Source organism: Natrix helvetica (assembly GCF_964273705.1).
Source record: "Natrix helvetica genome assembly, chromosome: 3".
Classification (NCBI taxonomy): domain Eukaryota; kingdom Metazoa; phylum Chordata; class Lepidosauria; order Squamata; family Natricidae; genus Natrix; species Natrix helvetica.
This window is the reverse complement of record NC_138549.1, coordinates 50,131,579-50,708,294: the sequence shown is the minus strand read 5'-3', so window position 1 is coordinate 50,708,294 and position 576,716 is coordinate 50,131,579. Positions and strand designations below refer to the sequence as shown.

At 42.4% G+C, this 576,716-nt stretch overlaps 3 protein-coding genes across 11 annotated transcripts; 2 read left to right on the top strand and 1 right to left on the bottom strand.

Moving 5' to 3' along the window:
* The first annotated feature begins 70,801 nt into the window (after window positions 1–70,801).
* Window positions 70,802–124,517, top strand: SMPX (small muscle protein X-linked). Of its 4 annotated transcripts, none has more exons than XM_081948661.1 (5): window positions 70,802–70,955; window positions 71,742–71,871; window positions 75,597–75,667; window positions 101,881–101,964; window positions 124,113–124,517. In XM_081948661.1, exons 3-5 carry the CDS (start codon window positions 75,629–75,631, stop codon window positions 124,245–124,247), a joined length of 258 nt encoding a protein of 85 aa, XP_081804787.1. In that variant the 5' UTR covers window positions 70,802–70,955; window positions 71,742–71,871; window positions 75,597–75,628; the 3' UTR covers window positions 124,248–124,517. The 4 variants fall into 4 exon arrangements, with proteins under 4 accessions (XP_081804787.1, XP_081804788.1, XP_081804786.1 ...); XM_081948662.1 differs by lacking the exon at window positions 71,742–71,871 and adding an exon at window positions 71,272–71,319; XM_081948660.1 differs by lacking the exon at window positions 71,742–71,871.
* Window positions 124,518–219,003: 94,486 nt separating this feature from the next.
* KLHL34 (kelch like family member 34) lies at window positions 219,004–220,847 on the top strand (the record flags this gene model as incomplete). Its single annotated transcript, XM_081949460.1, has 1 exon — window positions 219,004–220,847. The coding sequence occupies one exon, from the start codon at window positions 219,004–219,006 to the stop codon at window positions 220,765–220,767; it is 1,764 nt and encodes a 587-aa protein (XP_081805586.1). The 3' UTR covers window positions 220,768–220,847.
* Window positions 220,848–223,002: 2,155 nt separating this feature from the next.
* Window positions 223,003–541,429, bottom strand: CNKSR2 (connector enhancer of kinase suppressor of Ras 2). 6 transcript variants are annotated; one of them, XM_081947981.1, is made up of 22 exons: window positions 540,870–541,429; window positions 458,429–458,592; window positions 450,336–450,538; window positions 442,035–442,122; window positions 422,777–422,818; window positions 411,995–412,114; window positions 385,814–385,873; window positions 373,026–373,094; window positions 339,902–340,048; window positions 321,242–321,375; window positions 317,721–317,932; window positions 312,391–312,480; window positions 306,636–306,847; window positions 299,701–299,749; window positions 298,838–299,010; window positions 296,969–297,042; window positions 295,429–295,500; window positions 284,524–284,591; window positions 281,015–281,115; window positions 275,338–275,866; window positions 226,706–226,902; window positions 223,003–226,346 (listed from the first exon to the last, which is right to left on the bottom strand). In XM_081947981.1, exons 1-22 carry the CDS (start codon window positions 540,931–540,933, stop codon window positions 226,131–226,133), a joined length of 3,084 nt encoding a protein of 1,027 aa, XP_081804107.1. In that variant the 5' UTR covers window positions 540,934–541,429; the 3' UTR covers window positions 223,003–226,130. The 6 variants fall into 6 exon arrangements, with proteins under 6 accessions (XP_081804107.1, XP_081804108.1, XP_081804104.1 ...); XM_081947982.1 differs by lacking the exon at window positions 339,902–340,048; XM_081947978.1 differs by lacking the exons at window positions 223,003–226,346; window positions 226,706–226,902 and adding an exon at window positions 236,460–240,194.
* Window positions 541,430–576,716: the final 35,287 nt, after the last annotated feature.

Sequence of the window (576,716 nt, the reverse complement as noted above, 5' to 3'; positions counted from 1 at the left end):
GTCTCCCGAGCACATCAAAAGCTGACGCAATGTTCAGGCATCTAACCCATTCCCCTGAGATCATCAAAGGCCACTACAAACAACTGTGCATGCACTGAGTCTACCATCTGCTGTTTGTCAGCACCGGCGGCTCTGCAACAAGTCCAGTAAACCCCAAGCAATGATCACAGAGGCAAGCAGGCAATTGAGGAGGTGAACCTGCAAGGTGTCGGGCGGTTGTGTTCTCCATGCAGAACCCCACACCTAGTTTTGCCAGTTCTTTCAGTAGAATCTGGGCATCAGATGATCCATGTGGACGTCCTGCCGGGTCACTCATGATGCCTACAACATAAGGTACTGTGGGTGGCCTCCACACAGGCGGGCATTTAATATGTCCTCAACCTCATAATGTTGCTCACCCCCCACAATAGTGAGAGGAGTTAACTGAGACTTGCGGGCCGGATGCAAAAAACTGCTGTGGAAGACCAGATGGATCTTCCTTAGTAATGGTGGGAGTTGCAGGCGGGCAGTGACCGGGTTTATAATTTTTTCTATTGGAAATAGCCCTATGTATTTAGGCACCAGCTTTCTATTGGGAACCCTCAATCTGAGGGTCCAAGTGCAGGATATCACCCAAGACATCCAGGCTGCACTGCCAGCAGACAAATGGTTCTAAGAAAACCAAAATATTCTTAGTCAGAGAGACAGGTTGGCATGGAAGGGCTCTAAAATCTATGTTCCCAAAATCCTTCAGATGGAGGCAACACTGCCATGATGCCTGGGCAGTTGGGCATTTCAGGTTCCTCAGTCCAGATGACTCATGCCTCTGTCCTCATATGGCATATCCGTTATCGCTGCTGACTTTGCTGCAGTTCTCTGCTCCACAGGTGTCCCTTGGCCTGCCTCATACTTGGGAGCCAACCCAGGTCCCCTAAAGTGGTGAGACCCCTTCTCCGATGTATGGGTATCCTGTGACTCTTCGCCAGCCACCACCAAGGATTGGCTCCTTAAACCCAGGCGCCCCGAACATCTTCCTTAGGCTGACAGTAACTGAAATTAGACAAGTATATGTACAAATATGAAGGAACTAATTAAGCTTAATTGCATGCTTGCCTTGCTTTTTGACTGAATAACCCAAGAGTAAAATAACTATTGGAGTATTCTATTTTGAGTGGCTTGAACTCAATGTTATAACATAATTAGCATAGTCGGCATAGTCTTGGTTTGCACTCGGGAAAGAAGAACAATGGCAAATGGGTTCTTGTTGGAGGAAAGGAAAAGAGAAAGAGAGAGAAAAGAAGTTTAGTTTGAGAGTTCTTGCAAGAGACACAAAAGGTGGAATGCCTGGTGAGTGGAGATCTATTTCTAGAATCTTTCTGTGTTAAAGTTTATTTCAGATGAGAGTACTGAAGGTGGCAGGAGCTGGGATTGTTATAGTTCATGGTGCCTAACTGGAGATTGGTAAACATCCATGCGGCCATTCTTTGAGGAATGGTGCAGCAGTTTTCGGAGCATGTAGTAATTACACTGCTGGGGGCCAGAAAAGCGTCTGGCCATACGCTCTTCAATGTGTGAACAGTTTTTTTCACTGGGAGCTTAGTGCATCAGTGAAAGACAGCTGTACTTCTAATTGGATTTGAACTGTGATGTAGAGTGATGACCCCTGTTTTATTATATCTGGCCTCCATTTCCTTGTGAAGTTTCATCTGTTGACCAAGGGAAGTGGATAGCCAATGGGACAGTGAAGGTGCATGTCCCTCACAGTGCAACATTGTGGCATGTTGGCATATAATGTTGTGTGTTTGCTTGATGTGGCTTCATTTTGTGGAATTTATGAATCTTATACTGTATTTTGTTGCCTAGTATCACCCAATGGACATATTGTGATTTTGTGCTGGCATGGGTATGTCAACACTATATGGCAGGGCAACAATGTGTAATTTTGTTGCACCTTTTTGTGGGATCTTTGAATATTGCTGTTGTAGTTACTGGTGTCATTGTTATTATTGTGATTGTGGTTATTGTTAGTTTATTATTTGTTATTTATCATTCTTTATTTTTATTATATAAAATACAATAAAATAAAATAAAATAGGAAATTAAGGTAAGGAAAGGGAACGGGGAAAATGGGGAATGAAATACAAGGGGAAAGAGAAAAAGAGAGAAAAGGGGGCATTAACTTCCAATTCTTTTTAGCACAGTACAAGATAAACACACTCCACCTCAATGTTTTGCTTCCTCCCCTACCCCCCCCCCCCCCGTGACAGTCATTCACAGCCCAACATTCCTTTCTTCCTCATTGTTTAGTTTCTAACCAGCATCTTCTTGTTACAAAGTTCAGGGATCTATTTCAATACCCACATTCACTTTTCGTTCTCATTGTTAACAGCTGCTATTTAACTTTTCTAGTTTTAAGTTCCTGCTGTTCTCTTTGTCGCCCACATATACCATAGGTTCCAGCTAAGATAATGTTCCATTGCTCCTTTGTCTCTCAGCCAACCCGTCATTCTGTCCATTTCTGCACATTCATAAATCTTTTTAATTATGACATCTTCCGATGGTATGGTAGTAGATTTCCAAAATTGCGCATAGGTTATTCTTGCGGCCACAATTATATGTAGGCTCAAATGCCATATAGATTTACTCATGTTTTCTGGTTTTATGCTTAGTAAAAAAAAGTCTCGGGTTTCCATTCCATACTTGCCCCGGTAACCTCTCTTAGCCAGTTTTGAATCTTTCTCCAGTATTTCGTGGCCTCAATACAAGACCACCAAACGTGGTAGAATGTGCCATCCCTTCTTCCACATTTCCAGCACAGTGGGGATTACCCAGGAAACATTTTGGCTAACCTCGTTGGGGGAAAATGCCATCTATAAGCCATCCTATATGTATTTTCTTTAAACGCTGTAGATATCGTGAGTTTAATAGTCTTACTCCATAGATCCCACCATTTGCCCATTTCAATCTCATGGCCAAAATTTCTCTCCCATGCTATTAAAGGGCCTTTATCCATCCCTTCTTTAACACCTTGACAGGTCAAAAATTGATAGATCTTTGACAACAATTTATTATCTCTGCCGAACAAACTCTTATCCAGCTCCTGAGGGTTTGTGTAGATTCCAAACCATTCCTTATCGCTTTAAGCTTATTTCTAATATGTAAATATTCCCACCATTCCAGATTCCTACCCTGCTGCTCCAATTCCACCTTTGTTTTCATGTTGCCATCTTCTGTCATAATGTCTTTATATATTATATTTCTTGTCCAGTTAAATACACTGGGATGCGTTAAGGCCTCCAACGGTGCCAACCAGCACAGAACCTTAAGATAATACTTTTTCCTCACCTTTTCCCACACCCCCATCAAAATCTTCCAAATATAATGCCCTATGAAATACCTATGGGGGGGGGGGTATCTTTTTCTTGCCAGAGGGAGGCATGCCATCCCTTTGGGAGGTCATATCCTTCTATAGCCAATAAGCGCCTTCTACTCAACATCACCCAATCCTTCACCCAAGTCATAATTGCTGCACTATAATATGCTTCCCAGTTGGGTACTCCGAAGCCTCCCAATTCTTTACATTTTTGCAACATTTGGGCTTTAATTCATGCTTTCTTGCCTTGCCATATAAATCAGGTCACTATTATCTCCAAGGATTTTTTAAAAAAATTGTCCAATTTAGTCGGTGCCGTTTGAAACAAAAACAGAAATTTCGGTAGTATATGTGTCTTAACTGTCGCAATCATGTCAATCAAAGACAGTTGCTTACCACTCCAATTTATCATATCCTTAGATACCTGTTGTAATAGTTTCATATAATTATCTACTTTGACAGAGGAAGATCTCTCCGTAAGCAGTGGTGGGTTTCTGCCGGATCGCACCTGATCATGTGATCCGGTTGGTCAATGAATCTGGAAGTAATTTCCTGCCCTGCCCCCTTGGCGTTTTTTGCATCGGTGCTTGCTACAAGAGAGTGGGAGTAAAGACCTTTTCCGGATTGTTGGTGGTGGAGGTGCGGGCCCGTGCTCACTGAAGCAAGTCCGGGGAAGTCCTTTGTGCCAGCTGGAAAAGGTCTTCACTCCCCCCCTTGCAGCATGCCCCCGATGCAAAAAATTGTGAGATCGGCGCACTTGGGGCTGCTTCTGCGATGTTCAAGCCGTGCGCCTCTCCCAGCCACTTTTATAGCTTCCTGGAGTGCCAAGAACCTTCGCGCTCTTCTCCGCACTTCTCGGCTCCTCACAACGGTGATCTGAGCAACACACGATTCACCTCACTCACTGTCTCCCTGGCGACGGGACGACGCTTGCCTGCGCTCCACCAGCTTGGGTGCGACCGGAGAAGTTTCTCTTCAAAGAAATGTCTTCAGTGGAGTGGTGGCAGCCTGCGTCCCTTTCAGGAGCTCCAGTGAGGAAACTTCTCCGTTCGCGCCCGAGCTGGTGGAGCGCAGGCAAGCGCCGTCCCGTCGCCAGGGAGACAGTGAGTGAGGGGAATCGCGTGTTGCTCAGATCACACGGGCGCAGTCCGGTCGAGCACCGGGCAATGGGCGGTAGTTTGTTAGGGCAGCAGAGAACCTACTTTCGTTTTCTGCTGCCCTAACAAACTACTGCCCATTGCCCGATAACCGCCCTACGGCTAGGCTATCTACTTTCATAGCCTAGCTGAGGGCAAAGGATCCTGCAGCCTCCTTTATTCCTTCCTTCCCTCAGCGCCCCCCAAAGCATCCCCCCTGCTTGGCTGCTGTTGCTGCCGCCACGCCGTCTCTGCGTGCCCGCCTGAGCTCCCCCTGAGTGGTAGTGAGCAATGGCGCAGGGCGGCTACAGCTCCTGAGCTAGCTATGGGTCGCACTGCTCAGCGGGCAGCGTCCTGACTCCCCACCGCCACCGCTGCACTACCTCATGTTCCTTGTCTTCTGGCCGCGGCCCCACTCCATGGAAAACATAGGCGCAATTACAGCCTGGAGCAGGACCAAAGCCCCTTTCCCAACTGGCCCTTCCTCCCTCGGAAGGCTTTGGAGGGAAGCTTCTGCAGAAGCCCGGGCGAGTGACAACAAGTTCCCGCCGTTACGAAGTCTCTGAGGCTGTAATTTTCTGAGCTGTGCGCGCGCGCCTGTTTTCCACGGCGTGGAGCAGCAGCGAGGCTCTGCGTGGCCAGCGATGATTCCGGAGGCCATCAGTGGGGGGCAGGGTCCCCCCTTGCGTTCCTCGTCTTTCCGGATGGCCTCCGGAGTCATTGCCGACCACGCAGAACCTCGCCAGAGAAAATGACAGAGGGAGACAGAGAGGGAGGCAGGGAGAGAGAGACAAAGAGCCAGAGAGAGAGAGAGAAAGAAAGAAAGAAAGAAAGAAAGAAAGAAAGAAAGTGGGAGAGAGAGATGAAAGAAAGAAAGAAAAAGAAAGAGAACTTATGACCACAATTGAGCCCAAAGTTTTGGTTGCTAAGCAAGAACGTTGTTAAGTGAGTTTCACCACATTTTCCAAGTTAGCCATGCCCACCTGGTCACATGACTGCCAAGCCACTCCCACCCGGTCACATGGTCAGCAAGCCACTCCCACCTGGTCATGTGGCCGGCAAGCCACTCCCACCAGGTCACATGGCCGGCAAGCCACTCCCACAAAGGAGGCCACACCCACAGAGTAGGTTCAAAAAAAAATTGAAACCCACCACTGTCCGTAAGCCAAATTCCCAATTATTGTACTTTATGGGCCATGTTGATCCCTAACAGGCTTTGTACTCCCCTTTTCTGGTTCAAAGTCATATTCTTGATTAACAGTTTTGTCTTCTCTTTATTTTTATGTAACCCCACTATCATACCATAAACCATAGGATCCTCTAAAATAAAAACAAGGTCATTAGCGAAAGCCTGAACTTTAAATTCCTGAGCTTTAACTCGTAACCCTTTAATTTGTATATCACTCCTCACTATTCTAAGAAGGGGTTCTAATGTAAGGATGAACAGTAAAGGAGATAACAGGCATCCTTGTCTTGTGCCTTTGCCAATCTCAATATCACCCGCCTCTTCTCCATTTACCAGTAATGTCGCGGTTTGTCTTACATAAATTGCCTGAACCACATTTAAGAAGTTTTCTCCAAACTTCATATTTTCTGACTGTAACAGTATAAACTTCAAGTTCAAGTGGATTTCTTTTTTGTATTTCGCAGACATTATTCCTAATAAAAAGATTTCCGGTTTCCATTCTATTTTAACTCCCGTTATTGCCTCCAGCCAATTTTTGATCTTTTTCCAAAACTTTTTAGCCTCCTCACAGGTCCACCATAAATGGTAATAGGTTCCGTGTATCGATTCGCATTTCCAACATTTTGGGGAGGTATTTGTTGATATTTTAGCTAACCTTGTTGGTGCCAGGTGCCATCTATAAAACATTTTGTACTGGTTTTCCTTGTATGCAACTGAGAGTGTCATTTTTAAGTTTGTTCCCCAAAATTTTTCCCATTTGTCTAATTCAATATTATATCCAAAGTTCTGCGCCCATTTTATCATTTGTTCTTTCACAATTTCCTCTTCCATTTTATACTTCAGGAGAAATTTATATATTCTCCCTATCATTTTTCTATCTGAGCTTTGAATGATTTTATCCAATTCGTGTGGTTCTGTTTCAATGTCATATAATTTGGTATCTTTATTGTATTTAGTTTTGATTTGAAGGTAAGTTAGCCAGTCAACTTTCATGTTCTGTTCTGCCAATTCTTCAATTGTTTTTAAGTTTCCCTGTCTATCAATTAAGTCTCTATATCTTAGCATTTTGTTCAAATCTATAAAATTTGGATGAGTCGTCCTTTCTGTCGGTGATAGCCAATTCGGAATTTTCACATAGTGGATTTTTTTTATTTTGAGCCATTTTTGCAATAGCTCTTCTAATTAAATGATTTTGAACGTATTTGTGCGTTTTATTTTTATCATCCCATAGGAATGTGTGCCAGCCTGCTTGCAAATCATGGCCTTCCAAAGTCAAAATTCTTTTATTCTTTAGCTCTATTCAATCCTTCACCCATGTTATTGATACTGCCGATGCGTATAGATCCCAATTTGGTAATGCTAAACCTCCCCTCTCCTTGCTGTCTTGCATTGACTTTAGTTTAATCCTCGCTTTTCGTCCCTGCCAAATAAACCTAGCGGTTATTTTGTTTAATTCTTGAAAGAATTTTTTACCCAGATTAATAGGTGCGGCTTGCAACAGGAATAAAATTCTTGGTAGAATATTCATTTTAATTGTCGCTATACGTCCCATGAGTGATAGTTGAATATTTTTCCAATTTTCTAACTCTTTATTTGTATCACTAATTTATTATAGTTGTCATCTTTAATTGTGGAACATTTTGCCGACACCCAGATCCCCAAGTATTTCACTTTCTTAGTTATTTGCATTCTGGTTGTTACTTCCAGTTCCTCTTCTTGCTTTTTTGTCATGTTCTTGGTTATCATTTTTGTTTTGTTTTTATTGATCTTTAATCCTGCCACTTCGCCATATTCTTCTAATTTTTGAATTAATTTCCGACTGGATTCTAATGGGTCCTCTAGTACAAATACTAGGTCATTGGCATAGGCTTGGGCCTTATATTCTTCATTTTTGAGTCTTAAACCTTTTATTCCCTGGTCCTTCCGAATTTCATTTAATAAAATTTCCAAAGTCAATATAAACAGCAAAGGAGAGAGGGGGCATCCCTGTCTGACTCCTTTTTTTATTTCAATCTTCTCTGTTAATTCTCCATTCATCAGAACTTTGGTTGTCTGATTGTTATAAAATCCTCCTATCATTTTTATAAATTTTTCACCGAATTTCATCTCATTCAATATTGTTATTATAAATTTCCAGATTACGTTGTCAAATGCTTTTTGTGCATCAAGGAAAACCAGTACCATTTGTTTTTCTTGATGCGCCTCGTAGTACTCTATGATATTTAGGATGATTCTTGTATTATTTCTAATGTGTCTGTGGGGTAAAAATCCGTTTTGGTCTGGGTGTATTCGTTCATTTAAAACCTGTTTGATTCTTCCTGCCATAATTGCTGCAAATATTTGATAATCGGAGTTTAGTAATGAAATTGGCCTGTAATTTGGAATTTCTTGTAGGCTGGCTTCTTCTTTTGGGATTAGTGATATTATTGCTTCTGTCCATGATTCCGGTATCTTGGCTTTTCCTAAAACTTCATTAAACATTTCCACCCCTAACTCTTCCAATATTATTTTATTGTATTTGTATAGCTCCACCGGTATTCCATTTGGTCCTGGGGTTTTATTATTTTTCTGGTTTTTCAAGACTAGTTCCACTTCGGCTAACATTATTGAAATGTTTATCGCCTCCCTTTGCTCTTTTGAGATTGGTGTTATCTTTGCTGTGTTTAAATAATGCTTTATTTTGTTTTCCTCCATACTATCTTGTGCGTATAGTTTTGTGAAGTATTTCTGAATAATCTTCTTTTCTTCTGCTTTGTATTGAATTTTTCCCTCATCATCTTTTAATTGATATATCATCCTTTTTTCTCTTTCATTCTTCAGTCTGTATGCCAGCCATCATCCAGGTTTGTTGGCTTGTTCAAAGTAATTTTGTCTGGCTGCTTTAATTTTCTGCGCTAATTCCTTTTGATTTATTAAGTTGAGCTTATGTTCGATTATCTCTCTTTTTTCTTTTTTAATTTTATTCTTTGCATCTTTCTGGAGTTCATCTTCGGCTTCCATAAGTTCCTTTTGCATACATTCTTGTTGCTCTTTTTGTTTTCTAGTTTTTCTCGCCATATAGGCAATCGTAAGACCTCTTGTGTATGCTTTCATAGTGTCCCAGAGATTTTGAATTGAGGTATCTTCTTTTTTATTTATTCTAAAAAATTGTTTTAGTTCTTTCTCCAGCATTTGAGTGTATTCTATTTCGTTTATAATATTTGAATTCATCATCCATCTTTTTCTTCTTCTTTGACCTTTCCATCTTAATTTTATTGGATTGTGATCTGCCCACTCATTTGCTTCTATTTCAATTTCATCTACTTGATTTCATAGACCAGATGAAATCCAAGCCATGTCAATTCTTGATAGTGACTGATGGGGGTTCGAATAAAAGGTATATTGCTTTCTTGTTTTGTGCCTTTCTCTCCAAATATTGTGTAATTTATATTCCATTGCCATCTCAAAAAAGGATTTGGGTAGCGCATTTTTTTTGTTTTATTTTTCTTTTTGCTTTCATAGTCCATTTTTTAATCCACTATTGCATTATAATCCCCAATTAAGCAAATATTTTCATATTCTAATTTGTTTATTTTGTTATGTAGTTTCCTATAGAATTCCTCTTGTTTCTGATTTGGTGCATATATGACTATTAATAATATCGGTTTTTCTGTTGTCTCTAATTCAATCATTAGTATCCTGCCTTCTTCATCAGAGTAGACTTCTTTGGAATTTATTTTTTCCTTTATATAGGTTGCTATCCCTCTTTTTTTGTGCTAGTGCTGTGTATAATTTCCCTAGTTTTTTGTTTTCCAATAAGTTCTTATGCTCCCTTTTAATATGCACTTCCTGTATGCAGATTATATCTACCTTCAGTTTCTTAAGTTTGTTAAACATCTGCGCTCTTTTTTTTTGGTGCGTTCAGTCCATTCAAGTGTGTTGAGATAATTGTTATTTCCTGGTCCATCTTTAGATGGTTTTTTTTTTTGTTGCTTCTAGTTTGTATCTGACTTTTCCCTCTCACGCCCTCCTTTTCTGCTCTCTCTCTTTCTTGCCTCTATTCTTCTTTCCTGTTTCTTTCTTTGTCTTCTGATGTTTCTTCCTCTTGGCCTCGACTTCCACTTTCTAGGTCCTCTTTACTTCCTTGTTCTTCTTCCCCTGTGCAGTATTTCTCATAGAATTCCTGCGCTTCTTCTATATTCTCTATCTTATACCTTTTTCCTTGCCAAGACACTAGTACCCCTGCTGGTATCAACCATCTGTTCATTATTCTGTTTTTATTTAACTGGTTTGTTAAAAATTGGCATTGTCTACGTCGTTCACGAATTCTCCGTGGAATCTGTTTAAGCGTGATCAACTCTTTTCCCTGGTATGTATTCGTCCCTTCTCTGGTTTTTTTGTATACTTCATCTCTGGTTGTTTTTTTGGCAAATCTTACATGCACTTCTCTCGGGAGCCTATGTCTTCTGGCATAATTAGTATGCACTCGGTAAGCTTCATCAATATCCCCTCTCAACTCTTGTTCTTTTCTCTGTAAAATTTCAGTGAAGATTCCATTCATTTTTCCTTTCAGGTCTTCCTCCTTCTCTTCCGGTATGTTTTGGAATCTTAAATAGAATGCAGCTCTTTCATTTTCAAGTCGAATTATCGATAACTCTAGTTCTTTATTCACTTGTCTATATTCTAGCTCCATTTTTTCCATCTTCTGATCTGTTTGTTCTATTTTTGTTTCGATGTTCTGGATTTTCTGTTCATTGATTGCTACGGCATTCTGTATCTTTTCAATTTTGTCATCCACGGTTTTAATATTTCCTTTCAGTTCTCCCATTTCATTTTTCATTTCTTCATGATTCCACCTTGTCTCTTCATGATTTGTAGCCATCACTTCTTGGTTTTTTTTATCAGTGTCTCTTGTATCATTTGGAGCATCAATTGCATACTTTGCATCACTTCATGCGGATCTGCAAGCCCTGCCATCCTCGCTTTGGGGTTGGAATGCAATGGAGGTAGGACTCCTAAAGGGGGCCTCCCCAGTCACGATCCAAGTGAAAAGGGGAAAGCCTCCCGCATCCCTCAATACAAGATCCAAGCTGAAGCCATCGAACCAATGCGCAAACTGATTACAGCATATCTTGAACAAGGGGTCCTACGTAAATGCACCTCTCCTTGCAATACCCCAATCTTTCCTGTAAAAAAATCCAAAGTAGATGAGGAAGGGAATCCCATTTATAGATTTGTACATGATTTGAGGGTCATTAATAACCATGTGATACCTCGAGCCCCTATAGTCCCTAACCCAGCTACAATAATCACATAAATTCCAGCCTCAGCAACCCATTTTACAGTTATAGATCTGTGCTCTGCTTTTTTCAGTATCCCAGTGGATCAGGCATCACAGTATCTTTTTCCTTTTACCTGGAAGGAGCAACAGTACACATGGACCCGTCTACCTTAAGGATATACGGAGTCCCCCACCTTATTTTCACAGATCCTAAAGGCGGATTTATCCTCTATTTCACTTCCTGAGAAATCAGTATTAATTCAGTATGTGGATGATCTCCTACTAGCATCCACAAGTGAGCAAGCATGTAAAACTGATACACTACATTTATTAAGATCCCTGGCAGAGAGGGGACACAAAGCCTCCCCCTCAAAATTGCAATATCTGAAAAAGGAAGTGAAATATCTGCGCTATATTATTGCTCCAGGAGTGAGGAAACTGGCGTGGCCTAGTCAAGTGGGAACCATTTTGGCAATGAAAAACCCCCATACAAAAAGACAAATAAAAGCCCTACTGGGGGTCTTGGGATTCTGTCGTCCTTGGATCCCATCATTTGGGGAGCTGGCTAAACCCTTAATACAATTACTCACTGTTATATTCCTCGACCTACGACCAATCTGTCCTGCCTGTCAGCTAGCAACAGCCAAGCTGCGCCTGATTGGCTAAGACGCGGCTCGGCTGAGCGCGGGCTGTTTACCCCATTACCATTGGCTGCCCTGCTTGACAGCTCCGTATAAATAGCTGTCAAGCAGGGAAGGTGCTGATTCTCTCCTGTACATAGTTTGCTTTGTGCCTGTTGCAAATAAACCGCTCTAATTTTCCTCAGACGTGTCCAGCCTCATTCCTACGCTTAGAATCTAATACTGCCGATGAAGGTGAGATCCTGAGGCCGCGAGCACCCAGAGCGTGGCAACAAGGCGAGAAACTACTTTCCTTACAAAAAGATTATTTTTTCATCCTCTCCTTCCACTCGCATCGCTGCCATGGCATCTATGCCGCCTTTCGCTCCGTTTGGAACCACCGGCGAGTCGTGGGCCAGGTTCCTGGAGTGTTTTGAGTGTTTTTTAATCGCCAACGGGAACCGCAACCTTCCCATGGACCAAAAGTGCAGCTTCTTCCTCAGCTGTTGTGGCCCGGCAATGTTTAATTCCGCCAGGGCTCTCACTGCGCCGCTGCCAGTCCACTCGCTTGATTGGAACACCCTCATATCTAAGCTGAGGAACCACTACGTGCCAACACCGTCCCGCATCGCGCGGCGCTATGCTTTCCGCCAGTGTGTCCAGAAGGCTGAGGAAACTGTTAGCAAGTTCCTACAGTCCTTGAGGACTGCCGCAATACAATGCGAGTTCATTGACCTCGATGACTTGCTGGTTGAACAATTTGTGTGCGGCGTCAAGGACCCCCGCCAGAAGAGACACCTTCTGGCATGGCTGGAGATAACCCTCCAGCAGGCCGTGGAAGAGGCGAGGGCGGCAGAACTCTCTGAACAATCTACAGCGGAGATGTTCCGGTACCAGCCACCGCCACCGCCTGGCCGTACCTGCTTAATAGACGAGCTGTTTCCCCTGGATGACATGGAAGAAGAGGACCTGGTGGCCCGCCTTGGATCTGCTCCCAGGCGCCGGGTGCAGCAACGCCCCCGCCAAGCCTCTGCTGCCTGCCTCGGCTGTGGAGGCAACCACGGCCGTGCTGATTGCCCTTTCAAGGCTTCGGTTTGCTGCCGTTGCCACAAGAAAGGGCACCTGGCACAGGTCTGCCGGGCTGCCCTGCTGCTACCCCAGCGCCCTGAGAGCCTCAGCCAGATGCCCATCCAGCCAACGCAGCCTGCTGCTCAACTGCCGCGCTGCCAGCAGCGTCTACAAGACAACTGCTTCACCGTGGAGCTGGACCTCCCTGCCACCCCTGCAGTGTCGGTCTACAGTGCCTCCGCTGGTGCGAAGAGTATCAAGGTCTCCATATTGCTAGAGGGGTCTCCCTGCCTTATGGAGGTCGACTCCGGGTCTTCCCGCTCCCTTCTCTCTTGGGCAGAACTCTCCCGCCTTTACCCTGCCATCAAGCGAAGCCAGCTGTCAACCCCGGACACTACCCTGCGGGACTACCAGGGGACTATTATTCCCACCCTGGGTTGCTATGTTCTGCAGGTGGAGTATGGGGGTTTTACGAGTTGCCTGCCTGTGCTGGTGGTTGAGAAGCCCCTACCGGCCCTGCTTGGGTTGGATTGGTTTCCCGCATTGGGCCTGTCCCTGCAGGAGGTGCATCATATAGATGACACGCCCCCTGACATTGCTGACGTCCTGGCTGCCTACGCCAACATCTTTGATGGGCAACTGGGGAGGTATAGGGGCACCCCTCTCTTTCTCAACCTTGACCCCCAGGTTGCCCCAATCAGGCTGAAGGCCCGCAGGGTGCCCTTTGCCTTGAGGGCCAATTTTGATGCCGAACTGGACATATTATTGGCGCAGGGCATTTTAGAGCCCGTCGACCACTCCAGATGGGAGACCCCAATTGTGGTCCCTGTCAAGGCCGACGGCTCTATTCGCCTCTGCGTCGACTATAAGTCGACCATCAACCTTGCCCTCCAGGAAACCCCTATCCTGTCCCTGTGGTGCAGCACCTGCTCCATTCCTTGGAGCAGGGCTGCATTTTTGCCAAACTGGACATGGCGCAGGCATACCAGCAGCTTCCGGTGGATGACAATGTGGCCGCTGCCCAAACCATCGTCACCCACCGAGGGGCTTTCCACTGCCGCCGCCTTCAATTCGGCATTTCCGTTGCCCCGGGGATCTTCCAGAGCCTCATGGAATGGCTGCTCCATGGGCTCCCTGGCGTGGTTCCTTATTTCGATGACGTCTTGATCGCTGCTAACAGCCACTCAGGAATCACCAAAATACTCTGGAAGGTCCTCGACAGTTTAGGGGTGCGGGTCTAAAACTTAAGCACAGGAAATTTTCTTTTGCTGTGCCTAGGGTGGACTTCCTGGGTTTCTCTATAGATGCCCAGGGCATCCACCATACCCCTTCTAAAGTCGCTGCCATAAGGAACACCCCTACACCTGCCTCTAAGGCGGATCTACAGGCGTCCCTTGGGCTTTTAAACTTTTACGTGCCATTTTTGCCGCACAAGGCGTCACTAGCTGAGCTGCTGCATCAGTTGCTCGACCGATCCACGGCCTGGTGCTGGGGCAGCCGCGAAGCGCATGCATTCGCGGCTGTCAAAGCCATGCTGACGTCAACCGCAGTCCTAGTCCAATATAGTGACAGGCTGCCATTAACATTAGCATGTGACGCCTCCCCCGTGGGTCTGGGGGCTGTCCTGAGCCATGTACTCCCAAATGGCTCTGAAGCCCCCATAGCGTTTTACTCTCAGACACTCTCTTCTGCAGAAAGGAACTACAGCCAGATCGACAAGGAGGCTCTGGCTGCTGTATCCGGGGTTAAAAAGTTCCATGAGTACCTCTATGGATGGCATTTTACACTCTTCACCGACCACAAGCCTCTCCTTGGGCTCCTGGCCGGTGACCGTCCGACCGCTCCTATTCTCTCCCCACGTATGATCCGCTGGACGGAATTCCTAGTGGCATATTCCTACACCTTGCTTTACCGCCCTGGGAAACAGCTGGGGCACGCTGATGCCCTCAGCCGTTGCCCCCTCCCTGTTTCTGACCTGCAGGCAGTCCCTTGCCTGTCCGTCCTTGCCATTGCTGACCTGGCCCTTCCGCTGACTGCCGGCAAAGTGGCTATCCTCTCCAGGGCTGACCCTGTCCTTTCCCAGGTCATGGGTTGGGTCCTGCGGGGCTGGCCTGAGGGGGGGCTGTCCGATGACTTCCGCCCCTTCAAGGCCCGGCAGCTGGAGTTGTCACTCCACAGTGGGTGCCTCCTGTGGGGTGACAGGGTATTCATCCCACCTAGCCTCCGCCACCAGGTGCTGTCTCGCCTCCATGAGGGCCACCCGGGAATAGCGCGCATGAAGGCGCTAGCTTGTAATTATGTCTGGTGGCCTCACTTGGATGACGAGATTGCATCCTGGGTGGCCAGGTGCTTCCCCTGCCAACTTTCCCGGCCGGTGCCTCTGGCTGCCGCGCCCAGGGAATGGGAACTGCCCTGGGGCCCTTGGTCCCGCCTGCACCTGGATTTTGCGGGACCTTTTCATGGCCAGATGTTCCTGGTCATCGTGGACACGAACTCTCACTGGGTGGAGCTCATCCTAATGGCTTCCACCACAGCTGAGTCCACAGTCCGGGCTTTACAGCGCCTGTTCTCCACCCATGGCCTGCCGGACATTGTTGTATCAGACAATGGGCCGCAGTTCTCGTCCACGACCTTCCAGGAATTCCTGGCCGCCCAGAAAGGACATGCCATACCCAGTAACCTGGTCCAGCTCTTTAGATCAAAATATCAAGAAAATTAAAAAAACATTAGCATCAGCCCCCGCATTAGGTCTCCCTGATTACACCAAACCATTCACACTATTTATCCATGAGAAATTAGGGATTGCATCAGGAGTTCTAACTCAATGCTTCGGTCCAGCACATCGACCAGTGGCATACTATTCAATAAAGTTAGACCCTGTGGTTCAAGGAACGCTTCCCTGCTTAAGGGCAGTAGCAGCCACTGTAGAGATAGTAAAACAAACCAAAGACACAGTCCTTGCCAGCCGCTGACTCTAAAGGTGCCCCATGAGGTATTTGCCATTCTTTTAAAATCCCAAACCCAAGCCTTCATGCAACAACGCTTAGCGCAATACGAAGCTGAACTATTCACTTCCAACCACATTATATTTGAACGGTGCAGCACTTTAAACCCTGCTACCTTGCTGCCCACGGAACAAGCAGATGAAATCCTCCATGACTGCCTCCATTTAATACAGGATGCAGAACTGCCACGTCCAGACTTAACTGACACCCCGTTACTGAATCCAGATTATGAACTCTTCACGGATGGCTCCTCATATATCTATAACGAGAAACGGGTTGCAGGAGCTGCAGTAGTTTCACTCCATGAGATTGTCTGGGCAGAACCACTCCCCCCATTGCACAGCGCACAAGCGGCTGAGCTCATCGCCTTAACAAAAGCTTGCAAAGCCACTAAGGACCAGTCTACCAACGTATATACCGACTCTAAATATGCGTTCGTGGTCTGCCATGCTACAGGAGCCTTATGGAAACAACGGGGGTTCCTAACATCAGCTGGCCACCAAATAGCCCATGCAACCCTTGTTTCCAAAGTACTAGAAGCCATCCAATTACCAAAATCCATAGCAGTCATCCACCGCAAAGCTCATCAAACAGATGACTCCTTAATCACGAAAGGGAATAAATATGCTGATGTTACAGCAAAGTGGGTAGCTACCGAGCCACTCCCTCACAATATAGCAGCACCAGCCATAAGAGCTGATCCTAAAATCCCTTATGCGGACTTTTTAGAGGAAGGGGAAGTGAAAATGTGGGAAAAGAAATTAGGTGCAGTTTTTACAGAAGGGTTCTGGAGGGTCCCGGATGGTAGGACAATAGCCCCACACCGCCTCATAAGACTAATCTGCCAGAGGCTGCACTCAAAAGGCCACTGTGGGACGCAAGCAATAGTGGATGCTGCAAGGAGGGTATGGCACGCACCTGGGATATATAGTGAGGCAACTAAAGTGGCTGGAACCTGCCAAACATGCCAGGCCAATAACAGCACATCCAGGAAGAACATTCATAAAGGGGGCAGACCATGGGCACAAAGACCATTTGAAAGGGTGTAGAAGATGGATTACATACAATTACCCAAGGCGGATGGATACCAGTATGCACTTGTATGTTGGGACCAATTGACACACTGGGTAGAGGCCTTCCCTTGCTGCCATGCCATAGTCCTGGAAACCACCAGACACCTCATTAAAGATATTGTACCCAGATTTGGGGTACCAAGTGTTCTGGACATGGATAGGGGCAAACATTTCATAGCTCAGGTCCTTAATTACATATTTCAAGCCCTGGGCATTACCCAGAAACCTCCACTGCCCTTATTCACCCTGTTTATCGGGCAGGACAGAACGCCAGAACAGGGAGGTCAAGACCTTACTGGGCAAACTCTGTCAGGAGACACACCTCTCGTGTCCAAAAGTACTGCCCATTGCCCTGTTTTACATCAGAACAAGGCCATGGCGAGATATAGGGATCTCTCCCTTTGAGATACTTTTTGGACGCCCGCCAGACACCCTGAAGGGCCTGGACCCACAATCACTGAGCTTAAATAGAGGGGTATATGGTTCTCTCTTCTTATCTTACAGCCCTGCGTAAGAAACTACAGGTCCTGTGGACACAGAGTGCCCTGACCCAGACACTGCCTCTGGAGGAGAACCTACATCCCTTTGAACCGGGTGATTTGGTGTGGATAAAACTCTTTACAAGAACCTCACCACTGCAGCCCAGATGGACAGGACCCTACCAAATCTTACTGACTACACAAATGGCCATTAAAGTTGCAGAAAAAGACTGCTGGATCCACTGGACTCACGCCAAACCAGCAGTGGTAAACCTCAGCCCTGAGATCCCACCAATCAAACTAAGAAGAACCTGGAAACTCAACAGTGGACTCTGGAAGCATTTTTGACACCAAAGAACCTTGAAACCTAACAGGAGATTTTTTTTTTCTGGTTGGACTCCTCCCAAAATTTTCCCAATTGCCTTTTCTTTCCCCCTATCTCCCTCTCTTCCCTTGTCCCATCCTTGTTAAAAAGGGGGGAGGGAGGGAAGGAGGGGACTTAACTACACTATGGGAGGAAAGAAACCCATTGTAAAACTTTTATGTAACCTTTGTTGTATATTGTTAACTATAACCCAAGTAACTTTCTGGAACTAAATCTCATCCCAGAGAAGGGTAACATCTGGGAATACCTAGCAAAAGAGGTACTCAACACTACTGATTTCTGTTTAGAAGGTGGGAGATCAGTGAAAGACATCCTCAAGACATGTTTAATGGGAGTAGCAATAGGACCTCAAGCCATCCACAACCACACCAGGCTTAGACACTTCCCCATCACACCATCATATTCAACCATTTATGACTGGGGAAACATCTCTAGAACTAAAGATCTAGATATGTACACCCTTCACATAGCTGCTGTCACCACTTCATCATGGTGCTTTAGAATTGAAGGATGCAAAGCACAGGAGGGTGAAAAGTGCATCAACCTAAACAACACAGACCTTATATGCAATCACACTGAGCACATTTCCTACTCCTATTGCTATATGAGGCTATCTTATGGCTGGTTCATGCTGTGTGGTCTGCAGGCCTACTCATACTTACCTGCTAATTCCACAGGGGGACCATGCACCCTGGGCAAATTAACCATGTTAATGCCCTCCCTACAGAGGCGACACAGAAGGGCCTTTCACTCCTTAGACTCAGACTGTGACTCCAAAGTGTCACTGCTAACAAAAGCTGAATACGTTTCATTGGCTGTATCACTAGTGGGACTGCCAGGACTAGCAGTGTGGAATTCCAGAAATTTGAATAGCCTGGCATGTACACTAGCGAAAAGTTTAAATTCGACTTCCCATGCTCTGGATGCCTTAAACCGAGAGTTAAGGCAAGTTAGAGAAACCACCCTGGAGAATCGTGGAGCAATAGATTTCTTACTATTAAAACATAACCATGGCTGTGAGGAATTCAGAGGGTTGTGCTGTTTCAATTTAGACCAAAGCTCGGAAATTGTAGAAAAGGACATTCATCACCTGAAAGAACTGGCCCAAAATATTGGCCATAACCAATCATCCCTAGATTTTTCCTGACTCTTTTCCTGGCTGCCGGACTTCCATTGGCTCAAAGTCCTTCTAACTGGAATTGTCACTGTTTGTGTCATAGGGACTCTCATGTGTTGCCTCTGTCATTGCATTCCTCCCTGTCTGGCCTGTTTAAGGACCTGCCGACCCGCTCCTCCCCTACCAGATACCACCAGGCACCAGGCAGCCCTCATGATGATTCAGATTGACCATGCATACCAAGTATACTCAGACACTACATTAGAAAAGGTGGAAGAACACACATAGTTGCTGTCAACCCAAAAAAAAGAGAAAAAGAAAAGGTAGGATTGTGGGAAGGGAACTTCACCAAGACAGTGTTGTATTAGAAAGACCAGTACAGCCCATAACTAAATTGGAAGTCACTAAAATAACAAAGCCAGCATACATTCTAAGAGAAACTTCCTGAGAATAATTACCAGGATATCAGGACAATTAGAAATAGCTGCAGAGTACAAATAGTACAAAAGTCCTAGGAAGTGCAGGAAGAAGTTACCTTTAAGAGAAGAAAAGGTCAGAATGACAACAAAGACTGATTAGCTCAGGGCAAAAATGTAAAAATAGGAAATATGGTAGAAGACACTAGGGCTCATCCCAGCCCCATGGGAATTACTCTAGGGCAGAGGAATAACAAAACGCAAGACAGGATCAGAACCATTAGCAAGGACACACACGAAAAGTGATAAAACAATAGTACAAAGAAAACAAAAGGACTTCAAAGAGGAAAATGGTATAAAAAATGTACACTTACTGTATGTCGGGGTCAGCTCACCCAGGAATGCTGATCCACATCACTGTCGGTCTTGCTTTCCTGAGATAATAAAGACAATTTGCTTTCAAACGCAGCTTGCTTCGATCCTAAATTCATTCACTCAGCCAGTGACGCTCTCCCAGCCGGGAAATTCGAACCCGCAGAAGAAAGCTTTTCCCATTTAACAAGCCCATTAAACAATGGTGTAATATTTTAATAACACACTTTCAGTGTAGCGATTATGTTTAAAGTTGCTAGCTGCATCACATTCTTGCTGAGCCTGCCTAAAGCTTGCTCAAGGTTTTGCTTTGCAACATTTCTATGCAACATTTTTCTGTAACATCTTTTAGTAACAAGTATACGTAACAAGTGAACAAAGCTTGCCCAGTAACAAGTATTTTAACCAATCATGTAATAACACGCTGTAAGACAGAAACCTTTTGTATGATTTTAATAAATACCGTCTCAATCGGCCAGCCGTGGTCTTTTCATCTCGCTGAGCTGGTTGGTGCATTTCATCACACCATGGTGTCCGTTCTTCCTTGGCAGTACCAGACCCGCCTAACTTAGGCGCACCTCCGCGGAGGCCCATAGCCGAGCTCAGACACACCCTTGCGAGGGTCCCATAGCCTAACTCAGGCTCACCCCTGTGGGGGTCCCAATGCCTAGCTCCGGCTCACCCTTGCGAGGGTCCCAAAAGCAGACGAGGTCGTCGCCGTGTGGCAGCCAGCCACACACTCACTCACAACTGGTGACCCCGACGTGCCGAATTGCCTTTCGGACGTCCCACGCCGAGTCCCGTGTCTACGTGTTCGGCGCCTTGATTCCCATCTTACGCACCTGACGGGCAAGCGCATCGTAAGTTATGGGCTCCTCACATTCAAAGTCTCATTCGGGTCATAGGGATGAACTTTCACTTTTAATCAAGAAGGCCAATAATTTGCAAAAAATTAATGGCACCACTGTCTATCCTCTTTCTAAATCTGATATTGATCAACTCCTTTTTTATGTCTATCAACATTGCCCGGGTTATCCCGACACTGGAACTCTCAAACGTTCCACATGGGAACGCCTCGGCTCTTACTTTCACTCTCCTCCTCGTGCTCCCTTTGGTGTTATGTCTTCTTGGCGCGCCGTTATGGCAGCCCTCAATACTGTCTATCCAAAGGATTCATTTCCTTCTCCCACACCCCCCCTTCTGTTTCTTCTTCTGATAAACACTCTTTGTATGCCCCTGTAACTGTTGATTCTTCCCCCCCCCCTATCCTTCACCTACGGCTCCTGATTACCCTCCTCCTCCCCCTTCTCCTTCTTCTGCCCCTTGCCTCCCCTCTCCCTCCCAGGGCGGTCACGTTTCCTCCCTTCTCCGTTCCCATTCCTTTTCCCTTGACTCCTCCGATCTCCCTGCCGCCTATCCTCTCACCTTTGTGCCGGGTGCCCCCGGCCCCCCTGTCCTTACCAACATTGAACTGCGTGTTTTAAAAGAATCTACGAGCATGTGCACTTCGTCCTGCCTGAAACACGGTTGGATAATCGTGAGTATAGGTGGAAAACTCTCTCAGTATCTGGTCTCGCACCTAAAGGTAATGAGAGAGTTAACCGCCTCCTGCCTTAAAATCTCTTCTAATGGCGGAAAAACACTTCCCCATTTGAAAAACAAGGAATTAATTGACCTTCTGTCTTAATCATGGCAAACTCACCAATAAACAAAAACAATTGGCTGATTTTAAAAAATAATGGGAAAGTCCTGCCCGTGATATCAAAAAAGAATTTGATTTACCTTTTAAAATATATTTGGTAGATATGATTAAAGTGTGTCAGGACATAAGAATATCTTTTTATAAAACTAATTTGTTAGTAGCTGCTTTATTACAAGGCAGCAAACCTCAAGGAAAGTTTTATTTTAAAAGGGAGTGTAAAAATCCAAGGAGGGGCATGTCTGTAACATCTCGCCCTCTCTTTCATCAGGGATCAAAACCCTAGTACAAAATGATTTGTGTGTCTATGGATTGTAAATTGCCTTGGAAAAAAGATACAACTCTCGCTTCCCCTTTCCTGACTTTTGCTTTTGCAATCCTCCTCCGCTGTGCATTTAATTTCCTTTGACTTACCGTTCTTTGCATCTATAATGATAGTGTATAAAATTAATGTGATTTAATTAATTAATTGCTGGCCAGCAAAATGAATGTGCTTTTGCCTTGAGGCAGGCCAACACAGGCGGTCGTTAAAGGGCCCTATCACTTTTGTGATTAAAACTACTGCCTGGGTTTTCACTGCTTTGGGGATAAGCTAGTTCATTGAAATAAATTTAATGACTGATTTATTGCAAAAGAAATGTAACTACAGGTGTGAATGGGTGTGTATGTAGTCAGTATTGGATGCTTGAAATCTAAGGTTTGTTGGCTGAAAAAGCAGAGCGTGTTGTGTTATTTTCTCCCTGTCTTCCCAGGAAAAGGGAGCCTGTCGTTTTAACAAAACATTTTTTCCTTTCCTCTCACCCCCCTCTTTGCCTCTGGTGAGAAGGCAGGAGGAGGGGGGCTGTGTTCTTTTCACCATTTTTTTTTCTCCTCTCCCTGCCAGCCTCAGAAAGGCGGGGTTAGGGGTGATATTTGATGCCTGCATTTATAGTTTCAATGCAACGTTGCCTTCTATTTCAGAGTATACTCAAACTATCTTAATTGTTTGTTTTATTTTTGAAGCTGTGTTTTTTCTTTTTTATGTTTTTATGTTTGCGCGCACTTTGTATGTTTAACAGATGTCACGTCTGTTTGTTTAATTGTTTGTCGGTCTGTTGGTTGTTTGTTTGTCTATTTGTTTGTCAGTAGCACTGGTTGCTGTCCCTTTTAGAACTTTAACAGAGATGACCTAAAAAATACAAAATGCAGTCAGAAAGAATGAGTAACATTTTTGCTAGAATCCAGATCAGTTTCACACGGACATTTAGAGGGACGATCAGATATTGGAGCCAGAAAAAGGTTACTTTGTATATAGATGGGAAGAGAATGTTGTAAAAGGCATCTGACCTAAATTGGAAGTCAGGATGGACGTGGGAAAAAGAACAATATGTGCTTTGTTGAATGGAAGGTACTGGAGATGTTGCAGAAACAAAAGAGAGGAAAAAAGGCAAGTCGCTAAGGACAGTTGAAGCTTGGCAGTTGGTGAGGTCATTTTGGGACCAAATCAATGTGCATTTTGTACAGCAACTGGTCATTGCAAGAAAGGATTTCAGTAAGTGAAAGAAAGTTAGAGATATGTTTTTTCAGAGATACGGAACATGAAGATGAATATGTGAGGACTTGTGTATGTGAGGACTTGTAAACTCTGGCATATGGATGATTTAATACCTTTAGAATAACTTTGCCACAAGGACGCACTTGTTACATCTGGGGGGACTTCATATTGCTCCACACAAGGTACAGGTTTTCCCCCTCTTTTTTCAATACCTTGGACATAAAATGCTTGCATCTTATGCTTCACCTAATGTACCTCACATTAAGTTGCCACCCAAACCTTCACTTTTGCAATTACAACAGTATTTGGGAACTCTTAATTGGGCTAGACCCTATTTATCCCTTTCTACAAATGACCTTTCCTCCCTGTTTCAAGGCTTGGTAGGCCTTAAACATCCTTCTGATACCATACATTTGAATCAGCAGCAACTTGATTCTTTGGAAAAGATCAACCATACATTACAAACTATATGGGTGGATAGAGCACTCCCACACACTCCCCTTTCATTAGCTCTTCTTGCAACTCCTCAACTTTTGACAGGGATCATCATACAAGTAGTGATGATCCCAAAACCTAAACTTTATATTTTAGAATGGTTACATCAAGCACATACGCCTCGCAATTCACTCACACCCAGAGCAGCCCAAATGGCTTTGCTCATTGAAAAAGCACGAAGAAGAACCCGTGCCTTAATGGGAATGGATTTTGTTACGCTTTACCTCCCTTTCAAGTTATCTCAATGGGAACCTCTTTTTCAAAATTCTACTCTTCTCCAAGATGCACTCACGGAATGGCCTGGTCAAATTTCATGTCATCTGCCAGCTGACCCAAGGCTACAAGTTATTAAGACCATTCCGATACAATTTTATACACCAATAACATCACAACCCATTAAAGATGCGTTAACCGTATTCACAGATGGGTCCAAAAATCATGGTGCATGTACTTGGAATACACAACAGATATGGCATAAGAAATTGACTGATACACAAACATCTGCACAACAGGCTGAGCTGGCAGCTTTTATTCTGGCTTTGGAATTATTTTCTTCCGAACCTCTAAATATCATCACAGACAGTCTGTATGTTGCTCAATTAACTTTACACATTTTTGATGCCTATATCTCACCCTCTTTAACACCTTCCCTTTTGATGTTGTTTACACAATTGCAAACAGTACTACACGCAAGGACTAAACCTTTGTTTGTAGCACACATTCGTAGTCATCAGCATCTGCCTGGGTTCCTATCTGAAGGAAATCACATGGCAGACGAGGCCTGCAAAATGATGCCTCTAACTATTGTTTCACCTCAGCCTGCCCCATTGACAGCAGGTGAAAGTCACACCCTTTTTCATCAAAATAAAAAAGCCTTGATGAAGCAATTTGGCATATCAATGGCAGAAGCAACTGCCATTATTCAACAATGCCCCACGTGTAGTCTCCAAGCTAATAGTATCCCGCAAGGAGTAAATCCTAGGGGTACTGAGGCTTGTGAAACCTGGCAAATGGATGTCACTCAGTATTCTCCCTTTGCCCCATGGAAATACCTTCACGTTTCTGTGGACACTTTTTCAGGTTTTATTATGGTAACCCCGCAAAGGGGCGAAAATACCAAACAAACAATTAATCACTGTATTCGATCTTTCGCAACATTGGGGTGTCCAAAAATTTAAAAAACTGATAATGGTCCTGCCTATACCTCCTCTGCCTTTGCTGAATTTTGTTATAGGTGGTCCATTACTCACAAATTTGGAATTCCTTTTAATTCAAAAGGACAAGCAATAGTAGAACGAGCAAATAAAACCTTGAAAATAGCTCTTGATCGGCATATGGGGTCAAAAGGGTTACACCCCCCCAATCTCCCGATGTTGCAAAACATTCTAAATACTTGTCTTTATACTATCAACTTTCTTAACCTCACTGGCACACCTGCCTCCTCTGCAGCCTCTCGTCACTTTTCTAAACCTCCTCTCCCTGCCTCCCGACCTCTTGTTTACTACAGGCAATTGCCGGATCCACAGTGGAAAGGTCCGGCACAATTGATCACTTGGGGAAAAGGCTACGCAGCGGTACAAATTGACGACAAGACTCTCTGGGTTCCTGCTCGTTGTGTTCGTCCGTATCACCGCATACCAGAAGATCAAGATGACCCTGCCTTTTCTTCTCCCCCTGACATATCACTCCTTTTTCTTTAAACTTTTTCTTTTCTTGTTATCTTATGCCTCTGCTCGATTTGTTGCTCACCCTCAGGTGATTTTTGCACCTCTTGACACTCATGTGACTTTTGTGTTCAAAGACACTCTTCTCACTGCTTGCCCCTATGCCTTGCAGCATCAGGGCCAATTTCTTTTCCCTTCTTTAAAACCTTTGATATTAATTCAATACTTATATCATGACTCTTGTCAAGTTCGTCTTTCCTTACAAGTAACTCCTCAAACTATTGGCTCCTACTCGTGCATCGGATTTTTGTCCAATAACACCTATTTTAACCAAACTGTTTATCTCTACTCAACACCCTCTGTGGCTTATCCTCCATTATCTTCAATTTTTCTTTCTTGGATGACTCTTGTCCGCACCTCTCCTCACCCCTCTTCAAGAACTTTGCTTCGCCATTTTTCATGCTGTTTTCCAGAGCCATGCGATGTGAATACTTGTTTATGGAAAGCCAAAGAAATTCCAGACTATGCACCAGGAGTAAGCGAGCCTCTCCCAGGAGCAAGGATTCGCCGAAACGCACCTGACTTTCCAAAATACAATTCCCTCATACGAACACACCAGGTACGCTACACCTTCATACAAGGAGTGCCATATGCTCCCACCATGTCCTGTTGACAACGATCTCCTATCAAGAAAAAAGGTACTTTTTGGTGATGGTTTTTTAACAACACATGGCTTCCTGAAGATTCAGAACATTATATTGCATTACGCTGGACAGTAACCAAGCAAACTAAGCAATTGCGAACAACTAAAGGACTTTTTTGGTCATTTTATCAGGACATTGAGAAATTGAATATCCCCGAAATACCACAACATGTTACTAACACTTTTGTCCAATTAGCAGAGGACATTGCTAACACATTGAATGTTACTAATTGTTTTGTAAGTGGGGGAACCAACATAGGGGAAAAATGGCCCTGGGAAGCCCAAGAACTGAATTATTCTAAAATAATGAAAATGTGGTCAGGAAAAAATAGCTCAGCTGGACAAGACGAAACTGCTTTGTTTAAAGTTATAAACATGAAAAAGTTCTTGACAAACCCAAACAATCAATCACTCACATGGTTAGCACCCGATGGGCTGTATTGGATATGTGGAAAAATGGCCTATGGACACCTCCCAGCTAATTGGTGCGGAACATGTGTCTTGGGCATTATTAGACCTGGGTTTTTTCTCCTCCCACTAAACACACGACAAGTCTTAGGGGTCCCCGTTTACGACGAAATAGGGAACCACCTCAGAAAGCGCGAGGACGTTGTTTCCTCAATAAGTAAAGTTGTCGTGGGAGGGAACCAAGGCACATGGGGAAATGATGAATGGCCAGCTGAACGTATCATACAAGTATACGGCCCTGCCACATGGGCCGAAGATGGTATGTATGGATACCGCACACCCATCTACTTATTAAACCGACTTATTCGTTTACAAGCTGTAGTAGAAATAATAACAAATGAGACTGTCAAAGGCCTGACACAATTAGCCAAAGAAAGTGTAAAATCTAGAACATACATAATGCAAAATAGACTTGCACTAGACTACCTGCTTGCTAAAGAAGGAGGAGTATGTGGAAAATTCAATTTAACTAATTGTTGTATTGAAATTGATGAAAGTGGTAAAGTAATTAAGGAAATTACTGACAAAATGATGAAAATTGCCCATGTTCCTGTGCAAACATGGAATGGATTTGATTTTGGAGGTATGTTCGATGGTATTTTACCCAAATTCCCAGGTTTAAAAGCTGTTTTTATATTTGTTGCAATGATTGCTATGGGATGCATATTATTACCCTGCTTATTGCCTATTTTTGTATTCATGATAAAGCGTAGTTTGAATGCCATTGCTGAAGCAAAAACTACTGCACAAATTAATATGATGCTTGAGAATAATGCATATATATTGGTACCAACAGATGAAAGTAAGCAACCCTTGCTACATTTCTCCTCGGATAACGATTCGGAAGATGACGCTGACAGAATGGTAGGTGCGGACACAGGGAGCCTGGGGTCGGAGGGCAACTCGCGACCTGAAATAGCACTCACCTCCATGGACGTAAAAGCTCCATGTTTTCAGCTTTAATAAAGTAAAAACAGAGGAGATGTAGCGATTATGTTTAAAGTTGCTAGCTGCATCACATTCTTGCTGAGCTTGCATAAAGCTTGCTCAAGGTTTTGCTTTGCAACATTTCTATGCAACATTTTTCTGTAACATCTTTTAGTAACAAGTATACGTAACAAGTGAACAAAGCTTGCCCAGTAACAAGTATTTTAACCAATCATGTAATAACACGCTGTAAGACAGAAACCTTTTGTATGATTTTAATAAATACCGTCTCAATCGGCCAGCCGTGGTCTTTTCATCTCGCTGAGCTGGTTGGTGCGTTTCATCACACCATGGTGTCCGTTCTTCCTTGGCAGTACCAGACCCACCTAACTTAGACGCACCTCCGCGGAGGCCCATAGCCGAGCTCAGACACACCCTTGCGAGGGTCCCATAGCCTAACTCAGGCTCACCCCTGTGGGGGTCCCAATGCCTAGCTCCGGCTCACCCTTGCGAGGGTCCCAAAAGCAGACGAGGTCGTCGCCGCGTGGCAGCCAGCCGCGCATTCACATTTCAGAACCCGTGACATGCTGACATTTTGAGGCTCCGCCGTTTCTAAAGCAGGAAATAAGATAGAATTAGATTGGCTGTTTCAACTAATGGAAATACTGTTTTCTTAATTTTTATATTTACTTACCATTTGATATTTTACAGAACCTGCAATAACAAGGCTTTATAAGTTTATTCTCTTCAATGAAGCCATGTAGCTCAGGTCTTTTTCTCATTCTACACTCACGCTTGGGAGGTTTGAGGGTCAAATTTACATCAAATAAATCTCCATCTGGGGTTGCCATCTTCAAGAGACTGCTGGAATTAAGGACTATCTGTAGAAACTATCCAGCCCTTGTAATGACAAGTCCTTGAGCCTTGCACATGCCCAGAATCACGTGTGTGTGTGTGTGTGTGTGTGTGTGTGAGAGAGAGAGAGAGAGAGACATGCACAGACATATCTCTGGCATGCCTCTTGCGCATACCCAGAATCACAGGGGGTGGGTGGGTGGGTGGGTGAGTATGACATGTCCAGGCATGTCCCAGGCATGCCTGAACAAGGCTTAACCCCTACATGCTGCCTGGCTGCTTCCTCTTGTGAATATTTTAATTCTTGTTAATATTCCTCCTGTTAATATTCCTGTAGGTGGACTTCAAATGGTTACATGAAGTTTTGAGGGTGCAATTGGCAAAATATGTGTCTTTAGATTTTACAAAGGTAAAAACCAGCTGCGGGGTTTAAAAGGGCTGTGTTTTTCCCCCTGCCTTCGAGGAAATGTTTTTAAAACTGCCTAGAAATAAATACCTTTTAGAAAAAAAGGTGGGTTAAATGCAGGCCCTAAGTGCTCCTTCTCCCTCCCAGCTTTTGAGGCATTGATTTTAAAACTCCACAAAAATTAAAACCATCATTAGGCTAGAATGATTAGAAATTTTAAAAAAATTCACAACCCCCCTTCCCCTTGAATGTCCATAGAATTAGTCTCATGTACCGAGAGGCTTGGCATCTTTCTTGATGGGGTTAGGTTCAATACGTCTTATCTGAAAAAATAGGGCTAGAGTCTTGCACCACCCCTTATCTGTTAGGGCTACTCATATTTATCATGATGGGCTTAGGGCAATACAACATATCCGGTTAGGGTTATGACCTTGTGAGTCCTGCACCACATGGGGTCAATTATGCACATCTCATCTGGGGAGGAGGGCTATGCACGTCATATCCGGAGGGTGGGGACTGTGCATGTGACTTCTGCTTAGGGGCATGATCTGGTGACGTAATCAGCACATGGGTTTGTTTACTTTGATGATGTCACTGATCAAATTTTCATTTAAAAATGGTATACATATTATCTACTCACCTGTAAATGCACATTTCAAATGCTTCTAGTCTCTTCAAGTGGTTTTCTGTCAGAGACCAACCCTCCATTCCATAGAGCAGGATTAAAAAACTGTAGCATCTGACAAGCCTGATTTTCAGTCTTAGGCTTATGTCGTGACCGCAGGAAATCTTTTTCATTTTCAAGAATGCTGTTCGAGCTTTTTCTAGCCTTATTTTTACTTCAGTTATCATGTTCCAGTTTTCTTGTAAATTAGAACTGAGGTACGTGATCCTTTCAAGTTTTTCTAGTGGTATTCTTTCCAAAGTTATCAGTGGTAAATTAATGGGTTTTTTGCTTACGACCATGATCTTGGTTTTTGAGGTGTTAAGGTTCAAGCCGTATTTTTCAAATATTTTTGTAACTCTGTTGATGAGTAACTGAAGGTCTTCATGCTTATTGGCAAGCAGAACTCTGTCATCAGCATATCTTAAATTGTTGATCTGAATACCATTTTCTTTGAGGCCAGCACCAATGTTTTCTAATGCTTAGCTGAAAATTTATTCAGAGTAGATATTAAACAACAGCAGAGACAGAATATAGCCCTGTCTCACTCCTCTTCATCTATCCGCATCATCTGAGTCTCACATTTGCTACCTGATTCTTTATGATTCAGATGTCTTTGTCATCTAGTCTCACTTGTTTCAGTATTTGTAATGGTTTGCTGTATGATTTATCAAATGCTTTTTGATAAATCAATGAAGCACATGTAAACTCTATGATTGACTGTATAACATTCTGCAAGTACTTGAATGCTGAATAAGGCATTTCATGTAACAAAATTGTTTCTGAAACCCAATAGTGTGTTACTTAGAGACTACTTAATCTTTTTGTATATTCTTGTGTAAATTATTCTCAGGAATATTTTCAGGGCATGACTCATTAAGCTGTTCTGTATTCAGTACACTTCTTTGCATTTATTTCTGGGGGATTGTCACAAAAGTTGACTTTAGTAAATCATTTGGTATCTTTCCTGTTTCATATATTCAATTGAAGAGCTGCAGTAAAAAAATCTTCCCATTGTCTTCCAGCATTTTAAGATTTATATTGGAATATCATCAGGACCTGTGCCTTTTCTTGATTTTGGTATTTTTTATTGCATGTTCAACCTTCTCCATAATGATGGTTGTCCAGTTGTTATGCTTCCCATATCATATCATCTCTAGTGTCCTCAAAAAGTTATTCAATATATTCTTACAGGCCTGTATATGCCTTTACAGGGCAGAGCAGAGGAGTTTGGGGAATATCTGCAGGACAAAATCGCTCAGATCCGGAGCGGATGGGCCCCCTTCAGTGGACCAGAGGAGCCGCCAACAGTGAGTCTTGTGAGACCACTCTGGGAGGAGTTTGCGTCTGTTGCCCCCGAGGATTTGGATAGGTTGCGTGGACGGCTGCGACCGACCACATGTTTAATGGACCCGTGTCCCTCCTGGTTGGTACTGGCATCCTGGGAAGTGACACGAGGCTGGCTACTGGGCCTGGTGAACGCCTCTTTCAGCGAGGGGTCCTTTCCTGCCGCCTTGAAAGAGGCGGTGGTGAGGCCCTTACTCAAGAGGCCTTCCCTTGACCCGATGGGGCTAGCTAATTATCGTCCAGTCTCCAACCTTCCCTTTTTAGCGAAGGTTGTAGAGAATGTGGTGGCACAGCAGTTTCCACGACACCTTGAGGAATCCGAATATCTAGACCCACGCCAGTCCGGCTTCCGGCCCGGACACAGCACGGAGACGGCCTTGGTCGCGCTGGTTGATGATCTCTGGAGGGCCAGAGATAGGGGTTGTTCCTCTATCCTGGTCCTATTAGATCTCTCGGCGGCTTTTGATACCACCGACCATGGTATCCTATTGCGCCGGCTGAGGGGGGATGGGAGTTGGAGGCACCGTTTTGCGGTGGTTCGGCTCCTACCTCTCCGACCGGACGCAATATGTGTTGGCAGGGGGGCAGAGGTCGACTCTGAGGCCACTCACTTGTGGGGTGCCTCAGGGGTCGGTCCTCGCGCCCCTTCTGTTCAACGCATATGTGAAGCTGCTGGGGGAGATCATCCGTGGTTTTGGGGTGGAGTATCATCTGTACGCTGACGATACGCAGCTGTACATTTCCACCCCAGACCACCCCAACGAGGCTGTCGAGGTGATGACCCGGTGTTTGGAAGCCGTCGGGGTCTGGATGGGGGACAACAGACTCAAGCTCAACCCCTCCAAGACTGAGTGGCTGTGGCTACCGGCACCCCGGTTCAGTCAGTTGATTCCATCGCTGACCATAGGGGGCGAGCAATTGCCCCCTGTGGAATGGGCGCGCAATTTGGGCGTCCTCCTAGATGCCCGGCTGTCAATGGATGACCATGTGGCAGCCGTGGCAAGGGGGGCGTTCCACCAGGTTCACCTGGTGCGCCAATTGTGCCCCCTACTGGACCGGGATGCCCTACGCACGGTCACTCATGCACTGGTGACGTCTCGGCTGGACTACTGCAATGCCCTCTACATGGGGCTTCCCTTGGGACGCGCTCGAAGACTGCAGCTAGTCCAGAACGCAGCCGCACGGGCTATTTTGGGGAGTACTAGGTACTCCCACGTAACACCGCTCCTGCGCGAGCTGCACTGGCTGCCTGTGGTCTTTCGGGTGCATTTCAAGGTGTTAATCACCATCTTTAAAGCGCTCCATGGCTCAGGACCTAGGTACTTGCGGGATCGCATCCTACCACACACTTCCCTGCGACCGATTCGCTCTCACAGGGAGGGACTCCCCCGGGTGCCGTCCACTAGGCAGTGCCAACGGGCAGCACCTAGGAGTAGAGCCTTCTCTGTGATGGGCCCAACCCTCTGGAATGACCTCCCCCCCGATATCAGAACCACCACCGACTTTCTCTCCTTTCGACGAAAACTGAAGACTCACCTGTTCCGTTTAGCCGGCCTGGACCATTCATAACCTTATTATACCTCTTGGCAGATATATTTTAACTGGGTAATTTTAATTGGGTATTTTTAGGATTGTTGATATACTGTTTTTATTTGCTTTACCTGTACAGTGTATTGCCTCCTCTTCTATGTTTTTATGTTTGCATGTTTGTAGTCCATTTTATCTATTTCATTTGACTGTACACCGCCCCGAGTCCCTTTGGGGAGAGGGGGCGGTATAAAAATCGAAATAAAGGTAAGGTAAAGGTAAAGGCTTACCATCTTATTAGTTTTTCATCTTCATCTAAGATAATTTCCCCCTCCTTGTCAACTAAGTTGTTGGTTTTCTTTTTGTAGAGGCCTGCTAATTCTTTCACTTTTTGTGTAAGTTGAAATGATCATGCATACATTCTGTCTCTTCTTATTTTGCATCTCTGTGAAAACCACTTTTTTGCCAATCAAAATTTTCTTCTAATTGTTTTCTGCAATTCATTGTATTTTTCTTTGTTTTTATTTTATTTTTATAAGAGCTTCTTTCTTTCATAAGATGAAGAATGAGTTACAATAATTATTCATCCAATACTATCACATAGGATTTGACTTCAGTCTTATTAATCCTTTTATATAAATCTTCTATAAGTCTAGCATAAGACATTGATCAAAGGAAGGACTTACTACTAATATTCTAATATTCTTATTGTTGATGTGCCTCGAGGTGGGTTTCTACTGGTTTAGTCTTGTTTGGCTGAATAGCTAGTAAAAATCTGGTGTACCTTTCCAATCCAGTAGTAATAGCAGCATGGCCATGCCCTCAAACTGGTTCCCCAGTCACTGCTCGTTCACCCCACCTCACCCAGTCTCTCATCTACAGCTTGCCTGCCTGAAGCACTGCACCCCTGATCTGTCTGCCAGGTAAGCCTGCGAGTCTGCCCCAGTCCCATGGCCCTACCGTGCTTTCCTGCCTTCCACACAGCCTTCCTGGTGTCCCTGTGGCCAGCTTGCGAAAGCAGGAGGGACTGCAGAGAAGGGCGCAAACAGCCTACTCCCTTCCCCACAGCTTTGCCATGCTTTCCTGCCTTCCATGTGGCCTTACTGGCAGTCCCCCATGCTTGCTCACCTTCTGAGGTCAGCGTCCAGCCCAGCCTGGCCAGTGGGTGGGTGGGGGCAGCTCTTGGTGGAAACGCAGATGCTGTGATGGGGCTGAGAGGGGCAGTGGCAGCAATGCTGCAGAAGGGAAAGCAGACATCCCAGGGCTGCTGCAAATGCACCCGCAGAGCACCGCCTCCACAGGCTGAGTTTCTGGAGTAGTGCAGGGGGGCTCTGCCTTTGCAGAAACAGGGCAGGCACATGTGCAGCATCCCTTGGATGTCCGCTTGCCCTCCCAAAACACTTTCTTCCTTCTCCCATTGCCACACAGTTCTGGGATGGTGGAGAGCTAAGGCAAGCTCTGCTGCCACCGCTGCCAGCCACATCCGCGTAGAACTCCCCGGTGCGGCACAGTTCCAGGATGGCAGAGAGCTAAGGCAAGCTCTGCTGCCACTTCCGCTACTGCCAGGCACATCAGCGCAGACCTCCCCGGGAAGAGCTCCGTCTATGTGCCCAACTAGGTGTGTGTGTGTGAGGGAGAGGGGGGGGAGGAAGGGAGGGGAGGAAGGAAGAATGGATAAACTCTTTGGGAAATATAATTGATCTCAGGAGCCTTTCTGGATATAAGATGATGGACCATAATAACTAATTTTTCTATAATGTTGATATATTAAAGATAGTGAATATGTCCATCCTGTAAATATCAAAGGTATTTTTGGGTCCATCTGGATTCATTACAAAATTTAAAAAATATTTCCCATGCTGGAAAATGGATTCAGAAGATGGAATTTCCTTCCTTCCTTCCTTCCTTCCTTTCTTCCTTCCTTTCTCCCTCCCTCCTTCCCTTCCCTTCCCCTCCCTCCCTCCTCTATATCTTTCTATCTATCTATCTATCTATCTATCTATCTATCTATCTATCTATCTATCTATCTATCTATCTATCTATCTATCTATCTATCATCTCTATCTATCATCTATCTCTATTTACCTAGCTAGCTAGTTAGCTATCTCTGTCCAAATAGTATTATACCTGATAGGGTACTTGAGTTGATAAAATGTCTTTTCTCCTCTCAAACTGTTCTTCTTATACAGACAAATAAGGCACCCACAATAATGCCTTCATATTGTGTGGATACAAGAGACAAAAATATTGCACCTCACTTCATCCTTTTCCAGCTTTGGATGAAAAGGAAAGGTAAAGTTGGCTGTCCCCTCAGATTAACAATGCAGCCTCTTCTGCCAGCTGATCTCCCTCTTCTCTTATGGAAATAAATATGTTTATAAAGCCTATAAAAGGTGGAATATTTTTTTTTCACAGCAGTGAAGTGTCTGTTGCTCAGTTGGTGGGTCAGCTTTGTAAGGTGCCATATATTTTATGGTGCATAACATCTAGTTAGGTCCACCTATTGTGTCCCTTTGGAAAGAAAGAAAGAGAAAGAGTAAGAGAGAAAGAAAGAAGGAAGGAAGGGAGAGACAGAGAAAAAAGAAAGAGAAAGAGAGAAAGAAAGAAAGAAAGAAAGAAAGAAAGAAAGAAAGAAAGAAAGAAGGAAAGGGAAAGAGAAAGAAGGAAGAAGGGGAAGAGAGAGACAAGAAAGGAAGAAAGGAGAGAAAGAAAGAAAGAGAAAGAAAGAAAGAAAGAGGAAGGAAGGAAGGAAGGAAGGAAGGAAAGGAAAGGAAAGGAAAGGAAAGAAAGAACGTATGACCACAATTGAGCCCAAAATTTTTGTTGCTAAGCAAGAAAGTTGCTAAGTGAGTTTCACCACATTTTACAAGTTGGCCACACCCACCCAATCACATGACTGCCAAGCCACGACCACAAAATAAAGCACACCACAAAATAAGCCACATCCCACAGAACCAGTAGTAAAAAAATGTTGAAACCCACCCTGATGTGCCTGAATATGTGTTCTGAATATAATGATAAGTAATAAACAAATTAGTGATATACAGTTACATTATTTACTAAAAAGCTATTAATATGTCTGATTGTTGGTACTGTCATTTGAAGGAGAAATGGAATTAAATAAGGATCAATGGTTAGCCTGGCCCATGATGGAACAAGGGTCATTACTGAATAATGTCCAGAAAACACTATAATTGTTTTTCCAGGATATATATCATGGTGTGGCAACATTTCCCAATATTCAGTAGACCCTTTTGGCTAAAGGGGATGTATTGGAAAGACCAAATTAGAAAAGTATAACCTTATTACTGACAAACTTAGAAATCTTTTTGTCGCATCCCAGTTAGAGATATGAAATCAGCTATGGAGAGCTGCCCAGTGTACTAATTACAGTGGAGGTTTCAATCAATGTTTTAGTGATGTAGAAAGTGATGTTGTATCCACATTGTCCTTGGTATCTGAAAAATATACAAAGGATATGGGACTGTTGCTCCTCCTTGTCTTATTTGGGAAGGTGGGTATTGGAAAGGATCTTGTACTTTTGCTTATTAGGTAATTCCAGTTTCTGTGCACAAAAGTCTATATTTATCCATGCTCCATTGAGATATAAGTGGTCTTGGTCTGATGATGGTGACTTTTTAGCCTGAGTAGTTCTTCCTGACTATCAGCAATTCCAGCAAATTAATACAGATCACATTGTTCATAACCTCTCTATGCTTTTAGAAACAGGATTGAAAGCTACTGGGGAAACCATTCTTGATCTTCAAGAAGAGATTGGTTCACTAGCATGGATTGTCAGCATGCTGGCTGAACAAGGAGGAGTATGTATAATGCTGAACCATTCTTGTTGTATGTAGTCAACAATACTGGACTAATTGAAGAAGACATTGATAAAATTTAACTTGCTGGTCTTACAGCCAATGCTAGATGATCTTGGGAGAAGATTTATAATCTATTTATATATGGATAAATAGATTGGGACATGCTGACGAGTTGGCTTCATTTTTGGTGGGTAAAATTTGTATTTGTTGGAATTGTTTTCTTGATACTTTTGATTTTTGTCACTTGTTGCTGTATTCAAGGCTTAATCCTTTGTGTAAACACTCGTTCTTTGTTTAAACCAACTAGAGCTAATACTTTCACTGATCAATAGTGAACTACTGCTCATTTCTAGTTCAAGAGCAGGAATATGTTACATATTATACGTTATATTCTATGAATATATTACAAATATGATACATAATTTATAATAGAATAGGTCATGAGTATAGTGGGCCTATAGTACAATCATAGCTAGCCTTTTCATGAACCCGCTGGGAAACTCACATTGCTCAAATGTGTGTGTTAGATAGGGTGAATGGATGAGGCAGACTCAGGCTCCAGCAACAAACAGCTCTTTATTAAGTGACAACTATATACAATCCAGCAAAGACTTTGTCTGGCAGCAGCCCTTTTATAGGGAGCTGTCAGACCCTTCGACAAATCAGATTTGAATACTGTTCCCGCCGGAACAGAGGACCTTGGTGGAAACTACCATACTGTTTGTCAGTAGGTAACAGTGTGTATCACTGATAACATAATATCCTGAATATGTGTATGAGTGAATTATTGCTGATAATACCATGTGGAACGTTGCTGGGCATAAGCAATGCAGTGGATTGCATTTTTCATGCAGTCATGGAACCGGGAGTAAGAATGTGAAGTTCCTAACAAGACCTGGGCAATATGTACCGCACATATGGATTCAGAGTAAAGCTGGGTATAAAGAGAAGACTGGAATGAACCCAGACCCCCAAAATTGAAGATGACTCTTGTTGGTGCAGGGGATGCCCTGGGTCTCACTAGAGCTCAGGAGAAGAAGGAGTCTGAGATTCCAAATGAACTGTGTGAGAAGCTTAAAGAAGCGTTAAAGATGGATGAATAGCTTACTACTCATAAAAATGACTGCACCATTCATAATAGACTATCTTGGGTTGGAGCCAAATTATATGTGCCCTCAAGCTTGAAGAGCACCATTTTAAAGGGTGCTTATGATTCTAAGTCAGCGGGACATTTTGGATTTGTAAAAATCATGCACTTAGTTAAGAGCAGTGACGTGCAGTGAGGTTTATGGCTGGTGAGGCTGGTGACGTCATCAAACCGCGTGGTTGCTCCAATCGCACGGGTGCAGCCCGACTGGAGAAGTTTCTCTTCTCAGAAATGCCAGAAAGGGACAGGCAGGCTGCCACAGCTCCACTGAGAAGACATTTCTGAGAAGAGAAACTTCTCCTTTCTCCTCCTTCCCCTCCCCACTCCCTTCTAGCACTGATGATGTTACCTAAGCATTTTTTGCATCGGGCGAGCTCGGGATCCTTGCAAGGGGAATGGGACCACATGTGCAGGAGGCTCCTCAGTGCCAGCCTCAGATCAGCATGAGCCACGGTCCCCTTCCCCTGCACACATGGTCCCATCCCCCTCCTTCCTGAGCCAACATGAAGGGGACCGCGGCTGCGCTGATCTGAGGCTGGCGCTGAGGAGCCTCCTGCACACGTGGTCCCATTCCCCTTGCAAGGATCCTGGGCTCGCCCGATGCAAAAAATGGTGAGATCGGCGCACTTGGGGCTGCTGTTGCGATGTCCAGGGAGGCTAAACCAAGCCGCGCACCTCTTCCAGCCACTTTCGCGGCTTCACGGAGTAATTTTTTTTATTTTCATGATGAGAGCAGTGAGGCTCTGCCTCCCCTACCTCCCCTGCACGTCACTGGTTAAGAGGCAGTTTTGGTGGACTTCCTTGAAGAAAGATATTGAAAGCTACATGGCCAGCTGTCCAATTTGTGTAGTAGTGAAGAGACCACTGGGGAAGCCCAAAGGGCTTTTACAGAATGTGGCTAGCCCCCAAGTACCATGGAAAGAAATATCTATGGACTTTATTGTGGGATTGCCTGAAAGGACAGGGGGAACACTGTTATTTGGGTTGTTACTTATCTTTTTTCAAAACAGGTACACTTTGTTTCCTGCCGAAGATTCCCTCCACCAGGATGCTAGCTAAACTTTGGTACAACATGTGTTTAGCTGCACGGTGCACCTGAGTGCATTATATCAGATAGAGGAGTGCAATTTACATCACAGTTTTGGCCCAGGGCTTAAGTTCCTCCCATCACCCCAAAACTAACAGGGCATGTGGGAGAACCAACTCAGTCCTGGAACAGTACCTTGGGTGCTACATTAATTATCAACAGGATAATTGAGCTGACCTTTTGCCTTTTGCAGAGGTAGCATATAACAATTCTGTGCATAGTAGCACAGGGTTCACCCATTTAAAGTGATCTCAAGTCAGGCTACTAACATTGGAAGGGTACGATATGCAGATAGGATGGCAAGATTTCTTGTGGGATGGTAGACACAGGCTCACCAGCACTTCCAGAGGCACCTGGTTAGATGAGCTCTTCTTGAAGTAAAACAACAGGGGGAAGGCGGGGCTGGCATTGCTACAACATGACATGCAATCTTGGTGTTCCAGGATTGCTGTCGATATCTCTGCTGCTGGACGGTCCTTTTTGGATCTAAACCATCCCGAAGAGACGATAGAGAAGGGCACGTCCTGCTGATCCCAGGGGCACCACAAAACCTGGCAATGGATGTCTGGCAATGGAGGGCTAATAGATGTAAAGAACAGCTACGCAGTTACAGAAGATAATTGAACTCAGGTGGTTGTAATTAGGCTCCTCTCAAGACTGTATAAAAAGAAATGACTTGGCGCAAACTGTTCGCAGGAATCAAGGTATTTACTAGAGCTGGAGAAGCTATCGGGGCTGCCTTGGCAGGCTGGATTGCTGCCAAGGTCTAGACTGTGCTGGATTGCTGCCAAGGTCTAATCTGTGTGTTAATAAATCCTTGCAGTATCTTTGTCTCGATGTGCTTTGGTGTATGAAGAGGGGGGTCAGAACAATAATGCATTTATATATACTATATTAATATGAATTTTTTTATAAAATTGCAAGTGGGACTATGGAGATGAGATTGAAAAGCTTTTTATAAAAGACAAACAATTTTATATAGAATAGAATCTAAAGATATAATATCATTGGATGATTTTAGGATGATGTAATGAAGCGCCATAATATAAATTTACTTAAATTTAGTTATGCTTCACATAAAAAGAATGTAATAATAGCTATACTGAATGAATGCTTAATAATTATAATAATTCTATATATATTTGATTGATGATATTAATAATGAAAAAAAAACGGAATCGGAAATTATTAGAGAATGTTACCAATACTAAAATAATAGAATGACTTAGAATAGGATATAAACATACTTTATTATTGGATATATTGAAGATATATAATGAATTATTATAATATAAATGAATTTACATTTAGAATGCCTTGTTTAAAATGAAGAAACAATAGTGATAATCAAACAATGAAATACTATAATAATAATGTGTACAAATATATTTGATTGATGATATGTGACTTTAGATAACGTTTAAGCTGATGACTATGGAAAGGACGCACAAAAACCTTGCAACCAATCCACACACTGTACATAATTGAAGATGTTTTTATGTTATATGTCTTGTTCGTTTATGCTTGTTTAAAAATAAAATTTTATTTTAAAAAAAGTAAAACAACAGAACTATATGGAAATTCCGACATGGCTCTCTACGTTGGAAGTGTTAGTACAGCCAAACTTTATTAAATCGGGGCAAGTAGTTACATATAAAGATATATTAAATGAAAGAGGGGAATTAAAATCTAGGCAAGAACTACAAGAAGGAGTAGAATTGGAATGGTGGGCATATTTGCAAATTCAATCACGCTACATGAAAGCTAGAAAGGAATGGGGTATCAAGAAAGAATTAACAATGCTAGATAAAATTTATTAGGAATGGATGAAAAGGTGATGAAAATCTACCAATATCTATTGGAATATAAAATGGCAGAAGAATAAGTGAAGGAAACTATGGTAAGGTGGACCAAGAACTTTGGTTATAACATTGAACTGGATAAATGGCAAGATCTATGGGAGAGAAATGGAAAACTAACACTAGCCATTTTGTATAAAGAAACCTAGTACAAAATGTTTTATAGGTGGCATCTTCCTCCCACGAGGTTAGCAAAAATGAATAAGAATCAATTTCTGCAGTGTTGGAAATCTAACTTGGCTTTAGGATCTTTTTATCATATGTGGTAATTATGTACAAAAGCCAAGGAATTTTGGCATCAGATAAAGACATGGTTGGAAGAGATGTTAGATCAAAAGAACCTGAACTATTCCTATTAAGAATAATAAAAGAAAAATATAGTAAAGGGGTGACATATTTAATGCTGCATGTGATAACCGCAGCAAGATTGGTGTAAAGTACCCTAACGATGCCTGCTTCATAATAAGCAACCCAATATTGTAATACAAAAAGCAGTGATTTATTAACAGCTTCAATAGCCATTCTTCATTAGGCATTTCTTATTCGCAGCCATCTTTTTTGCTTTCTTTATCTGCTTCTGAACTTTGCCCGTGTTCCTGTCCTCCCTTCAGTCTGTGTCATAAATCATGTTATCCAATAGTTTCATTCATCTCAACCCAGCTACTGTAATCTGAGATCCAGCTCCACCGATGCTCTGCATGGAATGTTAACACAGAGAGTTGACATCCGGCTCCCCTCACTTTTCAAAAGCAATCTGTTCAAGCAAAAATAATTTGCGTACCAGTATAGGATTCAAGGCTACGTCCTCCCCCCCAGGCTTGTTTGGATTTTTTTCATGGAATCTCTCTGTAAGGCGATCAACCTGGATATTTCTACTCTTACCCAAGATGCCTCTGATAAGGGATAGCCCTTCCACTTAATTTAGTACTGGAGTTGCCTCCTGTGCCACCTCAAATCAAGGATGCATTGCACCTCATAATGGGTTTGGCCCCCTATGACCACAGGGCCTGGGGGCTCCCGAGGCAGTGGTCTCAGAGTGGATCCGACCATGGGTTTTAAGAGGCTACTATGGAATACTGGGTGTATCTTCCCTAGCAGTCGGGGCAGTTTCAGTTGCACTGAGACTGGGTCGATGATCTTTACTATGGGGAATGGTCCCACAAACTTTGATCCCAGTTTCTTGCTAGAGAGTCTTAACATCAAATATTTTGTGGAGAGGTAAACCTTCTCTCCCACTAGGAATGGTTGTTGCGGAGCTCGGTGTTTATCTGCCTGTTTCTTATAGGTTTGCGCTGCTTTAGCTAGCACTTTTTTAACATTCTCCCAGGTTGCTTTTAGCATTGATATCCAGTGAGTCAAGCTGACTGAGGAAGGGGGATCCCTTGGATACTCAGGCATTGGGACAAAGTCCATGCCGCTCACAACTTTGAACGGTGTTAGTCCTATGCTGCTGTGAACAGCATTATTGTATGCAACCTCAGCAAAAAAAAGGTTTCCCCTATTGGACTGCTAATAGTTCACATAGCACCTCAGGTACTGCTCTACCATAGCATTCAGTCTCTCTGCCCCCCCATTGGTGCTCGGGTGAAAAGCTGAGCTAAGGCCCTGGGATGACCCAATGGACTGCAGGAACTCCCTCCAGAACCTAGCCGTGAACTGGTCCCCTCTGTCTGAGATAATTCTTTGAGGTACTCCATGCAGGTGGTAGATGTGCTTCAGGAACAATTTGGTCAGCTGGTGAGCTGAGGGTAGTCCACTGCAAGGTATGAAGTGCGCCTGTTTGGGGAATAGGTCTATTACAGTCCAAATCACCGTGTTTCCCCCACTTTTCGGCAACTCTACTATAAAGTCTATTGCGAAATCCTCGAACAGCCTCATTGGCTCTGCTACTGGCTGCAGCAATCCAGGGGGTGTTCCTGGCTGCCTCTTCATTGTGGCGCAGATAGTGCAACTTTTCAGGTAACTGTCCACATCTTTCTTTATTTTGGGCCACCAGAACTGCCTACGGGTTAAGTGTAACGTCTTTAGGAATCCAAAGTGGCCTGCCGGTTTGGTGTCATGGCTCCTCTGGAGAATTAGGGTGTGTAAGGATTCCAGGACATAGAGTTTCATCCCCTTCCATGCAAGGTCATCTCTTTTTGTCAAGATGTGTTGGTTGTTTTGGAACCAAGGGTCTGCTAGCAGTTCAGTTTTGAGTCTCATAGTTAGGTCGCCTGCATGATGTTGTCATCTGGTGGTCACTTGGGCAGCTATTTGGGTAGAGGGAATGATGGCGTCCACCACACGCTCCCGTTTGCATTTGTACTGGGGCATGTGGGAGAGGGCATCAGCTAGAAAGTTCCTCTGCCCTGGAATGTGCTTTAGTATGAAGTTGAAGCGGTTGAAATATTGAGCCCATTGGACTTGCTTGGGTGATAGTTTCCGTGGGATCTCAGATTTCCCAGGGCATTTTTTTTTTCCCTGACACTGAGAGCCTCCAGATTCTTTTTTTTTTCAACGTGCGAAAGGCTTTCTTTAATAAATTTTAACAAATATTTTCCCCTTCCCCTCCCTTCCCTCCACCCCAACCCTACCACCCCTCCAAACCTCCCTCCCCCCAACTTCCCAAAGCAAATACAGGGTATAAACCTTTAACAATCATACACTAACATAGGTTAACTAACTATAACATCTTTGCTCCCTCTTGTACTTTAACTCCCCTTTTATTAAACCAAATTTAGATAAACTATAACATTCCTTATTCATTCCTAGACTAATTAAAGTTCCTTCGTCCAATGTTTATTTTAAATATAGTCAGTCCATCTTCTCCATTTCGACTTGTATTTCTCTTCTGAACAGTCTTTCCAATATACTGAAATTTTCGCCATCTCTGCTAGATTTACTACCTTTAACGTCCAATCTTGAATGATAAGCAATTCTTCCTTCTTCCCGCAATCTTGTTGCCATTATTAAGTTCAAATCAACCTAGTCTCTATAAGTATACAGTCTGTAATTATACCTAGCAACAACAACTGAGGAGTGAACTTCAAAATGTTATAGTTTCCTTACAAATCCATCATACATAATAATACATAGCATCAACACAATCACATTTCCATTTAAATTATAAGTTGATATACACACAAACTAACTTTTTAAGATCTAAAAATCATCTAAAAACATCCTATAAAGAGTCTCTATCAAATTTTATTCTTGCATAAATTATCATTTCTTGCCCAAATCTTTTTCCGTATTCCCATCATTATTAAAAACTATTGTAAATTCGACTTCCGGTTCCGGCGGCTGACAGTGACGGGCAACTCGTTTGCTCGCTCCGGCTCCCCGGTGGGCTTCCCCACTCCTTGGGGGGCACAGGACGCCCCGAAGAGGCGTCCTGCTGGAGGGGCGGCATTGCAGGGGATCCCTGCATTGCCGGTGGCCGGCGGGAGGTCCCCTGCGCGCTCAAGGCACCGGGGAGCAGTATCGGAGGGCGCGTAAAGCGTCTTCGCGAACAGGCTGCACGGAGAATGAAAAAGTAGAAGGAAGCAGCGGCGGTGTGGTGAGGCGCATACCCCCCTTCACTCCCTTTGTTGATTTGAAGAACTTTTCAGCAGCTTAAAACTTTCTCTTTCGGCTAACTTGGGAGGCGCGGCTGGAGGGAGGGGGATTTCCCCCCCCCTCGGACAGGCAGCTTGGAACAATTTTGCTCTCAGCCCCAGGGGAAGGAGGAGGGGGGAGAGCCAACCAATGATGCCACACCCTTGCTTAAAGTGACTTTCATTGAACTTAACTCCATACTTTACTGATGATCTGAGGACTTTGGGAACTTTGAAAACTTTGTTATGCCTCTAAACCTGAAGCTGGCAGGGCAAGATGGCACACTTCCGTTGTCTTCATGAACTGTGAAACCTGACTCCACCTTTAAAAATTCAGGCTTCCGGTCTTTGTCTCCGTGCTACCCAGATGAATCTCTTGTGGATTGCTACTCTTTGAACTCTCTGGGGTGAAAAACTTTACTCTATTGCCAGGCTGATTAGAGAAATTCTCTCCTGCTTGGATCCTCTGCCTCCTGGACTCATCTGGCTGCTCTGCCGTTCTAGCTGTCCATTCTCTACACTGACTGAACTCTTTATTCTATAAACAATGTCTCCTAAAAGACCACCCCCTGGAAAGCCTGGCTTTGCTACGTCAGCCCCGACATCAGCAACTTCCAGTCCTGCTACACAATCAAAGATAACAGACCTGATGCAACCTAAAAGTACAGAGATGGATTTGCAACAAATGCTTCAGCAACTCTTACGGGGACAAGAGGAAATTAAGAAACAATCAAAGGAAATGAAAGAAGAAATTAAAGAGAACCAAGCCCAAATTCATAAGTACTCACAGAGACTGGACCTTGTGGAGGGTGGGGTGGCAGAGATGGGGGGGGGGGGTAGAGGCAGTGCAGAAGGGAAACAAAGAACTTGATACCCAACAAATGAAAACAGAATTTGAGAGAATGTCCTTTTATCTTAGATTTCAAAACGTGATGGAAGCAGATGATGAAAGCATAAGGGACATCATGATAAACATCTTGGCTGAATATACCCACAAAGAAAAACAACAGATGGAATGGGAGATAGATCTGGTTTATAGAGTGAATTCAGCCTATGCTAGAACACACAATGTACCCAGGGAGGTACATATTAAATTTCTTAGAAAAAGCACAAGAGACGAAATTCTGGGTGTACAAAGGGGGCAAGCCCTGACATACCATGATAGGGAAATAACTATCTCGAAGCAGATCCCCAAGAAAATTAGGGAAAAAAGGAAAAATTATTCGCAATTAGCGAATAAATTATACCAGAAGGGGGTGTGGTTTAGATGGTTGATGCCTGAAGGTATGTTGATATTCTGGGAGGAGACAAGAATTAGAATTAACACACCCATAGAGGCACAGGCCTTTATGGAAAAAAACAAAATACACCTAGAAAAAACAGAAGATCCTACAACGGATATGCAGGACACGGGAGGGGCCGGAGATCTGTCGGCGGGGGGAGAAGGGGCATTACCAAGAAAGCTCAGATCACAAAAATGAATAAGAAAATCTCGTTGATATAAACTAACCGAAAGTAATAATGGAATTAACATGTGGATTATATATTACTATGTATTAAATTGATTGAAAGTACCAATAGAATTAATATGCTGATTATATATGACTATGTATTAATGATCTATACTCAGATGTATACTATGAGTTTGGAGGGAGGGGGCACCTACCACACTTTGCAACTGCCAAAATTTGTATACCTTTCCACTACTTTTTCCTTGTAAATTTTAAAAAACCAATAAAACTTTGTTTTAAATAATAAAAAAAAAACTATTGTAAATTCTCCCATTTCCCGTCTCTATCTATATTTATGCCCCAATGTTCTTAATTATACTTATATAATCTCCCAATTAAAATTGTAATATAAACTCCTAAATATGTAACCTTTTTTACTATCTCACATCCTATTAATTTTTCTGATTCTTCTTTTGGATTTATCCAGGATCGTGAAATGCTTGTAGTATTCCATTCCATGTTTCCCTGATAACAAAGTAAATTACATTATCTCTTGATAGTTGTCTCTGTCTGATGATCCATGAACTAACCCGATAATTTTTTTCAACCTGCCAGCCATATTCTGCTTTTAGTTCACCAGTTAACTGAGTGAAAGCTTCTACAAAAATTTATTTCAAATTTACTTCGTTATATTCTTTCAAACCTCTTATTCTCAAAACAAATTCCATCACTGTGTATTGTATCATTGTAACTTCTGCCTCTAATTTTTTAATCTTGATTTGAAGCTCATCGACATTGTTTTCCAAATTCCTATTAGACTGAGTGATTTCTTCCACCCTATCGCCCAATGATGTTGCAAAAACAAACGAGCCCTTAAACACACCCACTGTAGCCTCTCTTATTTTTTTTTATTTTTTTTTATTTTTCTTTAAAAAGGACAAAACAACACATACAGAACAAGAGCAAGGAGAAAAAAAAGAAAAACAATTTCATCAAGCATGTCGTTTGGTTACAAGTTTTTGTGCAGCAGTTTTTACAATTAAGGTTTAATGTTTAATGTTTATTTAATTTATAAACCGCCCCCTCTCCCCGTAGGGACTCGGGGCGGTGTACAGACCGTTCAAAATCAAAACAACAAAAACATAAGATAAGACATTGGACAAAACAACACACACATACTGTCTGTATATAAAACCCCAAAACCAATTTAAATAATTAAAAACAATTTTAAAACCCGTTTAAAACCCCAATATAAAATTTAAAAAGCCATCCAGGAAAGATAGTGATAGATGTTCCCTTTGTAAATACAATTACGATTATAATTAGGCCAGACCAGCTACTCGAAACAGGTGGGTCTTGAGTTTCTTGCGGAAGGAGCGGAGATCAGAGGTGGTTCTAATATCGGGGGGGAGGTCGTTCCAGAGGGTTGGGCCCATCACAGAGAAGGCCCTACTCCTAGGCACCGCCCGCCCGCACTGTTTAGCGGAAGGAACCCGGAGGAGGCCCTCTCTGTGAGAGCGGATTGGTCGCAGAGATGTATGGGGTAGAATGCGATCCCACAGATAACTAGGTCCCGAGCCATGGAGCGCTTTGAAGATGACGATCAACACCTTGAAACGCACCCGAAAAGCCACAGGTAGCCAGTGCAGCTCACGCAGGAAAGGTGTTACATGGGAGTACCTAGTACTCCCCATAATAACCCGCGCGGCTGCATTCTGAACTAGCTGGAGCCTTCGGGTGCATCTCAAGGGGAGCCCCATGTAGAGAGTGTTACAGTAATCAAGGCAAGAAGTCACTAGGGCATGAGTGACTGTGCAAAGGGCGTCCCGCTCTAGTAAGGGGCGCAATTGGTGCACCAGGCGAACCTGGTGGAACGCCCCCCCTAGCCACGGCCGTCACATGATCATCTAGCGACAGCCGGGAATCTAGGAGGATGCCCAAATTGCGCACCCTATCCACTGGGGGCAGTTGTTCCCCCCCGATGGCCAGAGATGGAACACATTGGCTAAAGCGGGGCGCCGGTAACCACAGCCACTCCGTCTTGGAAGGGTTGAGTTTGAGTCTGTTGTCGCCCATCCAGACCCGCACGGCTTCCAGACACCGGGACATCACCTCGACGGCTTCGTTGGAGTGGTTCGGGATAGAAATGTACAACTGACTGTCATCTGCATATAGATGGCACTCAACCCCGAATCTTCGAATGATCTCGCCCAGCGGTTTCATGTATGTGTTGAACAGGAGAGGGGAGAGGACCGATCCCTGTGGCAATTAAGAATAAAGTCACTGATTATCCATTAAACATAGTTAAATATTTCATTGAGCATTGTGTCTTCCAATTACCATTAGTATTCTTTCATCTGTGACAGCCCTTATTTCCTTACATCCATAATTATCTACTAGGTAACAATAAGTCTTTATAAAATTATATCACCAATCTCTAAGAAATAAGAATAAGGATTAAGTCAAAAAGTTCCCATTAATTCATATTACACATTTCTACTTTCAGTTAACCATAAAATTTTCAATCATCCACAACTCCAAGATATAATTTTCCATTATTAATTATCAATCCATGTAGTCATTGTTTCAATTTATATATATATATCCATTGTTCATTACATCATCATTATTCCATTTTATATTATAAAATAGTCACCACCTACAATCATACCTAACAATTTGAATCATCTCACTCTTATGCATTAAGTACATTATTATTCTTCATATATCGTATAAGTAAGTGATCTATTTCATAGTAAAAAATTAACATATAAAAAAAGAAAAAAAAACTTTCACAACATTAAGTATAGCTTTCTATTATTATTACATATAAGATAAGATAAAGGGAAAAAAAGTTTCATTTCCAGGTTTTTTTATCCAGCCATTGATAAAACAAATCCCATACTTTATAAAATTGCTCATCCTCTAGTTCTCTAATTTCAAATGTAAGTTTACTCATTTCAGCACAGTCCATTATTTTCCGAATAATTTCTTCCTCTGTTGGTAATTTCTCATTTTTCCAGTTTTTGGCAAATACAATTCTAGCAGCTGTTAACACATTTATGATCAAATATTTCAAGTCCTTGTTGTATATTTCTGGTATTATTCCCAATAAAAAGAGTTCTGGTTTTAAGTCTATATGTTTATGTATCACTTTCTCCAACCACATGTGTATTTTAGTCCAGTATCTTTTAGCTTCAGAACAAGTCCACCACATGTGGTAGAATGTGCCCGGCGTATGTTGACATTTCCAGCATTTTTCGGACTTATTCTTAGACATTCTTGCTATTCTCGATGGGGATAAGTGCCACCTATAAAACATCTTATACAAATTCTCTTTATATGCAGTTGACATTGTCATTTTATAGTTTTGAGTCCACAGTTTTTGCCATTTTTCTAAATCAATCCCATGTCCAAAGTTTTTTCCCCAAGCTAACATAGTTCCTTTAACTTGTTCTTCATATAATTTCACCTCTAATAAATAGGCATAAAAAATTTGAATTACTTTTTCGTCGTTACCTGTTAAGATTTTATCTAATTCAGTCATTTTATCATAAAAGCCCTCATTTTTTTGATCTTCATTGTATCTAGAATGTATTTGCACATATGAATACCAATTGAGTTCAATACCTTCCTATTTCAATTCTTGTATGGATTTGAGTTCACCCTCTGTATTCAATAATTCAGCATATCTAACTGTTTCTTCCCTTTTATATATTATTGAGTATGAAAAAGCTTCAATAGTTGATATCCAGACTGGAATTTTCAAGTAGTGCAACCTTAACCTCCCAGTTTAATAACAGAGCCTCTCTTATAAAATGCCTTCTGAAATAACCATGTGCTTTAGTTCCCTTATACCATAAATATTCATGCCATCCCAACAACAGGTCATGACCCTCTAGATTCAAAAGCCTAGCATTTCTGTAGCCTCTCTTATTTGTGGACTACAGGTTTGAATTAAGTCCTTAATTTCAGACATTTCATCAGACACATTTTTAAGGGCAGTTGCAATCCCCTCCTGCAAAAACAAAACTTGTGCCTCCAAAGTGCCCCGGAGAGCTTCAAATGTCACCATTTGTGTATCTGTTCCAGCACTCTTAGAGGCACTTATATTGGTTTGTTTTAAAAGCATTTCCGAATATCCAAATCAGACTTTCCAGCAACCAACTTATTGAGTCCAGAAAGTCCACTTAATCCCCAAGCTTGTTAAATCTTGTAACTTTAGACATGAGCTCTTGAGACTTTTAGCGATGATAACAAACAATTAAGAAATACTTTCCTTTTAAGTTTCACTTTGATCACACCCTTTGACTTGCAGACGCCATCTTTATTACCCTTTGTTCTTTTCAATTTTCACAGAAGGAAGTAAAACTGCATTGGAGTTAAGATTTGTGCTCGCAGTTATAAAAACTTCCGTACTTGCTTTGCCTGCTTTTTATTCAAATGTATATAAGCATTGATTGCAGGGGGTGGTCGCGACATTTTGTTTCTGCTGCAGCAGAAGCGTCCCGAGATGTGGAGCTTTGTTGGGCTGCTGGGGAGCTACCCTTCTCACCACAGAATTACTCCTGCGGGTTTATGGGGGGCTCTACCAGAAATGCCTGGAAGCTCTCCTCCCCCTCTTTTCCCGAGGGGAGAGTTTTCAAGCCACTTGACAGCCGGTTTGCACTGTTCTAGCAGCTTAAACACGATCTTGAGGCTGGCATTCCCAAAGAAACATCTTCCAAAGCCTACGGTGCCACCCAGAAGTGTCGAGAGCCTCCAGATTCTTATGGTCAGTCCAGACTTCGAACGGTTTCTGGCCCCCTTCCAACAGGTGTCTCCAGGTTAGCAGTGCCCATCTTACTGCAAAAGCCTCCTTCGCAAAGGAGGGGATGAATTGCTTATAGAGGTTTGTGAATCCTAGGAAGCTTTGTAGTTGTCTGCGGGTGTGAGGGGGTTACTAGCTTAGGACAGCTTGCACTTTGGCTGGGTCCATCTCTATTCCCTCATTTGATACTCGGTAGCCTAGGTAGTCTAGTTGCTCATTGTGGAATTCACATTTTGATAGCTTGATGTGCAGGTTGGCTGCCAGAAGTTTTTCCAGTACTTGGCGGACCAGGGGTATGTGGTCGTCCATGGTCTCAGTGTAGATGAGAATGTCAACCAGGTAGACAAGGACCCCCTTGTAGAGGTGCTCATGCACCCCAACACTGCTGGGGTTCCCTGTAGTCCGAAAGGCATCACTTTGAATTGGAAGCTCCCTAGGGGGCAGTTGAATGGTGTTTTCTACTCATCTCCTTCCCTGATCCGTATTGGGTAGTATGCCTTTCTGAGGTCTAATTTGGTGAAGACTTTTCCCTTGGCCAAGTGAGATAACATATCTTTCATGAGGGGAAGGTGGTATAGGTTGTGTACGCACACAGCATTTATCCCTTGAAAGTCCACACACAGTCTCATAGTTCCATCTTTCTTCTCTTTGAAGAGGACTGGCACTGCAACCTGTGGCTTGCTTGGCTCGATGAACCCTCGTGCTAGGTTTTTGTCTATGTATTTGCACATTTCTTGCATTTCCTGGGGCATCATGGCGTACAGCTTGGGTTTCGATATGTTGCATTCTGTCTTGCTGAATGCTTCTGCGAGGTCCTGATATTCCCCTGGGATCTGTTCGGTCTCTGGGGTTTTGTCGGATGTGGCTCCCAGATGTTCAGGTGTGCTCTTTGGGTGGGGGTCCCTGATTGGGTGGTGTTTCCGCTTGCTGGCAGAAAAGGGTTTGGGGCCCCTTTTCTAGCCTAAGCCTGTGGGTACCCCCTTGCCACCAGATGGTTGGTCCCCACTTGTCTAGCCAGGAGAGACCCAGTATGACTGCATCTGTCATTTGGGGGGCTATTATGAATTACTTCCTAGTGATCCACTAGCTCAAGTCTCACTGGTCCAGTCAGGTGGGTGGCATAGGCTTCCCCCATTAGTGACCCATTGATCTGTTCGAACCGGATTGGGTGGGCCAGTCTTTTTGCTCTGATCCCCAGTTTCAGGACTGTAGTCAGGTTGATCAAGCATCTAGTGCAGCCTGAGTCTATTAACGCTGGAAAATCCCCCTGGCTTCCTGTCTTTGGGGCTGTGAGGCGTATTGGAAAAAGGAAAGGGAGAATTGGTCCTCTCACCATTGGGTAGTTTTCACCCTTGTTGTCACTGTTGTAGGATTCTGGTGACTGGTCATTGTTGCCTTGGGTTCCCCACACTTCATCTGGTTGGGGAGAGACCTTCTGCAGCCTGGAAGGCCTTCCAGGATGCATGGGTAGCCCGCTTGTGGCCACGTTCCCATCGTGCACTGGGTAGTAGCTCTAGTCTCGGCATCAGGGTTGGGGTCATCTACACGCATGCCATCTGGCTCATCTCCTCACATCTGTAGCATTTCAGCAGACTTCAAGGGAGGGCTGCTGTGGTGCTGTGGTTCCCCGTTGGCTGGGTGGTTTCATGTCAGGTTGACCTCTCTCTTTTGTGTAGTTGCTTTCTCATGTCATTGGCATGCAGCCTGCTGTCGACTTTTATTGCTACTCGGAACCACTCAGAAAGTCAGTTTGGGATGTCATGGAAGGCAGTTACTTGTTACTGCTGGTCCACATTTGTTCTGAAAAAATACACTAACAGATGCTCTGGTAAAGGGGGTAGCCTTCCAATGAGTCTCCTAAATTCGCGGATGTGCTCTTTGATGGGGCGGCCCCTTTGCTTTAGGTTGCTGAGCCCATCTTCCACATACAAGTCTGCCTCCACCTCCTCAAATCTGGCCTCTAGCAGTTGTAGGGAGTCATATACCTCTTGCAGTTGCGGGGGGCTCTCCTCTTGTGGAGGGCTGCTAGCCATTTCCTTGCTTTTCCCTCTAGTCCCTCTGCAATAGTATTCACTATGGCTCTGGGGGATGAGTAGAGGTGTCCTTAGCATTCCAGGTGGACCTCAGCTGAGTCAAGGAATAGGGCTAGCTGGTCTGAGTTCCCATCAAACTTTCCTCTGAACTGGGGCAGTTCAATCAGCAGTGCCCTTCCCTCCTCCTGTCGGCCTCTGTAAGCTTGCATTTGATATGTCTGAAGATACTCCTCAGTTGTAGTTCGGAGGGAGGGTGGAGATTGTCTGCCCTGGGCAGCCTGCCTGCTATGTGGGAGTGATACTGGCTTCATCTTCCTTCTAATAGGTGGAGAAGTGGGGTTGCGTTCCCATGTGCTTCTCATCACCTCAAGAGGATCCACTGCTGCTCCCCTCTCTTTTGGCATGCATAATGGCCTTTCTTCACGGAGGGTGACCCAGTCAAATTCCTCCCTCCGTTGCTCTATGGAATTTCCCAGGGGCTCCATTTGGGGCTTTGGGGGCCTGGCTTGATTCCAGTCCAGCATCCCCTCCACTCTTCCCAGCTCGCTTAGGGCCTTTCCCTTTTTCTGGGCATAGGGGTGGGGTGGGGGCTCAGCTTTAGCTGTTTTTAGGGGTTGATTACTTATCTCCTTTTGCTTCGCTCATCTCGGCTTTGATGTCTGATGGCTGCTCTCCAGCTCTGTTCGGATAGCTGTCTTTTGCCATGGTCTTCTGAGTTCCCCCTCGGCACCTCTGATATTTAAAAGCAAAAGATGGTTGTCTTAAAGTGCCCTAACAATGCCTGCTTCATAATAAGTGACCCATAATGTAATACAAAAAGCAATGATTTATTAACAGCTTCATTAGGCATTCTTCATTAGGCATTTTTTATTCGCGGCCATCTTTTTTGCTTTCTTCATCTGCTTCTGAACTTTGCCTGTGTTCCTGTCCTCCCTTCAGTCTGTGTCATAAATCACATTATCCAATAGTTTCATTCATCTCAACCCAGCTACTGTAATCTGAGATCTGGTTCCGCCGACACTCTGCATGGAATGTCAACACAGGGAGGTTCTTTATTAAGCTCTGAACTCTGAACTGAAACCAAACTCTCCTCTGCTTGTCTTTTGCCTGTAACTACTGCCACATTGGAGAATCCACTATTGGTATTGTACATTTACTCATGTGTTATTATGTATGTAAAGAAGTTAATGAATCCTGCTGAATCAGTTATCTGTGTGTGCTTTCTGGTTGTGATTTCTGCAACAAACTCTGACAGGTTATGGGCCCAGAACACATAAAACTGAACTGTAATTAAGCTAAGAGACTGCCTGTGTTAATAGAGAAACCAGACAAAGAAGGCTTGCAAGATGCTGTTGAATTTAAGGAGAGCTCCCTGCCTTGTTTAGGACAGAAAAACTATATAATTTGGGCTGCAAAGATGGAATGTTTCCTGAAGGCTAAGGAGCTCTGGGATATTGTTAATCAACCCCAGGCACATTTAGCAGCAGAGGCAGCATGAGAAGGCAATGGCCTATATCATCTTAAGTTTAGAAGATGAACAATTTATCAATGTAGCTGATTTAAAGACTGCATATGAAGCCTGGCTGAAGTTGAGAAGTCTGCATGTGAGTATGTCAGTATGTCTTCCAATATTGTGCCACCAACAATCTTGCTGTCGTCGTTAGGTTCAAAATCAAGTTGGTCTCTATAACAGTACAATCTGAAACTATACCTAACAAAAACAACTGGGGTGTGAACTTTATCCTCTTTTTCAAAATATTTTGAATAACCCACCATATTTTTTTATCCAAAATGCTTTAACTTTTTTATAAGTCCATCAAATATGGTAATACGTGGCACCAACACAGTCACATCTGCAACATTTAGATTGTAGATTTGGATACATACAGGCTAGCCTTTTTGGATCTAAATGCCATATGTACAGCATCTTGTAAAAATTCTCTCTCAAGTTCTGAACTTGTGTAAATTTTACATTTCTTACCCAAATCTCTTCCCATGTTTCCATCACTATTGGTTCTTCAAAATTTTGTGCCCATTTTATCATACAATCTTTAACTAATTCTGTTTCTGAGTCTATTTCTATCAATACATTATACAACCTTTTTATATGCATTTGATGCTGGTCCCTAATTTGTTTTATCAAGTTGTCCTCATTTTGGATAATACCAGATTTCTGGTCTTTTTTCCATCTAGCCTGTAACTGACCATACTGAAACCAGGTTTGAATTCCCCTTTCGTCTCTTAATGCATTCAAAGATTTTAACTGTGGTACACCTCTATCCATACTAAGAAGTTCTGCATATGTAGTTACATCTTGTTTATGTTCTATACTTATGTTCTCTATAGCGTGTCTGGGCACCCCCCACATAGGTATCTTGTCATTTAGCCTATATTGATATTTTTTTCCGGACACACAGTAAGGCATTCCTTAAAATATGACTTTTAAAGATCTTGTCGGCCTTCTTGTCATATATTAAATAAGCGTGCCAACCATATACCAAATCATATCCCTCAATATTCAGTATTCTATCCTCTATTAGATTAATCCGATCACTAATTGTTGATAAAACTACTGCTTCATAGTATAATTTTAAATTAGGCATTTTCAAACCTCCTCTTTCCCGTATGTCTTGAATTATTTTAAGTTTTATTCTTGGTTTCTTCCCCACCCAAGCAAAGTTGTTAATACCTTTTTGCCATTTTTCCAAATTTGCATCTTTTTAAAGTATTGGTATCATTTGAAAGAGAAATAGAAACTTAGGCAAAACATTCATTTTTACTGCTGCTATCCTTCCCAACAATGACAATTGTAGTTTTTTCCATTTATTTATCTCTAACTATATTTTATGCCATAATGGTTCATAATTATACTTATATAATTTCCCATTTGAGGTTGTAATGTAAACTCCAAAATATTTAACCTTTTCTACTATCTCGCACCTTGTTACTCTTTCTAGTTCTTCTTTTTGATTTGTGGTCATATTTTTAACTATCATCTTTGTTTTTCCTAGATTTATTTTGAACCCAGATACTTGACCATATTGATTAATTATGTTCATTAAACTTATAGCTGATTTCCCCGCTTGGGTTAAAGTTACAACCAAGTCATCCGCAAATGCTCGTACTCTATATTCATAATGCCTAATCTTAATTCCCTGTAGGTCATCTGACCCATGTATTCTATTCAACAATAACTCCAAGGTTAAGATAAACAATAATGGAGACAGGGGACACCCCTGTCTTGTTCCTTTTTCAATTTTGAAGGATTCTGTTAAACTACCATTAACTATAAATTGTGCTGTCTGTTTCTGGAATATTGCCTTGATAGATTGTGTGAAATACTCTCCAAAATGCATCTTTTGTATTATTTTTATTAGAAATTGCCAATTCACTCAGTCAAATGCTTTCTTCACATCTAAGAATAAAAGCACTGTGGGGACTTGGTTGTTCTTCCCCAAATATTCCAATATATTAACAATTTGTCTTACATTACTTTTCATTTGTCTCCCATGTATAAAACTGGATTGATCATTATGAATCGTTTGTTGTATAATTGACATCAACCTATTTGCTAATATTTTAGCGAAGATTTTATAATCTGTATTAAGTAATGAAATAGGTCTATAGTTTTTTGGCTGAGTGTGGTCCTGATCTTCTTTTGGAATCAGGGAAGTAAAGGCTGTTCTCCAAGATGGCGGTACCCTTCCTTCCATTTGAATTTTATTAAATAATTTCTTAAGAGGATCTACCATTTCTAATTGTAACTTTTTATAGTAAACCGCTATCAATCCGTCTGTACCTGGGGCCTTCCCAATTTTTAATTGCTTAATTGCCAGGAGAATTCCTCCGTGGTTACAAGTTGATTCAGTCTTTCCCTTTGTTCATCTGTAACTATAGGTATTTTCTCTTTCTCCAGATATCTATCTATATCTAAACCTTGTATTTCATCACCATTGTACAATCTAGTATAATATTCTGAGAAAGCCTTTTTAATCATATCCTGTTGATAAACTTCTTTGCCTTTGTATTCTACTTTCTCTAGTACGCGACTTTTGTTTTTTCCTTAACATGTATGCTAGCCATCTATCTGGTTTATTTGCATTATAAAAAGTATTATGTTTAGCATATATCAGATTAGTGGCTACTTGATCTGACATCAAAATATTGAACTGCCCTCACAGTAAAATAATTGCTTCTCTTGTCTTCTCAGGGCCTGAGGCTGTTGTTATGCAACGCGAGGTCCGTTGTTAATAAGGCCCCCCTCATCTACGATCTAATTCTTGAGGGGGAGCCGGACCTCGCAGGAATAATGGAGACCTGGTTGGGCCACGAGGGAGGTTTACCCCTCGTGGAAATGTGCCCACCAGGTTATCGAGCATTTCACCAGCCTCGGGCCCAGGGAAGGGGCGGTGGGGTAGCAGTGATTATTCGGGAAGACTTAGAGCTGAGGGAGTCCACTGTGCCGCAGACATCCGGGTGTGAGTCCCTTGTCGTGAGGTGGGGCCCAGGGAGACAGTTGGGCCTGCTGATAGTATACCTGGCTCCTCGCTATACATCAGCGGCCCTGCCTGAACTCCTCGAGCTGATCGCATCGGTGGCGGTTGAGACCCCCAAACTTTTAGTGATGGGGGATTTCAACCTGCCATCGGTGGGAGAAGCGTCCGAGGGGGTTCGGGAGTTCATGGCTTCCATGACAGCCATGGACCTGACTCAATTGATTCAGGGCCCGACACACGAGGGAGGCCACACGCTGGACCTTGTTTTTGTCTCTGGCCAGTGGATGAGTGATCTGGGAGTAGGGGATTTAACCATCACTCCCCTGTCATGGTCAGATCACTCACTTCTCCGACTTGACTTCCCTGGTGCTACCCCCCGCTGCGGGGAGGCAGAGCCAGAAGATATTAGATGGTTCCGCCCCAAGCGCCTGATGGAACCAGATAAGTTCCAGATGGAGCTTGGGCCACCTCCTGTAGACCTGACCTGCCACCGGGTAGAGGACCTGGTGATCGCATGGGATAATGCGACTACCGGGGCCTTAGACCGAGTGGCGCCTTTGCGGCCTCTCCTGCGGCAACGAACCACCCTGGCTCCTTGGTTCACCGAGGAGCTAAGGGTGATGAAACGCCGCAAGAGACGCCTAGAGAGTCGTTGGAGATCCTCCCGTTCCGAATTTGACCAAGCACAGGTACGAGCCCATTTAAGGACGTACCTTGTGGCATTGAGAGCGGCCAAACACCAATATTGTGCCGCTCTCATTGCATCCGCAGAGAACCGCCCTGCCGCCCTGTTTCGGGTGACCCGCTCCCTTCTGTTTCAGAGGCGGCGGGAAGCCCCTTTACAGGGCAGGGCAGAGGAATTTGGGAAGTATCTGCAGGATAAAATCGCTCAAATCCGGAATGAATGGGTCCCTTTCAGTGGTCTAGTGGAGACGTCCGAGGCGAGTCTTGAGAGACCACTCTGGGAGGAGTTTGACTTGGTTGCCATCGAGGATGTGGACAGATTGCGTGGACGGCTGCGACCTACCACATGTTTGCTGGACCCGTGCCCCTCCTGGCTTGTACTGGCATCCTGGGAGGTTACACGTGACTGGCTCCTGGGCCTAGTGAACGCTTCGTTGGGCGAGGGGTCTCTTCCGGCCGCCTTGAAAGAGGCGGTGGTGAGACCCTTACTCAAGAAGCCTTCCCTGGACCCAACGGAGCTAGCCAATTATCGTCCTGTCTCCAACCTTCCCTTTTTAGCGAAGGTTGTAGAGAGTGTGGTAACTTATCAGTTTCCACGACACCTGGAGGAAAATGATTATCTAGACCCGCGCCAGTCCAGCTTCCGACCCGGGCACAGCACGGAGACGCCTTGGTCGCGTTGGTTGATGATCTCTGGAGGGCCAGAGATAGGGGTTGTTCCTCTATCCTGGTCCTATTAGACCTCTCGGCGGCTTTTGATACCATCGACCATGGTATCCTGTTGCACCGACTGGAGGGGTTGGGGGTTCGGGGCACCGTTTTGCGGTGGTTCAGCTCCTACCTCTCTGGCCGGACGCAACGTGTGTTGGCAGGGGAGCAGAGGTCGACCCTAAGCCCCCTCACTTGTGGGGTGCCACAGGGGTCAGTCCTCTCGCTACTCCTGTTCAACACATACATGGAGCCGCTGGGCGAGATCATTCGTGGTTTCGGGGTGGGATATCATCTGTACGCTGATGATACCCAGCTGTACATTTCCACCCCGAACCACCCCAACGAGGCCGTCGAAGTGATGTCCCGGTGCTTGGAAGCCGTACGGGTCTGGATGGATGGCAACCGACTCAAACTCAACCCCTCCAAGACGGAGTGGCTGTGGGTTCCGGCCCCCCGGTTCAACGAGTTAATTCCATCTCTGGCCATCGGGGGCGTTCAACTTGCCCCGGTGGAGCGGGCGTGCAATTTGGGCGTCCTCCTTGATGCTCGGCTGTCCATGGATGACCATGTGACAGCTGTGGCAAGGGGGGCGTTCCACCAGGTTCGCCTGGTGCGCCAATTGCGCCCCCTATTGGACCGGGATGCGTTACGCACAGTCACTCATGCGCTGGTGACGTCTCGCCTGGACTACTGTAATGCTCTCTACATGGGGCTTCCCTTGAGATGCACTCGGAGACTGCAGTTGGTCCAGAATGCGGCCGCGCGGGTGATTATGGGGAGTACTAGGTACTCCCATGTAACACCTCTCCTGCGCGAGCTGCACTGGCTTCCTGTGGTCTATCGGGTGCGTTTCAAGGTTCTGATAACGATCTTTAAAGCGCTCCATGGCACGGGACCTAGTTATCTGCGGGATTGCATCCTGCCCCATACATCCCTACGCCCAATTCGCTCGCACAGAGAGGGACTTCTCCAGGTGCCGTCCACCAAACAGTGTCGGGGGGCGACGCCTAGGAGCAGAGCCTTCTCTGTGGCGGGTCCAGCCCTGTGGAATGACCTCCCCCCTGATATCAGGATTACCTCTGATCTCCGCTCCTTCCGTGTAAAGCTCAAGACCCACCTCTTCCAATTAGCTGGCCTGGCTCAACCATAGTTTTATCCTATTGCTCCTGACGGTTTTTTAAAATTTTGTAATTTTAACTGAGGGTGTTTTAAATAGTTATTTTAATCCTATTTTATATATATTTTATGAGTTTTACCTCCTCCATGTACATGTACGTGTATGTGTCTATTTGTATTTGTATATGTATTGTATATATATGTATATTGTATGTGTTTTATTGTATACCGCCCCGAGTCCTTTTGGAGAGGGTGCGGCTAACAAATTAAATTTCATTTCATTTCATTTCATTTCATTTCTTATCATCTGGGTTAGATATTAACACCTGCTCTTTCTTTTTTATCTCTTCTTCTAATTCCCTTCGTTTTCCCCCCTGTCTACGCCTATATAGATTGTTCAAATTTATTAAGACACCTCTCATGTAAGCTTTGCTTGCAGGGAGGGGCAGATACGAGGACAGATTAAGAACTTATAGTCGGTTGGGAGACCGTGGTTGCTGGTTACACCCGGTCGCTTGTACCAATCCCCGCGGTCTAGGTGGTCAAGAGTTACAGACCCAGGGCCTGAGGCTGTTGTTATGCAATGCGAGGTCCGTTGTTAACAAGGCCCCCCTCATTCACGATCTAATTTTAGAGGGGGAGCCGGACCTCGCGGGAATAACGGAGACCTGGTTGGGCCACGAGGGAGGTCTTCCCCTCGTGGAAATGTGCCCACCAGGCTACCGAGCATTTCATCAGCCCCGAGCCCAGGGAAGGGGCGGTGGGGTGGCAGTAATTATTCGGGAGGACTTAGAGCCGAGGGAGTCTACTGCGCCACAGACGTCCGGATGTGAATCCCTTGTTGTGAAATGGGGCCCTGGGAGACAGTTGGGCCTGCTGATAGTATACCTGGCTCCTCGCTATACATCAGCGGCCCTGCCTGAACTCCTCGAGCTGATCGCATCGGTGGCGGTTGAGACCCCCAAACTTTTAGTGATGGGGGATTTTAACCTGCCATCGATGGGAGAAGCATCAGAGGGGGTTCGGGAGTTCATGGCTTCCATGACAGCCATGGACCTGACTCAAATGATTCAGGGCCCGACACACGAGGGAGGACACACTCTGGACCTCGTTTTTGTCTCTGGCCAGTGGTTGAGTGATCTGGGAGGAGGGGACTTAACCATCACTCCCCTGTCATGGTCAGATCACTCACTCCTTCGTCTTGACTTCCCTGGTGCTACCTCCCGCTGCGGGGAGGCGGAACCGGAAAGCACTAGATGGTTCCGCCCCAGGCGCCTGATGGAACCAGATAGGTTCCAGACGGAGCTTGGGCCACCTCCTGTAACCTTGACCCGCCCCCGGGTAGAGGACCTGGTGGTCGCGTGGAATAATGCGACTTCCGGGGCCTTGAACCGGGTGGCGCCTTTGCGGCCTCTCCGGCGGCAACGATCCACCCTGGCCCCTTGGTTTACCGAGGAGCTGAGGGTGATGAAATGCCACAAGAGACGTCTAGAGAGTCGTTGGAGATCCTCTCGTTCCGAACTTGATCGAACACAGGCACGAGCCCATTTAAGGACGTACCTTGTGGCATTGAGAGTGGCCAAACGCCAATATTGTGCCACTCTCATTGCATCCGCAGAGAACCGCCCTGCCGCCCTGTTTCGGGTGTCCCGCTCCCTCTTGTTTCAGAGGCCGCGGGAGGCCCCTCTACAGGGCAGAGCAGAGGAATTTGGGAAATATCTGCAGGATAAAATCGCTCAAATTCGGAAGGATTGGGTCCCTGTTAGTGGTCCAATGGAGACGTCCGTGGCGAGTCTTGAGGAATCGACCTGGGAGGAGTTTGACTTGGTTGCCATCGAGGATTTGGACAGAATGCGTGGACGACTGCGACCCACCACATGTTTATTGGACCCGTGCCCCTCCTGGCTTGTACTGGCATCCTGGGAGGTTACACGAGACTGGCTCCTGGACCTAGTGAATGCCTCGCTGAGCGAGGGGTCTCTCCCGGCCGCCTTGAAAGAGGCGGTGGTGAGACCCTTGCTCAAGAAGCCTTCCCTGGATCCTTTGGAGCTGGCCAATTATCGTCCTGTCTCCAACCTTCCCTTTTTGGCGAAGGTTGTAGAGAGTGTGGTGGCCTACCAGTTTCCACGGCATCTGGAGGAAAATGATTATCTAGACCCGCGCCAGTCCGGCTTCCGCCCCGGTCACAGCACGGAGACGGCCTTGGTCGCGTTGGTGGATGATCTCTGGAGGGCCAGAGATAGAGGTTGTTCCTCTATCCTGGTCCTATTAGACCTCTCGGCGGCTTTTGATACCATCGACCATGGTATCCTGCTGCGCCGGCTGGAGGGGTTGGGGGTCCGGGGCACCGTTTTGCGGTGGTTCGGCTCCTACCTTTCTGGCCGGACGCAGCGTGTGTTGGCAGGGGAGGAGAGGTCGACCCTACGCCCCCTTACTTGTGGGGTGCCACAGGGGTCGGTCCTCTCGCCACCCCTGTTCAACACATATATGAAGCCGCTGGGTGAGATCATCCGTGGTTTCGGGGTGGGATACCATCTGTACGCTGATGATACTCAGCTGTACTTTTCCACCCCGAACCACCCCAACGAGGCCATCGAAGTGATGTCCCGGTGTGTGGAAGCCGTACGGATCTGGATGGATGACAACCGACTCAAACTCAACCCCTCCAAGACGGAGTGGCTGTGGGTACCGGCTCCCCGGTTCAGCCAATTAATTTCATCATTGGCCATCGGGGGCATTCAACTTGCCCCCGTGGAGCGGGCGCGCAATTTGGGCGTCCTCCTGGATGCCCGGCTGTCCATGGATGACCATGTGACAGCCGTGACAAGGGGGGCGTTCCACCAGGTTCGCCTGGTGCGCCAATTGCGCCCCCTACTGGACCGGGACGCCTTACGCACAGTCACTCATGCGCTGGTGACGTCTCGCTTGGACTACTGTAACGCTCTCTACATGGGGCTTCCCTTGAAATGCACCCGGAGGCTACAGTTGGTCCAGAACGCAGCCGCGCGGGTAATTATGGGGAGTACTAGGTACTCCCATGTGACACCATTCCTGCGCGAGCTGCACTGGCTTCCTGTGGTCTATCGGGTGCGTTTCAAGGTTTTGATAACAATCTTTAAAGCGCTCCATGGCTTAGGACCTAGTTACTTGCGGGATCGTATTCTGCCCCATACATCCCTGCGACCAATCCGCTCGCACAGAGAGGGCCTCCTCCAGGTGCCGTCCACCAGACAGTGTCGAGGGGCGGCGCCTAGGAGTAGAGCCTTCTCTGTGGCGGGCCCAGCCCTGTGGAATGACCTCCCCCCGGATATTAGGAATACCTCTGACCTCTGCTCCTTTCGTGTAAAGCTCAAGACCCACCTTTTTCAAGTTGCTGGCCTGGCTCAACTTTGATCCAACTATATCGCTCCTGACGGGTTTTTATTTGGGGTATTTTAATTGCATTCAATTTATTTAGGGGTTTTTAAACATTGTGTTTTTACTTGTTTTTATCTATCAGTTCACCTCCTCCTTGTATATGTCGTATATATGTCTTGGTATATGTTTTGTTATATGTATGTCGATATATTTATTTCCTATGTTTTGTTGTACGCCGCCCCGAGTCCTTTGGGAGAGGGTGCGGCTAAGAAATAAATATTTATTATTATTATTATTATTATTATTATTATTATTATTATTATTATTATTATTATTATTATTATTATTATTATTATTATTATCCCAAACCATTTCCATCAATGTCCCCTTATACATGTTAAAAGCAAAATATTCTTTCAAAAGTTTTTTACATTCTATAACATTTCTCTCATATCTAAATAAATTTTCATTTGACCTCCAAGACCTCCTAGATACCTCTCTATATTCCAATTCCATCCAAACCGGATTATGATCTGTCAGGGTTCTCGGGCATATCTTCGTCTTCTTCACCCTAGAAAGTAAATCATTTGTAATTAGTATAAAGTCAATTCCGGAAAAGGATTGATGCCTATCAGGAAAAAATGTAAAGTCCTGTTCTTTAGCATTCCGTTCTCTCCAAATGTTTCTCAATTCCATATCATCCATCAACTCAAAAAAGGATTTAGGCAGTCTTGTTTGTGTTTGACTATTGGCTAGTCTCTTCTTGTCTTTGATGGTGTCCAGTACTCCGTTCCAGTCACCCAGTACTATACACGATCTATAATCCCATTGTGTTAATTTAGTATGAAGCAACTTGTAAAAAAGTTTTTGTTGTTGATTGGGAGCATATACTCCTGTTAAGAGTGTTTTCTTTCCTTCTATTAGTAGTTCAATTGCAATATATCTTCCTTGAGGATCTGCTTCGATTAATTCAGCCTTTAAATCTTTTCTTAAGTATATAACTATACCATTTTTCTTCTCTGGAGCAGATGCCACAAAGTATGGCCCCAATCTTGCATTCATCAAGTATTTCTGATCCTGTGTTCTAATATGTGTTTATTGCAAACAAATTACATCATTTTTAAATTGTTTCAGATAGTGAAATATTTTTTTCCTTTTTTGTGGTGAATTTAAACCATTAACATTCCAGGTTAGAAATTTAATTGTCATCTTCAGCTCCCTGAAGCTTTCTAAGAGCTGCCTGAAAATCTTGCTGGGATTTCACCTTTGATCTTGCTCCCCCCACAGCTTCTGTGTTCATATTTGTAATTTCTTGGATTATTGTCTGGGCTTGCTGCATCTTTAATTCTTGCTCTTTGTGTTTAGTGGCCGCTCAAGTTTGTCTTTGTTCCATAATTTCTTCTGTCTCCTCAGGTAAGTCCAGAACTTGAGCAGCTCCCGCTTGTACCTGAATATCTTGCTGTCTGGTCTAGCCTGCTTCTTTTCTTCCTCTAGACCCTGGGGATGGAGGATATTCAGCTTTTAATACATTGCTATAGAAATCTCTTGCTTTCCAAACTGAGTTAAGACGATATCTTTCTCCTTAGCAATTCACCACCAATCTGGCTGGGGCCTCCCATCTATATTGTATCTGGCGATTTCTACGTTTGTCCACTAAAAATGTGTAATCCTTTCTGGATCTCAACATTTTTGGAGGGATTTCCTTCAATACTAACCACGTCTTGTCCTGCCACTTGTAACTTATTTTTGTAAGTTGCTTGCAGTATTTCATTCCTAGTTTTCCTGGTGACAAAATAAATTACAATATCTCTTGGTAGTTGTCTCTGTCTGGCAATCCATGAATTGACACGGTAAATTTTATCGATCTGCCAGGCACACTCTACCTTTGATTCACCAGTTAATTGAGCAAAAGCTTCAGCAAAAATATCTCTCAGATCTTGGTTATGTTCTTTCAGACCTCTTATTCTTAAGGCAAATTCCATTATTCTGTATTGTATCATTGTAACTTCTGCCTCTGATTTATCGATTTTGCTTTGTGCCTCTTCAACTTTATTCTCCAACTTGATATTAGACTGATTAATTTCTTCCACCTTCTCATCCAGAGATGTTACATAACCAAGTAAACCCTTAAATGCATCTACTATATCCTCCCTAATCTGTTGATTACGGGTTTGGATTAAATCCTTAATTCCAGACATTTCCTCAGACACGTCTTTAAAAGCATTTGAAATCTTTTCCTCTAAAACAATGGCTTGGTCCTTTAATGTATTTTGGAGAGCCTCAAGTGTCAGAGTTTGTGTTTCTACTGGGGGTAATAAAGATTGTAATTTCTGTGTCTGGGGAACTCCCAGCGCTCTTGGAAATGCTTAGTTTTGTTTGTTTTGAAGCTATTTCCAGATATTCAAACAAACTTTTCAATAGCCAGTTTATTGAGTCCAAAAAGTCCACCTATTCCCCTAGATTTGTTAACTAACGCTGTTTTCTTTGATCTTAAACTCTTGAGTCTTTTAACATTGTTAGCAGGCAGTTAACAAGTGCTGTCCCTTTTAGGTTTCACTTTCGACACACCCTTTGTTATTCAATCACCATCTTCCTTTTAAGTCCCTTTGTCTTCACAGAGGGAAGTATATTACATCGGAATTAAGGTTTGTACTTACAATTATATTCACTCCTGTTTTGCTCTGCCTGCGTATCTCTCAAATATAGATTTAAACATTGACAGCAGGGGTGGTTGTGATTTTTCGTTTCTGCAAAAGCAGAAGCATTTATTTTATTTATTTATTTTATTGAATTTATAGACCCCCCCCCCTCTCCCCGAAGGGACTCGGGGCGGTGTACAGATAACAACTAAAAAACCATATACATAGTAGAAAATATTAAATACCCCTTAAAAATAGATTAAATACAAAGCCTGTACAATAGAATTAAAAATTAAAAAACAGCCTAAAAAGTCTACCCTGAAAATTTAAAATACAGGCCAGAGGATTGAAGATTAAAACTACGGTTAGGCCAGGCCAGCTAAGTGGAACAGGTGGGTCTTAGGTTTCTTGCGGAAGGAGCGGAGATCAGTGGTTGTTCTGATGTCAGGGGGGAGGTCATTCCAGAGGGTCGGGCCCATCACAGAGAAGGCCCTACTCCTGGGCGTCGCCCGCTGGCATTGCCTAGTGGACGGCACCCGGAGGAGTCCCTCTCTGTGAGAGCGGATTGGTCGCAGGCATGTGTGGGATAGGATGCGATCCCGCAGATAGCTAGGTCCTGTGCCATGGAGCGCTTTGAAGATGATAGTCAGCACCTTGAAATGCACCCAAAAAGCCACAGGCAGGCAGTGCAGCCCGCGCAGGAGAGGTGTTATATGGGAGTACCTGGTAATTCCCATGATTGCCCGCGCGGCCGCATCCTGGACCAGCTGCAGCCTTCGGGTGCATCTCAAGGGAAGCCCCATGTAGAGAGCATTGCAATAGTCCAGACGGGACGTCACCAGCACGTGTGTGACTGTGTTAAGGACGTCCCGGTCCAATAGGGGACGCAATTGGCGCACCAGGCGAACCTGGTGGAACGCCCCCCTTGCCACGGCTGTCACATGGTCATCCATTGACAGCCGGGCATCCAGGAGGACGCCCAGATTGCGCGCCCGCTCCATGGGGGCCAGTTGTTTGCCCCCGATGGCCAGTGATGGAACCCACTGGTTGAACCGGGGTGCCGGTAGCCACAGCCACTCCGTCTTGGTGGGGTTGAACCTGAGTCTGTTGCTTCCCATCCAGACCCGTACGGCCTCCAGGCACCGGGACATCACCTCGACGGCCTCGTTGGGGTGGTTCGGGGTGGAGACGTACAGCTGAGTATCATCAGCGTACAGATGGTACTCAACCCCAAAACCACGAATGATCTCACCCAGCGGCTTCATATACGTGTTGAACAGGAGGGGCAAGAGGACTGACCCCTGTGGCACCCCACAAGTGAGTGGCCTCGGGGTCGACCTCTGCTCCCCTGCCAACACGCATTGCGTTCGGCCGGAGAGGTAGGAGGAGAACCACCGCAAGACAGTGCCCCTCACCCCCAGCCCCTCCAGACGATGCAATAGGATACCATGGTCGATGGTATCGAAAGCAGCTGAGAGATCTAATAGGACCAGGATGGAGGAACAACCCCCATCCCTGGCCCTCCAGAGATCATCCACCAATGCGACCACGGCCGTCTCCGTGCTGTGACCGGGCCAGAAACCGGACTGGCGTGGGTCTAGATAATCAATTTCTTCCAAGTGACGTGGGAACTGTTGTGCCACCACACTCTCTACAACCTTTGCCAAAAAGCAAAGGTTGGAGACAGGACGATAGTTGGTTAACATAGCTGGATCCAGGGAAGGCTTCTTGAGTAGGGGCCTCACCCCCGCCTCTTTCAAGGCGGCCGGCAAGGACCCCTCTCTCAAGGAAGCGTTGACTAGCTCCTGGAGCCAGCCTCGTGTAACCTCCCAGGATGCCAGTATAAGCCAGGAGGGACACGGGTCCAGTAAACATGTAGTGGCTCGCAGTCGCCCACGTAACCTGTCCATATCATCAGCAGCAACAGAGTCAAACTCCTCCCAGAATGGTCCCTCAAGACTCGCCTCCGACGTCCCCTCTGGACTACTGGGGGGGACCCACTCGCTTTGGATTTGAGCGATTTTGTCCTGCAGATATTCCCCAAATTCCTCTGCTCTACCCTGCAGGGTGGCTTCCCGCGGCCTCTGCGAAAGGAGGGAGCGGGTCACCCGAAACAGGGTGGCAGGGCGGTTATCTGCGGACACAATAAGAGCGGCACAGTATTGGCGCTTGGCCAATCTTAATGCCACAAGGTAGGTCCGTAAATAGGCTCTTACCTGTGTTCGGTCCGATTCGGAGCGTGAAGATCTCCATCTGCTCTCTAGGCGTCTCCTGTGGCGCTTCATCACCCTTAGCTCCTCGGTAAACCAAGGGGCCAGGGTGGCTCACTGCCGCAGGAGAGGCCGCAAAGGCGCAACCCGGTCCAAGGCCCCGGTAGCCACACTATTCCATGCGGCCACCAGGTCCTCCATCCGGGAGCGGGTCAGGGCTACAGGAAGTGGCCCAAGCTCCATCTGGAACCTATCAGGATCCATCAGGCGCCTGGGGCGGAACCATCTAGGACATTCTGGTTCTGCCTCCCCGCAATGGGGGGTAGCTCCTGGGAAGTTGAGCCGGAGAAGTGAGTGATCTGACCATGACAGGGGTGTAATGACTAAATCCCCTATTCCCAGATCACTCTTCCACTGGCCAGAGACAAAAACAAGGTCCAGCGTGTGGCCTCCCTCGTGTGTGGGGCCCTGAATTATTTGGGTCAGGTCCATGGCTGTCATGGAAGCCATGAACTCCCGAGCCGCCTCGGATGATTCCCCTATCGACGGCAGGTTGAAATCCCCCATAACCAGTAGCTTGGGGGTCTCAACCGCCATCTCTGCGATCTTCTCGAGGAGCTCTGGCAGGGCCGCTGATGCATAGCGAGGAGCCAAGTATACAATCAGCAAGCCCAACTGTCCCCCTGGGCCCCACTTCACGCACAGAGACTCACACCCGGATATCTGTGGCACAGTGAACTCTCTCGGCTCCAGACCCTCCCTTATAATCACCGCTACCCCACCACCCCTACCCAGGGCCCGCGGCTGATGGAATGCACGGTATCCCGGTGGGCACATTTCCACGAGGGGTAGACCCCCCTCGTGGCCCAGCCAGGTCTCCGTTATCCCTGCAAGGTCCGGCACCCCCTCCGAGATCAAATCATTAATGAGGGGGGCCTTATTGACAATGGACCTCGCGTTGCACAACATCAGCCTCAGGCCCTGGCTCTGTAGATCCTGGCCACCTAGGGTGCGGGGGTTGGGACAAATGACCGGGTGTGTCCAGCGACCGCGGTGTCCCAACTGACTACAGAGTCTTCGCCTATCCTCGCACACACCCCTCCCTACGACCGTTGATATAAAAAGACCCTCTAATGGAACATCATTATTCTCCCTCCCCTCCCCAGCTCCGCTCACTCCCCTCCCAACCACACCTGTCCGCCTGGCACTATCCCCTCTCTTGGCCTGGTTAACCCCCACCCCCACCCTGGAACCCACTAAAACATTTAAATAGCATTTAGTTAAAAAAAACCCTAAGTCTCCGCTTCCTCCACCTCTCTGGATTAATAAATCCATCATCAAGGTGGGCCCTCGAAAGGGCGGAGGGCCATACCTGCGAGAGGGGGGACTCCCGCAGTAGGATCAGGTCTGACCTCAGATACATGATAAACTATGATTTCAGCAGGGCCTAAGATCATTTATAGGTGCTGCAGATGTTAAGTCCAGTACCATGTAGAAGGCCAAGGCTCGGGTGCAGGTGGAAGTTGGGCAGCAAGGGGCAGATGGTCTATAATTGATGATGAGCAGGGGGCAGATGGTCTATGGTTAATGATGAGCAGGGGGCAGATGGTCAGTAAAAACTGTAGGGTAATAGATGGTAAGGAGGTGATCAACCGGGCGCACACAGATGGTAAGCAAGGGGCAGATAGTTAGTAAATAGTCAACAGGGGGTAGATGGCCACAGCCAAGCAGGCAGCTAGCAGGAGGCAGATGGTTCTTCTGCCAGACCTGGCACTGAAGCCTCCTGCCAGTCAGCAACATGGCCCCTGATCCCTGCCCGGCCTTCAGTGTCACAAGCCTCCCTCTTCCTACCAGGCCTTCGGCGCTCCGTTTCCGCCATGGCCTGCATCCATTGTTCATAATTCCCTGCATGTTCGGCGTCTCCCAGCGTCTCCCAGCCACCGCTCCAAGCCCCAACGCCGTTCCCGCCGGCCTCCAACCTTCGTGCTTCGCTCGGCCTTCGCTCGGCTTCCTCCGGCGCTTCGCGCTTCGCTCGGCCCTTGCTCAGCTTCCTGCGCGGTTTGCAGCAGGCTGGGGGGTTCGGCGTTCGGCGTCTCGGCGCCGCTGCCTCTCCTCCGGTCTCCTCCGGTCTCCAGCCGACTCTCCTCCTCTGTCTCCAGAGCCGCCGACTCTCCTCTCCTCTCCTCCGGTCTCGTACGGCGTCTCCCTGTCCCTGTCAGCTGGTCAGCTGGCTGGCAGGCCGGCATCGCTCGCACCGCTCGCCTCGTCATTCTCCCCGCTCGCCTCGTCATTCTCCCCGCTCTCTCCTGGCCGTCAGACCACCCTGGGGGACCGCCTTGGGTCCTGGAAAAAGCCAGGGTGGTCGTTTACCGGACCCCCGGTCCTCAAGATGGAAAAGAGGACCAGCAGCATCCCTGCCCCATCAAAAGAGCCCCGCAAGCATACGGAGCTCAGAGGCAGACCGCCATTGCTCCAGGAATGGAGATTACCCAGTCCCGGACAAGGAGCTATGTCGGGCTTCTGGGGAGCTATGTCGGGCTTCTGGGGAGCTCTCACCCTTCGTGCCCCAGAATTTCTCCTGGGGATCCTGGGGAGCTCTACCGTCGCCCGTCTGCTCACTCCCCCCTCTTTTCCCAAGGGGGGAGTTTTCAAGCCACTAGACAGCTGATTTACGCTGTTCTAGCAGCTTAACTCAGTCACGGGGCTGGTGTTCCCTATGGAGCGTCTTCCAACGCCGACGGTGCCACCGGAAGTCCCCTGTATTCATTTCTTTAAACACCAAATCATCTGAAAAAGCTCTTAACTTATTAGTCTCTTTTTAATATTTACTGCGACAATTCTCTCATTCCTTCTTATGTCTCTATTCAGTATTTCTGGAACCAAACTAAACAGAAGATTGGGCAGGATACAGATTTACAGTGGAAGTAGAGTTTGGTTTATAAATATTTATAAATTTGGTTTATAAATATTTATAAATAAATTTATAAGTATTTATAACTATATAATTGGTTTTTGATTAGATAGTTATATACCTAATGTAGTTCTACCAAAGCAACACTGAAACTTTACAATGGCCTATTTCAACTAACAATTGGGGTGGGGGGAGTGGAAAATAAAGTTTTGTTTCATTATTATGTATATTATTCATATGGTTTCTTCTTTCTTTGTCGTAAATTATTGGGTTGCATTTGAACATATGATGCTTGCACTGAAAAATATTGTGTGCTTTGAGATAAATATTTTCCCTTTTTCTTTTGGGGATATAATTGATTATAGACTTTAAGTAAGATTAATCAGCATCAAGACAATCAAAATTAAACTCTAAGAACAAATCCTTGCCCGGGGACTAGCTACTTCCAAACTTCATGTCTGCATGCCCTACCTGTATCTCAGGGTCTTCTGGCAACTGAGATGTCCAAGGATAGCCCATGTGACTCCATTCTTGAAATGGGGTTTTCAGTCCTATCCCGCCTCAGGACACTGTGCATCAACTTTGCAACTTATACCTCAACTTTGCAACTCATCCAAAAAGAGCAAGACAGATCCTTTTCCCTCCTGGTTTCTCATTGATTCTTCCATCATTTTATTATACTGAATATCTGTCAAAGAGCTCAAGATGGAATACCAATAAGTACAGCAAAAAAAAAAACCTCTAAAATTGCATGCATTGACCTTTTTTATGGATAGATAATACTGGGAATCATATTCCCATGATTTTTCCCTTGATAAGTGGCCTGAAGATTTGCATGAGGTCTGTTCACTGCAAAAAGTTATATGTTAAAAGGAGGAGGTTGTTGTTTAATGCTATTTATTCAAAACTATTTAAAAAACGTCTGACATTTCTACATTGAAAAAATGGCAGCAACACATTACCTGGAACTGAGCACTCATATATTTTTGCTTGACACTTGAGAGCCTTAGTTTCAACTAAGACAGAATGAAGTTACATGATGAATCTTACTCTATATTTAGGAAGAACAACTGCTAGCTATGACAGGAATTCTCTATTACACTTGGCTTCTGAACATTGATCTATTCCAGTCCCAGAGGTCCTTTCCCTTGAGAGTATCCACTGCACAAAGAACTGCATTTATTTCACATGAAAGATCTCAGCTGACCTAGGGTGCCTCAGTCAGCAGCAAAAGGAGGTGTAGCATTCACTCTTCTGACAGGCTGGAACTTTTCTGATATAAATAATCAGGTACTTAATGGGAGTTCAGAAGGGAGGGGGACAGCTTTAAAAAATAAAAGATTGACTTGGGAAATACATTTATAACTAGGGAACAAGGACTATGTTGCTGTGAATGTGATTTTCTTTTTTGTAAAGAATTTTTATTGGTTTAAAAACATTTATGGGAAAAAGGTAATAGGGTACATAGAAAATTTTGGTAGCTCCCATGTTAGTAGTAGAAATCCCCCCAATTCTCACGCTTCTACAATTTTAAAAATAACATATAAAGGATAAGCAGAATTCTAGCATATACAGAATTCTATGAATGTGATTTTCTTTATACCAGGTCATTAATGTTTTTCATTAACTATTACTGCAACTACTGAATACACAGGCAAGAATTTTTAAATTAAAGAATGTTGTTCTGAGATTTTGCATTTTCCTAAATGTATGTGCTCTTGTATGATTTTCATAAAAGCCTACTGGGCACACTTGGTGACAGCTAACCAAATGCATGTTTATTCTTCTCCCTGTGGCTTTGTCGAGAGCCATGTACAAATAAGCCAAATTATAATACTCAATGTTTGAACCCAGACATATTAATTTCTCTCTCATTGCTAAAATGCTTATCATTAACTCTGGTGACAGTGACCTTTCATGAAATGAATTGTATTTGAGCAATCATTTCAACATAGAGTTGTTTTCATCCTCCTTTCAGAGTAAGCTTGCTACTCGGCATAATTTCTATCTAGGTCTTTAAAAAGAATAATACAAGTCCATTTCATAATAACCATGCCAGTTTTATGCATGTTACAGATGGGGATGTCAGCATGAGAAAAATGTTATTTCCAGCTTCTTTTCAATTGCATCTGGGTTGCAAGAGTAGGAAAGATGGATATTAGAGAAGCACCTGGCGCAGACCTCCACTTCATCCAAGCAAATTGAGGTAGCTTGGTGCTGAATAACTGCATGTCCCTCAGCACTCCCCACAGGACTTATTTTTAGACAAGGCAGAGCAGTTAAGAACCCCCCCCCCCTGTTTATTTCTTCCTGTGCCTCATGCTGGATCACAAATCCTAGGGACTTTGGCATGTAAAGTCCAATACTTACTAAATTACTCAGTCATGAGATCAAAGTCTGTATGCCCGATAGGACTGGCTTATTCAGTCTTTTAGTTAAATTCTGTTTGTTCATATTGTTTATATGTGAAATTATTCAAATACTGATTATCAGACTGCACTATGATCTATAATTTATGGATTTTCACAACCTGTTTTTTATCTTAAAAGATGTAAGAAAAACACTGAAAATTATCCTCCTAATTGTCAATTGTGCCCCCAAGTTCTTGGGGACAGCCTAGTAACCCCAACAGTCTCAACTGTCTTTTGGAAAACCTAGAGCTCTCAAAAATGATGTTATCAAAATCTGGTGGGAATTGCTAATAACAACTTGGCAATTTCCTACTGATTTCAGTGGAAAATATATAATATTATATACAGTGCATTCAGAAAGTATTCAGATCCCTTCACTTTTGTCAATTTTTTATGCTGCAACTTGATTCTACAGTTGTTGAAATTCATTTTTCTCATTAATCTACATTCAGTATTCCATAATGACAAAATAAAAACAGAATTTTAGAAATGTCTGTAAATTTATTAAAAAGAAAAACCTGAAATATCACAATGGCATAATTATTCAGATCCTTTGTAACAGCACCTGAAATTTAGCTTTAGTGACCCCCATTTGTCTTGATCATTGCTGACATGTTTCTACACCTTGACTGGAGTTGACCTGTGGTGAATTAAATTGATTGGACATGATTTGGAAGGGCACACATCTCTCTATAGAAGGTCTCGCAGATGTCAATGCATATTGTAGCAGAGCAAAAGCGATGAGGTCAAAGAAACTGCCTGCAGAACTCAGAGACAGGATTATTGCAAGGCACAGATCTGGGGAAGGCTACAATAACATTTTTGCTGCACTAAAGGTTCCTAAGAGCACAGTGGCCTCCATAATTTTCAAATGGACGACATTTGGCACAACCAGGACTCTTCCAAGAGCTGGTCACCCAGTCAAACTGAGCAATCGGGGGGAGAAAGGACTTATTAAGAGAAATGACCAAGAACCCAATGGTCACTTAGACTGAGCTTCAGAGATCCTATGTAGAGATGGGACAGAGTTCCAGAAGGACAACCATCACTGCAGCCCTGGGCTTTATGGAAGAGTGGCTAGATGAAAGCCTTTCTTCAGTGCAAAACACACGAAAGCCCATTTGGAGTTTACAAAAAAGCACCTGAAGGACTCTCAGACTGCGAGGAACAAATTCTAAGTGTGTTTATGTTCAGGACAGCAGAAAGTTTATTGTTAATGAGAGAAAAAAAGAATTTCAACAATTGTAGAATCCAGCTGCAGCACAACAAAATTGACAAAAGTGAACAGGGTCTGAATGCTTTCTGAATGCAGTGTGTGTGTGTCTCTGTGTCTGTGTGTGTATTTAACACACCTATGTAAAATTTTAAAAATCCATCTACACTCCAGAATGAGGTGAAAAGGGTACAAAACATCTTACTCTACACAATACAAAGAGTTTGCAGCTATCAGCAATTGAAAAAAAACTGCTGTTTATACCTGGTTGCAACTGTGGGAGGGAATGAACATGGCATGTAGAATCACATTGTTTCAGGTAGGCTGCAATCCTATATACTGTGTAAGTACACAGGAGAAGAAGCTGCAATGAATTCAAGATAAATGCAAGTAGTAGTAAAATAGGAAAGAAAAAAGAATTTGTCCCATAACAGATCTTTTGGCTGACATTACCAAGATATTATGGCTGGTGCTACAGATTGTAGTCCAAAACCTCTAAGACAACAAGGTAGGCTTCTAAGCTCACTTTCTCACAATAATTTGATGGCTTAAAAAAGATGCGTAGAGACCAGGGTTGAACTAAAATTTCCAGCATCCTTTTATTACTGACCATGCTGGGAGGAAAGCAGGGAAAGCCCAAAGCAACTTGTGAGCTTCTAATTAGGAATTTATTTTGAGGGATAAACAGTATAAAGAGTCAGTCTCAAAGTTCCTGACTAGTACACCCCTTATATAATTATATTGACATGGCTGCTGATAGTTGTAATTTGTCAACCTTAAAAGGAGCACAAGTTCTTAATCCCTAATGCAAAAGATTTGGTACCTCAGATATAGTTCATTTTCTTCCCCAATATTGCAATGCTTCTGCAATATTAACATATATGGTTATATTCCAAGCGTGATTTTGGTGAAAGGGGAAAAATCTCCATAAAAATATGAAAGTACCATATATTTCTATTAACTATTAGCCTCTTTTCTGTTCATGCAGTCAGACGTAAGACATAATGCATTAAGAACTCTATTGCTAAATAAAATTAAGCAAGTAAAACAGAGGATGGGGATTGCAGTCCAAGAAGATAGTCTATTTTTACTCATCAACATTCTGTTGTCCTGATTTCTCAAGCAGCAATGAGGTCAGTTAAAACTGACATGGAAGAAAGTTTGCCTCTGCTTAAAGTAATCCTATGCAGTTGTAACACTGAGGAATTTCCATTTTGATTATATTTTATTCTTATCGTTTATTTTTAGTCTCAATTTAAGGTTACATATAAATTTAGAAACTGGCTTCTGGAAAACAGTATATATCCAAGCCATGCCATACAAGGTAGTCCTCTACCTATGATCACAATTGTGCCCAAAATTTATGTTGCCAAGTGGGAAATTTGTTAAGTGAGTTTTGTCCCATTATATGACTTTTCTTGCTACATTTGTTAAGTGAATCACTACAGTTGTTAAATTAGTAACATGGTTGTTAAGTGAATCTGGTTTCCCCATTGACTTTTCTTATCAAAAGGTTGCAAAAGTTGATCACATGACCTCAGGATACTGCAACTGTCATAAATGTCAGTTGTCAAGCATCCAAATAAAAATTATGTAATCATTGGAATGCTGCAGGGATCATAAGTATGAAAAATGTTCATGTCACTTTTTTCAGTGCCATTATAACTTTGAACAGTCACTAAATGAACTGTTGTAAGTTGAGGACTACCTGTACTTCAATAGGCACAGTAAGGAAGCTGTATTGAACATACAAAATACCAATGCTCATGTAATTGTATTCAATAGGCACAGTAAGGAAGCTGTATTGAACATATAAAATGCCAATGCTCATGTAATTTCTAGTGGTCTTTTTTCTCTGAATTCCCTTCTTATCAGACCTCTGAGTAGTTTGTTTATCCTCTTTAGGTTACAGTCTACATGAAAGATCATCCAGGAAACTCTGGTTTCGTATATAAAGGTTTTGCAATTCTGTTTTGTGAATTGAAATAAATAATAAATAAATAATGTAGATAGTTATTAACTTTGTGCCTTTAATAGAACATGTGCTCCTTTCCTATTGTGTTGTGAAAGTGATATTACTCATTGGATCTATTAAAAATTCAGTAATGAATTTCAGATGTTCTAAGTTCCTGTGGGTGTATCTTAGTAACTCTGAAACTTGAGTCTGAAAGATAATCTGAGCTGATGAATTCATAGTTACCAGGAAGCACCATGGTCAAAGTATAGTAATAAAACTTTGCTTATAGAATGCCATTATAATTCATAAAGTTTTTGCTATCATTTTTTTGTTTCTTTAATTGAATTTAGGTTTTTTGCAGTGAAAATTCTATTGCTTAAATATGTCAAATCAACGAACTTCAAATGTCAGAAGCATTCAGGTAAGGTATTTTGTGTGATTACTTATAAATAACTACTTTAAATGGAGGAGAGATGCATGGGTTGGAACTTTAATTCTAGTTAGGAATTCTCAATTTGCTAGAAATGCAGGTACATTATTTTGATGAAACAATTTGTTGCATGTCTCACATATTTTTATTAGCATAAAAATTAATCACAATATGCTTTTTTCCCAATGTGTTTTGTTCTGTGTGAAAAAGCAATTCAATGTGTTTTCTAAAGTTTTAAGTAGTGCTATCATACACATACATGCACACATTACTTGTATTGTTACTTTTCTTTATTCTCCTTGAAAATTAACTTGTCACTATTAGCATTCTTTTAGCTGGTAACTGGAAATAAATCTCTCAATTTAATGTCTATTGAGATTCTCAGTCATCCAGGTCATGGTTGTCCCAAAGGTGCTTTTTCAAGAGGCAACTGGACTTTCTTGTTTTTCTTTGAAGATGTTTTGCTTCTTCTTTGCTGAAGAAGCTTCTTGGATAAGAAGTGGAACATCTTCAAAGATACACAATAAAGTCCAGTTGCCTCTTGAAAAAGCACCTTTGGGACTCTTGATTAAATATCTGTTATTGTTATTTCTTGGCAGGAAAATGCTGGTTTATTTCCTTAAACAGAATATTCCACTCTGCCAATTGACTAAGGTGGGAGCCTTGACCTTCCAGATAGTGTTCAGCTAAAAAAACCAAATAGCTTGCTTGTTGGTCATGCTTAGGTTGATGGGTATTCTTGTGAACAAAGGAATAAACATAATTGAAATTAGACATTTTTATTTCCTAGTATGTCATGTTGGATAACTTTCTCTCTATATGTGTGTGTGTGTGTGTATGTATGTATATGTGTATATATACATACACACACACACACACATATACATATACTATATGCTCGGTAACAAGGGATTTTTCAAAATGATAATCAGAGCATTAGTATTTCCTATATTATTATTAACATGCTCTAATGCTAAGGAGTTAGACATTCTACTTACCCTCCCAACCTGAAAATGTGAGCATGGCCAGTGCATGACTCATCCAGCTTGCTGGCTGGGAGTTTGTGGAGGAGCCTGAGGGAAAGAAGGTGATAAGATAGGTGGGGCTTCTGTGGGGCAAACCTGAGGGAGACAAGGTGATAGGATAGGTGGGGCTTCTGTGGGGAAACCTGAGGGAGACAAGGTGGTAAGATTGGGGGGCGGCTTCTGTGGGGCAAGCCTGAGAGAGAGAAGAGGAGAGGAGAGGTTGATAGTAACTACTCATTAATTTTCAAGCTGTAAGTGTCGATTTATCAAGCCCAATCACATAGTTTCGTAGTGCAGCCCGGATATTCAGCTAGTTGATTAAAAAATCATCCAGATGTTAGGCCCAGATGAGTTATTTCCCCAAATATACACTCTAAATATTAATATTTATATAATTATATTATAATTATATATGAAGAAACCAAAGGCATATCTAATTTATTTGAAACCCAAAGCAACTATCTCCCCTCAGTCAATCACTAACAAGCCTGGAAGCACTGCTAGCTCCACTTGCTTAGCAGCGCTAGGTTCCCAACTAAACATTTAATTGGCATGTCATCAATAGCAATCCCACTCCAAGCCATTCACCCTATGACTAAACCCTCTGTCATGGTTCCAAGTAACATCCCAAACCAAGAAAGACTCGGAGGCAGGCAATTCCTCAAAGTTCCATTTTATTACAGATGTCATATTGGCACATCTGGGAAAACTCGAATCTGAAAGCCCCCGGATTTTCCCCACCTAAAGGAAAGTCAAAGTCCCTTCCCCTGCACCCACATGTCCATCACATGGTCCAATCAATCCATTGTCCCAACTGGAGATGTTTCCCAATCATGCCTCTCCAGGTGCAGGCTGAACGTCCTTGACTCCCAGAGAAAATAATGTTGTTATGGCTATCTATCTCTACCGACTCCAATCAACCCCCCTTCCAGTTTCCCACAGCAGGCCTATGCACTAAATGTGGCAGCCCTGAAGATCCAAAGAGAAGATGGTCTCCAGGGCTAACAAGCTTCCCCCCTCAACCGAAAAGCATGTCCTGAAATGAGACGAGCATGGGAGGTTAATTCAGTCAGTCTCTAACCACCTCTCCCTGACTCTCTTGGCAGCTCAGGCATGGGAATGAAATCCATGCCACTGGTGACCTGAAAGGGGGTTAATCTGGTGCTGCTATGCACAGCGTTGCTTTAAGCCACTTCTGCGAAAGGCAGCAGATCTGCTGAAGCCTCTTGCTGGTAGTCCACATAACATCTTATGCACTCCTCTACCATGGCGTTCATTCATTCTGCAACTCCATTCATGCTCGGATGAAAAGCCAAGCTAAGGCCTTGCACAAATCCAACTGATCTCAGGAATTCTCTCCAGAATTTAATGGTGAATTGGGTGCCTCTGTCTGAGATCACCCTGTGGGGCACTCCGTGCAGGTGGTAGATTTGTTTGATGAACATCTTAGCTAACTTTTTGGCTGAGAGTAATCCCGAGCAGGTGGTGAAGTGGACTTGCTTAGAAAATAAGTCAATCACAGTCCAGATGACTGTATTTTCCCCACCCTCTGGGAGCTTGATGATAAAATCAATAGTGATCTCCTCCCAGGGTCAGCCGTGGTTAGCCACTTGTTGAAGAAGTCCAGGGGTTTTTCCTGGCCTCATCTTCATGGTGGCGCAGGTGGCACAACCTTTTACATAGTCCTCTACATCGGCTTTCATCTTTGGCCACCAGAACTGCCTTCGGGTCAGGTGGAAGGTTTTTAGGAGTCTGAAGTGACCGGCCAGTCGTGAGTCATGGCTATGTTGCAAAACTTGCAGCTTCAAGCTGATGGGGACATATAGTTTGAACCCCTTCCAGGCTAGCTCCTCTCTCATAGTTAGGGTGTCCTTGTTTTCATTAAACCTTTGGTCAGCAGAGAGTGCAGTTTTTAGTGCCGCTATGAGTTTCCCCCCTGTGGGGCCACTTTGGCACTTGACATGACCCTTGGTGGTGATCTGCGCCACTTGTTGTGAGGGGGGGATGATAGTATAGACGACTTTCTCTCTCCGACTATCAAATTGTGGTTTTCTTGACAGGGCATCAGCAAGCAGGTTCCCCCCACCCTCGGGATGTAATTTAACTCTAAGTTGAACTGCCGGAAATCCTGTGCCCAGTGGACCTGTTTGAGGGAGAGCTTCCAGGTTTTTTTTTTTAGTGCTTCGAGGTTTTTGTGATCAGTCCAGACCTCGAAAGGCACCTTGCGTCCTTCCAGGAAGTGTCTCCAGGAGAGGAGTGTTCTGACCTAGGCTTCCTGTTACAGTAAAAAGCACATGCTTAGTCCCCAAAACCCTTTATTTATTTCAAAGGCTGTGAATTATGTTCATTCACAGCCTGTAATGAGTCCCAAATAGTTGTAAAGAGTCCTACAGTAGGCTGCCAAAGTCTTTCGGGATAAGGCTGATAAGCACCTACCTTTTTCTTCTTTGAAACGCTGCCAAAGGCTTAATTGGCAATTACTGTAGCTTGGCAAGGCCACATGAAGCAAAGAGGCAAAACAGAGCTTTGGAAGGTAAATTGACCAGCATGTACTAAGTTGCTTCCTGCAAAGGTTCACATGCCTTTGCCCCTCCTTTATGTCCTATAGGAGGGGCCAATCATCTCCAAGCCTTACTCCTGAGTCTTCCCTTCTGTCTTAACTGTTCTTGTCTTCTGCCAGCTCTGTGCATATGTGCACTGAGAACAGGGGAGACTTTTCCTCTGCCTCGCTGCTGTCCGACTCTGGAGGCTTTGGAGGCAGCACATAACTCCCAGATAGCCCCCTTTCTGCCTCTGACACAGAACTCTCGTCTGAGTCTTCCCCAGACTCCAGGACTGGCCCATGTTTCTCCCCAACCTCCTCACTGTCTGACTCTGCTGCCAGCTCTGCAGGCCGCCGGCAGACCAAGGAGAGCCCAGCTGACCACATAGGCTTCTTTCTCCCAAATAGCCCACTGTCTTTCTGTATTGGTGAGTTTTTTCAACACATATGCACAGGGCAAGACTTGACTCTATGGGACCTTTTGCAGAAGCACTGCTGCCACTACTATGTTGCTGACATTGGCTTGAACAATGAACTGTCATTCCAGGTCGGGGTGCTGGAGGATGGCTCCTCTGCACAAAGCTGCTTTAATTTCTCGAATGCTTTTTGACAATTCAGCTACAAGGTCAGCGGTTGGGTTGGCTGTAGTCTCATAGGAGGCCCTCCTATTTTCAATAGTTTCATTAGGGGCAGGGCCACCTCTGCAAATCCTGGGATAAATTGCCTATAGAAGTTTGTGAACCCCAGGAAGAGTTGCTGCGGGTGTGTGGGGTTTGCCAATCTAGCATCGCTTTTAGTTTCCATGGATCCATCTCAATTCCTTCACTTGAGACTCAATAGCCCAGGTAGTCTAGGGAGGTCTTATTGAATTCACACTTAGACAGCTTCACATAGAGCTTCGTGGCTAGTATTTTCAGCACCTGCTTCCGTGTTCTTCCAGTGTCTCGCTGAACATGAGAATGTCATCCAGGTAAACTAGAACCCCCTTGTACAGATGCTCATACAGCACTTTGTTAATTACCGTATTTTTCGGAGTATAAGACCCACCCTTTTCCCTCAAAAAAGAGGATGAAAATCTGGATGCATCTTATAAACTGAATGCAGCATTTTTGGCCTCCCGAAATCCTGCCCCCTTTGCAAAAATGGCCGTACATAGCTTTTAGGCTTCCAGAGTGCTCCTTGGGGCTGGGGAGGACAACAATGAGAAAAAATGGCCCATTTTCTGCTTATTCCCCCCCCCCAGCCCTCAGGAGCACTTTACAAGCCTCCTAAAGGCTATGCATGCCCTTTTTTGACAAAAACGGCCTGTTTTCACGAAAAATGGGTTTTTTTGTGGGAGGTCTGCAGAGTGCAAAAAGTTTTTTTTTTAATTTGCCTCTTAAAAGTCTTGGTGCATCTTATACTCCAAAAAATGCAGTAGTTGCATGAAGATGGCAGGAGCTCCATGGAGCCCAAACGGCATGGACAGTTGAACACGGTCTTCCATTCGTAGCCCTCCCTAATCTGTATCTGGTAGTAAGCTTCTCTTAGGTCCAGCTTTGTGAAACTTTGCCCGCTAAGTGGCTTAGCATGTCCTTCATCAAGGGGAGGGGGTAGGTGTTCTCCATGCACACAGCATTAATTCTGTGAAAATCAATGCATAGCCTCACCCCTATCTTTTTTCTCTTTGAACAACACTGAGGTTGCCACTTTGGATTTTGCAGACTGAATGAAACCCCTAGCTAAGTTGGCATCGATGTATTTTCTCTGCTCTGCCATTTCCTTTGGAGTCATGGAGTACATTTTTGGCTTTGGCAACTTTGCTCCTTGTATGAATTCAATTGCACTGTCAGTAGGGTGGTGGGGAGGGAGGAAGTTGCAGTCTTGCTCACTAAAGGGGACCATCAGGTACTGATATTCCCTGGGCACTTGGGGACAGCCAAGGAGCTCATCTATGGTGGCTGCAATGTTTTCCAGCTGGCTGGGGCTGACAGGGGCTGGTGCTTGTTGGCATTTGTCTGGCAGGACTGGCAGCAGTGGTCCAATGCCTAGTCTTAGCTTTTGGTAACCATCTTCCCACATGATGATGGGGGCCCATTTGTCCAGCCAAGCAAGACATAGTATGATTGACTCAGTCATTTGGGGGGCTACTACAAAGCATATAAGCTCCTTGTGGTGCCCCATCTCCAGTCTAACAAGTTCCATGACTAAAGTAGCTGGGGCTCCACCTATTAATGTCCCAGTGACCTGCTCAAAGCATATGGGATGTACCAGAGGCTTTGTGTTTCCTAGCTGTTGGACAAAGATCAGACACCTGGTTCAGCCAGTATCTATGATGGCCTCTATGTCCCCTTGGACCCCAGTCTCTACTATCCAGGACTTGATGGAAAAGGGATGGATGGCTTCATTTACCATTGGATCCTCTTCCCCGCTGCTTCCATTGGTGGAGCCCAGAGGGGTCTCCACAGTCAGAGTTTCCTCCCTTCTGGTGGGGGGAGGAGGAATCTCAACTGCTTGTCAGGTGACTTTTCCCTTGTCTAGCACCTTCCTTGGGGTTCTTCTTCCCTGGGAGGATGATGCAGTCTGGAGTTGGGGGACTGGGGTGAGTGCCAGGCACTTGGATAACATTGTGGCCACGTTGGCTGCATCAGAAGCACTTGATCGTCCCTGGAAGTACTGGTTGCGGTGTGTCAGCTGGTTTTACAGGGGCTCAGTGACCCAGGGTTCTTTTGGCTAGTTTTTCTGGGGTAGGCTTCCAATGTGGGTGGATCTCTAAATCCATGGCTATGGCCAACCTGTATTTGTCCTGTATACAGTCTGGAACTCCTCTAATGCTGCAAGCTTGCCTGAGATCCTGGTCTAGGGCCTCTTTAAAGTGACAGATGAGAAGGCATTCAGGCCAGTCTCTTAGTTTTCCTGCCAGCCTTCAAAATTCCCAGACAAAGTCTTTTGGGGGTCAGCCATCTTGCTTCAGGGCTTTCATTTGAGCTTTGGCTTCCTCTCTGTGGGCCATGTCTTCAAATCGGGCCCAGAGGAGCTATACAAATTCATCTGCATCCTCCATTTTGGGGGCTCCCTGATCATGTAGCTGGCTATCTAGTCTGCTGCATCCCAATCATTCATATTATCAGCAATTGCTGATACAATGTCTTGATGGGTCTGATATTGGTCCCCATAACGGTCAATGTGGGACCAAATCTGAGTGAGGGAACAGGCCAGCTTCCCTGGGGTTCCTTTGAAAGTTACTTTGAATCATGGGGGAGGAGCATCTGGCTGTGCAGGTTGCGGGGCCAGTGCCAACTGTGAGACCGGGGCTGGCATCCATTGATACTGCATTCTACCCTGGCTGGGGTAGAAGGCCCAACCCGGGGGCATTTGCTTGGTGGGAGGAAGCTTGATGACTGGCTGGTGAGGAGGGGTGTTGGGTCTTGGCAGCCCCAACAGCTATCCTTGAATTCCTGGGCTAGACTGGCCTAGGAGCCCTTGCTGCAGCACAGCTCTGATTCCTGCAAGTGCTGTCATCCCAGTGGGCCAGAAGGCCCAACCCGGGGGCATTTGCTTGGTGGGAGGAAGCTTGATGACTGGCTGGTGAGGAGGGGTGTTGGGTCTTGGCAGCCCCAACAGCTATCCTTGAATTCCTGGGCTAGACTGGCCTAGGAGCCCTTGCTGCAGCACAGCTCTGATTCCTGCAAGTGCTGTCATCCCAGTGGGCCAGGACTGGCGAGGGAGGCTAAGACACAATCTGTTTCACACCGAGTGAAATGAAGCTGATGCTCCACTCTGGATGGTCACATGGGAAACTGAATGTGGGTTGAGTCAGGGCCCAGGTGGGCTGGCCAGTGGGGGGAGGATGTGCAATGCTACCCTTGCTGAGCTGGTCAAACTGCTCTGGGAGACCTTCTAGCAACTGGCTCTGTTACGGTGGCAGGAGACCCCACTTCCTGGAATCACTGGGCTCAGGAGTCCTGGTTTCTCTCCATTTGAAGGCATGGGCATGCTCCACTCTGCTCGTTCCAATCAGAGATCCTTACCAGGTCACCCCAAATGCCCTCTCCTGAGGTGGCACAGTTCCCACGGTTTCACCCCATAGGGAAGGATCCATCTGAGTGACATGCTTGGGTGCTGGCTCTTTGGACTGGGTGCCGTGCCAGTGCTCAGTCTCTGCAGCCTCCACTGCTACCGTTACGGATTCGGAAGGGAAGTAGATGGTCTAAATGGCGACCTCTGAACCAGTCCCAGTAGCTCCCTCTGTGGTTGTGGTTTTCTCCTCCATCTTCACTGAGTCTTTGTGCTGCCTGGTATCCTGGTTGTTGCACGGGGCTCAGGACCCCAGACAGTGCCCTGTTAAGCTTGGAGCTGGGTTGAGGTTTCAATTTGAAATTTGGGTTAATGTCAGTGTTACAAGTAACAATCCCAACCAAGAAAGATTCCAAGGCGAACAATTCCTCAAAGTTCCATTTTATTAGAGATCTCATATTGGTACAACTGGGAAAACTTGAATCTGAAAGCCCCTGGGTTTTCCCAACCCAAAGGAAAGTCCCCTGCACCCACATGTCCATCACATGATCCAATCAATCCACTGTCCCAACTGGAGATGTTTCCCATTCCCACCTCTCCAGGTACAGGCTGAATGTCCTTGAATCCCAGAGAAAAGAATGTTGTTATGGCTATCTATCTCTACTCACTCCAATCAACCCTCCTCCCAGTTTCCCACAGCAGATCTTTGCACTAAATGTGGCAGCCATGAAGATCCAGAGAAGATAGCCTCCAGGGATGACACCCTCATTGTTTCTGGCAGTAGCTCCTTTTGTGTATTGAGGACATAGCATTCTCATTCTTAATGTACCACTGAAAGAATCAGAGAGAGAAATCCTAATTCAATAAGAAAAAAAGCTAGAAGTTTTAGCTAGGAATGTGCATAAAAAGGAACAGATAAAGGGATTAGAAACTAAAAAGGAACAATTTAAGTTACAGCCCTTCACGGACCAGTGGTTCAATTTTTTTAGAACCTATTCTTTAGGTGTGGCCTGTTTTGTGAGAGTGGCTTGATGGTCATGTGACCGGGTGGGAGTGGCTTGGTGATCATATGACCAGGTGGGAGTAGCTTGGCAGTCATGTGACTGGGTGGGAGTGGCTTGGCAGCTATGTGACCAGGTAGGAGTATCTTGGCAATCATGTGACTGGGTGGGAGTGGCCAAGTCAATGTCACTGAATTCTTTGCCCCAAAGAATGACCTACAAAAAGAAGATATAAAAAAGGAAAATTACTATTTTGTGCACTAACTACTTAAATAAGAATAAAATAAGTACACAAAACAATAAAACAGCTACTTATAGAGGAAATATGGCTGTCCTTGCCGGTCTTCAACATTACTGACCACCTTACACAAACATTTCCAGCCCCTCTGCATCTTCCCTCTTCCTGGATTTACTCAGACATTTTAAAAACTCACAGCCTGTGCACACACAAAACATTTTTAAACCGACAGCCTTTGCACAGCACACACACTTCCAGTCCCTCTGCCTCTTCCCTCTTCCTGGATTTACTCAGACATTTTAAAAACTCACAGCCTGTGCACATCACACACTCTTCCAGCTCCTCTGTCTCTCCCCTCTTCCCCAACATCCTCCCTCCCCAGCCACACAGTAGTTCTTTCTTCTTCTGGTTCTTCTTCTGAGAACTTCTCGGCAGCATCGTATGGAGGGGAGGGACGAGTGAAAGAGTGAACGAGGGGAGGGAGTGATCCGGCACGGGGCCTCCTGACCAACAGGTATGGTAAGGCATGCTAAATTTCACCATTTGGTACAGCCATACTGGTCCATGCCAGTTGAAACCCACCTCTGTCACGGACGATTTCGTTTTTGTTTTGGAGGATCCTTTAAAGTCTGGTATGAAACTTATTGAGAAATTGACAGAGTATGGGAAAGTAGCGGGTCTGAAAATAAATATGACAAAGATTAAAATGTTGGTTAAAAATATGACACCCATCTTGAAAGAGGATTTAATGAAGAAATTGGGTATTCAAATAGTCAAAAAAGTGAAATATCTAGGTATACATCTAACAGTGAGGTGTGTGTCCATCAAAGAACACATTTACAGTATATTAGTTTGATTAATAAAACTAAGAAAGATTAAGAAAGGTGAAAAATTTACAATTGTCCCTGATGGGTAGGATTGTGGTAATAAAGATGAATGTACTACCAACATTTCTTTTCTTGTTTCAGAACATTCCTATCAAATTAGAAAAAGGTTTTTAAAAGAATTTGAACCAATTGGTCTCTAAATTTATATGGCAGGGGGGAAAATCAAGAATAAAACTTAAAACTATACAAGACACCAAGGAAAAAGAAGGATTTGGCGTACTGGACTGGGAACTTTACTATACTGCAGCTATTCTTACATGGATAAAAGAATGGACAATGTTAAGAAATAAAAGATTACTCAAATTGGAAGGTCATGACCTCCAAGCAGGATGGCATGCATTCCTAAGGTATGAAAAAGGATCTGCACATAAGTATTTTCATAGACCCTATGTTAGTCAGTCCCTGATATTAGTTTGGAAAAAAATTAAATATGACCACTATATAGAAATACCCATTTGGCTATCCATGATGGAAGCATATATACACTAAAATTTAATTAACATGGAAAAAAATTGTTACATACAAAGAGATATTGAACAAACAGGGGGTGGTGGTTAAAAACTAGACTAGAATTGGCATCACAAGGGGTATACCTAGAATGGTGGTCTTAGTTACAGATACAAACAAGATATGTACAGGATAAGAAAAAGGAAGACATTGCCAAAGAATGCACAATTTAGATAAGCTCTTGATAGAGACAGAAGACAGGTTGATTAAAGTGTTTTATAGATATCTGCTGGAATATAAACTCGAGGAAGAACATGTTAAGGAAACTATGATTGCCTGGGTGAAAATTTTTGGTTACAATGTGGAATTGGCCAAATGGAAAAGACTTTGGACGCAGTAAGTAAGTAAGAGATAAGAGGAAGAAATATTCCTCTTTAGCAAAAATATATATATAATAAAGGGGTCTGGTTAAGGTGGTTATTACCAGAAGGCATGTTGATTTTCTGGGAGGGCAGCAGAATTAGAATTAACACAGTCGTGGAGGCGGAGGCTTTCACTAAAAAACATAATGCTCTCCTAGATGAAATGGGGGATGGTACACAAGAGATGAGGGAGGGGCTGAGGCTCTGCCAATAGATGGGGGGGGGGAGGATGCAACAACTAGAAGACTCAGGTCACAAAAGTGATTTGAAACATTATTGCAATTGTTGTTATAATGTACCTTTACGGAAGTGATATAAAAAATGATTGAAATATATTGATGACTTAGTGTTAAATCTAAAACTGCTAATATCTATTCAAATGTTGATGTTTTTCTATTCTTTTTTGTAAAAGTTGCGAGATTTGGGGGGACTTCTCTCCCCCGCACGATGTAGCTGTCAAAATTTTCTATACCCTTTTAAATCCTTTTTCGTTGAAAAAAATTGTAAAAATCAATAAAACTTGTTAATAAAAAAAAGAGAGAAATTGAAATATTGAGAAAGACAAGAGACAACCCATTACAATATAGAGGGAAAGAAATCACGGTTCTGAAACAGATCCCTAGGAGGCTTAGAGATATACGGAAACAATATCAATTCCTGACCATTAAACTAGTTAAAAGAGAAGTTAATTTCAGATAGCTGATCCCAGAGGGAGTTTTAGTCAATTGGAATGGTAAAAGATATAGACTAGATTTGATAGATAAGGCAACTTAATTTTATGATAACTATATTGCTGCAACAGAGGGAAAAGAAACAAGAGGAGAACTGGAATATAAAGAATAGGAGGAATCAGCAGTAGAAGAGGAAAATATACAACGAGAAGAAGGTGAAACAGAAAAGACAGAACAAGAAGGAGCAAGGGCAAAAGAAGAGAGACAGACAAGAACAATTAGGAGAATAAAAGTAGATGGAGAGGGAAAACAAAATGTGATCAATAAATATAATTGGACTGAATTCCCCCCTAAAAAGGATTTTTTTTACATGATTACAAAAGTTAAAAAATAGATATAATTTGCCTGCGAGAAACTCATATAAAAAGAGAACACAGTAAATTATTGGAATGTCCCAAAATTGGGAAATTATGTTTTTCATCAGTGCAGCAAAAGAAAAAAGGGATAGCTCTATACATTAAGAAAACACTAATTTTCAAAAAAATATATGCAGATGAAGAAGGAAGGATTTTAATGGTGGAAATAGTGATGAACCAAAAACAGATATTTTTGATAGCAATATATGCACCAAATAATAAGCAAGAAGAATTTTACCAAAAGCTGCATAAAACATATTAGAAATGGTGTATCAAAATATTTGCATTGTAGAAGATTTTAATGCAATTGTAGATGCTAAACTAGAGGGAAAAAAGAAAGAAAGATACTTCCCAAGGCATTTTTTAAAACTATAGAATAAACTTGTATACAGGATAAGTGGAGAGAAATGAACCTAAAAAAAATCAATATACTTTTTCAAATAGAAATAAACCATGGTCCAAAATTGCTATTATATGGATGTCACCTGAATTAAGAACCAATTTGCAAGAAATTGAAATAGAAACCAATATTTGGGCTGACCATGACCCAACAAAAATAAACTGGAAAGGAGAAAAGAAAAAGTTGAGATGGACACTGAATCAATCTATATTAAAAGAGAAATACCGTATTTTTTGGAGTATAAGATGCACTGGAGAATAAGACACACCAAGGTTTTGAAGAGGTCAATTTAAAAAAAGGTTTTTGCCCTCCCCAGCTCCCAGGAGCACTCTGCAAGCATCTCAAACCATCTGTTCCATTTTTTGTGAAAAATGGGGCATGCAGAGAGTTTGGGAGGCCTGCAAAGTGCTCCTGGGGAGGGCAAAAATGTTACGCATGGGGCTTGATCTTTTTAAAGAGTAAGGCTTTTATCTATCTCAAATCCACTTTTCTCTACCCCTCCCATGGCAGGGCAGGACTAAACAGCTCTCTCCGTGCTTTATTGTTTTTCCCCTTCCCTCGGACTGGTGGTGACGGTGAGCTGCTTGGCCCAAGGAGCGGCAGTCGGCTCACTTCTTCTCTTCAGGAGGGAAAGACAAGCAGGGGCTGCTGAATGGCTGTGGCTGTGCTTGGCTGGGAATGGCCCATTGGATGAGAAGGGGTGGGGATAGATTCCATTTGGATTAAAGATTCCTCGTGGCGGCGCCTGAGTGGCAAAAGGGAAGCATAAAGGAAATGAGGCTGCCTCGTCACACACATACACCCCAAATCCGCCTGGATCTGTCAGCAAAGAGATATGGTAGCTGGGCTCAATAGCAGCAGTAGCAATAAGCACTGCATGACAGATCCGGAGAGATTGGGGTGGGGGTGGGGTGAAGCAAGGGAAGAGAACCAATCTCCTCTGCATGAAAATTTTTCTCAGGACCCTTGATCTCCACTTTCTCTCCGGAAAAAACTATTGGCATCATTGGGATTTTGGCTAGTGAAAGAAGCACGGGATGGAAAGGAAACTTCAGAATGTGGCAGCTGCCAGGCTCCAGGAATACAGCACTCCTGTATCTGAAGTTCCCTTTTCATCCCGCGCTTCTTCCATTAGTCAAAATTCTAATGATGCAAATAGCAAGAGAAGGGGGTAGGAGAGATAGTCCAATCCAACATGTGTGTGTGTGTGTGTGTGTGTGTTTGAGAGAGAGGGGGGGGAGGAAGGGAGAGAGAAACAAATGCTGTCGTTTTTTTAGACTTCCACACCAGCCATAAACCTCACCGCATGTCACTGCCACAGACTATGTAATTGAAATCATGCCAGGTTACCTAAACTGAAAATGTACAAGATGACATCTAGGGAGATGGAAGAGCTTTGGGCATTTATAGACAAGAACCTGGCTAGGGGGTTCATTCAGCCAGTGAATTTGAGGATGGCTGTACTGTTCAAGGAGAAGAAAGATGTGTTCCTTAGACTGTTCATGGACTATAGAGGCCTAAACTGTATTTGTGGGGAAAACATGTACCCCCTTCCCTCTTATGAGGGACATGTTAAACTATCTGTCCAAAGAGAGGGTTTTCACTAAACTGTACTTGAGAGGGGCATACTACCAAGTGAGGATAAAGGAGGGGGATGAGTGGGAAATGGCATTTAATTGCCCCCTGGGCTGCTACCAGTTTCGGGTGATGCCACTTGGTCTGCAGAGAGCACCTGTTTGCAAGGTTATTTTTTAAAGTCATGGGGCTCTGCAAGGTTGTTTCCCCCTAAAGTGCTGAGTGCTGGGGAGGCACTGCAACTTTTTTTTTCTACTTGGCACTTTAGGAAAAAAAAACCTTGCAGAGTCAGCTTGGCATTTTAGGGAAAAAAAACTTGCAGCACTTTGAAAAAAACTGGCAGAGCCATGGGGTAGTAAAAAGAAACCTTGTATAGCAATGCGGCCAGGGGTGGGTTCCTGCAAGTTCTAACCTCTTCTATAGAAGAGGTTCGACAAATCTACAGTGACGCTTAGAACCGGTTCCAGCTCCCTCCCCCCGCCCGTCCGCACATTATCAAGATGAAGAGCGAGAGGAGGAATTCTAGGAGTTGAAGTCCACAAGTCTTAAAGCTGTCAAGTTTGAACACCCCTGGGGGGGGGGTTCTAAAGGGTTAGGATGCAAAGGTCTTGTAACTTGACAGCTTTAAGACTTGTGTGCTTCAAATGCCAGAGTTTCTGAGCCAACATTTTGGTTGCTAAGCAAGAGCATTGTTAAGTGAGTTTCACCACATTTTACAAGTTGGCCACACCCACCCAGTCACATGACTGCCAAGCCACTCCCACTCAGTCACATGGCTGGCAAGCCACTCCCACCCAGTCACATGGCCAGCAAGCCACTCCCACAAAGCAGGCCACACCTACAGAAGAGGTTCTAAAAAAATTTGAAAGTCACCACTGAGGCTCAGAGGCAATGGCGGGTTGTGTGTGTTAAAATACTAAGTCACTGCTTGCCACTGCCTCCCCTGTTGCAGCTGAACTGCCAGTTCAGCATTTGGGGCAGAGCCAACCTACTGCTGCTGCCCTCTGAAAGCTGCTTGCTTGTCTGGCTCTCTATCCAACACCCACAGTGAGTTATCCCTGCAGCAACTTTCCAGTGGAGATGTCCTGCAAAGACATGGCAGCACTGAATTGGCAGAGGAGAGTTGGCAGTGGCAAGAAGGCTGCCCCTTACTGACTGCCCTGAGCTTCCAGTTGTCATAGACCCCTTAACCTGGAGGCAGTTCCTAGAAGGCAGTAAAACCTCATTTGAAGTGTGGACAGACCATAAGAACTTAGCATTGAAGACCCCTCGGACATTATTCCCTAAGCAGGTTCAATGGGCACAATACTTCAACTGCTTCAACTTTAATCTCCACTGCCTATCTGGAGGGAAAAACCTTTTGGCAGATAATCTCTCCTTGATGGCACAATATACAGTAACAGTGCACAAGAAGACGTTAACTCCATCATCCCATCCAAACACTTCACAGCAGCCCTTAAGAGGCAGCAAAGGGAATCACCTCTGCAATCAACCAAACTCTTAGTGTGGCCATCGAGGGATGCCTTGGTAGGAGGTGAATGGTTTCAGCAGCACAGAAACAACCTGTCCTCAAAGGTTGTCATGGCATGGAAAGGGAATAAAGTGTAAGTCCTAGCCATCCAGAGGACATTAGTCCTTCAGCAAAGCCATGACACAAGGGCACTAGGCATTTTGGATTTGTAAAGACTCTTCACCTAGTGAAAAGGCAGTCTAGGTGGCCAAAAATGAAGAAGGACATAGAGGCATATGTGGCCAGCTGCCCCTTGTGTGCTTCAATGTAGTAGCTACCTGGGAAGCCCCCAGGGCTGCTGCAGCCAGTAGCTAACCCCTGAGAAGAGATCTCAATGGACTTCATCATCAAGCTACGAGAGTGCTGAAAATACTATAATCTGGATTATCACTGACTTTTTTTCCAAGCAGGCACATTTTGTGGTGTGTCCTAGGATTCCTCAGTCTGAGTGCCGGCTAGGCTATTTGTGCAGCACAGATGCTGACTGCATGGGATCTGGGAGCAGATTATCTTTGACCAGGGAGTACAATTCACATCAAAGTTTTTGTGGGAGTTCCTAAAGCTGATAGGTGCTTTAGCTCCTGTTGTGGTTCATCGACTGCCAGTGGAGCTGGCAGTTGAATCAGATGAGATGGAGGTGGTGCCTGGGTTACCATTGGAGCTGATGGAAGGCTCTGAGGAACAGGAGGTCTCAGAGGCAAATGCAGAGCAGGGCCCATCTACTCACACTCAGATGGAGAGACAGCTGTTTTCAGGGCCTGAGATGAGCGAGGGGGAGGAACTGGGCCCTGTCCCAGATGCACGTATGCGCAGAGAAGTGCACAGAGGAGAGCAATGCAGGACTGAGGGCCAGATATCCAGTAAAAAAGGAAACATTAAACATTCTCTCTGGCTGGGATATAAGAAGGAGGAGTGTGGGAGGCATGAGTGTTGGAGACATCCATTCATGCTCCAGAAGAGTTACCTCTGGCGGATTCCTTACCAGGATTTCCTTGCCACTAACCAGGTTGGTCAGGACTCTTTGTGTGGTGATTGAAGTGCTAACTGAGACTTCCTGCAGGGAACTTAGAGACTGTTATGGCTTGTGAATCACCTATGGATGTGTGATCTGGAGCTTTGTCAGTGAATGCCGTGAATTCTTGCCTTTCTAAATAAAAAGAGGTTTTTCCTCACAACTAGGCTGTTGATTTGGGGCTTGTGAAGGCTGGGTTAGAACACCTCCCAGGGACTTAGGTTCACCCATCATCCTCACACTAATGGAGTCTGTTAATGTATGAATTCAGTTCTATAGCAATACCTGTGATGTTATGTGAACTACCAGCAGATCAATTGAATCAAGCTTCTGCATTTTGCAGAAGTGGCATATAATTGTAGCACAGGGTTTACCCCTTTCTGGGTGGTTACTGGAATAGAGTTTGTACCTATGCTAGAGCTCCCTCAAGAAATGCCATCTTCAGAATCATTGGATGGATACCTTAAAAGCCACTTGAATCACAGTGTGTAAAGCCTTAGAGAAGGTGAGAGACGTACAAAAGAGGCTAGCAGATAAGAAGACACTTCAGAGGGAATATAGAGTAGGAGACAGGGTGTACCTTTCTGCAAAGTTTCTGAACCTGAGGCAACCTTGTAAAAAACCTTTCCCAATTATCCAGATCATCAATTCAGTGACAATGGGATTAAATCTGCCAAAAGCACCAGGCACATTCACCCAGTGTTCCACTGCAACCTCTTGAAGCCTTTCTGTGATTCAGCATTAAGACATGCTACTGAACCACCTCCTTCCCCAATCTTAGTGAGAGGAGAAGAACACTTTGAAATCAAGGAGATTCTTCACTCCAAAAAATGCAAAGGGAAGTTGCAGTATTTAGTGTTGTGGAAAGGATATCCTTTAGCAGATGCTGAGTAGATGACAGCAAAGGATATTAGGACATCTAGACTCATTAGTCTAGTTCCATACCAAATAGCCAAACTGACCCAGAATGGATAGTAGGGTAGAGAACTCCATGTTGTGTAATATTTTGTACATTTGTTCTGTCTTTTTCAGGCTTATCTTTTTTTGGAGGGTCAGCATATCAAGGCTGACTCATAACACACTTTTACTTGCAACTTGACAACAAAAATGGAAAGGGGAGGGGAATCTTGGAATGTATTGGGAGCTGAGAGGGAGGTGATGGATTTATGTGAACCATTTCCAGCCTGATAAAATCCTGACATGTCAAGGCTGTACAATGGGAACCTTCCGAAGGTGCAGACTGTCTTCCCAAAATAAAAAGAATGTGTTGGATTGATGGACAATGGACAATGGGTGGCCTGAATGGGGAAAAGAGGAGATGCTGTTTTTCATGCGAAACCTCACAGCTAGCTTCGCTTCTTTTATGCTTGTATTGATCTATCAGTAAAGTCATACTCTTGGTAAAATAATGTCCCAAGAGTTTGTTTTGCTGCATTTGCCAATGGGACAGTTGACAGCTAGGGAAAATCTACCAATTTCTTTCCTCAAGATGCCTTGCACACACTTCCTAAAGATAGCTTCATTTTACAGTATTGTGGCCAAACTGATAGTAGATAGTTATCAGCAATTGGAAGACAAATTTTACACCAGCATATTTTTCTGTTAGCTTGGATATGGGTGATTACTATTTAAAATGTGCATAAGGAAGAGTTCTCTATTTCCAAATCAACCCTTTGATTAATCATGCATATATTCTCTGAACCACAGCAAGTAATTTTAGAAGTGCTTTGATAGGTGTTGAATACAAATTCAGTGTAATGTAAATGCAGTGCTTAAAGGTTCAAGGCTAGTCAATAAATTCTAAGTGCTCCTTTAAGAATATTTTAGGACTGTGAAGGCTATTAATTGGCTGATGAATCTTACTTTGTTCAGCATACAAACCATCAGCATGCAAACCTTACTTTGTATGAATATGGAAGTTATTACAATTTCTTATGGATACCATATCTGAGATGCAAAAGTCTGAATGACTATTAGGGGTTGTCTGGATTTCTGCAGCCTCAATATTGTAGTCCTTTATTCAGCTTTGACTGAAACTAAAACTCTTTGCAGGAGTTTAAGAAGCCATATTAACTCCATACATTTTATCATGTCCTCCACAAGTAGAAAATAAAGTTGCTCTGCTCTTGAAAAATAACAATAATGCTTAGACTTATATACCACTCCATAGCGCTTTACTGCACTCTCTTAGTGCACTCAGCATATTGCCCCCAACAAGCTTGGTCCTCATTTTACCAACCTCAGAAAGATGGTGTCAATGCCTAAGGCGTTTCCATGACTACTATCACCTTGAGAAGGGAGGGAAATTCCATGCATACTTTTGGCAAGAGTAAAAGTCTCATATTTCTGTACTGGGATGTGAATGCGCATGTCCAAAACCCTGCCATAACATCCTGTTGAAGAATGTGATTGATGACCTCAGCCAGAGGGGAGGGGGCACAGGGGTAAAGGTCAGATGCCATTAAATGTGATTTAGTTTCAGCTACACAGAAGTCCGTGCTAAGATGTTAGTCCTAATAAACGAATGGTTTTACTTTGAATTTCATCCTGGGGCTCGTAAATTAATTAGGGCAACTCTTGGAACCTTCACAGATAGCTGTAAAACCACCCAGCTGGAAGGGAACCACAGCACCACCACAGGCTCTGAGACCAGCCCTCCCTCGAAGTCCGCTGAAATGCTACAGATGTGGGGGGATGGCCACATGGCAGTTGCATGCCCAGCCCAAGTCCCAAAACCAAGGCCAGACCCACCGCCCAGGGCACAACCAGAACAAGGGTCCAAACGGACCACCAACATGTCTGGGAAAGCCCTCCAGGCTGCAAAGGCCCCTTTCCCCTCAGGCGAAAGTGATGGAACCCCAGGCAGCGACAATCAGTTGCCTGAATCATATGACAGCGAGGACGAGGGAGAAAATGACCCAATGGTGAGTGAATCAATTCACCCTTTCCTTTTTCCAATATGCCTCACAGCCCCAAAAACAGGAAACCAGGGGGATTTTCAAGCCCTAATAGACTCAGGCTGCACAAGGTGCTTGATCAACCTAACCACAGTCCTGAAACTGGGGATCAGAGCAAAAAGACTGGCCCACCTGATCTGGTCCGAGCAGGTGGACGGGTCCCTAATGGGAGGAGCCTATGCCACCCACCTAACTGAACCAGTGAGGCTAGAACTAGCGGATCACTGGGAAGTAATTCGATTCATAATAGCCCCCAAAATGACAGACGCAGTCATACTGGGGCTTTCCTGGCTAGACAAGTGGGGACTGACCATCTGGTGGCAAGGGGGTACCCAAAGACTTAGGATATCAAGGGGCCCCCAACCCCTCCCACCCCAGCAAGCAGAAACACCACCCATGCTGGAAACCCCCCAAGAAAGCCCACGAGAACAACTGGCAACCACATCCGACAAAACCCAAGCGGCCAAACTGATTCCGATAGAATATCAGGACCTTGCAGAAGTATTCAGCGAGGCTGAATGTGATGTTCTGCCTCCCCACCGGGAGACAGACTGTGCCATCGAAATCATCCCCGGGGCAAAACTACCCAAGCCCAAACTGTATGCCATGACGCCCTGGGAAATGCAAGAGATGCGCAAATACATAGACAAAAACCTAGCAAGGGGGTTCATTGATCCAGCCAAGCCACAGGTCGTGGCACCAGTCCTCTTCAAAGGAAAAAAAGATGCAACATGAGGCTATGTGTGGACTTTCGAAGGATAAACGGGGTGTGCATACACAATCTATACCCCCTCCCCCTCAGGAAGGATATGCTATCTCATCTGGCCAAGGCAAAAGTCTTCACCAAACTAGACCTCAGAGAAGCATACTACCGAGTACGAATCAGAGAGGGAAATGAGTGGAAAACAGCATTCAACTGCCCCCTAGGGAGCTTTCAATTCAAAGTGATGCCTTTTGGACTGCAGGGGGCCCCAGCAGTATTCATGCAGTTAATAAATGAGGTGTTGCATGAGCACCTCTACAAGGGGGTCCTCGTCTACCTAGATGACATCCTTATCTACATGGAGACCATGGATGACCACATACCCCTGGTCCGCCAAGTACTGGAGAAACTTCTGGCAGCCAACCTGTACGTCAAGGTATCAAAATGCTAATTCCACCATGCACGGTTAGACTACCTGGTTTACCGAGTGTCAAATGAGGGAATAGAGATGGACCCAGAGAAAGTGCAAGCTGTCCGAAGCTGGCATCCCTCTCGTACCCGCAGACAGCTACAAAGCTTCCCAGGGTTCGCGAACTTCTACAGGCAATTCATCCCCTCCTTTGCGAAGATTGCCAAACCCCTGACAGACCTCCTGAAGACAGGGAGCCCAGGAACGAAACCTCATCCGGGACAACCCCTACCATGGGACCTAACCTGCCAAGAGGCATTCGAGACACTAAAAGAAATGTTTGCAAAGGAGCCAGTGCTGAAGCATCCTGACCCCGAGTAAGCTTTCGTGATCCAGGCAGACGCCAGCGATGTGGCAGTGGGAGCAGTGCTACTCCAAAATAACAATCAAGGAAGCTTACAACCCTGCGCCTACACCTCTCGCAAGCTCACAGACACAGAGAGACGATGGGCCGCATGGGAAAAGGAGGCTTTCGCAGTGAGATGGGCACTGCTAACCTGGAGACACCTGTTGGAAGGGAGCCAGAAACCGTTCGAAGTCGGGACCGACCACAAAACTCTGGAGGCACTTAGGACCCCTACGGAAACTATCACCTAAACAAGTCCAATGGGCTCAATACTTCAACCATTTTGATTTTGTCTTAAAGCACATTCCAGGCAGGAGGAACTTTCTAGATGACGCCCTCTCCCGCATGCCTCAGTACAAATGCGAACGGGAGCACGTAGTGGACGCCATCATTCCCTCTACCCAAACCGCTGCCAAGTGACCACCAGACAGCAACGCCGTGATCGGCAAGACCAACTTTCAAGCGACCTAACCACGAGGCTCAAAACTGAACTGCTAGCAGACCCCTGGTTCCAAACCAACCAACACATTTTGACAAAGAGAGATGACCTTGCATGGAAGGGGACAAAACTTTACGTCCCAGAATCCCTAGGTACCCTAGTTCTCTAGAGGAGTCATGATGCCAAGCCAGCAGGCCACTTTGGGTTCCTAAAGACTTTACACTTAGCCCAGAGGCAATTCTGGTGGCTTGGCATGAAGAAAGATGTAGATAGTTACGTGAAAAGTTGTACCATTTGTGCCACAATGAAGAGATGACCAGGAAAAACCCCTGGACTACTGCAAACAGTAGCAGAGCCAACGAGGCCGTGGGAGGAGACCGCAATGGACTTTATAGTAGAGTTGCCAAAAAGTGGTTGGGGAAGATACACCCAGCATTCCATAGCAGCCTCTTAAAACCCGTGATTGGATCCACTCTGAGACCACTACCCTGGGAGCCCCCGGGCCCTATGGTCATAGGGGGCCAAACCCATTATGAAGTTGTGTGTATCCTTGATTCAAGGTGGCACAGGAGACAACTCCAATGCTTAATCAAGTGGAAGGGCTACCCCTTATCAGAGGCATCTTGGGTGAAAAGTAGAAATATCCAGGCTGATCGCCTTATAGCAAAATTCCATGCAGAAAATCCAAGCAAACCTGGGGGAGGGACACATCCCTAATTTATACACCTGTACTCAAATTGCTTTGTTTTATACAGGTCGCTTTCAGAAAGTGAGGGGAGCTGGATGTCAATGCCTAAGGCGTTTCCATGATTACTATCACCTTGAGAAGGGGAGGGAAATTCCATGCATACTTTTGACAAGAGTAAAAGTCTCATATTTCTGTACTGGGATGTGAATGTGAATATCCAGAATCCTGCCATAACATCCTGTTGGAGAATGTGATTGATGACCTCAGCCAGAGGGGAGGGGGCACAGGGGTAAAGGTCAGACGCCATTAAATGTGATTTAGTTTCAGCTACACAGAAGTCCGTGCTAAGATGTTAGTCCTAATAAATTTGGATTTGGATTTGGATTTATTAGATTTATATGCCGCCCTTCTCCCAAGGACTCAGGGCGGCGTACAGCATTAAAAAACACATAGTACAAAAGTTAAAAGGAAATGAATGGTTTTACTTTGAATTTTGCCCCGGGGCTTGTACATTAATTAGGGCAACTCTTGGAACCTTCAATCAACTTTATGAGACTGTTTTGCTACTGGAAAGATACAGGTTGATAGATGGAAGAGTATAACTTAAAAATAGCTAAACTTAGTGAAATTTAGTGATAATAGATATAGTAAAACAAATAATTGATAATGATAATAATGTATGCAATGTGTATGTTATGGTAAGTAATAATTGGATATGAATATTGAATGATACCGATGAAAAGAAGATTAGAAATCCTTTTGGATTATATATAAAGGTTAATAAAAAAAATTAAGTTAGATTCAGTTAAGTCTTGATTATTAGGGAGAAAAATGATATGATACAGGATATAGTCAAACAAAATTGCTGGGCAGATTTTGCATGGTATTTCGTAGACTCCTTGGTTTTCTAGCTGGATTTTGTCTTTGGGGTTTCTTAAGATGTTGGCTATTTTTTGGTCAGTGGTGAAGGCTGTCCTGATATTGTGTTTGTGGAGAATTTTGCTGATTTTATCTGTGGTGCCTTTGATGTAAGGGAGGAGGGCGATGCCATTTTCCTGTTCTGTATCTTGGTTTTTTGGGGGAGTCTCCTTTTGGATTAGGTTGGTGATTGTTTTTCTTTGGAATCCATTGGAGATTAATACATTTGTGAGTTTGTGTAATTCAGTTTTCAGGTGGTCTTTGTCGGCTAGGCGTTTGGTTCTGGAGATGAGGGTCTTGGCTACAGAGTTGATCTGTGCAGGGTGGTGATGGGATGCAAAATCTGCCCAGCAATATACATAGGACAAACAAACAGGAGAATAAATGCACGCATCACAGAACACAAAAATGCAGTAAGAAAAAAAGAAAAAACTTCTTCCCTTTTCCAGCACCTTAAAGCTACAGGACACGAAATCAACTTTGAAGGAGCCAGGTTAATCTCCAAAACAGAACACCTCCACAAGAGAATAATCATGGAAGCCATCGAAATAGAGAAACACCCCCACAGCATGAACAAACGTGATGATACCTCCCGCCTACCAAACATCTGGAAACCAGCCCTAGCCAACAAACGAACACCACCCACCACCCAAGCCGTTAAAATACAAAACAACAATGCACACACAACCTGCACCAATCAGCACCAATCTACCAATCATGATACAACCACATAACCAATCATTCCACTTACTGAAACAAAGCCAGCACCCCATCCCCTCCCACCAAGACTTACAGAAAGACGGCAGCTCCGTTCCCATTTTAAGCCCACAGCTTGAAGATGGCAGGTGTGATCCTGCCGAAACGTTGCAAAGACAATCTCAACCTTACACGGGAAAAGACCCGAATACAACAAAACCAGCATACCTACACCCGTGAAAATCTACGAAAACAAATATATATATATGCTGGTTTTGTTGTATTCGGGTCTTTTTCCGTGTAAGGTTGAGATTGTCTTTGCAACGTTTCGGCAGGATCTCACCTGCCATCTTCAAGCAATGTGGGCTCAAAATGTGGGCTTAAAATGGGAACGGAGCTGCCGTCTTTCTGTAAGACTTGGTGGGAGGGGATGGGGTGCTGGCTTTGTTTCAGTAAGTGGAATGATTGGTTGTGTGGTTGTATCATGATTGGTAGATTGGTGCTGATTGGTGCAGGTTGTGTGTGCATTGTTGTTTTGTATTTTAACGGCTTGGGTGGTGGGTGGTGTTCGTTTGTTGGCTAGGGCTGGTTTCCAGATGTTTGGTAGGCGGGAGGTATCATCACGTTTGTTCATGCTGTGGGGGTGTTTCTCTATTTCGATGGCTTCCATGATTATTCTCTTGTGGAGGTGTTCTGTTTTGGAGATTAACCTGGCTCCTTCAAAGTTGATTTCGTGTCCTGTAGCTTTAAGGTGCTGGAAAAGGGAAGAAGTTTTTTCTTTTTTTCTTACTGCATTTTTGTGTTCTGTGATGCGTGCATTTATTCTCCTGTTTGTTTGTCCTATGTATATTGCTGGGCAGATTTTGCATGGTATTTCGTAGACTCCTTGGTTTTCTAGCTGGATTTTGTCTTTGGGGTTTCTTAAGATGTTGGCTATTTTTTGGTCAGTGGTGAAGGCTGTCCTGATATTGTGTTTGTGGAGAATTTTGCTGATTTTATCTGTGGTGCCTTTGATGTAAGGGAGGAGGGCGATGCCATTTTCCTGTTCTGTATCTTGGTTTTTGGGGGGAGTCTCCTTTTGGATTAGGTTGGTGATTGTTTTTCTTTGGAATCCATTGGAGATTAATACATTTGTGAGTTTGTGTAATTCAGTTTTCAGGTGGTCTTTGTCGGCTAGGCGTTTGGTTCTGGAGATGAGGGTCTTGGCTACAGAGTTGATCTGTGCAGGGTGGTGATGGGATGCAAAATCTGCCCAGCAATATACATAGGACAAACAAACAGGAGAATAAATGCACGCATCACAGAACACAAAAATGCAGTAAGAAAAAAAGAAAAAACTTCTTCCCTTTTCCAGCACCTTAAAGCTACAGGACACGAAATCAACTTTGAAGGAGCCAGGTTAATCTCCAAAACAGAACACCTCCACAAGAGAATAATCATGGAAGCCATCGAAATAGAGAAACACCCCCACAGCATGAACAAACGTGATGATACCTCCCGCCTACCAAACATCTGGAAACCAGCCCTAGCCAACAAACGAACACCACCCACCACCCAAGCCGTTAAAATACAAAACAACAATGCACACACAACCTGCACCAATCAGCACCAATCTACCAATCATGATACAACCACACAACCAATCATTCCACTTACTGAAACAAAGTCAGCACCCCATCCCCTCCCACCAAGACTTACAGAAAGACGGCAGCTCCGTTCCCATTTTAAGCCCACAGCTTGAAGATGGCAGGTGTGATCCTGCCGAAACGTTGCAAAGACAATCTCAACCTTACACGGGAAAAGACCCGAATACAACAAAACCAGCATATATATATATATATATATATATATATATATGTATATGTATATGTATATGTATATGTATATGTATATGTATATGTATATGTATATGTATATATGTATATATGTATATATGTATATATGTATATATGTATATATGTATATATGTATATATGTATATATGTATATATGTATATATGTATATATGTATATATGTATATATGTATATATGTATATATGTATATGTATGGGTACAACATAAGGAAATGGGATGTACAGTAAATTGTAAACAGTGATTTGGAAAGAAGGATTAGAAAACTTTGTTATTAAATATTATGGATGTTTAGCTAGAATAGGACATAAGGATCTAGTGTTATTGGAGGATTTTAGAAATAGTAAATGAAATGCCAGTGTGTGGTTATGTATTAAATCTTGGTATATTTTATGATGAAGGATGTTTAAACAATTATAGTCAAATGAAAATGGAGGTATGATGATGGTAACATGTATAAATATCTGAGTTAAAATACTTGAGTTAATATGAATTATGTTTGTTGACTGTGAAAGAGATGCACGTAAGCCTTTTTGCAACCAACTGATACACTTTCTACAGTATGTAAAGAAGGATGTGTTGTTTGTTTTGAAAATAAAAAATAAAAAAAACTTTTATTAAAAAATGTGAAGAACAAAGGATTTTAATAAAATGTGAAGAACAAAGGATTTAAATACAAAATGTTTCCCTTATACATTAATATAGTAGCACCAGATTATATTGAGCACTAATATAATAAAGCACTAACAAAATTTATATGTTCCATATAAACATGGCTCGGAGCACTGCCACTGATATGGAAGTTTAACTTGATATTTTGATGTCCGAATTAATTTTATTTTAAATTTGTCTAAATTAAAAATAATAAAAGAAGAGATTTAATAAAAGAGATGAGAAACAAAATATAATTTGCCTGGACAATCAAGAAAACTCCATCCATCTCTTAATTTTTGTAGATCTACTACAATATAACTTCATGTTATCCAATTTCCAGGCAAATATCACCATCCCAATGGGGGCACTTTTGCCTGGTGCTGGTCAACCTCCTAAAAGAAAAGAATCTACTGAACTCGAAGAGGTAAGAACAATATGTGCTTTTCTAATTAGAACACCACACATTAAGTATTATGTTCACCAGTGACATTTAATTCTGCAATACCTTAGGAAAACATTCATTTCATTCGTATCACTAGAAAACATAAGTAAACAGTCAGTGCAAATATAATCTTCCCAATCTAATATCATTAGCTAATATATATAAAGGACAGTAGTATTTTAGAGTGCTAATATATGGAAGCAATATAAAATCAGCATTAAAACGTTGGCAGCTTTGTTTCCTGAACTATTTTCCTGTGCATCCTTTCTAGCATATTGTAACTAGAGTATGACGTATATTGCATTTTCTTTTTTTTTCCCCACATGTTTTTTTTTATTTTTAAACATAAAAAACAACATTAATAAATTTTCTTCCATTACATACAGCATGTCGTTTGGTTATAAGTGTTTTTGCATCCGTATTTTCGATTACATATACAATCACAGTTTTTCCATCCAATATAACCAAAAACCTCACTTTCATTGTACAGCATATGTTCAATTACGATTAATATTTCTTTCTTTTCAATAAGCTTAATTCTCTTACATTCTTGAATGTCTGCTTAACAACAACATAACTTTATGCAATCATTGTCTCATTTTAAATATTTTTACAGTATAAAAGAATTTACCAAGTGTTTATGTTTATATATCTATCACTATTTTCAACAGGATATCTTTATAGTATGCACTTATATATTATTATATAAGTTATATATTATATTATATTAGCAATCCTCTATCAAATGTACATTAATTCATTTATTATCTTTGTCCTTCATTTTATAACAAAAAATTCTAAATTATTCATATATATGTCAGTGTTTCATTGTATTATTATTAGTCTAACAACATTATTATATTTTCACTTTTCTCCTTCAATTAAAACATTGTATCGTTATTAGTCTATTTAACAACATTATTGTATTCTCACTTTTCTCCTTCACTTAAAACATAAGTAAAACATTTTTCATGTCCAGGTTCTTTTTTCCAGCCACTGATAAAACAAATCCCATATCTTATAAAATTGCTCGTCTTCTTGTTCTCTAATTTAAAATGTCAATTTGCTCATTTCAGTGCACTCCATTATCTTTCGAATAACTTCTTCCTGTTTTGGTATCATTTCGTTTTTCCAGTTTTTTGCAAATACGATTCTAGCTGCTGTTAAAACATTTACAATCAAATATTTTAAGTCTTTGTTGTAAATTTCTGGTAAGATTCCCGGTAAAAAGATCTCTGGTTTGAGGTCTATGTGTTTATGTATCATTTTCTCCAACCACATGTGGATTTTAGTCCCAGTATCTTTTAGCTTCAATACAAGTCCACCACATGTGGTAGTATGAACCCAGTATCTGATGACATTTCCAACACTTTTCCGATTTATTCTTGGACATTCTTGCAATTCTCGCATTTTCTGAAGCTATATAAATATCTTGAGCTATCACTATCCTTTTCTTAGGGCCAAAAAAACCATTCGGATTTTGTGATATAATAATTGTATTCTAAAAGCAACTATAGAGATTCCCAGTATGAATCAGAGTGATATTACCTTGGGTGACACAGCTAATAATTATTTCTTCCACCTCCCCACTCTTCTATGCCTCACTTCCAAGAAGAACCTTCCTGTATACATTTAAATATATAGTTAATAATATCTAGAAGGGTGAAATGCGTTGATTTACTTTATGTAAATTAAAGAGAAATTAAAGATTACATCTGGTATCCAAAGCATTTCTATTTGGTAGAAGTATGAAAATTAATTGTATCATGCTAAAAGCAGGATGAATGTAGACAGCAGAGACAGTTATTGTCATTCCTGTGGCACTCTTGTATTTAAGCTTTTGTCCAATAATCCTTATACATTTATTTATAAATATTCTAAACACCAAGAGGACATCAGACAGTTCTTTTAGTCCCTGGCAATCATTTACTAAGCATCCTATTTATTCTCCTACACACTTTACCTCTATCAAATATTGCTTTTACCATATTCAACAACCAACCTAAAACTTCATAGTTATGCAAAATATCCAAATATAGGCCAGCCTGACGGCCGGAAAAAAGCATGTTCCTCAGGTACTGTGCCCAGGAAGTGTTCGAGATGGCAAAGAACCTTTCAGAGCTGACACCGCTGCAATCGGTCACCTGGTCTGTGCTCCAGCAGATGCTGAAAACCCACTATGTGCCGAAGCTGTCCAAGCACATTCGCCGGCATGAATTCAATATCAGAAACCAGAGAGAGGACAAAACAATAAACGAGTATGTGGCAGCACTCAGTAAGGCTGCCGCATACTGTGAGTTCAAACACCTGGATGAGCTGGTTCTGGACCGCATAATATGCGTCGTACGGGACATTAGTTTACAGAGGAGGTTGCTGGCAAGGTCAAACCTCACTCTGCAAATTGCCCTGGATGAAGCCCGGGCATCAGAATCAGCCGTTAAAAGGCATTGCAGTGCGGAAGCGCGGACCCAGAAGCATGGAAGAACACATGCTTTCATCGTGAGGTCACAGAGCCCGAGAGTTCTGAGGGGGAAGAAGATGACAGCTGCCGCATGCGCAGTAGCCGTGCCCAGCCGGCACGCAAATTCAAGCAGCATCTCCCGCCTTGCGCTAGCTGCGGAGGAGATCATGCCAGATCAGGTTGCCGTGTCTGAGACGCAACCTGTCAGTGCTGCCAACAGACGGGTACATTGCCAAGGTGTGCCGGAGTGAATTCCCTGCCACAGCCTGGCAGCCTAGAAGCGCACCACACTGCCAGGTGAGGCCCAGCCAAGGGATCTGGCAGAAGCCACCAAGGCGTTCCGAGGGGGACAACAGAGTCACCCACCACACATCGATTGGACAAGTCTGCACCAGGTGGCCCAAAAAGCTGAGGGTCACTGTCCTCCTAAAGGATTCTCCATGTAAAATGGAGATCGACAAAGAGTCCTCTCTGACTATTATGCCATAGTCGACCCTGAAGAAGATTATCCTTAGCCTCACAAAGCAACACTTTCGCACCGCTGACATCCCAATTTCATTCAATTTGAACCCCAACATAGCCCCAATAAGGCTAAAACCCAGGAGACTGCTTTTTGCTCTCTTCCCTAAAATTGACAGGGAAATTGACAGCTCGTATGCCAGGGAATACTAGAACCGGTCGATCATGCACACTGGGAGACCCCTATAGTGACACCTGTCAAATCTGACTGGTCAGTCCGCATCTGCATGGACTACAAATGCATAATTAATAAAGCGCTACAACAAAGCACCTACCCTGTACCCATTGTACAGCATCTCCTCCATTCACTATGCCCGGGGAAATTTTTCCTGAAATTGGACATGGCGCAGGCATACCAACAATTGCCTGTAGATGGCGCTACGGCAGAGGCCCAAACCATTGTGACACATAGGGGTGCATTCACCGCCTGCAATTTGGTGTTAGTATCACCCCTGGACTGTTCCAAAGCGTCATGGAATGGCTTTTGCAGGGGATTCCAGGAGTCGTCCCCTATTTCGACGACATCTTGGTATCGGCTGCAAATGAGGTGCAACTTTTGAAACAAGTACGAACAGTTTTGGCCAGAATTAGAGAAAAAGGCCTCCGTCTCAAAAAAGAAAAATGTCAAATAAATGTGCCTAGGGTTGAATTCTTAGGGTACCTTATCGACGGCTCTGGGATTCACCTGACCTCACAAAAAATCAAAACCATTCAGGACGCCTCTACACCTCGCAATCAAACCGAGCTGCAGGCGTTCCTCGGGATCCTTAACTTTTACAGCATCTTTCTAAAACAGAAAGCCACCGTTGCTGAACCCCTACACCAGCGATGGCGAACCTTTTTTGGCTCACGTGCCACAAGTGGGGGGAGCGCGGGGGGGCATGTGCGGGCGGTGCCATACCCATAATGCAATGCACGATCCCCCAGTGTGCATGCGCGCACAACACGCGCCCCCACCATTTTTACATGCTTTTTTCACCCTCCCCAGGCTCCAGAGGCTTTATAGGAGCCTGGGGAGGGCAAAAAGAGCCTCCCCCGCCCCCCCGGAGGCCCTCCGGAGGCTTCAGGGAACGTCCGGAGGCTTCCATGAAGCCTTCGGAACGCTTAAAACCACCCTCTGAGCAATCCGGAAGTGACTTCCGGGTTGCTCGGAGGGTCGTTTTAAGCACTCCGAAGGCTTCAGGGACCGTCCGGACGTTCCCTGAAGCCTCTGGAGGGCCTCTGGGGGGGCGGGGGAGGCTCTTTTCGCCCTCCCCAGCCTCCGGACAGTCCCTGAAGCCTTCAGAACGCTTAAAATGACCCTCCGAGCAACCCGGGTTGCTCGGAGGGTCGTTTTAAGCATTCCGAAGGCTTCAGGGAAGCCTCCGGACGGTCCCTGAAGCTTCCGGGGGTGGGAGCTCTTTTTGCCCTCCCCAGGCTCCTATAAAGCCTCTGGAGCCTGGGGAAGGCGAAAAATAGCATTTAAAAAGGTGAACTCAGCTGGCCAGCACGTGCATGCGCGCTGGCCAGCTGACAGGGCAGCGCCTTGCGTGCCCTGACAAATGGCTCCGCGTGCCACTTGTGGCACGCGTGCCATAGGTTTGCCATCACGGCCCTACACTGTCTCCTGGCCAAAAATTCAAAGTGGACTTGGGGAAAAGCCGAGGCTGCCACATTTGCCGTGGTAAAATGACTCCTGTTGGCAGATTCTTTCCTCGTCCAGTACAGCCAGACCCTGCCATTGGTGCTGACCTGCGATGCTTCACCATTCGGCATTGGCGCCGTCCTCAGCCACCGCATGCCCAATAGAACTGAAGCCCCCAAAACTGAAGCGTTTTACTCCAGGACCCTATCCACCGCAGAACGGAATTACAGCCAGTTGGACCATGAGGCTTTGGCTGCTGTGGCCGGAGTAAAAAGATTTCACGAGTATCTCTATGGGCGGGACTTTGAACTAATTATGGATCACAAACCGCTCTTGAGCTTGCTGGCTGGGGACCAACCAACCCCTGTGTCATTATCTCCACGGATGACCAGATGGACCATTTTCCTAGCTGCCTATTCCTACCGGCTCAACCACTGACCTGGCTCCACTTTGGGGCATGCCAACGCTTTGAGTTGCTGCCCGCTGCCAGAGCTTCTTGCAGACCCTAACCCCGAGATGCCAGTCCTGCTGATCGACTGTTTGGAGACTGGTCCTGTCTCATCCAGCGATGTTGCCCGCTACTCTGCAAAAGACTCCACCATCTAACAAATTTTGAACTGGGTGTGGAGGGGGTGGCCCAAGGGGCCTGTTGAGTCTGATTTCAAAATGTACCATTGTAAGCATGACAAATTGTCTGTTGTTAATGGCTGTTTGCTTGGGGGGACCAGGTCATTGTTCCACTAACTGTGCATTGCAGTATTAGAGGCTTTATACGTAGGGCATCCTGGAATTGTCAGGATGAAGTCTTTGGCTAGGAGTTATGTGTGATGGCCTAACATGGACAGGGAGATCGAAGAATGGGTGGCTACCTGCACACCATGCCAGGAGTCCAGACCAGCTCCCCCAGAGGCACCCGCTAAGGAGTGGGAGCGGCCTCAAGCACCATGGTCTAGGGTGCACATTGATTTTGCTGGGCCAGTTCATGCCAGATTTTCTTAGTAGTTGTGGACGCCTACTCGAAGTGGTTAGAGGTAGTCCTGATGACCACCACAACGGCAGAAGCGGTCATCAAGGTACTACAGAGACCTTTCTCCATGCACGGCCTGCCCAATGTCTTGGTCTCTGACAATGGGGCCAAGTCACGGCCATGCCATTCGAGACCTTCCTAGCAGCCCAGGGAATCTGGCATGCCCTGGTCGTGCCATTCCATCCGGCCTCCAATGGTCAGGCGGAGAGAATGGTGAGATCTGCAAAAGAGGCCCTCTCTAGGATGGGCCCGGGAGATTGGCAAACACGGATTGACCTTTACCTCCTAATTCAACACATCACACCCAGTGCCACCACTGGGAGAAGCCCCTCTGAGTTTCTCATGGGTCGCCAGCTAAGGTCCCACTTAGACCGGCTGCACCCTAATTATTCTGCCTCATCGCCCCCAGACTCCACAAGCAAAATTTGGAATTTTAGCATAGGGGATTCAGTATACGCCCACAACTACGCCGGGGGAACTCTATGGATTCCTGTCACAGTGATAGGCATCACCGGCCCTCGCTCTTACTGGATAAGGCACATTGACCAACTCTGTGGCTACCTCTCCAACTCCACACTTAGACAACCAGAGGTAACTCCTGCATGAGTTAGCCAAAGCCCTACCCAAAAGGAGCAAACTCTCACTACTCCTACAGTCAGCTTAAGCCTGAGGGTACCGGAGTACTTACCTGGTTGTATTGCAGGCCCGCAGCGAATTCCGAGCGAACCGGCTCCAGAAGCTCCAGCTGTGGCCTGTGGAAGGTTCCAGGAGCTTCCATCAAGTGGAGCTGCGGAGCAAACAGGTCCGTCCAGCCTGTCCAAGGAAACCTCTCCTACTGAACTGCGCAGTCAGGCAGAGCTACACTGGTCAACTACTGGTCAGGCAGAGCTACACAAAAGCCCGCCTACCTGCATGACTACGTCACCAGTAGGATTGTTCCATTTAAGAGAGGAGGGGTGTTAGATATCTACAATAGCAACTATGGTTTCCACCAAGGTCCTCTGTTCCGGCGGGAACAGAGGTTTGATTCTATTGGTTGAAGGGTCTGACAGCTCCCTATAGAAGGGCTGCTGTCAGACTCAATCTTCGCTGGATTGTTCACACTTGTTGCATTAAATAAAGAGCTGTTGTTACTGTTAGCCTGTGTCTGCCTATCCATTGCCCGATCTAACACTTTCTTTTCATTTTTTAAGACACTAAGTTTATAATACGGATTCTGTTTCAATATCATTCTGACTTACTATTGTCCTCTTTAACTATTCCTTAGTTATATGTATACAGAGGAATACATTTACCCTTAAACCATATGTTAGAAATTTATTTAGTGTTAAGCAGATGCTAACAGTCAGCATTTTTAGTCTTTCTTATATCTCCATTGGTCCAATCATATTTTATATTTTCACTCATTCTTTCATGTTCATGGACAGTATTAATTCTATGTTACATAATTTTTCTTAAAACTCACTTCTGATTCTTCCATTACCTACATTCATAGTATAATTGCAGCTACCTCAAGTAAAGTATTTCTACTTTCATACACACCCACAACAATTTAGAATACAGGTTTTTTTTCATATTTTCTGACATAATTTTAGCCCCTTTTATTCATGAATAAAATCTACACCTTCACTTCCCTGCATATATTTATCAATTTCATTCCATAAGATCAGGTTGCTTTCATTCAAAATTATTACATCCTTTTCCTTTAAAAAAAATCATAGGCATGCATGTTAATACATGCTTCATAGTCAAAATTGCAATATTGTCTATACAGTAGCCAAAATAATAATTGCCCAATACTGGAATACTCTAGATAACATAATAGCTGAGATGTGAATTAACAAGGCCTCTTCAAGCGACATAGTATAACATGGGTCCTCAAACTGTGGCCTGCGGGCCACATCCAGCCTGCCAAAGCCATTAATCCGGCCCACACAGGACCATGAGGCTGCCCAGCCCAGATTGTTCCACCCTCCCTTCGGGCGAGTGCAGGACTTACCTTTGCGAGCCCTGAGGGCTGGAACTGAAAGGAAAGGCCAACAATTCTGGCCTGCAGAGATGTTCTGGAGGTGGGAGAGGTGAAAAACAGGGTGCACAGACACCTCAGGAGGCCAAGAAATGGGCAAAACAGCCAGTTTTGGGCCAAAAAACCAAGCTGTTTTTGCCTGGTTTTGGTCTGCAGAATGCTTCTGGAGGTGGGATGGTGGTGGTTAAAAATGGGGTGCACAGACACCCCAGGAGGCCAAAAACTGGGCCATTTTTTCCTATTTTTGGCCTGCATAATGCTTTTGGAGATGGGGGCTGGTAAAAACCAAAGTGCACAGAAGCCCCAGGAGGCCAAAAAACTGACAAAAATGGCCCGTTTTTCACCTCCAGAAGATAGAGAGAAGGGGGAGGGGGGAGAGAGGGAGAGAGAGAGAGAGAATGAATGAAAGAGAGAGAGAGAAACACACACACACATACAAACATACATACATACATACATACATACATACATACATACATATCAAGCTCCTTGGAGCTGAGAAGAATTGCTGCACAGATGCCCCAGGAGGCCAAAAAACTGGCAAAAACAGCCCGTTTTTCATCTCCACAAGGTAGATAAAGAGAGAGAGACAGAGAGAGGTTGAGAGAGACAGAGGGAGAGACAGAGAAAGAGAGATAGATAGAGGGAGAGAAAGGAAGAAAGAGAGAGAGAGAGCGAGAGAGAGACAGAGAGATTTCTCAAGCTCCTTTGGGCTGAGAAGAATTGCTGCAAAACTGAGTTTCCTGAAGTGAACTGAAAAAATGATCCAGTAAAAAGAAAAGGCAACCAAAAGAGCAACATGCAAACAGAAGCAAATAAAACACCCCCAGGAGCAAACAAAGTTTAATTTGTGTGCATTATTCAATGGACTGTTAAATTGGCCATGCCCACCTTGTCACATGACCTAGCCACACCCACCCAGTCACATGACACTTTAGCCATGCCTACACAGCCGGTCTGGCCTCCCAACAGTCTGAGGGACTGTGAATTGGCCCCCTGTTTAAAAGGTTTGAGGACCCCTGCACTATAATATGGTATAATTTACATATATGGTAAATTTGTAAATGTATAGTGTCTGTCTATTAGTATAATCTTAAGTCATTGTACTTAAATACAACGAAATAGTAATGGGATGTTTGTTTTTTGTTTTTTCTATATCTTCCCCTCCCCCCATGCAGCTTGGATTTATGTTAATGTAATTACCTGATACTGTTTTTTAACCATAATTCAACAAAAATATTTTTAAAAACATTCCAAATTGTAATTCCATATATTGTGGTCATCGAGAGATGGACCTTCACTACTTATGCTGGTAGTGATCAATCAAGGCATTTACATAAAGAAAAAGTAGATAAGATTACTACCATGTTTCCTCAAAAAAAAGACCCCGTCTTATTTTCTTTTTGGCCCCAAAATAAGCACCAGGTCTTATTTTGGGGGGACGTCTTACCCAGGACCACCCCATCCATGCCTCTCATGCCCCAATACCTGTTGTGCCACTACTTGACTTCTTATGCAGCTGTTCATAGCCGCTTGCAGCCAGACACTGCATGGCTTATCATGGCGGTGCTGTTGCTCATGGCAGGAGACTGCATGGCTTCTTGTGCTATTTCATGTGTGAGAAGCAGCATTGGCACGATGAGCCTGGCAGTGTTCTGCTGTGAGCGGCAGCACCAGCACAACGAGGCTTGTGGTGTTTTGCTATGAGTGGCAGCACCAGTGCAATGATCCATGTGGTGACAGGCCACAAGTGATGCACCATGTGATGTTTGGCTGTGAGTGGCCATATGCAGCTGCAGAAATCGTGCAGTGGCATGACATTTGTCAGGGTGTGGGAGGCCTGGCTGCAGTGGTCCTAAGGTAAGCAGGTGTGGGACATGTGGGGCAGATCCACCACCCCCGGGCCCACCCTCACTTGATTTTATGCCTGCGCTTTGCCCCACCTCATACAACCAGATGGTGGTGGTGGGGTCTTAATTAGGGCTTATTTTTGGGCTATGACATATATTAGGTGTGAAAATCGGGTTAGGTTTTGTTTTTGGGGTAGGTCGTATTTTTGGGGAAGCACAGTAGTCTTAGTCATATGTATGCCATATGCACCATTGCTGATAATGGTTAGGATGCTGCCAGTTATTTTTGGCATATTTTGACCAGGATGTTTACAATTAGAACCACCGTCCAGTTTTTTTTCCCTCAACATGCTTGCCTAATTTATACAGAGAGGACCTCTAATCTGGAGACTATCTCAAAAGCCAGCAACAATTGGCTATATTCCAAAAACTTTAGGTTATGCACTGTGCTGATATATTCTCAGGATGCCAGCTGTATATAAAAATTGGAATTTTCACCAGAATTGCTGGCTTAGCAAAGAGGTCTAAAATAGTGCTTCAATGTAGATATCGTTGATACAGATTTGTTTCTTATAATACTATAATCAAGGATCATCTAGTGAAACACTGTTGACCTCGAAATGCTGAGAACAGCACAACCTTATCAGTTCTTCCTTTGAGTTATCCAAAAGACAAATAAAGGCTTTTAGTTAATGCCCTGTATCCCATGCACATTTCTATTTCACATTGTGTCATTTGCCTCATGATTTCTGAAAACAAAGAAGTGTTGCTATTTATGCCAAGGCAGTACAGCAAATGTACTTTTGTGGTAGAAAGGGAGGTTGGCTTAAACCCAGAAACTGGTAAACAGGATGAGATGATTCCTTCTGATGGAAAAAGTATCCCTCCCAAAAATTCTGCAGAGCTTTGGCATTGCAAATAGAACATTTCTGTGTGGGTGTGTACATGCGCACACATTTATGTCTTTGAGAGAGATAGAGAGGCACAGATAGAAACTGACTAAAGGTTGGATGTATCATGGCTGATTCAGAAATAAAAACAGATGATGATGTGGGATTGCACTGGTGCAAAGCTGATTTTAAAGCCATGGGAGATCTACACTGAGGTTTTAGAATCAAAATTGGGGAAGGGACTACATTTTAGAATTAGGGTTAGAGTGAAAATTCCAAGACATAGTATATAAATGAAAGTTCTTGGATTATCAATAAAGATTTCAGTTGGCTGAAATTTGGGGTGGATCTTTGGGTATAGATGGAAACTGAGTGAAAGGGCACAAAGCAAGAAAATGTAGGAGGTGTGAACATTTCTGATAAAAATACAGTCTGTACAGTTAGAGATTGTCAAATAAACTAATTTACTATCAAAAGACATATAATTGACTTTTGACACATCAAACCAAATTCTAATTTCAGATGCATGTCAGCATTCCTGAGAAGGGGAATCTAATGTGAGCAAGGATGAGTGAAAGGCAAAGACAGTGCCTTCATATTAGCAACTCCTTAGATAAAGAACAGGCAGTGCAACAAAAGAAGGGATATAGTGAGTAAATTATCAACTTTTTATTTACTTCCTACTACCCCCTTGTGGCCAGCAGATCATAATGTGCAAAATAACCAGTGCTCCTGGATTTGGAGTTCCAACACATGAGTCGTTGAAAGAAAATTGTGATTTTAAATGAAACTTCTGGAGTTAAATCTTTCTAGATAATAGCACAAAAACCCACATACTTCTTATTTATGATTTCAAAATGGAATGAACTTTCAGTATAGAATTTTCCATGCCTTCATTATTCCCTGATCCAGTGGGAAAAAACAATGTTAATTTGCAAAAGGAGAATGATTTAGCTGAAATATAAATAGATATAAGGAAATGGTCTTTCTTTCTTTCTTTGTACCATATTTTTCGGAGTATAAGACGCACCAGAGTATAAGACGCACCAAGATTTTGAGGAGGCAATTTTTTTAAAAAAGTAGGTAGGTAGAGAGAGGGAGCAGGAGAGGGAGAGAGAGGGAGGGAAGGAGGGGGGAGAGAGAAATGCAGTAGGTAGGTAGAGAGAAATACGGTAGGTAGGTAGGTAGGTAGGTAGGTAGGTAGGTAGGTAGAGGGAGAGAGAGAGAGAGAAATACAGTAGGTAGGTAGGGAGAGAGAAATACAGTAGGTAGGTAGATAGATAGATAGATGATAGATAGATAGATAGATAGATAGATAGATAGATAGATAGATAGATAGATAGATAGATAGATAGATAGATAAATACAGTAGGTAGGTAGGGAGAGAGAGAGTGTAGGTAAGTAGGTAGGTATATGTTTCCAGGTGTATTTATCCATGTGCTGGAGAAGGAAATCGCTGACAATCTGCAGCATCTAAGACTTTGTTTCTGCTGGCACAGCACTTGATCAATGTAATTCTCATCAATCATTTTAACTAAAGAGCTTTCCGAAAGGAAAAAAAAGTTTTTGCACTCTGCAAACCTCCCAAAAACGGCCTGTTTTTTGTGAAAATGGGCCTGTTTTTTTTAAAAGCATGAATAGCCTTGGGGGGGCTTGCAGAGTGCTCCATGGGAGGTGGGGGAGGGAAACGAGCAAAAAACGGCCCGTTTTTCGTCAAAAGATTTACATGCATAGCCTTATGGAGGCTTATAGAGTGCTGCTGGGGGCTGGGGGGAAAATTGAGCAAAACATGCCCCCTTTTTGCTCATTTCTGCCCTCCCCATCCCCCAGGAGCTCTCTGAAAGACTCCATAAGGCTCTGCATGGCCATTTTGGTGAAGGGGCGGGGCTTCGGGGAGCAAAAAATGCTGTATTCAATGTATAAGATGCACCCAGATTGTCAGCCTCTTTTTTTGAGGAAAAAAGGTGCGTCTTATACTCCGAAAAATACAGTAAATAAAGATATGCTATTATTTAGTCAATCTACCTTATGTACTAAGTGCCCTGACATAATGTGCATTTTGCAATTTTAAGGACTCCCTGAACAAACGAGAATCAGTTTTAGATTTGTGACTTCACACCATTATCTCTTTTTATTATTGGATAGTATCCTTGTCATTGTTGTGGCCTGCCAGCAGCCAGCAGAGCTGGCAGCAGATTCAGACTGTGAGGAGGTTGGGGAGGACTGCCTGGAATTTGGGGAAGGCTCTGATGAGGGCTCTGTGCCAGAGACAGAGAGGGGGCCAGAGCCATATGCCAGTTATCAGATGCCTTCAGAGTCAGACATCAGTGTGGCAGACGAACAGCTGGAGCCTGTTGCCAGTGTGCACATGTGCAGAGTTGCCAGATGAAGGGAACAGCTAAAGAACAGGGGTTGACTTGGGAGTAAGGCCACAAGTGGATGATGAATGGCCCCTCCCAGAGTATATAAAAAAGGAGCAAAAGGGGAGTGGAGTTTACAGGAGACAATTAATTTGATTAATTGGCTCGTGACTTTTAATATTTTGTTTCTCATAGTTTCATGAAACCATACTTGTTACAATGTACAGTATCTCTCCCTCATCTTATCACCAGCCATTGCACTCAAAGTGAAGAAGATGCCTCATTGAGAAATAGACCAAAATGCCATTTTTTCACAATCACAGCTGGCTGCAGGGTTTTAAATGCATCAGACAAGACAAATGCATGCAATATATTTTATCAATAGAAAAAGGGGAGAGGCCCTGTTCCTTTATTCATTTTTTTTCTCATGGATTGGATTCGTATGAAATATTATTGCACACTCATGTCTACGTGTGTATGTCTATGTGTATGCACACCAAAGATATATATTGTGTACCATAAACAAATGAAGTCATCAAGCAACTTGAGCAATGCATTTATGCAGTGGTGGGATTCAAGTAATTTAACAACTGGTTCTCTGCCCTAATGAGCAGTTTGACAAATGGCTCAGAAAGTTAGCTACCGGTTCCCCTGAAGTGGTGCGAACTGGCTCAATCCCACCACTGCATTTATGGTAATCCCAGATTAATTCTGAAATACGTTTTGTACTTGCTGAATAAACATGTATTCAGGATTGAGAAACATATACAACATCAAAATGGGTACCTATAATACCTTGCTCAATAGAGAAATATTGGAATCAGTGGAGGAATTATTTCAGGAGTTGAAGAGAATTGGCTAGCTAGTTTGAAAATAATTCAGAAGTGCCCTAGACCTCGCATAATACAACATTCATCTGCTATTCATTAAAACAGATTAACTTTCTTCAGGCTTCTACATACTTAAATCTGAAACAGTACATTTCTGTTTTAATAGCCCCATTATCTTTAACTAGTTTATTTTTTAAAAGCATTTTCAACATTTCTCAGATTCCCGTGTAATCCTGAAAAATGGCAGATAATTTTAGTTCATAGCAGATGGGAAGTGAGGTTAACTTGAGAGCTAAAGATTTTTTCCCAAAATTATTTGTTAAATGTACAATTGTAGAAAAAAAATCTTGAACAAGAGTTGAACTTGTCAATAATATCACATCATGTAGAAAGGAGGGATAATTCTCATTCAGATGAATTCCACCCATCAGTGGTATAGCTGTGGCACATGACTAGGTGCACACGTTAAAAATTGGGTACCCCTAAATTCTGAATAGCCAAATGTGAATACAGAACACGTTAAGCCCCAAAGAACTGTGGTAATGCCAAAATGATGACACATGCAACATAATTACATCAATGCCACACTGATGTATTTGGGTAAGATGTAAGTCATGGCACTTAACTGATTATATCATTATGAATGCATTGTCATTTGACCTCTTTGCTATTCTCCTTGGAAGTCCATGTGTGAGTGGTAGATACCATAATGAATTATTTGTTGAAGCACTCAAAAATTACCTAGTTATTCCTAAACAGAACAGGGCATGTGACAGGTATTTTGAATATAATCCCCCCTCCCCTGCCTTCCCACCAGCATCAGCAACATGGTCAATGAAAGCAATTATGAGAATTGTAGTCCAAATCATCAGGATAATATCAAATTGTTACCTGTTCTGTAAAGAAGAGAATTCCAATTTTGGTAATATGAACAATTTACTTTATGCTAGTATTGTGTTGTTGCAGAAAATCAGGAGATTTGGACTGTGAGATCAAGAAATAGCTTTATTTGGCCAAATGGTTCAGATAGGGACAAGACTTGTGGTTTTTCACAGGGTAATTCTGGGGTTGGCACAAAGTCTTGCCCAAAGACAAGTCTAAAAGGGGTGAAACCGTGCTGCTGTGCACAGAGTTGTTATACGCTACTTCAGCATGTGGTAACAGTTCAGTCCAATTATCTTGCTGATAATTGATAAAACACCGGAGGTACTGCTCCAAAACAGAGTTAGTCCTTTCACAAGCTCCATTAGTCTGAGGATGGTGGGCGGAGCTTAATCCCTGAATGGAGCCAATCAACTTCAAAAACTCCTTCCAGAAGAGGGAGGTGAACTGTACCCCTCTATCTGATATTATGCGCTCCGGCACCCCATGCAAACGGTATATATGTGTAACAAACAATTTAGCTAAAGACTTAGCTGAAGGGATCTTGGAACAAGGCACAAAATGAACCTGTTTAGAGAACAAGTCCGTGACCACCCAGACCACGGTATTTCCCTGACTCTCCGATAATTCGACAATGAAATTCATTGATATTTCCTTCCACGGAGATTCAGGACGGGTTACACCATGAAGCAGGCCTTGGGGCTTCCCTGGTGGCCGCTTAGCAGTAGCACATACAGGGCAACTGGCCACATATGATTCAATGTCTTTTTTTAGAGAGGGCCACCAAAATTGTCCTTTGATGAGATACAGAGTTTTCACAAACCCAAAATGCCCTGCCATGCGGGAATCATGAGCTCGCTGTAGCACCAAACACTTCATGCGTTTGGTGCTGTATACGTCTATATTCTTGTGTATGTATTGTCCATATATGTATTTTATGTGTTTTTTATTGTACGCCGCCCCGAGTCCTTCGCGAGAGGGTGCGGCTAACAAATAAAATTTTATTATTATTTATTATTATGCTTGCAGGAACATACAATTTAGCGCCTATCCAGGCCAGTTCATCTTTCATGGTGCATTCATTTGAATGTTCCTTAAACCAGGAGTCGGATTCAAGGCTTTCCTTGAGTTTGCAGATGAGGTCTTTTGTGACCTCCAACTTGGAATTGCTTTGGCTTCTGGTAACCATTGGAGCAGCAAGACTTTTCGCTGGGATGACTGGAAGTACCATGCTTAACTTGGAACTGTTGTATTGTGGGACTCTGGATAATGCATCCGCCATAAAGTTCTTCCCTTCAGGGATGTACTTTAGGGTGAATTTGAATTGGTTGAAATGTTGCGCTCAGCGCATTTGTTTAGGAGATAGCTTTCGAGGGGTCTTTAACGCTTCCAAATTTTTGTGATCAGTCCACACCTCAAAAGGGTGTTTAGCTCCCTCAAGAAAATGTCGCCAGGTCACCAAAGCCCACCTGACTGCAAAAGCTTCTTTTTCCCATATAGCCCATCGCCTCTCCGTCTCTGTCAGTTTTCGGGAGGTGTAAGCGCAAGGCTGCAGGTGCCCGTCAGTGTTTGCTTGAAGTAACACTGTTCCTACCGCCACATCACTAGCGTCATCCTGAACAATAAATGGTGCATCCATGTCCGGGTGTTTCAAAATGGGTTCAACTGCAAAGAGTCGCTTAAGTTTTTCGAATGCGGCCTGACATTCCATAGTCCATTTTAATGGCTTCCCCGGTTTGGGTTTGGCCTCTCCTTTTGACTTTAGGAGATTTGTAATGGGTAGCACAATGCTGGCAAAGGATGGGATAAATTGAGGATAAAAATCCGCAAATCCCAAGAAACTCCAATTGTTTGCGGGGTGCGGGGGGGGGTTGCCCATTTGGTAATGGCTTGGACTTTAGCTGGGTCCATCTCGATGCCATTGTGGGAGATGTGATAACCAAGGTAGTCAATTTTTTCCTGATGAAATTCACATTTAGACAATTTGGCATAAAGCTCCACTGCGCAGAGTTTTTTGAGAACTGAACGCACCAATGTCACATGTTCCTTACGTGTTTCCGTGTAAATAAGGATGTCATCGAGATAGACTATCATGCCTTTGTATAGGTGGTCATGCAAAACTTCATTTATTAGTTGCATGAAAACCACTGGTGCCCCCTGTAGGCCAAAACGGAGTACTCGGAATTGAAAACAACCAAATGCGCAGTTGAAAGCAGTTTTCCATTCATCTCCCTTTTTAATCCTGACTCTGTAATAAGCCTCCCTTAAGTCCAATTTTGTGAAAATCCTCCCTTTACCCAAATGGGCCAACATGTCCTTCATCAGAGGGAGGGGGTAAACATTGTGTACAGAGACAGCATTTAAGTTCTTATAATTCACACAGAGGCGAAGAGAGCCATCTTTTTTTTCTCTAAACAGCACTGGAGCAGCCACTCGGGGCCTGGCAGGTTCAATAAACCCCCTTTGTAAATTTTTATCAATAAATTTCCGTAATTCGTCCATTTCACAGGGGAGGGGTCATTGAGTAGATTTGGGGTTTTGGAAGTTTCCCCCCTGGGAGAATATCAATACTGCAATCTATTGCACGGTGAGAGGGTAACTTATCAGAGGATTTCTCACTGAAAGCATCCTTTAGGTCCCAATATTCTTTTGGGATTTTCTCCTCCCCCTCAATTTTTTCTTGTCCTGTGGCTGCTAAGTTAGGTTTAGCGTTAATGGGCTTTGGAGCCCCACCTCACCCTCAGGAGGTTTTGCGGATTGGATGTGCAACCACCCTTTCCACCAATTGATGCGTGGGTTCCACTTCCATAACCAAGGTAATCCTAGTATGAGACGCCGATCCATTCCTGGGGCGACAATAAAACTCATAGTTTCTTAGTGAGTTCCCATCCACATGTCTATTGGCTCAGTTACAAAATGGGCAGGGCTCCCCCCAGCTATTGAGCTGTCCAGCTGGCAAAAAGCAATGGGGACTTTTAAAGTTTTCAATTTCAGCCCCAGTTTTTCCACCATCTCAGACTAACGATGCAACGTGTGCATCCTGAATCTAAGACGGCCAGCATTTTTCTTGCGCTCCAGTAGAGGGCACTTTTAGTTCTACTTGGATAGTCATGGGGCCTGATCGGGAACTTACCAGACGTTCGTCGTCAGATTCGGTTTCAGTTTCTTCCGATGAGGAGGATGGTTCCTCCTCCCTTGGGGTGGGATGGAACTGCGCAGTCAGCTCCACCCCTTTCATGGCGGTTTCCCTTCTTTTCCCGGGCTGTTTGTCTGGTTTTCTCTCTCCCCCAGTAGTAGGTTTTTGTCTCATCTTGGTTGTGGCAGTTTGCTGCGATGTGCCCCTCCTTCCCACAACGGAAACAGGTGATGACTCGGGGCTTGCTAGTAGACCAACTTTTCCCTCTTTTTGGAACTCTTTGGAGGGCCTTGGGAGGGGAGTAGCCTTCTCTTTTCCACTGTCATCACGGTACTTGTCTCGGGCCAAGTCAATTTCCACATCCGCTGCCAATTCATACCAGTGCTGCAATGTGTGGGGAGCCCCCCTGTTTACACAGTTCTGGTATATATCTTTGTTTAAACCATCCATGAAGCCATCCAATAGGGCTTGTTCGGACCAGCCCCTCATATAAACAGACAATTCACGAAATTCTTGCGTATATTCAGCAACTGGCCTGTTTCCCTGGGTGAGGGTTTTAAATTTAGTTCTGGCTTTTCGCTCTGTGAGTGGATCATCAAAGTGTTTCCTCAGGGTGGCCATAAACCTATTGTGATCTCTCAGTATGGGGGTATTAGCGTTATGCAGAGCAACCATCCAAGCAGCCGCTTTCTCTTCTAATGCCAGGGTAACAATTCTTACCTTGACTTCTTCTGTAGGTAAATCCCCGCCAAACTGATGCATGTAATTCCATACTTGAATGAGAAAAAAATCCAAGATCTTTTGCCTCCCCACCGAATTTCGTTCCAAGTGGAGGAACTTTTGCCATCCGGCATCTGCGGGGCCCCCCTCCCCCTCTTGGGATGGCTCTGGCGGCCGCTGCTACAGGGATTGGGGCTCGTTCATCCTGATCATCACCACCATCCGCACCCCCAGTCTCTCTCGGGCAGAATAGACCCTCTGCATTTCTCTCCTCTGTTTCTGGGAGAAGATCTTCTCTTCCAGGACCACTCTCACGTAAACGTCGCCTCTCCCAAGCCTCTTCGAAGAGTTTCATGGCCTGAGACATCATAAGGTTCTCCTCCTCGACCTCCTGCCGCTCAGCGGCTGGGCGCCTCTGTCTCCTTGTGGTGATCCCAAATGGAGTTTCCTCGGGATCATACTTCTGCCCCACTCCCAATGTCCATCTAGGGCAAATGGATTGTTCTTCCAAGTGTAATCCAGCCATTCGCTCCATTTCCAGAGGGCAAGAGGATGCAGTTGCTCCCATGTCTTCCTCCTGGTCGCTGCCTGGGTGGGACATTCTTTTGAAGTTTGAGATTTTATTGCACTCCCCTTAAAAGGTGTTAACTCCAGGTTGAATGCGAAACTGAGATCTTGCTTAATGTCAGGGCAGCCTCCATCAGTAACCAAGAAAGAAACCACTCAACTCCATTTTTCAGAATTAAGAGTACTTTTACTGGTTATGAGTAGATAGCAGCTAGCAAAGCAAGATCTGAGGCAAAAGCGCACGTAATCATAGATATCAATATGTGACCCAACTCCCTCCCCCTAGTAACCCCATGCCCCAGTCCAATCCGCACACCACACAGGTGTCATGTGGGCTGCAGCTTCAAAACCCATCATCAGGTTGGTATGCCGGACGGTTGGCCTTGGCGGCAATTCCACTATCTGCGGCATGTGCAGTAGATGGTGAGAAAATCATTCCCTTCTTCATTCACTCCTGTGTTTAAGCTTCCCCTCCCAAATACCATGTTATCTCCCCCCATCCCTGTTTCAATGGCAGCTGAAAGCAAGCAGCAAAGCAGAGGCTGACAGTATGTCTGCTCAAGTTGACTGGTGAGTTCAGAAAAATGGATGCAAAAAGGACATGCATCTCATCTGGATTTTTTCTATAATTAGGAATTTGATTTTTCCAATTATATAAATTAGCCATTGAGAATGGAGCATATATCCACACCTTACGTAGCTCCCCCTCAACTCCTGGCAATAAAATTTTCCCTTAGGGGCTATTTGAGTTTTTGTCTCAACTGCTTCCCTTGGACTGGGTTTGTGGTCCACTTGATCTGTCCCTTAGGTAACCTTTATGGTTTTCTTCCTGGGTCTCCTACTTCTTCACTGACAAGCATTTCATATCAAAGATACATAGGTGGAGTGCACTGATGTCAGATACTCTCTCTCTTTTCTTTTTTGTAAAACAAAAACAAAAACAAAAAAACACTTACAAACATCAACAAAGACAAACATGCAAGTTAAAACAACACAGGAACTAAATGTTTCATTGAAACTCTTTTTTTCTTTTTTCTTTTCTTTCTTCCTTGAGGCTTGTTACTCATCCTGGTAACTGACTATATCTCAGGTTTTTTCTTTCTTTCTAAGAGTGTTGTATCCTGTCCACTCAGGACTACACATCTTACAACTCTTTCTTCTTCTTCTTCTTCTTCTTCTTCTTCTTCTTCTTCTTCTTCTTCTTCTTCTTCTTCTTCTTCTTCTTCTTCTTCTTCTTCTTCTTCTTCTTCTTCTTCTTTGTTCTGGGGTGCTCAGTGTCTTCTCTTTTCTAATTTTTTTGATCTCCCAGCAAGTGCTGTCCTATTTTTAAAGATCAAGATGTATAGAGTAACATGCATTGAAGAGGTGTTCGAGAAACGCTTCTTCACTGCACATGTTCTATTTCTAAGACACTGCCAACAATCTGGGGTGCCAGAGTATCACCGTCGCCTTCAGGAACTGCGGTGACTTAACCACCCACACAATTCTAGAGCCTCATTAGGATACGTCGGTTCCGTTAGGAAGGGACGCTATCCCAGGCTCAGGGGTGTGATCGGGCCCCCTCTTCCACTCTCAACCGAGTGGGTCTACAATTCCCACAATACTTGCCTGTAGGCGTCTTCTTTTCTCAGCCAGCGTTATTTATGAGCTTGTCTTGTTCTCGTGGTAGTTCTTGGATTGATCGGTGACCACCAAGTGCCAGAGTGTGGGCGGTGAGTCTCCTTCCAGAGAAACACTCTCTGAGGCACCTGAAGGTATGGCTAGACAGCCTCAATTGGGCACTGATTGGTCCATGCCATCCTCAGCGAAATACCGTTCCTCAATCTCCTGTGCTGGCTCACCACAAATTTTGCAGAAAACCAGGAGATTTGGACTGTGAGATCAAGAAATAGCTTTATTTGGCCAAATGGTTCAGATAGAGATAACAATTTTCTAAGATCTGAACAGCATTCTAATCCAAACACACATTTTTATATTGCATTCAAAGCATCAAAAACACGGAAATATTTTAAAGCATTCTTATTGGCTAAATTCCTTAATTCTAAGCAAGGAAGTGAATTCTACCGTATTTTCCCTTTCATGTCTAGGCTGCAGTAGGCAAATAAGAAGCACTGAATACATACTGGCTTTCAGTGACGTGCAGTCAGGGGAGGCAGGGGAGGCAGAGCCTCTCCGCTCTCATCATGAAAAGAAAAAAAAGAAATAAATTCTCCCCTTTTCTCTTTCCTCTCTTTCTTGCGCGTGCAAGCAAAATACCCCAGGATCACGGTGGCGGGGACAGCAACTCCTTCCGCTGCGCTGCAGAGAAGAGCCATGCTGTGCTCCTCAGCGCTAGCCTCAGATCAGCGTGAGCCGCGGTCCCCTTCATGTTGGCTCAGGAAGGAGGGGAATGGGACCATGTGTGCAGGAGGCTCCTCAGCGCCAGCCTCAGATCAGCACGAGCCACGGTCCCCTTCCCCTACACATGCAGTCCCATTCCCCTCCTTCCTGAGCCAACATGAAGGGGACCACGGCTCGCGCTGATCTGAGGCTGGCGCTGAGGAGCCTCCTGCACATGTGGTCCCATTCCCCTCCTCCCTGAGCCAACATGAAGGGGACCGCGGCTCGCGCTGATCTGAGGCTGGTGCTGAGGAGCCTCCTGCACATGTGGTTCCATTCCCCTCCTTCCTGAGCCAACAGGAAGGGGACCGCGGCTCGCGCTGATCTGAGGCTAGCGCTGAGGAGCATAGCGTGGCTCTTCTCCGCAGCGCACAGAAGGAGTTGCTGTCCCCGTCACCGTGATCCTGGGGTACTTTGCTTGCACACTTGCAAAGATCAAAGTTTCACAGTCCTCCCTTCATGATGATAATATGATGACGTCACCAGCCTCACCAGCCATAAACCTCACTGCACGTCACTGCTGGCTTTTGTGGTTAAGCTATATGCCTGACTCGTAGGCGAGACCTCTAACTGACTTGCCCTCCTTAGAATAGATGTTGTGGTCTGACATTTGTATTTCCAGAATTCAAGTTTCCGGTTCAAGACTCAGTGAATGTATAACAAAATAGAAGGGATAGATGGGGTCCCCAGGAGGTCTTATAATCTGACCCGGTTTCATGTTATGTCCAAATCTCGCTTTATGTATTGCCTTAGTGTTGTTAAATATATTCTTATATTCTAACCTTAGCTATGTAATGTTCTCTATTTCCTGATTCCTTGTTACAATCAATTGAAGAATAAAGTTTATTTTTTTATATAGAGTCTTCCAACTCCACCTGAAGAAGAAAAGAAAAAGACTCTCCCGGGAGCCAAGAAGCTACCAGGCCCAGCAGTTAATCTCTCAGAAATCCAGAATGTAAAGAGTGAACTGAAATTTGTTCCAAGATTTGAATAATAAAAGAAATGAAATTGTATGTAGAAGATATGATTCATACCACTATCTGTGTGCTGAATCAAAGGAAAATTACTTACATGCATAGGATTGCTTCTGAAGATGAATGAGAAACCGAAACCCCACATTAGAAATGGTTTATTCCTGTACAATATAACTAATATGTCTGTGTGGATTACCTAAAGCTGCCTCAGGAAGTTATATACTTCATTAAAATCAATATTTTCATTTTCAAAATAAACTTTGGCATAAGCAGTATGAGTTGCAAAGAAATGGTATGTGAAGTGAGTCTTTTTTCTAGGTTCAGTACCTGACAATGTGAATGTGGTGTATTTGCCAATATGATCCTGCTTGTAACTTTTCAAAGTAAAATAGCTTGTTCTCTTCCTCCCACTTCCAGTTAGGTATTTGTTTAGTCAAGTAATGATAACAATAATATGATCATACTTTAAAAACAAGAATAGTGTGTTTTTGTGATTTTCTAGGGTTAAGTGATGCAAACTTAAATCCACAAACCTTACTGAGTGAACTTGGGATAGTAACTATATTTTAAGGAACTTCTTAAAGGACTAGTTTGATATCTATAAGTCAAACCGTATAAGATCTCTGTTTTTTTAAAATAAGTAAACTGCTAACACTGCATTTTGTCTTATAATATTTCTGATCCTAACCTGGTGGCGTATAATTCTTATTAGGAGGACACTATGGTTGTCTTTTTGCTCAATCACTGTGCCTCATTTTTTTTATTTGAAATATCGGCTGAAAATATCTGGTAAAGTAAAAGAAAGCCCAATTTACTATCAGAGCCCAATGTGGCCAGTTAGCACTTGATTCTTTGAATCTGAACAGGCAACTGTACTTCCTTATTCTTCTGTGGTAGCTGTTTTGTTTCCAAGTGGTGTCTACAAATCTTGCAGCTCATATTTTTTTAAAGTGTTCATAAAAGCTAGATATATTATGTGTATGAAATGTCCATCCTTGAATGTCATTGCAACCAGTTGTAATTTCTTAATGTATATGTCCGCATCCTCCTATTTCTACAAATTATGTCAGTGGTTTAATTTAATTCCTCAGCAGGAAATTGCCTTATGAAATGAGGTATACCTGGCAAAAATTTTAAAAATACTATTTTTATTATTGTGAGCTAAAGTACCATATTTTTCGGAGTAAAAGATGCACTTTTCCCCCCTAAAAGAGGGTGAAAATTTGGGTGCGTCTTATGCATCAAATGTATTGTGTTCACTAAATTTCAGCCAAACCCCTCATTTCTTTCTAGATGATAGGAACCAGCTGCCCTATCATTTACTGTATTTAGAATTGTAGAATTCATTGAACATATTCCCATATCAATGTGCTTAAGGCTGTAGTCCTATTTTTATTTAAAAAGCAAATATTACTTCACTTAACAATAGTGAAACAGAACATTGGCAGATACATGGCTTAAGAGGTGCAGGTCCTCTAAGAAAAATCCATCAGGTTGCACAGGAAAAGTGTCCATTTAAAATAGTCAAACACTAAGTAATGATGTAACTAGCATAATTTTTTTAACTAGTTCCTTCAATGACATTCATTTCTGGAATAAAAATGCATATCTTTTATCACAGATTATGTAAAGTCATCCTTGAAAGAGAAAAATAAAACATTTTTTTACCATTTTCTAATAGCAATAGCACTTATATACCACGCCATAGTGCTTTATAGCACTCTCTGGGTAGTTTATAATGTCTGCAATACTGCATTTGAATTACTGCACCACCATGGCTGTTCTAACAACTGCTACTTTCTTATAATTTCACTTAATACCTAGCAATGTTATGTCATAATAAAAAATATTATGATAAAAATTTATTCAGAACAATTTTGATAATTTACTTTGACAGGGAAAAATGTTGAAGTGTTTTAAAGAAGTAATTTGAAATTGAAAAAGCACATGCAATCTCCCCACCACCACCTTTAAAAAAAATCATTAAAGCAGACAAATACTTGGCAAGGTTTACAAAACAGCTTCAAATTATTTCTGTAGGCACAGGAATGCATAGCCACTTCATTTGGCTTTCTCCTCATCCATCCAGCAGCAGAAAGTTATGAAACAGCCACAGGTGCCTCAAAAAAAATCATGTCTATTTTTATGACCTGAAAAGAGAAGCTTCAGTATTCCCATGAACTGCAAAACAATTTTTTCAAAAGGTTTGCACATTTATTTATCTTTTTTCCCAAAGGAGAATAATATTTCATGATTGGAAGGTAAAATTGGCTTGTTTTATCTACTTATTCCAAGATTTTTCATTATCCATTCATATAAACTTCAGTCCACAGGAGTCTTTGTGACTCAATTAAATCCTAAAGAGATATCTTTCAAGTAAATTCAGTTGTCGGTTTTTGTTGGTTTGTTGCAGTGGTGGGTTTCAAAAAATTTTGGAACCTACTCTGTGGGTGTGGCCTCCTTTGTGGGAGTGGCTTTCTGGCCATGTGACTGGGTGGGAGTGGCTTGCCAGCCATGTGACCGGGTGGGAGTGGCTTGGCAGTCATGTGACCGGATGGGAGTGGCCAAGACGATGTCACTGAATTTTTTGCCCCAATGGATGATCTACAAAAAGAAGATATAAAAAAGGAGATTTATTATTTTGTGCACTTACTACTTAAATAAGATTAAAATAAGTACACAAAACAATAAAAGAGCTACTTACAGAAGGTAAGTAGCTTACTACTTACTACTTGAATTTCAAAAGGGATAAATACATATTTAATTTTACACATGTTAACAGCTGTTGGAATTGTGTTTGCACAACAGTGGAAAAAACAAAGATGAAAATGAATAAATATTAGAATGTGCAAGAATGAATAAATTGACAATTAAAATCAAGAAGGCTTCGAATACTTTTTCACGTGGAATTTGTTTTATCAATTGCTAACTAACAGAAACAGCAATTAGAAATCTAAAAGTATGAAAGAAAACACCAATTATGAAAGGAAAGGTCACTAAAATGTATAAGGAAATATTATAAGTACTTGATCATTATTAATGTGTAGATAACTGTGGGACATTACACACCCACACACACAAACTACGACAGTGCCAGGAAAACACCAAAAAATAACAATTTTCCCCCAAAAGACTGCAGATGAAACCAGTTTTTTCCCCTAACCCTAAGAACAAGAAAGACAAAACCACTGGAATAAAAACCATCAAGGCATTGTGGGAAATTATAAAGGACAGTGCCAGGAAGCTCACAGAACCAGCAACCTTCGGGGAGAGGGGGCGGTCTAGAAATCAAAGTAAATAAATAAATAAACCACCTCACAATTACCTAAACAACCAGGTATCACACAGAAACACACAAAATCTGGCAAAGCTGCCTTGCACCAACCTGGCCTGCCCATAGAAAAGCAGCCACCTTGAGACACATAAACCATGCACCAACCTGTACACTTAAAAGCAACATATTGCATCACAAATAAAACATTTGCAAAAAAGAATAACATTGCTTGTAATAAACATTCTATAAACAATAAATAAATAAAAATTCCCTAAAAATAATTTAAAACCACCAAGCTCAGGGAACACCAAGGACCCTGCTGCGGTCTCCCTCCCTCCCACCCCCACTCCTCTTCCTCCTCTCAATATATCCCACTCTCTCTAGCATTGATGATGATGATAATACCTGGTTTGGGTATTATCTGCAAGAAAACAAGCAAGCTCAGAGAGCACCAAAGACCACACAATCATCGCCCTCCTCCTCCACCTTCTCCTCTGTAGCCCATTTTTTCTATATATTTTTTCTGATAATACCTGGTTGGGTAATGAGATGCCTGCAAGAAAACCACCAAGTTCAGAGAACACCAAAAGACCCCACAGTCCTCTCCCTCCTTATCTTTTTCTTTTTTGTCCTTGGACTTCTCCTACTCCTCCTCCTTTCCCCACAACCCCATTCCCTTCTAGCACTGATGATGTTACCTAGTTTGGTAATGAAATATCTGTAAGAAAACCACCAAGCTCAGAAAGCAGCAAGAATCCCACTATCCCCCACCTCCTCTTTCTCCCTTTCTTTCTCCTTTTTGTCCCTTCTTCTCCTTCCCCTCCCCACTCCCTTCTAGCACTGATGATGTTACCTAGGTTAGGGTTACTGGGCAACACATGTGTGTGTGTGAGGCTGGAGTTACGCCCCCCCATGCACCCTCCCTCCCGGAGGTCGAAGTACCTCAAAGGGACAGGCAGGCTGCCACAGCTCCACTGAGGACATTTCTGAGAAGAGAAACTTCTCCCATTGCGCCCGAGCTGGTGGAGTGCCGGCAACCGCCGGCCCGTCACCAGGGAGACAGTCAGTGAGATGAACCGCGTGGTTGCTCAGATCACACGGGCGCAGCCAGACCGGAGAAGTTTCTCTTCTCAGAAATGTCTTCTCAGTAGAGTGCGGCAGCCTGCCTGTCCCTTTCAGGAGCTCCACTGAGAAGACATTTCTGAGAAGAGAAACTTCTCCGGTCGGGCTGTGCCCGTGTGATCCAAGAAACCACGCGGTTCACCTCACTGACTGTCTCCCTGGCGATGGGCCGGCGGTTGCCGGTGCTCCACCAGCTCGGGCGCAACTGGAGAAGTTTCTCTTCTCAGAAATGTCCTCAGTGGAGCTGTGGCAGCCTGCCTGTCCCTTTGAGGTACTTCGACCCCCGGGAGGGAGGGTGCATGGGGGGCGTAACTCCAGCCTCACACACACACACGTGTTGCCCAGTAACCCTAACCTTTGCACTCTTATTCACGCTCTCCTCGGCTCCTCACGACTGCAATAGATGTCCAGAATTGGCTTTTGGGGCTAGGGTTTCCGGTCCCCGCCACTTCTGGACGTCTATTGCTGTCGTGAGGAGCTGATGAGAGCGCGGAGAAGAACGCAAAGGTTCTTGGCAATCTGGGAAGCTATGAAAGTGGCTGGGAGAGGCTCGCGGCTTGGTTTAGCCTCCCTGGACATCACAGCAGCAGCCCCAAGTGCGCCGATCTCGCCATTTTTTGCATCGGGGCATGCTGCAAGGGGGGGGGGGGGAGTGAAGACCTTTTCCAGCTGGCGTAATGACTTCCCCGGACTTGCTTTAGTAAGCACGGGCCCGCACCTCCACCACCAACAATCCGGAAAAGGTCTTTACTCCCTCTCTCTTGCAGCACGCCCTGATGCAAAAAACGCCAAGGCCTTGCAAGGGCCCCGAACTTGGGCCGGCTGCACCGCGTAAGTTCCTGCTGCCACCCCACCCCCACGCTTTCTGGCGGCCCTGTGGTCCTGCGCTGTAAGCGAGCCCAGGATCCTTGCAAGGCCGCAAAAGGTCACCGGACTCGTTTATAGTGCAGGACCATGGCAGCCCTCCCCCCCGCCCCACGCTTAGTTGCAGCTTACTTACCTTCTCGGAATTGGCAGGCAGCAATAGAGCGCCAAACAGGAAAAAAGGTAAGTGGGTTTAGATAGGGTTCTTAGAGGTGGGCGAAGCGGTTGGTGAGGTAGCCAATCAGTGAGTGGTGGGTGGGGCTAGGATAGTGCAGACGGGCAGGGGGAGCGAGCAATGGAGCAGCTTCTGGATGGGTGGGGTGAGCGAGCGAGTGAGTGAGTGACAGGGGCGGGGCAGGAACTTACTTCCGGGTTCATTGACCATCTGGTTCGCCCGATCCGGTGCGAACTGGCAGAAACCCACCACTGGTTTGTTGGTTTTAGATTGTGTTTTATGGGCAGATATGGAGGTTGTAGAATGAGAGAGAATGTAAAAAGGAAAAATAACATCAATGCCCTTGAAAACCTTACAAAAGACCCACCATTTACTCCTTGAATAGTACTAACAGTACTAAACAGCATTAAACAGTACTTGAATAGTACTAAACAAATTTGAAAACATGGAAAGAAAATTGGAAATTGTTAAAAATGAAGAACAAGATTAATCAAACGGGAGAAGACTGGAAGTGCCTCAGTGAAACAGTCAGAAAATCCATGGCCTCTGAAGAGCTTCACATAAATTCCAGCTGACAACCCATTGCTGGGGATCTTCGGATCAGAACTTTCCTGTAGGGAAAGTGAAGAAGGAGTTGCATCTCAATAGACCCAGAGGAACATAACGGGTTCCTTGCAGGTCAGAGATTAGCTCTCTGAATCGGCAGTGGGGGAGGTGGCATTGTAAAATGGCTGCTACAAAGCTGAGGCATCTGGAGTAACCATTGAGCAGGAGTGGTGATTGGAAGGAGTGTTGAGACCTGGTGAGAAGATTTAAATAACCAACTGATACAAATCAGAATTTGGAAAAGGCAAAAAACCTTGTGAGTAGAAAATAACATTAACGGACAAATTGGGAATTTGGTGGAAAGGAAAGAAAGAGGAGGAAAAAATTGCGGTTTAAATTGTTAAGTCCAAAGAGAACTGCTTGCTTTAAACAACTTGGAGATAGAAATGAGAATTGGCTAACCCATTGAAATACAAAGCTTTGAATTTGCATTTGAAAAGACTGTGTCTTTAAAAGAGATTAATTGACAATTGGGAACCTCATGGAAAAGAAGGAGGGGGGAATGGAGGCTAAAAATACCGATACTAAGGAGATTTGCTTTGTTCTAATTTGTTCTAATTGCAACCCTAATTAACTAGAGGTGGAAAATAACAAGCGGAAAAATCAAGAAGTGTTGTTTCTCCCCTGTCTGTAATTTTATCTTTTTTGAATTTAAAACTACCAAGCTGTGCCTTTGAAAATCATTGAGTTGAAAGAATAGAGGAACAGAGCAATTTGCCAGAGGGAAGAAAACACTAGCCAAAGAATAAAGAAAGTGAAACTTCACCGTTTAAGGAGGTTTTGATTTTGCACAGATCGTTTGATTTTGCACCTGGATAGCTATGGAAGAAAAGAAGAATGTCTCCTCCTTTTTTTTTTCTTTTTAGCTGAACTGGAATATTGGAGCTGGGTTAGAATTGGAAAATAAGAAGAAAAGGTGGAACTTAAATTATAATTGACTGTAATTTTAAAACTGGACACTATGAAAAGTTGGGAATTTGAAGAAATAGGTGAGATTATAAAAAATATGCATGAGTCACTAAAATTAAGATTAAATAGAATTCTGAAGTTAGAAATTAAGGAGAAACAAGAAGTGAGGGAAGAAGAAGGAAAAGAAAGTGGAACTACAGAAAAAGCAATAGAAAATAAAAAACAGACAAAAGATTTCACTTGGTTTGACACTGGCACAGGGAAAATTGAAAAGGGGGGATATGTCCCAACAAAGAAAGGGAATGGGGTTATAGAAGAAAGGAAAGGAAATGGTCAGACAGGCATAGAGAAGAAAGAGAAGAAAGAAAGGAGTGATAAGAGAAAAGAGGAAATGAAGACAGGGAGACAGGTAACTTTAAGGAGGATACATTGAATAATGGAGCAGAGGGTGATGAAAAAGTCAGGGAAGGAAGAATATACACCCAGTAGAAAGAAAAAGCAGAAGCTTAGAGTTTGGGATAAAAGCCTTACTAGGAAGAAGTGGAAAGGATAATGGGGGGGGAGGGGAGTGAAGATTGACAGGAGAGAGGAAGAAGGGAAGCATACACATATAGCTAATTGGATATGTAGAAGTTGTTATGTGGAGAATATAAATGAGAGGTGTGTGATTTGTTCTTTTACATGATAGTTAAACTGAGTTGCTAATAGATTGAATAACAAGGATGTTAATGAAAAGATAATTAAATATAAGTTAAAATATTTGGAATATGGATACAATAGAACTTTTAAGAAGATGATTATGTAAGGTGCATATTGCTTGCCATGTTATATAGCATATTAATGGATTTTTTAAAAAAGTAATCTTTATTGGTTATACATTTTCTTTTTAATAAGACATACAAATACAGCTTTAAACATACAAACCCTCCCCTTGCCCCCCTCCCTGGTGACAGTCGTTCACAGCCCAACATTCCTTTCTTCCTCATTGTTTAGTTTCTCACCAGCATCTTCTTGTTACAAAGTTCAGGGATCTATTACAATATCCACGTTCACTTTTGGTTTCCATTGTTAACAGCTGCTATTTAACTTTTCCAGTTTTAAGTCCCTGCTGTTCTCTTTGTCGCCCACATATACCATAAATTCCAGCTAAGATAATGTTCCGTTTCTCCTTTGTCTCCCAGCCAACATGTCATTCTGTCCATTTCTGCACATTCATAAATCTTTTTAATTATGACATCTTCCGATGGTATGGTAGTAGATTTCCAAAATTGTGCATAGGTTATTCTTGCGGCCACAATTATATGTAGGCTCAAATGCCATATAGATTTACTCATGTTTTCTGGTTTTATGCTTAGTAAAAAAGTCTCAGGTTTCCATTCCATACTTGCCCCAGTAACCTCTCTTAGCCAGTTTTGAATCTTTCTCCAGTATTTTGTGGCCTCAATACAGGACCACCAAACATGGTAGAATGTGCCATCCCTTCTTCCACATTTCCAGCACAGAGGGGATAACCCAGGAAACATTTTGGCTAACCTTGCTGGGGGAAAATGCCATCTATAAGCCATCTTATATATTTTTTCTTTAAACGCTGTAGATATCGTGAGTTTAATAGTCTTACTCCATAGATCCCACCATTTGCCCATTTCAATCTCATGGCCAAAATTTCTCTCCCATGCTATTAAAGGGCCTTTATCCATCTCTTCTTTAACGCCTTGACAGGTCAAAAATTGATAGATCTTCGACAACAATTTCTTATCTCCGCTGAACAAAATCTTATCCAGCTCCTGAGGGTTTGTGTAGATTCCAAACCATTCCTTATCGCTTTAAGCTTATTTCTAATCTGTAAATATTCCCACCATTCCAGATTCCTACCCTGCTGCTCTAATTCCACCTTTGTTTTCATGTTGCCATCTTCTGTCATAATGTCTTTATATATTATATTTCTTGTCCAGTTAAATACACTAGGATGCGTTAAGGCCTCCAACGGTGCCAATCAGCACGGAACCTTAAGATAATACTTTTTCGTCACCTTTTCCCACACCCCCATCAAAATCTTCTGAATATAATGTCCCATGAAATACCTGTGGGGGGTATCTTTTTCTTGCCAGAGGGAGGCATGCTATTCCTGTGGGAGGTCATGTCCCTCTATAGCCAATAAGCGCCTTCTACTCAACATCACCCAATCCTTCTCCCATGTCATAATTGCTGCACTATAATATGCTTCCCAGTTGGGTACTCCGAAGCCTCCCAATTCTTTACGTTTTTGCAACATTTGGGCTTTAATTTGTGCTTTCTTGCCTTGCCATATAAATCGGGCCACTATTATCTCCAAGGATCTAAAAAATTTTTTGTCCAATTTAGTCGGTGCCGTTTGAAACAAAAACAGAAATTTTGGTAGTACATGTGTCTTAACTGTCGCAATCCTGCCCATCAAAGACAGTTGTTTTCCACTCCAATTTATCATATCCTTAGATACCTGTTATAATAGTTTCATGTAGTTATCTACTTTGATAGCGGAACATCTCTCCGTAAGCCAAATTCCCAATTATTGTACTTTATGGGCCATGTTGATCCCTAACAGGCTTTGTACTCCCCTTTTCTGGTTCAAAGTCATATTCTTGATTAACAGTTTTGTCTTCTCTTTATTTATACATAATCCCGCTATCATACCGTACTTCTCTATTTTCCGTAAAAGCTGTATCCCAGAAACCATAGGATCCTCTAAAATAAAAACAAGGTCGTCAGAGAAAGCCTGAACTTTAAATTCCTGAGCTTTAACTCGTAACCCTTTAATTTGTATATCACTCCTCACTATTCTAAGAAGGGGTTATAATGTAAAGATGAACAGTAAAGGGGATAATGGGGCATCCTTGTCTTGTGCCTTTGCCAATCTCAATATCACCCACCTCTTCTCCATTTACCAATAATGTCGCGGTTTGTCTTACATAAATTGCCCGAATCGCGTTTAAGAAGTTTTCTCCAAACTTCATATTTTTTAACTGTGACAGTATAAACTTCCAGTTTACTCGATCAAATGCCTTCTGTGCATCGAGAAACATAAACATAACATAAACTTGTTTGTCCGGCCGGGCTTCATAATATTCTAAGGTATCCAAAATGATTCTAATGTTGTCTTTCAAATGCCTCGACGGCAGAAAGCTGTTCTGATCAGGGTGTATAAATTTGCTAAGAAAAAAATTAAATCTATCTGCCAATATAGCTGCAAAGATTTTATAATCCACATTCAAAAGTGAAATGGGCCTATAGTTTTTAATTTGGGTACGGTCAGCTCCAGCCTTAGGTAAAAGGGTTATATAGGCCTCAGCCCACAATTTTGGTGCAGTAGAATCCATCAAGACAGTATTAAATATTACTATCATATCTTGTCCTAGGGTCTCCAAAAAGGTTTTATAAATTTCGACTGGCAAACCATCCATGCCAGGAGTTTTGTTGTTTTTCATTTTTTTGACTGCCTTTTCTAGTTCATCTATTGTTATCTTTTTGTTTAGTACCCCTTTCACTTCATTTGAAATCTTAGGTAGATTTGCATTATCCAAGAATTCTTTAATTTGGTCCTCTGAGATTTCCTCTCTACTATATGGTTGCTGAAAAAAAACCTGAATAATTTCCTGTTTCTCCCCCTTGGTTTCTACTAATTCCCCTTCACTATTCTGCAGTTGTGCTATACGTCTGCTCTCTCTTTCTTTCCAAAGTCTATATGAGAGCCAACGGCCCGGTTTGTTAGCGTGCTCAAAAATGTTTTGCTTAATCCCGAGCTACATCCTCCTGGTCTAGAAGAGATATCCCGTGCTTAATTCTAGCCATTTTTTCTTCTTTTTAATCATCTAATGGGTCCTGTTGCAAGGCTTTTTCTGGAATTTTAATAAGCATTGAATAGCAAGGATTGTAACTAAAAGATACTTAAGCTAAGTAAAGATAAGGAAAAATGGAGGGGGAACTTGAAATATATTTGTAATGGAAAAATTACTGAGATTATAAAGGGAGAACTAAAAATTTGGGGCATGTAATGATGTATAACTATACAATATTATGATGAAAACAGCTGGAAATTGTAACTATAGCCGTGATGGCGAACCTATGGCACACGTGCCCAAAGTGGCACACGAAGCCATGCCACCCGGCACATGTGGCCTTGCCTCTTTGTCTTCCAGCTTTCCGGTACACATGCATGTGCCATTGCATGATCAGCTGTCCTTCTCCTGTGTGGCAATGCCGAGAACTGGTGGGCGCATGCACACCAGCCAGCTGATCGTTGGGTACCCATGCACGCTAGAACCTGGAAGGTCAGCTTTTCCGGAGCGCAGCCCTGACGAGCGTGCATGCTAAGTTTCCTCACTACCTTTTCAGCACTCAGTAGGTTTAAGTTTAGGTTTAGGTTTATTTGGATTTATATGCCGCCCTTCTCCAAAAGGACTCAGGGCGGTGTACAACATTAAAAACACACATCACAAAAGTTAAAAAAAGATTAAACCCATTTCCAAAAAGACCAAACCGATTTTTTTTAAAGAAACAATACATTTAAAATAAATTAACATTAACATTAACAGGCCAGGCCGGCTTGCTGGAAAAGCCAACTTTTTAGGGCGCATCGGAAGGACCGGAGGTCAGGGATTATGCGGAGCTCCGGGGGCAGCTCATTCCAGAGGGAAGGCGCTCCCACAGAGAAGGCTCTCCCCCTGGGAGTCACCAGCCGACACTGCTTGGCCGACGGCACCCTGAGGAGGCCAACTCTATGGGATCGTACTGGACGGTGGGAGGCTACTGGTGGCAGTAGGTGGTCTCGCAGGTACCCTGGGCCTAAGCCATGGAGCACTTTAAAGGTCATAATTAATACCTTGAATCGCACACAGAAAACAATCGACAACCAGTGCAGGCCGTCTAAAAGGGGTGTGACATGGGAGCACCTAGGTACCCCCTTGACAACCCGCGCGGCCGCATTCTGGACCAGCTGAAGCCTCCGGATGCTCTTCAAGGGCAGCCCCATGTAGAGAGCATTGCAGTAGTCCAGGCGAGAAAGGACGAGGGCATGAGTGACTGTGCACAGAGCATCCCAATCAAGGAAGGGGCGCAACTGGCATACCAGGTGAACCTGGTAAAAGGCCCCCCTGGTCATGGCCGTCAGGTGTTCTTCTAAACTAAGCCGCCTATCCAGGAGGACTCCCAGATTGCGAGCCTTCTCTGAGTGGGCTAAAATTTCTCCCCCTATCGTCAAAGATGGAACAAGATGTACAAATTGGGATGACGGGAACCACAGCCACTCAGTCTTGGAGGGATTGAGCTTGAGTCTGTTCCTCCCCATCCAGATCCGCACAGCCTCCAGGCACTGGGACATCAAGTCGAGGGCATCGTTTGGGTGGTTTGGGGTAGAGATGAAAAGTTGGGTATCATCAGCATATTGATGATACCGTACCCCAAAACCACGGATGATCTCGCCCAGCGGTTTCATGTATATGTTGAACAGGAGGGGTGAGAGAACCGACCCCTGGGGCACCACACAAGTGATGCGCCTGGGGGTCGATCTCTGCCCTCCAGTCAACACAAACTGTGACCGATCCGACAGGTAGGAGGAGAACCACCGTAAAATGGTGCCCCCCACTCCCAACCCCCCGAGTCGTCGCAGTAGGATACCATGGTCGATGGTATCGAAAGCCGCCGAGAGGTCTAATAGGACCAGGACAGAGTAACAGCCCCTGTCCCGGGCCCGCCAGAGATCATCGACCAATGCGACCAATGCTGTCTCCGTGCTGTCTCTGTGCTGTACCCGGGCCTGAAACCTGACTGAAACGGATCCAGGTAGACAGCTTCATCCAGGTACCGGGGAAGCTGACGTGCTACCACACTCTCGACAACCTTCGCTACAAAGCGAAGGTTGGAGACCGGATGGTAGTTGGCTAAAGAAGCTGGGTCCAGGGAAGGCTTCTTGAGGAGGGGCCTCACCACCGCCTCCTTCAAGGCGGTGAGAAAGAACCCCTCTCTCAATGAAGCGTCGGTAATTGCCTGGAGCCAGCCTCCTGTCACCTCCCGGGAAGCCGAAACTAACCAAGAGGGACACGGGTCCAGCACACAAGTGGCAGCACTGAGTCTCCCCATAATCCTATCCATGCCTTCGGGGGTCACAGGGTCAAACCCATCCCAGATAGTCTCCTCAAGATTCATCCCCGTCGGCTCTCCCGAATCTACCCAGTCAGAGTGCAAGCCTGTCCGTATCTGAGCAATTTTATCCTGCAGATACTGAACAAATTCTTCAGCCCTACCCTGCAAGGGGTCTTCCCCAGTTCCTTGGTTAAGTAAGGAGCGGGTTACCCTAAACAGGGCGGCTGGGCGGTTATCTGCGGCCGCGATAAGAGCGGAAAAATATTGCCGTTTTGCCGCTTCTATCGCCACTAAGTAGGATTTAATATAAATTCTTACTAGTGTTCGATCAGATTCGGACCGGCTGGCCCTCCAGCCACTCTCTAGGCGTCTTTTCCGGTGTTTCATCTCCCGGAGCTCCCCGGTAAACCAGGGAGCCATCCGGGATCGACACCATGTCAGAGGCCGTAAAGGCACAACACGATCCAAAGCCCCAGCGGCAGCCCTATCCCAGGCTCCCACTAGGGCTTCAGTCGAGTTGTGAGCAAGGGATTCAGGAAAAGTCCCAAGCTCCATCAAGAACCTTTCAGGGTCCATCAGGCGCCTTGTCGGTTCCGTCTCCCTACAGCGAGGGGTAGCAGTATGGAAGTCAAGCCTGATGAGGAAATGATCAGACCATGAAAAGGGTTGGATAGAAATATCCCCTAAATCTAGATCATTCATCCACTGCCCAGAGACAAAAATCAGGTCGAGTGTATGTCCCTTATTATGGGTGGGGTCTTGAATTAACTGAGTTAGGTCCATAGCTGTCATGGAAGCCATGAACTCCCGAGCTGACTCGGATGTCTCGCCAATGGAGGGCAGATTGAAATCCCCCAGGACCATGAGCCTGGGGAAATCAACCACCAATCCAGCTAATACATCCAGCAGCTCCAGCAGGGCCGATGAAACATAGCAGGGAGACAGGTATGTAACAAAAAGGCCCACCTGAGCTCCAAGGCCCCACTTCACAAAGAGGGACTCACACCCACCTATCTGAGGCACAGTGACCTCATGAGGTCCGAGACTTTCCCTAATAACCACCGCTACCCCCCCCCGCCCCTGCCCTGGGCTCTCGGCTGGTGAAACGCCCGGAAGCCTGGTGGGCATAGTTCGCTAAGGGGCACCCCCCCTCATGGCCCAACCAGGTCTCCATAATGCACGCCAGGTCCGCTCTACCCTCCTGTATGAGGTCGTAAATGAAGGGAGTCTTATGTACCACAGACCTGGCGTTAAGCGACACCAGCCGGAGACCGGGGTCCTGTAATCCCGAGCACCCGGGGGTGCAAGAAGGGCGATGAGGGTCGGAGCGCGCGATTGCTCTCAAACAGCAAACCCGCGTCCTCCAAACATCATTTGGCCTTCGGCCCCCACCATATCTGCCTCTCCCACAAACAGTAGAGATGGTGAACTCCCCAATGGAATGGCTTAATGTCTCCCCCGGAATCCCAACCCTTCCTAGCCCTCCCAACCCACGCCCATTAGTTAGCGCTGGCCTGTGCCCTGGCAGACTCCCCCCAAGCCTGTCTGAGCCATCCGAATCAACCCACCCCCCCCTTAAAATTTGGTTTAAAAGCCCCTGTAAAAAAACCTTAAGAAGTCTCTTCTTCACATGCCAGTACCAAAAAGGTTCACCATCACTGGCCTATAGTAATCAATTTGTTTTTGAAAGTATAAAGTTACCTCACTTTACCTTCCCAGGGGATAGATTGCATTGCTGAATTGATTTTTCTAGCTTTTATTTGCACAATGAAACTGATTCTAGTTCTATTCAATTTCTGTTCATGTTCTACTAAATTATTTTGTATATTGACATAAATAACTGCATATTTAAATTTCTTCATCTGTGATAAACTTCATATTAGATTCTATCTACCATCTGGTAGCAGTCTGTTAACGATCCTTATAAAAGCACAGTTAATTATCATATTATGCACATGGACACATACACATGCACAAGTTCTATAGTACTGATTTTGCTCTGTACCATCTTCACAGATTTAGAATTTCTTCCTCTTAAATCTTCATTCATATTATTCATTATTGGTATTTTGTGGCATCATGTTTAGCCTCTTCAACTTAAACAGAAGGAATACAGATGCATAAAAGTTATATACAAAAAAGATCATGTAATGGTTGACATATTAAGGCAAAATGTGTGCTTCTTTCCTCATAACCAGTGGTGGGATTCAAATAATTTAACAACTGGTTCTCTGCTCTAATGATCAGCTGGGTAGGCATGGCTGGGTGGGCATGGCTGGGTGGGCATGTGATTGGGTGGTCATGGCCAACTCAACATAACTCATTTTGAGGGGTGGCTCACCTCGCCTCTCCTTGCCCATCCCCTCCCAGCCACTCATCATCTCACACAGCCTCTCCTTGCTGAGTGGTTCGCCTCACCTAGCCGCTCACCCAGCCACTCGCCCAGCTGCTTGACCGGCCGCTCACCCGACCTTTGAAATAAGTACAACATGGAAGGCTTCCATCCTAGGAAATAAGCCCAATCAATGCTTCTCTCTCCACCAAATAGGGTGGCCTGTCTTCACATCTTTTCCAATGCAGTCTCCCTTCCAAACAATCCTATGTATAAGATCAGCAATGCACACCAAACTGATCTGGAGGAGGATGAGGGGGAGGATTTGAGCTACCTGTGCAGGCATGAGTGATCAGTTCAGAACAACTGTGCACTGTATGAGCAGCACCCTGACCAGAGTGTGGGAGTGCCTAGCAACTGAGCTGGATTCACGATCGCAAAAGGTAAAAGCAACTGAGCAGCCATGTCCAATGTTCCCTCTAAGCTGCGCACCTGCACGGCTGCGCACATAACAAGAAAATGCCACGCAGAAGTTTCAAACTGCAGCGCAGTGTTTTTTAATGTCTTAAAATATGACTGAAAATATCCCCCCTCCCTTCTCTCTCTCTCTGCACCGAACTCTCTCTTCCATCTGTGATTGGTGAAATCAAGAAAGACTCTGCCTGGAGACAGATGCTGCAGAAGGGAGAATTCCCATTGGTCCTATGGGGCTTTGTTGGTTCCTGGGAAAACATGATTCGCTGGTTGTAGCCTGCTTTTCTCTGCACATCCAGGGTTTCTCAGGCATTGAGTCATCTGAAGCCCCGTTCTGGACTGGGCAGTCTTTCTGCAATCCCTTCGCTTTGGGGAGAGAGGGAATCAGCATGGAATTGGACTGTCTGAGCCAAAGGAGTGCACGGGATCTTGAGACTTGATTTTTGAGCAGTACCAATCCTTTTCACTCTTTCCTTTCCCTTTCTGTCCTTCTTCTCTCTTCCTTTCCTTTCCTTTCCTTTTTCTTTCCTTTCTCTTTTCCTTTCATTTCTCCTTTCCTTTCCTTTTTCCTTTCCTTCTTTTCCATTTCCTTTCTCTTTTCCTTTCCTTTTCCTTTACTTCTTTTTCATTTCCTTTACTTTCTCCTTTCCTTTCTCTTTTCCATTTCCTTTACTTTCTCCTTTCCTTTCTCCTTTCCTTTCTCCTTTCCTTTCCTTTTTCCTTTCCTTCTTTTCCATTTCCTTTCCTTTTTCCTTTCTCTTTTCCTTTCCTTTCTTCTTTCCCTTTCCCTTTCCTTTTTCCTTTCCTTTCTCTTTTCCTTTCCTTCTTTGCCATTTCCTTTACTTTCTTTTTTCCTTTCCTTATTTCCTTTTCCCTTCTTTTCTCTTTTCCCATCCCTTTTCCTCCCTTTTTCATCTTTTCCTTTCTTCTTTCCCATTTCTTTTCCTTCTTTTCCTTTCCCTTTCCTTTCTCTTTTCCTTTCCTTTCTCTTTTCCTTTCCTTTCTTCTTTCCCATTTCCTATCCTTTTTCCTTTCCTTCTCTTCCATTTCCTTTCCCTTCTCCCTCCCTTTTCTTCTTTCCCATTTCCTTTCCTTTCCCTCCCCCTCCCTTCCCTTCCTTCCTTCCTAGGGGTCTGAGGGAGAGGGAGGGGAACCTTTTCCTCCTTGCCCCCCTCCCCAACATCTGCTCTGATGGCAATTATGGCTAAAAAAAATCAGGTGCTCGGGCATGAAAATGTGCTGCTCAAACACTATACTTTTCAGCACACACTGAAAAAAAATTAGAGGGAACATTGGCCATGTCTCCTCCAGGAACTTCACCATCATTTCGGCTCTTCAGACTTAATTAGGACTGAGGGTGGTGAGAGTTGCAACCAGACTCCTGGCAGCAATGCCCCCTCCACTCAGATGAACGGAGCCCAGGCATCTTCCTCCTCACTTCCACCTTGTAAGAGAGGGCCCAGGGCCAAAGACTAGAAAACCTAGGGGGCACTTTGCTACCCCACCTGCTGCTGCATACGAAGGAAGGCTTCAAGCATCCCACACAAAGCAATCGAGTGCCAAATCTCTCCTCGCTTACCCCATGGTCTAATATTTACATCCAACCCCCCTGCAGTTCTTTACTATAAAGCTGGAACCTGGCGCCTCCTCCAGAGGCGGCTGGGAAGCCAGGCACTCCTACACTCTGGTTGGGATGGAGGACTAATCCTGGCCTCATCAATGCTGCTGAGGAAGGCTGCAGGAGCTGGCCCGGGAACTGCAACCAGCCCATCCAAGCCAACAAATGTTTCTTCTCCACCACCAACAGAGACTTTCTGCTGCCTCCTGCCACTTTCTGCATTTAACTTTGGAGCCACCCAGGCGAGGGCAGCCCACCTTATCCAGAAACTGCTGCATCCCCCAAGTGGCGATCCCAGCTCTGACCACTGCTACTGCCACCTCATGAGCCAGCCAGTCTAACCCAACCCCACCAGGCACTTCTAGCCAGTCTCTTGGGGACCTCATGTGAAGGGATGATCACCCTCAGCCACACATTGCCCAGAGAGGCCAGTGGGCAAGGCCAGTTGGCAGGGACTCCATGCCCAACAAAGGGGTGGGTGGGCGGGAACTTCCTCCCCTCCCTCTTTTGGATGGATTTACAAAGAAAGAGCTGGAAACTTCAAGCCAGGCATGTCCTGCAGCCCCCACCCTCCCTTGCAGCAGCTCTGGGCTGGGCAGCAGTTTGTCTTTCAGGGTTGGTTGCAACCCCTGATCTTTCCCTTCCTCCAATGGTTGGTGGCAGAGGAAGGCAAGCCAGGGCTGAGCCACTGCCACTTGCCCCTCCCAGCCCACATCTCACCCCCACCCAGACTCTCTGCACCTGCTGGGTCTCACTTGCCACAGCTAACAGTGAGCAGGGGAAAGCCAGGGACTGTGAGGCCACCCACATTGCCCCTTTGTCAGCTGCTCCTCCCCCACCTATCCAGTCAGAGCAGAATGTGGGAGTGCCTGGCTTCCTGGCTGCCTGCTCACCTGGGAGGAGGCACCAGGTTCTGGATTCATAGTAAAGTACCACAGAGAGGTTGGATGCAAACACTAGATCCATGATGGAGAACCTGTGGCACGCATGCTAGAAGTGGCACACAGAGTCATCTTCCGGGCATGCCAGCAATTGCCCATTGTTCTTCTGGGTTCCAGTGCACACATGCATGCCGGCCAGCTGGTCTTCGTGAATGCATGCCTACCAGAAACTGGAAGACCAGGTGACTGGTGCACATGCGCACCAAGGAACCGCTCTTTTAGTTTCTAGTGCTGCCCCACGCACGCGCGCCATTTCGGCACTTGGTTCCCAACACTGCACTAGACCATGGGGTAAACAGGGAGAGCTTTGGTGCTTGGTCACTTTGTGTGGGCTGCTCAGAGCTGTCTTTTGTGCACAGAGGCAGGTGGAGTGGTAAAGAGCCTCATAGATTTTTTAGGCTTTGGCCCCCAGCCTTTCTCTTATGAGAGGCTGCCAGTGGAAGCTAAGAGGAAGATGCCCATGCTCAGTTCATCTGAGTGGTGGGGGCATTGCTGCCGGACGTCTGATCATGACTCTTGCCATCATCAGCCCTAATTAAGGCCGAGGTGGAAGAGCCCTGAATGGTGGTGAAGTGTCTGGAGGTGATGTGGCTGTTTGGTTGTTTTACCCTTTGAGATCATGAATCCTGATTGGTCGCTGGGCATTCCCACACTCTGGTCAAGGCGCTGCTTGTACAGTGCACAGTTGTGCCAACTGATTATTCATGCCTGCTCAGGTAGCTCAAATCTTCCCTCTTCCTCCTCCAGATCAGTTGTATTGCTCAGTATTGCTCATCTTATATACAAGATCATTTGGAAGAAAGGCTGTGCTTGAAAAGATGTGAAGACGGGCCACCCTGTTTTGGTGGAGAGAGAGGCATTGATTGGGCTTATTTCCCAGGCTGGAAGCCTTCCATGTTGTGCTTATTTCGAAGGCCAGGTGAGACGCCCTGCGAGGAGAGGCCAGGCCAGGCAAGGAGTGGCTGTGAGGGGAGGGGTGAGGCACGCTATTCAACCGGTTCACTGAACTGCACAAAAAGTTAGTTACCAATTCTAGAGAACTGGTGCAAACCAACTGAATCCCACCACTGCACATAACCTAAAAAAATATGCATTATTACGATTTTCTATAAGCAAATTACAGATTCTTATTAAAATCTAAGTACAGGTTTGTCTTTACATATATACCATTATTGTATTTATGTTCATTGTCCTTATCAGCCATTGATGTAACAGTTTGAATCAGAAAAATATTATAATTACTGCACTATTCTACAGGCTCTTGGTTACTTATCAGAGAAACCACACAATTTTAACTCCTGTTTTAAATCTTGTAACTTCATTGTTATTGTGAAAATCAACATCTCTATGGAAGCAACAAAGTGCCATATACATTTTTGCTTCTTTGCAGTGAAGGACATACATAAGAAATCAATCTTATTTTCCATTGAAAGAGTCTGTTATTTACTTTAAAATAAAATAGTAAAAATAATAAATAGTAAAAATCAGTCAACAGCTTTTAATGTTCAGTCTCTGTTCACATTTACCTCCTAAGAGAAAACCTAGTTCCAAATTGCTATCATGCTGATCTTGGCCATACAAAACTATATAGATAACGCCAACAATAGCAACTGCAGTAAGTGCACTTGAGGGGAAACATCTTCCCTGCTTTCAAACAAACCAGAAAGAATGGCTGGTCTATACATATGGCTTTATATATATATATATATCTTATACAAATACAACACAAATATATATACAATATACAACAATATACAACATATTGTATATATATACAACACAATGAGGCCAATGTTATATTGGCCTCATTGGTAAATGAAGAGGTAAATGAAGAAAAAAAGCTTTTATTCTACCATTATAAAAGAACAGATTGTGCATCTTCAGTAGCAAGAGAACTCCAGTGAATGAACATACAGCAGCTGACATGGTTTTAAACCTCAGGCTATAGCAAATGCAACATTTGTTTAACATGCTATACTTCTGTCTAGTGCATTAAAGTATGAATAGTCATAGGACAATTTATTAAAGTAACCTAGCTCCTGAGAAACACAGGCTGAAAGACATTTGTGCGAGAGGAATTTCTTCTTCTTCTTCTTTGTCACCACTATAAACAGCTTTTGTTATTGAGATCTCATGAAATGTGGTTTATGGAACAGAGGGTTACTGCAAAGAGGGAATTGCCCAGAAATCAGGAACAAGTATCTTTGGAAAACCATGAGGAGGCAGCAAGATGGATGAGACAGAATCTAATTTTGCAGGAAGGTTTTGGAGATTGAAGTAAATAAATATAAATTCAGAATATACTACTTATTTATAAAATATAGAAGTAACAATAGTTTAATAAATGTGCAAAAAATGATTAAAAACATATGAAATTATCTATGATAATAGATTATTTTATGGCCCAGACAAAATAATTTAGCTTTTTAATGCACATACATTTACTTTGATATATTAAACTTAGATGAAATCCATGAACTTGTTGGATATCACAACATTGATCAATGAAAATCAAATCACTTTTCCAAAGAACCATTATGAGTAAATTTGCCCCAAAGCATACAGCTATATAAATAATAATAATAATAATAATAATAATAATAATAATAATAATAATAATAATAATAATAATAAAGGCACCTGTTTAGAATGTTTTCTATTGGGTGCTGTTAACATGGAAGGTTGTTAGGTTTAAGAAATGATGCATTGATTCTTTCAATCATGAAACAACTCACTGTTCTTTTTTTTTTGTAAAAAGTTTTATTGGTTTTAAAAACATTTATGGGAAAAAGGTAATAGGGTACATAGAAAATTTTAGTAGCTTCCATGTTGGCAGTAGAAATCCCCCCCAATCTCGTACTTTTACAATTTTAAAAATAACATGTAAAGGATAGCATAAACAGAATTCTTACTTTATGTCAACAACATGTTCAATCATCTCTTTCTTTGTCACTTTCTAGTATATCAACAATTGCAATAATATTTCAGATGTTTTTATTTTTGTGACCTGAGCCTTTTTGATATTGCTTCCTCCTCTCTGCTCCCGGGTGGAGCCGTGCCCCCCCCTCCATATCTTGTACATTGCTGCTTTTTCCCCACCTTTGCTATCTTCGTCCTCTGGGAGGGAAAATGTTTTTTAATAAAGGCATCTGCCTCGTCCACTGTCTTAATTCTAACTGGACTTCCCTCCCAGAAAATCAAAATTCCTTCTGGCAATAACCATCTGAACCAAATTCCTCTATTATATAGTTTCTTTGATTAGGAAGCGTACTTCCTTCTTTTTTCTCTGATCTTTTTTTGGAATTTGCTTTAGAATGGTAATTTCTTTGTCTTGGTATTTTAAAGGTCCCTCCCTTTGGGCCCCTAGTACCTCGTCTCTCGTGGCCCTCCTGAGAAATTTAACGTGTACCTCTCTTGGAACATTATGAATTCTGGCATATGCTGAATTGATTCTATAGACCAGGTCCATATCCCCCCAGATCTGCTCTTTATTTCTCTTAAGGTATTCTGATAAGATTGTGCTCATAATATCTTTAAGATCTTCATTTTCTGTCTCTGGTGGGTTCTGGAACCTGAGAAAAAAAGACATTCTTTCCAGTTCTATTTTGGCCATAAAATTTTCCAGTTCTAAATTTCCCTTTCGGATCTCCTTAACCCTTTCTTCCATCCCAGCTGCGCTTTCCTCAAGTACTACAATTCTCTGTTTATTCTCTGCTGTATTATGTTGTACCCCTCTGAGTTCATTTTTGAGGTCTGCCACTTCCTTCATTTTGACCTCTCATAATTTCCTGGAACATTTAGTTGACATATAGTTCTTTTGAACTCTCTCCAGGAGCTTCTGTTTGAAGCAATGAAGTGATCTTCAGCTGCTGGGTACTTGGACTGTAAGCCGCTGAAGCCAGGGCCGAAAGTGACTTGCCCATTGGGGGTTTCTTAGGTCCCATTGTCTAAGTTCAGAGATGGTAAATCTTATGCAAAGAAAATGCCGTCACCAGGGCGTGCAGCCAGGCTGGTCCAGGGCAACAGGCAAATCCGAAAGTAAAACAACTCACTGTTCTTGTGTTTTGCTCGAGTTAGACAAAAAAATTAGGCTGCAAATCTGTGTCCACCTGCTTAAAAATAGGACCTGGTAAATTATCTGCAAAACTCTGGAGGAATGTTAGATGAATGCAATTATTTATCAGGAATTCCATCTCTCTTTCACTGGCAAATTGTCAAACTAATATTTTATATGCTTGGTTATTTATATTTTGCCTTTCCTCAGAAACCTAAGATGAGTGTCTCTCCCCATAAACAATAATCTTTTGAGGTAAGATGCAGTGTAATTATAGGGGTTAATTGGCTTTTGTATTGGGGTTTTATTTGTGTAAGCTGTCTGGAGTCACTATGAGTGACTTGAGCAGTCATATAAAGTTTCTAAATAAGTAAGTAAGTAAATAAATAAATAAATAGCAGTTTGAAATCACTAATGGGCAAGACTGGCTCCCTAATCTTATATACATGTTTACTCTTTAAACCATGCTTGCAATCTAATACATCAGGTAGCTTTGATCTCATATTTTGAAAATATATCATTTTGTAATTAAAATTCCAGAACTAGTAATATATAGACTTATGTTTAATTCAATCATAATCATATGTCAATAGCACACCCAATTTGATTGCAAAAACTGGAGAATAATAAATTTAACACTAGAGGTCAGCCTACAGCAGGATATTTTTATCTATTTTAACAGAATAAAACTAGAATCATTTTTTTCTTTCTTAGATACAGTGAAATATTTTTAGATATAGAGAAGTTGTATAGATATACTTGAAGTCAAAGTAACTCTAATCGGTTGGTGTCATTGGTGTTTTAAGGATGCACTCAAACACAAATAGATTAAGCAATCCTCCAGTCATCCCAAAGATGCTTTTTTGTTCAAGAGGCAACTGGACTTTCTGGCTTTTCTTTGAAGATGTTTCACTTCTCATCCAAGAAACTTCTTCAACTGAAGAAGCTGAAGACATTTCTTGGATGAGAAGTAAAATGTTTTCAAAGAAAAATCAGAAAACCCACTTGCCTCTTGAAAAAAAAAGCATCTTTGGGACAACCAAGACCTGGATGACTGAGAATCTCCATAGATAATCCTCCAATCATTTCTTAAAGGGAGATCTTTCCATGTTTAGACTTTTAAAAATGTCTATTAGTTTAATATGGATGGGTTTTGAAAAGTTCTTTTCAGCCATGGATGATGAGAATGCCTAGTTTGTTGTAGGGAATCCAGTTGCTGAAAATAATCTATTAATTTTCTAATTTTAAGCAGAACAAACAAGTCACCTCTCTTTATAGTTTGGCCTTCTGGATTTCCCTGACAACATGAGATATATTTCCTTCCTGCCTTTTATCTTCTTTCCCCCCTTTTACTAATAATGTAAATTCACAATATGTTCTTGTCTCTTATCCAACGAGAGAATTTGCTCATCTTGGCTGCTCATCTTGGCTATTGATTGGGATTGTAAAGAGAAAAAAAATACTTTGACAGTCTCACTGTTCTTAACACAGCTGTGTAGGTGTTCAAAGTCTTTAAAGCAGGGTTTCAATAAAACTTACCTGGGGTTAAACATAAATGCTTATCTGGAAAAGAATGAAAATATATTTGCTATGAACTAAAGGCAGAAATAAGTGGAATTAGAATTCGGTAGGCACAGTTCCAAATCTCAGATGATAGAAATTCATGTTCCTTTCAGCTCCTCTTTCCAATTTCATATACTAAGCCTCCTCTTAATATACTAAGCCTATTCTTCAAATCCCAGAATTCTTAGCAATGACCACATTGGTGGGGAAAGTTCAAGAATTAAAGTCTATGCTTCCAGAGATGTCCCGACTGGAGAAAACTATTCTAAATTTTCCTTCCTTAATCTGACTAATGTGTCAGATTCATCTTCTATAATCCCCTGCATATTGGAAGTTAATGGAACTTAGTCTAACACACATGAAAAGATATTATGCAACTATTTTCTTCCTCATTTCTCTGCAAACAGAAACAAAATCATTTGAATATTATTTAAAAATTATCCTGTGTACAGTTTTGTTAGCAATGTGCTACTATCATTTTAATTTGATACTGCATTAGCAGCAAGTTGTACTCTAACTAACGCAGGAGGAAAAAATGAAGTTATTGCCAGAAAATTCTTTCTAATATTTCAAAGGTCTTATTTCCAAATTGTGTATTTAAAGTTCTGATCCTCACTTTAGAATATTATAATAGAATAGAGCTGGAAGGGACTTTGGAAGTCTTCTAGTTCAACTCCCTGCTCAAGGAGGAGAACCTATACTATTTCAGAAAAATGACTGTCCAGTATCTTCTTAAAAACCTCCAGTGATGGAACACCCACAATTTCTGAATGCAAGCTGTTCCACTGATTAATTGTCCTCGCTGTTAGGAAATTTCACCTTAATTCCAGGTTGCTTCTCTCTTTGGCTAGTTTCCAACCATTGTTTCTTGTCCTGCCCCCCTGGTGCTTTGTAGTGTAATTTGACTCCCTCTTCTTTATGGCAGCCCCTCATATATTGGAATACTGCTATCATTATTTTCTTTAGACTAGCCAAACCCAAATCCTGCAGCCTTTGATTATTTTAGTTGGTCTTCTCTGATCTTTTTCCAAAGTCCCAACATCTTTTTTGTAGTATAGTGACCAAACTTGGTTGCAGTATTCCAAGTGTGATCTTACTAGGTGTTAGATTGGGTAATGGATAGGCACACACAAGCTTAATGGTAACAACAGCTCTTTATTAAGTACAACAAGTTAGAACAATCCAGCGAAGGTTGAGTCTGACAGCAGCCCTTTTATAGGGAGCTGTCAGATCCTTCAACCAATAGGATTAAACCTCTGTTCCCGCCGGAACAGAGGACCTTGGTGGAAACCACTGTAGTTAGAGCAAGTATCTAACACCCCTCCCCTCTTGGATGGAACAATCCTACTAGTTACATAGTCATGCAGGTAGGTGGGCTTTTGGGTAGCTCTGCCTGACCTGTGCAGTTCAGTAGGAGGGGTTTCCTTGGACAGGTCGGATGGACCTGTTTGCTCCACAGCTTCACTTGGTGGAAGCTCCTGGAACCTTTCACAGGCCACGGCTGGAGCTTCTAGAGCCGGTTCACTCTGAGCTCGCTGAGGGCCTGCAACAAAACCAGATAGGTTTCCTGGTACCCTCGGGCTTGAGTTGGCCATGGAAGGACTGAGTGTTTGCTCCATTTGGGTAGGGCTTTGGCTAACTCGTGCAGGAGTTACCTCTGGTTGTCTAAGAGTGGAGTTGGAGAGGTGGCCATGGAGTTGATCAATATGCCTTCTCCAATTCCTACCATCCTCGAGCTCTAGAAGGTAAGAGCAAGGACCAGTGATCCCCTATGCTAAATGTTCGAATCTTGCTTGTGGGGTCTGGGGGTGATGAGGCAGAATAATTGGGGTGTAGCCAGTCTAAGTGGGACCTTAGCCGGCAACCCATGAGAAGCTCAGAGGGGCTTCTCCCTGTAGTGGCACTGGGGGTGATGTGCTGAATTAGCAAATAGTGGTCAACCCGGCAGGGTCTGGCTGTACTGTACCAGGAAGGAATCCACCGACAGGAGTCATTTTACCACGGCAAATGCGGCTGCCTCAGCTTTGCCCCAGGACCACTTCATGTTCTTAACCAGGAGACGGTGTAACGGCTCAACAACAGTGGCTTTCTGTTTAAGAAAGATGCCGTAGAAATTAAGGAGCCCGAGGAACGCCAGCAGATCGGTTTGATTGCAAGGTGTGGGGGCGTCCTGAATTGCTTTGATTTTTTTGTGTGATCGGGTGAATCCCAGAGCCATCAATTAGGTACCCTAAGAATTCAACCCTTGGCACCCTTAATTTGGCATATCTCTTTTTTGAGACGGAGGCCTTTGTCTCTAATTCGAGCCAAAACTGTTTGTACACGTTTTAAAAGTTGCGCCTTGTTTGCAGCCAATACCAAGATGTCAAAATAAGGGATGACTCCTTGAATCCCCTGCAAAAGCCATTCCATGACACTTTGGAACAGTCCAGGGACGATACTAATGCCGAATTGCAGGCGGTGACATTTGAATGCACTCCTGTGCATCACAATCGTTTGGGCCTCCGCCGTAGCGCCATCTACAGGCAATTGTTGGTATCCCTGCGCCATGTCCAATTTTGCGAAAAATTTTCTGGGGCCTAATAAATGAAGGAGGTGCTGTAGAATGGGTTCAGGGTAGGCGCTTTGCTGTAGCGCTTTATTTATTGTGCACTTGTAGTCCGTGCAGATGCGGACAGACCTGTCAGATTTGACAGGTGCCACTAAAGGGGTCTCCCAGCGTGCATGATCGAACGGCTCTAAGATTCCCTGGCCTACAAGCTTGTCAATTTCCCTGTCAATTTTGGGGCGGAAAGCAAAAGATAAATCCTGGGTTTTAGCCTTATTGGGGCTATGTGTCAATGCCTAAGGCGTTTCCATGACTACTATCACCTTGAGAAGGGGGAGAAATGCCATGCATACTTTTGACCAGAGTAAAAGTCTCATATTTCTGTACTGGGATGTGAATGCACATGTCCAGAACCCTGCCATAATGTCTTGTTGGAGAATGTGATTGATGACCTCAGCCAGAGGGGAGGGGGCACAGGGATAAAGATCAGATGCCATTAAATGTGATTTAGTTTCAGCTACACAGAAGTCTGTGCTAAGATGTTAGTCCTAATAAACAAATGGTTTTACTTTGAATTTTGTTCCGGGGCTCATAAATTAATTAGGGCAACTCTTGGAACCTTCACAGATAGCTGAAACTCACTTTTAAAATATTTTTCCCCGGGTTTCCTGAAGCCCGGCCTCTCCAAGTACTCCCTCCCAATGTTTGGGTTGCTTGGAGGGAAAATCAGGAAGACAGGAGATTGATTGCAGCTGGAGGTATGTGGCAAAGCAAAACAGGGATGCCTTTCTCAGAAACAGAAGGAAGAGAAGATACTGGTGGAAATTCCCTTGCCCTAGTCCAAAGCCCCAGATGGAATCCCGAGGGAGTGTAAAAGAGCAACAGAGGGAGAAGTGAGGGGAGGTACATCTGATCTTGTTGAAAAGAAGAGATGCAGACTGGAGTGCAGCCCCCCTCCCCATCCCGATGGAAGGAGAAGGAGCGCAGAATGGCAACCAGTGCCTCTTCCACTCAGCAGGCAGGCTGCCAAGAGCAGGCAAACCCCTCCCTCTTGCCGAACTAGGGGTGAAGGAGATAACCAGCCATATCAGGTGCAAGCATACCAAGGCCGACAGGAGGCTGGGGGATTAGGGTGGATGACCCACCCCAATTCAGGGGAAAGTTTGATGGAGACTCAGACCAGCTAGCCCTATTTTTTGATTCAGCTGATATCCACCTAGAACGCTATGGGCATCTCTACCCATTCCCCAGAGCCATGGTGAATGTTATCGCAGAGGGTCTAGAGGGAGAAGCAAGGGAATGGCTAGCAACCCTCCACAAGAGGAGAGCCCCCCAACTGCAAGACATAGATGACTTCCTGCAAATGCTGGAGGCCAGATTTGAGGAGGTGGAGGAGGAGGACCCATATGCAGAAGTGGAACTCAGCAACCTAAAGCAGAGGGGCCATCCCATCAAAGAGCACATCCGTGAATTTAGGAGGGTCATAGGAAAGCTACCTCCTTTACCATAGCAGCTGCTGGTGAAAGCCTGGCCAAGCAAATTACCCAGGTAACTGAATACAGCGACATCCCAAATCAACTCTCTGAGTGGTTCCGAGTAGCACCAAAAGTCAACAGCGGGCTGCGCACCAACGACATGACAAAGCAACCGGACACACAAGAGAGAGGTCAACCCGACCTGAAACCACCCAGCTGGCAGGAAACCACAGCACCACAGCAGGCTCTGAGACCAGCCCTCCCTCGAAGTCCGCTGAAATGCTACAGATGTGGAGGGATAGGCCACATGGCAGCTGCATGCCCAACCCCAGCCCCAAAACCAAAACCAGAGCCACCGGCCAGGGCACAACCAGAAAGAGGGTCTAAACGGACCACCAACACGTCTGGGAAAGCCCTCCAGGCTGCAAAGGCCCCTTTCCCCTCAGGCGAAAGTGATGGAACCCCAGGCAGCAACAACCAGTCACCCAAATCATATGACAGGAGGATGAGGGAGAAAATGACCCAATGGTGAAAATGACCCAATGGTGATTCACCCTTTCCTTTTTCCAATATGCCTCACAGCCCCAAAAACAGGAAACCAGGGGGATTTTCAAGCCCTAATAGACTCAGGCTGCACAAGGTGCTTGATCAACCTAACCACAGTCCTGAAACTGGGGATCAGAGCAAAAAGACTGGCCCAACCGATCTGGTTCGAGCAGGTCAACGGGTCCCTAATGGGAGGAGCCTATGCCACCCACCTAACTGAACCAGTGAGGCTAGAACTAGCGGATCACTGGGAAGTAATTTGATTCATAATAGCCCCCAAAATGACAGACGCAGTCATACTGGGACTTTCCTGGCTAGACAAGTGGGGACTGACCATCTGGTGGCAAGGGGGACTTAGGATATCAAGGGGCCCCCAACCCCTCCCACACCAGCAAGCAGAAACACCACCTATGCTGGAAAGCCCACGAGAACAACTGGCAACCACATCCAACAAAACCTCAGAGGCTGAACTGATTCCGATAGAATATCAGGACCTTGCAGAAGTATTCAGCGAGGCCAAGTGTGATGTTCTGCCTCTCCACCGGGAGACAGACTGTGCCATCGAAATCATCCCCGGGGCAAAACTACCCAAGCCCAAACTGTATGCCATGACACCCTGGGAAATGCAAGAGATGCGCAAATACATAGACAAAAACCTAGCAAGGGGGTTCATTGATCCAGCCAAGCCACAGGTCGTGGCACCAGTCCTCTTCAAAGAAAAAAAAAGATGGCACCATGAGGCTGTGTGTGAACTTTTGAGGGATAAACGGGGTGTGCGTACACAACCTATACCCCCTCCCCCTCATGAAGGATATGCTATCTCATCTGGCCAAGGGAAAAGTCTTCACCAAACTAGACCTCAGAGAAGCATACTACCGAGTATGAATCAGAGAGGGAGATGAGTGGAAAACAGCATTCAACTGCCCCCTAGGGAGCTTTCAATTCAAAGTGATGCCTTTTGGACTGCAGGGACCCCCAGCGGTATTCATGCAGTTAATAAATGAGGTGTTGCACAAGGACCTCTACAAGGGGGTCCTCATCTACCTAGATGACATCCTTAGCTACATGGAGACCATGGACGACCACGTACCCCTGGTCCGCCAAGTACTGGAGAAACTTCTGGCAGCCAACCTGTACGTCAAGGTATCAAAATGCGAATTCCACCGTACACGGTTAGACTACCTGGGTTACCAAGTGTCAAATGAGGGAATAGAGATGGAGCCAGCGAAAGTGCAAGCCGTCCTAAACTGGCATCCCCCTCGCACCCGCAGACAGATACAAAGCTTCCTAGGGTTTGCGAACTTCTACAGGCAATTCATCCCCTCCTTTGCGAAGATTGCCAAACCACTGACAGACCTCCTGAAGACAGGGAGCCCAGGAATGAAACCTCATCCGGGACAACCCCTACCATGGGACCTAACCTGCCAAGAGGCGTTCGAGACACTAAAAGAAATGTTTGCAAAGGAGCCAGTGCTGAAGCATCCTGACCCCGAGTAACCTTTCATGATCCAGGCAGACACCAGCGATGTGGCAGTGGCAGTGGTGCTACTCCAAAATAACAATCAAGGAAGCTTACAACCCTGCGCCTACACCTCTTGCAAGCTCACAGACACAGAGAGATGATGGGCCGCATGGGAAAAGGAGGCTTTCGCAGTGAGATGGGCACTGCTAACCTGGAGACACCTGTTGGAAGGGAGCCAGAAACCGTTCGAAGTCGGGACCGACCACAAAACTCTGGAGGCACTTAGGACCCCTACGGAAACTATCACCTAAACAAGTCCAATGGGCTCAATACTTCAACCATTTTTATTTTGTCTTAAAGCACATTCCAGGCAGGAGGAACTTTCTAGATGACGCCCTCTCCCGCATGCCTCAGTACAAATGCGAACAGGAGCACGTAGTGGATGCCATCATTCCCTCTACCCAAACCACTGCCCAAGTGACCACCAGACAGCAACGCCGTGACCGGCAAGACCAACTTGTAAGCGACCTAACCACGAGGCTCAAAACTGAACTGCTAGCAGACCCCTGGTACCAAACCAACCAACACATCTTGACAAAGAGAGATGACCTTGCATGGAAGGGGACAAAACTCTACGTCCCAGAATCCCTAGGTGCCCTACTTCTCCAGAGGAGTCATGATGCCAAACAAGCAGGCCACTTTTGGTTCCTAAAGACTTAGGCCGGAGGCAATTCTAGTGGCTTGGCATGAAGAAAGATGTAGATAGTTATGTGAAAAGTTGTACCATTTGCGCCACAATGAAGAGACGACCAGGAAAAAACCCTGGATTACTGCAAACAGTAGCACAGCCAACGAGGCAGTGGGAGGAGATCGCAATGGACTTTATAGTAGAGTTGCCAAAAAGTGGGGGAAACACAGTGATTTGGACTGTAATAGACCTGTTCTCCAAACAGGCACACTTCATACCCTGTAGCGGACTCCCTCAGCTCACAAGCTGGCTAAACTGTTCATGAAGCATATCTACCGCCTGCATGGAGTACCTCGAAGAACTATCTCAGACAGAGGGGTCCAGTTCACGGCTAAGTTCTGGAGGGAGTTCCTGCGGTCCATTGGATCATCGCAGGGTCTTAGTTCAGCTTTTCATCCGAGCACCAATGTAGCAGCAGAGAGACTGAACGCCACGGTAGAGCAGTACCTGAGGTGTTACGTGAACTATCAGCAGTCCAATTGGGCAGACCTTTTATCTTTTGCTGAGGTCGCGTACAATAATGCTGTCCACAGTAGCACAGGACTCACGCCATCTAAAATAGTTTCATTTTCATTTCATTTTATTTAATTTATAAGTCGCTCCCTCTCCCAGTGAGCAGTATGGACTTCGTCCAAATGCCTGAGTATCCAAGGGATCCCCCCTCCTCAGTCAGCTTGGCTGACTGGATGTCGATGCTGAAAGCGACCTGGGAAAATGTCAAAAAGGCACAGACTAAAGCAGCACAAACCTATAAGAAAGAGGTAGACAAACACCAGGCTCCGCAACAGCCATTCCGGGTGGGAGAGAAGGTTTATCTCTCCACGAAATATTTGAGATTAAAACTGCCTAGCAAGAAACTGGGGCCAAAGTTTATGGGACCATTCCCTATAGTAAAGATCATCAACCCAGTCACAATGCAATTGAAACTGCCTTGATTGCTGGGGAAGATACACCCAGCATTCCATAGCAGCTTCTTAAAACCCGTGATTGGATCCACTCTGAGACCACTACCCCAGGAGCCCCGGGGCCCTATGGTCATAGGGGGCCAAACCCATTATGAAGTTCAGTGTATCCTTGATTCAAGGTGGCACAGGAGACAACTCCAATACTTAATGAAGTGGAAGGGCTACCCCTTATCAGAGGCATCTTGGGTGAAAAGTAGAAATATCCAGGCTGATCGCCTTATAGCAAAATTCCATGCAGAAAATCCAAGCAAGCCTGGGGGAGGGACACATCCCTAAGTTATACACCTGTACTCAAATTGCTTTGTTTTATACAGGTCGCTTTCAAGAAGTGAGGGGAGCTGGATGTCAACGCCTAAGGCAGTGATGCAGAACCCATGGTATGCATGCCACAGTGGCATGCGGAGCCATTTGTCAGGGCACGCGAGGCGCTGCCTTGTCAGCTGACCAGCGCGCATGCCAGCTGAGTTCACCCCTTTTTAAAGCCATTTTTCGCCCTCCCCAGGCTCCAGAGACTTTATAGGAGCCTGGGGAGGGCAAAAAGAGCCTCCCCCCCAGAGGCCCTCTGGAGGCTTCATGAGCTTCCCTGACACCTTTGGAGCGCTCAAAACAACCTTCCGAGCAAACCGGAAGTCACTTCCTGTTTGCTCGGAGGATCGTTTTGAGTGCTCCGAAGGCTTCAGGACCGTCCACAGGCTTTTCTGAAGCCTTTGGAATGCTTAAAATGACCCTCCGAGCAAACCCGGTTTGCTCGGAGGGTCGTTTTGAGCGCTGCAAAGGCGTCAGGGAAGCCTCTGGATGGTCCCTGAAGCATTTAGAGTGCTCAAAACAATCCTCTGAGTGCCTTCCTTGGCGATGTGCCCCTTTCGCTCGCAGCGCTGGCAGGTTGCGTCACGGAAACGGCAAGCCAATCTGGCATGGTCTCCTCCGCAGATAGTGCAAGGCGGGAGACACGGTTTTAATTTGTGCCCCAGCTGGGTGCGGCTACTGCGCGTGCAGCAGCTGTCATCTTCTTCGCCTTCTGAGCTCTCGGGCTCTGCAGCCTTGCAATGTATGCGTGTACTCTTTCACGTGTCTTGAGGAGCACTTTGGCGCTGCAGAGTCTCAGTAGATTTGATGGCTGATTCGGATGCCCTGGCTTCATCCAAGGTGATCTGTAGAGTGAGGTTAGATTTAGCGAGTAACCTTCTCTGTAGGTTAATGTCCCATACGCCGCAAATGATGCGGTCCAGAATCAGCTCGTCCAGGTCTCGGAATTCGCAGTACGCTGTGGCCTTGCACAGCGCCGCAACGTACTCGTTAATTGACTCGCCCTCCTTCTGGTTTCTGATGTTAAATTCATGCCGGCGAACGTGCTTGGACGGCTTGGGTGCATAGTGGGTCCTTAGCATCTGCTGAAGCACGGACCAGGTGACTGATTGTAGCGGTTTCGGCTCAGAGAGGTCTTTCACCGTCTCGAACACTTCCCGGCCACAGTACCCAAGGAACAAGTTCTTCTTGCGGCCTTCAGAAAGGCCCATGAGGTCATTTGCCTCGAAGAAGCAGTCAAATCATAGCATGTATGAGTCTCAGTGCTCGGTAACTGGGTCATACGGAGTTGGTGGGGCGTGCATGGCCATTTTGTGTTCAGAGGGCATTTTGAGTTTTGCTGCTCAAAGCCACGCTGAACTCCGGGCTGGTTGTACTTGCTGGATTGCTAAGCTCTTTTCAGGTCGCCTAGTTGCCTACCAATCCCACCTTCGTTGCCAGTGTTACATTGGGTAATGGATAGGCACACACAGGCTTAATGGTAACAACAGCTCTTTATTAAGTACAACAAGTTAGAACAATCCATCAAAGGTTGAGTCTGACAGCAGCCCTTTTATAGGGAGCTGTCAGACCCTTCGACAAATAGGATTAAACCTCTGTTCCCACCGGAACAGAGGAGCATGCTGGAAACCACTGTAGTTAGAGCAAGTATCTAACACTAGGGTTTTATAAAGCAGTACTAATACTTCACGTGATCTTGATTCTATGCCTCTGTTTATACAACCCAGGATTGTATTGGCTTTTTAGGGTGACTGCTGCACATTGCTGGCTCACATTCAAGTGATCATCCACTAGGAAAACCACTCCATGGTTTCTCTCACAGTTATTGTTTTTGAGTCAGGTCTCACCTAATCTGTACTGATACCTTTGATTTTTCCTCCCTAAATGTAAAATTTTGCTCTTCTGCACACTAAAAATCATTTTGTTGAATAGGGCCCATTGTTCAAGTTTGTCAGTATCTTTCTGGATCCTGAGCTTGTCTTCAGGAATGTTGGTTATTCCTGCCAGTTAAGTGTCATCTGCAAATTTGATGACTTCCCCTTCTATTCCCTCATCTAAGTCATTTATGAAGATATTTTACTGGGCCTAAGATGGAGCCTTGTGGTACCCCCCTGCTTACTTCTCTCCGTGTAGATGTAGTACTACTCATTGAGTATGGTTTGTCAGCCAGCTACAAATCCATCTGGTGGTGATGTTGTCCTTTCCACATTTTTTTTAGCTTACGAAGAAGTAGGTTGTGGTCTACTTTGTCAAATGCCTTACTGAAATCTAAGTATACTATGTCCATAGCATTTTGCTGGTCTACTAATTTATTCACTTTATCAAAGAATGAAATAAGGGTCTGTTTTTCCTCCTTTCTTGAAGATGGGGACATCAGCCCTTTTCCAATTCTCAGGTACTAAGGGTCCAGGATTTTTGACAGATATAATTCAATGGTTCTGAGATAACATCTGCCAGCTCCTTCAGAACTCTGGGATGTAATCTGTTGGCTCCCTGTGATTTATATTCATCAAGGTCAGATAGATGTTCTCTTACCATTTTCTTGCTTATTTTAATTTTTATTTCTAATTTGTCTTTTACAGTAGTATTTTTGGTACTTTGGGCTATAATCTGTTTTTGCATGAAAATTGATGCAAAGAACGAGTTAAGCAACTGCTTTCTCCCTATTGCCTGTTATTTCCTTGCCATCTCTCTCTTTAGCGAACCTACAGTTTCCTTGAATTTTTTCTTGGTATCAATGTGTTGAAAGAAACTTTTTATATTTTTTTTACTTTTGTTGCCAAGTCTTTGTTCATTCTGAGCCTTTGCTTTGCTGTCTTCATCTTTGCATGTTCTGGCTGTCTGCTGATAATTAGCCTTAGTTATGTGTCCCTCTTTCCATTTTTTTGTACTTTTCCTTTTTGTCTTTCAGTCTGTCAGAGAGATCTTTGTGCAACCATGCTGGTTTCTTCTTGAATTTGTTGCTTTTCTTTTTCAGTGGTACTGTGCTGGACTGGGCTTTTATGATCACATTTTCCCCATGCTTCTTGAGTTGTTTTCCCCTTTAGGATTTTTATCCATGGAATCTTTCCTAAGCTCTCTTGGTTTGTTAAAATCAGTTCTTTTAAAATTTAAGACACTGGTTGGATTGTTTTCAATTGCCTGTGTTTGCATTGTATTGAATTTCACTTGTCAACAAGGGCTCATTATTTGGAGTAGCACAGTCTTTCTGATGTCCTGTCAGACATGAGGACCTAATATACCATGAGGTCAATCTATTGTAGAACTAGGTTTCCCCCAAAAGTAGAATGTCTGCAATCCAGTAATCAACATGGTGAGTTTTATATGGTGCTGTATACATCATAATCAGCATTTGAAAGTAAATCAATAAATATGTGCTCCTGAAGAAAAGGTCAGTGAATTATCACTCATTCACTGTTAGCTTGTAACATACTGCTGTATGTGTGGAATAGAAGTAAGAAAATTTACTCCCAGGAAAGTGGATTTTGATTTTTAAAATAAATGGCATGCAAATAATTTCTGGAATTCTATTTTATGTAGACTGGCACTTTATATTTCAAAACTAGAAGACAATTGTTCAATGTGTTAACATTGCTTAAATAGATTCCTTATCTGAATGAACATGCATCAATCTCATTATAACTTTTATTTGAATACAGCAAGAGTTAGGCTGTCTGCCATGGTCTCTATGGAATTCAGTATCAATGTAGGTCATTTTTTAAACATCCCAGCTACATGTCTACCATTATTTCCAATATGATCTGGAAATATAGCACAATTACTTAGTCAACCTCCACCAAAAATCATCAAAGACATGAATGATCTGTTTTATTGTAGGTTTCTTGACAGAGTAATTGGTAGATCTTCAGATATGAAAGTTTGAAAACTAATGATTTAGAGAATTTAGATACTGCCAATGTATACAGTACTGGATTTATATACTGTATATATATATTTATATGTATATACAGCAAGGTAGTGTTGGGCAGACATGATAGATAGAATTTTATTAAATTCCAACATGGTCTACCTGCAGTAAGAAGCAAGTAGGAAATAAGGCAATACAAACAAGTAGAAATTGAAGTGAGAATCTGGATAGGAATGTGTGTAATCTCATTGCCATTTTTACAGATCTTGTAAATATTTTGAAATGCCTTTTTGTACATAGTCTAGAGAATCTTCAAAAGCTTTTCAGTTCTGCTTTACTAAGAGAAAATACAAAAGAAGGCCCAGCACAGTTAAATTGAAAAGAGTAGAGTAATCCTCACCTGCTGGCAAAGGTTACCAGAATATGCAAGATGTGGTAATCTTCTGATCAGGACAGGGTTATGAATGGCTCTCCATTATGGCAAATTATTGTCAGAAATTGGCTTGGCCTGGAGAAAGACAAAGCAAAGTAGGTCAAATTTTAAAGTTGATAAGCTTTCAACTCACATGGACCAACTAACATGTAGTTTGGTTCTTGCTCTGGGACACAGCACATCTACTTCAATGTTTTTGTATTTTGCCTTTCGTATTGTAGCCCTTCCTCTGGGATTGTTTTATATTATTGCTTTATATATTTTTGTCCTTAAAAATGTAGGGCAGTTTTGCTGCATCAACGGAGAGAAAAATGTTCCCTTTTTGATATTTGTGTTACATACCTCTGTTGCTTAGAAACAGCAGGGACCAAAAAGAAAGGCAGAAGATTTATAACTGCAAGGTTTTCTGTAGAGTTTGGAACCAGAGCAACCTGAAATATATTTGTGATGATGACTGATCAGAAATGCAGCCAATTCACAGTTATACAGAGAATTAAAATGTTTATGTTAAAAAGTAGTGAGTGTTGATTTTTAGACCTGTTTAAATCCTTTACAGTAAAAGATGTGGTTCAGAATGACACAAAAGCATTTGGAAACACCTTTGTCATTGTTAAAACATTAATGCAAAGACTACAAAGAGTAAATGTTAAAGTTATTATCTGAATCAGAGCTTTTTCAAGGAGAGGGGGTACATTCCATCAAACAGAAGCCCAGGTTAAGAGCTACACTTTCCCGATGCAGAATGCAAGGAAAGGCTCAGGGTAGCCAAATCCCAGGGGTGGGTTTCAGCCGGTACACACTGGTATATCCAATTGTGAAATTTACGGTGCCTTCCCATACCTGAGCTTCCGGAGGCCCTGTACCAGAACGCTCCCTCCCCTGGCTTGACTCCCCCTGCTCGCTCCCCCTGACTGCCCAGTCAATGCTCGCTCGCCCGCCCTGTGTGCACCAGCCTTGCCCAGCCCACCCACTTCCTTTGCCAGAGCCAAGAATTGGGAGAAGCCCACATGCCGCGCGCTCCTTTCTCTTTGACAGCCACCTAGTTTCCAATGGGGGGGGGGGAAGAAATCCATACATTTTTCCTCCTCTGCATGGATTTCTTCCCCCTCCCCATTGGAAACCAGGCGGCGTCAAAGAGAAGGGAGCGAGCGCCATGTGGGCTTCTTCCAACAGCTGAAGAAGGAACAGGAGGAGAGGATTCGGTTATTGGGAGAAGACCATGTGGCACACTCTCCCTTCTCTTTGACAGCTGCCTGGTTTCCAATGGGGGGGGGAGAAATCCATGAGTTTTTCCTCCCTCTGCATGGATTTCTCCCCCCACATTGGAAACCAGATAACTGTCACACACACACACACACACACACACACCACATGTGTAAGGGGGACTTGATCAGCTGGGAGGCTGGCAAAAAAGAAGCCTCTGTTTCTCCGCTGCCAAGGCTCACAGAGGAAAGAGGCAGGGATGATGGCTGGCACTCACCCCCTCGTTGCTTTCCCTGCCAGCCACCCAACTAAGCAGGGCAGGTAGGGCTGCAGCTGTCAGGCCGCAGGGGCAGCAGTAGCGAGCAGTAAGTGAAGAGAGCGCCAGCCAGTATCCCTGCCTCCTTCCTCCTCAAGTGCAGCTGGGGAGAAATCAAGGGGAGATAGGGAAGAGAAGGCTGTCCCTAGCAGAAGCTTGGCTTTCTCCTCCCTCTCTCGCCCTGATTTCTCCCTGGCCATGCTCATGGAGGAAGGAGGCAGCAATGCTGGCTTGCACTCTGTTCATTTACCACTTGCCACTGCCGTTCCTGTGGCCCACCGGCTGCAGCCCTGCCTGCCCTGCCTAGCTGGGTGGCTGGCCTGGAAAGTGGCAAGGGGATGAGCGCCAGCCATCATCCCTGCCTCCTTGTTCTGTGAGCTGTGGCAGCAGAAAAACAGAGGCTTCTTTTTTGCCAGCCTCCCAGCTGATCCAGTCCCCCTTACACATGCCCCTTGCATTGTGGCAAGCGCAGTGTGTGTGTCTGTGTGTGTGAGGTGTGTGCCTTCTGTGACATGCCCAACACCTTTGGACACCCACCAGGTCACCCGCCGAGCGGCAGAGCAATCTGGCTTTGGCAAAAGGGAGAAAAAGCTGTTTGAAATTAGCCCTCTCTGCCACTCTGCCAAAAAGGCCGGAACCAAGGCCAAGAGATAACAGGACAACTAATCATATTTGGTTAACCGCAAAGTGGTAAGAGGCTTAATTGGGAGTTCTGTGAATTGGCTTGTAGGACACAGAATGCTGTGATCATAGGATTTATTGGGCACCGGTTTTAATTCATAGAATATATCTATGAATATAATTGGAAGGGATGTGTGTGTGAGAAAGGGGGGAGAGAGAGAGAAAGAGAGAAAAAAGAGAGGAAGGAAGGAAGGAAGGAAGGAAGGAAGGAAGGAAGGGGGAGAGAGACACAAGAAAGAAAGGAAGGAAGGAATGGAAGAAGAGTGAAAGAAAAAAGAGAGAGACAAAGATAGAAAGATAAAGAGAGAGAGAGAAAGAAAGAGAAAGAGAAAGAAAGAGAAAAAAGAAAGCAAGAAAAAAGCAAGAAAAAAAGAAAGAAAAAAGAAAGAAAAAAGAAAGAAAAAGAAAGTGGGAGAGAGAGACGAAACAAACAAACAAACAAAGAAAGAAAGAAAGAAAGAAAGAAAGAGGGAGAGAGAGAGACAAAAGGAAGGAAGGAAGGAAGAAATTCAGGAAGGAAGGAAGGAAGGAAAGAAAGAAAGAAAGAAAGAAAGAAAGAAAAAAAGAAAGAAAGAAAGAAAGGAAGGAAAGAAAAGAAAAGAAAGCTAAGGCTAACAATGAAGAAAGGCTTGCCACAAAAGGAAAAAATAATAAAAAAAGCTTCTTCCAACATGTTAAAAACAAGAAAAAAGTTAAGGAAACAATTGGTCCATTGCTGGGAGAAAGTGGCAAGAAGGTGACAAGCAACAGGGAGAAAGCAGAACTATTTAACTCATTTTTAGAGCCAAGGGAGTCCACTGTGCCACAGACGTCTGGGTGTGAATCCCTTGTTGTGAAATGGGGCCCTGGGAGACAGTTGGGCCTGCTGATAGTATACCTGGCTCCTCGCTATACATCAGCGGCTCTGCCTGAACTCCTCGAGCTGATCGCATCGGTGGCGGTTGAGACCCCCAAACTCTTAGTGATGGGGGATTTTAACCTGCCATCGGTGGGAGAAGCATCCGAGGGGGTTCGGGAGTTCATGGCTTCCATGACAGCCATGGACCTGACTCAATTGATTCAGGGCCCGACACACGAGGGAGGACACCACCTGGACCTTGTTTTTGTCTCTGGCCAGTGGTTGAGTGATCTGGGAGGAGGGGACTTAACCATCACTCCCCTGTCATGGTCAGATCACTCACTCCTCCGACTCGACTTCCCTGGTGCTACCCCCCGCTGCGGGGAGGCGGAACCAGAAAACACTAGATGGTTCCGCCCCAGGCGCCTGATGGAACCAGATAGGTTCCAGACGGAGCTTGGGCCACCTCCTGCAACCCTGACCCGCCCCCGGGTAGAAGACCTGGTGGTCGCGTGGAATAATGCGACTACCGGGGCCTTGAACCGGGTGGCGCCTTTGCGGCCTCTCTGGCGGCAACGATCCACCCTGGCCCCTTGGTTTACCGAGGAGCTAAGGGTGATGAAACGCCACAAGAGATGCCTAGAGAGTCGTTGGAGATCCTCCCGTTCCGAATTTGACCGAACACAGGTACGAGCCCATTTAAGGACGTACCTTGTGGCATTGAGAACGGCCAAACGTCAATATTGTGCCGCTCTCATTGCATCCACAGAGAACCGCCCTGCCGCCCTGTTTCGGGTGTCCCGCTCCCTCTTGTTTCAGAGGCCGCGGGAGGCCCCTTTACAGGGTAGGGCAGAGGAGTTTGGGAAATATCTGCAGGATAAAATCGCTCAAATCCGGAAGGATTGGGTCCCTGTCAGTGGTCCAATGGAGACGTCCATGGCGAGTCTTGAGACACCGATCTGGGAGGAGTTTGACTTGGTTGCCATCGAGGATTTGGACAGAATGCGTGGACGACTGCGACCCACCACATGTTTATTGGACCCGTGCCCCTCCTGGCTTGTACTGGCATCCTGGGAGGTTACACGTGACTGGCTCCTAGGCCTAGTGAACGCTTCGTTGAGTGAGGGGTCTCTCCTGGCCTCTTTGAAAGAGGCGGTGGTGAGACCCTTGCTCAAGAAGCCTTCCCTGGACCCTATGGAGCTGGCCAATTATCGTCCTGTCTCCAACCTTCCCTTCTTGGCGAAGGTTGTAGAGAGTGTGGTGGCTTCTCAGTTTCCACGACATCTGGAGGAAGATGATTATCTAGATCCGTGCCAGTCCGGCTTCCATCCCGGGCACAGCACGGAGACGGCCTTGGTCGCGTTGGTAGATGATCTCTGGAGGGCCAGAGATAGGGGTTGTTCCTCTATCCTGGTCCTATTAGACCTCTCGGCGGCTTTTGATACCATCGACCATGGTATCCTGTTGCGCCGACTGGAGGGGTTGGGGGTCCAGGGCACCGTTTTGCGGTGGTTCGGCTCCTACCTTTCCGGTCGGACGCAACGTGTGTTGGCAGGAGAGCAGAGGTCGACCCTAAGCCCCCTTACTTGTGGGGTGCCACAGGGGTCGGTCCTCTCGCCACTCCTGTTCAACACATATATGAAGCCATTGGGTGAGATCATCCGTGGTTTTGGGGTGGGATATCATCTGTACGCTGATGATACTCAGCTGTACATTTCCACCCTGAACCACCCCAACGAGGCCGTCGAAGTGATGTCCCGGTGTGTGGAAGCCGTACGGGTCTGGATGGATGACAACCGACTCAAGCTCAACCCCTCCAAGACGGAGTGGCTGTGGGTACCGGCTCCCCGGTTCAGCCAATTAATGCCATCTTTGACCATCGGGGACATTCAACTTGCCCCCGTGGAGCGGGCGTGCAATTTGGGCGTCCTCCTGGATGCCCGGCTGTCCATGGATGACCATGTGACAGCCGTGGCAAGGGGGGCGTTCCACCAGGTTCGCCTGGTGCGCCAATTGCGCCCCCTACTGGACCGGGACGCCTTACTCACAGTCACTCATGCGCTGGTGACGTCTCGCCTGGACTACTGTAACGCTCTCTACATGGGGCTTCCCTTGAAATGCACCCGGAGGCTACAGTTGGTCCAGAATGCGGCAGCGCGGGTAATTATGGGGAGTTCCAGGTACTCCCATGTGACACCTCTCCTGCGCGAGCTGCACTGGCTTCCTGTGGTCTATCGGGTGCGTTTCAAGGTTTTGATAACGATCTTTAAAGCGCTCCATGGCTCAGGACCTAGTTACTTACGGGATCGTATCTTGCCCCATACATCCCTGCGACCAATTCGCTCGCACAGAGAGGGACTCCTCCAGGTGCCATCCACCAGACAGTGCCGAGGGGCGGCGCCTAGGAGTAGAGCCTTCTCTGTGGCGGGCCCAGCCCTGTGGAATGACCTCCCTCCGGATATTAGGACTACCTCTGACCTCCACTCCTTCCGTGTAAAGCTCAAGACCCACCTATTTCAAGTAGCTGGCCTGGCTTAACTATAGTCTGAACATATCGCTCCTGACGGGTTTTTATTTTTGTAATTTTATTTATTTATTTAGGGGATTTTAATATTGTGATTTTAATTGTTTCCATCCATTTGTCCACCTCCTCTTTGTATACGTCTTTGTATACGTCTTTGTATATGTCTATATTATATGTATGTTTGTCCATACTTGTATTTTTATGTTTTTATTGTACGCCGCCCCGAGTCCTTCGGGAGAGGGTGCGGCTAAGAAATAAATATTATTATTATTATTATTATTATTATTATTATTATTATTGTTGTTGTTGTTGTTGTTGTTGTTGTTGTTGTTATTATTGTTGTTGTTGTTGTTGCATCTGTCTTTACACAAATAATAATAATAATAATAATAATAATAATAATAATAATAATAATAATAATAATAAATATTTATTTCTTAGCCGCACCCTCTCCCGAAGGACTCGGGGTGGCGTACAATAAAACATATAAAATACATATCTGGACAAGACATACATATAACAAAGATGTATATAAGACGTGTACAAGGAGGAGGTAGGCTGATAGATAAAAACAATTAAAATCACAATATTTAAAAACCCCAATAAAAATTCAATTAAATTACACTAATAAAAAACCCGTCAGGAGCGATATAGTTAGATCATGATTGAGCCAGGCCAGCTACTTGGAATAGGTGGGTCTACAAAGGGGTAAAACAGTGCAACCTATCAAAAACAGCACCACAAAAATCAGATTAGGAACACAAGTTGAAATAGGGAAGAAAATGGCAAGTGAGCACCTGCTTACCCTACCCTTCACCATTCAATGGTGAAAAGAGTAAGGTTCTACATTTAGGCAAGAAAAACGAAATGCACAGGTACAGTATAGGTGGTACCTTGCTCAATAGTAGTAACTGTGAGAGGGATCTTGGAGTCCTAGCGGACATTTAAATATGAGCCAGCAGTGTGCAGCAGCTGTCAAAAAAGCCAACACAGTTCTAGGCTGCATAAACAGAAGGATAGAATCAAGAACATGTGAAGTGTTAATACCACTTTATAATGCCTTGGTAAGGCCACATTTGGAATACTGCATTCAGTTTTGGCCGCCACGATGTAGAAAAGATGTGGAGACTCTAGAAAGAGTGCAGAGAAAAGCAACAAAGATGATTAGGGGACTGGAGAATAAAACATGAAGAACGGTTGCAGGAACTGGGTATGTCTAGTTTAATGAAAAGAAGGACTAGGGGAGACATGATAGCAGTGTTCCAATATCTCAGGGGTTGCCACAAAGAAGAGGGAGTCAAACTATTCTCCAGGGCACCCGAGTGTAGAACAAGAAGCAATAGGTGGAAACTAATCAAGGAGGGAAGCAACTTAGAACTGAGGAGAAATTTCATGACAGTTAGAATAATTAATCAGTGGAACAGCTTGCCTCCAGAAGTTGTGAATCCCCAACACTGGAAGTCTTTAAGAAGATGTTGGATAGCCATTTGTCTGAAACGGTATAGGGGATTGGACTAGAAGACCTCCAAGGTCCCTTCCAATTCTGCTATTGTATTGGAAAGAAAGAAAGAAAGAAAGAAAGAAAGAAAGAAAGAAAGAAAGAAAGAAAGAAAGAAAGAAAGGAAAAAAAAGAACGAGAACTTATGACCACAATTGAGCCCAAAATTTTGGTTGCTAAACAAGAGCGTTGTTAAGTGAATTTTCACCACATTTTCCAAGCTGGCCATGCCCACCCGGTCACATGACCACCGAGCCACTCCCACAAAACAGGCCACACCTACAGAATAGGTTCTAAAAAATGTTGAAACTCACCACTGCCACATCCCTTTCAGGATCTATCTAGTACCATGATACTATGGCACGTGCCAGAGGTGGCATGCAGAGCCCTCTCTATGGGCATGCAGACTGTCACCAGGTGCTCTTCTGGTTTCCAGCTGGTCTTAGTGGGCATCGGAGCACCAGAAAACAGCCCTAAAAAGGCCAGAAAAACAGCTTGTTTTCAGGCCATTTTGGCTCAAAAAATGGCCTGAAAATACCCCCCAAAGCCTGCCTGAAAAATGGCAAAAATGCCCAAAAAAACAGGTATGCATGTTTTGGCCAGCTGGCCTTCGGCATGTGCGCATGCTTGCATCTTCCAGTTTGGACACTCGGTGCCGAAAAGGTTCGCCATCACTGATCTAGTAGGTTAGAAGTTATAGCTTTATTTTGGCAACATTCTGTCAATTAAGTGTAATCAAATAAAGGATTGGACTCAATTGGATAGTGCTGTGCCTTTTTTGGGCTTGGGCCTGACCTGACCAAAGGGATGCTACAATGTTTATAAGTATAAAAAAACCAGTTGTAAGTCACTTTTGCAGCTCAGTCATAACTTTGAATGGCTGTTAATTGAATGATCATAAATCAAGGACTATCTGTTTGCTGATACTTGAAGAAATAAGGTCTTCTTGCTTTCTGCATTGCTCATGTAAAAAAGTAAAGGTAAAGGTTCCCCTTGCACATATGTGCTAGTCGTCAACTCTAGGTGTCAGTGCTCATCTCTGTTTCAAAGCCAAAGAGCCAGTGCTGTCCGAAGACATCTCCGTGGTCATGTGAACACTGAAGGAACACGGAATGCTGTTATCTTTCCACCAAAGGTGGTTCCTATTTTTCTACTTTTAGTTTTACGTGCTTTCTAACTGCTAGGTTGGCAGAAGCTGGGACAAGTAACAGGAGCTCACTCTGTTATGTGATGCTAGGAATTCGAACCGGTGAACTGCTGACTTTTATGATTGAGAAACTCAGGATCTTAGGCACTGAGTCATTGCATGCCTATTACTCAGAAACACTCCTACAAAACTTTAGTCTTACTCATTGACATGATTCCAACTTAGTTCCCTCTTTCATCCCAACCATGACAAGAGTCACCAAAGGACATTTATTGCAAGTTGATATTGTGAATTGTGTATTACAGCACTGGATCTTCTGTTGCCTTGTGTTAAGACTGACTCGAACTTTCACCTATATTTCACTTTGCTCACAGTTTGACAAAGAATGGAGGAGTGGATTGGAATGCAAGGATTAGGGAATAGCCTCCAAGTATTATTGGTTTCCATAAGACATTGTTCCCTCCCCCTCAAGGACACCCAGAGTAGATGCCACAGCATGATTGGCTGGTTCCAAAACAAAATGAACAGAAGTGATCGGTGGACATAATGGAATGTGGGTGGCCCATGGGGAAAGGATAAATGAACTATGCATGCATTTGTACAGGAAGCCGAGAGCTAGTTTTGCTTCTTCTGTGCCAATATGGACTTATTCAGTAAAGTTTATACTCTCATTAAAATAACTGACATCAAAACAGCCCTCCCAGTAGCAGCCTACCTAGACTCCACCAGGAGTTGGGCGTTTCAAGATGTCAGCAACTAACAAAGGAATCGAAGCTGGGGCAAAGCCAGGGGAAGTCTCCTCTTGAGATACCCCAGTGGTGGCCCAAGCCGAAGCCAGGATGCAAGCAGCTGGCGCATGCCCCAAGCAGAAGCCTGAGAAGCCTGAGCAACAACCTGTGCTAAAGGGAGAGAGAGGGATGGAAGGATCCTATTCAGGCCCCAAGGGCTGGTGGGTGAACTATGTGGGAAAGGCGGTGAAAGCAGAGGATCAACCAATCCCCCTTGGTATCACAGTGACCTGGTAGAGCAAGTGGAAGACTAGGTGAGCAGCCAAGTTGGATGATCAGCTGAGTGGAAGTTCCCAGCCGCAGCTTGAAGTCCATTGATGGACTTCTGAGGGAGTACAGCAGGTTGGAGGTCTGAAGAGCCACCTCACTGAGGGTGGCAGTCAGAGGAGTTGGGACAGGGGCCATGAAACTGTTGTCTACCCCATCCCCTCCCCTCCTGCAGCCCATGGTACCAACCTGACCTGGGGCAGTGTGAGCCCCACACCAAGGGACAGCAGTTCCCATCCAGCCACTGCCCCATTAGGAAGAGCACATTTAGCCCTAACGGCAGCCGGTATTCCCATTCAGACACCCCTGGCTTCAGTGGGGGCTGGCACCTGGATACATCCTAGTGCAGGGGTCTGGCAACCTTAAACATTCAGAGGCATTTAGGCCCATTTTTCACAGAAAAGAAAACACAGGGAGCCACAAAACCTGGATGGGAATGGCCAACTCAACGTCACTCCCACCAAGTCACATGGCACCCTCCCCAGCCACACCTACCCAGGTTTTGTGGTTCCCAGTGGTTTTTTTTTTGATCTCTCTCTCACCCCCTTGCTCCCTCTCATTTCTGTCTTTCTCTCTTTTTCCTCCACCTCTTCTTTCTTTCTTTCTTTCTTTCTTTCTTCTTCTTTCTTTCTTTCTTTCTTTCTTTCTTTCTTTTTCTTCCTTTCTTTCCCCCTTCTCTCTCATTTATTCCCCCTTTTCTCCCTCCAGCTCTTTCATTTCTCTCCCTCTCCCCTTCTCTCTCTCATTTGTTTCTCTCTTTTCCTCTCCCTCATTCTCTCCCTCCATCATTTTCCCATCTCTCTTTCTTTTTCTCCCCTTTTCTCTCTCTCGTTTCTCTCTCTTTCTCTCCCTCTCATTTGTTTTTTCTTTTTCTCTCCCTCTTTCTTTTTCTTTCTTTCTCTTTCTTTTCTCTCTCATTTGTTTTCCTCTTTTTCCCTCTCTCTCATTCTCTCCTTCCATCATTTTCTCATTTCCCTCTCTTGCCCTGGAATCCCTGGGATTTTCTCTGCACTGCCAGCAACCAGCTGCTTTTTGCGATTCCGCATCCTTCACGGGAAGCTCAGCACCAGGTCAACTCAGGAAGGGAGGAGCAGTTGCTGCCACCACTGAATGCAGGGAGGGAAGAGCTCTGGCTCTCCTGCACAGTACAGCTGGCTGCTCACCTGAGCATGCAGTGGCAGCAGCGGGAGGAGGAGTCACCATTGCTGCCACCTTGATCCCGGCCCACGAGAGTATCCTGCTTTTGTGTGTGTGCACCAGGGGTGGGTTCCTGCCAGTTCTAACCTCTTCTATAGAAGAGGTTCCACAAATCTACAGTGCCATTTAGAGCCGGTTCTAGCTCCCTCGCCCCGCCCGTCTGCACATCATCAAGATGAAGAGCGAGAGGAGGAATTCTGGGAATTGAAGTCCACAAGTCTTAAAGCTGTCAAGTTTGAACACCCCTGGGGGTTTTTTTCTAAAGGGTTAGGGTTGCAAGAGTCTTGTCTTGACAGCTTTAAGACTTGCGTGCTTCAAATGCCAGAGTTCCTGAGCCAACATTTTGGTTGCTAAGCAAGAGCGTTATTAAGTGTTTCACCACATTTTACAAGTTAGCCACACCCACCCAGTCACATGGCTGGCAAGCCACTCCCACCTGATCACATGGCTGGCAAGCCACTCCCACCCAGTCACATGGCCAGCAAGCCACTCCCACAAAGCAGGCCACACCTACAGAAGAGGTTCTAAAAAATTTTGAAACCCACCACTGGTGCGCGCGCATGTGAAAGATAGAGAGATGGGAGAGAAAAGGGGAGAAATCCCTTTTCTCCCTCTCATCTCTCCTTTGCCCCTCGTGCAGCGGGAGGCGAGGGCTTCCTTGAGTGCAAATGTGGTGCGAAGGCAAGCACAGTGCCACTTCGCTCCTGCACTAAGGCTCCAGCAACCCTCCGCCCCCTCCTTCTCATGACCCTTCAGCCTTCAGGGCTGACAGTGAGAGGACTGACTGCTACCTCCCCTAGCTGTCCCTACATGGAGCTCCATGAAGTAATGTACCCAGACAAGCGTGCCCAGGTCAATGCCATTACATTAAACTAGAGGCGGATGGAGAGGGATGGTTGGTGTCTCTCCACGATGAAGAGGCTGTGGAGATACAAGACCTGAATGCTTTCAGGTCTGGTATCTAAAGACCCACAGTACCCCAGTATGCAGAAACTAGGCTAAGTGGCACCATCACCTTTATGATGGTCCAGATGGAGATCCTCAGGCATAAAGGAGGGCCTCACGGCTTTGTTGGACTTGGCATGCACTTAGTGCCTAATTAACCTTCAGGCAGTGGAGAAACTAGAATTGAGACTGAGAAAGGTAAGGCAGCCCATGGGTTTCTCCCAATTAGATGGCTCACATATGGGAGAGGTACCAGCAACTTGTCTAACAGAGCCAGTGAGCCTCAGGGTTGGGACTCACAAATAGCATTTGTTGTATTGTGGCTTCTGGAATGACTGAGACCATGGTGGGTTGCTGCCAGCATTACTGCCAGTTCAGTGCACATGCAATTTTGCTCCGCTCATGTGCACAGTTGCCCATAAATAGGTCTACATATGTGCAGAATATTTAAAAATTGGGGGGGGGGGAATATTCCGTGCTGACTAGGGAACCGGTTTGGAGGCACGGCAGGTCTGTGTAACTGCCTGTTCCAGTGACTCAGGCCAGCAAACCTCTAACAGTTCAGCTGAACCAGTCCAAACCGGTAGGAACCCACCTCTGGTCCTAGGACTAGCATGGTTGAAAAAATGGAATTCCTTAGTAGATTGGGACAGCAACAAGTTGCAAATGAGGAAGAAAGTGGTGACCAGAAGGAGACAGTGAAAATGCCAAATGCCAGGCATGAGCCGACAGTTAAGAAAGTGTATTCAGAGAATACACTAAAAGGGAGTGAGGAGTTACAGCTACTCATTCCCTTTGAGTATCATGACTTAACAGAGTCGTTCAGTGAAAGGAAATCAGATGTGCTCCCATTCCATCACCCCACAGACTGTGCTATTGAAATCTTGCCAGGGATTAAATCACCCACGCTGATATATTCCATGATGCTAAGAGAGATGGAGGAGCTTCGGGAGTTCATAGACAAGAATTTAGCCAGGGGATTTATCCAGCCAGGGAAGTCAAGGATGAATGCCTCTGCATTTTTCACAGAGAAAAAAGATGGGTCTCTCAGATTATGCATGAATTGCAGGGAACTAAATTGCATCTGTATGGAGAATATGTATCTCTTCCCCTTCATGAGGGACATGCTGGGCTACCTGTCAAGATTGAACCACTTTGCTTCTTTCAAAGCTCAACTTGTCAATAAACTGGGGAGAGGGAAGGATGACCTGGAATGCTGAGAAAGTGTGCATGGACCGTGAGAGCTTGGCAACCATCTAGGTCACAACTGCAGGTGCTTGAGAAGGAGGTAGACTATTCTCATAACAAAAAGACACCTCACAATTGGACAATGTGATCATCCAGGGGTGGGGTGGGGTAGGAGTAAGCTATTGTTTAACTAGACAAGCACTTGTGTGGAAAAATCAATACTGGTTTTGATTTTCCAGTACCAAAATGGTGTATCCAATGAAGTTTTATTTTGGGGAATTCAAAGCTCCCAAGAGTGTTTTTTTTGGGGGGGGCACACTAGTTGGACAGTTGACACTACCTAGCCAAGGGGAAGATCTTTACTAAGATGAACATTACTGAGTGAGGATTAAAGAGTGGGATGAGTGGAAAACAGCTTTCAACTGCTCTCTGGGTTGCTACCAATTTCAGGTGATGCCATTTGGGCTGTAAGAGACACCAGCAATATGCATGCAATTAGTAAATGAGGATCTTCATGAACACCTGTACAAAAAGGTGCTGGCAGGGGTGAAATGCTACCAATTCAGGCCAGTTCACCTGAACCGGTAGTAAAAAAATGCTACTGGGAAACTTCCGGGGTGATGTCACATTGGTGCAGTTACAGGAGAATGAGACTCCATTCTCCCTGTCTGAATTTTTGTGTCTGGAGGCCAGCAACGGCAAAGCTGGGCCTTGGAGAGTACAGCAATAGAGAGGGGAAAATCCAGGGGTGAAAGAGAGAAGAGCTATCTCCTGTTGCGAAGGATGGAATCCCTGAAATCCGACATGGAAGGGAGCAGCTGTTATGGCTTGGTCCAGAGACGTGACAGCTGATTAATGGTGGAGGAAGCAAAAAGTGAGAAGTGGAAAGAAGTATCATTGGACAGTGCTAAAACAAAGTGAAACCCCAAGACACTTCTCCTAGTTGGTGGAATTTACGATAGAGCAATTAAGTGAGTCTCTAAAGAGGGAAGAGTGGTGCCTGAGCGGTGGGGAGAAGAAGACGAAACCAGCACAGAATCGGTAGAGAGTGAAAGTGATTGTGGTTGTTGAGTTGAGAATTTCTACTGTTTTCTGAGACTGAATCTGTGGTGATATAGATTGAGAATTTTGTGTGGGTGGTGAATGGATTGGAAAAGAAGGAAAAACAGACTGTTTTTGCAATAGAAGAGACAGAGGTGGGAGAAATGAAGAGAAAGGACAGTGACTGCAATTTGAGGGCAGCTGTCATTTTGAAGCACAGAGAACAGGGACAGGGAAGTTGCAAGGAAGTAGAGAGAATAAGAACTGTGGTGTTCCCAATGAAGGACTTTGCATTGGACTCATTTACAATCAGTTTTGTACATTTCACATATCTTTATATTATTTATGGTATTTAAATATTTTTATATGTATCATGGTGATCTTTAGATCAAATAATTTAATATTTTATAAACTATACATTTTATATATTTATAACTTTATATATTTAATATAGATTCAGGCATATTTAAACCAGGATAGAATTTATAGCCAGTTTCTTTATTACTACATATTAGAAAATCTTTTAGCTTTAAAACAGGAATTGTTGTTTATCAGTAACCTCCAATTAATTAATCGATTGCGCGTACCTATTTATGTATTTATGAATTTTTATATATGTACTATATAGTAAAAAAGTGTAATAGATATTTAACAGCTTATACATATTATAAATATTTATTTATTTTTCTCCTTCTCTCTCTCTCTCCCATTTAATACAGTTAAATTAAATTAAGAAAATGTATAATAATTAACTACAAATATAATAATTTATAACTGTGATTTACATATATAACTGTCTATAGAAAATTGATATTAATGGTTGGATTTAATCAGTGACTTATATTACATTACTATTGTTAATTATCAGATTTAAAAAGAGGGCTTTGAGAAGGGACAGTGACTAGGGGAAGACCTAGAGTGAAAGATTGAAAACTTATGGTATTGTGGAATATTTTTTTCCAAAAGCTGAAGATGTCAAACACATCCACAGTTACCAAAATTATAAAGAAAACACTGCCAATGATAGCCTCTCCAGCAGGACAGAAGTTAACAAAAGAAATGCCGAGAAGTGAAAAACCAGGATCTGTACCAACCCTACAAAGCCTACAAGCCTCATTAAACATGATCCAGGAATTTATGATAAAAATACAAGAATCAATAATCAACAACCACGAGAAAATGAAAGGTGATCTAGTGGAAGTGAAAGAAGATATAAAGAAGTTGGATGATAGAATGGGGAAGATACAGGAAACAACAGCCAAAAATGAGCAGAAAATAAAACTGGTAGAAGCAAGGACAGAACAAACTGAAAAGAAATTGGAAACAACAGAAGACAGACTGACAGCAGTCAACAGAGAACTGGAGGAGGCAATACTCCATTTAGAATTGGAAAGATCCTCTTTCTATTTAAGATTTCAAAACATAGCAGAGACAAAAGTAACAAAACTCATGATGGAACTATTAGCTGACTCACTGCAAATGGACAAAAGTGAACTGCAGAATAATATCGATGAAATCTACAGAGTGCATACTAATTATGCATGAACAGCTGCTCCATAAAGGAAAAGAAGTCATAACCCTCAAACAGATACCAAAGAGAATCAGAGAGCAAAGAAGGAATTACCAATTTCTCTCCACACAACTGATAAAATATAAAATAATGTTCCATTGGTTGATGCCGGAAGACATGTTAATATCCTGGCAAGACAAGAAAATAAGGATTGACATCATAGATAAAGCCTAGGAATTCTATGAACATTACATAGAGGAAGACTTGGACAGCAGAGAGGAATTGCCAAGAGGAGCAAAGGAAAAAGGATTAGACCAAGAAGTGAGAGAGAGGACTGATACAGAAGTTCAGGAAAGAGAAGAAGTGAGGACAAGAAACCAAAGTGAAACAAAGCCAAGGAGAGGAACAAGGGCAACAAACAAGTAATAGAATGGAGGAAGAAGTGAAAATAATATCGGTCAATATAAATGGACTAAATTCACCTATAAAAAGAAGACAAACAATTTCTTAACTCCAAAAACAAAACATGGATATCACATGCCTACAGGAGGTTCATATTAAAAAAAGGAATTGGTAGTATCCTGGAATCTCCGGTTAGGGAAATTACATCTGGCCTTGGCCTAAACAAAGAAAAGGGGAATTGCAGTATATATAAAGGATTGGCTAAAACCTAAACAGGTATACGCAGATGAAAAGGGAAGAACACTATTAATTGAAGTATCAATAAAACAAAAAGAGTACTAATTGCAGTCATATATGCACCAAACACGAACCAGAAAGAATATTACAGTAAATTACATAAGCAGATTACAGAATTGGAACTGGACAACATATGTTTACTAGGGCACTAAATGCAGTGGTAGACTCAAAGAAAGACTATAAAACAGATAATTTAAAAAGTATGAAAGGAGAACACTACCAAATGCATTCTTTGAAATGGCCTGAGAATTAAATCTAAAAGATATCTGGAGAGAAATCAACCCACAGAAGAGTCATTACCGCCCCGAGTCCCTTTTTGGGAGAGGGGGCGGTTTAGAAATCCAAAGAAATAATAATAATAATAATAATTACACATTCTTTTCAAACCCCCATAATTCATGGTCCAGGATTGACATGGTGTGGATGGACTTGGAAATGGAGAAGGATGTAGGGGAAGTAGAAATAACACTGAACATGTGGGCGGACCATAACCCATTAACAATCAAATGGAAAGGAGAGGCAAAAAGGAAAAAAAGATGGATCATGAATCAGAGAGTTGTGAAAGAAAAGAACTATGTTCAATATGTGGAAAAAGAATTAGCATTTTTCCTAAAGGAAAACTGGAATGAACAGACAACCATTCAAAACCTATGGGATACAACCAAAGCCTCCGTGCGGGGCATTACGATAGCATATACAATAAGAAGAAACAAAGATAAAAAGAAACAATATACAGAGGTCCAGGAGAAACTGAGGAAATTAGAATATAAAATGCAGAAAGAACCTCAGAATCAGGAAGTTAAAGAAGAAAAAGAAATAATTAAACATAGATTAAATATAATTACACAAGAAGAAGTGGTCCAGAAAATTAGATCAAGTAGACAAAATTATTTTGAAAATGCCAACAAACCGGGGAGATGGCTGGCCTATAAACTAGTAAAAGAAAAAGAAAAGAAATTGATACAGCAATTAGAGGATGAAGAAGGGGTGATACACCACCAAAAGGAAGGGAAAAAAAGTATAGCAGTAAGATACCTTCAAACACCGTATAGCCGAGAGAAAATAAAAGAGAGGGGATATTAAAAGATACTTACAGAAGAGGAATCTTCCAACCTTACTGGAAACAACAAAGGAAACACTAAATGAGAGAATAATGAGGTTAGAATTTAAAAGAGTAATCCAAAAACAAAAAAATAACAAAACCCCGGGTCCGGATTCCAGCAGAATTCTATAAAGAACTGCAAAAATCATTAGAGAACATATTATTAGAAATATACAATGAAGTACTAGAACGAGCTAAGACACCAAAATCTTGGATGGAGGCACTAATAACATTAATTCCCAAAGACAACACTGAAAAACAAAAGATCCAAAATTATAGGCCAATGCTGATTATAAAATATTTATAACAATAATGGCAGAAACAATTAAAAATATACTAAATGAAATCATACACCCAAACAAAAATGGATTTCTACCCAACAGACACATAAAAAACAATATGCGAACAATAATGAAGAATACTACAAGATACATTCAGGAAAACAAGCAGCATTGATATTTATTGATGCATAAAAGGTATTCAATAACCTGAATTGGGATTTTCTTATAAACCAATTATCAGTAATGAACTTCAGAGAGAAATTTATTGGGATGATCAGAGCATATATTCTAGTCAGATGGCAAAAATAATACTAAATGGGGAAGCAACAGAAGGTTTCAGCATAACCAAAGGGGTAAGACAGGGATGTCATCTATCCCCCCTGTTACTTATCCACTCAATAGAGACATTGATGTTACAAATTAGACAGAACCAGGAGATAAAGGGATTGAAAATTAGAACACAGGAATACAAAGTGCAGGCTTTTGCAGACAATCTAGCATTTATCAAAGAGGAACCCCTAGAAACTGGACTGATACTATTACAAGACATAAACCAATTTAGTAAACTGGCAGGGCTTAAAATAAATAAAGAGAAAACCAAAATATTAACTAATAATCTAATCAAAAAACAAAGAACTGGAGGAGACATTGGGAATTTCGAAGGCCAAGAAAATTAAATATTTGGGAATATGATTATCGGCAAAATGTATTACGATAAAAAAACAATTATAATAAATTGCTACGACAAATACAAAAAGATGTGGACAATTGGACTCAACTACAGATATCACTAATTGGCAGAATTTCAACAATTAAAATGAATGTACTACTCAAACTACTTTATCTTTTCAAACAATACTGATTAAATTAGAGAAAGTTTTTTTGAACAACTAAATAAAATGGTATCCAAATTTATCTGGTCAGGGAAAAAACCATGCATTAAATACAAACTTCTACAAGATAGTAGAAACAAAGATGGCTTTGGCCTCCCAGACTGGGAGCTTTACTATCAGGCGGCAGCCCTGACACGGCTCAAGGTTTGGATTCAACTAAAAAATAAAAGGATTCTTATGCTAGAAGGCCATGATCTCAACTAGGCTGGTATTGCTTCCTCTGGGAGGGAAAGAATAAATCTCATTCATATTTTCAGAGACACATAGTAAGGGATGCCCTGTTTAAGGTCTGGGAAAAAATCAAAAAGAACCATTATATGAAAAGCCCAATCTGGTTATCAATGATGGAGGCAATGATATATCCAAATACCATACCATCTCAGTAAAATGGTAAGCTATGCAGAACTCTTAGATGAAAAAGGAGAACTAAAATCACTACAAGATCTGAAAACACAAGGAATAAATATGGAATGGTGGCCTTATTTACAAATTAAAACAAGATTTTAAAAAGACCGGGAACAATACGGAATACATGAGAAACAAACGGAATTAGATAAAATATTATTAGGAATGGGAAGAAAATTGATTACCAAATTATATAATTTTCTTTTAGATATAAAATGGAGAAAGAGACAGTAAGGGAGACAATAATTAGCTGGGAAGAAACTTTGGCCATAATATAGAGTTAGAAAAATGAGACAAACTATGGGAAAAATTATAAATTTACAACGGCAGTAGCCTACAAAGAAAACCTCTATAAAAAGTTTTATAGATGGCATTTGCCCCCAGCAAGATCCAAATTTATCCCCCAAATGTTGGAGATGTAGCCACAAGTCTGGAACATTTGGCACATCTACCACATCTACCTTATGTGGTGGATGTGCCCCATCACAAGGAAATATTGGTACAAAATTCAAAAATGACTGGAAATTATGGAGCAAAAAATAGAATTGAAACCAGAATTGTTCCTATTAGGAATAAGACCCAAAAATGGACAAACAATTTCAATAGATAACACTACACATACACATTGCAGCTAGAATTGTTTTCTCACAACACTGGAAACAAATCAATACACCCACAGACGAAATGATAATTAGAAAGGTAGTTGAATGTGCAGAAATGGACAAAATGACCATGGAATTAAAAGAAAAAGAATAGGATTTCTATAAGATATTAAATAGAATTTATAAGTGGCTAGAAAACAGAAGCCAAAACAGGAAATAGAAGTCTTTGTGTTTTTTTCTAAACTAGTATTGAATAAAAAATAACCAAAGTTACTAATTACTATCAAACTTAAAGTATTGACTACAATCTAAATATAATGGTGATAAGAACGATCGGTATTATTACAAGTATTAGTACTACTGTTATTACATTATTAGAGAAGTTAAAATCGATAGGAAGGAAATGGAGAATGGAGAACTACAAAGGCTAAACATGAATGCCGATACAGAAGGCTGTACAAATACTTTATATTGTTATCTTTGTCTTGTTTTTTCTTTTTTGTTCTGTTTTCCTTTCTGCTTTTAAAGGTAAAAATGTTAAATGAAAACTATTTTTAAAAGAATGCTACTGGTTCCCAGAACCAGTAGTAAAAAATACCAAAAAAAGTTTTTAAAAAGTTCCGATGATCGCACATCGCACATCGCACAGCTGATCTTTGGAACTTTATTTTTGCTTTTTAAGCATTTTTTTTACTACAGGTTCTCTGGAAACATGGGGGTGGGGGTCCATTTTTGTTCCCAGCAGGCTTCCCTAAGGCCTGCTAAAAAGGGGGGTTGGTGTTGAGAAAGAAAGAAAGAAAGAAAGAAAGAGAGGGGGAGGGGGAGGGAAAAAGGAGAGGAAGGAAGGACTACAAACCTGGCACTAGACACAGCTGCAGAGGATAATCCAGGGCTGGAAGGGACATGGAGGTCATCTAATCGAACCCTGTTCCTGCAGGACATTGTTAAAGTCACACCCGCAGAACCGGTAGCAAAACAACAAAAACAATTTCAACACTGGATGCTGGTATACCTATATGACATTCTAATTTATACCAAGATCATGGAAGAGCACATCAGGCTAGTGAAAGCAGTACTTTAGAAGTTGTTCAAAGCCAGCTTTATGCAAAGCTATCTAAATGTGACTTCCACAAGACCAGTCTAGACTACCTGGGATATCTCATCTCCAAGGATGGGGTGTAGATGGACCCGGCCAAGGTGAGAGCAATCCTGGAATGGGAAGCCACTTGAACCAGGAGGCAGTTGCAGAGTTTCCTGGGATTCACGAACTTTTACTGGCAGTTCATCCTCAGATAGCCTTGCAGATTGCCCAGATAGCCTTGCCCATCACCAACTTGTTCAAGACTCAAGGGGAGTAAAGCTCAAACTGAGTCAGTCACTAAATTGGTCCATTGAATGCCAGGCGGCCTTCAAAAAGCTGAAGCAGCTCTTTGCTGCTGATGCAGTCTTGAAGCACCCAAACTCAGATGAGCCTTTTGTGATCCAGGTGGGTGCCCGTGATGTGGCAGGAGGGGAACTTTCACTCCAGAAGAATGAAAAGGGAAAGTTGCATCCATGTGCCTACTCACAAGTTGTCTGATACTGAGAGGCGGTGGACCATCTGGGAGAAGAAGGTTTACACAGTCAAATGGGCTCTTCTCACATGGAGGCAGTTCTTAGAGGGCAGCAAGATTCCATTTGAAGTGTGGACAGACCACAAGAACCTGGAGGCATTAAAGGCCCTGAGGAAGCTGTCCAGGCAGCTTGCAGTCCCAACATTCATGAGGCAGCAGAAAACAGTCTTCCCACAGCTGGCTGGGGACTCAGTGATGCAACCACTAAAAGATGCCTTGGGGATGGATGAATGGTTCCAGAGACATAAAGGTGACGGAGGACTTGGCATAGAACAGGAGTAAAGTGTATGTCCCAGCCAGTCAGAAAACTTTGGTCCTGCAGAGGAGCCATGATGCAAAATCCTCAGGGCATTTTAGGTTCATGAAGACCCTTCACCTGTTGAAGAGACAGTTCTGGTGGCTGAAGATGAAAAAGAACATAGAAGCCTATGTGGTCAACTGTCCTGTGTGTGCCTCCACCTACCTGGGAAGCCTCTAGGCTTTCTACATTGGTAGCCAACACAACTAATCCTTGGGAGGAGATATCCTTTGTCTTTATTGTGGAGTTGCCTGAGAGTGCTGGGAACACAATAATTTGGACTGTCATCAACCTATTTTCAAAGCAAGCACACTTTGTGGCATGCCTTCTGCCTGAGCCTGGACAAGATATTTGTGCAACACATCTATAGACTACATAGGGTCCCAAAATGCATTATCTCAGATAGGGGCGTGCAATTCACTACAAAAGTTTGGTGGGAAATTTTAAAATCGATAGACTCTACCCAGGGACTTAGCTCCATTTGCCATCCAAGTACCAATGGAGCATCTGAATGTGCCAACTCAATGCAATACCTTATATAAATTATCAACAGACTAATTGGGTCAAGCTCCTGCCTTTCACAGAAGTGGCATATAACAACTTGGTGCACAGCAGTACAGATTTTACCCCTTTCAAAGTGGCTATGGGGACTGAATTTGTGCCCATGCCAGAGCTCCCACAGGAAGCTCCATCCTCAGTGTAAATAGCTGGCTTGGTGGATACTCCAAAAGCCATGTGGCCCACTGTGTGTAAATAAAGCTAGGGAAAGCCGGCATGTCAAGACTGACTCAATCTTTCACCTATATTCTGCTTTGCTTGCAGCTTGACAAAGAATAGTGGAGGGGTGGATTGGAATGCAAGGATGTGGGGGAAGGGGAATGGCTTCCAAGCATCATTGGTTCCCATGAGACATTACTCCCCCTCCAGGACACCCAGAGCAGATGCCACAGCATGATCAGATGGTTCCCAAAGCAAAATGAACCATGGACGTAATGGACTGTGGGTGGCCCATGGGGAAAGGGGAAATGAACTATGCATGCATTTACATGGGAAGCCCAGAGCTGGTTTGCTGCTTCTGTGCCAATGTGGATTTATTCGGTGGCTTTTACTCTTGGTAAAATAATGTCCCAGGAGTTTCTTTTTCTGGATTTATCAACTGGGCAGCTGACACCTGGAAGATAACATAGAGAAAGACTTTAACAATATTTTAAAAGCTGGTAATCATTTTACCCTTCTCGCAGTTCTTAGAAAGACAACAAAATGCTTTAATAGACATTGGGATATGGGATACATTACTAACCCATAATTGGGGTATGGGTTAGTAATGGGCTATATAAATGGGCTCTCCTATCTGAGAAATAAATATCACATGATGTTTGGCTTACATTCTTGTTGAGTGGAAAACATTTCAGTCATCTTCAGACAAATGCTACTCAGTTGCTCCTGTTGGAATATTTTAAGAACCTTTCTCCAACCTAATTCTAATAACACAAGCATATGTAAAGGCCTGAGTAACACTGCAAGGACAAATAAAGATGATATAAGGATCAGCAATGCAACCTGAACTTGATCCTGCTTCATTTCCAAGGGTGTTGATTCATAGAACTTGATATGTAATAGGATTTTATGGAAGGGAAAAATCACTATAGAATAATTTTACAAACATCTTTTTTTTTTTTTTTTTAGAAATTCTTTTTGCAATTGTCATGAGTGAATTATTTTTCTTAAAGTGATGGTTTCTTTCATGTTTTCTTTTAAAAAAGAATGCATATGTGTTGTCAGATTTACAAGGACAATACAATGATTTAAAGACACTTGGAGTAATAAAGACACATGGTACTCAGAAGATATTACCTTTGGCTTTTACAAACCTGTACTCATTTGTTTCATCACAAATCCATGTGAAGGATCTGCACCAGTTGAAAACATCTCCCGAATACAGTCATCCCACCGCATCAGCAGTATTGGAATACTGAGTGATTTACTTCCATCTCAGCTGTAAAACAGCTGATGCCTTGATGAAACTAGCATGGTTGTTTTGGAGACACTGTGGTTCCTCTTCTTTACTGCAGAAGTTTGGGGCAAGACTCCTGATGCTCAGCAGCTTTGAAGTATGAATGATACATATCATTCTTCAACTACTTCTGATGGTTTAGACATTACATGGTGAGAATGTTAAAGTATGCTTTGAAGTATTTACAATATTTTGTTCTCATTGGTACTTAAACATGTACCATCTGAGTGGCATAAAAATATGGAACCCCAGAAGCTTCATTACAATTACAATTTGCTAAGAGAGTATGGCAAACAAACTAGGAAGAGTCTATCTTTGATTTATCATGTCTTTTGAAGCACAGATTGTTTTTGGCTTCTTTCAAATATGATAGCAATTGGTTAAGAAGTTGTTAGAAGAAAGTTATGCAAATGCTTCTGATTTAATATGAAAAGCTAACACTTTACATTTATTGATGTCACTGCCTGCTTTCTATTTTTTCTGTTTTCAGTTTTTCATTGATATTAGCAGGTGCTTAAATTTTTAGATAGCTCTTTGTTTTAAGAACGTATGAGAGAAGTGAAGAAAACAAAGGGAACATATAGCAGAGGGAAACATTACTAAGATGAATACATAACCAAGATTTATGTAAATTTCGAGTGGCCCACAGCCTCTTCTCCCCGCCAGTGTTATTTGTTTAGTCTTTCATAAAATTGTTCATTTGCATTTAATGTTAATGGTTCAAAGAATGTCAGGCTGAATGGTCGGCCCCACACATTTTCACCTCACCAAATCTGGCCCTCCTTGCAAAAAGTTTGGACACCCCTACTTTAAAGCAACACAATCCCAATAGTTTCTTAAATAAAAAACCCCACATCCTGATTCATTAGCTATTTTAGGATTATAACATTAAAAACAGTAAAAAAGAATAAATGGTCTTTCCCTGCAGCCCAACTCTGTTTCAATAATATCAAAGTTGAAAGGGGTGGGAGCTGGAAGATTCACTACCAGAAGCATCAATCTACTGCTCGTATAGTTCTAACCACGAGAAATTTTAAGAATTGAGAATTCCTTCTTTGTTGCTTTCATTGTTTCTATTTGGCTTTCTGCTGATGGAGTTGTGGGAAGAAATATCCATCTGGTTCAGTTCCAAGCCAGGAGAAAGACACTGGAAATATGGAGGCTGATTGGAAAGAAGGTTTAATGACGAACAGAACCACCAAGCACATGGTTCTGGTCCACATGGATTTGAAAGTAGGGTTTTTTTAACATATTCTCTTGGGCTTTGCACTTGAACTTCCTGTTCCTGTCTGTTGTCAAACTCCCATGAGGCCATGTAGGGGTTATGTAGGGGTCATAGGTGGCTCTATAGGCAAAGTACAAATCTTAGGTGTTTGTCTGAGCTAAATTTGGTTAAAGTTTAGACTGTTCTGAAATGGTGTTGGACAATTCCTATTGTGGCTTAATGTGTTGAATTTTGAGTGAGGGCTAATCCTACCATTCTGCCTTTGTTTCAAAATATTCTGTCTTGAATGGAATGAAATGCAAATCTGCATTTCTAAAAGGTGGCCTCCACAGTTTGGTTTCTGAGTAGGCTCACCCAATCTTTCTTAATGGGCACAAAATATCTGCTGGGGTTATTAAGTAAGGGGGGGTTGCTTTCTGCCTCTGAAAAATATGTTTCTCTATTTCTCCCTTTGGGAAATATAATATTCTGACTTTTAAAAAATATTCCTTAAAATATTTCATTCTTCTAGGAGGGGCGTGGCTTCCCACAGAGAAATGGATGTTTTTAGATTCTTCCTTTTGGATTATTTCCTTAAAATAAATTAGGATATTTGCTTTTTATTTTTTTTATCCACATTGTATGGGGGTAGGAATTTCAGAATTTCTTGATTTACCCTTATTTATATACACACTCCCAATATGTTTGGACTCACTCTGCTAAGTACAGAATAAAAGGATTTCAACAAAAGTTACTTCAACATTTTCCTTACAGTATGAGGATCATGAATAATTTTCTAATTTTAATCATCACATTCCTGATACCAGCTAATGCTACAAGAAAATAGGCAGAATTCATTCATGCTATTGACACATTGAAATACATATCCTTCTGGTTCCAGCAGGTCTACCAGTGGCTCTAAGAGTTTCCCAATTTTTAATATGCCAGCATGAAACACTTTTTACAAAGCTGGCAATACACATCATGTCTGTGATTAAAGTGATTTAAATCATTTTATGCCATTATGCTATCAGTTTCTCCCTGAGTTTTGAGTTCTGGGAACATATATTTTCCAGTTCCTCCAATCTCTCTTCAAATACATTATTTCTGATTCCTTGATCCCCTTCATTCATTTCTGCTAACCTATTTTCAAAGTATTAATGCTCAGAAGAGATCAGAGTATTTGAGGTGGAATTTGACCAGGGTAATATTTTTTAAAAAAACTAATTCTATTGTCAGCTCCTAATATAGAAAGTGATTATGAAAAAGTAACCACCAGCACAATTTACCAGCAGACCTTGTTCTGTAATCAAAGCAATGAATTAGAGGTTTGCTCAAGAGGTTTAGATCTCAACTTAGGGCCAAAATATCAAGAAGAGAACTAGGTGGATTGGTACCAGTATCCAGTGCAGGAGAGAGAGAAAACAATTTCATCATTCTAGAGGTGCTGTCAGCCTCTGCTTTGCTGCTTGCTTTCAGATGCCATTGAAACGGGGAGGGTGGAGATGATATGGTATTTGGGAGGGGAAGCTTAAGCACAGGAGTGAATGAAGAAGGGAGTGATTTTCTCACCATCTACTGCGCATGCCGCAGATAGTGGAATTGCCGCCAAGGCCAACCGTCCGGCATACCAACCTGATGATGGGTTTTGAAGCTGCAGCCCACATGACACCTGTGGGGTGTGCGGATTGGACTGGGGGTTGGGGTTACTAGGGGGAGGGAGTTGGGTCACATATTGATATCTATGATTACGCGCGCTTTTGCCTTAGATCTTGCTTTGCTAGCTGCTTTCTACTCATAGCCAGTAAAAGTACTCTTAATTCTGAAAAATGGAGTTGAGTGGCTTCTTTCTTGGTTACTGATGGAGGCCGCCCTGACATTAAGCAAGATCTCAGTTTCACATTCAACCCAGAGTTAACACCCTCCAAGGCGAGTGCAATAAAATCTCAAACTTCAAAAGAATGTCCCACCCAGGCAGCGACCAGGAGGAAGACATGGGAACAACTGCATCCTCTTGCCCTCTGGAAACGGAGCGAATGGCTGGACTACACTTGGAAGAACAATCCGTTCACCCCAGATGGACATTGGGAGTGGGGCAGAAGTATGATCCCGAGGAAATTCCGTTTGGAGTCACCACAAGGAGACAGAGGCGACCAGCCGCTGAGTGGCAGGAGGTCGAGGAGGAGAACCTTATGATGTCTCAGGCCATGAAACTCTTCGAAGAGGTGTTTACATGAGGGTGGTCCTGGAAGAGAAGATCTTCTCCCAGAAACAGAGGAGAGAACTGCAGAGGGTCTATTCTGTCCGAGAGAGACTGGGGCCCCGGATGGGGGTGATGAGCAGGATGAACGTGCCCCAACCCCAGTAGCAGCAGCCGCCAGAGCCATCCCAAGAGGGGGAAGGGGTCCTCGCAGACGCCGGATGGCCAAAGTTCCTCCACTTGGAATGAAATTTGGTGGGGAGGCAAAAGATTTAGGATTTTTTCTAGTTCAAGTGTGGAATTACATGCATCAGTTTGGTGAGGATTTGCCTACAGAAGAAGCCAAGGTAAGAATTGTTACCCTGGCATTAGAAGAGAAAGCGGCTGCTTGGATGGTTGCTCTGCATAACGCTAATTCCCCCATACTGAGAGATTACAATTGGTTTATGGCTGACCTGAGGAAATGCTTTGATGATCCTCTCACAGAGCAAAAAGCCAGAACTAAATTTAAAACCCTCACCCAGGGAAACAGGCCAGTTGCTGAATATACGCAAGAATTTCGTGAATTGTCTGTTTATATGAGGGGTTGGTCCGAACAAGCCCTGTTGGATGGCTTCATGGATGGTTTAAACAAAGATATATACCAGAACTGTGTAAACAGCCCCCCCTGCCCCCCCCCGCACATTGCAGCACTGGTATGAATTGGCAGCAGATGTGGAAATTGATTTGGCCCGAGACAAGTACTCTGATGACAGTGAAAAAGAGAAGGCTACTTCCCCCACCGAGGCCCTCCAAAGAGTTCCAAAAGGAGGGAAAAGTTGGTCTACTAGCAAGCCCTGAGTCATCACCTGTTTCCGTTGTGGGAAGGAGAGGCACATCGCAGCAAACTGCCGCAACCAAGATGGGACCAAAACCTACTACAGGGGGAGAGAGAAAATCAGACAAGCAACCTGGGAAACAAAGGGAAACAGCCATGAAAGGGGTAGAGCCGACTACGCAGTTCCATCCCACCTTAAGGGAGGGGGAACCATCCTCCTCATCGGAAGAAAGTGAAACCGAATCTGATGATGAACGTCTGGTAAGTTCCCGATTGGGCCCCATGACTATCCCAGTAGAACTAAAAGTGCCCTCTACTGGAGTGCAAGAAAAAATGCTGGCCCTCTTAGATTCAGGATGCACACATTGCATCGTTAGTCCTGAGGTGGTGGAAAAACTGGGGCTGAAATTGAGAACTTTAAAAGTCCCCATTGCTTTTTGCCAGCTGGACGGCTCAATAGCTGGAGGGAGCCCTGCCCATTTTGTAACTGAGCCAATAGACATGTGGATGGGAACTCACCAAGAAACTATAAGTTTTATTGTCGCCCCAGGAATGGATCGGCCTCTCATACTAGGATTACCTTGGTTATGGAAGTGGAACCCACGCATCAATTGGTGGAAAGGGTGGTTGCACATCCGATCCGCAACACCTCCTGAAGGTGAGGGGGGGCTCCAAAGCCCATTAACGCTAAACCTAACCTAGCGGCCACAGGACAAGAAAAAATTGAGGGGGAGGAGAAAATCCCAAAAGAATATTGGGACCTAAAAGATATTTTTAGTGAGAAATCCTCTGATAAGTTACCCTCTCACCATGCAACAGATTGCAGTATTGATATTCTCCCAGGGGGGAAACTTCCAAAACCCAAAATCTACTCAATGACTCCCTGTGAAATGGACGAATTACAGAAATTTATTGATAAAAATTTATGAAGGGGGTTTATTGAACCTGCCAGGCCCCAAATGGCTGCTCCAGTGCTGTTTAGAGAAAAAAAGATGGCTCTCTTCACCTCTGTGTGAATTATAAGAACTTAAATGCTGTGTCTCTACACAATGTTTACCCCCTCCCTCTGATGAAGGACATGTTGGCCCATTTGGGTAAAGGGAGGATTTTCACAAAATTGGACTTAAGGGAGGCTTATTACAGAGTCAGGATTAAGAAGGGAGATGAATGGAAAACTGCTTTCAACTGCGCACTTGGTTGTTTTCAATTCCGAGTACTCCCTTTTGGCCTACAGGGGGCACCAGCGGTTTTCATGCAACTAATAAATGAAGTTTTGCATGACCACCTATACAAAGGTGTGATAATCTATCTCGATGACATCCTTATTTACACGGAAACTCGTGAGGAACACGTGACATTGGTGCGTTCAGTTCTCAAAAAACTCCGCGTGGTGGAGCTTTACTCCAAATTGTCTAAATGTGAATTTCATCAGGAAAAAATTGACTACCTTGGTTATCGCATCTCCCACAATGGCATCGAGATGGACCCAGCTAAAGTCCAAGCCGTTACCGAATGGGCACCCCCCCGCACCCGCAAACAATTGCAGAGTTTCTTGGGATATGCGAATTTTTATCGTCAATTTATTCCATCCTTTGCCAGCATTGCGCTACTCATTAGAAATCTCCTAGAGTCAAAAGGAGAGGCCAAACCCAAACTGGGGAAGCCATTAAAATGGACTATGGAATGTCAGGCTGCATTCGAAAAACTAAAGTGACTCTTTGCAGCTGAACCCATTTTGAAACACGCGGACATGGATGCACCATTTGGATGCCTCCTCAGGGTGCCGTCGGCCAGGCAGTGTTGGCTGGTGACCCCCAGGGGGAGAGCCTTCTCTGTGGGAGCGCCTTCCCTCTGGAATGAGCTGCCCCCGGAGCTCCGCATAATCCCTGACCTCTGGTCCTTCCGACACGCCCTAAAAAGTTGGCTTTTCCAGCAAGCCGGCCTGGCCTGTTAATTTTAATTATAACTTATTTTAAATGTATTGTTTTTTTAAAAAAAATCGGTTTGTTTTTTTGGAAATGGATTTAATCTTTTTTAACTTTTGGGATGTGTGTTTTTTAATGTTGTACGCCGCCCTGAGTCCTTTTGGAGAAGGGCAGCATATAAATCCAAATAAACCAAACCAAACCAAACCACCATTTATCATTCAAGCTGACGCTAGTGATGTGGTGGTGGGAGCAGTATTACTTCAAACAAACACTGACAGGCACCTGCAGCCTTGCGCTTACACCTCCAGAAAACTGACAGAGACGGAGGGCGATGGGCTATATGGGAAAGGAAGCTTTTGCAGTCAGGTGGGCTTTGGTGACCTGGAGACATTTCCTTGAGGGAGCTAAACACCCTTTTGAGGTGTGGACTGATCACAAAAATTTGGAAGCATTAAAAACCCCTCGAAAGCTATCTCCTAAACAAATGCACTGGGTGCAACATTTCAACCGATTCAATTTCACCCAAAATACATCCCTGGAGGGAGGAACTTTATGGCAGATGCATTATCCAGACTCCCACAATACAACAGTTCCAAGTTGAGCGTGGTACTTCCAGTCATCCCAGCGAAAAGTCTTGCTGCTCCAATGGTTACCAGAAGCCAACGCGACCCTAAGTTGGAGGTCACAACAGACCTCATCTGCAAACTCAAGGAGAGCCTTGAGTCCGACTACTGGTTTAAAGAACATTCAGATGAATGCACCATGAAAGATGGACTGGCTTGGATAGGCGCTAAATTATATGTTCCTGCAAGCATGAAGTCTTTGGTGTTACAACGAGCTCATGATTCCTGCATGGCAGGGCATTTTGGGTTTGTAAAAACTTTGCATCTCATCAAAAGACAATTTTGGTGGCCCTCTCTGAAAAAAGACATTGAATCATATGTGGCCAGTTGCCCTGTATGTGCTACTGCTAAGCGGCCACCAGGGAAGCCCCAAGGCCTGCTTCAAGGTGTAACCCGTCCTGAATCTCCGTGGAAGGAAATATCAATGAATTTCATTGTCGAATTATCGGAGAGTCAGGGAAATACCGTGGTCTGGGTGGTCACGGACCTGTTCTCTAAACAGGTTCATTTTGTGCCTTGTTCCAAGATCCCTTCAGCTAAGTCTTTAGCTAAATTGTTTGTTACACATATATACCGTTTGCATGGGGTGCCGGAGCGCATAATATCAGATAGAGGGGTACAGTTCACCTCCCTCTTCTGGAAGGAGTTTTTGAAGTTGATTGGCTCCATTCAGGGATTAAGCTCCGCCCACCATCCTCAGACTAATGGAGCTTGTGAAAGGACTAACTCTGTTTTGGAGCAGTACCTCCAGTGTTTTATCAATTATCAGCAAGATAATTGGACTGAACTGTTACCACATGCTGAAGTAGTGTACAACAACCCTGTGCACAGCAGCACCGGTTTCACCCCATTTAGACTTGTCTTTGGGCAGGACTTTGTGCCAATCCCAGAATTGCCCCGTGAAAAACCACAAGTCTTGTCGTTCTCAGAGTGGAGTGACCAGCTCCAAAAGGTTTGGCCCATAGCCCGAAAGACATTGGAAGCTGCTCACCGAGCACACAAGAAACAGGCTGACAAAAAGAGGGTGAAAGAAAGGGAGTACAAGATTGGAGATCAAGTTTTTCTGTCTACCAAATTTCGCCAAACTACCCAAAAGTTGAAGAAATTAGGGCCTAAGTATGTTGGTCCATTTCCTATTGTGAAGATCATTAATCCTGTTTCTGTATGGTTGGAATTGCCAAAGTTTACTTACCCCGTGTTTCATGTTATCCTTTTGAAACCAGTGCACACCTCCTCTGTTCGGGCACCCATACCGCCGCCTCCTGCCCCTCTTCTCATTGAAGGAGAGCAACATTTTGAGATCAAGGAGATTTTGGATTCCAGGAGACGTAGAAATCAGGTTCAGTATCTGGTCTCCTGGAAACATTTTCCCCCATCCCAAGCTGAATGGGTTGATAAGTCCCATGTTAGAGCTCCTAGACTTTTGTGGAAATTCTACTCTACCTATCCCGATAAGTCCTGACTCATATTGCCATACATATGTCTAATCTGTCTTGTTCCTGTTTTCTCTCTACGTTTTTTTCCAGGGGTGATGTCCTTTCCTGACGGAGGGCAGCCTCTGCTTTGCTGCTTGCTTTTGCCTGCCATTGAAACGGGGAGGGGGGGGAGATGATATGGTATTTGGGAGGGGAAGCTTAAGCACAGGAGTGAATGAAGAAGGGAGTGATTTTCTCACCATCTACTGTGCATGCCGCAGATAGTGGAATTGCCGCCAAGGCCAACCGTCCGGCATACCAACCTGATGATGGGTTTTGAAGCTGCAGCCCACATGACACCTGTGGGGTGTGCAGATTGGACTGGGGGTTGGGGTTACTAGGGGAGGGAGTTGGGTCACATATTGATATCTATTATTACGCCCACTTTTGCCTCAGATCTTGCTTTGTTAGTTGCTTTCTACTCATAACCAGTAAAAGTACTCTTCTGAAAAATGGAGCTGAGTGGTTTCTTTCTTGGTTATTGATGGAGGCCACCCTGACAGGTGCATTTTTAAAAATTAAACTTATAACACAATAGGTTGATGGAATGTTTATAGAGCCTGGGAAATTGTAGGAGGGAAAGGACTTTTACAAAAGAGACTTGGAGCAACTACACCTAAATTATTTTAGGTATAAATTGAGATGGAGATTCTAATTATTGCCCTACTAAAAATACAATTATTTCCAGAAATTCAGGTGGTTGTTTCTGCAGGGCTTGACATAGATTAGATTGCAAAGTTACTAAAATATTTTAAAGGGGAAACAGTTAAACAATACTGTAAAAAAAGAAATAATTAAAAATTAAATTTCACTATCTTATTAAAAAAAATAGAAACTGAAGTCCACTTCAAATGGAGCTGAACAGATGGTTAATATCATGTGTACTTCAATTTAAAGTTCCTGGTAGAGTAAACTAATAAAATTTTGACCTAAGCATATATAAAAACTGACTTTATTGAAATATTTACTCACATATTTATTGTGTTTTTGAGAATACATATTTTAAATGGCTTTTTTATCCTAACTTATCAAAATAGCTTCCTATAGTTCAAGGGAAGAGTACAGTTCTAAACTAACAGACATTGTGCCCTTAAAACTGAGGATAAAATTCCTGTTGCTGGCATTGGTGTCATTTCATCCACCCACAGCTGCAAAGCTCAGCATTTAGAATGCTCAGTGCTTAGCAGCATCAGAAGAAAAAATAAGGAACATTTCCAAATGAAACTGCAGGGAGAATGTGTGTAGGCAGAGTATAATTACTCAGATTAGAATGTAAATAAACTTCTGTGTACTTAGAATTTTAAAGCAAACTTTAGGACTAATCTTGCCCTTTCAAGTGAATAAAATCCCATCCTACATTATCTTATCTTGTATTATGATGGGTTCACATAATCAGCCATACGTTTAGACCAGATTTGTCATTTATATCCACCTGTTGAGTTTCTCCCAAGGACCTGAAATAGATAGGTGTTGTTGTTTGATGGTGTTAAAGATATCATTATAAGATGAAAATTGTTCCAATTGCCTTTTGCAATAGCCTGATGATGATTTTGTCAATGCAAGTTGGTGTTCAGTTGGTGGTCCACATTTTTGGAATCACATATCTGTTGGAAGAAATGTCCATCGGGGTTTAGTTGCAACTGGGGAATAAGACACTGGAAACATTGGTGGCTGTTTGGAAAGATAGTTTTAATGATGGACAGGACCACATGGTTTTGAGGTCCTGGGCAAAAAAACACATGGGGAGAGAGAGAGAGAGAGAGAGAGGGAGGGAGGGAGGGAGGGAGGGAGGGAGGGAGGGAGGGGGGGAGGGTGAGGGTGAGTTATACCCTCTGTTGGGCTTTGAATTTGAGCTTGTATTCTGATTGGCTGTCAGGCTCCCATAGGGTTGGGGTCTTAGCTAACTTTGTAGGCTGTCTGTGTCCCATGCTTGATTGAGCCTTGCTGGGTGATGTAATCTTCCCAGGGGCCATGTTGTGAGATGGGTAGAGGACAGAGGTGGGTTCCTGCTGGTTCACACCTTTTCGGGTGTACCGGTTCCAGAAATTTGCTGTACTTTTGCATACCCGTTCCACGGAGGCATGCCCATGCCCCCATACGGGTACGCTCCCCTGCCCTGCAGCCCATTTGCAAGGTGCTTCTCAAAGAGAAGGAAGCAAGGGCGGGGCTTCTTCAGAGGACCCAAGGTAAGAGCAGAGTTGAAGTCCTCTCTGAAGCAGCTGGAAAAGGTACATGTGGGTCAGAGGGAGGGGGAGGAATTCAAACTTCATCCTCCTGATGCTGTGCGGGGTTTTGGGCAAAGGCTGGAGAGAAGGACCCTGGCTCGCTTGTGCTCTCCCTCCCCAAGTGTAGTTTGATTGCAGGCAGAGCTACGTTGCCTTTTCAAACCTGTAATCAGTGAAGCTGGGCTGGATTTTTACATAGTAGATCTTTCCGGGGCTGGGGGAAAGTGTGTGTGCTACAGCATGGCTCTTTGCCTGGCTTCCTGCCTCCTCCTGTGGTCTTCTCAATGTTTGCTCATGCTCTCCCTCCCCAAGTGTAGTGACTTCCTCCCCAAGTGTAGTGACTTCCTCCCCAGGGCCCCATCCATTTCTCACACACAGAGACAGCTGGATAAAACTATATAAGAATCCAGCCCAGATTCACTGATTACAAGTTTGAAAAGGCAACTTGGCTCCGCCTGCAATCAAACTACACTTGAGGAGGGAGAGCACAAGCGAGCACTGAGGAGACCACAGGAGGAGGCAGGAAGCCAGACAAAGAGCCATACTGTAGGGCACACACTTTCCCCCAGCCTCTTTCTTTTGGATGGCTCAGATCAGCTCCCCTCCGGCTTCTCTGCCTCTCCTCTCACCCCAAACTGCCAGCAGGAGGTGAAAGAGTGGGCTTTATTGCATTCCAGGCATTTCCCACCCAGACAGCAGGCTGCATTTGCAATGGGGGAGGTGTTTGGAGAAGGCAGTGGGGAAATGGGGTGGTGGTGGCAGAGGAGCTGCTTTCAAGCCATTGGAAAAGATGTCCAATCCAACTTCTGTGTGTGTGTGTTTGAGAGAGGGGGAGGGAGGGAGAGAGGGAGGAAGGAGGGGAAGGGGGAAGAAAAAGAAAAAGAAAGAAGGAAACTCTTTTGCAAAGGAGAAAAACAAATGCTGTCGCTTTAAATTGGAACTGAGCATGCCTGGCCTTGGAATTCTGGGAGTTGAAGTCCACAAGTCTTAATAATTTTAAATTGAAAAGGTGCAGGAAAGAACAAATTGGTTATATGGTTTTATGTTATATGGTTTTATGTTTCTGAAGTTTTGGGGTTTGTGCAATATGAGCATTCTGTTTCTAAAAGGCTTGTGAATGGAGCCAAACTTTCTCTAGGGTCATTATCTCATTATCTCTATCTGGCAGGCATGTGGAATGAGCCTCAGGCAGGTTTCTTTGTTAGCAGAAAGAAAGAAAAACAGCACAGCAATTTAGGCTAGAAGGCTATTAGGAGATCATCTAGTCCAACCCCCTGCTGCAGCAAGAAACCTTATATTGTATGGATTATTTTGGTGCCTCCACCAGAGAGAAAAATTGCCAGAAATGAGAAATAGTTTACTAGGACAAGGCTGCCATGCAGAGGAAGGCAGAGATAGTCCTTGACTTATGACTACAATTGAGTCCAAAATTTTGGTTGCTAAGCAAGAGCATTGTTAAGTGAACTTCACCACATTTTACCCAATCCATGACATTTCCTGCTGAGTGACATCAAGTTGGCTACTCCCACCCAGTCACATGACTGCCAAGCCACTCCCACAAAACAGGCCACACCTACAGAATTGGTTCTAAAAATTTTTGAAACCCACCACTGGTAGAGGGCTAATTCTATCATGTCCTAAAGGTCTTAATCCCATCACCCTGGAGCTGAAGGTGGTAGATCTTTTTTATGGCTCAGGCCTTAATGGCCCAATGACAAAGGGGGGGGGGGCATAGGAAGCTGCTGGGAGCTGCTTTGTCTTTAAAATATGTTTCTCCTTTTCTCATTCAGGGAAATATAAGATTCTGCCTTTTTAATATCTCCTAAAATATTTCATTCTTCTAGGAGAGGGGTAGGAGCTAACTTTCTTCATATCCCTCTTGGGCCACAAAAGTATGGGTTGAACACTTTTTCTGGCCCAAGATTAGGAATTGATCTGATCAGGGAGACTTGAGTGTTTTTAATTTTGCTGATGCAAAGGGGAAGACATTGATAGAGGGAGAAGAAGGATTCCTTCAGTGGCTCCCAAAAAGATAGCTTTCAACTATGAAGGTCTAGCAGCTAGGGCAAACATTCTGGAAAGAAATTTACAGTATCCAATTTTCTATGCCAATTAATTTCAGATGTCAGTTATCACTTTCTGTGAGCTTCCAGTCAGGTTTCAAGCAAGCACAAGTCCCAAAATTCTTCACAGCCATGGTTTTGTTTTAAAGTACAGGATGCCCATTTCAAAGGATGATTCTTGAACCTGCCTTAGCTCTTACTTTAGTGCATCCAGGATTTGTGAGTCCAAATTGAACTTAACCAGTGTATAATCCATTTTATTTGGTTTTTTTAAAATTACACACAATGAGCCTTGGGAGTCCTACTAATGAGACCACCAGTGGAACATATCCTGCTTTACTGGGCAACTCGGCAGCATCATTTGTGAGTCACAGTCAGGCCTTGGGTTTTGAAGATCTCTTTTCTGCTATCTCTTCAGTGAGGGAATTGCCTGAGGGAGATGCCCCCACCCCATGGAATTAGCAGGAAGTGACTGCTTGGGCCTTAGTGCCACACAGCAAAAGTGAGCAACTTTGTGAGGAGGTAGCTGGAGATAGTTTCAGTCTAATTCTGAATAGTGTGTCTCTCTGTATGTGCTTGTGTATGCAGCTACTTCTAAAATACAGACAAAACAGACATTTTGGACAAATTTCCCTCCCACCAGACAGAAGTCTAAGGTGTTCAGAACTTGCTGTGCCAACCACTCCAAAATACAATCCCTACACGAATCCATTTAACTAATTACAACATAAACAAGACAAGAAAGAAAACCTTGCAATTAAATTCCACCCACCCTTATAGTCCTTCTAGCTGTCTTCTGGGGATTGAAAAGAGTCTTTCAGTCTTTACTTGTCCATCTCAGGGTCCTTTCTTTCATGTCTGCTGAGTGGCATTAGGCTTGGCTTGGTGATAAGAATGGTCAGTCAGGTTTGGGAAGGTCTGCTCCACTCTGGTTGCTGTTATGGCTTTCAGGTGGATGCAAACCCAAGTCCTGGCTCAATGAATAGAAGGTCTCATCTGGAGGCAGAATCTTGATCCATGTGCTCTGCTTCCACAGGTTGCAGAGTCATTTGTACAGGGCTGAAAGACCCCTCCCCCCAAAAGGCATTGTTGGAAGATTAGTGGGAGGTGGAGTGGGGGAGGATAGATAGCTTGCAGGCAGAGTTTGAAAAGAAAAACACATCAGTATTGCAGTTACTAAACAGATAAACTAGTAACAATATGGGGATATCACAGATGAAAAAGGGAGCTGGATTCACATGCTTCAGAAAAAGGATGGACAGATATTTTCATCTCAGCAGAGAATTGGCATCCATTAAACATCACAAAAGAGCAATATTAAAAAGTTGGGTGAACTTTTGGGTGGGTGAAGTCATTTTCTTTCTTTTCAGTGCTTTTAACTTTTTTCTAACAATTTAAAATCCATATCTTTAGGGATCAGAGACATTTAACAGTTACAATTACCTCATGGGCACACAAAAACTTAGACATACACACACAAACATAAATAAGGAGTAAAAAGAGAGGAAAACAAAACTCTCAGGCTTACACACACACTGGTCATTCCCACCATAAATCTCAATTAAATTAGGGAAGACACAAATCTTAACAAACATATCACGTGGGTGCATGGAAGACAGAGAGGAAGAGAAACAACCAAATTTGAAAAAAAACAAAAGCCCTTGCTGGGTGATGTAATCTTCCCAGGTGCCATGTGGTGAGATGGGTAGAGGGCTAATCCTATCATGTCCTGAGGGTCATGTCTTAATCCCATCACCCTGGAGCTGAAGTGGGGGCAGAGAGCTGCTGGGAGCTGCTTTGTCTTTAAAACATGTTTCGCCTTTTCTCATCCAGGGAAATATAATATTCTGCCTTTTTAATATTTCCTAAAATATTTCATTCTTCTAGAAGAGGGGTGGGTGTTAACTTTCTTCATATCCTACTGTCACCTATTATTATTATTATTACTATTGGTACTGTCTTTGCTTTCTATTCCCATTAGTACAATTACTACTATTGCAGGTCTTTGTATTTTGTGATTTTCTCCAGTGCTTTCTCTTCTATTTTGCTGTGTCCAAATATTGCAGGGTCGATTATCCAGATTTCTTTTTCTTATCAACAATTGTTAAGTCTGGGGTGTTATGTGAGCTTCTCTGTTTGAATTCTAAAATTCCAGAGCACTTTAGCTCTTTCATTTTCTATAACATTGTTTATGTTGTAGTCCCCACCAGTTAGTGCCTGCAGACAGAGCTTATTTCTTGAACATATTCCAATGCACTCAACCTTTGTTTGTGATCAGTCTGAGTGATCTTCTTGCAGCTAAGTGGCCCACTGTTTCTTCACCTTCTTTGCAATGGCACAATTAGCTTTCTGTTGCTGTCTTTTCAGTTCTGACTTGATATGCATTTCTTCTTAAGGCTTGGTTTTGTACAGCCAGAAGTAGCTTCTTGGTCTCTTTCTTCAGCTTTCCTCCTATTAGCCATTGCCAGGTCTTGTCATTATCTGTTTTTCCTGCTATTTTTAATGTACTGGTCTGATTTGTTCAGTATTGTGGAGAGAAGAATTAGTGCAATGGCAAATAAGTTGTGATGAGAGTGACCTCCCTGAAATATTCCTCTCTTGATGTTAACCTCTCCCAGTCTATCACCATTAACCAGAAACCATGTCTTCTATTATCCCATTAATCTTTCTGGTGTTTCTACTGATTTCTGTTGTTTCTAGGCAGTTGATTATCCAGCCATGCGGCAGGCAGTCAAATGCCTTCTTATAATCAATCCAGTGACGTGCAGTCAGGGGAGGCATGGGAGGCGGAGCCTCACCACTCTCGTCATGAAAATAAAAAAGAATTACTCCAGGAAGCCGTGAAAGTGGCTGGGAGAGGCGCGCGGCTTGGTTTAGCCTCCCTGGACATCTCAGCAGCAGCCCCAAGTGTGCCGATCTCGCCATTTTTTACATCGGGCGAGCCCAGGATCCTTGCAAGGGGAATGGGACGTGTGCAGGAGGCTCCTCAGCTCCAGCCTCAATCAGCGCAGCCGCGGTCCCCTTCATCTTGCCTCAGGAAGGAGGGGAATGGGACCACGTGTGCAGGGGAAGGGGATTGCGGCTCTGCTAATCTGAGGCTGTGTGCTGAGGAGCCGCCTGCACACATGGTCCCATTCCCCTTGCAAGGATCCCGGGCTCGCCCAATGCAAAAAATGCCTAGGTACCATGTTTCCCCGAAAATACAACCTGTCCCGCGCTCACTGACCTAGCGTTATCCCGAAAGCACCAAGTTACAGGGGCCAGGGGTGGGGGGAGCGCTCAGGTTGCTTGCCGCCTTCAGTATACCGCTAGGTTGGGGAGTGGCGTTCTGTGCGGCCAGAGGGGAGAGTTGCCGGGCGGCTGCTCTCTTGTGAACTGGCTCCCGAAGAGCCGGGCACAGCCTCAGGGGCGAAGCAGCCATGAGGTAACTATGCTCACGAGCAGCCGCCCGGAAAATCCCCTCTCTAGCCGGGAAAAGCGCCATTCACTGACCTGAGCAGCCGCCCGGCAAATCCCCTCTCCAGCCGGGAAAAGCGCCATTCACCAAGCCCTTGCGCAGCTCTCCCAGGCCACCGCCGCTGGCTGCTGCTGCCCGCCGCCGCCCGCCGCCGCCCCGCTCCGCTCCGTGCATAACTTCCAAACTCCAAAACTTCCAGCATCGCCCGCTCTAGGAGTGCTCTCTATGGTGGGCCGGCTGCTGGAAGACTGTCCGGAAAACTCTCTGTCCAGCAGCCGGCCCACCATAGAGAGCACTCCTAGAGCGGCCGATGCTGGAAGTTTTGGAGTTTGGAAGTTATGCACGGAGCGGAGCGGCGGCGGGCGGCGGTGGGCAACGGCGGGCGGCGGCGGGCGGCGGCAGGCGGGCGGCGGCGGGCGGCGGCGGGCGGCGGGCGGCGGCGGGCGGCGGGCGGCGGCGGGCGGCGGCGGGCGGCGGCGGGCGGCGGCGGGCGGCGGCGGGCGGCGGCGGGCGGCGGCGGGCGGCGGCGGGCGGCGGCGGGCGGCGGCGGGCGGCGGCGGGCGGCGGCGGTGGCCTGGGAGAGCTGCGCAAGGGCTTGGTGAATGGCGCTTTTCCCGGCTGGAGAGGGGATTTGCGGGGCGGCAGCTCATGTCAGTGAATGGCGCTTTTCCCAGCTGGAGAGGGGATTTGCGGGGCGGCTGCTGAGGTCAGTGAATGGCGCTTTTCCCGGCTGGAGAGGGGATTTGCGGGGCAGCTGCTCAGGTCAGTGAATGGCGCTTTTCCCGGCTGGAGAGTTTCCCGGCAACTCTCCCCTCTGGCCGGACAGAACGCCACTCCCCAACCTAGCGGTATACCGAAGGCGGCAAGCAACGTGAGCGCTCTCCCCACCCCCGGCTCCTGTAACTTGGCGCTTTCGGGATAATGCTAGGTCAGTGAGCGCAGGACAGGTTGTATTTTCGGGGAAACACGGTACCCAGGCATTTTTTGCATCGGGCGAGCCTGGGATCCTTGCAAGGGGAATGGGACCACGTGTGCAGGCGGCTCCTCAGCGCACAGCCTCAGATTAGCAGAGCCGCAATCCCCTTCCCCTGCACACGTGGTCCCATTCCCCTCCTTCCTGAGGCAAGATGAAGGGGACCACGGCTGCGCTGATTGAGGCTGGAGCTGAAGAAATTTCTCCGTTTGGGCTGCGCCCCTGCGATCGGAGCAACTACGTGGTTTGATGACGTCACCAGCCTCACCAGTCATAAACATCACCGCACGTCACTGAATCAATCCATGCTGTATTCAAGTTGACCTTTCTTCTCTTGCAGCTTTCAAAAATCATCTTGTCAATTAGGAGCTTTTTTTCTGCTGCTATGTGGCACTTTCCTTTCTGCTCAGGTGAAAAGAGCTTGTTTTCAACTAGATACTGTTGGACTGCATTAGCTACTACACCAGTTAGCAATTTGAAAGTTGTTGGTAAGCAGGTACTTGGTCTGTAGTTGCCTGATGGTGCCCTTTTTCTTGATATTTCACTATCAGGTAGGTTTTTCCAGATGATAATCAATCTTCAATTTCACTTCCTTATGGCAATGAATGGATGTAGATTAGTTAGATGTTTCAATCAAAACCCATGCAATTCATTTTCACCGTATCTGACCAATTCTTGATCTTCCTGACCAGTTCATCAGTAGTGGGTTTCAAATTTTTTTAGAACCTGTTCTGTAGGTGTGGCCTATTTTGTGGGCATGGCTTGGTGGTCATGTGACTGGGTGGGAGTGGCCATCTTGTAAAATGTGTTGAAACTCATTTAACAATGCTCTTTCTTAGCAACCAAAATTTTGGGCTCAATTATGATCATAAGTTATCTTTCTTTTTCTTCCTTCCTTCCTTCCTCCTTTCTTTCCTTTCTTTTTCTTCCTTCCTTCCATTTTTTCCTTCTTGTGTGTCTCTCTCCCTCTTTCTTTCTTTCTTTCTTTCTTTCTTTCTTTCTTTCCTTCCTTTCTCTTCCTTCCTTCTTTCTTTCTTGTATTTCTCTCCCCCACTTACTTTCTCTTTCCTTCTTTCTCTTTCTTTCTTTCTCTTTCTTTCTCTCTTTGTCTCTCTTTTTTTCTCCCTCTCCCTCTCCCTTCTTTCTATTCTCTCTTACTCTTTCTTTCTCTTTCTCTCTCTCTCTCACCCCTTCTCTCTCTCACACACACACACCTTCCATTTGGTGAACAGTTCTGCTGCTTGCAGCTCTCGGAGGAAGGAGGCAGGGAAGCAAGCCCCGGGCCTCATCTCTGCCTCCTTCCTCGAGAGCTGACTTCGAGGATGGCCAGTCTCTCCCATCACTGCGCCCTTCACTCTCCAGAAGCTCTGCCAGTGGGGTACCTGCCATTTCACCTCCCAAGAGAAGTGCGGGAGAGACGCTCAAACGGAGGCAACTCGAGGCTCCCAAGGAAGACGCTGGACACCGGGGGGGGGGGTGGCACCCGCTGCTGCTCCTTCTGCTGCTCCTGGTAATGCAGGCTTCTTGGAAAGCAGTAGGTTGCAGGCGCAGTGGCGCACTGATTCCAGCAGCTGCGTTTTCCCTTGAAATTTGCTGTCCCGTCAACCTGAAGGGGACATTCTCCCAGTGGCATCTCAGGCACTCCCACCCTTAGCCAGGAGGGAGTGGGGATGGCTTGGCACAGTTTGGCACCTCCCGGCTCCCCTCAGATCATCGGGGGGGGGGGACTCGTGTGCTTGCTCACTCGCATGGCCTGCGTGATTCCAGCGGGAATGGGAAGCGCGGGGATCTTAATGTAGTAGGGCGGGGGAGGCTGGAGCGGAAGGTTAAATAAAGAAATTTGACTTTGCTTCCTTGTGCGGCAAGAGAGAAAGTTGCCTGAGATGCCGCTGGGAGAATGTCCCCTTCGGGTTGCCGGAACAGCAAGTTTCAAGGCAAAACGCAGCTGCGTCTCAGGCAACTTTCTCTCTTGCCACACAAGGAAGTGAAGCGAACTTTATTTACTTGGTTGGTTGGTTCCTGGACTGTGGGAGGTGATCTGATGGTATTTTTTTTGCCCACGGTGACCCATTTTGTGGCTTGCATCTCGCCCCGTGGCTCTGGCTTGAGATTCCAGCTGATTTTCTCCCAAGCAGCGGCTGCGGCCGCGAGCACCAGGGAGCATCCTGCTCCAGCCTCCTCCGCTCTACTACATGAAGATCCCCGCACTTCCCATTCCCGCTGGAAGCATGCAGGCCACGTGAGCAAATAGGCGCAAGAGGACCCTCAATGATCTGATGGGAGCCTGGGGGCACCAAACTGCACCCAACTGTCCTCATTCCCTCCGGGCTAAGGGTGGGAGCACCTGAGATGCTGCTGGGAGGGATGTCCCCTTCGCGTTGCCAGGACAGCAAATTTCAAGGGAAAATGCAGCTGTTGGAATCGGTGCACCTGCAACTTAATGGTCTCCAAGAAGCCTGCATTACTGGGAGCAGCAGAAGCAGCAGCAGTGGGCACCACCACCACCCCTGGTGACTAGCATCCTCCTCGGGAGCCTCGAGTTGCGGCTGTTTGCACGTCTCTCCCGAGCTTCTCTCAGGAGGCAAAATGGGAGGCGCCTCGTCGGCAGACCCTCCAGATGGAAAGCACAGTGACAGGAGAGGCTGGCTGACGGGGTGGGAATGAAGTCCAGGAGGAGGGGATGTCGAAAAGGGGGGCAGGCCAACATTGCCCAGCTGCAGCTTTAAAAGGTTCAGGGCAGCAGACAAAGGAGCTGGCCCCACAAACCTCACACGCCCACACTGGGTGTCAGGCTCAGAGAAAGTCCCCCCTCTCTCTCTCACCCTAACCCTAACCCTAACCCTAGCCCCAACCCTCTGGCTGGCTGTGGCAGGGCTGGGAGGGTGCACATGCACAGGAAGAGCCCCTTCAAGCGCCAAAGCGCAGCAAAGGTGCATGTGGGGCAGGTGGCTGCTCACTTAAGAAGGGTCTTAGCAGGACACAAAAGGACGTGGCTTCTCAGCAGACCACAGAGGGCGCAAGCTCCAGCATGAAGCGACAGGAATCTAAGGCTGCCTTATAGACAGATGTGGCATGAAGGGATGTACAGGGCCACTTCACTCCTGCACTAAGACTCTGGCGACCCTCCTCCTATTCCCCTCCTCCTCCTCTCATGTGGGGGAGGGAAGGAATAACACAGCATGGCAATGGCCGGAACCTTAGTGCAGGAGATAATGTGCATGTCCTTAGTGCATGTCCTTTTGCATCCTGTTAAGATCCTCCTTAAGTGGGCAGCCACCCCGCCCGCATGTGCCTTTGCTGCGCTTTTGTGCTAACTTGAGGGGTATCCCCCCATGTGCGCACCCTCCCCATCGCACAAAGCAGCAAATGGGGAGGGTGTGTGTGTGTGAGAGAGAGAGGGAGTGTGTGTGTTTAGGGGGAGCATGGATTATTCGGTGCTGAGGGAGAAGCAGCTGTGGCAGTGGGGAAAGCAAGGTTTCTTTGCCAGCCTCCCAGCTGGCAAAACAGAATTTTTCACCGGTTCTGTGGGTGTGGCTAGGTGGGGGAGACATATGACTGAGTGGGTGTGTGTGAGAGTGATGTCAGGTTGACCATGCCCACTCAATCACATACCCCCTACTTAGCTACTCCCACAGAACTGATAGTAAAAAAAAATTGAAACCCAGTCCTGGACGGGTGTCTATGACAGTCAATTAAAGGGTGGAGAGTGATGTTTCCGTTAGTCTTGAAATAAAATAAGATTCACTCTTCTATCACATTTTATTGAAGTTTAATTCCCCGGAATGGAAAATACTTGAGAAAAATAGGTGATTTCCTGAGGATTTTGTACTAACTTCTTCTCCTTCAGTTGCTCAATATCTTCTCATTGGGTTTTATGTGGAAGAAAATTTCCAGGTTAACCTGGTATATTTTTAATTGGTGCATAATTTGTTTTTTTTCTAGCCTTTTAGGGATAGAGAAGAAGACTACTAAAGCAAAATTTTACTTTTCTAAATGTGATCAGTTCTGCAGTCCTGACTACTGTCTTCACATTGGTCACCCTTCAATTACATAACCATTCATTTGTTCATCTTCATTTTTAATGGTCAAGGTTGCTTAAGAGAATCAAAACATGTGTTCTTTCTCTGTTCCACCACTCCCAGCTTGGTTTAACAGTAAATAATTTATCCAGAGTTCACTTAATTCTTTTAAATGTCACACAGCCATAGACACACATGTGACTTGGAAGCTGCAGTAAGCTTTCCTCATGGCCAAATGATAACTCAATGACTCACTCTCTAAATTATACTGGTATCATAGATTACCATTCTTCTCTGAAAGTATAGTGTTCCAACATAGAGCAGCAGCATTAACACAGCTTTCTCCAAAATGGGGACAATATTCACCACCTTGTACAGCCAAGAGACTCAATGTGTTTGCATGCTAGGAGTTTGAAAAGAATGCATATTATAAAGCAGAGATTATATCCTATTTAAGGTGTGCTTAACAGTTAATCCAATAACCAAGGGCAAAAGTCTACAAAATTAAATGTTTGAGCAGTTTACATTTCATTCACAGAAATTCAAGTAGAGGGTTGATCAACAGGAAAAATGTGATTTCAAAAGTGAGTCCAAGAACAGTCTAAGCATCAAGTTCAATAATCAGAGTGGATCAAAAAAGAGGCAGGAACACGTTTTGTAACAGAATCCAAAGTCAGCCCAGGAATCAAAAGTGAGGATCAGTGGCATGATAGAGTCAAGAGTACCACAAGGTCAAGAGCTTTTAACAGAACATTTTTCTTACACAGATAGTTCAGAAAGTGGCTCTTATAAGGTTAGCACGAATGGGACTCCAATTATTCTGTAGCTGCCAAGTATCAATTGTTTCAAGAGAAATTATGACTTGCAAAACCTAACCTCAAGTCTATGGAGATTCTCAATCATTCAGGTCATGGTTGTCTCAAAGGTGCTTTTCTCAAGAAGCAACTGGACTTACTTGTTTTTCTTTTTGAGATATTTTGCTTCTCATCCAAGAAGCCTCTTCAGCTCTGACTGGATGGTAGGGAATGGAAGGATTTATATTCTGTTGTATTCTTTTAGAGAGTTGTAGAGGCCACTTGGAGGTTTATCTGTGTCTTCAGGGTTACTCAAATAGTGCAAATGGATGTGGAACTTTCTTGGATCTGCTGAAAGGACTATGTTGTAGTCTGTAGACTGGAGATAGATGATATTGTATCCCTCTCCATTTGTTGAGAGAGGGCTGTTCAATTTTGACATAGATAGCTTCTTTGATCTCTTTCAAACCAACAGTCCACTCTGTCCAAAGCTTTGCTATCTTCAAAAGAATGGCCTTTGTCTTTTAAATGAAGTTGGTCCAAATCTATTCTAGAGGGCATGACAAGCATGCAACCTTTGGATCTTCCAAATAGCTGGACATAATTGAAACTCGAGACTAATAATATCTGGAGAAGCATTGGTTGCCCACTTATTCTACAGAGATACATTGTAAATTGTATTATCAACTTTGTCTCCCAAAATACCCAATTTTGAGCCCATCTCAAACAAAGGCTTTCTGAAGTGTTCAGTGGGGAAAAAATAAAATGTCAGCCAAACTTTAGAGTACATTAAACCAATCTTGCAGTAAGATGGGGGATATGAAGGCTTTCAGTGAATAAATTTAATGTGACTTGTAATAAGCAACAATGATCAGAGGATGAAATATACATAGAAATGATACAACTTCAATTGCATGGTAGGACCAACATTTTGCCTTTTATGCCCACTCTACAAACACTCTTGTCCGAAGAGTCCCATTTGAATGTTAAACTGAACTATGTTACTTTCAACCCATTTTTCTAAAGTAAGCAGACATGTTTAATTTTATTTTCATCTTTTCACATATTAACTCTTTCACCAAATATGATGTCTTCCATAGGCATTCTTTCCAGCCTTCAAGCAAGACATTAACAAAAAACAGTGAGGAGCATAGGATGCAGGACTAATCAGGACTAGTCTACACTTAAGAGTATCTTTGGGTTCTTTGTCAAATAGTTTGCTCTCGGAATCTGTTAGGAAAATTACCCAGTCAAATATAAGGTAAAATTAATCTGACAACTGTGTTTTTGACAAAGCCATGCTGATTTTTGGTACTTGCTACATTCATCTCTCAATGCTTATATAGCAATCTATTTGTGATCTGCTTTAAATTGTCCCAGTATCTATGCTGGACTGATTTTGCATTTTACTGGGTCTTTCTTCACTCCCTTTTTGAAGATAGGGACATTATTTGTTTTCTACCACTTTAAAGCACTTGAGTTGTTTCCAAGGATTTTTCAGAAATAATATATAAGAAATTGACCAGGCCATTAACTAATTCTTTTAAAGTACAATCTATTGATTAACTTGATTTCTATAGCTGGCCATCTCAACAAGCACTCTAGGTAGTATGCATCATAAAAACAATTAAAACCATACAAAAGAAATATGTATGGTCATGGGTGAAACCTATTGCCATGAATGTAATATATACTCAAGCAGAGGACATTGCCTTTCAAACTCCAACAACTTGAAGTACTTGTGCACCAATTATCCTGCATTTAAGGCACTTTTCCTGAACATGTCAATATAATTCTAAGACAGAAGGCCAGACGAAACAAGACCCCCACCTCTTCTCTTTGAACCACAAGGCAGTAATAAGGTCCCCTTTCTCAAGCTGCATTTACTATGTTAAACAGTTTTTCTAAGGCTGACACAATGGCATTGCCTCAGGGATACTGCACAGCTGCCAATCTCCAGTGATAACAATGAGCAACTGGCAAGGATGAGAAAGGATGTCCTGTCATCCCAGTTTTTGATATGGATTTATTATGACAGCAATCATTCTGGGGAATAATTTTTTATATGCCAAATTGTAAAGAGGTGCAGATAAGGACATATATTGGATTGCTATATTGTAAAATGATGAGATTCTCTTAAATAGATTTATTTAACATGAAGCTGACAGAATAGATTGACTCGGGAGGCAACATAGTGATTCAATTTCCACTTTTGCAGAATTTTCTCCTAGAAAATCATTGCTTCAGCAGCTAGTAGACTAAACTGCCCATAAGTCTTTTTCATGCAGTGCCAATGATTTCTTAAAGCCATTCATTTGGGTCTTTGGTGGTTTGGCATGTCATTACCTCTAGACACTACGGATTATTAGAAATCAGCCAGGAAAAATCATGGTTGGCACTCACATAGAGTAAACCCATCAGCCATAGACATCATATTTAATGAGTATGTGAAATGCTTCAGCAGCTCTGCATGAATTAATGTTTCCTGGGAGGTCAGTCAATTAAGCTCAGTTTCAGAGTGATGTGGATTGTAGCAATACAAAGTGAATCCATTCTCTGAGGTTCTTCTGATAATACATACATGAGACATGATTGTGATTGATTCTAATGGTATGCTTCAAGTTGCAGCCTTGGAAGATATTGTAACAAAGGAAAATAACTCATGGGAATCCTTAACGTTTTTCTAACTCAGGAATCTCAATACATTTATGCTGCTGTTGGGAATAAAGATGTGGCAGAATATAAGCACCCAGACATTTGTAGTTTAATGATGGATTTCCCACTTGAACTTGAAATATTCTCCTTTATTGGTATTACTTGAACTTTTCAGGACTTCCAAAGTGAAATAACACCTCCTTTTAAAAAAAAAATCTTACCATGTTTTTGCTTTTGTTTTAACGTGTTTCAAAGGATGGAGCATAGTTTGAACTTGAACTTGATAACTGATGGGACCCCTGGGTGTTCCTTGAATATCGCTATTATCTTACAAAAACATAAAACAACCCAAGAATGCATCATTGCCAGGGGAAAAAATAAAGCAAAACTTCAATGTGATTGAGACACCAAATAATTTTGATGATCTTTCAGTTCTTTAGCCTCACATCTCTGTTAAATCATGTACAGTAATATGCATCACTTCCTACTTTCTTCATTCACAGGATGCAGTAAGAGCCATGTGTGCAGTTTCCTTACCTAATCTACATATAAAAAGGTATTAAATCAACTTTGCAATCAATTATAATTCAGGGCACCAGAAGCTGTCTTCAGCAATTGCAGTATTCATAGGTTAGATTCTTAAATCTTGCCAGAGTGAAAACTAGACATTTTAAAATGTTGTATTTTTCCGTTGTTTACACATTGACTCTGGTTTTATGGATGCTGGTAAAATAAAAATAAAGGAATCATGTGGCACTTAAAATGTGCATTTAATAAGACAAGAGGATTTGGTGATCATCAGCTATAGTATAAAGTATTATAAAATATTATAAAGTATAAAATATTATTCTGAGCTTGGAAATTATATAATGATTATGTCACGGTTCCAAGTAACACCCCCCAACCAATGAAGACTCCAAGGCCAGCAGTTACTCAAAATTCTATTTTATTAGATGTCATATTGACACATCTGGGGAAAAGCCAAATCTGAAAGCTCCTGGGTTTTCCCCATCCAAAGGAAAGTCAAAGACCCTCCCCCTGCACCCACATGACCATCACATGGTCCAATTAATCCACCATCCTAACTGGAGATGCCTCCCAGTCAGCCATTCCAGGTGCAGGCTGAATGTCATTGACTTTCAGAGAAAAGAATGTCATTATGCTAAATACTTCTACCAACCCCATGCAAACCCCCCTCCCAGTTTCTCACAGACTAAGCATGGCAGCCCTGAAGATCCAAAAGAAAAGAGGGCTTCCAGAGCTGACACTTTCTGGTCATGCTTGGATTATTGGGAAAAGAGATTGGAAAGAATCCAGAAGAAAATGCATAGATCAAATCATGAAAATTATCTCACTAACAGAGTCCATTTCCAAAGCCCATTTAGGCTGTGACACAGACATTCTTATAAAAGTAATTTGTGATGTAACTTTTTCCCCAGTTCAAACCACTGTAGGTAAAATTGAACCACCTGACAATAAGTTGCTCTCTTATTTTGAAAGGAAATTTCTCTTTGTGGTACCTTTGTTCAAGAATGACTACTAAAATTAGCGCCTCAGTTTTCTATATGGCAGACATTAATGGTGTCATTTTGGATTTGTTGGATTTTCACAAGCAAACAATAGTAATATTTTTGAGAAGGTATCTATAAAGTTATCTAATCATTCAACCAAAACACATGAAGAGGCACTACAAGTAGTTGCTATGTAGCAAGCCCAGAGGTGGGTTCCTCCCGGTACAATACGGTACTCCAGAAGAGGTAGTAAAAATCTGGCGTACCAGACAGGATTGGTAGTAATGGCAGCATGGCCACGCCCCTGTACCAGTGAAAGAAAGAATATCCCGCCATCTTGGAATATCCACGCTGCACTGGGGAGTTCTCCTGCATGGACACGCCTGACAACAGCAGTGGAAGAGCACACCCTGCCTTTGGAGGCCCGTTCCCCCACCTGAATCAACCGCAGCAGCACCAACAGGCAGCGGGAGAAGGAAGAAAGTGCTCCTGGAGGGCAGGTGCCAGGTGGATGTCCCGTGGCTGCTGCACATGTGCACTGCCTGCTCTCCTAGAGCACTTTCTTCCTTCTCCCCCTGGCAAAATAAAGAATATCCCACCATCCGTTGGTGCTGCCGTGGTTGATTCGGCTGGGGGAATGACCCCCGAAGGCAGGGTGTGCTCTGCCGCCACCGCTGCAGCTGCTTCTGTCAGGTGTGTCCTTGCAGGAGAACTCCCCAGTGTGGCACAGTTCCAGGATGACAGAGAGCCAAGGCTGTCCCCCCACCGCCACTGCTTCTGCCAGGCACATCCACGCAGAAGAAGTCATGTGAGCATGGAATTGCCCAATGGAAATTCCAACCACTTGTGGGGAAGAGACATCCTAGCATGAAGTCCTTTCCATTGCCCAGCATGGCTCCTGTGCCCTACTGTGTTCTTGGTGTGTGACCAGAAGAGGGTGGATTGGGATCTCCTGGTTGAGCACTATTTCCTGGGCTCAACTCCAAAGAGCCTTGTGGGTAAAATGAGCCACCTCTGCTGCCACTGACAGAGGGGAGATTAGAATCTTCCCTAACCTCCCCACATGGCTCTGGCACAATAAAACTGGCTGGTGGCTGGGAAGCCACCATTGCCAGAGCTCTGACAGGCAGGTTGGTCCATGAACCAGAGCTGCCACTGAGGCTGTCATTGGCCGCAACACCGGAAACAGCCATGCCTGCTCATGTGTGCCTTCCGTGGTGTGCCCAACACCTTCGGACACCCATCAGGTCACCCGCCAAGCAGCAGAGAAATCGGGCTTTGGCAAAAGGAAAAAGAAGCTATGTGAAATTAGTCCTCTCTGCTGCTTTGCTAAAAAGACGGGAACCGTGGCTAGGAGATAACAGGATGACTAACCATATTCCGTTAACCCCCAGAGCAGGAAGAGGATGAATTGGGAGTTCTGTGAGTTGGTTTGTAGGACATGGATGGCCGTCATCATAGGATTTGTTGGGTGTCAGTTTTGGTTCAAAGAATATATCTATGAATATAACTGGAAGGTGTGTGTGTGTGTGTGTGTGTGTGTGTGTGTGTGTGAGAGAGAGAGAGAGAGAGAGAGAGAGAGAGAGAGAGAAAGGGGTGGAGAGAGAGAGAGAAAGAGAAAGGAAGGAAGGGAGAGAGAGAAAAGAGAGAGAGAGAAAGAAAGAGAAAGAAGGAAAGGGAAAGAAAGAAAGAAACAAAGAAAGAAAGAAAAAGAAAGAAGGAGGGAAGGAGAGACACAAGAAAGAAAGGAAGGAAGGAAGGAAGGAAGAAAAAGAAAGGAAGGAAGGAAGGAAAGAAGGTAAAGAAAGGAAGAAAGAAAGAAAAGGAAAGAAAGAGAACTTATGGCCATAATTGAACCCAACATTTTGGTTGCTAAACAAGAGCATTGTTAAGTGAGTTTCACCACATTTTACAAGCTGCCCACACCCATCCAGTCACATGACTGCCAAGCTACACCCACAAAATAGGCCACACCCACAATATAGGTAGCAAATTTTTTTGAAACCCACCCCTGAGCAAGCCTGAATTCTTGTCCACCTAGCTGAACATTATCCATTTTAAATGGGATTGGCTCTCCAGAGCTTGCCATTGGCTACTTTGGTTCTTTTCCTGGAAATGGTGGGGGTAAAACTATGACTAGTATGAAACAATATTGAGCCATCTTTCTTGACATGACTGAAACTCAAACTTTTTGGCCATGTTCACTTTTTACATACATTATTTAATATATTTTCATAGAATAACTCATGTTTTGCTTTTAATTCATTTAAATAACATTATGGGGGAGGGGGGACTAAGGAAATTAAGATTCCTGTATTTAGATTGCCATTTATATAAGTAAGATGCTTTAGCCACAAAGTAATCATCAGAATTGTTTTAAACAAAGGCACTGTTTTCATCATGTACATTTAGAAGACATAGTTTCCTGCCCTGCCTATTTGGATAGAGTCATTAACATTTTAAGCTTTGTACTGTTTACACTTTACTGTTTATTGGATTTATGTGCCTCCCTTCTCGCAAAGGACTCAGGGTGGCGTACAACATTAAAAGAAAACACATATTACAAAAGATAAAGTATCCAACAAACCCAATTAGTATAAATAATAACATTTTAAAAATTGGATTAAAATTAACAATTAAATCAAGCATTTATTTTATTTTGTTCAGGCCAGGCTGGCTTGCTGGAAAAGCCAACTTTTTAAGGTGCGTCGGAAGGACCAGAGGTCGGGGATTATGCAAAGCTCCGGGGTCAGCTCATTCCAGAGGGAGGGCGCTCCCACAGAGAAGGCTCTCCCCCTGGGGGTCACTAGCCGACTCTGTCTGGCCGACGTCACCCTGAGGTAGCCGACTCTGTCTGGCCCACGGCACCCTGAGGTGGCCAACTCTGTGGGATCGCACTGGACGGTGGGAGGCTACTGGTGGCAGTAGGTGGTCTCGCAGGTACCCTGGGCCTAAGCCATTGAGCACTTTAAAGGTCATAATTAGTACCTTGAATCGCACCCGGAAAACAACAGGCAACCAGTGCAGGCCACCTAAAAGGGGTGTAAGATGGGAGCACCTAGGTACCTCCATGATAACCTGCGCAGCCACATCCTGGACCAGCTAAAGCCTCCAGGTGCTCTTCAAGGGCAGCCGCATGTAGAGAGCGTTGCAGTAGTCCAGGTGAGAAAGGACGAGGGCATGAGCGACTGTGCACAGAGCATCCTGATCCAGGAAGGGGCGCAATTGACGTACCAGGCGAACCTGGTAAAAGCCCCCCCTGGTCACGGCCATCAGGTGTTCTTCTAAACTAAGCCGCATATCCAGGGGGACTCCCAGATTGCGGGTCCTCTCTGAGGGGGCTAAAATTTCTCCCCCTATCATCAAAGAAGGAGCAAGATGTACAAATCAGGATGACTGAAACCACAGCCACTCAGTCTTGGAGGGATTGAGCTTGAGCCTGTTCCTCCCCATCCAGATCCACGCAGCCTCCAGGCATCGGGACATCACGTCAAGAGCATCGTTTGGGTGCTTGGGGTAGAGATGAAAAGTTGGGTTTCATCACCATATTGATGATACCGTACCCCAAAACCATGGAAGATCTCGAGGAGGGGTGAGAGAACCGACCCCTGGGGCACCCCATAAGTGATGCGCCTCGGGGTCGATCCCTGCCCTCCAGTCAATATGAACTGCAACCGATCCGACAGATAGGAGAACCACTGTAAAACGGTGCCCCCCACTCCCAACCCCCCGAGTCATCGCAGTAGGATACCAAGGTCAATGGTATCGAAAGCCACCGAGAGGTCTAATAGGACCAGGACAGAGGAGCAGCCCCTGTCCCGGCCCTGCCAGAGATCATCGACCAATGCAACCAATGCCGTCTCGGTGCTGTACCCAGGCCTGAAACCCGACTGAAACGGATCCGGGTAGACAGCTTCATCCAGGTCCTGGGGAAGCTGACGTGCTACCACATTCTCAACAACCTTCGCTACAAAGCGATAGGACGATAGTTGGCTAATGAACCTGGGTCCAGGGAGGGCTTCTTAAGGAGGGGCCTCACCACCGCCTCCTTCAAGGCAGTGGGAAAGAACCCCTCTCTCAATGAAGCATTGGTGATCGCCCGGAGCCAGCCTCGTGTCACCTCCCGGGAAGCCGAAACTAACCAAGAGGGACATGGGTCCAGCACACAAGTGGCAGCACTAAGTCTCCCCATAATCCTGTCCATGCCCTCAGGGGTCACAGGGTCAAACTCATCCCAGATTTTCTCCACAAGATTCATTCCTGTCAACTCGCCCGAATCTACCCAGTCAGAGTCCACGCCTGTCCAAATCTGAGTGATTTTAACCTGCAGATACTGAACAAATTCTTCAGCCCTACCCTACAAGGGGTTTTTCCCAGTTCCTTGGTTAAGTAAGAAGCGGGTCACCCTAAACAGGGCGGCTGGGCAGTTGTCTGCGGATGCGATAAGAGCAGAAAAAATGTTGCCATTTTGCCGCTTTTATCGCCACTAAGTAGGATTTAATATGAATTCTTACTAGTGTTCAATCAGATTCGGATCGGCTGGCCCTCCAACCACTCTCTAGGCGTCTTTTCTGGTGTTTCATCTCCCGGAGATCCTCAGTAAACCAGGGAGCTACCCAGGATCGACACCGGGTCAGATGCTGCAAAGGCACAATGTGATCCAAGCCCCCAGTGGCCGCCCTATCCCAGGCTTCTACTAGGTCTTCGGTCGAATTGTGAGCAAGGAATTCAGGAAAAGACCCAAGCTCCATCAAGAACCTTTCAGGGTCCATCAGGCGCCTTGTCGGTTCCGTCTCCCTACAGCGAGGGGTAGCAGTATGGAAGTCAAGCCTGATGAGGAAATGATCAGACCATGACAAGGGTTGGATAGAAATATCCCCTAAATCTAGATCATTCATCCACTGCCCAGAGACAAAAATCAGGTCGAGCGTATGTCCCTCATTATGGGTGGGGTCTTGAATTAACTGAGTTAGGTCCATAGCTGTCATGGAAGCCATGAACTCCCGAGCTGACTCGGATGTCTCGCCAATGGAAGGCAGATTGAAATCCCCCAGGATCATAAGCCTGGGGAAATCAACTGCCAATCCAGCTAACACATGCAGCAGCTCCGGCAGGGCCGATGAAATGTAGCAGGGAGACAGATATGTAACAAAAAGGCCCACCTGAACTCCAAGGCCCTATTTCACAAAAAAGAATTCACAACTGCCTATCTGAGGCACAGTGACCTCCTGAGGTCCGAGACTTTCCCTGATAACCACCGCCACCACCACCCGCCCCGGCCCTGGGCTCTCGGCTGGTGAAACGCCCGGAAGCCTGGTGGGCATAGTTCACTAAGGGGAACACCCCCCTTATGGCCAAACCAGGTCTCTGTAATACACGCCAGGTCCGCTTTGCCCTCTTGTATGAGGTCGTAAATGAGGGGAGCCTTATGTACCATGGACTTGGCGTTAAGCGACACCAGCCGGAGACCAGGGTCCTGTAATCCCTAGCACCTGGGAGTGCGAGAAGGGCGATGAGGGTCGGAATGCGCGATCGCTCTTAAACAGCGAACCCGCATCCCCCGAACATAATTTGGCCCTCGGCCCCCACCATATCTGCCTCTCCCACAAACAGTAGAGATGGTGAAACCCCAATGGAATGGCTTAATGTCTCCCCCAGAATCCCAACCCTTCCCAGCACTCCCGACCCACGCCCATTAGTTAGCTCTGGCCTGTGCCCTGGTAGACTCCCTCCCAAGCCTGTCTGAGCCATCCAAATCACCCCCCCCATCTCCCTTAAAATTTTATTTAAAAACCCCTGTAAGAAACCCTAAGAAGTCTCTTCTTCACATGCCACCTCTCGGGATCCGTCATTAAGGAAGCGTCTTGATAGGCAAAAAGGCCATCCCCGGGAAAGGGGGAGTTCCCGAAGGGAGTAAAGTTCTATCGCAGTATAACATAGAGGAGAGTGTGGCATCAACCAAACGGGATGACATCATGGGGAGATGGAATGTGGGGATGACATGTCCACGGGAGGGGGGGGCAGCCGACAGTGCTCAAGGGGGCAGCGGGAAGCTTATGTCCATCATAGCAATGGTCGGTGTTAAGGACAATATGTAAGAGTAATGGCCAGATGTCAAAATCGCAGCAGATGATAAATTGCAAGGTGGTGAAGGGGCCAGTGAGGGCAGCAGTGAGGACAGTGGCAGCAGCGGCAGCTGCTCCAACTTCAATGACTCCAACAACTAAGCTCCGTCCACGCCAGCTGCACTCATATCCGTCGCCAGGGCCACACTCCGTTAACCCAGTCCATAATATCACAGCAGGGGGGGCCAAATGGCCAAATGGCACAGTACGGTGGCCCAGGCAATGGCAGTGATACCGGAGGGGGCCACAATGAAGGAACCCACCCACTCCAACTGTGCCCACACCAACTACTGAAGCCATCTTCCGCAGGTGTCAATATCTATGCCAGCTGATTCAGCCACTGATCCAATTTATCCCGTCCATAAACAAGGTGGAGGGGGGTGAGCAACTGGGATAACACCACGGCGTGTGGAGCGGCAGCTGCAAAGACCCCAGTCCGGGCTTCCCACCACTGCTGCTGCCAACCACACCCATGCCGGCTGCAGAGACCCCAGGCTGGGCGTCCCGCTGCTGCTGCCAATCACACCCATGCTGGCTGCCGATGATGCTCTCTATTCTCCTTTCACCACCAACCGCCCCATTTTACTCACCATGTTCTGGCTACAGGACATCGCAGCTCAAGGGTATCCCTGAGGTTCCAGGAAGTTCTCATAGCTGGACCTGGAACCAGCGATGGGATAGGGTACCCCCTGCAAGCCCCGAGAAGGACAATCATCTCCCCGAAGCTCTCCTCAAACGCGACAAGACACCATTTTGGGCATGCACATTTTACAATGCATTTTATGACCAGAGGTGCAGCTGTCCAACCCTATTTTTAATGTTTAAGTTACATTAAACGATTAAATGAAAAGAATGGGACAAACACTGTATAAATATAGCAATATAAATAGAAACATGCAATTAAAATATAGTGCAGTTTTTATCAGGGCTATACCATTTCAAAAGTAGACTGAAAGAAAAGATCGTATGATTGAAATATCTGGCTTGTTCATGTTAAAGAAAAGTCATTTATTTATACCAGTATACAAGAGAGAAAGGTAGTTATATTAATTCCCCCCCTCGTGTTAATTTTTGCATTTATTGGAAAATATTTCTAAAATAAGAACGTTACTAGAAAAATACAATTCACTCCCTACAATTAAAATTCATACAATTGAAAAACTGATTAATTTTGTTCTGAGACAAATATTAGAGAAGTTTAGCAGATTTATTGGCTATCATATGATCACTACCAATGCAGCAAAGTTTAAAATTGAAGAATGCACAAAAGGAGGAGAGTTGGCTATATTGATACATGATGAACCAGTTAAAAATATTACTCATGCTTATGATTGGAAATCTGACTCTCTTGGGAAACTTGAATGGCTTGTACAATCAGCTGCATTACTTCATAATCTAAATATATGATACATGTAATATAACAAAACATCTTGAAATTTTTCCACTGTGTCATCAAAAGTTGAGACTTACCAGTAATACAAGAGTGGAGTTCTTTTCAGAACTTTGTGCCTGCAAATAATTATGCCTCAGAACTGTGTGAGTGTTCCTATTTCTAGACTAGCATTTATTACTCAGAATAAATAATTGTGAAAGCAAGTTAACTCAGCTGATCCAAGGTTCTCAGACTCAACAAATAATCTCAATGTGGAGGTGCAGGTGCTGTTTTTTTTTTTTTTTTGAGGGGTTGGATTTTTTTAAAGCCCTGGACAGCAACAGCGATAGCACTTCACTTATATACCTCTTACCCAGTGGTGGGATCCTGCTGATTTAACAACAGGTTCGGTGATCCTGTGTTTTGCTGCGTGCGCGTGCACAGTTTTACCAAAACTTACCTTCCACATTACTTCTTGGGGAGTAACACAGCTGAGGCATGGCAATCCACTCTGCAGCACTAATTAGCTGAGAGGATATCGGTAAATAAAGCATAAGGGTGGGCAGACCAACCTGATCGTCAGAGTGAAGCGATTTGCTCTTAGCTGATCATCAGAGCCACCGGTTTGCTTGAACAGGCTGAATCCCATCCCTGCACTTATCCCTCTCTAAGAGGTTACAAAGTCAGCATAGTGTCCCCAACAATCTGGTTCCTCATTTTACTGACCTCAAAAGATGGAAGGCTGAGTCAACCTTGAGCCACTCATAATCAAACCCCTGGAGTGAGCAGTGAGTTAGCCTGCATTCTAACCACTGTGCCACCACAAATATTTAGAAAAGCCACTAATCTCTAGTTCTTTATATGTCATCTGGTTACTTTTGCTTTTCCATTTATATTCCTACTGTGAAATAAGTTCAAATTCTGTCCATTAGTAATCTCTTGAAACTCAACTATAAACACATTAGTTGGGAGGATACAGTTTTAGGTATAATTTTGTCATTCCTCTAAAGAACTATATTGCTCTTGTGATTTGCATCCAAGTCACTCACTGTCAAATGCTTTGAACTGCACCCCTTGCAAAATGACTGCTTTATCCTACTTCATTTGCTCACTCTCTCCCTCCCACCCGAATGCTCTCAGTTCAGCACTTGAACAGTTTTGATAACAGGCAGTGTTTACAGTCTATTCTGGTCACTGTGAGTTATGGTGATATCATATAAGCCAAAGGGCTCTAAAATGTATTACAAATTTAACCTCTGAGTAATTGTAGTATTTTGTTATCTTCTATTCTCAGGTTAAAGATTTACATGTTCACAAAGTCTTCCTGCTCTTATCAATAGGTGCTGATTTGATTTTCAGTAGAGACTTCCTTCAAGCAAGATCACCATACTTGGCTTGTTGCCTCATGGGAATAAGAGCTAAAGTTGTCTAAGACTGAAATACAGAGCTCAAGTAAAAGCCACAGCAAAACGTAACCCTTTCTACTATCAGATGCTTCTTGATGCACCAGCAAGCCCAGAAGTTCTATGTACCATAATCATCTTGAGAGAGGTATTTGAACTGATGAGAAGCTTCACTTAATGCCATCTAAGTCTCAAATTGATCATCTGAGACTGGCTTAACAAGAGCTCTTATTTTGTGGACCAACTCTCTTTTAACAGGAAATGAGGGGTGAGAGAAATACATGTTGAACGATGATACTAGAATCAGCTTTATGAAATGAATGCATGAAATAATAACAGATGCTAAATTAAGAGGAGTGTAAAATTAGTATGTGAACTGTCTGTCATCAGGGGAAGATGACTTTTTTCTAAACCTGAACTTTGCATATTTGCCCCCTTTTTTCATCATTGACAAAAAGAGCTTTGGGAGCATTTTGTGCTGCATAATGACTTATTTCTTGTCTTATTGCAAAAAACACTGTAGTGCTGTATTGTCTCAATACCAAACTCTCCGAAAGGAAGGCTTGCTCTGTGATATTCTGTTAAAAGTAAAAGAAAATGAATTTCCTGCACACAAGTCTTTGTTAGTCTGTTCCAGTGATTACTTCAAGGCCATGTTCAAGAGTTATACCAAAGAATCAAAGACTGCTGTTGTTCATCTGCAAGTTGTCTCAGTTACTGGGTTGCAACATGTTCTGGATTTCATTTATACATCCTGGCTGCCTTTGTCTTTTACCACCTTGGAAGATACCTTAGAAGCTGCCACCTACTTACAAGTACCCGAGGCAATCTGTTTATGCAGCCAATACTTGGGTAACAATCTCAATCTGGAGAACTGCTGTTTTTCAGCCAATATTGCGACAAAATTTTATCTTCCAGATGCTCTATCTGCAGCAGAAAAATATCTTATTATTAATCTCTGGAAACTACTAGACCTGGATTTTGCAGGTCTGCTGGAACTGAATTTCCAGTCTTTGAAGGCAGTAGTAGAATCTCCTGATATACTTATGGTGAGAGAATCTAATTTGTTAGATCTATTATTAAAGTGGCTAGCATATGATAAATTGAGGCTCATCCACACTACTAATCTTTTGGAACATGTAAGATATAGTCTCATTCCTATGGAAGATCTGAGAAATATCTACACTCACTCAGAAGTGCCTCTCACGACTCCTGTAAAATGTTTAATTAGAAAAGCAATAAACTATCATTCACTTATTTATAAACAACCTATATTGCAGGATAAATATAGCACTTTGAGAAACCAGAAGATATGGATTATCCTCCTTGGAGGTATGATTGCACATGAAGGGCTTGTTAAAGAAGTGATGGCTTTTGATGTTTATAATCACAAGTGGCAAAATTTAACAGAGTTACCAGAGAGGATACAAAATCATTGTGTATGTACTATTGGAAACTTTCTATATGTGCTTGGTGGAGAAATGGAAGATATGCAAAGTGATCCTACCTTGAAAGTTACAAATAAAGTCCATCGCTATGACCCAAGATTTAATAAATGGATACAAATTACTGGGATGCTGGAAAAAAGGTGTCAATTTTCTTGCTGTATCTTAGAGAATGCAATCATTGCAATTGGTGGACAAAGTGAAGATAAAAAATTGCATTCATCTGTTGAAATCTATGATGTTAGTAAAGACAGGTGGACAAAACTTCATGATTTGCCATGCAAAGTACATGGCCATGCTGGTACTGTTTGTAAGAATACTATTTATATATCAGGGGGCAAATACATGGGTCAAAGTAACACAAGTAATGATATGTATGCTTTGAGTAATCTTGAAGGGGAATGGAGACAACAATCCCCAATGACCATTGCTCGTTTTGGGCATCAGATGGCTACAATCCGAGATTCAATTTTTACATTTTTAGGTTTTTATGAACCATTCTCTGAGATTGAAAAATATGACCCTGACCAGAACCAATGGACCCATTTAAGGCCATTGGTATACGATCGATATAGTTATGGTTTAGCACTAGTGGAGGAAACAGCCATCCTTATTGGAGGGAAGAAATGGCAAGACTCTCAGGAAATTCCAACTCAGGATGTTGTAGGTTATGATATTGATAATGACTGTTGGGAAGTAATCTGCAAAACTCCTTTGCCTTGGTATGGATTGCAGTGTGGAGTGCTAGAACTTTCTGAATTAATAGAAGGTAAAGACATGCCAACAGTAAGAGACAAATATTGATATCACACCCCATTGAATTAGGAAAACAAGGATTATGGAAGGGTACAACATGCATTATTAGGGATTAAACATATATTTAAATTATGCAATATGTATCAGACGTGGCAAACATGCAGCCCACGGGCTGTGTCTAGCCTGCAATAGGCCAGGAAGTTGGCCTGCAGGGCCATCCTGAAGACAGATAGAAACAAATGCTGCCTTTGGACTGGCCATGCCCCCTCCCCCGGTCCCTCAAGGGCAAACAAACTCCTGAAGTGGCCCATGATGGGATTGAGTTTGACACCCCTGATCTATATGGTTAAACATTGATATGTTACTGCTCAAAACAGCAAGTTAGCATGTATGAAATTGTATTTTTGTTGTTAATAGAGCATGGATGGATCTAAGAAATGCAATGTCAAGATTTTAACTATGCTATAATAAAACTGGTCTGAAATAGGGACAACATTAATGTTTTATGAAAAACAAGATGCATACTTCTAATTTTGCAATTTTGTGTGGTCCACGTTGTTAAACAATGCTGGTTAATTCATAGGAATATCAAACAGTACTTTCCTCATCTTTATTTAATCAGAAATGAACAAATAATTAAATATGATTGTAAGAACTGTTGTAATATTAGGGATTCTTAATTGTCTTCTTATTCTATTTAAATGTGCAATTATTCTTTTCCTAATTTGTCAACTGTTCTTACTACAATCTAGTTTTATCCAAGTGGCCACATAACATCAACATGTTCTCAAGCCTATATAATTCATTATTTACATGCATATAGGCTGATCATCTCAGGAAAATGTCACTTTTCAGCTATTATTGAAATGCTAGGTAGAATTACTTTGTAAAATGTAATTATAAACATCATATGAAAAAACAAGTGAATTTTTTCACTCCCAAATATTCAGTTGTGCCCTCCACTGGTTTCCATTTGGTAAAATTTATGGAGCAGGAAAAAGCCACATGTACTAATAATCGTAAAATGTTGATTGTTAAGCAAGGTAATGTACTAAATATATATACAGTTAGTGTCTGGAGGTATAGCTCTTGTATAGCTACTGTATGTTACATGTCCTAATGGATCATGCTGCTGGGAAAACATTTGTTACATACACACTAATAAAAGCTGCCCTTGTATATATTATATATGATTCACTTTTGACTGCAAAGGACATAAACAGTCACCTCCTCTGTTACTGCTGGAATAGGATAGTATGTTTTACATTTCTCTGTATGCCAGTGTGAAATCTGAGAATAAATGAAGTTTATAATTATATTCATTTCAAAATCTGATGCATTAAAGGAAATTTATTTTAATCTGAGTTCACTTAATAAAATGTGCAGCAATGTAGCTTTTGTTAAAGCATAAGAGCCTCATTTCAAGTTAATCAAATCATATAAAATTTAGTTGAATTTTGTCCTTGAAAGTCATAAACCTGTCTTTGCTAAGGTACTATGTAGGCAGAATAACTGCTGTATAGCAACAGGCCGTCATATATACAGAATCTTTTGGCATTCACTTGCCAAAAAGTGAATGAGCCAGCAAAGTAGCACTTTCTCAAGATGGTCATATTCCTATGCTGTCTCATGTGACTCAACTTTAAAGCTTTCTTATGCACTGCATTATCTCCCATTTTCCTACATGAAGGGCATTTGAAATGTTAGCCTACATCTATAGCTGTCTGAAGATGTTGCTGGTCACATTTTTCCAGATTATGCAAATGTGCTGAAAAGCCATTCATTTTCAGCATCTCAACAGACTTATCAAGAACCTAAGTACAGATTCTTACAATAAGAGTAATTGGTATAAACAAGTATTCACATGTAGCTTTCAAGATACTTCCCAAACAAATGTATTTTCTGCATCAAAGAAACATAGAACTGAAGATATAGAATGTCCACTACTTTCTCTATTATACTCAGTCATTCGTAATTGCAGGTCACTCTATTTGTAATAAATATTGTGATAAAAATGATTAATAAATATTGATCACAAACATCTTTATGTCTTGGCAAAAGCCTTCAGTGTACCACATACAATTAATACTAATAATAGCAATATCTGTTTTCCAACTTGATTCCTCATCTATGTGGAAGTTATGTAGCAATACATAAAAATTAGGCATTGAGACATTACAAGAAAAACCCAGCAACAATTTAGAATAAAAATTGGAAACATAATTAATTTGAGATCAAGCATTTTTATGTGAGAAATATACAAATTATAACAAGTCATGCAGTCAATAACTGTTTATACAAACATATTCTTCTAAATGATATAAGCAAGTTACTGGATCTGGATCTCAATGCAGTCCCTTTGGGGAGAGGGGGCGGTATAAAAATCTAAATAAAAGTAAAGTAAAGTAAGTAAAGATTTTTCATTCTGAACTCAACTGAATAGATATGCATTTAATGAGCTGAAAAAGGCCACTCTCCCGAACAATTGTGCAAAGTTTGCAAAACGTTTGCAGTCCAAAATGCCTTTGAAAAGAAACAAACAACATTGCTCTTTATTTAGGTCCCAAGACCAGAATGTAATAGTGCTTTTAATTTTTTAAAAAAATACATTCACTGAGCTGAACAGGCAATAACTGAAAGCAAGTTGAGAAAAAAAGTACATTATTTTTTTTTCCTTTTAAAGGAAAGACTAACCTATGTCTTACAAGTTTGTATTTCAGTTCCTCACATTCAAGGGTAGGTTCCTATACAAGTTGGTACCGGTTTGCTGCGTGCACACTTCATGATGCCCTTCCTCTTTCTAAATGGACAGCTGTACTTGCTCTGTAAACATTTTTAATTTCATATGATAGAGATAGATAGATAGATAGATAGATAGATAGATAGATAGATAGATAGATAGATAGATAGATATAGAGAGAGAGAGACAGACAGACAGACAAGACATTTTCCCTTAACAAAAAATCAAAACAACTGTTACAGGTTTATTATTATTCATTGGATAATTTACTGCTCTTCTCCCACTTTCCTGTCTGTCGCATTTCTTGCTGCTCTCTAAATGCACTTATGAATCCCAGTCAGCTCAGTCTTAAAACAGAAAATAATACAGAAAGGTCTTGTCATTTTTTCTTTTGCCATTTTCCTCTTTACTCTGGAAGAAGATCATTGTTTAAGCAAGGATAGTATGTGCATCCATATAAACAGAAAGATAAAACACACTGGGATTGACAGTGCTCTCTCCTTTCATTTCTGAACTCTAATTATAATTTCAGGACAAAATTTTCTCTTTGCTTTCTGTCTTAAAAGTAATTGTATGTGCTATAGTCCCAATTCTAGAGCAAAGGCAGGAATAATCATGGCAGAGAAATGGTTAAGAAAAGGGGGAAAGCAATTGAATACTATACATTAGTTCACACTCAAAAGGTGTTTGCTACATCTATGCTGGAAATTCAAGGGAGAATTGTAAATTAATATTTAGGAAAACAAAAACAAATTCATGACATCCTGAACAAATGGGCATACAAAAATTCAAAATTAAATGTAAAGAATCCCATGATGCCCCTGTGCTGTGGTGCCATATGGTGAATTTGCTGTGATGCTCTGTGGCACCATGGCACTCAGTTTGGGAAGCACAGGAGTAAACAGTTAAAATCAGTAGCAATTGAATTAGTAATAAATTATGTTCCGGTGATTTTAGGTCCACATTAAGAGTTGACCAAAATTATCCTTCAGACACTTAGGAATGGAAAAAAGAGTTCAAGAACAACTAGATAATATTTCGCTATGAATGCTCAAAGTTTTTCAATCTCATATGCCATGTAATTTGCTACAGATTGATTTACATTCAATTGTTCTAAAAATTAACAATTTACAATGATTCCTGAGGATTCTTTAAAATCTAGAACATTGATTTTATTGTGAATACTTGTGTCTCTTGAAGCTGTTATGTTGAATTAAGTATAACTTTCCCCAAAACATGGACTGTGTAGTAGATTAGCGAATAAAGGCCTTGTTAATAGTCAGTTTTTGAAGATTTTTCAAAATTTAAAATATTGTTTCAGCTGTCATAATACTGAGGTTTTAAAAAATAAATTAGTGAATGGGATAGAACAGAACAGAACAGAATAGCAGAGTTGGAAGGGACCTTGGAGGTCTTCTAGTCCAACCCCTTGCCTAGGATACTTTGTTTGGTAAAGCAACATTTTTCAGAATAAAAATCACCCAAGGGGCAATGATAGAGGTCATAGTGCTCTGACGTACTGTGTTAAAATCAAAACAAAGTGAGCCCTTTATCATTATTAATCTGTTATAGATTGTCTGCTAATAACCCCCCCAAAAAACTTGGAAAAATTAAATTATTTTTTTTAATATTCAAGCTTATGAAAGTACATTTTTCTTATTCCCTGATCTTTTCCTTAAATGCAGTCATAATCACAGCATTATGCTTCTTCTGTAATTTATTAAAATAGCTAAAATATCCCACTAAATATAATTGTTTAATTGTCACACTGGCTAAAACAAAGGCTGTACTTTGAAAATGTAACTCATTACAATACTTATGCATTATTAAAACAGGAAATAGAATTAATCTTCAGTAGTTAAACACTGCTCTTATGCCATTTTTTTCTTGAGATATCAATGTAATCCTTTAAAATATATAATCATTTTTTTAAAAAATGGTAGACAATGGACTTGATCCAAAAAAGCAATTTAAGAAATTCTGTTCCATTTTAAAAGTAAACTGACTTTTCAGCAGTGAAGAATGTGTCAGTACCAACATCAAACAAAATGCTTATCATTGTATTCCATAAATGCACTCCTTTGGATCATAGCCAGCATTTGTAAACATAAACATAAACTGAGCATCAGCAGCATAAAATGGATATAAGTTTGTATTCCTACAATGATCATTAAATTGTACTTTACTCATGTAATAAACTTTAAAATAGAGATCCTACAACAGGCATGTCCAAAGTGCGGCCCGGGGGCCAATTGCGGCCCTTTTTCAAATTGCAAGCGGCCCGCAGCCTCTTCTCCCCACCGAGGTATTTGTTTAGTCTTTCATAAAATACCGTAATTTTCGGAGTATAAAGATGCATCTTTTTCCCCTCAAAAAAGAGGCTAAAAAATCTGGGTGCATCTTATACACTGAATACAGCATTTTTTGCCTCCCAAAACTCTGCCCCCTTCACCAAAATGGCTGTGCATAGCCTTTAGGAGGTTTAAGGGTTCAAAGAATGTCAGGCTGAATGATCGGCCCCACACATTTTCACCTCACCAAATCTGGCCCTCCTTGCAAAAACTTTGGACACCCCTGTCCTACAACATGATATAAAAGCTACTCTTTTGAGTAAAAGTTTGGAGTGTGAAAAAGGGCTGAAAACAACGTATTAAGATGTTTAAAATTATTGTTATACGTGTGTTTCAATATAGGAATGGGTGTGTGCTAAAGAACCTAGAAACACATCAACGTCATCAGAATCATTTCCTGGATCTTTTGCTGCATTGTTCTGAGAACTATCGAGGAAGAGATCAAGGTACATTTGTTTCCAGTCTTGAAAGTCTTTTGATGTCAAATCTGGATTATCTAGAACCTCATCTATCATAGCTACTTCTTCTTCTCTGGCCTTGAGGAAACAAAAAAGAAAAAAAATGAGAAAAAAAACCTACACATATTTGAATATTTAGAATACAGGTTTCCTTAGAAATCTAATCCTATGGTCATAATAACTGAGGAATAACTGACTTTGAATGAATGTTTTAATCATTACTTTATATTAAAGAATTTTCTAGTTCTATGTCTTATTAAAATAAATGAGTTACATTAACGATACATTTGTTTCATTTTTTGTCTTCTCACTTTAATTGATGTGTATATTAAAGAAACAGAGAAAAGAACACCAAAACGCTCTGTGTCCAGTAATAATGGAAGAAGAACCTTTGTTGGCCATGCATTTACATTGGAAAATTTCTTTTTTCATCTTACCTTTAAAGTGCTTTTCAGAATTCGCAATTGGTGCAATTTTTCATTGATTATTGGGTCACAGCATCTTTTAATGAAAGATTTCTTGTATTCCATTTTGGTAGAAATTTGCCGATCTCCTAGAGGGGACAAACTAGCTAGTTCCAAAGATCGGTACAAATCTTGCAATGAATCTGCAGGTTTGTCTTCTAAAATTTCAGCTGCAAGACATTAAGAAAATAAACTCCATAGCTTTCAGATATCCATTTATACCACAGTTTTAATTATGCCAAGCATCTCTAGGTGAAATGCTATTTTAGCAATTCAAATGTACAAAACAATATTGCTTTGAAACCATTTCCTTATGAGAAAAATGAATTATGCTTAGATTTTATCATAGGGTATTCATAATGAAGTGCAGAAATTTGTTTAGTATAGAACAGTGATGGCGAACCTATGGCGCGCGCTGGCCAGCTGAGTTCACCTTTTTAAAAGCTATTTTTCACCTTCCCCAGGCTCCAGAGGCTTTATAGGAGCCTGGGGAGGGCGAAAAGAGCCCCCCCGCCCCCCCGAGGCTTCAGGGACCGTCAGAGGCTTCCCTGAAGCCTTCGGAACACTTAAAACCACCCTCCGAGCAAACTGGAAGTGACTTCCGGGTTGCTTGGAGGGTCGTTTTAAGTGTTCCGAAGGCTTCAGGGACCGTCCAGAGGCTTCCCTGAAGCCTTCGGGCCGCTTAAAATGACCCTCCGAGCAAACTGAAGGCTTCAGGGAAGCCTCCGACGGTCCCTGAAGCCTCCGGAGGGCCTCCGGGGGGGAGGGGCGGGGAGGCAAAAAAAGCATGTAAAAATGGGGGGTCGCGCATTGTGCGTGCATGTGCACTGGGGGGGTCGCGCGTTGCATTGTGGGTGCGGCACACCCACACACGATCCCCCTGCGCTCCCCCAACTTGTGGCACACGAGCCAAAAAAGGTTCGCCATCGCTGTTATAGAAAAATGTTGTATGTAGTATGTTTAGTATTGTATTCAGCAAAAAGATGGTTACATGATTTTGTCAAATTAATGCTAAGTTGCAAACTAATTCATTCCATTAAAACCAATTATAATGGTTTGCCTGGATAGAGCTTGAAACATTGACTCCATTTTAGGATATCATGAAGGAAAAAAACCAGTGGTGGGATTCAGCCAGTTCACACCTATTCGGGAGAACCGGTTGTTAACTTTCTAAGCAGTTCGGAGAACCAGTTGTTGGAAGAAATCTCATTTTGTTTTTTTCCACTTTACAGGGCTAATCCTGTAAGGAAGGCAGGAAGGAAACATTCTGGTGTTGTTTCTAGCCTAATCTTTATTGCCCTGCTTACAGAAACTGCCTCTCCGGTTAACCCTTAGTACATTACAACAGCTAAGGTGAAGCGCCCATCGACGTGAGTGACATTGAGTTGGCCACGCCCACCCAGTCACATGACCACCGAGCCCCACCTACCCAGCTGGTCATTAGGGCAGAGAACCTGTTGTTAAATTATTTGAATCCCACTACTGAAAAAAACATATCAACATCTTAAAAAGGTAGGAAACAATATTAAATTGTAATCCACACAGCGCTATAGTGTATTCACTGGGCTCTTAGAGTTTAAGTCAATTTAGTTGAGTGTTCAGTATTAATGAAGACACATACAGTGCTATTCTATATGCTGAAAAAGAAGTGTTGTGTATTGGATTCTAAATATTTGTTTTATAATTAGAACAACCACAGATAATAGACCAGAAAAATGGAATCTAGGGGATTTTCTTCAGTATTCTAGGAAAAATGTATATAAAGTCCATAAATGTAAAATATTTCAAGACTTTATTTCAAATCTTGTACACTTCAAGATATCAGGAACAAAAAACAAAAACAAAAAACAATCCCTCTTACAATATTAAAAAAAGGGCAACTGAACATTTATGTTTCGTTAATCTCATGGCATTGAAACTATACAAAAGTCCAGAATGCTGATACTCTAGACCAGGAGTGTGAAACTCAAGGGTCGCGGGCCAGATGTGGCCTGTGGGGTGATTAAATCCGGCCCACTGGGCTAGCCTGGAAATATGAAAGGACTGGCTCGTGGCGCCTCTGCTGGCCATAACAGGCTGCGGGGCCCCTGCAGCCTGTTTTCAGCCTCTGCAGCCTTCTGCAGCACTCTGCTGGCCAAAAATAGATACCTGTGCGGATACCTTTGTGCAGCACGTTTTTGGCTGGCAGAGTGCTGCTGGAGACCGAGAAGGCCAAAAACAGGCCGTGTGGAGGCCCCATGGGGCCTCCCCATGGCCCATTTTTAGCCAGCCGAGTGTTGCAGGAGGTGTCCATCCCATCCATCCCTGCTGCCCTCCCACCGGCCTTTGGAGAACTACAATGCTGATCCAGCCCCCGAAGTAATCCAGTTTGACACCTGTACTCTAGTCATATTCCATCTCTCTTAAAAATCTATACTATATGCTAAGGGTGTCAAACACGTCACATTGATGTCACATGATGTATCACAATGTTTTTTGCGTTTGTGGAGATGGGATGGGCGTGGCCTGCATGTGATGCATCCAGCTTGTGGGCTGCCAATTTGACACCATTGCTGTATTCTATACAAAATCTATCCTATACAATACTATAGCCATCTTTTTCCAGCCTGGTGCCCATTAGCATACTGGGTACAATGCTGCCATCAGAATTCATCATGACACGCTATCTAAGAATAAGAACTAGAGGGTAAAACATCTGAAACGCACAGTAGTATAGCCTTTATTGTCATTGTACATCATGTATACAATGAAATTGGTTTAGTCAGTCAGGATAGCCTATTCCTATAGTCCTATTTAATCTTCAGAAAACACCTATTCCACCTTCAGCATCCCATGTTATTATTCATAAATGAATGCAATAAACATTAAACCTGGGAATCCAGTTTATTTCTGAATGTAAAACTTCAATATTCTATATTAAAGAATGAATGAATGAATGGATGGATGGATATATAGATATAGATAGATATAGATATACCGTATTTTTCAGAGTATAAGGCGCACCTTTTCCCCTCAAAAAAGAGGCTGAAAATCTGGGTGTGTCTTATACACTGAATACAGCATATTTTTGCCTCCCAAAACCCTGCACCCCCTTCACCAAAATGGCTCTGTAGAGCTTGCAGGAAGCTTTTAGAGAGCTCCTGGGGGATGAGGAGGGCAGAAATGAGCCAAAAATGGGCCATTGTTTGCTCAATTTTGCCCACCCGGGCCCCCAGGAGCACTCTCTAAGCTTCCTAATGCCCCTTTTTTGACAAAAAACCCCAGCTATTTTTGCTTGTTTTTGCCTCCCCCCTCCCCCAGGAACACTCTACAAGCCTCCTAAGAGCTATTTGTGCCCTTTTTTGAAAAAAATGGGCCCATTTTCATGAAAAACTGGCGGGTTTTGGGAGGTTTGCAGAGTGCAAAAACCTTTTTTTTAATTTGCCTCTTCAAAACCTTGGTGCGTCTTATACTCCAGTGCGTCTTATACTCTGAAAAATATGGTAGATATAGAATTTTTTGCTGATAAATAAATGAAGGGAGACTAGTATAGATCTATTTCAAGCTATTTAGCTCTCATCAGCTAGCCATATACTTACTGGGATTTGAACTTGGAATATTTTACATGTTAGGCAGTTGTAATAACCTCTAAGCCACAAGCTCTCCTCCCTTATCTATCTATCTATCTATCTATCTATCTATCTATCTATCTATCTATCTATCTATCTATCTATCTATCTATCTATCTATCTATCTATGCTGGTCCTGTTATATTCGGGTCTTTTCCCGTGTAAGATTCAATCTTACATGGGAAAAGACCCGAATACAACAAGACCAGCATACCTACACCCGTGAAAATCTATGAAAATATGACATGTCCTGATAATAAGGCCTGGCCAGATTTTTGGGGTGGGTGTAAATATATGCCATCCCCAAAAAATAAGAGCTAGTGAAAGGGTGGTGTGGCCAGCACAGGAGGAAGCCCTTCCCTTCCCCGGTCACCTCAGCGCTTCTTGGCTCCTTAATCGGATGAGCTGAGCCACTCCGGCTGCCATTCACAAAACAGCTGATTTGTGGTTGTTCCTCATGCTGCGGCCTCCTGCAAGTGTGGCTGCTTTTGCCATCGATTGCAGCCACAAAAGCAGCAGGAGACCAAGCGATGCACCCCATGCACCTCGCACCGGTCTTCTGAAGGGTACTGTAGCAGCAGCTAGTTGGCCATGTGGATGGGGACAAAATAAGGGTAGTGCCACCCCAGCGCTCTTCTTTCCTTGGAAAAGGAATCTTGGGAGGGGGAATCCCAGGTAGCGTGAGTATGTTGGTATGTGTATAAAAACACAAAACGGAGCCAGCAGCCATGGATTAAGGAGCTTTGTGAAACCTCATGCCTACACGCAAAGTTTGGCGAGGGAGGGGGAAGAGATACTTCCCTCTCTTGGCAGTGTTTATTTGAGAATCAGACCAGAGAGAAGGAGGAAGGAGCCCTGCGAGGAGACGTTGCTGCCGCTGCCGCCTGCAGAGACACAAACAAAGAGCGAAGTTCATTGAAGATGCTCTCTCTCCAGCCCGCCCACAAGACTATCTGAAGGTGGGGGGGGGGGGGAGATTTCCTGCACATCGGCAGAGAAGTCTTCTCACAGGGCTTCTCCAACATCCCAGTTGTATGGATTTGCATGCCTTCCTTTACAGGATGTTGCTTCACACCTGGAACATCAGGAGAAGCCTTGTGAGGAGAAAAGGCCACCAATGTGCAGGAAATCTCCCCGCAAACCAGCAGATCATCCTTTCAAAGAGTAGTTCACCAGGATGAAGAGGTGGCTGAAGGTGGCTTTTGCATCGGGTTGGGCTTTTTTTTGCAAGGCAGATGATCTGGGAATCTAGATATTTAGGAAGCCTGGGTTGGCGTGGGGGCGGTTTCTCCAGTGAAGCATCTGATTCATCGCCAGGGTTGAGTGTTTCACCCTTTGCTGCCTCTCTGCCCTGGCTTGGAAGCTGCAGATGAAGCCTGCTATGCCTGGCCGGGGGGGGGGGGGGAGAAATGGCAAGAGGAGCCACATCTCGCTCCATGCCTCTCACTTCTCCCCTACTCCACCTGCCACCCCTCTTGCTAAAGAGACGGTGGGTAAGGGAAGCAGCCAGGATTCTGTTAGCATTGGGGCAGAGTGAGAGGTGTTAGGCTACGAGACACACGTCCTACCCGAGACTTGCAGCTCTGTTGTGTTCCTCACTGTTTTGTCCAGGGACGTTGAACTTGTGAGGCTTTTTTTTACAAGGTGCTTCCCATTGCTGGATTGTCCCCCTCATGAAGAAAGCCCAACCCGATGCAGGGCAGTGGCGGGACACATCAGGGCAGCGCTGGGTAGCCTCTCGGCCGGCACGAAGAACATGGAGGGGAGGCAACGGGACATGCAGTCCCATGCTTGCCGCCTCCTGCATCCCCAAAATAATAAGACTCCCCAGATAATAAGGCCAAGGCCATATTTCGGGGGTCAAAAGAAAATAAGACCCTGTCTTATTTTCAGGGAAACATGGTATCTGCCACCTCAGTTCAGACTTAGTATAGTCAGTAAGCTATTTGCACAAAAATGTATTAAGCAAATCAATATTCCACAAAATACAAACCAGCAGGAGACCCACATGCTATTTTTTTGTAATAAACTGACCAAACTATTATAGTGTATACTTCATGTGTTTTCTATATGAAAAAAATTGATATAAAATTAGTTATTAGTCAATTATCCTCGGAGGTGTGGTTGGACAGGCAGTTGGATACAGGAAAGAACTGTGTTTAGCCATTCAAATTTCATCTCCTAGCAAAATTAGGGAAAAATCATTTATAATTTCCCATTGTAAAACTTACAAAATAATAATATAAATACTACTCCTTCTATCATATTTACAAAGATTTTGAAATCACTGATAGACTTAATGGATTCCATCTAAACTGTGTTAAAAATAAAACTTTCAACTAAGGTTGGTCTTTTTTTTTTGCTCATAAACAAATTTGAAATAAGAACTATTCCATATTCTCAAATTAGGAATATAAATATATTGATTTGATATTAAATTGTAAATCCCTGGCTGCCTAATCCCTAGTATACAACCTTCAAAAATTACTTAGCTGAAGTTTTAAAGTAAATGACTTAAGACCAGATTTGAGCAATGGTCTTTTTATCTGTTAAGTCACATTGCAATTTATACAACATAAGATATTGATCATGTCAGGACAGAGAAACAGCCAATTCTTACCTGAATGTCAAGACAGCCATTAACAAAAAGTGCAGAGAATAATAATACAATTAAAATTTATATCAAATTGGCAGAAGACTAATATGTTTCTAAAGAATGTGCCCTTGACCTAGCACATTTGTCAAAGCACTTTAAATAACATAAATACAATTAAGGTCATGGGAGGATTAGATGAGGCAGTTATATTTTAAAAAATCACCTTATAACAAAAAGACTCAAATGTATATTATTTCAGTGATTCTTGTTATATTTTGATGGCAGATTAGAATAGAATAGGATAGAATAGAATAGGTCAAGTGTGATTAGACACACAAGGAATTTGTCTTGGTGCATATGCTTTCAGTGTACATAAAAAGACAAGATACATTCATCAAGAATCATAAGGTACAGCACTTAATGATAGTCATAGGGTACAAATAGGCAACCAGGAAACAATAATTATCAATTTAAATTGTAAGGATCCAAGCAACAAAGTTACAGTCCTGCAGTCATAAGTGGGAGGAGATGGGCAATAGGAACGATGAGAAGACTAATAGTAATAGTAATAGTAACACAGCCTTAGTGAATAGTTTGACAGTGGTGAGTGAATTATTTGATTAGCAGAGTGATGGTGTTTGGGGAAAAAAAACTGTTCTTGTGTCTAGTTGTCTTGGTGTGCAGTGCTCTATAGTGTCATTTTGGGGTAGGAGTTGAAACAATTTATGTCCAGGATGCAAGGGATTTGTAAATATTTTCATGGCCCTCTTTTTGACTTGTGCAGTATACAGGTCCTCAATGGAAGGCAGGTTGGCAGTAATTGTTTTTTCTGCAGTTTTGATTATCCTCTGAAGTCTGTGTCTGTCCTGTTGGGTTGCAGAACCCAACCAGACAGTTCTAGAGGTGCAGATGACAGACTCAATAATTCTTCTGTAGAACTGTATCAGCAGCTCCTTGGGCAGTTTGAGTTTCCTGAGTTGGCACAGAAATAACATTCTTTGTTGTGCTTTTTGATGATGTTTTTGATGTTAGGTGTCCATTTTAGGTCTTGAGATATGATAGAACTTAGAAATGTGAAGGTCTCTCCTGTTGATACTGTGTTGTCTAATATTGTAAGAGGTGGTAATATAAGAGGGTTTCTCCTAAAGTCTACCATCATTTCTATGGTTTTCAGTGCATTCAGTTCCAGATTGTTCCAGTCGCACCTTGAGGCTAGTTATTCAATCTCCCATCTGTATGCGGTTTCATTGTTGTCTCGAATGAGACCAATCACTGTTGTATCATCTGCAAAATTCAGTAGTTTAACAGATGGATTGTTTGAGATGCAGTCATTGCGAGAAATGGAGAAATGAGAGAAATGGAGAGAGCACACAGCCCTGGGGGCTCCTGTGCTAATTGTACAGGTATCTGATATGATTTTGCCTAGCTTCACCTGCTGCTTCCTGTCTGTTAGGAAGCTTGTGATCCACTTACAAGTGTGGTCAGGTACAGCTAGCTGATTTAGTTTATTTAGAAGAATATCTGGAATGATGGTATTGAATGCTGAACTAAAGTCTACAAAAAGGACCCTTGCGTAGGTCATTGGAGATTCAAGATGTTGTAGGATGTAGTGCAGAGCCATATTAACAGCATCATCTGTCAATCTATTTGCTCAGTATGCAAATTGCAGGGTGTGTGTGTCTAACAGCAGATATGTGATGGTTTTGAAGTGGGACATCACTAGCCTTTCAAAGGTTTTCATAACTACAGATGTTAGAGCAACTGGTCTGTAGTCATTCAGTTCCTTGATGGAGGGCTTCTTTGGCATTGGGATGATAGTGGAGCATTTGAAGCAAGAAGTAACATGGCACATCAATAGTGATTTGTTGAAGATTCAGGTGAAGATGGGGGCCAATTGGTTAGCTCAGACTTTAAGCAAGAAGGAGTTATCTTATCTAGGCCTGGTGCTTTTCCTGGCTTCTGTTTGTGAAACAGATCTTGCACTCCCCTTTCTCTGATCACCAGGGGTTGTGAACCCAATGGAATAAGGTCAGTTGTAGAAGGTTTGGCTGTTGATAGTGTGTCTGGGATGGGGGTTGTGGAGATAGGCGGCTGTAGTTTCCTTTCAAACCTGCAGTAAAATATGTTCAGGTCATCTGCCAGTTGTTGATTTCCTTCAGCCTGAGAAGGTGGTTTGCCGTAACTGGTGATATTTTTAAGAGTTTTCCACATGTTTGCTGGTTCATTTGTTGAGAACTGATTCCTTAGCTTTTCTGAATAGCTTCTTTTTGCTGCTCTGATCTCCCTTGTTAATACGTTTCTGGCCTGATTGTACAGCATTATATCACCTTTTCTGTAGGTTTCCTCTTTGGAACAACGTAGCTGCTTAGGTTTAGCTGTGAATCAAGGTTTATTGTTACTGTATATTTGCAAGTTCCTGGTCAGTAAACATAGGTCTTCACAGAAGCTGATATGTTGTTACAGTACCTATGAGTTCATCCAGGTCTGCAGAGGTATCTTCAAAAATATTCCAATTAGTGCAGTCAAAGCAGGCCTGTAGCTTTAACTTTGTCTCCTCAGTCCAAGTCCTCACTGATTTAATTGTTGGTTTCATGGCTTTAAGTTTTTGTCTGTAAGCAGGTACAAGGTGAATCATGCAATGATCAGAGTGGCCCACAGCTGCTCATGGTAAGGACCGATAAGCATCTTTTAGTGTTGTGTAGCAGTGGTCTAAAGTTCTTGCCTCTGGTGGGACAATTGACATGCTGAAAATATTTTGGAAGGTCTTCCCTTAAGTCACCTTTGTTGAATCACCTAGAACAGTGATGGCTAACCTTTTGGCCATCACATGCCAAAAGTGGAGAGAGCGCAGGGGTCTCATGCGTGGACATGTCCACACCCATAATTTTATGCGTGCGCCACCCCACCCACCTGTGCATGCATGCGTGACCCCCACTCTCCCCCTGCTTTTGGTGTAGATTTTTCACCCTCCCCAGGCTCCAGAGGCTTTCTAGGAGCCTGGGGAGGGTGAAAACGCCCCCCCCCCACCAGATGCTTCAGCCGGCTTCCCTGAAGTCTCTCTGGAGGGTGAAAAATGGCCCAACAGGCAAACCGGAAGTTCAGGAATGGATTTCCAGGTTGCCCATAGGGCCGTTTTTCTCCCTCCGAAGGCTTCAGGAGACTTCTGATTTGTGTGTTGGGTTGTTTTTCGCCTTCCGGAGTTTCAGGGAAGCCTCTGAAGGGCAAAAACCGGCCAAAAATGAAGGCCAAAGTCAGCTGGCCAGCACGCGCGTGTGCACTGGAGCTGACAGGGCAACACCTCGTGTGCCCTAATAAATGGCTCTGTGTGCCACCTGTGGCACACATGCCATAGGTTCACCATCACGGACCTAGAATAATGGCCAGTAAATTTGGGTATTTGGCTTCAGCCTCCATAATCTGATCAGCTAGAGTTCATAATAAGCTTGTGGTGGAACATACACAGCAATTAGGAGAAATGAGGGAAACTCAAAAGATTTCAGATTAATTGGTAGGGTATTTTTTAATTTCTGAGATCAGATAAAAATTTTATTGACTTTTTATGGTACATCATCCTAGATGCCGAGTAGATAAAGATGCAATGTATAATAAATAATATAAGACAGGGTTTTTTTTGGATGAATTTAGGCGACTACTGTTGCCTAAAACAAACATTCAGTTCAGAATAAAGAACATACATATTATTTTCTCAGAGCAGAAATGCTACTTCAGATGCTGTAATATAGTTAACATATTTGGACATTGCCTTTTGGTCTGCATGTAAAAAAAAGTTTCCTTAATAGAACAGCTGAGCTCAGCTTCAAGTGCAGGGGAAATTATTTCCACTCACTCATTCATTCACTCATTCAATGAACCTGAGACATTTTCTTTATCAATATATGATTCAAACATGAATATTTTTCATTTCTATAAGGTTAAAAGATCTGCTTGTCAGTCTGCATATTTTTACTGAACATACTAAATAAACTCATACAAGCAGTATATGTAATTATATTCCATGACAGTGCTGAATGACAGAGCATAACTTTTTTATTGGGTATTAACACAGGTCATAGATTGCATCTATACTACTACTGTACTTAGTTTCTATAGTATATTAGGCAGATGTTCCAGTAATACATATATAAGCAACTTAATAAAATGTGTATCTTGCACGTAGCTTAAATAATATGTTGAAGACACAATTAACAAGAACAACAGGTGATAATAATCAGAAGACAATAATCCTTCAAAACCAAAACTATACTTCCTTTGCTTTGGATTGATGAGTCCAAGAGCTTATTGCTTTCATAGAAATGATGGGGGCAACATGTTGGAGATTCTATCTATAATCATTTTGCTAAGATTTTCCATGTTAAATAACAACCCAAAACCTTTCATTATTTATACAGGAATTATGCAAAAATATCTTGAGAAAATATATAGGTTATATTTCTTTTTAAAGCTGGTGTAAGAAGTACATCAAGAAAATTCTGAATCATTGAATGATACCCTGACTCATCCAGTAAGTGACAATACAAAAATTCTTATTAATTTGTTTCCAAGTTACAGTTATGAAGTAATTTAAAATATCTTTTCTCTTTTGTAAAAACCGTTTTATCTCCAAAATAGTATAATACAAATTTTGTTACTGACAATACAGAGACATTTGACAAAGGTAGGCACATTTAATGTAACCAATTGCTCACTTTTAGAGGAAGAAATGCCTATTTTAAAATTTTAATACATTTTGATATCACTATGATATCATTTCTGCTTTTGATAGTGTAGCAAATCAGCCATCATTCAAAAGTAAAGTGGGAATCTATATATTTTAAGTTCTAATTTGAAATTTTCCTCCCTAATATTTTTCCCCATTTTTATTCAATTACAAAATTTGGTCATAAAGTTCCATGCCATTTTAGTGATAAATTGTTCAAACTACAAAATCATGCATTAAGCAATGATTTATAGAATACAAATAAGGTATTTCAGTGAAAATTTTATATAAAGAACTAACATTTGCTTTTGCTCAGTAAAAGACAGTAATAACTTAGTATAGAAAGTGGTTCCTTAGAGTATATATATTAAATAAAAACAGTCAGTATGCAACTTCATTCAATCAAAAGTAGTCAATGAACAAATAATTTAATAATGGCAACTAATGAATTTTATACTGCAACCACGACTGGAATTGGAAAATTTTGGTTTCCAGGGAAGTCTATTTTTACAAAAATGGCAGCCAAAGTGGATCATGTCTAAATGCGATCAATTTGTTACTGTTTTAAATACCATGGAATTAATCATTTATTTTGATGAAACTATACATTAAATTTGTGCTCATAAATACTAATAGAAACTGATGTTGTTTTTGTTTAAAAAACAACAATACCTAAACCAGTCTAGTAATATTGCATGTAAACTACAGGGATTGCAATAAAGTCTCCACTGCTTCTTCTACAATATGCGGCCTTCTAAAATGTATAATAAATTGCTAGAATTTTCTTACATCTATGTTGTATATGGATATGCAAATGTTGTATATGGATTCACTTATGAAAAAAAATACAATTCACTATTCTAAAGAAAGTGAAATATTATATAAATAACTATATATTTTATTGGTATCAGCATAATGTAATACTGTAAATGGACCTGACAGAAATAAAACATTTCAAAATACATTTTAGAATTTTCTGTCCATAGTATTGTACAAAATATCAAGAATTAGCACTTACATTACAGAATACCTTCAGCCAAAAAAAAAAAGAGAGAGAGAGAAAACAACATCTAATCATAGAATTACAGGTAAACAATAATTTATAGGATACTGTGTACAATAATGCTAGACCATTCTCCAGCTCATACCTTTCAGATGTGTTGAACTTCAATTAAGATAATTTCTAGTCAATAGGATACTTGGACAACTTGGCTAGTGATAATAAGAGTTTGAAATCCAATATATTTGGAGGAGAATCGATATGGAAACTTTTGATAAACACATCTTAAATCTTTAAACAGGCATTTAGATAAAAGCTTGCCTGCAAGCTTAGAGATTAGAAAGTAAATTGGCTAAATTAGAGAGTATTTCATGTAGTTGATGCAAAGTAGCACCACTTGCATTAAAGTCCTACAGTGTAAGGTGATATAAAGTTATCTACACAGTTTGAAATATTTTATGGTGGACCTTCATAAATGGGAATTTGTGCATCATTTGTAAAGTGATCCAGACTCCTAAATAAACTTATTTGAAACCAAGAGTTAAGAAAGAAATAACAGTGATAGGCCTGTTTATTTATAATTGGATCTATTCCAATCTTGAGTAATTTAAAGTTTTTAAATTGAAATGCGCACTTATTTGTCACCACTAGTATCTGCATATTTCTTTCTTCAGGCTCATCTCTGTTTCTCAATTTTGCCTTAAAAGAAAATATGAGAAGAGAGTGCAGAAAGGAATCTCTTAGCAAAATAACTATGCTTCTTTCTTTTCTTTCTCTCCCTTTCTTTCTTTCCTTTCTTTCTTTCGCTTATTTTAGGTCTGTTGCATGTACAACTTTAGATCAAACCTTAATGAAAATAAAAGCATTTGATTCTAAGAAAATACAGTATAAACACAGTGCACTTACAGCTGATTTTGACAGGATGCATTTAATTACTATTATACAATAATTATTTTCCTTCACTAATGTGGAAAAGAATATTAGTGTTTTCCACTTTAAATGGAAGTCCATTTTCAAAAGAGGAGCTAAATTGCATTTGATCCCTCTTTCCTTGAAGAATGCAGAACACACCTGAGTAACACCATTGTTCATTTCCTTTAATAACCTGCTTTTCCCTTCTATTTTCCCCATACTGAAGGCTGAATTCTGTGTAACTATATTCCATGTAGCCTGGATCTGATATTGTGCCTAGTTCCTCTGTAGAAAGGATGTATATTTGAAAATAAAATCAATACAACTGGTAACAGGTTTGCCCCTTTCCTAGAGCCCCTTTCCCAGGCATTTGGTTGTCTATATTTTAAAGTCAGTTCTTGCTTATAAACATCAAAGTTATTCAAGAAGAATTGATTGGCTACTTGAATGCAGGATATTAGAGGTTGCTTGCAAGAGGCTGAAGATGAGTCTCCGTCGGTGCCAATTCTCTCCGACATAAATTCTCTAACCAATACTTTATCAATCTCTGTGTCCAATCGATTCAGTGCCAAGAGAAGTGGATCCAAGTTGGCATGGAGAGGTTCTATCAACTCTCGCAGTGCTTTAGCCTAATACAATAAAGCAGTGATACAATATGATGAAAGAATTGTGATGGCCCATTCTTATATTAGTACTGCATTATAATCATGCAATCCTAATTAAACAAAAGAGAAAGGATATGTGACAAGATTACTCCACATGGCTTTAGTTCCACCAAGTTCTTTTCTATTAGCATGCAAACATACTTAAGTAGTAAAATCATGACATATTTTTAAAATAGATTTTAAAAAATACTGCCACGAGGAAAAAAACTAGCTGGACATAGATTTATATTTTCAATTTGCAGTAGCACTATTAATCAATAACTAGCACCAAAGTAAATTAAGTAACAAATATATTATATATTTATACAAAATATATTTATATATTTAATTTTAACTGAAATTAAATTTTAAGAATTGCCTATTGTCTACAATACTCAACAAATACATTATGTCATATATATTGATCAACATAATGAAAATTAACACTATAAAGGGTAAAGATAAAGCTGCAGGTTTTGGGTTTGGCTAGTCTAAAGAAAAGAAGAATAACGGATGACATGATAGCTGTATTCCAGTATTTGAGGGGTTGCCACAAAGAACAGGGCATCAAATTATTCTCCAAAGCAGCGGAAGGCAGCACAAGAAACAATGCCTGGAAACTAATCAAAGAGAGAAGCAATCTGAAATTAAGGAGAAACTTCCTAACAGTGAGGACAATTAACCAGTGGAACTGTGTGCCTTCAGAAATTGTGAGCGTTCCATCACTGGAGGTTTTTAAGAAGAGTGTCACGATGTTAAAAAGTTTGCTAGGCCTGAACTGCCTAAACTGACATTCAAGAGTTAAACTAAGAAAGCTTTATTGCGCAGGTCATAAAACAAAAAGGTTCTTATCTGAAAGTGATTTATTGCGCACGCGTTACACATTCCAAAATTCCTTTCTTCTTTGTTCGGCAGCCAACTTTGGCAGACGTAGCTTTCATTATCAAAATGTAACCATTAGTTATTTTCTGTTTCATTTACTTTTATTATTTTCGTATTAAAGTTTGTTTATTAATTAGAATACTTAAAGACTTTTATTTTTCTCAATATCTCAAAAGATATGCGGAAGGGAATCAGCCATGGTCCATTGATCTCAGATATCAGGCGTTTTTTTTCCCCTGACAAAGAGACTAGACAGTCACTGATAACCCCCAAACCACTAATACCACTAATAAGCCCCAAAACCAGGAAAAACAAATTGCCCATAACAATAAGGAAGCTCCAATCAAAAAAATATATCTCTGGTGAAAAAACAAAACTGGCTACGTAGCTAACTTTAAAAGCTACTACAAAAACGTATGCCACCAGATAAAGATTGAATGAACTAATTATCACATCAAACAAGAGGAAAACCTTCTGTGCATGAAATCGAACAGCGCCTTCTATAATTTTGTTAACAACCAAACTTAAAGACTCGAGACCCATCCCACCCCTAAAAGGACCTAACGGCAAAGATTGTAATGATGAAGCCATTAAAGTCAACCTCTTTAACACATTATTCAGTTCTGTCTTTGCAAACAGCAACGGCTCATGCCCAATATTTCCTAGTTGTACCACAAATAATTACAACGATGTAACACAAATCGATTTTACAGAAGATAACGTTGAAAAGGCACTACGCAGCCTAAACAATCTCTATCTATTGGACCTGATGGACTATGTGCCTACTTTTTAAAAAAAGATTTCCACTGCCATAGCCATAGCAGAACCTCTAAGCATAATCTTTGAAAAACCTTTCAGGACAAGTTCCTTGCCCAACCTATGGTCACTAGCCACAGTCATCACAGTCAGTGTCTCTCTGAGCTGATCATTTAAGTCCTGCAGTTGTTTTTTCATTTCGCCCTGTCCCTTTAAGAGAGCTTGAAGCATCTGCTGAGTGGACAAATCCTTTGAACTCTCTTCAGAGGCTTTGGGTTGTAAAAAAGATCCCAGATGTGATTGTTGAGCAATGGGGCTGGACGTGGAGGATGTTGGGGCCGAAGAGGCCTTTCCAGGCAGTAACCTCTTCGGATGCATCATGACGCTCAGAGATAGTTTTTGTTCTATACAGAGAGATGGTGCCCGTGAGAAAGCACAGCCAGTAGAGACCACCAGTTGAGCAAATCCAAAGGAGAATAAGTTGTTTAGTATAAAACTAGAACAAATAGGTGGATCAAGATATTCCAAATCCTGGGGAAAAACTTATTTGAGGAGGTTCCTGGAGGTCTTTGGGATGGAAGTTAGTTCAAAGCCACAAAGATTTTTTGGGGAGGAGTCTCATGCACAAAGACAAAGAAGAAAGAGGAAGTGGGCCATCTTGGCTCAGCCAGTACAGGTGGTCAGGAAGCAACAAAGTCAAGGTTCCCATGCATAATTTAGAGAAGAATCAGCTCAACCATCCTTTCTCTTGCAGTTGTTATAAAAAAAGAAAAAAAGAGAAATTTCTCCCCCATTAATTAAGGGAAGTGAAAGTGTTTCAAACTTTCTCTCTCTGCCTTGCAAGGGAGAGATTGTCCTTTTCCGAGGAGGGTGGAAATTCCCCCTCCTCCAATTCTAACTCCTCCAAAAGTTGAAACAAAGTCTCAGAAAAAAAAACTGCAAATCAATCACTAGGGTAATAAACTGTAAAAGACCTGGGGAGACTCCCCGCCTCACTGCACGTCAGCTGCTGCATTCAAATTAATTGCTTCCTTCCAGGCTGCATGGGCGAAGCGTGCGGTGGCATTCCGCGTGCTCCCCACGCTCACCGGCTCCTGGGGCAAGGCTGAAGACCCCCCCGCGGCCGCCACCGCTCCAGAGGGTCCCAGCAAGCCGCCCCTACAGCACGGCGCCCCTCCAAGGCACCCTGTGCTCCCCTGCGGTTCAGGGGAGCCCACCAAAGCAGCGAGAAGGCGGACGCGCACATCCGTCGCCTTCGGCTGCCGGAAGTGATCGCTAGACCAATTCTCAAATACAGCTCATCTGTCTGGAACCTGCACTGCATATCAGACATTAGTACAATTGAGCAAGTCCATAGATAGTTCATGAGCAGAGTCCTTTGCTCTTCTGCTCACAACAGAATATCTTATGCCACCAGAGTTGAAATTTTGGGCTTAGACAATTTAGAACTACAATGTCTTCGGTCTGACCTAAGCATAGTACTTAAATTATTCACTACAATGTCCTATCTGCCAATGATTACTTCAACCACAACAATACATGAGCACACAATAGATACAAACTTAAGGTAAACTGCTCCAAACTCAATTGCAGAAAATAAGACTTCAGCAACAGAAGTCAATTGCAGAAAATACGACTTGCAACAGAGTGGTCCGTGCCTGGAATGCACTACCTGACTCTGTGGTTCCTTCCCCAAACTCCCCAAACTTTAACCTTAGATTGTCTACTGTCGACCTCACCCCATTCCTAAGAAGTCTGTAACAGGGGTGGGTTTCAAAACTTTTTACTACCTATTCTGTGAGCGTGGCCTATTTTGTGGGTGTGGCTTGGCAGTCATGTGATTGGGTGGGCGTGGCCAACTTGATGTCACTCATCAGGAGATGTCATGGATTGGGTAAAATGTGGTGAAGCTCACTTAACGTTCTTGCTTAGCAACCAAAATTTTGGGCTCAATTGTAGTCAGAAGTCAAGGACTATCTCTGCCTTCCTCTGCATGGCAGCCTTGTCCTAGTAAACTCCTCTCCTTTCTGGCAATTTTCCTCTCTATTAGAAGCACCAAAATAATCCAGACAATGTAAGGTTTCCTGCTGCTGCAGGATGTTGGACTAGATGACCTCTGAGTAGCCTTCTAGCCCTAAATTGCTGTGCTGTTTTTCTTTCCTTCCTTCCTTCCTTCCTTCCTTCCTTCCTTCCTTCCTTCCTTCCTTCCTTCCTCCCTTCCATCTGTGGGAAGTACCCCCCCAAAAAATAAAATATTACTCTCATAAAGGCTCCCAGAAAAGGAAAAACCAAGCCGCTAACAAAGAAACCTCCCTGAGGCTCATTCCACATTCCTGCCAGATAGAGATAATGAGCCTATAGAAAGAGTGGCTCCATTCACGCAGGGAATCATCCAAACACAAAGCTCATATTGCACAAACCCCAAAACTTCAAAAACAAAGAACCATATAAGAATCCTTCCTTCCAGTTTGTTGTTCAGCTGACCCAGAAACATATTGCTGAATGTCAGTTTGCAAACCTCCTTCTGAGCAGCTTTTCAATTTAAAGCAGGACTCTCCAAAGTTTGCAGCTTTAAGACTTGTGGACTTCAACTCCGAGAATTTCACAGCCAGGCATGCTCAGTTCCGATTTAAAGTGACTGCATTTGTTTTTCTCCTTTGCTAAGTCTCCTGGCTGAAAAGTGAGTTAGTTTCTTTCTTTCTTTCTTTCTTTCTTTCTTTCTTTCTTTCTTTCTTTCTTTCTTTCTTTCTTTCTTTTTCTTTCTTTCTTTCTTTCTTTCTCTCTCTCTCTCTCTCTCTTTCTTTCTTTCTCCCTTCCCTTCGTCCCTCTTTCTCGCTCTCGCTCTCCTTTATTTTGAAAGATTTTTTTCCCTTGCCTGAACTGGCAGGGGGAAAAAACTTTAGAAAAAAAGCTTCTGATGAAGTTTCTGATGGGAGAACAGGTTCGGGGGCGTGGCCAGGTCACCATTACTCCCAGTCCTATCCGGTACACCAGATTTTCACTATCTCTTCTGGCATACCATACTGTACCAGGAGGAACCCATCTCTGGTCTGTAAGGGGCGTGCATAACTGTCCCTATCCTTATGTTTCTTTTTTATTCGTATCCATTTTATGTATCCAAAATCATGTTTATACTTATATATGTTATCCAATACATGCTTGATGAAATAAATAAATAAATAGTCACTTCTTAAAAAGTATAGGTTCTCGTACTTGAGCCAGGGGGCTGGACTAGAAGACATGCAAAGTCTCTTCCAGCTCTGTTCTGTTCTGTTCTATTTCTTTGGGTTAGTAAGGCTTTCTGATGACTTCATGACATACCATCCATATTACTTTTTAGCTGCAACATGGAAATGGTTTGCTATTCCCTATTCTAGGATGTTTCTCCAACTTTTAGTCCACCTTATATGGTATACGGGTAGTCCTAAACATATGACCACAATTGAGCATAACATTTCTGTTGCTAAGTGAGATGCTTGTTAAATGAGTTTTACCCATTTTATGATCTTTTTTGCCACAGTTGTTAAGTGAATCACTGCAGTTGATAATTTAGTAACCCGGTTGTTAAATGAATCTGGATTCTCCATTTATTTTGCTTGTCAAAAGTTTGCAAGGTCATGTATGAAACAGTTGCCACCTGAAGTTTGGTCACATGATCAGGGAGATGCTACAAAAGTTGTAACTGCAAAATGCTCATAAGTCACTTTTTGATCCATAAGTGTGTACTTTCTTTGCTTTCTTTGAAGATGTTTTGCTTCTCATCCAATAAGCTTCTTCAGTTTTCAGTTCAGCTTCTTGGATGAGAAGTGAAACGTATTCAAGGAAAATAAAGAAAATCCAGTTATCTCTTGAAAAAGCACCTTTGGGCCAAGGTCACCTAACTTTGTGTCCAAGGGGGATTAGAACTCACCATATCTTGGTTTCTAGCCTAATGCTTTAATCACTACACCAAACTGGCTCTCAGACTACTGATAAAGAATTGCTAAAACTTCAACATATAATGTATTTATAGAATCATAAATTCATAGGACTGGAAAGGACCTTGGATCTTTTGCAGTCCAACTCTCTGCTGTCCAGCCTTTTCTTGAAGACCTCTAGCAATGAAGCACCTACAACTCTGGGAGGTAAGCTGTTCCTTTGTTGTTCTGTCAATAAATATCTCCTTACTTCCAGATTTGATCTCACTTTAACAAGTTTCCACCCTTTGCTTCTTGCCTTGCCCTCAGTTGCTCAGGTCAACCTCTTCCTCCCTATGACTACCCTTCAAATACTAGAAGACAGCTATCATATCACCCATAGTCCTTTTCTTTGTAAGACTAGACAGTTCCTTAACCAGTCATCATGTGGCTTAGCTTTAAGATCCCTTATCATCTCTTTTCTGCACTCTTTCTAAGGTCTCAGAATCTGTTTTGTTTTGTGGCAAGCAGAACTGGACACAATCTAAGTGTGGCCTTACTAATGCAGTATAGAGCAATACTATCACTTCTTGTGATCTTGATGTTATTCTACTATTGATGCAGCTTAGAGCTAAAGTGTGTGTTTGTGGGGGGGGGGGGTTTGTATGCCTGTGTAAGGTATTCCCGTGCTGTTACTTCTTATGCTTCTAATCAACAACTAGACTTAGGACAGCCTACTCTTTAACAATAAAGAAGTAGATACAGAATAAAAACAAAGTATGGATAAAAATACAATAAATTAAAGATAAAAGATTAGGAGGATCTGAAGAATTAAACATGATTTTAAAAAGATGTGTGTGTGTATGTGTGTGTGTGTGTGTGTGTATGTATGTATGTATGTATGTATGTATGTATGTATGTATGTATGTATGTATGAAGTTCTAGCAATTTTATTCATAAATGAAAGCAAGTTTAATCAGCATTATATGTAACCACAACACTACTATGTTTCCCTGAAAATAAGACAGGGTCTTATTTTCTTTTGACCCCCGAAATTAGCGCTTGGCCTTATTTTCGGGGAAGTCTTATTATTTTTGAGGTGCAGGAGACGGCAAACATGGTCACCTCATGGCTCCTGCTGTATTACAATATTTTTGGGGAGGGCTTATTTTCAGGGGAGGGATTATTTTAGGGCTGTGATTGCAAACCTATGGCACGCGTACCACAGGTGGCATGCAGAGCCCTCTCTACGGGCATGCCAACCATTGCCCCAGCCCAGCTGCACCGCGCATGCACGCACACCACCCACCAGGTCTTCAGGTCTCTGCCACGAAGGCCCCCTGACACCCCATTTTGTGCCTAGAAAGCCTCCTGCACCAACCTAGAAGCCAAAAATGGGTGAAGGGGGATCAGGACACATACGCAGGGGGGCAGGTTAGCACCCGCACATACGTGGGGGTTGCACGTGCATGCATGGGTGGGGAAGGGTGTGCAGGGGGGGTGACACATGCGCATTGCATTATGGGTGTGGGCACATGCGCGTTTTCGGCACGCAACAACAAAAAGGTTAGCCATCACTGTTTTAGGGCATGCGCTCAAAAGCCCGACTGGGCTTATTATCCGGGGAGGGTTTATTTTGGGGGAAATAGGGTATGACTTTGCAAAGTTCAAAGTTAGTCTTAACTGATCACAAAAAACTCAGTTTACGAAAGCAAATGATTGTCCCAGATCAAGTGTTTATTTTTACTAATAAACATGCAAAATAAACATCAATTTCAGTTAATAAGAAATAGTTAACAATATGGGTTGGATTTTATTTTTACTTGGGCACTGGAAGATGCTATAGCATACCTCCTGTCTTGCTTTTAGATTGTTTTATGTGTTCTCACTCTGTAAAAATCATATACGTATACTTTTCCTCTAAAGGAAAATATTTGTAGCTCAGGATTAAAATGGGGGATTCTTGGTGCTCTCTGAGTTTGCCCGTTTGCTTGCAGACATTTTATTGCCCAAACTAAGTAACATCAGCAGTGCTAGTAATGAGTGCAGTTTGCTGTCGGTTTATATTCTGGTGGCTTGCCAGTGGCAGTGGTCTTAGAGATTCTTTGGTTGGGCTGTTTACTATTGGCAGTTTCTTGATTGGGATATTTGATTGTTTACTTGATTGTTGGTCTGAAGTTAACCTTGGAGTTAATCTATGCCACCAGAATATAAACTGACAGTAACAGCACTCCTTACTAGCACTGATGATGTTACCTAGTTTGGATAATGAAATGTCTGCAAGAAAACAAGCAAGCTCTGAGAACACAAAGAACCCCCCACCATTACCTCTTATCTTATATTCAAATTATAAGTAATGGAAATGACCAAATAAAGTTAAAAGAAATGGAAAAAAGGAAATTCCAATTGTTATGTTAAATGCCAATTTGCCTCATTTTTATTGCTGTGACAATAAATTTAGCTGCTGTTTAGATGGTTTGTGGTTTGAGTTTGAAAGTAAAAAGTGGGAGTAAAAATGGTCCATTCTCACAGGTGCACCTGGTAAAAAAGATTGTGGTTTCCTTTCAAAGATTCTTCTAAATACACATATTGGATTATTTTGACCTCACCCAGGATCACATAGGCAACTGTGCTAAGATAGAGGAACATTGGAATACCTGTCAAATAATTGTGCAGACATTGTGACAGGCTCTGAAAAATCCTTTCTTCAAGCTTGAAGTATTAGCAATAGCAATAATGCTTAGACTTATATACCATGTCACCTTCCAGCGTTCATGTTGAAAATAAATAGAGTCAGTTTGTTTGGTAAAAAACTTTATCTCTATCTAAGAAACTCCATTGATAACGAGCACTAAATGACTATGATTTAAAGGTAAGCAAATCCAATCAGTTCTAACAAGGTTAACCCCATCACCGTATATATACCATTACCCAGTTCCACCCACAAATCCACCCAATTACCCAAATGATACCATTAATCACCAGCACCAATCACCATGACTCTCAGCCACACTCAGCCACACCCCCACTCAGTGTCATCATTGCCTCCTTCCTTATCGGCTGCACCCAAGTAGAAGAATTACTTCAGTGTAGGCAGCTACACCCCAAGCAGAAGAGTTACTTCAGAGTAGGCAGCTACACCCCAAGTAAAAGAGTTACTTCAGAGTAGGCAGCTACACTCCAAGTAGAAGAGTTACTTCAGAGTAGGCAGCTACACTCCAAGTAGAAGAGTTACTTCAGAGTAGGCAGCTACACCCCAAGTAGAAGAGTTACTTCAGAGTAGGCTCTGAAGTGCAGCTGCTGTTCAGGAGATTCTAACAGACTCTGCTGACATCAGAGAGATGAGGGGAAGGGCTTTGGCAGCAGCCCCAGTAGTATTAACAGCAGCAGCCGCATTGGCAGTGTGTAAGCATGGCCAAGCGGCAGTATCAGCGGTGGCGGTGTGTAAGCATGGCCGAGCAGGTGTGGCGTTGGCGGCATTGGTGATGGTGGCATGGAAGCCCTCTCCAAGGTCAGGAGGTAGCGGCACTGCGGAAAAGCTGCTACCGTGCAAATGTCAGCATGACTGCTGACATGCCACCCCCTACCACAGGAGAGGACCTTGGAAGACAAAAGACACCATTAGCGGCATCTCCCCCAGGTTTATTAGGACAGTGACGATGAAGCCGGCAGACCAGGCATGGGCACGCACATCAGAAGCCCCCACCCAGAAGGCATCCGAAAGCGGGTATCCTTTCCAGACCACCAAATACTGTAGCATACCACAATGCCGGCAGGAGTCTACTATTCGATCAATCTCATAATGCCGTTCCCTTTCCACCTGTACTGGGGATGGGAGCTCCCCACAGTACGGAGGTGGTTACTGGTTTGAGTAAATTGGTGTGGAATATCGGGTGGGTCTTCCCCAACAGGGGAAGCAGCTTAGTTCTACTGTAGCTGGGTTAATCACCAGGACGATTGGGAATGGTCAGATGAATTTGGGACCCAGTTTCCGGCATGGCACCTTTAGGCGGATGTATTTGGTAGACAGGTACACTCTATCCCCCATCCTCCATAGCGACTGGGGACTTCTTTCTTGTCCATGTGCTTTTTATATGCTTCCGCTGCTACTTGCAGCACCGTTTGGACATTGTTCCACATGGGTTGCGTATAGTTTAGCCATTCCTTCATGGACCCATACTCAGGAGGTGCTCTTGGACATTCAGGAATGGCCAAAAAATCAAACCCATTCACCACCTGGAATGGGGTATAACCCATACTACTATGTACCACATTATTATGTGCAACCTCAGCAAACGGTAGTAGATCTGGCAAATCCGTTTGCTGAAGTTGTACATAACAACAGAGGTACTCTTCCACTGTGGCAATTGCTCTTTCTGCTGCCCCATTGGTGGCTGGATGGAATGCAGAACTTAGACCCTGAGAGGACCTCATCATCTTCTCGACCACTATTAAACTGTGGTTTTCGTGATAACACATTCGCCATGAAGTTTCATCTGCCTGGAATATATTTTAACTGGAAATTAAACCTATGGAAGTACAGAGCCCACTGTACCTGCTTGAGTGATAATTTCCATGGGGATTGGAGAGCCTCCAGGTTCTTATGGTCTGCCCATACCTCGAAAGGGACCACAGACCCTTCGAGTAAATATCTCCATGTAACCGGTGCCCACCATACTGCGAATGCCTCCTTCTCCCATATAGCCTACCATCTCTTGGTTTTGCTCAATTTGTGGGATGTGTAGGCACATGGTTACAATGCTCCTTCTTCATTTACTTGAAGTAGAACAGCTCCTACTACTACATAACTAGAGTCTGCCTGTACTATAAATTGCCAAGTCAGATCAGAGTGTCTCAATACTGGCTCCTGTGTGAAGAGTTTCTTTAGGGTTTCAAAAGCCTTTTGACATGCCATATCCCAATGCAAGGGTTGGCCTGGATGGGGCTTTCCGGCCAGGTGTTTCATTTGTAACAAATTGGTAAGTGGCAAATGGCAAATGATGGAATGAATTGGCAGTAAAAATTAGCAAATCCCAGAAAGTTTTGCAATTGCTTCCCAGTTCTGGGCCTGCCAATCCATTACCGCCTGAACTTTTGCCAGATCCATATCAATTCCTGCTCGGGGAAACTCTATAACCAAGATAATCCAACCTTGTCTTGTGGAACTCACATTTGGTTATCTTGACATATAGGTTGGCTTTTAACAATTTGGTAAGAACTTCACATACCAATTTGACATGCTGATTCATGGTTTTAGTATAAATCAAAATGTCATACAGATGGACGAGTACACCATTGTACATGAACAGCACCGGTGCCCCTTGTAACCCAAAACGCATTACCCTATATTGAAAACTCCCAAGGGGACAATTAAAAACTGTCTTACACTCATCCACCTCACGAAGTCTTACTCGATAATAAGCCTCTCTGAGGTCCACCTTAGTAAAGATAACTCCCTCCGACAACCGGGCTAGGATATACTTCATGACTGGCAGAGGATATATATGCTCCATGCACACTCCATTGATACCTCGAAATTCCACACATAGGCACAAGCCACCATCTTTCTTTTCCCTGAATACTACAGGGGCAGCAATGGGGGATCTCACTGGCTGTATAAACCCTCATGCCAGGTTTTTGTTCATGTTCTGTCTCATTTTGTCTAACTTCTTAGGAGTCATAGTGTACATCCTTGGTTTGGGAAGCTTGGCCCCTGGTACTATTTCTATAGCACAATCAGTAGGACGATGTGGCGGGAAGATGTTGCAGTCCTTTTCACCAAAAACTTCACGCAAGTCAGCATACTCCTGTGGGACTCCCGCCAAATGTTCCACAGTCTTTGTTACCTCTACCTCATGTCCCTGACCAGCCCTGGTTCCTGCACCTAGTTGTTCATGTGGAGGTGGTTCTGGACCGATCCCTATCCGTATATGCTGGCACCCACCCACCCCCATCAAATAAGCGGGCCCGACTTATCTAACCAGGCAAGCCCAAGTAGCATGGTTTCTGTCATTCATGGTACCATGATGAACCGTATTAACTCCCAATGGTCACCCAATTCAAGTCTTACTTTCTCAGTGATTTAGGTAGTTTCCCCTCCAACAATGACCCATCTACCTGTTCAAATTGTAGGGGACGAGAACCTTTATCCCTAATTCCTTAACTGTAGTGAGACTTATGAGGCATTGAGTACTCCCTGAATCAATTAGTGCATCATAACACTGACGTCTACGGCCTGTGAGAAAGACTGGCATCCAGAAAGGTTTTATCAGCCTACTCACCATGGGGTTGTTCTCACCCTCCTCATCACTTTCACAGCTTCCCACCTGAGTGCTCAGATCCACTGGGGCATGGGAGCCATCACCAGCCGCAGCGAGGACCTCAGTGTCTTTCCAGCATTTTCTTAATGGACTTTCATGTGGTATTAGATGGCCCTGGATTCGGCTGAACAGGTTTAGATCATGAGGCTGGGGTTGATGCATTACAGTCTGCCAACACTGGAAACACACCATTGGTGGCCTGGCTGATATGGTCTTCTCTGCTGGATCCCAGTGCCGTGGCAGGGGCCCTGCCGGATGACTCACCATACAGTCTATGAAGCGGCAGGGCCTCAAAAACCCCTCATCTTTTGATTTTAGGACTCTCAATTCCTCCTCCAATTCCGTGGTAGCTTGATATGAGGCCCACAAACGTGGTGATAAGCACCGATACACACAAGCTTGTCGGATTGACCTGTCCAGGCCAGGCTTGAATTGGTGCATCAAAAGTCTTTCCGGCCAGGCCTGCAGTTTCCATGACAGCCATCAGAAATCCCAGATATACTCTGCCACTGGATGACCGCTCTGGTGTAACACTATCAGCTCCCCCTCTGCTCTTTGGATGCAGGTTGGATAGGCAAATCAGTCCCGTAATGCATCCAAAAACAGACCATGTCGCAATTCCGGACTGTGTTCACTGTAGAGGTCTGCTGCCCAATCCGCGGCTTCCCCCTCCAGGACCGCCAGGATGGCCATTACCATTGCCCACTGCGAACTGTATAAATGGCCATACTGGTCCATATGTTCAATAACCTGACCTAGAAAATGGCCACCTTATCTGGGCTACCGTCAAAGAACCCACGAATGGAAGGGGGTTCCCAGGGTCCCACCATAGCCTGGCTCTGTCCACTCCCAATTGGCCAGGTGTACATCGGATGTGGGCTAGCCACTACAAGTTGTGTCCTGCGTTGACTTTTGTCACCACTCAGTGAGTCTCTTGGGTGTTGAGGCAGATATTTCTGCGGCAACCATGGCCCTGCCTCCCCACCACTACCCCTCATGTAATCATGGGGTGCCTCCAACCTCAGCCTTGGGTTAGGGAGGCGAAAATGAGTGACAGGCTAGGGATTTGAATGCAACAAACCCTTGCTACATGATTGGGCCTCCCCTCTATCCTCTTGATCCCAGGTCCCACTGTCACAGAAACTGGCCTCACCAAACCACTCCTGCAGACAGTCCATAGTCTGGCTACCCAAGGTGGTAGAGTAGCTCCAGTCTCCTTCATCGTCTTCTGTCATTCGTCTGTCTCTCCAGTGGGTGAGGTGGCCACCCTGGGGTGTAGGCAAAGGTGGGTCCGAATTAGCTGCTAACCCCAGGCGCTTCCACCAGTCATCCACAGGCGCTGCTGTGTTGTTGGAACTCCCCCGGTTGCCACAGCCTGGTCTACCTTGGGCCTCTCTTTATGTTGTACGTCTAGTGCAGGCACCTTGGGCTGCACCGGGACCTCTGGAAATCCAAGTCAGTTCTAACAAGGTTAACCCCATCATCGTACGTATATATATCATTACCCCACCCAGTTCCACCCACAAATCCACCCAATTACCCAAATGATATCCTTAATCACCAGCACCTATCATCATGACCCTCAGTCACCACCCCCACTCAGTGTCATCATTGCCTCCTTCCTTATTGGCTGCATCCAAGTAGAAGAGTTACTTCAAAGTAGGCAGCTACACCCGAGTAGTTACTTCAAAGTAGGCAGCTACACCCGAGTAGAAGAGTTACTTCAGAGTAGGCTCTGAAGTGCAGCTGCTATCCAGGAGGTTCTAACAGATTCTGCTGACATCAGAGAGATGAGGGGAAGGGCTTCGGCTGTGGCCCCAGCGGTGTTAGCGGCAGCGTCGGCATTGGCAGCGTGTAAGCATGGCCAAGCATCAACACCAGTGTTGGCGGCGTGTAAGCATGGCTGAGCGGGTGCGGCATTGGTAGCGTTGGCATTGCCAGCATGAAAGCCCTCACCGAGGTCGGGAGGTAGCAGCACCATGGAAAAGCCGCTACCCCACGAATGTCAGCACGAGGGCTGACATACCACTTCACAGTGCTTTGCAGCCCTCTCTAAGTGGTTTGCAGAGTCAGCATATTGCCCCAACAAACTGGGTCTTCATTTTACTGACCTCAGAAGGATGGAAGGCTGAGTCAACTTTTATCGTGAGAATTGAACTGCCAAACTGCAGTCAGCCGGCAGTTAGCAGAAGTAGCCTGCATTCTAACCACTGCACCTAACCACTAACCACTGCACTACCACGGCTCTTACATTCATATACGTTGTAATGTTCAACAACTACCGTGTTTCCCTGAAAGTATAACCTACCCCAAAAACAAACCCTATCCTGATTTTCACATCTGCCCCTTTCCCCAAAAATAAGCCCTGGTTAAGCCCCGCCTACCATATGGTTGTATGAGGTGGGTTGCCAGTATAAAAATCAGGCTCGGGTGAGAGGGGGGGGTGGAGCTGTCCCACATGCCCTGCTTACCCTAGGACCACTGCAGCATGGCCTCCCATGCTCCAACATCTGTCACATTGCTACCTTACTTCTTCTGCAGCTGCTTGCAGCTGCTTGGGGCCAGATGCCATATGGTGCATTGGGCTGGTGCTGCTGTTTGGGGCAGAACATCACAAGCCTCATTGGGCCAGTGCAGTCGCTTGCAGCAGAATGGGCATTGGTGATACCTGAGATGTCCGTTCTCAGGGCGTTGGAGATAGCATCCAGGAATAGGAATGGGTTAACTCTGTCTAGTATCCAATTGGACTGAGTGTACTATCTGTGATGTCACACCTCCTCTGGTAGCTCCTCCCAGCTTTTGACAAAGGTGGTACTGTAGACTGACATGTATGATCAAAAAAATATCCTCTCCTCTCACCTCATCCCTAGGACTGGACTATTAACAGGATGGGGCTGGATGCTATCTCTACCGCCCTGAGAACGGGCGTCTCAGGTAAGACCAATGCCCATTCTCCATAGTTGGTGGAGATAGCACCCAGGAATGGGAGATACCAAAGCTTGGACTGTCCTTATGGGAGGGAAGTTGTCTGTCCAACTTGTAATGGCAGATAAAGGGGGACTGAGTGGTCCAATACCCTGTCGAAATGGAAAACACAGAGGCCATGTCTGAAATTTGCCTGGCTGATATGATGGCCACCAGGAATGTCACCTTGAGGAAAAGATATCACATGTAAGTTGATCGTAAGGGCTCAAAGGGGGCCTCTGTGATGGCAACCAGCACCTTGATCAAGTCCCAGATTGGGTATCTGTGGACAACCGGTGGTAGGAGGTTGGAGGCACCCCTGAGAAATCATCAAACTAATGGATGGTTGGTCAGCGATTCAGAGGATTGGGCCACCACTTGTCTCCTAAGAGTATTAGGAGAGAGGCTGCTGTTAAGGCCATGTTGTAGGAATTCCAGCACTCGAGGGATGGAGGCGGCAGTGGGGAAGATGTTGTGGCTCGAGCACCAGCAGGTGAAGACCCTCCAGGTGGCATCATAGATACAGTTTTTCAAAGCCCTCCATGGATAGTTCCATCAGATAGTTCTGATGGCCCTCATCGAGATTGTCTGCGCTCAGGAGCCTCCACTCAATCTCCAGGTGGTCAACTTCAGCCATTGAGGGTCGGGGTGGAGAAGTGACCCCTGGCTGAGTGACATTTTGGATGGGGGAATACGCCAGGGAGGTGCAACAGACAGGTTCATGAGGTCCATGAACCAAGGCTGTCGAGGCCAGTGAGGCACCAGGAGTAGAAGCTCGTCCTCCTTACCCTCTGGATGAGTGGGAGCAGAAGGAAGGCATATAGGCAGGCGGGAGGCCACTGACAGTGGAGGACGTCTACTCCTTCCAACCCTAGAGCCGCGTACCTTGTTAAGTATCTTGGCAACTGGTTATTTTCCAGAGTGGCAAAGAGGTTGAGGACTGGAAGGCTGAACTGGTGGGTCAGGACCTGGAAGAGGTCCGGGTGAATGCTCCACTCTGCGTGGTCAACTTGGGAGTGACTGAGCCAATCTGCTTGGACGTTCGTTACTCCCAATATGTGCTCTGCTCGGAGGGAGGAGAGGTGGGATTCCACCCAAAGACCCAAACAGATTGGCCTCCTGCATGAGGGCTCGGGAGCGGATCCCTCCCTGGCAGTTGATATGGGCCTTTGTGGCCATATTGTCCGTCAGGACGAGAATGTGCTTGTTGTGAACAGAGTTCCAAAATTGGAGCAGAGCTAGACCAGTTCCACCAGTTCCACCTGTTCCACCAGAAGCCTCTTTTGCCAGTCCTGAGACGCAGGACACTTGATGAAAAACCTTGGGGGGATGGTGTAGACAAACTCTAGGGATAGGGTGAATTTTACTGTCTCCCTGACCCAGGGAGGGACAAAGAAGGTTAGGAGGCCCCCGATGGGAAGGTTCTCCAGGCAGTCACTTTTGACGCTGGTAGGGATGACCCCCCCCGGAAAGATCTCTTGGGAGGGAAGCGCTGACCATTTCTGCCTGACCTGTCCTGCTGCTGTCCCTGCCTAGGAAGAGGTTGTTGTAGACGGGGGAGGTTAAATCCCAGTCCGACCCTCGAAAGGGTAAGCATCTATAGTAAGGGGAAGAATGGGCTTCAGTCCGCTTGTAAAGGGATGGCAAGATTTTTATGCTTGTCCCTAGATTCGATTAGGAGTGGTTCCAGGGGAGCCCTGAATAGCTGGCTTCCTAAGAAGGGAGTGGAAGCCAGCCGCCATTTGGACCTGGTGTCTGCCTGCCACGGCTTGAGCTAAAGGAGACATCTGGTTGCCACCGAGGAAGCCATGGCCTTGGATGCAAATCTGGCTGCATTTAAGGATGTGTCTGCAGCGTATTCCATAGCCACCTTAATTTTATTAATATCTTGGTGAGACCTGGTATGTCCTGGGGGAAGCCTGTCTTGCAATTGTTTTAGCCAGAGCAGAGAGGCTCTGTCAAAGAAGGATGCTGCCATGGAGGCACCCACAGCCCAGGCTACTGCTTGATGGCCTTTGATCACAGTCTGCTCAGATCTCGTCTTCCGGTCGAAGGGCCTCCTCAGGAGAACCTCTGACTACAGTGGAAGAGGAAAGAGCAGTTACAGGAGCACCTACAGTGGGAACCTCCAAGCCCTTGGCTAAATATGGCCCTATATTGTAGAGATGTTTGTCTTGGGTGTTGGGTAGAGGACCCGACCCAGGAGAGGACCACTGTCGCTGGACAACGTCCCGGAACAACTTGGGGGACTGAACCACCTCCTTTTCCACAGCCAGCTCTGAAAACAAGGGGTTACAAGGGTCCCCTGCTGTAGTGGCTGTTTTCCGTCTGGCTTGGGTGGCCCCATATTGGTTACCTTTCTGGCCTTGAACAAAGAGGATCTGAATAAAACCAGCTTAAAGAGGCCCACAAAGGGCCTCAGAGAGGTCAGAATCCCTGAGGGCATTCTCCTTCCCAAACAGTGTGGCCTGACTGGGTTAAACAGAAGGGAGGGGATCCTAGGGTGGCAAGATACCGATTGTCCCTGGATTCCCGGAACTTCTGGACCCAACCCTCTCTGACGAGCCCTGGCTTGGTGTTGTAGGCCCGTCGCAATACCCTGTCTAATTGCCTCAGATATTATGGCTGCCAATTTGGGGGGGTTGGCCTCTGAGGCCTGAGGAACACGTGGCCCTGGAGTCAGAGAAGGCAAGATGGCATCCGGAGCGCCAGGGAACATTTCAGCTTGAGTAGGGCTGTCGCAAATGAGAGGTAGTTCTGTGAACGTGGGAGGGCTGACCTGTTCCATGGACCTGTGATCTGACACCCTCTTGGCTGCCTCTCTTTGGGCCTTTTCAAATTCTCTGTCCGGGGCCCTCTGGTGCTGGCTTTTGGCCTTTTGTGTGGCTTTAGAAGCCTTAGCGGCTCGCCCCTAGGTTCCATGGCTGCCTGCTTCCTGGTGGACCTTGATCCCGAGGTTCCTGCCATCTCCCTGTCGCTATGTGGGGAAGACTGGGGTGCAGTCACCCCTAGGCTGAGTTCCCCAATGCGGCAGTTGCCATGTGTGAGAGCTATGCAGCTGGTCTTTTATGCACTGTTAAAAAGAGCCCAAGGTCGTCAGGCAGGACTTAATGCCGACTTAGGGGACTGAGGCTGAAGGGCTGTGGCTAAGAAGGGTGCTTGGGTCGAAATTGTCAAAAGGGCTCACCTGGCTCTGATCCGTCGAGGAAGAACTTCACTGCTGCAAAATGGCCACTGCCGCTCTTTGCGCCTTTTCAAAATGGTGCCCGATATCCTCACTGGCAAAAATGGTGGTCGAATGTAGAAGGTGGAGGCTGAGGTCTCGGAGTGAGTACTCGTGGGCAGTGCCTCCTGGCCTCTTGGGGACTACGCCCCCCTTGCGATCCCTGGGCAGCATTCCAGAACAAACTCATGGCTGCTGCTTGTCATCAATGAGCCCAGGTGCCTCTGTAGACACCCAGTGAGGCAGGGAGAAGCCCTGCCCACTGGTTAGGAAGAAACTCCTGCTCCACCTGATGTTAAAAGAGAGCAAGCTGCTAATTTTAGAATAATAATAAAAATGCCTAATTGCTAAAAAAAAACTCTGAGAAGAGGAGAAGAAACACGTCCAGTCTAAGGATAGACTGAGTCTAAAAGCTGGGAGGAGCTACCAGAGGAGGTGTGACATCACAGTTTGTAGACTCATTCCAATTGGATACTAGAGATAACCCATTCTTATTCCTGGATGCTATCTCCACCAACTATGGAGTACAAGACACTGCGAGGCTTATTGCGCCGGTGCTTGCCACTCTTTGCACCGGTGCTGCTGTTTGTGCACACAATGGCACAGCACACCAGGCAGCCTCCTGCTAAAAGCAGTGTCACTGATACGAGCCACACAGTGTCTAACTGCGAGCGGCTGCAAACGGTCACACAAGTCAGGCAGCAGTGTGACAAGTGTTGGGGCATGGGAGACATGGCTGCGGTGGTCCTAAGGTAAATGGGTAAGGCATCCCCTGAAAATAAGACCTGGTGCTTATTTGGAGCAAAAAAGAAAATAAGATCAGGTCTTATTCTCGGGAAAACATGGTAGCAAATGCCTGATATGATTGCTGATTCACAAAAACTGGGGCTGCAAATGAATGTTTTTATACTAGTACAAGCTGTCTGTACTTTTCAAATTTATGTTTGTAAAGCTCTTTTTAATTATCTGTTTTTCTGGTTCAGCAATTCAATTTATCCTAAAAGGAACATAAAACTGCACATCCCATATACAATTTGGTTAGTATTTTTAATTCTGATAATAAATCTGAAACTAAAAGTACTTTATATTAATTGAAAGAAAAAGTTAATAGGTGACAGCTGTTTACATTTAGGCACTATCTAAAAATCCCTCTCAAACATTCTGCAAGAGCCTTATTTTAGATCCTTATTACTATATAAACTAGAAAGCTTCTAACTGAAGTTATTAAGATAGCATCTGGATGCCAAACATATAATATGCTACACTTAGCACTAGAGAATTAGGAACTAGAGAATCAGAACTAGGAATTTTATTAGGATGCTAATTCTTATCACAGGTCACTCAAGTAACAAAATTTCATGACATTCTCAGTGTAGTACAACATTATTTAAAGATAGAAACAGCCAGCAGCATTGAGATTGCTCTCTGCCTTTGCAGCTTTCTTTCTTTCGTTCTGTTTACAAAACCATTTTTGTTACATAATCAAACCAATATATTAACAAAGAAACATTAAGGGGAAAACAGAAGAAGCATGTTAGGTAGCACACTATTTTAATTTTGAGAAACCACCAGAACATTTTAGGCATTATATTTCATTGCATATAATTCTACTCATGATTATAGTAATATCACTCTTTAGCTTAGAAAAAAGCTTTTTTTTTTTGCTTTTATCTGCTTCATTCCATCTCTTTCCTGCAACACCTTACAAACCTATAGGGAGAATTTAGGGTTCATATTTCTGTATGTGTGCAGGTATGTGTCCATACTGTTTATCTGGTTTGTAGCTACTCAGTGCTGTTGCACCATCTGCAGTCCATTGCCTTCAACTCTTCACTCTTTCTTCTGACTCCACTTTTTTTATTCCATTTAAGCAATCCTGTACATTTTCCTCCCTTAGTTCCTTTTCTCAGCAACTGAGCATCCAATCTGTAAACAACAGCACATTTGGTTCTAGGAATAAATAACTTGAAATAATTATTGTGAATGGAGTTTATTTTCATGGCTAACTACAGATGGGCTTAAATAATGGTTTGCAATGAGAACCCTTCAGAATCACAGCACCTGACATATACTAAAATGGAATCTTTTCTTCCATTTTGTTCCTAAGATGGAACACTTGCACTGTTTTCACATTAAAAAATAAAATATATAATGAACTCTAAATAGAAAAATATTTGCTTCTTAAATATATTATAGCATTTATATAAATACTAGAGTATGTATAATATTCAATATCAATACATCATTAATTGCTATATATGTTGTAGTTGCACAATATTTTTTTCATTTTAGCATTATTTTCTTATTTCTTTCTATATTACCATTAGCATTAACCTTTTCACTGAATGGATTAGTAGATGTGCATTTGTGAAAATACAACTAAAGTGAAATATTTAATTGATAATATTTCATTATTATTTAAAAAAATGTTATTAAACATTTTATTTTGAATGGTGACCATTTTTTTTCAAAAGGTGCAGAGTAAAAGTCGGTGTTTATCATACATAAAGATTCTGACATTATGATCCTACTCCAGCTTAAAGGACATTTAAAGCTTCCCTAGTTCTCCAATTGCTCAATATTTTTACTAATTAACCAATATCTTGTTGTCTTATGTAGTCAAACAGTAATATCTTTAAAAAAATACCAGTATTTGTAAAGTATGCCAATAGGGTATGATGGTCAAGGGATTGGATAAGGACTGAGAAGATCAAAGTTCTAAACAATTCTCAGACATAGAAACTCTCTCTTAGTCCAACCCATATGGGGTTGCTGTTATGGGGGTAAAAACAAGTATGAGTTTAACATGAGCTGTGTTGAGTTTCTAAAAATGTGACATCATCACATCATCATCATTTTTATCATTAACATCATCGGCATCCAAGATGTATTTTATATTGTGTGTCGGATCCAAAAGATTATTGCTTCTCACGGTATCTTGAAAAATGCCATCTTTAAATATTCATTAAACCAGCACTAGCAACCCTTGACTTGAAACTACTACTAATCTCTTGCACATTTATTTATGTTCACTGGATTACAGCAGACTGTAATACCATATTCATGGGAAGGCTACAGATTTCTTGTATTGAACAAACAGCAGCCAAGACATGCCTGAAATGGCCCATTGCATCTAAAGCTGGGAAACAAACTTAAATCTAGGTCTCACAAACTCCAAATCTACATTATTAATTGGATTATATTGCCAATTCTTGTTTAAACATAGTCACATTTTATATGGCATCTACTATTCTCTCCTAAATGGGAGCTGTGTAAATACATAACTTAAAAAATGAAGAAACCAGGATAATGTTTACAGTGTTTAATAAAAAAAATTATAATATATATTATATCATAAAACCTATTATACTAGTTTTCCGTTTTCCTAATTATTCCTCCCCATTCCTAGGTTTTGGTTAGGAATACAGAGAATAGTAAAAGAAAAATAAGACTCTGCATAGATCCAGATTAGAAATGAATTCAGGTTGTGTCTGAGAAGATCTTAACCTAAACATTCCCACCCCTTCTCAGGACTGCATTGTTATAGCAGGAAAGGAAAGCTGCATAAACCCAGCAAAAACCACAACCTACGTATGTGTCCATGCATGTTTCAAATCAGTCTGTACTTCATATCTTTCCATAGCCCTGATATATAAGTCTGCAAAGAAATCAAGCTGTTTATGAAAAAAAATTCATTATACAAGGCCTACCATGGCAAATATCTTAGAAGTAAGAACACATTTGTTAGTGTTCATACAACCCACCTGAAGCATTTGATCTCAGATCTCAATTATGGGGGCAGATGCTTGTTGCCTTGGAGACGAGAAACTGAGTGGGAAAGACAGAAGAACGTTTCATAGTTCACTGCAAAAACTAGCAGGATACATTGTTTCCTATAACTCAGCAAATAATAAAACGTGTCATCATGCTGTTATCTAATAAATGTTGTCATAGCAACAGTCAATGCAACATTTTTCTAACAATAAATTAGGAGAAATATACCCAAGCCTAAGTATTGGCAACAAAATGCCCACATTCTCTGAGTTGCTTCTATTTACCTTAATTGATTAAAACTTTTGCCCCAGGAGATAAGTATGAAGAAAATAATACTTAAAGCATTATATGACAAATTTTGGAGCACAGCCTATGAAGTAATACAGTTAGTTCTGTATCAATAACATTTACTGCCTATATTTTCCCTCAGTTCAGTCAATTCTTCTACTACTATTTGGAGATTTAACCTGGAAGTTAAATCCAGGTTATTTGTGTTACACGTAACACAAATGCTACACTTTATTTTAGCAACCTTCACGAAAATATTATCTGGCATTGAAAGACTACAGCAATCTAATAGGGATTTCTAATATTACCTTGTTCCCAATTCATATCCTTATGAAGCTGCTTGATGCAGATATTAGAAATCTGGGAATCTGAGTTATCATTTTAGTATGTTTAACACTAGATTATACATGATTAAGGTAATGTATACATATATTTTTGTTTGATAGTCAAGTAGTAATTTTACTGTTATTAAATTATACACTGTCTAACACCAAAAGATTGCAGGTGTTTCACGAAGTTCATTATTATGAAGGAGCATAGTGATCAAACCAATATTTGCTGTTTGCTTCTGATATGATATACTGCTAGAAATCATTTATTAGGCATTAAGCTTTGTTATTGGCTTATGCTCATATTATTGTACTGTCAGAAATTAGTTGTTAGGAATTAGTTCTAGCTTATTGTATTCTTGATACTGATTGGCATTAGTGCAAAGTTTGTTGCCTTGCTTCTGTGTCTCGCTTTTGTTTTGGGCTTCAAGCCTAGGCACTTCCTTGAAAATATAGAAGAAACCATTATCCAGGAATATCAGGCCCCATAGATAAAGGAACCAGAGTAGGGAGTTTCCTGCCTCATAGATAGTAGTACCTCAGCATGGAATTACCTGAAAGCATTTTGCTGGATAAACAACTTGGTCAGGGAGAGACAACCCCCCCCCCCCAAGCTATAGAGATGCTCCATAGACAAGGAGGGCAGAGACAGGAGCCTGAACAAAGAAACGTTTGAAAATAAAGACCCGGACGGAGTGCCAGCGGCGCTGGAAGCAGGCTGCGTGTGGAGGAGCCAGTGGCCGGGGCGCCCTGAAGCAGCGCCAGGCAGCATGTCCCGCAAGAAGAGCCCCAGAGCAAGGGTGGCAGCACCATGCCCTCCTCCGCCCTGCCCATTGCCCAGCAATGCGCTACTGCCATTGTCGCCTTGTCGGGTGGGCTGGGCAAGGGCACGGCTCAGGAGAGGGCGGCCAATGGGGGGGTGCTGCCCAGCCAACCCTCCCTCAGCAGCAGCGGCAAGTTCCAGAATGTCACCTTCAAGGTAAGCGGCGGGTGCGGGCCCCACTTGGCCGGGGCAGCGGGGCTTGTCCAGCTCCCACCCAGCCACCACTTGTCTTCCCCAGCCGGGCTGGAGCACATGGGGCTTTTTCAAACAGCTGAACTCCCCTCCTGTTCCTTCTTCTGCTGTTTGAACAAGCCACACAGGGCGCGCTACCTTGTCTTTGACAGCCGCCTCATTTCCAATTGGGGGGGGGAAGAAATCCTTTGCATGGATCCCCCAAATTGGAAATGAGGCGGCTGTGAAAGACAAGACAGCGCACCCCACATGGCTTGTTCAAACAGTAGAAGAAGGAACAGGAGAGGAGTTCATCTGTTTGAAAAGCCTCACGTGGTACTCCTTTCCTGATCCTTCTTCTGCTGTTTGAACAAGCCACACGGGGTGAGCTGCCTTGTCTTTGACAGCTGCCTCATTCCCAATTGGGGAAATCCATGCAGAGGATTTCTTCCCCCCCAATTGGAAACGAGGTGGCTGTTAAAGACAAGGGAGCGCACCCCTGCTTTGTTCAAATGGCAAAAGAAGGAACAGGAGAGGAGTTCCACGTGGGGCTTTTCAAACAGCCGAACTCCCCTCCTGTTCCTCAGGCAGTCCGGATCGGGAGTGCACACCAGGCTGTTCCTCCTCCTGCCACTGCCACTATCGGCGCGACTCTCGTGAGGGGAAGAGAAAAAAATAATAAAAGGCTCTGCGGCAGTGGCACCAGCCCGCCATGGAGCGACCCACCCTGCTACCCTGCCCGGCAGAGATTTTTTCCCCCCTCAGCTCGGCTCTTCTTCACTTCTTCCTTCCCTCAGCATCCACCAAAGTGTTGCCCCCACTCGGCTGCCCTCACTACCACCGTGCACCCTCTGTGTGCCCGCCCGCCGACCTGAGGTGGAGCGGGCGATGGCGGTGCCGGGCGGTGGCTACTGCTCCTGGGCTCGCTGTGGATTGCACTGCTTGGTGGACAGCGCCCTGACTCCCCCACCACCGCTGCGCTGCCTCAGCAGCAGCACCTCCCGCCCGCAAAACCAAGGCACGGAAGAAGATTGAGAGACATGGAGCCACAAACTTCCCCCCTTTCCCCCACCCACAGCTCGCCTCCTTAGGTAGGACCAGGGTGGCCGCAGGGTGAGTGGAGATTGCGACCAACTTTAAAGTGAATGGGGCTGTTTGTGACTAAATGGGATAGAGAACATAGAGGGATGCAAGGGAACATGGAGGTAATCTAGTCCAACTACTTCCTAAGGCAGGAATTCTTCCTTCTCTTTGAGAGCTGTCAGTGGCAGACATGAGGGAAATGGTGTGTGTGTGTATGAGAGAGAGAGAGAGAAAGAAAGAATGAGAAAGAAAGAAAGTTGGAGAGAGAGAGACAAGAAAGAAGGAAGGAAGAGAAGATAAGTGGGGATAAGAAAATAAGTGGGGGAGAGAGACACAAGGAAGGAAGGAAGGAAGGAAGGAAGGAAGGAAGGAAGGAAGGAAGGAAGGAAGGAAGGAAGGAAGGAAGGAAGGAAGGAAACTTATGATCACAATTGAGCCCAAAATTTTGGTTGCTAAGCAAGAGTGTTGTTAAGTGAGTTTCACCACATTTTCCAACTTGGCCATGTCCACCCGGTCACACGACTACCAAGCCACTCTCACCCAGTCACATGACCACCGAGCCACTCCCACAAAACAGGCCACACCTCTACCCACCTCCCCAGTTGCTTCTTCTCTGTACTGACATCTTTATCTCTGAGCTTTGATTACCACAATGCCACCCAAAAGACCACCACCGGGGAAGCCGGGATTTGCGGGCTCCGCCCCAACATCCTCAACGTCCAGCCCCAGCGGACAACAGACACTAACTTCTTTGTTTCAGCCAAAGCCCTCTGAGGTGGACTTTCAACAGATGTTTGAACAACTCTTAAAGGGGCAGGAGGAATTAAAAAATCAATTGAAAGAAATGAATGAGCAGCTCAGAGAGAATAAAGACCATGTGACCCAAAACTCACAGAGACTGGAACTTTTGGAGCGGGGGATGGCTGAGATGAGGAGAGAGGTGAAGGGGGTGCAGAAAGGAAATCAAGAACTTGAGAACCACCAGATAAAAACGGAATTTGAATGAATGTCTTTTTTCCTTAGGTTTCAAAATGTAATTGAGGCTGATGATGAAAATTTGAGGGATATTATGGCAAATTTATTGGCTGAATTTATTAAAAAAGACAGACAACAGATGGGGTGGGACATGGACATGGTTTATAGAGTAAACTCAACATATGCTAGAACACACAATGTTCCAAGGGAGGTACACATCAAATTTATTAGAAAGACCACAAGAGACGAGATTCTGAGTGCACAAAGGGGGCAAACACTAAAATATAAGGATAGAGAAATAGCCATTCTGAAACAGATCCCAAAGAAAGTTAGAGATAAAAGAAAAAAATATTCGCTCTTAGCGAATACATTATACCAGAAAGGGGTGTGGTTTAGATGGCTGCTGCCAGAAGGTATGCTAATATTCTCGGAGGACACGAGAGTTAGAATCAACACAACCACTGAGGCTGAGGCCTTCATGGAAAAAAATAAAGTCCGCCTAGATAAACCTGATGATACTACACCGGACATACAGGACACGGGAGGTGCCGGAGCTCTGCTAGGGGGGGAGAAGAGGCAACATTGAGAAAACTCGGATCACAAAAATGAACTTGAAAATCTGTGTGATATAAAACGATTGAAACTAGTTTAAGATAAAAGTTTATATGCTGACAAAATAGTATTAAGTAATAACAAACTAATGTATTAGTAAATGAAAGCTATGAGAATGGGGGGGAGGGCCATTTCCTGCATAATGTAACTGTCAAAATTTGTACTTCATCCATTACCCCTTTCCTTGAATATTTTTTTTAAAAACCAATAAAATTTGTTTAAAAAAAAAAACAGCTACACCTACAGAATAGGTTCTAAAGAAATTTGAAACCCACTACTAATGTATATACCGCATTTTTCGGAGTATAAGACACACTCCCCCACAAAAGAGGGTGAAAATTTGAGTGTCTTATACACTGAATGTAGCCCCACCCACCCGCTGGCCCCCACCCTTCTGCCTCCCCATGTCCTCTCAAATGGAGAGCCTCTCAAAAAGTCTCTGAAAGCTCCATTTGAGAGGCTGCCTTTGCAGCTTCCAAAAACTTCAAAACTCCATTTGCAAAGGAGCTTCTTTTTGCAAAGGCAGCCTCTCAAACTCCTCATACTGCATCAGGCTAATGTTCTGAAGCTGACCAAGCTGTTTGCTGCAAAGATGCTAGGCAGATGAATACCAATGGATGCTGGTAGGCAGAGGCAGAAATGTTTTCCCTTATTTTCCTCCCCCAGAATTAAGGTGTGTCTTATACTCCAGAATACTATACTATGGTATGTATATATGAGAGGAAAATGAGATTAAATCTAAGTAATGAATCATATATTTCAATCCAAGTAGAATAAAAACACAATCAAAAAATATCTACACCTAGAACAATGGCTTAGAAAGCAACTATGAACATAAAATATAAGCAATATAACCTTTAAACTGAAGTGAATACCCTCTATGTGGTATTTAGCCAAATTAAAAATGATAAGTCTCTCAAACTAGATAGGTAGTCTAGTCTTCCACATATAAAAGTCTATATGAAAGATTTTTAATCAAAATGTTCTCATTTTTTAAAAAATAAAAGTTAAAAGACAACATGTTCCACTGATCCATTTGAACACAGACTCATTTATTCCATTTAGGTATTTGCTTTAATTATTTCTCATTGAGACCCGAAATCTTCTATATTAAAAATAAATAAATAAAGAAGGAAACAAGGAACAAACTTTGGCTGAAAAAATTATTATTTTAAAAGAATCAAACCATTATCAGGGAATGACAAAAGCATTAGTTGAAATTTCAAAACAAAAACTCCTGCCTGTTTCACAATGTACGTTTAAACCAAGAGTATGGGGGACATTTATTAGAATTTTAAAATAATATTGAATAAATGTAAAGCAAGATATCTACTATTATCTTAACAATTGTAGTGGGGTTTGCATGATAGGCACTTAAATATTGAAACTATCCTAAAAGATTACTTCTTTCTCATTAGGAAGACAACCTATGAATTCTAACAACAGTTTCTGGGGGGAAAAGCAAAAACAAAAGAAGGCTCACCTAAAATCAAGTTATGATTCTCAGTCGTCAGAGGGGAGTCACCAGAGGGGAATCACCAAATATTCAGTTATAACCTAAACAAGATCTTAGGTTTTATCTAATAGGCAGGAGTGTATTATTTAGGCCACCTCACAGGATAGCAAACAACTGCAGATAATTAAGATTTATTGAATAAAGTTGGAAACCATAACCAAAGTGTATCAGCAATTCCAATAATTCAAAAGTAAGTCCTAGTTATAGAAGCAACAATCTAATATTCCTTTCTACATTACATAATGGACCTTGTCCCTCTCTTTGGGACAGCTGGTTTCTTTTGTCCTTTATTTTTGTAACGATTCTGACTCACTAATTATGCCTTTTCTCCTGACTACATCAAAACTTTCATACTATCTCCTTCTTCTAAATTACTCCTCTTTCCTCCCTTGTATCTAGAAGACCTTGAAACTTCCTCCTTCCCCTGGTCCAGGAACTAAATGTGATACTCCAGTAGCTGTTCTCTGTATATTTGTAGAGGTTGCAAAACTCCTCCCCTTTCCCTCACCTGTTCCAAGGATAACTGAAAGGTCTATTATTCCATCTTCCCTTCCCAAAGAGCTGAGGAGAGGGTGCAAATTAGAATTTGTATCTTCCCCGAAGCAGAAAGTGAGGCATAAGATTTTCAAACATGCAGACCTCCTGATCACATTCATCCACCCCAAGGTCTAGCAGGAGTAGAAGGTAAAGTCTGTCAGGTGCGAATAAGAGGCAAGTAGAAAAGAAATATAAAATTCAATTACAGGTTCAGTAATTTATTTATTTTCTCTTATTGCCCAAGAGCTTCTCTGAGTGACATTGACTGGAATGAGTTAGGTTCATGGGTTTATAGAATTGTAAACTTAATTGGTGAAGAAAGCATTCTGCTGCTTTGCATGTTCTGTCTCCAGTTCAATGAATTGGATAATCTATTCTGGATTTTCTACGTTGGAAATACAAAATATATTCTATCTCAAATTTCTTATTTCTAACTGTAACATGGAATAAGGGGCCCAGAGGATACCCAAGGAGGATTGTAATGGGTGGTAGAAACCTAAGTATTCTTTTATTGTTACCAAAGCAAAATCTGAACGTGGTCAGAAAGGTAAACCTGGGAAGCCAATCCCCCCCAACACTTACTTAAGTGATAAAAAGGCATATCCCATATCTGAATTCTACTTAAATAGAATACTTTTTGTAAACTAATTCAAATTCTTCCAGAAGCTGAAAAATAATGTATGAAGTGGCAAGAAATGTTACAAAACCCCAAGGAGTTGTAAAACTTCTTAATATTTCTCAGGGGCAGGGCAGAACAAGGTGGAATCCATTTTAATACAATCCATTTGGATTGTATTAAATCTGAAGCTGTGCTGTCATTTGTTCAGCAATCAACAGTGTAGGGGTGTGGGAAGGGGAGTTGTGTGTCAGTTGCTATCATGTGGATCTAGTCACTCAAGGCCTGTTATAACTGAAATAAGAAATTGCTGAAATTGTTACAACTGAAATAAGAAATTGCTGAAATTGGCTGTCAAGCTTCATGACACAGGCAGAAATAACCCCCTTAGGTCATTTCACATAAACTAAGAGCTAGGTAAAATTTACTAAGGGAAATAAGAAACCACACTACAAGAATATGAACAACTTCAGTACATCAAAAATGAATGCTGGAAATGTTCAATCCTTCATTCCTGTTCTAAGGGATTAGACCTCCTCTTTTGGGCCAGCCTGCTTGTCTCTATCTTTTTTCAATTTTTCTTATTTTTCATGACCGTGTGATAATTTCTTACAACATGACATCCCTGAAATTATAAAGGTATAGAGAACAGCAACAAAGCCTATTTCAATCTAGGAAAGTTTCAAATTCTACTTCAGATATATTCAATAAAGACTCCATAGCCATTCACATTGAAATATTATACAGGAAAAACTCTAAAAATTGGAATATTGTGCAAAAGTTCATTTATTTCAGTAATGCAACTTAAAAGGTGAAACTAATATATAAGATAGACTTATTCCATGCAAAGCAAGATAGTTCAAGCCATGATTTGTCATAATTGTGATGATTATGTCTTACAGCTCATGAAAACCCCAAATCCACCATCTCAGAAAATTAGAATATTGTGAAAAGGTGCAATATTCTAGGCTCAAAGTATCCCACTCTAATCAGCTAATTAAGCCATAACACCTGCAAAGGGTTCCTGAGCCTTTAAATGGTCTCTCAGTCTGGTTCAGTAGGAATCACAACCATGGGAAAGACTGCTGACCTGACAGTTGTGCAGAAAACCATCATTGACGCCCTCCATAAAGAGGGAAAGGTAATTGCAAAAGAAGTTGGATGTTCCCAAAGTGCTGTATCAAAGCACATTAATAAAAAGTTATGTGGAAGGGAAAAGTGTGGAAGAAAAAGGTGCACAAGCAGCAGGGATGACCGCAGCCTGGAGAGGATTGTCAGGAAAAGGTCATTCAAAAGTGTTGGGGACTTTCACAAGGAGTGTACTGAGGCTGGAGTCAGTGCATCAAGAGCCACCACACACAGACGGATCCTGGACATGGGCTTCAAATGTCATATTCCTCTTGTCAAGCCGCTCCTGAATAACAAACAACGTCAAAAGCGTCTTACCTGGGCTAAAGAAAAACAGACCTGGTCTGTTGCTCAGTGGTCCAAAGTCCTCTTTTCTGATGAGAGTAACTTTTGCATCTCATTTGGAAACCAAAGACCCAGAATATGGAGGAAGAATGGAGAGGCACACACTGCAAGATGCTTGAAATCCAGTGTGAAGTTTCCACAGTCTGTGTTGATTTGGGGAGCCATGTCATCTGCTGGTGTTGGTCCATGTGCTTCATTAAGTCCAGGGTCAACACAGCCGTCTACCAGGAGATTTTGGAGCACTTCATGCTTCCTTCCGCAGACAAGCTTTATGGGAAGCTGACTTCATTTTCCAGCAGGACCTGCCCACACTGACAAAAGCACCAAAACCTGGTTCAATGACCGTGGGATTACTGTGCTTGATTGGCCAGCAAACTCGCCTGACCTGAACCCCATAGAAAATCTATGGGGCTTTGCCAAGAGAAAGATGAGAGACATGAGACCGGACAATGCAGAAGAGCTGAAGGCCGCTATTGAAGCATCCTGGTCTTCCATAACACCTCAGCAGTGCCACAGGCTGATAGCTTCCATACCACACAGCATTGAGACAGTAATTGCTGCAAAAGGGGCCCAAACCAAGTACTGAGTACATATGCATATACTTTTCAGAGGTCCGATATTGTTCTATGTACAATCCTTGTTTTATTGATTGAGTGTAATATTCTAATTTTCTGAGATGGTGGATTTGGGGTTTTCATGAGCTGTACACCATAATCATCCCAATTATGACAAATCACGGCTTGAAATAAATGAACTTTTGCACAATATTCTAATTTTTTGAGTTTCACTTGTATATATTCTATGCATTTGTAAACTACATTACATTTTAGGGAGTAATTTATAATTTAAAACAGTGAAAGTCTCTGTATAAATACTTAGACTGGCCCAGAGATTAATTCAAGAGAAATACCTATTAGAAATGATAATCAATGTGTGAGAGGGATATTACTTGGCTAAAGATCATTTACAGAGATAATGTGAAAAAGTAGGTTAGTGATTCTTAGATGGCCTTTGAATGATACATGACTCAATTGTTTTAATGTTTAAATAGTAATTGTAAGAACCCGTCATAAACAAAATGTTGGATATAGATGATTAGTTTAACACATTATTTCACACTAAAATCCTGGTGAAAACTCCTTTATTTTTCCCCTCTAGGAGGAATTTCTATTTGTGTCAGTGGAAATCTCATTAAATAAAGATTATTGCGCACCCCTTACATCTTCATTGGGCTTCACAATGATATGTTTGAGGAATGATGGAAGCCTTGTTCAGACTAGTTGGCAGATGTAGCTACACTTTTGTTACATACAATCTGCCCTTGTGTTATGAGATTAGTAAAAATGATTCTATCCTAACCAATAGATACTTGATTGGAATAATCCTGCCCATAATAGGTAGCGTATTATACATATTATGTAAAATGCCTTTTTGAATCTTTTCAAGAGGACTTATTCATGAGACCTCAGGTAGTATTCTACTTACACTTTGTCCTATATTGCTTTAATATTTACTGACATTAATTTTCAGATATGTGTCGGTCTTAATATTAGACAAAAGTAATCTATCACATAAAATCCTAAAGTGAACTGAAACATTTCACAGTATGCCCTTGTATTCCAGATCCAATTCTAATAAACTGCATAACTAACAGATTTAGCAGCTTATAGGACAATATGTGCAGTGCTTAAGGCTAGAAACTCTTTAGGCACAAAGCCAGCTAGTGATCTAGGGCCAGTCATATTCTAGCAGCCCTAGGAAGCAAGCAATTGCAAGCCACTTCTGAAATCTTGCCAAGAAAATTGAAGTAACTGGTCTAGACAGTCAATATCAGCCAAAAGTGACTCAAAGGTTAAAAAAAAAATGATAAAACTGAGCAAGCTCAGTAGTTGGCTGATCTTCTCTCCCACTATTAGCAGGTGAGACTGAGAAAGGTTAAGTCACACCTATAAGAACGTGAAGGCAAAAATCTCCTAACAAAAATAAAAAAGCAGAATCAAATTATATAATTTTGAACATTGCTTTTTTAAAGACAGACTAATGTTAAGGATACTGAAATTTATATTTATAAATCTAATTCTAAAATATATTTTATTATTTACAAATGTTATCAGAATTTGCAGGACCAATTGCTTCTGGTTTTCCAATTGTAACCTAGTGATAACCACACTATTATGTTCTCATCATGTTAGTCATAACATAAATTGTAACTTTAAAAATTAGCTGCTGCTTCTTACCCCCTCCCCTGATCTTTTCCGTATAAGTTACACTTTTATCTGTAAGCCTGAAGGTAGAGATTTGTTTTTTATTGCTGCTTCCAGGTCAATTTTTTTTTTGCTAAAATGCAATATGAACATTCTATAAAATTAAGCCCAAGGTACTTATAACTTTTCCAGTTAATCCAGAAACATGTTGCAATATATTCAAAAGAAAATAAATGAAAAACTGAAGTCTGTACTTTTGTATTTTGTACCAGGTGTGTGCAAATTGTTTCAGGATGTTTCATGAGTATGATAGTATGGAATTTTCTGAAGCTGTGAAGCAGCCAGAATAAATCAAAGTTATGGTATGGCTGTTTCATAGCCCCCAATATTTTCTACGGATATGCATGTATGTCAGAAGACCCTTTCATTGAGTTAGATAGCAAACCCATTTGAAACCTCCGCAGAATGGTTTAAACTTATACAGTGGTACCTCAGTCCTCATAGGTAATTCACTCCAGAAGACATACTGAATACTAAAACTGGCAGGTACCAGAAAATCAAGTGACTTACCATGTGGCCCACTATTTTGGCCAGAAGAAATAGTGAATCATGAGGCAGCCGACATTGGTTACATGTCAACTATCAGGAGAAAGACAAGTGTTGGGACAAGATTTCTGCTTCAAAATGTGTCAAATACTGAATTTGACGCGTTTTGAAGCAGTTGAGGGCCGAAATATGACTGTACTAATCATATGTGAAATCCCCACAATTCTAATTAATTTTTATACTATATACAGCCACCCCTAAAAATAAAAAGAAAATGTGTTTTTTAGTTTTTACATATATACTTTGGACAAGAATAATTCTAAATTATTGTATTGCGGAAGAGTGATTTTTGTACCATATGTTGTGCACTTTCAATCATGCACTATAACCTATTAGATATATGTGTATTTATGTACATATCCATTATCCTAATCCATTTCATGGTAGCAACATGATGCAAAACACAGAAATATAAGGAGTGAACCAAAGAAATTATAGACATAAGAGAAAATGAAATCTAACCAAATCTAGTTTAAACTAACACCTTTCACTCTAGGTCTCCATACCTATTTAATTATCAAACATGCTTATTTCCACCATGTCCATATACTTCATTAGACATTGTCTTTTGTTCCCTACATTTGTCTTTTCTTCTGAGAATATGATCAACTTAATTCTACTACATTCCTCCCTTTCCTTGCAACCCATTAACTTTTTCTACATTTATTTGTTTTCTAATTTGTTTTGTATCTCATTAACATTTTCTCCATTCAACCAAGTATCTCAACATATTTATTTTGTATTAATTATATTGTATTCAGTTGATATTCCTTTATCACTCACACATTCTCAACAAACCAGGCACATTTCTATTTTATTACAGTACGTATTGCTTGATACCATTTTATAGCCTGGGACATCCAAAACATTGTGTCATTTGTGTATGTTTATTATACTAAAGTGATTTACTATCACTCAATTGTGGTCATACATTGAGGATTACCTGTACTTCTTACATGTAGTAACATTTTAGCTAACAATTCACAGCATTCAAATATTATACTAAATTCATAAGGGAGCTAGAAAAAAATTATGATTATTTTAAGTGGGGGAGATGTTACTATTATTTTTTACATTCCTTTTTATAGCAACCATATTCCTTCTTTGATGTATAGTGAGTACAATGTTGTTAGACACAGAAAATATATGAAGATTTCAAATCTTCATTCACGTGTGTGAAAATGCAATAGTCATAAGCTTGGAAATTATAACTAATGGTGTTTCTCAATAATTACCATTTGCTTTTGAATGCAAGGCTGCTTTTAAATGAATTCAGGCAGAACAGCAAAAATGTAGCAGCCCAACTGCTACATATGTGTATGTATATGTGTGAGTATACAGAGAAAATAAGAGTCAGTAATGTGAATATAACATTGGTAACCACAGTAACAAGGCTTCAGCTTCTGCACTCAGCATTTAATATGTTTATACTTTATGTTTTGTTTCTTTTACTGAATTCAGCACATATAACAGAAAATATTGCAATAGTGGAAAAAAGTCTTTCATTGGACATTTAATTTTTAAATTAGCATCTAGTTAGAATTAATTATCTCCTTCATCTGATTGTACAACTGTACAAATACAACCAATAAACGATTCCAAGAAAACAACATGTAAACTATGGGTTGCTTGTTAACTACTATGCTGTAATAGACTACAGGCATACTTTTCAGAAAGAGATTAGATTACATCCTAAACTTCATTGTTTTATGAAATGAAACCTTACCAAATGGAAAGGACTCATATTCCATGAAACATTTGCTTTCAAAAATTCTGCAGATCCACTCATAAAAATAAATAAACAACCATGCTCAAATCATACATACCTCAGCAAGCAAGGATGTGGCCAAACAAGAATAAATTTAAGAAAGTATGACAATGCCTTCATTAATTACTATGCAGTAAATAAAGTTTTGAAATACATTTTATGAAGTATTGTGTATAACTATATTTAAAGAAACTATTTCCACCTTGTGCAGAACAAAGTAAATTTGAAACCATATATTTAATCCAATTTTTCTCAGTATTCAATTATTTCTATGAAAATTGTTTTAATGATGGCAATATGATTCATGCTTACTTTCATCTACTTGATTTTCTTCTGCAATTTTTCCTCCTTGTTCCTCTTCTTCTTGCTCTTTTTGTGGCACTTCTTGATGGCTTGAACCACTGACAGAAAGTATATGGCAGCAATGGTTGAACCCACCATCCCGTGGCAGAGTGTAACTACGAGGCTTTCCTCCATTCCCATTTAAAACTTGTATTTGTTCACCCTCTAAAGGAAAAGGCCCATAGTGATCCTGTAGATGACATTTCTGGGTAGGAAGAGTTGATTGTCGCCTGTGTTCTGGAGAGATAACAGCAGAATCAGAAAACACTGAATCCTCAAGGGGCAGAGTCTGAAGGTAATGTAACCCTGAACTTGTCAGTGGTGTTTCTATTAAATCCTGCCAAGACCGTCGCTGGCTTGCTGTTTTACGAATGGGAGATTCAGTAGTACTCCCCACCAGTTCCTGACGGAACTCTTCATGTGAAGATTGGGACTGGGAAGTTTCAGTAGATGACAGTCGACTGTGTTTTGGTTCCATAAAAGGGCTTGCACAACTCATCTGCAACAGAAATTTACATTCTGGTTTGAAGACAATAATAAAATAAGTATACAATATATATTTAAGTAACTAATTATAATTACAACTCTCTTAGTTATATATTCTTTTTTTTAAAAGCATGTATAATAGGAATATGCATTAAATGAACTGCTTTCATAAAGATAACTGAGAACATGTCCTTCAGACAGCTCTGTTAATTGTAGATCTCGGGAGAATTTAAAGCAAAATCATCCTTGCTATTTCTTGAGAAGATATGCATATTTCCTAAGAAGATATGTCACATAAAAATACACATTGGAAGAGACTAGATATCATAAGTATTGGCCCTGAGGAGATGCTCACCACTAGAAGTGGTTTATAGTGGGATAAAAGAAGTGGGAAAAAAAGATTTCCTTCCTCTGCCACTCGTCTCCTTGATTCTAGTTTTTTATATAGTTTTTCAAATGTTAATTGTTTTTATGCAATATTTATCTTTTTGCTGTTTGCAATCTGTTTAGTGTCGTCTTATTGGTGAGCTGGGCGAAATATAAAATTAATTAATTTTAAATTGCTTTTCACCTTCTATATATTGGCATCTACCTTGATTATTTTATATATTTCATTTAATTTTATCTATCTTTCAAATAATGTTCTTCAAACTTTAAGGTATAGGATAAAATGCATATAATCCAACATTTTGATTGATTAGGATGGTTATTTATTAAAAAACAAATTAGTTTTTGGCTTCAATTGATACATCAATATAGATGATATGTTAATAAGAACCAGTAATATATCAGAAGATTTGATTTGAGATTTGAAATCCCCATCGGAGCTCATGAGATCCTTAGTTGCTATAGATCAGGAGACCCAGGAAAAGAATCTCAGTATTCATAAGTACCTTTGAAATTCTCTTGCATGAGCCCACTTTTGTAGCAGTTGAAAAGTTATTTTCAGCTGTTTTCTTCGCATTTTTTTTAAATTTTAACGATTTGCCTTTTAATTTCTTTTATTTATGAAAAGATTGCTGAAAATTACAACGGTGGACTATATGGGAAAAGGAGGCTTTTGCGGTGCGATGGGCGCTGCTTACATGGAGGCATTTACTCGAGGGGGCTATGGTCCCCTTCGAGGTATGGACTGGCCACAAGAACCTGGAGGCTCTACAATCTCCCTGGAAGATATCGCCCAAGCAAGTATGATGGGCGCTCTACTCCCGTAGGTTTAACTTCCAACTGAAATATATTCCTGGTGGGTGAAACTTTATGGCAGACGCTTTGTCACGGAAACCACAATTTAATAGTGATCAAGAGCAGACCTTCCAGCCTATGTTTCCCCAGTTGGCAAATATAGCTTTAGCAGCCAGCAGTCAGGGCAGAAAGCCTCCAGTTGATATCACACAGTCTATTAGAGATGCACTTCCACTAGACCCTTGGTTCCAGGTGAATCAGCAGACTCTAACCAAAAGAGATGGTTTAGCCTGGAAAGGGCCAAAAATATATGTTCCAGCAGAACAACGGATAGTAGTTTTGCAGCATTGTCACGACGCACGAGTAGCAGAACATTATGGCTTCCTGAAAACACTGCATTTGACGAATCGGCAGTTTTGGTGGCCAAAGATGAAGCGGATATTGAGGAATACGTTCGAAGTTGTAACGTTTGTGCAACTATGAAAAGCCGGCTAGGAAAGCCACCTGGCTTGTTACAACAAGTAGCAGAGCCACTCGGCCCTGGAAAGACATAGCAATGGATTTCATTGTGGAGCTGCCAGAGAGTGGGGGGAATACCGTTATCTGGACAGTCGTTGATTTGTTCTCAAAACAGGCTCATTTCATTGCCTGTCCAGGGCTTCCGTCAGCTAAACAATTGGTCAAACTGTTCCTGGTACATATTTACTGTTTACATGGTGTACCTAAACGTATAATTTCAGATCGTGGAGTACAGTTTACTGCTCAATTTTGGTGCAGTTTCCTGAAGAGGGTGGGGTCCTCTCAGGGTTTGAGTTCTGCATTCCATCCGGCTACCAATGGCACAGCAGAGAGAACTAATGCTGCAGTGGAATGGTATCTCCGTTGTTACGTGCAGTACCAGCAAACTGACTGGGCGTGTCTACCGCCATTTGCCGAGGTTGCACATAACAATGCAGTACATAGTAGTACTGGGTATACCCCCTATCATATTGTGAATGGGTTTGATTTCATGACTATACCTGAATGTCCTCAAGCCACTGCTGATCACGGAACTATAAAGGAATGGATAGACTACATGTATCCAGTGTGGGAAAATGTCCGAAAAGCATTGCGGGTTGCAGCAGACACGTACAAGAGACACGCCGACAAGAAACACAGTCCACAACCAATGTTTCGGGTCGGGGATAAAGTATTTTTGTCTACCAAGTATATATGCCTTAAAGTGCCCTGCCGTAAGCTGGGTCCCAAGTTCATAGGTCCATTCCCAATCATCAGAGTAATTAATTTGGTCACAGTAGAATTAAAGCTGCCTCCTATGTTGGGGAAAACCTACCCGGTGTTTGACAGCAGTTTACTCAAACCTGTGACCGCCACTGGGCTGCGTAATCTTCCAGCACCACCGTCTCCGGTGCAGGTTGATAGTGAACACCATTATGAAATCGAACAAATAGTAGATTCCTGTCGTCGTCGTGGCACTTTACAGTATTTAGTAGTTTGGAAGGGATACCCGTTGATAGATGCATTGTGGGTGAGGTCATCTGAGGTGCGCGCACCACACCTGATCGCCTGGTTCCATTGTCGATACCCTGATAAACCTATAGAGGATACTGCTAATAGCGCTTTTTGTCTTCCAGAATCCTCTCCACTGGTAGGGGGGCGGCATGTCAGCCCTCAGGCTGCCATCCAGGGGGACCCTGTCCATCACCATGCCCACCATGCAACGCTGCCACTTTGATGTTGCCTCTCTGATATCGATTGAGCCTGTAGCTGCATGTGGCTCTTCTACTCAGGTGCACCTGCCTCCTATGATATAATTCTTCTACTCGGGTGCAACTGCCTACTCTGATGTAACTCTTCTATTCGGGTGCAACTGCCTACTCTGATGTTAATTCTTTTGTTCGGATGCGGCTAACCAGGAAAGAGGCTATGATGACACTGAGTAGGGGTGTAGCTGGAGGTGTGAGTCATGGTGATTGGTGATGGTGGGTGGGTGTCATCTGGGTGGAGCTGTGGGGGGAGCTGGGTGGGGTAATGGTATATATATGGGTGATGATGTTAACTTGGTTAGAACTGACTTGGATTTGATTACCTTTGTATCATTGTCATTTAGTGCTTGTTATCACGTAGTTTGTTAGATAGAGATAAAAGTTTTTTACCAAACAAACTGAATCTCTGTTTGTATGCAACGTGACACAGGAATTATAGGTAAGCATCATTTATCTACAAAGACTTGAATGCTGCCAGAAATGGCTTTTAGAGTTGTTTAAAATATAGAATACAACATCTAGATATCTTGTAAGTTTAACATCCATCTTCCAAATTAATTTTTTTTCCAAGTAAAAGATTAAAGAATTGATATATTTCCATCTGAACATACATACATACATTCCTGAAAAATATTATATACTGGTCAAAGCCATCTTGCTTATATTTTAGTTAAGTTTGGCAATATGCAATAAAAACTAGTTCTTTTTTTGGATATTCTAAGATTTTAACAAATGCTGCTCTGCTATTCAAATGGGAACTGGAAGCTTTATCAGCTTTAGCTAACACTTTACAGATAGTCCTCGAGTTATGAATGTACTGGAACTTGCCCATTCCATTCATAACCTGATTCGTAGGAGTGAATCTCGTACCACAATCACTCCCTCCTTTCGCCTACACATTCTATAATCGAATGTGTGGCTCATTAAGTGCACATGAAGTATCTTGGGGTGGGAAAGGCCATGGGGTAGCCTAGTGATGGAACAGGCCACCTGTTTCCAACCACCCAAGGCCTCCCCATGACCCATAGATGCCTCTTTCTTCCCCTCCTAGGGTCCCCACAATTGCTCCCCCTCCCATCCTGCCACGCCAAGTGACTTATTTTATAAAGATCTGTCTCCTCTCCAGCCTGTTTCTTTGCTTGCTTCCTCATTTTTCATCAGCAAAGGGCTTGACGAGACCTCCGATGATGAAAAAAGAGTCCAGGAAGGCCTCCTTTCCCACCAGTGATATGCTTGATGAGGCTTCCACTTGACAAGGCTTCCTTTTTTGTCACCGGAGGCCTCATCAAGTGGATCGCCAGTGAGAAAGGAGACCCAGAAGGCCACACATGGTCCTCCGTGCCTCCTTTCTCATTGCCAAAGCGCTTCAGGTTTTGGCAGCCCTTTTAGGCTTTGGCAGCCCTTTTCAAAAAGGAACCGAGCTTTGGAGGGACATGGTCACTCCTCCCAAGCTCCACTGGTGCCAACAAAACCTTTTTGCGAAGAGCTGCCAAAGCCTACAGGAATGCAGACTTTGGCAAGGAAACTGCAAACAGAGGGAAGGACTGAAGCCTTCCATCCATTTGCAAATGTCCAGGCCTCAATTCACAGAGAATAGAGACCTAAAGCATGAGTTCACATGAGATCAGTAACATGAGATGTCAGGCTACTGATCTCACATGAGCTCGTGGTACGTTAGGCCTCTGTTCTCTGTGAATGCACTGAAAACCTGAAGTAATGAATTTGGCAAAGAAAGTGTAACAGAGGAGATCTTCACAAGTTAAGTAAGTCTCCACAGTCAAAGTGCCTGTAAAGACCCAGCCGGGAGGTGGGGGGAACAGGCGGCGTGAAAGTTGCAGATCCTCTGCTGTCATTTGTAAGGGCGAACAACTACTGTGGTGCTGCAATATTCATAATTTTGGGACTTGTTTGTAAGTGCTAATCGCGTAACTTCAAACGTTCACTAAGAGAAGGCTCATAACCCAGGATTACCTGTCTTTCTATTGTTCTTGCTTCTGCACCGATTTAGACTGTTTGCCTATATTTTGACAGAAAAATGTACAAGCAGAATTCCCTAGTAGCAAGCATCTACAAAAGATAATTTGGATACCATCCATCATGAATGCTCATATGTGCTGTAAATATGTGATGTTTGAATTTGAAAGCATTTCTAAACAAGATTCATGCAGACAGCTCTGAATAATGACAACTAATTATTATACATAATTACTTACTGAAGGAGGTCGTGGATATGTGTCATATGGTGGAGGTGGACTGTCTTGTTTAGGTGTTGAAGGTGTGTCTACTTCTTCCTTATCACTTTCACTCCAATAATCTAAAAAGTAAAAAGTAGAAACTTGATTTACTGTGAAGCAAACACTGACAGGTGTTTAAGTAGCATCAAGCTATAAAAATGCCTAAAACTAATTAATAACGAATAGAGATTTGTAACATAAATGTAGCATGATTTTCCCATTAAGAAATCATCTCGACAAATTATTTCAGCAATTCTGCTGAAATTTAAGATTGCACATATGTCTCTATGCTAGACCTTCAGGTATTATCAGTTGCTGCCTAAAATAGAAAGGAATACCGTATATGAGACTTAACAAGAGGTAGCTGTAGAGAAGAGGGACATGTTTTGAAAACTCCACCAGCTTTTTAAAATACAAAGAGAAATGAATAAAAAGAAACTCATTATCTACAGAGGTTCACAATAAAAATTAATATCAGGGTTCACATTAGATGAAGGGATTGTTGTGCATCTTTTCAGTCATGTAATACAGAAATTGGCTTACTATCCAGAATGGTTTTGGATGCTATTTTTTTAGATCCATGTCTTCATTAAAGATAAGAATGAAACCAAATAAAAATATTTGTTGACTTTAGTACATAGACATTGAAGTCCTTATCATTTGTCTGTGCTCCAGAATTTTAGTTGCAGCTCCCCTCCCCCATACCTTTCCAAGTCAACATTCTTGGTACCTTGGAAGTCATCTGGTCATAAAGGCTTTTCCTAGCATGAGAAGTATTTGTTTCTGCCTTGCCTCCTTATTTTCCTACATTACTGTCTTCTATATTTTCTCCTTGCCTTCCATTTCCAAGTCTAGATGGTGTCAGGTGCTCCCCTTCCAGATATTTTCTGGATATGAGTGGCCAGAGTGCAATACTCTGTTTCACCCTTCCTTCTTCTTCAGTGACCACCCCATCTTGGTTATCAGGGATGTTAAGCTCATTCTTGTATAGTTCGTCTGTGTAATTTTTCCACCTCTTCTTAATCTCTTCTGCCTCTTTTAGGCCCCTGCCATTTTGGTCCTTTATCATGCCCATCTTTGCATGAAAAGTTCCCTTCATATCTCCAATTTTCCTGAAGAGATCTCTGGTCCTTCCTATTCTATTGTTTTCTTCTATTTCTTTGCACTGTTCATTTAAGAAGGCATTCTTATCTCTTCTAGCTATTCTTTGGAATTCTACATTCAATTGTGTGTATCTTTCTCTTTCTCCCTTGCCTTTCGCTTCCCTTCTTTGCTCAGCTATTTGCAAAGCTTCCTCGGACAGCCATTTTGCTTTCTTGCAAAAAACATATTTGAGATGGTTTTAGTTGCTACCTCTTATACAATGTTGTAAACCTCCGTCCATAGTTCTTCAGGCACTCTGTCTATCAGATCTAATTCCTTAAATCTATTGGTCACCTCTATTGTATATTCATCAGGGATATGATTTAGTTCATACCTGAGTGGCCTAGTGCTTTTCCCTAGTGCCTTCTTCAATTTAAGCCTAAATTTTGCAATGAGAACCTCATGATTTGAGCCACAGTCAGCTCTTGGTCTTATTTTTACTGACTGTAAGGAGCTTCTCCATCTAGGAGCTAGACCTAGCGGAATATAAACAACACAGAGGAGAAGGCCACCTGAAAAAGAGCCAGGAGAGGTGTCTGCTCAGACAGAAATCCACTACTGTGAAGACACCTGCCCCTTCTGAAGCCCTGAGGCACAGACCAATCTTATGCTTCCAATGTGATCAAGGGGGCCACAGAGCTGCAGTCTGCCTGGCACCAGCACCCATTTTGATTGTGAGGTCCCTATGCCCAGCGAAACTGAGGAAGCACCCAAGCAGGGGAAGGAGAAGTCACAAGTGGCATGGCAAGTCGTAGAGTTCTCCCCCTCAGCAGTGAAGGGGAGAGAACTCTGACTGAGGAGGAGCCCCAATTGACTCTCTACAAGAGTCGCAGTACGGGAGAAGATGACCAAATGGTAAGTGAGACCATCACCCTTCTTTCAGCACCAAATAGAGATTGTAGTATCCCATTCAGGGGCAAAAGGAGTAGTAAAAGCTCTAATAGACTCAGGGTGCACCCAATACTTAGTCAGCATGCATACAATGCAGAAGTTGGGATTGCGAGTGAGAAAGCTACGCCAACCCATGAAATTCAAGGATGATGGCTCCATTGTGGGGGACATGCCCATCTTCTACCTAACAGAACTGATGCACCTAAATCTAGGAACCACCAAGAGAGCATTCAGTTTGTGGTCACCCCAAAAATGGCAGAAGCTATGATACTGGGGTTATCCTGGCTGACCAAGTGGAAACCCATTGTGCATTGGGGAAAGGGAGAGAGAGGCGTAGCAATGGCAGGGAAGGGACACACCTCCAAAAAGGAAGCAGGGCAATTCTAACCAGCAGAAGAAAGAGAGGGAAGGACTCGAACAAACAAAAGCGGCATCCGAATTGGTGCCAAAAGCGCAGATCATACAAAGGGGTCCAAGTATGCAGGGCCCTTCCCCATAGTGAAGGTTATCAACACGGTCACGGTAGAATTAAAATTGCCCAAGGTATTGGGAAAGGTTCATCCAGTATTCCATTGCAGTTTGCTGAAACCAGCCCAGGGCTCTAACTTAAGGCCAATTGGAAAAGATGTCCCAGGTCCAATTATAGTGGGAGGTAAAGACACTATGAGGTGAAACGAATCTTAGATTCCAGGCATTATAAAGGAAAGACTCAATACTTGGTGCATTGGAAAGGCTATCCAATTTCAGAGGCAAGGTGGATCAAGGCCCACAATATTAAGGCAGAGCGCTTAATAGGCAGATTCCATGCAAATTACCCTCAGAAGCTAGGGCCCCTCCATGGAGGGGTTCACAGTAAATGATAATAATATACAATTATTGTTTTCCGGTTATCTCCTACATTTTATTGGTGGTCTGCCTATCAAGTTTCAAAGTGCGCTTTTGCTGTTGCAACCATTATCACTTCTCAGCTTGCCAACAAACTGGGAGGGGGAGGGGGAAATGGAATGTAGGTTCCAGACAACAAGAAGACAGCCGTGAGAACCAAAGATACTTTGGCAGGTGTTTGCCAGAGCCAAAGACATTTTCTCATAACATTATAATGAGATTCAATTGGACAATGTGACCTGCTCTAATGGGGGAGAGATAATCTATACTTTAATTATGTGGGTTTGCAAGGGAATTAATTAGATCTGGTTTTGCCTTAACCAATGCCGAAATTATGTACTCAATAAAGTTTTGCATTCAGAGATTGGATCATCTCGCTCATGCGTGCTTGCTTGGGTTTGTCTGTCGAAATGTTGACATGAGCACTGAAAATGAATTTGAATTGTAACACATTGCTATATAATGCTAATCTGTCTGCATGTGAAGGAATATTATAATGCATTTTCTAAAACAATAGTTCATTTTCACTAGGGGGTAAACTGAAGCAGTTAAAGTCATTAATTTTTTACCTTGTTCTTGTTTGATCCTTTCCCTTTCTGCATATCCAGCAGCAAGCATATTAATTCTGTTCAACCACCTGAAATAACATGTTTATTGAATTACTGACATGACTGACATTTATAGGACATTTATTAAAGCTATAAAACATCTGGATAAGACCTACACAGCAAAGCTCCTTGCTAATTTTATAATTAGGTCTTCAGTAAGTTAAACATTAAAAAATTGTTTAAGATATTGAAAGCTTCTTTAAATTAATTTTTTTACAGAAGTTAAATTATCTAAACTATTGTTCATCATACCAACAAGAAGTTTAAATATAAAATGGTTTTGAATGTTCCTTTTAATGCTAAAGTTCATGAATCAAGTACTAAAACAACACAGATACAATTTAAGGCATTAAACAGGGAAAGGTAAGGAATCCCCTTCTATGTTAAATGTAATAACCTCTCTATGAAGCATGAAGTGAAGCAATACTGATGGTAGTGAGAGAGATAACAAGTATATTACTCTAACCTGCACATTTTTGATATTATCATTATCCATAAAGTACATTTAAATATGGTTCTGAGCACCCAATACTTCTGTCAACAAGACAGTCATATGTAGTAAAATTAGACCTCTTTTTATATAGATTTGTCAGGATTATCAACTCACTATTATTATTAGATTTCTATTCTGCCTTGAGAGAGACAGAGACAGGAAGAGAGAGGGGGAGGGACAGATGTAGAGGGGGGGGAAGAGAGAGAATTCAAAATAATGAACATACCACCATCCTGTGAAGTGGGCTGGGTTAAGAAAAAGAGTGACTGGTCCAAAGTCACCCAATTCATTTCATACCTATGGAGGTCTAGAACTCAATTTCCAGTTTCTAAGCCAGCACCTTACATTCTATTTGTGACACATCATAGAAAATTAAAGTCATAATACCACAAACATTTCTGCAGCTTTCTATGTCCTGCTAACACAGGGGTGTAAAATTCAAGGCCTGCGGGGTGCTTAAATCTGGTCCATGGGGCTGGCCTGGAAATAGCAAAGAACTGACCCACGGTGCCACTAGCAGCGAAAATGGGTTGCGGGGGACTGTGTGTGGCTCCCTGTGTCCCGTTATCTGCCTGGATGACCTCCTGCAGCACTCTGCCAGCCAGAATGGGACATAGGCTGGCAAAGTGCTGCAGGAGGCCATCTAGGCAGAAAACGGGGTGCAAGGGGGGGTCACACATACCCCCCTGAGCCCCATTTTGGCCTGCAGGGTGCTGCAGGAGGCATCCATCCCATCTCCCCCCCTCAGCAGGTCCATAGAGGAGAATTACAATGCTGATCCAGCCCTCGAAGAAATCCAGTTTCTTCTAGACACAGCTGTTCTAACAGTAATATTTTTGCCTTTGTTGTAGACATTTTACATTTAAATATTCTAAAATAATAGTTTCAGAAATGAAAGGTAATAATAATAATAATAATAATAATAATAATAATAATAATAATAATAATAATAATAATAATAATAATAATAATAAATATTCTACCTAGATTTATCTTTCTATTCCAGATGGTTCCGGTGCTTAAGTCAGATAAAACCTTGTTAAATTGGCAAACAACATTAAATAAATTTGTTTGGAAGGAGAAAAAACCGAGAGTAAAGATGAAGATTATGCAAGATACACGTGAAAGAGGCGGCCTTAGACTCCCAAACCTTCGATTGTATTATGAAGCTGCGGTATTAACGCATGTAGCAGACTGGTTCGGGAAAACAAAAATGGAATTGCTCAATATAGAAGGCCATGATCTTGTTCTGGGATGGCATGCATATCTTTTTTATGAAGACAGGGTGGATAAAGTGTTCAACAACCATGTTCTCCGTAGTGCCTTGATGAGAATATGGAAGAAGCACCGGCCCAATTGGGATTATAAAATACCGCTTTGGTTGGATCTTGCAGACACCATGGGGATTATGAATATTAAGTCACTCGGGGGTTGTTTATATAAAGATGTGCTTATTGCTGATGGGGGCGAATGGAAGTTAAAAACTTTGGAACAGCTGTTGGAAGAAGGAATTACTTTAAATTGGTTACATTACATACAGCTTCAGAAGAGATGGGAAGAAGATCGCAGGGTCGGCTTTATGGATAAAGAAGTGGAACTGATTAAGCAGATAAAAGAGACTGGTCCAAAACAAGTTAAAAGAATATATAATGTACTGTTAGAAAGAGACCCAGAAAGTGAATTGGTTAAGGATTGTATGATTAAATGGGCTCAGAATTTTGGTGAAGTGGTTATGTTGGAAACGTGGGAAAAAATATGGGTTCAGAATGTTAAATTTACACAGTCACAGAATTTAAGGGAGAATTTCTATAAAATGTTTTACAGATGGTATTTAGATCCTAAAAAATTATCATGCATGTACCCAAATGTTCAACCAAAATGTTGGAGATGCGGGTGTCTAGATGCTACCTTTTTTCATGTATGGTGGACTTGTAACAAGGTTAAAGCTTTTTGGATAAAAATATGGTGGGTTATGCAGAATGTATTTAAGAAAAGAATACAATTTACGCGCAAATGTTTTTACTGGGTATAACTAAGGATTTTACTAAAGGGGAAACAAAATTGGCCTTGTATATGGTCACAGCAGCTAGGTTGTTGATTGCGCAACATTGGAAAAAAGATTTTTTGCCGACAATTGATCAATGGATTCAGAAGGTGACGGGGTTTGCTGAAATGGCAAAAATTTCAGCTTTCTTAAAAGCTCAGAAACAGGAGGATTACACACAGGAATGGGCAAAATGGATTGATTATATACAGAATAAATACCAGACTAGGAGTTATTATCTAGCCTTTAGGTAAGAATGTTTAGACCGATAGATGATCAGAGTAAATAGTATATGGGATGTTTGGAATTGTTAGAGTGGTATACAGCGGAAGTCAGGGGGGTGGGTTTGTGTGGGAGGTGGGGGAGGGTTAGGGTGGAGGGTGGGGCAATATATATGTATGAATAAATTAGAAGATGGGACTAATGAAACATTGTTAGGCTAGGAGAAATTTATATTAAGAGTTATAGATGTTAAATTAGCTTAGAAAATGATCAATGTGTTATTATTAATTTAAGAGAAATTTATATAGTGTTTGTTGGGACGAGAGGGGTTATGAGTAATCTATTTTAAGATGGGGGGAGGGGAGGGGGTAAAGTGTTTGGTATAATATTTGAATGTGAATTTTTGCGGGGGGGTTGGGGGGGTATAGCATTTGTATGAGATTTATATTGTGTGGAGGGGGGGGGTGAAAAGGGGGAAAATTTGTTTGTACAAAACTCTTTTAATAAAAATAATAATAATAATAATAATAATAAATATTTATTTCTTAGCCGCACCCTCTCCCGAAGGACTCGGGGCGGCGTACAATAAAACATATGAAATAAATATATAGACAAGACATACATATTACAAAAACATATACCAAGACATGTACAAGGAGGAGGTCGGCTAATGAATAAAAACAATAAAATACAATGTTTAGAAACTCCTAAGTAATTGAATGCAATTAAAATACCCAAATAAAAACCCATCAGGAGCGATATAGTTAGATCAAAGTTGAGCCAGGCCAGCTACTTGGAATAGGTGGGTCTTGATAGGTAAGTCTTACTCCATTTTGCCGTGAAAGAAGAAAGTGGACCTTATTGGTTAAGCTGAATACTTATAATCATAAATGGAAACCTACAGTATAAGTATAATCTTTATTGTCATTATACTTAAATACAACGAAATTGGTTGTAAGACTTAATGACTTCTATAGGTAAAAAAAATGATAATGCAACAAAATTTTGAGAATTTTTGCCCTGCCTAAGTATGCAACAATGTATCTATAGACATCTGTTGACATCTATTACCGTATTTTTCAGAGTATAAGACACACCTTTTTCCCTCAAAAAAGAGGCTGAAAATCTGGGTGCATCTTATACACTGAATGCAGCATTTTTTGCCTCCTGAAATCCCGCCCCTTCACCAAAATTGCCATGCATAGCTTGTAGGAGGCTTTCAGAAAGCTCCTGGGGGCTGGGGAGGGCAGAAATGAGCAAAATATGGGCCCCCAAGCCCCCAGAAGTTTCCTAATGCTCTTTTTTTGACAAAAAATGGGCCTGTTTTCACAAAAAACAGGGCATTTTTTGCTCATTTTTGCTCCCCTCCGGAACACTCTACAAGCCTCCTAAGGGCTATTCATGCCCTTTTGTTGAAAAAAAAAATGGGCCCATTTTCGTGAAAAACGAGCTGTTTTGGGGAGATTTGCAGAGTGCAAAAACTTTTTTTTTAAAAAATTGCCTATTCAAAACCTTGGTGCGTCTTATACTCCGGTGCATCTTATACTCTGAAAAATACGGTAGTTTTTATACCATGGTTAGTTTTAAACACTATTTTAAACAAACTACAAAAATAGAATAGCAAGCTTGTATGCTGCAAAGCAAAAAATACAGACTCCATCATAATCTTTTCCAGGTTATATCAGGATATCAGTCCAAAGAATTTGCTCAACTGTTCAGAAAAAAATAGAAAATAAGCTAAGATAATAAAGAAGCAGGGGGAGGGGGCTAAAACAAATTGTGAAAAGTGAATGGATCAGTGTGCTTCCTTGTAAATGTTTTATGACAAATATAGCTTCCAGTCCTTTGTGAAGCATCACATGAAAGCCACTGTGTAAGAGGTATTGTAGATAACCTCAAAGATGCCTTGGAAAAAACATGTGGTAACAAGTTACAAAAATAGACATTTTTTAAGCCCAGAAAAAGAGAAAATGTGAGAAAGAAACTCAGTAAACTAAAGCGAGAGAGTGGGGGAAACAGGCAGTCAGGCTCTCAAGTTTCTGTTACTATAACCTCCAGCAGTAAAGTAGAATTCCAGTGAAACTTGTGGAGTCTGATTTAATCCATCTTGAAGAGCTAAAATAGTTATATATTTCCAAAGGTCTATTCATAGGCAAAACAAAATGGAACAAAGTAAACTAAACAAAAAAAGACAAACTGAATTTTAGCTCTCAGTCTTATGAACCTATTTCTTTAAATATGGTAGGCTTCATATCCATACTGAAGTGTACACTGTGCATTTATTTTTCCATCCATCCATCCATCCATCCATCCTGTAATCTTGATAGGAGTTTTGCCAGCGATTACATTTTAAGAAGAGTAGAAAGATATTTAAACAATACTTGAAAAGGCAGCGTAACCCTCTTTTCCATAATCTGAGATTTCTAACATGATATGATATACATAATATTTATTATTGTTTCATAATAAATTAGTGGCACAGAGAACCACTAAGGACTGTTATTAGTAACAGTAATTTATAATAATATTTTAACTGTTCTATAGGGAGAACGAGGCAGACAGGAAACTGAGGCAAGACAGGTTGAAGCTAACACAACCTTTATTAACAGAGACAAACAGCTCAAACGTAAGGCAAACCTCGAACTGGCAAACAGCAAGCAAATGACAGCTGACAGCTCTTTTATACAAGAGCTGTAAGATGCTTAGCCAATCAGGTAGCTAGATTCTCCCGCCAGCAGGCTGCTCGCGTCTTAGCCAATCAGGACAAAGCAATGCAAGTCAATGGCAGGGACTTCAGTACTTAACACCCCTTTCCTCCCAGTTGGCACATGCGTAGTCCGCCAAGTACGCCGGTCGGCGTCGGCTCTGCCCTGATCGTCTCAGTTCAGGGGCGGTGGTCAGAGGAGGAGTCTCTGCTGGCTGGGCCTGCGGAACTGCTGGAGACTGAGTGGCCAAGACGGCGGGAAGAGTGACCTCCGCTGGACCACCTGGACTACCAGGTAGGGCAGGTGATGCGAATGTGTCGGGGCAAGTTGCGGGAGCGGCTTCTGGCAGCGTTAGTTCACCAGGGTAGGATTGGGCCTGCCCTGGTTGGTGATCTGTAGCCTCGGTTGGTCTTTGACGAAACTGATTTATATGCCAGCGCCACTCTCGCCCATCGTCGAGCTGGACCCTGTAAGAGCAGGGTCCAATTAGCTATACTATTTGTCCAGGGAGCCACCTTGGTTTAGCCCCATAGTTTTGGCTGTAGACCAGGTCTCCCAAGCTAAAGGCTCGAGTTGTGTTGCTTGTATTGGGGCTTTTCTTTGCTGTATAGCTGGGGTGCAGCTGGCCAAGGGTTGTCCAGAGCCGGCGCCCCATAAGCTGTTCTGCTGAGCTTTGGTTGGTAACCGGGCATGGTGTTTTATGTTGCACCAGGAGGTATTGGAACAATTTGTCGTGCCAATTTCCTGGCCCCAGGCGGCCCAATGCCTCCTTAGCTGACCGGACGGTTCGCTTTGCCAGGCCATTGCCGGCTGGGTGAAACAGAGCCGTGGGTGCATGTCTTATGCCATGCTGGCCTAGAAACATTTGGAAGGGTGCCGACGTGAACTGGGGTCCGTTGTCCGTCACACCACATCAGGCAGCCCATGTGTTGCAAAGAGCCTTCCCAACACCTTGATGACGGCCTCCGAAGTGGTGGATGGCACTCATGCCAGCTCCACCCACTTCGAGTAGACATCTACAATAATTAAAAAGTTCTGCCCTAGAAATGGGCCTGCGAAGTCCAAATGGACTCATGCCCAGGGAGCCCAGGGCATGTCCCACTCCCTGACGGGCACTGACAGGGGAGTCGGCCTTGACTGCTGGCACAGTTGACAGGTGGCCACCCAGTGCTCTATCTCCTGGTCAATTTTGGGCCACCACACATAGCTCCTGCCCAGCGCCTTCATGCGCACAATACCTGGGTGAGCAGTGTGCAAGCAACTCAAAATTGGTGCCCTCAGCTTGGGGGAAGGTACTACCTGGTTTCCCCACAGCAGGCATCCATTGAGAACGGAAAGCTCATGCTGCCATACGTAAAAGGGCTGGAGCTCCTGACCTACTGGCCCTTGCGGCCACCCCCTGCATACCCAGTCCAGCACCTTGGAGAGGACAGGGTCTGATGCAGATAGCCTGGCAATATCCCGGGCGGATATTGGCATGGCTAATTCCTCAACCAGAAGGACTGATGCAGCAGGGTCAGGGTCCACAACAGGTGCTGGCAGGGGGCAGCGACTGAGGGCATCCACATGCCCCAAATTCTTTCCTGGCCTATAAAGAAGTTGATAATTGTATGCTGCCAGGAAAACTGTCCATCTGGACATTCTAGGTGACAAAATCTGCAGGGTCTTGTGGTCCCCTGCCAAGAGACCCAAGAGGGGCTTGTGGTCAGTGACCAATTGGAAGAAACGACCATAGACGTAGTCGTGAAAACACTTGACCCCTGCTACAGCACCTAGGGCCTCTTTGTCTAGCTGACTGCAGTTTCTCTCTGCAGCTGAGAGAGTATGGGAATAATAGGCAATTGGGGCTTCTGAGCCATTAGGAAGGACGTGGCTCAGAACAGCCCCAATACCATAGGGCGATGCATCGCATGCCAAAACCAAAGGGAGGCAGTCACTGTATTGGACCAGCAGTGACTGGGATGTAAGAATGTCCTTAACCACCCAGAAAGCATGGGCTTCCTTGGGACCCTAATGCCAGGGCATCTTAGAATCCAGGAGTCTGTGCAGAGGCTCTGCCAAAGAAGCCTTATGGGGCAAAAATATGGCATAAAAATTGAGTAGCCTGAGAAAGGCCTGAAGTTCCACCTTAGACGAGGGCATGGTTTTTTTTTGATGGCCTTGATCTTGGACAGGGTAGGGTGGATGCCTTTGGCGTCCACGAGTTACCCTAAAAATTCCACACTGGGGACACTTATCCTGCATTTCCTTCGCTTAAGTTTCAGCCCAGCCTGGTGAAAACGGTTCAGGACTGCCCTTAACTTGTCGATGAGTTCGGCTTGATCCCTGGCGCATACAAGCACATCATCGAAATAGGGTACTACCCCTGGCAGCCCCTGGAGCAGTCGCTCCATTAGGCTCTGAAAGATGCCTGGGGCTACGCTAACCCCAAACTGCAACCTCTTGCATTTAAAAGCCCCCCGTGGGTCACGATCGTCTGGGCCATGGCGGTGGCCTCGTCCACCGGGAGCTGCTAGTAGGCTTGTGCCAAGTCCAACTTGGCAAAGACATTTCCCCGCCCCAGGGAGTGGAGCAGGTGCTGCACCACGGGTACAGGGTAAGGGTTGGCTTGCAATCCTTTATTGATGGTGCATTTAAAATCTCCACAGATTCTAATGCTCCCATCCTGTTTGATGGGTATCACTATGGGAGTCTCCCAAGGAGAGTGGTTCATTGCCTCTAGTACCCCTTGTGTGATTAACTTGTCCAATTCAAGGTCTACTTTGGGCCTTAGCGCAAAAGGCACTCTCCTAGGCTTAAGGCATATTGGTGCCACCTGGGGGTCCAAATTAAACGAAATGGGTGTCCCCATATATTTACCGAGCCGGTCGTCAAAAACATCTGCGAACTCACTGGTCAGCATGGCGAAACAGTCTGGGACCATGGAGTAGATTCTGGAAATGTTGAGCCCCAACGCGGAGAACCAGTCCAGCCCTAGTAGGCTGGGCAGCTGGCTGTTGATGATGATGAGGGGAAGAGGCCCCTGGAACTTGTGGCTGGCGACCTGGAATGTGCCACAACCCACAATAGGAATCTGTTGCCCTTGATAGTCTCTGAGGCGAATCGGGCACTGCTTAAGGGTAGCCTTAGTAAGGCTGGGCACTATCCGCTTGATAGTGGCCCAAGAGATGAGGGATTTGGAAGAGCCAGTGTCCACTTCCATTTTACAGGGCTCTCCCTCAATCTGGACAGTCAAGTAGATTCGGATTCCCCTTCTCTCTGAGTTCTCTGGCTATGCGTGAGGGAGTTGGAGAATAGTGGTTTTTGTTAACGTCTCCAAAAGCGTCTCCCAAGGCATTGAGTGAACGGACTGAGGGGCTGTTAAGGCTCTGGCTGTGCCGATTCATGGCCGCAGGCGCTGAGGAAATAGCCTCTTTTACTTCCACTAGACAAACCGGTGAAGTCGTTCGCCTCCAGGAAGCACTCAAACCGCTCGAGGTAAGCGTCCCATGTTTCCATGGCCGGGCTGAATGCCGTGAATGCCAGTTGGGTAGCCATCCTGAGAAGGACGGAACGTAAGGAAGCAGTCTTGGAGCAACGTCTCGTCGCCTGTGACTTGAGACAGCTCTAACAGTGACTTAGCCTTTGTCCTTTACCTCAGACCTGATCCCATCCTTCGTCGCCAGTGTTCTATAGGGAGAACGAGGCAGACAGGAAACTGAGGCAAGACAGGTTGAAGCTAACACGACCTTTATTAACAGAGACAAACAGCTCAAACATAAGGCAAACCTCGAACCGGCAAACAGCAAACAAATGACAGTTGACAGCTCTGTTATACAAGAGCTGTCAGACGCTTAGCCAATCAAGTAGCTAGATTCTCCCGCCAGCAGGCTGCTCGCCTCTTAGCCAATCAGGAACCAGCAATGCAAGTCAATGGCAGGGACTCCAGCACTTAACATTAACTATAAGAGTAAAATACACATTTCATTATAAAAGCTAATTTCATTTCACAAATGTCTTCATTTTGAAAGACATAATCTGGCTAAAACAGGGAGAATACATCTGTTGGAAGACAAAACGATCTGAATATATTGGAACATATTGAACTATGCTACATGTTTTAGCAGTACATAGTAGAATTTGGTTATGCGCATGTTCTTGATTTAATGTCATGGAGTGAACTACATGAAATACAACATCATCAGTTCAGAAGAAAACAGAGTAGTTACTGTTTAGGCTGCAGAATCTGGTTTCAGAACTACAGCGTGTGTGCCAAATATGTTGGTCTGTCTAATTAGACTTTTTTGAAATAATAAATAATGGTTCTTTGCAAAACAAAATCCTATATTAGCACTGTTACCAGCATTACCCTAATTACATCACATTAGGGAATATTCAATTTTAGCATTAAGAGGTCACATTTGAAAAATATTCATAATTGATATAAACCATAAGTATACTTAAAGATGAAGTGTGGATAACAATAAGCATTAATTTAAAAGGTTTTTTTTAAACTAACATTATGTTACCTACAAATACATTAGAAATCAGTCTATAAAATCTCTGAACTCAGCCCTTTTGGATTTCCTCCATCTGGAAAACTATACAGGTAGTCCTTGACTTACAACAGTTCATTTAATGACTGTTCAAAGTTACAACAGCACTGAAAAAAGTGACTTATGACCAATTTTCTCATTTACGAAATTTGTATGTGATTAAATGATCATGTGATTAAAATTCAGATGCTAGGCAACTGGTTAATACTTATGAACGTTGCTGTCCTCGAAAGTCATTGGAACTTTTTGACAAGCAAAATCAATGGGGAAGCCAGATTCACTTAATAAGCGAGTTACTAACTTATCAACTGCAGTGATTCACTTAACAATTGTGGCAAGAAAGATTGTAAAATGGGCCAACACTCAGTTAACAAATGTCTCTCTTAACAACAAAACCTTTGGACTCAATTGTGGTCGTAGGTCCAGGACTACCTGTATATGTATCATGTTGGGAGGCAATGAGATAATATGGGAGTTTAAATTGTGACATCACTATACACTATTTTCTATCATCAGAGCTAGCTATGGATGCCTACTGAATTTTGCTACTTGTGAATATATCAGGATTGTTGTACCCAAAATCACCCATTAAATCCAGAAGATTTTTGTCCTTCTAGAAAGTTTAATACTCAAAAGTTATCTTTAGCAGACCTGTATATATGTGTCTGTTATACATATTACACTGTGTACATGTATATAAATAAAAGCAGACACACACAAATAGCATTTTTTGAATGAAATATAATTATCTTACATATTTTCCTATATTTTCATAGCTGGTGTATTTTCTTGAATTATATGCAACACAAAATATAAAATAAAATTTATAAAATAAAAATATCATGTTAATCTTTTAGAATGAATTACCTGTTCAAGTCATCTTGATGTTCAGCAGCAAAGTAAAAGCTTTTGATTTTTGGATGACAGGCCTTGAATGCACTACACAAAAAATATGAAAAAATCATAACAAAATACTAAATACATTTTGTATTTTGTATTTTCTGCATTTTCTGCATTCTTTCTGCATTTCATGTTCATGTTCTTTTTTGTAAGAAAAAACTGCTTTTATAAATTGACATCAATAATATTTTTATGTCTATTTCTGCTTTTAACTGAAATATACATGTGTAAACACATAATACTCTTAAAATATAATGATATGAGTCTACTTAAGAACACAGTGAATTCAATAGGCCTGATGTTGTAATTCTACAGATGCATCTCTATATATGTCATTGGAGCTTTAACTTCTTTTTTTTCCATTCAAGGTTTTTTTATTTTTTTAATACAAATTATACATATTATAGGAACAAAGAGTTGTCTGGGTCTTTTCTTTTACATCCTTTCATTACCTAGTCCATTTACATCATAGTTTTGTTTTCACTTTCAGCCAAATTATTCTTTTCCATTTTTATAGTTATTTTTTCTTAATACATAAACAATATCTTCAATTGCCTCTTCAAAGTTACACCAAATTTCCAATTCTTATTTTCTCCATTGGTATATTTTGTTATAAACAGCATACATCCTCTAATTCAATTTAAGCATAGAGAGCATATCTTTCAAATTTTTTCTACCATTAACAATATACTATCATTTCTTTATTTCTTAATTAGTTGCATAACAATAACAATCTTACTAGTATTCTCTTTAGTCTACTAATATAACTCTTTTTCCCTTTCTTCCTCTTTTAACCAGTTTCTCTTGGGCTTCAACTTGAAGGAGTACAACGTTTTTGACAATCTATTAAATATAAAATCATTCACAGTAATGGCAAATTCCATAGATCTGTTTTCTTTCAATAAAGTACAACAATATCTTCAAATTTACATAAGGATTTTTCAAACTGCATCTCATGGAAATTAGGCTTTTATGAGAATTTGAGAGGGTTCCATGACAGATTAAGGGAAGGGGGGGTTTCACTCAAATGTTTTCTAACATTTGAGGTTTGCCTCTCGATCAAAGGTACTCAGGATTATTTTTTAGCAGGTTTCATAGCCTGAAAATATTTGAAAAGTTAGTCCTCAGTTAAAATCATCAAACCTAGTTCTAAGGTATTACAAAAGAAATAAGTGTCCGTTAATATAAATAAATCATTTGTAAAATATCTTGGTAATATAAAGGTTAGCTAGAGATCCATATTACGCTTTTAGTTATACTATTTATTTTCACCTTCTAAATGGACTGTAAGAAGTAGCAATGATAAACCTTTATAGGTTTATCTAGTATTATATAATACACATTTAATAATAATAAAAACCCAATAAGTGGATAAACATGCAAAATCCAGATAAGCATCAACTTGTTGTAAGCCAACCATAATAATAAAGGAATTCAAATAAATAAAGGTTAAAATAGAGAAAGATATCATTTTTGACTACTGTTTCTGTTAATTTACAATACTTACTACTTCTTGCGACATTCATTAGCTCTATCAATTTTAAATTCTGGTAGACTGATGAATCCTTCTGCTTTTTCATCCTGTGAAAATGAATACATAAAAAAAAAACAAAAGCCGGCAAATAATAAACAAACAAATGCAAGTACTTATAACCTGTTTGGCCCCAAGAGGAGAAAATTTAATTTAATAATCACTTCAGCTAAAATACTTTAAAAATCTTGCTAAAAATTAGATCATAGTGTCAGTTAAAGTTCATTAACAAAAAAAGTATAACTTGTGTTACAGATAAGAGTAAAAAATATGAAATAACATAATAAAATAATGTTTTGGCTTAGTGTTGTGAGAGAATTCAGATGATGGAATGATTAATGATGGCATAATATATGAAATAAGTCATAATGGCTTACCAAAAATCTTGATTAAATTAATTTTTATGCAAAAGATGTTACTTAAATTTTACTAACATAAGAATTCTGTGGGTAGAATATTGCAGTATATTACAGATCTAGACTTAAAGATATTAAAAGTCTACAGTCAAAATATTACCTAGTTATTCCAAATCAATACTGAGTTCAGGAAACAAATTAATCCATGATGGTTTAATCACACTGCCTGCACTTGCACAACATCTTAATTATGCATGGCTTATTAAATGGATGGATGTATGGAACATATGATGTAAAATCCAGAATACCCATATAAAATTTGAATTTCACATCTATTTCTGCTATCGCTTCTACTTAGAATTAAATTTCTTTAGAAATTTAGAACTACAATCAGACTTTTCTTTCTGAGATCCAGTTTCTAGATCTAGTAATTCTATATTTCTATGTTCTTGCCTGGTTATTATTTTTGACAAGATAGAATAGCTGTCTGAACTGTAAGAAGTTATGTGAATGTTTATTCTGAATATCTTTTTCCTTAACTATATATTTACAACATATTGAGCTATCACACTTTATAGGTAATTGTCAATTTTCTCTTTAATTACTCTCCTTTGATCAATCGTTTATTTTTGCCTTCATATCTTTTCTCCCTTTTTCTTTTCCATGTTAAACTCAAGTATATATTATAGACTCTAATTTTACTTCATTGTTCTTCCCCAGTCACAGTCTTCTATGCTTAATTATAATCAATCCAACAATATTAAGTTTTCCAAGAAGTGGAACTAAAAGAACAGTTAAGTTATTTGAAAAAAATACTTATACCAAAAATCACATTTGTCCCCAAATTGAGATTATTATGTAGAACAGTGAATTCTACATATGACTAGTAGAAGCAGGGAACTTTTACTTACAGAACAATCTCATTCAATGTTGTGAAATTGGCTTTACTACTCTGGTAACCAGTTTATGCAAGCCCATCCACTGGCAGTCATTTTATGAGACCACCTCTAACCTGCTCTAAAAATCCCAGATTTGTTCTGGTACAAAAGTTTGTTACAATGCATAGGATTCATGTTGCCTTGTATGCAGTGGGATGTACCAGTATGTGTACAGAACAGTGAGAGAATCTTGAAAATCCATGTCTTTCAAATAATGACTACAGTATTTTTCCAGTTCCCTCCTAAGATACATGTATACTGTTTTTCTTTAAAGCAAAGACAAAGGTTTCGTTTGCTTTAATTCATTTTGATTAAATATTATTTTTAATATATGCATGGGAGGAACTGTACACATTCTGTGCTCCATTTACTTTTTTATGCTATAAGAGTTTTTTTTTACTGCTGAAGAAATAGGTGATGATTTTTGGAGTACTTCTTAGTTGTAAAAATAATTAAAGTAAAGAAAATTCTAGATAAGTATACGTTGTATCTTTGATCTTTATATATTTGTTAGTTTTGGTAAAAGAGAAATAGGTATGTCTATTTCTTACCTCTTCATTGATATACCAGTACAGGGAGGTTTCCTTTAGAACAAACCAGTATTTTTTCCATTTTTGTGAAAAGTAACTTTTAGCATCTTTCTTTTTCCACAGCCAGCCTTCACAATCTCCACGACCTAGATCTTTACAAGAAATCCGTCGCTTACTCTTACTAGGTGCTAGACCTGAAAAAAAAAGTTTCAACATTTACATAAATACATTTAAAATGGAAAATGAATTAACACGCACATATACAAAGTTATGCCATCTACAAAATATAAACCCTAATGGGTACATGCTGATGTGTCTGGACTACTAAGGAATGGAGAAATCGAAACTTCAAGTAGTGTGCATAAAAGCAAAGAGTGCTAGTCATAAGGGCTATATAGTTGAGTGGGGATGCTATTCAGTCATTTTTGCTATGATTTTGCCACAGTTTGACTATTTGAATATAATTCAGCAAAACTATATTCTGACCTTCATAAAGCTTCCAGTCTAACATGAATCTTTTTTTCTGCCATGCATTATTATTAAGGCTAAATTCTGAAAAAACCCCTCATCCCCGCACTAATAAATAGCTATGTCTGACGCACAACATATTTCTTTGATAGCAGGAATATTTAAGGATGTGACTTGTTATAATTATGTAAAGCTCACATATCTTTTAAATCACATGTGCTCTGAAAACCTATAGATCAAAAAGAAAACCAGTGAAAAGGCTGTTTCTTTAATAGAAATAGACTGAAAATTAGATTTCCTGAATAAAAATTATGACTTCCTGTATACTTATTTTAAACTTAAAATGTTTTTATATAACTTACAATATTATTTTATTTGCCACCACATGTACAAGAAGTATTTTACATAATATTTACCTTTATTTTTCTTTTTAGACTTATGCTGAAGAGAGGATTGTTGAAATGTCTGGGAGAAAAACATACATGTGGTTTGGTTAATATATGCCAATCTAATCACAGTCATGTAATATAATTATCAAACCTTTACAGGGGAGGAAAAAATTCTGTATCAATCATATTTTAGAGGTGATAGAATAAAGGGTCTTAATGAGATATTATATTCTAGATATATCCTTGAACCTCATCTGGTTTTGGTTTTTTTTAAAAAAAATTTCATATTGTACTATGCTGGTTTTTGACTTGTAAAGTTTACATTTCAAGTTTCATGCAAACAGAAAAGGAAATAAAAAGTTTATGAACTAATTAAATTTAACTTCTACAATTTTTAATGTGCACATTCTGAATAAGTGCAATATAACTGTGGCTGAAAAGGTGACAATTATTGTATAAAAATTTACTCATTGTTTTATTTCAACAGTAATAATTTTTAAACATTTTAAAGAAGAACTTGGAACAACCACTTCTGTCAAGTCTAATTTAAACAAATTCTGATTTGGTCACACTATACTAAAACATTCAGAACAGAAGTCTTTGTGTTTAATTGCTCATTCAAGCCATGACATAAAAGCAAACCTGGTGTCAGGATTCCAGGTAACAGACCCAATGCAATCAAAACTCCGAGGCCAAGGTGCTCCTCAAAGTTCAAATTTATTAGACATGTCATATTAGCACATCTGGTGAAAACCCAACTCTGAAGGTCCCAAGGTTTTCCCCACCCAAATTAAAAATCAAAGTTCTTTCCCACAGTCCACATGTCCATCACATGGTCCAACCTGGTCACAGTCCCAACTGCAGGTGGTTTCAGTCCATGCCTCTCCAGCACCTGGTGAGAACGTCCTTGGTTCCCAGGAGAAAGAATTTTATTTTGGCTACAAGTTCCCAGCTATCTCTATTCCCCCACCCAATCCCACAGCCTTGCTGTGGCAGCCCTGAAGATGCTGCAAAATGACTTCAGGGTTGACAGGCTCCCCACCCCCCAGTTGAAAAGGACCTCCTGCAAGAGAGAAAATCAAGGGAAGTTAATCTATACCAACTTCAGCCTCCTCTCCCCCCCCCACAGGTGACTGTGTGGGCTTTTCAGGGTATTTGTCATGAAACTGTTTAACCAGTCTGTCAGCCTTTATCTCCCAATACTTGAACCAGGTAGCCTCAAATAAGGGATATCCCTTCCAGTGAACTAGGTATTGTAAGCGCCCCTGATGTAAGCGGGAGTCTAAAATCCTTTTCACTTCATAATGGGTCTCCCCCTGTACTACAACAGGCTTTGGGGCTGCCCAGTCCACCGGCCTTAGCAGGGAATATTGCTCCACCATGGCATTCGTTCATTCAGCCGTGCCCTTCATGCTCAGATGAAAAGCCGAGCTAAGCCCCTATGTGGACCCTATGGCCCTCAGGAACTCCCTCCAAAATTTCGTCGTAAATTGGATCCCTCTATTGGAAATGATCCTGCGTGGCACTCCACGTAACATATAGATTTGCTTTATGAACATCCTACCTAGCTTCTTGGCTGAGGGGAACCCTGAGCATGAAATCAAGTGGGCCTGCTCTGAAAATAGGCCAATCACGGTCCAAATGACCATGTTGCTGCCACTCTCTGGGAACTTGACTATAAAGTCCACAGCAATTTCCTCCCACGGCCTACTTGAGTCTGCCGCTTGCTGGAGAAACCCAGGGGACTTTCCAGTTTTTTTCTTCATGTCACCACAAGTGGCCCAGCTTTTTACATAGTCCTCCATATCTTTTGGTCACCAAAACTGCCTCCTGGTTAGGTGCAGGGTCTTCAAGTAGCCAAAATGTCCAGTTAGTTTAGAGTCATGGCTGTGTTGTAGGATTTGAAGTCTTAAGCTGGTGGGGACATACAGTTTACCCCCCTTCCATGCCAGTCCATCTTTGACAGTCAGGGCGTCTTTCTTGTCATTGAACCATAGATCTGCTGGAAGTGCCACTTTCAGGGTTTTTGTCATTTGGTCTCCCCTGGTGGTATCTTGACATTTGGCTTGGCTGTGGGTGGTGGCTTGGGCCACCGTTTGGGAGGAGAGATAATGGCATGGATCACTTTTTTGTGACAGCTATTAAACTGTGGCTTCCTGGACATGGTGTCAGCAAGCAGGTTCTCCCCCTCCCCCCAGATGTATATTAATTCAAAGTTGAATTGTTTGAAGTATTGCGCCAGTGGATTTGCTTGGGGGAGAGTTTTTGGGGAGTTTTGAGTGTCTCTAGGTTTTTGTGGTCAGTTCAAACAGCACTTGGCTCCCCTCTAGGAAATGTTGCCAAGTGAGGAAGTCCCATCGGACTGCATAAGCTTCTTTTTCCCACAACGTCCGTTGTCTCTCATTGTTGGTGAGCTTTACGGAAGTATAAGTGTTGCAGCTGCCCTTTGGCATTTACTTTCAGTAGGACTGCCGCTACAGCCAAGTCACTGGTGTCTGCCTGGACCACAAATGGTTGCTTGGGATCAGGGTGCTTGATAACTGGCTCCTCAGCAAACAGCCTCTTTAGCTTTTTGAAGGTGTGCTGACAGTCCAGGGACCATGCTAGTGGCTGACTGGGTTGTGGCTTTTCTCCCTCTGTCTTTAATAGCTTTGTGATGGGTAGTGCCACCTCAGGAAATAAACCAGCTTCTTAGGGCTCCCATCAAAGGAAGCCCTGAATTGGATGGTGCGACTGGTGGTGTGGGTGGTGGTGGAGCAGGAGTGAGTGCTGATGCCTATTGGCACTGGAACCATCCCTGGCTGGGGTAGTATGCCCAGCCAGGAGATCTGGTCTGCTGGTGGCAACCGGAGAGGTGACTGACGTGGCAGGATGACTAGCCTTGGCAGGTTGAAGATACCCTGCTGCAGCCCCGGGCTGGCCTGGCCAATGGGGGCCAATGATGGTTTGGTGGCTGTCAGGGTTTGAGGTGTCAAACCAGTAGATCGGGCCCACTGAGAGAGACCTGGGTGTGATCCACTCTGCACCAAATGGAACAAGGAGGAAACTCCCCTCAGGGTGATCACGTTCCCTTGGCTGGGGAAGATGAACGTTGGCTGGGCCAGGGCCATCACGGTTTGGCTGGCTTGGTGATGCTGACTCAGGCTGATGACACTCAGTTGGCCAAACCTCTCTGGCAGCCCCTCCAAGGTCCGGTTGGGCATCCCATTTCCAGGACTCATTGAGGTCCAGGGACCACTTGATGCTAGGGATGCGCTCTGCCCACAACGAGGCGATCTGGCATTCCTGGAGTGTTGGGTGGTTGGATAGGTCCTTCTCAGCCCAGTAGAGTTATTGGGTGGACAGCCACTTCACAAGCTCCGGGGGCACCTGGATCCCGACGTTGCCACCGGAGCCATCGCTCCATTGGTGAGCTCTTGCATTGACAGCCAGGGGACTTGCTCCTTGGGTCAGGCATTTGACCTCTGCTGCTGTGGGTGCTGACTGGCCACTGAAGGGAAACTGAGGCTCCCAGAGCTGTCTCCGCAGGCCCTGCCTGTTGCCATAGTTCCACTGACATCAGTCAGCCTCTCTTCTGCCCTCCTCTCTATCTTCCCTGAGTCTTCCTGCTGCCCAGTATTGGGTGAGCAACCAGAACTCAAGACCCTGGACAACAGCCCCACAAGAGGTGGGGAACCTCTTAATTTATATCCCATTCCCACAGTTCCAACCAGCCTTGCTTGTGGCAGCCCTGAAGATGCTCCAAAATGGATTCAGGGTTGACTCTTAGATTTTTGTATAATTTTGGAGGGCTGTCACAAACAAACAAACACATATGGGCTGAGTGACACTACAGCTCATGTCCTACAATATTGTGTCTTCTATAAGGTCTCATGGACCCGCTTTAAAACACCTCACCTAATAAAATACTTTAAATAAATACTTTTAAATGATTTTACTTGTAATGCTGGTCTGTAACCATAATAAAAATTGATTTATATATCTTTACAATGTTTATATAAATTGCACTTATATGACAGATATATCAGTTTCTATTTTATAAGCTTAGTATCTAAAGCAAAATTCAATTTAATTAAAAATAATTCACTTTTAAAAATTATTGTATACAAACTGATTATTTTCAGTTTATACAAAGAATATGAAGATGTATAAACACAAGATCTGTAAACTTTCTAAAAATTTCAAGTTAACTCTTGCTGTAAAACTCAACTCTTTATGATTTCATAAACATATCTAAGTAGTTTGTTTGGCAACAAAACCAAAGTGATTCATCATTACTTTCTTCAATATGTTTTCTTTTTAAAAAACATCCTAGTGTAGTCTATAGTCCTATTTATTACTTGAACATCTGCTTTGCAAGTTCTAATTCCCAAGAATGACTAGTTTCCAAATACAAAAAAGATCAGCCAGGGACTGCTACTGACCAATATTCAAATTTAAAGCCTATGTCTTAAAAGGTAGATATGCATATGCAACTCCATTATATCGCCTTTCTTTGTATGATATATTCAGCAACGATCTGTATGTCTTAAAGAATGCAACAAAAAGTTATTTATTAGAAGATAAATGCACTATAAAACTATATATACGTTTTTCTAATGGTCATTCAAAATTAAAAAAATGTTAGTAATTCCTGAAATCAAAGATTTATATGAATTTACCATATTTTTTGGAGTATAAGACACACTCCTCCCCTAAAAGAGGGTGAAAATATGGGTGCATCTCATACACAGAATATATCCCCACCCACTCGTTGGCTCCACCCTTTGGCCTCTGCCTCCCAGCAATTTGCTCCTTGCAGCAAATAGCAAACAGCCTGTTTCAGTTTTAGCTTCAGCACAGTCTGATTAGCATAAGCGGCTGATTGTCGGTTGGATCGGTCTCCCAACCATCAGCTGTTTCAGGCTGCAGGGATTGCCATTGCTTATTGCTGCCTCTGCGCGCCTCCCTTTCCGCCTGTTCCGGGCAGCGGGGATCAAAATAGATGGAAAATGTGGTGCATGGGGCCCAAAAATAGGGTGTGCGGAGGCAGCAATAGGCTATGGCAATCCCTGCATCCTGAAACAGCTGATCGTTGGGAGGACAATTCAACTGACAATCAGCTGCTTGTGCTAATTAGACTGAGCTGAAGCTGAAACTGGCTGTTTGCTGCAAGGAGGCAGAGGTAGATATTTTTTTCTTGTTTTCCTCCCCCAAAGCTAGGTGCGTCTTATACTTCAGAGTGTCTTATACTCCAAAAAATATGGTAATTGCCAGATTTAAACAGAATATATTTGACCTGGTTTTCTGGGAGCCACTTATTTAATCGTTCACATTTTTCTTCATGCAAACCAATAGCTTTATAATGGAACCAATAATTCCATAATATATATATAATTGTTAAAAAATGTCCTCGAGTTATGACCACAATTGAGTCCAAAATTTATGTTATTAAATGAAAGATTTGTTAAGTGAGTTTTGCTCCATTTTACAACTTTTCTTCACACAGTTGTTGGCAACTTGTTAAGTGAATAATTGACTTTGCTTGTCAGAAGGTCACAAAAAGTGATCACATAAATCCAGGTCACTGTAGCCATCATAAATATGAACCAGTTGCCAAGCAACTGAATTTTGATCACATGACCATGGGGATGCTGCTATGGTCTAAGTGTGAAAAACAATTATAAGTCACTTTTTTCAGTGCCATTGTAACTTTGAATGGTCATTAAAAGAACTGTTGAGGACTACCTGTACACATATAATACTACTTCCCAGCTTCCTATCTTCACAAAAAATAGTAAAGATGGTGCATTACAAATTAAACCACTGAAGAGTCAGACTTTCCTATTTCATTTAATATTAAAATAATAATATTTAATAATAATACAAACAGCAAGTTTGATATAATGGTTAAGGCATCAGACTGAAAAACAGGAGACTGTGAATTCTACTTCTGCCTTAAGTGAAACACTGGCTGGGTGATTCTGAGCCCGTCAATTTGTTAGGCATAGGAAAGAGACAAAAACAATTTCACTTCTAAAAAGCCTTGGCAAGAAAACTGAATTGACCTGTGCAGGTACTTTCTACAAGTCAACACTTATTTATTTATTTATTTATTTATTTATTTGTTTGTTTGTTTGTTTGTTTAAACTTATTAGTCGCCCCCTCTCCCCACAGGGACTGGGGGCGACGTACACAAGCAACAGTCAGCACAGTGTCATACAGAGGAGGTAAAAAATAAATAAATAATTACAATACTGAAAAAGGTTAAAACCTCAATAACATTAATAATTTAAAAACTAAAATTGACAATTAAAAATGACCTAGGGGTGGATAAGTTGTCGAGTTATGCCAGGCCGGCTAGCCGAAACAGGTGGGTCTTCAGTTTACTGCGGAAGGAGCGGAGATCGGTTGTTATTCTAATGTCTGGGGGGAGGTCGTTCCAAAGGGTAGGGCCCGCCACAGAGAAGGACCTACTCCTGGGCACCGCCCTCTGACAATCTCTAGAGGACGGCACCCGGAGGAGACCCTCTCTGTGTGAGCGAATGGGCCGCAGGGATGTATGGGGCAGGACACGAAGGAATAACAGTAATAACACTGTGGCAAGAATAAAATAAAAATAGTATCAATAGTGATAGGTGCCTTCAGTGCAGTGGGTGAACACCATTGGCATTGACAAAATCATCATCAATTACAAAAGGCAGCTTTACTTGGAACAGTTTATATCCTGAGACAATACCTTTAACACCATCATTCAATAAAATGTCAGGTCCTTGGGAAGGATTTAATAGGTGGATAAAAATGCCACATCCAATCTAAATATCTGACAGAATGTGTGATGAATCATAATAATAATAAAAACGAAGGTTGGAAATAATATTTAAAAGATAAGAACACAAAAGGTGTTAACAAATACATGTAATCATTTTAGTTATTCAACAACAGTATCAACAAAGAATGAAGTATTTTATCATTTTACTTACATGGTACAAAGTTGGTTCAGGTCCAGGTGTGCTCATACTGTCTTGCTTTAAGGATTCCATTTGTAAACTAGGTAATAGAGAATAATGACTAGGACTGTTATTCTTGTCTTTCTTTTTAGTTTTTTTCCCTGTGTCCTTTTTGCTGTTCCTTTGGAACATATAATCTTCTTGAGTTATTTTCTCATTACTCATATATCGAAGAAGTGAATTTTCTAGACAGGAGGTATAAAAATGTATTACAAAATTATTTCTTAAATACTAGCAAATTAACCTAAATCTAACTAAAAGAAGTTGCATAATAAACAGATTTTTGCCTCCCCAAAACCAATAATGTTGCGAATAAAGTACAAAAATGTTTCAATTATATAAAATCTATTAATAATGCTTTATCTACTCATTTCAAAATTTAATCCAAATTATTCTAGAATACAAAAAATACCTGAGCATTTGAATACTCCTGAAGTACCCTATGAATTGGTTACTTCATGTTGAATTTATTTACTTTCAAACTATAATTCTCAAGCTGGATGATTCTTTTTTTTTTTATTGAAAAAGTTTTATTCAAACATATTTTCCCCCTTTAAGCCCCCCACCATACAGTGTAAGTCCCATACAGATACTATACCCCCTCCCCTCCCCCCAGCCCCCCCTAAAAAAGGGAAATTCAAATATTATACCAATTATTTTACCCCCTCCCCTCCCCCTGTCTAAAAGTAGATTACTCATACACATATTGTACCCCCTCTCTTCCCAACAATCACAATATAAATTTCTCTTAGAATAATAATAGCCCATCAATCCCTTCTTCTAAACTAATTTAACATATATAAATCATAATATAAATTTCTCTTAAAATAATATTTCATTAATCCCATCTTCTAGTATATTTATACATATATATTACCCCACCCTCCACCCTAACCCACCCCCAGATGATTCTTTTTTCATATGAATCTTAACTAAGGTTTTAATTATACCATTTTAAAATCAGAAGAATCATCATGTCTTTGCTTTATTTCCAAAAAGTTGACTTTCACTTCATTCATTCTGCTCTTTATCTGCACAAATTCAGTCTTTCTAAAAGACTGCAAATCATAAGAAAGAGATTTTAAAGAAATAAAGATCCCCACATAGCTTTTCCCTCCCTTTATTTTCTTAATTCTGCTGTTGGTCAGCAATTAATTCAGTATTTGGCTGTTCTTCAGCTCTGGCAACTATTCCCATTTCCATTCAGATGAGAAAGAAGTGATTTTGCCTTTTCTCTCTTTTACTTCAAATCAATAACTTACCACAACAGAACAGTAATTTAAGAAAGTAAATACAAGATGAGTTTTTTTGCTTAGTAATTAGAAGCAATAAAGCAATTAAAAGATGAAGGGACGCTTTTTAAACTGCAGAGAACCAATACTGCAAATTCAGGATATTTTCAGTACCAATCAGATCAGTTCTAACTATCCAGCTTGCTCTGATTCAGGCCTTTAAATGATCCTTGTTATAAGTTGGGTCAAAGGAACTTCATTCAACTTTTCCTTCAATTTCCTTGAAATACAACAAATTGCATTTCACTAGCACTAGTGATAATCAAAATAATAGACAGGGGAAATGAACAACAACAACAAACAACCTGGAAGAATAGAGCCTCAGCTGGAACCATGCTAAATTGGAAAACATGGAACCAAGAAGACCAATCAGAGGAAGGAGGACAATTGTCAGAGAGAAGAACATTGATTGCCATTGGGCAAATTAACAAAAGATTGAAGTGAAATGAACAGAATGTATGACATACACTTTGGCAAAGTGTAAAAGAACAAGCTTCTAGATAAGTTTGAATGAGTGAATGAATATGTATTTGGATTTTTCTTTTGCAAACTTTGACATCAATAAAGTTTTATTGTTGCTGAATCTCAGTATCCTGCTCAGGGTATAGAATTTGAGCACATCTCTGGAGTCTGAAAGCCACACTTTATGTTACTGAACCAGAGGTGGGTTCCTTCTGGTTCGGCCAACTGGTAGTGGTATGCCAGTCTGGGTTGCAGAACCGGTAGTGACCACAGGCTGGCCATGCCCCTGAACTGGTCTGCCCACTCAGCTCAACCTGCCTCGCCTTCGCCACGTGCATCCACTGCTTCCTCCTGCCTACACACAGGTAAGCATTGCGGCGGGGATGGGGGCAGTGGAAGAAGAGGGTGGCGGCAGGAGAGGGCAGTGGCAGCAGCAGGAGAGGGCAGTGGTGGCGGCGGCAGCAGCAGCAGCTACGGGCAGTGCCTGCGTCCCTATCCCAGCTGCAGTAGCAGCAGTGGCAGTGGAGCATCCCAGAACTCCTGGGGAGTTTTCCTGCATGGCCAGGATACGGGGAGCAGCAGCCCCAAAAGCCGGCAGTGTCCCCAGCGCTGCAGAGCAGAGTCAGCACCGCCTCTGCCACAGACTGCCTGCCTTTCAGGTGTAGCGCCCATACTGGCTGCCTCTAATCTGCAGTTTACTCATGAGCACCATGCTCTTGAGTAAATGTGCTTATGAGTAAACTGCAGATTAGAGACAGTCGACAGATCCTGGCTCGCTCAGTTGCTCCCCCCCCCCCCCGGAGCTTATAGGCAGTGAACGAAACTGCCACCTCCTGGCTCTGTGCATCTAGGAGGCCACGTGGCAGTGGGAAGAGCATGGACTTCAGAAGGAAGTGGCTGCCAGCGATGCCCTGAGGTGAAGAAATCAGCGGGGAGATTCAATCCCACTTAGGAGCCTCGGTTTACTTGTGAGCATCATTGGCCTTTCTTCCTGCCTCTCCTGAATGTTGTTCATGAATAAACTGCAGCTAGGATCTCCCATGTGTTGCACCCCCTCTCCCAGACTTTGCCCGCACCTCCATGCTGTGGCAGAGATGGGGGCAGCCTGGAACGCTGAGCACCCGAAAACAGCATGGAGGCTGGGGCAAAGGCTGGGAGGGGGGTGCAACACACAGGACAGCCCTGCGGCCTGGTCAGTGTGCCAGCAAGAGCGGGGTGCTAGGGCTGCAACTGCAGGGAAGGCACGCAGAGGCAAGCCTCTTGCGGCTGTCATAGCAGCTGCCTGAGCAAGCCACTCCATATCCTCCCCAGGCCAGGCGTGCAGCTTGCACCAGACCGAGGCTGCAGCCACCACTTGCTCCCTTTGTCCAATTGGCCGGTGGCAGTGGCAGCAGTGTTGGTGACAGATGAAAGCTTTCTTTGCCAACCGGCTGCTGAAATGTTCTCCTTTTTAAAAGCCTCCAGTGATGGAGCCTTACAATCCAACCTGCACTTTAACCAACCAACTGGGCAGGCTCCGAGGCTGCAGGCACTTGGGGAGGGGAGAACACTGCCTGGCTGCCCCCTCCGAAAGCAACCTCGAAAGTTTTTAAGCTCATCTGGAGAGGCTTTTTTTTTAAAGAAAACCCCCCAAAGCCACAAGATCCAGAGCTGCCAGTCTTTGGTAAGATGTGCATCTCATGGTCCACCCCACCCTGCTCTATCCCCTGCACCTCCTGCCACTCCCAAATTGCACCCTATTGCAAGTGTGTCTCAGCCGTTGTGTGCAGGGAAAATCGTTGCACAGTAAAGAAAAAGGTCTTGTGAATGCAAGGCAATTAACAACTTCTTGCACTCTTGGAAAGTTTTTCTTTACTGTGCAAGGTTTTTCCCTGCACACAATGGCTGAGAGATGCTTGCAGTGGGGCGCAATTTGGGAGTGGGGGCAGGGGATGGGGTGGGGCAGGTTGTGAGATGCGCATCGTACCAGAAACCGGCATCTTGCAGATTTTTCTTTTAAAAAAAACCACTTCTCCAGATAAGCTTGAAAACTTCCGAGGTTGCTTCAGGAGGGGGCAGTCGGGCAGCATTTTCCCCCCTCCTCAGGCACCTGCAGCCTCGGAGCCTCAGAGCCTCAGATCCTGCAGCCTTGGAGCAACTCCCGGCCCTTGCACAGTAAAGAAAAACTTCTCGCAAGTGCGAGAATTTGTTAATTGCCTCGCACTCACCTCCTGCACACAACGGCTGAGAAATGTGACAAAGCTGCCAGACTCTGGTAGGATGCACATCTCACAGTGGGGTGCAATTTTGGGATGGCAGGTGGGGCAGGGCAGGGCCACTAAAGAAGGGGAAATGGGGGCAGGGGTAAATAGGTAGAAAATTAAAAAAAAATTCTACCTTTTCCTGTGGGTGTGGCTTGGTAAGGGAGGTCATGTGTCTAAATGAGCATGACATGATTGATGTCAAGTTAGCCATACCCACCCACATGCCCCCCCCCCAGCCACGGCCACCGAACCGGTAGTGAAAATTTTTGAAACCCACCACTGCACTGAACTAAGGCGTTAACCTTAACTGTATGAGAAGCAATACAATTTCTTCATTCACAATAGCTTTCTTAGTAGTAGCTTCCATTGAAAGAACAATTACAGTAGTTAGGAAAGCATGTGTAAATACACACATATCGATACACACAAAATGGTATGAACTCTTTGAACATGATTTTTTTATAAAGTGCTTTGGGTCTTGAACTAAAATAACACCAATTTCATGACCTCTTCATTTATTTAGTTGGTTGGTTTTTATTAGATATATATTCTGCCTGTCTTTCAGAAGCGTAACACTAGCCTTTTTTTTCAGATTTACATTGAAACATGAAAGAATTTGGACTTATTTAATGAATAACACAGAGATACTGCCCTTCCATGGGTTCCATAGCACTTCTGAATAGTTGTCAAAGCATATGTAATACTAACATAGGAAAAGACGGAGATACAGCCTTCTGGGTCGGGAAAATGAAGGCCCGGATTGTTGGGGGAAATATGCTGACTCTGTAAACCGCTTAGAAAGAAAGGGCTATAAAGCACTGTGAAGCAGTATATAAGTCTAAAAGCTATTGCTACAGAATGTTTTTTTAACAAGGCCCCACTAATTTTATCTTGCATTTTTGTTTTAATATAAATAAAATTTACTGATATTTTTCTACTGATGTAAATAGAACAGACTGGCAACAGTAACCATCAGTTTTCCCCCTGCAGATATCTGTACATTACTGCATTTCCTTAGCTCTTCTAGAGTATCAAAGTTCTCAGAGAAAATGATTATAACTTTCCACAGTTTATATCCCTAAGTACTAATTCACAACACAGTGCTCTGATCTAAAGGCCCACATGCAGTGTGATGTACTCTATACATGAAGTGTTTTGATGTGCAGTATCTTCTAATCATTTAAACGAGGGGAAAAAGGATAACCAAAGAGGAACATTTTAAGTGCATGGTGTGAGAGAACATCAATGGAACTTTTTTGTTACGTTCTTCCTGATTCAATATGACACGCACTCTTATAAAATTGGTAAATTAGAAAACAGCAATTTGTAATTTAGGATATTAATTAAATATGAACATCATATATGCTTAAATGTCAACCAAATGAAGTGGGATCTCATTTAATAAAAAGCATTCATGAAAGAGATCTAAAACAAGATGGATCGATGACATTAGCTAGTATTGTGGGCCCAATTAACAAAAGAAAGCTCAGGACTGTATTGGTTGGAAACAAGTGGAAGAGTCCTTCATCCTGCAGACCATGGCTAAAATGATGATTATGGTGATGATCAACCAAATATATTAACAAGGCATTTTTTTCAAATCTCTGTATATCATAAAAAATGTTGAATAGTTAATGAAAATATATAGTTAAAGATTATCAATTTTGGAATGAATATTTCTAATAAATAATCAAATAATGCTATGCATAATTTGTAACCAGAATTACTTACCTCTCCTGCTGTCTCTTTTTGTTTTGCTAGGTTCTTCATAATCCCCTACCCAGTTATATTCTACCGGCATAGATATAGGCCTTAATTTCCCTGAAATAAAATAAATTAGATTGCTTGGATTTGAGTATACTTGGGGCAAACTTGCAAAGTTAAACTGTAACTGAATTTTATTCAGGCACATGCATAAAATTTGATGTGATTTAATGTCATCAAGTGGATATTTTTACAAATCTTTTACTGTACCTATAAGGACAAAAATCCCCTCAATTTAATAGACATATCAATTGTTCAAAATCATCTATGTTGCTTTTCATAACTTCCGTATGTAATACATTTGCATGGAACATGGCCATACATACATGTCAGCATGAATCAGCATCCAATACTAGGGATGAAAAATATGTAACCATTCTAAAAGGAATCAGAAAATAATTTGAGCCCTGCATTTAATTTTTTGTTCAGCCTAACTTATAATCGAATTCTAAGGGGAAAAAATTCAAAAAATAATTTTGATACTTTGTCCAGTTTTCTCTGTTATTCCAGTCTTATTTCATTCAACATTTCGCTCCTCTAATAGAAATTTAAAACAGACCAACCAATAAATAAAACAAGCATATACTGTTAGATCAGGTATTTTTATCATACATTTCTAGGAAATGTCTTATTTTTCTCAGTGGCTTGTTTGATTTTTATGCTAATTACCTCTGTACTGAAAAGTTAACTATCTTTTTTTTACTGTACAAATTTTATTGATTTTAAAAGTTTTACAGGGAAAAAGGGGTTGAAAGGTTATAAAACATTTTGACAGCTACATCGTGTGGGGGGAGAAGCCCCCCCAGGTCTCGCAACTTTTACAAAAAAAGATAGAAAATTATCAACATTTGCATAGATATTAGCAGTTTTAAGTTTAACACAAAATCATCAGTATGTTTCAATCATTTTGCTTTTTATCACTTCCATAAAGGTACATTGTAACAACATTTGCAATGATGTTTCAAATCACTTTTGTGATCTGACTCTTCTAGTTGTTGCATCCTCCCCCCCATCCACCGGCAGAGCCTCAGCCCCTCCCTCCTTTATTTCTTGTGTAACATCCCCCATGTCACCTAAGAGAGCACTGTGTTTTTTAGTGAAAGCCTCTGCTTCCCCAACTGTGTTAATTCTAATTCTACTGCCCTCCCAAAAAATCAACATGCCTTCTGGTAACAACCACCTAAACCAAATCCCATTATTGTATAATTTTTTCGCTAAGAAGGAATATTTCCTTCTCTTATCTCTTACTTTCTTTGGGATCTGCTTAAGAATGGTTATTTCTTTATCCTTATATTTTAATGGTCCTCCCCTTTGAGCTCCAAGAACCTCATCTCTTGTGGTTTTTCTAAGAAATTTAACATGAACTTCCCTTGGAAAATTGTGTGTTCTTGCATAGGCTGAATTAATCCTATAGATCAGGTCAATATCCCACCCAAGCTGTTGTTTGTCTCTGTTAATATATTCTGCTAGCATTATGGTCATAATCTCCTTAAGATCTTCATTCTCAACTTCTGGCAAGTTTTGGAACCTAAGGAAAAAAGACATCCTTTCAAATTCCATTTTTATCACATGATTCTCAAATTCTACATTCCCCCTTTGGATTGTCTTCAGGTCATCTCTCATCCCAACCGCACCTCTCTCCAGTACACCTATCCTCTGCTAATTCTTTGTGGTTTGTCGTTGTGTCTCTCTGAGCTGATCATTTAAGTCCTGCAGTTGTTTTTTTCATTAAGATGGCTTGAAGCATCTGATGAATGGACAAATCCTTTGAGCTCTCCTCAGGGGCTTTGGGTTGTAAGAAAGATCCCAGTTGTGACTGGTGAGCAATGGGGCTGGACGTAGAAGATGTCGGGGCCGATGAGGCCTTTCCAGGCAGTAACTTCTTAGGACCCATCATGAAGCTCAGAGATAGTTATTGTTCTGTACAGAGAAATGGTGTCTGTGGGAAAGCACAGCCAGTAGAGACCACCAGACAGGCAAGTCCAAAGGAGAATAAGTCATTTAATACAAAACTAGAGCAGATAGGTGGATCAAAATATTCCAAATCCAGGGGAAAAACTTATTTGAAGAGGCTCTTGGAGGTCTCTGGGGTGGAAATTAGTTCAAAGGCACAAAGTTTTTCAAGGGAGGAGTCTCATGCACAAAGACAAAGAAAAAGGAGGAAGTTGGCCATATTGGTTCAGCCAGTACAGGTGGTCAGGAAACAACAAAATCAAAGTTCCCATGCATAGTTTAGAGAAGAATCAGTTCAGCCATCCTTTCTCTCACAGTTGTAGTCAAAAGAAAAAAGAGAAATTTTTCCCCATTATTTAAGGGAAGTGAAAGTAGATTTTAAACTTTCTCTCTCTCCCTTATAAGGGAGAGATTTTCCAAGTGCCGCTTTTCCAAGGGGGGTGGAAATTCCCCCCCCTCCAATCTGAACTTCTCCAAAGGTTGAAACAGAGTCCCAGAAAAAACTTCAGATCAGTCAATAGAGTAATAAACTGTAAAAGACCTGGGGAGACTCCCCACCTCACCGCGCTTCAGCTGTTGCATTCAAATTAATCATTTCCTTCCAGGCTGCGTTTGGCGAAGTGCGCGGTGGCATTCTGCGTGCTCCCTACGCACTCCGGCTCCTGGGGCAAAGCTGGAGACCCCCCTGCGGCCGCCGCCGCTCCAGGGGATCCCAGCAAGCCGCCCCTACGGCAGGGCGCCCCTCCAAGGCACCCTGTGCTCCCCCTAGGATTCAGGGGAGCCCACCGAAGCAGCGAGAAGGCGGGCGCACGCGACCGTCGCCTTCGGCTGCTGGAAGTCGTCTCCCAAAAGTTAACTATCTTTTGATGCAATACATAATACATAAGGATATTTGCATGAGATATAGCAACAAATAGCATGAGATATAGCAACAAATTTCCAATTTTGTAAAATTAAGGGTTTTCTTTTCTTTTTTGAAACTCTTATCCCTAATGGAATAAATGTTTCTCTTTGTATCAAAATACTAAAATTTAGTGCTTAATAGGAATGGCTTTAATTGAATTCTAATCATGTGTTTCCCAGTATAAATTACTGTTTTTTAACTTACAAAAATGCTAAGCTCATTTATCATATGCTAGTGTAATAGTTCAATCTTTTCAAAATGGATTACATCATTATTAAGGAGATGGTAACATTAGAGCTGATAATTAAAGATGAAAGCAGAGCAATAGTTTAGAACTTAAAAAGCACAACTGAAATTGGATGCATCAATCTTTTCCAGATGCTTTATATTACATTCAAATCTTCTCATCTTTAGGGCAAATCAACTGAAAAAATGTATTTCAATAAGATATGGTTAACTTAAGTCCCAATGATTAGAATGAGTCTACTCTTTGGATAGACTATGTTAAGTATAGTACCTTGGTTTTACATACTTAAATCAGAATTTCTACTGCTTGTGAAATTTTTATTCAAATTGGCAGAATTTTAGTTTTGTTTTTGTAAGCCATACACAAACCGCTTAATTTATAGCTTAATTAATTTGGGCATATCTGTAGCTCCAAATCACAAAGAAAGTAAGTTCAACTTATTGCTTATTTTCCCACTAATTCTTAGATACTGCTACAAATGGTATGTTTTTCAGTAATTACTACTGTTTTTAAAATAAAATTGAAAGATCATATAGTACAGTCAATGATTATAAGATTTCTTTGCAAAAAATATAAATAAAAACCACCACAATTATTTATTTTTCAGTGTTAAAACAGACATAGTCAGATAGTCCAATAGTTCTGAGTTCTGTTTCTACAGACACATATTTATATGTTTAAAAATAAAGATAAGATTAATAAGCCTACATTTTTACATAAATAGTATAAATAACTTACCAAAACAAATCAACATTTGAAAAGTTAATTGTAGTAGTCAAACATTTTGTAAGCAAATTCAAGAGGATTTATGTTATACGACAGTCAGAAAAATTATAGTTTGGTATGACATGGCAAAACTGATATCATTATTACAAATCCTAACATATTATAATTATCAAATCAAAATCTGAATATCCTGAAATGAAGTTACCAAGTAATCAGTATAGAGTGTGAGACAGCCAGCTTGTTGCGGTGATTAGACACCAACTAGAAACTGGGAAATTAAGTTTTAATCCTACTTTTGGCATGAGTCCAGTTAGAGGATTTAAGGCCAATCATTCTCAGCTCTAGGAGGGAGGCAATCCAAAAATCTTGCCAAAAAAACTGGAGGAACTAGCTCACACAGTTGTCTATCCAGGATGTTCCCAACCTAAATAGAATTATTATTATACATCACACAGCCAGCCAGATGATATAGACTGGATTTGGCATTTTTATCCATCCATCAAGACCTTCCCAAGGATCTGGGATTATTACATTTATTGTACTTCCTTACTATGTTATATTTTTGTGTACCACATGGATTTCTGAAATAATTAAGATAACTGCAAAAAATAGAAGTTCATTTATAGAAGCAGAATATTTCCATCTGTTAACAATGTTAAGAGGAGACTGTTGATTCCCATATACCAAAATAATGCACCCACAAACAAGCAGGAGGTCTTTGCATGCTTGAGGATTTAACAGATTATCCTCTTGCACAAAATCTCTCTCTCTTTAGACTGATATAACCAGCTTTTACATCTGCTCTGAGAATAGAAACTGTCCTAAACCCCACCTGATATTAATCTGGAGAGGGACAGTGGCAATAGTATTGGAATTGTTTTGTTGGATTTTTTTATTACATCAACCATGAATATTTATATCCATAATAAGACTGAGTGGAAGCAAAAATAGTCTATTAGAATCATTCAATAGGCTTTTATATTTCTATTTATCTACCTGTTTTATCTGTGCAATGATTGCAAATTAAGTCAAAACTTTAAAAAGTCCAGATGTAGTCTAAAATTGAAATTACAGCATACAATTATATACAATTATAATTTTCCATTTTTAATTTAACTAATTAAATAAATGAATGCAACTTTGCGCAAATGAAAATGGAAGCTTATGCAAATTAGTAGGGCTCAAATATTCATCAACTTTCATTCACTTTCCTCCTTATCTTCGAACCAACCTAAAACTGTTAAGGATTGTATTTCAATGAACAATCCTAGGTCAATTCAGGTTTCAAAAACTGACTTCTGCAGCTGGGTTAAATTTAATGAAACACAAAAGAGGAATAAAGTGAGAAGAAGTACACAATCACTTTTATAGGCATAAACAATGTTTACATCTTTGGGATTGGAAATATGTAACTAGAAACAAATCTAAAAAGATAGCTTTTAAATAATTAATAGTATTAATACATACCATATGTTGGTGTGCTCTCTCTTCTTCCAGAACTACTTGTTCTTCCTTTTTCATATTCATAACAATACAAAATGGCATCTTCTTCAACAACATTAAAACACTTTCGATACTCTTGGTCGAGAAATGAATTTGGAGATTCTGATCCTTTATGTACTGGCTTTCCCACTAGGTGTCTTCCAGTATCATCACATGGAAGGTTCCCCTTCTCATCTCTGTAAGAAATCATATTTTCAGATGCTTACAAATTGAAAATGATTGTTACTACTTATGCTGTGCTATTTTATTATATAAATATTGCACAAATTTTTATTAACATTAAATTTCAGTAACTCCTATTTAACTTATGCTGAAGTTGTTTATTACAAGCAGTCAGGAGATTAAAAGTTTTAAGACTCCTGAGAAGCAAATAATTCTGCTTAGACTTGTTCTGTAAATTGGAATTTTTCAATGGCAAGTATTTGGAAGGATTGTACAATTTATGTTGCAGTGTGAACCCAATAGGACCTTTTGATTTGTTTAACAAGGTATATGTAGAAATACATATACATATATGTATACATATACATATTTGCCCTTTGGAACTTGTATATGCAGCATACTATAGTATAATCAGTAATTACAGACAAAAAGACAGCCCTCTTCCCCCCCCCCCACCCCATGTCATCACTCTGCTAAACAACTAATTCCCACAACACTGTCAAACTACATAGTAGAGCTGTATTACACTTCTCATGTTTTCTATTACTTATTTATCTTCTTATGACTATAACTTTGTTGCTCGTATCTTACAATTTATTTTGTTTTATTTAGTATCCTAATATAATTTATGTTGATTTATTTAGTACCCTTTTATTATCACTGAATGTCGTATCTTGTGGTTTATGATGAAAGTATTTTATGATTATAATCATGATTTATCACTTGTTGCTTGTATGTAAACTGAGAGTTATGCACTGGGGACAAATTCCTTGTGTGTCCAATCACACTTGGCCAATAAATAATTCTATTGTTGTTCCTATTCCTATTCCTGTCCTATCCTATCCATATTCCTAGATTGTCCCTTCTGGCAACAAATGTCTTACAGATTCACATCTAAGAGGATTAATACCGTGTTTCCACGAAAATACAACCGACCTCAAAAACAAGCCCTAGCCTGATTTTTGGGGCTAGGCCTAATATAAGCCCCACCCCCAAATAAGCCCTAGTAAAGGGGGTGGGCATGGCCAGCACAGGAGGCAGGCTTTCCCTTCTCCGGTCACCTCATGGAGGTTCGGCCCCTTAATGGTCAGATCAGCTGAGCCAGCAAGGGCCATGAGCTGCCTCTCATTCTATCTCTCTGGGCACCTGGAGGTGTTTCCAGTGCACTCTACCCGTGGTACCATGCAACCTCACTGTCAGCATTCCAAGTAATGCACACATAGCTAACAGAACTCCAAGGCAGGTAAATTACTTAAAGAACAATTTTATTTGGAGATATCATATTGGCATAGGCTGGTGAAAACCAATCTAATTAAAAAGTGAAAATTCCCCTTTCTCCCAAACAATGTCACACTGTCCAATCTAAACATCATTCTGTATTTGAGCAGTTGGGTTGATAGGAAATGGTAGTTTCTTCTCTGTTCCCTTATCCGTTTTGGTATCTGCTGTTACCTTATAGACCAGAGGCTCTTCTCTTGTTTTGCTGTAGACCTCGTCTTTTTTCTTTTTTCTTGTAAATCTTACATGTATCTCTCTTGGAAGTTTGTGTCTGCGTGCATAGTTTGTGTGGACCCTATATGTTTTGCCCAAGTCGCTTTCCACTTCTTGCTTGCTTTTCGACAGAAGTTCAGCCAGGAGTTCGGCCATTAACTTTGGAAGATCTTCCTCCTTAGCTTTCACTATATTCTGGAATCTAAGATAAAACATTGATTTCTCCATCTCTAAATTTATAATGGCCTCTTCCATTTCTTTGTTTACCACCATCATTTTACTTTCTGTTTTATCTAGTTTCTTTTCCGTTTGTTCCATTCTAGCTTCCACTATTTTTATTTTTTGTTCATTTTTGTTATTTTTTCCTGCATTGTACCAATTTTATCACCTAGTTTGTGTATCTCTCCTTTCACCTCCCCCATATCACTCTTAAGTTCTTCATGATTTTTTGTCATTACCTCCTGCATTTTCACCATTGTCTCTTGGATTAATGTTAAGGTTGATTGCATGTTCTGTAGATTTATAGTGCTATCCCATCACTTTTTTTCCGCCTTGGAGACTCACTCACCCTCCAAGCTATAGGTTCACACTTCCTGAGAGTCACACCAGTACTTCATTCCAACTCCTTGAACTCCACCGATACTTTCAGCTGTTTCCCTCTTCTCGCTTCCTTCTCCATTTACAGGGCTGTCATGCCTCTGGATCCGGCCATAAAGGCCAGTCTCTCCCATGCCAGATTTGAGAGGATTCTCCTACTATAACAGGGGATTGCACCTCTCCCTGTTATCCTCCGAGCTTCCCCTCTCTGTCTCTGGTCCTTCAGAGACCCAGCTCTGCCTTTGCAAGTCCCCTGGCATGGAAAATCGGGCAGAAAGAACAGAGCCCTGTTCTTCTGCTCCACCCCAGTGTGACTCCACCCCAGAAGTCCGATATTCAGAAGATGTTTGAAATACTTTCAGTTGTGAAAATGACAAAGCTAGCATGTCACATTCTTCAATGAATGAATCTGGAGCACACATTCTTTTTCCGACTTTCTTGGTGGAAGGACAGGTTATACAACAGAATCATGTTCTTGTCTGAAAGTTTGTATCATGAAATTAAGAACTGCTATTGTAAAAATTTCTGAAAGTAAAACAAAATGCTTTAGTAGCAACTGGGATTTCCTCTCCCACTATCCTTTATGGGTTACATTTTCTTTTATCTCCAAACTAGTTATGTAATGACTCTTCTAACTTCAGTTCAGAAATAATATGCAACTTGCAACTCTGAGCAAGGTATTTGCATTTATCTAGCACAGAATCCAGTGACCAACTATAGCCTTTCCAATTGCATTATTATTATTATTTTTAAGTAAGGACCCTTTTTAACAAGCAAATAAGTTTGTTCTATTAGTTAATATTTGAATATTGTGCCCACTAATAGTTTTGTTTTTCAGTTTCAGTTCCATATACGTGTATTGAAACTTTTTTTAGTAGATGAGCTAGCTTTTGAGGGAGGGGTATGGAAGTTCAAGCCAATTAATATCCAGTTTCAAATAATGCAAATTCAAAGAAGGCAATGTATTCTGAAATCACAAATATGTGTATTTTACTGATATTATTTGTCCAAAACCAAGCACCAAAATATAAAAAGGAATTAAGATGATATATGGATTTTGGATACTGAATGTTCAATGAATTGTTAATGCCTTTGTTCTTTTACTTATACAGTACTGCTATGGTCATAATATAGTAATGATGGTTTCATGTCATTTTCCCCCCCTAGATATGGATCACTGCACATTCTTATAACCCTGAGTAAAATTAAGATTATAATCAATTGTGATGATTCACCTGGGAATATAAGGCTCTGCTGGAGGTGGTGGTATGTAGAGGTCCTGGAGGGCTGAGCTGTCTCTTTTAGTAGGTGTGCTGACAGTACTGGATGGTGTTGCCACACTGCTTGTAGGACTTCTAGATACAAGTGGCTGGTTAAAACAAAGCAAAATTATTTAAAGTCATATCATGTCACAATTTTTATGTTACAATAAATTAAGCATATACAATCTCTATATTGGAAAAAATGATGTTAATAAATTAAGAAACATCAGATTCAGCTTAACTGGGGAGAACTTTTCAATATTGTACATTTTGAACTGTTGCCCTTCTCCATTTATATGTTGCAGATTTCCTGTACTGGAACATATGCTTTTCATGCCTTAAAATCACATCCAATATAAATTGATCTGTAAGTACTCCCAACATGACATATTTTGATTTTTTGACTTAACAGAAATCACATATCAAAATATTGTTTTACCTATATTATACTTTATGTTCTTACTATCATTTAATTACTCTATCTTAATTTATCTTTACTGACTCCTATCTTATCACTATGCCCTAACTTTCGACTACATCGTTATTTTACATTTCCCTATTTCTTATTTCTGTCCTCTAACCATTTATACCATTTTCCCCAAATTAAATAATATTCTAATTCCTCCTTTCCTTGTATTTCCTTCATCAATTTGTCCATCTCGGCACATTCTAAAATCTTTCTTATCACCTCTTCTTCCTTTCGTACTGCATTGCTTTTCTGATTTTGGGCCTATGTCATTCTGGCTGTAGTTATAACATGTAGGATTAGATACAGAATTTCTCTGCTATACTTTTTTGTGGTTATACCTAATACAAATATTTCCAGCTTCTAGTCTATATGATCCCCTGTTATTTCTTCAAGCCATATTTTAATTGTGGTCCATAATTTTTTCGTAATCTCCCATGTCTACCATGTATGGTAGTAAGTCCCGTATGATTTTTTGCACTTCCAACACATCAGTGATATATTTGGAAACATCTTTGCAAGCCTCACAGGAGGGAGGTGCCATCTATAAAACATCTTGTACTGGTTTTCCTTGTACGCTGCCGACATGGTCAATTTCAAATTTATTTCCCAAAGTTTTTCCCATTTCTCCAGCTCTATATTATACCCAAAGTTTTTGGCCCACCTTATCATTATTTCTTTGACAACTTCATCTTCCATTTTATACCTCAGCAAAAATGTGTATATTTTCCTATTCAATTTTTTCTCTGTGCTTTGTAGTTTTATCTAGTTCATGTTGCTCCAACTGAAATCCATACTTTTTGACATCACTATTATATCTGGATTGGATTTGTATGTATGCGAGCCAATCTATATTTACTCCCTGGTCTTTTAATTCTTGTATGGTTTTCAAATTCCCCAGGTCTTTTATTAAGTCTTTATATCTCAGTAGTTTATCCGTATCTATAAAATTTGGGTGTTTCAATACTTCTATTGTGGATAGTCAATTTGGTATTTTAGTATAGTGGTTTATTTTAAGTTTTTGTCAAAATCTGTAACAACGCATTCCTGATTAGATGTCTTTGAACATATGTGTGGGAATCTGTTTCTTTTTATTCCAGATAAATGTGTGCTATCCTACCTGCAGGTCATGTCGTTCTAATGTCAAGATTCTCTTATTTTTTAACACTATCCACGCCTTAGCCCATGTTAATGCTGCTGCCTGATAATGCAGTTCCCAGTCTGGGAGTGATAAGCCTCCTTTTTCTTTACTATCCTGTAGTACTTATAGTTTAATCCTTGGCTTTTTGCCCCGCCATATGTATTTCATCATTAATTTATTTAAGTCTTGGTAGAATGATTTACCTGGTTTTATTGGTGTATCTTGAAATAAAAATAGTATTCTTGGCAATATGTTCATTTTAATCATGGCTATGCATCCAGTGAGCGACAGCTGCAAATTTTTCCAATTCTCTAAAAAATTTTTATTTGTTGTATTAGTTTGCTGTGATTGTCCTCCTTAATTGAGGAGCATTTTGACAATAATCAGATTCCTAAATATTTAACTTTCTTGACTACTTGCATTTCAGTCTTTTCCTCCAATTCTTTCTCTTGTTTTTTCATTATGTTTTTTGTTATTATTTTTGTTTTACTTTTATTAATTTTTAAACCCATCACCTCGCCAAATTCTTCTATATTCTGAATTAATTTAGGTCCCGATTCCAATGATTCTTCCAATGTGATTACTAGGTCATTGGCAAAGGCTTGGATTTTATATTCTTCTTTTTTAACTTTTAGGCCTTTTATTTCCTGATCTTTTCTAATTTTAGTTAGGAGTGTTTCTAATGTTAGAATAAAGAAAAGTGGAGAGAGTGGGCATCCTTGTCTTACTCCTTTTGTTATCTCAAATATTTATGTAATATCCCCGTTCATGAGCACTCTTGCTGATTGATTTGTGTATGTTTTTTCTATCATTTTTACAAATTTCCCTCTGAATTTCATGATTTCTAATTGTGAGATTATGAATTTCCAATTTACATTGTCAAATGCCTTTTGGGCATCAAGGAAAACCAATGCAATTTGTTTCTCAGGGTGTGTTTTGTAATATTCTAGGATATTTATTATTGTTCTCATATTATTTTTAATCTGTCTATTTGGAAGAAAGCCGTTTTGATCTGGATGAATGTGTTCATTTAGAATTATTTTAACCCTTTCTGCTATTATTGGGGCAAATATTTTATAATCTGTGTTCACTAGCGATATGGGTCTATAGTTTTGGATTCTCTGTTGGTCTGATTCTTCTTTTGAGATGAGGGTTATCATTGCTTCAGTCCATGATTCTGGTATTTTGGCTTATTCTAGGGCTTCATTGAATACTTCTAACAGTATTTCTAGTATTTCTTGTGGTTTCTTGTATAATTAGAATGGAATTCAATTTGGATCTGGTGTTTTATTGTTTTTCTGTTTTTTCGGGGCCATCCCTAATTCTGTTATTGTGATTGGTCTATTTAACATCTCTCTATGTTCATCTGGAATTTGGTTTATAGTTGCTGCATCTAGGTATTGTTTAATCTTGTCTTCTACTATATTATCTTGGAGACAAAGTTTTGTGAAATACCTTTGTCCTTTTTTTCTTCCCCTCTATGATGTATTACTCCTTCATCATCTAATAATTGGTGTTTGTATGTATGTGTGTGTGTATTTGTGTGTGTGTGTATTTGTTTTTTCAATGTGTGTGCTAACCAACATCCAGGTTTATTTGTATGTTCAAAATAATTTTGTCTAGCTGTTTTAATCTTCTGGGTTAGCTCTTCCTGTACTGTTAAATTCTTGGATTTTCAAGTAATTTGCTGTGTTATCTCTTGATATTTACTTCTTGGAGATATATCATGTCAATACCCAGTTTCCGTAATTTTGTAAAGGTTTGCATTCTTTTCCTTGATGAGTTTAGTCCATTTATATTTATTGAAATTATTGTACTTTCCTCTTCCATTTTTACTTGCATTGTTTTCTTGTGTTTCTGGTTTCTCTTTGTACTCTTCCTCTCGCACCTTCCCATTCCACACATTCCCTCTCTTGTATCCTTTTTTCTTCTCTCTCCTTCTCTTTTACTTCTATTAGGTCTTCTTGACTTTTACTTTCTGCCTCTTCTTTACTTTCTTGATCCTCCTCAGTCACAAAATGGCGTTCGAAAAATTATTGTGCTTTTTCCACTGAGTCTATTTTAATTTTTTTTCTTGCCATGTAATCAAGATGCCTTCCGGCACTAGCCATCTATACATGACTTTGTATTTGGCCAGTTGAGTTGTTAGAAATTGATATTGCCTTCTTTGGTCTCTCACTCTGTGGTATTTGCTTCAATGTTATTATTTCTTTTCCTTTGTATGTTATCATCTCCTCTCTGATTTTTTATATATTTTGTCTCTGATCGTTCCTTTTACAAATCTCACATCTACTTCTTTAGGTAACCTGTGTCTCTGTCAGTGGTGGGTTACGACCAGTACGCCCTGATATGGGCGTATCGGTGCCTGCCGGGAGCACCGGGTAGTGTTCCGGTACAGTGCTCTGGAGGGCCCACCCGCCCGCATGCGCTTACTGGTATTTGACTCTTCAGCGCTTTCACACACGCAGCATACGGTGCCTTTGTGACACTCCACTGAGCAGCTGGAGTATCGCGGAGGTGTCGTGGAGTGTCGCAGGAGGTAAGGACGCATGCGCACAAATGCGACCATGTGGTGCACATTCATGTGGTGGACGCCAGGCCACATTGCACTGTACTGGTTGAAAAGGGATCCAGAACTCACCACTTGTCTCTGTGCATAATTTGTGTGCACTCTATATACTTCATTGATATCTCTTTTAACATCTTGCTTGTCTTTCTGTAGAATTTATGCAAGAATCTCTGCTATTTCCCCCCCCCCCAAGTCTTCCTCCTTCTCTTCCATAATATTTCAAAATCTGAGATAAATGAAGCCTTCTCCATCTCGAGGAAGATGATGGCTTATTCGAGATCTCTGTTTACCATCATACATTTTTGTTCTATTGTTCCTATTTTTTGATCAAATTGTTCTATTTTTGTTTCTACCTTTTTTTACCCTCTGTTTATTTTCTGTAATAAACTGTTGAATGTTCTCAATTTTATCATCCATACTTTTAATGTCTCCTTCCATTTCAGTTTTTACCATTTCTTCATAGTATCTTTTTGTTTCTTCATGGTTATTTGCTATTGCCTCTTGTGTCTTTGCCATTGATTCCTGGATCATTAGTAATGTTCTGCATATTCAATGTTGATTCTGATTTTTCCACCCCCAATACGCTCTCAATCGACCTCTGGTCTGAGGGTGACGATGTTGCTGGTGCTGGGTTTGAGGCTGATTTTTTTCCTATTTTAGTTAAGGTGGTCATACTTGTCATTTTTATCACTTGGCTGATGTTATCCCATAGTAACATGCAGTTATAATCAAGTCTCACTTTTTTCAGGTTCCGTATCAACCTTCAATTTACTATTTCCAATATATCTTACAGACACTGTATGTATATGATATTAAATCAATATTTTGCTTACAATCTATTCAATTATCTAATTTATCTAGTATATACAATATTCAAGTAAATCTACTAAGTACACTGTGAGATTAACCCTAAAAATGTATTCTTAATAAATTCTATATCTTTATATAAATAACAATAGTTGTACTTTCCAGCAGTATAGTCTAAGTCTAATTGATATTAGTATACTTTGTTTATGCAAATGAATTATACTAATTATTTATTAATTCTTAGTTATATTAAATAGTTGGTATTCACTATTTCATTTCATTAATTGTTTTTGATATTTAAGAGTTCTGTACAGTTTCCTCCTTCCAACCTTACTTATGTCAACCTCCAACCGTATTGCATCAGATTTTTTTTCTCCCTCTGAGGGTTTCTTGAGTGCCCAGTCCTTGGCAATACAGTCCACTAGATGGCATGATGGTGGCTCTTAATATTGTTCAGTATTCAATATTCAATATTCCAAAACTCCATGTACCTACAAGCCAGAAAAAGTTCCCAAAGTCCAACTTATGTCCTTGACTTATGACCACAACTGGGACTGGAATTGCCTTCACTAAAGATGTGCTCATTAAGTGAGTCACACCAATTTTACAATATATTTTGCCTTGGTCAGTAAGCAAATCTGGCTTCTCCTTTTACTTGGCTTGTTGGAAGCCCTTTAGGATGGTGATCATGTGATCCAGCTGTAACTGTTTTAAACTATTGTAAATTTATGCCAGTTGCCAACTGCCCTGATTTTGATCACATGATCACAGGTATGTAATAAGTATCCTAATCATTTAATATAACATTACAATTTCATTTTATTGATCAAACAATGGTTACCCAGAAGAAACTAGAAGAAAATACCATACACACAATCACAAAAAAGAAATACCCAATATAAATAGATCCCATTCAATAATTCTACAATATTGTATTAGAAACAGACTGATAGCTGCTATGAAAAGTGCATGCTTTCCAGAGGTGGTATTCAGCAGGTTCTGACCAGTTCTGGAGAACCTGTAGCAGAAATTTTGAGTAGTTTGGAGAACCTCTGACTCGTCCCACTCCCATCTATTCTCTGCCTCCAGTCCCAGCTGATTGGGAGGAAATGGGGATTTTGCAGTAATCTTCCCCTGGAGTGGAGTGGGAATAGTAATTTTACAGTATCCTTCCTCTGCCATGTGCACTAAGCCACACCACGCCCATCAAGCCACGCCCAGAGAACCTATAGAAAAAAAAATGAATCCCACCACTGAGGTTTTCCCATATATTAACTGGTATATGCTTTGATTTGATGAATGTTGCACTGGTAAAAATGATAAAATGTATCTTTAAATTACAATTTATGTGGTAGAGCAAATTTATTCGCCTACTATTTTTGATTTCTTTTTCATCAATAATGCACAGTAAAATTTGTTGTGGGCATAACATAAGTTGTGTGCTAGGAATCTATGTAAGTAAATAAAACAGTCAAATGTACAAAAACAAAGAGTTTAGCAAGCTGAATTAACAAATTAAAATTCTACTTCTTAACAATGAAAATGCATATAAGTTACTAAACTTACTTTATAAAAGTATTTCCAGAAAACCTTTTGTGATTGATTACCATAGACCCACCAGCTCCAGATTATTTTTATTAATATGTATTTCATTGTATAATGGTTGGTTACACAGTCAACTAGATATTTAGACTGGATTTGTCATTTTTATCCCCCTATTGAGCCAGGATAGGTAGTTGTTGTTCGATAGTGTTAAGGTATCATCACATCACAGGCTGTAAGCTGTACCAAGAAAATCTGCATTTGCAATTAACTGATGGGGATTTTGTCAAGACCTTATTATTATTAATAATCATATGTATATGCTGCCTGACTCCCATAAAGTAACAGTTTGGGATATTGCACATTATCCAGAGTCCTAATCAATTGTAATAATAGGTGAATCTTTTAAAAAGCAAATAAATAAACAGAACTGAAATATAACTTTATAAAGTTCTGTTTAAATGTGTGTCTGTTCCATTTTCAGATACAATTAAGAAACAGAGAAATAGTGTGCTCAATGTCTGTAAGAATACAAATATGGAAAACTGTTCCTTAACCCAATATCATGAATGAAAAAAATCCCATTCCATTATAGCACACTTGTTTTTAAAATCTTATACTAGAATAGCTTTTCAATGTTTGATAAAGAACAGGTGTATTTTCAAAAACTGGTTGAAAGAAATGGGATAATGTCAATAATCATCTGTAGAATAATGAAACTATGCTTACATTCAAAGGTACAGAGTAAAACGGAACTTAGGAGGAATACATTTCCAAAGGCATTACTCCTACCACAAAAATAGCATGATGTCCATTTAAAGAAACAGAATGTAAATTAAAATATTTTCATTCAAGTCATCAACCAACCCTGTATTACTGCTGCTTTTTTTTGCTCCCCTATTTACCAGTCAATCTACAGATAATCATAACACATGGTAAGTAATATATGATGATATGCAGCCAAAGATGTATCATTCAGTTCTCATGTCAATAGAAACTATATATTTATCAATCAATCAATCACATATTTATTCAATATATATGTCTGCATATCTATCAAAAAAACTCTGGGTGGCAAAAAAGATAAAAACAAAGAATTCTATTAAGCAAATAAACAAAAATCCTCAAACAAATAAACCTCTATTTGGGCTCAGTAAAACCACAAAACTACTAATCACATGAACACACACAGCCATATTAGCATTCCCAACTTGAACAATGAGTCTAGTAGCTTTATGAAGATAAAAATCCCTTTCATCCAAACAGCCAAAATATAGAAACAGTATCCCCAAACAAGTGGAATAAATCAGTTTGCATGTCAGGGTTCCAAATAGCATCCAAAATTAAATCAGATTCCAAAGCAAAGTATTGCTCAAAGTTCCAATTTATTTAGAGAACCATGTTGGCACATCTGGGAAAACCCGAATCTGAAGCCTTCCCGGTTTTCCCCACCCAGTTGAAAGTTCATGATCTTGCCCCGGCCCCAGCCCATCATATGGTCCAGTCTTCCACTGCTATGCTGGCAGTTCCACCCATCCAGTTCCAGTCAGGTGCAGAGGTACAGAGACAAAGGATGACCTTGGATTTCTAGAAAGGAATTTTGTTTTGGCTACATAGCATCTAACTCCCTACAATCCCCCCTCCCATTTTCCCACAATAGAAAAGGCATAGTAGAATAATAGAAAGTGTGGTAGGCCAAAGAACTAAGAGGAATATGGCTGCAGGCCTGAAATTACATATGCAAAGTCAAGCAAAACACTGGCATTAGGACAATACGTACTGTAAAAACCTCAATAAACTTTACTGCACAAATTATATCAGCGCCTTACATACAGGGAACACAGAAAAGGCATGTGTATGGATCACAATATCCATGGCCATATAGCAAGTAGTAAGATGCATTTGCTTGTTCTTCTAGATTATACTATATTTTTTGGAGTATAAGATAAGGTGACCAGATTTTAACATTGGTAAAGCGGGACACCATTGACCTGGGGGGGGTGTGTGTCTTGATTAAAAATTTGGTCTATATGGAGCAACAAAAATTTTCATAGAATGCAAAAATAGTATTGTAATATATTTTTAAAAAACAATTAACCAGTGGAACAACTTGCCACCAGAAGTTGTAAATGCTCCAAGACTGGACGTTTTTAAGAAGAGATTGGACAACCATTTGTCTTAAATGGTGTGGGGTTTCCTGCCTGAGTAGGGGGTTCGACTAGAAGACCTCCAAGGTCCCTTCCAACTCTTGTTATTCTGACTGCCAAGCACTCTGGAGCAGGGAGGACCCCAAAAGGAGCAGATGCGGGTCGTTGTCAAAGGAAGGGATGCCTTTCCAGGACAACCACCCCACCAAAGCGGGTTGGGGGGGGGAAACCCAGGATGGAAGCTCACCATTGGAAACGGCTCCCGAGGCTCATCCCGCTCCTTCGATCTCTTGCCGCCAGCCCTCTTCGCGGGGGAAGGTAAATCAAGTCGGACCAGCTCTCTCTGAGCGACTTCCAGTTCCTGGGCGGGGCCTCAAGGATGGCGCTCTGGGCGGGAATCGGGGCTGTGGAAATTTTGATTCCGGGAGATTCTAACGGTGATTCTAGGTGTGAGTCTATGGAGATTCTCAGCCATCCCGAAGGTGGTTTTGCAAAAGCACTCCTGCTCGCGTGCATCTCTTGCAGGCTTGATCTTTGCCTATCTCCCATTTTCCTAACCTCCTCCATCCCTTCGTGAAGGTGGGAAACCACAGAGAAGGAGAGGGTGTGTGTTGTTTGGGAGTGAAGAAAAAAATCTCATGCACTCGCACTTCTTCACATTCAGAGAATCAACATAACAACACACACGCATGTACATGCTTACGTCCATACCCCCTAGAACCGTACATCAACATACAATGCGATCTTCGTATGCACATGGGTTCACCCGGGATTTTCTCCAGAGCATTAAAAACATCAATTACTTTACCTCAAGAAATTGGAAGGGAGTATGGTGACAGTCAGCTTTGGGGAAGGGGGTCCTTGGTGACGATAAGCATGAGTCATGAGAACTGTTTACTCTAGAAAAGCAGACATTTTCCCTAGTTCTTAAAAAGTGAGTTGAAATGTCAGGGTCTTTTTAAGCCTGTCATCTTTTCATTTTTCAAGTCAGACACAAATGATTAAGCTAGAAATCAATATTCGGCTTCAACGTCCTCACCCCCAGAGAGTTATGGCGGGTTTTTTTTTGTAATGACTTGTTTTTTCAGCCAAAAAGCCCCACGCAAAATAAATTCTCAACGCAATGCAGCGTTTTCACTTTGCAGATGGAGGCGCTTTTTCTTTCTTCTTCCTTCCACAATCAGGCAACATAAATCAGCGCTCGTGTACCAAACTACATCACCATCGCCAATAACGCGGCTCTTATTTAACTTTGTTAAGACGCTCGAGAGGGGGAGAAAAAAAACATGGATACGGCGACAACCTAAGTATTATTTGAGTTTCTAAGTACTACATATGGTTCATGAACGCACGAAATCTCCCCATTATTCCTTTTTGCGTCCAAAGGCTTTGGGCCCACGGTGGGGATGGAGGGAATGAGAAGAGTCAAGAGATGCAGTTTGACATCTGATGGATGCCGTCAAACACCTAAACAGCAATTTTGCTGGGTAGGCATCATATAGACAGATCGATGCTCATAACCCCGGCCAATTATCCCCTCTCCCTTCCCCCTCCTCTATTTTTCATTCTCTCTTTCCTGCATCGCCCAAAGCCCACAAATCAAATCCCATTTTTTATGTCGCCGCCTCAAGCTGCTCGCCTCCTTTCCCCCATGCTTTATTAGTCAAAAGCAAGGCGATGCGTGGTACCAACTGAGCTCTTTTATTGTGTCGAGGCATCGCTCCCGAAGTTAAGAAAAGAAAAAGAAAAAAAACGTGGCAGTTCTTTGACAGCGACCTCTAGGAGAGTGTAAGGGAACATTTACAGCTTTGCGGCATGTGTGGTCTTCTGCAGCGAAGGATGCAATTCAATGGCAGAAGGTTTCTGGTTTGGGTTCAAAAAGAAGAGCGAAGGTTGGCTTAAGATAAGGTGACCAGACATCCCACTTTTGGCGCATTCTTTCCAAAAAATGACTTTTTAAAAATGCTGCAGGACACGGGACAAATTGTTAAAAATCGGGACTGTCCCGCCAAAAGCGGGATGTCTGGTCACCTTAGTATAAGATGCTCTGGACTATAAAATGCACATACGTTTTTTTGGGAGGAAAACAAGAAAAGAAATTCTGTCTCTGCCTACCAGCTTCCATTGGTATTCATCTGGCTAGCGTCCTTGCAGCAAACAGCCTGATCACGTTATCGCAGCCTGATTTAGCATGAACAGTTGATTGGCGGTTGGATCGGCCACCCAGAATAAGTATAAGTATAAGTATAATCTTTATTGTCATTGTACTTAAATACAACGAAATTGGTTTTAACCTCACTGGTGCAAGATTATAGCAGAAACAAAAAAAGAAAGAAAAAGAAAAATACCTAGCGTGTGCATGGAGTGATTGTGGTTATATTTAAAAGTCTCACAGTCTAAGGATAGAAACTATCTTTAAACCTGTTTGTTCGGCTGGCTATACTTTGATGCCTTCTGCCTGATGGTAGAAGTGCAAAGAGACACTGACCAGGGTGTGAATCATCTCTGAGTATCTTCCTTACTCTGCTAAAGCAGCGAGATCAGACGATGTCATCCAGTGGTGTCAGAGGGCAACCAATGGTTTCTTGTGCCAAATTAATCACTCTCTGTAGTGCCTTCCTGTCCGCAGCTGTTAAACCAGCATACCATACTGTAATACAATATGTGAGGACACTTTCTATGGTGGACAGATAGAAAGAGGTCATCAGCCGTTGTTCCACCTGATTTTTTCACAAGACTCTAAGAAAATGAAGTCACTTTTGGGCCTTTCCAATCACCAGAGACGTGTTGTTTTTCCAGGTGAGATCTTGACTAATAAGCACTCCCAAGAATTTAAAAGAGGAAACCCTCTCCACACAGCCCCCTTTGATATGCAGTGGGGCAGTTCCTCTCTGTGCTTCTGGAAATCTAGCACCATCTCCTTTATCTTACTAGTATTTACATATAAGTTGTTTCTTGAGCACCGCCAGTCAGCTATTCCAAGCTGCAGGGATCACTACAGCCCATGGCTACTTCCGTGTGTTGCATTTTTGGCCTCTGCGCATTGCGTTTTTGGTCTCTGCACACTTTCTTTTAGACCCGTTTCAGGTTGCGGGAATCGCCATAGCATATCACCAATTGCCGCCTTCGTGCATTGTGTTTTTGGCCTTTGCAAATCATATTTTCGGCTTCCGCTCATCACATTTATACTGGTTCCAAGTGTTAGGGATTGCTGCTATCAATCTCTGATGACTGGAACCAGTCAAAAATGCAACACGCGAAGGCCAAAAATGGGGCTTGCAGAGACCAAAAATGCTATGCACGGAGGCCAAAAATGCGACACATGGAGGCCAAAAACAGGGCTTGCGGAGGCCAAAAATGCGATGGAGGCCAAAAATGTGATATACAAAGCGGTAATTGGCAGCAATGTGATGTGGTGATCCCTGCAGCCTGGAATGGATCTAAAACGGGGCATGCAGAAGCCCAAAACACAACGTGCGGAGGCAAAAAATGGCTGAAAGGTGGGGGCCAGCGGATGGGCGGGGCTTCAGCAACATTCAGTATATAAGATGCACCACAATTTTCACCCACTTTTAGGGGAGGGGGAAAGTGTGTCTTATACTCCGAAAAGTACGGTATATTATTTAATTATTATACAAAGTATAACATTTTTCCTACTAGCGCTTTCATTAAAAATCATAGGAATACCCTGGAATCAAAAATCATAAAATCCATGTAATCTTTCATCACAGCCTTCTCTAATTTGTTATTTAGGCAGAAACACAATATCAAAATCAGCACCATTTAATAGTCTAAGGATAAGATGACTGCTGACAGTTAATATTATTCTGCTGGCAGTTCCAAAAGAACTTTGCTATTTCCACTTTTGCAGACAGGAATTATTTGGATAGCCAAGTATATGAATGGTGAAGTAGATATTAAATTATAGCTGATTGCCAAGATACAGTTGATACATTTTGTGGTTACTCGGTATTACTCAAGCCAATTTAAATTGTTACTGGAGAAATTCTTACAGTTCTTAGAAGACAGAAATATCAGCAATGGACTTGCAATCGTAACTTTCAAACCAGCCTTTATTATGTATTCTCTAAAAGAGAGAATTCTGGAATAAGGTTGTATTTCTTATAACGAAAGATATTACAAACAATGTTTAATAAAGGTTATGTTTAATAAATAGTTACTGCAATGTAATTTAAATGATGAAATGCTAATTCATATGGTGCGGTTATTTCCTGCTATTTCTATAATTTTGATCTGAAAATTTTTGGCATTTTAATCTAAATTTTTTAGCTGTTGTAGAACAGCTGAATCTGCTGTAATCTGGGTATCTCAATCTTCTCATAACATCTTCATGTCTTAACATCATAATGATTTTCACTATGTGAGTGAGAGATAAGACTTTTATCATCCTATTATATCTCATTCTTAAAAATAAAAACAAATGCAAAAGTTGAAATAATATAATTAATCCTACCTCCTGAAATAATATAATTAATCCTACCTCCACGTGACTGGAGATTTTAAGTATTACCCCTCTTCCTGGAAGATAGAGCAATTACACCAAAAATAAACAAAATCATATGTTACTTTTAAAAAGAAATAAAATATAAAACTTTTAAAAAATATTAAACCTTAAAATGCATTCATTCAACATTGCATAGTTGTAAAATAAAAGAACAACACTGTTTGAAAATACCAATCTGGCTTTCCACTATGGGGGCATTGGTACATTCTAAAGTTATTAACATGGAAAACTTGTAAGGTATAAAGATATTTTGAATGACAAAGGGGAATTAAAACTAAACAGGAACTTAGTAGCCAAGGGATAGACATTGCATGGAGGCCAGAGATGCAGATACAATCCCATTACAAGAAAGATGCCAAGACGTATGGTTTTAATAAAGGGCTAACAGAATTAGATCAGATATTAATTGGAACAGATGAAAAACTGATAAAGAAATTATATTGCAGTTTATTAAATATTAAATTTGAAAGTGAGCTTGTAAAGGAGACAATGATTGCCTGGGCTAAATTTTGGGTATGCAATAGAATTAGATAAATGGCAGAAACTATGGGATAGAAATATTAAACTGACTATGTCAACTGCATATAAAGAAAATCTGTATAAAATGTTTTAATAGATGGCATTTTGCATCAGCAAAACTGGCAAAAATGTATAAAGATAGATCTGCTGAATGCTGGAAGTGTAATCAATCATCTGGTTCACACTACCATATGTGGTGGACATGTCCAAAAGCTAAAAAATATTGGACAAAAATACATACTTGATTGGAAAAAAATGATAAAACAACATATAGACTTGAAATCAGAGATATTTTTGTTGGACATTATACAGGAAAAATATGATTAAAAGACTGTATATCTGATTTTACATATACTAACTGCAACCGGAATTTTATTTGTATAGCAATGGAAAAACGATGATATTCTGTCAGATGAGAATGTAATTAAGAAAATATGAGAATGTGCAGAAATGGATAGATTAACACTTACTATTAAGGACAAAGAAGAAACTGAATATTTTTTATATGGGATGTATTTTATCAATGGCTAAACAACAGAAACAGAAGTTAGAAAGGAGGAGACATAAAAGAGGAAATATTAATGTGGAGAGTTGTTAAAGAAGAAGTTAAGTATTATTGTTATTATATTATTATATTATCAATATTAGTGTGATGAATTCTACAGCAAATATGTAGATTATGATTGTTTAAAAATAACTGTACCCAAATTACACACTGATGGAAATTGAATGTTATATAATTAAAATAAATAAAACCTCAAAAAAACTTTGCATAGTTGTTTTTGCTTAGGTCAGCAACTAAAGCAAAAATCTACATGAAATATAAAATAAGTGTTCCAGATAGTGAAAAAGTGACTTATGACCATTTTTCACACTTATGACCCTTGTAGCATCCTCATGGTCACATGATCAAAATTCAGATGCATGGCAAGTGGTTCATATTTATGATGGTTGCAATGTCCCTAGGTCATGTGACACTCTTTTGTGACCTTCTGATAAGCAAAGTCAATGGAGAATTCAGATTCACTTAATAACCATGTTACTAACTTAACAAATGCAATGATTCAACTTAACAACTGTGTCAAGAAAAGTGACAAAATGAGGGAAACTCACTTAACAAATGTTTCACTTCACTTAGCAACATAAAGTTTGGGCTCAGTTGTGATCCTAATTTGAGGACTACATGTAATGAAAGGCTTAGAGTATTCAATCAGTTTTCCTAATTTGTTCATTAAACCTTTGTTAGCAATACAGAAAAAAAATTCTAATAGAAATCCTAGGTGTAGCATATATATTTTTCTACAGAAACAGCATTTTTTCCTAAACAAGAAATCCGTTATAACCTTGTGCCTAAAAACCTGAACCTTTAAGAGGAGAGCAGCATTGATCTCCTCTTAGTTTCAATCAACAGCAAAAATTATGGCTATGGATAAACAACTAACATTAAAAAAATCTATCTGGTCACTTAAGGCTATACCAGTATTTATTTACAGGAGACATATCCAGAGAATTTTTATTCAGGATACTTATTTTTCTCTTTAAACATTATGCTCTCTTGAAATAATATTACATATGAATTTTCTTTAAGGAAGAGTAATAAAAGGCAGGCTAGCAACTTTCACGCCAGAAGCATTCATTTCAATCAGTAGGTCTATTTGAATTCTTAGATCCTATTACAGGTAAAAAAATTCTTTCCCCAAAAAGAGAAATATTGAGATTGGGAAGTGAATATATGCCAAAAACCTACAATGTGATATGAAAGAAGAATGATTTAAAATACAATAACTTTAAGACTATAAAATTCTGAAAAAGTGATTGCAACTGCAGTTTATTTGCCAAAAGGAAAACAAGTAATGATTGCATGAACAACAAACGGACAATTATATCCCTGAAAAGCAAGTGTAGCAATAATTGTTCTCAGAAAAAGCATGCATTCCCTCTGTAATTTCAGTTTTAACAAATGAAGGCTGCAGTGAATATTATTATAGTTATATAGGAAATATATTTACCTGAATCCAGCTGAACTCTAGATAGTTTACCAAATTTATTAATAGATATTAAAACAAAACAAAATGATTAAAATAATAACAAAAACATTGTTATTATTAAGGCAAAATATAACCTAATATGAAAGGAACTGCTAATACAGTTATGATAAATATTCTGGTTGAATATTATAAAAATACCTTTTATTTGATTTTTTTGTTTAAAAAAACAATGGTTTTAATGCCATTATTTATATAGGTGTTATTGTCTTATTTTAGGATAAACTTTAATTCTTGATAGTTCTTATTTTTTCTTTTGTGCACATTTCTGGCTCCTCTAGGAAGTAGAGCAAAACAACATAATATTTGTATATGTGGATTAGTTATGTACAGATAATTCTCAGCTTATGGCCACAACCAAGCCCAAAATTTCTGTTGCTAAGCAAGGCAGTTGTTAAGTGAATTGCACCCCATTTTATGACATATTTGCCCAATCATTAACCAAATCACTACAGTTAAGTAAATTATGTGTTGGTTCAGCAAACCTGGATTCCTCCATTGACTTTGCTTGTTGGAAGTCAACTGGGAAGGTTACAAATGAAGATCATGACCCCAGGATACCACAACTATGACAAATATCTGTGTTTCCCCAAAAATAAGTTTGGGTCTTATTTTCTTTTGGGCCCGAAAATAAGCAATAGAGCTTATTTTTGTGAGGTGCCTTACTTTTTTCCCCATGTACAGGAGGCTCACTTCTTCTGCTTGTTCATGGTGGGATAGGAGGCTGTGTGGCTTGCCACTGCCATGAGTCAGGGGGGATGGAGCTACTCCACACCCTGTACTGGCTTACCTCAGGGCCCCTGCAGCCAGGCCATCCATGCCCCGATACCAGCCTCACTTTGTGGCTGAAGCACCAACTGCTTGGCCTCCTGCTCTGTTGCAGCCACAAGCAAGCAGAAGAAGTGGGCCAGTGGCCATGTGGGTTCCTGCTGCACATGGCTGCCAGTGCTGTCACTACAAGGTAGGTGTGGGGGCATAGATGGCTTGGCTGTGTGGGCCCTCAGGTAAGCTGGTGCAGGGCACATGGAGCAGTTCCACCCCTCCGCCTTGATTTGTGGCTGTGGCAATGTGAGCAACCAAATGGAATGGGTGGGCAACCGGCTGTGCCGGTTCTTAAACAGAGCTTATTTTGGGGGTAGGGCTTATATTAGCCACACTCATAAAACATGCTAGGTCTTATTTTTTGGATAGATTTTATTTTTGGGGAAACAGGGTACATGCCAACTATCAAATGCCTGAATTTTGATCATGTGATTAATGAGATACTGTAATGTTCATAAGTGTGAAAACTGATTGTAACTTCAAATGGCCACTAAAGTTGTAAACAATATAATGACTGGCATATATATTGATCTTTTCATAACTTTCAGGGATTATATAGTAGAGTCACAAATATCTATTTGTTTCACTTATATGTCAAAGTATTTTTTAAGATCTAAAACAAATCTCACAGCCACCATCCTAGTTTTTTAATAGAGAGGAAGAGAGAGCAAATGATAAAATGAGTATTATGATAGTACTACCACACATACTTACGAGTACAATTTGCTTTATGACATCACAGTTTTGTCATTCACTCTCTAGCTTCTCAGTTTCAAGGTACACTGTTTGAATGTGGGATCTATCTAATCTCAAAATTATTGGATAGTACCAAATAATTGTACTAATTAATGAAATTCTGCCCATCCAATTTTCCATACAAAATACTTTTCTTATTCATTCCTTCAAATGCATTAAATGAAGTTGAGGGTAAAATATTCTTAGGAAAAACTATGACATAAATATTATGTAACAGAATCTGTTGTTATTGAAATTGCTTTTATGTGTTTATACATTAAGTTTATACATGTTCCAGAACAGTTTAGCAATGCCACACCTCAAACTTTAATTACATAATAGCTCTATTCCCATTCCAAATTATTATTAATGTAAGATATTATGTGGACCTATACTGCAAAAGTACAATTTTCTTAATTCATATTCCATTTTATTATTTTTGTTTCTGAAAATATATAAACATAGTGTACAAGTGATGTATATAAGAGCAACAATAACTCAATATATGGCAACAATCTACTAAATTGTCTTCAAAAAAAAAAGTAAATATTTTTGCAAGCCCCTAACTCTTTTAAGCAACTTCTTCAAAAATCTACACATGGTATCTACAACATGATGGAAAGAGTAAATGTCACTTGGCTTGGAGCCAAAGTACAAAGAAATATTATTTCCTTTTGCCTGGAAAACTGAAATAATCCATGTATCTAGGACACCTTCCTTCTAGTGATATAGAAACAATTTAAAATCTGAATCATTTCAAGCTAAAAACAATCCATTTCATTTTCAGGACAGCCTAAGCACAGAACATTCCCAAAATGTTGAAAACAGCATCAAATTCTTCTACCAAAATTGGGACAACTCATCTTGAACTCAAGCAACTTGAAATTTGGTTTGCACCCACTGATTTCCTTCTATTCTGCAAAGTATCACTTGATCACTAAACAGAGGAAGGTGATTCACATTTAAAAAATGAACAAACCAAAAGACACAAGCGTGAGATTAGTATTTTATTTTTACTTCATATTAAATTATTTATTTAATAAGGCATATAATTTTATGCATTTTAAAAAGGATATGTAAAATTCAGGTTATATATGCATTTAAAAGTTAGGAATGAAAGATTCCCTCAAGTTTGCAAGCTGTGGACTTAATATTAATTTAAGATAGCAAATAAATCTGCAGATATTTCACAAAGCATTTTCAAAGCATACAAGATTAAATCCACATATGCTGCTAAAATGAAGCACAATAAAGCAGCACTGAGATAATCTAAAGCTAAAATGATGGTGTATGATTTATGATTAAGCATTGTTACCTGCAGAGCAAGGGGCTTCCATCTCATATTTTTCAGTAAAGCTGGTGCTGAGGTAAGCATGCTCTGAGGTCGCTTTTTCAAAGTTAAGATAACACCACTCGGATCCTCTCGTAGTGCATTCACCAAATTTTTCAACTGCCACCCCACCTGGTAACCAGCAAAATTATTACAATAAAGTTGAGATAAATTATTCACAGTGTAATCCTCCCCTTTTAATAAGATTAGTAAAATAATTAGATTTTACAGACTGCTGTTTAAAATTTCACAGTTGACATCACTAAAGCATGCTGTTTAAAATCAGTAGCACTGGAATGCATTAGAATGGGTTATCTGATTTTTAAAATTAGAGAATATATCACTGGTGCAAACTGGGGAATATATTCTTATTTTTCTGAGTTATTTCAATAATTAATTCAAACTAGTTAGAGTTCAGCAGTGGAACATTCCCAGATAGAGCTAAAAACAAATATTTTCCTACAACTTAGCTAGCATTATTTTAGCTGCACAGTCACGTTTAATTATGCTCTTATTAATCCATCATTTCAGTAGGCATTAATGTTATAACATTAATCATTAAAATATTATTTTTTCAGACTGACCAAAGGGAAAAAAACAAACACTAAAATGCCTATCTTTTTGTAACAAAATGTAACTTTCAAATTGTTCAAAAATTATTAATAAGTGCACACACACATACATAAATTAGCCTTGGTTATGCAAACATTGTAGTATTACAGATACAGTACAGGAAGTCAGAATGAATGTTTTCTGAAAGAATACATTGATATCACTCTCTGCTATCACTTCTGGAATCATTCATATGAAGCTACAAGAAACAGTGATGTGTGTTGAATGCAGTGACGTGCAGGCAGGTGAGGCAAGTGAGGCACAGCCTCACCACTCTCATCATGAAAAAAAAAAGTAAAAGGAAAAAGCTGAGCTAGTTGCTGCCTCACCGTGGATGACTCTGCTTAACCTCACTGGTGCTCTCCCTCCCCAAGTGTAGTGACTTCCTCCCCAGGCCCCCATTCATTTCTCTCTCTCACACACACAGCTGGATAAAACTATATAAAAATCTAGCCCAGCTTCACTGATTGCAACGTGGCTCCGCCTGCAATCAAACTACACTTGGGGAGGGAGAGCACAAGCGAGCACTGAGGAGACCACAGGAGGAGGCAGGAAGCCAGGCAAAGAGCCATGCTGTAGTACACACACTTCCCCCCAGCCTCTTTCTTTCGGAAGGCTCGGCTCGGCTCTCCTCCGGCTTCTCTGCCTCTCCTCTCACCCCAGCCTGCCAGCAGGAGGTGGTGGGTGGGCTTTATTGTGTTCCAGGCATTTCCCACCCAGACAGCAGGCTGCATTTGCAATGGTGGAGGTGTTTGGGAAAGGCAGCAGGGGAATGGGGGGGGGGGGATGGCAGAGGAGCTGCTTTCAAGCCACTGGAAAAGATATCCAATCCAACTTTTGTGTGGGGGGGGGGGTTGTTTGAGAGTGAGTGAGAGAGGGAAGAGGTAGGAGAGATAGTCCAATCCAACTTGTGTGTGTGTGTGTGTGTGTGTGTGTGTGTGTGTTTGAGAGAGGGGGAGGAAGGGAGAGAGGGAGGAAGGAGGGGAAGGAGAAGAAAAAGAAAGAAGGAGCAAAGGAGAAAAACAAATGCTGTCGCTTTAAATTGGAACTGAGCATGCCTGGCTGTGGAATTCTGGGAGTTGAAGTCCACAAGTCTAAAAATATTTGAAACTCAGCACTGTGTCAGTGCCTCACCAGTCATAAACCTCACCGCACGTCACTGGTTGAATGATCTTTGACATACATGACAACACACACTGTACACAAAGAGAACTGTTGGGTCTAAAGCAGAGGTGGATTCCTACCGGTTCGGCTGAGTAGGTAATAACTCGGCCAGCCACACCCCCAAACCAGTTATATTGGCGCTGCCATAGGCGCCGCCATCTTGTTTTTTGCTTCTGTGTATGCACATAAGTATTTTTATAGTACTGTGCATGCGCCCCTGCACGCGCACCCACAGGGCATCCCTGAGCAAACAGGCAGTAGTGGCAGCCGAAACCCACCCCTGGTCTAAAGTACTGAGTTAAATTTGCTTTTAGATTTCAGAGACTCGAGATAAAATGCACTTAATTTTTTTTTAAATAGTGGGAAGTGGCTTTCTACATTGCTAATTTAGTGCTAAAATGCCACTTGATACTACTATTGCTGGGTATATAATTCTATCTTTCCCCTTTTAATGCATTTATAAGTAGACGATTTAAAAAATGAACCAAGATAATTATGAAATGTTTTGCCTTGAAGTACCAAGCAATAAGTACACTGAATTTGTAAAAAACTTATTTAATTCATTTTCCCCTTATATACTAAAAGCCAATGTTTAAAACTTAGAGCAACAAAAGTAGTCACAGTAATAAATGTTACTATCTGGGAAATATACAAACAACTATCCCAATAACTCTTTATTAGGTGACTAGACAAGGGAATGCTTTTTCTCCTAGTTTCTACTTTAGCTTGCTGAATTGAATACAAAATAACTTTTTAAACTACAATTAACTGGCAACTTACAGCAAAAATTTCAAACATTTACAAAAAATAATTGTGAAATCAGTGAAACACTTATTATGGCTACAGTGAAGATCACTCATACTATTTCCTATTGAGTCCCTATAATGAATGAACTATACTCTTGAAAACTGTAGAACAGAGAACTACATGATTTTTCTTAAAATCCTTATCATTAATTTACCCCAATCATTTAATTAAGAACCAGCATAAAGGGATTCAATACGTCTAATAATGGGATAATGATCTTAATAATAAAAGCATTCTAGAATATCTAGGCAAAATTTCTCCAGCCTTGTGTCCTCCAAATATATTGGACTACTACAGCTTCCAGAATTCAAAAAAGCTTAGTTTATAGATTCAATTACATATATCAAGTCAGATTTTTTATTAACTTTTAAGTATCAAAAGTTACAATATACCGTAAATCTGACCAAAATTGAAATAGATTTCTGCTGATAGTCGGAGTTAAGAGTAAGGTTTGTTGCTGAAGGTAAAAAGTTCTGACAAAACTTCATAGTAGCAGGTGGATACAAAGGGAACAGTTATAATTAAGTGAAGCACAAATACAGTAATAGATTCTCATGGAGAGTTACTCCATTATTCATATGGTGCCTAAAGTACAAGAACCCAGTCTCTCTTTGACAAAAAAAAATTAGCTCCAGGATACTTCAAAATTGATCTTCCTGTACCAGGTACTTTTCTGTGAGCCAATCATCCACTTTGTTGCTCTTGATGCTAAATAGAAACAATGGCCATGCAAGGAATTGGATGTTATGAGTTGATAAGCATAAGTATAATCTTTATTGTCATTGTACTTAAATACAATGAAATTGGTTTTAACCTCACTGGTGCAAAATTATAACAGAAACAAAAAAAAGGAAAAAAAAACTAGCATGTGCATGGAGTGATTGTGGTTGTATTTAAAAGTCTCACAGTCCAAGGATAGAAACTATCTTTAAACCAGTTTGTTCGGCTGGCTATACTTTGATGCCTTTTGCCTGATTGTAGAAGTGCAAAGAGACACTGAACAGGGTGTGAATCATCTCTGAGTATCTTCCTTACTCTGCTAAAGCAGTGAGATCTGGCGATGTCATCCAGGGGTGTCAGAGGGCAACCAATGGTTTCTTGTGCCGAATTGATCATTCTCTGTAGTGCCTTCCTGTCAGCAGCTGTTAAACCAGCATACCATACTGTAATACAATATGTGAGGACACTTTCTATGGTGGACCGATAGAAAGAGGTCATCAGCCGTTGTTCCACCTATTTTTTTCGCAGGACTCTAAGGAAATGAAATCTCTGTTGGGCCTTGCCAATCACCAGAGACGTGTTGTTTTTCCAGGTGAGATCTTGACTAATAAGCACTCCTAGGAATTTAAAAGAGGAAACCCTCTCCACACAGCCCCCCTCAATATACAGTGGGGGAGGTTCCTCTCTGTGCTTCCGGAAATCTAGTACCATCTCCTTTGTCTTACTAGTATTTAGATGTAAGTTGTTCCTTGAGCACCATGCGGATACCTTCTGGACTTCTTCCCTGTATGCTGATTCTGAGGGGATCCCTGAGGGGATCCTTTGCTGAGTTTCAGTGTGGAAGATGTAAAGGACCCAACCCTTACTGTTTGTGGACGATCTGTCAGGAAGTCTTTGATCCATTCACAAGTGAGGGGAGGGAAATTCAGATCAGTCAACTTTTCAATGAGAATTCTGGTAAGATGGTGTTAAAGGCCAAGCTATAGTTTATAAAAAGCATTCTGACATAATTCCCAGATTTCTCAAGGTGGCTCAGTGCAATATGTAGAGCAGGGGTGATGGCGTCCCGTCAACCTGTTGCTTCTATAAGCAAACTGGTGTTGATCAAAATTTGGTGGAAGACAGGACCTGAGGTGTTTATTTTATTTATTTATTTATTTGATTCAATTTATCAGTCGCGCCCTCTCCGCGAAGGGACTCAGGGCGACGTACAATCAAATATAAAGGCATGTGGCATGGAGGAGGTAAATACATCAACAATTAACAATACAAAAAGTAAAAGCCACAAAGTTAAAATAAATAACAATAAAATTAATACAATTAAAACAATTAAAATACCCAAAAGATTTAAATATACAGTTTAAAATTGCCAGGGAGGTTAGAAGTTCTGATTAAGCCAGGCCGGCTAGTTGGAACAGGTGGGTCTTGAGTTTCGTGCGGAAGGAGCGGAGATCCGTCGTTATCCTGATATCTGGGGGGAGGTGTTGTAGGACCAGTCTCTCAAAGGACTTTATCACTATAGAAGTCATTGCAATGAGTCTATAGTCATTCAAGCTTTTTATGGCTGCTTTCTTCGGAACTGGGATAATTGTGGCTGCTTTCAAGCATGATGGGACTCTAGCCTGTTGCAGGGAGAGGTTAAAAATCCTTGTCAGGACCCCTGTTAATTGGTCAGCACAGGTTTTTACCACTTTCCCCAACACCCCGTGTGGACCTGCAGCTTTGTTGGGATTTACAGCCTTCAGCTCAGCTCTCACTTGATGTTCATCCAGGGTAAGTGGCTGGAAGTCAGAGGGCCTTTTGGCTAGAGCCACAGAGACTGATCTTTTGACCTCAAAGCAGGTGAAGAAGCTATTTAGCTCCTCTACTAGCAGGGCATTAGCATTGGCTATTTTTTTCGTATTGCCCTTATAATTGGTTAGGTGTTGTAGCCCCTGCCACACCTGTCTTGAGTTATTATCTTCCAGATACTTCTTTATCTTTTGTTTGTATTTCTGTCCGCCTGATCAAAGAGTTAGTCCTGACGTCATTTTACTACTGCTGCTGAAACCAAAATATTCTCAATCTCCTTTTGGGAGATTGGCCAACGGCATATAACCTACGATGCACTGAGTAAAGAATAATTGATTTCATTTAAAATAATATTAGCCTTTTTATTTTGAAATAACTACACAGATATTCATTTAAGAAGGCAAATTCCAGAAATGATCAGTTTCTCTCCTTCAATTTTTAAATTAACAATAATAATATATTTATTTGTTGATAGATGGAAGAGTATACCTTAAAACTAGCTAAACTTAGTGAAATTTAGTGATAATAGATATAGTTAAAAAAATAATTGATAATAATAATGTATACAATGTGTAGTGTCATGATAAGCAATAATGGAATATTGATTGGTACCCTTGAAAGGAAGATTAGAAACCTTCTTGGATTTTATATAAAGATTAATTTAAAAAAAAGAACTAAGTTAGATATAGTTAAGTTTTGAATATTAGGGGGAACATTTTATGATACAGGATATAGTCAAACAAAGGAGGGATAATGATATATATATAGGCATGGGTACAACATAAGGAAATTGGATGTAAATTGCAAATAATGATTTGGAAAGAAGGATTAGAAAATTTTGTTATTGAGTATTATGAATGTTTAACTAGAATAGGACATAAAGATTCAATGTTATTGGAGGATCTTAGAAATAGTAAATGAAATGCTAGTATGTGGTTATGTATTAAATCTTGATATATTTTATGATGAAGGACATTTAAACAATTATAGTCAAATGTAAATGGAGGTATGATGATGGTAACATGTATAAATATCTGAGTTAAAATACTTGAGTTAATATGAATTATGCTTGATGACTGTGGAAGAGATGAACGAAAGCTTTTTGTAACCAACTGATATACTTTCTACAGTATGCAAAAAAAGAAGATTTTATGTGTTGTGTTTGTTTTGAAAATAAAAAAAAATCTTTATAAAAAATAATATATTTATTTTAGTGAGACTGATATAAATTAAAGCAACTGATGGAAGGGATTATCAAATGTAATGATTTGAGGTCTTTAGATGAATAAATTCTCATTCAAAATATTTCATCAAAATCATCTGATTTTTTTTAAAAAATTAAAAAGTACTCTATTTGCAACATTAAAAGAATTTCGTTGAATGTATTCTAATAAAAAAGATGCTCTATTAGAAATTTTACTAACCCAAATGTCTAATTCTGACAAACTGTCAGGTTTGTCAGTATGTCAGTAAGGATGCATCACTGACATTATATGCAACACAGAAGCAGAAGTGGTATTCAGCAGGTTCTGACCAGTTCTGGAGAACTGGTAGAAATTTTGAATAGTTTGGAGAACTGATAAATACCACCTTTGATTGGCCCTGCCCCCATCTATTCTCTGCCTCCCAAATCCCAGCTGATCGGGAGGAAATGGGGATTTTGCAGTAATCTTCCCCTGGAGCGGGGAGGGAATGGATATTTTACAGTATCCTTCCCCTGCCATGCCCACCAAGCCATGCCACGCCCACCAAGACATGCCCAGGATGAAGAGAACTATAATTCTGATCTTGGGCTTAATTGTGAAAAATTCTTAGAGTAGGAACAACCTAATATATGAATCATATTTTAAACAGACAATTTAACTGCACATTTTATTAGCTAGTTTGGTTATCAAATTCATTTTAAAATGGATACGATAAATACAGTCCATTCCAACTGTCAACAGTATTTTGCTGACTGGGTTCATTATGAAAAAGATGCCTATGTTTAAATTGTCTACTGTCTCTAATGTATCACTGTTAATTATTGTCAAAGATGCCACAATGATGAGGTAATATTTATAAACAAAGTAAAGTTTGTGGAATTTGCAATAAAGTATAGCTGATTCTGCTCTATCTCCTGAACATATAATTGTGCTTTAAATGAATATTGACAAATTAGAGTTAGAATTATCCTTTATAGCATTTTCTATACATACCTTAACTCAATAATGCAATAAATTCCTGAGAAACAGAACTACAGCAGATGACTAAGTTTGCATTTCTCTAGACTCAGAAGTGGATTTGTTTAGGACTTCAGGACTTTAGCAAGGAACATAATTATTTTATTTTTGTCTGCCCCTCAAGTCTATACTTTTAAACTGCTTTTGTTAAACACAGAGCCAATGGTGAGTAATAAAGAAAACCTGAAGTTTACAAATCAAGCAGCATTCCTAGGTACAAACCTTATATTTTATATGAGTGACATTTAAGATTAAATAACAGTGCCTTATATTCAGGACTTCTTTCTCAGTAAAATCAATTCACATTTCAAAGATGTATCTATGTTATCAGAAAATATTAACTACAAAACAGCAGTTCAACATTTCTCAAACTTAGTCAGATGGAAACATGACCTTGCTTTCTGGATAACTAAGATGCCATAATGTAGTACGCCCTAGGAAATATATTAAAATTATTTCTCTAAGGATGTGGTGCTACCAGTACAACAGATAGCTCTAGGGCAGTGTTTCTCAAACTTGGCGACTTTAAGTCCTGTGGACTTCAACTCCCAGAATTCCCCAGCCAGCTATGCTCTAGGGCTACCTAGTATACTTCATGTCTTTTCTTTGGTAAGATGGTTTTAAGTTTATTAATTTTATGTAAGTGGAATGTGTATGACTGAGGAAAGTTGTAGAGGAACCAGGGAAAAGTTGCTATTTCATTATTTAGCACTTGAATAAATAGCTAATATATCAGAACAGTTAGAGTAAAAGTGGGAAATTCTTGTTTACAATAGTAATATTATTTTCAAGTGCACCAGCTCAGCAGCTTTTAAAATAGTTTAAAGCTCTGCACTAATGTTGAATATGTATTATTGCCAAGAATCTGTTCAGTGGATACCCAGGAATATGCTAGCAAAATATTATATCTATATCACTTAGCTAAAAATGAACAGCACAAATAATGTTAATCTAAATCCCAGTCTCAGACTTTTGTTATGGGTCTGTTAAGGCTTAAGATGATATTTTGTCCTTTTAACAAAAAAAGGAGACCGTAACTTAAAAACTTAAAAGAAAACGCTCAATCAGGCAAAGGCCTAAGAGATGATCAGTATAACTACAGTCTGCAGACGAATCAGGTTACCTTGCAAATATATGACAACAGAGTAAATAGAGGGCATTGGAGTAATAGAGAAGCTGTAAGCTGTCCCTAAGCCAGCTGCTCCGCTGTAAATTTACTCTGATAGGTCTACTGTATACATAGTGGCTGCCAGCGAGAAGGCAATGTATGAGAATTCTCCTATTGTTCAAGCAGCCCACAATTCCCTCTATGCTCTTTAGAATGAAGCCCTTTCTTAGCACCTTTTCAATATTTCCAATACAGGTCTTTTGCTCAGACAAAGTGTGCCCACTCCTGAAACAGCATCATCAAGAGGGAACTGTTGCTTTAAATCTAAGCTCCAACAGCCCTCACACTGCTAAGCCTGAAGCTGCTGCTGCTGCTGAATTGACCCTGAGAAGGCAAGGGAGTGATATACAAACTGTGTTACCTTCAGCTGTAGAAACTGCTGAGGATGTGCCAGAAGAAATGCTGATTGACCTATTCAGTGCATTGCCGGAACTTGAGCACGTTAATATTATTCAAAGATTGGATGATCTAAAAGAGGCTCTGACAACAACTCAATCTACAGCAAAGCCTCTATTTAATTTGGCTCCACTAATCGCTCAATCTTGTGACAATATATTTAACCAACAATCTGCAGTTAGCTCTGTGAGAATCAAGAAATATAGCCTATTGATCTATGGATGATAGAAGGCCCCAGAAGAAAAAAGATATGAACCAAAGTTTTCAGCTAGGATGATTTCAAAATTTACAGGAAATATTTGTAATCCCACTGAACCATTGCTAACTGTGAAATATGTTTTTTACAAAATATGCACGGATGGATTTGTTTAAAACAGGAAGAATGAAACTGTTGGAAATGAGGAATTGAAAGTAATGTACATCGGTGTTCATGGAAAGTGACAGTTAGTGAAGTTGTGAAGCATGTATGTGTTTAGAAGAACAGTATAAAGGATAGGGTTCAAGATCAGCTCGGGGCCCTTTGATTTATAGCAGTCCTTGTAGGATTTGCTATTTATCTTTGGCCCATTGCAATGACTTATTTATGCAAATGTATTACTACTATTATTTATTTTATATCTATTCATTTCTAATGTTCCAAATGATTAGAAACAAAAAACCTCTGATCTTAAAGTAAGAATTATTGCTTGTGTTGTTGCCTTTGTTTCCTATTGGAATTTTCCTATGACAGCTAAATAGCAAAAAAAAAGGTAGTGTCACACAGGCTGACAGTGGGGTAACTACACTGACTGACTCAGACTCTGAGAAACAGCTGAAAGACAAAGGGCTTCATAACACAGTGCCTCCTAAGCCAACAAACACTATAATCCAGTTTCCATCCCCATTTGACTTAGAAATTCCCACAACATCTTCTTACAAGATGAATCGTCAGCTATGCCCCTCCAAAAATGGACATATGCATTTATAGATCTAAGCTGAAGTACCTGCCCATTTGAAAAAAAATCATTCTTGGAGCAAGGGCAGAGGCACACTGGCAATCAAGATATAGAGGAGCAACAAGTTCTGCAACCCATGAGGAGAAATATCAAACCTCTCCTTCTGCTACCTCTCTTCTATATCCTCTATTATATTTCCCATATTCTGTGCTCTCTATTTAAATCTTGATTTCTCCCCTTACTACTTTTATCTAACTACCATACACTCTTTTTCCCTTTCTCCCCCTCCCTTCCTCTTTTCTTCTTCCTATCTTCTCTTTCTCCTAGTGTTAATTGCAATTGAACTGAACTACAAAACGAAGAAGAAGAAGAAGAAGAAGAAGAAGAAGAAGAAGAAGAAGAAGAAGAAGAAGAAGAAGAAGGGAGAATAAATTAGCAAGATGAGTAGAAAGCCAACACCAGTGGGCTCTACAACAACAACCCCTGCCTCCTCACCAGCAGGAGGACAAAGATCAATACAATCTATGATTCAACAGGAAAAAGAGAAGACCATATCGCTAGATTCAATTATGCAATCAATACAGAAACTACAAACAAGCACCGATGAAAAATTAGATACGCTTATAAAGAAAACGGGCAATATGGAAATGAAGATGGAGAACATAGGAAAAAAAAACAGATGAAGCAGAGAGAAATATAAAAGATATACAACAGTGGGTCAAAAAATAAGAAGATGATATGCAAAAAATTGCTGAAAGGGAGAAGCAAAGAGAGAAGAGGGATGAAGAATTTGATTCCAGATTGAGTGAAGTGGAAACAGAAAGCAGTGCAATAATTGGATGGGAGATGGAGCGTTCCGAATATTTTCTGAGGTTTCAAAATATAGTAGAAGAAAAGGGTGAAAATCTGCCACAAATAATATCTGAAATTCTCATAGAAATATTAGGGATACCTGAAGAGAAGATAATGGATGGTATAGATGAGACATTTCGAGTTAATACAAGATATGCAACGAGAAACTCCCTCCCAAGGGAGGTCCATGTAAGATTTACGAAAAAAGCATTAAAACTACAAATTCTGCAAAATACAAGAGATAAAAAACTGGAATACAAAGGCAAGGTGATTGCAATTCTAAAACAAATACCAAGAAGGGTGAGAGAGAAGAGAAGAAAATATCAATTTTTGACCACAGTTTTACTTAAAATAGGAGTTAACTATAGATGGTTGATTTTGGAAGGCCTCATGTTTTTATGGAAAGGACAGAGATACAGAATTGATACAATTGAGAAGGCAGAAGCTTTTTATACAGAACATTTGAGAGGAAAGGCAGAGAAGACTGGAAACGAAGAGCTACCGGTGCAACTGCTGGATTTATCTATAATCAAAATTGAGAGGACAGAGGGTGCTGTAGGTGGAATTGACATTGAAGAAGGTGCTGTTGGGGGTGTAGAGATCAGAGCACAACGGGAACCAAGATCAACTAGAGCTATAAATCCTATATATAAAACATAAGGATGGAAGGAATAAAATTACTCTCAATTAATATAAATGGACTTAATTCGTCATATAAAAGAAAGAAAATATTTCATAAATTAGGAAAATTAAAATGAGACATAATTTGCTTACAAGAAGTACATATCCAGCAAAGAAACAGCCATCTATTAGTACAACCAAAGCTGGGGGAAAATTTTACTTCGTTAGCGGATTGTAAACAAAGAGGTGTGACTTTTTACATTAAAGATAAAATCCCTGCGAAACAAATCTATACAGACGAAGATGGAAGAATTTTAATGGTGGAAATAATGGACAATGTTAGGAAAATATTGCTAATTGGAATTTATGCACCTAATGAAAAACAAGATGAATTTTATAAAAAAATCCACAAGAAAATTTCTGATTTAGACTATGTTGATATTTGTATGATGGGAGACTTCAATGGTATTGTAGACCAGAACTTGGACTATAAAACCCACAAAACAACAAAACTAAATAGAAAAACACTCCCAAAGTCCTTCTTCAGGATGATGGATGAAATAAACCTAAAAGACGTTTGGAGAGAAAGGAACCCCACTAAAAAACAATACACCTTCTATTCAAATAGACACTCATCGCTTTCTAGAATTGACATGATTTGGGCCTCAACGGACATATCCAGCAGCGCACTAGACGTGGAGATTGAGTCAAACAACTGGGCGGATCACAATCCAACGACAATAGGTTGGAGACAACAAAGAATAAGATCTAGATGGACACTAAATAACATGATATTGAAAGAGAAAGAATTTGTAAAGAAAATGGAAAAAGAATTGACTTTCTTCTTTAAAGAAAACAAAAAAGAAGACACGTCCTTACAGAATCTCTGGGATACAATGAAGGCCTTTTCTAGAGGTTTGATAATAGACTATGCAAGAAAGAGAAATTTAAAGAAAAGACAAGTGTCTAAGGATCTAGAAAAAGATTACAGCACACTGGAAAAAGAACTACAGAAATTTCCACAAAAGAAAGAGATTAAAATAAAGATGGACACAATAAAACACAAAATGGACCTACTGGAAAAGGAGGACTTGGCTCAAAAAATCATAGGCGCTAAACAGAACTATTTTGAAAATGCAAATAAACCAGGCAGATGGCTGGCATATAAACTGAGAAAAGAAAGAGAGACCAAGAAAATACTACAACTAAGATATGAACAAGGACAATTGCACTATGGAAATATGGAAAAAAAGAAAATTATACAAGATTACTATGCCAAGTTGTATGAACAAGAGAACATAAAAGAGGAGGAAGTGAAACAATATATACAAAATGCCAAACTCCCCCAAATACCAAGTGATACTAGAACTATACTAGAAGATAAAATAACAATGATGGAACTAACCGAGGCCCTTAAAAGACAAAATAATGGGAAGGCCCCGGGACCGGATGGCCTTCCTGTGGAATTCTATAGAACACTAGAAAAATCTTTGGCCATTCCACTACTAGAAGTCATGAATGAAGTAATGATTGAAAGCAAAATACCTAATTCATGGTTGGAGGCATATATTACATTGCTACCCAAAGAGGAGGCAGACCATAGGCAAATTAAGAACTATAGACCTATTTCTTTGTTGAATTCAGATTATAAGCTATTTGCTTCAATACTGGCGGAGAGACTGAAAAAATACTTAAATGAGTTCATTCACTCGGACCAAAATGGCTTTTTACCAAAGAGGCAAATTAGAGACAACATAAGGACAATTCTGGATACCTTGGAATATTATCAGGTCCAACTCTGGGAAGCAAATGGCCTTGATGTTTCTGGATGTGCAGAAAGCCTTCGATAATGTGAATTGGATGTTTATGATACAACAAATGAACTTAGGTAAGAACTTTATTCAAGCCATACAAACGATTTACCACAAGCAAACAGCCAAGATAATGATAAATGGAGAACTGAAGGATCCAATCGAAATTAAAAGAGGTACGAGACATGGCTGTCCACTATCACCACTGCTTTTTGTTTTAACATTAGAAGTACTAAATAGAAAGATTAGAGAAGAGGAAGAAATAAAGGGAATGACCATTAAAAAGGAAGAATACAAGCTGCAGGCATTTGCTGACGATTTAGTCTTCATTCTTGAGGAGCCAATTCAATCTGCACCTAAATTGATAGGAGAAATTGAGGCGTACGGAGAAGTTGCAGGTTTGAAAATAAATAAAGAAATAAATAAAGACAAAGCAAAGATCTTGACAAAAAATATACCCCGAAAACAAAAAGAAGAATTGGCGGAAATTTTGGAAATGCAAATTACAAATAAAGTTAAATATTTGGGGATTCACCTAACAGCCAAATGCAGCACTCTCAAAGAAGATAATTATCTTAAATTGAAGCAACAAATTGCAATAGATTTGGCGAAATGGGAGAATCTTCAATTATCAATGATTGGTAGAATCGCAACAATCAAAATGAATATCCTACCTAGACTGTTATATTTGTTCCAGACTATTCCAATTAAGTTGGGGAAAGGCTATTTTGAAGAATTAAATAAAATGGTGTTGAAATTCATATGGCAAGGGAAAAAAGCAAGAATAAAACGTAAATTGTTACAAGGTGCCAAATCAAGGGGAGGGTGGGGCTTACCCGATTGGGAGTTATACTATCAGGCAGCTAGTTTGATGTGGATTAAGGAATGGATAATGCTAAGAAATGATAGGCTTTTGAATCTAGAGGGTCATGACCTGTTGTTGGGATGGCATGCATATTTATGGTATAAGGGAACTAAAACGCATGGTTATTTCAAAAGGCATTTTATAAGAGAGGCTCTGTTATCAAATTGGGAGAAGGTTAAGAGGTCGCACTACTTGAAAATTCCAGTCTGGATATCAACTATTGAAACTTTTACATATTCAATAGTATACAAAAGGGAAGAAACAGTTAGATATGCTGAATTATTGAATACAGAGGGTGAACTCAAATCTATACAAGAATTGAAACAAGAAGGTATTGAACTCAATTGGTATTCATATGTGCAAATACATTCTAGATACAATGAAGATTGAAAAAATGAGGGCTTTTATGATAAAATGACTGAATTAGAAAAAATCTTAACAGGTAATGATGAAAAAGTAATTAAAAATTTTTATGATTATCTATTAGAGGTGAAATTATATGAAGAACAAGTGAAAGGAACTATGTTAGCTTGGGGAAAAAACTTTGGACATGGGATTGATTTAGAAAAATGGCAAAAACTGTGGACTCAAAATTATAAAATGACAATGTCAACTGCATATAAAGAGAACTTGTATAAGATGTTTTATAGGTGGCACTTATCCCCATCGAGAATAGCAAGAATGTCGAAGAATAAGTCTGAAAAATGCTGGAAATGTCAACATACGCCGGGCACATTCTACCACATGTGGTGGACTTGTCCTGAAGCTAAAAGATACTGGACTAAAATACACATGTGGTTGGAGAAAATGATACATAAACATACAGACTTGAAACCAGAACTTTTTTTATTGGGAATAATACCAGAAATATACAATAAGGACTTGAAATATCTGATCATAAATGTGTTAACAGCAGCTAGAATTGTATTTGCTAAAAATTGGAAAAATGAGAAAGTACCAACAGAGGAAGAAATTGTTCGGAAAATAATGGACTCTGCTGAAATGAGTAAACTTACATTTGAAATTAGAGAACTAGAGGATGAGCAATTCTATAAAGTATGGGATTTGTTTTATCAATAGTTGGATTAAAAAAACCTGGAAATGAATTTTCGTTTTTTCCCTCTATCTTATCTTATATGTAATAATAATAGAAAGCTATACTTAATGTTGTGGGGAAAAAAATTCCTTTCTTTTTTCTCTTTTTAAATGTGTTAAGCTTTTACTATGAAACAGACTACTTACTTATACGATATAAGAATAATAATGTATTTAATACATAAGAGTGAGATGATTTAAATTGTTAGGTATGATTGTAGCTGGTGACTATTTTATAATATAAAATGGAATAATGATGATGTAATGAATAATGGACATAAATATAGACTGTAATAATGACCATATGGATTGACAAATAATAATGGAAAATGACATTCAAAATTTTATGGTTAATGGAAAGTAGAAATTTCTTATATGAATTAATGAAAATTTTTCTTTTGACTTAATCTCTATCCTTATTTTTTCGAGATTGATGATATAATTTTATAAAGACTTATTGTTACCTAGTAGATAATTATGGAGGTAAAGAAATAAGGGTTGTCACAAATGAAAGAATATTAATGGTAACTTGAACACACAATGCTCAATGAAATATTTAACTATGTTTAATGGATAATCAGTGACTTTATTCCTAATTGTAAAAACCGTTGCACAAAAACTTGTAACCAAACGACATGCTTGATGAAATTGTGTTTTTTTTTCTTTTCCCCCCCTCCTTGCTCTTGTTCTGTATGTGTTGTTTTGTCTTTTTCAAAGAAAAAATAAAATAAAATTTATAAATACAATACAATACAATAGTAGAGTTGGAAGGGACCTTGGAGGCCTTCTAGTCCAACCCCCTGCCTAGGCAGGAAACCCTATACCGTTTCAGGCAAATGGCTATCCAACATCTTCTTAAAGACTTCCAGTGTTGGGGCATTCACAACTTCTGGAGGCAAGCTGTTCCACTGATTAATTGTTCTAACTGTCAGGAAATTTCTCCTCAGTTCTAAGTTGCTTCTTTGCTTGATTAGTTTCCACCCATTGCTTCTTGTTCTACCCTCAGGTGCCTTGGAAAATAGTTTGACTCCCTCTTCTTTGTGGCAACCCCTGAGATATTGGAACACTGCTATCATGTCTCCCCTAGTCCTTCTTTCTATTAAACTAGACATACCCAGTTCCTGCAACCGTTCCTCATATGTTTTAGTCTCCAGTCCCCTAATCATCTTTGTTGCTCTTCTCTGCACTCTTTCTAGAGTCTCCACATCTTTTTTACATCGTGGCGACCAGAACTGAATGCAGTATTCCAAGTGTGGCCTCACCAAGGCATTATAAAGCGGCATCAACACTTCACGTGATCTTGATTCTATCCCTCTGTTGATGCAGCCTAGGACTGTGTTGGCTTTTTTGGCAGCTGCTGCGCACTGCTGGCTCATATTTAAATGGTTGTCCACTAGGACTCCAAGATCCCTTTCACAGTTACTACTACTGAGCAAGGTACCACCTATACTGTACCTGTGCATTACGTTTTTGTTGCCTAAATGTAGAACCTTACTCTTTTCACCATTGAATTTCATTTTATTAGATAGTGCCCAATGTTCAAGTTTGTCAAGATCCTTCTGTATCTTAAGCCTATCTTCTGGAGTGTTGGCTATTCCTGCCAGCTTGGTGTCATCTGCAAATTTGATGAGTTCCCCATTTATTCCCTCATCCAAATCATTGATGAAGATGTTGAAGAGTACTGGGCCTAAAACAGAGCCTTGGGGTACTCCACTGCATACTTCCCTCCATGTAGATGCAGTTCCATTGAGGACTACACATTGAGTGCGGTTGGTCAGCCAGTTACGAATCCATCTGGTGGTGATGCTGTCCAACCCACTTTTTTCTACTTTATCTAGTAGTAGGTTATGGTCTACCTTATCAAAAGCCTTACTGAAGTCCAAGTAAACTATATCAACGGCATTCCTCTGGTCCACTAATTTTGTCACATTATCAAAGAATGCAATTAGTCTGGCATGATCTGTTTTTGACAAATCCATGTTGGCTTTTAGCTATTACTTTGTTTGCTTCTAGGTGTTCGCAAATTTATTGCTTGATTATTTTTTCCAGAATCTTTCCTGGTATTGAGGTCAGGCTGATAGGTCTGTAGTTTCCTGGATCTAATTTTTCCCTTTTTTGAAGATGGGAACCACATCAGCTCTTTTCCAGTCCTCTGGTAGTTCTCCGGTGTTCCAGGATCTCTGAAAGATATAATTCAGTGGTTCTGAGATCTCGTCTGCTAGTTCCTTCAGAACCCTGGGGTGTAATCCATCCGGTCCTGGTGATTTGAACTCGTCTAGGGTAGATAGGTGCTCACTTACCATTTTCTTCCCAATTTCAATTTGTGTTCTAAATCTGATTTTTGTGGTGCTGCTTTTGATAGGTTGGACTGTTTTATCCCTTGTGAGCCTTAGCTTTCCTCATTTCATCTTTACAGGCTCGGGCTATTTGCTGATATTCTGCCTTAGTTATGTCCCCCTCCTTACACTTGTTATACTTACCTTTTTTGTCTTTCAGTTTGTCAGATAGTTCTTTATGCAGCCATGCTGGTTTCTTTTGGGAGCTGTTATTTTTCTTCTTCATTGGTATTGTGCTAGACTGGGCTTTTGTAATCTCAGTTTTCAAAATTTCCCAAGCTTCTTGAGTTGTTTTCCCCTTAAGGATTCTCATCCATAGGATTTTTCCCAAGCTCTCTCTAAGTTTATTGAAATTAGCTTTCTTAAAGTCCAAGAGTCTAGTTTGACTTTGTTCTACTACTTGTGTTTGGATAATGTTGAATTCCAATATTGCATGGTCACTTGCCCCGAGGGTTCCTATGGCTTCAACACCTTCTATCATTTCCTCTCTGTTAGTGAGAATTAAGTCCAATATGGACGATCCCCTTGTTCCCTTCTCTACTTTTTGGAAAACAAAGTTGTCTGCTAGGTTTGTTAGGAACCTGTTGGATCTTCCACTTGGTGCAGAGTTTGTTTCCCAGTTGATGTCAGGGTAGTTAAAATCTCCCATTGCTATTGTGGTGTGCTTCCTACATACCTTAGTTAGCTGACTAGCAAAAAGTTCATCTACTTCCTCTGCTTGGTTGGGTGGCCTGTAGTATAGACCTATGGCAATGTCATTTCCCCCACAACCTTTAATATTGACCCAAATGCATTCAAGATTGTTCTCATCATTGTTGTGCTCTATTTCTGTAGAGACATAGTTATTTCTTATATATAGTACAACTCCACCTCCTCTTTTATTTGGTCTATTTCTTTTAAATAATTTAAATCCTTCTAGCTGTATGTTCCATTTGTCGGTTTCATCCCACCAAGTTTCTGTAATGGCAATAATATCATATCTGCCCTCTTTTACTTGAATTTCTAATTCACCCTGTTTATTCCTCATACTCTGTGCATTGGTATATAGACATTTGAGTCCATTTTGATTGACCTTGTGTTTACTGTCTACATAACCTGTGTTATGCCTGACTGCCCCTATTTTCTTGCCATTTGTGTGATTCATGCACATGGTATGGCAATCACTATTAAATGCTTGGTTTTGCTTGACAGCAGGAGTGATAATCTTACCCACACACGCATCTATGTTACATGCACTTATAACCCTATGGATTTTAGTTTGCTGGGGACAGAAATGTTTTCTATCTATTAATTCTCTGTCCCCGCTCTTCAGTTTAAATGTTTATCAAGAAAATCTGTGAATTTAATGCTAAGTAACTCAGTCCCTTTCTTGGATGGGTGCAACCCATCTCTTTTGTACAGTTTTTCATTGGACCAGCTACAGGCATCATGACTAATAAAACCAAAGCCTTCCCTTTTACACCACTCCTTTAGCCAAACATTAAACTCTGCTACACACTGCCCCTTCCCTTTTTGTTCCTTATATACAGGTAAAACCTCTGAAAAGATAAGCCTACAACCCATACTATTAAGTTCATACCCCAAGTTCTGGAAATCATTCTGCACAGAAAGTACATCTTTCTGGGACAGATCATTAGTGCCAAGATGTATAATAGCATCAATGTCACAGTCCTTACTTGCATTCTTGACTATCTTAAGAATACGTCTCTTGTCTCTGCTGGCGGTAGCACCTGGCAGACACTTGACCTCTTTTGAAATCTCCGTATCCTCTCCTAAATTTACATCCCTTATGATTGAATCACCAACCAGAAGGTGACTTCTCTTTCTACATACCTTGATCTTCTTCTGTGACTGATGTGTGATACCTGGTTCCCCATTTCGCATTTCCGAAGAAGGTTCTTCGTTTTGGACCACAACCCCCTGCTTATTTGAGTCATCATTATCACAACTACCTTGATCTATCTCTTTAGTGTCCCCATTAAGGTCACCAAGGGCACTATATCTGTTTTGCTGGGTCACAGCAAAAGCTTTGTGTTTATGGTTCACAGCTCTCAACCTGCCAGATCCCACGGTTGTCCAGACTGCTCTTCTCCTGCAAGATCTTTGTGGCAGAGGGGGCTGATAGCATGGCATCGCCATAGAGTGGAACGGTTGAAGTAGAGACCTAGTTTCTGCTTGGAGAGCACTGATTACAGATTCTAGATAAGTAATCTGTCTATGTAGACTAGTAATTTGTTTACAAAGGGGACAGTATCCAAATTTGAAAAGAGTACTGCGAAAGACAGGTGCAAAACAGCTATTACATTGAACTAAGCTGGTCATTTTGAAATAAAATAAAATCACAATCTCAAGCACACTAATCCAGAATGTATTATTGCTATTTTGGTTTATAGATATATGATTCGCCTGCCGTTAGGCGCGCGGGCCCCCACCTCTGTCAGCTCTTTGTCTCTGTGACTCACCCCCCTTCTATCCAGCAAGCTCCAATCCCAGCTTCAGGAAGGTTCAAATGATATGGAGTTTAAGGGCCCCCACCTCTGTGAGCTCTTTGTCTCTGTGACTCACCCCCCTTCTATCCAGCAAGCTCCAATCCCAGCTTCAGGAAGGTTCAAATGATATGGAGTTTAAGGGCCCCCACCTGTGAGCTCTTTGTCTCTGTGACTCACCCCCCTTCTATCCAGCAAACTCCAATTCCAGCTTCAGGAAGGTTCAAATGATATGGAGTTTAAGGGCCCCCACCTCTGTGAGCTCTTTGTCTCTGTGACTCACCCCCCTTCTATCCAGCAAGCTAGAATGATGTGGTAAACAGAAGTACTATGGAGTAAATTGACATCTCTTAAAATAGAACCTAGACTCCTGGCTTTGATTAAAGCCCTTTACACAAGTACCTGTTTGAGGGTGCAGTATGGGGTTAATGGGGCTCTAACAGGATTCACACAAAAAAAGGGGTAATCCAAGGATGTATCCTGGCGCCATTATTATTTAATTTATATATCAATGACTTTCCAGGGTTAATTAAGAATCCCATGGTACACATGCTGATGATCCTAAATATTTACTGTAACAGCTTGCTTTATGCTGATGATATGATTTTATTATCATATTCACAAGTAGGATTACCTAGGCCAGTGATGGTGAACCTATGGCACGCGTGCCACAGGTGGCACGCGGAACCATTTGTCAGGGCACATGAGGCACTGCCCTGTCAGCTGGCCAGCGCGTATGCGCGCGCTGGCCAGCTGAGTTCACTGTTTTTAAAAGCTGTTTTTTCGCCCTCCCCAGGCTCCAGAGGCTTTATAGGAGCCTGGGGAGGGCGAAAAGAGCTTCAGGGACCATCCAGATGCTTTCTTGACACCTTCGGAGCACTCAAAACGACCCTCTGAGCAAACTGGAAGTTATTTCCGGTTTGCTCGTGGGTTGTTTTAAGCGTTCCGAAGGCTTCAGGGAAGCCTCTGGACCGCCCCTGAAGCCTTTGGAACGTTTAAAACAACCCTCCGAGCAAACTGGAAGTCACTTCCGGTTTGCTTGGAGGGTCGTTTTGAGCGCTCCAAAGGCATCAGGGAAGCCTCCGGACGGTCCCTGAAGCCTTCGGAACGCTTAAAATGACCCTCCGAGCAAACCAGAAGTCACTTCCAGTTTGCTCGGAGGGTTGTTTTAAATGATCCGAAGGCGTCAGGGAAGCCTCCGGACCATCCCTGAAGCCTTCGGAAAGCTTAAAACAACCCTCCGAGCAAACCGGAAGTTACTTCCAGTTTGCTCGGAGGGTCATTTTAAGCATTCCGAAGGCTTCAGGGAAGCCTCCAGATGGTCCCTGAAGCCTCCGGAGGGCCTCCGGGGGGGGGGGCGGGGAAGGCTCTTTTTGCCCTCCCCAGGCTCCTATAAAGCCTCTGGAGCCTGGGGAGAGTGAAAAAAGCATGTAAAAATGGGGGGGTCATGCCTGTTGTGCGCACATGCGCACTGGGGGGTCGCGCATTGCATTATGGGTGAGGCACACACACACACGACCCCCCTGCACTCCCCCCACTTGTGGCACGCGAGCCAAAAAAGGTTCGCCATCGCTGACCTAGGCTATTAAGAAGATTCAGCTCTTACTTCCAGGATAATTCCCTAATCATCAGTAAATCTAAATAAAAAATAATGGTGTTTGGAAAACACCATCAGAGACATAGGTGGCAGTTAGATGGTGAACCAATTGAACAGGTTAACACTTTGGTATATTTAGGCATAACGTTTTCCAAGACTGGATCTTGGGCTTGCCATCATCAACGGAGTACATTTAGAGCAAAAGTCTGTTTGAATTTACTGCTTAAACTAAAGAACCAGTTACTCAGGCTCCCTAGCCCCATTAATTAAGGTTTATAAAGTTAAGGTTACCCCTATGCTCTTGTATGGAGCAGTAGTTTGGGGTCTATACTCAACTACAGTCCTAAAACAAACAGCCCCAGCACTTGAGATGTATTTTGGGTGTAGATTCAAGAACATCTGCTGCAGCAGTTAGAGCTGAATTGGGAATTCATACAATTCATGCACTATCCAAAATTAGAGCATATAACTACTGGTGCAAAGTCAATGAAATGGAGGCTGTTAGATTCCCCAAGTTATGTCTACTAGAGCAAATAAAATTACAATCACAAATCTCCTGGATCATCAAAGAAACAAATTTTGTAAGAATCTGTGGCCTTCCTTTCTCTTGTGTAACAGGAGAATAACTAAAAAAAAGAGCTGCCCAAAGAATTAAGAATATAGAACCACAAAATGATATAGCTATAGTAAGGTGGGTAACTTGAAATGGCTGAGTAAATACAAATGTACTTTTCAAGTAGACAGCTATTTGAAGTTACAACTGCCAAAACATCTTAGGGAGATATTTACATGAGTGAGATTTGAACAGCATAACACACTGGTCAGATATGGGAGATTCCATTCTATACCCTACAATGAGCGTCTCTGCATTTGCAGAGCAGCAGAGGTAGAAGACCTGACTTACATCCTATTTGATTGTTGCTTGTATAAGGGGGTGAGAGGCAGGTACCTTGGTCTATATACCAAACAAAAGATCAATTGGGATCCCCACATCAAAACAATTTACCTTATGTGCGGCCAGAACCAGAAAATAACATTTAACACAGCACAGTCCTTAAACAAAATGGTTTAGTGGAAATCTGCATATATGGGACTGATTGGGGTAGATTGCAGGGGTGACACCAAAATATAATTTTATCATATTTTATCTATATCTTAAATTATTGTATTCTATTCCAATTTCATTTTACACTGTATTTTATTACAATTCCATTTTAAATCGTATTTTATTACAATTCCATTGTATATTGCTTTTACCAAATTTTAGTAATAATTTGTTTCTGGAACTTTACACTTTGATATGGCCCAAGGGCTAATCAATAAAGACTCAATGTCAATATAAAAATATATTGTTCAAATTTCCCAATAAATGATATTAGTCTCTAACACTACAATTCTAAGCATATTCAAAAAAGGCAAACTTTGATTTATTTTAACAATAAAACTAACTTTATTCAAAAGCAATTCCCTTATTAAATTCAGTGAAACATTCACTCAAGTATATACTGTATAGTATAACATCTTTTATATATATACAAATATACAACACAAATATAAAAAGGCAACATTAAAAATAAAATATGGTTTTCTGCCTGGATGGTCCTCTGTAATGAGCCGAAGGACAGAAAGGGGGAGTAATGAGCTTCCTCCCATATTTGGGCATACCAGGGGTTGTAACACAAATACATACCTATTTCCCTGGCTCAGCTGATAAGGAGGAGAGCCTGTGGTTTAGCGGCTAAGACTCCTGCCTAATATGTAATACAGCCCAGGTTCAAATCCCAGTAAGGGTATGGCTAGCTGATGAGAGCTAAATAGCTTGAAATAGATCTATACTAGTCTCCCTTTACTTATTTATCAGCACAAATACAACACAAATATAAAAAGGCAACATTAAAAAATTGAAAAATATGGTTTTCTGCCTGGATGGTTTTCTGTAATGAGCCAAAGGACAGAAAGGGGGAGTAGTGAGCTCCCTCCCATATTTGGGCATACCAGGGGTTGTAACACAAATACATATACATATATACATATATACATATATACATATATACATATATACATACATACATACATACATACATACATACATACATACATATATATATATATATATATATATATGTTTAAAATAGTTTTTTTTAACATCCATAAGTGCTTAGTGAACAGTGTATTGTCTGGGTTGATGTACTTTATACACAATACTAATAACAATAATAATAGTGTTTATGTATACATAATAATAATATTTCAACTTCTAACAGTTACGTATACCTAGTACCATATTTTTCAGAGTATAAGACGCACCGGAATACAAGACGCACCAAGATTTTGAAGAGGCAAATTTTAAAAAAAGGTTTTGCACTCTGCAGACCTCCCAAAAATGGCCCATTTTTCACGAAAATGACCCGGTTTTTTTCCAAAAAAGGGTATGAATAGCCTTTAGGAGGCTTATAGAGCGCTCCTGGGGGCTGGGGAGGGGGAAATTGAGCAAAAAGTGGCCCATTTTTGCTCATTTCTGCCCTCCCCAGCCCCTAGGAGCACTCTGAAAGTTCCTAAAGGCTATGCACAGCCATTTTAGTGAAGGGGACGGGTTTTGGGAGGCAAAAATGAGGTATTCAGTGTATAAGACGGTCCCAGATTTTCAGCCTCTTTTTTTGAGAAAAAAGGTGTGTCTTATACACTGAAAAATAGGGTAATTATAATGTATTCTATTAAATATTAGTATACATAATACTATTTTCTCACTTTCTATCTCTATCTTCTAACCCTTAATGAAGCAATTACTATATTAAGAAGTACTATATCTATTCATCATCTCTTGCCCTTTTTAGTATTTCAACTCTTATTGACTTTTTGACACATCTCCCATGCTCCTCCCTTGGGATCTTATCAATGTTCTCTCTAATTTTTTTTTAGTGTGAGCGGAAAAGTATAGTGTTTGAACGGCACATTTTCATGCCTGAGCACCTGAATTTTTTTCACAGATGTCACTTAAGACAACAACGAAATCAGTGTTATTTGAAACTCAAAGTTATGTTTATTCAAGGTACCCGCTTAATTAAAAGTGTTATATAATATCAGTATCACTTATAATACTGCAAGTCTGCAATATTAAAATAATTGTATAGTGTTTACGGTAATGTACAGTTATTCAGTGAAAGCCTGTCTCATCTTACAGTTTCTCATGTCTGTCTTTCTTTAACAACCATTCCGAGTACACTTTGCCATGCTGGTCGCAGGGGCTTTATGCAATTGGTTCCAAATAGTGCAGCATGGTAGATAGATCAGAGGTCTTCAAACTTGGCAACTTGAAGACTTGTGGACTTCAACTCCCAGAATTCTCCAGCCAGCATAGGGTATAGGGGAAAGCAAGTAGATAGATCAGAGGTCTTCAAACTTGGCAACTTGAAGACTTGTGGACTTCAACTCCCAGAATTCTCCAGCCAGCATAGGGAACAGGGGAAAGCAAGTAGATAGATCAGAGGTCTTCAAACTTGGCAACTTGAAGACATGTGGACTTCAACTCCCAGAATTCTTCAGCCAGCATAAGGTACAGGGGAAAGCAAATAGATAGATCAGAGGTCTTCAAACTTGGCAACTTGAAGACATGTGGACTTCAACTCCCAGAATTCTTCAGCCAGCTGGCTGGAGAATTCTGGGAATTGAAGTCCACAAGTCTTCAAGTTGCCAAGTTTGGGGACCCCTGAGATAGATGCATATCTACTCGACCATAAATCTGAGGGAATCTAGCTTAAATACTAGAAACAGATAACTGGACTGTGCAGAGCACATGATTCCCAGGTCGCAGCTCCACAGAGGATGCTCTCAAGCAGTCGACGGAGCCAAAGAGGTGAAAATGAATGGGACTAGAGTAGGCGATACCATTTGCTTCCCCAGGAGGGTGTACAAGAGACAAAGCTAGCCTCCTCCTCCTCTCCCCCCGGCTTCCCAGGTCAAGTGGTTCCGTCCAGGTGGCAGGCAGGAAACCGCTTCCAAAGCAGAGCTGAAACCAGGCAATCCGAGCACTTTCTCCGGCACCTTAAAAGGTTGGGGGAGCACAGTTGTTGTTGATTATTATTATTATTTCCCCCCCCATTAACACTGTGAGTAGTTTCTTCCCCCCTTCCTCGAATGGCACCAGCTGTTTGCCGCAGGCAGAGCTTGCAGGAGGAATGAACCATTGTGCCCGGGGAGGAGGAAACGGATTAAGACCCCTTTTATTTCTTCTCTGAAAAGGGAAGAGATTACTAATCAGTTAGAAGGCTTTAAAAAAGAGAGTGGAACGTAGGACACATATCAAGAATTATATGTGATGGGGGGGGGTGTAATCCTCCATGTCTTCCCCCCCCTTTCTATGCTTTGATCCACTACTGTCTGGGTTCTTTCTTTCCCCCCCCCTCCACCCAGGAGAAGGCTGGGAGTGGGTGCTTTCATGGGGAGGCAGGTCAAGCAGCAGTTTTTGATTTCGGAGATGGGTGGGGAAAGGAAGTCGGGCGTTTGCCAAATGTTATGCTGTGACATTAGAAATCACTGCGCTGCAGTTGGAAACTGCTGTGCGGTGTTTTCCTGTCAAGTGCGCGGCCGCGCACCCGCGCAGCTTAGAGGGAACATTGAATCTTATATCTCCTTACCTTACTCGTAATTAGTCTAAGTATTTCATCTGCCTCAACACCTATTTCTTGCTGTTGAATCTCTAGAGCACCCATCAGTAACTCTTTCATCACTTCTGGAAGATCTTTCTCTTTATTCTTTTCTATATTTTGACCTCTTAAAGAGTAATCTACCTGTTTAGGAATTATTACTATCTCTTCTGTGTCTTAATCTGCCTGAGTCATTTGTTGATTTATCTCCTCTATTCTTTCCTCAGCTCCTTCTAATTTCTCCTCTATTTTCTGCATTTTTTTAAAAAAATGTATTTTCATATTTATATGAAATTTTATGGGGGAAAAAAATCACCATATTCAGGAAATGAGCTCCCATTCCACACAAACCCCCTTTCTTTTGTATGGCAACATTTATGTCTATCTTTCTACAATTGTTATGAATGCTTCCTTTGCAGATTACTATCACAATCTGTCCCAAAACATATACAAGTTATTTATGAAATTATAGCCAAACTTTAGACACCTAATATAGTATAACATATTCACAATAAATTGAAATCAACAATAACATTAACAAAAACTAAAATTGAATTAAATTTTAAATCTCAAATCAATAAGTTAAAAATGAAAAATGATCCAGCATAGTAAAGATATTAAACTTCAAATGCCCTACAGAAAAAACAGATTTCTAACATTTGCTAAAATGTTAAAAGTGTAGGATTAATCTAAATTTTGAGTTACAAGTTTTTTTTTATAAATCAGAATTTACAACCATAAATAAAAAAGAAAAAAAAGCCAAACCTCATTCTTATTTCTTTACATATCCCACACCTTCATTAAGCTATACCAGGATTAAAAAATACAATTTCCCCCAATTTTACTCTGAATCTCAGCAGCAAAGTGGATCAAATAATCTCCACAGCAATCCTATTTCCAAAACTATAAAATCTAGTACTAAACTAGATACAATACAGTAATCCTCAATTTATGACTGTTCATTTAGTGACTATGCAAAGTTACACCAGCACCGAAAAAAGTAATTTAGGACTATTTTTCACACTTTTGATTGCTGCAGAATCCCTTTGGTCATGTGATCAAAATTCAGAGCTTGGCAACTGACTCATATTTATGATAGTTGCAGTGTCCTGGGCTCATGAGATCACCCATTTCTTATAGTGTTTAGTGAACAGTTTATTATCTGAGTCAATATATTTTGCATACAATTCTAATAGTGATATTACCAAAACTTTAAATATACATAATCATACTTTTTCAACATCTAATACTTGTGTATACATAGTAGTCATAATATGTTCTATTATATTTCAGTATACATAATATTATTTTCCCAATTTTTACTTTCTACTTCTTTTTTCTAACATTTATTAGAATAATCACCATGTTAAAAAAGCATTCTATGTCTATCCATCATCTCTTGTCCTTTTTAGAACGCTTATTAACTTTTTGGTGAATCTGTCCTGCTTCTCCTCTGATATCTTGTAACTCCTTTTGTCCTTTTTATTTAATTGAAATACCTCTGCTGCCACAGCATCTGTCTCTTGCTGTTGGATTTCTGGAGCACCCATCCTCAGTTCTCCCATCTTTCTCTTTATTCTCTTTTCTATTTTGAATTCTTAAAAAAAATATTTTATTTGTTCCGTGTTCAAAATTATTGCTATCTCTTCCATTTCTTTGTCTACTTGTATCATTTTTGGAATTATCTCCTCTGTTTTTTACTCAACACTTTCTAGTTTCTCCTTTATTTTCTGAATTTTTGTTCATTTTTTATTGTCCTTTGCTGGGGTTTTCCTAATTTCACCGTATCTTGCATCAATTCCATCATCTCCTTATGATTCCTTATTATAACTTCCTTAATACATTGAAAAATCAACATTATTTCTTTATAGACTTCATCTGTTTTCTCCTGCTGACATTTTGTGCTGATATACTACACTAATCATTGCTGACTATTCTAGCAAAATTTCAATAACCCAATTGTCCCGAAACACCAAACATACCAGTATTAATAAAATTGACACGATCATGGAACTGTTCCTCAAACTGCCCTCAATTTATAGTTCTAAAAATTTTCCAATTTTTACCCTCTGAATTTTCTAAACTTTAAATCTTATTCAATTTTTCTTCTTTCTTCTTAGTATTCCAAATTGGCCTATCAAATTTCCCAGACGAAATAGGGGACAGTACACAAGATACAGTGGTGGGTTCCTGCCGGATCGCACCGGATCGCGCGCTCCCGTTCGGCAATGAACCTGGAAGTACGTTCTTGCCCCGCCCCTGGCGAAGGGACGACGCTTGCCTGCTCTCCACCAGCTCGGCTGGGACCGGAGACGTTTCTCTGCTCAGCAATGTCTTCAGTGGAGCGGTGGCAGCCTGGCAGCCTGAGCCTGCGTCCCTTTCAGGAGCTCCGCTCCGCTGAGGAAACGTCTCCGGTCCCAGCCGAGCTGGTGGAGCGCAGGCAAGCGTCATCCACCACTGACAAGATATGAAGGAGGGAGGGGCCGAGGCTCTGCCAGAAGACAGGGGGGAGGATCCAACACTGAGAAGACTTTGGTCACAAAAATGAATTGAAACATTATTGCAATTGTTGTTATAATGTAATTCTTGGAAGCGATACAAAAAAATGATTGAACATACTGATGATCTAATGTAAAATCAAAAACTGCCAATGTTTATTCAAATGTTGATGTTTTTCTATTTCTCTTTGTAAAAGTTGTGAGATCTGGGGGAATTACCTTCCCCCCCATGATGTAGCTGTCAAAATTTTCTATACTTTTTTTTTACCCTTTTTCCTTTAAAAAATTTGTAAAAACCAATAAAACATTTTCAAAAAAAAAAAAATCCACAAAGATTCCAATGTCCCAATTGCCCAGAAACACCTAAAAAGCCAATATTAGTAAAATCTACTCAGTCCCGGAACTGTTCCTCAAAATCCACAAAATTTATAGTCCTCAGAATTTTCCAATTTGCAGTGGAAGTTATCAACATTTATAAGTCTTGTTTAATTTTTCTTCTATTGCCTCATAGAACATTCTATCAGATAGTATTAATAATCCAGAGCAGCCCACTATATTTCCCAAATCTCATTAATCCACCAAGTCAAGTATTCAGTTTCAGGGGTAATTCTTGTTAATTATGCCCCGTAGAGTCTCCTGGCAAGCAGGTATTGGCTGGGTTTTGCGGAGCCCCGCTAACCCATATCTGTCCTGCTGGGACGCCAACTGGTCAATCCTAAATAGCATAACATCTTCATCTGTCTTTTACAAAGTGCCATAGAACGTATTTCATTTCCTATGGATCAGGTTTTTGTCCATCACTACAGAAATGTAGGAGCATCAACATCATCCTAACATCATCCCAAGTTATACAATACAATACAATAGTAGAATTGGAAGGGACCTTGGAGGTCTTCTAGTCCAACCCCCTGAAAGTTATAGAACTTTCATTGCCAGACTAAATAAATTTACAAACTCACTCAAATTGACCTCAGTTTCTGCATACTGAATCTACTATAATGGAGGGTTTTGTACCATGTTACAGATGTTTGCCAATGTTTTCTTCAAGGAAATATATATTTTTTACTTTACAATCAGGAAACAGACCTGAATTTCCTAGATCAACTTACAAAAGGTAAAGGTTCCCCTCGAACATATGTGCTACTGTGTTTCTTCGAAAATAAGAGGGTCTTGTTTTCTTTTGACCCCCCCAAAATAAGCACTTGGCCTTATTTTCGGGGAGGTCTTATTATTTTTGAGATGTAGGAGGCGGCGACCATGGTCACCTCATGGCTCTTCTGTGTTGCAATATTTTTGGGGAGGGCTTATTTTTTGGGGGGTGGCTTATTTTAGGGCATGCGCTCAAAAGTCCAATTGGGCTTATTATCTGGGGAGATCTTATTTTTGGGAAAACAGGGTAGTTGTTCCCAACTCTAGGGCCGATGCTCATCTCTGTTTCAAAGCCGAAGAGTCACTGCAGTCCAAAGACATCTCCGTGGTCATGTGGCCAGCATGACTAAACACAGGAGGCACAAAGAATGCTGTTACGTTCCTACCAAAGATGGTTCTATTTTTCTACATGCTTTCAAACTGCTAGGTTGGCAGAAGCTGGGACAAGTAACGGGAATTCACTCCATTACGGAGTGCTAGGGATTCGAACCGCTGAACTGCCGACTTTTCTGATTGAAGTGTTAATTTAGTCTGTGCTAATTTAGCCTGATCTTGCTTATCTTCACAGAATAGCAATGGTCAACTAAGTTTTGCTAACTGCTGAGGCGCACTGCAAAGTTTGTTAATACCGTATTTCCCCCAAAATAGGACACGTCCTGATAATAAGCCCAATTACTTAAATGCCGGTCCTGCCATTTCCACTTGTTGCTTTAAGTTCAAACAACCAAAGGTGAGGAGGCAAGGGCAGAGGGAGGAAAGGGGAGGACATGCCCCATGCACCCCACACGCCCTTAATGTACTACGAGTAAGGCTTGGCCGGGCAAAAAGAGCACCCTATGCAAAAAGAGTGGCAGGCCAGCAACACACCTCACACCCCACTCCTTCCTGCACAAAAAGACCACCTCCCGCAAAAAGACCACCTCCCCGCCCCAATGGCTGCTTCCCTTTCCCACCATCTTTTTAGCAAGAGGGATGGCAGGTGGGGTGGGGGAGAAGAGACGTGCACATCCTAGTGGTATTGGAGAGTTGAGTTATGTCGCGTTCCTTGGTGTTTTCTCCAGGGAAGCACCTTGTAAAAAAAACCTTGCAAGTTCAATCAAACTTCTCGAACTCATGAGGTTTTTTTTTCAAAATGTTTCTCTGGACACAATGGTGAGGAACGCGATGGAGCTGCCAGTCTCCGGTAAGACAAACATTATCACGGTGGGGTGCAATTTTGGGGTGGCAGGTGGGGTGGGGGATGGGGCAGGCCGGGCCGCAAGTCTTATAGGACACTCACAGCTCCGTCACGGCTCTCAGCCAGTCTGTGCAGGAAAACACCTTGCACAGTAAATAAAAACTTCTCGCGAGTGCAAGCAATTAACTTCTCATACTCGCGAGAAGTTTTTCTTTACTGTGCAAGATGTTTTCCTGCACAGACTGGCTGAGAGATGCAAGGGAGCTGTCAGTGTCTGGTAAGACTCATGTCTCATGGCCCAACACCTCCCAACCCATCCCAATAGCAACAGCATCCTGGCTGCTTCCCTTCCCCACCATCTCTTTAGTGAGAGGGGTGGCAGGTAGGGTGGGAGAGAAGCGAGGTGTGCGTCCTAGCCAGAGACTTGCAGTTCTGTCGCATTCCTCACTGTTTTCTCCAGGGAAACATCTTGTAAAAAAAACCTCGCAAGTTCAATCAAAATTCTCGAACTCATGAGGTTTCTTTTTACAAGGTGCTTCCCTGGACACAATGGCAAGGAATGTAACAGAGCTGTAAGTCTCCAGTACTACTAGGACACACGCCTTGCTTCTCCCCACTCCATCTGCTACCCCCAAATTGTAACCCTAAAAGATGCTGGTGGCTAAGCAATTGGCAGGAAGCCCTGCCATGCCCGGCAAGGGGGCGAGAAAGACGGCAAGGGGAGCCACATCTCGCTCCATGCCCCACCTGCCACCCCCCTCTACACTGGTAAAAGATGCCAGAAACAACATGCAGGTGGGGCATTAATTGCTCGCATTCACGAGAAGTTTTTCTTTACCGTGCATGGTGTTTCCCTGCCCAGACTGGCCGAGAGATGTGACGGAGCTGTCAGTGTTTGGTAAGACTCACAGCCCAGCCTACCCCATCCTCTGCCCCACCTGTCACCCCCAAATTGCGCCCCACCATGAGACGCACATCTTACCAGAGATTGGCAGCTCCATCACATTCCTCACTGTTGTGTCCAAGGAAGCACATTGTAAAAGAATCTTCTTGTGAGTTTGAGAAGTTTGACTGAACTCGTGAGAAGGTTTTTTAAAATGTGTTTCCCTGGACACAATGGCGAGGAACACGACGGAGTTGGAAAGGTAAGACGTGTGTCTTGCTTCTAGCCTGACCCACCTGCCAGAAAATAATAAGCCCCCCCCCCAAATAATAAGGCCAAGGTCATATTTCAGGGGTCAAAAGAAAATAAGACCCTGTCTTATTTTCAGGGAAACTGAGTATTATTTCATCCTAATAGCTAAAATATATTTTCCTCACATCATAAGGAATGAAATAAAGTATATATTATCCCACTAAAGTATCAAAAACAAAATAAATTAATGTAATACTTTTGATTCCCATTTTTATGCCATAGCATTTATACCAATTCTATGAAAGTAAGAAATCCGCCAGTCTTTAAATATTTAGTACTGTAAGATTTTGTTCTGTTAGAGGTTTTTTTATACAAAGTCTCCTGTATGAATATTAGCAAACACATATTGATAGAGAAAATTTTTAGTTTCATATGATAATGTTGTATGAGTGGCTAAAATTCACCGGTGCTTTTCTCATGATACGACTGACATTTTCAGCTGCTGTTTCTAGGAAAGTAATATACTGTAGCAATAGCACCTTGACTTATATACTGCTTCACAATGCTTTACAGCCCTCTCTAAGCAGTTTACAGAATCAGCATATTGCCCAAACAATCTGGGTTCTCATTTTGCTGACCTCAGAAGGATGGAAAACTGAGTCAACCTTGAGCCAGTGAGATTTGAACTGCCAAACTTCTGGCAATCAGCAGTCAGCAGAAGTAGCCTGCAGCAGTACTGCATTCTACCCACTGCACCACCATGGCTCAATATACCCATTAAGTAGCAGCAAATTATCATGAAAAGCAAAACTTTTTTTTAAGAGGCGGCATTTAACTTTTATAAACTAGCCAGCTATGTTTTCTTTTAATTGTTGAAGAAGTGACTATATATAAACATCACAAGAATTATTAATTTTTAAATATCTCATGCAGATGCTGCTCAACATAAAAAACTAAATTTGTTAACATAAGTTGCTGATAAATTAATGCATCTTCCTCTTCAAATGAAAAGAATTCAATTATACATACCACAGTTTGGTGATTAACTTGAATCACTTCATCTCCAGCATGGATTTTCTTACATCGATCTGCAGGTGACTGAATTTAAAATAAAAGAGATGATAAAGAATACAATTCTTACAGATTATCATCTCTCCTTTTGCAAAAAAATAATTCAGCTAGGAAAATGTATTTAAATTTTCTAGTAAATAGTTTTGTAAATGTGTAAATTAATTTTAAAATTTTAAAATATGTAAGCTTGGAATTCTTGGGTGTATGTCAATTTTTATTATTTTCCAGTTAGGATGTAAATATGGAAACAAATAGAAAACCACAAATATAAAATCACAATTAAACCATTAAATAAATCCATAATTCTACATAGAAACTATTATTTCAAAATAACTCTCAAACATTCAAGTTTAACTCATTATCTTCCATTGTTCTTCCCCCATTCTTTTTAAATACTATCCTTCAACAGTCAGAACACTTTCTTTAGGATTTTGAGACAGGCAGCAGAGGAATATTTTATATCTTTTAATATAATTTTGTTAATAATTGAAATATAAAGAGTCTTTTAAATATGGTTATCCAGTTTGCTAATTTGACCACCAATTACATATTTGCCAAGTATAAATTTATGTAAAATTTGCAGCGATTGCAAAAATATTTCTAAAATGTTTATTTCTGTAACTCTATTTTAATTTGAACATGAATGTTCATTATCTTTTTTTCTATATGTGAAAATTCTAGTAAAATACTTGTTTGTGAGATAAGTAGCTGTTCATAACAGCTCATGAAAGTAACAAAATGATTCAAAAACCTCATCAATAAAAATCCAATAATTGCCAAGACAGTATTTTTAAAAAATTTAAAACAGCAATATCTGCTTTAAAATCCAAACAACAGGAGGAAGGCAGAACAACAGACTTCAGCTAAACTGAAGCAATATGCTACCATTACGGTAGCATCTCCAACTGAAAAAGTTGTTTTTCAGTTCCAGGTGGATTGGTGTATTTAATCCTGAAAAAACTACCTTATAATTTGTAAATGTAAATAAATAAATCAGACAGTAGGCTGAAGAAGGAAGAAGTTCTGCCCACCTGCCCAGACATTTCTGCACATGTGCAGAAGCATCCCACATGCACACACAAGCGAACCAGTAGTAAAAAAAATGGAAACCCACCACTGATGCTTTTATTTATAATAGACACACTAAGTGTATCACAAATGAAAAGGCATTTTGAATCATTTATAATACAGAATCTCACAGTTTATACAATAAGGATATTTAGAACAGACAAATAAATGAAAACTGTTCTCAGAATGTAATCAATATTAGACCACTTAAATCAAATATACTCAATTTAAAAGCAAAAGGCATTTTCTGTATCCTACACAGCATTTCTTAACCATAAGACACTAAGATGTATAATTTTCAGATAGGCCATAATATATATTTTGCTAAAGTTTATTCAATTTATTCTAATCCACGAAAACACAAATATGTTTCACAATGTCTCTCCAAAGAAAATTCATAATACAAAAGCTTCTATTTAATTTATATTATTTGAAAGCATTTTTTTTATTCCAATGCTAAAACTGCCTTTTAAAGTTTGGATTCTTTTACATAAACTACCAATGAGAGCTCATTTAGTTGTAAGTAATTAATTTACAGTTATTATATGTGTTTTGGATCTCTGACTATATTAATTTTTCTTGTTGCTACAATGATAACATAAATTTCCACAATTTTAGACAATAGTTGTAAGTGCAAATAATCTTAAAATACAGTCAGAAGATTATTATGAATGTAACTGAGTTCTGTACAGTTTTGCTATTCCGTATACAATTTCTATGTATATCCCAGGATTGACCTACCCATCTGGAAATTACAAAATCTATTTTAAAAACACAAAAATATGACTTATCCTAGCAGTATTTCATACCAGCACTTACTGACTTCTAACATATGATAAAAATAAAATAAATGAAGCACATTGAATGTATCTTTTTGAATTGTTTCCATGCCCTTTTACCAGCAATAGCTATATCTTTGTATAATACATGAAAAACTGAAGTACTCTTTTTACATTATGTGATTGAGAGGAATGAGGCTTAGAATGGAGCAGTTGCTAATAGTCAAAGCTCCGCTTGGCACATCACAAGCATCCTGCCATCAAAGGCTAAAAGGGGGGAGGGATAGATGGGCAATAAAGTTGTGTATGTGATGGGAAATAGGGAGGGGGGAATGACAGGTGATAAAGACCAGAGAAGCTTGGAGCCAGTTTGTACCACCATCCAAGGTCCAGCACCCTGAGAAAGAATGTGAATTACACCAAAACATCTCAGCGTTCTCAAAACACTTTGACTTTGAGTTCTGATTAGCTGAAGACAGACTGGTCACAGAGGAAGGACTGGGATGAGGGGAAACCTTTCTGTATCTTTTGAGCATAGGAAACCCAGAGCTCACCTGACATTACTGCAGCCAACATCTTTTAGTAAAAAGAACTTTTTGTTTCAATCAAATGGAATCAAAGGTCTTTCTTTTCTAAGGGATCAGATTGAAGTAGGTCTGACATTAGGAAAGCTCTGCAGTTGTGGTCAACATGGAGAGGAAATTGCATCTACTGAGGGGACCATGCAAACAATGTCAGCTCAAGGAAGTGATCAAGAAGAGATCAAAGCCTGGAGGAAAGAATCCTCAAAAACCCCTCCTGGAGGGCTGGATCTATCCTAGTGGCCTCGAAGAAGATGACCCACTAAGACCCTGATGGTCCAACTGGCCAGAAGACACCTTGATCAGATGCTTCCGAGACAGATTAAGTGAGAAGGTCTACATCTCTGTTTCCAGGGGAGATCCCCCTCCAGAGCTGATATGTCCTTGCTTGACCTGGCTTGATCCAAATATCGGCCAAGCTGTGGGTGGTGAAGATTCTACCCTGAAAAGAAGGAGGCTCAGAAACAGCTGTTACATTAGCAAGCCCACATTGATGCTCTGCTGCTTTAGGTGCAGGAAGGAGGGGCACTGAACTGCTGACTGCTGAGCTGCATGCCCAACCCAGACGGCAACTCCAGATCCTGTCAAAAAATTGGCAAAACCACCATAGGGAAGCCATGACACACCCCTGAAAGGAATATAAATCATAGAGTCCAACACATCCCCCAAGGATGGTGAGAGAACTCCAACCAGCCTGGTGGACAGTCCAGTGGAAAACATAACGAACTACAACAATGATCCCTTGGTAAGTCATCCGGTCAATCCAGTGACCATCCCTATAGAACTGGTGGTTCAATCCAAGGGAAGCCTAGTAGCCCTCTTGGACTTGGGGTGCACCAGATGTCTGGTTAACCCTGCCCTGGTTGAGAAATTAGGTGAGACACCCATTGGATCACTTATGTAATGTGTTTGAAGGAGCAACCCAGATAACTTGATCTGATATCATTTCCACCCTAAGAGAAATGTTAACCAAGTAATATAAACCAACAGAAAAGAAAATTATTGGGCATTCATGTGTATTGTGCTGACCTAAAAATGAAGCATTAGTAGCCCTCTCAACTAGTCATGAGGATTCAAGTAATATGAAAAGGTGAGACAACTGTAGCAGCAAGCTTTACCTTTGGCTTACATACATTCAGATAAATTCATCCATGTGTTCAATTGTACAGGGATGGGGATCCTTCTAGTTTGGTAAGTTGGAAATAAATATTTAAGCCTTATATAACAAAATAAACCAACCATATGCTGACTTCTAAGTTGTTTGGTAAAATAATTTATATTTAGAGATGTTAGGTCTTTATCAAAATTGAAAAGTCTGATCGTTCTTTTAAGATGACAATGTCCACATCATATCATATCATATCACAAGCCAGATTTATCAATGCACATACCTATGTGCAATGACCCATTTATCCCTTCAGGTCTGTGGATTGGTCAGCCAGTCATAGGATTTACTATGTACTGTGTGAATTTAGTGCAAAAGTAACTTGTGGAAAAGAACATTGTCATAAATTTAACCTAAGCTAGAGACCCCTCCCCCTTCATGGATTACTACCTTGTTGTGGTGAAGGGGCTTACATAGCTCAATGAAGCTATGAGCTATGCCATGCAGGGCTACCCAAGATGGAGAGGTCATAGCAGAGAGCTCTGACAAAACGTGATCCACTGGAGAAGGAAATGGCAACCCACTCCAGTATCTTTGCCATGAAAACCCCATGGACAGTACCAAAAGGCAAAAAGATATGATGCCAGAAGATGAGCCCCTCAGGTCGGAAAGTGTCCAACATGCTACTGGGGAAGAGCAGAGGGCTAGTAGTAGTAGTGTCAGAAAGAGTGAAGTGGCTGGGCCAAAACTGAAAGGACGCTCAGCTGTGGATGTATCTGGTGGTGAAAGGAAAGTCCAATGCTGTAAAGATCTATACTCCTTAGGAACATGGAATGTAAGATTCATGAACCAAGGCAAGCTGGAAGTGGTCAAACAAGAGATGACAAGACTGAACATTGACATCTTAGGAATCAGCAAACTAAAATGGACAGATATGAACTTAATTCAGGTGACCATCAGGTATATAATTTAATTCAGGTGACCATCAGGTATATTACTTGGAGGCAAAAATCCCTCAGAAGAAATGGAGTAGCCTTCATAGTCAATAAAAGAATAGGAAAAGCAATACTGGGATACAATCCCCAAAATGACAGAATGATCTTAGTTCGAAAGCAAGGCAAACCATTCAACATCACAGCAATCCAACTCTATGCCCCAACCACTGGTGCTGAAGAGGATGAACTTGACCGGTTTTATGAAACCCTATAACACAGTGGTTCCCAAAGTGGGCGATACCACCCTCTGGGGGCAGTGGGATGACTTAGGGGGGCGCTAAGAGGCAAGGGGGGCAGCAGGGGGGCCCTAAGAGGCAAGGGGGGCAGCAGGGGGGCACTAAGAGGGCGAGGAAAAAAAGATCATGTATTGTGTTGGCTGCAGAGGGCGTTGCCCCTAGGTTGGTAGCTTCCTCTTAGCTAATTCTCAGATGGAAAGGAGAAACTTGCCGAGCAGAAGATGGACTGTTTAAAGCCCATCGGTGCGGGCAGAAGGACGAAATTACCCAAACAAACCTGGAAATAGCTGCGGGTTTCCCTTTAAGCAACGTCACCACCCTCCCCTGCAATCACTGCCTTCCTCCCAGGAGAGAGGCGCATGCCGCTTCAATCGCCCACCCCCCAAAACCACTGGTGTCTTAACTGACCAGCTTGGCTTGTGAAAAGGTTTTTTTTTTAAACGGTCGATGGGTAGGGAGATCGTGCACGGTGTTGTTGGGGGGGGGGGAACCCACCAATTGAATTCTAGTTGAGCTTGCGAGAGAGCTCTTTGCCACTGGTTTAAAAAACGGTCACATATTTCGTGCCATCCTTTTCCTTTGCATAGAGACGCTGCTGGGTAAAAGTAACTGGGGGGAGGGGCGGATGAGCGGAAGTGCGGTTGCTCCCTTTTGGTGGTGTGGATTTTGATTAGGGAGGTTTGGATTACCAGCAGGAGGGAGCTCGCATTGCAATCTTCCGTTTCCAGTCTTGGAAATACTGGTGTTGTTAAACTCACGGGAGCTTTCTTTGATATAGGTATAGTATACTATATGTATATACTACTGTAGTATAGGTCAGGAGTCCCCAAACTTGGCAACTTTAAGACGTGTGGACTTCAACTCTCACAATTCTCCAGCCAGCATAGCTGGGAGTTGAAGTCCATAGCTGTCTGGAGAATTCTGGGAGTTGAAGTCCACAAGTCTTAAAGTTGCCAAGTTTGAAGACCTCTGGTATAGGTTCTCCTGCTCGAGCACGGGGCTGGACCAGAAGACCTCCAAGTTCCCTTCCAGCTCATTTATTTATAAAAGCTACACTCAATGCTGGTCGCAGGCGGATTTTCTTTTAGGATATGTGTTTAGTTTTTGAAATATCCCCATTCCCATCCTCTCTCCTTGCGGAATTACTGGTTTCGAATAGTTGGTTCGGCGAGCAGAAGTTTAGCCATTGAAACCACATAAGCATTTAAAGTCAGAATGTTTGTGTCGTGCAAAATAATTGGCAATCTGAAGGAGATAAGATTATATTGTATGCCTTTCTATGTGTGGATATGTACACACATAAATTTTGCAGCAGGGTTAACAGTGACCAGAGCACCTCTTGGTTAGCATAGCCAATAAGAAACTTGGCCAATAATATTAAGGCAAGTATGAGCAATTATCTGTCCATAGTTCCTTTTAAAAAATGACACCAGAGTTTCTTGCCATTTTGGAACAATAACCCATATCTGTCCTGCTGGGACGCCAATTGGATGGGGACTGGATGAAAACAGTAATACAAATCTTAAAATTGAGATTTTTTTTAAAGGACAAATAGATTGTACTTCAGTTTTGCTTAGATGTGTGATGTGAGTCAACCGTTTTTGATATTTAGACCACCAAATCTTAAAGACTATGCAGATGGTTTGGAAGGGGTTAGTAGCAAAGCTAGTGTTGATATTGTGCAAATTAATGAAACTGAAAATTACAATGATGCTTTTGAAGGAATGTAACTATCCAGATAAAGTTGTTTCGCTGACATTCTAAGTCTTAGATGTCTGAGTGATATCAGGATCTTCTTTTGATGGAAATTCCAGATTGGGTGATAAATCCATTTTCAGATACTGAGGAAGATGGGGTAGTGGAGGAACAACTCATAGAGCTGCAAAATGACATTGAGCTGAAGCCAAAGTTTAAGAAATCGTACCAAGAGTTTTAGTTACAGAAAGAAATTTCTGATTGCTATCCTGCACTATGGACAGTGGTTAAGAAGCTCCTTGTTGTATTTCCAACATCATATTTGGTGGAACGTGGCTTCAGTGTGGTCATCCAATTTCTCTCCAAGCAAAGAAATCAACTCCAGATTACTGAACGTGGTGATTTAAGTCTCCTGCTAAGTGACTTAAAACCAGACATTGGAAAACTGGTATCACTTCATCAAGCCCATCCATCACATTAAGAATTTACTGAACAGTGAAGTAGTTACTAAATTTTACTGAGTTTACTAAGTTTTACTAAGTTACTAGTTACTAAGGTTCTTGATAAATGACTATCAGACTTTGAAAACCTGATATCACTGGATCATGTTCAACAATTTTGTTGAATTAATATTAACTAAAGTTTTTTAAATTGGATTTTGAATAAATGTGCAATTGTTGAAGTTTTGAATTTTACTGTTACTATCTTCCGTCGTGCAAACCGCCCAGTCACATTTATTTTATTTATTTATTTATTTGGATTTCTAAACCGCCCCCTCTCCCAAAAAGGGACTCGGAGCGGTGTACAGTCAGGTAAAATGCAGATAAAATACATGAATAACAATATAAATAGTATAAAAACAATTAAATACTAAACATTTAGATGGAGGAGAAGAGACTGTACAAGAAATAAATATGCTATGGAAACCCTAGAAAACATCCCCAATTAAAATACCCAAACCCAGTTAAAATATATCCCCGGGAGACAAAACTAAGAGAGTGCCAGGCCAGCTGATTGAAACAGGTGAGTTTTTAATTTTTGACGGAAGGAGCGGAGGTCGGTGGTGGTTCTGATGTCGGGGGGGAGGTCAATCCAGAGGGTTGGGCCCATCACAGAGAAGGACCTACTCCTAGGTGTCGCCCGCTGGCATTGCCTAGCGGACGGCACCAGGAGGAGTCCCTCCCTGTGTGAGCGGATTGGTCGTAGGGACGTGTGTGGTAGGATGCGATCCTGCAGATAACTAGGTCCTATGCCATGGAGCGCTTTAAAGATGGTAATCAATACCTTGAAACGCACCCGAAAGGCCACAGGTAGCCAGTGCAGCTCGCGCAGGAGGGATGTTATGTGGGAGTATCGTGTACTCCCCATGATGACCCGTGCGGCTGCATTCTGAACTAGCTGCAGTCTCCGGATGCGTCCCAAGGGAAGCCCCATGTAGAGGGCATTGCAGTAGTCCAGGCGAGACGTCACCAGCGCATGAGTGACCGTGCGCAGGGCACTCCGGTCCAGTAGGGGGCACAATTGGCGCACCAGGCGGACCTGGTGGAACGCCCCCCTTGCCACGGCTGCCACATGGTCCTCCATTGACAGCCGGGCATCAAGGAGGACGCCCAAATTGCGCGCCCGTTCCACAGGGGACAGTTGTTCGCCCCCTATGGCCAGCGATGGTGTCAGCTGGCTGAACCGAGGTGCCGGTAGCCACAGCCACTCAGTCTTGGAGGGGTTGAGTTTGAGTCTGTTGTCCCCCATCCAGACCCCGACGGCTTCCAAACACCGGGACATCACTTCGACAGCCTCGTTGGGGTGGTTTGGGGTTGAAATGTACAGCTGAGTATCATCAGCGTACAGGTGGTACTCAACCCCAAAACCACGGATGATCTCACCCAGCGGCTTCACATATGCGTTGAACAGGAGAGGCGAGAGGACCGACCCCTGTGGCACCCCACAAGTGAGTGGCCTCAGGGTCGACCTCTGCCCCCCTGTCAACACACATTGCTTCCGGTCGGAGAGGTAGGAGCCGAACCACCGCAAAACGGTGCCTCCGACTCCCATCCCCTCCAACCGGCGCAATAGGATACCATGGTCGATGGTATCAAAAGCCGCCGAGAGGTCTAATAGGACCAGGATAGAGGAGCAACCCCTATCTCTGGCCCTCCAGAGATCATCGACCAACACGACCAAGGCTGTCTCTGTGCTGTGCCCGGGTCGGAAGCCGGACTGGCGTGGGTCTAGATAATCGGATTCGTCCAGGTGTCGTGGAAACTGCTGCGCCACCACATTCTCAACAACCTTCGCCAAAAAAGGGAGGTTGGAGACTGGACGGTAGTTAGCTAGCTCCATTGGGTCGAGCGAAGGCCTCTTGAGCAAGGGTCTCACCACCGCCTCTTTCAAGGTGGTTGGTAAGTATCCCTCACCCAATGAGGCGTTCACCAGGCCCAGAAGCCAGCCTCGTGTCACCTCCCAGGCTGCCAGTACCAGCCAGGAGGGACACAGGTCCATTGAACATGTAGTGGGCCGCAGCCGTCCACGCAACCTGTCCAAATCCTCGGGGGCAACAGAGTCAAACTCCTCCCAGAATGGTCTCTCAAGACTCGCTGTTGACGGCTCGTCTGGTCCACTGACGGAGGTCCATCCGCTCCGGATCTGAGCAATTTTGTCCTGCAGATATTCCCCAAACTCCTCTGCTCTTCCCTGTAAGGGTGCCCCCCGCGTCCCCTGCGATAAAAGGGAGCGGGTTACCCGAAACAGGGCGGCAGGGCGGTTATCCGCGGACGCAATAAGGGCGGCACAATGCCTACGCTTGGCCGCTCTTATTGCCACAAGGTAAGTCCGCAAATAGGCTCTTACCTGTGTTCGGTCAGATTCGGAGCGTGAGGACCTCCACCTGCTCTCTAGACGTCTCCTGTGGCGCTTCATCACCCTTAGCTCCTCAGTAAACCAAGGAGCCCGGGTGGGTCGATGCCGCAGGAGAGGTCGCAAAGGCGCAACCCGGTCCAAGGCCCCAGTCGTCGCCCTATTCCAGGCAGTCACTAGGTCCTCGGAGCGGGAGCGGGACAGGGCTACAGGTATTGGCCCAAGCTCCGTCTGGAATCTATCCGATTCCATCAGGTGCCTGGGGCGGTACCAGCTTGTAGAGTCTGGTTCCGCCTCCTCGCGGTGGGGGATAGCGCCAGGGAAGTCCAGCCGAAGGGATGAGTGATCTGACCATGACAGGGGCGTGATGACTAAGTCCCCTATTCCCAGATCACTCGTCCACTGTTCAGATACAAAAATGAGGTCCAGTGTGTGGCCCCCTTCGTGAGTGGGGCCCTGAACTAATTGGGTCAGGTCCATGGCCGTCATGGAAGCCATGAACTCCCGAGCCACCTCGGAAGCCGCTCCCGTCGACAGCAAGTTGAAGTCCCCCATGACCAAAAGTCTGGGGGTCTCAACTGCCGTCGCTGAGATTAGCTCGAGGAGCTCGGGCAGGGCTGCTGATGCATAGCGAGGAGCCAAGTATACAATCAGCAAGCCCCACTGCCTCCCTGGGCCCCAGTTCACACCAAGGGACTCACACCCGGGTATCTGAGGGACAGTGAACTCCCTCGGCTCTAAACATTCCCGAATAACCACCGCCACCCCACCACCCTTAACCAGGGCCCGGGGCTGATGGAATGCCCGGAAACCTGGTGGGCACATTTCCACGAGGGGTAAACCACCCTCGTGGCCCAACCAGGTCTCCGTTATCCCTGCAAGGTCTAGCTCCCCCTCTGAGATCAACTCATTGATGAGGGGGGCCTTGTTGGTAACAGACCTTGCATTGCAAAGCATCAGCCGCAGGCCCTGGCTCTGTAGTTCCTGTCCACCTAGACTGCAGGGGTTGGTACAAGCGACCGGGCGTAACCAACAGCCACGGTCTCCCAACCGACCTTGAGATCTTATCCTGTCCTCGCATCCCCCTCTCCCCACGACCGTTGTAATAGAACAACCCTCTGTTCGAGTGACCTTTGTTTTCCCCCCCTCCACCTCACCCCCGTCCTTCCTGGACTCACCTGTTTGCCTGGCACTGGCTCTCCTCCCGGTCTGATTGGCCCTCCCCCCCACCCTGGAACCCCCTAAAAAAGATAAAAAACATTTTACTAAAAATCCCCTTAACTTCCGGCTCCTACACCTCTCGGGGTCCACGAAGCCGTCCTCGAGGCGGGCCCTTGAAAGAGCCAAGGGCCAAACCTGCGAGAGAGGGGCCTCCCGCAGGCGGAGCAAGTCTAACCTCGAATAAGTTATTATCAAAATTCCAGTGGAGGTTAAGGTGCTGTAGATGGTAAAAATAAGTCAGTATGGGGGGGGGGGGTAAGAGGCATTGTCCCCATGAGTCAGTATGGGGGGGGGATAAGAGGCATTGTCCTGGTTCATTCTTCGATAAAGAGTGGGGGGGGGAGCAGGTGCATGACGCCTCCAGCCACGCCCACAGAACCGGTAGTAAAAAAAATTGAATTCCACCACTGGGTGGGGGGCACTGAAGATCAAGGGGGCGATGGACTGAAAAAGTTTGGGAACCACTGCTATAACACCTTATAGAATTAACACCAAAAATGATGTCTTTATCATCATGGGGGATTGGAATGCTAAGGTAGGAAGCCAAAAGATAATCAGAATAACAAGCAAGTTTGGCCTTGTAGTACAAAATGAAGCAGGGCACAGGCTCATAAAATTTTGTCAAGAGAATACGATGGTCTTAGCAAACACTCTTTTCCAACAACCCAAGAGATGACACTACACATAGATATCACCAGACAGTCAACAAAAAAAATCAGATTGACTATGTGCTCTGCAGCCAAAGATGGAGAAGCTCTATACCAGTGGCAGTCAACCTGGTCCCTACCGCCCACTAGTGGGCGTTCCAGCTTTCATGGTGGGCGGTAGGGGTTTGCTGTAACTCTGCTTTATAAATTTTATAAAGTAAAGTTACTTCCCTACTTTATAAATCACCATTATTGTGGAACTGGTGGGCGGTTAGAAAATTTTGCTACTAACAGAGATACAAAAGTAGGCGGTAGGTATAAAAAGGTTGACTACCCCTGCACTATACAGTCAGTAAAAATAAAGACCAGGAGCTGACTGTGGCTCAGTGAAGAGGAACTAAAGATCCTCTTGATACAGGTGAAGAAGGAGAGTGCAAAAGTTGGCTTGAAACTCAACATTAAGAAAATTAAGATCATGGCATCTGGTCCTCTCAATTCCTGGCAAATAGATGAGGAAGAAATGGAGGTAGTGACAGATTTTATTTTCCTGAGCGCCAAGATCACCGCAGATGGGGACTGCGGCCAAGAAATTAAAAGACGCTTGCTCCTGGGGAGGAAAGCTATGGCAAATCTACACAGCTTACTAAAAAGCAGAGACATCACCCTGTCAACAAAAGTATATATAGTGAAGGCTATGGTTTTCCCAGTTGCAATATATGGCTGTGAAAGTTGGATCTTAAGAAAGGCTGAGCGTCAAAGAATTGAGGCCTTTGAACCATGGTACTGGAAAAGACTCCTGCGAGTCCCTTGGACTGCAAAGCTATCAAACCGGTCAGTTCTAGGGGAGATCAACCCTGACTGCTCTTTAGAAGGCCACATCCTGAAGATGAAACTCAAATACTTTGGCCACCAAGGAAGGACTCACTGGAGAAGAGCCTAATGCTGGGAAAGATTGATGGCAAAAGAAGAAGGGGACGACTTCTTTTGGGGAGGAGGAGGAGGAGGTGGCTGGCTGGATTCACCGAAGCAGTAGGTGTGAGCTTAAATGACTCCAGAGGATGGTAGAGGACAGGAAGGCCTGGAGGAACATTGTCCATGGGATCGCAAAGGGTCAGACGCGATTTCGCAACTAACAACAAAGAGACTTCTCATTGTTTATTCCCACTGGAAGTTTCCAGTGTCCTACATTTGCATGATACAGTAAGCCCTTATAAATTAAAGATTGTTATTTCCAAATGTGTGGTATTGCAGTGTAGGAACAATCTGTATGTTTTATGCGTAAATTAATGTTAAACCAACCTGTTTTGTATTATTATTTGAACTGCACAAGTGAATTTAGATGAGAGATAGAGAGTTTCTGAAAATTCAATTACTGCACTATATATTTAGGTGGCTATTATATAAATTATTATAGTAGAGTGTCCATAGGGTGAGCTATGGATGCATAAGTGGTATAACATATTCTTGATCCTTTGCAATTAAGATAGGTAATCACAGGGATAACTTAATCTAAAGTTAAATTTAAAAATGCTCCACACCTCAGCAAAATGTATTATCAATACTTACATTTTCTGTTGTTCCAGTAATTACATGGAGACCATCATATGTAGATTTAATGTACATGCCCTAAGAAAAAGACATTATGGGAAAGAATTTCAAAAGTTTTTCCATACTATAATCCAACCTACATTTCTCATCTATCTAAAATTCATCTGCTAACAGTTGAGTTATACAATAGAATACTACTCTGAATAATTTCTTTAAAAAGTGATTCCATCCCATTCCTCAATAAACAACCAAGATCAATGTATATTAGATGTATATTGTTTTAAATTTTGTGGCAACTATCTTTGGATGCCATTTGTTTGTTTGTAATGATTCGTCATCTGACTTAGATTTGTGTGCTATGAAGCATACTCAATCTTCAGGCAACAAATGTAATGAATCATAAAATTATTTAAAATAATTCTAGATGGCAGCATGCTCATGTTTACTACCCTGGAGCGGAAAGCATAGTCTCACTTTTATAAGTGCAACCTATAAGTACACCTTTATAAATCATAAAGGCAGTCAAAAATACTGGGCAAATCCAGATGTGTACTGAATCAAATCAGGCATACTTCTCAGATGTGTCAATCATTTTATACTGCACAACACATGGTTTCATGCTAACAGGAAACTATAGGGTTTCCCATAATTATTTGAAGTGATATCTTAACGTTTTTAAAAATCCAAAGTTTCAAGAAGTCACCATGAAAGAAAATGAGGAAAGATTGTAAAAGGCAAGGCCATCATGATAAAAAAATGGGTCAATTCTTCTTCAATAAAGTAAGAACAATGTGCTGATTTCACAGGATTTAATATATAATGTTTTTTAAAAAATGTTCATTGAAATATATGCTGATTGAAATAAAAAATAGGTAATTATGTAACAGGAAATTATTATAAAGCATTTCAAATCATAACCACTGAACTATTTACTTACAGTACTAACAAGATTGAAGGGAATAAATAATAAGTTACTCTTTTATGTATCAATAAACTATAAAGTTCTTCCTGTTGCAAATTAACCACAAAATGTAATCAGTAAAGACAATACACAATGACTTGCTAAAACTCCTCTGAAATACAGGAACATAAGTCTGAGACAAGGCCACCATTTGGTGAGAGGAACATCTGCCGCCTAGGGCGAAACTATAAGGAAACAAAGATAAGATAACTGGGGTTCTGCAGGAAGGGTCATGCTGACCCTTTGTAGTGTAAAATGACTTTAAAAAATGACTTGAGAGATGGGGAGGGCTTCTTCTTATGCCACATGCAATGTTTAGGGGGTATAAATTGTATAGCGTGAAAACTGTTTTTTTGCTCTCCTTGTACTCAATCCATTTGGGAAGGGTCTTGGAGGCCACGCTTGCAACCACTTTTCATTTTTCTACAATAAACATTTGAATTGTGAACCAGACTTATTTATGTATTGTGAGGATTAAATTATTTGGGTCTTGCATCTCACCCATATCAATAAAAAGGTTTCTAATATATGTAAGCATTTATTTTGCAAAGTTATAAATTTGATTCAAGAACTGTGTGAAATTGATGTATAAATCAGTTGAAAAGTATAATTCAACACTGAAATTTAGTAAAATTCTCAATAGATTAAATTTCTTTTAAAATTAATAGTTAAGACATACCATAGAATACCTTAATTCTATGAACTTTACTGAAAAAGCTTGTATTCTTTATAATTTACAATGTTTCTAAATGTTCAAATGAATATAAAGCCTACAGTGAATATAAACTTCCAAATTCATGCTGATACAAATGTAGGTTATATTTCCCCATTCTAATTTTTACAGTACTCATTGATACATTTCTTAAATGACAGATCCAGTCTGTCTCTCTATGCTTTTAATATTTTTGAATGCATAATTGGTAGATAGGTCTAGGGTGCCAGGTGAAGAAGCTGATTTCCAGTTTTACTCTGTTGAACTCATGATTATGATCAGTTGAACTAAAACATCAATTTATTTGTGTTTTTATACTCCTGGTAAATAGAAATGACTAGACATAATTGGCTCTCCTTTTGATGGAGGAAAGAAATTTTAAGGAAGGTGTGGTAACAACTTTGAAAAAAGTATTTCCATGTATCATCACACATAATTATAATTAGTCTCCAACCTTTTTTAAATAAACAAGACTCTCAAATGATTAAGTCTGGATTTACTTTTAGTTGTTCTTTGATGAAAATGATTAAATTTTCTTAATTTGCACCATTATTTAAAATCTGCTTTAAGAACACTTCAATATGTCCCATAAAAAACTCTAATACTTCCTTTTATTGAACCCTGTCAAATTTTCTTCCTGAAGAAGTTAGATTCATATATCAAATTATCTTGATTAAATATATTTTTATCCTACTTTAATTTTAAGGAGGTTTTTTTAACTAGCTCCATTCTTTGTGGGATTTTAAAAAAATATTATTATCATCAACCTTTTTGTTGTTCTGTCTTAACATAACAAAGTTATATGTCTGGCTTTTTTTAAAACTATAAGTATACATTAGAAGAAGATGCCCTCTGTTTTATATTACACAGACAATTTGCAGCGATATAGCTTAAAATAAATATGATTTGGCCTAAATCTTTTGTCCTCCATATTATTTTATACTAATAGTTAAATGGCTTCCAAGATAAAGGAGTGTTTGCTCTTGATTATATAGTTAAAATTTCATATTTATTTTCTGTCCATAAAAACTGTCATTTTGCTTATTTTATTTTTTTAAACGTGTATTTAGGAAATTCTGCAACATGATTTTATAGAGTTCTTGCTGACTGAACTTCCTTTGGTGTCTTATTTCTTGATAATTGCCTTGCATCAAGACTTGGCAGATAATTTCTCCTTTGTTTCCCCTCCTTTTAATTTTAATGGGCTCTTGATTTGGGGAATCTATAACAATTCGCTGCAGCCACCTTGCCATAGCCAAATCGTCATGGGACAACTAGATACAGCCAACTTGCCACGGGACAAGTCACTGCAGGACAAGAGTTACATCAATATCAAAGAAATGGTGGAATAGAATAATTAAGGAAAGGAGAGAAGAAGGGACAAAATGAAATGTGAATGACAAAAATTAAAATAATTTTTATTTTAAATAAATGAATTGTTAAATTGTTCCACGGAGAGTTGGCTATGGTGAGTTGCCTTGTGGTGAATTGACTGTGGTGAGATGTCCCATTCTGGATTTTGAAGCTATCGATATGGGTATTTTGTTACTACTAGACATAATTCTTCTCATTAAGCAGCAAAATATAACTCCAAAATCTTTGAAATTTGCAATGGGGATTCATCTTCCTATTCTGTACAAATGTTTTGTTGCTATTTTTTTAGGGAAAAAATGTTATGAATTGGGGGAGGGGGGGGAGGCAGCAGCTTTAAAAGCCATCACCTGATCAGAAACCAATTATACTACCTATGTGGTTCTGCCTAGCCAGCCCAAGGCTCCGCCTGAGCACCAGCTACAGCAGGTTCCAGGAACCCCAGTTGATGAGGGAAGTGGTGACGGGGTTAGCGTCAGCAGAACCAGGACTGCGAAATGGACTAGTTACTGAAAATATGGCAAGGTTAACAGTGGATGTCCCAGTGGATGAGACAGCAGCCAGTTCTCCCGGGTCAATAGCGAGAGCTGCCCCCTGGAGGGCCTGCACCAGCTGTCTCGCTTGGCTTCCTCAGGCCAAGGGACCCCTATAGGCTATTGGCAGCCCAGCCATGCCCCTGGAGCCACCACACCTGTGGGCAACCTTTGATGATGAGCCCGCCAGGTTGTCTCTGTTCCTGAGCCAGGTTGTTAGTCACCTGAACCGCTTTGCCCACTTACACCCCAGCCACTAGGGTCATGGTGATGGAGGCATTGGAGGGGGAAGCTGCAGACAGGGTAGCAGATCTTTAGAGAGAGAACACTTAAGAGTTGGGAGAACGCTTGACAGTCTACTGTTGGAAGCCTTGCAAGACCATTTTGAGGATGTGAAACAGACCAAGTGGCCAAAGGGGAATTTATGGTGCTAAAGCAGGGAACCTGACCATCGGCAGACTATATCTGGGAGTTCTGCCGACTTGCCAGGAAGTTAAGACAATGGCCAGAGCAGCTCTTGGTCCATCAGTTCAAAGTGGGTCTTGATCAGGAGTCTGCGCCAGACCTGTGCATACCAGGGCCTACCTCCTCAGCTGAATGAGTGGTACTGGGCGGCCACCGAGGTAGATGCCAAACTGAGGAAATGACACCCCAAGGGGCTAGGGGCAAAATCTTCACTAAACTGGACTTACGGGAGGCATACTATAGGGTTCGCATAAGGAATGGGGACAAGTGGAAAACTGCCTTCAACTGCCCCCTGGGGAGATACCACTTAAAGGTGATGCCATTTGGGTTGCAAGGGGCCTCTGTGGTGTTCATGAAGCTCATCAACATGGTGCTTCATGAGCACCTCTACAAGGGCATGTTGGTTTATTTGGACGATATTCTAGTATATACTGTGACAATGGGTGAACATATCTAACTAGTACGGTAGGTGTTGGAAAAATTACTGGCAGAATATTTGTACATAAAACTATCCAAGTGCGAATTCCACCAGAACAGTTTGGACTACTTGGGGTACTGGATTTCTGGCATGGGGATGAAGATGGATCCCGCAAAAGTGAAAGCTGTCCTGGAATGGCAGGCACCCAGGATGCATATGCAGTTGCAGAGTTTCCTGGGGTTCGTGAACTTCGATAGACAGTTCATTCCCTTGTTTGCCCAGGTAGCTCTGCCACTCACCAACTTACTAAAAACCAAACCTGCCACGACTGAGCCCTGTCCCAATCAACCTCTCCAGTAGACTATGGAGTGCCTGTGGGCCTTTGAAACTCTGAAGGCCCTGTTCACCCAGGAGCTGATCCTCAGACACCCAGACCCGAACCAACCCTTCATCATCTAGGCTGATGCAAGAGACGTAGCTGTCGGAGCCATCCTTTTGCAGCACAACAACAAAGGCGAGTTGCAACCATGCACATATACCTCCAGGAAGCTCACCGCCACAAAACAAAGGTGGGCAATTTTGGAAAAAGAATTATTCTCAGTGCGTTGGGTGCTGCTGACATGGCAACATTTCCTGGAGTGGCATAAAGTGCTGTTCAAGATGTGGATGGACCTTACAGGCCATATGGAAGTTATTGCCAAAACAAGTGCGATAGGCACAATACTTCAGGAGCTTTCAATTTGCTTTAAAATAACATACCTGGTGGGAAGAACTTCTTAGTGGATGCCTTGTCCTGGTTGCCACAATACAAAAGCAGTCAGGAGGAAATAGTACTTGTGATCATTCCTCCGGCCCAGCCAGTTGCAAAAATCGTAGCTGGCTGACAAGCTAAGGGAGGGGCAGGATCTGAAGCAAATGATCTGATCCAAATCCTGAAAACCACATTATTAACTGACCCCTGGTTCCTAGGGAACCAATAGTTGTTAACCCACAGGGAGGGGTGAGCATGGAAGGGTACTAAACTGTACATTCCTGGTGTACTGCAAACACAGATCCTACAACATTGCCATGATGTCAGGCAAGCCGGTCACTTGGACTTCCCAATGATGTTACACTTGGCCAATAGGCAGTTCTTGTGGCCACAGATGAAGAGAGATATCAAGGCGTATGTTGCCCAACTTGTGCCACCATGAAAAAGAGGCTAGGATGGCCTCCAGGTCTCCTGTAATTGGTAGCCAATGTCACTGTTCTGACTCCAAAACCAAGAAACAAAAATAAAAGGTTCGATTAACTGCTTTTTAATTCTTGTAGGCCTGGGAACGTCAGCACATCTCAATCAAAGCAAAGGCAGCAATAATCATTGCTGCTTTTCCACCAATTTAACCTCCCCCCCATGCACACCTGCCCACCCACATGGCTGTAATACTTCTTGAGAGGCCTGGAATCTTCCTGTGGGGCCTAGTTCTTTCTTCTGCCAGCCTGTGCTCCAGCTGATTGTCGGCCGGCTGCTTCTTTGTTGTCAACCTCCCACGCCGTGAGTATACTATTTTTCATTATCCCGGTAAACTTACCCCCCCCCCCAAATGGCAACCCTGATGGTCCGCCAGAGGCTCGCCATTTCAAGGGTTGACAGGCAGCTCCCCTCTACCATGGACATGGCATCTAGAAGATAAGCAAAGACCACAATTAGTTGCCTATTGCTCAGGGTCCCACACAATCACTCTTGCCTGGTTTTTGAGGGTGCTCCCGACTCCTCACCCAAGATGCCTCTGACAGGGAATACCTCTTCCATTGTACCAAGTATTGTATGCTCCCCCTATGAATGCAAGAATCTAGGATCCGCTCAACCTCATAGTGCACCTCTCCCCCACTTGAATGGCCCCAAGTTCATGCTTTGGGGTACCACGTACCTCTGAGGTTACATGTTTCAACAGACTACTGTGGAATACTGGGTGTATTCTCCCCAATAGATGAGGGAGCTTCAGTTCCACTGTGACTGGGTTGATTGATATGGGAAATGGAGCCAGGAATTTAGGGGCTAGTTTATGGCAGGACATCTTTAGACATAGGTATTTGGTGAAGAGGTACACCTTCTCGCCAACTCAGAATGGGGTCTGGGGGCTCCATTTCTTGTCAGCCTGCACCTTTTGGGTCTCTGCCACCTTCCTTAATGCTACTCTCACCTCCTCCCATACCATGTGCATGTTGTCCATCCACTCTGTCAGGCTAACAGATGAGGGGGGTTCCCGAGGGTACTCGGGAATGGGGACAAACTCTATCCCATTGGCCACTTTGAATGGGGTGAACCATGTGCTGCTGTGCACTGCTGCTATTGTTGTATGCTACTTCTGCAAAGGGTAGGAGGTCAGCCCAATCAGTCTGTTCATAGTGTACATAGCATCTGATGTATTGCCCAATCATGGCATTGTCTCTCTCTGCCACTCCCTTGGTAGCTGGGTGGAATATGTAACTCAGGTCTTGAGATGACCCAATCATTCTAAAGAACTCCCACCAAAATTTGGCTGTGAATTGCATTCCCCGGTCCAAGATGATCCTCCTTGGGATCCCATGGAGGTGGTATAAGTGAATGATGAACATCTTCATCAGCTTACATGCTGATGAGAGGTGCGGACAAGTCACGAAGTGGGCTTGCTTTGAGAATAGGTCAATAATTGTCCATATAACGGTATTCCCATTATTCTCAGGGAGCTCTATGATAAAATCTATGGCTATTTCTTCCCATGGTCAAGTGGTATTAGATACAGTTGTAAGAGGCCAGGTGGTTTCCCTGGTCATTTTTTCATTGTTGCACAGATTGTACAGCTCCAGACAAATCCCTCTAGGTCTTTTTTAAATTTTGGCAACCAAAATTGATGGTTGACCAGATGTAGGGTTTTTAGGAACCCAAAGTCACCAGCTGACTTTGCATCATGGCACTGCTGCAGCACAGCCTTCCGCTGGGTGTGAGGGACATATAATTTTCTCCCCTTCCACACCAGGCTATCTCACTGGGTTAACATCTGCCGGTTCTCCTGAAACCATGGGTTGGTGGGCAGAGCCGCCTTCAAGGAGCAGGTCATCTCATCCAGTCCCATTTCATTGTTGCATTGTCTGCTCTTGGGTTGTGGCTTGTGCCACGGATTACAGAGGAGATATAATGGCTTGAACTATGTCTCCCCATCCACTATTGTATTGTAGAATCCTTGATAGGGCACCTCTAGAAAATTACTCCCCCTAAGAATATACTTCAGAGTAAAGTGGAAGCATTTAAAATAGTATATCCACCTGAAATGTTTGGGGGACAACTTGCACGGAGTTTGGAGGGCTTCAAGTTCTTGTGATCCGTCCACACTTCAAAGGATACATGACTCCCCTCCAGCAGATGATGCCATGTCATCAGTGCCCACCTGGCTGCATAGGCTTCCTTTTCCCATATCGCCAACTGTCTTTCGGTATCGAGTTTATGTGACGTATAGCCACACGGTTGCAGATTACCCTGCTTGTTAGTTTGGAGAAGGACAGCTCCCATGGCCATGTTGCTGGTATAGGCTTGGACCACAAATGTTTGCTCCAGATCTGGATGTTTTAGGATAAGCTCCTTAGCAAACAGCATCAACAGGCTCTTTGACATACCATTATCCATTGTAGTGGTTGGTTGGGTCTTATTTTCCCCATTGTGTGCTTTGTCTTAAGAAGGTTGGTTAGTGGTAGGGCCACCCATGCAAACAAAGGGATGAACTTCCGGTAAAAGTTTGTGAATACTAGGAAATTTTGCAATTGCTTGCAAGTCTAGGCACCTGCCAGTTCATAACCACTTCCACCTTTGCTGGATCCCTCTCCACCCCAGTGTTCGACACACAATATCCTAAGTAGACCAACCGGGTCTGGTGGAACTCGCATTTGGACAACTTTACGTAGAAATTTGCCACCAAGAGTTTTTCTAGGATGGTGTGCATCAACTGGACATGCTCACCCATGGTTTTGGTGTCAGGATGTCATTAAGATATAGAAGTACTCCTTTATATAAATGCTAGTGCAAGACATTGTTAATCAATTGCATAAACACTGCTGGAGCTCCTTGCAAGCCAAATGGCATTACTCTAAATGGATAACTTCCTAGGGGACAGTTGAAAGCAAATTTCCATTTCCCCTTCCTTGATCCAGACTGGTAATATGCCTCCCTCAAGCTGGTGACCCTTGGCCAAACAGGACAGCATGTCCTTCATGAGAGGGAGGGGGTATGTATTTTTGATGCACACTCCATTGATCCCCTAGCACCAGAACCTGGAAGAGAGCAGTTGGCAAGTGTGCATGCACGCAGCAGCCAGCTGCTCTTCTGGGTTTCATCATCCGTATGCGTGCCACCCAGCTGCTCTCTTTTGTGTTCCACTGCATGTACCAGAACCTGAAAGAGAGCAGCTGGCCAGCGCGCATGCACACAATGGAACCAGAAAGAGCAGTTGGCAATGGTGTGCATGCCCACAGAGAGGGCTTTGTGTTCCACTTCTGACACACGTGCCATAGGTTCGCCATCATGGCCATAGTTAATCCATCTCCCGTGGTGTCAATGTTTACATTTTTTGGCTTTGACAGTTCGGACCTTGGACAGATTTCTATGGCATAGTCTGTGGGCCAGTCTGGGGGAAGGACATCACACTCCCTCTCACTGAATATGCTGACAAGGTCTCTATACACAGGGGGGAAGGCAGAGTCAGGTTTCCAAAAAGTGCCCATATTAATTCATGAGTCCCAAGCCAATTTCAAAAGAAAATTAGTCATTTATTAGGAGCATTCATTTTGGCAATACCTTTTTGCAGTCAGGACTGGGCATTATTTGAATTATAACTGAACTTTACCCCTGTTGCTCCCCTCCCCTCAGTCTGTGTCATAAATCACATTCCCCAATGAGGTGCACCCCTCCTACATCTGCTGCAGTAATCTGAGATCTGACTATCACCATGACAAATTTAGGAGTTGTCATTCGGCTCCCCTCACTTTCCAAAAACAACCTGTGCGAAGCAAAAACAATTTGAGTACAGGTATAGGATTTACGCTACATCCTCCACCCAGGCTTGTTTGGATTTTCTGCATTGAATTTTGCTATAAGGCGATCCGCCTGGATATTTCTACTCTTTATCCAAGATGCCTCTGACAAGAGGTGGCCTTTCCACTTGCTTAAGTATTGGAGTTGTCTCCTGTGCCACCTCAAATCAAGGATTCATTGCACCTCATAATGGATTTGGCCCCCTACAGAGCCTGGGGCTCCCAGGGTAGTGGTCTCAGAGTGGATCCAACAATGGGTTTTAAGAGGCTACCATGGAATACTGGGGGTATCTTCCCTTTCAATCGGGGCAATTTCAATTGCACTGTGACTGGGATGATGATCTTTACTATGGGGAATGGTCTCATAAACTTTGCCCTCAGTTTCATGCTAGGGAGTTTTAACCTCAAATATTTTGTAGAGGTAAACTTTCTCTCCCACCTGGAATGTGCTGCTTTAGCTAGCGCTTCTTTGACATTCTCTCAGGTTGCTTTCAGCATTGACATCCAATCAGTCAAGCTGACTGAGGAGCGGGAATCCCTTGGATACTCAGGCATTGGGATGAAGTCCATGCCGCTCACTACTTTGAATGGTGTTAGTTCGGTGCTTGGGTGAAAAGCTGAGCTAAGGCTTTGGGATGACCCAATGGACTGCAGGAACTCCCTCCAGAACTTAGCCATGAACTCTGTCTGAGATATTTCTTTGAGATATTCCATGCAAGCAGTAGATGTGCTTCAGGAACAGTTTGGTCAGCTGGTGAGCTGAGGGTAGTCCACTTCAGGGTATGAAGTGTGCCTGTTTGGAGAACAGGTCTATTACTGTCCAAATCACTGTGTTTTCCCCACTTTTCAGCAACTCTACTATAAAGTCCATTCCAATCTCCTCCCACGGCTTCGTTGGCTCTTCTACTGGTTGCAGCAGTCCGGGGAGGTTTCCCAGTCATATCTTCATTGTGGTGCAACTTTTCACATAACTGTCTACATCTTCCTTTATGCCAGATCTCCAGAACTGCCTCCGGGCTAAGTGTGAAGTCTTTAGGAATCCAAAGTGGCCTGCCGGTTTGGTGTTGTGGCTCCTCTGGAGAATTAGGGTGCACAGGGATTCTGGAACATAGAGTTTCGTCCCATTTCATGCGAGGTCATATCTTTTTGTTAAGATGTGTTGGTTGCTTCAGAACCAGGGGTCTATTAGCAGTTCGGTTTTGAGTCCCGTGGTAAGGTCGCTTGCTGGTTGGTCTTGCCAGTCATGGCATTGTCATCTGGTGGTCACTTGGGCAGCTATTTGAGTAGGGGGAATGATGGCATCCACCACCTGCTCCTGTTCGCATTTGTACTGGAGCATGTGGGAGAGGGTGTCAGCTAGAAAGTTCCTTCCCCCTGGAATGTGCTTTAGTATGAAGTCAAAACGGTTGAAGTATTGAACCCATTGGACGTGTTTGGGTGATAGTTTCCGTGGGGTCCTTAGAGCCTCCAGATTTTTGTGACAGTCCAGACTTTGAATGGTTTCTGGCCCCCTTCCAACAGGTGTCGCCAGATAAGCAGTGTCCATCTCACCGCGAAAGCCTCCTTTTCCCATGCGGCCCATCATCTCTCTGTGACTGTGAGCTTGTGGGAGGTGTAGGCGCAGGGCTGTAAGTTTTCTTGGCTGTTTCTTTGGAGTAGCACTGCTCCCACTGCCATGTCGCTGGCGTCTGTTTGGATCACGAAGAGTTGCTCGGGTCAGGATGCTTCAGCACCGGTTCCTTTGCAAACTTTTCTTTTAGTGTTTCAATATAATACAATAATACAATAGCAGAGTTGGAAGGGAACTTGGAGGTCTTCTAGTCCAATCCCCTGCCTAGGCAGGAAACCCTAAACTGTTTCAGACAAATGGCTATACAACATCTTCTTAAAGACTTCCAGTGTTGGGGCATTCACAACTTCTGGAGGCAAGTTCCAGTGATTAATTGTTCTAACTGTCAGGAAATTTCTCCTCAGTTCTAACTTGCTTCTCTCCTTGATTAGTTTCAACCCATTGCTTCTTGTTATACCCTCAGGTGCCTTGGAAAATAGTTTGACTCCCTCTTCTTTGTGGCAACCCTTGAGATATTGGAACACTGCTATCATGTCTCCCCTAGTCCTTCTTTTCATTAAACTAGACATACCCAGTTCCTGCAACCGTTCTTCATATGTTTTAGTCTCCAGTCCCCTAATCATCTTTGTTGCTCTTCTCTGCACTCTTTCTAGAGTCTCCACATCTTTTTTACATCATGACGATCAAAACTGAATGCAGTATTCCAAGTGTGGCCTTACCAAGGCTTTATAAAGTGGTATTAACACTTCACGTGATCTTGATTCTATCCCTCTGTTTATGCAGCCTAGAACTGTGTTGGCTTTTTTGGTAGCTGCTGCACACTGCTGGCTCATATTTAAATGGTTGTCCACTAGGACTCCAAGATCCCTCTCACAGTTACTACTATTGAGCAAGGTACCACCTATACTGTACCTGTGATTTTGTTTTTCTTGCCTAAATGCAGAACCTCACTCTTTTCACCATTGGATTCCATTTTATAGAAATGAAATAGATAGTGCCCAATGTTCAAGTTTGTCAAGATCCTTCTGTATCTTAAGCCTATGTTCTGGAGTGTTGGCTATTCCTGCCAGCTTGGTGTCATCTGCAAATTTGATGAGTTCCCCATTTATTCCCTCATCCAAATCATTGATGAAGATGTTGAAGAGTACTGGACCTAAAATAGAGCCTTGGGGTACTCCACTGCATACTTCCCTCCATGTAGATGCAGTTTCATTGAGGACTACATGTTGAGTGTGGTTGGTCAGCCAGTTACAAATCCATCTGATGGTGATGCTGTCTAACCCACATTTTTCTACTTTCTCCAGTAGTAGGTTATAGTCTACTTTATCAAATGCGTTACTGAAGTCCATGTAAATTATATCAACAGCATTCCTCTGGTTCACTAATTTTGTTCCTTTATCAAAGAATGCAATAAGATTAGTCTGGTATGATCTGTTTTGGACAAACCCATGTTGGCTTTTGGAATACCAGAATCTTCCCTGGTATTGAGGTCAGGCTGATAGATCTGTAGATTTCTGGATCTATTTTTTCCCCTTTTTTGAAGATGGGAACCACATCAGCTCTTTTCCAGTTCTCTGGCCGTTTCCCGATGCCCCAGGATCTCTGAAAGACATAGTTCAGTGGTTCTGAGAGCTCATCTGCCAGTTCCTTCAGAACCCTGGGGTATAATCCATCCGGTCCTGGTGATTTGAACTCTCACTTACCATTTTCTTCCCTATTTCAACTTGTGTTCCTAATCTGACTTTTGTGGTGCTGTTTTTGATAGATTGGACTGTTTTTCCCTTTGTGTAAAGACAGATGCAAAAAATGAGTTAAATACTTCTGCTTTCTCCCTGTTGCTTGTCATCATCTTCTTCTTCTTTTTTTAAACAAAATTTTTATTGGTTTTTTTTAAAAAAAATAAACAAGGAAAGGGGTAGTGGAATAAGTTACAAATTTCGGCAGTTACAATGCAGGAGGTGGTCCTTTCCCCCGTACTCATACGTTTCATTTATTAATACATTAAATTATTACAAATTGATAGTATTTTGTCAGCATATAAACTTTTATCTTCTAATAATTTCAATCATTTTACATCATACAGATTTTCTTGTTCATTTTTGTGATCTGAGTTTTCTTGATGTTGCCCCTTCTCCCCCTGCCAGCAGATCTCTGGCCCCTCCCGTGTCTTGTGTATCTGGTGTAGTGTCATCAGGTTATCTAGGAGGGCTCTATTTTTTTCCATAAAGGCCTGAGCCTCTTTAGTTATATTAATTCTGACTCTTGTGTCCTCCCAGAAAATTAGCATACCTTCATGCATCAGCCATCTGAACCACACCCCTTTCTGGTATAATTTCTTCGCTAGTAGCGAATAGTTTTTTCTTCTCTCTCTCACTTTCTTAGGGATCTGTTTCAGAATGGCTATTTCTCTATCCTGGTATTTTAGTGCTTGCCCCCTTTGTGCACTCAGAATCTCATCTCTTGTAGTCTTTCTAAGGAATTTAATGTGTACCTCCCTTGGAACATTGTGTGTTCTAGTGTATGCTGAGTTTATTCTATAAACCAGGTCCATATCCCACCCCATCTGTTGTTTGTCTTTTTTGATGTATTCAGCCAAAAGGTTTGTCATAACGTCCTTTAAATCTTCATCATCTGCCTCAATCACATTTTGAAACCTAAGAAAAAAGGACATTCTTTAAAATTCCATTTTTATCTGGTGGTTCTCTAGCTCTTTGTTCCCTTTCTGCACTCCCCCTACCTCCCCCCTCATCTCAGCGGTCTCCTCCTCCAAAAGATCCAGTCTCTGTGAATTATTAATCACCTGGTCTTGGTTCTCTCTAAGCTGCTCATTCATCTCCTTAAACTGATTTTTAAAATCCTCCTGTCCCTTTAAAATCTGTTGAAACATCTGCTGAAAGTCCACCTCAGAAGGCTTGGGCTGAAGCAGGGAGGTTAAAGTCTGTTGTCCGCTGGGGCTGGACGCTGAAGATGTCGGGGCGGAGACTGCAAAACCCGGCTTCCCCGGTGGTGGTCTTTTGGGTGGCGTTATAATGAGCAAAGAGATAACAATGTCAATACAGAGAGGAAACAATTAGGGAGGAAAATCACCAAGGAGGTTACGAGGCAGAGAGTCCAAGCAGATAGGAACCTTTTCTATATTCAGCTCCTGGCAATAAAGTAATAAAGTCCTTTGTTCCAAGCCCAGAGTCCAATGTAACAAGAGATTTGTCTGAGTGCCACGGAGACAAAGACAAGATGCCTGAAGTTACTATGGGTAGAGTCACGTTTCAGTGTCTATGAAGACAACGGAAGTGTGCCAATATTGCCCTGCCAGCTCCGGGATCCGAAGGCAAAGACCAAAAGTTTTCAAAGTTTTCAGATTATCACCTCATTTACACAATTGCAATCCAGAATCTGCCTTTGCTATGAGCATGATTTTGTTGCATGGCTCCCCCTCCTCCTCCTCCTCTGGGGGCAGAGAGCAAAACCGTTTAAAGCCACTTGTCCAAGGGGGGGGGGAATCTCCCTCCCTCCAGTCACGCTTCTCCAAAACAAGTTGAAAGTCAGTTTTAAAAAGCTGGCAATTTTTTTTTCCTTTCAGCCAAGTAAGGGAACGGGGGAAAGTTTCCACCTCACCACACGGCAGCTGCGTCCTTCAAATCCTGCTTTCTTCCAGCTGCCTCATCCCGAAGACCCCGCGGCGCCTCCCCTCTTGCCTCCCGGTGCCTAGGGTGATGCGGGGAGCCCCCCCGGCCGCCGCTGACACGGGGGATTCCCTGCTATGCCGCCCCCTCGGCAGGAGCTCCTCCAGGGCGTCCTGTGCCCCCCGGATAATTGGGGAGCCCACCAGGAGTGCGCGGGGCGAGCAATGCCTGCCCGTCAGGATCCGCAGCTGGAACCGGAAGTCACTTGTCATCTTCTTGTCAATTTCTCCCAGCAATGGACCAATTGTTTCCTTAACTTTTTTCTTGTTTTTAACATTTCGAATGCCTCTTGGCAGGTTAGGTCCCACCTTTGTCCCGGACGAGGTTTTGTTGCTGGGCTCCCTGTCTTTAGGAGGTGTGTCATGGGTTTGGCAATCTTTGCAAAGGAAGGGATGAATTGCCTATAAAAATTCACAAACCCTAGGAAGCTTTGTAGCTGTCTGAGGGTGCAAGGGGGTTGCGAGCCTAGGACGGCTTGTACTTTGGCTGGGTTTATCTCTATTCCCTCATTTGACACTTGGTAACCCAGGTAGTCTAGCCCTGCATGGTGGAATTCACATTTTGATAGCTGGTACAGGTTGGCTGCCAGACGTTTTTCCAGTGCCTGTCAGACCAGGGGTATGTGGATGTTCATGGTCTCCGTGTAGATGAGGATGTCAACCAGGTAGACGAGGATCCCCTTGTAGAGTTGCTCATGCAGCATCTCATTTATTAACTGCATGAACGCCGCTGGGGCTCCCTGCAGTCCAGAAGGCATCACTTTGAATTGGAAGCTCCCTAGGGGACAGTTGAACACTGTTTTCCACCTATCACCTTCCCTGATCCGTACTCGGTAGTATGCTTCTCTGAGGTCTAGCTTGGTGAAGATTTTTCCCTTGGCCAGGTGAGATAGCATGTCCTTCATGAGGGGGAGGGGGTATAGGTTGTGTACGCACATGGCATTTATCCCTTGAAAGTCCACACACAGTCTCATAGTTCCATCTTTTTTCTCTTTGAAGAGGACTGGTGCTGCAACTCATGGCTTGGCTGGCTCGATGAACCCTCGTGCTAGATTTTTGTCTGTATATTTGCACATTTCTTGCATTTCCCAGAGTGTCATGGCATACAGCTTGGGTTTGGGTAGTTTTGCCCTGGGGATGATTTCGATGGCACAATCTGGCTCACGATGGGGGAGGGGCAGAATGTTGCATTCTGTCTCGCTGAATACTTCTGCGAGGTCCTGATATTCCCCTGGGATTTGTTCGGTCTCTGGGATTTCATCGGATGTGGCTCACAGATGTTCTGGTGTGCTCTTTTGGAGGGTTCCCTGCTTGAGTGGTGTTTCTGCTTGCTGGAGGAAAAGTGTTGGGGCCCCTTTTCTATCTTAAGCCTGCAGGTACCCCCTTGCCACCAGATGGTTGGTCCCCAGTTGTCTAGCTAGGAGACTCCCAGTATGACTGCATCTGTCATTTTGGGGGATATTATGAATCAAATTACTTCCCAGTGATCCACTAGCTCTAGTCTCACTGGTTCAGTCAGATGGGTGGCATAGGCTCCCCCCATTAGGGACTCGTCGACCTGTTTGAACTGGATTGAGTGGGACAGTCTTTTTGCTCTGATCCCCAATTTCAGGACTGTGGTCAGGTTGATCAAGCATCTAGTGCAGCCTGAGTCTATTAGGGCTTGAAAATCCCCCTGGCTTCCTGTCTTTGTGGCTGTGAGGCATATTGGAAAAAGGAAAGGGCAAATTGGTTCTCTCACCATTGGGTCGTTTTCGTCCTAGTCGTCACTGTCGTAGGATTCTGGTGACTGGTCATTGTTGCCTTGGGTTCCCCCTCTTCATCTGGTTGGGGAGGGACCTCTGCAGCTTGGAAGGCCTTCTGGGATGCGTGGGTAGCCCATTTGTGGCCGCGTTTCTGTCGTGCCCTGGGTTGTAGCTCTGGCCTTGGTATCAGAGTTGGGGTCATGCACATGGATGCCATATGGCCCATCCCCTTGCATTTGTAGCATTTCAGTGGACTTCGAGGGAGGGCTGGTCTCAGAGCCCACTGTGGTGCTGTGGTTCCCCATTGGCTGGGTGGTTTCAGGTTAGGTTGACCTCTCTTTTTTGTGTCTGGTTACTTTCTCATGTTGTTGGCATGCAGCCCATTGTCGACTTTTATTGCTACTCGGACTACCCAGAGTCGGTTTGGATGTCGCAATAGACAGTTACTTGGCCAATCTGTTGACTTGTTCTGAAAAAATACACTAACAGAAGCTCTGGTAAAGGGGGTAGCCTTCCAATGACTCTCCTAAATTCTCAGATGTGCTCTTTGATGGGGCGGTCCCTTTGCTTTAGGTCGCTGAGCTCATCTTCCGCATACATGTCTTCCTCCACCTCCTCAAATCTGGCCTCTAGCAGTCGTAGGAAATCATGTACACCTTGCAGTTGGGGGACTCTCCTCTTGTGAGGGCTGCTAGCCATTACCTTGCTTCTCCTGCTACGTGAGAGAGGCATTGGCTTCATCTTCCTTCTAATGGGTGGAGAAGGGGGCTGCATTCCCATGTGCTTGTCGTCACCTCAAGAGGATCCACTGCTCCTCCCCTCTCTTTTGGCCTGCATAATGTCCTCTCTTTACGGAGGGTGGCCCAGTCAAATTCCTCCCTCCATTGCTCTATTGAACTCCCTAGGGGCTCCATCGGGGGCTTTGGGAGCATGGCTTGGTTCCAGTCTAGTATCCACTCCACTCTTCTCAGCTCATTCAGTCCCTTCCCTTTTTCTGGGCATTGGGGTGGGGAAGCTCAACTTTAGCTGCTTTAGGGGTTGAATACTCATCTCCTCTTGCTTTGGCCGCTGGAGCAGGCATCTCAGCTTTGATGTCTGAGGCCAGGCTGCACTCCGGCTGCAATCAGGCAGTGTGGGAGAGGACATTTCCTCTCATTGAATATGTTGACAGGGTCTCTATATACAGGATGGGGGAAGGCTGGATTCCCCACAGCCTTGGCCTGTGTATTCACAGGCTCATGGCTCAATGTGCTGCTGGGATCCCACTTCTTTGGTTGCTCATGCTGAGGGGTTGTGTGTGACCACTGCCTACCCTCAAGTGCCAACATCCAACCTCCCACCTTATAGTTGGACCCCACCTGTCCAACCACATTAATCCCATTATCAGCTATTCAGTCATTTTCAGGACAATGATGAATTGGATTAGTTTCCCAATGCTGGGCCAATTTCAATTTCACTGGCTCTGTTATATGGGTTACGGGTGCCCTTCCTAGCAATGAGCCATCTACTTGCTCAAATCTCAATGGCTGTGACATTCTTTTTGCCTTCACCCCCAATTTTGAAGCAGTTGCCTGGTTAATGAAGCATTGGGTACACCTGGAATCTATTAGAGCCTCATAGGTAATGTCAGCATTTCAAATACCATGCAGGAATAAATTAAAGTCCCAGGCAGAATCATCCTTAAAGTTCCAATTTAATAATACAGGTATGTTGGCACATCTGGGGAATTCCAACTCTGATTTACATCCTGGAATTCCACCCAGTTGAAAGTTCATGATCTATCCCCACACCCATAAATCAATCACATGGCCCAATCTTCTTCTTCCATGCTGGCATCTCCACCCAGCTTCTTCCAGTCAAATGTCGAGGTGCGGAGACAGAAGATGACCTTGGCTTCTAGAAAGGAATGACAACACACATTCCACAATTCTATTCCTTTCTATTCCCCCCTCCCAACTACTACACTAATGAAACAGCATAGGAAATTATAAGAAAGTGTGGCAGGCCAAAGATTCTTAAAGGAACCTCTGCAGGCCTGACAGGTACTGTGTCTCTGGGCTGTAAGTACAATCGGAACAATGAAGAGCAGATGGCATTATTTACCATTGGGTCATTTTCCCCTTCGTTGTCGCTGTCATAACTGGCTGGGTTGGGTTCCTCTTCCACAGTCATTCCTCCATTGTCCACTGGTGGTACAGGGGTCACTGTCATAGCCTGCAGTGCCCCCTTGGACTTCTCCAGGGTCTTCTAGGGTGACTTTTTTGGGTTTCACCATCCCTGGGGCCCCAGCCTTGGCTTTTGGACTAGAGACCAGGCATTCAACTGCGTAGTGGCCCGGTTGACCGCAGCAGAAGCACAGGATGGGAGTGCTACTGGATATAGGTCTCTCTGGTGGATATAACTGGCATATAATTCGGAAACCGCTAGGTATCATGCTCCGAGCCAGGGCGGTAGGCCTTGGTATGTGCATGTCTAGTACAGTGTGGGGTCAAAGCCCACCTTAAAGTGATGAACTAACAGTCATTCTGATCAACCCCGCAACTTGCCAGCAATCCGGTGGAACTTGTGCATGTAGTCCAGTACTGGTTGACCATTTTGCCTCAATTCCAGGGTTTCCCCTTCCACCTGCTGAGCCCTGGTCATATTTGAGAAGAGGAAAAGAAAAATGGGGAGGAGAAAATGGTGATTTCTTACTGTCACTGTTCCAACTCTCCAAAACCAAGAAACAGAAATAAAAGGTTCGATTAACTGCTTTTAATTCTTGCAGGCCTGGAAACATCAGCACATATCAACCAAAACAAAGGCAGAAATAACTGTTGCTGCTTTCCCATCAATTTAACCCCGCCCTCCACCTGCATCTGCCCACCCCATGCTGTAATACTTCTTGAGAGGCCTGGAATCTTTCTCTTGGGCCTAGTTCTTTCTTCTGCTGCTGGCCTGTTCTCCAGCTGATTGTCAGCCAGTTGCTTCATCGCCATCAACCTCCCACACCGTGAGTCCAGTTTTTCATTATCCCTGTAAGCCTTCCCCCCACCCAACTGGCAACCTGAGACAGTCTGCCAGAGGCTCGCCATTTCGAGGGTTGACAGCTGACCCCATTAGACCCTGGGAAGAGATAGCCATGGACTTCATTGTGGAAATCCAGAGAGGCACAGGAACATGGTGATATGGACAGTGATAGATCTCTTTTCAAAACAGGCCCACTTCATCATGTGTCCAGGCCTACCCTCAGCCCGCAAGCTAGCCAAACTGTTCCTGACACATATCTACTGCCTACATGGGGTGCCAAGGAAGATAATCTCAGATCGAGGAGTCCAATTCACAGCCAAATTTTGAAGGGAATTTGTTTGAGCGATCATCACAAGAGCTTAGCTCTGTCTTCCATCAGAGCACCAATGGTACCACAGAGAGAGCTAATGCAATGGTGGAACAGTACCTATGATGTTACATCACCTACCAGCAGACTAATTGGGCAGAGCTTCTGCCATTTGCAGAGATGGCATAAAACAATACAATACACAGCAGTATTGGTCATACCCCCTTCAAAGTGGTGAGTCGGATGGAGTTTGTGCCGATCCCTGAGTTCCCTTGGGAGCCCCCCCCCCCCCTTAAGCAGGTTGTTGAAGTTGATTGATAACCTGCATGGGGTCTGGGGTGATGTCAAGTGGGCATTGCTAGAAGTGGCTGAGTCCCAGAAACTCCATATGGACAAGAAAAGGTCACCACAGAGACCTTTAGATAGGAGAAAATATGCACCTCTGCACCAAATATTTGAAACTGAGACTACCATGCAGAAACCTGGGTCTGACATTCTTGGGTCCATTCCACATAGTCAATGTGATCGGCCCAGTTACAATGGAGTTGAAGCTTCCTTGCCTATTGGGGAAGGTCCACCCAGTCTTCTATAGCAGCCTACTGAAGCAGTGATGACATCAAGCTGAAAGCCTCGACCCCACTCCTGCCCGGACCCATAATGGTGGAGGCGAAATCCCACTACAAGATAGATCAGATATTGGATTCCTGAGTGTTTAAAGGGAATTGCAATACTTAGTCCAATGGAAAGGGTACCCCGTGTTTGAAGCCTCATGGGTGAGGAGTCAGGACATACTAGCAGAAAGACTGAATAACAGGTTCCATAGGGAAAACCTCCTTAAGCCCAGGGAGGGAACCCTCAAGAACTGGGCCTGACTACATATACACTAACCCCCACAAAAGCATGCTCTTTTCTAGATATGTTCCCCCTGGTAGAGGGGAGCTGCCTGTCAACATCTGATGGCGACATTTAGGCTATGCCCCTGTGCGCCATTTCAGAATTGCCACAAGCGAGGTGAGGGAAGGGGGTTGCATGGGTGCACTGCTGGGTGTCAGGTGCTGGGTGTTGCAACGGATTCATAGAGGGGGGGGCGCAACAGACTTACAGAGGAGCTCCAGAAGAGTGAAGCAGCAGAAGCTGAAGAGTCTTTGCTGGAGCAACCCTGGAGCAAGCCTTGCCGCGCCCTCATAATCAGTTAGCAGGCAGAAGCTGGTAATGCTGGCGAGATTCCAAATTTCACTGCTTGCTTAATGGAGAGCCCAATAAAGCAGAATTGATCTACCAACAAATGGTGTGGCCTCGTTTCTTACTGGCTAGGCTCAGAACCGTGATAATTATTGTAACTTAATTGAGTTATATTTAATTTTTTTAATTATCTGCTACTGCAATGTATAGACTTCAAAGATAATGTAGTGTAACTGTATAATACATTTTGAAGACATATTAATCAGTTAATAATAATTTTCTAAGTCAGTCAACTAAATTAAGAAGAAATATTTTGAGTAAATGTTTACATTCTTTTGACATACATATCAATGATTTGACAAATTAATTTGAGACAATGGAATTAGATATAGTATGCACCTACAATGTGTCATAAGATTAAGATACCTTTCCTTCACCAATTATATGCAGTCCAAAAAATGCACCTATTGTTTTTAACTTTGTTGCATGCTTCTTTCTGGTGGGTTGGTTACAAATGTTGAAAGCACTAATTTATATATTTAATTCTCGAAAGTTTTTGGCTGTTTACTGACTTAAAATTAATAAATATATAAATGGCAGATTTTCTTCAATAAGTAGTTTTTTCAATTCTGAAATGTGTATGCTTTTCTAGGTTTTATTTCCTTTCTTTTCCTTATCCTTCATCCCATTTTTTCTAATATACACGTGTACACAAACACACACACACACACAAGATTCACCCACATGGCACCACTGTGGCATGGGCTTCACTAGTTCCCAGTCTTTCCAGGAACAATTCAAGCTGCTGGTTATTATTAAAGCCCTACATCACTGGAACCATCTTTTCCTGAGTATGTCTGCCTGTTCTACCAGGTCAGATAGGAAGGCAATGAAGTCTCCAGGTCCCTTCCTTCCTCTTCTCATTTAGAAGGACCTAGAACAGAGGTGGGATTCAGGCAGTATAGTAAGGTATGGCCGTACTGGTGCCAGAAATCCGGCGTGCGTTTGCATACCGGGACCTCTGGAGGCCCCGTACTGGAACGGTCCCTCCCCTAGCCTGCCTCCCTGCTCACTTCCCCCACAGATTTTCCCTCCCCCTCCAGAAAGCCCATGCTGGGAGAGAAGAGGCAGGCTGGTTTGAACGCAGGCAAGCAGGCAATTTAGTGGCTTACTTCACTCGTTCGGGCAGGCAGAGAAGAAAGGAGGCGCATGATAGCTGAGGGTGAAGGTGCTCCCCTTCACCCTTGGTGGCAGGGGTGCTTTATCGCTTGCCTCCTTTCTTTCTCTGCCTGTCCAAATGAGTGGAGGCAGGTGGAGAAAGAAAGGAGATTTGTATTCAAACTGGATATCGCGCAACTCCTTCCTTTCTTCGCCTGCCCGAACGAGTGAATGAAGCAGGTGGAGAAAGAAAGGAGGTGTGCGAGAAAGCTCCTTCGCTCTCGGCTATAGCGTGCCTCCTTTCTTTCTCTGCCTGCCCAAACAATTGAAGGAGGCACTCACTGGCAACTAAACACCCCACTCACCAGCATTCAAACCAGCCCGCTTCCTCTCTCCCGGCATGGCTCTTTGGAGGGGGAGGGAAGGTCCCTCCCAAGACCTTGCTTGTTCTGGCAGCACCCTGGTGATAGCAGCTGAGCAAGCGAAGGAGGAATTCTGGGAGTTGAAGTCCACAAGTCTTAAAGCTGTCAAGTTGGAACACCCCTGGGTTGTTGTTTTTTTTGTAAAGGGATGCAAGGGTTTTGTAACTTGACAGCTATTTTTTTTAATAATGCAAGAAAATATAAACACACACACGCACCCCAATACATGCCCATATCAACACACATACACACAAAAAAGAGCTCCTATGACTAATTTTTCTAACTTTGGAAGGCACCATCTGTGGGCCAAAGGGTTAAAGATCAGAGAAAAATCACTATCTAGGATATTCAAAGTCCCATCTCACCTCACATTCATACCGAGGAAGATTTAAACCATAATTACTCATGATATTTATATGCCTATTTCTCTGCCTGATCCTACAAAATTCTTTGTTTAGTTACTGCTTGTCAAAACAACATATTTAGTGTTATGAAAATTCAACTTAATTGTATAACTTCTCTAACAATTGATTTTACTAGTAAAATAATGAAAATAATCTTTTAAGCATTTTAAAGGTATGCTTCAGATTGATATAAAATATTTAACATAGTTAATTATTAAAATGTATTACAATGATTTTAAAAAGTAAAAAAAAATATGTCCTTCAACTTAAAATAAATTAGAATATGACACTTAACACAACTTTTTAAAAGGCACACCCCAAAACTTAAGACATATAATGTGTCAAAACAAAGTGTATGTGTCTTTACAGGCATTCACGCATATGCAATGAATCTGGCATGTATGTCCTGATGGAAAGATTGCCCATCAGTGGCTCAGCTGAAGTATATAAAAATTAAATTGCCTTTGAAACATTGCAGTCCCTATTATTTCACACATATGAGAGTGAACAGGCAATTCATTGCATCAGTAAGCACCTGCTTTATCAACTAACCAAACAACATTATTCTTTTCAGAAGCTCAACATATTATGATAAAACCAGTGACACAAAACCTTCTCTTACAGATATTTATATCTCTACCCAGCTGATGAAACATTTCAATGAACTGATTACATATAAGAAAACTTGAAAGATTCTCCACCCAACACTTCCATGACTATTTCATAAAAGTTTTACCAAGATCTAATACAAAAGGTTTTGTATCCTGCTTATGAATTGTTAAAACATTCACACATAATATATAGTCAATACACATAGCACATTCAATACCAGTTGTATTGAGCAAAAATATCCAATTTATTTTAATATATCAACCAAGTACACAAATAAGTCCTAATAGTCAAGTTTTTCAATTTGGACTTGGCAGTAAATTTCATATTTCCTGGTACTTGGCCACTTAACATGATTCCTCAGGGTGACTTCACAGAAGATATGGCTTTGCAAAATTAAAATCTTTATTGCAGAGAAGAATGAAGCCAAACACAAGAGTTGATTGCCATGAAAAAGAAGCAATGACTTTTTATAACCTTGGGGTTTTTAAATCATAGTTTCTTCCTCACCTGTTAATGGATACTTGGTATAGTTCTTGGTAGCCATGAAATAGTTGTTATATCTCTATACAATGGTCATCTCTGCCTTGAGAACTATTTAAAGCCTTAATCCTTACATTGATATCACAATAATAATGGTAGGAATTACTGCAGTAGAATAATATACTATACAATTGAAACCAAATTGCATTTGATTTTTTAAAATGGCTTGATCAATTTGTTCCCTTTGCTATCCTTTCCTTCTTGCCATTATCATTTATTATTTAGCCCAAGTGTAACATCAACCCAGTGGTGGGTTACAGTACAGGTGTACCGGTGCCTGCTGGGAGCACTGGGTACCGTTCTGGTACAGTGTTCTGGAGGGCCCGCCCACCTGCGCTCCTTACTGGTATTTGAGCTCTTTGGGGCTTCCGTGCACGTGCACGGAGCATACGGTACCTGTGCGATGCTCCACCGAGCAGCTGGAGCGTCGCGGAGGCATCACGGAGCATTGCAGGTGGTAAGTACGCATGTGCGCGCTGTGCGTGCACTGCCCGCATTCATTTGGTGGACGCCGGGCCCCATTGCACCGTACTGGTTGCAACGGGATCCGGAACCCACCACTGCATCAACCATAATGCAATTTCATTTGGCTTCATTTCTGAAACTGTTATTCTTCCCTTATATTAAGAAATTTTATCTATATTCCTCGCTATATCCTTACATTGCATTTTCTTTGTAACTTATTTCTCTTCCAATTTGACAGCAATTTGATACATAAATCTCAGGGAAAACAAAACTCTATGTGAAGCTTGATTACACAGCTCCTTTGTTTGTACTTCCTAAGGAAGAAATACCACCAAGTATCAATAATAATTATAAGAACATTTGAATTATTATCCTTTCATTCTAATTATCTTTAACATCATGCAGTTTATGTAAATATCACATAAAGTATTTTCCATTTCTAGGCTAATAAAAGGTTAATGTTACAACTTAATATTTGATTCCAAAATATTATGTTTCAGCAAGAAATAGACAAAATGACCACTACTCAAAATAATTTACAAAATTCATTTGAAAAAAGACATAGGAGCTCATTTCAAAACATCTGAAAATCCATTCTGATATTTTCTTTTTTGTACTTAAAGAATTGGTTTTATTGTACTATATAGAGTACAACCAAACCATTAATAAGTATTTCTGTATAGGAACAGTCTTAAAATCTAAACAAATAAAAAGAGGAAAAGCTTTGACAGAAACAGGTGCAGGGGGTGTCTTTACAATTAAAAAGAGAATGTGGTCATCTCATAAAAAGCATTTCTAAAAGGATAGACTGGAGTAGGAAAGCTGTACAAGCATCCAATGAAATTATGAAAATGCAGACATTTTAATCAAATTATGATATAGCATATGGAATAAATTACAGATGGTGGAATAGAAAATGATTTTAATATGCTACTATGACACTAAGACAAATACAAGATTTAGAACAAGGGACTATAGAGTAGCACAGTAGAAGGCAGATTAAAGGTAAGATTGAGTGCAAATGATATTGCGAAATTTAGAAAACAATGATTTCAGGATTTAAAATATTTTAGGTAAAACCAAATACATATCCAAAAAAATTAAAAGTGTTATTCTTTGTTCAAATTTACGGAGCACAACTGTGAGGAAATTAAAGCAACAATATTTGGGGAAAACAGTATCAATAATATCAATATATTTGGATACACAGACTTGTAACTGCATTATATATATCGAAGGCATTTTCATAAATTAATTAGGATGATTTCTTCAAGTATTAGAATACTTACAAATTATTATTAATATATTATCAGTCAGAGACCCAATAAAGTTTACAGTATTCTGTAATTTAAACTTGAAAACCAATTCTAGAAAGCTACAGAATACAATCCACTACAGTACTTTAAAGATAGTTTCAATTGATATTATTTTCTTAAGGATTTTATAAAATAACTGTTAACATGCAATACTGACCATGGTGTATCTGACTGCTTCATACAGATTTGCAGTAAAGGGTCTAGATATGCCAAATAAACATTTTATTCAGAAAATGTATTCCTTCCATCCTGGATGAAGTTTTGATTAACTGTGTACATCTTACCAGCCCTTCACTTGGCTTGATGTTTGCTAGCTGAATCACTTCCAGGTGAGCAGATTGAGACACGAGGGGATCAGATGAAAGTGAAATTATATGATCACAGACACTAGATAGAGTCTTACACTAGGGGGAAAAAAAAGTATATTAACCCAGGAACTTTAAATCTAACACAGCAAACCTTGGGCATAAAGATACAATTTTACTCCCTTATAAAATTGCAATTATGATAAATAATCAAGCAAATAAAAAATTCAAAAAGAAACATCTGTTTAGAGATTGAGGATTTTTCTCCCTGTTTCTGGGATTAACAAATATATGGCTGATGAATACACATACATTGTTTTTGCTGTTAGTTGCGAAGTCGTGTCCAACCCATCATGACCCCATGAACAACGTTCCTCCAGGCCTTCCTGTCCTCTACTATCCCCGAGTCCATTTAAGCTCATGCCTACTGCTTTGGTAACTCCATCCAGCCACCTCATTCTCTGTTGTCCCTTTCTTCTTTTGCCAATCTTTCCCAGCATTAAGCTCTTCTCCAGTGAATCCTTCCTGCTCATTAGGTGGCCAAGTATTTGAGTTTCATCTTCAGGATCTGGCCTTCTAAAGAGCAGTCAGGGTTGATCTCCTCTAGGACTGACCGGTTTGATTGCCTTGCAGTCCAAGGGACTCGCAGGAGTCTTCTCCAGCACCATAGTTCAAAGACCTCAATTCTTTGGTGCTCAGCCTTTCTTATGGTCCAACTTTCACAGCCATACATTGCAACTGGAAAAACCATAGCCTTGACTATATGCACTTTTGTTGGCAGGGTGATGTCTCTGCTTTTTAGTAAGCTGTGTAGATTTGCCATAGCTTTCTGCCCCAGGAGCAAGCATCTTTTAATTTCTTGGCTGAATTCCTCATCTGTGGTGATCTTGGAGCCCAGAAAAATAAAATCTGTCACTATCTCCATTTCTTTCCGATTTATTTGCCAGGAATTGAAAGGGCCGGATGCCATGATATTAGTTTTCTTAATGTTGAGTTTCAAGCCAACTTTTGCACTCTCCTTCTTCACCTGTATCAAGAGGCTCTTTAGTTCCTCTTCACTTTCTGCCATTAGAGCGGTATCATCTGCAAAGCCGAGGTTGTTGATATTTCTCCCGGCAATCTTAATTCCAACTTTTGATTCATCTAGCCCCACCTTTCTTCTGATGTGCTCTGCATATAAGTTAAATAGGCAGGGCAACGGTATTGCTGGACTCCTTTCCCAATTTTGAACCAATCAGTGGTTCCATGTCCAGTTCTCACTGTTACTTCTTGATGGGAGTGACTTTGCCAGAATGGACAACAGATGCTGAATTTCTGCCTCCTCTGCACCATTGCAGGGAATGATTCTACAAAAGATAACACCTATCTAAAGATTACGAAATTTGAGAGATTATGAAATGTGAATTATTTCCCTTGGTTTTCTCTTGAAAATTGGACTGTATTTGATTTGGAATTGGACATTTTTTTGGAGGAGCTTTGAGCCTCAGCATCTGTTTAAAGATTTGAGAGGCCTTTGGATGGGAGAAGAAGGACCTTCAATTGAAGCCCGAGAAAGAAAGAATTTGAAAAGAGTTTAAATAAGTACAGCTGAGAAGATAAATAGCTGATTTATGTGTTTAGTGTGTGAAGGCCCATTACTCCCTTTTTCCAGTTGAAGTGTCGAGGCTTGGAGAAATTAAATATTTTTAAGACACAGATTGGATAAGTTGTGTATAATAAAGTTAACTGCTGCCATTGGATTTATTTAGTTTTATTAAATTGCATTCTCGGAGATAAGTTGATAAAGATGAGATGAAGACGAAGGCGGAAGTGACATTTAAGGACTATAGACTGTAAAATTCTTAAAAGGTCAAGAGCTCATTTTGGAGGGTCGGATGTCAAAATGTACCAAAATGTGGAAAGTGTTTGGAAAAGACTCAAAGCAGGCCTCAGACCTTCAGAATTATGCCTGATTCGAGTTGAAAAAGATTTAGAAATGGAAGCGAGGAAAAAATCACCTGAGAAATCACTGGCTCAATCAGACAAATTTAATATTCTCTTACAAGAATTAAGAGAAATGAAGGAGGATATGAAGGAGGATATGAAACAAATAAATGATAAAATGGACAATATGGATATAACAATAACAGACTTAGTGAAACAAAGTCAGGATATTACACAAAATATTATAGAAGTGAAGACTCAGATTGGAGAACATGATAGGGTGTTAAAAAGCCAGATGATTATGATGCATCAGGTGAAAAAAGGATTTGATTGAGATACAGGACCGTCAGCGCCATTCAAATTTATAGATAGGTAGATATCCGGAAAAAAGTGAAGAAAATGAAGCAATGTTGATCCAAGGAGTATTGGACTGGGCTACCTCGATCCTCCCAGATGTCTCCTTTACAAGATACGATATTGATGCAATACATAGAGTCGGCCCAAAAAGATCAGGAAGACAATATCCGAGAGACATTGCGATAAGATTTTGGTCTTACGCAAAAAAAGGACAACTGATGCGTAAACTACAAAATATAGTGTTTCGATGATAGTGTTTGGGGGTCATCAGATACAAGTTTTTCCAGACTTATGTAGCGAGACTTTACAATGGAGGAGAGAGATGCATCAACTTTGTCAACTTATGAAGAAAAACAATATTATTTATAGCTGGGGCTATCCAGGTTTTTTTTTTGAGATTTCCATATGTTGGAATATTTTATAGAGTTGAAACAAAGGAGGAGGCAATGGAGAAATTAAGGGAGCTTGTAATCATTAATAAGGAACAGTTCATGGAGCAGATGCAGAAAATGAACAAGATGTCAAAATTCTCAAGAAGGGAGATCGAGAAGATCTACGGGAGAAAGGGAGGCTGGATGAAGCAACAGGAGTTACAAGTTTGCTGTAGAGAGTATATAAATATTTGTAATAGTTACATTAGGAGATATGAGTTATATACGTATATATGTTGGGTGTAGCAATAGAGTGGAGATGGTTAAGGGAGGTAGTGGGTGACCGAAGTCCATGTATGGATGGCTCCTCTTCTCTCCACCAGAGGCCCTATACGGCAGAGAGGAGGAAGATCTCCTGAAGAAGAGAAGGGGGACATTATATATGTTTATGGATGGGTAAGATGCTATTTACATTTTGGGGTAATATGTATACTGTGTAGTTTTAGTTTTGTAAAATTTATGTTAGCACAAATGGAGACTAAGGGGAATATGTAATATGAGGAATTGATGGGGAAATTGTTGAAGGTAGCTACATAGAATATACATGGCTTAGGGGAAAAATATAAGAATTGAAAAATCAATTAGCAAAGAGAAAATAGATATTGTATTCTTATAAGAAACTCATCAATAGAAAGAAGGGGTGAATGAACTTGAGTTATACTGGGCTGATGTATATGAAAAGTCATTTGGTACATCAAAAGTAAGAGGGGTAGCAATCATTGTAGCTAAAAGATATGAATTTATGGTAAAGACTATAAAAAAGTATGTTTTAGGAAGATTTCTTATAATTCAAGGATTGATTTTTGGACAAGAGGTTACCTTAGCAAACTTGTATGCACCTAACATAAATCAAAGAGAGTTTTATAATAGGGTATGTAAAGAAATAGAAGAAGTCAAAAAAGGTTACGTGATAATGGCAGGTGATTATAATATAGTTATGGATAGCAGGATTGACAAATCCAATCCATCAAAAATTGAAATAAAGTAAAATAATACAGATTTAAGAAAATTTATTAATAGAAATAGATTGAAAGATCTGGAGAGAACTACATAGTAATCAAAAGAGGTATACATATTTGTTAGTAAAAATTTTACGAGAATAGACTATATATTTATAACACCAGAAATATTATCTAAAATAATGAGAGCAGAGATAAAAATGATTAAAATATCTGATCATGCAATGGTAACTATTCATATGGAAACAGATTATGATTATAAACAAGCAAGTAGATGGAGAATGGATTTGAGAATTTTAAAAAAATAAAGAGCTTTTAGAAAAAATGGAAAGGGAATTAAAAGAAATATGGAGTAAAGAGAGGTAGCAATACAGGTGCAATATGGGATGCAATTAAAGCAGTAGTGCGAGGTTGCAAAATATTGTGATAGAACAGGTTCAGAGAAATCTAATATACTTAAATGGGGAATTTTATGAAAACAGTAATAAAAATGCTAGAATGTTGGCTAAAAAGGCAAAAAGCCTGATTGGAGTAATAAAGAATGCCAAGGGAGAAAGATGTAATATGATGAGAGAAAAATTGTTGATATTTCAGAAATTATTTGAAAAGCTATATAAGGGAAATGACATAAATGTGAATGAAAGTAAAATTCAAGAAAACAATGAAATAAAGGAATCACAAAAAGAAGACAAGGAAATAGTGGAAGCTATTTATAAATTGAAGATAGTTAAGCCCCAGGTTAGATGGATTAGGTGTAGAATACTACAAAAATTTCAAAAGGCTATTGGTGCCGAAGATGAAGATAATGTTTAATAAAATAATGGAAGGGGAAAGTGTTCCATGTTCCTGGAAGCAATTCTTGATAATACTGATAGCGAAACCAGGTAAAGATCATACAAACACAGGATCATATAGACTAATATTACTTATTAATCAGGACGCTAACATTTTTACAGTAATATTGACAAATAGATTAGTAAGAAGGGTATTAAACATAGGTTATTATATAAACAATCAAAAATTAAACAGAGGTATATTAGCATTAGATGTATTTAAGGCCTTTCATTGTGTGGAATGGCCTACATTAAAGATATTAATAGAAAAGTTAAGTTTTGGTTAAAAATGTAGACATATGATAAATCAACTATATTCAGAGAATAAAGCGAGTATAGCCATCAATGATGGTGTTACAGAGACAGTAACCTTAAGCTGAGGAACAAGACAGGGTTGCCCTTTATCCCCAGTTCTATTTGCATTATTGATGGAGGTTTTGGCAAATGCAATTAGGGAAGATTCATTGATTGAAGGGATTGGAGTACAGAAGAAAACTAAAATAAATTTATTTGCAGATGATACATTATTAACATTTCAAAATCCCGTAATTACTATAGAGAGGATATATTTACATCTGAATGAATTAGGGAAATATAGTTGATTACAAATAAACTGGGAAAAATCAGAAATGATATTATATAACCATAGTAAAGAAGAAGTGGAGATATTGAAAGGGAAATATAAATTAAAATAGCAGATAGTATTAAATATTTTGGTATTGACATCCCAAAAAATATTCAAGAGTTAAAGAAATAAATTATGAAAAGGTAAAAAAAGATATAAAAGATAAAATAGATAAATATGAGAAAGTAAAATTATCATGGTTTGGAACACAGATGGGTTCCTCCCAATCCTGTCCGGTATGCCAGAAGAGGTTGTGAAAATCTGCCGTACCGTACTGGACCAGTAGTAATGGTGGCTTGGCCACGCCCTCGAACCTAAAAAAGAAGCTTTTTTTAAAGCCTTTTTTCTCTGCCGGTTCAGGCAAGGGAAAAGAGTTTTTAAAAACTAAAAGACAGGGGGGGGGAGAAGGAAGGGAAGGGAGAAAGAAAAAAAATAAAAAGAAAGGAATCTCACTTTTTAACCGGGATTCAGCAAAGTAGAAAAAAATGCTGTCGCTTTAAATCGGAACTGAGCATGCCTGGCTGTGGAATTCTGGGAGTTGAAGTCCATAAGTCTTAATGCTGCAAACTTTAAATTGAAACCTGCTTTAAATTGAAAAAGGAAGTTTGCAAAGTGACATTCAGCAGTTTATTTCTGGGTCAACGGAACAACAAACTGGGTAAAAGGTAGGATTCTTACATAGTTCTATGTTTTTGAAGTTTTGGGGTTTGTGCAATATAGGCTTTGTGTTTCTAAAAGGGTTTGGATCATTCCCTGCTTGTGAATGGAGCCAAACTTTCTATAGGCTCATTATCTCATTATCTATCTGGCAGGCATGTGGCATGAGCCTTTCGGGGAGAATTTTATTTGCGGGGGGGGGGGGTTGCTTTCCACAGAAGGAAGGAAGGAAGGAAGGAAGGAAGGAAGGAAGGAAGGAAGGAAGGAAGAAAGAAAGAAAGAAACAGCAATTTAGGGCTAGAAGGCTACTCAGAGGTCATCTAGTCCAACCCCCTGCTGCAGCAGGAAACCTTACATTGTCTGGATTGTTTTGGTGCCTCTAACAGAGAGGAAAATTGCCAGAAAGGAGAAGGAGTTTACTAGGACAAGGCTGCCATGCAGAGGAAGGCAGAGATAGTCCTTGACTTATGACTACAATTGAGCCCAAAATTTTGGTTGCTAAGCAAGAGTGTTGTTAAGTGAGCTTCACCACATTTTACCCAATCCATGACATCTCCTGGTGAGTGACATCAAGTTGGCCATGCCCATCCAATCACATGACTGCTAAGCCACGCCCACAGAATAGGCCAGGCCCACAGGATAAGTAGTAAAAAAATTTGAAACCCACTACTGTTTTGGAAGAATTGCAATGATAAAAATGAAAGTTTTACCAAAAATTATTTTTTTGTTTTGGGTGATCCCAATTAAATTATCGGATGAAGAATTAAAGCAAATACAGAGGCTGCTGGAGGTGTATTGTAATGGAGGCAAGAGAGCAAGAATAAGTAAAGCATTCTGGTATGAGCCATTAAAGAAGGGGGTGCTAGGTCTTCCAAATATTAGAAATTATTGGGTAATCAATTAAAGGTGGTCCCAGATATTATAGTAGTAATTAGAGATTTAATATGGAGGGATATAGAGTTGAAAGGAAATAGGGAGTCCTATAGAAACTTAGTTGTTTTAAAAAGCTATTAAAATTGTTAGGAGGATACAAAATCCCTTTTTAAAAAACTTGATGGAATTATGGAATAAATGGAGATACTGACTAATGCCAGGAATCTCTCCTTTAACACCAGTGGTGGAAATGGAGAAATTCCCTAAGACTGAATTGAAAGAATGGATTAGTAAACTAAAAGAAAATCAGATATATAATTGGGAAGACTGGAAGTACAAGATAAAGAATATAACACAAGTAAAAAAACGTTTTAGCAGATATTAAATTAAATTAGTTAAATTTAATACAATTAGAGAAATGGATAAAAGTGAAAAAAAGATTCAAGGACAAAGATATACAGTGAACAAAATTTGAAATTATAAAACAATGTGAGATGAATGAAGAATATACAGGGAAAGGAAGAATAGGGAAAATATATAGAACATTAACTGAATTAGAAGAGCAGGCAAAAGGTTCAAAATTAATTTGGGAATCAAATTTGAAAGAAATAAATGATAATGATTGAAAAAATATTTGGAATAGAAGAGTATATAAGAATATGTTTTCTCCCTTGCTTTTCGCTTCCGTTCTTTCCTCAGCTATTTGCAAAGCTTCCTCAGACAGCCATTTTGCTTGCTTGCATTTCTTTTTCTTTGGGATGCTTTTAGTTGTTACCTCTTGTACAATGTTGCGAACCTCTATCCATAGTTCTTCAGGCACTCTGTCTATCAGATCTAATTCCTTAAATCTATTTGTTACCTATACTGTATATTCACCAGGGATATGATTTAGTTCATACCTGAGTGGCCTAGTGCTTTTCCCTACTTCTTTAGTTTCAGCCTAAATTTTGCAATGAGAAGCTCATTATCTGAGCCACAGTCAGCTCCTGGTCTTATTTTTACTGACTGTATAAAGCTTCCCCATCTTTGGCTGCAGAGCACATGGTGATGTCCTTGCGTAGAGTCATCTCTAGAGTTGTTGGAAAAGAGTGTTTGCTATGGCCATCGTATTCTCTTGATAAAATTCTATCAGCCTGTGCCTTGTTTCATTTTGTATTCCAATGCCAAACTTGCTTGTTATTCTGGTTATCTTTTGGCTTCCTAATTTAGCTTTCCAATCCCCCATGATGATAAGGACATCATTTTTGGTGTTAATTCTACAAGGTGCTATAGGGCTTCATAGAACTGGTCACATTCATTCTCCTCAGCACCAGTGGTTGGGGCATAGAGTTGGATTACTGTGATGTTGAATGGTTTGCTTGCTTTCGAACTGAGATCATTCTGTCATTTTGGAGATTGTATCCCAGTATTGCTTTTCCTATTCTTTTATTGACTATGAAGGGTATCCATTTCTTCTGAGGAATTCTTGCCTGATACCTGATGGTCACCTGAATTAAATTCACCCATTCCTGTCCATTTTAGTTCGCTGATTCCCAAGATGTCAATGTTCAGTCTTGTCATCTCTTGTTTGACCACATCCAGCTTGCCTTGGTTCATGAATCTTACATTCCATGTTCCTAAGGAGTATAGATCTTTACAGCATCGACTTTCTTTTCACCACCAGATACATCCACAGCTGAGCGTCCTTTCAGTTTTGGCCCAGCTGTTTCACTCTTTCTGGCGCTACCAGTACTAGTCCTCTGCTCTTCCCCAGTAGCATATGGGACACTTTCCGACCTGAGGGGCTCATCTTCTGGCGTCATATCTTTTTGCCTTTTGGTACTGTCCATGGGGTTTTCATGGCAAAGATACTGGAGTGGGTTGCCATTTCCTTCTCCAGTGGATCACGTTTTGTCAGAGCTCTCTGCTATGACCTGCCCATCTTGGGTAGCCCTGCATGGCATAGCTCATAGCTTCATTGAGCTACAAAAGCTCCTTCACCATGAAAAGGCAGTAATTTATGAATGGAACACATATATACACAAACTTATTCTATAACCATAATAACAAATACAATCCAGATTCTTTCCATACATATTATATCTTATTTAATAAAATATTGTTAAATTTGTAATGCTAATGATCTTCTAACATCTTACCTAATCATGTAAAAGAATCATTTATACACACATCCCCAATAAGAGCAAATAGGGAAATAAAATTACCAAATTTTTCAGAGTATAAGATACACCTTTTCCCCAAAAAAGCGGGTGAAAATTTGGGGCATCTTATATAGCAAATGTAGCTCCCCACACCCAGAGGCCAAAAACGTGAGGCATGGAGACAGCGATGGTCTGTGGCAATCCCTGCCTCCTGGAACAGCTGTTTGGGGGTATTCCGGCAGTCTGATTCACCTGCCAATCAGCTATGCTGAATCAGGCTGCAATAAGTGCTGAAGCTGACCTGGCTGGTCAGAATTTGCAGCAGCAATCACATTCAGAAAGCACACACAAATACCTGATTCAGCAGGATTCAAAATAATAATAATATACAATACATTACCAAAAGCAGGCTTTTCAAGGTAGCAGTAAATACAAGCAAAACACAAGGAGTTTCACTTTCAGTTCTTGGCTAAGCCAGGGTCCTTTCTGTTTCCTTGTTGCTCACACAGCAAATTTCAGAGTCCAAATAGCCCTCATTGGCTGACTTAGTTGCTATGCCTATTCATTGGCTGACATTGTTACCATCTGTCAGCTGAATACCATGGATGCTGGTAGGCAGAGGCAGAATTTTTTTAATTCTTATTGTCCTCCCCCAAAACTAAGGTGTGTCATACTCCAGAGCATCTTATACTCCGAAAAATATGGTAGTTTGCTGCAAAAATACATAATAGTTGGTTTGTTTGTTTATAAAATTTATTCGCCACCTATCTTACCATAAGGTAACTCTGGGCGGCTTACTGTCACATCTAAGTTAAAACATAAAAAAGTTAAAATCAAATATTAAAACCAAAGACACATGGGGAGGACTGTGGTGGAGCAGAGGAGAGGTGGGATCTCCATTACGCTGTTCCCCCACTGGGCCCCCAAGCTGACTTGGAGAACATCTTTTGAAAAAAAGATAGTAGTGTTCCAGAGGGCATGAGCAACAGCAGAGAAAGTCCTCCTCCTGGAGCCCACTAGCTAGAGCAATTGGGTTGATGGGTCCCACAGCACGCCTCCTCAGCCAGCAAGATTTGTACAGGCCAATCCCAATGGAGTATGACAGTCCCTCAAGTAATCTGGACCCATGCCATAAAGGGCTTTAAAGGTGATCACCACATCTTGAATTGCACCCAGAAGCAGACTGCAGCTCACGGAGCAGTGGTATTACAAGGGCCATTCTTGCCCCCCACCCCCCAAACTACCTCTCTGCCACACTCTGCACCAGCTGTAACTTCTGAATGCTCTTCAAGGGTAGCCACATGTAGAGTGCATAATAGTCAGCCATGAGATGACTAGGAACTGAATGACTGAATGTCAGCTAAATAAATCTCCAAATGCTATAGCTAGGTTCAATGGTAGAATGAAAAATTGATATAGGACAGAGTTTTCTGTAAAGTGAAGAAATGTATGATGGAAGCATAATATGCATAGATAAAAGTACACATCTTATAGATCATTAGATGAACGACTGTAGAAAAGAAAAACAATTGATACCAGTCTTAAAATAAAAGAGCTCCAAAAGGTAGTTAAAACAAGAAGGATCCCATTCTTCTTAGCAATGGTAAAATAATACATTCTCTTGGATTTGGAACATCATCCACTTTTGATATAGTGCTGGTATAGTCTTGGTGGTTCCAAGTGGAGAGATTAGCAAGAAAGAATGGCTAATAGTATATACCTTGTTCCCTTAAATGCACGGTACATGGAAATCTATATAGTTTTATATTTTTAGATAATGGTTCAATATGTGGGGCAGAATTAAGTACCCCTAGTACCCTTAGTAAAGCAACTGTGTAGAATAAAGCCTAGAATGTAAGTAGGCTGTATAGATGAACCAACAGTGTTTGACTATATAAGGATTAACATTTAGTTAACGAGTTCACTATTAATATCTATGATGATGCAATAAATGCTACTTACCACATGCAAAATTTTGTTCTCTGTTTCATGTACTGTGCAGTCCTAGAAAGATAAGATGAACTGAAATTAATTTAATTTAATTTAATGAAATATTTAGGGGAAAGTGGTTACTTTTTAATACTTCAATAATATAAGAGGGGGGAAGGAAGGAAGGAAGGAAGGAAGGAAGGAAGGAAGGAAGGAAGGAAGGAAGGAAGGAAGGAAAGAAAGAAAGAAAGAAAGAAAGATAGATAGATAAAGAGATAGATTGATTGTTTGGAGATAAGAAATATCAGTTCCTTCCCTTGATAGCCATAATTCTGAATTATCTTGCCCAATAACCATAGTACATTATCTACAACTCCTCACATATTTAGTTGGTTTACTAAATAAAGGATTTTGTGTGGGTGTGTGGGTGTAATAAAATAAATGAAAAATATGAACTAAGCTAATATACAACATGAATTAAACTAATATATGAACTAATTACATACAAAATGAATACAGGCATCACAAAACTATTTTTAAAATGTTTTTATTTATTTATTTAAATATGAACATTCCATCTTTCCTCAAACAGTGCATCATCTGGGTACAAATATCTCTGTGTAATAACCATCAAAATTTACAACATTATTCACATTGAAATTAATTCTCTAATCTTAGAATTATAGTATATTAAACCGTTTAACATAGTGAACCTGCTTGTTTTTTTCTCTTAACCTATCTTCTGATTTAAAAAAGTAACATTAAGCATAATAATCATCATCATAATACTAACAATTATCATATTGTTTATATCTCTATCTTAACATATTTTCTACTCTTCTTTAATCTCCTTTTATTTCCAACTTCCATTTTTATTCTCTAACCATTGATAAAATAATTTCCATGTCATATAATATTCAGTTTGTTCTTTCTCCTTAATTGCCAGTTAATCTGTTCTTTTCTGCACATTCTAATAGTTTCCTAATCACCTTCTCATCAGTAGGGATCTCTTCACTTTTCCAATGTTGTGCAAATACAATTCTAGCTGTGGTTAATACATGAATAATTAAATATGTGTTCTCTTTACTAAAAGTTTCAGGTAAAATCCCCAACAGAAATATTTTTGGTTTTAAATCAGTGTGCTGTTTTATCATCTTTTCCAACCATGTATGTATTTTTGTCCAATATTTTTTTGCTGCTACACATGTCCACCACATATGATAATAAGACCCAGGTATCTGGTGGCACTTCCAAAATTTAGCTGACTTATCATTAAATATCTTTGCCAACCTCGCCAGTGCCATCTATAAAACATCTTATACAAATTTTCTTTATATGCGGTTGACATCGTTAATTTGTAATTCCTATCCCACAGTTTCTGCCATTTGTCTAGTTCTATTATGTGACCAAATTTTTTGCCCATGCTATTGTTCATCTTCCAGTTTTATGCCCAGTAGGTAGCTATACAATTTCTTTATCAATCGTTCTTCTGTTCCTGTTAGTGTCTTATCTAATTCTGTTAATTCTTTATAAAAACCATATAATTTAGCATCTTTCTCATATCTAGAATGTATCTGCACTTTTGAATACCATGCCATAATGATCCCTTGATCACTGAATTCTTGTTTAGTATTGAGTTCCCCCTTTTCTTTCAAGATATTTTTATATCTAACAATATTTCCCATGTTAATAACATTTGGGTGAATCATTGCTTCCATTGTTGAAAGTCAAACTGGTATCCTCAAATAATGTTGCTCTTTAATTTTCTCCGACACTAATATTAATGCATTTCATGTAATGACTTTGAAAGTAACCATGTATCTTATTTTTCCCTTTCCACAAAAAGCATGCCAACCCAGGTGCAGATCATGTCCTTCCAAGTCAATAATATTGTATGCCTCAATACAATCCATTCTTTCATCTATGTTAATACAGTGGCCTGGTAATACAATTTGGTAACTCAAAACCTCCTCTACTTCTTGAATCTTGCAACAATTTAAAGCTAATTCTGGCTTTTTTCACTTGCCAAATATATGTATGCATTATTTTGTTAAGTTCCTCAAAATATTTTTTTCCAATTTTATCAGGATTGATAAAGCTCAGCTCCTGGGATGCTTTCTTGGCCAGCCGCCGATTTATAAACAGAAATTAACCATCTTCTTTTAAACTTTCCACTTCAATGAGAATTTAAGAAGTTTTAGAAAAATTCTCATTGAAATTGGAAGTTTGAAAGAAGTTGGTCAATTTCCGTTTATAAAGGCCACGTGGCCAGGGTGGCGGGGCTGTCCTGGAGTGTGTCCCAGTCAGGAAGGGGCACCAGGAGAAAGTGGGTCCACCAAAAGCCCAACTGCAGCCGGCAACAGGACATGAAGGAGCGGCCGCCAACAGAAGTGGGAGTGTCTCCAGGTTGGTGGGCTGGCGGGGAGGTTGCGGAAACCTGGAGGTGGCGGGGAGGTGGGGGTTGAGGCTGCCCTGGGCACCTGCAAGGGACAGCAACCTGCTGCCCCCAACTCTCAGAGGGAGGAGGCAGGAAAGCGAGCCCCCGGCCTCAACTCTGCCTCCTTCCTTGAGAGCAAAGTTCGAGTCTGCCCACAGCGACTCCCTCACACCCACGGCCAATACAGAATGGAAAGGGAGAAGGAGGAGCCCAGCCATTCATGCTTAATTGTTTGGCTCAGCAGGCGCCCCCACGCAAAGCCGAGAAAAGGTGGGCGAGCGCCTCTCACCTTTGCAACCCAAAGGCTGGCATTTTGTCTCTGCGGTGCAAATCGGGCCTCGAGCCGTGGCCCACCTGCCTCCCCTTTGTGCCTCCTGCATCTGCCGGCTGCTCAGGGAAGGCCGGAGGCTTCAGCTGGCCAACTTATGTAAGACAAGACAGGCAGGCTGGTGGGTGCATGACTCTGCCCGGGAAAACGTAGAAGGTGCAGAATCAGCTCTGCCTGAAGGCGAGAAGGCTTGGAGCCCCCCCCCCCTGCTCGCCCGCCAGCAGAAGCCTCCCAGGAAGTTTTGGCTGGTGGGCGCGCAGGAGGGAGTTCCAAGCCTTCTCACCTTCAGGCAGAGCTGATTCTGCACATTCTACATTTTCCCGGGCAGAGTCATGCGCCCACCCGCCTGCCTGTCTTACACAAATTGGTCTGGAGTGGGTGAGACCATCTTTGGGGAAAGGCCATTCCTTCTGCTCAGCTTACGCACTTGAAAAGACCCTGTGTTTCCATGTCCATAGCTGATCCCTTTCTGGCCAAAAAGGCACCTTTTCGGTCCCAGCAGGGCTTCTGGAAGAGAGTGATTGAAGCGGCTTCTCTCTCCTCCTCCTGCCAGCCAAAGGAAAAGCCCCAGGGAGACAGGCTCTGCATGCTTTTCTGCCAGGCTCCCACAGCCGATCCTCCACTGACCCCAAAAGAAGAAGCATGGCGGAGAGGAGGAGTCGAAGTCATGATGATACTCAATGCTCTGAGATCGCAGTCGACACTTTTGCCACTGAATGGTCCAAATGAACATAAACTGTCCCGCAGAGACAGTGAACGGGAAGAATATGTCTTGGTGATCTCAGGGACATCGCAAAATCCCTGATCGATCCAAGAGAAAGTCTTCAAGCCGATGACAAAAAATCCAGCCAGAGGCTGACGAAGTCAGGGCGACTCCAAAACGGAAGGATATGGAAAGAGAAAGTGTTTCCAGCTGGTGAGGAAATTTTACTGTTTTAAGAGTGACTGCCTATAAAAAACTTAAAAAAAATTCAAATTGGAGAACAGAAGAAATAAGAGACGGAATTAAATTTGGAATGGTTTTTGACAGGGAGTTATCTTTTTTCTTTTGAATGTTATCTTCACGCACGGAATTTAGGTTAGACCTGCCAGCTGCCTCCCTGATTGTACCCACCTACCCCCCCTGCTGACTATCTATCAACAACTGCCCCTGTTTACTATTTGCGTGTGCCCTGAAGGATTCCTCCCTATCTTCTATGACTTATTGTTTGACTAACCATCTGCCCCTTGCCCATTACCAACAATAGTCCAACTACCCCTCGCCATCCACCATTTACCATCCACTAGCCCCCACTTTTCGACTGTTATCCGACCAGCCTACCACCTCCCCCATCTAGGACTGGACTATTCTCTTTCACACTGCTTTTCTAATTACACTGGACTATAGCATCTTGCCCGGAACATCCTCAGCACTATCCTAGGCCCCTGACAAATTTTTTTAACATTCTATGTATTTAAAGTCAGACCTGATCCTACTGCGGGAGTCCCCCCTCTCGCAGGTGTGGCCCTCCGCCCTTTCAAGGGCCCACCTTGATGACGGATTTATTAATCTCGAGAGGTGGAGGAAGCAGAGACTTAGGGGTTTTTTAGTTAATTGTTTTTTAAAAACTTTTAGGGGTAGGGGTTCAGGGGTTGGGGGGCCGGTGGGTCAGGTCAGGAGCGATGAGAGAGCCAGGTCTTTAGGTGTGGTCGCGAGCAGAAGGAGCGGAAGGGAGGAGGAGGGGGAGAATATCGTTCCTTTACAGGGCTCGCTGATTTCAACGGTCGTAGGGAGGGGCAGATACGAGGACAGATTAAGAACTCATAGTCGGTTGGGAGACCGTGGGTGCTGGTTATACCCGGTCGCTTGTACCCGCGTTCTAGGTGGTCAGGAGCTGCAGACCCAGGGCCTGAGGCTGTTGCTATGCAATGCGAGGTCCGTCGTTAATAAGGCCCCCCTCATCCACGATCTAATTTTGGAGGGGGAGCCGGACCTCGCGGGAATAACGGAGACCTGGTTGGGCCACGAGGGAGGTTTACCCCTCGTGGAAATGTGCCCACCAGGCTACCGAGCATTTCACCAGCCCCGGGCCCAGGGAAGGGGTGGTGGGGTAGCAGCGATTATCCGGGAGGATTTAGAGCCAAGGGAGTCCACTGTGCCACAGACGTCCGGGTGTGAATCCCTTGTTGTGAAATGGGGCCCTGGGAGACAGTTGGGCCTGCTGATAGTATACCTGGCTCCTCGCTTTACATCAGCGGCCCTGCCTGAACTCGAGCTGATCGCATCGGTGGCGGTTGAGACCCCCAAACTCTTAGTGATGGGGGATTTTAACCTGCCATCGGTGGGAGAAGCATCCGAGGGGGTTCGGGAGTTCATGCCTTCCATGACAGCCATGGACCTGACTCAATTGATTCAGGGCCCGACACACGAGGGAGGACACACCCTGGGCCTTGTTTTTGTCTCTGGCCAGTGGTTGAGTGATCTGGGAGGAGGGGACTTAACCATCACTCCCCTGTCATGGTCAGATCACTCACTCCTCCGACTCGACTTCCCTGGTGCTACCCCCCGCTGGGGGAGGCGGAACCAGAAAACACTAGATGGTTCCGCCCCAGGCACCTGATGGAACCAGATAGGTTCCAGATGGAGCTTGGGCCACCTCCTGCAACCCTGACCCGCCCCCGGGTAGAAGACCTGGTGGTCGCATGGAATAATGCAACTACCGGGGCCTTGAACCGGGTGGCGCCTTTGCGGCCTCTCTGGCGGCAACGATCCACCCTGGCCCCTTGGTTTACCGAGGAGCTAAGGGTGATGAAACGCCGCAAGAGATGCCTAGAGAGTCGTTGGAGATCCTCCCGTTCCGAATTTGACCGAACACAGGCACGAGCCCATTTAAGGACGTACCTTGTGGCATTGAGCGGCCAAACGTCAATATTGTGCCGCTCTCATTGCATCCGCAGAGAACCGCCCTGCCGCCCTGTTTCGGGTGTCCCGCTCCCTCTTGTTTCAGAGGCCGCGGGAGGCCCCTTTACAGGGTAGGGCAGAGGAGTTTGGGAAATATCTGCAGGATAAAATCGCTCAAATCCGGAAGGATTGGGTCCCTGTCAGTGGTCCAATGGAGACGTCCGTGGCGAGTCTTGAGACTCCGATCTGGGAGGAGTTTGACTTGGTTGCCATTGAGGATTTGGACAGAATGCGTGGACGACTGCGACCCACCACATGTTTATTGGACCCGTGCCCCTCCTGGCTTGTACTGGCATCCTGGGAGGTTACACGTGACTGGCTCCTGGGCCTAGTGAACGCTTCGTTGAGTGAGGGGTCTCTCCCGGCCTCTTTGAAAGAGGCGGTGGTGAGACCCTTGCTCAAGAAGCCTTCCCTGGACCCTATGGAGATGGCCAATTATCGTCCTGTCTCCAACCTTCCCTTCTTGGCGAAGGTTGTAGAGAGTGTGGTGGCTTACCAGTTTCCACGACATCTGGAGGAAGATGATTATCTAGATCCGCGCCAGTCCGGCTTCCGTCCCGGGCACAGCACGGAGACGGTCTTGGTCGCGTTGGTAGATGATCTCTGGAGGGCCAGAGAAAGGGGTTGTTCCTCTATCCTGGTCCTATTAGACCTCTCGGTGGCTTTTGATACCATCGACCATGGTATCCTGTTGCGCCGACTGTAGGGGTTGGGGGTCCGGGGCACCGTTTTGCGGTGGTTCGGCTCCTACCTTTCCGGTCGGACGCAACGTGTGTTGGCAGGAGAGCAGAGGTCGACCCTAAGCCCCCTTACTTGTGGGGTGCCACAGGGGTCGGTCCTCTTGCCACTCCTGTTCAACACATATATGAAGCCGTTGGGTGAGATCATCCGTGGTTTTGGGGTGGGATTTCATCTGTACGCTGATGATACTCAGCTGTACATTTCTACCCCGAACCACCCCAACGAGGCCGTCGAAGTGATGTCCCGGTGTGTGGAAGCCGTACGGGTCTGGATGGATGACAACCGACTCAAGCTCAACCCCTCCAAGACGGAGTGGCTGTGGGTACCGGCTCCCCGGTTCAGCCAATTAATGCCATCTTTGGCCATCGGGGGCGTTCAACTTGCCCCCGTGGAGCGGGCGCGCAATTTGGCCGTCCTCCTGGATGCCCGGCTGTCCATGGATGACCATGTGACAGCCGTGGCAAGGGGGGCGTTCCACCAGGTTCGCCTGGTGCGCCAATTGCGCCCCCTACTGGACCGGGACGCCTTACGCACAGTCACTCATGCGCTGGTGACGTCTCGCCTGGACTACTGTTAACACTCTCTACATGGGGCTTCCCTTGAAATGCACCCGGAGGCTACAGTTGGTCCAGAATGCGGCCGCGCGGGTAATTATGGGGAGTTCCAGGTACTCCCATGTGACACCTTTCCTGCGCGAGCTGCACTGGCTTCCTGTGGTCTATCGGGTGCGTTTCAAGGTTTTGATAACGATCTTTAAAGCGCTCCATGGCTCAGGACCTAGTTACTTACGGGATCGTATCTTGCCCCATACATCCCTGCGACCAATTCGCTCGCACAGAGAGGGACTCCTCCAGGTGCCGTCCACCAGACAGTGCCGAGGGGCGGCGCCTAGGAGTAGAGCTTTCTCTGTGGCGGGCCCAGCCCTGTGGAATGACCTCCCTCCGGATATTAGGACTACCTCTGACCTCCGCTCCTTCCGTGTAAAGCTCAAGACCCACCTATTTCAAGTACCTGGCCTGGCTCAACCATAACTTCATAACGCTCCTGACGGGTTTTTTATTTTTGTAATTTTTTTTATTATTATTTTTATTTAATTTATTTAGGGGATTTTAATTATTGTGATTTTAATTGTTTCCATCCATTTGTCCACCTCCTCTTTGTATACGTCTTTGTATACGTCTATATTATATGTATGTTTGTCCATACTTGTATTTTTATGTTTTTATTGTACGCCGCCCCGAGTCCTTCGGGAGAGGGTGCGGCTAAGAAGTAATAATAATAATAATAATAATAATAATAATAATAATAATAATAATAATAATAATAATAATAATAATAATTAAAACGAATGGACTAAGCCTTCTTCTATTTTCTTTTTTCTTTTTTATTACTCTCTGTAACATATAGTTCAAAATCCTCCTCTTTCATTACTGTGGGTGTTTTTCTAACTCATTTAAGAATTGGACTTTCTTTTCAATTTGAAATACAAAAAAGACATTTTAAAACTTTGCAACATTGTAACAACAGCACTGCTTAGAAACTTTGTGTATTGGAAACGAAACACTACTTTCTCTCACTGATTATCTCGGCTCGGCATTTCAAGGTCTTATTGCTTGTTTACAGAGAGCGATAAGAAAAGCACACAGATGTTCTTAAATAGCAGTGTTTATTAGTTGAAAACACTGGCACAATCTCAACAGGAGAAAGAGGCTTTAAGTCTGCAAAAGATATTCTCAGAAATACAGAAATTATCAAATACATGTGAGAGGATTGAGAAGAAGTTGGATGATTTAGTACGATTAGCAGCAAAATATGACGGAGAAGTTAAAGAAGCTTATCAAATGGATAAAGTGGCAGTTAAAATTCAAAAAAACGAAGAGGAAAATGAATATAAAGAAACTAAAACTCCTGATATTTATGGTGATTGGTTTGTCTCTGAAAATGGAAAGAGTGGACTATTGAAAGAGGAATTAAATGGAGGAGAAACTTACTTCAGATGACAAGATACAGAAGAAGAAGAAATAAAAGAATTTATGGATTTAAAGAGAGAAACTTTATTAGCAATATCATTGATAACACCACTGACAATTAAATATAAGCGGATTAAGGAAACAGAAGAAGGGCATCGAAATTACATGAGAGATTTTATAAGCAAAGAGTTGCTAAGAGGAGTCCATACAAAATTGATTAAGGAGATGATTAGAGGACTGACACCACAAAAGGCAGAAGATATGAGACTGTTTTGTTACTGAAAAAAGATACAGGTTGATAGATGGAAGAGTATAACTTAAAACTAGCTAAACCTAGTGAAATGTAGTGATAATAGATATAGATAAACAAATAACTGATAATGATAATAATGATAATAATGTATACAATGTGTAGTGTCATGATAAGTAATAATGGGATATGAATATTGAATGGAGCCATGAAAGGAAGATCAGAAACCCTCTTGGATTTTATATAAAGATTAATTTTTAAAAAAAGAACTAAGTTAGATATAGTTAAGTTTTGAATATTAGGGGGAAAATGTTATGATACAGGATATAGTTAAATAAAGTAGGGATAATGATAATAAGGTATATATAGGCATGGGTACAACATAAGGAAATTGAATGTAAATTGCAAATAATGATTTGGAAAGAAGGATTAGAAAATTTTGTTATTGAATATTATGAATATTTAACTAGAATAGGACATAAAGATTCAGTGTTATTGGAGGATCTTAGAAATAGTAAATGAAATGCCAGTATGTGTTTATGTATTAAATCTTGGTATATTTTATGATGAAGGATGTTTAAACAATTATAGTCAAATGAAAATGGAGGTATGATAATGGAAATATGTATAAATTTTTGAGTTAAAATACGAATTATATAAATTATATTTGATGACTGTGGAAGAGATGCATGAAAGCTTTTTGTAACCAACTGATACACTTTCTACAGTATGCAAAAAAAGAAGATTTTATGTGTTGTGTTTGTTTTGAAAATGAAAAATAAAAAAATTCTTTTAAAAAGAAAGAAAGAAAGAAGGAAGGAAGGAAGGAAGGAAGGAAGGAAGGAAAGAAAGAGAGAGAGAGAGAGACAAGAAAGAAAGAAAGAAAGAAAGAAAGAAAGAAAGAAAGAAAGAAAGAAAGAATGGAAGGAAGGAAAGAGGGAGGGGGAGACACAAGAAAGGAAGGAAGGAAGGAAGTAAATGGGGGAGAGAGAGACAAGAAAGAAAGCAGGAAGGAAGGAAGAAAGAGGAAGAGAAAGGAAAGAAAGAAAGAAAGAAAGAAAGAAAGAGGGAGAGAGAGACACAAGAAAGAAAGAAAGAAAGAAAGAAAGAAAGAAAGAAAGAAAGAAAGGAAGGAAGGAAGGAAGGAAGGAAGGAAGAAGGCAGAAAGAAAGAGGAAAGGAAGAAAGAAAGAAAAGAGAACTTATGATCACAATTGAGCCCAAAATTTTGGTTGCTAAGCAAGAGCGTTGTTAAAAGAGTTCCACATTTTACAAATTGGTAACTCCCACCTGGTCACATGACCGCCAAACCACGGCCACAAAATAAGCCACACCTAGAGAATAGATTCTAAAAAAAATCGAAACCCACCACTACCTTAATGCTAACTTTCTCAGTCATAGCTCCATTTATCATCACCTTTGTAGTTTGTTTATAATATATCGCCTTATTCATGTTAATAAATCTATCTCCAAAGTCCATCTCTTTTAGTTGTGCTAGCATAAATTGCTAGTTCACATTATCAAATGCTTTCTGGGGTTCACAAAACTATCCACTCTGTCCTATAAATGATAAAATAAGTAATGAAGTATATAGTCATGCCAATAAACATAAATGTAAATTTATATTTGTGGAAGTCAAGCAACTTGCTTTAATAATTTAATCATTGAATATTTTCAATTATGAATGTTCTTATAAACTAATTTACATATCATTGAATATGCAACATGTATAATAACACTATCTCACATTTCACCATTTAGGTCTTTAAAATATTATTAATATAACATTTACCATGGGAAGTTGTAAAATAAACTGTTATGAATATCTGAAAATAATCAAAATTCAGTGATCATTTATAATTACTATATGACTCCCTGAAATTTAAATAACCAAAGTATCCTTGATTTTCTAGTGAAATCTGATTAAACCCATTAAAGCTTATTCTAAAGCAAGAACAAAAAATATTCATGAGTGTATACATATATTTTCTAAATAATTCAAACACAAAATAATCTAAAAAGTGAAGAAACCACAAGGAAAGGGAGAGAGAGAAATCCCATTTTCTATTAAATGCCTTTTCAGAATGAATTTGTTCTGAATCTGAAACAACTTAGGTCCTGGAAATTCTTATAGTATTACGAAGCATTTTGTCCTAATGCTTGTTGGTAGAAATAGTGGAATTAAGCCAGCTGCCAAAGCTCTATTTACAATGATTATTTTCTTAACTTCTAAATTGCATAAACATTGAACTAATACCAAGAATTTCAATGGAAGAGTACATAGGACTAAAGGCCCTACAATTTGTTGATTTCTATTCGTCCAACTTTCAGTGTAGCTTAGTACTTTTTGAGACTGAAAGCCCCTTAATTCTTCTTTAAAAAGTAGCAAGGTGCTTCATTAATCTAACATTAGTGCAATCTAACATCATTAAAATGTAGTTTTAGCTTTTGCAATTTTGAAATATTTCAGTCAAAACCACTGAATGTTCTTAATACTTTAGCTTACAATTTAAATCTTTCTGCTCTCTCCCTGTCTCTGCCCATATCTCTCCCCTATAGACATAAATATTAATTGCTAAAAGTTTTCATGAATAAAGTGAATGCATTTATAGAGAGAAAAAATAAGGCAAATGTGTGTTACCCACATGCAAGATGAACTGCTCCCACACATCATGCTTTTCATCATAAATGAGAAACAATGATGGCATTCTTTTCTTAACTAGAACAGAACTAATCTACTCATATTTACTGCATATTTGCCTGCCTGGAGCAATCTACAACATACAGTATAAGGACTGCTATGTAAGACAAATAGGCAGAAGTCAAGCAGAGAGTATCCATGAACAGCAGTCAAAAATTATAATAGAGTAGAATAGAGTAGAGCAGAACAAACTAGGAGCTGGAAGGGACCTTGGAGATATTCTAGTCCAGCCCCCTGCTCAAGCAGGAGAACTATACCATCTCAGACAAGTGACTGTCAGTCTCTTCTTAAAAACCTCCAGTGATGGAGTGCCTATGATTTCTGGAGGCAAGCTGTTCCATTGGTTAATTGTCCTTGTTGTTTCTCCTTAATTCCAGATTGCTTCTCTCTTTGATTAGTTTCCAACTATTGTTTCTTGTCTTGCCCTCTGGTAGTTTGGAGAATAATTTGACTCTCTCTTCTTTATGGCAGCCCCTCAAATATTGGAATACTGCTATTATGTCACCCATTATTCTTTTCTTTAGATTAGCCCAGTGATAGTGAACTTTTAGGGTGCCAAAGTGCAAGCCAAAACCCACTTATTTATCGCGAAGTGCCAATGCGGCAATTTAACCTGAATAATGTTTTACTACCTTTGTCCTCTGCCAGACAGGCTACTGGGAAGGGCTAGCAGGCTAGCAGGAGGCAGGGGGCTGTTGATTTCACTGGGGAGGGAATATTGATCGAGTCTTCCACAAATCCTCTACCTGGGGCAGATCAATGGGGAAGGATGGAAGTTTGCATGGGTAGGGTTGTGTTAGTCAGCTGTCTCAAGTTTGCTAGGCCCGGAGCCCTTGGTTGCCTGGTTGCCCCTCAAGTCAGGCTGCCTAGATTGGAGTATGGGTCTAGGCAATTACTGAATACAGTTTGCTGCCTCCAACCCCTTCTTGTCCGCTGATCAGCTACTGGTTTGTTGCTTTCAGTTGCCTCTTTTCTACCATTGGGCTGCTTAGTTGGGCTCCTGAGCTGGATCTGTTGCTCTCTGTTGCCAGCTGCCTCCCACTCAACATGTAGCCATTCATTCGTTGTGCTGTTTTCATGATGTTTACATGATGAAAATGACTTAATTACACGAAACATGGGCAAACTTCATCATAGTTCCAACTAGGAATTGTGAACATCCTAGCCAAACAAAGGTTTAAAATTGTAGAAAATTCCTGGAAGCCTGGCACTCAGACAAATTACGTATAAACATCATCAACATAACATTCAAAAGTCAACCAAAAAGCTAAAAAGGAAACAAAAAGATCAAACATCTTCTTGCCAGCCATCAGCACTCAGAGAAGCAGAGATTAACACCAGGATTAATATTAGACTGACAATCAAGAAGTAAGCAATACCCCAATCAATAAAATTTCAACTCAAACAAACAATCAAACAGTAAAAACCTAACCAAGGAACCATCGAAGACACTCCCAACCAATACTGACAGAACAAGACACTTGTATATAAGCTGAGAGCAAACTTCACTACTTGCACTATTGAAGAGCAATTCACACTCTGCCTTCTCTGCTATGTTATAGAAACGTCTAACGTCAGGGAAAAGCTTTGCCATCAGATGAAAAGCAAACTGTAATATGATATAAGGCAGTGATGGTGAACCTGTGGCACGCGGAGCCATTTGTTAGGGCACACTAGGCTCTGCCCGTCAGCTGGCCAGAGCGCATGCGCGCGCTGGCCAGCTGAATTCACCGTTTTTAAAAGCCATTTTTCGCCCTCCCCAGGCTCCAGAGGCTTTATAGGAGCCTGGGGAGGGCGAAAAGAGCCTCCCCCGCCCCCGTGGAGGCCCTCCGGAGGCTTCAGGGACCCTCCGGACTGTCCCTGAAGCCTTCGGAACGCTTAAAATGACCCTCCGAGCAAACCGGAAGTGACTTTCGGTTTGCTCGGAGGGTCATTTTAAGCGCTCCAAAGGCATCAGGGAAGCCTCCAGACGGTCCCTGAAGCCTCCGGAGGGCCTCCGGGGGGGGCGGGGGAGGCTCTTTTCACCCTCCCCAGGCTCCTATAAAGCCTCTGGAGCCTGGGGAGGGTGAAAAAAGCATGTAAAAATGGGGGTTGCGCCTGTTGTGCAGGCATGCGCACTGGGGGGTCGCGCATTGCATTATGGGTGTGGCACGCCCGCACACGCCCCCCCTGCGCTCTCCCCACTTGTGGCACGTGAGCCAAAAAAGGTTTGCCATCGCTGATATAAGGTTTTACCTATTGCTTTTTATATCAAAGGAATACATAAATGCCATAAAGACGTATTTACAATAGGGAATTAAAATAGGGAATATTTTTAAGCAAAAACCACTTCTGAGTACATCAATCTTAATTCAACGTGATTCACAGTAAAACTGCAGACAGTTTGTGGGTGTGTTTGTGGTGTGTGTTTGTACAGTATATGTAGCTTAAGAACACTGTCCAGCATTATTACAGTGTCAATGTCTTCCTTAGCTTGTTTCCTTTTTCTCTCACGCATCCATTAACATATTTTAAATCCAAATAAATACAGTAATACATTGCAATAACATATTTCTTTTACAATAAACATAAGAGAAAATAGGTAAAAAATGGGCATTTTGTCCATATTCAAAGTTAAAATGGAATCATAATGCCATCAGGTGACAATTTTAAGAAAAAGGTGAAGCTTCCCAAGGTAACATATTTTCCTCCTTGAAGTACAAGAATACAGCAATATGCAAGCCAAATAACAGCAACAAAGTAGCAACTGCAAATTAGATATTTTAAAAACAACCATCCTGGAAGGATCTTGACCAGACATGTCAAACTCAAGGCCCACGGGCAGATCCTTCCCATGTTGTGGTTAGACATTCCCAATGGGGCCGCCCTGGAAACAGCAAGGGGCCAGCCCCCATCGCCTTGGCCCATCCCAGCTGTGGCAGGTGCTTTCCCTGGGAGACTGACAGTGCCCAGCAGCAGCTGCAGCTTGTTGGCCTCACCAGGCCTCATCTCACCACACCTTGCCTTTGCCTCGTCCCCAGCCACACTAGCGTGCTCTCAAGGAGCCCTAACATTTCAAGGTAAAAGATTTTACTGGCCTTCACCTTGTTCAGCTCCCCTCTGCCCCCTCCCCCTCTCCCCCAGCAGAGCTGACACAATGGGGTGAAAGGATGAAACCTAAGTGCATGAGAAATAGCCATAGAAATCTAGAGAAAATGAATAGAATTAATAAAGGTCAATGATCACTAACCATTCATAAATATTTGATGACACTTTTCTTGTTCAGGCTCTACCTCTCCGCCCCTTTCGTAAGGGGACTGGGTAGAGATGGGAAGATCCCGAGTCGCAAGGTGGTTGGTATTCAAGTGCATGGAGCAAAGGCCAGTGCTTCATTTCCAAAACTACCGATTCTTTCTTAAGAAAGGTCACATTGGTGATGGCTGAAAGAAGGCAATGCAAAAATCTCTAGGGCAGCCATCTTCTATTTCAGGGGCCCTAACCTCTGAATAAACAGGTCAAAGACCGACAAGATCTCGATTGTGGAGAAGCTCCCTGAGTACATCACAAAAACTGATTTTTTAAATAAGTTTTTTATTTTCATAACATATACTATTACATAGCCAACTTTGTATTGTATTATTAAATGTTTACATCAATTCATCTTACCATCAACTCCCCATAAGAAAAAGAAAAAAAACCCAGTTATTGGATCTTCTGCTCTCCATACACTATATTTGTGCGTTCACTTTCTTCTCCCTCTCATCCTCCACCCTACCTCCTTTCTTCTCTTTGTCCTCCTTCCCTTCTCTACTTCCCCTTCTTCTCTCCTACTCCTCTCTCCCCTTTCCACTCCACATTTCTCTGCTCCTCTTCCCCCCTCCTACCCTTTCTCCTATCCCTCTCTCCTTTCCTTACCTCTCTCCTTTTCTTCCCACTCTTCATCTCATTTGCTTGGTGTATTTCAGCTTCTGAGCAAGCTCCCTTTTATGTTGATGGTATTTATAGTTCCTTTTCAATATACATCTTTAATTTTAAACATATATTCTCCTCCTTTTTTAAAAAAAGAAAAATAGAACAAAAAAGTATACATATATAGTCATTGTATTTTCCCCCCACACCCCGCCTAATTTTGGTTGAGGTGTAGACTTGGTTACAGTTCCCAGCTATTCTCATCATTATCTTTATATAATTATACATCCTTAAGTGCCCCCAATTTGTGATTCTGCCTTTAAGTCTCAATAGTTTCCCATTATAAGTGTATTTCATGTTCCCTCTCCAATTTTTCCATGTCTTGGATTAGATTACCTTTAGTTGTCTATGAGTAGCAAACCTCACTGTTCAATATTCATTTAATTCCCTTAATCTATTGTATAGAATAATAAATGGTAAACATCTCGCTTTATTTCATCATCTTAAAAGTTCTATGTATATCCATGTTTCATATATTTTAACCCATGCTTAGTTGTTCTTCTGTTGTCGTTTCCAGTCAATTTGCCACTCAGTTTAATTATCATGTATAATAGTAGATGGCAAACCTCTGCTTTACAACCTCCCCATGTCAGTTTCATATTTATCCACATTCCATATATTTTGGGCTTTGTTTAGTTGTCTTTCCATTGTTATATTCAACCAGTTAGTAACTCAATTTTATTGTCATGTTTTTCACAACTTCCCCACATCAATATCAATATCACATTTATCCATATTCCATATATTTCAACCTTTGCTTAATTATCTTTCCATTATTACATTTAATCAATTAGCAATTCCATTTTATTGTCATATTTAGAAATAAAACCCTAATCTTAGTTTTATATTCTCCCACATAAAAATTTCTGGTTGTCTGATTTTTTTCCTAGTAAGTCTTTTGTCCCACTTCTCTGCTGCTACCCGCTCCCTTCTCTTTGCTTCGGCACATCTACTCTCCCCAACTTTCCCCAGGTCACCACCAAAAGGATGCTTTTTATTTCTCTTTGTTGGGGCAAAACCTCCCCCTTCAATTTCCTTTATATCACTAACAGCCTCAACCTCTTTTGTCTGCCTTTTGTTTCCCTCCGTTTCTATTCCTTCATTGTCTTGCCCCTGTTGCCCCCCTTCTTCTTTGAATTCTTCTTTAAATATCTGCTTCTCTGGGTTCAGAATTCTTTTTAAGGCTTGATTTTAATGATTTATGCATATTTTTTACAATATCACATAATACTTCAAATTCCCAGCTTTCCATGATGTCCAGTTCCAAAGTTAGAATTAGCTATACAGTTATTTCAGAGTTCTGGTCCACCTTAAGTTTGTCCACTTCCATTGCTGTAGTGGAGAACGATGGGAGCCATCTTGGTCTTTTGTTCTTCCTTAATATCCAGTTCCAAGATTGCAGTTAGTTATACAAAGTCTTATTTTGAGGCTCTGGTCCACCTTAAGTTTTAGCTACTGTGGGACTGGAAGTGAAGCCGGGGCCATCTTAATTTTTTGCAGTAAAATAAAAAGACGAAGGAGGGAAGAAAAAAAAGAAAAGAAAAAAAACCCTAGCATTTTCCAGTTCTTTTCTCTGTAATAATTCTTCCCCCGTCACCTTCTGTCTCCGTTCAGCCACAGCTGCTTAAAACATATCAATTAGAACAAACTTATAAAGAGCTAGATTCGGATATGTGTCTCTTTTGCCTCCTGCTCTTGCAACTTCTGATTTATGGTAGTGGTTAATTAAAACTTCTCACACAGTCAAGGTTAGATTATCCGTTATCAGAGAAAAAGAGATCAAAATATTTGGCTTTTATTTGATATCCGAGACCAGATTAGACTTTATATTGAGTGGGTTCAGAATTATTTTCTTGATTATTTTAGCTGGAAGGAATTCAAACAAAGTAAGAATATTGGTTTCTTTTTAAGATCCAAAACCTAATTTAATATTATAATTATGTGGGTTTGTAACTGCTCTGCTTTCTGTTCTTATGTTCGAAAGCGCAGACAAAGAACTTCTGGGAGGGGTGGGGGACTGGTGTTACAACCCTCCACCTTCCTTTGTTCTTTTTCTTTTAAGAAAAAAAAGTCCCGATCTGACCATCAGTATTATTTATGTTCTTAAAATTTCTTTGACTTTTCCAAATTTAATTTATAGTTGTGGGTTAGTTAAATTCTCTTATCAGGTCTTTTATTTCTCCCAGTCTCCGCCTGTTCCAAATTTATTTTGACAAAAAGGTCAGCATCTTGTCAGCCATGAAGGCTGCCGCCCGAACTCCGATTCATAGGCAAATCTCTAACCCATGAGAGATCTGATGCTTCTCTCAGGGTCTGATGAGACGCTGCCCTTCTTCACCCCCACCTCCAGTGGGGTTTCCAATTCAAAAGAATCTTCGGAGATGGTTTGTCAGACAGGGTTCGTGTGAGACTCTTAGGAGCCCACATCTCCCACGTCTGTCCAGCTGGAGAACTTCCTATCGAATCACAAGTAGTGATGTTAAGGGCTTCCATTTTCAAGAACTCTCAATGGCAACCGATAGGATTTGGGGCCAAGGGAACTAGGATTTTCAGCTGGCCAGGGAGAATCGAGCTGAACTTCGCCTAGGTTTGTGTCTTTGAGCCAAGCTTTCCCACAGCCGGAGAGCTGTAAACTCATCCTCTGCCATATTTCAGAGGGGAATCCAGCACAAAATCTAACTTCATTTTTTCACTCTTAAAAACAGTAACAGCTGAGAATCCACTCCAAGAATCCACTTGGTAGATTAGTTTCAGGAAGCAAAAGAGACACAGGGCCAGGTACTGAGAGTGGCCTTTCATAGGGCTGCTGAGCTTCTTCCAACTCCAAGATAGGCACCTAATGGGGCCTGTGGGCACAGGTGTACTGGCTGCCGAAGTTAGAACACTTTGCACCCTTTCACTTTCCACAGGCTCCATATTAGTCCCTCTAGGCCTTTAAAAGAACCCCCCATCCCTACCACCCATGTCAAGCTGGCCATGCCTACCCAGCCACACCGACCTAGTTGCAGTGACCTGGCCGTGACCACCCAGTCACGCCCACCTGGCTACTGTGAACCTTACATGTAACTGGCCCTTTGAGGGCAACCAGAATGCTGATGTGGCCCTCAATGAACTTGAGTATGATATCCCTGGTCTTGACTGTACCCTTTATTCATTATATATAAGCTATGAAACAGTTTATGTTGCCAGAAAGATACTATTAGGACAAATAGTGCTATATATGATACTTATAGCAATGTGGAAGTCAATCAGATTGTGAGACATACTGATTCTCAAAATATATACAGAATCTGTAAACACAGACTCCATTTTCTCTGCCTGAAACATAAATAGGGATGGATAGAATGGATTGATGGATATAGTGGATTTGGTCCACCAAGGATAGACTTGCCTCATTTCTAAGCACCCTAGTAACACAAAGGATATAAGCTTTGGTTTTTGTAACCAAGGACAACAGTAGGTGTTTTGCCTTTGTAACATTGCCAGTACCATCCAGCAAAAGTAGAGTTTAAAATGGGCTTTGCAATTAGTTTCATAAAAGAAGATGGATGCTGTCTGACATGAAGAACTTGAAATTATTCTTTTTCATGCTGCTTTTCATACAAGCACTACTTCCTTTCTTAAATATTAAGAGACATAGCCTAGTGTAAACTATTTTTCTCTTCCTCTAAATTAAAATACTCTTGCTTTGTCAATTTTGTGTCAAGTAAAATAAAAAAATAGAGTAAGGGTATGTAAAACAATTCAAATTTGTAATATTTTGAGCTCAAAATGCTTTATTGCACATTTGAGATAACTGTTTGATATTAACTTTATATCTAAATGCAGAGATAAAATTTACTTTAAAGTATTATAAGAAATTTGCAACATAGCTTAGTAAATAGAAATATTTGTAACTCTAAGGAAATTATGTGTGCAAAATCTTTACCTACAATACTTTTTAAATAGTAACATATAATATTATGTAGTTTCACACCTGTTGTACAATTGTTGTTAATTCAAGGCAGAGTTGTATGACATTGTTTCTTGTGACAGAATAATCTGTTACAGCAGCAAAAGGTGATCTGAAAAAATAAAATATGGTAAAGATACATCTTGTTAATAGTGATCTGCTATAATGCTAACTATACAACATTTTTTAATAATATTGAATATTAAAACTTGTCATCTGTTCGTTAAGCTGTGATCCCAGAAAGATCCCCAGGTAGCACAGCTCTCTCTAATGGAGAATGTAGCACCATCCAAGATTAATGAGGGAGCTCTATGTTGTGCTTCCCTCATGAAAAATGCATTAACTACTATAACTAGATTGGTTCTCTAAGAATTAGCTATTTTAAGCAAGAAAAAACAATTTAAAAATCACACATTCTTATTGTTTTCTCATTTCTTCTATTGATTTTCTTTAAACTCAAAACTGCACTGCAATAAACAGCAGAAGACAGATCATGTGGAATATAATTTTGCATCAGATATTTTAGGTTGCTTTTTACAAAAATATTTAGGATAAAGTATTCTAAATTTAGTTTGTTTAAGAATAAAAATATCTTTAAAAATAATTACTTTATAGCACTATTCTCCTATATAGCAGAATTTAAATTTAAAATGGAAATATCCAGAATACAAAACTACCTTTTCAGTTATTGCATTATTTATATAATAAATATAAAATATTGCTAAAATTATTTGACATTCATCTATCTTCAATATTAATTCTCTGAAATGCTAGGACCACATGTATTCCAAGTGCGTATATTCTAAAATATCTGTTCATCTTAAATCACAGAGAAGTGGATGTTCTGTTTTTTAGTATGTCTTATTAAGCACTCATAACTTTTTTTTCAGTTGCATATTTAAACTGTATTAATTTTCCTTGTTTTGTATTTTCTTCATTCCATGTCTATGATTTTCTTAAAACATACGGAAGCAATTTGCCATTCACTTCTGCTGTGTTTGATTTTGAAATTGTTTCCCAGGCCAATAGGGTTGGCCTCTCACATGCTTTCCCCAGTTGTAAAGCATGAGGGAAGCTCTTTCCTTTGAACTCTAGTAAGTAACCCTACCAGGAACTTTCATTTCCACTGGTATTGTTCTCTGGGTCTTTGAAGCTACAAAACCCTCCCACTTCCACTAGGATAAGGACATTTCCATTACAACATCAAAGACCAGGTCTTTTCAATGGCAATAATGGTTATAAAAGCTGGAGAGAAATCAGGAAGATGCATTGAGATGCATCTGAAAACAGGGCACATGCTGAAAGATCCAATCAATCACTTTCCTAGACTAAATAAAAGCTGGCTGCTCCCTTGATCATATAATAGAAGCTCATCCACATATATACTCATGTGATATAAAAAGATAATGGATTAGAAGCAATGAAGAAGAAATTAGAAGAAATTTGTTGGAGTAGGTTAAATATAAAAAGTAGTAGTAGGTAGAGGGACCAAATCAAAAATGCATTTAACAACCTGGTTCAGCAACTATTCAAACTTCTGACAGCACTAAAAAAAAGTGGTACTTTCAACAGTCTCATTGTAGCACCCCCACAGAATCACATGATCATGGTCATACCCCTAGCAACTGTCCTGGATATTCTATAGTCACATGATCACAATGTATTAGTAATATGGGATTTTAACCTGATATCAACTGGGAGACAAACTCTGCACCAAGTGGAAGATCCAACAGGTTCCTAATAACCTAGCAGACAACTTTGTTTCCCCAAAAGTGGAGAAGGGAACAAGGGGATGAGCCATATTGTACTTAATTCTCACTAACAGAGAGGAAATAATAGAAGGTGTTGAAGCTACAGGAACCTTGGGGGTAAATGATCATGCAATATTGGAATTCAACATTATCCAATCACAAGTAGTAGAACAAAGTCACACTAGAGTCTTGGACTTTAAGAGAGCTAATTTCAATAAACTTAAGAGAAAGCTTGGGAAGGATTCCATGGATGAGAATCCTCAAGGGGAAAACAACACAAGAAGCTTGGGAAATTTTGAAAAGTGAGATTATAAAAGCCCAGTCTAGCACAATATCAATGAAGAAGAAAAATACCAGCTCTCAAAAGAAACCAGCATGGCTGCATAAAGAATTCTCTGACAAATTGAAAGACAAAAAGGATAAGTAGAAAGTGAAGTCGCTATGAGATGACTTGCGATCTCAATGCTCTGAGATCGCAGTCGATACTTTTGCCACTGGGTGGTCCAAACGGACCTAAACTGTCCCGCAGAGACGGTGAAGAGGAAGAATATGTCTTGCTGATCTCAGGGACATCGCAAAGTCCCTGATTGATCCAAGAGAAGTTCTTCAAGCCGGCGACAAAAAATCCAGCTATTTGGCTGATGAAGTCGGGGTGGCTCCAAAACAGAAGGATATGGAAAGAGAAAGTGTTTCCAGCTGGTGAGGAATTTTTACTGTTTTAAAAGTGATTGACTATAAAAAACTTTAAATTAATTTAAATTGGAGAACAGAAGAAATAAGCGGTGGAATTAAATTTGGAATGGTTTTGGACAGGGGGTTATCTTACTTTTTAAATACTATCTTCACGGATGGAATTTATGCAAGCTTTTTAAAATGAATGGATTAAGTTTCCTTCTTCTATTTTTTTTCTTTTACTATTCTCTGTAATCTATGGACTAAAATTGTCTTCTTTCATTACTATGGGTGTTCTTCTAACTCATTCAAGAATCGGACTTTTTTAAAACTTGAAATACAAAAAAGATACAAAAAGAAACAAAGAAATTGTAACATTGCAACACTGCTACTTGGAGGCTGGAGGTTTGTGTATTGGAAACTAAACACTTTGATTTTTGTTTTCACTGATTATCCTGGTTTGGCACTTTAAGGTCTCACAGCTTGTTTATAGAGAGTGATAAGAAGGAAAGCACACAGATGTTCCTTTAAAGTATATTTTTAACCTATGTTTAATCCTGTTAAAACCTTCTAAGCTAGAGCAGCAGTGTTTGTTAACTGGAGATAATGGCACAATTTCAATAGCAGAAAAAAGTTTTAAGTCTGCAAAAGATATTCTCAGAAATACAGAAATTATCAGATACACGTGAGAGGATAGAAAAGAAGTTGGAAGACTTAGTACACCTAACAGCAAAATATGATGAAGAAGTTGAAGATGCTAATCAAATGGAAAAAGTGGAGGTTAAATCGTAAAAATCAAAGAGGAAAATGAATATAAAGAAATTAAAATTGCTAATATTTATGGTGATTGGTTTGTCTCTGAAAAGGGAAGGAGTAAAATACTGAAAGAGGAATTAAATGGAGGAGAAATCTACCCCAGATGGCAAGATACAGAAGAAGAGAAAACAAAAGAATTTATGGATTTAAAGAGAGAAATTTTATTAGTAATATCATTGATAACACTATCGACAATCAAAAATAAGCTGATTAAGGAAACAGAAGAAGGACATTGAAATTACATGAGAGATTTTATAAGCAAAGAGTTGCTAAGAGGAGTCCATACAAAGTTGATTAAGGAGATGATTAGAGGACTGACACCACAAAAGGCAGAAGATATGAGACTGTTTTGCTACTGGAAAGATACAGGTTGATAGATGGAAGAGTATAATTTTAAACTAGCTAAACTTAGTGAAATTTAGTGATAATAGATATAGTTAAATAAATAATTGATAATGATAATAATGTATACAATGTGTATTGTTATGATTTGTAGTAACTGGATATGAATATTGAATGGAGCCATGAAAGGAAGATTAGAAATCCTTTTGGATTATATATAAAGGTGAATTTAAAAAAAAGAATTAAGTTAGATTCAGTAAAGTCCTTGATTATTAGGGGGGGGGATGATATGTTGCAGGATATAGTCAAATAAAGGAGGGATAATGATAATAACGTATATATATATATATATATGTGTGTGTGTGTGTTGTGACCCAGCAGGATCCTTTGCAGCTGCTGAGCGACTCAGATAGCGACGACCCCTATGAGTCGGCTATGGAGGAGGTGTAGGACCCTGGGCAGGGTTCAGACGCAGAGCAGGGACCAGAGAGGCTGGTTGGCCACCAGGAGGCACCTGAGGCATGGAGCAGTGGGGAAGACCGGAGGGAGTTTGTTTCTGACGCCAGATTAAGACGGGCGGAGAAATGAAGGCAACAGCTGCTCCGGAAACAAGCTCATAAAAGATAATGAAGCTCAGGTGGTTGGGGCATGGCCCCTACCAAGAGCTTATATAAACAGAGATTTTGGGAGGAAATTTCTTGCAGGACACAACCGTTTAAAGTAATCTGCAGTACGTCTGGTCTGAACTGTTTTGGATTCCTGTTTGAAACATGCTGGAGAAGCTGTTATCTTTATCTGTCAGAGTCTGGGTTGCTGCCAAGGTTCTTATATGTGGGTTCGTGTTTGAGCTTTCAGCCACCAAGATTGTAGTCCTGTTATTAAAGTGTGGCATCCAGCTAAGCCTGTGTCAGCATTCATTACTGGACAGAGGGGGTCAGAACATATATGTATGGTTACAACATAAGGAAATGGGATGTAAATTGTAAACAGTGATTTGGAAAGAAGGATTAGAAAACTTTGTTATTAAATATTATGGATGTTTAGCTAGAATAGGACATAAGGATTTAGTGTCATTGGAGCATTTCAGAAATAGTAAATGAAATGCCAGTATGTGGTTATGTATTAAATCTTGGTATATTTTATGATGAAGGACATTTAAACAGTTATAGTCAAATGAAAATGGAGGTATGATGATGGTAACATGTATAAATATCTGAGTTAAAATACTTGAGTTAATATGAATTATGTTTGTTGACTGTGGAAGAGATGCACGTAAGCCTTTTTGTAACCAACTGATACACTTTCTACAGTATGTAAAGAAGGATGTGTTGTGTTTGCTTTGAAAATTAAAAAAAAACTTTTATATTAAAAAAAGTGGAAAGAGGGGCACATAACTAAGGCAGAATATTAGCAAATAGCCCAAGCCTGTAAAGATGAAGTGAGGAAAGCTAAGGCTCACAATGAAGAAAGGCTTGCAACAAAAGTAAAAAAATAACAAAAAAAACCCTTCTTCCAATATGTTAAAAACAAGAAAAAAGTCAAGGAAACAATTGGTCCATTGCTGGGAGAAAATGCAAGAAGGTGACAAGCAACGGGGCGAAAGCAGAACTATTTAACTCAATTTTTGCATCTGTCTTTACACAAAGAATAAAAACAGTCCAATCTCGTAACCCCCTTGCACCCTCAGACAGCTACAAAGTTTCCTAGGGTTCGTGAATTTTTACAGGCAATTCATCCCTTCCTTTGCAAAGATTGCCAAACCCATGACACACCTCCTAAAGACAGGGAGCCCAGGAACAAAACCTCGTCCGGGACAAAGGTGGGACCTAGCCTGCCAAGAGGCATTCGAAATGTTAAAAACAAGAAAAAAGTTAAGGAAACAATTGGTCCATTGCTGGGAGAAATTGACAAGAAGATGACAAGCAACAGGGAGAAAGCAGAAGTATTTAACTCATTTTTTGCATCTGTCTTTACACAAAGGGAAAAAGCAGTCCAATCTATCAAAAACAGCACCACAAAAATCAGATTAGGAACACAAGTTAAAATAGGTGGGGGATGGTAATTGAGTACCTGTCTACCCTAGACAAGTTCAAATCACCAGGACTGGATGGATTACACCCCAGGGTTCTGAAGGAACTGGCAGACGAGATCTTAGAACCACTGAACAATATCTTTCAGAGATCCGGGAGCACCGGGAAATGGCCAGAGGACTGGGAAAGAGCTGGTGTGGTTCCCATCTTCAAAAAAGGAGAAAAAATAGATCCAGAAAACTACAGACCTATCAGCCTGACCTCAATACCAGGGAAGATTCTGGTATTCCAAAAGCCAACATGGGTTTGTCAAAAACAGATCATACCAGACTAATCTTATTGCATTCTTTGATAAAGGAACAAAATTAGTGAACCAGAGGAATGCTGTTGATATAATTTACATGGACTTCAGTAACACATTTGATAAAGTAGACCATAACCTACTACTGGAGAAAGTAGAAAATTGTGGGTTAGACAGCATCACCATCAGATGGATTTGTAACTGGCTGACCAACCGCACTCAACATGTAGTCCTCAATGAAACTGCATTACATGGAGGGAAGAATGCAGTGGAGTACCCCAAAGCTCTGTTTTAGGCCCAGTACTTGTCAACATCTTCATCAATAATTTGGATGAGGGGATAAATGGGGAACTCATCAAATTAAAATACAGAAGGATTTTGACAGATCCATTGGGCACTATCTAACAAAATGAAATTCAATGGTGAAAAAAGTAAGGTACTACATTTAGGCAAGAAAAACGAAATGCACAGGTACAGTATAGGTGGTACCTTGCTCAATAGTAGTAACTGAGCGGGATCTTGGAATCCTATTGGACAACCATTTAAATATGAGCCAGCAATATGCATCAGCAACCAAAAAAGCCAACACTTTTTGCATAAACAACATAAACACTTTATGCAGGCTGCATAAACAGAGGGATAGAATGAAGATCACATGAAGTGTTAATACCACTTTATAATGCCTTGGTAAGGCCACACTTGGAAGACTGCATTCAGTTTTGGTTGGCATGATGTAAAAAGGTTATGGAGACTCTAGAAAGAGTGCAGAGAAGAGCAACAAAGATGATTAGGGGATTGGAGACTAAAACATATGAAGAACGGTTGCAGGAACTGGGTATGTCTAGTTTAATAAAAAGAAGGACTAGGGGAGACATGATAGCAGTGTTCCAATATCTCAGGGGTTGCCACAAAGAAGAGGGAGTCAAACTATTCTCCAAAGCACCTGAGGGTAGAACAAGAAGCAATGGGTGGAAACTAATCAAGGAGAGAAGCAACTTAGAACTGAGGAGAAATTTCCTGACAGTTAGAACAATTAATCAGTAGAACAACTTGCCTCCAGAGGTTGTGAATGCTCCAACACTGGAAGTTTTTAAGAAGATGTTGGATAACCATTTGTCTGAAGTGGTGTAGGGTTTCCAGCCTAGGCAGGGGGTTGGACTAGAAGACCTCCAAGGTCCCTTCCAACTCGTTATTCTATTCTATTGTATTGTATTCTACTCTATTCTATTACCTTTTCTGATAAGCAAAGTCAGAAGGAAGCCAGTGGCAATTTGGAATTTGTATCATGTGCGATCCTTGCTTAATGACCCACACAATCCTTACTTAACAATGGTGACCAGGGAATGCCAGTTATGCCATCCATAAGCAGTTTAGTCACACCACATTATGTTTTATGATTTCATCACTTAGCTATGGAAATGCTGAGTTCAATTGCCACTGTTAAGCAAGGACTACCTATAAAGTCACTGGAGAAACTATTGGCTATTCCTAGAAGCATGTTGAAATGGCATTATGTCAAATTCATCTTGATGACACTTAAATAGTTTTTTTGTGTTTGTATTATGTAATATAGAAGATCATAATAATTTGTTACTTTTTCTACAACCACTATCAACTGTAAATTTGTGAATAGTTCTAAATTGTTTTGACTCTTGAAAAAGTGCAAGAAAGTGGATCTTAAATCAATTAGCTCTGTTTAATACATAGAATAAAAATGTTCCTATTTGAAAATACCACTGGGTGTTATTTCATGCTGTATAACATTTTCATTTCCAAAAGTGTTGGGTAAGGTTACACTATTATTTCAACAGAAATGTTGGTTATATATAGCACAATACTCTAACAGGAAAGTCAAAAGGTCTTGACTATATTTGCTACTCCACATCCCTATCTACCATAACTGCCCTGAAGTTGAAGCTGTGAAGGACTGTTTCATCAACCAAGAAAGGGTGCTGGAATCCTTAGCTTTAAGCAGAGATGTCCAACCTTGGCAACTTTAAGACCTATGAACTTCAACTCCCAGAATTCCCCAGCCTGTCTGAAATTCTGAATTCTGAAAGTTGATGTCCACAAGTCTTAAAGTTGCCATAGTTGGACACTCCTGACCTAAAGTAATGGCAGCCCATTAATAAAGCAGAATTTGGTTCTACCACCAGTAATCAATCTGCCACTAGACAGCATTCAAAAGCAGTTGCCAAATGGGACTAGCTTTGGTGCTAAATCTTCAGTATAGAACTAAGTTTAATCTATATTTAATCTTAAATTATATGCTGTGATCTCTATAAATTTTACTGATGTTTCAAATAAAGAAAGCAGATGTCTTGTAATTAATAGTTTAATACAACTTAAAATACATTACATTTACTTATAAGAACAATAAGGTAGTCATCCTTGGAACAACTGAAATTGTTACCTGTCCAGCCATGCTAGGAGACTTTTTGCTGCTCCGATCAAATCCACCACTGAGGTAAGGAAATCATTTGGTAATTTTCTGCTACTCCTACCATCATAATGACCGCTCCTCCTTCTTCCTGTGATAAAGTTCTGAAGGTTTTTGGCAGATGCATTTAGTTTATGAGAAAGTGTTTTTAGGTTCTCCGTTTCTAATCCGTAATTCTGCATTTTAAAAAAGGACACAAAAAGTGTATTCTTATTAATAATATTTTAATGCTTAGTCCATGAATGCATCAATTACTATTTCTTGCATAATTTTACTTCTGTGTTAGAAGTAGAAATTAAAAATCTACCAACTATAAATTTAAAATATGAGTATTATATATTTCCATAGTAAAATGGTACTTTTTAGTTAAAAGAAACAAATATTTATGAAAGCAGTTTGAAGATTTATTTGAAAAAATATACAAGAAACATTCAGTTTAGGAATTATATATAACATTTATAAATTTAACCATTGTTCTGGATCTTTAATACATTACAGTATAGGGTATTTTCAATAGAATTCTTATTTTTTGAAAATTAACATTAAATCTGCTTTTCTGGACCAGAAATTCCCACATATCCTTAACTTATTTGCTTCTTTTTATAAAACTTTATGTTTCCTAGAAAACCTTATCCTTAATCATTCTAAGACACATTTGCAATAAAATCTTTAAAATCATGTCTAATAATGTAGAATTTCTTTCTATAGAGTAGAAAATTCATAAAAATCAAGTAATGCTTGCATGAGATCAGCAGAAAAATCTGCTGCCAAAATGTTTGTGCAACATGAACAGCTTTGTCAATATTGAAACTGCTTTGCTTCTTTCAAACCTTTATGCATTTCAACTTGCCAATGAACTGGGGGAGGGGGAGAAGGGGCAAATGGAATGCAGAGAATGTATGTGGAGATTGTGAGAGGTTGGCAACCATCAATGTTATCACTGCAGGTGCTGGAGAAAGAACTGTTATGGGACTGTTCCCATAACAAAAGGACATCTCATAATTGGACAGTGTGATCACCCAGGCATGGGGAGAAGAGGAAGGTATTGTTTAACTAGGCAAGCATTTGAGATGGAAAATAAGAACTGGTTTTGTTTCTTCAGTACCAAAATGGTGTATCCAATAAAGTTTTACTTTTGGGAATTCAAAGCTCCCAAGAGTGTTTCCTTATTTTGGGTTCACTAGTCAGACAATTGATATTTAACCAGCTCTCCCTAAATTAACATAGCCTACTCATATGCCTCTGAGAGAGCTGTAACCTAATGATGTCTGAACTGCAGCAAAAAGTTGATACTGCAGTGAAGCCTGGATTGCTCCCTCCTTGGGAGGCACTGGCAGCAGCCCAAGCTGACTCGGGGGCGGAGATGGTAGTGACCTGATCCAAGATGAGGGTGAAGAAGATAGAGCAGCCACTGGTGTGTGAGAAAGGAGTCATGGCCTGACCCATTTGCCTTGACCCGAAGACACAATGGCCAAGCAGAGTAGGGAAGGCACCTAAATTAGAGTTCCACTTGGTCCCTCCAGGAGTGGCCGTAACTCGAGGAAGCAAAGAAAGGCCTGGAGGTTTGCAGACTGGGAAGAACCAGGGGAATGGAAATTCCTGCAGCATGCTGTAGCCCTTCTGTGGAGCTGCTGCACAAAAGCTTAGGCAGAATGGAGATGCAAGGAGCAGTGTGAATAAAATCCTCAGTCCCGGGAGCAGGGCTTGGATGGACCAAACTTCAGCAACCTCATCCCTGTCTCCACCCTAATAGGTGAGACTGGTGAGTATGGCCCAAAGAGCTGGGGTTCCCCCTGGGAGGTTGCTATCTCTCCCATGACTGCGGGAAAAGCCCAGGGTTTCCTGAAACAGCAGGAGCTCAGACTCAAGCGGTCCCATATGCTGTGGGACTGTCACCAGGCTATGTGCTGGTTCAGGATGACTAAGAGCCTCTGCCTCTGAAAGCCATGTTTGACAGGCAACCAGAGAAGCTAGCCTATTTCCTGAAGCAGGTGTGGAACTATTTGGAGCAATGTACCCGGATGAAGTTGACCACGTAAATGCCATCTCTTCGAATCTAGAAGGTGGCAGATTGGGTGATGTACCTCCATGATGAAGGGACACCAGAGTTGGAGAATGTGGATGCCCTCCTGGAGGAGCTTTGAGACAGGTTTGGAGACCCTGTGCAAGCCCGCTGGGCAGAACCCAGGATCTGTGCTATAAGACAGGGGAGTAGGTCAGTAATCAAATACATCTGGAGTTCTGCAGCCTGGCTAGAAGCTGAGAGGGCGGCCAGAACACTTGCTAGTCTACCATTTCTGAGATGGACTAAACAAGGAGCTGTACCAAAACTGCCTGCCCTGAGGGATTCCAGATGGCCTTGGGGCATGTTACCAGCTGGCAAACACAGTGAAACTAAACCTGTTGGAGTACTGGCAGCAAATGGTGCATGAGGGTCACCACAATGAGGCCAAGAGAAAACTGTAAAAATGGTGGTAGACTTTAGGAGAAATCCTACCGTACTACCACCTCTTGCAATACTAGACAACACAGTATCAACAGTACAGACCATCAAATTTCTAGGTTCTATCAAATCTCAAGACCTAAAATGGATACCTAACATCAAAAACATCATCAAAAAAGCAAAACAAAGAATGTTCTTTCTGTGCCAACTCAGAAAGCTCAAACTGCCCAAGGAGCTGCTGATACAGTTCTACAGAGGAATTATTGAGTCTGTCATCTGCAGCTCTAGAACTGTTTGGTTTGGTTCTGCAACCCAACAAGACAGACACAGACTTCAGAGGATAATCAGAACTGCAGAAAAAACAATTACTGCCAACCTGCCTTCAATTGAGGACTGTACACTGCATGAGTCAAAAAGAGGGCTGTGAAAATATTTACAGACCCCTCACATCCTGGACATAAATTGTTTCAACTCCTACCCTCAAAACAATGCTATAGAGCACTGCACACCAAGTTAACTAGACACAAGAACAGTTTTTCCCTGAACGCCACATCACTCTGCTAAACAAATAATTCCCTCACCACTGTCAAACCATTCACTAAGGCTGCATTATTGCTACTATTAGTCTTCTCATCGTTCCTATCACCTATCTCCTCCCACTTATGACTGCAGGATTGTAATTTTGTTGCTTGTATCCTTATAATTTATATTGATATTGATTGTTTCCTAATTGCTTATTTGTACCCTATGACTATCATTGTGCTGTACCTTATGATTCTTGATGAATGTATCTTGTCTTTTTATGTACACTGAGAGTATATGCACCAAAGACAAATTCCTTGTGTGTCCAAACACACTTGACCAATAAAAAATCTATTCTATTCTATTCTATTCTATTCTATTCTACTATTCTATTCTATTCTGAGAGATGCCTGCCAGCATGCAAGGGACCAACAGCCCTCCCTCCAACCCAAAGGAGACCGCATGGCACTTTCCCAGAGCTTGCTTTTGATGTGGGAAAGAGAGCCATTGAGCAGCCAATTATCCAGTCCCGCAACCCATGTCAATGCCAAGGGGTCTGAGCCAGCAAAAGGCCAAGAAGGTGCCAAAGAAGGGAAATGAGAAGATGTGGGTGGGAGATGTTTGGCAGCTGCCAGCACGAATGGTTGCTTGAACAGAGAGTTCCGTGAAAAGCAGCTGGATCTGGCGTCCGGAGGGGTTTCTTGAAAGACTTCTGTAAACCGACGATTTCCTGAAGGGAAGACTGAAGAAAAGGTTGGTTTGGCACGACCATAGGATGGCAGTTCATGGTCTGTGCTTGAAATTTCCTTCATAACTCCAGGCGTGGAAGAGGGCAATCTGTAAAGGCCGTCCCAGAGTGGAGGCTAACATTATATTATTACCTAAGATGGACACAGATCAGATGTTTATACAAAATTACAGACCAATCTCACTGCTAAATGCAGATTATAAGATTTTTGCTCTGATAATAGCAGAACGGTTGAAAAAATTCCTCACATTATTCATCCACACAGATCAAAATGGATTCCTCCCCAGAAGACAAATTAAAAACTATATGAGAATTATGCTGGACATTCTCAAATATTAGGAAGTGCATAATGAAAAACAAGCTGCACTATTTTATCTTGATGCCCAAAAGGCATTCGACAATGTGAACTGGGAATTTTTGCATCAACAATTGGAACACATGGAATTTGGGGATAAATTTATAAACACGATTAGAGCAATATATACAAATCAAAAAGCCAAAGTAATAATTAATGGTGAATTAACACAAAGTATAGCAGTTCAGAAAGGTACAAGACAAGGTTGTCCCCTATCCCCGCTGCTGTTATATTAACCTTAGAAGTTCTAGCTAGGAATGTATGTAAAGAGGAACAGATAAAAGGACTAGAAATTAAAAAGGAACAATTTAAGTTACAGGCTTTTGCGGACGATATAGTTTTCGTGCTAGAAGATCCTATAAAGTCTGGTCTGAAACTTATTGAGGAATTGACAGAGTATGGGAAAGTAGCGGGTTTAAAGATAAATATGACAAAGACTAAAATGCTGGTTAAAAATATGTCATCCAAATTGAAAGAGGAGTTAACAAAGAAATTGGGTATCCAAATTGTCAAAAAAGTCAAATATCTAGGTATACATTTATCTGCGACGTGTGTGTCCATCAAAGAAGTCAACTATGCTAATCTGATCAATAAAACTAAGAAAGACTTAGAAAGGTGGAAAAACCTACAATTGTCCCTGATGGGTAGAATCGTAGTCATAAAAATGAATGTACTACCAAAATTTCTTTTCCTATTTCAGAATATTCCCATTAAACTAGAAAAGGGTTTTTTTAAGGATTTGAATCAATTGATTTCGAAATTTATTTGGCAGGGAAGAAAACCAAGAATAAAACTCAAAGCCATGCAAGATACTAAGGAAAAAGGAGGATTCGGCATACCAGATTGGGAACTTTATTATACTGCAACCACTCTAACATGGTTAAAAGAATAGATATTGTTGAGAAATAAAAGATTACTCAAATTGGAAGGTCATGACCTACAAGCAGGATGGCATGCCTTCCTATGGTATGAAAAAGGATCTGCACATAAATATTTCAATAGACAGTACATCAGACAGTCCCTGTTATTAATATGGAACAAAATTAAACACGACCACTATACCAAAACACCCATTTGGCTATTTACGATGGAAGTATACATACACCCAAATTTAATTAATATGGAAAATATTGTTACATATAAAGAGTTATTGAACAGACAGGGGAAAATTAAAACTAGATTAGAATTGGCATCACAAGGGGTACAAGTAGAATGGTGGTCCTATTTACAGATACAATCAAAGTTTGCACAGGATGGGAAGAAGGAAGGTATTGCCAAAGATTACACAATATTAGATAAACTTTTGATAGAGACAGAAAACAGGTTGATCAAAGTGTTGTATAGATTTTTGTTGGAACACAAACTAGAGGAAGAACATGTCAAAGAAACTATGGCCTGGGCGAAAAATTTCGGTTATAATGTGGAATTGGCTAAGTGGGAAAAACTTTGGATACTTAATCGGAAACTAACAATGGCTATGGCATATAAAGAAAATCTTTATAAGATGTTCTACAGATCGCATCTCCCCCCAGCACGGCTCTCCAAAATGTTTAAAAATCTGGCCCCAAATTGATGGAAGTGTAAAAAAACACCAGGCACTTTTTATCATATGTGGTGGACGTGTAATGAGGCAAAAAAATATTGGAAAATGATTCAATCTTGGTTAGAACAAATGGTGGGAGACCAAATTTTGTTTAAATCAGAAATTTTTCTCCTAGGTATAATACCAGAGGGGTTTAAGAAAGATACACTTTAATTATGCATGTACTAACTGCGGTGCGCAATACTTATGCACAATATTAGAAAAAAGAAAATACACCATCAGAGCTAGATATAATCAGAAAACTGTTGGCCTGTGCGGAAGCAGATAGGCTCACTCTTGAACTTAAAAATAAAGGGGAATCAGAATATTTTGAAGTCTGGAACAGATTTTATGATTGGTATAAGACAAGGTGACAAGACTGGAACAAACTATATATATTGTGACTGGACAGAATGATAGACCCTGTACTAAGTAGGCTAATAGTTAATGGTTGAGACTAGTTGTATATAATGTGAATGTATGGTCACTTCGACTTCGCAGTACTGCATTGTTTTAAATGTAAAAATAATAAAAATATATTCAAAGAAGAAGAAGATGATGTGGGTGGCACAGCAGGTTGTGGAGGTCTCTTCCTCCTCCAGCGAGAAGGAGGGAACTCTGACTCCCAGCAAGCCCAACCGGGTCTTCTACAAGAGCGACAGCGAAGGGGAGGATGATCTGAAAATAAGTGGAACCATTCTGCCTTTGACTGCCCGGGTGAAGATGCTAGTGCCCACTCAAGAACAAGGAGCATCTTCACGGCCCTGGTAGACTCAGGTTGCACCTGCTGCTTGGTTAGCCTACAAACTGTGGAAAAGATGGGACTGAGACTTTAAAAAATGAGACTATAAAGTTTGAGCAAGTTGAAGGCTCCCTCACTGGGGAGCTGCCCGTCATGAACCTAACCAAGCAAGTAACCCTGGGAGCAGGGAGCCATAAGGAGACTATTTGATTCACCGTAGCCCTCAAAATGGCAGAGACTATGATATTGGGGTTGGCGGGGCTGAAGAAGTGGGATCCAGCAACTGACTGGAAGGACAATAATTGGTGCTGGAGGAGTAAAGCAGGCGGATTGCAACACGTATGATGCACAAAGGTAGAGAAAAACAATTGGTGCTGAGGGGAAAGATAGACTCTGTTAATGCATTATCTGAGAGTGGCCAAGTGGGGTCAGACATCCCAAAGTAATACTGGGACCTAAAGCATTTAGCGAGTGGGAATCAAATGTACTCCCTCCCCATCACCCCACTGAGTGTGCCATTGAAACACTGGCTGGGGCGAAATTACCCAATCCAAAGATGTACTAAATAACCCCAAGGGAGATGGAGAAGCTCAGAAGCTTCATGGATAAAAATCTAGCTATGGCAGGGCTGTCAAATTAAATTTCATTGAGAGACAAATCAGCTTGCCAATGAACTAGGGGTGGGGGGAGGGGAAAGTGGAATGCTGAGAATGAGATTGTGAGAGCTTGGCAACTATCAAGGTCACCACTGCAGGTGCTGGAGAAAGAAATGGACTATTCCCATAACAAAAGCACTTCTCATATTTGGACAATGTGATCACCCAGGGGTGGGGAGAAGAGGAAGCTATTGTTTAACTAGGGGAGCATTTGCATATTAAAACCAGAGCTGGTTTTGTTTCTTCAGTACCAATATGGTATATCTAATAATGTTTTACTTTTAGGAATTCAAATCTCCCAGGAGTGTTTCCTTATTCTGGGTTCATTAGTCAGACAGTTCACATGCAAATATTTATTTTAGAGTGTCTTTCAAAATATTCAGACAATTGCTTCAGCTGCAGTAATATCACAAATGAAGCTATCCTCTTTAAAGTACTGAGGAGTTTACAGCTTTTCAAAAATTCAGTATGGCTACTTTCCAGGTAATCTGCTGACACATGTGCATGCACAGAAATTATGTTCAACAGGATTGGCAGTGAAATGCTAATTGCACGTAAAGCTAAGGTATAATTTGAGTTGGTTTTGCCTTAGGATACTTTGTAATTCACCCACTGCAATTTATTCACCAAATCATAATTACAACTACCATTTAATATGAGGTATGAATTCATCAGTGCCCTGTTTTTTGTTTTGAGAACAAGGCATTTTGCTTGGTGTTGTAAAAAATAAATATGATTTACAAAGCAATCAATGCTTCCCCTTTTGGAAACAGATTATTTCTGCAAACAAAATAATCATTTTAGTTCAATAAAAATACTTTTTCTTTGAAAAAAACTAACTTTGATTTTAAAGTGAAAGACTTTTCAACTATGATTTGTACTGCAATTCAATTTTTATATCACTAAAACTATATATATTAATATTATTTAAAATCCTTGAAATAGTTTTGCACAATCCCATGGATTATACAATTTTCATACATTTCAGCACCCTTTTCTTCATTCTCAAAATATTTACCAATGCACAGAGTAAGTCAACGGCTTCCAGGATAAGTTCTTGATGACCAATTCGAGTAACTCCCAGATCTTCCAGTTCTTGATGAGTAATACGTAGTAGCTGGTCTCCACCAATCTTTTCCCTCTCAAAATTCTTGATATATTGTTGCAGGCAGTCATCAAGGCCTAAGACAAAAATAATAATAAACACAATATTTACAAACTAAAATTGATACTTGAACTGTGTTATCTATCTATGTTAGATTATCTGTCATTTTTATCATCTGAATTATATTTACTTTTGTTCCAATATAATTACATGTATATTTAAAAATTATGTCTGGAAGCAAAGTATGCTTAGGAGGGCTTTTTGAAGCTTGAAGGTATTTTTACCTGCACATATCATTGCCATATATATTGAGTGCAAGTCATGGAAAAATACCAAGAAGAGGATGTCTGGTTGTACTTCCGGCACCTTCAGAAGTGAGGACCGTGAGCTGTGGCCCTGTTCTGAGCTCTCCCTATCGGAGGGCTCCAATTGGAGGCATATAGCACCCTGGAGGGGGTGGTAAAGTAAAGGGAGACCACCTTGCAGGTTAAGGTGAGATACATCTCCCCTCCCTGACTCAGAAAGCCCCCTCATCCGAAGATGAGCTGCAGCAGTAGCAAAAATGGCTGCCATGAAGCTGGGGAAAGCCTGAACACCTAAAACAGTGCAGGAGTGGAGAGACGGTGAATGGTGTATGAACTGGGTAACAGAATATTTTTTGCTGAAACTTGACCCCCCAAAATCCAAGGGGAATATATTTTACAGCAATTTGTCATAGCAACGTTGCAAGCATTTTGAAAAAAATACTGGATGATTTAAGAAGGGAAAATTTGTCTTAAAAAATAAATAGAAATGTGAACTCTCAAAGCAAAAAGATGTGATATTAAGAAGGCATAGTAAAATGCTGGAATTACAATCCCAAACTCTTTTTATTAATATGTGTCAGGCATGTCTCAGCCAGTATCCAAGAAAAAAAAAACCCAACTCCATTTGAGTAGAGATAAAGGTAGTTTTACTAGACATGAAATGAAAGCAGCTAAAGAAAAGCAAGATCTGAGACAAAAAGGCGTGAATGTGTACATATCAAACATTTACCCAAAGCCCTCCCCCCAATTACCCCAACCCAATGTCAAATCTGCAACATCCAAAGGTGTCATGTGGAGTGCATCTTCAAGTGCCTTCATTCCATTGGTATGCAGAGATGGTTGACCTTGACCAAACCTAAACACAATCTATCAGCATGCACAGAAGATGGTGAGACCAAAATTCCCTTCATGAATCTCCTCCAGCACCTGCAATTCCCCTCCCAAATATCACAAGCCTCCACCCTCCCTGTTACTATGGCAGCCGATAGCAAGCAAGCAAAGTAGAGGCTGACATTCGGCCTTCCTGCAGAAAGGACATCATCCCTGGAGAAAAAAATAAAACAGACAATAACAACAAAACATATCACAACTAGGCTTTATCAGGATATCTAGAATGGAACTTTTGAAAGAGTTTAGGAGCTCTGACATCGGACTTATTTACCCACTAAGCATGGGATGGAGGGAAATGTTTCCAGGCCACCAAATATTGAATTCGTTCCCTATGCTTTCTGGAATCCAGGATTTCCTTAACCTCAAAATGTTGTTCTCTTTTATCAGATGCCTGAATTTTATCGGCACTCTTTTTATATGTAGCAAAAGAGTGACATAACGCATTTCTCACCACTTTCCAAACTTTTTACATCCGGGCAATCCACTCCTGCGAGGTCGTGTCATCTGTGCGCACTTGAGGACACTCTGGAATTGGGACGAACTCCTGCCCTGTAGCCACATGAAATGGGGTAAAACCCATACTTTTGTGCAATGCATTGTTATAGGCAACTTCTGCAAAGGGGAGGAGTTCCACCCAATTGGTCTGTTGGTACTAGACGTAACATCTTAAGTAGCACTCCACCATTGTGTTTGCCCTCTCCGCAGCACCATTGGTCACAGGGTGGAAGGCTGTACTAAATCCCTGTGAAGAGCCCACCATTGCCATGAATCTGCACCAGAACCAGGCAGTGAATTGCACTCCCCTGTCTGAAATTATTCTTCTGTGGATGCCATGGAGTCCATAGACATGGGCAATAAACAGTTTTGCCAGCTTCCTAACAGATGGAAGGTCAGTACATGCTACAAAATGAGCCTGTTTGGAGAACAGGTCTATTATCGTCCAAATGATCTTGTTCCCTTGGCTGTCCGGTAAATCCATGATGAAGTCCATGGCTATCTGTTCCCATGGACGAATTGGATCTGCCACGTGCTGTAAAAGACCAGGCGGCCAGTCAGGCCAGGCTTTCATGGTAGTGCAAACAATACAACTCCTTACATATTCCTCTATGTCCCTCCTCATGTGGGGCCACCAGATTTGGCGATTTACTAAATACAGAGTCTTGAGGAACCCAAAATGTCCAGCCGAGCGAACGTTGTGGCAGCACTGTAGCATGGCCACTTGTACCACACTTGGTACATATAACTTCAAAACCTTCCAGGCAAAGCCCTCTGGCTGTGTTAAATAATGTTTGATATTCTTGAAACCACTGGTCCATTGGGAGTGCTGCTTTGATTGCTCTGGAGAGGTCCTACCCCTGGGCATACAGGTTTGGTGCCAGTGGGGCCTGTTGAGTGGCTAACACCCTAGACTGTGAGCTCAGGATGACAGCCTGCACTAGATCCTCCCTTTCATTGTGATACTGTGGTTTGCGGGAGAGAGCATCAGCTAAGAAGTTCTTGCCCCCCCCCTCCGGTATATATTTTAATTGGAAGTTGAATCACCAAAAATATAAGGCCCATTTAACTTGCTTTGGTGACAATCTTCGCGGGGTCTGGAGGGCCTCCAAATTCTTGTGGTCCATCCTACCTAGAAGGGTATCCCTCCCCCTTCTAATAAATGCCGCCACATCAACAGGGCCCACCGGACCGCGAATGCCTCCTTCTCCCAAATGGACCAGTTGCATCCGGTCCCTGTCAACTTCCTCGAGGTGTAGGCACAAGGCTGTAGGACTCCTTCATTGTTCTTTTGTAAGAGGACTACGGCCACCGCCACATCACTGGCGTCTGCCTGAACCACAAAGGGTTTAGTGGGTTCTGGATGTTTCAGTACTGATTCTTGTACAAACAAGGCCTTCAGACGCTCAAACGCTTGCTGACACATTGTTGTCCACATGACTGGGCTTCTCAGTCGAGATTTGTCATGAGATGTTTCATACGTAAGAGGACGGTTAGTGGAAGGGCCACTTGGGCAAAGGACAGGATGAACTGGCGATAGAAATTGGCAAACCCTAAAAACCTCTGCAACTCCTTGCGGGTTTCAGGAGCCTGCCAGTCCAACACCACCTTTACCTTCGTGGGATCCATGCCCATCACTTTAGGTGAAATACGGAACCCAAGGTAATCCAATTGCGTCATGTGGAATTCACATTTAGACAATTTAATGTATAAATGTGCATCCATCAGCTTTTTAAACACTTGACAAACAAGAGTTGCATGTTCCTCCATGGTCTTCGTATATATAAGAATATTGTCTAAGAGATGCTCATGCAGCACCTTGTTAATTAGCTGCATGAACACCTCTGGTGCTCCTTGCAGTCTGAAGAGCGTAACCCGGAACTGGTAACTCCCCAGAGTACAATTGAAGGCTGACTTCCATTCGTCACCAGCCCGAATGCATACCCTATAATACACCTCCCTGAGATCTAATTTTGTAATAGGCATCCCTCCGCTAACCTAGCCAGCATGTCCTTCATTAAAGGGAGAGGGTACAGATGTTCCACACAGATGGCATTAAAACCCCAGAAATCGATACAGAGGTGTAAGCCGCCATACTTTTTCTCCCAGAACAGAATAGGGGTGGCTACTCTTGATCTAGCTAACTGAATAAAGCCCCCTTTTAAGTTCTTTTCTATATATGCCCTCATCTCTGTTAGCTCCTGCGGGGTCACATCTGGGGCCTTGGCAGTTTAGCCACAGGGAGTAGTTCCACTGCACAACCTGTGGGGCGGTGAGGGGGCAAAGTATCACACTGTTCGAAACGCTGCATACATCTTTTAAGTCTGCATATACCTGAGGAAATCGCTCCTTCCCAGCTGTATATACTGATGGCACTGTAGCTTGGAATCCCACCTGGCCCTCAGCCATGGTTTGCGCCTCATGAGGAGGGGGTCAGGACCTAGGCCTATTCTGAGGTGACTACCACCATCACCCCACCATATTGTGAGTCCCCATTTATCCAACCACACCAGGCCTAGTACAATCGCCTCTGTAATGTGCGGAACCATTACAAAACGCAAGACCTCCCTATGGGGCCCTATCTTCAATACCACCTAATCAGTTACATGTGTAGCTGGTTGGCCTCCCAATAACGACCTGTCCATCTGTTCGAAACAGATCAGCCTAGCCAACATCTTGAGGCCCACCCCCAGACTATCAGCGACTGTGACGTTCATTAAGCAATGAGTGCACCCTGAATCGATCAGGGCTGTACATTGTCATTGCCTGGCCGCTTCCACTACTACCTGTATCACAAACACTTTGATAGGCTTAGTTATCAACAGGTCGGAACCCTCCCCCCAGTCGTTTCCACTGGTATTGAGCAGATCACCTGATGGGATGGAGTCAACTGGTATAGGAACTGGTTGACTCGTCCCGTGTGACTTCTTCTGGCTACCCCTCACACTCTTCCTGATCGTCCCCTTTTTTTTCCTTGGTCTGCTCACGGACGATATAGGACTGGTCCCATGGCAAAGTTCTTTCCCCCAGGAAATGTATTTTAGTGTAAAATTAAACCAGTTAAAATGCTGTGCCCACCGAACTTCTTTAGGCGACAGTTTCCGTGGGGTTTTTAACGCTTCAAGGTTTTTATGATCAGTCCATACCTCAAATTGGTGCTTAGCTCCTCAAGGAAATGCTGCCAAGTTAGCAAGGCCCACCAGACTGCAAAAGCTTTCTTTTCCCAGATTGCCCATCTTCTTTCCATTTCCGTTAATTTTCGGGAGATGTAGGCGCAAGGTTGCAGATTCCCATCTGCATTCATTTGGAGCAACACTGTCCCCACAGCCATGTCACTTGCATCTGCTTGGACCACAAAGGGTGCATCCATGTCAGGGTGTTTTAAAACAGGTTCAGCTGCAAACAGCCATTTCAACTTCTTGAAGGTCACTTGACATTCCATAGTCCATTTCAAATGCTTACTAGAACTTAGTTTTGCTTCTCCCTTTGATTTTTGGAGATTCATATTTGGCAGTGCAATGCTAACGAATAAGGGAATAAATTGACAGTAGAAGTTAGCAAATCCCCAAAAACTTTGTAGCTGTTTGAGGATGCGAGGGGCCGCCAATTCTGTAACAGCCCAGACTTTATCCGAATCCATTTCGATACGTTCATGCGAGATGCAGTACCCCAAATAGTCAATTTTCTCCTGGTAAAATTCACACTTAGACAATTTGGCATAAAGTTCAGCGGCTCAGAGTTTTTTCAGGGCCGAGTGCACAAGTTTTATGTGTTTCTCAAGTGTTTCCATGTAGACGAGGATGTCATCAAGGTAAACTAACACTCCCTTGTACAGGTGTTCATGCAGCACCTTATTAATTAACTGCATGAAGATGGCTGGCACCCCCTGTAGTCCAAATGTGAGTACTCTAAACTCAAAACACCCCAGAGGCCAGTTGAAAGCAGTCTTCCACTCATCGCCTTTTATTCAGACGCTGAAGTAGGCCTCCTTTAGATCTAATTTAGTGAAAATTTTCTCCTTTGCCAAAAGAGCTAACATGTCCTTCATGAGGGGTAAAGGGTACATGTTTTCCAGACAAATGGCATTCAGGTTTTTGTGGCTGACACACAAGTGAAGAGAGCCATCTTTTTTCTCTCAGAATAAGACCAGTACAGCCTAGCAGGTTGGATGAACACCCTTTTAAAGTTTTTATCAATGAAATTGTGTAATTCCTCCAGTTTGCATGGAGTCATTGAGTAAATCTGTGGTTTAGGGAGTTTCTCCCCTGTGAGGATTTCTATGCTGCAATCGGTGGCACAGTGGGGTGGGAGCTTGTCGGAAGCCCTTTCACTGAAAGCCTCTTTGAGGTCCCAATACTCTTTCAGAGTTCCATTTCCACAGCCAAGATAATCCCAGTATGAGGGGCCCGGCGCCATGATGAAACTCAGGGATTCTTGGTGGTTCCCCCATCCACATCTCCACCAGTTCGGTTCCAAAATGGGCTGCCCCTCCACAACTGACCCATCCAACTGGCAAAAGGCAATGGGTACTTTCATAGTTCTCAATCTTAAACCCATTTTTCCACCACCTCAGGGCTAATTATACATCGGGGGCAGCCAGAATTGAAAAGGGCCAGCATCTTCCCCTGGGCACTGGTCAAGGGTACTTTTAATTCCACTGGGATGGTCATGGGGCCCGATTGGGGACTTACCAATGGGTCGTCATTGGAGTCAGTTTCACTTTCTCCCGAAGGAGGGGGTTCCTTCTCCTCCTGGCCTAGAGGAAGGACATCAGCAACTTCCATGCCTTTCAGGGCAGTTTCATGGTGTTTCCCTGGCTGCCGGTCGGGTTTCTTCCCTCCAGCCGAATACGGTTTTGGGCCAAACCTAGAGTAACAGTCGGCAGCCCAATGCCCCTCTTTTCCACATCGGAAACACAGTTGATCTGGGCTTGGTTGCAGATCCCTCTTTTCCTGCTCTTGGTGCCTCTTTTGGTGTGTGTGTGTGTGTGTGTGTCTTTGTTCCGGCTGCTGCTTCCACAGTATGGATTTCTGGCTAGGTCAATCTTCACATCAGTTGCCAGCACATACTAGCATTGCAGGTCACCGGGGGGGGGGGCTGTTCACACAGCTCTGGTACACATTGTCGTTAAGGCCATCCATATATCTGTCCATCAATGCTTCCGGGGACCACCCCCACATATGCATAGACAGCTCGCAAAACTCCTGAGGGTACTCTGCCACAGACATCCTCCCCTGGGTTAAGGTTTTCATCCTGGTTCTTACCTTCCGATTTGTGAGGGGGTCTCAAAGGTTTCCTCAGGGCTGTGATAAACATGTTGTAATCCCTCAGCACAGGGGAATCATCGTTATACAAGGCCACCATCCTGGCAGCAGCTTTGCCTTCCAATGCCACAGTAACACTTCTCACTTTGGCAACCTCCGATGGGAAATCCTCCCCATACTCTTACATGTAATTCCAAACTTGAACTAACCCCCTCCCCAGATCTTTGGGATCTCCATACTTACTCCAAGAGGAGGAATCTTTGGAATTTGACACCTTTGTGGGGCTACCCCCCCCTTTGGAGGAGCTTGAATGGCTGCTGCTGCTGCGGCTGGGACTCCTCCGTCTTCACCAACTCCGGTAGCAGCTCCCAGGGCCTTTTCGGGGTTAGCCAGGTCATCTACTCCCCCCTCTGCCTGCTCGGCTAATCCAATCTCCCTTTCAGTGAGACCTTCGTGGAAATGGTATTTTTCCCCGGCTTCTTGTAAAAGGTGTAAAACCTGGGTCATCATGAGATCCTCTCTTTCAGCTTCCTGCCAGGCAGCCTCTGGTCGCCGGCATCAGGTGGTCATAACCCCTGTCAGCGTTTCCTCAGGATCACTCATCTGTCCCACTCCCAATGACCATCTGGGCCAGACTGATTTTTCTTTCAGATTAAGTTCAGCCATCCATTCCGTTTCCAAGGGAAAGGAAGATCCAGCAGCTCCCATGTCCTCCTGGTTACTGCAGATGTTAGACATGTTGATGCACACAGAAGCTTTGAACTCCGGGATGGGTGCAAAGGGAGATCTTTCTTAATGCCTCATTCAGTATCCAAGAAAGAAAACCCCCAACTCCATTTGAGTAGAGATAAAGGTACTTTTACTAGACATGAAATGAAAGCAGCTAAAGAAAAGCAAGATCTGAGACAAAAAGGCGTGAACGTGTACATATCAAATGTTTATCCAGAGCCCTCCCCTCCAATTACCTCCCCCCAATTTTTACCTCTGGGTAAACACTCATGTGGAGTGCATCTTCAAGTGGCCTCATACCATTGGTATGCAGAGACGGTTGACCTTGACCAAACCTAAACACAAGTCATCAGCATGCACAGAAGATGGTGAGACCAAAACTCCCTTCTTGAATCTCCTCCAGCACCTGCCGTTCCCCTCCCAAATACCACAAGCCCCCATCCTCCCTGTTACTATGGCAGCCAATAGCAAGCAAGCAAAGTAGAGGCTGACATTATGGTTCATTTACTGGATTTATAAAAAGCAGATTGAAGCACAGAGCATAATCTTCTGATGAAAGGGAACTATGCAACCTTGGAATACACATTTAAAGGACTGAAAAAAATTATTGAATTATATGTATCTACCTTACGACCACTGGTGATTGGAGCATCAAATAACAATTTTTGTTAGCGACCCCTGAATATAATTGAATATATAAAAGTGATTTGAGGAGGTATGGATAATCCCCTGATGTATTTAAATTGATTTGATTGAACATTGATGAGACATTAAAATTGTGACTTGGAAGCGCTGTTTTTGAATCAACAATTCCTGAACAATTGGCTAAAAAGGAGACTTATTAAATAAAGATGTAAGGCAAGGCAAAAGTGAGTGGAGATTTATTTATTTATTTATTTATTTATTTTATTATTCGTATTTATAGACCGCCCCCTCTCCCGAAAGGGACTCGGGGTGGTGTACAGTCACTAAAATGCGTTATAAAATACATACATAAAACAGTTAAATAATTAAATACGTAGGTGGAGGAGGTTGCAAGACTGTATATAGAATAATAAATATAGTACATTAAAAGCTCTAATAACCCAGGAGTTAAAATATTACCCAAAATTACCCGTTAAAATATATCCACTGGGAGGTAAAAACTAAGAATGTTCCAGGCCAGCTAATCGAAACAGGTGAGTCTTTAATTTTTGACGGAAGGAACGGAAGTCAGTGGTAGTTCTAATGTCGGGGGGGAGGTCATTCCAGAGGGTTGGGCCCATCACAGAGAAGGTCCTACCCCTAGGCGTCGCCCGCTGGCACTGCCTAGTGGACAGCACCAGTAGTAGTCCCTCCCTGTGAGAGCGGATTGGTCGTAGGGATGTGTGCGGGAGGATACGATCCCGCAGGTAACTGGGTCCTGTGCCATGGAGCGCTTTAAAGATGGTAATCAATACCTTGAAACGCACCCGAAAAACCACAGGTAGCCAGTGCAGCTCACGCAGGAGAGGTGTCACGTGGGAGTATCTTGAGCTCCCCATAATCACCCGCACGGCTGCGTTCTGGACTAGCTGTAGTCTTCGGATGCGTCCCAAGGGAAGCCCCATGTAGAGGGCATTGCAGTAGTCCAGGCGAGACGTCACCAGCATCTTAAATGGAATGGAGCTAATATTTCTAAATATTAAGGACCTTATACAGTAACATTATAAGGAGATGGTGGAAATATCTGATCGCATAGACCAAAGACTGGAAAATATTATACAAGGGTGTTATAAAAATATCCCCATAAAAACCAAAGGGAAACCACAAGTAACCACAAGCAATAAATCTTACTTTAAGATCAGAGGTTTATTGTTTCACGAGCAATTTGGAACATGAATAGCCAACATAGCAATGCTTACATTAACAACTTATTGCAATAAGGTCCACTGACATAGCTGAATCATGCAAGGATTAGCTACAGCCAGTGGCCCTGAACTCTTCTCAAGACATTCTTTTTATACTTTTCTGCACGCATTTCACAACTTACTTCCTTGTTCTGTCTTACTGACAGACAGTCTCCACATACACCCGTGTACATTTGAAGCTCTCAGACACTTGTTATTTTCAGTTCCTCATTTCCCACCATCCCATTTTTCCTGCTCCAAATATATCCATAAACTTTGAAGAAAAAGCAGCCCAAAAGTCAGACACAATTCAGCACATTTGGAATATGTCTGGTACATTTTGCAATTATGTTAGTTTAAAACTTTGGTTCAGTGAGGCCTGCAAGCTCACTCCTAGGCCTATTACCTGCTACTTTCCAATGGATATTTTTCTCCCCTCACAAGGGACAATGAGCAAAGACCAGGACAATGAGGAAAGAATGGAGCCAGAAGGGAAAGCAGAACTGAGAAACCAGCAAAAAGAAGACAACAAGGAGAAGTTATTACCAAAATTAATAATGATTAAGGAATTAAAGCAGGGAGAAAACACTTTAAAAGTTCTAAAAAAGAAATGGGAGGAACAGGAAGATGTTTGGGAGGAAAATATAGCAGTTAGAACAGATAGCCTTAAAACTAGACAGTGGGAAAGGGTAGCGAGGGGAGAAAAAATTAGATCACAGACTCAAAATATAGACTTAGAAGTAGATGGAGTAAAAGACTTAAGAGAAGAATATGGGAGACAAACAGTGGTGAAAATCTTTTTTTTTTTACTACCGGTTCTGTGGACATGGCTTGGTGGGCATGGTGTGGCTTGGTGGGCATGGTTTGGTGGGTGTGGCTGGGGAATGATACTGCAACATCTCCATTCCCACCCCACTCTGGGGCTAGCCAGAGGTGGCATTTGCCAGTTCTCCAAATTATTCAAAATTTCCACTACTGGTTCTCCAGAACCTGTCAGAACCTGCTGGATTTCACCTCTGGAGACAAGCAAAAAAAAAAAAAGATAAGATTAAAAGTTTGGATGTGGACAAGAGATAATGGATAAGGGGAGAAAAAGACTTAAAGATTTTCCATGATTATACTTCAATAATGTGTATTAATATTAGAATTATATAATCTGGATAATTATTTTGTATGTAGTGCAATAGAGATTAGGATATTTTAATATAAATAGATATGAAGAGTGAAATAAGGGAATTATGAAAAAAATACGAATAAGAATTAAGCATTAATTGGAAAATGAGAGCTTGAATGATGGTATTATTAAACATGTGTAAAATATGATTAGCAGTGAAATAAATATTTATTTTGTATGTAGTGCAATAGACATTAGGATAAATATTTTAATATAAATAGATATGAAGAGTGAAATAATGGAATTATAAAAAAATTATGAATAAGAATTAAGCATTAATTGGAAAATGAGAACTTGAATGATGGTATTATTAAACATGTATAAAATATGATTAGCAGTGAAATGATAAAATTAAACGATGAATGATTAGAAAATGAAATAATATATTTTAATATAAACATGTGTATTAATAATAGAATTATATAAATTGGAGGATTGGAAAGAATATGGGTAGAGGTACTTTAAATGCTCAAATGATTGTGGTTGGTATTTGAAGTGTTCATTAAGACATTGAATAATTGAAGAAGGAAGGACGAAATTTTAACATAAATAGATGTGAAGAGTTAAATAAGGGGAATATGAATAATAAAACGGTTGAAGATGGGAAATAGAAAACAAACGTCTTTGAATACTACAGCGGCATGGGAGAGAAGTTAAAATAGAGATAGAAATAAGAGGGGAATAATAGTATGTATATATACTATTATATATGTGTTGTATTTGTGCTGATAAATAAATAAAGGGAGACTAGTATAGATCTATTTCAAGCTATTTAGCTCTCATCAGCTAGCCATACCCTTACTGGGATTTGAACCTGGGCTGTATTACATATTAGGCAGGAGTCTAATATATATATAAATTGAGAATGAAATGTAATAATTATGAGTAACAATATTATCCTTATTTGTATTGAAATGTATGATACCCATGTAGCACACCATTCACACATTGATATGTATAAATAATATAAAATAAAAAACTTAAGTAGTGAACAAAAAAATGAAAGAACAAAGATCTACTGAGTACCAACTCTCCATACATTTCTGTCTTTGAAAAGCATCTTTCTATAATGCCCATATTGTGTTTCATACACCCAGTTCATTAAATATGCTTAGTCAGAAATGTAACTATTGACATAATTCCTCCTTCTTCAAAAAGATCTTTTTGAACCAATGATATTATATTACAGATAAGACATGCAACAGAATGCTGCAGTCTTTCATTTCACAATGTGTTTATTTAATATTTTCTAAAAAAATAGTTTCAAGACATTTGTCAACTCTCGAAACAACTCTAGCTGAAGCAATATTTTTCTTGCTTCGTTTCTTAGTTGCCATACTTATGGGAGGGGGGTGTCTTATGGAATGTAGAATGTTTTTCTTCAATGTGCCAGATATAACAATAAGGCTCCTGAAAAGCAAGGCCAAATCAACATGTTCTATAAATGGCAAGAGGGAGTGTTGAGAAGTTCATCACCTGCTTGGCTGGCTAATATGACATGTGACACATAGGGAGTTGACAGTATCTATTCTTTACTTATACCAAAAATGCAGGAATTACTCAGTGTTGGCTTCACCTTTGACCATGGCAATATGATGTACTCAAGAAACAGGATATTTGAGGAAGCCAAGGCCTCGGAGTCTTGAATTGGTTGGGACCATTATTCAGAACCATGGCAACACTCATAAAACTCATCAAACCTCCAGGACTCCTGAGCCCCAGCCCTCCATCATGGTCAATTCAGAGGGGAGGGGAAATCGTCAGGAAGAGATGGCCGAGAAAAAGGGGAAAGAGGCCATGGCAAACCAGTGGAAGAGCCAGTGACGGTGTAAGTGGGAGCCCAAATGAATGAGGCCACCCCGCTGGATGAAAGTCTGGACAGGGAAGCCCAACCTGACAGAGACATGGGAGGAAGCAGCGATCAGGGGAAGTCCCTTCCTCGTAGCAGACAAATTCCAGTGGAGGAGCCCCCAGAGCATTACAAGTTGAGTTCTCCATGGTGATGCCCATGTACATGGGAACCCAACCCTCGCAGTAGAGGAAGAGGAGAACGGTAGACTGGGATGAGGCAAGGGAGTAGAAATATTTGACTGCGCTTTGGAGCTCTTCAGTAGAACAGCTGAGAGAGTAATTCGAGCATCCAGGGTATGGAACCTCTGTACCAGCTGGAGGTAATGGAGGACGATATCCACCAGGCTACCCAACCACTTCTGGGACGATGGAGCCTGAGTACTCCTGTCAGCCCGAAGTTCCTACTGATGATAAGGGGGGGAGCCAGCGGGAACAAGCCACAGGAGAAGCTCCCCATCCTCACTAGCAGCAGCAATGAGAGTGAATCCCAGTCCTGGCCAGGGGTCCCAGCTGCCACCAGGAGTGGTCAGCCCATCCCAGCAGCTACTGCAGTCCTTCCCCCACAGCCCCGGAGCCTGGGTGGCACCCAGGATATTGCCCACACACACACACTAAATGGATCCTCCCCCCCAACCATCACGTTCAACAGGAATCCCGACCAGCTGGCTATCTTCCTTGACAATGTCCTGGCTCACCTAGATCGATATCACCTGTCCTACCAGACCCAGAGATTGATGGTGAGCGTGATAACTGCCAAGCTCAAGGGAGCAGAATGGGTGGCTATCCTCCACAATGATGATGCCCCTGAGCTGAGGGATGCTGGTTCCTGGGGGAGCTAAGGGCGAGGTTCGAAGATGAGGTAAAAGCCCAACAGGCGGAGGGGGAGATATGGGAGTTAAAGCAGAGGGAACAGCTAATGAATAAATACATTCAAGAGTTCCAGGGGGTCATGGGAAAGCTGAGGTACTGGAAAGAATGAATGCTCATCTACCACTTCAAAGAGGGCCTCGACAGAGGCCTAAGACATGCTTGCACATACTTAGGCCTCCCTGATTGGCTGCAAGAGTGGTATTGGGCTGCCACAGAACTGGATGTGGAACTGCAGGCCTGTAGGCTAAGGAGTGAAGCCGAAGCAAGAATGCAAAAGAGTCAAGAGTGCATGCCTCGTGGCTGCACCCAAACCAAAAGCAGGGCCGATAATGCCAGTAAAGCTGAAAAATTCACCACAGAAGCCTTCAGAGAAGTCCAGCTTGGGTCACCAGGCTGTCGAGGTCCCCTCTTCCCCACCCGAGGGGGAGAGAACTCCAGCTGAAGGAGACCAGTCGCCTGCCTCATATGACACCAAGGATGAGGGAGAAAGAGACCCGATGGTGAGTAGAGCCATCAGTCCTTTTGCGATCCTCATGAGAATTGTGGCACCCAACTGAGGAGCTTAAGGGGACTTTGAGGTCCTAATAGACTCAGGCTGCACCTGATGTTTAATAAGCCTGCCCAAAGTGCCAAGGCTGGGAATCTGGGTGAAAAGACTATCCAGGGCCATGAGATTTGAACAAGTTGATGGCTCACTAATAGGAGGGGCCCAAGTAAACCGTTTGACCAAGCTCGTGAAGTGTTGTGGTCCACTGGTGGCCTCCGGAGCTCCCAGCAGAGTCAGACAGAGGAGGTTGGGGAGGAACATGGGCCAGTCCTGGAGTCTGGGGAAGGCTTGGACGAGGACTCTGCATCAGAGGCAGAGAGGCGGCCAGGGCCATCTGGGAGTTATGTGCTGCCTCCGGAACCTCCAGAGTCATAGGCACACACCACTTGATCCTGGTGGCACGAGTATTCCTGTCCAGTAGTCCACAGGGGATTCCAACTCACACTTGATGGGCTCCGGAGCCACAACAGATTTTAGATTAGATTAGATTTATTAGATTTGTTAGCCGCTCCCTCTCCACAAAGGGACTAGGGGCGGCGTACAATAAATAAAAACACATATTATACAATTAAACATTACACGGAGGAGGTATAAAAATCACACAACGATCATTACAATACATAGCAATAGTAATAATAAGGTTAAAAGTTAAAATACCCCAATATAAAATTACAAGTTTAAAAGATTGCCAGGAGGATTAAAATGGAACTATGGTTGAGCCAGGCCGGCTAGTTGAAAAAGGTGGGTCTTGAGTTTTGAACGGAAGGAGCGGAGGTCGGTAGTAATCCTAATGTCGGGGGGGCGTTCATTCCAGAGGGCTGGGCCCATCACAGAGAAGGCCCTGCCCCTGGGCGCCGCCCTCTGGCACTGCTTAGTGGACGGCACCCGGAGAAGTCCCTCTCTGTGAGAGCGAATTGGTCGTAGGGATGTATGGGGCAGGATGCGATCCCGAAGATAGCTAGGTCCTGTGCCATGGAGCGCTTTGAAGATGGTGATCAACACCTTGAAACGCACCCGGTAGACCACAGGGAGCCAGTGCAGCTCGCGCAGGAGAGGTGTTATATGGGAGTATCTCGTACTCCCCATAATCACCCGCGTGGCCGCATTCTGGACCAGCTGTAGTCTTCGGGTGCATCTCAAGGGAAGCCCCATGTAGAGAGCATTGCAGTAGTCTAGGCGGGACGTCACCAGCGCGTGAGTGACTGTGCGGAGGGCATCCCGGTCCAATAGGGGGCGCATTTGACGCACCAGGCGAACCTGGTGGAACGCCCCCCTCGCCACGGCTGCCACATGGTCATCCATGGACAGCCGGGCATCCAGGAGGACGCCCAAATTGCGCGCCCGCTCCATGGGGGCCAGTTGCTCGCCCCCAATGGCCAGCGATGGAATCAGCTGGTTGAACCGGGGGGCCGGAAGCCACAGCCACTTTATGCAACCAAACTTTATGTAACCAAATATGCAGTCCCTCAGTGTCCAGTGGATCCTCCTATGCTCATGGAGACCATTAATGGCCGGGTGCTTCTGTCTGGGCCTATTAAGGCCACCATGCAACCTTTGCAACCTTTGCACCTGACCATTGGTTCTCATGAGGGGGCCATCCAGTTCTATATTACCTTCGGCCTGCATTTTCCCATGGTCTTGGGCTTGGCTTGACTTTGGATGCACGACCCACAAATCTACTGGTCCCAGAACTTCATCTCTTTTCCGAGCCTGCAATGCATGGATCACAGCCACCAAGTCCGTGCAGGCCAGTTGCTAGGGTATCTTTGCCTTCCGACCTGGCAGACTTCGCAGATGTCTTCAGCGAGCACGAGGCAGACCAAATGCCCCCACATTGGCCATATGACTGCCCCATTAATTTGATTCTGGATGCACTGCTCCCAATGGGGTATTTGTATTCGACGTCAGACCCTGAGTTGGCTGCGTTACGGGACTTTCTGGACAAAAATCTGGCTCAGAGTTTTATCCGGCCCTTGTCTTTGCCACTGTCAGCCCTGGTCTTGTTCGTGAAAAAGAAGACTGGAGACTTGCGGCTTTGTTACGACTACTGTAAATGGAACACCATCACCGTGCACAATCGGTATCCTCTGCCCCTTATTCCTGAATTGCTGGAATGGCTCCAGGAAGCTACCATTTTCACCAAGTTGGACTTGCGCGGAGCTTATAATCTTGTTCAGATTAGGCCTGGGGACGAATGGAAGATGGTATTCGGCACCAGGTACAGACATTTCGAATATACGGTCATGCCATTTGGGTTGATAAATGCTCCCACCATTTTCCAACATTTTATGAATGACATCTTTCGGGATATCTTGGCCCAGTTTGTCATGATTTATTTGGGCAACATTTTGATTTACTCTTCCTCCTGGGACAGTCATCAGCAGCACCTCTGCCTGGTCCTACATAGCTCCTTGTATGCAAAACTGGAAAAATGCCAGTTCTTTCAATCCACCATCGAGTTCTTCGGACATCACATCTCTCCTGAAAACATAAAGATGGAGCCAAGCAAGGTTGAGTCTTTACGTAGTTGGCAACCTCCTCAGTGAGTGAAGGATGTTCAGTGACTCCTCAGGTTCTCCAACTATTATCGGACCTTTATCCCCGGCTTTGCTACCCTGACTGCACCCCTCACTCGGTTCCTTCAGAAAAAGATCCCGTTCTTGTGGAGTACTCCTGAGCAGCAGGCATTCCTTGAAGCAGGTATTCATGAAGGAGCCCATCTTGAAACATCCTGACCCCCACCGTCCATTTCTGGTGGAAGCAGAAACATCAGATGTCGCTGTTGAAGTGGTGTTACTCCAGGCTCATGCATCCAGTGGTACCCTCTTCCCTTGTGCATATTATTCACTTAAGCTTAACTACACCATCTGGGAGAAGGAGTTACTAGTCATTAAAATGGCATTTGTGGCCTGGAGACATCATCTGGAGAGGGCCCGACATCAAATTGAGGTCTGGACAGACCACAAAAAACTGGAGTTCCTGCAAACCACCCAGAAACTGAACCAACATCAGATTCAGTGGTTCCTCTTCTTTGCCAGGTTCAATTTCCATGTCACCTGCATCCCCAGTGGTCACAACCAAAGGGCAGATGCGCTCTCATGGAAACTAGAGTATTCCCACATCGAAGATCAGCTTCTGCTCCGGACAGTTTTGCCTGTAGTGTTTTTCTCTGCGGTTCAGGAACCAGTGGACTTACAGGCTCAGATATGGGAAGCACATGATGCTTACGTGGAGTAACAGAAGGAAAAGGTGGGGCTAGCCTCTCTGTGGACGTTTATGGAGGACCTCTTGTGGTACTAAGACAGGCTATATGTGCTGGTGGGGCCGCTCCAGGGACTTATCCTGTCACAGTTCCATGATAATCCTGCAGTGGGCCACTTCAGCCTCTTTAAGACATTGAACTCAGTTTCTTGTACCTTTTGGTGGCTCCAATTGCGACATGATGTCCAGGCCTATGTCACATCCTGTGTTTGATGCGCGTAGGCCAAGTCAGCAATGGGAGTCCCCCCAGAGCTCCTCCAGCCATTGCCGACACCGGAGAGACCCTGGGGTGCGATTTCCATGGACTTTTTACAATATAATACAATAGAATACAATACAATACAATACAACGCAACGCAACAAACACAACACAATACAATACAGTAGCAGAGTTCGAAGGGACCTTGGAGGTCTTCTAGTCCAACCCCTGCCTAGGCAGGAAACCCTATACCGTTTCAGGCAAATGGCTATCCAACATCTTCTTAAAGACTTCCAGTGTTGGGGCATTCACAAGTTCTGGAGGCAAGCTGTTCTACTGATTAATTGTTCTAACTGTCAGGAAATTTCTCCTCAGTTCTAAGTTGCTTCTCTCCTTGATTAGTTTCCACCTATTGCTTCTTGTTCTACACTCGGGTGCCCTGGAGAATAGTTTGACTCCCTCTTCTTTGTGGCAACCCCTGAGATAATATATTTATTTATTTATAGATATTGGAACACTGCTATCATGTCTCCCCTAGTCCTTCTTTTCATTAAACTAGACATACCCAGTTCCTGCAACCGTTCTTTATGTTTTATTCTCCAGTCCCCTAATCATCTTTGTTGCTTTTCTCTGCACTCTTTCTAGAGTCTCCACATCTTTTCTACATTGTGGCGGCCAAAACTGAATGCAGTATTCCAAGTGTGGCCTCACCAAGGCATTATAAAGCGGCATCAACACTTCACGTGATCTTGATTCTATCCCTCTGTTGATGCAGCCTAGAACTGTGTTGGCTTTTTTGGCAGCTGCTGCACACTGCTGGCTCATATTTAAATGGTTGTCCACTAGAACTCCAAGATCCCTCTCACAGTTACTACTATTGAGCACGGTACCACCTATACTGTACCTGTGCATTTTGTTTTTCTTGCCTAAATATAGAACCTGACTCTTTTCACCATTGAATTTCATTTTATTAGATAGTGCCCAATGTTCAAGTTTGTCAAGATCCTTCTGTATCTTTAGCCTATTTTCTGGAGTGTTGGCTATTCCTGCCAGCTTGGTGTCATCTGCAAATTTGATGAGTTCCCCATTTATTCCCTCATCCAAATTATTGATGAAGATGTTGAAGAATACTGGGCCTAAAACAGAGTCTTGGGGTACTCCACTGCATACTTCCCTCCATGTAGATGCAGTTCCATTGAGTACTACACGTTGAGTGTGGTTGGTCAGCCAGTTACAAATTTGTCTGGTGGTGATGCTGTCTAACCAACATTCTTCTACTTTATCTAGTAGTAGGTTATGGTCTACCTTATCAAAAGCCTTACTGAAGTCCAAGTAAACTATATCGACGGCATTCCTCTGGTCCACTAATTTTGTCACATTATCAAAGAATGCAATAAGATTAGTCTGGCATGATCTGTTTTTGACAAACCCATGTTGGCTTTTGGCTATTACTTTGTTTGCTTCTAGGTGTTCGCTAATTGGTTGCTTGATTATCTTTATCAGAATCTTTCCTGGTATTGAGGTCAGGCTAATAGGTCTGTAGTTTCCTGGATCTGTTTTTTTTTCCCTTTTTTTGAAGGTGGGAACCACATAAGCTCGTTTCTAGTCCTCTGGTAGTTCCCCGGTGCTCCAGGATCTCTCAATGATATAGTTCAGTGGTTCTGAGATCTCGTCAGACAGTTCCTTCAGAACTCTGGTGTGTAATCCATCCGGTCCTGGTGATTTGAACTCGTCTAGGATAGACAGGTGCTCACTTACCATTTTCTTCCCTATTTCAATTTGTGTTCCTAATCTGATTTTTGTGGTGCTGCTTTTGATAGGTTGGACTGTTTTATCCCTTTGTGTAAAGACAGATGCAAAACATGAGTTAAATAGTTCGGCTTTCATCCTGTTGCTTGTCACCTTCTTGCCACTTTTCCCCATCAATGGACCAATTGTTTCCTTAACTTTTTTTTGTTTTTAACATGTTGGAAGAAGCTTTTTTTGTTATTTTTTACTTTTGTGGCAAGCCTTTCTTCATTATGAGCCTTAGCTTTCCTCACTTCATCTTTACAGGCTCGGGCTATTTGCTGATATTCTGCCTTAATTATGTCCCCCTCTCCACTTTTTATACTTATCTTTTTTCTCTTTCAATTTGTCAGAGTTCTTTATGCAGCCATGCTGGTTTCTTTTGGGAGCTATTTTTCTTCTTCATTGGTATTGTGCTAGACTGGGCTTTTGTAATCTCATTTTTCAAAATTTCCCAAGCTTCTTGAATTGTTTTCCCCTTGAGGATTCTCATCCATGGAATTTTTCCCAAGCTTTAAGTTTATTGAAATTAGCTCTCTTAAAGTCCAAGACTCTAGTTTCACTTTGTTCTATTACTTGTGTTTGCATAATGTTGAATTCCAATATTGCATGGTCACTTGCCCCCAGGGTTCTTGTGGCTTCAACACCTTCTATCATTTCCTCTCTGTTAGTGAGAATTAAGCCCAATATGGCTGATCCCCTTGTTCCATTCTCTACCTTTTGGAAAGCAAAGTTGTCTGCTAGGTTTGTTAGGAACCTGTTGGATCTTCCACTTGGTGCAGAGTTTGTTTCCCAGTTGATGTCAGGGTAGTTAAAATCCCCCACTACTATTGTGGTGTGCTTCCTACATACCTTATTTAGCTGACTAGCAAAAAGTTTATCTATTTCCTCTGCTTGGTTGGATGTCCTGTAGGATAGAGCTATGGCAATGTCATTCCCCCGCCCCCCAACTTTTAATATTGACCCAAATGCATTTAAGATAGTTCTCATCATTGTTGTGCTCGTCATGAGGTGTCGTCATCATTAGTGGCGGCATCGGGCCTTCTGCCGGCCCCAATGCAGCAGCAGCCACAGTAGCGTGACTCAGCGGCGGAGGCGTGGGAGAGGAAGATGGCGCAGCCCACAAAGCTGCCTCGGCGGGCCAGCAACAGCAACAGCAACAGCACCGGCTTGGAGGACTTCCTGTCTGACCTGCTGGCCCAGCCGACGTTGCCTCCCCCGGCCTCTGATGCTGCCTCCATCTCGGTCTCCTCCTGCCCTCCTGGGGCATCTCCGCCGCAGAGCCTGGCGCTGCTCTCACAGGGGGGAGGAAGCGTCGGGGGTCCGGCAGGCCCCAGTTGAAGAAGAAGAGCAGCTTCCAGATCACCAGCATGACCCCAGCACAGATCTCAGCCAGCCTCAGCTCCAACAACAGCATCGCCGAAGACACAGAGAGCTACGACGACCTGGACAAGTTGCACACCAAGGACCTCTCCTCCTACGAGATCCTGGATGTCTCGCTCTCCCGGGCCACTGACTTGGGGGAGCCCGAGCGCAGCTCCTCCGGGGAGACACTCAAGAACTTCCATGAGGCCGACAGCCCCGACGCCGTCTCCCCCAACCAGCCTCACCCGGCCCAGCAGCCCCAAAGCCTGACCAACAGCAGCACCCACCTGCCGCCCCACTATGCCCACTGGAGACACCCCCAGCCTCTCTCCCACGCTGGGGTCTGGAGGGGCCCCATCCAGCCCATTGTTCTGGAGGCTGCCCGTCGCGGGGAGCCGTGGCGGCTCTTGCAGGGGCCACTGTGGCTCACTTCCATGCCTCTGCCGGGGGAGCCGTGGCCGGTTCAGCGAGTGGCATTGCCCGCCAGGTGGGCAAGACCCTCACAAACCTTGCCGCTGCTGGTAATGGCCCTGCCCAAAGGGAACCACCCAGGAAATGTTCCTTTCTTTGCATGCTTTTGGTAAATGTGCCCGGTCCAAGGTCTTTCCAGCAATTGAAAATTGTTTCTCACATGGACAATTATATGTTGCATGTTCTAGAGTTGGAAAACCAGACAATCTCTATATCTGCACAGACAATGGAACAACAACAAATATTGTATACATACCCACAAGCATTGTGAAATTAAACATATTTGAAACTTATGCTTTCTCTTTTCTTTCTTTTCCATTTAACGAGACTGGCCCTTCCCTTTTTGTTCCTTATATATGTTCCTTTCTGATGTAAAACCTCTGAAAAGATAAGCCTACAACCTATATTACTAAGTTCATACCCAAAGCGGGAGGGATAGAATCAAGGCATAGAGGATAGAGGGATAGAATCAAGATCACGTGAAGTGTTAATACCACTTTATAATGCCTTGGTAAGGCCACACTTGGAATACTGCATTCAGTTCTGGTCGCCACGATGTAAAAAAGATGTGGAGACTCTAGAAAGAGTGCAGAGAAGAGCAACAAAGATGATTAGGGGACTGGAGACTAAAACATATGAAGAACGGTTGCAGGAACTGGGTATGTTTAGCTTAAGAGAAAGGAGGACTAGGGGAGACATGATAGCATTGTTCCAATATCTCAGAGGTTGCCACAAAGAAGAGGGAGTCAAACTATTCTCCAAAGCACCTGAGGGTAGAACAAGAAGCAATGGGTGGAAACTAATCAAGGAGAGAAGCAACTTAGAACTGAGGAGAAATTTCCTGACAGTGAGAACAATTAATCAGTGGAACAGCTTGCCTCCAGAAGTTGTGAATGCCCCAACACTGGAAGTCTTTAAGAAGATGTTGGTTAGCTATTTGTCTGAAACGGTATAGGGTTTCCTGCCTAGGCAGGGGGTTGGACTAGAAGACCTCCAAGGTCCCTTCCAACTCTACTATTGTATTAAGCTCTGGAAATCATTCTTCACAGAAAGTGCAACTTTTTGGGACAGATCATTTGTGCCAAGATGTATAATAGCATCAATGTCACAGTCCTTACTTGCATTCTTGACTATCTTAAGAATACACCTCTTGTCTCTGCTGGCAGTAGAACCAGGCAGACACCTGACCTCTTTTAAAATTTAAAACCTCCATATCCTTTCCTAAATTTACATCCCTTATGGGTGAAGGTTTCAAGAGTTGCCCTAATTAATTTACGAGCCCTGAGACGAAATTCAAAAAAACCCCATTCGTTTATTAGGACTAACATCTTAGCACGGACTTCTTTGTAGCTGAAACTAAATCACATTTAATGGCATCTGACCTTTACCCCTGTGCCCCCTCCCTTCTGGCTGAAGTCATCAATCACATTCTCCAACAGGACATTATGGCAGGGTTCTGGACATGCGCATTCACATCCCAGTACAGAAATATAAGACTTTTACTCGGGCCAAAAGTATGCATGGCATTTCCCTCCCTTTCTCAAGATGATAGCAGTCATGGAAACGCCTTAGGGGTTGACATCCGGCACCCCTCACTTTCTGAAAGTGACCTGTATAAAACAAAGCAATTTGAGTACAGGTGTATAACTTAGGGATGTGTCCCTCCCCCAGGCTTGCTTGGATTTTCTGCATGGAATTTTGCTATAAGGCGATCAGCCTGGATATTTCTACTTTTCACCCAAGATGCCTCTGATAAGGGATAGCTCTTCCATTTGATTAAGTATTGGAGTTGTCTCCTGTGCCACCTTGAATCAAGGATACGCTGAACTTCATAATGGGTATGGCCCCCTATGACCATAGGGGCGTGGGCTCCTGGGGTAGTGGTCTCAGAGTGGATCCAATCACGGGTTTTAAGAGGCTGCTATGGAATGCTGGGTGTATCTTCCCCAACAATCGAGGCAGTTTCAATTTCACTGTGACTGGGTTGATGATCTTTACTATGGGAATGGTCCCATAAACTTTGGCCCCAGTTTCTTGCTAGGCAGTTTTAATCTCAAATATTTTGTGGAGAGATAAACCTTCTCTCCCACCCAGAATGGCTGTTGCGGAGTCCGGTGTTTGTCTGCCTGTTTCTTATAGCTTTGTGCCGCTTTAGCCAGTGCCCTTTTGACATTTTCTCAGGTCGCTTTCAGCATCGACATCCAGTCAGCCAAGCTGACTGAGGGGGCATCCCTTGGATACTCAGGCATTGGGACGAAGTCCATACCGCTCACTATTTTGAATGATGTGAGTCCTGTGCTACTGTACATAGCATTATTGTACGCGACCTCAGCAAAAGATAAATGGTCTGCCCAATTGGACTGCTGATAGTTCACGTAACACCTCAGTTACTGCTCTACCATGGCGTTCAGTCTCTCTGCTGCCCCATTGGTGCTCGGATGAAAAGCTGAACTAAGACCCTGAGATGATCCAATGGACCACAGGAACCCCCTCCAGAACTTAGCCGTGAACTGGATCCCTCTGTCTGAGATAATTCTTCAAGGTACTCCATGCAGTCAGTAGATATGCTTCACAAACAGTTTAGCCAGCTTGTGAGCCAAGGGTAGTCCTCTGCAGGGTATGAAGTGTGCCTGTTTGGAGAACAGGTCTATTACAGTCCAAATCACTGTTTCCCCCACTTTTTGGCAACTCTACTATAAAGTCCATTGCGACCTCCTCCCACAGCCTTGTTGGCTCTGCTACTTTTTGCAGTAGTCCAGGGGGTTTTCCTGGTTGTCTCTTCATTGTGGCGCAAATGGTACAACTTTTCACATAACTATCTACATCTTTCTTCATGCCAGGCCACCAGAATTGCCTCCGGGCTAAGTGTAAAGTCTTTGGGAACCCAAAGTGGCCTGCTGGTTTGGCATCATGACTCTCTGGAGAACTAGGGTATGTAGGGATTCTGGGACGTAGAGTTTTGTCCCCTTCCATGCAAAGACATCTCTCTTTGTAAAGATATGTTGTTTGGTTTGGAACCAGGGGTCTGGTAGCAGTTCAGTTTTGAGCCTCATGGTTAGGTTGCTTGCAAGTTGGTCTTGCCGGTCACAGTGATGCCGTCTGGTGGTCACTTGGGCGGCGGTTTGGGTAGAGGGAATGATGGCGTCCACTATGTGCTCCTGTTCACATTTGTACTGAGGCATGCAGGAGAGGGCGTCAGCTAGAAAGTTCCTCCCGCCTGGAATGTGCTTTAAGACAAAGTATTTGAAATCTTAAGTATTGAGTATTGAAGTATTGAGCCCATAGGACTTGAAGTATTGAGCCCATCGGACTTGTTTGGCTGATAGTTTCCGTGGGGTCCTAAGCGCCTCCAGATTTTTGTGGTCGGTTTCTGGCTCCCTTCCAACAGGTGTCTCCAGGTTAGCATAATCAATTTCCTCCAAGTGCCGTGGGAACTGTTGCACCACCACACTCTCTACAACCTTCGCCAAAAAGGGAAGGTTGGAGACGGGACGGTAATTTGCTAACTCAGCTGGGTCCAGAGAAGGCTTCTTGAGTAGGGGCCTCACCACCGCCTCTTTCAAAACGGCCGGCAAGAACCCCTCTCTCAGTGAAGCGTTCACTAATTCCTGGAGCCAGCCTCGTGTGACCTCCCAGGATGCCAGTACAAGCCAGGAGGGACACGGGTCCAGCAAACATGTGGTGGCTCGCAGTCGTCCACGTAACTTGTCCATATCGTCGGAAGCAACAGACTCAAACTCCTCCCAGGATGGCACCTCAAGACCCACCTCCGACGTCTCTTCTAGACCGCTAACGGAGACCCACTCGCTGTGAATCTGAGCGATTTTGTCCTGCAGATATTCCCCAAATTCCTCTGCTCTACCCTGCAAGGGGGCTTCCCGCAGCCTCTGTGAAAGGAGGGAGTGGGTAACCCTAAACAGGGCGGCAGGGCGGTTATCTGCGGACGCAATAAGAGTGGCACAATATTGTCATTTGGCCACTCTTAATGCCACAAGGTAAGTCCGTAAATAGGGTGTTACCTGTGTTCGGTCAGACTCGGAGCGTGACGATCTCCATCTGCTCTCTAGGTGTCTCTTGCGGCGGTTCATCACCCCCAGCTCCTCGGTAAACCAAGGGGCCTGGGTGGTTCGATGCCGCAGGAGAGGCCGCAAAGGCGCAACCCGGTCCAAGGCCCCGGCGGCCGCACTATTCCATGTGGCCACAAGGTCCTCCATCCGGGTGCGGGTCAGGACTACAGGAAATGGCCCAAGCTCTGTCTGGAACCTATCAGGTTCCATCAAGCGCCTGGGGCGGAACCATCTAGGACATTCCGGTTCCACCTCCCCGCGATGGGGGGTAGCGGTTGGAAAGTCGAGCCGGAGAAGTGAGTGATCTGACCATGACAGGGGCGTGATAGCTAAATCCCCCACTCCCAGATCACTCCTCCACTGGCCAAAGACAAAAATAAGGTCCAGTGTGTGACCTCCCTCGTGTGTGGGGCCCTGAATTACCTGGGTCAGGTCCATGGCTGTCATGGAAGCCATGAACTCCCGAGCCACCTCGGATGTTTCCCCTATCGATGGCAGGTTAAAGTCCATGACTAGCAGTCTGGGGGTCTCAACCGCCATCTCGGCAATCACCTCGAGGAGCTCGGGCAGGGCCGCTGATGCATAGCAAGGAGCCAGGTATACAATCAGCAAGCCCAACTGTCTCCCTGGGCCCCATTTCACACATAGGGACTCACAACTGGTTATCTGTGGCACAGTGGACTCTCTTGGCTCAAGGCCTTCCCTTATGATAACCGCTACCCCACCACCCCTACCCTGGGCCTGCAGCTGATGAAATGCCCGGTAGCCTGGCGGGCACATTTCCACGAGGGGGAGACCTCCCTCGTGGCCCAGCCAGGTCTCCGTTATCCCTGCCAGGTCCGGCTCCCCCTCCGAGATCAAGTCATTAATGAGGGGGGCTTTGTTGGTAATGGACCTGGCGTTGCATAGCATCAGTCTCAGGCCCCGGCTCTGTAGGTCCTGACCACCTAGATTGCGGGGGTTGGGACAAATGACCGGCCATATCCAACGGCCACGGTCTCCCAACCGGTTAAAAGATCTCGGCCTACCCTCGCACCTACCCCTCCCCACGACCATTAGAATGGGAAGACCTTCTTCTGGAACACCACCACTCCCCCTTCTCTTAATCGCTCCGCTCACTCCCTTGTTAAACCCACCTGTCTACCTGGCACTAGTCCCACCCTCAGCCTGATTGAAACCACCCCCCGCCCTGGAACCCCTTAAAAGACGAATAAAAGATCTAATTAAAACCTCCTAAGGTTGCGCTTCGTCCACCTCTCTGGATTGATAAATCCCTCATCAAGGTGGGCCCTCGAGAGGGCGGGGGGCCATACTTGCGAGAGGGGGGACTCCCGCAGTAAGATGAGGACTGCCCTCGAGTACATGGTAAGATTGCATTTCCGACAGGGCTACAGTTTGGTTGGGGGTGTTCACAGGTCATTAGTTCCAGTGAGGGATAATGGCCCAAGTCTTGGGTAGGGTGGTGAGATCAAATCAAATAGTCAGCAGGTGATGATTAGTCCTGCGCCAAGGAGCCTCCTATCTCCTGTCTCTTGCCAGACCTCCAGCGCCATAGTGCTCTTCCGCCAACAGCTGCCAGCCAAAGCTGCCAGCCTCCGGCGCTCCTCCGATGTTCTTACTAGAGTGGGAGGGGAAGCAGTGAAGCTGGAGGAGGCCGAGCCGAAGTTCCTGCAGGCGCCCCTGCCCGGTCTCCTGCCAGCCGCCAGCGCCGCCGGCCTGTCGATCTCCTGCCAGCTTCTCTCTGCAGCTGACCGCCGGCCTGCCGATCTCCAACACCTCCAGCACCGCCGGCCTGCCGACCTCCTGCCAGCCTCTCCAGCTTCTCTGGGGGGCATCTCGCAGCTCCCCAGCTGACTCCACAGCCGACATCGGCGCCCGGCATCTCTCTCTGCGTTTCTCTCAGCATCACGCGGTACCTCTAGCTGACTCACAAGCTCACAAGCCGGCATTGGGTCTCTCCAGCTGGCTCCACCTCTCCGCCTCCGCCTCTCCAGCGCCTCTCCAACACACCCGTTTACGACCGACAGATCACCCTGGAGACCGACTCAGGTCGCGATGGAAAGCCAGGGTGGTCGCCCACTGGCTCTGGCCCTCAAAGACAGCAAAGAGGGCCAGGCGACACCCCCACCTCCAAAACGAGCCCCGCGGTCCATGCAGAACTCAAAGGCAGCCCGCCATTGCCCCGGAAGCCGGAAGTGGGAAAAGGAACAGGACCTAGCTATTTGCTCCATGGCACAGGACCTAGCTATTTGCGGGATCGTATCCTGCCCCACAAATCCCTTCGGCCGATTCGCTCTCACAGGGAGGGACTCCTCCGGGTGCCATCCACTAGGCAATGCCAGCGGGCGACGCCCAGGAGTAGGGCCTTCTCTGTGATGGGCCCGACCCTCTGGAATGACCTCCCCCCGGATATCAGAACTACCACCGACCTCCGCTCCTTCCATAAGAAGCTTAAAACCCACCTGTTCAATTTAGCTGGCCTGGCCTAATACCAATTTTAGTCCCTCAAGTCTGTATTTTTAAATTTTTAGGGGTATGCGTTTTAGTTGATTTTAACTTTTATTATTCTGTACAGTTGAATTTAGGATTAATTCGCTTTTAAGGGAATATATTTAAGGGTATTTATCTTGTGTACCTGTTTTTAATGAGATGCCTGTACACCGCCCCGAGTCCCTTCGGGGAGAGGGGGCGGTGTATAAATTTTGAAAAATAAATAAAATAAATAAATAAATAAATAAATAAATAAATAAAGCAGTGCCCATCTCACTGCGAAAGCCTCCTTTTCCCATGCGGCCCATCGTCTCTCTGTGTCTGTGAGCTTGTGGGAGGTGTAGGCGCAGGGTTGTAAGCTTCCTTGATTGTTACTTTGGAGTAGCACCGCTCTCACTGCCACATTGCTGGCGTCTGCCTGGATCACAAAAGGTTGCTCGGGGTCAGGATGCTTCAGCACTGGCTCCTTTGCAAACATTTCTTTTAGTGTCTCGAACGCCTCTTGGCAGTTTAGGTCCCATGGTAGGGATTGTCCCGGATGAGGTTTCGTTCCTGGGCTCCCTGTCTTCAGGAGGTCTGTCAGGGGTTTGGCAATCTTCGCAAAGGAGGGGATGAATTGCCTGTAGAAGTTCGTGAACCCTAGGAAGCTTTGGAGCTATCTGCGGGTGCAAGGGGGATGCCACCTTAGGACGGCTTGCACTTTCGCTGGGTCCATTTCTATTCCCTCATTTGACACTCGGTAACCCATGCATGGTGGAATTTGCATTTTGATACCTTGACGTACAGGTTGGCTGCCAGAAGTTTCTCCAGTACTTGGCGGACCAGGGGTACATGGTCGTCCATTGTCTCTGTGTAGATAAGGATGTCATCTAGGATCTACCTAGATCTACCTCATCTAGAGGACCCCCTTGTAGAGGTGCTCGTGCAACACCTCGTTTATTAACTGCATGAATACCGCTAGGGCCCCCTGCAGTCCAAAAGGCATCACTTTGAATTGAAAGCTCCCTAGGGGGCAGTTGAATGCTGTTTTCCACTCATCTCCCTCTCTGATTCGTACTCGGTAGTATGCTTCTCTGAGGTCTAGTTTGGTGAAGACTTTTCCCTTGGCCAGATGAGATAGCATATCCTTCATGAGGGGGAGGGGGTATAGCTTGTGTACGCACACCCCGTTTATCCCTCAAAAGTCCACGCACAGCCTCATGGTGCCATCTTTTTTTTGTTTGAAGAGGACTGGTGCTGCGACCCGTGGCTTGGCTGGCTCAATGAACCCCCTTGCTAGGTTTTTGTCCATGTATTTGCACATCTCTTACATTTCCTGGGGCGTCATGGCGTACAGTTTGGGCTTGGGTAGTTTTGCCCCGTGGATGATTTCGATAGCACAGTCTGTCTCCTGGTGGGGAGGCAGAACATTGCACTCGGCCTCGCTGAATACTTCTGCGAGGTCCTGATATTCTATCGGAATCAGTTCGGCCTCTTGGGTTTTGTCGGATGTGGTTGCCAATTGTTCTCGTGGGCTCTCTTGGGGGGGGGGGCTCCAGCATGGGTGGTGTTTTTGCTTGCTAGTGTGGGAGGGCTTTGGGGCCCCTTGATATCCTAAGTCTGCGGGTACCCCCCTGCCACCAGATAGTAGGTCCCCACTTGTCTAGCCAGGAAAGTCCCAGTATGAATGCGTCTGTCATTTTGGGGGCTATTATGAATCCGCTAGCTCTAGCCTCACTGGTTCAGTCAGGTGGGTGGCATAGGCTCCTCTCATTATGGACCCGTCGACCTGCTCGAACCGGATCGGGTGGACCAGTCTTTTTGCTCTGATCCCACGTTTCAGGACTGTGGTTAGGTTGATCAAGCACCTTGTGCAGCCTGAGTCTATTAGGGCTTGAAAATCCCCCTGATTTCCTGTTTTTGGAGCTGTGAGGCGTATTGTAAAAAAGAAAGGGTGAATTGATTCACTCACCATTGGGTCATTTTCTCCCTCGTTCTCGTTGTCATATGATTCGGGTGACTGGTTGTTGTTGGCTGGGGTTCCATCACTTTTGTCTGAGGGGGAAGGGGGCTTTGCAGCCTGGCGGGCTTTCCTGGACGTGTTGGTGGTCCGTTTGGGCCCTCATTCTGGTCGTGCCCTGGGCGGTGGTTTTGGCCTTGGTTTTGGGTCTGGGGTTGGTCATGCAGCTGCCATGTGGCCCTCTCCCCTCATCTGTAGCATTTCAGTGGACTTTGAAGGAGGGCTGGTCTCAGAGCCTGCTGTGGTGCTGGGTGGTTTCAGGTCGGTTTGACCTCTGTCTTATGTGTCCAGTTGCTTTGTCATGTCGTTGGTGCGCAGCCCGCTGTCGACTTTTGTTGCCACTCAGAACCAGTCAGAGAGTTGATTTGGGTTGTCACAGTATGCAGTTACCTAGGCAATTTGCTTGTCCAGGCTTGTTCTGAAAAATGCACCATCAGCCACTCTGGTATGGGGGTAGCCTTCCTATGACCCTCCTAAATTCACGGATGTGCTCTTTGATGGGGCGGCCCCTCTGCTTTAAGTTGCTGTTAATCTTCCACATATGGGTCTGCCTCCAACTCCTCAAATCTGGCCTCTAGCAGTTGCAGGAAGTCATCTATGTCTTGCAGTTGGGGGGCTCTCCTCTTGTGGAGGGCTGCTAGCCATTCCCTTGCTTCTCCCTCTAGACCCTGTGCGATGGTATTCACCATGGCTTTGGAGGGATGGGTAGAGGTGCTCATAGTGTTCTAGGTGGATATCAGCTGAATCAAGGAATAGGGCTAGATGGTCTCTGAGTCTCTGTCAAACTTTCCCCTGAATTGGGGTGGGTTGTTCATCCCTACTCCTCCAACCTCCTGTTGGCCTCTGTATGCTTGCACCTGATATGGCTGGACATCTTCTTCACCCCTAGTTCGTAAAGAGGGAGGGGGTTGCCTGCTCTTGGCAACCTGACTGCTGCATAGGAGAGGCACTGGTTGCAGTTTCAGTCTCCTTCTCCTTCTATCAGGTGGGGGAGGGGTGCTGCGCTCCAGTCTGCATCTCCTCCCTTCAACAGGATCAGATGTCCCTTCCCTCTCTTTTGGGCGGCATGATGGCCCCTGATCATGAAGGGTGGCTCGGTAAAAATCCTCCCTCTGTTGCTCTTTTGCACTCCCTCGGGATTCCATCTCGGGCTTTGGGAGCCTGGCTTGTTTCCAGTCCAACCTTCAGTCCACCCTTGCCAGCTTACTTGAGACCCTTCCCTGTATCTGGGGACTAGGACAAGGGAATTTCCACCAGTACTTATCTTCTCTTGCTTCTGCTTTTGCGAAAGGCATCACTTCTTGGCATTGCCGCATAACTCCAGCAGCAATCAATCTCCTGTTGCCGGATTTTCCCTCCAAGCAGCCCAAACATTGGGGGAGTGCTCAGAGAGCCCGGGCTTCAGGAAACCCGGATTTTTTTTTAAAAAGTCAGTTTTGGCTCTCTGTGAAGTTCCCAGAAGATGACCTAATTAATTTACGAGCCTCGAGACAAAGTTCAAAAGAAATCCAATCACTTATTAGGATCGACATTCTGGCGTGGACTCCTGTGGAGCCAAAACTGCTTTCGCTTAATTGCGTTTGAACTTTACCCCTGTATCCCCTCCCTTCTGCCCTGCGTCATAACTCATATTCTCCAACTAGGCTGTAGACATGAGATCCAACTCCGGCCGAAGGCATCCATGGAATTTCCCCTTCCATGCCAGCCTGATACTAGTCATGGCAACGGTTTAGAAGTTGACACACTGGGCCTTATCTAACAAAATGAAATTCCTATGTATGGAAAAGTAAAGTCTTACCCTTAGGCAAGAAAAACCAGAAGTGTACATGCACACGCACATCCACATACTGTGTATGTGTGTGTATATATGTGTGTGTGTGTGTGTATCTGTGTGTGTGTATCTGTGTGTATTTCATTTTGTTAGATAGGGCCCAGTGTTCAAGTCTGTCAAGATTCTTCTGAATCTTGGTGGACTATAAATACTATTGACTGACTGAAGGGAAAAGTGGAAAGAAAAATATTATTTTGAGAATGTGAGAAAAAGATTTGGGGTTTAGCATGACATCTTGGAATTTTGGAGTATTAAAGACTGGGGACACAGTGGGCTTATATATTACAAATACTATGTAATTGATTGAAGACAGGACAGTATAAAAGACATTCCCAAGGATAAATATTCTTCCTTTTTCCTTTTTTCTCTTTGATTCTCTCCATAAAGAATGGCCTATGTGGCATTGCACAAGCGCATGAGCGAACTGCTAATAAAATAAATTGAACCCCCACCACTGATATCTATCTCTATCTCTCTATCTATGCTGAATACCGGTACTCCACTATGAAACTATGTGATCAGGCTTGATAAATCGACACTTACAGCTTGAAAATTAACGAGTAGTTGCGATTGGCCTCTCCTCTTCCATTCTCTCCCCTCCTATCTCCTTCTCACCCTCATGCTGACCCTGCAGAATCCTCTCCTATACTATCCCCTTCTCTCCCTTAGGCTTGCACCACAGAAGCCTCTCCTATCCTATTCCCCTTCTCTCCCTCAGGCTCCTCACAAAACTCCCATCCTGCAGGCCAGATGACTCATGTGCTGGCCACCCCCATGTCCAAATGGCAGTTGGAACAGAGTCATTTTCAGGTTGGGAGGGGGAGTAGAAGATCTAACTGCTTAGCATTAGAGCATGTTAATAATAATATAAGAAATACTAATGCTGTGATGGTCGTTTCAAAAAATCCTTTCTAAGGGAAAAAATCAGGTACTGTGGAAAAACTTTTTAAAAAATATTAAAATGACAAATACAACCACCACAGTTACCAAAATTGGGGGGAGGGACAACTGCGACGATAGCACGTTCAGTGGAAAGCATGCTAGGAAGTGAGAAATCAGGTTCCACTATAAATCTACAGAGCATGCAATCAACTCTAATATCAATTCAGGAGACAATGATGAAGATGCAGGAGGTAATGACAAAAAATCATGAAGAACTTAAGAGTGGGGGAGGTGAAAGGAGAGATACGCAAACTAGATGATAACATTGGTACAATGCAGGAAAAGATAATACAAAATGAGCAAAAAATAAAAATAGTGGAAGCTAGAATGGAACAAACGGAAAGGAAACTAGATAAAACAGAAAGTAAAATGATGGCGGTAAACAAAGAAAAGGAAGAAGCCAATATAAATTTAGAGATAGAGAGATCAATGTTTTATCTTAGATTCCAAAATATAGTGAAAACTAAGGAGGAAGATCTTTCAAAGTTAATGGCGGAACTCCTGGCTGAAATTCTGTCAAAAAGCAAGCAAGAAGTGGAAAATGACTTGGGCAAAACATATAGGGTCCACACAAACTATGCACGCAGACACAAACTTCCAAGAGAGATACATGTAAGATTTACAAGAAAAAAGACAAGAGATGAAGTCTACAGCAAAGCAAGAGAAGAGTCTTTGGTCTGTAAGGAAAAAGAAAACATGACATTAAAGCAGATACCAAAATGGATAAGGGAACAAACTACCATTTCCTATTGACCCAACTGCTCAAATACAGAGCGATGTTTAGATGGCTTATCCCTGAGGGGATGCTAATAACCTGGCAGGAAAAAAAATTCCGTATTGACTCGCTGGAAAAGGAATTTTATAATCACTATATAATAGGAGAAGACGAACAAGATAGTAGAGAAGAAGCAGAAAATAAGAGTCAGGAAGAACAGACATCAGAGGAAAAACTTTCAGAGCAGGATATAAGGGACCGAAGAAAAACAGAATGGCAGAAGAGAGAAGAAACACAAACTGAGACAAGAACAAGGAAAGCACAAAACCAACATACAAATAAGATAGACGACGAAATAAAGATGATATCTTTGAACATCAATGGTATCAACTCACCAGCCAAGCGAAAACAAACATTAACAAGACTCAAAAGACAGAATATGGATATTGTCTGCCTACAGGAGATCCATATCAAAGAAAAATATGGTAATATTCTAGAATTCCCCAAATTAGGAAAGCTGCATCTGGTGTTAGCACAAAATAAGAAAAGAGGGATTGCGGCATACATAAAAGATTGGTTAAATTTGAGGAAATATTTAGTGATAGAGAAGGCACATTTTTAATGATGGAAATAACAACAAATCAAAAAAGAATTCTGCTGGTGACAATTTATGTTCCCAATATAAACCAAAAAGAATTCTATAATAAATTACACAAGAAAATAATTGAATCAGATTGAGAAAATGTCTGTATAATAGGCAATTTCAATGCTGTGGCAGACAAAAAAATAGATTATAGCCAGGATGGCAAACCTATGGCACACGGGCCACAGGTGGCATGCGGAGCCATTTGTCAGAGCACGTGAGGCGTTGCCCTGTCAGCTAGCCAGCACGGATGTGTGCACTGGCCAGCTGAGTTCAGCCTTTTTTAAAGCCATTTTTGCTCTCCCCAGACTCTAGAGGCTTTATAGAAGCCTGGGGAGGCAAAAAGAGCCTTCCCCCCTCCTGGAGGCCCTCCGGAGGGTTCAGGAGCTTCCCTGAAGCCTCCGGAGCACCAAAAAACACCCCTATGGGCAAACTGGAAGTTCAGTGGTGGACGTCCGTTTTGCTCGTAGGGTCAGTTTAATCCAGTGGTTCCCAAAGTGGGCGGTACTGCCTCTGGGGGGCAATGGGATTACTTAGGGGGGTGCTAAGAGGCAAGGGGGCAGCAGGGGGCCGCTACGAGGGTGAGGGTGAGGAAAAAAGATAATGTATTGTGTTGGCTGCAGAGGGCGTCACCCCTAGGTTGGTAGCTTCCCCTTAGCTAATTCTCAGATGGAAAGGAGAAACTTGCCAAGCAGAAGATGGACTGTTTAAAGCCCATTGATGCAGGCAGAAAGACGAAATTACCCAAACAAACCTGGAAATAGCTGCAGGTTTCCCTTTAAGCAACATCACCACCCTCCCCTCCAATCATTGCCTTCCTCCCAGAAGAGGGGCACACACCACTTCAATTGCCCGCCGCCCAACACCGCTGGCGTCTTAACCGAAAGGCTTGGCTTGTGAAAAGGGTTTTTTTAACGGTCGGTGGGTGGAGAGATCGTGCACAGTGTTGTTAGGGGGGGGGAAAAACCCATCAATTGAATTCTAGTTGAGTTTGAAAGAGAGCTCTTTGCCACTGGTTTAAAAAACGGTCACATATTTCGTGCCATCCTTTTCCTTTGCATAGAGATGCTGCTGGGTAAAAGTAACCGAGAGGAGGGGCGGATGAGCGGAAGTGCAGTCGCTCCCTTTTGGTAGTGTGGATTTGGGTTAGGCAGGTTTGGATTACCAGCAGGAAGGAGCTCGCATTGCAATCTTCCATTTCTAGTCTTGGAAATACGGTTGTTGTTAAACTCATGGGAGCTTTCTTCGATATAGGTATAGTATACTGTTCTGACCCCCCCTCTCGTATACCAAGTCACTCCGACACAAAGTCTCTTCAAGATGTTTATTTATATACAGGTTCAACCTTGGCAGCAATCCAGCCTGCCAAGGTCCAGATAGCACTTTGGGCAGCAATCCAGCAACCAAGATCCAGATAACCACCTTGGCAGCAGTCCAGCCTGCTGAAGTCCAGGGAACAGATTGGCAGCAATCCAGGTAAACACTTTGGCAGCAATCCAGTCTGCCAAGCTACGACACAGATCTGAGAGCGTCTCCAACTCTAATGATCAGTTGATTCCTGCAAAGGGCGTGTCCACAAGCAGCCCCTTTATAGTCTGGAGAGGAGTCTAATTATCAGCAGCTGAGAGCAATTACCTCCTGTAACTGCTCAATTGCTCCGTACGCCAGGTAGCATGCCAGTAACGAGCATCTAATAACTCACTGCTGATGTCTGACTCACTGTCCCGTGACTCCTCCCCACTGCTCCAAGGCAATGACATCAGGAGTCCCCTTCCTTTGGCTTTCACCACTACTCCATGCCTCAGGCGCCTCCTGGTGGCCAACCAGCCTCTCTGTGCCCTGCTCAGAGTTGGAACCCTGTCCAGGGTCCTCCACATCCTCCTGAGCCGACTCATAGGGACCCTCGCTGTCTGAGTCTGGTGGCAACTCCAATGGCTCCTGCTGGGCCACAACAGTATACTATATGTATATACTACTGTAGTATAGGTCAGGAGTCCCCAAACTTGGCAACTTTAAGACTTGTGGACTTCAACTCCCACAATTCTCCAGCCAGCATAGCTGGGAGTTGAAGTCCATAGCTGTCTGGAGAATTCTGGGAGTTGAAGTCCACAAGTCTTAAAGTTGCCAAGTTCAAAGACCTCTGGTATAGGTTCTCCTGCTTCAGCAGGGGGCTGGACCAGAAGACCTCCAAGGTCCCTTCCAGCTCATTTATTCTAAGTTTATAAAAACTCCACTAAATGCTGGTTGCGGGTGGATTTTCTTTTAGGATATGGGTTTAGTTTTTGAAATATCCCCATTCCCATCCTCTCTCCTTGCAGAATTACTGGTTTTGAATAGTTGGTTCAGTGAGCAGAAGTTTAGCCATTGAAACCACGTAAGCATTTAAAGGCAGAATGTTTGTGTCGTGCAAAATAATTGGCAATCTGAAGGAGATAATATTATATTGTATGCCTTTGTATGTGTGGATATGTGCACACATAAATTTTGCAGCAGGGTTAATAATGACCAGAGCACATCTTGGTTAGCATAGCCAATAAGAAACTTGGCCAATAATATTAAGGCAAGTATGAGCCATGGTTCATGTTCTGTCCATGGTTGCTTAAAAAATGACACCAGAGTTTCTTGCCATTTTTGGATGGAGACTGATGAAAACAGTAATACAAATCTTAAAATTGAGATTTTTTTTTAAAAAAAGGAAAAATAGATTGTACTTCAGTTTTGCTTAGATGTGTGATGTGAGTCAACTGTTTTTGATATTTAGACCACCAAATCTTAAAGACTATGCAGATGGTTTGGAAGGGGTTAGTAGCAAAGCAATATCAAAGTTGATATTGTGGAAATTAATGAAACTGAAAATTACAATGATGTTATTTTAGGGATGTGACTAGCTAAAGTTGTTTCTCTGACATTCTAAGACTTAGATGTCTGAGTGATATCAGGATCTTCTTTTGATGGAAATTCCAGATTGGGTGATAAATCCATTTTCAGAAGATGTGGTAGTGGAGGAACAACTCATAGAGCTGCAAAATGACATTGAGCTGAAGCCAAAGTTTAAGAAATTGTACCAAGAGTTTTGGTTACAGAAAGAAATTTCTGATCGCTATCCTGCACTATGGACAGTGGTTAAGAAGCTCCTTGTTGCATTTCCAACATCATATTTAGTGGAATGTGGCTTCAGTATGGTCATCCAACTTCTCTCCAAGCAAAGAAATCGACTCCAGATTACTGAACGTGGTGATTTAAGACTCCTGCTAAGTGACTTAAAACCAGACATTGGGAAACTGGTATCACTTCATCAAGCCCATCCATCACATTAAGAATTTACTGAACAGTGAAGTAGTTACTAAATTTGACTGAGCTAACTAAGTTACTAGTTACTAAGGTTCTTGATAAATGACTACCAGACTTTGAAAACCTGGTATCACTGGATCATGTTCAACAATTTCGTTGAATTAACATTAACTAAAAGATTTTTAAATTGGATTTTGAATAAATGTGCAAATAATTGTTGCAGTTTTGAATTTTACTGTTACTATCTTCCTTCCGTCGTGCAAACTGCCCAGTCACATGACCCCCCCAGCCATGCCCACCAAGCCATGCCCACAGAACCGGTAGTAAAAAAAATTGAATACCACCACTGGGTGGGGGGCACTGAGGATCAGTTTGTAGTACCAAGGGGGCAGTGGACTGAAAAAGTTTGGGAACCACTGGTTTAAGCCCTCCAGAGGCTTCAGGGATCTTCAGGAGGCTTCCCTGAAGCCTCCAGAAGACTAAAAACAACCCTACGAGCAAACCAGAAGTCATTTCCGGTTTGCTCGTAGGGCCGCTTTAAGCCCTCCGGAGGCTTCAGCGAAGCCTCCTGAAGGTCCCTGAAGTCTCTGGAGGGCCTCCAAGAGGCGGGGGGCTATTTTTGCCCTCCCCAAGCTCCTATAAAGCCTCTGGAGCCTAGGAAGGGCAAAAAAAGAATGCAAAAATGGGAGGAGCGCCTCTCATGCACGCATGCACACTGGGCAGGTCGCACCTTGCATTATGGGTGCGGCACACCCATGCACGACCACCTGCACTCCCCCACATGATGGCACACGGGCCAAAAAAGGTTCACCATTGCTGGATTATAGGAATACAAAGAAGAATAAAAAGAAAAGACGACAAGGAGAGGAGGAGCCAACGTCGCAACGAGATAAGACGAAAATAAAAAATTAAAAAACATTAAAAAGAAAAGATGACAACTACCAAGTACCTTCTTTGAAATGGTGCAAGAATTAAATTTAAGGGATGCATGGAGACAGATAAATGAAAAGAAAAGGCAGTACACTTTCTTTTCCCATCCACACAATTCATGGTCTCGAATAGATATGGCATGGATGAACCCAAAATTGATCAATAACATAGAAGATATGGAGATTTCGCCAAATACATGGGCAGACCACAATCCACTAATGGTAAAATGGAAAAGTCAGAGGAAAAAATTAAGATGGACGCTAAATCAGAGAATTGTAAAAGAAAAATCATATATACAAATGATGGATAAGGAATTAGATATTTTCTTCAAGGAAAACAAGAAAGATCAAACAACACTACAGTTCTTTAGTATAACCAAAGTTTTTTGCCCATACTATCATTGTTTCTTTCACTTGTTCATCTTCCATTTTAATACTTAATAAGTAACTATATAGTTTCTTTAATTAGTTTTCATCTGTCCCTAAAAGTATCTAATTGAGTGCTGTTGATTCTTTATAGAAACTCCATATCTTAACATCTTATATCTAGATTGTTTTTACAGATGTGGCCACCATGCTAGATCCACCCCTTGGTTTTGCAGTTCCTGCCTAGTTTTAAGTTTTCCTTCTCCAAAGCCGGCAGCTCTGCGGCCAGCTGCTTTGCGTTTTCCCTCTTTTTGGGAGGCTTGTGGGAGGATTCGGACGCTGAAGGTTCGGAATGGAGGCTTTTTGGCGAACAAGAGGAAAATGGGAAGGGGAATTTTCCTGTCTGTCATCCATTCCTCAAGCTTAGCCAGACTGAGGGAAGGATGGCAGGCAGGAAAATCCCCCTTCCCATTTTCCTCCCATTCACCAAAAAACCTTCATTTGAACGCTGAAGGTTCGGAATGAAGGCGACAGTGCATCCATGGCATGTCCAGCTCACCAAGTCTGGCCTGCTGCACCTCACAAAAAGCAAGACCGCCTCGAAAATAAGTCCAAGTGCTTATTTTCAAGCCTATAAGAAAATAACACTCAGTCTTATATTCTGAGAAACATGGTATGTAAATCTCAGAATCCATCCCTTCATCAAAAACAATAATTTGTCAATTACCCTGCTTTTGAAATATACCACATTAAAACATATCAAAATTATTCTGTCAAACATATTCTGATAAATAATTTGGATCATCTAGTATTATTTGTATCTTCACCTCCATAAACTCTATTTATATTTAGGCATAGATATGATATATAGTAAATGCTTAAACCAATTATATACAACAAAAACAAAACATTATAATCAAGATTATTTACAAGAGCATACCTCTTGTATGAATACATTTTATAAATGAACTGCTTTTATCTCCTTAGAAAAAAGATTTGTTTTGCAACTTTTTTCAGAGTGTTAGTATTCCTTAAACTTCAATGGAATATTGCACTTTTGTTTTGTCTAAAATAAATTCCAGTACTTGTCATTTTAGTGTGACAAAATGTATACAGTAACATAAAATAGTTAAGACAGCAGACACATATATTTATTGTAAAACTGAAATATTGGCAATCAGCTATTCCAAAATGAAATATGATGCAGAACCAAGTCCCTTCAAATCCTCTTTTTCTTAAGTACACAATAGGTTGCATTCCATCTCAAACAGGACTAAGTGAAATGAACATGTTTACATGTTCTTGGTCTTTTTAAATTAGTGCTGGTTTTCAATATTGCAATCTTTCTTCAACTGGAATAACACAGCAACAGAGAACTCTTGACTTCACCTATAACTGTCAAATATTTATTAAATTAGAGATTTAATAAATCTAAATTAAATAATAAAATCAAACTTTGTAATAGAGAAATGTGAACTATTTTTTATTTTAGAAAACAAATACATTACTTCTTGATTAATAGTGCATATTTCCAATGAATTCTTTGCTAACAAGATCAATTATGTTTGAGAATCTTTTAAATATTTTTATTACTGATTGTATTGAGAAAATAATGAAATAGTTTATACTGCAGATATCATAAAATCACAGCAAAATAGATGATGAAGAATGGAAGAAAAAAGGTGTACTTCAAACATTAAGGAATACTTACTACAACTGGCCTCAAAATATTAGTGGGTGGAATTTATGTTGTTCTTCTGAGAAACAGTTGTAAAATAATACTTCAGCCATAATATCAGCATCATTATTGCTGTAACTCCTGGTGACTTCATGAATTACAGTAATCCTTAGCTTACATTCATTAATTCAATGACTGTTCCAAGTTAAGTGGTATTGAAAAAAATGGACGTACAACTGATTTCATAGCTCAAATCACTGCAGCAGTCCTAAAGTCATCTGATCCTGATCTGGGCTCGGATGCCCAACTCATGATTTCAGCATTGTGGGGAGTAGCAATTATGTGATCACCATTTGCAACCTTCCCTGTCAGCTTTCCAAAAGCACAAACAATATCATGGAAGATTGCAAGTCATTCCAGCAAATCGCTCCTACTTACAGCAAACCACCTGCCGCCACAATATCCAGTTTCCACCCTACCTTCCAGGCCCTCCTGGGCCTCCCCCCACCCATACCTTGTCTGTGCTGAGCTTTGATAGGCCTGAAGCCTATTCCAGGCCTCCCAACAGACTGCTAGGATTGCTGTTATTAAGCAATATTGTCATATGACATTGCCATTTATGACCACATCACTTAGCAATAACTATCCTGACCACAATTATCATTGCAACTCAAGAACTACATGTAGTCCCTTCATTTTGCTTGTTAAGATTTTCAGCAGTGGTTTGCCATTGCTGTATTCCTAGGTCTAAGGGAGAGTGACTGTATTGTCACACTCACTCACGCACACACACACAAACACCACAGGTGTAAAGTCTTCCGAGCCTGAATTGGTATTCCCTAGCAATTCCCTGTGCCAACACCAGCTCAACACCAATGAGTTCCACACTGCTACTCAATTCCCAGGCTACTCAAATGAAGCCAACACTAGTCCTTAAGTCAAAGGCAAGTCTAGTCCACTGGCCAAAGGAAGTTTCCAAAGCAAAGGCTAGACAAGGCAAAGGAAACAGCTAAAGAGACACAATCCAAAGTTCAAGGCAAGGATACACAGCAAGAAAAGAAACATGTTCCCAGCATCATATCCATCTGTGTGCTATGCTAAATAGCCAACTTCTAGTGCAGTCCATCAAGAAGGGCTAGGCTGCCTCTTCACAAGTAATCTGGCTAACCTTCACTGTTCTTGCCTTTTTTCGGCCCTGCATGTTCTCAGATCAGGTGCAGAAAGCAGTTCCTCCCTCATTGCTGACTGGTTGCAGCTACATGTTTTCCCCACCTGAAGCCTCAGGGTTGTCCTGCTGCAGCTGTGCTTCATCTAAATCACTCTCAGATGGCTGCTTGGAGCTACTGACCAACTCCCCTCCTGATATGCCTGGAACTGATTAATCTTCTGAGCTGAGATCTGGAGAGATATTTGGGGGAATGTCCAGGGGAGTCTTCACACTGACTGGCCCAAAGTCAGCCAGCAGGCTTCGTGTCTAAGGTAGGACTAGAATTCACCATCTCTCAATTTCTAAACTGATAACCACTACATCAAATAAGGTCTCTTTGATATGACTTTCCTTTAGCAAAATATAGCTAAATAATTCATAAGATGCATATTTTTAATAATTAAATTCAAAAATTTAAGAAATAAAAAATAATCTTTTTTCCCTAAGAACATTAATACCTGCCACATGATTCACAACATTTTAGGAAGGACAGTCCATTCAAAGTCCTATATTAATATCATTTCCACCTGTAATCAACATTTATCTTCATAATCATAATGTTAATGTGTATATGTTATACCTCATGTTAAGTTCCTTTCCTTTATCTCCAGAATACAATTATAGAACCATTTAGGAGTAATATACTAACATTCAAATAATTTGAACAAGACAAGCATCAGCTGAAGAACTATTTCAGTGACAAGTTGTTCTCTGGGTTCATACTCTTGGCTCAACCAAAGAATGAAAGAACCATTTCATATCTAATAAAGGAGAATATACGTAGTTCAGGGTTGACATGAGGGGTTCTTGGTGCTCTCTGAGCTTGCTTGTTTTCATTTCTTATCTCTTATACTTTTAAGCAGCTTGTGACAAATCATGCACATGGAAGAATCTAAAAATATTAGCATTTCTTTTCAGATACCCCATGCTCTAAGGGCACAATCATCTAAATGCAGAAAACATTCCACTGGGCTCTAAATCAATTTATTTTAAGTATTAATAAAAAGAAACACCTTTGTTCAATATATAACTGAAATGGTCGCTGGTTTTACCAAAACTATGGTTACTATTCAATCTTTTGGTCACTTCCAGGTCTTTGTGATCCTATGATCATTACTGTATGACTTAGCAACAGCTTCTGGCATTCTCATAACCTTATGCTTATATTTTCAATATTGATACTTGTCTTTAATCTTCCTTTAGTCTGTTTCAATTGCCTTTTTTTTCTACAATCTGGGCCTTTTCCATGATATTATCCAATCAAAACACCTAAGTGTTTGTTTTATTATTCGTACCTCCAATGTGCAGTTATCCATAAATAATCAGCTATAACTCACAATGGCTAGGTAGATGCAACATATTTAGTCAACATCAAATAGAGTATTTGCAGTACAGTAAAGTTTTACAGTAATGTGTTTTAATTAGGTGTTTAGTCTGATTAGTAACTCCAGGTATTGTATTATTTTTATTGTATTAATTATGGATTTATTGTATATATATTGTATGAATCTAGTGATACAACATCTAAAACCTATTATGATTTATACAACAAATTATGATTAAAAACTATGGCTTGGCTTACGATAACAATCCAATCAACTTATATATAGTAATGTTCATTGTTCTTCGTGATTACTTAACTAACGTTCAACAATAGATTCAGGACAAAGGAAACACTCTGTCTCTGTCTCTCTTTGCCTCTCTCTCGCCTCTCTCTCTCCCTCCCTCCCTCCCTTTCTCTCTCTCTCTCTCACACACACACACAATAAAAAAAAATCCCCTTCTCACCCTTAATGGGAAGCATGTGTCTTCCTCAATTGTGGGTCCTGGGAGTTTGAGGGTTCTGCGCAGTATCTTAGATATTTCCTAGCATTGTGTTCTTTTGAACATGAGCTCTGATATCATTCCTGGGATTTGTTGGAGCCATTCTCCCAGCTTTGGAGCCACAGCCCTGAATGCTCCACTGGGACCACTTTACCCTTTACTTTCCATATCCTATCAATGCCCCTCCTTCAGGCCCTGATACTTCTTCTGTTTCTCTGGGTTTTAACCATGACTGTGGCTTTGATACTCACTAAACCCTGTCCATTGTTGTGGTCCTCCGGCGGCTTGCAGAGCTCGCAGCAGAGTCAGACAGTAAGGAGGTTGGGGAGGAATATGGGCCAGTCCTGGAGTCTGGGAATGGTTCGGATGAGGGCTCTACATCGGAGACAGAGAGGGGCCAGGGCCATCTGGGAGTTATGTGCTGCCTTCAGAGCCTCCAGAGTCGGACAGCAGCGAGGCAGAGGAACAGGCTTGCTCTGTTCCCAGTGTGCACATGCACAGAGCTGCTAGAGGGCAAGAACAGTTAAAACAGAAGGGATGACTCAGGAGTAAGGTTTGGCAGTCATTGACCCCCTCCCATAGGACATAAAGGAGGCACAAAGGCACATAAGCCTTTGCAGGAAGCAACTTGGTTCATGCTGGTCAGTTTACCTTCTGAAACTCCATTTGGACTCTTTGCTCTGTGTGGCCTTGCCAAGCTAATTGCTAATTAAATCTTTGGCAGTGTTTTAGAAGAAGATAAAGGTGGGTGCTTATCAGACTTATTTATTTATTTATTTATTTCTTGGATTTCTAGACCGCCCCCTCTCCCAAGAAGGGACTCGGGGCGGTGTACAGTCAATGCAGATAAAAATACAATCATAAAACACTTAAATACATTTGGATGGAGGAGATAGGCTGTACAAGAAATAAATATATTCTAAAACCCTAAAAAACATCCCCAATTAAAAACCCAAACCCCATTAAAATAAATCCCCGGGAGATAAAACTAAGAGAGTGCCAGGCCAGCTGATTGAAATAGGTGAGTCTTTAACTTTTGACGGAAGGAACGGAGGTCGGTGGTAGTTCGAATGTCGGGGGGGAGGTCATTCCAGAGGGTTGGGCCCATCACAGAGAAGGACCTACTCCTAGGTGTCGCCCGCTGGCATTGCCTAGCGGACGGCACCAGGAGCAGTCCCTCCCTGTGTGAGCGGATAGGTCGCAGGGACGTGTGTGGTAGGATGCGATCCTGCAGATAACTAGGTCCTATGCCATGGAGCGCTTTAAAGATGGTAATCAATACCTTGAAACGCACCCGAAAGGCCACAGGTAGCCAGTGCAGCTCGCGCAGGAGAGGTGTTACGTGGGAGTAACGTGTACTCCCCATGATAACCCACGGGGCTGCGTTCTGAACTAGCTGCAGTCTCCGGATGCATCCCAAGGGAAGCCCCATGTAGAGGGCATTGCAGTAGTCGAGGCGAGACGTCACCAGCGCATGAGTGACCGTGCGCAGGGCACTCCGGTCCAGTAGGGAGCGCAATTGGCGCACCAGGCGAACCTGGTGGAACGCCCCCCTTGCCACGGCTGCCACATGGTCCTCCATTGACAGCCGGGCATCAAGGAGGACTCCCAAATTGCGCGCCCGCTCCACAGGGGACAGTTGTTCGCCCCCTATGGCCAGCGATGGTGTCAGCTGGCTGAACCGAGGTGCCGGTACCCACAGCCACTCGGTCTTGGAGGGGTTGAGCTTGAGTCTGTTGTCCCCCATCCAGACCCCGACGGCTTCCAAACACCGGGACATCACTTCGACAGCCTCGTTGGGGTGGTTTGGGGTTGAAATGTACAGCTGAGTGTCATCAGCGTACAGGTGGTACTCAACCCCAAAACCACGGATGATCTCACCCAGCGGCTTCACATATGCGTTGAACAGGAGAGGCGAGAGGACCGACCCCTGTGGCACCCCACAAGTGAGTAGCCTCAGGGACGACCTCTGCCTCCCTGTCAACACACATTGCTTCCGGTCGGAGAGGTAGGAGCCGAACCACCGCAAAACGGTGCCTCCGACTCCCATCCCCTCCAACCGGCGCAATAGGATACCATGGTCGATGGTATCAAAAGCCGCCGAGAGGTCTAATAGGACCAGGATAGAGGAACAACCCCTATCTCTGGCCCTCCAGAGATCATCAACCAACGCGACCAAGGCTGTCTCAGTGCTGTGCCCGGGTCGGAAGCCGGACTGGTCTAGATAGTCGGATTCGTCCAGGTGTCGTGGAAACTGCTGCGCCACCACATTCTCAACAACCTTCGCCAAAAAGGGGAGGTTGGAGACTGGACGGTAATTAGCTAGCTCCATTGGGTCGAGTGAAGGTCTCTTGAGCAAGGGTCTCACCATCGCCCCTTTCAAGGCGGTTGGTAAGTATCCCTCACCCAATGAGGCGTTCACCAGGCCCAGAAGCCAGCCTCGTGTCACCTCCCAGGCTGCCAGTACCAGCCAGGAGGGGCACCGGTCCATTAAACATGTGGTGGGTCGCAGCCGTCCACGCAACCTGTCCACATCCTCGGGGTAACAGAGTCAAACTCCTCCCAGAATGGTCTCTCAAGACTCGCTGTTGACGGCTCGTCTGGTCCACTGACGAAGGTCCATCCGCTCCGGATCTGATCAATTTTGTCCTGAAGATATTCCCCAAACTCCTCTGCTCTTCCCTGTAAGGGTGTCTCCCGCGTCCCCTGCGATAAAAGGGAGCGGGTCACCCGAAACAGGGCGGCAGGGCGGTTATCCGCGGACGCAATAAGGGCAGCACAATGTCTACGCTTGGCCGCTCTTATTGCCACAAGGTAAGTCCGCAAATAGGCTCTTACCTGTGTTCGGTCAGATTCGGAGCGTGAGGACCTCCACCTGCTAGACTTATTCTGAAGGACCTCCACCTGCTAGACTTATTCTGAAGGACTTTGGCAGCCTGTTGTAGAACTCTTTCCAACTATTTGGGACTCATTACCGGCTGTGAATGAATATAATTCACAGCCTTTGAAATAAAAAGAGGGTTTTTGGACCTAATTGTCTGTTTTCTATTGTATCAGGAGGCCTAGATCAGAACATCCAGAAACTTCTTCTGTTAACCCTTATTACATTGTAATAGCTAAAGGTTCTTGGCAGTATGCCCAGGTTTTTTTCCCCCTTTGCTGGTACTTTGCTGGAGCTTGATTTTGATCTAAAACTGTTTTGGTTATGAGGAAGGAGAAAAGCTAGGCCTCAAACTTTGGTTCATTATATCCCATAATGCTAACTTTGGTCAAGATGAAATGTGCAGATGGTAACAGTTTAAAGTAGCTGATATAGAACATTGATATTTTTATCCTCAAGGCCAGACATGCATGAAGAGTGGATCCTGTTTATCGGTCAAGGACAGGGGACAGTTCCTCAATTTTCTTGCAGATGTCTTCAACTTATAAATTGCCTACTAACGGACTTTTTATTATTATCTTTTCTGTAACTTTCCATTATCCTTTTACCAAATATGGAATATGTATGTAAATGTAAATGCTTACGTCAAAATGGCTATAAAAGATCTCTGAATGGAACTCTTCGGGGTTCAGACATTGTTTGCATATCTTTGCTGTGTGAACCTGCGCAATAAACTTTCTTGCATTGGAAAGAGCTGGTCTTAGAGTCCTTACTTTCCACAACATGGCACCCCAGATGGGACTCTTAGGCGAGGCGATGTTTCGCTGAGGGCAGCTTCACCCCTCGGTTCCAGTGGGAGGCAGTTCCTGAACATTCTCTAGGCACCGCAGGGGTTTACCTCTGGGAGACGGGGCCGACCTCTCTGTGGCACCGACGGTGCTGGTAAGCTAGCCCAAGAACCCTTGAATGCAAGAAAGACGGTCTGAACTTTTTCCTGGCCAGGACGTGTGTGAAGACTTTTTAGGCGAGTATATGTTAACTTTGTGAAGTACATTTGGTGGATGTGCTGTTAGAAATGGGTGGGTCATCGAGCATTCTCAGCACACCGTTGGGATGCATGTTGAAAGGGTTCGAGTCCTATTTCATTTACACCCATTATGCAACGCCCTATCCTGAAATTTCTAAGGAGAGATTAAGATGTTTGTGTGAGAAACATTGGCCCCACCTGGGGGTGGGGTGGCCAACTCAGGGATCTTTCAGAGAGCAAGTTATAATCAGTTGTGGCTTTTGATTCACCAACATGAAGAGAAATATCCCAATCAATTTCCCTATATAGATCAGTGGCGTACCACTGTGGTAGAGAGGGCGGATGAGCTCTTACAATGTCAGGCGGAAATGGTGCGGTTATGCATTGCCAGACAAAAGGGAAATAAGTGTAAAACATCTAAAAAGATTTGTAACAATTGTTGTAATGAGAGCATAGAAAAACGTTAGAAAACAGAGGAAAATGTAGCTAGTGAAAAGAAGATTTTAAGTGTGGAAGAAGAGGATGTGGTGAGGCCCCCGCCGTACGCGCCACCCCCACCATTGTTGGCACAGCAACCTCAAGTTGCTGCGGCAGCAGGGGGGGCACCAGTAGTGCGTAGGAAGCAGAAACTTGCAGATGTTATACCGAAAGCAGAAGCTGTTAGTAGAGCGTCTGTGAGTGCAGAGGAGGAGGGGGGGTCAGGAGAAATGGAGGAATTCGTGGGATTAAAAACAAGATCTGTGACAGCTAGGGAAGAGGCTTCAAGGAGGGAATTCCTTGCTCCCTTGAGACAGATGGATCAACAAGTTACAGGCGACCAAGGACAATTACAAATTGTGCCTATGTTTCAGTATGTGCCCTTTACAACAACTGATTTATTGAATTGGAAGCAACATTATGGGCCGCTAAGCGCGAAGCCCACAGAGGTGGCAAATTTATTCCAGACAATTATGCAAACTCATAATCCAACCTGGAATGATATCCAGCAGCTGTTAAACACATTATTGACCCCAGAAGAAAGGGAAAAGTGGAAGACAGCAGAACCCTCAAGGAACGGATTATTAAAATCTGTGGAGAAAGTCATTTGAAATGGCCAGATGCCCTCCCATTAGCTTTGTATGTTGTTAGATGTTCCCCCAGACGTCAACATAAACTAACACCTTATGAATTAATGTTTGGCCATCCACCCTCCTTGTTGAGAAGAAGTTTAGCTGGATGGCCTGATTTGGGACATAAGGGGGGTGTTTGGACTATGGAAATGGTGCAGGAGCTAAACAAACAAGTTGAAAAGCTCCAAAATTATGTTCTAGAGCAAAAAAACCCACCATTGATAACTAAGTGTCACCCTTTTAAGCCGGGGGATAATGTGTGGGTAAAGCATTGGAAAAAGGAACAATTGGAGGGAAAATGGAAAGGGCCATATGTGGTCATAATGGTATCTCCATTGGCAGTGAAGATAGCGGAGTCCAAGTCTTGGATTCATTGGACTCGAGTTAAAGCTGCTGATATGGGGTGGAACGTGTCGGTGAACCACAAAAATCCTATGAAACTGACATTCAAACGTACTTAAATCATATGTAGTATGTATGTAAATAGGTTAAGTGTAACCAGGTTGTTCTAAGAAGATTGAAGAAGCGGAAAACTAGCCCTGCGGGACCACACCCGGAAGCTGGTTCCCAAGCACGGCTGAAGATTGGTATGGATTGATGTTTGAAGATTGGGTTTGGGGACTGTGGATAGCAATAGTAGGATCACTAACGCTAGTGTTGCTTTATCACTATCAGGAGTGGTTTTGTGGCATCCCAAAACCTAATGATCCTTTGATTAGTTTGTCTCCATTATCAACACCAGTGCCTGAAACCCAACAGTTGGTGACATGGATTGAGTTTCTGGAAGAAAGAAGCAACCCCTGCTAAGTCACACCTGGAAGCTGACTTTCGACGCACGGGAGAAGAGTGGAAAAGAAACCATCATTAGCACACACATATAGTAGTATACACATATCTATAATCATATATACTAAGAAAACTTTAGGATATATGTGTTGGTTTTGTAGTTGTAAGTGTGGATGTTGTTGCTGTGCGCATTGCATTGATTGTGTTCTCTGCACATATTGCAAGATAGAGTGTGATGTAAAGATTATAGAGGACGTATTATCATTTCATGAAGTTTCTAACATAGACAATACTACATATTATACACTTCAATCGTGCCCTACCATAGAAAAAGCCATAGAAGACGCTCAAAAGGAGGCTCAAAAAGAGGCAGCTGAACGGGAAGATGAATTTCATTTGTGTTATCGGTTGGCTGGGGGTAAGTGTTTTATTTACAAGGGTGTCAGGTAATTCGGAGTGTATTAGGAATTTGGGACAGTGGAGTAGACCAGAGGAGCAGCCAAGTATTGTCCAGTCTTATGTCATAGGCAATGGACAATGCCGAGGCTATCCACCTCTTACTTTTACTCCTGACTGTTGGAATGGTATTCTACCGCATCCTTGTCAAGCCCCTCATGCATTTGACCGAATAGCCGAAGAAGCTTGTTTATCCCGTAAGTATACAAATCACCTCCTCTGTAAGCATGTAGGCTACATGTTAAGGAGGGGAATGTGTATTCATGCCCTGTACAAGGAAGAAAGACCCTCTATAGTGCTTGATTGTGGAGATCCAATATTCTGGGGCTGGGAGAGGGTTACCCGCATTCATCAGTTAAAACCTGGGTGGAAGGGAACCTGTACTTTGCAACACAGCCACGTAGAATTTGGACACACAAGAAAAACAAATAGGAGGGGAAAGAAAAGGAAACAACAAAGTACTGGAGAACATTGGTTGCTAGGAGAAGGACCTTGTACACAGTGCATTACACAGGACGGGGTCATTTATAGTTATCTGGAGAAACCCAACACATGTACACGATTTGACTTAACCACCTGTGCGATGCAGACGATAGGAGGTGTAAATATCTATAAGAGGTGTAATGGAACAGAAGGAGTTTTGTGTTACCGAGAGTGCAATGGGTCTTATGATAAGTGTCCACCTGCTCGTAAGGCACACACAAAAATACAAGTAAGCAGAGCTATCTCATTAATACCTACACCAAGCAGCGGGGGAAATCAGGGTTCATTAATAAAAGCAAATCCTAGTGCAAAACCACTATTGACACCAAGAGCATCACTAAAAGGTAAACTGACAGAGTGTAGTCCATGTATTAAGGTTACAGTCCAAGGTACCTTAATATCTAACACTTTAATATATCACACTAGTAAGCCTGATGGATGTTTAGCTTATACACCACCTACATGTCAAGTAAACTCCACCATTTACCACATGTGTACTCTGAGAGGTGAGATTCAATGTTACAACCCGGCCGAGGCTAAGTCTATTACTACATATGAAATGTCTGTTAGAATATGAAGAAATGCATCCAATAAGTGACCAGGAAGGAGAAACTGGGTATGTGACTCTTCTGGAAATGTCAGATGAGTCACAAAGGGGGGAATGAGGAAGGAGAAAAGCTAGGCCTCAAACTTTGGTTCATTATATCCCATAATGCTAACTTTGGTCAAGATGAAATGTGCAGATGGTAACAGTTTAAAGTAGCTGATGTAGAACATTGATATTTTTATCCTCAAGGCCAGACATGCATGAAGAGTGGATCCTGTTTATCGGTCAATGACAGGGGACAGTTCCTCAATTTTCTTGCAGATGTCTTCAACTTATAAATTGCCTACTAACAGACTTTTTATTATTATCTTTTCTGTAACTTTCCATTATCCTTTTACCAAATATGGAATATGTATGTAAATGTAAATGCTTACGTCAAAATGGCTATAAAAGATCTCTGAATGGAACTCTTCGGGGTTCAGACATTGTTTGCATATCTTTGCTGTGTGAACCTGTGCAATAAACTTTCTTGCATTGGAAAGAGCTGGTCTTAGAGTCTTTACTTTCCACAACAGTTAAGTTTAATTCTGTGCTTGGTGCAGTTTAATTCTGTGTTTATTAATGGAATAATTTTCCCTATTCAGCTTTGTTTGGAAGGGGAAAGGTTAATCTCTTTTCCTGAAAAGAAGCAGGATTCAGAAATCTGGCTAGTTCCTATGTCTATTTGTTCTGGTAATTGGTTTAACAAGCAACAGCTTGTTACAGCTACAGTCTAGCACTAATTGCTTTCTTTGTAGTTAGGTTTATCTCAAGTATTTACACTTGAATTTGCCTAGGGTGTGAACTCTGGCAATGAGCCAGACAAGGCTAGTGTTTTAATTTTCAAAGGATTTAAACTTGTGGTTTAATTATTTGTATTGCCCACCACTGCCTCGTGGTTTCTTTTTCTATCTGGAGAGGCGGGGAGGGGGGGTCTTCCTTCACTGCTTTAGTGTTTCTTGGCACTATCCTTTTGGGGTGTACTTCCAAGAGGTGGAATGCAAGCTTGGCACTGATTTTTTTACTGCCTTTCTGGGGGACATGTGATATTTCCTTAAATCTGGATTATTTCTTAGGATATTTTGAGGTGAGACCAGCCATGCTTGACAAACTTGGGAAGGCAGAGATTGGAACCTGGATCCCCTATATAATTTTAATTTGTTACCTTAGCTTGACATTTTGTAGCCCAAATATGCCCATCCACTTTCTGGAGAGCTTAAATGGCCTCTCTGCTAAAGGATTTCACTTTATGAGCAAGAGTTGGCTATTGGTATTTATCATTACATTTTAACTACTTTAAATCCTCAAGGTACTCTGGCACCCTGCTTGATCTGTAACTCTGGGTTGTAGGTATTTCTAATCTAATGATTGATATTTAGGGCAGCTTTTTGTAAGCAAAAAAGCTTTTTGTATTTTTGCACAGGTAATTCTTGACTTACAACAGTTCATTTAGTGATCATTTAAAGTTACAATGGCACTGAAAAAGCTACATGAATTATGACCAATCAATATTTTACAAATATTAACAATTATCTAAACAAAAAATGTAATCACTGATTTAAGAAAGTAAAAATTCTTCGATTCAAAAGTGAGGGGCAAATAACATGGGTTTTGTTATTTGTTAACTAGCATAGTTAGTTTGTATTTTAATCTCATTTATATTCTTTCTTTTAAAGTGATGTTGAAGATTTATTAGCTTTTAACATTCCTAAACTATGATAAACAAGCTGGAGACTACTTCCTGATAAGAAAAGTTTGTTAGTACAAATTGGGGTTTGGCTTATCTCTTGTGAACTCTAAACAACCTTTCTCCTTACAATTTATTCCCCTTCAGACCTCATTTTAATAAACATGTATGCTATTATCCTGTCCAATCAACTTTCCACTTTCAGATTTCTTTGTTACGTTAACTATAAAAGGGGATGCAAGCTAAATATCGCCCCCCCCTTTGAATGAGGAATCCCTTTTGTCTGAATATTCTGATAAATTGCAATAAAATGATCTTCCTGTCTTAGTTTGTCTCATTGGAAAATATGCACACCGAGGCACGAGCCTGAAAAGGCCATATTTGGCCATCAAAAGTGAAGATCTCATCAAATTGTCAATTTTATTTTATTGTCTCAAACTTAGACCTTTCTGTATTCAATATGATTTGATGCCCGATGTGCATATAATTAACTTTCCATACCTTGTGTTATCTTTAATCTATTTTTTATTTCACTCTAAATAAGTAATATATAATATTAATTTTGCTGTGGCAACCCAGCTATATATGAATAAATGTAAGTTGTGTTTTATTCAAAGATATCATTTCATTAAAAATGGTACTTGTAATTTAACAGCTGCTGTAATTTAACAGCTGCTTGTAATTTAACAGCTAAATTACTTATTAGTGGGCAGCATTAATGAATTAGGAACACAAAAATATATACAGGAAAGAAATATAGGTCTCAAAAAGGAAAAGAATTTTTTTTAATTCAAAAACTGGAAGGCTTAAGCCAGGGGTGTCAAACTCAAGGCCTGTGAGCTGAATCCGGCCCATGAGATGCTTAAATCTGGCCCATGGCACCGGCCTGGAAATATGAAAGGACCAGCCCGTGGTGCCTCTGCCAGCCAAAACATGTGGCCCCCACGTGGTCCTTTTTTGGCGGGTGGAGTGCTGCAGGAGGACTGGATTGGACTGGATTACAATTATGTGGCCTCAAGTAAGTGCCTGATTTGGATAGAAAACAAGCAACATCCTATGTTAATACTACAGTTTAATGCCAGATTTTACATACTGTAGGTCCATTTAATCTACAATCTATAATTGGCAGTCATTTCTATTTACTATCCTGGAAATTTACTTCTGCTGTTAGATCTTGTATTATGTTATTTATAATATTGTATTTTATTATTAGTTGAATAATAAAAATACAATAATATAAATAGCTTTTCTGCCTGGAAAAGCATTTTACTATTAAACAATGGGGTATAAATAAAAAGTTTAATGGAGTATGAAGAATAAATAATAAATGTTTGCCAAGAATATCTGGTAGAGGAGAAAGGAAAAAGTTATAGTAAAGAACTGTGGAAAGACGGAAGAGAAGGGGGAAAAAATCATCTTGAATTTGACCTGTGTCAAACACCCACCCCGGCACACACCACCACACACACACACACATACACCAGCCCTCTGAGGTCAAACACAATCCTTATGCGGCCCTCAATGAAATTGAGTTTGACACCCCTTGTTTAAGCCATTCAATCCAACCTACTTGCTCAGTACAAAAATACTAATTCAAGCATTACTGACAGCTAATGTTGCCTTCCTGAATACATCCAGTTTTGTGTTCTGGGAAGCTGATTCTATATTAGAAATTCTCTTAATCTGCCAGAAATGTTTTTATAATATTTAGTTGGAATCTGCCTTCCTGAAGTTTAAATCCATTATGGCATAACTGCACTGTAGAATAGATATTTACCTTCCTTTATATAACAACTTTTCAAATATTTTAGACATATATCATAAACCTTTCAGTATTTATTCTGAAAGCTAAATTTAAATTCCTTCATTTTCTCTTCACCGGACTGCTTCTAATATCACACTCATTATTGGTTTTCTCTGGTGCTGTTCAAGTTTACTTGAATTCTTCTTTAAAAATTTTCAGCCTTTTTTATTTAATTATTTACAGGTTGCCCCCTTCATATGAAGACTGTACAATTTCTATTCATCATTCTCAATATACACAAAAACAATCCAAGCTAAGGTAAATAACTGAGCAGTCCATGAACCATTAGCAATAGTCTTGGAGGAATATGAATAATTGATCCTTTAAACAAGGATCAATCCTTTAAACACTTTAAACAAGACTTAAACATATTTCTGTACATTTTTCCACAGTATCAGTCTGAAACTTTGAACCTCACCTTTTAATCTGTCTTCAGTTTCCTCATAGAGAAAATATACTTTTTATGAAGACTGATACAAAACAGGACTTTAGAATAGCACAGCACAGCATAGAATTCTTTATTGGCCAAGTGTGATTGGACACACAAGGAATTTGTCTTTGGTGCATATGCTCTCAGTATACATAAAAAGACAAGATACATTCGTCAAGAATCATAAGGTACAACACTTAATGATAGTCAAAGGGTACAAATAAGCAATCAGGAAATAATATCAATATAAATCGTAAGGATACAAGCAACAGGTTACAGTCATGCAGTCCTAAGTGGGAGGAGATGGGTGATAGGAACGATGAGAAGACTAATAGCAATAATGCAGCCTTAGTGAATGGTTTGACAGTGGTGAGGGAATTATTTGTTTAGCAGAGTGATGGTGTTCAAGGAAAAACTGTTCTTGTGTCTAGTTATCTTGGGGTGCAGTGCTCTATAGCGTCATTTTGAGGGTAGGAGTTGAAACAATTTATGTCCAGGATGCGAGGGGTCTGTAAATATTTTCACGGCCCTCTGACTCGTGCAGTGTACAGGTCCTCAATGGAGAGCAGGTTGGTAGTAATTGTTTTTTCTGCAGTTCTAATTATCCTCTGAAATCTGTGTCTGTCCTGTTGGGTTGCAGAACCCAACCAGACAGTTCTAGAGGTGCAGATGACAGACTCAAGGATTCCTCTGTAGAACTGTATCAGCAGCTCCTTGGGCAGTTTGAGCTTCCTGAGTTGGCACAGAAATAACATTCTTTGTTGTGCTTTTTGATGATGTTTTTGATGTTAGGCGTCCATTTTAGTCTTGAGATATGATAGAACCTAGAAATTTGACGTTCTCTACTGTTGATACTGTGTTATCTAGTATTGTAAGAGGTGGTACCCTGTTTCCCTGAAAATAAGACCTCCCTGGATAATAAGCCCAATTGGGCTTTTGAGTGCATGTGCTAAAATAAGCCCTCCCCAAAAATAAGCCCTCCTCAAAAATATTGCAGCACAGCAGCCATGACGTGACCACACTCGCTACCTCCTGCACCTCAAAAATAATAAGACCTCCCCCAAAATAAGGCCAAGTGCTTATTTCAGGGAAACACTGTAGTATGGGAGGGTTTCTCCTAAAATCTACCACCATTTCTACAGTTTTGAGAGTGTTCAGTTCCAGAATGTTCCAGTCGAACCACGAAGCTAGTTGTTCAACCTCCCATCTGTATGTGGTTTTATCATTGTCTCGAATGAGACCAATCACTGTTGTGTCATCTGCAAACTTCTGTAGTTTAACAGATGGATCATTTGAGATGCAGTCATTGGTATATAGAGAGAAGTGGAGAGAGCACACAGCCCTGGGGGGCTCCTGTGCTAATTGTACAGGTATCTGATGTGATTTTTGCCTAGTTTCACCTGCTGCTTCCTGTCTGTTAGGAAGCATGTGATCCACTTACAAGTCTGTTCAGGTACCGCCAGCTGATTAGGTTTAGTTGAAGAATGTCCAGTATGATGGTATTGAATGCTGAACTAAAGTCTACCCTTTAACTCTGCCCTTTCATAGCTACCTATTAGAATTTTACTGTCTTCACTGAGAAGCTAGTGTGGATAGAACAAACACTAAGTAAGTAAGTAAGTAAGTAAGTAAGTAAGTAAGTAAGTAAGTAAGTAAGTAAATAAGTTATTGTTTTTTCTTTTCCATTTATTTTAACAATACCAAAAAAGTCCTTTTTTAATTCTTACTATCCTACAATAACCTTCCTAGTCTTTGCTTTCATGCTACAAGGTATAAAGTTCCAGGATACCTGTCCATTTCCTTTGTGACCTTAGGCCTCTTTTAATTTTATTTTTGCTTCTTTTTTGCAAAAAAAAATTACTAAGCTTTTTGTGTAGCCACATTAACCTTTTTTTGCCCCCTTCCATTTTTTAAGGAATGGAATGTAATTGTTTGAAATGAGAGCTTGTTTTCTCATTAGCTTGTTACCATATTTACCATACCTGGTAATTAAGAAGTCCAGTTTATTTGTTCACTTTCCCTGAATATTTCTCTAATTTTAGTTTTCTCAATTAAGGCATCCTATTAGTATCAAGACAAAGACTCTGATGGAGAAAGTTTTCATCAAGACAAGTCAGAAATTTTCTACAAAGATCACATTTGGCAGAGTTAGCTTTTCAATAAATGTTGGGATAATTATACTTCAGCAGCAGTACAATTTTTGTAGAAAATCCTACCTTTTGCTTTTGTAAGGCATCATAATCATTACCCCTTTACTTTTACTAGGCTACTCTCAAAAGCAGGGATGGGCAATTAATTTCCCCAAGGGGCCCCATGAGAAACTGGGACTGCTGTGGATGCCAAAACAAATTGGGCTGTGAAGGTGTGTAGGCATGCTGAGACACGTATACATACGAAATTGATCACCTTCAAAAGAACAGGAACAGCCAAAGGGTCAGATGTGACCTGGGGGCTGTAAAATGCCAGGTCTGCTCTACAATAATGCCAAGATCATTCTTTCTGATTTCTATGCACAAGTGAATACGTTTAAGATTCAGTGCAACTACTCCATCTTTTCTATGGTGAACAATAATGAAATCAGTTAAAACCAATTACAAATGCAACATAGAGGGAGACAAGGAGATAGGGAGAGAGAGAATAGAAACAGATAATAACAGTGATGTAGGTTGTCCTCAACTTATGGCCACAATTGAGCCAAAATTTCCATTGCTAAGCAAGGCTGTTGTTAAGTGAATTTTGTCCCATTTAAGACCTTTTCTCTTGGTTATTAAGCAAATCACTTCAGCTGTTAAATGAATCATGTGGTCATTAAGCAAATCTGGCTTCCCCCATTGACTTTGCTTGTTGGAAGCTAGCTGAGAAAGTCACAAATGATGATCACATGTCTTAAATACTTGCCAATTGCCAAGTATCCAAATTTTGATCACATGACCCTGGGGATACTGAATGGTCATAAGTCACTTTTTCACTGCCATTGTAATGTGGGAAGAAATATCCATTTGATTCAGTTTCAAGCTGGGAGAAAGGCACTGGAGACAAAATGGAGGCTGGAGGGTCCATTTATTGATGAAGCAGAACCACTAAGCACATGTGATTCTGGGCAGCTGACCACATAGAGTTGAGAATGGGTGGCTTTTATACCTTCTCTGGGCTTTGTATTTAAGCTTCCTGTTCCTGTGCAAGAACATGTCTTCTATTGGCTGCTGTCAGACTCCCATGGGGCCAGCCAGGGGTTATATAAGGGTCATAGTTGGCTCTATAGGCAAAGTACAAACCCTAGGTGTTTGAGTTCCCAGGTTTGGTTGAAGTTTGCTGAGGGTGATGTAATGTCTGAAAGGGTGGTTGGATAATTACTATTGTGGCTTAATGGCTTTGTCCTGGTTCAGCTCTTGGGTTGAAGGTATTTGCTTATGAATAGAGCTATCTATTTTTCAATAAGCTCTTTATCTTTTAAATGCTGACATCTCCTGAGGGCTATTAAGAAAGGTGTGGGCTCCTTTTTGTTTCCAAGATCATGTTTTTTTTCATTCCTCCTTTAAGGAAATATAATATTCTTCCTTTTTAATATTCCTCAAAATATTTCATTCTTCTAGGAGGGAGGTGGCTTCCCACAATAACTTTGAACAGCCACTAAACAAATAATTGTATGTCAAAAACTACCTATAGAGATAATAGAAATACAGAAGAGAGGGAGAGGGATAAGACAGAGACAGAGCAAGAAAGCCAGCTGTGTGACCTTAGCTCCAGTGGTGGGTTGCAGGTGGTATGCCCCGGTATGGGCGTACTGGAGCCTGCCTGGAGCACCGGGTACCATTCCAGTACGGTGCTCCGGAGGGCCCACCTGCCCGCCCGCGCTCCTTACCTGTCTTGAAAGTCTTCGGCGCTTCTGCGCACAGCGCATACAGCGCCTGCGTGATGCTCCACCAAGCAGCTGGAGCATCGCGGAGGCTCGCGGAGGCGTCGCTGGACTGTAAGATGTTTGCGTGTGCTGCGTACATATGCACATGCACTGCGTGCATTCATGTGGAGGACGCCCTGGGCCCTGTTGCAACCATACCAGTTGCAACAGGATCCGGAACCGACCACTGCTTAGCTCAGTTACTTGCTCTCAGCTCTAGAAAAGAGGCAATGGCACATCATTTCTGAAAAACTTTGCCAAGAAAACTTCAGAGACTACTACATTCAATCTCCGAGAACCAGACACAACTGAATAGAAGAAAAATAATATACAGTGGCCAAGAAAAATTATAACTCTCAATATAACCAGGAAATGGGTCTTTAACTCAAGTCTGGATACATAACCAGGTCTTCAAGGTCTTATGAAAAGCCAACAAGATTATGCCCATCCTAATCTCTGGAAAGAGAATGTTGCAGAGGGCATACAGATTTCTCTGCCATACAACTATGGCAGAGAAGGCATGCTTCCAAGTACCCTTCAGCCAAAATTCCCTGGAACTACCAGGACCTGTAGCATGCCCAACCTGTTGGAATAAATTGGACAGGTAGAACTGTGGGGGAAGATCATCTTAAAAGTTTGTGTAGAAAATATAATCACTTTTAAGAGGACAAAATGGACTATTATGCCATCAAAAAATACCATATGGAAATAATTCCAGGATTTAATTGTGGGGAAAAAAGAAACGTTTTTACTTAAACTTTTTTTACTTACTTTTTACTTAAAAACTAAATTGTAGCAGAATCAAACTGGACTTTTCTTGAATTCCAATAGAAATGCTTCAACCAAAATTAAAACAAATGTGTAACAATAAAAACGAATGTTGGTCTTACCTGAACGTGTCTTTTCTGGGGAAGAGAGGGAGTGGTCATGTGTGGGTATTCTCAAAGCCTGATTGGTCCAAAGACTGAGAGTAAACTTCTTAAATACTCCTGCCTTCCTTTCCTGCCCAGTTTCCTTGAAGGCGAACAACAGAACTGGAACAAAAAGAACAACAACAACAACACAACCCCCGGGAACCACCCGGCCTCCCCTTGGCCCCTATAACTCAAGAACAGGGTGGGTCGTAACCACTCCCTCTCTTCCCCAGAAAAGACACATTCAGGTAAGACCAACGTTCTTTTTCCAGTGGAACAAAGGGAGTGGTCACGTGTGGGACATACCAAATCCCAGTCCCAAGGGAGGGAACAAAAATGCAACCACAAGCTATGGCCCAAGGGGAGTATCCGCTACCACCCTCTGTAGGACCCTCCAACCAAAAGAAGCATCCGCCAAAGCAAACGAATCCAGACGATAATGTCTAATGAACGGGGTCGGAGATGCCCAAGTGGCGGCCCGGCAAATGTCTTCAAAAGGAGCCCTAGTGGCCCTGCCACCGTGGTCGTGGCACTCCTAGTAGAATGGGCCATTATTCCCGACGGAACGGGGCGCCCCGCCGCCCCATAGGCCTCCCCGATGGCCTGCCGTAGCCAACAGCCAATGGTAGCCAAGGACACCCTAGCCCCCAGAGTCCTAGGTTGAAAGGAGACAAACAAGGCCTCCGACCGACGAATCTCCGCTGTCCGTCAGAGATAAATATGCAAAGCCCGACGAACATCCAACCGGTGCCAGAGCCTCTCTCTATCACTAGACAGCCCCGGACAAAAATCGGGCAGGACAACTTCCTGTGCCCTGTGAAAAGGAGCGTTCACCTTTGGGAGGAAGGTAGGGTCGAGTCGAAGAACCACCCTATCCTGGTGAAAATGGCAAAGATCATCCTTGGATGACAGAGCGCCCAACTCCGAGATACACCGGCCCGAGGTAATTGTCACTAGACAAACCACCTTAAGGGACAAGAATCTTAGATGAACCGATCAGAGAGGCTCGAACAGAGCCTTGATGGCCCAAAGGTGAACGCTCCTTTTCACAGGGCACAGGACCAGGGGCAGATCCCATGTAGGGAACCTATGGATAGGGGGAGGCCGGAGATTAGCCGCCCCTTTAAGAAACCGCTTGATCAGGGGAACTTGAGAAAGGGAGGAAGACACGACACCCCCAGTACCGAAGACAGAGCCGCCACCTGACGATGCAAGGTGTTATGTGATGCAAGGTGTTATGTCTAGTCCTTTCTGCAAAAAGTCCAAGACGTTGGGAATAGTGGCCCTAGCTGGGGAAATCTGACGTGGGGCGCACCACCTCACGAACGCATCCCAGGTCGAGTTGTAGACCCGGTTCGTCGAAGGCTGCCTGGAAGCCTCAATGGTACGGATGACTCCAGAGGACAGATTGGCCGGCCTCAGTAGTCTCCATTCAAAACCCAGGCTGTCAAATGAAGCCACTGGGGCTCCGGGTGAACCAGGACCCCCTGGCGTAAGACCACTTCCTCCCGCGGAATCCTCCACGGGGAGGCTACCAACAGCTGAACAGGATCCGCGAAAGTAGGCCTCCTGGGCCAAAAGGGGGCCACTACTATGACTAATGCCTTCTCCACTACCACCTTCCTGAGTGTCCCCGGGATGAAGGGAATGGGAGGGAAGGTATAGAGCAGGCCTGCCGGCCACCTGCTCCTGAGGGCATCTGTGCCCTCTGCCATCCGTGACTGAAAGCGTGAGAAGAATCGGGGCAGTTGCGCATTCGCCGGAGACGCGAAGAGGTCTACCAGGGGGGTGCCGAACCTCTGCCAGATCCTCCAGAAAATGGCCAGATGGAGTTGCCATTCGCCATTGTCCAGGGTCGCCCGACTCAACCAGTCCGCCTGGTGGTTGGAGAGGCCGGAGATGTGTTCCGACACCAAGGACAACAAGTGCCTCTCCGCCCAGGCGCCCAGTCTCAGAGCCTCTAGCCAGAGGGCTTGAGAGTGAGTTCCCCCCTGACGATTGATGTGGTGGGCCTTGGTGGCCACATTGTCCATCAGCAGAAGCACGTGCCGGCCCTCCACCGAGGTCCTGAAGTGCTGGAGAGCAAGGCAGGCAGCCTTCAGCTCCAACCAATTGATATTGTGCCGGAGATCCGAATTTGTCCATCTGCCCTGAACCAATCGAGAGCCCACCAGGGCCCCCCAACCGAACAAGTTCACGTCCGTGGTGACGGTCAACCTGGCCGGCTCCCAGAAGGAGCAGCCCTGCTGAATGGCTGGTGAAGTCCACCACCTGAGGGATGTCCAGACCCCCGCCGGGAGGCGTAGAGTTCGAAGCGAGTTGCTCAGTCATCCCCTCTGGAATGGAATGAGCTCCCACTGAAGAGGCCGAAGGTGAAGCCTGGCCCATGGAACTATCCCTATGCAAGACACCATCTTGCCCAATAACTATGACAATGTGAGGACAGAAATGAACCGATCTCTGTGGACCTTTTCTGCCAGCTGTTGTAATCTGTTCCGTCGGTACCGGGATAGACGGACCACCCCTGCCACGGAGTCTATGACTGTCCCCAGGTGAAGAATGCATGTGGTGGGGAAAAGCTGGCTCTTGGGAAAGTTGACCGAAAACACCAGGGATTGGAGACTCCAATTGGTAAGATGAAGGTCCACGACCGCCTGAAGAAGGGATCCTGCCTGAACTAAGACATCGTCCAGGTAGCATTGAAGCCTTACTGGGATGGACCGGAGATGGGCCGCCAGTGCGGCCAGCACCTTTGTAAACGCGCGTGGAGCTGAGGCCAGCCCAAACGGAAGAGCCCTGTATTGGTAATGGTGGTCCCCGTGGGAGAACCTTAGGAACCTGTGGTGAGCCGGGAAGATTGGAATGTGAAGGTAGGCCTCTGTGAGGTCTATTGATGCCAGGAAGTCCCCTTTCCGGATGCCCTGAAGGATAGACTTGAGAGAAGATATTATGAATCGTCTGTACACTAAGAAGCGATTCAGGCGTTTGAGGTCCAGAATCGCCCTCCAGCCCCCCAAACTCTTTGGGACCACAAACAGGTTGGAGTAGTGGTCCAGTCCTCGTTCCAGCTGTGGAACTGTTTCCACTGCCTGAATGTCTAGGAGGTGTTTGATCACCTGATCCATCAGGCGACGGCACTCCAGACTCCAAGACGGAGGGAACGACCTGAAGGAATTCGGGGGGGTGGAGAAAAACTCTAACCTGAGACCCTGATGAACTGTGGATGTGACCCAAGTGTCTGACGTGATGTCGTCCCAACGATCCGCATAGAGGGACAGGCGGCCACCTATGGGACGACTCGGGTTCGAGTCACTTCCCTCTGCAGTACGGACGACCGCCGCCTCCTCGAAAGGGACTGATGCTGGAACCTATTCCGGTCCTGATAGGACGGCCGAGAAAACTGTCTGTTGGACCTGAAAGAAGAGAAGAGAAGAAGAGAAGAGAAGAAGAGAAGAGAAGCGTTGCCAAACTCAGAGGCCCTATAAGACTGCCTACGGTAAGGATGAGACCGAGTTTCGGGCTTTTTAGTGTTAGACGGGAGCACCTTCTTCTTGTCTTTATTCTCGACAAGAATGGGGTCGAGGGCCTCCCCTAAGAGGTTAGGACCCTTGAATGGGGCGGCCACCAGATTCCACTTGGCCTTGTTATCCATCTGCCAGTTACGAAGCCATAACAGATGGCGGGAAGTAACAGAGGTGGCCAAGGCACTGGACGCAAATTTTACCGTGTCCAAAGTGGCATCAGTGGAAAATTGGAAAGCCGCAATAATTTTTGTCAGGTCTTGATGTAATCGCTCGTCCTGGATCGGGATGCAATCCTGGAGCTGGCGTAGCCACATGACCATAGCGCGGTTGAAATACGAGGCCGCGGCTGCAGACTTTATGGCCCAAGCCGTGGCATTAAAATTATTCCGCAAAGTAAGTTCCTCCTGCTTATCTTCGGGCTTCAACTTATCCGCCGCATCCCCGGACACCACTGGGGAAGATGAGACTAAAGTAGCCGCCGGGGTGTCAATGGAGGGCAGTTGAATGGCCTGAGCAAAGGTTTGCTTGTAGAAGCGGCGGTCATTACTCCCAGGGTTAGAAAAATTTGAGGGGCGGGACCACTGATTGGTCAGGACCTCCATGAACAAGGGAGGGGCTGGAATCTTCTCCTTGTTTGTGGCCGTGTTCGAAAACATGGCATATCTGGATCCCTAGGGGGGGGAACCGTGGGATATCCTGTCCCCAACTTGGTGGGGCTTCCTCGCCTTGTTCAGGAGAACCATGAACATGGCTGGAGGAAAAAGACCCTAGGAAGAAGGAGGATCAGCCTGGGTTGCATCCTCATCTTCCAAGAACCTCATATCCTGGAGATTCTCTTCCCCCATGGCAGAAATCTCGCTAACCGTGGAAGGAGATGATGCCCTATACTGAGATCTAGCTGAGTGTGAGCTCCTGTCCCGTTGGGCAATGCCCTTAGAAATAGCTGCAGAAATAAGTCTTTTAATGCTTTCAGGGAGATGTTCCAAATCCTCCCTGTCCCTATAAGTATTGCCAGAACCCTGGGGTGCCAACCTGTGTGAGGTATAATGTCCCCTAGATGTCCCTTCCAAAGGGTCCGCCCGATCCCCCCTTGCCAAACCTGGAGAGACCGAAGGGGAGGGGGAGGGAGACCCCCTCCGCCTGGAATACCTGCGGGACCTGGCAGGAGAAACTGAAGGGGAGGAAGGACTGAATCCCCGAGGAGAGGATTGCTCAAAAGGAGGCCTGATGGGAAACCATGACCTGCTGGCAGCATCAGGCCCTGCAGGCCTGGCCTGCCTCTCGGCTCTGGCAAATGTCTTTTCCAGGGCCCTATGCCTCCTGGCTTCCTCTCTGGTGGATGTTCTAGAGGGACGCTGGGACACCACTGGCCTTACTGAGGGATCCCCGGGTCAAGACCCCTGCCCCCGGACTTCTTCCCCCCTCACCGGGCCCTTAGCCTGGCCCTGGGGAATTTCCGAGCCCTCCTCCATAGCCCCACTCATGTGTCCAAACGTGTGGAGGCAGCAGAAGATACGCCACTGTAGGCCCTTCCGAAACCTGGGCCTGAGCTGGAACTGGAGCCGGTCGACTAGGCCGCACGCCTCGGCCTAGGCCTCCCAAATGGCCCTGCAAGCCGATCGAGGCCGCGTGCACGTGGCGCTATCCAAAATGGCCGCTGGGACCCGTGCGAGGCCAAAGGAGACCGCGTCCGGCTCTCCTGGCCTCTTGCCGCAGCAGAGATGGCCTGGCGGCTCTGGGGGCCTCGCGGCAGACCTGCGCACTCTCCCCCCTTCACTCCGCTCGCTTGCGCTCCAAAACTTTAGTACAAAGCGAGCAGCCGCACGAATCAAGCAGCGGCTTCTCAGGCAGCTCGTGCGCACCTCGTGGTGCCAACGCTGCCTCTTCTAGCTTCCAGGAGCGATCGTCGTGTCTGCAGCTGCCTGAGAGCTGGCACCCCCGCGGTCCCGGGGATCGGGCTAAGGCTCTACGCCCACGGATGGGAGGATGGACACCCCACAGGGCCCTCCCCAACCACCCCAAGGCAGAGAACTGTTCCTTGGGCCACAGCTGCAAATTTAGAATTTTTTATAATTTAAAATACTCAATTAGCCAAATCGAAACCAGATTGAATAAAAAGCAAGTAATTTCAAACTATTTCCTACCTAACTCAATTCTCAACAGTGCCTGGACCAAGAGACTGAGAGGAAACTGGGCAGGAAAGGATGGCAGGAGTATTTAAGAAGTTTACTCTCAGTCTTTGAACCAATCAGGCTTTGAGAATACCCACACGTGACCCTCTCTTCCACTGGAAAAACATTGGTTCCCTCTACTGTTTTTAAACTAAGCTGGAAAGCAATATCCAAATAAAATCCAGTGAATTTCTTAAAAACTCAAACAATAAGATTGATTTTAAAACACTTGTTTTCCTGGAAAGAAAATTTTAAGGGAATTGGAAAACAAATTTCAATACAAAATTACTTAGGAACGTGCAAAGACAAACGGCAATTTAGAACTGGTTCTCGGCTTCCATTTTCCATCTGTTTAGTGATCAGTTAATGATTAAAAATTCACTCTTAGTATATTTTAGAATTTTGAGCTTCTTCAAAGTCTCTAAAATATACAAATCCAGACATAATGGCAAACCACAATTAGTACAAAGGAAACCACATGTAGTACAAAATGTGGTTCATAAGTCAATTTCAAATGTTTATATGAAACAAAATTCATTTTGGCTCTAAAGATCATGTTTTAGCATTATTTCATTTACTGACACATTTCAGAAGTCTTTGTAACATTAAAAAAAACCTATTTGCAGTTCTAGTAAAATATAAACCTAAAATCTGCTTTTATTAATTTGAAAACATAACTTTAGCTATTAATCAAGATTTTCTAATTGCTTCATGTGAAATATGTATGACAATTATAGGATATGTTTTTCTTGAATTCAGTATTGAAGAACAAAAGATCAGAATATTATATTGATGAATACTGCTGAATATAGTTGATATTTTCATAATTAGACTTTGTGGGATACAAATTTTGGTGACTATACCTCCTTTCTGCAGCCTCCATGTCATATAATGGGATAGGGAAAAACTAATCTTCTTTCCTGGTACAATTCTGGGTCATAGTGGCTAATGAAAACCAAATTGGACATAGCAGTCTAGTTTGTTTAATGAAAAGGAACATTGGTCCTACCTAAACGTTCTCATCAGCGTGGTGCAGGACGGTCCAGAAGTGGGAGTTCAATCCTTATTTGCCCAGAGACTGAGTCAGAATTGAAGCCATGCCTCCCGCTTCCCCAGCTTCCCTTGCTGACTTCCAATTCCGACGAGGCGCAGCTCCAACTAGGGAAACACAAGAACATGCCCTGCCTGCAGCATAAATAGCCCCGGGGACACGGACCTAACACATCAAACAAGGGGGGGATCTGGACCATCCTGCGCCACACTGAGAAGAACGTTCAGGTAGGACCAATGTTCCTTCTCCAGCTGATGGCGCAGGAGGGCCCAGAAGTGGGACATACCAAAGCGGCAGTCCCTAGGGCGGGAACTCATTGATCCATGGTACGAGGGAGCCTGAACCCCCTGAAGCACCCTATGACCAAATGACGCTTCAGCAGACGCAAATTCATCGAGCTGATAGTGCTTGACAAATGGTGATGGGGAAGCCCACATCGCTGCCCTACAAATATCCCCTATCCATGCAGCCGTGGGGGCCGCGCTCCTAGTGGAATGGGCCGTTATCCTTTGAGGCACCAGCCTACCCTGGGCCCCATAGGCCCGGGCAATGCAGCCCCGTAACCACTGCCCAAAGGTAGAAGGAGACACCCTAGATCCTATCACTGACGGATGAAATGAGGCAAACAAGACCTCAGTCTTCCTGGAAGGCTCCGTCCTCTTAATATAAATCCAGAAAGTCCTCTGTACATCCAACTTGTGCCATGTCTTCTCCTTTTTATGTGTGGGATTGGGACAAAAATCTGGGAGAACTAACTCCTGAGCCCTATAAAAGTAGGAATTAATCTTGGGTATGAAAGCGGAGTTGAGTCTCAAAACGACTGTGTTAGGATGGAAAATACAGAGATGCTCTCTGACCGACAGAGCCCCCAGCTCAGAGATCCTCCTTGCAGATATGATGGCGAGCAAGAAGGCCACCTTCGAGGTAAGGAACTGCAGGGAGACCATTCTCAGGGGCTCAAAGGGGGGATCCATGAGAGCCAGAAGAACTGTGGAAAAGTCCCACGACGGGAACCTGTGAACTACCGGGGGACGAAGATTTGCCGGCCCCTTCAAAAACCTATTCACCACAGGATGGCGGCTCAGACCCTCCTGACTGTCCAGCACCAGGACAGTGGACAGGGCTGAAACCTACCTACGAAGGGTATTATGGAACAGTCTCTCTCCAGCCCGTCCTGAAGAAATTCCAGGATAGCAGGCAGAGATGGGCGCTTGGGATCCACCTGTGCCGAACGGCACCAATCACAAAAGGTAGACCACATGACGTTGTAAATTCTGGTTGTGGAAGGGTGCCTAGAGGCTACGATGGTGTGAATCACCCGTGAGGAGAACTTCGCCTCCTTCAGGATCTCCCTTTCAAATATCAGGCGGTCAACCGGAGCCACTGCGGCTCCAGATGAATCAGGAACCCCTGGTGAAGGGAGATCCTCTCTTGCGGGATCCTCCATGGTTTGGCAATGAACAGTCCTACAAGGTCCACGAACCACAGTCTGCGTGGCCAATATGGGGCAACCATGATTACCTCCGCCCCCTTTGCCACAATTTTCCCCAGCACCCCCAGAATCAACTGGAGTGGGGGAAAGGCATAAAACAACCCCCGGGGCCACTTGCTGTGCAGGACACTGCTCCCCTCTGCTCCTCGAGTTGGGAACTTCGTAAGAAACCTGGGGAGTTGGGCGTTTTCTGGAGACGCGAAGGGGTCCATCTCTGGCCGTCCAAACATCAGGCAGATTTCCTTGAATAGCTCCGGGTCCAGCTGCCACTCTGTCTGATCCACCGTGGCCCTGCTCAGCCAATCCGCTTGGTGATTTGCTTCCCCGGAGATGTGTTCCGCCTTGATGGACAGCGGGTGTCTCTCTGCCAACAATCCGAGACATTGAGACTGCACCCAGAGAGCCCTGGAATCCATGCCTCCCTGGGCCTCCCTGCCTGTTTGCATGCACCTTTGCAGCTACGTTGTCTGTCAATAGCAGGACATGCCTGTGCTCTACAAGGGCCTGAAAGCATCGGAGGGCCAGATGAGCCGCCCGCAATTCCAGCCAATTTATGTTATGAGTAAGGTCCAAAAGGAACCAGGGGCCCTGTGCCAATTGTGTACCCAGCAACGCCCCCCAACAATAAAGGCTCACAGCCGTGGTCAGGGTGAGCCTTTTTAGCTCCCTGAACACACACTCCTTAGTCAGGGCAGAAGAAGCCCACCATTTCAAGGAAAGCCACACCTGAGGGGGTACCTGAACCTGAAAAGGGGAGGCGCTGCATTTACTCCTTTGGTACGGGAGGAGGAACCACTGGAGGAGCCTAGCGTGGAGCCTCGCCCAGGGGACCAGATCAATACAAGATATCATCTTCCCTAACAGCTGGGACAAGGTGACAATAGGCACCCTCCTATCTTTTTCTACCTGACGAATCAGTTTGACTAGACTAGCCTTGCGATCCTGGGAGAGGAAAACCATGCCGGCTGTGGAATCAATGACCGCCCCTAAATGCAACAGCCTGGTAGAAGGCCGCATATGGCTTTTCTGGAAATTCATGGAAAACTCATACCTCTGCAGGGTTTCCACCATCAGGCCCAGATCCTCCAGACTCCGCCTGGAGGAGGCTGTCATCTAAATAACAATGAAGCCTGATAGGAACTGTTCTTAGATGAGCCGCCAGGACCTTCGTAAAGGTCCTGGGAGCTGAAGACAGCCCAAAAGGAAGAGCCCTGTACTGGTAATGGGTACAGCATAGGAAAACTGAAGGAACTTCCTGTGTTTGGAAAAAATAATATGTGAAGATAGGCTTCCATTAAATCAATAGACATCAAATAATCACCTTCCCGGACACCTTTCCAGGATGGATCAAAGGGAAGCCATCTTAAACCGTTTGTAAATTAGGAAATGATTCAGTCTTTTAAGGTCAAGAATCGCCCTCCATCCCCCAGATGACTTTGAAACCACAAAAAGGTTCGAATAGAACCCCTTGCCCCAGTCCTCCCTTGGAGCCAATTCAACCACCTGGATTTCCACCAAATGGTCGCTGGCCTGGTGCATAAACAGCCTCTTGGTTTCACTTTTGGAGGACGTGAAAGTTTGAAAAGAATTTGGGGGGGATAGAGAGGAATTCCAGCCATAGGCCAAATCTCACTGTATTCAGGACCCAGAAGTCCGATTTAATACTCTCCCAATGGTCGGCACACAACGCCAACCTGCCACCTATGGGAGCCCCCAAAGCCTGTTCATTTATTTCTGCGGAAGGGGCGTCTGCCCCGTCTCCCTGGCGAAAGGGCCATTTACCCTGGGACTGAAAACAGGACCTATCCCTGTCTACCTCCATCTACCTCCAGGACCTGCAATGCTTGAGAAAAATCAGGCTCCATATTATAGAAATGCCTGTCGTTCCCACCCGGGGTGGGGAAGATACTTGGTTTGGCCCACTCCAAAAGGGGTGGTGAAATAGAGCTGGCCCTTGTGGACCCAGAGAGCCTCGGGGGGGGGGGGGGAGGAGAGAGAGTGACGCCGCCCTTAGAAGGGGAGATCTTTCAGAAGGCAAGGTGGCCTTATCTCCACCCTCCTGCTTGGACTTCTCCCCAGCTCCTTTACCTCCCTGCTTGGAGGTAGATTGCTTTGTCAGGGTTGGAGGATCTGATGAGAAGACCTTCCTCTTCCTGGAGCTTTTGGAAGGAGCAGCATGTTCCTTTTCCTTCTGCATCACTCCAGAGGGGCATTACCCAGGGGAATCAGCCATCGTAAATATGGAAAAAACAAACCCACTAGAACCAGGCCCTGCGACTGCAGCTCAATCTGCGACCTTCTCCACAGACATTGGCAATCGCAATGAGCCTCGTGGTGCAAACAAAATGGCCACCGCCCTCGTGACTCAGCAGAAGACTTCCCAAAATGGCCACCCCCTTGTGGCCACCAATAAAATGGCCACCGCCATGAGGTTCTCCCCAAAATGGCCAACGCCATGAGGTCCTCCCCAAAATGGCCAGTGCCATGAGATCCTCCCCAGAATGGCCACCGCCATGAGGTCCTCCCCAAAATGGCTGCCACCATGAGGTTCTATACTCGCGTGGAAAGCCATGCAACCAAGTCTGGTATTCCCGGTGAGAAAAAAATAGCACCGAAAGCTCCAGATCGGCCGTGCAGCTTCGCCACAAGCCCTGCAGAAGTACCAGCACTCTGACCACGCTCCCCCTCGCCTGTCACATCGCTGGCAGCCCGCTATTGCCTCTGAGAGCCAGCGGCAAGTCAGAGCCTCTGAGGGAGCTCACAAATATGCAACCACAATGGGAAAATGTAAAAGGACACCGCAGCAAAGCCCCGATAGCCATCACAGCCATCAGCACCTTAGTAAGAAACCTCCGGTTAAAAGCCTCCAACAGGCCCCCGGCTCTAAATATCTCAGACACAAACCGAATATGGTGAAGAAGAACTTGTGAACCAAATCCCTCACCATCCATCAGTCAAAGCAACAGAGAAAAAGGTAACTTAAAGGAAAATAACACTAAAATTAAAATACTAACTCACAGCAATGAAAAAATGCATCTCTTCTTGGGCAAGACTGAGTTGGAATTGGAAATCAGCAGGGGAAGCTGGAGGCGTGGCTTCAATTCTGACTCAGTCTCTTGGGCAAATAAGGATTGAACTCCCACTTCTGGACCCTCCTGGGCAATCAGCTGGACAATGCTTGAGGTTAAACTCATACACACACTAAGAAATGCAATTATATACTTTATATATAAGATGTAATCAATGGTTAATAGGAACTTGCAATGCAAAACAAACTTTTCTGAAAGTTTCAGGGAGCAGGAATTAATACAGGACTGTAAAAAAAATTCAGGGCTTTACTAATACTAGATGATTTACAGCAGAAAAACAAGGACTCTCTTTTTTGCAATAATTTATTTATTTATTTTTTGTTACACAAATTTTAAATTCTTTTTACAAACAAAGTGTTGTCCAGGGTTTTCCCCCTTTTACATTCCCTCTTATACATATTTTTTGCATCACATTACCAATCCAATTTCAGCCCCACTATTTTCTTCCCATATTTCCATTTTAAATTTAATTTTTTTAACACAGACAATATTATTCACCCTTTCAGTAAAATATACCAAATTTATGATTTCATTTTCCATTTGTTATTCTAATTTCTATAGGTAGCATACATCATCAAATTCAATTTTAATATAGCATTTTACTTGGTTGGTTATCCACAATCAACAGTTATTTTATTTAACTATATATCATTAGCAGTAGTAACATATTTCATTTTCTACTATCTCTTCTTTCCCTTCCTCCTTTCCTAGCCATTTTCTCTTAATTAATCTCTTGCTCTCTATGGTGTTCCATTTTTCATCAGTTTTGTTTGTCCTTCTATCCCCTACTCTTTTTTTCCCCTTTTATATGTATTATATCTTTTCTTCTGGATTTCCCCTATTATTCCTCTATGAATTATTTGAGTAACCCTCCCTAGGATTTCTCTTTTTCACTTCTCACTGTTTCTCTCTCTATGTTTGAATTGTTCTTTTTTTGGATAGAATTTTCCTTTTTCTCTCTCTGCTTTCTATAAATCTCAATAGAATTATCTAACTGGTTTTTATTTTCTCCGTGTCTTTCCCCTTTTTAAAAAATGTTCCAGTTCCAATTATATTAGCCATAATCTTCTTGGGCAATCACCATTTTTTCCCTTTCTTTTCCCTCCCTTCGTATTCCAAGTGACAGACGCTGTTTTAAATCTCTGGACATTTTTTTTAAGCTCCGAATTTAAATTTTTCTTTACCCTTGGGTTGGCCAGCCTTTCTCCTGGTCCCAACACTCCATCCGATCACCACTCCTGCTCCAAACTTGGTCCGGATGCCCTGGCTCCACAGCGGTCATTGAAGATGGCCGCCACCCCCGCCACCGGTCTGGAGAGCTTGTTTTGGACCTGCCGAGGAGCTTTCCTTGCTCATCACGGTCATTTGAAACGCTTCTCCTTCTTCACCATCCCTTCAGGACGGATCTGGCCCGAAGACCTCCCGACGGTTCGCCAGCTGGGTTTTTCGTGAGGCTCCTTGGAGCTCGCTATTTTCCCAGCTGTTCCTGCCGCAACACTTCCGGTTTCTCCAGGATTCTCATTTTTGAAGTGAAACAACTGAAATGTTTTCCTACTTATTTAGATAAAGCTATTAGATCACTGAGATTAGATATAATAATAATAATAATAATAATAATAATAATAATAATAATAATAATAATAATAATAATAATAATAATAATAATAATAATAATAATAATAATAATACTTCTTTATTTACAGTCACAGGCCAAAACACGACCACTACAAAAGAGACACAGCAGCCAGTCACCAAAAGCCCAACTAAGGGAGGTTACAGCTCTCTCCTCTAATGGTCACAGCTCTCAAGAAAAACCTGGAAACCTGAGAGGTGATGTACGAGGAGACATCCCCAAGGCAATGCACAAACAAATCACAGCCATCAGGTCTAGAAGGGACGATTTCAGGAAGAGACAGTAACCTAGATCTGTCCGCGCTATACATAGGGCAAAATAGAAGGACATGCTCCGCTGTCTCAACCTCGGCTCTGTCACAAGGGCACAGCCGCTCATTAATCGGGAGCCTCTTGAAACGACCATCCAGATGTGCTGAGGGCAAGACATTGAAGCGAGCTAGGGAAAAAGCTCTTCTATACTTGGGAATGGTTAGGGTATAAAAATAGGAAGCCATCCTCAATCCATAGTTATTAACTTGGTTGAGAGTCAGGGGGGAGCAAGTTTTATTGGCTCTGGCTCGTAGATATTGTAAATCAATGTCCACAAGCCGTTGGACTATCCTAAATTGGGCATCCTTGAGGTCGTAGTTTCCCAAGGCATCCTCCGTGAAACCTAGCAGATGAAGTTTCTTCAGCAGCTCTTTCTCCCAGCGAGAAATATGGGAGTCCGTGAACACCAGGGAGAGGTAGCTGCCAGGAACTGCCAGAAAGAGCACCCGAAACCACCATTTAAAGGTGGTTATCCAGGCCATACATTCCACCGATCGAATGCCCAGTTCCAGGTATATCGGGGCAAAACCAACACAAGGGGGAAGACCCAGAAGTTTTCTAAGAAAAGCAGCCTGGGTTCTTTCAATGCAATCCCTGAAGCCCCGTATCCATATGGGAATGCCGTAAAGAGTTTGGGCCAGCGTTTTGGCTTTGTAAATACGTAGGGCAGAAGGAATGAACTGGCCACCCTGGGTATAAAAGAATCTTAAAATCTGCTGGTGACTACAGGAGGCCGAGTTCAGCACCTGGGTTCGATGTCTAGTCCAGGCACCGGTGTTATGAAATTGAATACCTTGATACTTAAAATGGAAAACCTGCTTAACAGCATTGCCACTGATATCCCAGTTATACAATTTCCGGGCTCTAGTAAACACTAGTACTTTCGATTTATCATAGTTAATAGCCAAATGGTTTTCAGCACAGTAAGGCCCAAATGCAGAAAGTAATCTTTTCAGTCCTGGCCTTGACAATGAAAGGAGAACTGTGGAGGAGATCAGCGTAAAGAAGAAGCGGGATCTTTGTAGTTGTCAGCTTCGGGGCGTGGGACTCAATATGTCCGATGTAACCAGCCAGGTCAGATAAAAATATATTAAACAGAAGAGGAGCCAGAACACATCCCTGCCTTACTCCATTCTTAATCGGGATAGGATTAGAAAGTTCTCCCTGCAGACCACACCTGACCTGGCTGGAGGTCTGATTGTACAAGGACCTAATTAAGAACAGCAAACGTCTGTCAATAGAACTTTTAAGCAATTTTGACCACAACAAACCCCTAGAGACTGAGTCAAATGCTGACTTTAGGTCGATGAAAGCAGTGAAGAGTTTGCCACCTGGTATAGTAGTATATTTGTCGACCAGGTGCGCTAGGGCAAAGCAGTGATCTAGTGTGACACAGCCCGCTTTAAACCCAATTTGTTCAGCACCAATGATATTGGATTCCTCAACCCAAGTGAGGAGTCTGCGATGGAGGTATTTGGCATACAATTTCCCAATAATGGAGAGCAGGCTTATGGGGCGATAGTCAGCTGGGTTGTTTCTATTTCCTCGTTAAAAGCTGGCACAATAGTTGCTAAGCTCCAGGAGGAAGGTACTCTGCCAGAGGAATTAATATATGTAAAGAGTCTTGCCAAAAGAGGAATCCACCATATTAGATATACATATGTACTAATATGTACTTAAAATACAGAAAACATTGAATACATTAGATAGGTAAACCTATCCTCAAAATCATTCATACTCTGTTCCAGGATTTTCTTGAAATGAAAGATTATCAATATGTACTTGAATGTATCTTCAAATCAGTTTGTTGAATGATGAATCTGATTATTCTTGGTATATACTATGAACTAAAGAGATTCAGTTTATTTGATTTTAGAGGGCCTTTCCATTAATTCCAGGACTATTAACCACAGTATTTTTATGCCACTCAATTTTAACTTTATCTAAAGGTATAATTTTACAACAGCTCTGTCCTTCCTGGAGAGATGATTTCAAAAGGCAGCGATTAAAGACATTGGTTCAGAATTTTATTTTATTTGTTCATGCTATCTAAGGTATCCATAAAGCCATTTCATCCAGTAACTATAGTGGTGTTAGGGTTACGTTGAAGTTTATCAAACAAACACGAGAGTTTTAGTAGTATATAAATAACTTAAAATACTAACTAAGCTGTGCTTAAAATGTTTTCTGCACACAGTCTTTATTAGAAACCAAGCAGTTTCATTTTGTGTAATGAAACTTGATGTTCTGAAAACAAATTAATTTAGTTACATACAAAATGTTTAAAATTACACATTTGAACCTAATGAATAGTACACAACTGAAGAGTCAAGAAATTACAAAGCTGTATATCAATGGTATATCCAGACTTAGGTATGAAGCCAACAATAACATTTCTAATGAATAGGTTTACAGGATGGAAACACTTTCATTCATTCTTTCATTCTATTCAGCCAAATAATTTACTAAGAGAGAAACTAGAATAGTTTTGTAGAATAAGATTTATTGTCAGGGAAATAATCTTGACTGAAATGTTTCAGAAAGGAAACTTTAGTTACAATGCCATTCACCTAGAATAAGTTCAAAATTCAGCAAACTTTATTTCTAAGTAGAAATAAACATATTACATAGGACTATGGAAGGGGAGCATTGCTACTAGGAAGAAAACATTGTTATTACTGTCAGATAATGTAAAACTTACAGCAGAGACTTAAAAAATTAGAACTCTTGCATTCTATAAGAAAATGCATAAGAAACAGCATAAATTTCATTTACCCTTTCTCTACAGATTCATACAAGAGAAATTTAGCTTAATTACCGCATTTTTCAGTGTATAAGATGCAGTTCCCCCACCCCCAAAAGTGGGTGGAAATGTCTGTGGGTCTTCAGCAAATGTTGCCGAAGCCCAGCCCACCCACGGCCCCCACCCTTCAGCTTCTGCCTCCCAGCAATTTGCCTCCTTGCAGCAAACAGCCTGGTCAGCTTCAGTACAGCCTGATTTAGCACGAACAGCTGATTGGTGGTTGGATCTGCCCAGTGACGTGCAGTGACGTTTATGACTGGTGAGGCTGGTGACGTCATCAAACCACGTGGTTGCTCCGATCGCAGGGGCGCAGCCCAAACGGAGAAGTTTCTTCAGCTCCAGCCTCAATCAGCGCAGCCGCGGTCCCCTTCATGTTGGCTCAGGAAGGAGGGGAATGGGACCACGTATGCAGGGGAAGGGGATCGCGGCTCCGCTAATCTGAGGCTGTGCGCTGAGGAGCCGCCTGCACACGTAGTCCCATTCCCCTTGCAAGGATCCCGGGCTCGCCCGATGTAAAAAATGCCTAGGTACCGTGTTTCCCCGAAAATACAACCTGTCCCGCGCTCACTGACCTAGTGTTATCCTGAAAGCGCCAAGTTACAGGAGCCGGGGGTGGGGGGAGCGCTCACGTTGCTTGCCGCCTTCGGTATACCGCTAGGTTGGGGAGTGCCTGCTGCCGCCGCCCGCTGCCGCCCCGCGCCGCCACCGCCCCACGCCGCCCCGCCCCACCCCGCCGCCGCTGCCCCGCTCCGCGCATAACATCCAAACTCCAAAACTTCCAGCATCGGCCGCTCTAGGAGTGCTCTCGTGGTCCCATTCCCCTCCTTCCTGAGGCAAGATGAAGGGGACCGCAGCTGCGCTGATTGAGGCTGGAGCTGAGGAGCCTCCTGCACACGTCCCATTCCCCTTGCAAGGATCCTGGGCTCGCCCGATGTAAAAATGGCGAGATCGGCACACTTGGGGCTGCTGCTGAGATGTCCAGGGAGGCTAAACCAAGCCGCGCGCCTCTCCCAGCCACTTTCACGGCTTCCTGGAGTAATTCTTTTTTATTTTCATGATGAGAGTGGTGAGGCTCCGCCTCCCCTGCCTCCACTGACTGCACGTCACTGGATCTGCCTCCCGGAATACTGCCAATCAGCTGTTCCAGGCTGTGAGGATCATCACTGCCCATCACCCCCATTGCCACTGCTGCCAATCGCCGCCTCCGCACACCCGATTTTTTACCTCTGCACATCCCGTTTTTGGCCTCCACATGCACCATTTCCAGTCTCTGCACATCCCATTTTTGGCCCATTCCAGGCCACCGCCACCGCATATCCCTACCACCTGGAATGGGCCAAAATGGAGCTGCGGAGGCTGAAAAAGGGATGCACAGAGGCCAAAAATGGGATGCACGGAGGCAGCAATAGGCGGCAGTGGCGATGGGCGACGATGGTGGCCCGCAGCCTGGAACAGTTGATAGGCAATATTCTAGGAGGCAGATCCAACCACCAATCAGCTGCTCGTGCTAAATCAGGCTGTGCTGAAGCTGACCAGGCTGTTTGTTGTTTGCTGCAAGGAGGCAAATTGCTGGGAGGCAGAGGCAGATTTTTTTTCTTGTTTTCCTCCCCAAAAGCTAGGTGTGTCTTATAATCTGGAGTATTTTATAGTTCAAAAAATATGGTAAGTATTTAATTAAAACCTATAATCATTTCCTTCATACATTTAATAATAAATGACATTATTTGCAGATAGAATGCTTATTTAGTTAAATAAGAAGGTTTAAGTAAATTTTATAAAAGCATTTACACAAAATCTAGTGAAGAAAATGAAATTAACAATATATTGTACCGTATTTCTAAAGAAGTTATTACCATTAAGCTCATTTGTGGAAGTGAATTCAATATTGAAACTAAAGTTACCTTTTTTGTTCGTGTTTGTCAACAATGTAAATTATGCAAATGGAAACTGGATGATTCCTTTCATTTTGAAAATTCTAACATGTATTATAAGATCTGAAGCCAGCTACCTCATCTTATCAGAAATATACAAACTTTTGAAAGATGTCCTCCTTTCTTTAGCACAACCTAAAGATTGATAAGCCTAAAATTGAAAATTAGACTTGTCAGATGCCACAACTTTTCTATCCTGCTCTACAGTAGAGTTGGTCTCTGACAGAAAGCCACTTGAAGAGACTACAAGCATTTGAAATGTGGATTTACATCCAGCTGTTACATATACATTGGGTTGACAAAATCACAAATGAGGAGGTGATAAGCCGCCTGGGAAAGCCAAGGGAAATCATCAAAACCATAAAAAAGCAAAAGTTAGAATATTTTGGACATGTGATGCGACGCCTCAAAAATATGGCATACTTCACTTAATCCTCCAAGAATAAAAAAAAAAGGCAAACCATGTCCAGACAGAGGAAAAACATCATGGCTTCAAAATCTAAGTGACTGGTTTGGACAAAACTCAACAGCGGTTTTTCGTGTGGCTACTGATAAAAATAGGATCGCAAACATGGTCGCCAACATCTGATGATGTATATGAAAGAGGAGGAAGATGATGATGATTGATACTTGAAGATGATGTGGGTCAACAGGGGTGTCAAACTCAAACCCAGCAGGCCACATCCAGCCCATAATGTGGTTAGAAGAGCCGCAGTGGCACAGTGGTTAGAGTGTAGTACTGCAAGCTACTTCTGCTGATCACTGGCTGCCAGCAGTTTGGCAGATTGAATATCACAGGCTCAAGGTTGATTCAGCCTTCCATCCTTCTGAGGCAGGTAAAATGAGGACCCAGATTGTTGGGGGCAACATGCTAAACCTGTAAACAGCTTAGAAAGGGCTGTGAAGCACTGTGAAGCACTATATAAGTCTAAGTGTTATTGTTATTGCTACCTGGCCCATGAGTACACCCTGGAAACAGCGAAGGACTGGCCCACAGGGCCTCGGTCTGGCCCACGTTGACTGGGCATGTATCTACAATCTGGTAGCAACCATCCAGGCCAGAACATACTCAGCCTTAGATCTGTGGGGCTGGCCTGGAGCCAGTAAGGGGCATCACCCATCCTGCCCCCTGGGCATGCGCACAATAGGCAGTGAGTAGGTAGAGCCTGGCATCTCTGGAGACCATCTAGCCCTGCAGGCTGATTACATTCTGAGCGCTTCCATTTCACCCAGGATATCAGTTGCAACATGCTCACCACCTGCTGTGCGCACACCCAGAGGGATGGTCTGAGGCAGCTGGGCAGCCTCTCTCTGGCTGCAGGCCGGCCCTGGGAGTCAGATCAAAGGCTAACTGTGTTCTGGTCTGAATGGACACCACCAAGTTGTAGATCAGTGCTGTGCCCACACCAGCACCTCCATGCCCTGTTTGCTCGCTTGGCCTCGCAGCCCACAAGGCTTTCCTTTCCCCAGGACTTCCCCCTCCCACATGGGAAAGCCACCACTGCCAGCAGCATGGCCAATCTCTCCCTCTTCCTTGTCCCTTCCTGAGCACGGAGGAAAGAAGGAGATGTTATGAGAAGCAGGGAAGGAGGGAGGAAGGAAAGAAGATGGGAATGGGAAGGAAGGAAGGAAGGAAGATTATGAGAGTAGTGACGAAGGGAGGGTTTGAGAGAAGCTCTGCCTTAGCACTTGGCCACCAGCAGCAGTTCTGCCCTTTCATCATTCCCTTGCCCCCTCCTCTCGTAGTGGTCTCCTATCCTATAGCTGAGGATGCTTTCGTTACAAAGACGGGTCTTCTTGCAAGAAGAGGGAGTAGGCCTCTGACCCACACACTTTGCCCTTCTTCACACACCATAAGCAACCTGGCCAAGAAGAACAAGCACAGCAGCAGTAGCCTCAAGGAAGAGGTAAGTCAGACAGGAACCCCCTCAGGGAAGTGGGGCTGGGCTGTGGGGACCCAGTGCCCTGGGAGTTCAAGGGCCAGGCTGGGCACTTGCACCCCACTGCCCAGGACTGCCCAGGGAAAGACCGTGCTGCCGTCAGGGGTCCTCCATGTGGCCTGAGATTGATAGCAAGGCTCCGCTGATGGACAAGGGTTTGGCACTCACCTTGGACTCATCTTCCTCCACTGGACACAATGGATCCCCCTAGCCCCCCGCCACTAGAGATGCCCCCCATGCAAGCAATGTTGAACTGATCATGCCTACCCCAGCCCCACCCACCCAATCAACTGTGACCAACTGGCCACAGTCACCCCAACCACCACACCTCGACCCCCAGAGATCAACCACAACCCTGATGTGGCCCTCAGTGAAATTGAGTTTGATACCCCTGCATTAGAGGCTCATACTGATCTATTTTAGGCACCTATCAAATAGTAAGTGGCCTTCCTCACTATCCCCTATCATTTTATTTTATTCTAGATTTAATTTTTTTATTTTATTCTAGTCCAAAATGGTTTCACATTTTGTGAAGCCTCACAGTACCTTGCATCTTCTTGGGAGGCATAATTTAATATTCAGCAATACATTTCATAACCAAATATTGGTTTCCAATCCTTCCTTTACTATAAAACAGAAGCATCTTGTTATGAAACATATTAAGATGGGACTGACCTTAACTAACCACACATAAAGCAATATCATAAATATTAAATCTTAATGCTTTTAGAAAACATTTGAAAAATGAAAGCAGTTTGAAAAATGAAAACATAACATGAAAAAATGTTTTAAAAAGTGAAACCCTCATTATATTCAACTAGATATCCTTTTATGTATAATTATGAATGACTTAATTTTAGCACTTACCAAAATGATGTTATCCTTAACATCCAATTCAAAATATAAATTAAATTGCCTTTCTTTGTTGTATCTTTGTTGTATCTTGAGTAGGCTAAATATAAACAAATCTTATAGGATCGATAGATCGATAGATAGATACATACATACATAGATAGATACATAGATAGATACATAGATAGATACATAGATAGATACATAGATAAAGAGAGAGAGAGAGAGAGAGAGAGAGAAGCTTCCTTCAGCTAGCAGATTTAATTATGAACATTGTTTTAGGAATTAAAGCTACAATTTAATAGTATTTAATGTTTAGGAATTAAATGGCATGATTTGAATGGTATTTTCTATGAATTTTGTATTTTATATTAATTTTATATTTTATTCAAAAGGTATTAAATCCTATGATATTCTGAAATCAGAAAGAATAAAAAAGCAAATGTATCACTCTCCATAGCTGCTAAGTTAGTCATTTCCACAGTTTCCCAATTTATGTTTGTATGTGTGTCATGTTTATCCCTTTCCAACAGGCCAAGTCTATGCAGTTTTCTTGTTTGGAAGTGGTTTTCCATTGCCTTCTTCCTAGAGCTGACAAAAAGTGACTCTTCCAGTCATCCAACTGTTTCATGACTAAGGTAGGACTACAACACTATGGTTTCCAAGTTTCTAGCCTAGTGCCTTGAGCCACTAACTTAATATCTGTTACTGTGGTTACAAAGCAGCCAGATACAATTTAGTGGTATTTAATACTGCCTACACATTAACCATGAACAAATATACATTTCAACTGTTTCATTGAAGTGGTAAAAAATGGAATCACTTTCCTAATTTCATGTCAAAAAAGGCAAAATATTTGGGCTAATTATCTATGCAATTACTACCCTCATTAATAAGGGTTGCAATGGCCTGGGATCAATGCTTCAGTTATTTAAAAGTCATGCTGATTGCAATTGGTGAAACAGTTTCTGGTTGATGTAATAAAACAGAAAAAATGGAATTAGTGGAAAAGTTTTAGAGATTCAAAATAAAGAAAGCTGACTGATACAGATGTTAAAAGAAAGAGTGTGCCACTATTAGAAATGGAGGAATGTTAGCTGGGATAAAAGTTAAAACAGGACAGTTGCTGAAAGTGAGTCACAGTGAGTCAGTTGTTGCTTTACAAGTAGAATGAAATGACAGCCTGCCTTCTTCTCAAGTTATAAGTGCATCAACAGAATGACTGACTGCAAAAGAAAACAAGTGGCATATTCAACAGTAGCAAAATAAATCATTCCATGTATGATTCTAATGGATGCCATACAGATTGTCATTTATTGCAGAATATTCCATGAGTTCATATGAACATACTAGAGAAATTAACCCCACACAGCACTTCTTTATGTTGACCCTAAGCACTAAGATCTGTGATGCCACTAAGCTTCCAATCCAACGCTGTCCCCATAATATTCCAGAACATTATTTTCTGGCTGTCACAACCATGTTCATCACGGTTTTGGCTTCTTGCTAGGTCATGCTGACACTGGATTCACTGTTCCCTGATAGAATGACATGCTGCCATTTCAGGCCCTCTCCTTAAGAGGCACTGCTGTGTCCTGGCACCTGGTCTCTATTATCTCCCTAGTCCTCCTCCTCCACCCCACCTCAAGGATTGTTTTATGGTTGTGCAATGTGGTTCTGCCTATTGGCTTTAGGGATTGTTTGTTCTCTCATGGTTTACATCGCCCCATCAACTATAAGACCCCTTACAAATATTCCCACGATTATTTCTTCCCTGTCTTTAGAACGCACCACTGCATTTTTTTTCATCCCCATTATTTCTTTTTGCAGGATTCGACTATGCCTTCGTGAAAAGTTTTAATAATTCAGCCAATTTAACAGCTGGATCACTGCCTAATAAGGCGCGGCAACGGCAGAGAATTGTTGAGTGAGGACCCCTATATTGTGCTCTCGAGTAAAATAAAAGACATAATAAAAGATGCAGAAAGGAAATCTTAAATGTTGGATGAAATAAAAACTTGACCATCACCACTCTGCCTTCTGAACAGGGCAATCTGAATGCACGAAAGCAGCTTGGGAGGGCTGCGCTCATCTTCCCGCGACGTGCCTGTCTATCTGTCGTGAGCGCCCAAAGGAACGGAGGGGACCCTAACTAAGCAAAATCAAATGCAATGCACTTCGCCCAGAGCAAAGCGCTCGCCTGCACTCTGCCTTCTGCTTATAATCTAACGCTGAGAAAACCCGCGAGGAGTTGCTCTGCATACTGCAACCCGCTTGTTATCCGGGCTTCAACTCACACAACCGAATGATACCAAACACGTAACAGGTATAGCGAGAAAAAATAATTAGAAACCAAAGACCAGTAGCAAGAAACGATAACCACAAGCCACCCTCTCGGCAACAGGCTAAACCCCGCCGTCTAGACACTCTCTTTACCTTTCATCCAATCCACCACTTGATTCGGCGTCCATTTACTGACAGGTTCCATAATGAGCGCCATGTGGGGGGTGGGGGACTACGAGAATCACTTCTTCTCAGGGGCCGCTGAAAGGGCGATGGAAGCGAGCAGAGTCCGTGTGGCCTCGAAGGACGGTGGGCGTTGAATTCAGCTCCCAGCGTTTACAAGACTACGCCACGTTTGTGAAATGCGCCTCGAAACAGCCGCCGCCTTCTTCTCCAGGCTCCTCTTCCCTGCCTGTCTCCGTGGGCGCGCGGTGCGTGTGGATGATTGTGTGCCTCTGGAGCTTTCCGTTCCTGTTGATGCTTCAACGGGAGCCGGAGAAAGCGGCTGCTGCACGCTCCGCCGCCTACAGCCTGCCGAACCCCCACCCGCGACCTGCAGCGCCAGGATGCTGGAAATGAGTCCTGCCGCTGCTCCGACCGCGGCTGTGGGAGCTGAAGGCTCACGAGGCTTAACCACTCCGCGGCGCAGCCCGCCGCCCTTCGCGCCTTTTTCTCCCTCCACTGAGCGACCCCGCGGGCTGTTCCCTCGCCAGCTTTCCCTTCGGAGCTGCACGCTTGTCGCACATTCTCTGCTCCCCTCCCCCTCCAAAGAGCCCACCTTTCCCCCACTGGCGGAAATGACGAGTTTGGATCCGAAAATATCTTAAGCCAAACGGGGCCCCTTGTGCTCCTTGGGGAGCAGGTCGCTCGTGTGATTTGCGAGCGGCAGTCTTTGAAGAGAGGCATGGCTAGAAAAGCGCCCCTCTCCCGCCGCCGCGTGGAGAAAGCAGTCGGAGAGAAAGCGGCGGGAGAGGGGCGTTTTTCTAGCCATGCCTCGCTTCCTTTATCAGGCTGCCGCTTGCAAATCACACGGGCGACCCGCTCCCCAAGGAGCACAACCTCCCTCACCGTATTTGAGGGGTGAGGAGGGGGAAAGATCCCCGACTGAGCGAAAGCTTCTGATCCAAAACTGTTCAGAAGCGGTAGCGGTAGGTACAGCACCTGTTTCGTTACATTTGAGGGAGCGAGGTGCCTACATAGCCCCGGTTTTCCTGACTTCTGCTTTTCCGGAGAGAAAGGAGAAGGGGATCGGCGTGCTGCTAGCGGATTGGGGATTGTGGTCTTTTTAAACTTGTCACTGAGAATGTGGTGTATGTGTGTTTATGTTTATAAATATAGCTAGTCTAGAGAAACGGGACTTGAAAGAATCAACTGTTTTTCCATGCTCAGCATGGCTGAGACTTAACGAATGGTATCTTTCAATGGTTCTGATGCGAGGAGCCATAATCGCCATTATTGAGGACTCCCTTTCAGGAGACTAGTGGCTCTCAGGGCAGATCCTATTGCTAAAATTCAACAGTAGATATTCCCACTGATGCTTTATGGATTCGCCAAATTCTTGAAAGTTTGCAGATTTCATTACATACTAAGTTCCTGATTGTAAGTGCATGAGCACTAATGTTAATATCAGAGAAAGTAACTTCCAAAAGTGAATTCACAGGATCCAAAGTGGAGGGAAAAGATGCGGCATGAAAGAGGTGGAACAAGGATGAGGTTTTGAAGAATGCAATCTTAATTATCTGCCATAACATGCACACAAAAAAAGCTTGGGATGAATAAAGATGAAATGCTACATTGGCTTACAAGGAATGTGTTCAGTGGAGAAGGAGAAAGGGATGAGTGCAGAAAGAGTAAGCAGGGGGAATAATTGAAGAAAAGAGAACAACACATATAGGATCATAATATTTAAAGACCTTCAGGTTGTTATACCAAGATTTATACTGAAAAACAAGTTTATCTGAATTCTTCATGATGCCATGCTCATTCCTTCCCTGTATATGACTTACAACTTTTTTAGGACTCCTATCAAGTAGCCTTGATAGGAGGGTTCCTCTGTTAAGCTAGAGATGTAAACCTGGGCTTAATCATTACCTTTTATTATCACCATTTAAAATCAGGTTTTCCAAAAGTCAGAATATTAAATATGATAGCAAAATAGCTGAAGTCTCTTGTGATTAAAACTGCAATCTTTCATGTAGCAAACACAGCAGAACTTACTTCTGAGTAAACAAGCAGAGAATTCAACTTTATATCCTATTTGAAGCAATGAAGTTTAAAACTGCACCAGTTTAAATTGTTTGGAACGTGATCTATATTGCAAAAGGAATGCTAGTGAATTTTGTGTTTTTCTATTATGTAAATTTACCTTACAAAAAACAAAAGTTCCAGGACTGTGTGTCACAGATTTGCTCTAAACCTAGGAATATTTATTAATCTGTTTTAACTCAAAATCCACATATCAAATTGTTTTAAGCTGGCATGCTTTACAGTTTGCTTTCAAATTGCATGCCTGATGTTTGCAGTTGTATTTGTCTTTTCCCATGCTAGATTATGAGAATTCTGTTTCTCAAAATCTAATTCCAAATGTAAGCATCAATTCACACTTTATTATTTGAACTGGATTTGGACTGACTCAAACCTCAAACTGATTCGAGACCAATAGCACTTAGACTTATATACTGCTTCACAGTGCTTTATAGCCTTATCTCAGGGGTTTACAGAATCAGCATATTGCCCCCAACAATCTGGGTCCTCATTTTACCCACCTCGAAAGGATGGAAGGCTGAGTCAACCTTAAGTCTGTGAGATTTAATCTGCCAAACCGCTGGCAGACGGTGATCAGCAGAAGTAGCCTGCAGTACTGCATTCTATCCATTGCGCCCTGCAGTTCTTCATAGCATTTTAACATGTTTAATATGTATCCATGTACTATACCTGTGATGGCAAACCTATGGCACTTGTGCCAGAGGTGGCACGCAGAGCCTTTTCTGTGGGCATGTGCAACATCGCCAGCTGCTCTTCTGGTTTCCAACATGCAAATGCCCACCAGCCAGCTGGTTTTCACGGGCACCGGAGCATCAGAAAATAGCCTGAAAATGGTTCCAAAAATGACCAAAAAACAGGGCGTTTTTCGGGCCAGAAATGGTCCAAAACAGCTTGAAAATGCACTGAAAAACAGCCTGAAAATGGCCAAATAACAGGCATGTGCACGCCGGCCAGATGGCCTTTGGGTTTCCAGTGCTCTGATGCATGCAAGATCAGCTGACTGGCATGCATGCACATGCCAGAAACCCGAAGACCAGTTGGTTGGCATGCGCATGCGCACCGGCCAACTGGTCTTTGGGTTTCAGGCACTCCGGTGCACGCCTGCACATGTGTGTGCGTTTTGGTTTGGCCACTCGGTGCCAAAAAGGTTCACCATCATTGTACTATACCTAGTGTGGTATAGCAATCTGAGTGTTGGACAATGCCTGAGAAATCAAAACTTTAGTCAGTAACATTTTATTGGAAACTTTTAAAATGTCAGTAATATACCCAGATTCATCTACTAAGGGTATGTTGTGGCCCAGCAGGAGCCGTTGGAGTTGCCACCAGACTCCGACAGCGATGGTCCCTCTGAGTCGACTCAGGAGGATGTGGAGGACCCTGGACAGGTTTCCAATTAGCTGGCTTAGCTGATTTATAGTCCCACTTTCAACCTCCTGGCAAACATCTTATTTTGGGGTAGTTTTTAAGGGTATTTTTTATTTTTTATTCGAATCTTAATCTATTATTGTACAGTGCATATCCTACCTCCTCCGTCTATTTATCTATGTATATCTATATTTTTGTATTCACATTGTTTTTAATATGACTGTACACCACCCCGAGTCCTGTTTAGGAAAGGGTGCGGTCTATAAATTAAAGTAGTATTATTATTATTATTATTATTATTATTATTATTATTATTATTATTATTATTATTATTATTATTATTATTATTATTATTATTATTATTATTATTCCGACTCTGAGCAGGGCACAGAGAGGCTGGTTGGCCACCAGGAGGCGCCTGAGGCATGGAGCAGTGGTGAAAGCCAAAGGAAGGGGGCTCCTGATGTCATGCCTTGGAGCAGTGGGGAAGAGTCACGGGACAGTGAGTCAGACATCAGCAGTGAGCTATTAGATGCTCGTTACCGGCATGCTACCCAGCGTAAGGAGCAATTGAGCAATTACAGGAGGTAATTGCTCTCAGCTGCTGATAATTAGACTCCTCTCCAGACTATAAAGGGACTGCTTGTGGACACACCCTTTGCAGGAATCAACTGATCATTGGAGTTGGAGAAGCTCTCAGGTCTGTGTGGTACTTTGGCAGGCTGGATTGCTGCCTGGATTGCTTTACCTGGATTGCTGCCTGGATTGTTTACCTGGATTGCTGCCAATCTGTTCCCTGGACCTTGGCAGGCAGGAGTGCTGCTAAGGTGGTTATCTGGAGCTTGGTAGCTGGATTGCTGCCAAGGGGTGTCGCTGTAGCTGGCTTGCTGCCCAAAGTGCTATCTTGACCTTGGCAGGCTGGATTGCTGCCAAGGTTGAACCTGTATGTCGATAAACATCTTGAAGAGACTTTGTTGGAGTGACTTGGTATACAAGAGTGGGGGGGTCAGAACAGGGTAAAATATATAGGAGCATCTTAAGATAACATGTTCTTATTTAAAAAGTAGGAAGAGCATTGAAACACAACTATTAAGAAATTGCTACTGCTAAAGTCTGTTAGAAAAAAAATTCTGTTTCAAACAAAAAAGTGCTTTTATTGTCATTTTTATTTATTTAAAATAAATTTTAAATCTAGTAGCAACCACAATGGAGAAGCAAAGTTGTGAGAGTGATGCATTGAGGCATTACAATGCAAGCACCACCATTTTTGATGAACACTGCAACATCACAGCATGCCTCAAAGAGGTGGCACTTGTGACACTGCAGTATAATTTGAGAAAAATAAACCTGTTAAATCAGTTGTATAGTATATCTGGAAGTGGTATTCACTTACTTTCCCTACCGGTTCTCAAATGTGAGCGTCCGCATCCACACATGCACGTATGGGTCTGAATGGTGTTCCTTCTTTGTGTATCTTGGGGAGGCCATAAAACTTGGGGCACTCTTCACCTCAAACTTAGTAACAAAATCCACCCAGTACTCTGGGACAAATCTAAACAACTAGCCCTCTGGAGAGCCGAAACAGAAACCTCCTACAAGACAGACAAACACACCAACAAACTCCACAGACTAGAAAAACAACAGAAGCCCAACCCACCACTCAGACACCACTCAGACCCATAGTCAGCTCCATAGGCTCACCTCTACAGAATCTTGCCAAATTTCTTGCCAAACAACTCCAACCCTACCCAGAATCCATCACCTCACACGTACAAAACTACTTCATAGAAACAATAAAGAAACAAAACCTACAACCCAGCGACCTTCTTGTGAGCTTCGATGTCATATCCCTCTTCAACCAAGTGCCTATTAAAGAAGCCTTGACAGCTATCCAGAACAAAAACAACCCCCCTAAAAACAACCTGGACCTGACCAACCACTGCCTAACCAACACATACTTCATCCACAATGGAGAAAGATACAAACAGAAAGAAAGAGCATCTATGGGATCACCCCTCTCACTCACACAGGTGAGACTCTCTATATAAGTGGGTCATTGTATCCTCCCCTCAGTGTGATCATGTCAAATTGTAGATGACCTTGTGACTGGCTGTAAGCTGAGGGCATATACTGGACCAGTATCTGATTTTTTAAATCTAAAAGATGTTGTGCTTCAATGGATAGGTGGCCTTAATATTGGTATTTGAGCATAGCTCTTTTTAACATGTATATTTTGTTGTGTTTTATTAATGTAGGTGAAATGTTAATATATATTGCTAATCCATATATGGTATGCCATATGCTAAATAAATAAATACTTCACTACGGGAAGCCTTTGTAATTCAGTTTCTTGTTTCCTCATTTTTGAACTTAAAATTCTCGCTTTGAAATCACATGCACTCCCAAAATTCAACTGGAATTCCTAAATACATACCAGGCATGAAATCATCTTACCTTTGCTACTGGTTCAGAGCTGGGAGCTATTTCTACTGTGTTTCCCCAAAAATAAGACAGGGTCTTATTTTCTTTCCCCCCCCAAAAAAAATAAATAAGCACTTGGCCTTATTTTCAAGGAGGTCCTATTATTTTTGAGGTGCAGGAAGTGGCAAGCATGGTCACTTCATGGCTGCTGCTGCTGGGTTGCAATATTTTCACTAAAATGGGATATATATTAAAATGATAACAATAACAAAAGGATCCCCATTTCTTATTTTATGTAATTCTGACATATGAAAGTTTATAGAAACTTCATATCAAAATCTCTCACAAACACAAAAAATTTCAGGTTCACCAGGAATATCAGGGTATTAACATTTTCACACTATTTTTGTTATTCTGCACTCCTACTGTAAATAATTTTAATATGCAAATATGCTCTCTTATAGAATATTTGTAGATCAGACAAACATGCATACTGTCAATGCAGCCTCCATCAGTAACCAAGAAAGAAACCACTCAAGTCCATTTTTAGAATTAAGAGTACTTTTACTGGTTATGAGTAGATAGCAGCTAGCAAAGCAAGATCTGAGGCAAAAGCACGTGCAATCATAGATATCAATATGTGACCCAGCTCCCTCCCCCTAGTGATCCCAACCCCCAGTCCAATCCCCACACCCCACAGGTGTCATGTGGGCTGCACTTTCAAAACCCATCATCAGGATGGTATGCCGGACGGTTGGCCTTGGCGGCAATTCCATTTCTGCAGCATGCGCAGTAGATGGTGAGAAAACGACTCCCTTCTTCATTCACTCCTGTGCTCAAGCTTCCCCTACCAAATACCATTTATCTCCCCCCTCCCCGTTTCAATGGCAGCTGAAAGCGAGCAGCAAAGCAGAGGCTGACATCCGGCCCTCCGTCAGGAAAGGACATCACCCCTGGAAAAAGGTAGAAAGAAAACAGGAACAAGACAGATTAGACATCAGTATGGCGATACGAGTTAGGGCTTATCGGGATAGGCAGAATAGAATCTCCTCAAAAGCCTAGGAGCTCTAACATGGGACTTATCAACCCATTCAGCTTGGGATGGGGGGAAATGTTTCCAGGAGACCAGATACTGAATCTGATTCCTATGTCTCCTGGAATCCAACATTTCTTTGATCTCAAAATGTTGGTCTCCTTCGACAAGAAGAGGGGCAGGAGGCGGTGGTACAGGTGTTCGAAAAGAAGAGGTGTGCACTGATTTCAACAGGTTAACATGAAATACGGGGTAAATGCGGTTGAGATACTTTGGCAATTCCAACCATACAGAAACAGGATTAATGATCTTCACAATAGGAAACGGACCAACATACTTAGGCCCTAATTTCTTCAACTTTTGGGTAGTTTGGAGAAATTTGGTAGACAGAAAAACTTGATCTCCAACCTTGTACTCCCTTTCTTTCACCCTCTTCTTGCCAGCCTGTTTCTTGTGTGCCCGATGAGCAGCCTCCAACATTTTTTTGGCTATGGGCCAAACCTTTTGGAGTTGGTCACTCCACTCTGAAAGGGACAAGACCTGTGGCTTCTCACGGGGCAACTCCGGAATTGGCACAAAGTCCTGTCCAAATACAAGTCTGAACGGGGTGAAACCAGTGCTGCTGTGCACAGAGTTGTTGTACGCTACTTCAGCATGTGGTAACAGTTCAGTTCAATTATCTTGCTGATAATTGATAAAACACCGGAGGTATTGCTCCAAAACAGAATTAGTCCTTTCACAAGCACCATTAGTCTGAGGATGGTGGGTGGGGCTTAACCCCTGGGCAGAGCCAATCAACTTCAAAAACTCCTTCCAGAAGTGGGAGGTGAACTGTACCCCTCTATCTGATATTCCACGCTCTGGCACCCCATGCAAACGGTACGCATGTTTAATAAACAATTTAGCTAAGGACGTAGCTGAAGGGATCTTGGAACAAGGCACAAAATTAACCTGTTTAGAGAACAAATCCGTGACTACCCAGATCATGGTATTTCCTTGATTCTCAGGTAATTCGACAATGAAATCCATTGATATTTCCTTCCATGGTGAGTCAGGATGGGCTACAGCTTGAAGCAGGCCTTGGGGCTTCCCAGGAGGTCGCTTAGCAGCCGCACATACAGGACAACTGGCCACATATGATTCAATGTATTTTTTCAAAGAGGGCCACCAAAATTGTCTTTTGATGAGATGTAGAGTTTCACAAACCCAAAATGGCCAGCCATCTGGGAATCATGAGCTCGTTGTAATACCAAAGGCTTCATGCTTGCAGGAACATATAATTTAGTGCCTATCCAGGCTACTCCATCTTTCATGGTGCATTCATTTGAATGTTCCTTACATCGGACTCAAGGCTTTCCTTAATTTTGCAGATGAGGTCCGTTGCGACCTCCAAATTGGGGGCGCTTTGGCTTCTGGTAAGCATTGGAGCAGCAAGACTTTTCGCTGGGATAACGGGAAGCACCACGCTTAACTTGGAGCTGTTGTATTGTGGGAGTCTGGAAAATGCATCAGCCATAAAATCCCCCCCCCCCGGGATGTATTTCAGGGTGAAATTGAACCTGTTGAAATGTTGCACCCAGCGCATCTGTTTAGGAGAAAGTTTTCAAGGGGTCTTTAATGCTTCCAAATTTTTGTGATCAGGCCACATCTCAAAAGGGTGTTTAGCTCCCTCAAGGAAATGTCGCCAGGTCACCAATGCCCACCTGACTGCAAAAGCCTCCTTTTCCCAATTGGCCCATCGCCTCTCCGTCTCCGTCAGTTTTCGGGAGGTGTAAGTGCAAGGTTGCAGGTGCCCATCAGCGTTTTCTTGAAGTAACACAGCCCCCATTGCCACATCACTAGCGTCAGCTTGAACGATAAAAGGTGCGTCCATGTCTGGATGTTTTAAAACGGGTTCAGCTGCAAAGAGTCGCTTTAGTTTTTCGAATGCGGCCTGACATTCCATAGTCCATTTTAGTGGCTTCCCCGGTTTGGGTTTGGCCTCTCCTTTTGACTTAAGGAGATTTGTAATGGGTAGCGCAATGCTGGCAAAAGAAGGAATAAATTGACGATAAAAATTCGCAAACCCCAAGAAACTGCAATTGTTTGCGGGTGCGGGGGGGTGCCCAATTGGTAACGGCTTGGACTTTAGCTGGGTCCATCTTGATGCCATTGTGGGAGATGCGATAACCAAGGTAGTCAATTTTTTCCTGGTGAAATTTACACTTAGACAATTTGGCGTAAAGTTCCGCAGCGCTGAGTTTTTTGAGAACTGAACGCACCAATGTCACGTGTTCTTCACTTGTTTCCATGTAAATAAGGATGTCATCAAGATAGACTATCACGCCTTTGTATAGGTGGTCATGCAAAACTTCATTTATTAGTTGCATGAAAACTGCTGGTGCCCCCTGTAGGCCAAAAGGGAGTACACGGAATTGAAAACAACCAAGTGCGCAGTTGAAAACAGTTTTCCATTCATCTCCCTTCTTAATCCTGATTCTCTAATAAGACTCTCTTAAGTCAAACTTTGTGAAAATCCTCCCTTTACCCAAATGGGCCAACATGTCCTTCATCAGAGGGAGGGGGTAAACATTGTGCACAGACACCGCATTCAAATTTTTGTAATTCACACAGCGGTGAAGAGATCCATCTTTTTTTTCTCTAAACAGCACTGGAGCAGCCACTCAGGGCCTGGCCAGTTCAATAAACCCCCTTCGTAAATTTTTATCAATAAATTTCTGTAATTCATCCATTTCCCAGGGGGTCATTGAGTAGATTTGGGGTTTGGGGAGTTTTCCCCCTGGGAGAATATCAATACTGCAATCTGTTGCGCAGTGAGAGGGTAACTTATCAGAGGATTTCTCACTGAAAACATCCTTTAGGTCCCAATATTCGTGTGGGATTTTCTCCTCCCCCTCAATTTTCTCTTGTCCTGTGGCCGCTAGGTTAGGTTTAGCGTTAATGGGCTCGGGAGGTGTTGCGGAACGGATGCACAGCCACCCCTTTCGCCAATTGATGTGTGGGTTCCAGCAATTCTTTGCCATACTGACGCATGTAATTCCATGCGTGAAACAGGAAAAATCCTAGATCCTTTGCCTCCCCACCGAATTTCGTTCCAAGTGGAGGAACTTTGGCCATCCGGCATCTGCGGAGACCCCCTCCCCCTCTTGGGATGGTTCTGGCGGCTGCTGCTACTGGGGTTGCGGCTTGTTCATCTTGCTCATCATCCCCATCTGCGGCTCCAGTCTCTTTCGGGCAGAACAGACCCTCTGCAGTTCTCCTCTCTGTTTCTGGGGGAAGGTCTTCTCTCCCAGGATCACTCTCATGCAAACGTCATCTCTCCCATGCCTCTTCGAAGAGTTTCATGGCCTGAGACATACAATACAATAAAATACAATACAATACATCATAAGATTCTCCTCCTCGACCCCCTGCCACTCAGCAGCTGGTCGCCTCTGTCTCCTGTGGTGACCCCAAATGGAGTTTCCTCGGGATCATACTTCTGCCCCACTCCAAATGTCCATCTGGGGTGGACGGATTGTTCTTCCAGGTGTAGTCCAGCCATTCGCTCTGTTTCCAGAGGGCAAGAAGATGCAGTTGCTCCCATGTCATCCTCCTGGTCGCTGCCTGGCTGGGACATTCTTTTGAAGTTTGAATTTTTTATTGCACTCCCCTCGGAAGGTGTTAACTCCGGGTTGAATGCGCAACTGAGATCTTGCTTAATGTCAGTGCAGCCTCCATCAGTAACCAAGAAAGAAACCACTCAAGTCCATTTTTAGAATTAAGAGTACTTTTACTGGTTATGAGTAGATAGCAGCTAGCAAAGCAAGATCTGAGGCAAAAGCGTGTGCAATCATAGATATCAATATGTGACCCAGCTCCCTCCCCTTAGTGATCCCAACCCCCAGTCCAATCCCCACACCCCACAGGTGTTATGTGGGCTGCACTTTCAAAACCTATCATCAGGATGGTATGCCGGACGGTTGGCCTTGGCGGCAATTCCATTTCTGCAGCATGTGCAGTAGATGGTGAGAAAACGACTCCCTTCTTCATTCACTCCTGCGCTCAAGCTTCCCCTCCCAAATACCATTTATCTCCCCCCCTCCCCGTTTCAATGACAGCCGAAAGCGAGCAGCAAAACAGAGGCTGACACAAAGGTTATTAAACTCATTTTATTTTACAAAATAGAGATGTGGGAGTACAACAAATTTGTGGTATAAGAAACAGCAGAACCTGGATTCTGCCCAAAATATCAGTAGATAATGTTTCCTAGGAGTTAGCTTTTAAAATCAGGCACAGTCTTAAAGATCCTCTGCATATGAATCTAATGTGAAGGTTCCAAGAGTTGCCCTAATTAATTTACGAGCCCCGGGACGAAATTCAAAGTAAAACAATTCGTTTATTAGGACTAACATCTTAGCATGGACTTCTGTGTAGCTGAAACTAAATCACATTTAATGGCGTCTGACCTTTACCCCTGTGCCCCCTCCCCTCTGGCTGAGGTCATCAATCACATTCTCCAACAGGACGTTATGGCAGGGTTCTGGACATGCGCATTCACATCCCAGTACAGAAATATGAGACTTTTACTCTGGTCAAAAGTATGCATGGCATTTCCCTCCCCTTCTCAAGGTGATAGTAGTCATGGAAACGCCTTAGGCATTGACATCTAATGATTTTCAGAATAAATGCTCAGCAGAAATGCTATATTATTTATGGTATTAATTTAATTATCTACCTTCAAATATCATAGAAGATAGCCTGGAAGCTTCCATGTTTATACAAGAAAACTTGGGAGAAAATTCTGTATATGGAACAAAAAAGAAAGTGACATTATTCACTGTAGGGTTGCATTACTGTATTTTTTGCACTATAAGACTCTCCAGACCATAACACATATCTAGCTTTTGGGGAGGAAAACAAGGGGGGGAAATCTGCCCCTGCCTCTCAGCAATTTTTGGGATGTGTGTTTTTTAATGTTGTACGCCGCCCTGAGTCCTTTGGGAGAAGGGCGGCATATAAATGCAATAAAAACAAAACAAACAAAACAAACAATTTGCCTCCTTGCAGCAAACAGTAAACAGCCTAGTTGGCTCCAGCACAGCCTGATTTAGCATGAGCAGCTGATTGGTGGTTGGATTGGAACTCCCAGAATACCGCCGATCAGCTGTTCCAGGCTGCTGAAATCACCACAGCCTATCGCTGCCATTGTCTCCATTTGCTGCTGCCTATCGCCATCTCCCTGTGCTCCATTTTGGCCTCCCCACACCCCATTTTCAGCCTCTGCATGTCCCATTTTTGGCTCATTCCAGGTGGTGGGAATTTCTGCCACCTATCACAGTGGCAATTGGCAACAATTGGCAGTGGTGACACACACACCCCTACCTGGAACAGCTGAAAATGGGATGTGTGGAGGCCAAAAATGGGGCATATGGAGGTTGAAAATGGAACACGCAGAGGCGGAAAATGGGACATGTGGAAGCTGAAAATGGGGCACATTGATGCTGAAAATGTGGTGTGCAGAGGTGTAAATGGTGGTGGCAGCAAACAGGGGTGGCAGCGATTGGCGGTGGCAATTCCCGTAGCCTGGAACAGCTGATGGGCAGTATTTTGGGATGCTGAACCAACTGCCAATCAGTTGGATCAGCCAATCAGTTTAGCTCATGCTAAATAAGGCAGTGCTGAATCTGACCAGGCTGTTTGCTGCAAGAGGCAAATTGCTGGGAGGCAGATGCCGAAGGCTGGGAGCCGACAGGTGGCTGGGCTTTGGCAACATTCACTCTATGACACACAGACATTTCCACCCGCTGTTTTTTTTTGGGGGGGGGGTGCATCCTATAGTGCGAAAAATACAGTTTAGCACCTTTAGTAACAAGGGATAAATACAGACAATCATTCACAAAGAGTACATTATTGGGATATTCATCTAATGTTAGTAAGTCTATTGTATATATTGTTAAATCAGGTAGTAAAGAAATGTAACCACATCTTTGCATATAGTAGAAATACAAGCAAAAAAAAGTTGGTAAGATAATACATACAACCTGTAAATCAAATAATCATATTCATTATATTTCCACATTCACTATAAGGTTGGCTGGCTTCTCCATGTTTCTCCAAAAGTTGCAGAAATACATTCAGTAGATTCTTCCACATCATTATTTCAATAACTTTAGTTATATGCATATATATGCTATACAGATGTATAACAGATAATTGACCCTGCACTGACTTTCTCAGAGAGGATACCACAGCAACTAAAATAAATCAAAATAATAAGAGAATATGTTGTAGGAGACCTTGAGACGGTGCACCATAACAAATATTAGGGAGGAGGAGCCAATGTTGCAACGGAACGGATGTGCGGTCTCGATGCTCCGAGACTGCCACTGATACTTTTGCCTCTGGGTGGTCCAATCGGACCTAAACTGTCCCAAAGAGACAGTGAACAGGAAGACTACGTTTTGCTGATCTCAGGGACCCCACAAAGTCCCTGATCGATCCCAGAGAAGGTTTTCAAGCTGGCGACAAAAGACAGCCTAGGCTGATGAAGTTGGGACGGCTCTGGAACGGAAGGAAAGTGGAAAGAGAAAGTGTGTCCATTTGGTGAGGAATCCTTTCTGTTTTGAAAAAGACTGCCCCCCAAAAATTCTCTTTTTAAGCTAAAATAAATCCTTAAGCAGAAGAAGTAACTGGCGAAATTAACCTGCATTGGATTGTTTTGGATAGTATTTTCTTTTTTCTTTTTTCTTTTTTGGTAATTATACTTTGCGGATTGAAGTGCTCACAACTTTTTTCTCTCTCCTCTTTTTAAAGTGAATGGACCAGTTTTTCTTCTTCTTTTTGTTGCTTTACTTTTTAACTTAAGGATTAAAATCTCCTTCTCTATTTTAACAAAGGTTTCTACTATTTGCTATTAAATTCCATTTAAGAACTTTGTTTCCCTTAAGCCCAAGACAACATTAGAGAGTGAAAGGAAGCAATACTGCTGCTCGGAGGCTAGAGGCTCTGAAACTACGCATTTTCTCCTGTTTCTCATTTGATCTTACTGTTTCTGTACTTCAGAGTTCCGTAATTAAAAGTGATAAGAGCCAAGGGCATGAAGTGTTTACACAGATGTCCTTTGAGACCTTTATCAGCACTGGGAGAGGGAAAAAACAGAACCCCTTTCTTGTGAAGATTACAAATTATCTTGCGTTTAAGTTAACATATATATAGTCTGGAAAGCTAGAGTGGCAGCAATTTACAATTTGGAAATATGGATCAATATCCAGAAGAGGAAACTTTAATTTTGCAAAATATTTGGGATGGAATTCAAAATTTATTGGAGGTAACTGGGAGAATTGAGAAGAAGATAGAGTTTTTACTAGAAAAAAATGATGGAGATGGAGCACCAAAAATTGAAGAGAAAAATGAATACAAAGATAAGAAAACTGATGATTTGATTTGTGGAGTGAATCTGGTTGAAAGTGAAAAAAATGGGAGTATGGAAAAGGGAATTTCAAGGCACAGAAGAAGAAAAAAGGGAAAAATGATGATTTTAAGGAGAGAAACCTTACCAGAAGCATGATCGACAACCAAAGATAAATTAATTAAAGTAGCAAATGGAGGGCGCCGAGATTTCCCAAGAGATGCAACAAGTAACAAGGTGCGAAGAGATGTCCATAAAAACTTTACTAAGGAAATAAATAGAAGATTAATTCCACAAATGGCAAAAGAAATAAGACTATATGCCTATTGGAAGGACACAGGTTGATATATGAAAGTTGATAATAAAAAAGTAGTTAAGTCTGGTGATTAGTAAGTAGTAATTTAGTAATTTTTAGATTGCTATGTTAAAAAATTTTTTAATGGCAACAAGGTACATTTTTGTGTTGGCTGGATGTGACGAAGTTGGATATAAATAGTAAATGATTTTGTTAACAAATATTAATGATAACAATAATAATGAAATGATAAGAGATATTGTTAATGATATACATATGTACTGGTTTAACATAAGGAATTTGGATATAAATTGCAAACAGTGACTTGGAAAAAAAAGGCTTAGAAATTTTGTTAATTAATCCTTATTTTGAATGTGTTATAAAGGTGTGATGTTACTGGATATATGAAAGTTGATAACAAAAAATTAACTAAGTTTTATAATTAGTAAGTAATAATTTAGTAACTTTTAGATTGTTATGTTAAATAAATAATTGATAATGGCAATAAGGTAGATATATGTGTTGGCTTGATGAAAAGAAATTGGATATAAACAGTAAAGGATTTTCTGTTAACCAACATTAACTATAACAATAAATAATGGAATGATAATGATAAGGGATGTAGTTAATTTTGTGTGTGTGTGTGTGTGTGTGTGAGTGTGTGTATTTGTGTTACAACCCCTGGTATGCCCAAATATGGGAGGGAGCTCACTACTCCTCCTTTCTGTCCTTTGGCTCATCACAGAAGACCATGCAGGCAGAAAAAAAAAAGGATTGGTGCTCTTCATGGCCTTGCCTTCCTTTGCTGGGGAGAATGGATCCCCCCAGCCCTACCCGGGCCACCACAGGTGCGCCTGACATGAGTGATGTCAAGCTGGCCATGCTCACCAAGCCCCCCAAGGTCAAACACAACCCTGATGCAGCCCTCAATGGAATCGAGTTTGACACCCCTGCTATAGAGGAACTGTCAGGCATGCCTCCTTCAATATCCTTCAATAGTGTCATGTGGAGTACATCTTCAAACAGCCTCATCAAGTTCGTATGTGAGACGGTTGGCCTTGACCAAGTCCAAACATCAGCTACCAGCATGCGCAGAAGATGGTGAGAACAAGACTTCTCCAGTACAATATTATTCCCTTCCCCAATACCATGCCCCCTCCCAGTTCCTATGGCATCCGATAGTAAGCAAGCATAGCAAAGCAGCCGTAAGCAAGTAACCAAAACAGAGGCCCTCCTTCAAAAAGAGATATCATCCCTGCAGGAAAAGAGAAAGGAAAAACAATACAAAATAACAATATAGCATATACATCTATTATAAAATCAAGGCTTATCAGGATAACTGGTGTAGAACTTCTGCAAAAGTCTGGGAGCTCTAACATGAGATTTGTCAGCCCATTCAGCCTGGGAAGGGGGAAAATGTTTCCAGGAGATCAAATACTGAATGCGACCCCTATGTTTTCTGGAGTCCAAGATTTCTTTAACTTCAAAATGTTGCTCTCCCTCAATAAGAAGAGGGACCGGAGATGAAGGTTGAGGTGGACGAAAGGAAGAAGTATGTTCTGGTTTCAATAGGTTCACATGAAACAAAGGATAAATTCTCCTAAGGTTTTCGGCAGGTCCAACTTCACTGATACCGGATTTATGATTTTTACAATGGTGAATGGGCCTATGTACTTCAGCCCCAACTTCTTCAACTTTTGAGTGGTTTGCAGAAACTTGGTGGACAAAAATACTCTATCCCCAACTTGGTACTCTTTTGGCTTAACTCTTCTCTTATCCGCTTGTTGTTTGTGAGCCTGGTTTGCCGCATCTAATGCTTTGCGGGTCATGAAGTGATCACTTCATTCAGACAAGGACAAAATTTGCGGTTTCTCCTGAGGCAATTCAGGAATTGGCACAAAGTCCTGACCAAACACAACTTTAAAAGGGGTCATGCCGGTACTGCTGTGTACCGAATTATTGTATGCCACCTCTGCATGTGGTAACAGTTCAGCCCAATTATCCTGTTGATAATTGATGAAACATTGGAGGTACTGCTCTAAAATTGAGTTAGTCCGTTCACTAGCCCCATTAGTCTGAGGATGAAGGGTGGAGCTTAGCCCCTGGGCGGAGCCAATCAATTTCAGGAACTCTTTCCAAAAGAGGGAGGTGAATTGGATGCCCCTGTCTGAAATAATGTGTTCAGGCACTCCATGCAACCTATATACATGTGAAATAAACAATTTAGCCAATGACTTCACTGATGAGATCTTGGAACACGGCACAAAATGAACCTGTTTGGAAAACAGATTGGTGATAACCCAAATAACGGTATTCCCCAGACTTTCTGGTAACTCGACAATAAAGTCCTTTGATATCTCTTTCCATGGGGCCCCAGGATGGCCAACACTTTGGAGGAGGCTTCCCCAGTGGTCTTTTTGCGGCAGCACAGACGGGACAACTGGCTATGTAGGACTCAATGTCTTTTTTCAATGAAGGTCACCAAAATTGCCTCTTAATCAGATCAAAGTCTTTACAAATCCAAAATGGCCCACCATTCTCGAATCGTGGGTCCATTGAAGTACGACAGGTTTCAGGTCAGCCGGAACATACAGTTTAGCTCCTACCCACGCTAGTCCATCTTTCATGGTGCATTCATCAGAATGTTCCTTGAACCAGTCATCGGATTCAAGGCCTTCTTTGAGTTTGTTCATTAAGTCTGTAGTTGCATCCAAGTCTACTGGGCCTTGGCTCCTAGTAATCATTGGGGCAGCAATATTTCTAGCTGTGATGACCGGATGAACCACGCTCAGTTTAGAGCTGTTGTACTGGGGAAGCCTGGACAAGGCATCAGCCATAAAGTTCTCCCCCCCCCCCCGGATGTATTTCAGGGTAAAGTTGAAACAGTTGAAGTGTTGTGCACAATGCACTTGTTTAGGTGACAGTTTTCGCGGGATTTTCAATGCTTCAAAATTTTTATGATCAGTCCATACTTCAAAAGGGTGTTTTGCCCTCTCCAGGAAATGTCGCCATGTCATCAAAGCCCATCTAACAGCAAAAGCTTCCTTCTCCCATATGGCCCATGTCCTTTCTGTCTCTGTAAGCTTACGTGAGGTGTAAGCACACGGTTGCAATTTACCATCAGCGTTTGTTTGAAGTAATACCACTCCCACCGCCACGTCACTGGCATCAGCCTGCACCATGAATGGCGCATCCATATCAGGGTGTTTCAAAACTGGTACTGCTGCAAAGAGTCACTTTAATTTCTCGAAAGCGGCTTGACACTGCATACTCCAGTTCAAAGGCTTTCCCGCCCTAGGTTTAGCTAAAAGGAAAAGAAGATCTGAGCCAGAAAGGCGGGAACATATACATATCAAATGTTTACCCAGCACCCTTCCCCCCAATTTCCCAACCCAGTGTCCAATCTGCAACTCCCTAAGGTGTCATGTGGGGTGCATCTTCAAATATCCTCATCAAGTTGGTATGTGAGACGGTTGGCCTTGACCAAGTCCAAACATCAGCCACCAGCATGCGCAGAAGATGATGAGAACAAGACTCCTCCAGTACAATATTATTCCCTTCTCCAATACCATGCCTCACCTGGGTTCCTATGGCATCCGATAGTAAGCAAGCATAGCAAAGCAGCCGTAAGCAAGTAACCAAAACAGAGGCTGACAGGAACAAGCTTTGTAAAGATCAGCATGCATTGTGCATAGGTAAATCCCACCTCTTCCACATGTTTCCAACCTATAAGGTCCTGAGCTTTCTTTTGCCAATTGGGCTTGCAATACTTGCTGATGTCATTGATCCATTGTATTTTAGGTCTCTTTTGCTTTTTATCAAGTGAGATTCATTCAATGACTGCCGTGGTTCACCTGCCATCAGTTCTTCTTGCTATGTGACCAGTCCATTTCAATTTCAATTATTTTACTCTCTTGATGATATTGTATACTTTTTTTGAAAAGTTTTTTAAAATTTTTCCATAACCACTCTTACATCATTAATCTTACAGTGTGTCATCTCGGTACAATCTTTGTGTCATCATATTTAACAGTTACATCATTTTAAATCTATTTTTATCTTCCATTTACCTTTACCTTTACATTTCAATTGCCTTTAATTCAACTCCTCCCCTATAATTCTGCGTTCTTTTCCAAATTATTCAATTTTCTGTTTCTTTTTGTCTATATTCATTTTCTATCCAGTGATAAAAACATCTCCATATCTTATAATACTCTGATTCTTTCTTTTCTTTAATTGCCAATATTAATCTGTTCATTTCTGCACAGTCTAATATTTTTTTAAATTACCCCTCCCTTTGAGGGAATTTTTTTCCATTTTCCAGTTTTGTGCAAATGCAATTCTAGCTGCAGTTATTACATGAATAATTAAATATACATTTTCCTTACTATATTTCTCTGGTAAAATACCCAACAAAAACAGTTCCGGCTTTAAATCAATATGCTGCTGTATCATCCTTTTCAACCACATATGAATTTTTGCCCAATATTTTTTTGCCTCTGCACATGCCCACCACATATAATAATATGATCCTGGCGACACTTCCAACACTTGGTTGATTTATCTTTAAACACTTTTGCCAATCTTTCTGGTGACATATGCCATCTATAAAACATTTTATACAAATTCTCTTTAGATGCTGTCGCCATTGTTAATTTATAATTCCTTTCCTATAATTGCTGCCACTTCTAGGGTATAGCCAATTTTTTTTGCCCATGCTATCATTGTGTCTTTTACTTCTACTTCTTCTAACTTAATACGAAGTAAATAATTATATAATTTTTTAATTATTCACTCTTCTGTTCCTGTGAGTATTTCATCCAATTCTGTCAACTCCAAATAAAAACCATAAAGCTCTGCATCTTTTTCATATCTCTATTGTATTTGCAACTTTGTATACCAAACCATATCTATCCCTTGTTCTTCTAACTCTTGTTTCTTTCATCCATGACAGTGCTGCTGTTTGCTAATATATTTCCCAATTTGGAAATCTGAACCCTCCTCTAATTCTTGCATCCTATAGCATTTTTATGTTAATTCTCGCTTTTCCACCCTGCCATATAAATTTCACTATTATTTTATTAAAAGTTTCAAAATATTTTCTCTGTAATTTTTTTTACCAGTAGTTTCATTTTATCTTTATTTATTTTAAGTCCTGCCACTTCTCCATATTCTTCTATTTGATCTACTAGTTTCAGTCCAGATTCTAGTGGATCTTCCAAAATAAACACTAAATCATCTGCAAATGCCTGTAATTTGTATTCTTCTTTCTTAATTCTCATCCCTTTTATTTCTTCATTTTGTCTTATCTTTCTATTTAATACCTCTAATGTTAGTACAAATATTAATGGGGATAACGGACATCCCTGTCTTGTACCTTTCATAATATTAACCTTCTCTGTCATTTCTCCATTTACCATTACTTTTGCTACTAGTTTATTGTAAATTGTTTTAATCATATTTATAAATCTCTCCCCAAAATCCATAGCCTGTAATTGCATTATCATAAACTGCCAGTTCGCATTGTCAAATGCCTTCTGCATGTCTAGGAACATCAATGCCATTTGTTTTCCAGCAGGCACTTTGTAATATTCCTAAGTGTTCAAGACTATTATCATGTTGTCTCTAATCTGCCTCTTCGGTAGGAAACCATTTTGGTCTGTATGTATACATTCATTCAACAGTCTCTTTAGTCTTTCTGCCATTATTGATGCAAATATTTTATAATCCACATTCAACAAAGAGATCAATCTGTAATTTTTAATTTGTTATAGTTCTGTATTTCCTTTCAGTATCAGTGTAATATATACCTCACTCCATGAGTCTGGTATCTTTGCTTCTATCAAAAGATCATTAAATATTTCTAACAATATATTACTTAGCACATCTTGTAATGTTTTATATCGTTCTGCTCGGAGTCCATCTGGTCCCGGTGTTTTGCCATTTTTTTGTTTTTTAATTCCCTCTGTTATTTCCATCATTGTTATTCTTTCTTCAAATGCCTTTTTAACTTTTTCTGGTATTTTAGGTAATTCAACTTTTTCTAAATATTGTTTATCTTTTCTTCTGGAACTTCTTCTTGTTTATATAGTTTTTCAGAATATTTCTGTACAATTCTTTTCTTTTTGTCATTCCGATGGCATAATATTCCTTTCTCATCACTCAGTTGATTGATTAGCTTTCTCTCTTTTTTTCATTTTATATGCCAATCATCTTCCAGGTTTATTTGCATTCTCAAAAAAGTTTTGTCTAGAAGCCAGAAGCGTTTTGAGGAGACCTGTTGGGAAATAGTGGAGCTCCAATGAGCTCCACGAAAACCCAGCCGAAAAAACCACTGCCAGGGGATTTTTGGGTCAGAACCATTCTGGAGGAACAGAGAAAAAGGAGAGACATCTCGGATGACCAAGAAGAACTCTCAGTTCCTTGATAGGTCACAGATAAAGCTCTCCAGAACTGTCAGTGGGGGTGGCGGCCATATTCAAATGGCCCCTTCAAAGTCAGGGCAACCAGACCAAGCTGTTTGAGCAGGAATAGTGTCAGAACAGAGTGTTGAATTTGGGTGAGAGAGTGACCAACTCAAAGGTAAAGAAATCTTAAATTTGAATCTAAAAAGACACTCAGAGCGGAACTAGTGGCCAATTGGCAGTTGGGATTTTAATGGAGGAAGAAAGACAAAGCAGAGATTAAAACAGAAAGCCCTAGAAGATTTTTGTTCCCAAAATTGGAGTTGGAGACATTAAAAATAACTAAAGAATTCGGGGGGGGGGGGATTCCTTTCTTTCCTTTTCTACCTTTTTTCTATTTTTTGAGAATTAAAAGTGGACTTTTGACAGCCAACTGATTAGAATGTACTGTGGAGAGGGAGAGATTTGACTATGGCAAAAGATACTCTGAAGATGCTTTGAAGTGGTGGGTACCATCAAGGAGGATTTGTTTTCACAACAGTGTTGTGGATTTGACTTACTATTGTTGTGGAAGGGAAAAATAAAATAAAGTACTCAAAGGTGGACTGGACTGGACTAAAATTGGAATTGGATTTTAGAATTTGGAAACAAAAAGGGGAAAAAATCAATGGACTTTAAGTTTAAATAAATATGATATAGAAAATTTTTAAACAACTTGTCAAATTAGCCAAGCAGGCACTATGGAACTTTGGATGTATGATGAATTACTTGACATGTTAAAAAATGCATGTGAAATGCTAAATGGTAAAGAAAAATTAGAAATTCAGAATGAGCATTTAGATCAGGGTGGAGGAGAAAAGGTGATAGAAAAGGGATGAAGAACAAGAAGATACTACAGAAGAAAAAAACTGAAAAAGTAACATATTTAGATGATTGCATTGGGATTTACAGTGGCACATTAAAAGTAGACAAGGGGGAATTGGCCCCCCAAAAGGGAAAACTAAACAGTAAAGGTGGGAATAGTGGGAAAAGATTGGGAAAAAATCTGGTGAAAGTTACCAGAACAATAAAATTAAAAGGGAGAAAAAAGACTGGGAAGAAAAAATATAGAAATTAAAAAAACAAGAAAAAGAAAAAGCTAGGTGAATGGGTATAAAGAAGAGAATATAAAAGAAGTGAAATTTCTGAGAAGCCAAGGGAAAATAGTTTTCTAGGTTTATAGGAGGAAGGAAGGAAAAGTTTATAGGAGGAAGAAGGAAAAGGATTTACTAGTAGAATAAAATGAAATACAGTGTTTTTTGGAGTATAAGACACACCTTTATACCCTCAAAAAAGAGGCTGAAAATCTGGGTGCATCTTATACACTGAATACGGCATTTTTTGCCTCCTGAACCTCAGCTCCCTTCATCAAAATGGCCGTGCATAACTTTTAGAAGGCTTTCAGAGAGTTCCTGGGGGCTGGGGAGGGCAGAAATGACCAAAAAACGGACCATTCCCCCCCCCAGCCCCCAGCAGCACTTTATAAAGGCTATCCATGCCCTTTTTTTTACAAAAAACGGGCCCATTTTCACGAAAAATGGGCCATTGTTTTGCTCATTTTTGGCCCCCACACTACAAGCCTCCTAAGGGTTATTCATGCCCTTTAAAAAAAATCAGGTCCTTTTTCGTGAAAAACGGGCCATTTTTGGGAGGTTTGCAGAATGCAAAAACTTTTTTAAAAAAATTTCCTCTTCAAAATCTTGCTGCATCTTATACTCCGGTGTGTCTTATATTCCAAAAAATACGGTATGTTAACATTGTTAATGATATGTAGTTAATATGATGTGAGGAAACTAGATTAATACTAATAACTGTGGATAATTAACTAAGTGTAATGTTTATTATACAAAAATTAAATCTGAGGATATATGCTATTTATAGTAAAATAGAATAACAGATGGAAATTAAATGATAAATTCAATTAACTTGGAGGGGCAAATAATGATATTGTTTATCTATTAAGAAGAAATTCAACTTAAGATGGAAAATATGGAAATAAAATAATATGGCTGAAATTGGAAATGGAAATATGATGTAAAATGAACTATGCATATGACAAGATGTTAAAGGGGAAAGCCCGGGCAACACTTTGTTTATAAAAGAAGTCAAAATATGTAACAAAAAAAAAAAAAAACTTTGTTTCCCAAAAAAAGTTTTGTTAGAAGTCTTTATTTTAAGTGCCAAATTCTCTTCTTCAATTAAATTCAATTTATGTTTAATCAAGTCCATTTGATTTTTGATCCCTTTGTTTTGTGTATCTTTCTGTAATTCTGCCTCTAATTTCTTGTTCTCTTCTTCCAGTTCCTTCTGGTTTTGTTTTTCTTTCTGTTCCTTTTCCCCCCATATATCATTGCCAACCCTCAAATATATGCTTTTTGCTATGTGACCAATTCTTACTCTTTTGATGATATTGTATACTTTTGTTGGTTCTCTAATCCATGGGCAGGTCTTTCTACTTTGTCTTGTAATGCCAAACATGTATCTTTCCATGGCTCTTTGCAATCCTCATAGTTTTTGCTATCGATTGTGAGGGTAGTGTCCATGTTTGATCAGCAAATGTTAGAGCAAGTAGTACATATTGAGAGAATACTTTTCACTTCAGACATAGGGGGAAGTTGTTTTTGAAAGTTATGATTAGCTTGCTGAATGCCTGCCAACCACATTTAACATGCCATTCAATTTCTTTTATTATATCACCTTCCACTGAGATCTGTTGGCTAAGGTATATGTAGTACTCTACTATAGCTAGTTCTTCTTTCATCTCATTCCCAGCTCCTCCCTCCCTCCTTCCCTTCCCCCTCCTTCCCATCTCCTTCCTTCCATCCATCCTTTCATCTCATTCCCCGCTCCTTCCTATTAGATAGTCCCCCCTCTTCTGACACGCCTCCCGACTCCATGGGAAAGATCCGGACATTTACCATAGGCGACCCGGTCTATGCTCACAATTACACAGGGGGGACCCTGTGGTTACCCGCAACCATCGTCGGAGTTTCGGGCCCGCGATCCTACTCTGTCAGGCTCGAGGACGGACGACATTGGAGGAGGCACATCGACCAACTCCGGGGACGAATGGAGAACTCCCCACTCTGGCAAACGCCACCAACACCATCACAGGCCGAGCTGCGCCACCCACAGACCACTACGGAGGAACCCAGGGACTTATCTGACTCCGACGGGGCACGGGCGAGTCCTCCGCCGATGGTGCCAGCCGAGGCCTCCGAAAGCTTCCAGGAGTTTCCACCCGATGAGTCCGGAGAAGCAACAGGTCTGACCTCCCAGCACGGAGAAACCCCACCGTCTGAACTGCGCAGGTCCAGCAGGTCGATCCAGGGGCCCGCCTACCTGTGTGACTATGTCACTCATTAGGATGTTCCATCCTAGAGGGGAGGGGTATTAGATAGTCCCCCCTCTAGTTGTTGCAAGGACAATAGTAGTTTCCAGTCAGGTCCTCTCTTTTCAGGAGGGAACAGAGAGAGACCTGATTGGCTAAAGCGCTGGCCAGCTCCCCTTTAAAAAGGGAGCTGCCAGACCTCTCACTCAGTGGATGCCTGTACTTGACCAAATCAAGAGCTTTTGTTATCTTAGCCTTTTGTGCCTTTCATTACCCAATCTAACACTTCGTCCCCTCTCATTCCCATCTCCTAGAACAGTACCCGGTGCTCCGGGCAGGCTCTGATACGCCCATACCAGGGCGTACCGCCTGCAACCCACCACTGCTACTAAGGTACACTTCAATCAGTGCTTCTTTAAGCAAGCTAAAACAAAGATTTTCAGCTATTTCTCTTTTAGTATATCAAAGCTTTGAAGATAGCATACTTTATTATGCATCTGCCCGCCCTCCTGGAGTACCGCCGCCACCACTCTTGGCCCCAGCACTGCGGTTGTATCTCCCACAAGGGTTGCCCACCCACCAACTGGTTGGGCTGGCCCAGAAGCAGTGTGTCTCCCTTCACGGGCTGGATATGTGACCTGACCTTGGAAGGCAAGCAGGTGTGGGGGATTGCCAGGAAAGCCACGTGGAAGGCAAACATGACAGGGCTGTGCGGAAGGGAGTACTAGGCTGCTAGCCAGGCTAACGTGTCCAAAAGCAACCAACTGTGAAGGTTGCCAGGCTCCCCACCCTGCCTCACCTTTGCAATGCCGGCAGCTTGGGGAGAGCTCGGCTGGTGGGGAAAGGGGCTGTCCTCCCCTCAATGCAGTCATGCCCTCCGCTTGTCCATCTGTGGCCACCCACGCTCCGGCCTGCGTGCTTCTCCTACAGGAGTGAGAAAGTGGCATGGGAGGTTTGGCTTGATGGCCTGTTTTGTCTCAGAAGGGGGAGAAAGGAAGTGGAAGTGCTGAGCAGGAAGACGTCTCCCTTGGCTGCCTTCAGCTGCCTTTCCCCTTTAGGCTCGCTGGGTCTAGGCACTCGCTTTCCCTACCAGAGAAATCCAGAACCCCAGGAAGGCTGTGGCACTTTGAAGGCTACTTGCATTGCAATCCTGCAGATGCCACATCAAATGCATGTAGCCTTGAGTCCGGTGGTCTCCATTCCTAGTAGGAAGTGAGTGGCAACCTGCAAGGTTGTGAAATTCCTCCCCTTGGGGAATTTTCTGACATTTTGTAAAATGGCTCTCAAAGAGAAGGAAGCAGGCACGGCGCTTCTTCCAACAACTGAGGAAGGAAGAGGAGCCATGGCCTTGGCTGTTGGAAGAAGCCTGATGCCTGCTTTCTTCTCTTTGACAGCCACCTTGCAAAATGGGGAATTGTCTGACATTTTGCAAGGCGGCTCTCAATGAGAAGGAAGCGGGCGTGTTGTTTCTTCAGAGGAGCCAAGGCTAGAGCCATATTGCACCACCATCAAGCCTCAGCTCCTCTGAAGTGCTGCACCCGCTTTCTTCTCTTTGAGAGCCGCCTTCCTTGCCACGGCATGAGGTGAGCACAGCCAGGGAGAAATCAGGGGGAGGGCAACCTTTGCAGATTGGCCTGTCCGACCGCCAGCACTATTCCGGGAACTCGGCCTATGGATTCCGGTGCTCCAGGGGGAAGGAGACTCAGCCGCAGCCCACTCCCCACATGAGGGGCTGTCCCCCACCCACCTGGCAGCAGCTTCTGCCTCTTGCTCTACTTCTTTGCCAGCAGTAAGTGGTGCCAAAGCCGTGAAGAAGGCAGGTGGCTGGTTGGGAAGCCAGTGGGCTGCTTTGGAGCTTGAAGCCCTGCGGAGTCGGCATGAGAAGCACGCGGGCCCAGGTGGAAAGCAGTCTTTTCTGCAGCATCGTCCTTCCCTCTTTGGATCACCTGCAAGGCGGGGCCTCTACCTTTGCAGAAATGAAGCAGGTGCATGTGCAGCAGCCCCGGGATGTCCGCTTGCCCTCTTGCACCATTGTCACCACCGCCACCACTGCCCCTCTCAGCCCCAGCACAGCATTGCGTTTCCACCAAGGGCTGGCTGGCTGGCCGGCCACCCACTGGCCAGGCATTTCAACTGTAATACAGTCATTTCCTGAAGTTTTGTCATTTTTCATTGATTTTACAGCACTTGGTATTTCCTCTGGTAGGATATGTGGCAATTTTTTGTGTGGGTGTTGTTACTTTTCAGTGATCTTGATCTTTCTATAGCTCTGAAAAGAATTTTCCAATTATTTCTAACATTTCCTGTCTTGTTCTACACACTGAGCCATTTCACATTTTAATGTAAACCTTTCTTGTATTTATAAGCTTGCATTTTGTGCTATTATTCCCTTTGTTTTCTTCAATTGCCTTTTTCACATGCTTCACATTAAACTGATGAGTTTCTTTTTGGATACATTTTCTTATGGCCTTGCAAAGTTCAGTTTATTAGTGAAACTTCTGATATTTTTCATTGTCCTCCATTTTTTCATTAAATCAATAGTTTCATCAGAGATTTTTGACTGTACCAAGTGTTTTTCCAGTGGTGTTACAGATGTAGCAAATTAAAGGGTGTTTTTGATTATTTTTTCATTTTGGTCCATAACGTTCATCTCTTCCAAGCCTTGCAATAGAGTGAAACAATTTGATAGATTAATCCCCAAATTGATGTCCTCTAACAGCTTATCACTCTTTATTTTTGTTTTTCATTGTGTTTTTATCATTTTCATACATTCTTTTTGACAGTCTATCTTCCCTTTACCTCATATCATTCTATGGTCACTTCCTACATTAAAACAACTGATGACAGAACAATTGCAGAATATGGTTTTATCACCTGATATGATATAGTTAATTTTGTTTGTATACTCAGGTGGACTCTTCCATATCCATTTTCTGTTAGCCTTTTTCTTGTAAAATGAGTTCATGATATAAAGTGATTTTGCTGTTTCCTGACCACCGGTGCTGGCTGAGCCAAGATGGCTCACTTCCTCTTTCTTCTTTGTCTGTGAGCATGAGACTCCTCCCTTGAAAGACTTTGTTTGCCTTGATTTAATTTCCACCCCAGAGATCTCCAGGAGCCTCTTTAAACAAACTTTTCCCCTGGATTTGGAATGTTTTGATCCACCCATCTGCTTTGGTCTTGAATTAAACAACTTATTCTCCTTTGGACTTGCCTGTTTGGTGGCCTCTACCGGCTGTGCTTTCCTACAGACACCATTCCCTGTATAGAACAATAGCTATCTCTGAGCTTCATGATGGGTCCCAAAAAATTACCACCTGGAAAGGCCTCATCGGCCCCAACATCTTCTACATCCAGCCCCATTGCCCACCAGTCACAGTTGGGGTCTTTTCTACAACTTAAAGCCCCTGAAGAGAGTTCAAAGGATTTCTCTACTCAGCAGATGCTTCAGGCCCTCTTAAAGGGACAGGATGAAATGAAAAAACAACTGCAGGACTTAAATGATCAGCTCAGAGAGACACAACAAAAAACTACACAGAACGAGCAGCGGATAGGTGTACTGGAGGAGGGTGCGATTGGGATGAGGAGCGGCCTGGAGGCAATCCAAAGGGGGAATATAGAATTTGAGAATGATAAAAACGGAATTTGAAAGGATGTCTTTTTTTCTTAGGTTTCAAAATTTACCAGAAGTTGAGAACGAAGATGCAAGAACACACAATGTCCCAAGGGAAGTTCATGTTAAATTTCTTAGAAAAACCACAAGAGATTAGGTTCTAGGAGCTCAAAGGGGAGGACCATTAAAATATAAGGATAAAGAAATAGCCATTCTTAAGCAGATCCCAAAGAAAGTAAGAGATAAGAGAAGGAAATATACCTTCTTAGCAAAAAAAGTATATAATAATTGGATCTGGTTCAGGTGGCTATTACCAGAAGGCATGTTGATTTTTTGGGAGGGCAGTAGAATTAGAATTAATACAGTTGCGGAAGCAGAGGCTTTCATGAAAAAACATACTGCTCTATTAGGTGATGTGGGGGATCCTACACAAGATATAAAGCAGGGAGGGGCTGAGGCTCTGCCAGTGGACGGGGGGTGGGTGGGAGAGGAGACAACAAGAAGACTCAGATCACAAAAGTGAATTGAAACACTATTCCAAATGTTGTTACAATGTATTTTTAAGGAAGTGACAAAAGTAAAATGATTGAAACATACTGATGATTTGGTGTTAAAACTGCTAATATCTATGTAAATGTTCATAGTTTGCTATTTTTCCTTTTTGTAAAAGTTGCGAGACCTGAGGGGGCTCCCCCCCACATGATGTAGCTGTCAAAATGTTCCATAACCTTTTACCCTTTTTCCTTTGTAAAACTTTTTAAAACCAATAAAAAATTTAAGAACAAAAAATAACATTTCAAGAATAACAATAGCTAGAACTGAATGTGAACTATATATATATATATATATATATATATATATATATATGTATGTGTGTGTGTGTGTGTGTGTGTGTGTGTGTGTGTGTGTGTGTGTATGTATGTATGTATGTGTGTGTGTTACAACCCCTGGTATGCCTAAATATGGGAGGAAGGTCACTACTCCCTCTTTCTGTCCTTCAGCTTATCACAGAAGACCATGCAGGCAGAAAACCATATTTTTATTTTTAATGTTGCCTTCCTCCCATATTTAGGCATACCAGGGGTTGTAACACAAATAAATACCTATTTCCCTGGTTCAACTGATAAGGAAGTGAGCCCGTGGCTTAGTGGCTAAAACTCCTGCCTAAGATATATACAGCCCGGGTTCAAATCCCAGTAAGGGTATGGCTAGCCGATGAGAGCTAATTAGCTCGAAATAGATCTATACTAGTCTCCCTTTATTTATTTATCAGTACAAATACAACACAAATATAAAAAGGCAACATTAAAAATAAAAATATGGTTTTCTGCCTGCATGGTCTTCTGTGATAAACCGAAGGACAGAAAGAGGGAGTAGTGACCTTCCTCCCATATTTAGGCATACCAGGGGTTGTAACACAAATACATACCTATTTCCCTGGCTCAACTGATAAGGAAGTGAGCCCGTGGCTTAGTGGCTAAAACTCCTGCCTAAGATATATACAGCCCGGGTTCAAATCCCAGTAAGGGTATGGCTAGCTGATGAGAGCTAATTAGCTCGAAATAGATCTATACTAGTCTCCCTTTATTTATTTATCAGTACAAATACAACACACACACACACACACACACACACACACACACATAATTAATAACTATACAGCAGTTTCATAATTTTTCACATCAACCAGTTCATTGATACAAATTCCATATACTTCCTATAGACATTAATGCTTCAGTTAAGATTTACTGATTTAAACACTGGATTTTAATAATGGGTAAATTCCTTTAAATATTTTGGAATAAATATTTTAAGAAAATGTTCGTTATTTAACAATTGTAAAAATATAGCATTTTTCATCTCAGATAATCTCCTAATCTTGAAATTCAGAAACTGGAAGGTTTTGCAGGGGACAGAAAGACCAGGACCTGTAGGCTGTTAAATTTGCAATTCTGGAATACTTAGGTAATTGGCCACCTCTTGTAGAATCATAGCAGCAGTAGCAGCATCTGACCTAGAGCCTGAGCAGGAAAAGATCCTCAGCTCTCATACAAAAAAATCAAGCGAATAGAATAGTGACTTTTAATGATGCTTCTTGAAAGAAAGAGGTGGGGTTCAGGAAAATATTGCAGGCATTCCCAAGTCACTTCTCCAAAGAAATGGCTATGGAATCAAGTTTCTGTTGGCAACAGTTTTCCAATCTTGGACTTAACTTCCTGAATGTGGCCTATTTGATTTCCTGATTGATCATTTAATTGGTATAAGACTACAGTCAGCTTTGATTCCTCATTCTTGGAGTCATCTGCATGGAGGTTTCTTGTTTGATTTCCTGAGTCTTATATTCCTCTTCTTTAGTGAGATTTATAGCTGTCATAAAGACCTCTAATCTAGGTTTGACCTCCAACACTTCTAGTTGCTGGCAAACAACAAAGGTATCTTAAGATCTATTAACAAATACTGTAAATATTATATGTTTATTTACCCAATGGTCAAGTCAGACTGCATTTCCTACTCTCTTTGCTGAACATATTGACTGTGGCCATAGTTTGCATATTAACATTATGGAGGATTTTTTCAAAAACCATTTAATGCCGAAGAAAGACATTTGTGATCTTAAACTTACCATAAATGTATTAAATTTAATAGAATCATCAAACATTCTATTCTTTGATGGAAGGGAAAGGCAACTCTCTCACACACACCAACCACATAGGAGAACATAACATAATCAAATAATAACTATCTTCACAGTAATTGAGCCCTAGCACAAAAGCCTCAGAATAAAGTGTTTCAAGGAGGGGTGGTGGTGGAAACACCTAGCTAATCGGAATTGCCTCAGGCAAGCAGATAAGAACTGTTACAATGTTTAAATGCCTGGAGGCCGTACGGATCTGGATGGGAAGTAACAGACTCAAGCTCAACCCGTCCAAGCCAAGCTGTGGCTACCAGCACCCCGGTTCAACCAGTTGGTTCCATCACTAGCCATTGGGGGTGAACAGCTGGCCCCTGTGGATCGGGCACGCAATTTGGGCGTCCTCGTGGATGCCCGGCTGTCAATGGATGACCATGTGACGGCTGTGGCAAGGGGGGCGTTTCACCAGGTTCACCTGGTGCACCAATTGCATCCCCTATTGGACCGGAACGCCCTCCACACAGTCACCCATGCGCTTGTGACGTCCCGACTGGACTACTGTAATGCTATCTACATGGGGCTCCCCCTGAGATGCACCCGAAGGCTGCAGTTGGTTCAGAATGCGGCCGCGCGGGCAATTGTGGGAGTTACTAGGTACTCCCACGTAACACCTCTCCTGCGCGGGCTGCACTGGCTACCTGTGGCTTTTCGGGTGCGTTTCAAGGTGCTGACTATCATTTGGATACTGTTCCCTTTGTAAACAAATTACTAGTCTACATAGACAGATTATCTATCTAGAATCTGTAATCAGTGCTCTCCAAGCAGAAACTAGGTCTCTACTTCAGCCGTTCCACTCTATGGTGATGCCATGCTATCAGCCCCCTCTGCCACAAAGATCTTGCAGGAGAAGACCAGTCTGGAGAACCGTGGGATCTGGCAGGTTGAGAGCTGTGAACCATAAACACAAAGCTTTTGCTGTGACCCAGCAAAACAGATATAGTGCCCTTGCTGACCTTAATGGGGACACTAAAGAGATAGATCAAGGTAGTTGTGATAATGATGACTCAAATAAGCAGGGGGTTGTGGTCCAAAACGAAGAACCTTCTTCGGAAATGCGAAATGGGGAACCAGGTATCACACATCAGTCACAGAAGAAGATCAAGGTATGTAGAAAGAGAAGTCACCTTCTGGTTGGTGATTCAATTGTAAGGGATGTAAATTTAGGAGAGGATACGGAGATTTCAAAAGAGGTCAAGTGTCTTCCAGGTGCTACCGCCAGCAGAGACAAGAGATGTATTCTTAAGATAGTCAAGAATGCAAGTAAGGACTATGACGTTGATGCTATTATACATCTTGGCACTAATGATCTGTCCCAGAAAGATGTACTTTCTGTGCAGAATGATTTCCAGAACTTGGGATATGAACTTAATAGTATGGGTTGTAGGCTTATCTTTTCAGAGGCTTTACCTGTATATAAGGAACAAAAAGGGAAGGGCCAGCGTGTAGTAGAGTTTAATGTTTGGCTAAAGGAGTGGTGTAAAAGGGAAGGCTTTGGTTTTATTAGTCATGATGCCTGTAGCTGGTCCAATGAAAAACTGTACAAAAGAGATGGGTTGCACCCATCCAAGAAAGGGACTGAGTTACTTAGCATTAAATTCACAGATTTTCTTGATAAACATTTAAACTGAAGAGCGGGGACAGAGAATTAATAGATAGAAAACATTTCTGTCCCCAGCAAACTAAAATCCATAGGGTTATAAGTGCATGTAACATAGATGCATGTGTGGGTAAGATTATCACTCCTGCTGTCAAGCAAAACCAAGCATTTAATAGTGATTGCCATACCATGTGCATGAATCACACAAATGGCAAGAAAATAGGGGCAGTCAGGCATAACACAGGTTATGTAGACAGTAAACACAAGGTCAATCAAAATGGACTCAAATGTCTATACATCAATGCACAGAGTATGAGGAATAAACAGGGCGAATTAGAAATTCAAGTAAAAGAGGGCAGATATGATATTATTGCCATTACAGAAACTTGGTGGGATGAAACCGACAAATGGAACATACAGCTAGAAGGATTTAAATTATTTAAAAGAAACAGACCAAATAAAAGAGGAGGTGGAGTTGCACTATATATAAGAAATAACTACGTCTCTACAGAAATAGAGCACAATAATGATGAGAACAATCTTGAATGCATTTGGGTCAATATTAAAGGTTGTGGGGGAAATGACATTGCCATAGGTCTATACTACAGGCCACCCAACCAAGCACAGGAAGTAGATGAACTTTTTGCTAGTCAGCTAACTAAGGTATGTAGGAAGCACACCACAATAGCAATGGGAGATTTTAACTACCCTGACATCAACTGGGAAACAAACTCTGCACCAAGTGGAAGATCCAACAGGTTCCTAACAAACCTAGGAGACAACTTTGTTTTCCAAAAAGTAGAGAAGGGAACAAGGGGATCAGCCATATTGGACTTAATTCTCACTAACAGAGAGGAAAAATGATAGAAGGTGTTGAAGCCATAGGAACCCTGGGGGCAAGTGACCATGCAATATTGGAATTCAACATTATGCAAACACAAGTAGTAGAACAAAGCCAAACTAGAGTCTTGGACTTTAAGAAAGCTAATTTCAATAAACTTAGAGAGAGCTTGGGAAAAATTCCATGGATGAGAATCCTCAAGGGGAAAACAACTCAAGAAGCTTGGGAAATTTTGAAAAATGAGATTACAAAAGCCCAGTCTAGCACAATACCAATGAAGAAGAAAAATAACAGCTCCCCAAAGAAACCAGCATGGCTGCAGAAAGAACTATCTGACAAACTGAAAGACAAAAAAGGTAAGTATAAAAAGTGGAAGGAGGGGGACATAACTAAGGCAGAATATCAGCAAATAACCCGAGCCTGTAAAGATGAAGTGAGGAAAGCTAAGGCTCACAATGAAGAAAGGCTTGCCACAAAAGTAAAAATTAACAAAAAAAGCTTCTTCCAACATGTTAAAAACAAGAAAAAAGCTAAGGAAACAATTGGTCCATTGCTAGGAGAAAGTGGCAAGAAGGTGACAAGCAACAGGGAGAAAGCAGAACTATTTAACTCATGTTTTGCATCTGTCTTTACACAAAGGGATAAAACAGTCCAACCTGTCAAAAGCAGCACCACAAAAATCAGATTAGGAAGACAAATTGAAATAGGGAAGAAAATGGTAAATGAGCACCTATCTACCCTAGATGAGTTTAAATCACCAGGACCGGATGGATTACACCCCAGGGTTCTGAAGGAACTAGCAGACGAGATCTCAGAACCACTGAATTATATCTTTCAGAGATCCTGGAACACCGGGGAACTACCAGAGGACTGGAAAAGAGCTGATGTGGTTCCCATCTTCAAAAAAGGGAAAAAATTAGATCCAGGAAACTACAGACCTATCAGCCTGACCTCAATACCAGGAAAGATTCTGGAAAAAAATAATCAAGCAACGAATTTGCGAACACCTAGAAGCAAACAAAGTAATATCCAAAAGCCAACATGGATTTGTTAAAAACAGATCATGCCAGACTAATCTTATTGCATTCTTTGATAATGTGACAAAATTAGTGGACCAGAGTAATGCCGTTGATATAGTTTACTTGGACTTCAGTAAGGCTTTTGATAAGGTAGACCATAACCTACTACTAGATAAAGTAGAAAAAAGTGGGTTGGACAGCATCACCACCAGATGGATTCGTAACTGGCTGACCAACCGCACTCAACAGGTAGTCCTCAATGGAACTGCATCTACATGGAGGGAAGTATGCAGTGGAGTACCCCAAGGCTCTGTTTTAGGCCCAGTACTCTTCAACATCTTCATCAATGATTTGGATGAGGGAATAAATGGGGAACTCATCAAATTTGCAGATGACACCAAGCTGGCAGGAATAGCCAACACTCCAGAAGATAGGCTTAAGATATAGAAGGATCTTGACAAACTTGAACATTGGGCACTATCTAATAAAATGAAATTCAATGGTGAAAAGAGTAAGGTTTTACATTTAGGCAACAAAAATGGAATGCACAGGTACAGTATAGGTGGTACCTTGCTCAGTAGTAGTAACTGTGAAAGGGATCTTGGAGTCCTAGTGGACAACCATTTAAATATGAGCCAGCAGTGTGCAGCAGCTGCCAAAAAAGCCAACACAGTCCTAGGCTGCATCAACAGAGGGATAGAATCAAGATCACGTGAAGTGTTGATGCCGCTTTATAATGCCTTGGTGAAGCCACACTTGGAATACTGCATTCAGTTCTGGTCGCCACGATGTAAAAAAGATGTGGAGACTCTAGAAAGAGTGCAGAGAAGAGCAACAAAGATGATTAGGGGACTGGAGACTAAAACATATGAGGAACGGTTGCAGGAACTGGGTATGTCTAGTTTAATAGAAAGAAGGACTAGGGGAGACATGATAGCAGTGTTCCAATATCTCAGGGGTTGCCACAAAGAAGAGGGAATCAAACTATTTTCCAAGGCACCTGAGGGTAGAACAAGAAGCAATGGGTGGAAACTAATCAAGGAAAGAAGCAACTTAGAACTGAGGAGAAATTTCCTGACAGTTAGAACAATTAATCAGTGGAACAGCTTGCCTCCCGAAGTTGTGAATGCCCCAACACTGGAAGTCTTTAAGAAGATGTTGGATAGCCATCTGTCTGAAACGGTATAGGGTTTCCTGCCTAGGCAGGGAGTTGGACTAGAAGGCCTCCAAGGTCCCTTCCAACTCTACTATTGTATTATTGTATCTTTAAAGCGCTCCATGGCACAGGACCTAGGTATTTGCGGGATCGCATCCTGCCCCATACATCCCTTTGGCCGATCCGCTCTCACAGAGAGATCCGCTCTCACAGAGAGGCCCACTAGGCAGTGCCAGCAGGCAACGCCCAGGAGCAAGGCCTTCTCTGTGATGGGCCCGACCCTCTGGAATGACCTCCCCCCCGATATCAGAAAAACCACCGATCTCTGCTCCTTCCGTAAGAAGCCTAAAACCCACCTGTTCAATTTAGCGGGCCTGGCCTAATCCCAGCTTAGTCCCTCAAGTCTGTATTTTAAATTTTTAGGGGCGGGTTTTAGGTTGTTTTTAATTTTTATCACTTTGTACAGCCTATTGTTTAATTCAATTTTATGGGAATTTAAGGGTATTTATTTTTGTATATGGTTTTTAATGAGATGT

What these genes read in the sequence shown, in the direction of transcription:
- SMPX (XM_081948660.1), top strand. Translation starts at nt 75,629, where the DNA reads ATGTCAAATCAACGAACTTCAAATGTCAGAAGCATTCAG. An exon ending in CAAATGTCAGAAGCATTCAG is followed by an intron (nt 75,668 to 101,880) that starts GTAAGGTATTTT and finishes TCCAATTTCCAG; the next exon opens with GCAAATATCACCATCCCAAT. An exon ending in AATCTACTGAACTCGAAGAG is followed by an intron (nt 101,965 to 124,112) that starts GTAAGAACAATA and finishes TTTTTTATATAG; the next exon opens with AGTCTTCCAACTCCACCTGA.
- CNKSR2 (XM_081947981.1), bottom strand. Translation starts at nt 540,933, where the DNA reads ATGGCGCTCATTATGGAACCTGTCAGTAAATGGACGCCGAATCAAGTG. An exon ending in AGAACAAAATTTTGCATGTG is followed by an intron (nt 412,115 to 422,776) that starts GTAAGTAGCATT and finishes TTTTCCCCCTAG; the next exon opens with TGTAAGACTCTATCTAGTGT. An exon ending in GTCTAAAAAGAAAAATAAAG is followed by an intron (nt 299,011 to 299,700) that starts GTAAATATTATG and finishes TTTTTTTTTCAG; the next exon opens with GTCTAGCACCTAGTAAGAGT.